Here is a 567,195-nt window from a genome sequence, read left to right on the forward strand (position 1 = left end):
GTGTAGTAATTTTTATTGTAACTATTTAAATTAAATTAATTAAGGTATTCTACTAATACATACAAGTTGCCAAATAGTTAAGGATTAGAATGTACTTACCAAATGTTGCCGAAGACATGGTGGTTTGATTTGTTAAAGAACTTCCATTATGAATAATGAAAGTCTTTTCGATCCCTTGACCGGTCATGACTATGTTTGTCTTGTCGTTTTGCACGAGAACTTGCTCGTGATACTCCTTGGCTTGTAGGGTAATGTATACCGGGCAAGAACTATTGCTAGGAGCCGCCTCCAAGGCCTCGAAAATGGTGGCATAGTTGCCATAGCCCTCCAAGGAAACCGTTCCATAAGATCCATTACTAGTAGCTAGATATGTGTAAGTAATAAGAAGTATTGTTACTAATTGAGCTACTCTTTGTTGGATGGAAAACATTTTGAAGAGAAAAACAGAAGAAATTATTGGAAACTAGAGGAGTTAAGTGTATAGTAGGAGAGGATAGAAAGAGATGTAGTAAAAATTGGCTTAGTAGAAAGAGTTGTAGGAAATTGATCAATGCTTCAAAGTTATATTTATAGCACATTAATGCAAAGTGATTAAGAACTAATTAAGCAAGTATTATTAAACTTCAAATGTGATTATTATTGATAATCTTACTTAGTCCCTTTGTTTTTGAGTTTCTGTTGAATGTCTATATCTAAAATGTATAACTAGTATAGTAGTATAATTGTTGAGAATGGACCAAGACTAAGACCTTAGGCCCAAATGGACAATGGCCCAAATGCATGTATGCATCAAAATGGACAATTATCTTCTAATAGAGATTATCAAAATTACAATTTATATTCTTAGTAGTCATTTGCATATGCATACATTGTATAATTATAAATTCAACCCCTACTCACCCCCAACCCCACCCCTTTACACATTTTCCACTAACTACATTAAAATAATACCCCACTATCAACTACTACCTATTAAATTAAATAAGTCAATTCAAGTCTCTTAAACTCTGTGCCGGTCAAACCGGGTCTAGTATTCCGAGACGGAGGGAGTATCTCATTAATATACATAATAACTAAAAGAAGTCTTATTCTTTTTACATGCACTACCTATAGCTTTTTTTTTTTTTTTAAAGATACAACTATACAAGTAATACAATGACATAAGGTGATTACAACAATTCTTTGTTTTAGATTAGATGAAATAGGGGACTAATAATCCAATATGTTCTTGGACTAAAAGAAGCAGCTTCAAAGTTCAAATTCATTGTCTGTATTAAGGCTAGTATAGCCCAAGTTATTAAGGCCCATAATCTTGCTACACAGAGAGGAAGGCCTGATGTGCGCAAATTATTAGGTGTATCCGGTTGCGTGTAGCTCTACACGCAACCGGGTTAAAACTAGGTCGTTTTGATATTTTTTGCCAAAAAAAATGTAAAATCGCATAACTAACTTCCCCCCAAAACCACGCATATCATGGTTACTTTACAAAAACAATCAGTTATTTTTATTGATTAAAAAAGTCAAAGATTCTATTAATATTTTAACAAATCTTTACAAAAACAATCAGTTACTTTTATTTGCATTTAAATCTTTAACAATTTATATTGTTTTATTTGCGGTTTTTTCATACTCCATATTTCTCGTATCATGTACAATATGGAGTAGAAATACAATACATGTGTAAAGGCATATAAAAAACAAATCCTAAAACAAAAATACATTGAAGGTGTAAAAGTACATGATAGGACAAAAAAAATACATTTAACCAAAAGCACATAACTAAGACCAAAAACACATTACTATATATAAAACTACATCTTACTTCACATATAAGTACATATTTACAACTACAAGCACATAACTATGACCAAAAAAACATTATTTCACATAAAAGTACATATTTACAACTACAAGCACATAACTAGGAAGAAAAGCACATGTTCAATTGGAAAAGAAAATCAACGCAAAATAGGACAAATTCTAATTACTGGTTGATAAACACTACGTCTGCCATTGATTAAGATGCACGTCTGTTCTTGGGTGTAAAAAAAACCCATGAAATTCCAATTAATAATAGATAAAATTATCAAAAACTGTCAAAATAAATGAAATTAACAATTAAATTACACATGAAAAGAACATCAATACACACTTACTTGAATAAATGAAGATTAACACATACGTAATTTACGAATTTGAGCAACTGTGTCGCCTAATTTGCGATTTTTGGAGATGAAGATGTTCTATATTTTGGTTTTCCCCTTTTGACGACATCAACGAGGATTCTAATTGATTCTCTAAATCTTTTTCCATTTCTATTGACTTTTTATTTGGCAGTTTTTTAAATTTAAAAATTTTATCCTACTATAACTGCCAAAAGATACCAAAATATCTGGAAGTATTTTTGTGTTATTAGTTTTTTTTTTAACTATCAAAACGACGTAGTTTTGACCCGATTGCGTGTAGAGCTACACGCAACTGGGTGTACCTTCTACTAATCGCCTGATGTGTGTGTTTTCCTGTTTTAATTCTCAGCTGTCAAAAAAAATAAAAAAAATATACTAACACATGTATACATTTTGTTTTGGGCCTATACAAAGAATAAACGGGCCTTAAATTGCATGTGAACTAGGAGTATACATACAGAATTTCAAAACAACATAAATGTTAAGAATTAAAACCATGTAGATTTGTTTAAAAGCAAATTAAAGTTGTTTCTTATAAATGTAAGTAATTTACAAAGTACTCCATAATTCAAGTATCAAAAAACACACATGATACATATTCACAAAGGCCACAATTCTTTTTGTGCCTTAACCATGAAAGCAACACACATTATAACACACACTATATCATAATGAACCCTGTCCTTTCCCCTAAATTTGACTAACGACTGACAAGTATACAAGTGACTTTAATCTTTATATACAAACTAGTAATAACGTGAGTACGTGACAATTTAATCTGAACCGATAACTTGTTAATTTATTATCAATTCAATCTACTACCTTTCCATGTGATCAATACCCTTATTACTATTATTATTCCCGGCCCCACTAACAAAGTTATGCGTTTCAATGATTTTTCCTTCAATCTTCTGCGCTTCAACATCTTCTTCCCCCTCTTGATCACACAAAGCCATAGGACTATAATACTCCACATCATAAGCCTTCATTATAAAGACATAAAACGACGTCGCAAAAACACCCAACAAAATCAACAACCAACTAAACTGAATATTTACAAGCGCCTTAGCACGATGAAGTGACTCCTTCCCATCACACCTAACCACCTTATGACCTTCTTCTTCATGCATGAAACACCCTTTTGAAATCAAGTGTGGGGTCCACAATGCGAATCCCATGACCATGAGCCATACTCCTTGGTAGAGTATGCTAAGGGACCTCGTGTACGCGATCACGAAACTTCCTGTTCGTATAAAAATAATTTAAGTTCAGTAAAAATCAACCAACAGGTCAAATAAGGTCTATGACGAGACAAGGGTGCATTTTTATTGTATTCTTTATTCTCTTTTTACTTATATCGAAGTTATTCATTCATAGGATGATTAAGATTGTCTATCTTGATTTTTCTAGGGGGTGTTTGACTCCTAGAATGAATTTGATGAGATTCAATAACCCCTAGAATAAAGGTTAGAGAGCTAGCCAACTATTCTAATCTCTTATCTCATACTTCGAGTTAACATATATATATACATACATTATTATATTAAGCACTAATTTTTTATATTGGTGTACTTCAAGGTACACATTTGTATCAACAACTATAAATATTTCATTCATTTATTAATAAATATATTGGTTGACATTTTTACTTTATTTATATTCAACTTTAACCATTAATATTTTTAATTACAGTTGTACTACGTAGTACTCCCTCCATTCCTTTTTGTTATTCCCATTTTCTTTTTTGGCATTTCTATTTGTTGTACCCATACTGAATCTTTACTATTTGTAGCCATAGTTTTTTTACCAAATTACCCTAAGATTCCCCATTATTTACCAAAAAACCCTAAGATTCTACCTTTTTTCCAACCTAAATTTCACTACTTTCCTTATTTTATTCATTCCCTCTTCCCAATTCACCCACCCTCCCAACCGTCCCTATCTTCATCTCTCTCTTCTTTTCTCGGACCTCCTTCACTTTTCTCTCTCTCCTCGTTGCTCCTCTCACTCTCTTTCTCTCCTCCTTCATCCTCTCACTTTTCTGTCAAGAACATATCAGTATATCACCTCCTTCACTTTTCTCTCTCTCTCTCTCCTCGTCCCTCCTCTCACTTTTCTGTCAAGAACACTAAAATGTTCTTCATTTTCCATCTTCCCCTCACGTTTTTTCTCTCTCCTCCAAAATCTCTCTGTTCTTAATTAAGATATGTAGGTGAAATTCTAGATCGTCGCCGCCGCCACCGCCACCACACCTCCGCCACCACTAACACCCTCCGAAAAAAGCTGTAGAATACATATTATGGCTTTAGATGGTGAAAATCGACCATGAAAACTCTAGATCTAGAGTTTTCATGGTCGAATTTGACCTCTAAATCTTCAAAATCGTGATATTGAGATCATGTTGGTATGAATTTATTTTTGTGTTCTTATTTCGAATTTTTTGGATTGATTTTTGACGATTTTCTGGGTTAGTTTTTGTTTAATTTTTGGGTTGTTTTTGGTCGATTTTTTTTGAATTTTTGAATTTGATTTTGGTGGAATTTTGGGTTGAATTTTGTTGATTTTTTGGGTTGATTTTGGTCGATTTTTTGGGATGATTTTTGTCGATTTTCTGGGTTGATTTTTGGTGAATTTTTGGGTTGATTTTGGTCGAATTTCTTGTCGAATTTTTGGGTTGATTTGGTCAAATTTTTGCCTTGATCTTGGTCGATTTTTTGGTTGATTTTTTCTGAATTTTTTGGTCGATTTTTTGGTTTGAATTTTCTGGGTATGTCGATTTTCTGGGTTTGACGATTTTTTGGGGTTTTTGGTTGATTTTTTGGTTTGTCGATTTTCTGGGTTTTTTTTGGTTAATTTTCTGGATTTTTTCTTGATTTTTTTTTGTTGATTTTTTTTTGATTTTTCTGGTTTGAATTTTTGTTAATTTTCTGGTTAATCTGATATTTGTTGTTATTAATAATAACATATCTCCCATTTATCTTATTTTTTAAAATATTTTTTCTCTCTCCACTTTATTTTAAATAATCTCTTACACCCAATCATTATTCTTACACCCAATCATTACTCATATCCCAATACAACCCAAGATTCCAATTTTCTTAAAAACCACCCAACATTCTTTAGGGGAACAACAAAAAGGAATGGAGGGAGTATTTAGTTAAAATAAAAAAAATGATATTATGAATATATGCGTATGAGATTAACCAAACAATTAAATGTGAAAATATTGAAAATTATAAATATATAGTAACAAACGTGGTTAAAATTAGTACAGATTAACCAAACAATTAAATATGAAAATAATGAAATTTATATTTTTATAATATATAGTAACAAACATGGTTAAAATTAGTACAGATTAAACAAACAATTAAATATGAAAATAATGAAATTTATATTTTTATAATATGTAGTAACAATGTAACATACGGGGTTAAAATTAGTACTTTAAATAACGAAAAAGTCAAAATAATACATCTATTAAGAAAAGGAAAAACTAATATATTACCTGGATAGGCGATGCCAAGGATAGTAGTGGACAAAGAAATGAACACAACAAGCTGAAGTAGCCAATGGTATTGTCCCTCAACCCCCATATGATCAGAAGAATGGAGATGAAATAAAAGAAGTTGTTGACCAAATGCAAGTGCACCAAGGAGCTGAACGACGTCGTACTGAGCCCGAATATTACGGCCGCCGCCCTCGCGCCACTTGTCGAGGGCGAGGGCGAAGAAGGCGTAAACAAAGAACGTAAGAGAAATGGAGGAGTGCTCGAAGTTGTGAAGGTGGTTTGAAGGGATTGTACCGTCCGGGTCGAAGGGTTGGTGGCGGGCCGGGCCGATGAAGAGTTCCATGGCGACGGAGAAGAAGGTGGCAATCATGATTAAGTGGAGTTCGAGGCGGCGGAGGCGGTGGTGGAGGGTGGAAGGGAACCATGGGAGGGATTTGTAGTTGTTAGGTCCTTTGAGGGCTAGTAGTCTAAGGTGGTTAAAGAGGTGCCATAATCCAATTGCAAAGAACCCAAAACCCGGCCCGACGTGCCCGATTAGTGTGCCCATTTAGGAAGTTAATTATGTGTTAGGGGGGAAATGAGAGAAGATGAGGGATTTAATTAAGAAGGGAGGGAGAGTTTAAGGAGTTTAACATAAATATATCTAGAGAGTTCTAAGAAGGGAAAAGAAAATTAAAAGAGTTGAAAATTTTAATTTGAATATATAATATATGATGGTCTTGTTTTGAAGTATAAGAAGGTGTTGTAGCTATGTGCATATATATGTCATGTGACTTCATTTGTGAGGTGGCTTGGAGTAAAAGTTATAGTTAGCTGATATGTAATTACGTTTAATTTGTATTATTTTAACAGACCGTATAACATAGAGAATATAGAGTACGCGCTACAAAATAATCATTTTTATAGAGATGAGAAATTCCGTTTTCATATAGTCTAAATCCGTATCAAAATGATGTTTAGAGACGGATTTGAGACGAAAATAGAGGTGGCTTGGAGTAAAAGTTATAATTAGCTTATACGAAGTATATAATAAAGTTTTGTATAATTTCAACAGACGGTATAACTACTATAACATAGAGACTATAGAGTACGATGTAGTAATTAATTTGCATAGGTTATGTGACTTAAATTTGTGAGGGTTGAGGAGTAGAAGCTATTGTTGGCTAGATAATTATTGTTGGCTAGATAATTGATAAAGACTTTGACTAATGATCGACTAGGAAATTTTATTGCCCTTTTGTTTCTAGAATATCAACCAATTGACCAAATTAATAAGGCTATGTTCTTTTCACCTTATTTCCACTTATTTCAGGAAAAATAAGTTCAGATAAGTTCAGTTAAGTTCAGATAAGATAAGTTCAGGAAAAATAAGTGAAAACCAGTTGAATAAAACGCACCCTAAGTAAATCAAACGAATAAAGGTAAACCGTAAAAGTAATCTTTTCAGTTTGTATATATATATATATATATATATATATATATATATATATATATATATATATATATATATATAATTACATTTTATATAGTTTCAATAGGTAGTGACGTAGTGTAACATAGAGATCGACGACAGAATACAGAGTAGTTCTTATTTCAAGGATAATTTTTGAATTAAATGATTGAAGTTCAACGTGGTGCATATATTGTTGAAAAACTTTGTATGATGTGACACAAATTCACGATATGGTTAAAACCTTGATTTGTTTCTTAATCTTTCGTGAAAATGATGTTGCACATTGATTAAATGTCTAGTAGATGAAGTTAATACCTAAATAAGAAAGAAAGAGTTTGAATTGGTGAGTAGTTGATGAGTACACTCCGTATATAACAATAAAACGTAACTCTAAATATGCATGTTTTATTATGAAAAGCAACTCACATTAATCACATACATTTTTTCTCATTATATGTTAGTATTGCGTCAAGTTAACTATATACTTCATAGTACACAAGGAGGCATCGTGTTAAATAGGTTTCAATCGATATTCCATCCAATTTTTACACATTTGTTATTCACAATTTATGACACATATCTTTTATCATATTTATATCGCAATACGTACTATATCTTTATGAATTGACTACGAATAATAAGATTATTTGTTCAAATTATATATCCTACATGCTTTATCTTAACTTATAATTTATTTCAATCAAGTAATATTACTATTATAAAATATAAAAAATAAAGGTTCATATTCCTAATGAACCCATTTTATTCAATATGATAACTATGCATTTATCTAGGAAGGTACGTCAATATATTTTCTCTAAGTTGACCGTGACATTCAATTCAAATTAAGGTAGATATATTATTACGTCACTGATGATCTAGCTTATGTTAGCTGACGTGGAGGTATTCAAATTTATTAATTACAAATTTGTATTTTCCAACTAGGCAAAAACAACAATAACTATGTTCCAAATGAATTATTGCAAAAAAAATCCATATGAAATGTTTGAATATTATTTAACATATGAAAATAGCTAGTCATGGTCATACCTTAAAGGAAAGAGGAGCTCAATTTGAACGACTTATATTATACTCCATATGTAAGTCCCGGCTGCTTTTGTTTTAATTATTAATCTTAATTAAACTTCTTACTAAATTTTCGAGTCAAAAAAATGTAGATCGTATAAATTTGGCAAAGTCGTCTATAAATTTCAATAATTAATACGTACGTAGTATTCAGACGGGCCCTATTATATCAACTTCTTTTTGTTTGTTCTTTATCCATTAAAAGAAATTGTACCATTAACGACGGGAAATCTTGTCGCTGGAGGACAATAATTGTTAATTAACATACTTCGTAGTATTTTCTATCGCGAACCCGTCATAAAATGGGCCGTCATTTAGTGAAAAATCTCGTCATTAGCCCGTCGTAAAAGACATTTGCGACGGTTGTTCCCGTCTTTGTTTGGTTGTTATTATATCCCTGTCGCAAAAGACTTTTCCGACGGAATTTTTGACATGTCGTTATTAAGTTGTCATTAAAAATACAAATTCTTATAGTGATCCCTCGACCCTCGTACGCATTAATATTTTTTTAAAAAATATACGGAAGTACTACGTACATTTTTAAAATTTCCTAGTACATATACATATGTCCCAAACACGGTTCACAAATTCTTATTTACAAGTGGTGTACAATAAATATTGTACACCGAAGTTAAAGTTAACTTAAAATACTTAAAAGTTAGCTTTATATATGTAAAAGTATAAATTTTTTAGTTAAATTTTTTTTCATTTTAATAAAAAATATTTTTTCAAAATTACTAATAATGTATAAAATTAGTTATTTAACCGTTTAAAATGTTTTTCTATCAACCTTTTTTGTTATAATATAAAAGTTAATCAAAACATAATAAAAATTACAAAAAATTATGTAAAAGTTATTTTGGTGTACAATAAATTTATTGTACACCTTATGCGCACAAGATCTTTTGAACACAAACATGGCAAAAAAACTAAAAAAACAAGATAACAAATTAACTCTTTTGAGGGAAGAATAAAAGAAAAATCAACTTATTGCAAAATTTGCAGTCGTAAATGTTAACAATTTAATCTACAACAACAACAAAAAAACATTGCGGTAATCAAATTGGAAATCATTGGTCTAAAGAGTCCCTTTTTTCCCTTTACAATACAACACGTATAACAAAGACCGGAAAAAAAAAATGTACAAATCCTCTGTTTCATAATTGTGCACCTTTTTAATAAAAAAAACATATTTACGACTTTTCAATGTTTTTAATAAACCTATCAAATAAGGTGACATATGAAATTATACACAACAACAACTCAAAGAAATCAATTTCGTTGATGTGAGATAAATAACTCTATTTTCCGAAATTAAATAATTAAACACCATAATTAATTAATTTTGGTGATAATTAATTATGGGTGTCACATTTTTGTAATAAAATTTTGATATTATCTCCAAAGGAATCAACCTCAAATTGGCAACCAACCTTAACATCAACTTTCTTGGTAAATAACCATGTCTTCAACTTAAGAGGGATGTTCATTGACATGTTCAATTTCACTGGTTTTTTATGATGGTTATTATGAGAGGAGGATGACGACTCTAACTCTTTAGGCAAACCACCTTTCGACGACACCGCGAAAACCACGTCTTCGGCGTCGGCTTTGCCGGATTCTTCCTTCTCTAACGCCGGAAATGAGCCGTGCCCTAACACCTTTCCTTTGTATTCAAGTGTTGCATTTCCTTTTCCGTACTCAATATCGTTCACACTATTAGGGTTTGTTGTCTCCATAGATACCTATTACAATCAACATTGTTAAAGCAGATAAATTTATATAAGTTCCAATCAGGTTCTATCAGGTTAGTCGGGTTTAAACAGTTTTAGTAAGTTCAGGAACATCCGACGAAGAGGGATTATGCTTGCTTTGACCTAATTCACAATAATATTAGTGTCAACCCGGCCAAAACCAATAATTTTATATAGGCAAACAAAACGTTCCCATAATTGATAACATATAATAATGTGTTATAATCTATCTATACTAATATATTAAAAGGCGTTGATAAACAAGCCTATATGCCACGTGACACTCACACTAATCTCATTTCAATGTTACATGTCATACATAATTATTTAAAAATGATAAATATGTGTGGTACAAGTCTTGAACCCGTGACCTCTAATGCAAACCAAACAATTAACCACTGCTCCAAATCAAATTATATGTCATTTTTTCATAACAAAATATAATAAATGACAATGTAATAATACAGAGTATTGAATTTATTTAAAAAATTTATACGTGTATCAACCTGGGACATCGCCCGGACCCAAATACTAGTTAATCAACATTATTAGTAACACATACTAATGTCTTACCAAAGCTTGTAGAACTTTACATATATACACAACGTGCGGTATATTGTTGTGATGTGCATGTATGTTTTATCATAACCAATAATATTTTAGACAATGTTCTATCATAACCAATAATAATTTATTGTGGATTTATTTGGATTGAGGGATAAGGTGTAAATGATAGGATTAAAATTGATGGAAATTGTACGTTTGAGGTTAATTCGAATAGAATTTGACCATTAATTCTTCTTAAAAGTTAAAACATACTCCGTAATACCCCGTTCTATGAAATTTTCAAAGAACGGAGATGGTACAATAGTTATTTTATGGTACTTTGAGTAGTATGAGAAAATCCATTATCTTCAATATATAATCGTGAAAAATATATAATTGGTGGACAAAAATAAATAAAATGGACAATAATAATAATTATGCAAAAAAGTCCTAAGGTTGTCCCTTAAAAAAAAAAAGGGTCCTAAGATTGTATACAATATTCCCTCTGTCTTTTTATTAATCTGCGTGTTTTGACTCAATGTACATCTTTCATCATAATATCTTTTTAAAGTATGTTTCGAGGCGAATTAAACAAGATGCAACATGACTATATTTTTTTCTCATGAATAAAAAATTGTAACTTCAATTCTCCAGAATTCTAAATAGTTGCAAGATTAATTTTAAACAGGAACAACATTAAGAAACAGAGGGAGTACAATATTACCTGGAACTTAGGAGGAGGAGCGTTGTTCTTTTTAGAAGAAGTTGTAGTAGGGTGCTTGATGACAACATGTTTGATAGAGAACGTAGGATTCTTAGGGTTCAACGTAAAATGAGCAACACAAACAATAACACTAATAATAAACGCAACCACAAAGAAAACCGACAAACACCAATACACACACCGGCGCCGCCCCTTTTGGTTGTTTTGCACCGGATTCCGGTACTTTTCGACAAGCTCGGCGTTCTCCGGTGGCGGAACCCGGTAGATTTGATCCTTAGGGACTTGTATAATGTATGTAGAATGAGGTGGTTGTGGTTGAGAGTTAGAATTACTATCATCATCATCATCATTATCATGTGATCTTAAGGAAGGGACAATTTGCATTTTCTCATCTTCATTAAAATTACCATTATTGCCATTACCATTACCATTACCATTACCATTATTATTATTATTATTATTTTTCCCATGGTAGATATTATAAAAATCATCAAACTCGTCGTCTTGATCCTCCTCGTCGTTGTTGTTGTTTTTGTCGTTGTCGTTGTCGTTGATGGTGTTGGTGGTGGTGGAGGTGCGATGATGGTGGTCACGGTCGTGGTCGTGGTCGTGGCCGTGGGCGGCGTCCGGAGAGGTGGGTGGGACCCGCTCCTCCATCGAGAAAATGGGGAGCGGTACTCACAAAAGAGGAAGGAAATGGGGAGTTAAATTTTGGTTCTAGTAATTAATTAACAATGGAGGAAATTATTATTATTATTATTATTGGAACAAAACAAGGAATAAAACATGATAGTGTTTTTAGAAAGATAATAAATTAATATTTGATTTTTTTGTGATTTTTTCTCCTTTTCCTCCTTCTTTTGGATTTTGATTGTTTTTCTGTCATGGTGAAAATGATTAGGGTGGATAATGGTGGAGAATAATTGGGTTGGAATAGAGAAAATTAGGGATGAGAGGTTGTTATATCTTCTAAATAAGACGTCTTGTTGTGTTGTCAACTGTCATGCCTTTCTTCCCTCTAATTGTCTTTTATATATATGCTTACTTTAGACTTTTATTATTTCACGTAAAACACTTTTAAAATCAATATTAAATTTGACTTTATAGTTTACACTCTTTTACTAATAACATTATGGTTGCAAGTTTTTTTTTTTATAATGTTGTTTCGATCTGATTGCATGTCACTATGTGAGTACTGGATTATATTGAATTGATAATAATAATAATAAAAAAAATTCGGTGAAGATTAAGCTGTCATGTTACTACTACGAAGTAGTTTGTATAGAAGGATTAAAGTAATTTACATACTTGCCATGTTACTACTACGGAGTACTCCTTAGTTTGTATAGAAGGATTAAAGTAATTTCATATGATATATTGAGCGTTATAGACTTATAGTGTGTTGCTTTCGTTGTGAAGGCACAAAAAGAATTGTGGCCTTTGTGAGTATGTATCATCATACCATATCATGTGTGTTTTTGTTGATACTTATGGGGTACTTTGTAAATTGCGTAATTCTATAAAAAAAACAACTTTAATTTGCTTTTAAACAAATCTATATGGTTTTAATTCTTATCATTTATGTTGTTTTGCATTGTTGTATGTATACTCCTAGTTCACAATTTACATCCCCTCTAACCAGGGTTGTCAAAAATCGACTTAATTCGATAGTCATTTGACAAAAATTGGAGTGACTCAGAAAAATATTCACACATTCAATTCGCATAAGCGCAATGATCCTGAACAAAACATTATCCGTATATACACTAATCGATTATACCTAAAGATAGATGTGGGCTACGTTAGCTACTAAGGCCCGTTTATGCTTTGTATAGGCCCAAAACAAAATGCATAACATGGGCCTTGGATGTTAGGCCAATGCAACTACTTTTTATTTATATTTTGAAAGCTAAACAGGAAAACACACACATCAGGCCTTCCTCTCTTGTGTAGGGCCTTAATAACTTGGGCTCTACACACAAAGAACTTGAACTTTGAAGCTATTAGTAATTATGGTAGCAATGTCTACTAGCCTTAATGGCTTAAATAGAGCATGCAACTATTTTAACTCCAAGTAAATCATTATAGAACTAGGAAACTAATACGTGTATATCATATTAGGGATGATCGAAATCCGGGAACGGTCGGGGTTTAACACAAAAATTATGCCCAAACCCATAAATTTAGTGCGGAAAACGGGCTTCTGGGCCGGACTCGAGTTTTCGTTTAAAAATACATATTTTTTAGGGTCCCCAAATCCGTACTTTTGGGTCGAGCTGTTCCAGCGGGATGGGCTATAGTTGAGAATTAAAACAGGAAAACACACACATCAACATTATGGGCCTTAATGACTTGGGCTCTACTAGCCTTAATACACACAATGAACTTGAACTTTGAAGCTGCTTCTTTTAATCCAAGAACTTATTGGAGAATTGGTCTCTTATTTCATCTAATTAAAACAAAGAATTGTTGTAATGACCTTTATGTCATTGTAATACTTTACTTGTATCAGTGCATGTAAAAAGAATAAGTGTACTTTTAGTTATTATGTATATTAATGAGATAACTTTTATAATTATACAATGTATCCATATGCAAATGACTAAATAAGAGTATCTCAATTAGAAGATAATTGTCCATTTTGATACATACATGCATTTGGGCCATTGTCCATTTGGGCCATTTGGGTCATAACTTAGTCTTGGTCCATGCTCAACAACTATACTAGTTATACATTTTATTTTAACCCAAGGCTATAGGTAGTGTATGTGAAAATAATAAGCCTTATTTTAGTTATTATGTATATTAATGAGAAAACGTTCATAATTATACAATGTATGCATATGCAAAGGACTTCTAAGAGTAAAAAGAATAAGGGTTCTTTTAGTTATTATGTATATTAATGAGATAACTTATATAATTATACAATGTATGCATATGCAAAGGACTACTAAGAGTATAGACTATAATTGAGATAATCTCTATTAGAAGATAATTGTCCATTTTGATGCATACATGCATTTGGGCCATTTTCCATTTGGGCCTAAGGTCTTAGTCTTGGTCCATTCCCAACAATTATACTACTATACTAGTTATACATTTTAGAAATAGACTTTCAACAGAAAAGTTTAAACAAAGGGACTAAGTAAGATTATCAATAATAATCACATTTGAAGTTTAATAATACTTGCTTAATTAGTTCTTAATCACTTTGCATTAATGTGCTATAAATATCGCTTTGAAGCATTGATCAATTTCCTACAACTCTTTCTACTAAGCCAATTTTTACTACATCTCTTTCTATCCTCTCCTACTATACACTTAACTCCTCTAGTTTCCAATAATTTCTTCTGTTTTTCTCTTCAAAATGTTTTCCATCCAACAAAGAGTAGCTCAATTAGTAACAATACTTCTCCTCACTTACACATATCTAGCTACAAGTAATGGATCTTATGGAACGGTTTCCTTGGAGGGCTATGGCAACTATGCCACCATTTTCGAGGCCTTGGAGGCGGCTCCTAGCAATAGTTCTTGCCCGGTATACATTACCCTACAAGCCAAGGAGTATCACGAGCAAGTTCTCGTGCAAAACGACAAGACAAACATAGTCATGACCGGTCAAGGGATCGAAAAGACTTTCATTATTCATAATGGAAGTTCTTTAACAAATCAAACCACCATGTCTTCGGCAACATTTGGTAAGTACATTCTAATCCTTAACTATTTGGCAACTTGTATGTATTAGTAGAATACCTTAATTTATTTAATTTAAATAGTTACAATAAAAATTACTACACTATTTACAAAACATATAATTAACTTAAGTAAATGAAAAATGAAATAGGTATTGAGTGATCATATTGTGGTTTAATAATATTCATGCAATCATGCATGGCAAAACAGTCATAGTTGGACTTCTAAGGCCTTAGTTTAAAATGGGCCGTGATAATGGGCTGAAATGAAACTTGATTTAATGAATAAGTCCTCTATAATGGGCCCGGACAAAAGTTTAGGATTCTTAACTTTTGACTGTTATTTGAATATGATTAGAAAATAATAATTTCAATCCTACATTCTTGTGTAAGAATAATCATCTGATTATGTTATTTATCATTCATATTTTTCTGTTAATTAATTTATAGGAGTAGAAGCGGTTGGTTTTGTCGCCAAATACATTACATTCGTAAATCTAGCCGGCCCGGGAGCCGGACCGGCGGTTGCATTTAGGAGTGTGGCGGATAAAACCATTTTATACAAGTGTAAGTTAGACGGGTATCAAGACACTCTATTCACCCAATTAAATAGGCATTTTTTTCGCGAATGCGATATCTATGGAACCATAGATTTCGTGTTTGGCTACTCACTTGCCGTGTTGCAAAATTGCAACATATTTTTACGGAAGCCCTTGACCGGTCAAGATGACGTGATTAGTGCACAAGGTAAATCCGAGGTGAACGAGACAAGTGGGCTCGTATTCCAAAATTGCACCATTACCGCGGATCCCCGATTACCCGAGACTGAGGGAAGTGCGTACCTTGGGCGGCCTTGGAAGCCATATTCCACAACCATAATCATGGAAAGCTACCTAGGAAAGGTGGTGAACCCTAATGGTTGGTTGGCATGGCAAGAGGACAACCAAACCCTAAACAATGTCTACTATGCCGAGTACCGGAATAGAGGCCCGGGAAGTCAAACAAGTGCAAGAATCAAATGCAAAGGGTTGCAAATCTTCTATCAACCAAAGTGAAGCCCAAATGTTCACTGTTAAGAACTTTATCAATGGTACGGATTGGATTCCTTCAACTAGAGTTCCCTATTATTCAGACTTTATCAATTGATTAACTTAATCATTTCCTTAATTAGTTTTATGTATATGTCTAATTAGTTGATTTTAGTATTGTACTTGTACAACTTCTAGTAATGAAAAGTTCTTTTGATTAAATGATTTGTCTCCTATACTTTTGACTTTGGTTTTTGTTAATTTGTTACATTGCCATGGAATGATGAAGTCCAATTATTTTGCTTTTAGCCCAAGCCCAATAAGAGGAAATGGGCCTAATGGAATAACTACAATTAACAACAGATTTTCAACACATGCATGAACTCAAAACTCAAAATATGTAAAGGCTATAATATAACCCACAAAAAAAAGTACTTTGTACTACTATATAACATTATACTCCCTTCGTCCCGGAATACTCGACCCGGTTTGACCGGTACAGAGTTTAAGGAACTTGAATTGACTTATTTAATTTAATAGGTAATAGTTGATAGTGGGTTATTATTTTAATGTAGTTAGTAGGAGGTGGGTTAAGAGGTGGGGTTGGGGGAGAGTAGGGGTTGAATTTTTAATTATTTTTTGTAGGGGGTAGGTGGGTTAATAGGGGTGGAGTGAGAAATAATATAATATTATTAAAATATTTCCATTTTTAGAAACAGGTCAAGTATTAAGGGACGACCCGATAAGGAAAACAAGTCAAGTATTCCGGGACGAAGGGAGTAACTACTTTCCCTAAAAAAAAAACTAAAAAAAAAACATTATAACTACTTCACCTATCCTGAACAATATGTAAATATAATGTAATTATAAAAGTATGTTTATTTTACCTAATTTTACTACTTCACCTATGCTTTCCCAAACCATATGAGGAAATGGACCAAATGACACACATATTCTGGAATAGAAGATTTGGAGTCCTAATTTTACAAAGGTTTACTTTCCACTTTCAAAGACTATCACAAGTACTGATCGATTTTCTAGTATATTTTCCAATTATGTAGAGGCTATAATATGATTATTTACCTAATCTGTGAATATTCTCTATAAATTCCTCCCTAAAACTAGAACATCTAAATTAGGAGATAGTTACCTACTTACCTGTCATGATTCTTTTATGCATATATGAAGGCAGACTACAATTAACAAAAGATTTTCAATTCTTGAACTCAAAATATGGAAAGGCTATAATATCACCCTCAAAGAGAATTGCCCATGCCAATATGTAAACATAATGTAATTATGAAAGTCTGATTCTTTGCCTTTAACCCAAGCCCAAACAATATGAGGAAATGGCCCATGGCCCATAGGCCCATGAATTATAAAATACTTGCAACGTTTCTAATGTGTCACACAAATAAAACAAGATTTTAACTACTTACAAACGGGTAATCCTGGCGCATCACAAAGACATTTGTTATTAAAAAAAGCCTTAAACTGCTTGAGGCGTCCGCCTTTCGGGACCTTACCACAAAGGTGGTTAAATCGAAAACTGACATATATCAGTTTGGGTAGTTGTCCAAGTCTCCGAGGAAGAGAGCCGTATAACTGGTTGTACGACATGTCAATATAGTTCAAACTCCATGGTAAGTCCACATTGCTGAAATTAAACTTGAAATGGTTTTGCCTTAAGATGACTTGTTGCATTGGTTTGTCACTCTTGAACAAAAACGTTACATCACCTGTAAAATTGTTTTGGGACAAATCTAACGCCTCTATATTTGCTTGACCCAATGACTTAGGTATTGGGCCGGATAATCCGTTCGTATCAAGTCTTAATATTGAAAGTCTACGCTTAAATGACCCAAAACTTTCAGGAATAGAACCACTTAGATTGTTCCTGAAACGATACATACGTCAAAAAAAAAAAAAAAAAAAAGTACAATAACACAAATGTACTTAATTGTACGGAGTATAACTTTATGTTTTATACATTAAATTATACGTATAAACTTTGAGTGTTGTTTTTTGGTAGTTAACTATGTACTAGTACTCCATAAAAAAATATTTCCCGTATTCTATTATTGCTTCATGTTAAAAGTATTTATACATCCTACAATTAGGGTAAGAAACTAATAATCCTAGATTTAAAATCATACATTTAACCGACAATATAATACATTAATCTCTGGGTTTTATTTTATTTGCCCCATATTGACCAAAAAACTTTCACCAAAAGTGTTTAAATGACGCAAGTAAAATGAGACGGATGAAGTATTCGTTATACGTTAATAAGAATTTATGGTAAAACTTTTTAAATTTTGATTCAAACATACAAATGGGTCAAACATTTAGAGACGAGATAAATAAAATAAAATAAAATAAAGAATAAAGAATAAAGAATGCATACTGGCTAAGAACAAGCTCTCTGAGATTGGGAAGAAGAGACAAAGAGGAGGGAATGGTCCCTGAGAAACCGCTAGAAATAAGTTCAATCCTCTTTAGCGTTTTAATCTGGCTTAAAATCTCAGGTATGGGCCCACTAAGATTAGTGTAATCCAATGTGATTGAGGACAGATTAACGAGCTTTTTAATGGTTAAGGGAATAGAACCAGTAAGATTAGGCAAATTAGCAAACTTAATGGTGTGTAGGTAAGGAAGATCGGCAATTACCGGTGGGATTTCACCGGAAATCATATCAACCCCTAAATTAATATTCCCGTAGAGGATGAAGGATGTGACTCGGCCCGGCGGCGGGGTGAACTCGGTGTCGCCGCCGTTGCCACAACCAACAACATCCCAGTCACAGCAGTGGTTGTGGTGTTTTATAAAATGTGTATGTTTTATAGGAACATCTAAAAAACGCAGTTAACATCAGAAAAATAAAAACAAATATTTTATAAAATGGATGGAAATCGGTTTAAAAGATAGTTATTGAAATCACCAAATATTGAATTAGGAAGTAAGTATTATTATTGTGTCTACATTTATAAAATACAATCGGCTGATAAGTTATTTTTTCTTTTATATATGCAATAAATCAAAGGATATCAATTAGTCATATCTAAAAGATATCAATAATTAGTCAAACTTTGATTAAGAAACTAATCATAACTTCAATGAAATATGAAAATCTTTTGAAGTATTCCGGATTACGTTCTATTTGGGCCGGTTTTGGTAGACATGAATCGGGGTGTCAAATCGGGTCATCCGTTAGTTACGGGTCGGGTATAATCGGATAATGTAGTTGTACGGGGTTATTGTGCTTATGCGGATTGAATATGTGAATTTTGTTTTTCAAATCACTTCGATTTTTGTCAGGAATCGGTTAATTCGGGTCAGTTTTTGACATCCCTAGACATGAATGTTTCAAATTCAATGCAGTCTTCCTTGTGTTTCAATGTTTCATAAACCTTGATTTCCTTTACACAAAATATAATTAACGAGTAATATGTACGTATGGGGATGTAACAATATGTCATTAACTCATTATAAATACGTATGGGTCACGTGACTCGTGTGCTATCATTTTTCAAAATGTTTTTTCTTGTGCGGAAAAGACGGGCAAAGCCCTTAAAACAACAAATTCACATAGGGTCGTCAATATAAGTGTTGGCCCACCGTTAGGCAACCTTCAAATAAAAGTATGTTTCAATTATAACTTTGTAGTAACACACCTCCTTTTACTTTTTATGAGAAGAGTACATAAAATTGTGTTTTCGATGATAATAATTGTGTCAAAATTATTTATTTTATTATTAATTTCGTTTGAAAATGATGTTTTTTTCTGTTTTAATTCGTTTCATAATGTTCTGGCTTACTGGCAATCTCTCATTCCCATCGTCGAGAGTTTTTTACCTTAGGATGAGCCAATCTTGGAATCCTAGGGTATACATTATGTTTTATACTTCCTCCGTTCCGGAAATATCGCACCATGGTTGACTTTTACTCGTCTAACCATTACTTTGACTCTTAATATCTCAAATCGTGTGCAAGGAAAAATTATAAAAAATTAATATTTATAAAATATATATCGATATGAATCTAACATGACCCCGAATGACTAAACTTTTCTTACGTACGAATCACAAAAATGGGCCAAAGTTGTAGTGTGCATAGTGTAAAAAACAAATGGTGCGATATTTCCGGAACGGAGGAAGTATTATTTTTGGACATTAAATTTTACCATCTTACTCCACAATATTTACAATTTTTCACTCAATTTCTCTTACTTTATTCATTTTTTCTTACACACATCCACTTTTTTACAAACAATTCATCTGTTATCATAATATTTGTGCAAATAGTAATTATAAATATCATTTTGAAGATGTAGTATACTATAAGTAGGGACACTTTGCACATAAGTCGGGCCTATAGAGTGGTTGTTTGTATTGATTGGGGTGGAGTAAATGGTACTCATAGGATAAGTGATTTTGACACATCTCATATTAATATGTCACTGTTTTCTATACTTTCACAGAAGTTGTGCCAAATTCAACTAATAGGTAATCAGTTTAATCAACCTATAACATACATATACATATAAGGTAATTATTTACAACATAAATATTCCACCAAGTCTACCCTTAATTAGTCCCTTTAAACCATATTTTATTAATGACTAATTAAGTCATCTCAACTCCATTATATATACATGTAAATGGTATTCTAACACACCACACCACACCACACCACACCACACTACATTTCACAATGCAAAGTTATCTCCAAATAACCACTTTCACTTTCTCTCTCCTAATAATCTACTCCCTCTCACTCCCATCTCCAACCCAAGCTAACAACTTTGTTACAACCATAGAAGATGAACAAGAAGTCCAACAACTTATTGGTCTAAACTTCAACAAACAAAAACTAACCCACTTCAAGCTCTATTGGCACGACGTCCTTAGCGGCCCGAACCCGACATCAGTCTCGGTCATTAACCCGCCCAATAAGAACTCCCCCACCGGGTTCGGCACCACGAACATGATAGACAACCCGTTAACATACGGGCCAAAGTTGGGCTCAAAGCTTGCGGGCCGGGCCCAAGGGTTTTACGCCTCGGCGTGTCAAAAGGATGTAGGGCTTTTAATGGCCATGAACTTTGCTTTCATGGAAGGGAAGTATAATGGTAGTACAATCACGGTGTTAGGGAGGAATATGGTGTTTGATAAGATAAGAGAAATGCCTATAATTGGTGGGAGTGGTTTGTTTAGGTTTGCTAGAGGTTATGTTCAAGCTAGGACTAATACTTTTAATCTTAAGAATGGTGATGCTACCGTTCAATATGATTGTTATGTCATGCATTACTAAAATTTTGTGAGGAAAATATTTCACAAGATGCCTCATCTAGAGGGTGGATCGTGATCAGGTTCAACAGGCACATGAATTAGTAAATTAGCTGCAGAACTTCTGGGAATTCGTCAACCAGCGCTATTCCTTGGAATCGGATTAGATTTATTTTATGTCATTTTTCTTTTCTAGCTTCATTTAGTACTCTAGTTCCCTTGGATTTTTAGTCCATGTGAAAAAAATATCAAGAAAATGTAGATGTAATATCTGAAATCATCATTTTGGATGAATTACAAAGAATTGAAGTTGAAAGTGGACACTATGATGATCCACTCTCAAATATACTTTGGCAAAGTTGCTAATAAAAACCTTCTTTTTGGTATAATGTACATGGTATATTATATTGAACTTTAAGTATGTTATAACATAGTTATATTGCATTGATTCAAAACGCCAATCAAATATGTTCCGATATATATCAATGAGACATTAGCTTAATGATAAAGACATGAGTCACGTACATAATTAAATATATGTACTTTATAAGTTTCAATGCTCTTACAACTCATTCGAAACAACCTACGTAAGAATGTAATTTCGTTGTTGGTTTACCTAAGGAGCTAACGGTCCCAAACAGTAAGCACGAAAAGGTAAGGTAGTAGTCCCATAATAATTAAAGTCATGGTCCACATAAACTGCTGATAGTGCATGATCAGTTGAACCTTCAACATGAAGCATTAAAAAAGTTAAGACATGCTTATTCAATGATCATATATTGCATGTGTTGGTGATATCTTAACGTTCTAAAATTGATTCTAGCTCGATTTATCTACAAAGGAGATACAAAGAATCATTACTACATCTGTTTTAAAAAATCTTTACAGTTACTATTTGTACGGATTCCAATGCAATATTTAGTTACTAATATATTCAATTTCGTATGTGAAAAAATTATAAAAATTTGATATTCTGAAAGTACATCCAGAGACCAATCTAACAAGATCTTACATGTAACGTTTTGATGTATATAATGGTGAGAATTTACGGTCAAAGTTTTTATACTTTGGACTTATTTTTCAAAGCGTAAAGAACTTTATGAAACAGAGATAGTACAAAACAAATCCTTCAACTTTAACTTTTACGGTTTTGGTTGTATTTCGTCTCATACTGTACCAAATCGAACTGTGTTCATCCCTAAGTAACGCAATATTTTAACAAAAATGTATCAAATTAATTGAACACCTAATAAAAAGGTATCAAATGGTTCTTTTCCGTACTCTTTTATCATTTTTGTTCATTTTAAATTCGATAAATTAACAAGTGTGCATAGAAAAAGTGAGTGCTAAGTCTAGAACATGAGTATGTGCAACATTCAATTATTCGAGAAGAATAGAAAACGTTTTTGAGAGGGTGTTTTGACAAATATAGCATTTCTTTTAGGGGAGGGTCTTGACAATTATGGTATCATCCTTGGACTATCAAAGTAGTGGGTAGGTGTGACCATAACATTGCGTTCCAAAAGGGTTAAGGTTAGGTGGTATAGCATTGTTCATACAATTTCTTAGTCAAAATAAATTTTGCACCAAAATATGGGAGACATTTGAAGACTCCTCACCACTTTACTTGTTTCATTATCAAACGGTTATGTTCTCTTTATCTTATTGTTAATTCTTACTCCGTAATATTTATTCTAGTTAAAAGTTAACCAGGTAAGAAAAATTCATATCAAACCAGAAAATACGTAAAGCACTCACAGGAAACATTCTGACGCAGTCGGAATTATTAAAGAAAAGCAAGCGCTAATCTTCAGAACGAATGAACAGATTTACGAGCGATAAATCTGTAAAAGCTCCGGAATCCACCAGAAAAGAGATAAACTCTCATAATTTTATTATCAAAAGAATAGTTGTCTTCTATTGACAAAAATAAAGTGTTTAAATAGTTAACACAAAACCCTAATACGAAACGGAATTAAAAACAAAAGTCGAAAATAATTAAACTGCAGTTTTCGAGCCCTAAACGAACTCGGATGGCTTAAAAAGCCCATCAGTCACCGCGTGGCTGTAAGTTAAACTTGTGGGCCCGTTTCCTTTCCAAAAACATATTCTATTAAGCAATCGGACACCGGAGGCTCGACTGGTAGAAATTATTTCAGCAATTTTTGGCAATTTTAACCATTCCCAGCAGTTTAAATAATCAAAATTAATAATAATATTAAAATAATTTTAAATAGGGAATAGAAATAGAATAGGTAAGAAACAAGAGAATAAATATCAATCCGGCCCACAGTACGGTGCATAACTTTAAAATTTGCATCCTAGCTTCCCGAAGGTGCATGAAAAGTTAGTCTTCTGTAGACCAATGCGGGTCTACCTTAGACCAACGTGGTTCTACAAACGTGTAGACCAACTTTGGTCTACAAGACGGTAAAACCACTTTGGTCTACCATAGACCTGCGTTGGTCTACACGTGTATAGAACCAAGTTGGTCTACACGTATATAGAACCACGTTGGTCTACAGTAGACCCGTATTGGTCTACAGTAGACCCGTATTGGTCTACAAAAGACTATATGCACACCGGTAGAGCAACGTTTGTCTATTCGAGCCCTAAACGAACTCGGATGGCTTAAAAAGCCCATCAGTCACCGCGTGGCTGTAAGTTAAACTTGTAGGCCCGTTTCCTTTCCAAAAACATATTCTATTAAGCAATCGGACACCGGAGGCTCGACTGGTAGAAATTATTTCAGCAATTTTTGGCAATTTACTTCTTCGTCGAATCGTACAGCCATCCTTCCTACGTCACATTCATACCAAATAAGACCACACCAAACAAAAAATATTTAGACCAAACCAAACCAGAAACTGAAAAACATATGAGACTATACAAAGAAAACAAAATAGTCACATTCTTAAACATGGTTTTGACTTTATCATTTTATGGGTTTCCATAAAGTAAAAATATATATAATCATGGCCAAGCCCATCATTAGTTCTCGGTGGTGATGAATGATGAGTCCACCCAATAAATCTCTAACCTCAATTGTACTGATTAGCATAATGGACAATCCACTAACAGATGGGCCATATATTGAATATTTGTATCCAAATTATTGGGCCGGGCTCCTTGGTCCTATATTAGTAAATTACTTATGTGCCTTGATCAAGAAGGGTCATCCGACTTACATAGTTGGACTGGTTTAGTTACGGTCTAATATGGTATCTCTCTATCCTAATGGTTCTAAAGTTCAATAGATTTAGTGCACATCCAGTGTACGATACATTTATTGTACATATTTTCTGACACCGGAATTACTTTTACCTAATTTTTGGTAATTTTTACATGTTTTTGATTAATTTTTATACGTTTTGAAATAATTTTTAATGTATAAACTTTCAAATGATTATATGGTTACCTTCATACAAGTAAAAACATAAAATTGCGAAAAACAAATAGTAAGATGACTAAGATTCAACACCGATGATGCATATATAGTGATTAGTATTGTAACTATCTAAACTTTTTTTGTCTTAAATAAGTCAAAATAACTTTAACGAAACTGGACTTTAAAGTATTCCACAATGGAGGGTTGTTACTAGTAAGTAACTATGAGAACTGATTTTGGCATACCTCATTTGAATAAAAGCACAGTTTTTTCTTATCTCATAAGTAATGTGCCAAAATTAGTTTCCGCAACTATGAAGTATCAGTGTAATACTGTAGTGTAGTGTAGTGTAGTGTACTCCCTCTGTATTTATTTAAGGGATACACTTGCATTTTCCGGCCGTATTTATTTAAGAGATACACTTGCCATTTTTAATAACTTATCAACCCTACCATCTAATTAAATAATCTATCTACATCCCATCCCCACCCCCAATCCCCTAAATGACATGGTTCCCACTTGTTTTACTTATTAAAATATCTACCCAACCCCACTTGTTTTATTACTTTATTTCATTCAATTCTTTTTCTTAATACCCGTGCCCCACCAAGTGTATCTCTTAAATAAATACGGAAGGAGTAGTAAGCAAAAGAAGTCAAAAGTTACCAGTAAGTCCAACTTTACTTTCAAACAAACAAAAATAAAGGAAATGGATGAAATTTTCTTTAGCCACTTGCTAAAACTCCCATTAGTCCCATATGATGATGTCTTCCACCAACAACAACAACATCAAAAACAAAAACCATATCTAAAAACTCAAAACCCTCCCTTCTCTTTCACCACCCATTTTTCCAGATCAAAAACAGAGTTACAGATCAAGAAAAAACAGATCAAAAATGGAAGATTTAATGTCCCAATTCACCTTCTTATCAAACCAAGCACTCCATGACAAGACCTTCGACCCATCAAACATCGAAGATCTAATGAAACTCTTCGAAATCGAAGCGTACAGATCATGGGCATCAATGGAATTAGAGTTCAACAATGAAGTTGAAGATGCAGAAACCGCCATGGAAGAAGCAGAACAAGAGCTTAACTCTGCAATGGAAAGTGCCATGGAAGAGTTTACGAGGTTTACAGAAGGGTTAGAAAAGGAAGCCATGGATGAATATTATAGCTTGGTTAATGTAGGGGAAGCTTCTAGAAGGATGGGTAAAACAATGGAGAAAGTTGCTTATGTTGCTTCTAAGAAGTATGTTGAAGGTGCTCTTAATTCTGCTACTAATTCAATGAAATCTGCTTGGAAAGGGATTTCTTCTCATAAAGTTCATCCTTCTTAATTTTATTTTATTTAATTTTTGATTAATTAATCTTGTTTAATTACTTTGATGATGATTAAGATGTTGTTGTACGAAATTGTAACGATTATGAATAAATTGTATGATTAAGGTGGTGTTTTGTGGTGAAGGTATGCTTATTTTGATTTTTAAGTAAGAATATTATTAATATGTTTATTTAAGATTCTATATCAAGAGCTTATCAAATTAAATGATCGATTTCTTGTGGTTCGGAAAGTGATACGAACCTAATTAAGATCGATCAAATCTAGTCTATGTTAACGTTACTTAATCCTTGTGGTTTCTGAAAGTGATACGAATTTAAGATCTAATCTTGTCTATATTAATACTAGCTAATTATTTCATGTGATTCTGAAAGTGATACAAACCTAAAATCAAGTTTTATTTATATTAATGTTACTTAAACCTTGTGGTTCTGAAAGTGATACGAACCTAACATCGATCAAATCTAGTCTATATTAACGTTACTTAATCCTTGTGGTTTCTGAAAGTGATACGAATCTAAGATCTAATCTTGTCTATATTAATACTAATTATTCCTTGTGATTCTGAAAGTGATACAAACCTAAGATTAAGATAATTTTATATTAACATTACTTAATCCTTGTAGTTTTGAAATGTGATACGAAACTAAGATCTAATCTTGTCTATATTAATACTAATTATTCCGTGTGATTCTGAAAGTGATACAAATCTAAGATTAAATTTCATTTATATTAATGTTACTTAAATCTTGTGGTTCTGGAAGTGATACGAACCTAAGATCAAATATCGTCTATATTACTACTAATTAATCCTTGTAATTTCATGTTTACCATAAATTAAAAGGGAATTGTTGATTAAAGTGTTAGAGCTAGTTGTTCATCATTTCATTGAGGCCATGAATGTAACATTGTAACCCCACGACTTTATTTTTTTCTAGTAGGTGGCTAGGAGTGGAGATAAGACCAACGTGTTTGTGGGGTAGAAGGCAGTGACTATCAATAATAGTGGAATACCTAGCTCGTAAATTCGTACGGAGTAATAAACTATGGTTAAGAACATGATTAACCTCAAGTCTTAAATTTTGAGTTTGGTTAATATGTCATATTATCGCGGATAAGGTTTTCACTGCCCGCAATGTCAGAATCCTCGAGGTTTGGTCTAAGACAGTTTGTTTTATAAGAGCATCTTCAATGACGAGCTACTTTGACAATTAGTTTGTTATACCACGTAAGATTTCAAGCTATTTTATTTTCTATCTAATTTGTGCTTCAATGATTAACAACTAGCTTGTTATTTAAATTGATCTCATTTGTCAATTAATTATTTGACAACTTTTGGAAGCTAGTTGTCAAGCAAATTAATAAGCATTGAACAAAATTATAAGTATATATTTGAGGAAATATCACGAAATGATACTAACTTGCACCTAAGCATATGAATCAAGGTATGGGAGATGCCTCATACAGGAAACACTAGACCATAATAACGGAAAAAATATCAACACATGACAATATGCTCATTTTATTTCAATACTCCGTATCATACAAAAGTCATTTCCAACATTAAAATGGATATGTCTTGAACAACATCAAGATTCAACTTAACTTAAAATTCAACGTGAGATAAATTAAACTTGGCCTAATAAGGCTTGATCCAGACCAGCTTGACCTAATGAGGCTTGATCCAGACCAACTTTTCTCTAATGTGTAACAATCATCAAAAAAATTGTGTATTTACAAAAAAAACACGAAATGATACTAACATGCACCAAAACACATGCATCATCTGTATAACCTCATAGACATTGGATCATAACATGCTAATGGCATATTAATAAAATAAAATAAAAAATTAAGACAAAACCCACTTAAACTTCCTCGATGTCGACAAATGTCAAAAATACAAACGATTTTTGTTTTAGTTATAGATATTTATTTCACATTTATGCTTTACAAATAGATAAAGGTGAAAGTATGAAGATCGATGGACAAGCACAAGCATCTTCCATAAAAATGGTCCTCCCAATAATTAATGTCCCTTTTGACATGCATGAATATTAGTATTGTAAATTTAAGTAAGATTTATCACACTTTGTTTTTATTTTTCTAGCATTATTAATCTCTTAGTCCCATAATTTGGTCCATGGTCGGTTACACGTGGCATGTGTTCATTGGTTTAGATTTAGTGAATTAGTGTGCATGAAGGAATCTAGTCCATTGAATACCACATATGACACACCGGCCTCAAAGTATCTTCGTGGATCGACCTAATTTATAAAGTCGAATTCCTACAATCTAAGTAAACAAAGCCCATTAAATCGTGTATTTTATTAGCATTATTTTAAAATTTTAAATAAGTATACGAAAGTAAGTCCTACTCATGCAAGACGAGCGTGATGACACGTGCAAAGAAAGAGTCAAGTCAATGAAGAGCATGTAAATATGTCAAAAGTCAAGGAAGCAAAAAGGTTCATTTACCCCGGCCGGAAATAGTATTGTCGTCAGTTTAGACAACGTGATCCATTATGAGTCGCTCCTGAAATAGTTATGTATCACTTCTGAAAACCAATTTGAGAGATATCCTAAACACAATGACATGTAATAGTAAATTTGAGCAGCAAGCACATAAATCCCTTGATTTAGCGAGTGAATCAAGAATAATATCAATCAAGACTAGAGCTGTCAAAAATCGACCCGACTCGAAAATCGACCCGAACCCGACCCGAAAATATTGGGTCCTGAACAAGATTTTGTGACCCGTAACCCGATTTTATCCGAACCCGAACAACCCGAAAAGGAATGGGTCAAAACCCGACCGAACCCGTTTTAGACCCGACCGATTGAAAATCATTGTATTTATAGTAATAAATGAGATTATGAGAAAATTTAAGCATAAAAGACACGTTGTTTTTACTATTGTTCTGTGTAATATGATTTTAATTTGAATTATACGCCATTTTATGATTGAATTTGACAAAATATAAACTTTCGTAGGAAAATTTGTTAACTTGTGCCAATATTTTGTATATTTTTCACCTAAATTAATGAAAATATAATGCGCGTTTTAAAATCTCTCAACCCGTTGGGTCGACCCGAACCCGAAAGTTCTGGGTCTTGAACAAGCATTTGTAAACCCGAACCCGAAAGTGACCGACCCGATTCAACCCGAACCCGAAAATAAATTTTTACAACCCGACCCGACCGACCCGTTTGACAGGTCTAATCAAGACATTCAACTTGCCCAAATAGTGAAGATATTATCCAACTTGCCAAATCAACATAGATTTTCCCATAATTTCCCATATTGGATGTACTACTTTAGTACAATTACATGTATTCATATAATCAAATGTATTTCATTTATCATCTAGCTATAATAACACTTTACCTTCACGATTCCCCATCTAACTTTTACTAATTGTTCTTGGTTAATTATATAATTTCAGTTCTGTGGGCATCATACAGTCATGCTAGCAGTATCGACAGGCAGATTGAGTTCATACTCCGTACGATATTGCACGCAACTCTAAGCCACTAACTATTGCACTACTTGTTTAATATTACTCATCACTTTGATATAGATCAAGAGAGAATATATATACAAGTGTATCATACAAATCAAAATAAATCCAAAGATTGAAAGTAGAATGTTACCTCATGAAAATGACAACACCCAAATTGAAATATCCACTACTAAATGCACTTCAATTATTGAGATTTGAGATGTTATGGTAGATTGGTACTCCCTCCGTCCCGGAATACTCGACCCGGTTTGATCGGCACAGAGTTTAAGGGACTTGAATTGACTTATTTAATTTAATAGGTAGTAGTTGATAGTGGGGTATTATTTTAATGGAGTTAGTGGGAGATGGGTTAAGAGGTGGGGTTGGAGGAGAGTAGGGGTTGAATTTTTAATGATTTTTTGTATGGAGTAGGAGTAGGTAGGTTAATAGGGGTGGAGTGAAAAATAATATAATATTGTTAGAATATTTCCATTTTTAGAAACAGGTCAAGTATTAAGGGACGTCCCGATAAGGAAAACAGGTCAAGTATTCCGGGACGGAGGGAGTAGTAAACAACAATTTCAATTTGTTATCTCATCCACGCATTCTTAAATAAGAGTGGGACATAGCTTCCCCTAAACCCAACACCTTGCTAATTAATCAAACAATTATATAATATATAACTTTAATTTAATATGCTCCTCCAATAATCAAACAAAATTAACTTTAATTTTTCTCTTTATTTCCTTTTAAATAAAGCAACTCCCCTAGTGACCTAGTGTATATAAAAGCATCTTGCACCATCCCCATTAACCCTCTTCTTCATTCTAGAACCCTCCAAACCTTTTTCAAGAACAATCACATCCTCTTATTTTCTTCTAATAATTATATATACAACCACAAAAACACCTTACATACACATAATCATCCCATTCTAAACCTTACATAAACAAACTTGGTATCCACCGCTGACAGCAGTAACTAATCCACTTATAATATTGTTCTGCGTGTTTCAGTTAAGGGTAAAGGGTCAGCCAAGGATCTGTTACGAGTTCTGGGGTTACAACCACAAAAACACCTTATATACCACAAAAAACCTCATTCAAACCTTATACCACAAAAACATCATTCAAACCTTACATACACAAAATTGGAATCCACAGTTGACAACAATAACTAACCCACTTATACAGTTCCACGTGTTCCAATTAAGGGTAAAGGGTCAGCCAAAGATCTGTTACGAGCTCTAGGGTTACTAATACTATGGCAAGGTATAATCAAAACTACTACACACAATATCTATCACCACCACCAATCCAACTATGTTTCTTGTTCATGGTTGTGTTCTTCTTTCTAAGTTTTTCATGGTACATAAGCTATGAGTCAATATGGGAAGATCTAATGGATCAGGTGAAGCTCATCCTCATGGTATTCCCTGTACTTCTCCTCCTAGCCGTCCATTGGCTATCACGCAATGAAGATCGACGGCGGTTATTCGTTCCTTTGCCTGAACAAGACTCTATCCATAGAGCTGGTGGGTCCCCTTGGGGTGTAGGGATTCTTCTTGTGTTCCTCATGTTTATGATTTCTTATCATACTTCTATTAGGGAAAGTTGGTGGCCTTTGCTTAGCAAATGATCATCATAATCATTATTATCATATGATAATCGTGGCATGAAAACATGATGAATAATTAAGTAAGTAATTAATTAGTGTATAAATTGTTGTGTAGTTTATCTTTTGTATGAAGTATAAAAGTTTTCATCTCTTTTCCCCTCTAATTAAGGCTTTTTTATATTTCTTTTTTATTAATTGAGCATAATGCAAATTAAAGTCTAGTAATCATGGTATGAAAACATAATGAATAATTAAGTAATTAAGTAATTCGTGTATAAATTGTTGTGTAGTTTATCTTTTTTGTATTAAGTATAAAAGTTTTCACGTTTTTTCCCCTCTAATTAAGGCTTTTTTATATATATTTTTTTTTTTATTAATTGAGCATAATACAAATCTATAGCTAGTTTATAAGAAGGATAACCATAGATAATTAGTTGACCCATGTCACCCACGTCTAGCTTTCCCCCATAAATTTGTTTTTTGTTTTTCAATTTTTTCTTTTGTTGTTTGTTATACGAAATATTTTACAGCTTCAACACTCAATCATCTTCCTCATTCAACATCAATTCGCCATTTAATTCATATTTATTTAACCTCTTCCACTTTATCTCCCTAATTAACACTCAATATTAATTCACCAACTAACTTACAGATTTTTCCAAATTTCAAATTTCATCTCTATATGAATAATATATTCCACTAAAATCACAAGCCACCAATGTAGTTAGCACTTTAAAAAATGACTTAATAACACTATGAAACTGTCCGTTCATTAAACGGGCTTAAAAGCTACTACCAGTATGAACTTAATGCTATTGTTTATAAATTAAATAAACATAAAGCTACTAATAGTAGTATATAAAGATTAGTAGCCTTAATACCAGTAAGAACTTGTTTATCGTGTGATAAGAGGATAATAAGTAAGATGTTTTTGGTAGGGTTAATTTTGCTCATGATGTAAAATCCTGACCCGACCTGAAAACCCGACTTGAACCGACCGAACCCGTAACCGACCATAACCCGAACTTACGGTAAATCAGGTAACCCGAAACCCGACCTGTACCCGACCCGAAAAAACCGATAACCGATTTTAACCCGATGTTGTAACACCCGAACCCGACACCCGACCCGAAAATGACCGATAACCGAACTGACCCGACCGAACAATGACCCGAACCCGATTTGATACCCGACCCGATGTCAACCCGAAACCGATTGTAACTCGATGAAACTTGCTATTGACCCGACCTGTGACAACCCGCTACCCGATTTACCCGAGTTATCAATGACACGACCAAATATTAACTTCAACGATAAATCTATTTTAATTTTTATTGCTAGATACTGAAAAATTTAACTCTAAAATAAGTTAAACAAAATTTTTTAGAATATAAAATAATTAAAATGTATAGGTTAATTATCAGACCCGAGTTTGACCCGTCCCTGAGAGTGATCCGACCTGAATTCTATTTGATCTGATTATTATCCGATTCAAACTAAGACCCGAACCCGAAAATAAATGTGTTGCAAACCGACTTAAACCCGACTCGATAAGACCCGAACCCGAAATTACCTGCTACAAACCGACTTAAACCAGACTCGATAAGACCCGAACCCGAAATCAAACCTGACCGAAATGTGACCCGACCCGAACCCGACCTGAACCCGGGATAGGGAAAAACCCGACATGACCCGACCTGAAATCGACCCGACCGAACCCAAACTCAACCCGGATGGAATATTCACCCAACACAACCCGACCTGATCATAACCCGAGACCCGAGATGACCCGACCCAAACCCGACCCGATGACCTGTTTTAACAGCTCTACCTAGTAATAGTTGTACAAAAATTATTCGTATTGAAATAACAGAGTCTTACTGGTCGTTATATATACAAATACAGTTTCTTTAGTATTTAGTACGTTATTACGCTTGTCAACATACATATTATTACTATATATCATGAAAATTAAAATAAGGTACATGTGTAAAATTAATGCAGATGGTGGTTGCTATATACTTCCTCCCTTCTTTATTATATGACACAATTTTTTTGTCACGTTTGTCAATGCAATATTTCAAACATTAATACATTTTATTATCAACGGTTAAAAATTATAAAAGTTTGATATTATAAATCTATAGGATGAGACGATTATAATAAGACCCCACATGACTATATTTTTTGTTAAGTATAAATCACAATTGATGGTCAAAGTATATTATATGAATAGTGCCAAAAGTACAATTGTGTCATTTAAAAAAGAATGGAGGAAGTACATACTTCGTGCTCCATATTTACTTATGCGCGCTAATTCTATATACATGTGCATTTTGGACACACGAATATGAATTTGAAGAACATGCTTTAAATCTCTCAATAATAAGCTTAATTAGCTATAGATTTTTAATTAATGATAGCAATTATAATGATTAGAGAAATTATAATCTCATGATTAAAGAATCATAATAAAGCAGATCGAATACTTAATTCTTAAGAAAAAAAAATGGGGAGTTCAAAAGTATTCTGATCAATTCTTTACAGCACTTTAGAAGGAAAAGTAGAGTGACTTGGGCCTGCTTTTTGCATTTTAGAAGGTGTAGTTGTGGCCAATTGGGAGAGGGGGACTGAGGCCCTGTTCTGTTCACCTTATTTTCACTTATTTCAGGAAAAATAAGTTCAGATAAGTTCATATAAGATAAGTTCAGGAAAAATAAGGGTTGGTCAAGTACAATTTATAACTAAAATAAGTTTTGATAAGTTCCAATAAGTTCAGATAAGTTCAGATAAGTTCAGTTAAGTTCAGATAAGTTCAGATAAGTTCAGATAAGATAAGTTCAGGAAAAATAAGTGAAAATCAGGTGAATAGAACGCAGCCTAATATACAGCCAATTTAAAGTAGTTTCTCCGTTCAGACAGAGTTGCATTATTTTTAAATATCACATTTACGAGTATAAACAAACATCAAAGAGATACTCTCTCCGTTTTGAAATAATAGAGACACTTTGACATTTGACACTATTCACATATTTCAATTTGACTATCATTTGTGATTCATGGATAAGGAAAAATATAGTAATCTGGAGTCTTGTTTGATTCGTCTCGATATGTACTTTTGGAATATCAAATTTTTATATTTTTATGAATACTGAATTGTAGATATTAATGTTCAAACATTTACCCTCATTATTTCGAAAAGGGGGGAGTATTAGATGGTTAGATCAAAGGTAAAGGAATCAATGCAAAAATATTGTTTGTGTAAACCAATATTTCAAGTCATCTCTATATTTAGAGCGGGAAACACAAATAATAATTTTTTTTTGGGCTCTGGTACGAAATTTTTGATAGTCACCTAGTCGATAATGTTTGGTTAGACCAGGTCCATGTTTATTGTTAGAGAAACACAAATAATAATTTTTTTTCGGGCTCTGGTACGAAATTTTTTATAGTCACCTAGTCGATAATGTTTGGTTAGACCAGGTCCATGCTTATTCTCAAGATATATGGTTATTGATTAAAATATGGTTATTGATTAAAATATGTTTTTCTTGCATTATGAATTGTTAAATTTGCGATTTTAGTTGTGTTTATAGTAAAATAACCGTTAGTTTTTGTGATTGAATACATCGTTTGACATCTTTGTATTGAATTTGAATTTTCCAGTGTGTGAAATATTGAAAAACACTTATTATGTCTGAAAAATAATACGGAGATTCTAGCAAGGGTTTATTCTTGTACAATGCTAAGAATTCTGGTGATATGTGTTTCATAATGATTGAAGGTTATTTACTCGGTGTATACTTCCTCCGTCCCGAAATACTTGATCTATTTTTCTTATCGGGCCGTCTCTTAATACTTGACCTGTTTCTAAAAATGGAAATATTCTAACAATATTATATTATTTCTCACTCCACCCCTATTAACCCACCTACCCCCTACTCCATACAAAAAATAATTAAAAATTCAACCCCTACTCTCCCCCAACCCCACCCATTTACACATTTCTCACTAACTACATTAAAATAATACCCCACTATCAACTACTACCTATTAAATTAAATAAGTCAATTCAAGTCCCTTAAACTCTGTGCCGGTCAAACTGGGTCGAGTATTCCGGGACGGAGGGAGTAGTAAAAAGTAAGTCTTGACATTAGGATCTCATAAGAAATGTGGGCAACAAGAAATGTGGGCCAAGGTTTAGGATATTGCATTTGGGCTTTGGTACATGGACGGATGATGGACGTGTAGTGTACTTGCAAAATGAGCCCAAGAGAAATCAATCTGAGAATCCTTATTCCTTAGTAATGCGAGTTTCTTTTTACTCATACATCACGGACTAAAAATGGATGTGGGCCGGGACGGGTTGGGGTTCAGGCAAGCCCACTATAAAAAGGTCTGGGCCGAACTAAACTTTCAAAATAGGGAGATCTATGGACCGCCGTGTCGGGATGCGTCGCGTCTAAACCTGCCTAATTTTACTAAAATTAGCGTGCTAAGTCGAGTCGTGTCTTACTAACGTTTTCCCAACAAAATTCAATCCCCCAACATAAATAAGCTTAAATAAATTCCTAATCTTAATTAACCATAAAAATTACGGTTAGACATTAAAAATCCAAGCTCTAATAAATAATCAAATATGAAAATAATAACTCTTTTAATTAAAATCATCATCATGAATTCAAACACGTAAAACATCACAACAAGGTGTTTTTAACCATTCCCAGCAGTTTAAATAATCAAAATTAATAATAATATTAAAATAATTTTAAATAGGGAATAGAAATAGAATAGGTAAGAAATAAGAGAATAAATATCAATCCGGCCTACAGTACGGTGCATAACTTTAAAATTTGCATCCTAGCTTCTCGAAGGTGCATGAAAAGTTAGTCTTTTGTAGACCAATGCGGGTCTATACTAGACCAACGTGGTTCTACAAACGTGTAGACCAACTTTGGTCTACAAGACTGTAAAACCACTTTGGTCTACCATAGACCTGCGTTGGTCTACACGTGTATAGAACCAGGTTGGTCTACACGTATATAGAACCACGTTGGTCTACAGTAGACCCGTATTGGTCTACAAAAGACTATATGCACACCGGTAGAGCAACGTTTGTCTATTCGCACCATCGACCTATACATGAGATTCATAGTTGCATTACTGGTCTATTTGCACCATCGAAATCTCCATGAGATTCATAGTTGCATTACTGATGATTTCCACCACGTTGGGGTTAGGGATAATCAAGGTGACACTCTACCGTTTATTTATACCCTTTCCTGTCCCCCATCGTGAATTAGAACGGACTAATGCTAACCCCACTATTATACTGCGTTCGCAATTAGTTATTTTGGTGTTAGCAGCCGTTTCACCTTTAAGGCTAATTCGAATTCGGGGAGAGTTTTTGGTGAATAGGTTTCATTCCTTTCCCAATTGTTGTTGCGGGGATCGACACATAGGGTTTTCCCTACCAAATTCAGTCCCATCATCACTGAACCAATAGGACAATTGATAACGTCGCAATTAGTGAAAACACTGTCCGCAATAATAGGCGGAGTTGAAACAATTTGGGGGTTGGGGTCCTTTTCATATTCATATAATTAAAGGAGCTGCGCCTACCTTTTGCATGATTATGTTGCATCACCATATTCTATTTTCGTAATACATACATCGTAACTAATAATTAATGTCATTATCACCCTTTAATCAAGTGAAATTTGTAATGTCAATATCACTCACCTTAGAAAAACTCACCGGCCAATAACGCCTTGAACCAGTGAGGGGTTATATATAAAGATGGTGGTGGATCGGGTCGGGCTTTGTGCCGGTCCCAAACCAGGCCAATTTGCATCGTGTTGGGATGGGATGGAAACTTCAAAACAGGGCCCAGGCCCATGGGTTGTCGTGTCGGGCGAGGTCGGGATGTCGTGTTTTTTCAAAAATAAAATGTAGCCCACGACCCACGACTTCGTGCTCATGTCGGACTTCAGGTCGGCCCGACCTACAACCATCTTTAGTTGTATACAATATACCACAAATTTTTCGGAACATGCCAGTATGATACGAAAATATTATTTCTGAACGTGATTAAAGGGACACGTAATTCGACGTACTCAAGATAGGTGGAATATTATTGGTCTCTATCAAAGTGTCACAATCTAAGTAGAGAAGTATTACAAAACTGTGAAGCTAAGAAAGAACAACTATTGAAAGAAGTCACAAAATTGACAAATTGGCATGTGGAAACATTACAAAAATAAAAAAAAAGTCACATAATCTTGAAAGCACCCATGTTCCTAATTCCCCTCAACATCCGCCTTTTACGTATGCTCTTTCTTTTAGTCTTTATTAGTCTCTCTCAAACTACAACATGTTCAACAAACTTTCCAGCTTCAACCTACCATCAACCATAAAAAATAAGACAATTTTATTAAGAACATAATTAAGAATTTACAAAAAGGACTAGATATTCCCTTTTTACAGCTTATCTCCAACTCATTTCTGATTATGAGTTAACACTTTTTGGCCCATTATGGCCGTCTTTTGTGGAATTATTGAGGATTATTGTCGAAAACTGATTTCGGCACATCTCTATGTTAGTAGAGCGCAGTTTCATGTGCTATCGTAAATCACTTTGCATCATTTTTAAATTGAAGTTCTTTAACCCACATAACTAGTTTAGAATCATTACTAGTACATAATAGCTTGCTGAAAACCCGGCCTTAGAGACCGAGTCTGAGTTAATCCTAGACCCGATCATCTATAGCCGGCCCGCTGGCCAGGCCCGAAAAGCTACATGTTTGGGTAGCATAAAATATTCATTTTTAGGCAAAACCCAAGCCCTTTATGGAGCCCGTTTTGTGCATGATTTTTTTTGTGTTAAAGCCCGACCCGACCCGAATTTTGATCAACTCTAGTTAATCCCCGAGATAAACAGAGCGATTGAGCATATTCGGCAACCCTCTTGCATAGACAGGAACCCGATTAGGGTTTAAGGTTTCGGATACATGTAACCTTACCCCTACGCAGTTGAAAGATGTAGAAGACACGGCACTTCAGAAAAAACTCGAAAGCATTAAAAATCAGATTGACTGCATTAACTCGAGCCTTTGACAAGTGATTAGTATGAAAAAAAACAATAATATTCATTTCAGATTTCAACAATAACAATTAACAAGAATAAAAGAATATGTTACAAAAATATGAACTGCTTTCTCTTTTCCCAGATTCATCAAAGCCCATGTTACATTTAGTATATCCCCATACCGAACCCATGTGTGGTTGTTCATTTTTTAACAACCACCAATTTCAACTAAAAAAAACACCAACTAATTAACCACCCCTAAATAAAACTTCTGTTAAACTCACAAGATCAGAATGACTAATTAAGAACCAAAGAATAATTAAGTGAGTAACAAAATAAATAAATTCACGAAACCAATAAACACGATTTCTTCTGACTCTTGCAATCTTGTAAGGCACGAAGGGTGAAAGACGACAGTTACCTCCAGCAGTTGAGCTCTGAATAATTTGTTCAAGTTTCTAGCATCAGTTGATGCTTGACAGTTATCGGTAGGGCTGACCCGACCCGATAACCTGACTCAAACCCGACCTGAAGTTACTGAGAGAAGCCCGGCCTGAACTGAACCGACCCGAATGACCTGAAATCGACCAGATTTGACCTATTTATCATATTTTGTAGTGATATTATGTTTTACAATATTTGTGACCCAAAACCAAACCCGAACCTGACCCGAGTTGCCACACATAGTACTCATCGGCAGTCCATTGAGTCGAACGAGTCTGCAAATCCCGAGGGTTTGGAAGGAATGCTGGCCTGAGTCCTGCTAAAGGAATTATCACTCATCATTGTCGAAGTCCCCTCGTTGGCTTGCCATCTTTGCAAAGCTTGCGGGAGACTCAAGTGTAGGTCGATGCCATACGAATCCTCTTCCTCTTGGCACGAAGGTTTCCACTCCTCGACCATTGGGCCCAACACATTTACGGCGTGGCCCATGTCCGGTCTCTGATGTGGCTCACGGGCCGTGCAATGGCCCGCAAGCTCAGCGACCCGGGAGATGCTCTCGAAAGTTTCGCCATCTGGGTCGAGGATAGGGTCTATTGATTTTCTGATGTTGTCCTTGTTGATCAAGATTCTGCGGAACCACGTCACTAAATGAGATCTTTCGTCCGGCATTGTCTCGTCGAGGGCTTTTCTACCGGTAATAAGCTCCATTAAAATCACTCCAAATGCATAGACATCGATTTTGGTTGTCACTCTTCCAGTAACTGTTGGAGAAAACAAGAACACAACACATGTTAGCATTTAATTCGGGGCGTAGATGGATCTACGTCTACCAAAATGTCCAAATATCAAGAGACAATAACTTCAGTCTAAGCTAATGATGTCAAAAACCGATTGGTCCCACACTTTAAGACGATCATTGATCAGAAATAACATCAAGGCCTCAAGGGGGTCCTCAAACTGAACTAATTTAGCACTAAGTTCAAGGATGACTGCATGAGTTGTGTAATTTGGAACAATCAGCAATTCCAGATTACAACAATTCCAACAATTTTGAAAAAATCTAAGCACACTTTCAGTTAAGCAGATGTAAGAGACATATACAGGAATAAATGGATCGAATTTGACTATACGAGTGTAATTTGGAAAAATCAGCAATTCCAGATTACAAAAACAGTGGAATACACTTCAAGAAAGGATATGACAACAGCTTTAATAAACCAGTTTGTTCTAGCTAGTTCTTACATAAAAATCAACAACTTAACATCAACAATTCAACACTCAGTTCAACTAGCCAGTGTGATTTGCTTGAGATAAAATCCAAATCAGTACAATAATTCACAACTTCGCATCATATTATCTTCTCATTGCTCCTTTTTTCTCATTCAATCACGGGACATTATACAAAATAGATTGCAGTAACTGTAAAATAAACAAATATTGGATATAGTTCAGGTCTGACCAGATATTCATGCAGATGACTTAACTTAACTCATACATCCACCAAAAAACCAAGTTGACTCGCCAATAGTTTGATTAATTTCCAATCAACACACTAAAGGTATCATAAACTCCCCAAAATAAAGTACGCAGAGACCAAATTAGACAAACAAATTGGGATTATTAACAATAATACTTCGTATCAAACAAGCTAAAGAACAAACAGAAAATTTTCTACACAATTTTGCATCAAATACTTCCCTAGCAACAGAAAGACACCCACGAACAATGAATAGTAAATCTTTCAACCCAATTTAAAATAGCATGATATATAGAAGTAACCCTAACAATGTTAGGTGAGAATGTGAGATTCTTACCAGCGTATTCAGGAGCAAGGTAGCCAAATGTTCCAGCCAATCGAGTCTCAACTGAATATTTACCATCAGGAGCATTTTTTACCAACCCGAAATCTGCAACCTTAGCCCTCATATCATCTCCCAACAAAATGTTTGACGGTTTCAAATCTCTGTGAATAAAACTTGTTTGAGCTAAACTGTGTAGATACTCAACTCCTCTTCCAACATCCAAAGCTATCGAGATTCTTTGTTTCCAGGTTAATGGGGGATACCCTAACTCTTGCCAATCAAAAAGATGTTGCCCTAAATGCCCTTGTGGCATGTACTCGTACACCAAAAGCCTCTCATGACCATTGGTGCAAAAACCTAAAAGGGCAACCAAATGTCTATGCCTAACTTTAGTAAGAACAGCAATTTCAGCTTGAAACTCACTCATTCCTTTGGTTCCCATTGCTGTAGCTTCCATCCTTTTAACAGCAATCTTAGTCCCATCATGTAACTCCCCTTTGTAAACAACCCCGAACCCTCCACGTCCCAATATATTCGCCTCATTAAAATTGTCCGTCACCTGTCTAAGGACTTGGATTGAGATAGCAACATTCCCGCCTTCAAACACCGGGAAATCACCATGATCACCACCGCTGCTCTGGCTTTGCAACTCACTCGGGACACCTGCATAGCCATTTGTTGTGGTCCCCACCACAACATTATTGTTCTTCATTACCATCTCATTCCCGGATTCGGGATTCTGAACCTTCCCGAACTTCCTGTGCTTCTTCTTCATGTAACACTTGTACAACACAAACATCACAACCACGACAAAAACAAGAACCGCAATCACCACACCTACCACCGTACCAGGAGAAACCGAAGAACCCTTCGACCCCCCACTCGTTGGAGAAGTGGAATTACCCGGGGAACCCGGTGAACCAGGAGGAAGAACATCCTTACCGAAATTCTTATTCCCGGAATGAATCAAATCCACCTCAGGCCTAAAACTCGGAGCTTTCCCACTAATGTCATTATTAGTAATATCAATCTTCTTAAGATGGGTTAATGAAGTTAAGCTACTAGGAATAGTACCAGTCAAGTTATTATCACTCAAATACAAATCCGTCAACGATGTCAAATTTGCAAATGCAGGAGAAATTGTCCCTGAAAACCCTTGTTTTGCAAAATTCACAGTAATAACATTTCCATTCAAATCACAGGTGATAAAAGTCCATCGATTACAAGCATCATTACCATTCCAAGAATCAGCTAACTTTATAGGGTACCCTAAATCACCAGCAATTTGAAGCAAAGCAGTAACTTGAGGATCACATTCCCCAGTTGTATTCCTACAAAATTTATTATTCCCAATCTCAACTTTCTCAACTGTTTTAGGAAAATCAGGTAATGGCCCTTGAAGTTCATTGTTCTGAAGTGTTACATTCAACAATTTAGGCAAAGAAACAATTGAAGGTGGAACAATCCCACTAAATTGATTATCCCTAAGTTGAAGATCAAATATTTCAGTACAAGCAGATAAATCAGGAATTGAACCAGTAAACTTATTACCATGAAGCCATACCTGAGCTAGTTGGGTCATACTCGAAACCACTTCAATCGAACCCGATAACCCGATATTATTCACCCAGAAATTCTGAATTGCAGACCCGTTTAATGAACCAGGTAACGACCCGTTTAAATTATTGTAGCTTAACCTCAGATTCTGCAACCCGGGAAACGACCCGAACACATCAGGAATCGACCCTTCCATATTCGCGTTATTAGCATAAAAACTAACCAAACTTGACGAATCAGTGAGCTCAATTGGAAACGGCCATGGCGCAAGATCGACATTAAAGGTCATAGACAGAATTTGGAGTGAACTCAACCCAGAAAAAGCCCCAGATGGGATTGAACTAAAATTGTTGAAATCGAAGAAAGCGTTTTGAAGAAGAGAGAGATTAGCTAAGGAAGGAAAAGCCCCAACAAAATGATTGTTCTGGAAAGAGAGAGTAGTGAGCTGAGATAAAGTATTGAGGGAAGGAGGGATAGTTGCATTGAGAGATTGAGAAGAAATAGTAATGGAGGTAACCCTGCTGCTACTATCACAGTTAACACCCTTCCATTTGCAGAAATCTGTGGAGGAATCCCACCCAGAAGGAGGGGTTGATGTGAAGGAGTTTAAGAACTCATCCATGGCGGATTTGTCATCTGCAGAGGACAGAGAAAGAAGGAGGAAGAAGAAGATGAACAGGGTTGTTGTTGTTGTTTTTGCCATTGATGGGGGGAGGAGAGAGAAAGTGGGGTGGAATTGGGTGTTAATGGTGGGGTTTTGAGGTGGAAAGATTAGAGAAGAAAGTGTGAGTTGGAATTTGGATTTTTGGGATATTAGGGTGACAGCTCTTTGAATAATAGAAGACGCGTAATAAAATTAAAATTAAAATTAAAATTAAAATTAAAATTAAAATTAAAATTAAAATTAAAATTAAAATTAAAATTAAAATTAAAATTAAAATTAAAATTAAAATTAAAATTAAAATTAAAATTAAAATTAAAATTAAAATTAAAATTAAAATTAAAATTAAAATTAAAATTAAAATTAAAATTAAAATTAAAATTAAAATTAAAATTAAAATTAAAATTAAAATTAAAATTAAAATTAAAATTAAAATTAAAATTAAAATTAAAATTAAAATTAAAATTAAAATTAAAATTAAAATTAAAATTAAAATTAAAATTAAAATTAAAATTAAAATTAAAATTAAAATTAAAATTAAAATTAAAATTAAAATTAAAATTAAAATTAAAATTAAAATTAAAATTAAAATTAAAATTAAAATTAAAATTAAAATTAAAATTAAAATTAAAATTAAAATTAAAATTAAAATTAAAATTAAAATTAAAATTAAAATTAAAATTAAAATTAAAATTAAAATTAAAATTAAAATTAAATTAAATTAAAATTTATTTATAAAATTATAATTTTGTGTGTTCTGGAAATTTGGGGATTCCTTTTATTAAGACCTTGTTGTTGGAATTGAGTCAATGGAGTATCTTGAATTGCATCTACCATTGCAAAAAATTTCAACTGGTTTTTTTTTATTAAAAAGAAAATAATTCCCTAGATTTTTGTTATCGGAAAGGAAGGTGAAAAGTTAAAAGATCTCGTCTCTATAAATTAGGGATCTGCATATTGTAAATATTAATTGGGAGATTTTCTTCCAATAATATATTATCGAGTCTTGTAAATACGTATTATATATGTACCCCATATTATTTAAGGAAATTATGTGATAACATGGAATATTATGAGAGATTAAAAGGACCTAACAAATTGTAACATGAAGATATTAGAACAGAATATTATGAGAGGTTCACAAATCACAAGTTTAAGGTATGAAAATAAAGTTGGCTTGATATAAATAACAAAATTTGGCATTTCCTATTTTCCCATCTTTATCATGTTAGAAATTCTAGGTTGCTTAAATCAAAATCACAAGTTAGAAAGTAAGAATAAAAGTAATTCAATAGCACCTCAAAAAGTACAAAGAATATTAAAAATTATTCCACTCCCTACTATATCGGCATCTCTCACAAGTCCATCAACCTAGCCATCTACTATTTACATCACACACATAACATTATTCCGTGTTATTTGAGTATCGTAGACGATCACCCGTGCTAATGGCTATTAATAATGGTACCGGTCCGGCACGGGCATGAAGTCGTGCGTCGGTTCTAGGCCGCATTTATGGGGAAAGCACGACAAGGCACGATATGACCCGACCCGACACGACAAAACACGCTAAATTTAGTAAAAAATACGCTTAGACACGATGGTCTAACCCGACCCGGGACACGAACACATGGGCTTCATTTTTGAAATGTTCGGACCGGCCCGGCTCATCACAAGCGGGCCGGGCTTGTTCAAAAGCCTGAGCTCGGCCCTTACACAACCAAATGCCTATGAATCATGTTATGTAATGTTAAATGTGTATTTTCAAACATATCTTTGCTAACCAAGTTTCCAAACACAGTTAGTTTGATCTTCCATATCACCATTTCTGGAAAAAAGCTTCAAACTTGAAGAACAAAATCGATTCTTTTTGGAATGACCAAAAAGCCCCACTAAAGAAGCCAAATACCAAAAAAACCCACCAAAATTAATTTGAATTTTTGCTTTGGTAAAGCTAAAACCCTAAATCCCAATTTTATTTTCTGCAAAACTAGAGAAAAAATGGAAGTGGGTTCAAAGAGAGAGAACGAGAAGCAGAAGAAGACTGAAAAACCTCCTTATGTCGTCGCCAAAGATGATACCAAGCCTGTTCTTCAAGACCCTGTAATTAATCTTCATCTCTCTCACTATCTCTTTGATTAAACTAGTTGACGACCTCAATTTTTAATTGAAATTGTGATTAATAATTGCAAGTTTAAATTGTGAATTAATTTGATTCTTGTTTTTGCCAAATAAACTAGTTGATGAGCTTAGTTTTAAATTTTTAATAATTGAAATTGTGATTAATAATTGCACGTTTAAATTGTGAATTACTTTGATTCTTGTTTTTGCCAAATAAACTAGTGGATGAGCTCAATTTTAAATTGAAATTGTGATTAATAATTGCTGTGAATTACTTTGATTCTTGTTTTTGCCAAATAAACTAGTGGATGAGCTCAATTTTAAATTGAAATTGTGATTAATAATTGCAAGTTTAAATTGTGAATTAATTTGATTCTTGTTTTTGCCAAATAAACTAGTTGATGAGCTTAGTTTTTAATTTTTAATTGAAATTGTGATTAATAATTGCAAGTTTAAATTGTGAATTAATTTGATTCTTGTTTTTGTTTTTGTTTTGGTAGTTATGGAGTTCAGACCCAACTCAAGCTGAACAAGCAGTGTTGCGGTTGCCACCATTTCCCTACAAATCATCAAATGATCAACTCAATTAAGTATTTTAGGATGAATTTGCTTCATGTAAGAGTTTTTCAGAGTTTTTCATTTCTTTTTATTGTATTTGCATTTCTGAAATAATAATACAATGATTCTCTATGGTCTGAAATGGAAGTTTTATTATCTGTTCTTGTTTTTTTTTTTTTTTTTTTTTTGTTGAAGATCATCTGTTTTTGTTACTTGGTCTGATATTATCATAGTATTTACTGTTTGAGCTAAAACCTCATTGGTATATTATCATAATTTGAGGTTTCATAGTTTATCACAATTAATGACACAAACATGGAAATATACTTCAATGAACAAGATTGATCATTAGTATAGTTAATTGAGATATTATAGGCTGTAAAAACAGAGGATTTGCTGATGTGAGAAGTGTCAAGTTAGGATATTATTTGCTGGGATTTAGAGGACAGAAGATTTTTGGTTCAATGAGCTTATTGTGCTATTATTGGTGATTATGTAAAGGAAGGGAGTTTTCTATAGTTCTATGTCTAACAACAGCTTATGGTATAGCATTTGAAATCCTAATCGCTGCCTCGAATTAAATTGTTCGAGGCAGTCCATACTCGTATAGCCGCGATTGAGCTTATGCGCGGTGTGTGTAGAAGAGTGGGAGGAACAACTTTACATGCTCTAAATGAATGTGTTATTATTAGTGAGGTCTAAAGATGGCCACTGGTCGGTTCTGGCCGGGCTTCAGGCCGTGTGTCTAAATGGGCCCAACCCACCCCAAACCACTCTACATGGGGACGGGCCGAAAAGACAAAATATGGTCCAGGTCCGGCTTAGGCCTACACGCTGTAGGGCCTAAGTCTAATTTTACTAAAATTAGTGTGCTTTGTCGTGTCAGGCCATGGTTTTTCATTCACGTGCCACGTCGTGTTTTTCATGCCAGGTTAGATCTCGGGCCGGCCCAGCCCAAGCCTATGGGCTGCAGGGCCTAATTCTAATTTTACTAAATTTGGTGTCTTTTGTCAAGCCGGGCTACATCAGGTCTTGGGCCAGGCCAGCCCAAAGGTTTGGCAGGAAAGTGCAGTCCAAAAGTTAGAAGCTTTGTCACTTAGAGACCAATAAAGTCATGGAGTAGTGTGTTTCGTAGAGGGGGGGGGGGGGGATTTTCTTACTACTTGCTGCTATATAATTTGGGAAACTCGGAATAAATGGACTTTTGAAGGATAGTCCGAAGTGAGGAAGGTTATGGAGTGGTATCTAATGCAAATGATGGAAGGTGTTGTGTTAATATGAGCTCAATGAATTTGATAAATATAATAATACATGAGTACATAGTATCTAGCTACAAGCAAAGACCGTGATTCAACTAAACTTAGTTAAACGTTTTAAGTTGAATCGTCGGTATCTAATGCTAGTCTTTAGAGATAGAGCTCAATCCTTTTGATGAATGTAATAGCTAATACAAGCAAATAAATGAGTTGTACACTACATATGACGTACAAATTCGTCAATGTGAAATAAATTAAGAGTTCGCATGACTAGGAGTTGTCTTCAACAGAGGGAGAAGACGGGATTTCTTGCAGATTTGGAAACCTCGCAGGCAATGTCAACAACGGCCCATCCAAGTCGCAATCGCTTGTCAATGCAACCGAAAGAGCATAGCCTAATGCTCGGGCCACGGGAACTGCAACCGCATTTCCCACTTGGATATACCTAAAGAACAAGAAACATATATAGATTATATAGGGCACAAATCTATAAATAATCTACTTCAAGAATAGCCTAAAGATTTTTTCGTTGAATTTCTTTTTGGTACTAAGTAGACTTGATCATCATGAGCCCAGCTCACTGGCCCTGCCCGACACGGAAAACAGCGGGCTTAAGCAAATTTTAATCGAGGTCGTCTCGAACTTTTATTTTTCTGGGTGGGTTTTGGACAACTCAAAATTGTGTTTTTAGTTATGAATTTAGGCTGGCCCGAAAAAGCAGGTTTTGGGCAGAATTTTTCGGGCTGAAGTTTAGCCCAACCTGACATAGCGGGCAGAATTTGAGTCATGGTCCGTCCCAAACCGAATCCGGCCCGCAATTTGATCAGGTCTAGTACTACGCAAGTAAAATAAGATTTACCTGGCTTTGATGTCACCCACAAGCTTATAATAGTCGGGAAAGCCTTGCAACCTCGCATTTTCCCGGATAGAGAGCACTCTATCTTGTAAAGGATGGAGTATGGCTTGGTTATGGGGCTCCGCCCTAGTAACCACGGTGGGAACAGTTTCGTCCCACCATAACCGCGCAAATGGCCTACAATGTCATTGTAAGAATGTTAGGAAAATGTAAAATATACAGTGGAACATTTTTGTAAATTGAAATGCTAATAAGAAATGTTTAACTTACTTTGAAGATGTTCCTCCTACAAAGGAAAGGGCATACTCTGGCACCTATCAGCAAGCAATAAAATTAAAAATCTTTCACCAAAACTTACTAATGTACTGCTTTAGAAAAGATAACTAGTTAAGTACTTAAGTGTGATCACACATAAAGCCAATTGTAATAATTTGCACCTTAGCTAAATATTGAAAGAAAAATAGGTTATTATATGCTTTGTAGGTTTAGCTTTGTAGAAAGAACACAAGACCAGCAAATTCAGATTGGGTATTACAAGCACACAATTCTAGGGACCTATAATTTTTTACTACTTTTGCATTAAATTTGACTTCTAACCTGCCCAGAAAACAAGAGCCGTAAAAGTTTAAAGAGAGCACAACATCAAACAAGAGTGAATCTTAATTTGGTAAATGTATTATTTATGAACTCTTTTACCATGTAGCCCCACTTTCTTGAGGTTCATATTGTCTTTAATTTGGCTAAGTCCTAGGGGAAGGATGTAGCTGTGTAATGGTTTATGACTAGAAAATCTGATATAAGTACAAGGTTTTGAAATGCTTACCAAGGGTTTCTTAGAGGGTAAAAGTTCCTTTTCAACGTCAGGATCCCGCTTAGCTTTGTTGTCAGGACCAACCAACACTCCTGGTAAATCACGGTAGTTTGCTCCCTGAAAAAAAGAACAACTCTTATTAATCCGAAAATCGAAGTAGAAAGGATACAACTATACAATACAAGTAAATGTTGAAAATATACCTTTTTCTTAGGGATCCTACACACCCTTTGAAAATCATCCGTGTTTAATCTAAGGGGTCGGTGGTCATAGAGTTTGGTTATCATTTCTGAGCTATTAGATGAACCGAGCATAGCTGCAACATAAGAAGACAGATCTCAAAGATCAGTTGGCAAACCAATACAACAATTGTACATATCTTTGTAACTTAAACACACAACCAGAAATTAAAACTCATTGTTATTACCTTCTTTTGTCATCCTGATAAAGCGTTGGAACTCGGTTTCTGGAGGACGGCTATATGGCATCTCATCGCGATTCTCGTCATTAGTTATCTTTTTTGCCACAACACCAACATAAATACCAAAGGATATTTTGGATCAGAAATAATAAACCAGAGACAAAAGTAGTTTGACGGTATCCTGGAATTTATCCCTTACCTCTGGCATATCAGAGATAGCATCACCAAGAAAAAGTTTGTCCTCTAACTGAACAGTGTGTCCTTCATTAAAAGCAACTGTGTTCATCTATAATGAATTTAGAGCGAATTTCAGTGTTGCTTGAGACTTTAAAATATTAATCAGATGAATAGAGAAATGCAGTGTATACAAATGAACTGCGATTCAGTTTCATACCTCAAACTCTGTAGGAATAACACCTCTTAGAACAAGGTCATGAGTGGGCAGTGGATACTGAGGCAATTTCTGCATAGAACAAAAAATGTAATTAGCACCTCCTTTAAAAAAAAACACAACATGCAATCAGCAAATGCTAAACTAGCTATGAGATAAACACTTGCAAGCTTGCCAAAAGTTGCTTAGATTTGCTTAAATTAAGTTCTGTTTGGAGTTTATTTGAGAGAAGAAATTACTCCCAACATTATTTAGGTTTAACAAATCCAAGTTTAGGTATGAAAGCAAAGCCAGATATCTATCAAAATATAGTGAGTACTTCTGCTTGTTTATCAGAGTTAACTACAGAGAATCTATGAATTCCACAACCTAACCACCCCCCCCCCCCCCCTTGCCAAAAAAAAAAACGCCGCCAAAAAGTAACAACATAACCAAACACTCAAACAGCCATCAACATTGTCTAAGTCATCATTTGGATTCATCACTATTTTGAACAACTGTTAGTTTGATTATTTGGCAAATCATTTGTTACAAAGGAAGGAATATCTAACTACAAAATGAATTAATGTGCTTCGGCTATAGAAATTGTATTTTAGATTCATAAGAATCAAAATGCACATTCCTAAATAAATCTTTCAAACCCCTAAAATCTGAAATCAAACCTCTTCACAAGATTACATAATATAAATCATTCAAAGTTAAGTTAGGTCTTACTTAACTTAAATCCCATAAACATCTAAAGAAGAAAATACTAATTCGTGACTATCACCTCTTTCTAAATTTCAATAAAGGAGTCAACAATTCTCTAGTTGGTTCAAACGTTGGACTGGTTCAAAAGCAAATAAGCAATAATAGTGTATTGTTATATTAAGCAATAGGATGAGTATGTAGTTTAAGATAATAACAGATTTCTGCATCCATAAGACAAACCCTAGATTATATATCCCCTTTAAATTATATGAACATTCTTTTCAAACCAAAATTTGATGTACATGCTCAAAAGTTTATTAAATCATAGATTCTTCATACAAAACCAATCAAGTTAACTAATGTACTTAAAATCTTACCTCTGAGGGCCGTGCACCCCAAATGAAAACCCGCATGCGAAATTGCGGAAGTCCGTAGGCACCAGCCGCCATCATTCCCATTCTAGCTTGGTAGTTCATGTCCACCAACCTTCCAAGGGCGTATCTCCCTAAGAAACCTTTAGCGAATTTTATTAGGTCGACCACGTTCTCCATTAACGCGTATTTTGGCTTCAAATAATCAACTACATCCATGTAGACTACAAGCTGTTCGTTTTTAGGATCGGCAAGTGGGTTCTCTGTATTTCTGAACCGATTGAATCCGCTTATCCCTTGGCATGGAGGTCCACCACAAACTACATCAACGTCACCCTAAGAACAGGTAGAACAGCAAATTATGAATTCCAATTTTGAGTCTTTCGGAAAAGCAACTAACTAGGACCAAAGTAATTTACCGGAAAAGGCAGAATTTTTTGCTTGTATCCCTCCTTCACAAATTCTCCGATCTTTTCACGACAATTGCTGATTTAGGGAGGAAAAGAATTAGAAAAGAGCTACATTAGAAATTTAGTTTGCAAAGTCGTTCAGGTTTCTTACCTTAGCCCCTCCAAAGGTTCCCATGTATCTTCCTCCTCTCCATATCCCTTCCACCGAACCTGTACATATTGAGAGACATAATTTCATAAACTTATATGAATCCCAACAACCAGTACTAATATTAGACGAATCACATTGAACATACAAACAAGTTCCATATCCATAGAAGAAGCATGCACAACATCAACTATAAATCAACTACCTTCCTTTTTCTTTTCATATTTCTATAAAGTAGTACAAACATTTATTCAATAGTTCTTGCTTCCACTATGGATCTGATGTCAACTGAAACTATAGAATATGTCATTATGATTTTGTGAATCACAGTATTTGTGTATGATAGCAGGTCAGCAAGAAGCTTGCAATGCTATTAAATGCTACTCTATTACCCATGGACTGTCATAATTGCCAACATTAGGCTAAAACTGACTAAATATTACACCATACTTGCATAGATTAACAATTTGCACGACCGAAGATTTCAAATACGTAAGACTTGTTTTTCAAAAAAAGAATAAGTTATAATGGGTACAAGTACAATAAAGACAAACTAAATAATACCTTGCAAATGAAAATTCCAGGATACCTATAAATTCCCAACCACATACTATTATTTATGTTCAATCATTTCACGTTTAAACATATGCCTTTAGCTATAATGCTATATTGAAACAAATTGTTAACATTTTATTTCATTTCAAGTACAAATACCTTGAAGTGAAGCTCTGGTGTACCACTCTTTGTAGGGTCGCCATAACAGATCCCGATAACCTTTTCAACCTCAAATATCTCTCCCTCATCTTTATTATCATCTTTGCCAGAATCATTCTCAGCACCGTCATCGTCCTCATCGTCCTCCACAACCATGGCATCAATTTTTTCATTTGTGTTTTCACTTTTAATTAAGCCAAAGGATGCACAGATCTTCGGCCACTCTTTCAACAACTTCAAAAAGTCCCCGACAGACTCATTTCGTACCTGCATTAGAAATATGAATGATTAAATTGAACCATCCATAGACCTATAGAATTTTATTTGAAAACAAAATAACTCCATATATTACATTTGTTTCTGGATGATTTAGTGCAACACTCTGGCATGCATTTTCATTGAAGTCAACAGCCCACCTCTGCACACATAATAACAACCATTAACAATCAACAGAATATACCATAGAGGAAATGTATTTTGATAAGATTCATGTTTGATACACTTACCGTTACAAGGTTAGTCCCACACAAGTTTGCACCTAAGCATAAACCGGTGGACATAGCTCCACAACCACAATATAAATCTAGTAGTGTTGTCTCTGGGTTGTGTGCCTTCTTCCCTTGATTAACCTCGGCAGAATCAGATTTCTTATCAGCAACGGCTCCGTCAACCTCGATGTCGTTAGAAATTGTAGATTGGGATTCACTTCCAATAGGACTTGTTGTCTCTGTAACCAAGTTTATGGTTAGAAACTATTGTACATCAAGGCAACTAATTCACATTAACATTAAAGCATAGTAAAACACCTGGAGGTGGTACTATATAAGAGGAGTAAGGCAGCAAGTACTTCAGATCATAATAGTAGTCGCAGTCTGGAATGGCTGACATTTTCGAATCTATATCTAACTGCCATGAGAACATCACAATTTTAGGACTTTTGCCAATAAGCTAACCTTGTAAAACAGGTGTTTAAGGTAAGGAAGAATTGTTCAGGAAACTTACATCAAGAGCAACCCTGACAATGTTCAGCTTTTCAACAAGACAATCCAATGGATTATCATCCATGACTTCAGAAGCAAACACCCGTTTTGTCTCCTTTAAAGTAATACTCTCTTTTATAACCTATACAGTTTCAGATAATAGCAATCAATAAGAATCAGAATGTGCATCCCTGCATGTACATAGAAGAAGGTTGTTGGTCTTTGACTTACAGTGTCCACGGATCTGTAATACCATTGCGCTCTGAAATACAGAAAACCATCAACTCCCTCAAACATTTCGACGATCTTACAGATGTACGGCAGTTTACCTTCTTCGGACTGAACACAAAATTCAAGGTTTTAGATAGATTCCAGAGACAGTTTTTGCTCAAATCCAGCAGTTTTCATTACAAATTAGGAGTTGATTCATAACAAATCTGCATACTGCTTTCCATATCTATAGGCACCCCTCATTAATACTTCATATATTCCAAGTAAACCGAATTATATAATCTATGAGTAAATGCAAATGTGTAATCTTTAATATAGAACTGTTGCTCTCATAATACAATTCAAGCATTAGGGTTATCAACTTAAGTTCAAAGTAATAATTTTTCAATCCGCAACATTGAATACATACAATTGAACTTAATGAAGGTGTAGACTTGCATACATACAATTGAACTTAATAAAGGTGTAGACTTGATTACATACAATTGAACTTAATAAAGGTGTAGACTTGAATACATACAATTGAACTTAATACAATCCACACCATCGAATACATACAATTGAACTTAATAAAGGTGTAAACTTTACGAAAAGCATATAACGCTAACCTAATTGTAGCTCGTTTATAGAGATTGAACCCCTACTACCAAGAATTTCGAGTGAAATTGAGCCGTGTACTAATATCATTGAGATTCAGGCATCCAAATTTTACATATTACCCAAAATCATGTGAAGATATTGGACCCCTTTTACCAATTCTCAGAAGAATTTCAAGTGAAATTGAGCCTTGCACTAACATTATTTGAGCTCCAGTCATCCAAATTTTACATATTACCATTAAAAAAAACTCAATCACTTAATCTTTTTGCACATTTCATGCTGCAAGGACTGGATTTAGGGAGTAACCTGAACATGAGCGTCATCATTCAAATCGAAGATCTTGGTACCATCAACTTCAGCTTTCAAATAGTGACATTTTGCTAGTATGAGCTCATCATCATCATCCTGGGAACTGCAACAATTCCCACAACCCCATTACACATAATTCCATCATTTTCACACTGAAAAAAAAAAAATCAAACCTCAAACATATAATTGCTAGTCTTACGTTTTGGGTTTCTTGGTTCCTTGTTCCGCCTACATTACCAGCAAAAATCAAAATAAATTAAGCTCACAAAATGACAAATTCCAAAGAAATTTCAATTATATGTGGGAAGAAAAAAGAAGACCTTATCAGGATAGCGATGAGGCCAACGCAGCTTAGCTTCATCAGCAGAAACCGGATCGCCGAGGAATCTACAGTCCGTCTCCTCCTTCTTAACAATTTTCCGAGTATTTTTCCGGCCAGAACCAGCCGGAGATTCCACGATTTCCTCATCCGCTATCTCTTCTCCCTCAACAGTAAGACTCATCTCCGTACTTTCAGTTCCACCATTGTTAACAATCTCCTCATCCTTAACCTCCACCTTTCTCCTCTTACTCTTCAACGAAGCCGAAGCCGAAGCCGACGCAGACGCAGAAGCAGAAGCAGGTGAGGAAGAAGGTGAAGAAGGCTTCTTCCTGGCAGACTTACGCGTCGCCATTGATGAGAAGCTTCGCTGAGGAGGGAGAAAACTTGGGAAGAGAGAGAAAGTGAGGAGATCGGATTATTGTGGCGGCGAAAAGGAAGGGGGGAGTGTGGAGTGAAGGGGAGAAGAAGGGTTTTAAAAATAAGAGAGGAGAGAGAAAGTGGGAAGGAGCGGGAAAAGTGTTTCCTAAATATTTGGAAGTGTGGATAATTGGGGGGAAACACCAAAGTTTTTTTTAAAAAAAAAATATTAATTAAATAATTTGTGAGATATAATTTCTTACAAAGGGGATATTTGAATTTTTGAACCGTTGTAATAGGTTTTAGGGGAATTGATTTTTTTGTCTTGTCATAAAATTGTTGAAATTTGAGTCGTAAGAACTAAAAAAATGTGTTTCATGGCCTAATTGCCTATTTATTTAAGATTAAGATAATTAATCATCCTGGAATTAATTAAATTTATACGGCGTAGGTTTTTTTTGAAATGTTTACGTGCATGGTGATTGTTGTAATTGGATTGCAAATTCGCAAGTGTTGGTGATAAATTATGAGTGATTTGAGATATTAACGTAGGTATCTTTTGATGAATGATTCGAGTTTAAGGATTGAGAGTGTATTTACCTACATGACCCGATGAACTTTGCCTTCTATTGGATAAGCGAATTATTATTGAGGGTTGATTGCATAAACAAAAAAAAATGGAGTCATTTAATTTTGTAATTGAGAGCCTTGCATTTCAATAAGGAGACAAATCAGCCCGTGTTAGGTTATTGAGAGAAAAAAATCATATTATCTTGAATATGTAGTTCACATCGTTGGAGTATATGTGATGAGGTTATTGAAATGAATGTATTGTCATTACACTGGCATGAAAGATACTTATGCCTAGTAGAATTGTAATTACTCTCTTGTTAGTACCAAATAACTTTTTACTATTTTTTTAAATGTTTTTTGAGTTTTCCTACAATGGTTATAATATCAGTATCAAACCAACTTAATTTCTACATAAGATATATAGTGTCATCTAAAAAGATGTTATACTTTAATTGACTGGTATGTAGTGTAGCAAAAATAAAACTCTTTATTGTATACCTTTTTGCGAATACTTGCCACTAATCTACAAGAGTTATTAAACTTCAAATGTTGATAGATTTGTTTCTCATAGGTAGGCTATTTAATTTGAATCCTAACAGTCACTTGTATGGGAAAACTCAAGTTTCTTTTTCTTAATATCAATTCGTTTAATTTATATTTTCGACATTACCACGACTAGTGCATTTTAGCAGTATTGTGGTCATGTGACTATTGCCCGACCATTAGTTCGTCGACAACTAGGTAAAACTTGCAAAAACACTATTTGTAAACATTTTGTGTATCTCAATTCACAAAAACAAAATTGCCAAAAAAAAAAAAAAAAATTCACAAAAACAAAATGGCTAGCTTAGTGCGAAACTTAAAATGATTTAGTTTAGGATTCGTGTCATCACGATCAGTCCAAAAGCTTTTTATTACCATTTTAATTATTATATACTTAACAAATAAAACATGCGGAGTAATAAAATATACTGTGCATTATGTATATATCAGATACAGAGAATAAATTGTCCAAGACATAATATAACTAAGAAGATAGATGCACAAAATTCAATACATACACTCATTTTATAGAAACTAATATTTATTCGGGGGTGATCATATAGTTGGTAAAAGATAGCTGGTCAAATAGTCGAAAGGTTAAGATTAAAGGGTAACAAAACTTAGACATTTAGTGAATCAAAGCACACAAGCACATCAAACTATTTGGATTTTCACATTGTACAATTAAGAGCGCGCAATATTTAAGTTAGTTAATCGTCTGCTCATTGTCCACACCAAATGTACATGATATATAGCTTCTAAGTTATTACATAAAATATTTATAATTTGTACTCGTTTGATTTGCTACTACTTGAATTTGTATTTCATCTCAAAGATAGTACAATGAAAAACACAATAACATATACTTTCTGCATACAATAATATTTGTACTCACAAAAAATATGATCAAAGTAAGACAAATTAATACCAACTTCAGATGTCAAAATAGTGTAATTATTTTAAATTACAAATATATCTATACAAAGGTTAGCTTTTGTAAACCGTTCGACAGTTCTTTAACTTTATTTAACTATCAGACCATGCTCAATAATATGATACATATGTACTATTAATAGGACAAGAGTGACTAATACATTATTTGGTTGACCTCAAAAAGTTAAAGATGATATTTTGTAAGATTTTTTAGCACAAAATATATATTTTTCACAAGTTAATTATTATTTTTTTTGAGAAAAAAACGTGTCCTTCGTAAAAGGCATACATAGATGCACAAGAGGTGCGTGAAAAAAAGCAAAAACGAAGCGTGGAAGGTGGAATACCGAAGATACCCATGGGTTTGTTGGTCGCAGCTGAGTTATAGCTTGCGACGGCCGCAGCTCATATACACATACGACCATTCACCGCTCTTTTATCATTTTCCGACTATTAAAAAATAAATCAAAATAAAAAATAAAATATCAAAACCGAAAGAAAAAAAATCTAAAAATAAAAATCAGTCTTCATCTTCTTTCTCTCTCATCATCGTACAAACTCGAAACTGCAAAGTACAAACCCTAGTTGAAAGAAAGAAAGAAAGAAAGAAAACCCACCTCTTTCGATAATATCCCCCAAATTTTCCGAATCCCTAACCCTAGATTTCAATATCATCCCAAAACCCTACATATTTTCATTTGTTAACGAATTCAATCATATTTTATTTTACTTTATTTGTGGAAGATCAAACGAAAAATGCAATCGGATTCAAAATTCAGGTCGTAGCAGATCGAATGATGGTAACCCTAGCGAAAACTGCCGATTGTATGGGAAAACAAACATGCCGGAGCTTCAAATAGGGGTAAAACGACGTCGTGCTTCAGTAAAGAATCAGAAATCTGACCATTTGGTTGGGAATTACATTCGAACACGCGCCGCTGTTGCAAAAGAGACGGCGAAGGCGGCGGAAGCTGGGAAGAAAGTTGTTGAGGAGGGGAAGAAGATAATTGGTGGGGATCCTCCTAGAACCAGGTTAGCTGTGAAGAAGGAGCAACAAAAGGAAACACCACCAAAGATAATTAATACTAGTAATAAGAAGAAGGTTATTACTCCTAGTAAAGTTCCGGTGATTGTGGTCTCCGAGAAAGAAACTCAGTCAAAAGAGAGAGAATCAGAGGCAGTAGAAGAGGAAGAGGAATTAGAGGAGGAAGAGGAAGAAGAATTAGAGGAGGAAGAGGAGGAAGAATTAGAATTAGAATCAGAAGAGGAAGAAGAAATGTTGGGCGATGATAGTGGTGGGTTAAGTGCCAATAATAAGGGTACTGGCCAAGATGATGATGGGAATAAATCCCCTTTTCCTGAAAGGGTAAATTTTTGTTATAAATGATGATTATTATGATTATACAGGGAAGTTGAATGTGTGAATTGAGCTGAAATTAAATGTGTGAATTGAGCTGATTTTGGTTGATTGTTTTTCAGGTTCAAGTGGGTGGTTCCCCTTTATATAAGGTGGAACGGAAACTCGGGAAAGGTGGGTTTGGTCAGGTGTTTGTGGGGCGGCGGGTTAACGAACGTGCCACCGGTGTGGGGGCTTTGGAGGTAATGTGCTCATCATGGTTTGAAATATCTGTGTCCATTTATTTTCATGTTGTTATGTGTTGTATACTTATATATGCTGATCAGTTTGAGATATGTTTTGATGAACATGAACATGTTGGCAAGTCTTGTTTCGAAGCAACTCAAGCTCAATGCATTTTGTCTTGGTTTATATAATGAAATTGTACATCAATGTCAATATCAAAATCATTGTTTCATCATTAACATTAGTAGTGGAGTACTCATACTTTCGCTAGAATTCGTTTATTTAACCGTGCTTGTGCCTTCTACTTTTGTATTTTATAGGTGGCTTTGAAGTTTGAGCATAAGAACAGCAAAGGTTGTAATTATGGCCCCCCATACGAGTGGCAAGTTTACAAGTATGTATGAGAATTCCCAAAGACTGATTTTTTGGGTGCTTGGAATGTGTTTGCTTTAACTCAGCTTCTCAATCTTGGTTTTTTTGCAGTACCCTGGGTGGTAGCCATGGAGTGCCTAAGGTGCACTATAAAGGGAAGCAAGGAGAGTATTATGTAATGGTATGACCACTTTTCCTTGTTCTTTACAAGTTTGAATCTACCTGGATATGTTCATTGCTAATCACTCATTTGCAGGTCATGGACATGCTTGGACCTAGCTTATGGGATGTGTGGAATACTTCTGGGCAGTCGTAAGTACTCCGTGCTTGATATCATGAAGATTACATTGTACTTGTGCGTGCTTTCATAGTTTAGTCAAGGTGGTGGTTTTGTCATAGTTGCCAGTTATGGTTGATGGTAACAATATTGCTGAAAATAGTATTGCATCGTAAAGAGATACATAGTACAACTTTAATCAATTTTCAGATGTTTTGCAGAGTGTTCATAAGTGATTTTTTCCTTAAATAACAGAAGTATTAGAACAATGTGTTCTGTTTTGCATTCACTATTCCTGTGCAAGAGCTTCTGTTTAGAGTTGCTGTACAATATAATACGAAGTACTATAATTGCTTAATATCTCCCTGGTTCTTATCTAGCTACATTTTTCATACTTTATCCACGTAGTGTTTTTTGACAATTTGTTGAATTTGATGTGGGAATATTAGTGAACTAAGCCGTACATAAAGTGGGAATATTAGTTAACTAAGCCGTACATAAAGTCATACACAGAATTATGTAGTCCACTTGTAATATTCTTTCGAAGTCATACATAGAACGAGTTATATAGTGAACTTGTAATATCATTCAGGCTCAAGAATAATTAGAAGCCATTGTATTGCTAACAGGTTTTAAATTATGTACTCTTTATACATTGATGATAATCTCAGAGTTTGTGGGATACTTGCATCACATGTGTTCTGTGTGGGTAGGAACTAGGCAGATTAGCTTTTGTTAATTGGGATTTTGTCTTGTACTTTAGGCAATCTGGGGTTTTGTTGTGTGGTGTACTTTGGATGGGTTCAAGCTTCCTCAGTGGATTGAAACAATATACTTAATTAATTTCAAGAGTAGTGTAGCTAAGACATTGAATTAGTGTATGAGTCTCATTGTATGAGGAGATGATATGTGAGTATGTGGTATTGTGGTGTGGGTAGGAACTAGGCAGATTAGCTTTTGTTAATTGGGATTTTGTCTTGTACTTTAGTCAATATGGGGTTTGTTGTGTGGTGTATTTTGGATGGGTTCAAGCTTCCTCAGTGGATTGAAACAATATACTTAATTAATTTTAAGAGTAGTGTAGCTAAGACATTGAATTAGTGTATTGAGTCTAATTGTATGAGGAGATGGTATGTGAGTATGTGATTTTGTGGGGTGTACTATTGTACCCAATGGAGACAACACCATTTGTTTATGCTTTTGGAAAGGATTTGAGCTTTGTATGGAGTGAAAGAGGTCAATAGCATGAGGGAACATAGTTATGAGTCCGTTTATACATTGATAATCTAGAATTAACAAGTGATCAATTAAATATTTCAAATTCAATAATGCAAAAATGTCATAAGACAATCACATGAAAGAGTTGGACAGAAGCAAACATGGTATTCTATGTGATTAATAAATAACACAGTATACAAGTAGATTTAGTATGCCATAAAATAATGGACCATCATGTACATTTGCAGAAAACAGCCGAGTCAAATTTCCCACGTTGGTGATACAGGAAGAAACATATCTGTATCTATAATGGAATTCATAAACTTTCTTATTTCGGGACATCTGTTGTATAAATTCCCAGGATGGATAATGGTTGAGGATGTCATACTCATAGGATAAAATAGGATAGAAGTGCTGTCATTAGTTATTCTGGCTCTTGATAGAATAGGAGATCGGCATGTTTTTGTCTCCCTCGTGCTGGCAATCACTGCAATTTGCTAGTGCCCTTTGAAAGTAAGAAACCAACACATTTTTGAGGGTGTAGTTCTCCCTAGTCAAGGCTTGAAGTTCCTTTTTCGAGGCTTTTGTATACTAGACATTTGCTGACGTTGTAGATAAATTGCTTATGATAGCTAGAGATATGTTTTTTTTGTCCTTAGCCCTTTTGAAGGCGGTGACACTGCCTTGGTGTCTTTCAAAAGTACTGCTGCAATTTTTGGAAGAATGTCTTTGGCTTGTTTATTCGTCGAAGTTAATTTTTGCTTCTGTGCCTTTGTTTATGCAAATTGTTCATTTGCCCCTGTCCGTTTTTGCCAAGATAAAGGAATGCTCTTTTCTGTACTTTTTTTTTTGGGGTTGTTTGACCATCTTGTATCGAATGCCAATAGTTTGATGTATCTGCAGGATGTCAGTTGAAATGGTTGCCTGTATAGCAGTTGAGTCCTTGTCAATTCTTGAGAAGATGCATACTAAAGGGTACGCTAATGCAGTCATTCATTTTCTTTTTGAAATAAGTGGAGAATATATCTCATATCTGAGAAGTTTCTATTATGTTTTAGATTTTCATGTTAATTTTGTCATGTCATGTTTTCCATGAATATCAGTTATGTGCATGGAGACGTGAAGCCAGAAAACTTTTTGCTTGGCCAGCCTTCTACCGCACAGGAGAAAAAATTGTTTCTTGTTGACCTTGGACTAGGTAATTTTCTTACCTTTTTCAGGTCCAATCCTCTATTGGATTGTTTCTTAACTTTTTTATTGTCATATGTAGTCATATCACGTGTTACTAATTGTTTTAGCTTAATGTTACAGCAACAAAATGGAGGGATACTTCTAGTGGGCAGCATGTTGAATATGATCAGCGTCCTGATATGTTCAGGTAAATCAGTGACCTATGTTTATAAACGATTTGTTTTCCTCATCTAATCTTATCTCCTAATACTATATGATGTAAATTTAACAGGGGAACAGTTCGATATGCAAGTGTCCATGCCCACCTCGGTAGAACAGCCAGCAGAAGAGATGACTTGGAATCTCTTGCATATACACTTATATTTCTTCTGAAGGGAAGGCTACCTTGGCAAGGTTATCAGGTACCTATCAGTTGTTTCAGCCATATCCTGTTATCACCATTCTTATTACCTCTTAAATAAAAGCCTAATAAACTTTTCTCAATCATTACTTATAGGGTGATAACAAATCATTTCTTGTGTGCAAAAAGAAGATGGGAACGTCACCTGAAGTTTTGTGTTGCTTTTGTCCCGCGCCACTTAAAAATTTCGTTGAAATAGTTGTGAATATGAAATTTGATGAAGAGCCCAACTATTCTAAGCTGATATCATTGTTTGATGGGTTGATTGGACCAAACCCATCCATAAGGCCTATTAACACCGATGGTGCTCAGAAGGTAATTATAGTTGTCTCTTAAGTCTGTATTTCTGTTATCATCTTGTATGGATTTCCTGCTTATTTAACTTTCCTGTTAAATCATCTACCAGGTTGGTCAAAAACGTGGAAGGCTCAATGTTGATGAAGATGATGATGGGCAACCCAAGAAGAAGGTCCGCATGGGTGTTCCAGCTACTCAATGGATTTCAGTTTATAACGCTCGGTCACCTATGAAGCAGAGGTTGGTTCCTGATGTTTTCGAATTTCCATTGTCAGGGACACAGGGTCATGCAATTCCTACAACTTACCATAATTGCTTTCTCTGTCCCACCTGTTTCTGTTTTGATGAATAGTAGATTTCTTGTTTTTGCAATTAGCAACGCTAAAATCATAAATCTGGTTGTAGAGAAGTAGGGGAAAAAACATTACTTTTTTTCGCTTGTTGAAACATCTTTGTTTTGCTTTAGGTACCATTATAATGTTGCTGATGCTCGATTGGCACAGCATGTGGAGAGAGGTAACGCTGATGGCTTGCTTATAAGCTCTGTGTCATCATGTTCCAATCTGTGGGCATTGATTATGGATGCGGGCACTGGCTTTACTAATCAAATTTATGAGTTATCAACTCAATTTTTGCACAAGGTTGGTTTTTTATATACGGAGAATTAACTTCTTTTTATCAATTGCCTGCTGACTGCTGTTGTATTTTCTTATTTGAATCTTCTTTTAATGACATTTGATGCTGAAAACATTGTAGGAGTGGATCATGGAACAATGGGAGAAGAATTATTACATCAGTTCTGTTGCTGGTGCTACGAATGGTAGCTCCCTTGTGGTCATGTCCAAAGGTTGGTTCCTATTTCTTTAGTTATGATGGATGTTCAGGATTGTTTAAACAACATTTTCGTGCTGTGTGCATTTTATTGGACTCATGTTGTTTCCTCAAGGTTTATGTGTTTGCGTTATGGTTCCTTCACCTTTGAGTTCCCCAGTCCTTTTGCTATATGGTGTAGTCTGTGCTCCATACTTGTATCGTTTGGAGTGACAGGATTGAAGTCTTTTATTGATGGACGAGGCTTATTCACAATTTCTAACCATTAGTATAGCTGTTGTTCTGCTTGCAAATGCCACTTATCCCCTTTCTTGGCTTGAAGGGACGCCCCCCACCTCTCGCTTTTGGTTGTCTAAATTTTATTCAAGTGGTTTTATGATTGGTGCTTGGTTTGGTAGGCTTGGTGATGTTATGTTTACATGATAAACTATTTGGGTTAAATTTTTTATTGGATTCTATTATCTTAGAGGCTTTTGGAAGAATGTTTAGCCATTGCCTCTTTCAGCCGCGGTCTGGTTTTTCACGTGGCAGTTCTTTGTGTTAACAATTTTCTTTTGAATCAAGTTTGGTGTGAGTGTGTGACTCTATACTTCCTCCGCTTCACTAAAATTTCAACACCTGTTACTCTAGGATGTTTCAAAAAGTTGCAACACTTACCTTTTGACAACTATTACAACTTCACCCTAAATAACAAACTATGACTCTTTTTTTGGGGGAATCAAAGTGGGGTCTTTGTATAATGTAACTACTTCTTTCTCTCTTCTCTGGTGTGAAGTACTTTTACTCTTTGTATAATTGTAACGGTTAGCAATCCATTTGCATGGTCTCCCATTATTCCCAAAATAATGTGCTAATTGCAAGTGTTTCAATTTTACTGAAACATAGGAAGTATTAAGGGACATTGTGAACTTCTTCTAAACTATTCTACTGTTAAGAAACATCAACATCTTTTTGTTCATTGATTTAGAATGATAACCCTAGAACAGTCCTTTTGCTATATGGTGTATTCTGTGCTCCATACTTTCATCTTTTCGAGTGACAGGATTGAAGTCTTTTATTGATTGATGCTTATCCCCTTTCTTGTCTTGAAGGGACGCCCCCCCACCCCTCGCTTTTGGTTATCCAACTTTCTATTTAAGTGGTTTTATGGTTGGTGCTTGGTTTGGTAGGCTTGGTGATGTTATGTTCACATGATAAACTCTTAAATAAATACGGCCCGAAAAGGCAAGTGTATCCCTTAAATAAATACAGAGGGAGTATTATGTTACTTTTGGAAGAATATTTAGGGTGCGTTATCTTCAACTTAATTTAGGTCCAATAAGGTCATATAATTTCTGGTTAGTTCTAATAAGGTTTAATAAGGTTTAATTATTAATTTAAGAAGTAAATAATAATTTCTTTATTAATTTGTAGTTATTAATATTGGTTTCGCAATTAGCTATTATAAATATTCTAATGGCTAAAAGTTTGGAAATCATTTAATGAACTTTAAATGAGGTCTAATAAGGTCCAGTAAGGTCAAGTTCAGATAAATTTAGGACTTCTAAGTAAAAGAGAACACACCCTTAACTTGGAGGTTTTTAGAAGAATATTGATGTTAGAAGCTTTGGGAAGAACATTGATTTCTTGTCACTCTTTAGTGGTTCTCTCTCTCCCATTGATGTTGGTACGTAGAATTGCATTGCATAGTTTGATTGCGATTCCTAGAACCATATTATGTCATACGTTGAATACAATAAATAACGACTTTTTTCACAGGCACTCAATACACGCAGCAATCTTACAAAGTAAGTGATGCTTTCCCCTTCAAGTGGATAAATAAGAAATGGAGAGAAGGATTTCATGTCACCTCAATGGCTACTGCTGGAACAAGATGGGGTGTTGTCATGTCCCGTAATGCTGGTTTTAGTGATCAGGTACAATTTTTGGAACTGGATAATGATATTTTGTACATTATGCTGGTTTTGTCGATCTCCAGTATCTATTCCTCCTCTATGCGTGTGTCTGCATTTTTCTGATGGTTGAGCTTGAAGCATATAGCCATTTACGGTGACCTATATCTCCTCCAGGGGAAATGCAGCTCATGTTCCTTTATTATTAATTCTGACTGCTGATAAATAGCAGTTGAAGTAATTGTTTTATTCTTGAACTGTGTTAGTTTGGAAGGACAACTTCTGTAGAACTATTATACAATATAGTTACTCTGCCTTCAACAAAAACTCAACTAGGATGGGTGGGGATAAACTGCTTCAGAGTGTTGCCCAAAATTTTAAATTCTCAGTGGTTTTTTTCTTATATTAATGCGGCATTCTGTTGCCGCTCTTTGACTATTTCAAGTTGCCCTTTGTTATTGCCATTTAGTATTTTTTGTTGATGTTTGTTGCTGTTATTTATTTTATTTCTTATATCTGTCAGTTGCCTGTCTTTTTGTTGATAGACTTTGCGAGTCTGAGTTTGTTAGGGTCAAACAGCATGTACACCGGTCCTCCTTAAGGCTTAGAAATTTCTGGTTTATTGCAAAGACCCACTCTAACAGTTGCACCATCTATCCATTGTGCCATTCCTAGGAGTAAGATGACTTTGGTTGATTGAGAAATCCATTTTCTTGTTGGAGTTGGGACATCTTTGGTTGTTTAACTTTTCATTTTCTCATAGTAATATAGTTGTTGTCCTTTGTTGAGTACTACCATGGTGCCATTCCACCGAATGTAGGATGCTTTGATAAGTTATCCATTTCAGTCAATCACATTATTCCAACCTACCTATCACATGAAGGACTCATTATGATTTTGCCAAAATAGACTTTATTTTGAAGTTGTCTCTCCCTCTTTTTCTTTGTTCCAAATTAATGGGGATACATGGGAAATTTAATCTGCTTTAGGAACGGTGACGGCTATGGCTGTGCTGTGGTTGTATCCAGTAATTTCTAACCGTATGTGACTGTTGTTTATGGACGAAGGGAGTTTATCATATTTAATGATTGTGCTATCATGTCTGAGATGTAATATTTTGATAAGAGTCGTAGGACAGTATCGTAGGACAATATTTTGTGATGTAATATTTCTCTTTTGGTCTTTCCGTTCTTTTTCCAGGTTGTGGAGCTAGATTTTTTGTACCCAAGTGAAGGCATTCACAAGCGCTGGGACAGTGGTTATCGAATAACATCGACAGCTGCTAATATTGATCAATCTGCACTTGTTTTGAGTGTGCCAAAGCGCAGGCCAGGTGATGAAACTCAAGAAACATTGAGGACCTCCCAATTTCCAAGCACACACGTTAAGGTAGGAGTTAATTCAACATTATAAAATCATTATTGTCCGTCTTCCTGCCTCTGTTGGAATTTAAAAGAAAGTAAACAGACCCATCTGATCTCCAAGCACTGATCTTGACCTCAAAAGGCTAATTTCTGTCTGAAGAATATTATGAAATCTCCTTAAAAGGCGTAGGCTTTTTTTCCAATTTTGTACGAGTGGAGTTTGTTGTATTCAAGTGGAGTAATTAGTAGGTAGATTTTTCTTTTAGTTAGATTAAATAATGGTGTGTGAGGAGAGACAAGTGGGGACCACATGTCAAATAAGGTATGGATCAAACAAATAGGGACATCAATTTATGGCATATGTATATGTGAGTACAGTACCGACTGGAATCACAGCACGATGGTTTCGCCATGGACCTCTAACATTACTGATTTTTATTCTGAGACTATATTATAGGGAAGTCTTATGCATACATGATACAAGGTCTTAGTATTAGACTTTAATTGAGGTAAATCTAAATATATGTGACTGGAAACAGAGCATTATAGTTTCGTGATGGACCTCTTAACGTTACTGTTTAGTATTCTGAGACTATATTATAGGGAAGTCTTTTGTTTACGTGATACAAAGTCTTAGTATTAGCACTTAATTGAGGTAAATTTACATACTATACGTGAGTGAGTTCAATGCCGAGTGGAAACACAGATGGTTTCGTGATGGACCTTAACGTTACTGATTATTATTCTGAGACTATATTATAGGAAAGTCTTATGTATACGTGGTACAAGGTCTTAGTATTAACACTTAATTTTAGGTAAAAAACTAAATATATGTGACTATGTAAGTAGCATGATGGTTTCGTGATGGACCTCTAACGTTACTGATTATTATTCTTTGTCATAATTTGCAGGATAAATGGGCAAAGAATCTGTATCTTGCATGCCTATGTTATGGAAGAACCGTGTCATGATATCCTTGTAAGTAGCGAGAGTTGTAACAGAAAATATGAACGAAAAACAGAATATGGGCCCTTCTCATCAGTCGATCGTTATGTTATGTAAGGGATGGAATTTGGCAGCCAAAGTTGGGGAACTTTCTTTCCTACGCAAGTACGTGTGAAAAACAGATCCCTGTAATGTTGTATTGCTATTTGTCACCACTGGTGGCCTCCTTTGTCAATTATTACTATCGATAAAGTGGTGCTATTTATGTTCATTCCGTTCCCCTATGTGCCTGTTTTACAATTATGCTAATGGTTGATTGATGTAGTTATGTAGCTCATTCAACAATGACTTTATTCTTATAAAATGCAAAGAACACCACACTATGGAGTTGGTTAGCTCAGATTATATTAGTTAACTCGTTTTTCGTGTACTTGAAAACTCGTTCGTTTAGGGAAAGCTATGGAAAACTGATTGAATGGTCAGGTCAAGGTCACTGATGTTGATGGAAGTTCTTAAATTGTGCAGGAATAGAGTTTGATTCGCATGGATTCTTTGTCTAAACTGTGCAGGGGTAAAGAGTTTTTTTGGTATGGATTCTTTGTCTAAACTGTGCAGGGGTAAAGAGGTTTTTTGGTATGGATTCTTTGTCTAAATTGTGCAGGGATAAAGAGTTTTTTTTTTTTTTTGTATGGATCAATTGTTACTGGTATGAAGCAGCAAGTTTGTTTTCACGACTTGAACATGAGTGTAGAACATGGATGAGGAATTTCATTCGAATATATCAACAAGAAGATTTGAAACCACAACAATAACTTGTGAATTCAAAGATGAAAGATCAATCAAATCACATCTTACTACTACAAAGGTTGTAATTCCTTGAATGTTGAACTTGATAAAAACCATATTGGTCTTTAAAAGCACTCACAAATATTTTTTGGGTTCATTATCACCTTGTTATCTGTAATCCCGACTAAAAACAACTCATTTCTATATTGTTCTTGCCTGGATCATACTGCCTAATGACGCGGTGATCTTGAACTACCTAATATTTTCACCAAAACGATATTGGTCAATAAAACTCACAAGTACTTTCTTTTTTTAGGCCATGTTATCTACAATCTAGACCCATCGTTATAGTCTTCCCGCCTTTATTTGGTAGTCAAATTGGTCAGGATTGCAAATGACGCGGTGATCTTAAACCACCCAACAATTCATCAAAACCATGTTGATCATCATGTTATCTACAATCCCGACAAAAAATACTCATTATTACAGTCCTCTCGCCTTTAATTATTGCGGAGTAGTCAAGTTGGTCAGAATTACAAAATGACGTGGTGAACTTAAACCACCAATATTTTCTCTAAAGCATTGATAGATTAGCCTCAAATTCAATCAAAAATCAAACCCGCCTGAGCTCAATCCAAGGCCCGAACCCATCTCGTTATCCAGACCGATTGACCGTAACCCGACCCGACCAGCCACTATGAATCATTCCATCTCTAGTTCTCTACCATCACGGCATCACTTTACCAAGTAAAGTAAGCTGGGGCTGAAATTTACAAAATCAATCTGAGAATCACAGAGCAAAGAGAGAAACGGGTGGTAAAGAATGGGGGTGTTGTCGCCTTATCTCTCTTCGTGTTCTTCAGTGTTCTCTCAGCTCTCTCTCACCTCCAAGAATTCACACTCCAATTGTAAGTTTTTCTCACTCTCTTTCTGCTGTTTTCAAGTTGTTTCAATTGCTAATTTCACTTTATTTGTTTCCCTCTGTTTATCCCCATTTTATGAGTTTAATCTTTTGTTTAATCATTCATTTCCTCTAATCTTGTGCTTGGCAGTTGAATTTCATTGTGCTGCACTAAAATTCTTCAAATTTGTGCAGTAAATTAATATTGTCTTTAATTTCAAAATTTTGAAATACCCAGAAAAAGTTGTAGCAATTTATAGCAATTGGTAGTAAGGATGCAAAGTAGCTCATAATTCCTGTAATTTTTTGTAATAACATGTCTATTTGCCAGTGTTCTGAACTTCTGATTGTGAAATACTGATTATTATCACTAGTGTATATTTTGGTTATCAGTGAACTCAAAGTCGGTTGGATGGCGTGTGAGATCGAGTTTGGAGGATGAGAATTCCGGTACCGGAGCCTCGGATAGTTCATCAAACACAAGCAGCTTAAGGGTTAGTTGATTTTCTTTCAATTTTTGATACAAAATGTCTCTTAAAGTTCTCCATTTGATTCCTGTAAATGTATTTTGTTTTGTGCATTACACTGTTGTTGAGTTAGCACTATTATACACACAACTCTCCTATGTAATGGGATTATTGATTTATGTTATGTTGCTAATTGCTGAGGTATTTTTCACTGAGAACTTTGTGGTATAGTTCTATGCCATAATGTATGATGTTATCATTTAGGGGATAAAGGGTTTGACAAGGTATTGAGGTCTTTTTTCAATAAATCTCTAATGGGTGGAACTTAATTCTGCTTATAAATCCCTAATAAGAAGTAGTTTTACCATTTTACTTCTTTGTTATCATCAAAGTGATTAATAAAAGTTAGCTAAATTCGAGTATATGGAGTATTTTCATGGGCTAACATGCTGAAACTTTATGTTTTCTGTTGCAGGAAGATCAAGTTATAACCTCTCGGCGACTATGCCTTACATGTTTATGTTCAACTATAGCTTTAATAAGCCCTTCTGGGAAATCTTCATCTAGACAAGAGGCTATTGCTGCAGAAGGATACGAGAGGACAGGTTGCCGCAATTGTGGCGGCAGTGGTGCTATAATATGTAAGTAAATTTTATAAATTGATTGGTGTGATTTTCTAGATAAGGAAGACAAAAGTAATGCTATTTGACTTGTTTCATGAACATGGTCTTCTCTTGATAAAAGCTGGTTTAGGGTAGTCATATACATTTAATAAATTTCATAAGTTGCTTTTGATGCTTATGTTGGGATTTCTTGGTCTCTAAAACAACATTTAGAGCATGTTTGGTATAACACTTTTCAAGTATTGGAAATGATATCAATTAACTATTTTCATTACCTATTGTTTGGTATGAGAGGTAGGTAACACACCCCATTTTCATAGGGTAACCATTACCACCAATTTGTTACCTCTCCTAACCTTGTGGTAACAAAGTGTTATCCTCCTCAATCCCTAATTTGATACAAGGGATTGCTTTCCTTAGGTATACCAAACAATAAAATTTCTCCTTGTTAAATGTTTCCAATCCATTTCCTTTCCCGGATTCATACCAAACATGCACTTAGATTGTAATCCAATCTGGCCGAATAGAATCACAAAAGGTTCCTGTCTTACTTAGCAACCCTTTGATGCTGTCTTAGCTATATAAGTGATGCTATTCATTGTATTTCTACTTGAAGTTCAACTGTTTTTGTTTATATTGTATAAGATGTTTGTTTTGCCTTTTCATTTAGGTGATATGTGTGGTGGTACAGGAAAATGGAAGGCTTTAAATAGAAAGCGTGCTAAAGATGTATATGAGTTTACCGAGTGTCCTAATTGTTATGGTAAGAGTTTAGCTACTTTGGCTCCTTATATATGGTTGTGATTTGTGAAACCCCATGTTTTGCTTTAACTATATTTTCATTTGCTTTGGATTTTTCCTCGTGTATAGGCCGAGGAAAACTTGTTTGCCCTGTATGTTTGGGTACTGGCTTGCCAAATAATAAAGGACTTTTGAGAAGGCCTGAAGCAAAGCAGTTGCTGGATAAGATGTATAATGGTCGGCTATTGCCAGGTTCTTAAGTAAGTTTCCTTCGCTTCACTTCCCATTGTTTTTCTCCTGGTAGTTGTATACTCCCTCTCTCCCTATTTGTTTGCCCCGTATTCTATTTTAGTATGTCCCTTAAAGACTTCCCCATTTCCTTATATAGTAATAGGTCCCCACTATTTCCCCCACTTGCATACACTCATAAATGTTAAAAAGACAATATTACCTCAATTTCCTTGCAAAATGTTGCCCCAATCTCTTAATAAATCACATTTTATCTACGGGGCAAACAAATAGGGACGGGGGGAGTATTTTTCATGGTCATATATTAAATCAGGTGTTCTGAGTTCTCAAATATACGTACAGTTTTCCCTTTGACAGAATTAGTTGTCACATTGTCTCGACTCCATTAAAAAAGATACAACAATATGACATGATATTTTGGCAATTAAAGATATGTATTACCAAGAATAACAAAGAAATACAAGGCAACAGCCCAAACAAACTGTACCACAGTGCCCCAACAGCCAACAAAACCAACAAAAAAACAAAAAAAAAAATCAGTATCTCATAAGCCTCCACTTTCTAGGAAGGGTGGGACTTATATATACACCCATCACATGCTTAGTTTCTTAGTAGTAAACTACATATCTTATCTGTAAACCTGTATAGGAGACTTACATCATGTAAGTTACATGTGCCATTTAAATTTGAAAACAATTGCATTAGGAAAACTTTATGTTTATCCCTTCTTTCTTCGCTGATTAAATAGCCCAAGCCTTCTGCATCAAACCCCTCTGGTTGTCTGTTGAACTGAATCAACCGTAGCAATTCAGATCATACATGTTTAGAGTATGAACATAAAAAGAACAAGTGCTCTACTGTTTCAGCACAATTCCCACACAATCAGCATGAATCATTAACAACCACATTCCGCCGTAAAAGTCTGACTGCAGTTGGTAATCTATCCCAAATAGTCAACCAAAGAATAAAATGCTCTTTGGTGAAGCAAGGTTGTTACACACAATGACACAACCCTCCTCCATGCCACTTTAAAGAAGCCTACCTTTTAGTGTTGATACATCTTTTTAATAGAGTATTTCTCACCATTCTGAACCTATGTTACTCCGACTCTTCATTTTACCTCAAGTACCCGTGTTGGATCCTCGATACTCCAAAATTGGTACGGACCCTCCGACACTTCATTTTTGACAAATTTTTCACAATTTAGCCGAGTCGGACACATAGACACGTACCCGTGTATGACACTAGTATCTGAGTCCAAGTAACATAAATCTGAACATTATCCCAGCCATTAGCATCCTCCACATACCGTACACTTCCAATATTTTCCTAAGCATCCATGACATAGGTTTCACATTAACCCATGCCCCCAACCGCTCGGTTCTTCAAGTGGTAGCTGTTAACCCACTTGAGCCAGTGTTTTGTCTTTTTTGTTGTTTATATAGCCCATAACAGTTTCGTGACAGCCGCTATGTTCCAAGCTATCATATCCATAACATTCAACCCTCCTGCCGACTGCAATATGACATGATTGTTTAACAGAGTTTCTAAATGCGGAGAAATTTTTTGAAGTGGTAATTGGAATGTATTAGGAAAGGAGACCAAACTTTTTTTGTGGACATTCGATAGAAGTAATGTGACTATTATTTCCAGATGGAGGGCTTATTTAGTACAAAGTATTTATATGTGTAGAGTTGATAGATCAATAGATAATTAGATATCCATTAACATATTCTGTATGTTTGGAGAGATGCCTGAAAACTTTTCGGCTTGGTGCAGATTCTCATATGCAACCCGTATACAGCAGAGGAACACCGCAAAACCTGAAATCTCAGTTGTAGTAGTTTATAAATATTATACCATGGTATGATTATCTTCATTGTATGATCTTCATAGTATGATTATCTTCTTCATACTTGTGTTAATTGTTGGCGGCAAAGCAACTTGAGTTTAGAGAAAGAGGAGACCCTGATTAGCATTCACACCAGATTTGTATGTGAAATGTGAAATATGAGCTCTTTCAGCTGTAAGTGTGAAATAAGATTGGCCTATAAGTGTGTAGCATACTTTTCCCCTGTATTTATAATTTTGTAACTGGATAACTTGAGGTTGGTTTCAATGTTACAAGTCTCTCATGATATTATTCAAAGAGTTTATCCTTTCCTAAATTATGCAATCTGAAAGTCGTTTTGAATGATTGTAATTTGTATCAGAAACAGCAGCTATGAATGAATCAGTAGTACTTTGATGCTTAGAATTCATGCATACATTGTTATCTTTATGTGTTGAAATATAGTACTACTATATAACAGTAAGAGTAATCATAATCATAATCCGGCACCCTCCTAGGCCAAGTATCAAGTCCTCTGATAAAACGGCACGAAAATCCCTCGGGACCGCTTCAAAGATGACTATGTTTTGATCGGTAGTAACACCATAGTTTGTTAACCAATCTGCCACCCGATTAGCTTCTCCATAGCAATGTGTGATTGTAATTTCCAATCTGCCACCCGATTAGGTTCTCTATAGCAGTGTCCGATGGTAATTTCCCACTCGCGTTTAACGATTAGGGACTGACATTTTTTCGATAATGTGAATGAAAGGAGAGTTAGATGGTGTAAGATCCATAAGCATCCGTACAAGTACAAGCACAAGCACAAACACCTCTGAGTCAACCGTTAGTTGAACCCGTCTATGACCACCGTTCCAAGCTATAGCTAACCCACGTTGCACCACTAATAACTCAGCTTTGGGTGCTGGTTACAAACACCACACCTCAGGGAAAATAACTCGTATAATTCCCCACGATGACCTCGAATAACACCGCCGACACCAGCTTGTCCCGGATTTCAATCTGTATTGAGCCGAACCCAACTAACAAATTCATTCTTGGGAACTCCCACCTAACAAAAATGTAAGTACGAAATTCCTTGTAGTACTACCAAACTCATTCTTTTCTACTGCTCTTCTAATTTCTCCAACTCTAGCTAGCTAGTATAAAGGCTAGTCGGTCTACTTGTAAATTGAGCTCCCTATTAGAACTTAGCTCATTCCTCCAACGCCAAAGCCACCAACAAGTTGTAGCATAAACTAGTGGCCACTCCTCTTGTCCGTCAGCCTCCTATTAGTCTCGGTATTACCCAATACTCACTCCTTAAACGGAGTCCTATACCACGAGATTTTTTTGTCAATGTCATCACAAACACTACGAGGAAGTCTCGTAGTTTGCATTGTATAATATGGGATAGCGGATAGGTATTTCAGAAGGATGCCTGGTTTCCTATGCTTTAATTAAGATTTCTTTGTCTGAAAACCCTAGAAAATTGATTCTCAAACTCCACAATTGAAGAAGAATCCTACACAAATCTGTTTCCTAGGTCTTCTTCTTGCAGTGTTGCTACAGTTGCCACTCAGTCACAATGGTTCTGGTTCTGATTCATCATCATCTGATGATGAATCACCTACTGAATTATCATATAAAGACCTAAACTTCTCTTTACCTAAATTTCCTCATTCTTCAAACCTATCAGAAGTTGAAGTTGCAGTTGCATAGATTATGTTGGAAGAATCTCAGAACAAGAAAGCATTGACCCTGAAAATATCAGTCTGTAACACTGTTCCAAACCAGTTTTTGCTACAAAAACAGAACCCAGTATGTACAAACCAACATCAACAAATTGAAGTTACTCGAAATCATGAAAAGAAAATGAAATATGACATTCCAACCATAATATGAAAGGATAATCTGTGATTCTAAGAGCATCAATCAAATCCTTGTCCTCTAACCAAATCCTTTTAATCACACCACTTTCTAAGGCTCAAAAACCTTAAACTGTACCAAAAAGATCAGCTAATGAAACTCTAGAATAGTGTTGATTCCAAAATCAAACTACAAAGACATGACATTTTAACAAAGGATAATCTGTGATTCTAAGAGCATCAAACCCTTGTCCTCTAACCAAATCCTTTTAATCACGGCTCAAAACCCTTAAACTGTACCTAAACGATCAGCTAATTAAACCCTAGAATAGTGTTGATTCCAAAATCAAACTGAATTGTTCAATTCAGCAAAGAACTAAACCACAAAAAGACATGACATTTTAACATTCAACAAACAATCAAAATTAAGAGCAACATAAATAATAACGATTAAATCAAAAGGAACAATTAATTAATCTCTTATAATATGATTCAAAATTGGAGATGATCCAACATTCCCAGAAACCAAAATAGTAACAGAATCTTCAACAGACTAAGATAAAGTTTTGATTCATAAATTAAGCTACATATTCAAACTAGAGAGATAAAAACGAACAAACTAAGAACAGGAATCAATCCCGCAAAAATTAAGAGCAACGATTAAAACAAAAGGGGTAATTAATTAATCAATCTCTTATAACATGATTCAAAATTGCAGATGATCCAACATTCCCAGAAACCAAAATACTAAAAGAATCTTCAACAGACTAAGATGAAGTTCTGATTCATAAATTAAGCTACATATTCAAACTAAAAACGAACTGGAAACGGAAATCAATCGCCGCCGGCCTTCTGGTAAACATAGGTGAGACCACACTTACCACAATAATGCCGATCAAAATGATTAGCCATAAAAGTACCAGCACCACACTCAGCATTAGGGCACTCCTTCCTCAACCTCTGAACCTTATCAGAACCATCATCTACCTTATAAAACTGAAGAATAGAAAGCTTAACCTTCTTCTTCTTATGCTTAAGCTTCTTAGGCTTAGTGTAAGTCTTCTTCTTCCTCTTCTTAGCACCACCCCTAAGACGAAGAACCAGGTGAAGTGTTGATTCCTTTTGGATGTTGTAATCGGCTAGGGTTCGGCCGTCTTCAAGCTGTTTTCCGGCGAAGATGAGACGTTGCTGGTCTGGTGGGATGCCTTCCTTGTCTTGGATCTTGGCTTTGACATTGTCGATGGTATCGGAGGATTCAACCTCTAGGGTTATGGTTTTCCCAGTTAGGGTTTTCACGAAAATCTGCATTTTTTCTCTCTCTTTCTCTCTCACCCTCTATTCTCTGTATTTGTGATTTTGTGGATGGTATTATTCGGATTATTCGTATGGATATCATATCAAAGTCGTTGGATCAAGCCCACTAATCCAATATTAAGGCCTTGTTTAGTTCACCTTATTTTAAAACCTCATTATTTACGAATTTCAGATTTAATTAGATCATATCAGATCAAAAAAAATAAGTTCAGATCATATTATATCAGATCAGAAAAAATAAATTCAGATCAGAAAAAATAAGTTCAGATCAAATCAGATCAAAAAAATAAGTGCAGATCAGATCTGGTCAGATCAGATAACGAGAAATAAGGTGAACTAAACGGGGCCTCGGTATTTTAACAGGAAATATTTGTTGGATTGTGCGACTATGGATGTCAACGAGCCGAGTATTTGGATGTTCGAGCTAGGGTTGATAAGAAATTTTGAGCTCGAATGACCGAGCTTTCATTTTCCATGTTTGAGCTTGGCTCATTTAAGTCTTTCACTGTTCGAGCTTGGCTCGTTTAAGTTTTTTCATTGTTCGAGCTTAGCTCACGAGTAGCTCGTTTAAATTCAAGCTCGAGCCGAGCTAAGATATATCAATATTAACGAGCTTTTAAAAAAGAGCCTTGATAAGCGAGCAAGATCGGATTTAAACGCACATATTAGTAAACGTAATATTATTTAATTTTTTTCAAAAATATCTGATTCAAATAAATATTTTGTACAATATACATACTAATACTGCTTCATAATCTCGTAAAATAAAAATACACTAAATATCGAAGTCTAACAAAATAATTGCAACTTAGTTCTAACTTAAAATTCGAGCAAGGACGAGCTTGTAAACGAACACGGACGAGCTTGTAAACGAACCTAGACGAGCTATTCGCGAGCCTAAACAAGCTGAACACCAAGTTGTTCAAGCTAGTATCATTTATTAAACGAGTTTCAAAACTTTTTTCGGACTCGTTTATTATTAATGAACGAGTTTTTCACAGACGTATCAGCCCATTTACATCCCTATGCGCGACCCTGGAATTAAGAGATGTTAACTGTATGATTCTAATGCGATAAATATTGATCAATTTATCAAAGTAAGCTCCTTTGGAGTGGATCATCACCACCTGAAATCGATTTGCAAGACTCATTACTCCAATATTTGATCCACCTCTATTTCACTTGAACCAAACACAGAAAGATTAAAGGGAGTATTAATTAGTATCAGATACATACCAGGAACAAAACTGCAAACTTGTGACTTGTTATTCAAAGAATTAACCTTTCCTAAATTATAAATTAGTAATCCACAACAGTAGCTTGGATATATATGTAGGCTTGTTCACTCAAACACATAATAATCAAGGTTCAGTATTAGGCAGCTTGCTTAAAACAGTGTGCTCTGGTTTATGTTCACATTCAAAATCTAAATGGACGAATGCTCGTTCGACTTCAGGGAGTTTCTCTAGCTTAATCTGTAGTGTCTCTCCGATTGCATGTGCTTCTTTCAAAGGAATATCCTCGGGAAGTTCAATGTCAACCTAAATTCAGCAAAACCGGGAAAATATCCTGATTAGTTTTTTTTTTTTTAATAAGTAAGAAGAAGGGACCCTACTGAACCAACACCTAGCACGGGTTAGCTAGCCCAGTTACGCAGGTCTTCGCTTGAGCCAGTCCCAAGCATTTCACAGCTGATGGGGCTCGACCCTGTGACCTCCAAGTCACAAGGAGTCGTAAATTATAGAGAGATTACAGTACAAATATCTGAAAATTGATCTTACCTCCACAAAGTAAAGCACGCCAAAAGTGTAAGCACGGACAGTGTCAATACGCTTAACTTTAGGGTGCCTTATAACTAGGTATGTGAACTTTTGCAAGACTTCAGGAGGTGCTGTCTGTCCTATTAGTGAAACTGCAGAAGAAATTTACATTAATTGGATTATAATGCAGCAAGAAGTAGTACAGTTATAACTGTCAGTATAGATTAAAAGACATGATTAACAAGCCAGCTCAAGCTTAGGGTCGCTTGGCTCTGCCCATAACACTAACAACGGAGCTCAGCTTTTTCGAATTCAGCTAAGCTTTAAACTACATTCGTTTCTTGTAGAGGTGATCAAAATTCGGGCCGGACCGGGCTTGGCTTTAACACAAAAATTAATGCCCACACCCATAAATTTGGTGCGGGGTTTTCGGGCCAAGCTCGGGTTTTGGTCTAAAAATGCGTATTTGAGGAATTGAGGTTCCCACCAAACCCACACTTTTTTCGGGCAGGATCGGTTCAGGCCAGCGGGCAGGGCTATTGTTGATCAGGTCTAGTTTCTTGCATACGAGATCTAACTGGCTGAGGAGGATAATGCTGCAAGTTGTATCTCGCATGCAGCAGATCCCTTTTTCCCATTATCAACCATTTTGTCATTTATGTATGCTTCTACCTTACTGATGAAAAGTTTGTTCCAAGAAACATTATAGAAAATGAAACAGAAACGAAAACAACAGTACTAATATGGACTGAAAGGAAAACTCGAAGCTAGAAGCTACCTGCATTCTCTAAAACAGTTCCTGACCAATTTGCAATTGTATATATTGCAAGGAGAATAGCGCCAGCAGGGTCTATCCACCAGAAAAACTTGTCACCAAGAATTGCAGCAACTAAACCAACCACATTTGTAACCACATCAAAGTAGTGATCCTATGCATATGAGGGGAAAAAAAAGGTTATTTATTAAGTGGCAAAATTCAGCGCCAACTGAATGGAAACAGAATATAAATATGACTATAAAGAACATGTACCATTTTCTGTTTTTTGTATTATGTATCATATTTTTCTGTATTTTACCTGAGAATAACCTACTGCTATAAAGAATAAACAAGAAAATACTGAGTATTCAGTATTCACTAAGGCGTAGCTTAGCATGTTTTCTGTATATCAATAGACTGATCCTTCATTCAAAGACATCAACAATCCAAAATTTAGAGGTGATCAAAATTCGGGTCGGGTCGGGCTTTAACACAAAAAAATCATGCCCAAACCCATAAATTTGGTGTGGGTTTTCCGGGCCGAAATGTGTTTTTTCAGGGATTTCTCGGGCCGGGTTCAGGATTTGGTCTAAAAATGCGTATTTTGGGGTTGCCCAAACCCGTACTTTTTCGGGTCAGTGGGCCGGGCCATGGATGATCAGGTCTACCAAAATTAAGAGTATTACGAGCCAGACAAAGGCAAAAATATAAATACAATACATAATACAAAAAACAGAAAATGGTTGATATCCTTCATTCATTTTTCGTGTGTATAACGAGCCAGACAAAGGCAAAAATATAAATATGATTATAAAGAGCATGTACCTTGGCATAAGCACGGACAATTTCATTTCCAGAGCTTCTGCAGTAAAGGAACAAGACAAGTTTTACAACTGTAGCTGATATCATGATCGCGCAGAGCCAAATATATTGTTCAGATGTCATTTTATCAGCACCTTCATTCTTGATTAGTTGTTCAACAGCCTGTATGAGAACTTGAAATCCTGGAATGCAATGTTAAAGCTTGGTGACTTCATTCGTCTCTTCCGAACTAAGGCGCTGTTTGGTATGGCGTAAAACATTTTCAGAGAAAAATGATTTTTCATGGAAAACAATTTCCAAAGAAAAACACAATTTCAAAGTAGTTTTCCTTTGTTTGGTTCCTTACAAGAGAATTAATAGGAAAAAAAAAAGGAAAATGGAAGAAAAATGGTGAAGATTGATGGGAAAAAGGAAGAGGGACGTAAGGAGAACAAAGTGGACAAGTGGTTTCCCTTCCTTTCAAGTGGAAAATGTTTTTCCACCTTTGAGGGAGTTATGGAAAATTGTTTTCCATCCATTGCCATACCAAACAATGTAAAATTGATTGAAAAGAGGAAAATCATTTTCCATGAAAACGTTTTACACCAAACCAAACGGAGCCCAATCAGCAATTGGTCTGAACTCTGAAGGGTGAAATGGTCAAACACGTACCTAAGGTAGCCATGATAGCAGCAAAAATGATGATTCCTACTGGCTGGACTCTTAGTTTCCCAATAGGGTACTTGTAGATATTGATGTTTTTCATTGAAAGATGAGTAAACCAAAGTATACCACCAGCCATAAGGTCAAGCAAAGAATCCAACGTCGATGCAGCAATGGCTAATGATCCAGTCATTACGGTAGCATAAATCTAAGCAAAAACCAGAGACTAGTTCAGGACACAATTAAACACTTAAAACCATCTTCTGTTTTGTATTATGTATCATGTTTTTCTGTATTTTACCTGATAATAATCTACTGCTACAAAGAGTAAACAAGAAAGTACTGAGTTTTCAGTATTCACTAAGGCGTAGCTTAGCATGTTTTCTGTATATCAAGTCTTAAAATCAAGCAAAAACCAGAGACTAGTTCAGGGCATAAATAAACAATTAACACCATCTTCTTTTTTGTAATTATGTGTCATATTTTTCTGTATTTACCTGATAATAACCTACTGTTATAAGCATAAACAAGAAAGTACTGAGTTTTCAGTATTCACTAAGGTGTGTAGCTTAGCATGTTTTCTGTATATCAATAGATTGATCCTTCATTCAAAGACATCAATAATCCAAAATTGAGAGAACTAATTAGATACTTAGATTCATCACAAAGCATAGGATAGAACTAATTGAAGCAGAAACAAGTCTTAGCATAGCTTAACTAGAGACTACTACTAGTTCAGGACATAATTTAAACACTTAAAACCATCTTCTGTTTTGTATTATGTATCATATTTTTCCATATTTTACCTGATATTCTGATAATAATCTACTGCTATGAAGAATAAACAAGAAAGTACTGAGTATTCAGTATTCACTAAGGCGTAGCTTAGCATGTTTTCTGTATATCAATAGATTGATCCTTCATTCAAAAACATCAGTAATCCAAAATTGAGAGTATTAATTAGATACTTAGATTCATCACAAAGCATAGGATAGAACTAATTGAAGCAGAAACAAGTCTTAGCATAGCTTAATCGCGTTACCTTGAATGCCAAAAGCACAACATTAGCGTAATTTGAGATCCTCATTGCTCGTTCGTGTTGAGCTTGTTCATCATCATCCTCTTCCGGTGAACCTGATTGGACTACATGATCAACCTCCTCAAATGATTTCAAGGTAGAAAATTGTCTTTCATAGTACTCCTTTTCTCCTGAGTGAGAACAACATAGCCGATCAACCAAAGAACAACAATCAGAAACCAAAGATGCATAACATCATCCTCAATCAAAACCATAACTAACAAATTTTGATGTGCACATAAATAGGTCAATCATCCAATTCAATTAATTTCGGATTTCCATCTTCGAAAGTCAGTGTTCCATCTTTTAACCTTGCAAAAATGTTGTATTGCATATCATTGAAAGATGAAACAATTCAATTAAGCTTAGATTATGAAATGGCAATTGAAGGGGAAAAACCCCACTACCATAATGTGATCAAACAAAGAACAAGCTCAAATTGGCATATCCCACTAAAATAATGTGATCAAACAAAGAACAAGCTCAAATTGGCATATCCCACTTAAATAATGTGATTCAAAAAAGAACAAGCTACAAATCATTGAAACCATCCAATTAAGTTCAGATTACAATAACATGGAAATTAATTGAAGGGGAAAACTCCACACAAAACAAAGAACAAGCTCAAATTGGCATATCCAACGAAAATAATGTGATCAAACAAAGAACAAGCTCAAATTGGCATATCCCACTAAAATAATGTGATCAAATAAAGAACAAGCTCAAATTGGCATATCCCACTAAAATAATGTGATTGAACAAAGAACAAGCTCAAATTGGCATATCCCACTAAAATAATGTGATCAAACAAAGAACAAGCTCAAATTGTCATATCCCAATAAAGAAAATTGAGCTTCAATAGTTACAAGTTCATAATCATTCAATGTCATTTTTCGTGTGTATAGAGTGAGCCACGCAAAGGCAAAAATGTAGACGGGATTCAATACCACGTGTATTGTGTACACCAAAGTTAATAGGTACACCATATCCACATAATAATTCAATGTCACCCAAATAGCAATAAAAAGAATATCTCCTTTCCACTAAAGACTAGCACAAAAGCAACACAAATTAATTGCAATAAAAATGAAACAAAAAAGCTTCACTTTAGCAAGAATTTAAGCCCCTTTTTCTGACAAACTTTTATGATATAATCAACAAATTAATTAACAAAGGACATAATTTAATCAAACTGGAAATAATATAACATTTGAAAAAATGAAACCTTGAGTTAAACTATGAGTTTTAGAGAAATTAACATCATAGCGAGACTCATCATCAACCCCAGAACGAAGCTTATCAGGCAACCTGGATATGAAATCGTCTCTCAACGAGTTAACCGAGTTACGTCGGTGCAGCAGTTGTTGACGGTCGTTTTGACTCAGTCTCCGGCGAGGGCTCCCCAGTAATGGCGAGTCTTGTTCAGATGAATTTGGCTCCATTTTTCAGACGACCCCACAAAAAAAAATACTGTAGCTGGGATTTGATCTTTAAAACTGAATTTTAAGGCCAAAATTGTTGTTTGTTTTGGACAGGTGGGCCCAATAATACAAGAAGTGATGGGGTTTTTCTGGTGATCTGTGATAACAATGGCTGTTTAAATCTGTGATTAGGGTGATAATCAATTTGCTTTTATAGTATTAATACATTGACTTGAAATTATAAGCATCAAATCTTTAGTGTACACATAATTTTGACGGAACTTGATTTGAATTAAAAAAATCAGTAGCTCGTTCTTCGTTGCGAAAAAATGAAAAATACACATTTATGGACCAAATAGATTTTAAGTATTGTTTTTGGGAATGATTTGGTGAAGCATGCTGTCCAAAGTCAAAACCTTAGGTCCAAATCCAACCTATTAAAATAGTTATCAAAAAAATATATTCAAAGTCAAATTTGAGATTGATTAATTTAGTGTATAATTTACGACATATTACCTTATGGACATGTTTGGCAGTAGCGTTTAAGGTAGTGGATATCGTTTTCACCTACTCAATATGCTATAATGTAACAATTAAGGTAGAAGTTAGCAATAGAACTAACGGTTGAGTAGCTTTTCTCAAACATTAATATATCAGCGTTCAAAGATAACATATAGCTTTTAATAGAACTATAGGTTTAAACATAATATATAGCTTTAGAAGCGTCTTTCTTATACCAAATGTCTCATAGAATCAGCTACTCTAGAGGATGGTATGAAGCGCTCCACTAGCCCCAATGAGAATTCATCTTTTAATTGCACATCGTTGCCTGTTCTTTTTGGACTACCTATTAGCTTTAGTTGGCGGTGTGACGAGTTATGAGAGATTAACCCTTTGGATATTGAATGACGATTCAAACCAATTTATAAATCGAGCGAGGTACCTTTGCGCGCAAGGATGTGGTGGTGAACCTCTCATTCAAATTGGACTTCATAAAGCATTTGCTAACCACAAATATCGATCAAAAGCTATTAAAAATGAAGGGTCATAAAACTAAATTTCGATGATTTTACATATAAAGCCAACTTCTTACAAAAAAAGTTACACTTACTAATTACATAGTTATATAATGTATGATCAAACCATTATTAGAAAGCATAATACGCTGGAAAGCTCCACCTTACTCATGGTTTGCCTTGAACACAGATGGGGCTGCTCGAGGTAGTCCAGGACCTGCTAGTGGAGGAGGGCTAATAAGGGACGATTATGGTGTCCTACATTATGCTTTCACAGCTAACTTTGGGTCATGCATTGCATTTAAAGCTGAACTAAAAGCTCTAGAAATAGGTCTTGATCTAGCACTACGAATGGGAGTGCAAAAACTCATGGTTCAGTTGGATAACCAGGCTGCAATTCAAGCTTTATAAAAACTCTGAACCATACGGGGGTGATTGTGTTCACATTGTTAATAATTATCGTACCATGATAAACAACAACAATTGGGAGGTTTCCTTTTTTCATGTGTATCGGGAAGGTAATAGAGCGGCGGACTGGCTTGCTAATGTTGGTGTTTATCAAACAACAAAGATAGAGATGATTCAAGTACCACCATTGGAGCTTGGGAGGATCCTTCATGAAGACATTATAGGAGTGGCGTGGCCACGTTTTATTTATAATACTTAGTTTCTTTCTTTTGTTGGGGCTTGCCCCTCATTTGCATAAAAAAAAAAAGCATAATTACTTCACTAATTAAAAGTTACATTTTATAATTGTAAATGAGTGAAAATAACTATGCTTTCTAATAAAAAAAATTATACTCCGTACTGTCTAATTAAATAGTTACACTTTGTCATCATATAATTATACGAATTAATTTGTGTTAACGACATCAACAATTTTAAGCATATGATATGACACCTATCCATTAGAAAAAAATCCAAACAATAATTTCATACCCATGCTTCATGATTGAAAGTCATGAAAAGTTTCCACCTCACATTTGCACATAGGAATTGATAGGATAAAGAACACACACATGACACATCACTTAAATAATTTCCATGTCCAAATAATTGCAAAATACTTTAATAATTCTACAAACTTTGAATCAAAAGAATATACGAATACTCAAAAAGTAAGAATCACCAACAACAAACATTCTATTGGATTAACCAAAAAAATGGGAGGTTCATCGAAAACGGTGAGGAAGTTAGAGGTGGCGACACCGGTACCGGCGGACATTGACATAGCAAATGCGGTGGAGCCGCTTCATATCGCTGATATTGCCGCCGATCTCAATCTCTCTCCTCGTCACTACGACCTTTATGGCAAATACAAGGCCAAGGTTTTTTCTTTTCTCTCACTCTCCTTTGACTTTTTAATTGACTCGCTTATCCACTTCACTTTACTGTCACTTTGAGTATCGAAAATGATTGAATTATTGATCCTTATTTGATTGATTGATTATGCTGAGGAATTTGATTAATTGATTGCAAATTTTTAAGGGTTCATTTCGCTTTTCCCCCAAGAGTTTTGGTATTAAATTACTATAAATTAGTATTTATTTGTATTTTGTGCTTTGATTCTTGATTAATGTGTGTCTAATTTAGTACTAATTCAATTTTTTGTCATGTTGAGATTCGGACTTTAGGGTAGTGTGACTTGCTACTTTTTTTTCAATTCAATGGTTAAAGTGGTATTTTCCTTGATTCCCTTAACTGCATACATGTTGCACTTTTGGGTGGCAATTTGCAATTTTGCTCAATCAACTCAACTATCTTTGTTTATGCATTATTCTTTTCCAGGTTTAGTAATCTTTCCCATTAAAGATACTATAGGCTTTTAGTTTTGGTTCCTGATTCGCTTCCAGTTATAGCAATGTTTTTATTTGATGTGGGTGTTGTTGTTAGTTTGTTACTTTTGGATGGCAATTTGCAATTTTTCTCAATGAACCTCATCTTAATTTATGCATGTTCCTTTCCAAGTTTAATAACCTTTCTCATTTGAGATACTATAGGCTTTCAGTCTCGGTTCCTGATTCGCTTCCACTTATATCAATGTTTTTATTTGATGTGGCTGTTGTTTGTTACTTATCGATGGCAATTTGCAATTTTAATCAATCACCCCATCTTAATTTATGCATTGTTCTTTTCCAAGTTTTGTAATCTTTCTCATTAAAGATACTTTAGACTTTTAGTTTTGGTTGTTGATTCACGTCCACTTATAGCAAGGGTTTTATTTGATGTGGGTGTTGTTGCTTTTTTGGACACCTTAATTAGTTGATTGTATGCGATATAGGTTTTGCTGTCTGTGTTGGATGAAGTTCAAGAAACCCAGGATGGATATTACGTCGTGGTTGGTGGAATTACTCCTACTCCTCTCGGGGAAGGCAAATCTACCACCACTGTTGGTCTTTGTCAAGCCTTGGGAGCTTTCCTTGATAAGAAGGTAACTAAGTTTGTTTTAAGTTAAAAGTGATGTTTTATATACTCAAGTTGTATGTAACATTATTTCTTGTTTTATTTCGGTAAGAAATGATATTTAGCTAGTTTATTACTCCCTCTATAGGCGGAAACAAGGGGGCTGGGTGTGGGTGGCCGCCCCCCAACTATTTAAAAACAAACTTATATATAGTATTAAATACCAAAATATATCACTAAGTACTCCTTTATACTACAATATATCAATGCCCTTTTTTTTTTTCTCGCCCCCAAACATTAAATTCCTAGCTCCGCCATTGATTCCTCCCATTCCTATATACACGTGTTTTTTGAGGTTATGCTCACAAAATTTAAGGAGTATTTATTTGTGGCATTGGTATACAAAACCGTCAAGTTATTTTGCATGATTAGTTAAAATTGTCAAGTAAAAGTGTATTGCTACTTTTTGAAATATGGAATAGAGAAGGTTAATTAAGTAGTCAAATATTATGGTATGGAGGGGGTATTACTTTGGTGTTTTGTAGTCTTATGCATTGTGTGTGTTGTAATGTTCTTGTAACTCCTCTGATGTACTCCATAACTAAAATATTTGAATATACCGGTTAGGTCAAGTCCTTATTTCACGAGCATACGCCATGGCTTAGTTGTCTGGTGCTTGCAAGTTTGGCTATTATATGGTCGGTAGAAAATAATGGGTACATTAAGGGGATTGGCAAGTATGTAAAGTTTGAACATGAGATGAAAAGGATTCGAAAGTTTATTCGTCTCTACATTTCAATATTTCTGTAATTAGATGCTGTTAGTCATCAGAAACTTCACAAAACTATTAGTATTATGAGATTGAACTTTCCTCTAGACACTTGCTGTGTGGATTTAATGGAATACTGATTCACGAGGGTGGTAAAATATTCATTTTAGTAAAATGACGCAAAGTAAAATAAGTTGTTTATTGAGCCAACAAATATTCCTGTTTTATTGGATTAGTAAGTGGACTTTACCTCTTTTCTTTTTTTTTTTTTTTTTTTTTTTTTTTTTTTTTTCCCGATAGCAATGCAAATAACAAACTAAACAACCAGCCCTCGTCGAACTTTAGAGGCAAGATCATGGGCAGGTTTAACAGTTAACCTACTAGCTTTAATACAAACAACATAGTCAAATGTGATTGCGTATTGCGGTATTCCGAATTTCCTTGACAATGTGCGAGATTCTGAAATCAGCCTTGGATTCCCAATTGCTAGAATTGCTTCATGACAATCTGATTTGATGATGATATTGGGAGACACCCCCATCGCTTCCTTTAGACCATGGAGAATGGCCAAGCCTTTCACCCGAAGAGGAGTCTCTGCAAATTCTTCTACCCCGTTCTATGCAATCATTCTCTGCCCGCTCTCCTTTCCAAGCCATGACAACACTCTATTCCTTTGAGATTCTCTTTTCGAATTGCTTCCAAGCTGCATCTACCACAATCGAAACAAAATCCAAAGAGTTCGGCCTTCAAAAACACAACCCATATAACCTTTTATTTTCACAGCGACACATGGTCGTGTGTGATCCTCTACTTGGTGGTCTGCCATACACCCGAAGCAACGTTCCTGCCATTTGTTGTCAACAACATGATTCAACTGGCGAACAACTTTTTTTTCCTAAATACCACTTTGTTCCTATATAAACAAGGAGCCCACAAAGTCGAGATAAGCTCAAGTGCTCTCACATCTTCCTTTTCTTATCTTGATTAAACAAGAGAAATAGGAAATTTATAACCCATGTACCAATAATGACTTAATGAGCATTAACATAGAAGTAATCACAATAGCAAGCCCTCACGGCCTCTAAGTATGTGCACTAATTGAGCCGTCCCTAACGATGTGCTCGGCCGATTCTTGCACATTATTACACAACAAACACACATTCTCCATGCACCTTCTTAAATTGCATCTAGTAGGAAGAGCGTATTTAATGATTTTCCAACAGAATAATTTCCACTTCAGGAAATATTTCTTCTTATAAAATTGCTTCCGAAAATTCGGGATAACAATCGGAACCCAATGTGGCTAATTAAGATGCCAATAAGCAAACTGTCCAACGTATTCAACGGTTATATAAGGAATTTTGGGACCATAAAACCCAATAGTTGGACAATTAAAGGCTCGGAATTACCTTGATTCATCAAAATGAGTTTTGAATGAAATCAACTAATATGTCATTTAAGAGCCAAAGTAGATGGTTCTAACCACCTAATATGTCTCTCGGAGCCCCGTGAGGTATATGGGAAACATCTGGACCTCTAACCTTTCGGGGTCCGAAAAAGTGCAAATTGTCTAAAAGTAATGGATAATCCATCGTTTTTGACCAAATTTGGAGTTTCCAGGACCCGGTTTCCGAAACTCGCAAGATTTTGGGGAATGTATCAAGCGGTTATATAAGGAATTTTGGGACCATAATACAAAATAGTTGGATATTTAAAAGATTGAAATTACCTCGATTCATCAAAATGGGTTTTGTGAGAAATCAACCAAATATCATTTAAGAGCCAAAGTAGATGGTTCTAACCACCTAATATGTCTCTCGGGACCTCGTGGGGTATATGAGAAGCATCTAGATTCTAGACTGAGATGAACTCAGTACCTACCTACACACACTACAGCAAACACAACAACACACACAAATAGAGGAAGGATGATTGTTGATTGATATAAAGCAAAAAAATAGAGAACGTTCAAGAGGTTCTCTTCTCTCAAAGAATTCCACACTATACTCTGAAGATGATTCTAATGTTTCTTCCCTCCCCCTTTTAATTACGAACTTTACTAGCAGACAAATGTAATTAACCAAAAAGTACAAGGACAACAAAAGTGGCGGTAATATGACAACATTCTTTAATTGCTCTTAACCGTTGCCACCACTATGTTGGGTGTTGGTTGCTACTGCTGTTTTTCTGCTAAAGTTGTTGTTGCTGCTTTCTCGTCTGCTTGTTCGTTGTGTTTCCTCCTTCTTGCATATATACGGATCAAGGGTGTGGCATAGGTGAGTTCATTGTAATACCCCGCCCCCCAAAACGCACCTTGTCCTCAAGGTGGAAGGTTGGAAAGCGTTCCTTGATCATGCATGCACCTCCTTAAATTGCATCTAGTAGGAAGAGCGCATTTACTGATTTTCCAATAGAATAATTTTCACTTTGGGAAATATTTCTTCTTACAAATTTTCTTCCGAAACTTCGGGTTATAAATCAGAACCCAATGTGGCTAATTAAGATGCCAATAAGAGGACTCTGTACAATAATGGCCCAATTTCTTTCGGGCACCGATACCCATCCTTTTGATTTTCCTATGGTTTTTTTGTTAACTCCCCCTAATGATGGTCATATCCCATTGTTTCGTGTGGTTACAAGATCAACAACCCACTTGATGTTGCCCTATACCGATGTAAGGATGCTTAAGCTTAACCAAATTGTCTCCCTCCCACACTTCATCGCAAATATTTGTAGACTTACCATAACTAATATCCCTTCTAAACCCCCCTTTCAAGTGTACTATACCCTTACAAAATTTTCTAGCTTCACACGAAACTTAATCAATCTAACGATTACCACAACCAACGTATTCAACGGTTATATAAGGAATTTTGGGATCATAGAACCCAATAGTTGGACAACTAAAGGCTCAGAATTACCTTGATTCAACAAAATGGGTTTTGAATGAAATCAGCTAATATGTCATTTAAGAGCCGAAGTAGATGGTTCTAACCACCTAATATGTCTCTCGGAGCCCCGTGGGGTATATGGGAAGCAATTGGACCTCTAACCTTTTGGGGTACGAAAAAGTGCAAATTGTCTAAAAGTGATGGATAATCCATCATTTTTGACTAAATTTGGTGATTCCGGGACCCAGTTTCCGAAACTTGCAAGATTTTGGGGAATGTATCAAGCGGTTATATGAGGAATTTTGGGACCATAATACCAAATAGTTGGATATTTAAAGGATTGAAATTACCTTGATTCATCAAAATGGGTTTTGTGAGAAATGAACCAAATATCATTTAAGAGCCAAAGTAGATGGTTCTATCCACCTAATAGTCTCTCGGGACCTCGTGGGGTATATGAGAAGCATCTAGATTCTAGACTGAGATGAACTGAGTACCTACCTACCTGCACACACTACAACAAAAACAGCAACACACACAAATAGAGGAAGGATGATTGTTAATTGATGTAAAGCACAAATAGAGAACGTTCAAGAGGTTATCTTCTCTGAAAGAATTCCACACTATACTTTGAAGATGATTCTAATGTTTCTTCCCTCCCCCTTTTAATTACGAACTTTACTAGCAAACAAATGTAATTAACCAAAAAGTACAAGGACAACAAAAGTGGCGGTAATATGACAACATTCTTTAATTGCTCTTAACCGTTGCCACCACTATGTTGGGTGTTGGTTGCTACTGCTGTTTTTCTGATAAAGTTGTTGTTGCTGCTTTCTCGTCTGCTTGTTCGTTGTGTTTCCTCCTTCTTGCATATATACGGATCAAGGGTGTGGAGTAGGTGAGTTCATTGTAATACCCCGCCCCCCAAAACGCACCTTGTTCTCAAGGTGGAAGGTTGGAAAGCGTTCCTTGATCATGCATGCACCTCCTTAAATTGCATCTAGTAGGAAGAGCACATTTACTTATTTTCCAATAGAATAATTTTCACTTTGGGAAATATTTCTTCTTACAAATTTTCTTCCGAAACTTCAGGTTATAAATCAGAACCCAATGTGGCTAATTAAGATGCCAATAAGAGGACTCTGTACAATAATGGCCCAATTTCTTTCGGGCACCGATACCCATCCTTTTGATTTTCCTATGGTTTTTTTGTTAACTCCCCCTAATGATGGTCATATCCCATTGTTTCGTGTGGTTACAAGATCAACAACCCACTTGATGATGCCCTATACCGATGTAAGGATGCTTAAGCTTAACCAAATTGTCTCCCTCCCACACTTCATCGCAAATACTTGTAGACTTACCATAACTAATATCCCTTCTAAACCCCCCTTTCAAGTGTACTATACCCTTACAAAACTTTCTAGCTTCACATGAAACTTAATCAATCTAACGATTACCACAACCAACGTATTCAACGGTTATATAAGGAATTTTGGGATCATAGAACCCAATAGTTGGACAACTAAAGGCTCAGAATTACCTTGATTCAACAAAATGGGTTTTGAATGAAATCAGCTAATATGTCATTTAAGAGCCGAAGTAGATGGTTCTAACCACCTAATATGTCTCTCGGAGCCCCGTGGGGTATATGGGAAGCAATTGGACCTCTAACCTTTCGGAGTACGAAAAAGTGCAAATTGTCTAAAAGTGATGGATAATCCATCATTTTTGACCAAATTTGGAGATTCCGGGACCCAGTTTCCGAAACTTGTAAGATTTTGGGGTATGTATCAAGCGGTTATATGAGAAATTTTGGGACCATAATACCAAATAGTTGGATATTTAAAGGATTGAAATTACCTTGATTTATCAAAATGGGTTTTGTGAGAAATCAACTATATATCATTTAAGAGGCAAAGTTGATGGTTCTAACCACCTAATATGTTTCTGAGGACCTCGTGGGGTATATGAGAAGCATCTAGATTCTAGATTGAGATGAACTTAGTACCTACCTACCTCCACATACTACAACAAACACAGCAACACACACAAATAGAGGAAGGATGATTGTTGATTGATAGAAAGCTTAAGACTGATACAATTAGAAGGTTCAAGAGGTTCTCTTCTCTCAAAGAATTCCACACTATAATCTCAAGATGATTATACTGCTTCTTCCCTCCCCTTTTAATTACGAACTTCACTAGCAGACAAATGTAATTAACCAAAGTACAAGGTCAACAAAAGTGCGGTAATAAGACAATATTCTTTAATTGCTCCAAACCATTGCTACCACTATGTTGGGTTTTGGTTGCTACTGGTGTTTTTGTGGTAAAGCTGCTGTTGCTTTCTTGTTTGCTTGTTGGTTGTGTTTCCTCCTTTTGCATATGTACGGATCAAGGGTGTGGAGCAGGTGAGTTCATTGTAATACCCCGCCACCCAAAACGCACCTTGTCCTCAAGGTGGAAGGTTGGATAGCGTTCCTTGATCATGCATTCAACTCCTTAAATTGCATCTAGTCGGAAGAGCGCATATAGCGATTTTCCAATAGAATAATTTCCACTTCAGGAAAATATATCTCCTTTCAAATTTGCTTCCGAAAATCCGGGTTAACAATCGGAACCCAATGTGGCTAATTAAGATGCCAATAAGCAGACTCTGTAAAATAATGGCCCAATTTCTTTTGGCCACCAATACCCATCCTTTTAATTGCTCCAAACCGTTGCCACCATTATGTTGGGTGTTGGTTGCTACTGCTGTTTTTCTCCTAAAGTTGCTGTTGTTGCTTTCTTGTCTGCTTGTTCGTTGTGTTTCCTCCTTCTTGCATATGTACGGATCAAGGGTGAGGAGCAGGTGAGTTCATTGTAATACTCCGCCCCCAAAACGTACCTTGTCCTCAAGGTGGAAGGTTGGAGAGCGTTCCTTGATCATGCATGCACCTCCTTAAATTGCATCTAGTAGGAAGAGGGCATTTACTGATTTTCCAATAGAATAATTTTCACTTCGGAAAATATTTCTTCTTACAAATTTTCTTCTGAAAATTTGGGTTAAAAATCAGAACCCAATGTGGCTATTTAAGATGCCAATAAGCAGACTCTGTACAATAATGGCCCAATTTCTTTCGGCCACCAATACCCATCCTTTTGATTTTCCTATGGTTTTTTTGTTGCAAGGAGCTCCGCCAGTTCTCTAACAAACTCCCCCTAATGATGGTCATATCCCATTGTTTCGTGGGGTTACAAGATCAACAACCCAATTGATGTTGCCCTATACCGATGTAAGAATGCTTAAGCTTAACCAAATTGTCTCCATCCCACACTTCATCGCAAATATTTGTAGACTTACCATAACTAATATCCCTTCTAAACCCCTCTTTCAAGTGAGCTATACGCTTTCAAAATTTTCTAGCTTCACACGAAACTTGATTAATATAACGATTACCATAACCAACGTATTCAACGGTTATATAAGGAATTTTGGGACCATAGAACCCAATAGTTGGACAATTAAAGGCTCGGAATTACCTTGATTCATCAAAATGGGTTTTGAATGAAATCAGCTAATATGTCATTTAAGAGCCGAAGTAGATGGTTCTAACCACCTAATATGTCTCTCGGAGCCTCGTGGGGCATAAGGGAAGCAATTGGACCTCTAACCTTTCGGGGTTCGAAAAAGTGCAAATTGTCTAAAAGTGATGGATAATCCATCATTTTTGACCAAATTTGGAGATTCCGGGACCCAGTTTCCGAAACTTGCAAGATTTTGGGGAATGTATCAAGCGGTTATATGAGGAATTTTGGGACCATAATACCAAATAGTTGGATATTTAAAGGATTGAAATTACCTTGATTCATCAAAATGGGTTTTGTGAGAAATGAACCAAATATCATTTAAGAGCCAAAGTAGATGGTTCTATCCACCTAATAGTCTCTCGGGACCTCGTGGGGTATATGAGAAGCATCTAGATTCTAGACTGAGATGAACTGAGTACCTACCTACCTGCACACACTACAACAAACACAGCAACACACATAAATTGAGGAAGGATGATTGTTGATTGATGTAAAGCACAAATAAAGAACGTTCAAGAGGTTCTCTTCTCTCAAAGAGTTCCACACTATACTCTCAAGATGATTCTAATGTTTCTTCCCTCCCCCTTTTAATTATGAACTTCACTAGCAAACAAATGTAATTAACCAAAAAGTACAAGGACAAAAAAAGTGGCGGTAATATGACAACATTCTTTAATTGCTCCAAACCGTTGCCACCATTATGTTGGGTGTTGGTTGCTACTGCTGTTTTTCTCCTAAAGTTGCTGTTGTTGCTTTCTTGTCTGCTTGTTCGTTGTGTTTCCTCCTCCTTGCATATGTACGGATCAAGGGTGAGGAGCGGGTGAGTTCATTGTAATACCCCGCCCCCAAAACGTACCTTGTCTTCAAGGTGGAAGGTTGGAGAGCGTTCCTTGATCATGCATGCACCTCCTTAAATTGCATCTAGTAGGAAGAGCGCATTTACTGATTTTCCAATAGAATAATTTTCACTTCGGAAAATATTTCTTCTTACAAATTTTCTTCCGAAAATTTGGGTTAAAAATCAGAACCCAATGTGGCTATTTAAGATGCCAATAAGCAGACTCTGTACAATAATGGCCTAATTTCTTTCGGCCACCAATACCCATCCTTTTGATTTTCCTATGGTTTTTTTGTTGCAAGGAGCTCCGCCAATTCTCTAACAAACTCCCCCTAATGATGGTCATAACCCATTGTTTCGTGGGGTTACAAGATCAACAACCCAATTGATTTTGCCCTATACCGATGTAAGGATGCTTAAGCTTAACCAAATTGTCTCCATCCCACACTTCATCGCAAATATTTGTAGACTTACCATAACTAATATCCCTTCTAAACCCCCCTTTAAAGTGAGCTATACGCTTTCAAAATTTTCTAGCTTCACACGAAACTTAATTAATATAACGATTACCATAACCAACGTATTCAACGGTTATATAAGGAATTTTGGGACCATAGAACCCAATAGTTGGACAATTAAAGGCTCGGAATTACATTGATTCATCAAAATGGGTTTTGGATGAAATCAATTAATGTGTCATTTAAGAGCCGAAGTCGATGGTTCTAACCACTTAATATGTCTCTCGGAGCCCCGTGGGGTATATGGGAAACATTTGGACATCTAACCTTCCGGGGTCCCAAAAAGTGCAAATTGTCTAAAATTGATGGATAATCCATCATTTTTGACCAAATTTGGAGATTCCGGGACCCAGTTTCCGAAACTTGTAAGATTTTGGGGAATATATCAAGCGGTTATATGAGGAATTTTGGGACCATAATACCAAATAGTTGGATATTTAAAGGATTGAAATTACCTTGATTTATCAAAATGGGTTTTGTGAGAAATCAACTATATATCATTTAAGAGGCAAAGTTGATGGTTCTAACCACCTAATATGTCTCTCAGGACCTCGTGGGGTATATGAGAAGCATCTAGATTCTAGACTGAGATGAACTTAGTACCTACCTACCTCCACACACTACAACAAACACAGCAACACACACAAATAGAGGAAGGATGATTGTTGATTGATAGAAAGCTTAAGACTGATACAATTAGAAGGTTCAAGAGGTTCTCTTCCCTCAAAGAATTCCACATTATAATCTCAAGATGATTATACTGTTTCTTCCCTCCCCCTTTTAATTACGAACTTCACTAGCAGACAAATGTAATTAACCAAAGTACAAGGTCAACAAAAGTGACGGTAATAAGACAATATTCTTTAATTGCTCGAAACCATTGCTACCACTATGTTGGGTGTTGGTTGCTACTGGTGTTTTTGTGCTAAAGCTGCTGTTGCTTTCTTGTTTGCTTGTTGGTTGTGTTTCCTCCTTCTTGCATATGTACGGATCAAGGGTGTGGAGCAGGTGAGTTCATTGTAATACCCCGCCACCCAAAACGCACCTTGTCCTCAAGGTGGAAGGTTGGATAGCGTTCCTTGATCATGCATGCAACTCCTTAAATTGCATCTAGTCGGAAGAGCGCATATAGTGATTTTCCAATAGAATAATTTCCACTTCAGGAAATATTTCTCCTTACAAATTTGCTTCTGAAAATCTGGGTTAACAATCGGAACCCAATGTGGCTAATGAAGATGCCAATAAGCAGACTCTGTATAATAATGGCCCAATTTCTTTTGGCCACCAATACCCATCCTTTTAGTTTTTCTATGGTTTTTGCGTTGCAAGGAGCTCCGCTAGTTCTCTAACAAACTCCCCCTAATGATGGTCATATCCCATTGTTTCGTGGGGTTACAAGATCAACAACCCATTTGATGTTTCCCTATACCGTTGTAAGGATGCTTGAGATTTACCAAATTGTCTCCCTCCCACACTTCATCGCAAATATTTGTAGACTTACCATAACTAATATCCCTTCTAAACCCCCCTTTCAAGTGTGCTATACGCTTACAAAAGCTTATAGCTTCACACGAAACTTGATTAATCTAACGATTACCATAACCAACGTATTCAACGGTTATATAAGGAATTTTGGGACCATAGAACCCAATAGTTGGACAATTAAAGGCTTGGAATTACCTTGATTCATCAAAATGGGTTTTGAATGAAATCAGCTAATATGTCAATTAAGAGCCAAAGTAGATGGTTCTAACCACCTAATATGTCTCTCGGAGCCCCGTGGGGTATGTGGGAAGCATTTTGACCTCTAACCTTTCGGGGTCCGAAAAAATGCAAATTGTCTAAAAGTGATGGATAATCCATCATTTTTGACCAAATTTGGAGATTTCGGGACCCAGTTTCCGAAACTTGCAAGATTTTGGGGAATGTATCTAGCGGTTATATGAGGAATTTTGGGATCATAATACCCAATAGTTGGATATTTAAAGGATTGAAATTACCTCGATTCATCAAAATGGGTTTTGTGACGAATCAACCAAATATCATTTAAGAGGCAAAGTAGATGGTTCTAACCACCTAATATGTCTCTTGGTACCTCGTGGGGTATATGAGAAGCAACTAGATTCTATACTGAGATGAACTGAGTACCTACCTACCTGCACACACTACAACAAACACAACAACACAAAAAAATAGAGGAAGGATGATTGTTGATTGATGTAAAGCACAAATAGAGAACATTCAAGAGGTTCTCTTCTCTGAAAGAAATCCACACTATACTCTGAAGATGATTCTAATGTTTCTTCCCTCCCCCTTTTAATTTCGAACTTCACTAGGAGACTAATGTAATTAACCAAAAAGTACAAGGACAACAAAAGTGGCAGTAATATGACAACATTCTTTATGTGCTCTAAACCGTTGCCACCACTATGTTGGGTGTTGGTTGCTACTGCTATTTTTCTGCTAAAGTTGTTGTTGTTGCTTTCTTGTCTGCTTGTTCGTTGTGTTTCCTCCTTCTTGCATATGTACGGATCAAGGGTGTGGAGCAGGTGAGTTCATTGTAATACCCCGCCCCCAAAACGTACCTTGTCCTCAAGGTGGAAGGTTGGAAAGCGTTCCTTGATCATGCATGCACCTCCTTAAATTGCATCTAGTAGGAAGAGCACATTTATTGATTTTCCAATAGAATAATTTTCATTTCGGAAAATATATCTTTTTACAAATTTTCTTCCAAAAATTCGGGTTAAAACCCAGAACCCAATGTGGGTATTTAAGATGCCAATAAGCATACTCTGTACAATAATGGCCCAATTTCTTTCGGCCACCAATACCCATCATTTTGATTTTCCTGTGGTTTTTTTGTTGCAAGGAGCTCCGCCAGTTATCTAACAAACTCCCCCTAATGATGGTCATATCCCATTGTTTCGTGGGGTTACAAGATCAACAACCCATTTGATGTTGCCCTATACCGATGTAAGGATGGTTAAGCTTAACCAAATTGTCTCCCTCCCACACTTCATCGCAAATATTTGTAGACTTACCATAGCTAATATCCCTTTTAAACCCCCCTTTCAAGTGAGCTATACGCTTTCAAAATTTTCTAGCTTCACACGAAACTTAATTAATATAACAATTACCATAACCAACGTATTCAACGGTTATATAAGGAATTTTAGGACCATAGAACCCAATAGTTGGACAATTAAAGGCTCGGAATTACCTTGATTCATCAAAATGGGTTTTGAATGAAATAAGCCAATATGTCATTTAATCGCCGAAGTAGTTGGTTCTAACCACCTAATATGTATCTCGGAGCCCCGTGGGGTATATGGGAAACATTTGGACGTCTAATCTTTCGGGGTCTGGAAAAGTGCAAATTGTCTAAAATTGATGGATAATTCGTCATTTTTGACCAAATTTGGAGATTCCGGGACCCAGTTTCCGTAACTCGCCAGATTTTGGGGAATGTATCAAGCGGTTATATGAGGAATTTTGGGACCATAATACCAAATAGTTCGATATTTAAAGTATTGAAATTACCTCGATTCATCGAAATGGGTTTTGTGAGAAATCAACCAAATATCATTTGAGAGCCAAAGTAGATGGTTCTAACCACCTAAAATGTCTTTGGGACCTCGTGGGGTATATGAGAAGCATCTAAATTCTTGACTGAGATGAACTCAGTACCTACCTATCTGCACACACTACAACAAACACAGCAACACACATAAATTGAGGAAGGATGATTGTTGGTTGATGTAAAGCACAAATAAAGAACGTTCAAGAGGTTCTCTTCTCTCAAAGAATTCCACACTATTCTCTCAAGATGATTCTAATGTTTCTTCCCTCCCCCTTTTAATTATGAACTTCACTACCAGACAAATGTAATTAACCAAAAAGTACAAGGACAAAAAAAGTGGCGGTAATATGACAACATTCTTTAATTGCTCCAAACCGTTGCCACCATTATGTTGGGCGTTGGTTGCTACTGCTGTTTTTCTCCTAAAGTTGCTGTTGTTGCTTTCTTGTCTGCTTGTTCGTTGTGTTTCCTCCTCCTTGCATATGTACGGATCAAGGGTGAGGAGCGGGTGAGTTCATTGTAATACCCCGCCCCCAAAACGTACCTTGTCTTCAAGGTGGAAGGTTGGAGAGCGTTCCTTGATCATGCATGCACCTCCTTAAATTGCATCTAGTAGGAAGAGCGCATTTACTGATTTTCCAATAGAATAATTTTCACTTCGGAAAATTTTTCTTCTTACAAATTTTCTTCCGAAAATTTGGGTTAAAAATCAGAACCCAATGTGGCTATTTAAGATGCCAATAAGCAGACTCTGTACAATAATGGCCTAATTTCTTTCGGCCACCAATACCCATCCTTTTGATTTTCCTATGGTTTTTTTTGTTGCAAGGAGCTCCGCCAGTTCTCTAACAAACTCCCCCTAATGATGGTCATAACCCATTGTTTCGTGGGGTTACAAGATCAACAACCCAATTGATGTTGCCTTATACCGATGTAAGGATGCTTAAGCTTAACCAAATTGTCTCCATCCCACACTTCATCGCAAATATTTGTAGACTTACCATAACTAATATCCCTTCTAAACCCCCCTTTAAAGTGAGCTATACGCTTTCAAAATTTTCTAGCTTCACACGAAACTTAATTAATATAACGATTACCATAACCAACGTATTCAACGGTTATATAAGGAATTTTGGGACCATAGAACCCAATAGTTGGACAATTAAAGGCTCGGAATTACCTTGATTCATCAAAATGGGTTTTGGATGAAATCAATTAATGTGTCATTTAAGATCCGAAGTCGATGGTTCTAACCATTTAATATGTCTCTCGGAGCCCCGTGGGGTATATGGGAAACATTTGGACATGTAACCTTCCGGGGTCCCAAAAAGTGCAAATTGTCTAAAATTGATGGATAATCCATCATTTTTGACCAAATTTGGAGATTCCGGGACCCAGTTTCCGAAACTTGTAAGATTTTGGGGAATATATCAAGCGGTTATATGAGGAATTTTGGGACCATAATACCAAATAGTTGGATATTTAAAGGATTGAAATTACCTTGATTTATCAAAATGGGTTTTGTGAGAAATCAACTATATATCATTTAAGAGGCAAAGTTGATGGTTCTAACCACCTAATATGTCTCTCAGGACCTCGTGGGGTATATGAGAAGCATCTAGATTCTAGACTGAGATGAACTTAGTACCTACCTACCTCCACACACTACAGCAAACACAACAACACACACAAATAGAAGAAGGATGATTGTTGATTGATAAAAAGCTTAAGACTGATACAATTAGAAGGTTCAAGAGGTTCTCTTCTCTCAAAGAATTCCACACTATAATCTCAAGATGATTATACTGTTTCTTCCCTCCCCCTTTTAATTACGAACTTCACTAGCAGACAAATGTAATTAACCAAAGTACAAGGTCAACAAAAGTGACGGTAATAAGACAATATTCTTTAATTGCTCCAAACCATTGCTACCACTATGTTGGGTGTTGGTTGCTACTGGTGTTTTTGTGCTAAAGCTGCTGTTGCTTTCTTGTTTGCTTGTTGGTTGTGTTTCCTCCTTCTTGCATATGTACGGATCAAGGGTGTGGAGCAGGTGAGTTCATTGTAATACCCCCGCCCCCCAAAACGCACCTTGTCCTCAAGGTGGAAGGTTGGAAAGCGTTCCTTGATCATGCATGCACCTCCTTAAATTGCATCTAGTACGAAGAGCGCATTTACTGATTTTCCAATAGAATAATTTCCACTCCGGGAAATATTTCTTCTTACAAATTTTCTTCCGAAAATTCGGGTTAAAAATCAGAACCCAATGTGGCTAATTAAGATGCCAATAAGCAGATTCTGTACAATAATGGCCCAATTTCTTTTGGCCACCAATACCCATCCTTTTGATTTTCCTAAGGTTTTTTTTTGTTACAAGGAGCTCCGCCAGTTCTCTAACAAACTCCCCCTAATGATGGTCATATCCCATTGTTTCCTGGGGTTACAAGATCAACAACCCACTTGATGTTGCCCTATACCAATGTAAGGATGCTTAAGCTTAACCAAATTGTCTCCCTCCCACACTTCATCGCAAATATTTAAAGACTTACCATAACTAATATCCCTTCTAAACCCCCCCTTTCAAGTGTACTATACCCTTACAAAACTTTCTAGCTTCACACGAAACTTAATCAACTAACGATTACCACAACCAACGTATTCAACGGTTATATAAGGAATTTTGGGATCATAGAACCCAATAGTTGGACAACTAAAGGCTCAGAGTTACCTTGATTCATCAAAATGGGTTTTGAATGAAATCAGCTAATATGTCATTTAAGAGCCGAAGTAGATGGTTCTAACCACCTAATATGTCTCTCGGAGCCCCGTGGGGTATATGGGAAGCAATTGGACCTCTAACCTTTTGGGGTACGAAAAAGTGCAAATTCGGGTTAAAAATCAGAACCCAAAGTGGCTAATTAAGATGCCAATAAGTAGATTCTGTACAATAATGACCCAATTTCTTTTGGCCACCAATACCCATCCTTTTGATTTTCCTGTGGTTTTTTTGTTGCAAGGAGCTCCGCCAGTTATCTAACAAACTCCCCCTAATGATGGTCATATCCCATTGTTTCGTGGGGTTACAAGATCAACAACCCACTTGATGTTGCCCTATACCGATGTAAGGATGGTTAAGCTTAACCAAATTGTCTCCCTCCCACACTTCATCGCAAATATTTGTAGACTTACCATAGCTAATATCCCTTTTAAACCCCCCTTTCAAGTGAGCTATACGCTTTCAAAATTTTCTAGCTTCACACGAAACTTAATTAATATAACAATTACCATAACCAACGTATTCAACGGTTATATAAGGAATTTTAGGACCATAGAACCCAATAGTTGGACAATTAAAGGCTCGGAATTACCTTGATTCATCAAAATGGGTTTTGAATGAAATAAGCCAATATGTCATTTAATCGCCGAAGTAGTTGGTTCTAACCACCTAATATGTATCTCGGAGCCCCGTGGGGTATATGGGAAACATTTGGACGTCTAATCTTTCGGGGTCTGGAAAAGTGCAAATTGTCTAAAATTGATGGATAATTCATCATTTTTGACCAAATTTGGAGATTCCGGGACCCAGTTTCCGTAACTCGCCAGATTTTGGGGAATGTATCAAGCGGTTATATGAGGAATTTTGGGACCATAATACCAAATAGTTCGATATTTAAAGGATTGAAATTACCTCGATTTATCGAAATGGGTTTTGTGAGAAATCAACCAAATATCATTTGAGAGCCAAAGTAGATGGTTCTAACCACCTAAAATGTCTTTGGGACCTCGTGGGGTATATGAGAAGCATCTAAATTCTTGACTGAGATGAACTCAGTACCTACCTATCTGCACACACTACAACAAACACAACAACACACATAAATTGAGGAAGGATGATTGTTGGTTGATGTAAAGCACAAATAAAGAACGTTCAAGAGGTTCTCTTCTCTCAAAGAATTCCACACTATACTCTCAAGATGATTCTAATGTTTCTTCCCTCCCCCTTTTAATTATGAACTTCACTAGCAGACAAATGTAATTAACCAAAAAGTACAAGGACAAAAAAAGTGGCGGTAATATGACAACATTCTTTAATTGCTCCAAACCGTTGCCACCATTATGTTGGGTGTTGGTTGCTACTGCTGTTTTTCTCCTGAAGTTGCTGTTGTTGCTTTCTTGTCTGCTTGTTCGTTGTGTTTCCTCCTCCTTGCATATGTACGGATCAAGGCTGAGGAGCGGGTGAGTTCATTGTAATACCCCGCCCCCAAAACGTACCTTGTCTTCAAGGTGGAAGGTTGGAGAGCGTTCCTTGATCATGCATGCACCTCCTTAAATTGCATCTAGTAGGAAGAGCGCATTTACTGATTTTCCAATAGAATAATTTTCACTTCGGAAAATATTTCTTCTTACAAATTTTCTTCCGAAAATTTGGGTTAAAAATCAGAACCCAATGTGGCTATTTAAGATGCCAATAAGCAGACTCTGTACAATAATGGCCTAATTTCTTTCGGCCACCAATACCCATCCTTTTGATTTTCCTATGGTTTTTTTTGTTGCAAGGAGCTCCGCCAGTTCTCTAACAAACTCCCCCTAATGATGGTCATAACCCACTGTTTCGTGGGGTTACAAGATCAACAACCCAATTGATGTTGCCCTATACCGATGTAAGGATGCTTAAGCTTAACCAAATTGTCTCCCTCCCACACTTCATCGCAAATATTTGTAGACTTACCATAACTAATATCCCTTCTAAACCCCCCTTTCAAGTGTACTATACCCTTACAAAACTTTCTAGCTTCACACGAAACTTGATCAATCTAACGATTACCACAACCAACGTATTCAACGGTTATATAAGGAATTTTGGGATCATAGAACCCAATAGTTGGACAACTAACGGCTCAGAATTACCTTGATTCAACAAAATGGGTTTTGAATGAAATCAGCTAATATGTCATTTAAGAGCCGAAGTAGATGGTTCTAACCACCTAATATGTCTCTCGGAGCCCCGTGGGGTATATGGGAAGCAATTGGACCTCTAACCTTTCGGGGTACGAAAAAGTGCAAATTGTCTAAAAGTGATGGATAATCCATCATTTTTGACCAAATTTGGAGATTCCGGGACCCAGTTTCCGAAACTTGTAAGATTTTGGGGAATGTATCAAGCGGTTATATGAGGAATTTTGGGACCATAATACCAAATAGTTGGATATTTAAAGGATTGAAATTACCTTGATTTATCAAAATGGGTTTTGTGAGAAATCAACTATATATCATTTAAGAGGCAAAGTTGATGGTTCTAACCACCTAATATGTCTCTCAGGACCTCGTGGGGTATATGAGAAGCATCTAGATTCTAGATTGAGATGAACTTAGTACCTACCTACCTCCACACACTACAACAAACACAGCAACACACACAAATAGAGGAAGGATGATTGTTGATTGATAGAAAGCTTAAGACTGATACAATTAGAAGGTTCAAGAGGTTCTCTTCTCTCAAAGAATTCCACACTATAATCTCAAGATGATTATACTGTTTCTTCCCTCCCCCTTTTAATTACGAACTTCACTAGCAGACAAATGTAATTAACCAAAGTACAAGGTCAACAAAAGTGACGGTAATAAGACAATATTCTTTAATTGCTCCAAACCATTGCTACCACTATGTTGGGTTTTGGTTGCTACTGGTGTTTTTGTGGTAAAGCTGCTGTTGCTTTCTTGTTTGCTTGTTGGTTGTGTTTCCTCCTTTTGCATATGTACGGATCAAGGGTGTGGAGCAGGTGAGTTCATTGTAATACCCCGCCACCCAAAACGCACCTTGTCCTCAAGGTGGAAGGTTGGATAGCGTTCCTTGATCATGCATGCAACTCCTTAAATTGCATCTAGTCGGAAGAGCGCATATAGCGATTTTCCAATAGAATAATTTCCACTTCAGGAAATATTTCTCCTTTCAAATTTGCTTCCGAAAATCCGGGTTAACAATCGGAACCCAATGTGGCTAATTAAGATGTCAATAAGCAGACTCTGTAAAATAATGGCCCAATTTCTTTTGGCCACCAATACCCATCCTTTTAATTTTTCTATGGTTTTAGGGTTGCAAGGAGCTCCGCCAGTTCTCTAACAAACTCCCCCTAATGATGGTCATAACCCATTGTTTCGTGGGGTTACAAGATCAATAACCCATTTGATGTTTCCCTATACCGTTGTAAGGATGCTTGAGATTTACCAAATTGTCTCCCTCCCTCACTTCATCGCAAATATTTGTAGACTTACCATAACTAATATCCCTTCTAAACCCCCCTTTCAAGTGTGCTATACGCTTACAAAAGCTTCTAGCTTCACACGAAACTTAATTAATCTAACGATTACCATAACCAACGTATTCAACGGTTATATAAGGAATTTTGGGACCATAGAACCCAATAGTTGGACAATTAAAGGCTCGGAATTACCTTGATTCATCAAAATGGGTTTTGAATGAAATCAGCTAATATGTCATTTAAGAGCCGAAGTAGATGGTTCTAACCACCTAATATGTCTCTCGGAGCCCTGTGGGGGTATATGGGAAGCATTTGGACCTCTAACCTTTCGGGGTCCGAAAAAGTGCAAATTTTCTAAAAGTGATGGATAATCCATCATTTTTGACCAAATTTGGAGATTTCGGGACCCAGTTTCCGAAACTTGCAAAATTTTGAGGAATGTATCAAGCGGTAATATGAGGAATTTTGGGATCATAATACCCAATAGTTGGATATTTAAAGGATTGAAATTACCTCGGTTCATCAAAATGGGTTTTGTGAGAAATCAACCAAATATTATTTGAGAGCCAAAGTAGATGGTTCTAACCACCTAAAATGTCTTTGGGACCTCGTGGGGTATATGAGAAGCATCTAAATTCTAGACTGAGATGAACTCAGTACCTACCTATCTGCACACACTACAACAAACACAGCAACACACACAAATAGAGGAAGGATGATTGTTGATTGATGTAAAGCACAAATAGAGAACGTTCAAGAGGTTCTCTTCCCTCAAAATATTCCACACTGTACTATGAAGATGATTCTAATGTTTCTTCCCTCCTCCCTTTTAATTACGAACTTCACTAGGAGACAAATGTAATTAACCAAAAAGTACAAGGACAACAAAAGTGGCAGTAATATGACAACATTCTTTAATTGCTCTAAATCGTTGCCACCACTATGTTGGGTGTTGGTTGCTACTGCTGTTTTTCTGCTAAAGTTGTTGTTGTTGCTTTCTTGTCTGCTTGTTCGTTGTGTTTCCTCCTTGCATATGTACGAATCAAGGGTGTGGAGCAGGTGAGTTCATTGTAATACCCCGCCCCCAGAACGTACCTTGTCCTCAAGGTGGAAGGTGGGAAAGAGTTTCTTGATCACGCATGCACCTCCTTAAATTGCATCTAGTAGGAAGAGCGCATTTACTGATTTTCCAATAGAATAATTTTCACTTCGGAAAATATATCTTCTTACAAATTTTCTTCCAAAAATTCGGGTTAAAAATCAGAACCCAATGTGGCTATTTAAGATGCCAATAAGCATACTCTGTACAATAATGGCCCAATTTCTTTCGGCCACCAATACCCATCCTTTTGATTTTCCTATGGTTTTTTTGTTGCAAGGAGCTCCGCCAGTTCTCTAACAAACTCCCCCTAATGATGGTCATATCCCATTGTTTCGTGGGGTTACAAGATCAACAACCCAATTGATGTTGCCCTATACCGATGTAAGGATGCTTAAGCTTAACCAAATTGTCTCCCTCCCACACTTCATCGCAAATATTTGTAGACTTACCATAACTAATATCCCTTCTAAACCCCCCTTTCAAGTGAGCTATACGCTTTCAAAATTTTCTAGCTTCACACGAAACTTAATTATTATAACGATTACTATAGCCAACGTGTTCAACGGTTATATAAAGAATTTTAGGACCATAGAACCCAATAGTTGGACAATTAAAGGCTCGGAATTACCTTGATTCATCAAAATGGGTTTTGAATGAAATCAGCTAATATGTCATTTAATCGCCGAAGTAGATGGTTCTAACCACCTAATATGTATCTCGGTTCCCCGTGGGGTATATGGGAAACATTTGGACATCTAATCTTTCGGGGTCCGGAAAAGTGCAAATTGTCTAAAATTGATGGATAATCCATCATTTTTAACCAAATTTGGAGATTCGGGACCCAATTTCTGAAACTCGCCAGATTTTGGGGAATGTATCAAGCGGTTATATGAGGAATTTTGGGACCATAATACCAAATAGTTCGATATTTAAAGGATTAAAATTACCTCGATTCATCAAAATGGGTTTTGTGAGAAATCAACCAAATATTATTTGAGAGCCAAAGTAGATGGTTCTAACCACCTAAAATGTCTTTGGGACCTCGTGGGGTATATGAGAAGCATCTAAATTCTAGACTGAGATGAACTCAGTACCTACCTATCTGCACACACTACAACAAACACAGCAACACACATAAATTGAGGAAGGATGATTGTTGATTGATGTAAAGCACAAATAGAGAACGTTCAAGAGGTTCTCTTCTCTTAAAGAATTCCACACTATACTCTCAAGATGATTCTAATGTTTCTTCCCTCCCCCTTTTAATTATGAACTTCACTAGCAGACAAATGTAATTAACCAAAAAGTACAAGGACAAAAAAAGTGGCGGTAATATGACAACATTCTTTAATTGCTCCAAACCGTTGCCACCACTATGTTGGGTGTTGGTTGCTACTGTTGTTTTTCTCCTAAAGTTGCTGTTGTTGCTTTCTTGTCTGCTTGTTCGTTGTGTTTCCTCCTTCTTGCATATGTACGTATCAAGGGTGAGAAGCAGGTGTGTTTATTGTAATACCCCGCCCCCAAAACGTACCTTGTCCTCAAGGTGGAAGGTTGGAAAGCGTTCCTTGATCATGCATGCACCTCCTTAAATTGCATCTAGTAGGAAGAGCGCATTTACTGATTTTCCAATAGAATAATTTTCACTTCGGAAAATATTTCTTCTTAAAAATTTTCTTCCGAAAATTTGGGTTAAAAATCAGAACCCAATGTGGCTATTTAAGATTCCAATAAGCAAACTCTGTACAATAATGGCCCAATTTCTTTCGGCCACCAATACCCATCCTTTTGATTTTCCTATGGTTTTTTTGTTGCAAGGAGCTCCGCAAGTTCTCTAACAAACTCCCCCTAATGATGGTCATATCCCATTGTTTCGTGGGGTTACAAGATCAACAACCCAATTGATGTTGCCCTATACCGATGTAAGGATGCTTAAGCTTAACCAAATTGTCTCAATCCCACACTTCATCGCAAATATTTGTATACTTACCATAACTAATATCCCTTCTAAACCCCCTTTCAAGTGAGCTATACGCTTTCAAAGTTTTCTAGCTTCACACGAAACTTAATTAATATAACGATTACCATAACCAACGTATTCAACGGTTATATAAGGAATTTTGGGACCATAGAACCCAATAGTTGGACAATTAAAGGCTCGGAATTACCTTGATTCATCAAAATGGGTTTTGGATGAAATCAACTAATGTGTCATTTAAGAGCCGAAGTCGATGGTTCTAACCACTTAATATGTCTCTCGGAGCCCCATGGGGTATATGGGAAACATTTGGACATCTAACCATCCGGGGTCCGAAAAAGTGCAAATTGTGTAAAATTGATGGATAATCCATCATTTTTTACCAAATTTGGAGATTCCGGGACCCAGTTTCCGAAACTTGTAAATTTTGGGGAATGTATCAAGCGGTTATATGAGGAATTTTGGGACCATAATTCCAAATAGTTGGATATTTAAAGGATTGAAATTACCTTGATTTATCAAAATGGGTTTTGTGGGAAATCAACTATATATCATTTAAGAGGCAAAGTTGATGGTTCTAACCACCTAATATGTCTCTCAGGACCTCGTGGGGTATATGAGAAGCATCTAGATTCTAGACTGAGATGAACTTAGTACCTACCTACCTCCACACACTACCACAAACACAGCAACACACACAAATAGAGGAAGGATGATTGTTGATTGATAGAAAGCTTAATACTGATACAATTAGAACGTTCAAGAGGTTCTCTTCTCTCAAAGAATTCCACACTATAATCTCAAGATGATTATACTGTTTCTTCCCTCCCCCTTTTAATTCCGAACTTCACCAGCAGACAAATGTAATTAACCAAAGTACAAGGTCAACAAAAGTGACGGTAATAAGACAATATTCTTTAATTGCTCCAAACCATTGCTACCACTATGTTGGGTGTTGGTTGCTACTGGTGTTTTTGTGCTAAAGCTGCTGTTGCTTTCTTGTTTGCTTGTTGGTTGTGTTTCCTCCTTCTTGCATATGTACGGATCAAGGGTGTGGAGCAGGTGAGTTCATTGTAATACCCCGCCCCCCAAAACGCACCTTGTCCTCAAGGTGGAAGGTTGGAAAGCGTTCCTTGATCATGCATGCACCTCCTTAAATTGCATCTAGTAGGAAGAGCGCATTTACTGATTTTCCAATAGAATAATTTTCACTTTGGGAAATATTTCTTACAAATTTTCTTCCGAAACTTCGGGTTATAAATCAAAACCCAATGTGGCTAATTAAGATGCCAATAAGCAGACTCTGTACAATAATGGCCCAATTTCTTTCGGGCACCGATGCCCATCCTTTTGATTTTCCTATGGTTTTTTTGTTAACTCCCCCTAATGATGGTCATATCCCATTGTTTCGTGGGTTATAAGATCAACAACCCACTTGATGTTGCCCTATACCGATGTAAGGATGCTTAAGCTTAACCAAATTGTCTCCCTCCCACACTTCATCCCAAATATTTATAGACTTACCATAACTAATATCCCTTCTAAACCCCCCCTTTCAGGTGTGCTATACGCTTACAAAACTTTCTAGCTTCACACAAAACTTAACTTAATCTAACGATTACCATAACCAACGTATTCAACGGTTATATATATGGAATTTTGGGACCATAGAACCCAATAGTTGGACAATTAAAGGCTCGGAATTACCTTGATTAATCAAAATGGGTTTTGAATGAAATCAGCTAATATGTCATTTAAGAGCCGAAGTAGATGGTTCTAACCACCTAATATGTCTCTCGGAGCCCCGTGGGGGTATATGGGAAGCATTTGGACCTCTAACCTTTCGGGGTTTGAAAAAGTGCAAATTGTCTAAAAGTGATAGATAATCCATCATTTTTGACCAAATTTGGAGATTCCGGAACCCAGTTTCCGAAACTTGCATGATTTTGGGGAATGTATCAAGCGGTTATATGAGGAATTTTGGGACCATAATACACAATAGTTGGATATTTAAAGGATTGAAATTACCTCGATTTATCAAAATGGGTTTTGTGAGAAATCAACCAAATATCATTTAAGAGCCAAAGTAGATGGTTCTAAACACCTAATATGTCTCTCGCGACCTTGTGGGGTATATGAGAAGCATCTAGATTCTAGGCTGAGATGAACTGAGTACCAACCTACCTGCACACACAACAACAAACACAGCAACACACACAAATAGAGGAAGGATGATTGTTGATTGATGTAAAGCACAAATAGAGAACGTTCAAGAGGTTCTCTTCTCTCAAAGAATTCCACACTACACTCTCAAGATGATTATAATGTTTCTTCCCTCCCCCTTTTAATTATGAACTTCACTAGCTAACAAATGCAATTAACCAAAAAGTACAAGGACAAAAAAAGTGGCGGTAATATGACAACATTCTTTAATTGCTCCAAACCGTTGCCACCACTATGTTGGGTGTTGGTTGCTACTGCTGTTTTTCTCCTTAAGATGCTGTTGTTGCTTTCTTGTCTGCTTGTTCGTTGTGTTTCCTCCTTCTTGCATATGTACGGATCAAGGGTGTGGAGCAGGTGAGTTCATTGTAATACCCCGCCCCCCAAAATGCACCTTGTCCTCAAGGTGGAAGGTTAGAAAGCGTTCCTTGATCATGCATGCACCTCCTTAAATGCATCTAGTAGGAAGAGCGCATTTACTGATTTTGCAATAGAATAATTTCCACTTCGGAAATATTTCTTACAAATTTTGTTCTGAAAATTCGGGTTAAAAATCAGAACCCAATGTGGCTAATTAAGATGCCAATAAGCAGATTCTGTATAAAAATGGCCCAATTTCTTTTGGCCACCAATACCCATCCTTTTGATTTTCCTAAGGTTTTTTTGTTGGAAGGAGCTCCGCCAGTTCTCTAACAAACTCCCCCTAATGATGGTCATATCCCATTGTTTCGTGGGGTTACAAGATCAACAACCCAATTGATGTTGCCCTATACCGATGTAAGGATGCTTAAGCTTAACTATATTGTCTCCCTCCCACACTTCATCGCAAATATTTGTAGACTTACCATAACTAATATCCCTTCTAAACCCCCCTTTTAAGTGTGCTATACGCTTACAAAACTTTCTAGCTTCACACGAAACTGAATTAATCTAACGATTACCACAACCAACGTATTCAACGGTTATATATGGAATTTTGGGACCATAGAACCCAATAGTTGGACAACTAAAGGCTCGGAATTACCTTGATTCATCAAAATGGGTTTTGAATGAAATCAGCTAATATGTCATTTAAGAGCCGAAGTAGATGGTTCTAACCACCTAATATGTCTCTCGGAGCCTCGTGGGGCATAAGGGAAGCAATTGGACCTTTAACCTTTCGGGGTCCGAAAAAGTGCAAATTGTCTAAAAGTGATGGATAATCCATCATTTTTGACCAAATTTGGAGATTCCGGGAATTGGTTCCCCAAACTCCCAAGGATTTTGGGGAATGTATCAAGCGGTTATATGAGGAATTTTGGGACCATAATTCCAAATAGTTGGATATTTAAAGGATTGAAATTACCTTGATTTATCAAAATGGGTTTTGTGGGAAATCAACTATATATCATTTAAGAGGCAAAGTTGATGGTTCTAACCACCTAATATGTCTCTCAGGACCTCGTGGGGTATATGAGAAGCATCTAGATTCTAGACTGAGATGAACTTAGTACCTACCTACCTCCACACACTACAACAAAGACAGCAACACACACAAATAGAGGAAGGATGATTGTTGATTGATAGAAAGCTTAATACTTATACAATTAGAACGTTCAAGAGGTTCTCTTCTCTCAAAGAATTCCACACTATAATCTCAAGATGATTATACTGTTTCTTCCCTCCCCCTTTTAATTCCGAACTTCACCAGCAGACAAATGTAATTAACCAAAGTACAAGGTCAACAAAAGTGACGGTAATAAGACAATATTCTTTAATTGCTCCAAACCATTGCTACCACTATGTTGGGTGTTGGTTGCTACTGGTGTTTTTGTGCTAAAGCTGCTGTTGCTTTCTTGTTTGCTTGTTGGTTGTGTTTCCTCCTTCTTGCATATGTACGGATCAAGGGTGTGGAGCAGGTGAGTTCATTGTAATACCCCGCCCCCCAAAACGCACCTTGTCCTCAAGGTGGAAGGTTGGAAAGCGTTCCTTGATCATGCATGCACCTCCTTAAATTGCATCTAGTAGGAAGAGCGCATTTACTGATTTTCCAATAGAATAATTTTCACTTGGGAAATATTTCTTCTTACAAATTTTCTTCCGAAACTTCGGGTTATAAATCAAAACCCAATGTGGCTAATTAAGATGCCAATAAGCAGACTCTGTACAATAATGGCCCAATTTCTTTCGGGCACCGATGCCCATCCTTTTGATTTTCCTATGGTTTTTTTGTTAACTCCCCCTAATGATGGTCATATCCCATTGTTTCGTGGGTTATAAGATCAACAACCCACTTGATGTTGCCCTATACCGATGTAAGGATGTTTAAGCTTAACCAAATTGTCTCCCTCCCACACTTCATCGCAAATATTTATAGACTTACCATAACTAATATCCCTTCTAAACCCCCCCTTTCAGGTGTGCTATACGCTTACAAAACTTTCTAGCTTCACACAAAACTTAACTTAATCTAACGATTACCATAACCAACGTATTCAACGGTTATATATGGAATTTTGGGACCATAGAACCCAATAGTTGGACAATTAAAGGCTCGGAATTACCTTGATTAATCAAAATGGGTTTTGAATGAAATCAGCTAATATGTCATTTAAGAGCCGAAGTAGATGGTTCTAACCACCTAATATGTCTCTCGGAGCCCCGTGGGGGTATATGGGAAGCATTTGGACCTCTAACCTTTCGGGGTCCGAAAAAGTGCAAATTGTCTAAAAGTGATGGATAATCCATTATTTTTTACCAAATTTGGAGATTTCGGGACCCAGTTTCCGAAACTTGCAAGATTTTGGGTAATGTATCAAGCGGTTATATGAGGAATTTTGGGATCATAATACCCAATAGTTGGATATTTAAAGGATTGAAATTACCTCGATTCATCAAAATGGGTTTTGTGAGGAATCAACCAAATATCATTTAAGAGGCAAAGTAGATGGTTCTAACCACCTAATATGTCTCTCGGTACCTCGTGGGGTATATGAGAAGCAACTAGATTCTATACTGAGATGAACTGAGTATACCTACCTACCTTCACACACTACAACAAACACAGCAACACACACAAATAGAGGAAGGATGATTGTTGATTGATGTAAAGCACAAATAGAGAACATTCAAGAGGTTCTCTTCTCTCAAAGAAATCCACACTATACTCTGAAGATGATTCTAATGTTTCTTCCCTCCCCCTTTTAATTACGAACTTCACTAGGAGACAAATGTAATTAACCAAAAAGTACAAGGACAAAAAAAGTGGCGGTAATATGACAACATTCTTTAATTGCTCTAAACCGTTGCCACCACTATATGTTGGGTGTTGGTTGCTACTGCTGTTTTTCTGCTAAAGTTGTTGTTGCTTTCTTGTCTGCTTGTTCGTTGTGTTTCCTCCTTCTTGCATATGTACGGATCAAGGGTATGGAGCAGGTGAGTTCATTGTATTACCCCGCCCCCCAAAACGCACCTTGTTCTCAAGGTGGAAGGTTGGAAAGCGTTCCTTGATAATGCATGCACCTCCTTAAATTGCATCTAGTAGATTTACTGATTTTCCAATAGAATAATTTCCACTTCGGGAAATATTTCTTATTATAAATTTTCTTCCGAAAATTCGGGTTAAAAATCAGAACCCAAAGTGGCTAATTAAGATGCCAATAAGTAGATTCTGTACAATAATGACCCAATTTCTTTTGGCCACCAATACCCATCCTTTTGATTTTCCTATGGTTTCTTTGTTGCAAGGAGCTCCGCCAGTTCTCTAACAAACTCCCCCTAATGATGGTCATATCCCATTGTTTCGTGGGGTTACAAGATCAACAACCCACTTGATGTTGCCCTATACCGATTTAAGGATGCTTAAGCTTAACCAAATTGTCTCCCTCCCACACTTCATCGCAAATATTTGTAGACTTACCATAACTAATATCCCTTTTAAACCCCCCTTTCAAGTGAGCTATACGCTTTCAAAATTTTCTAGCTTCACACGAAACTTAATTAATATAACGATTACCATAACCAACGTATTCAACGGTTATATAAGGAATTTTAGGACCATAGAACCCAATAGTTGGACAATTAAAGGCTCGGAATTACCTTGATTCATCAAAATGGGTTTTGAATGAAATCAGCTAATATGTCATTTAATCGCCGAAGTAGATGGTTTTAACCACCTAATATGTATCTCGGAGCCCCGTGGGGTATATGGGAAAGATTTGGACATCTAATCTTTCGGGGTCCGGAAAAGTGCAAATTGTCTAAAATTGATGGATAATCCATCATTTTTGACCAAATTTGGAGATTTCGGGACCCAGTTTCCGAAACTCGCCAGATTTTGGGGAATGTATCAAGCGGTTATATGAGGAATTTTGGGACCATAATACCAAATAGTTCGATATTTAAAGGATTGAAATTACCTCGATTCATCAAAATGGGTTTTGTGAGAAATCAACCAAATATCATTTGAGAGCCAAAGTAGATGGTTCTAACCACCTAAAATGTCTTTGGGACCTCGCGGGGTATATGAGAAGCATCTAAATTCTAGACTGAGATGAACTCGGTACCTACCTATCTGCACACACTACAACAAACACAGCTGCACACATAAATTGAGGAAGGATGATTGTTGATTGATGTAAAGGTTAACCAAATTGTCTTTCAAAACTTGCTAGCTTCACACGAAACTTAATTAATATAACTATTAACATAACCAACATATTCAACGGTTATATAAGGAATTTTGGGACCATAGAACCCAATAGTTGGACAATTAAAGGATCGGAATTACCTTAATTCATCAAAATGGGTTTTGAATGAAATCAGCTAATATGTACCTTTTGGAGCCGAAGTAGATGGTTCTAACCACCTAATATGTCGCTCGGATCCCCCTGGGGTATATGGGAAACATTTGGACCTCTAACCTTTTGGGGTCCGAAAAAGTGCAAATTGTCTAAAATTGATGGATAATCCATCATTTTTTACCAAATTTGGAGATTCCGGGACCCAGTTACCATAACTTGCAAGATTTTGGGGAATGTATCAAGCGGTTATATGAGGAATTTTGTGATCATAATACCCAATGGTTGGATATTTAAAGGATTGAAATTACCTCGATTCATCAAAATGGGTTTTGTGAGAAATCAACCAAATATCATTTAAGAGGCAAAGTAGATGGTTCTAACCACCTAATATGTCTCTCGGTACCTCGTGGGGTATATGAGAAGCAACTAGATTCTATACTGAGATGAATTGAGTACCTACCTACCTGCACACACACTACAACAAACACAGCTACACACACAAATAGAGGAAGGATGATTGTTGATTGATGTAAAGCACAAATAGAGAACGTTCAAGAGGTTCTCTTCCCTCAAAGAATTCCACACGATACTATGAAGATGATTCTAATGTTTCTTCCCTCCCCTTTTTAATTACGAACTTCACTAGGAGACAAATGTAATTAACCAAAAAGTACAAGGACAACAAAAGTGGCGGTAATATGACAACATTCTTTAATTGCTCTAAACCGTTGCCACCACTATGTTGGGTGTTGGTTGCTACTGCTGTTTTTCTGCTAAAGTTGTTGTTGTTGCTTTCTTGTCTGCTTGTTCGTTGTGTTTCCTCCTTGCATATGTACGGATCAAGGGTATGGAGCAGGTGAGTTCATTGTATTACCCCGCCCCCCAAAACGCACCTTGTTCTCAAGGTGGAAGGTTGGAAAGCGTTCCTTGATAATGCATGCACCTCCTTAAATTGCATCTAGTAGATTTACTGATTTTCCAATAGAATAATTTCCACATCGGGAAATATTTCTTCTTACAAATTTTCTTCCGAAAATTCGGGTTAAAAATCAGAACCCAAAGTGGCTAATTAAGATGCCAATAAGTAGATTCTGTACAATAATGACCCAATTTCTTTTGGCCACCAATACCCATCCTTTTGATTTTCCTATGGTTTCTTTGTTGCAAGGAGCTCCGCTAGTTCTCTAACAAACTCCCCCTAATGATGGTCATATCCCATTGTTTCGTGGGGTTACAAGATCAACAACCCACTTGATGTTGCCCTATACCGATGTAAGGATGCTTAAGCTTAACCAAATTGTCTCCCTCCCACACATCATCGCAAATATTTGTAGACTTACCATAACTAATATCCCTTCTAAACTCCCCTTTCAAGTGTATACGCTTTCAAAACTTTCTAGCTTCACAAGAAACTTAATTAATATAACGATTACCATAACCAACATATTCAACGGTTATATAAGGAATTTTGGGACCATAGAACCCAATAGTTGGACAATTAAAGGATCGGAATTACCTTAATTCATCAAAATGGGTTTTGAATGAAATCAGCTAATATGTCTTTTTAGAGCCGAAGTAGATGGTTCTAACCACCTAATATGTCGCTCGGAGCCCCCTGGGGTATATGGGAAACATTTGGACATCTAACCTTTTGGGTCCGAAAAAGTGCAAATTGTCTAAAATTGATGGATAATCCATCATTTTTTACCAAATTTGGAGATTCCGGACCCAGTTTCCATAACTTGCAAGATTTTGGGGAATGTATCAAGCGATTATATGAGGAATTTTGGGATCATAATACCCACTAGTTGGATATTTAAAGGATTGAAATTACCTCGATTCATCAAAATGGGTTTTGTGAGAAATCAACCAAATATCATTTAAGAGGCAAAGTAGATGGTTCTAACCACCTAATATGTCGCTCGGATTCCCCTGGGGTATATGAGAAGCAACTAGATTCTATACTGAGATGAATTGAGTACCTACCTACCTGCACACACTACAACAAACACAACAACACACACAAATAGAGGAAGGATGATTGTTGATTGATGTAAAGCACAAATAGAGAACGTTCAAGAGGTTCTCTTCCCTCAAAGAATTCCACACTATACTATGAAGATGATTCTAATGTTTCTTCCCTCCCCCTTTTAATTACGAACTTCACTAGGAGACAAATGTAATTAACCAAAATGTACAAGGACAACAAAAGTGGCGGTAATATGACAACATTCTTTAATTGCTCTAAACCGTTGCCACCACTATGTTGGGTGTTGGTTGCTACTGCTGTTTTTCTGCTAAAGTTGTTGTTGCTTTCTTGTCTGCTTGTTCGTTGTGTTTCCTCCTTCTTGCATATGTACGGATCAAGGGTGTGGAGCAGGTGAGTTCATTGTAATACCCCGCCCCCCAAAAGCACCTTGTTCTCAAGGTGGAAGGTTGGAAAGCGTTCCTTGATAATGCATGCACCTCCTTAAATTGCATCTAGTAGGAAGAGCTCATTTACTGATTTTCCAATAGAATAATTTCCACTTCGGGAAATATTTCTTCTTACAAATTTTCTTCCGAAAATTCGGGTTAAAAATCAGAACCCAATGTGGCTAAGTAAGATGCCAATAAGCAGATTCTGTACAATAATGACCCAATTTCTTTTGGCCACCAATACCCATCCTTTTGATTTTCCTATGGTTTATTTGTTGCAAGGAGCTCCGCCGGTTCTCTAACAAACTCCCCCTAATGATGGTCATATCCCATTGTTTCGTAGGGTTACAAGATCAACAACCCACTTGATGTTGCCCTATACCGATGTAAGGATGCTGAAGCTTAACCAAATTGTCTCCCTTCCACACTTCATCGCAAATATTTGTAGACTTACCATAAGTAATATCCCTTCTAAACCCCCTTTCATGTGTGGTATACGCTTACAAAACTTTCTAGCTTCACACGAAACTTATTTAATCTAACGATTACCACAACCAACGTATTCAACGGTTATATAAGGAATTTTGGGACCATAGAACCCAATAGTTGGACAACTAAAGGCTCGGAATTACCTTGATTCATCAAAATGGGTTTTGAATGAAATCAGCTAATATGTCATTTAAGAGCCGAAGTAGATGGTTCTAACCACCTAATATGTCTCTTGGAGCCCCGTGGGGTATATGGGAAGCAATTAGACCTCTAACCTTTCGGGGTCCGAAAAAGTGCAAATTGTCTAAAAGTGATGGATAATCCATCATTTTTGACCAAATTTGGAGATTCTGGGACCCGGTTCCCCAAACTCCCAAGGATTTTGGGGAATGTATCAAGCGGTTATATGAGGAATTTTGGGACCATTATACCAAATAGTTGGATAGTTAAAGGATTGAAATTACATCGATTCATCAAAATCGGTTTTGTGACAAATAAACTAAATATCATTTAAGAGGCAAAGTAGATGGTTCTAACCACCTAATATGTCTCTCGGGACCTCGTGGGGTATATGAGAAGCATCTAGATTCTAGACTGAGATGAACTCAGTACCTACCTTCCTGCACACACTACAACAAACACAGCAACACACACAAATAGAGGAAGGATGATTGTTGATTGATAGAAAGCTTAAGACTTTGGATACAATTACTGAGAACGTTCAAGAGGTTCTCTTCTCTCAAAGAATTCCACACTATACTCTCGAGATGATTATACTGTTTCTTCCCTTCCCCTTTTAATTACGAACTTCACTAGCAGACAAATGTAATTAACCAAAGTACAAGGTTAACAAAAGTGACGGTAATAAGACAACATTCTTTAATTGCTCCAAACCGTTGCTACCACTATGTTGGGTGTTGGTTGCTACTGCTGTTTTTGTGCTAAAGCTGTTGTTGCTTTCTTGTTTGCTTGTTGGTTGTGTTTCCTCCTTCTTGCATATGTACGGATCAAGGGCGTGGAGCAGGTGAGTTCATTGTAATACCCCGCCACCCAAAACGCACCTTGTCCTCAAGGTGGAAGGTTGGATAGCATTCCTTGATCATGCATGCACCTCCTTAAGTTGCATCTAGTTGGAAGAGCGCATATAGTGATTTTCCAATCATGTCCCCCACCGTATACTGCCCATCGTGCTGCACCCTAATGATATCAGGAGGTTCCCTTCCATTAACCACCTTGAATGGCGACATCTTGGTGGAGGTATGGGTTGTAGAGTTATATGAGAACTTAGCTAAAGCAGCCACCAAGCCCAAGACTTGGTTGTCCCGTTGCGAAACACCTCAAATAGTTTCGTATTGACTACCTCCGTTTGGCCATCCGTTTGGGGGTGATATGCTGTGCTTCATTTGAGGGATGTGCCTTGGATTCGAAACAACTCTTTCTAGAAAATGCTAAAGAACACTCTATCACGATCAGAAATAATAGATGAGGGAAACCCATGTAGACGTACCGCCTCCTTAGTGAAAGCCTCGGCCACATAAATGGCGCTAAAGGGATGGCGTAGACCGATGAAATGGGTATATTTTGAGAGATGATCCACCGCCACAAAAACGGTATTAATCCCCTTAGACACCGGCAACCCCTCTATGAATTCCATAAAGATCTCGTCCCACACTTGGGTAGGCACTGGTAAGGGCTGTAGCAAACCGCAGGGCATTGTTGAGAGGACTTGTTCCTTTGGAAAACTTCACATTGTCACACGTACTCAACCACTTGTTTTTGCATTCCGGGCCAAACCACTCTTGTGCTATGCGTAGGAAGGTCTTGACATCGGCCCCATATCCCCCTCATTGCTGTCATGATTTTCACACAAAAGGGATTGTATTACCGTAGCTGATTTGGGAATCACATACCTCCCCTTCCACTTCCTTTTCCAGCTTCTCCCATTATATGCCTTGTGATGTCAAAATCGCCCCTAGCTCAACCTTACCCACAAACTTAAGAGATAAAGCATCAGCTTAGCGGTTGGAAGAACCAGGCTGGTAATGGACCTCAATGTCGAACCCCATTAATTTACTCACCATTTTTTATAATCCGCGCCTATTTCAGTTTCCTGAGTAATAAACCGCAAACTTTGTTGATCGGATCGCACGACAAACTTCCTTCCAAATAAATAATGCTTCCATTTGAGTACGGAGAAGCAAACCGCCATCAACTCCTTCTCATACACGGACTTGCATTGAGCTCTCGACCCCAACAACCGACTGTGAAAAGCAATAGGTCACCCTACGCCTTGAAGGCCTAATGGGGTATATGGAAAGCATTCGGACGTCCAAAAGAGTCCAAATTATCCAAAAATGAAGTTTATAATATACTGTTTTGATTTGTCCCTACGTATCCTGAATGGCCTAGGTCACCCTACGCCTTCAACGCCTAATGGGGTATATGGAAAGCATTCGGATGTCCAAAAGAGTCCAAATTATCCAAAAATGAAGTTTATAATATACTGTTTTGATTTGTCCCTACGTATCCTGAATGGCCTAGAGCCTACAATACAGTTTGATTTGACTCTCCAGTTTTATGGTAAAGGATAAATGGGTATAGTTTAAACACCCCCTCCTTTCCAAAGATATTGTCCCCCTTTCTATTTTGTTTGTCCCATGTTATTGTCTCTTTCGTCTCTTTGGTTAGTTAATGTATATTCACCCAATTAAATTTCTCTGTTTTCAATATATTCATACTATTGGTGAAAAGTCGTTGGTCTGTATATTTAGGGACTTAATGCCCTCTCATTTATTGTTTTTCTTAACATTTGTGAAAAGTAGTTGGTCAGTATATTTGGGATGAAGGAAGTAAACTGCTCCATTGCTTGGTTACTTTGGGTTTATGGACGTTTCATAGATTGAGCATTTTCCTTAAACAGTGTGGTCATGAGTGATTTGTGTGTTTGGTTGTTGCTTTTAAATTCACTAATCAGGTTTTTATGTTCCTCCAGGTTGTCACTTGCCTTCGTCAACCATCACAAGGGCCAACTTTTGGAATAAAAGGTGGTGCAGCTGGTGGTGGTTATAGTCAAGTGATTCCAATGGATGAGTTCAACCTTCACTTAACTGGGGATATACATGCTATAACAGCTTCAAACAATCTTCTCGCTGCTGCCATAGACACCAGAATGTTCCATGAGTCCACCCAGTCAGATAAAGCTCTCTTTAACCGTTTGTGCCCCCCTAACAAAGAAGGTAAAAGAACCTTTTGTAACATTATGCACAGGCGTTTGAAAAAGCTTGGTATTGATAAGACTAATCCAGACGACCTTACACCGGAAGAGGTCACAAAATTTGCTAGGCTTGATATTGACCCCGATTCCATTACATGGAGAAGAGTTATGGATGTGAATGACCGGTTTTTGAGGAAAATTAGTGTTGGTCAGGGGCCTGATGAGAAGGGGATGGTAAGAGAAACTGGATTTGATATTTCCGTTGCTAGTGAGATAATGGCAGTTCTGGCTCTAACAACTTCTCTGGCTGATATGAGGGAGAGACTTGGGAAAATGGTGATTGGAAATAGCAAGGCTGGAGAACCGATTACTGCTGATGATCTTGGCTTAGGTGGTGCTTTGACTGTATTAATGAAGGATGCAATCAACCCCACGCTGATGCAGACTCTGGAAGGAACACCTGTGCTTGTTCATGCTGGTCCTTTTGCAAATATTGCTCATGGTAATTCCTCTATTGTTGCTGACAAGATTGCCCTGAAGCTGGTTGGACCTGGTGGGTTTGTGGTTACTGAAGCAGGGTTTGGTTCTGATATCGGAACTGAGAAGTTCATGAACATAAAGTGCCGATATAGTGGTTTGACTCCACAGTGTGCTATTGTTGTTGCGACAGTGAGGGCTTTGAAAATGCATGGTGGTGGACCACAAGTAGTGGCTGGCAAGCCTCTTGATCGTGCATACTTAACAGAGAATGTGGGTCTTGTTGAGGCTGGCTGTGTTAATCTTGCCAGGCATATTATAAATACGAAGGCCTATGGTTCAAATGTCGTGGTTGCCATCAACATGTTTTCTTCTGACACAGAAGCAGAGCTGAATGCTGTTAAAAAAGCAGCAATGGATGCTGGAGCGTTTGACGCAGTTATTTGTACCCATCACGCCCATGGTGGAAAAGGAGCGGTTAGTACTGAATTCTTTTAAACAATTTGTCTAAGTGGGTATCAGGCTATTTGATCCTCGTCTTTTCTTCTTATTTGTGTTTCTGAAGACAAGAAACAGTCTTAAACTCTTAGTTTCCTATATCATGGATGTGATGCAAGACTGGGTAGACTTTCTATTTCTATGTTGGTTAATAAACTGTTAGAGGGTATACATTTCTTTGTTTGCAAATTAGACTTCACTGGTTATCAGTGTAGCAATCTTATGTTTCTGTTGATGTTTGATTTTACTTAAGGTACGGAATCAATGTATACTATCTGTTGGAACTCTTAAATTGCCAATCAAGTGAGAGGAATTCACATGGATCTGAATGCAATTTTGATATGTTTTAGGTGGATCTTGGCATAGCTGTTCAGAAAGCATGTGAGAACGTAACGCAGCCTTTGAGGTTCTTATATCCTCTGGATATTAGCATCAAAGAGAAAATAGAGGCAATTGCAAAGTCTTATGGTGCTGCTGGCGTCGAATACTCAGAACAGGTAAGACAATTCGTTGATTTGGTCTAATAGTATTTGGGTGGTGAATATGCTTTGATTTCCTTCCATCGTGATTACGTATATCTAAGATTATTGTCTGCTACACCCTCGGCCTCCTAAAAATAAAATTTTTGTCTATTCGTGCAAGTTTACATTATAGTGTCATTTTCTAGACTTGCTCAGTACTTTCATTTACTTGGTTATATTTTGAAGTAGATTTTTTCCGGTAGTAAATGATACTACGTATAATTTTCATTTACTCTCCATTTTCCCCGAGACTCTTTTGAATATTAAGAAATTGCTTGTCCATAATATCATCTTCTGTAGAACAGTGGCCCTGGAGCCCAAGCGCCTTGAATGTTTTGGGTGAGGTATTTTCAATGAGGTGCACCTAAGGCCCATTAAGCTGTCTTTATGGCTGCAACCTGTTAATACACACATAACCTTTATTTTAAGAATCTTGCCTCACACCTGCACTTTGTACTTTGGCTCTATTATCCTTATTGCCCTAGTTTGTCTTAAGTGTTTTGGAATACTGCTTTAGATATTTCATGGTACAGTTTTCATGTTCAGTAACTATTGCAAATCATAACATTTGATGGTGTAGCTTCTTGCCTTATTATTAGCTCACATTATAGTAATAGTTCACTGGCATCTCCATTTTTCTTTGGAGTCTCTGTTTTGGGAAATTGCCTTGATATACTGTTGCCTTGCTAGTAGCTCTTGTTTTTGGTAATACACCTTACTAAACTAATAATCACATATACTATAGCAGGATAGATTGTAAGAGTTGTCACCTTTCCGAACTTAGTAATGGTTAATGACTGGATTTCCCAATATGCCGTCACCAAGTCCATTCATAATAATGTTAATTAATGCTCTAATCACAGCCATGATGTTAGCCTTTTAAAATGAGTCGTCCCTTTTTCTTTTTTTTTTAGGCTGAGAAAAAGATTGAGATGTACAGCAAGCAAGGGTTCTCCAATCTTCCAATATGCATGGCAAAAACGCAATATTCATTTTCCCACAATGCTGCTGAAAAGGGAGCTCCAAGCGGATTTATCTTGCCTATTCGGGATGTTAGAGGTAGCATCGGAGCTGGATTCATTTACCCGTTGGTAGGAACCATGAGTACAATGCCTGGGCTCCCAACAAGGCCGTGCTTCTTTGATATTGATCTCGACACTACAACAGGGAAGGTTATCGGTCTTTCTTAGGAAAAAAATTGAGTTAGTTTCCCTTTTCCAGCCAAACTTCTTGGACCTTTTTTATTTTTTGTATGAACTTCTGTATTTCTTATGAGCCATTATTTCCCATTGCTTCACTAATAAATAGAAGCTAATAAGTCTTGCCCTTTGTTCGGTCTGTGTACCCCTCGGCCTTTCTATACTAGATGTGTGCATCAATGTTGGATCTTATTTGTAATCATCAAATTTATAGATTATACAAGTAATCTGAAGATGGTTATTTTACCATCATTTTCTCTGTTATTCTTCTAAAAACTTGTTTATGTTATCCTTATTCATCTATATCTATTACTCCCACTTTATGTTAATAAAGATGTGGGGAAAGTGAGATCTGCACATTAGAAAACATCTTATTTCTTTGAAGCATCAGTAGGAGGTCTGAAAGTACCTTCAGGAGCGAGGAAGAACGTCCGTGGTTCATACGATGTGGTGCCTTTCATCGGTTTTAGTTTTCTTTTTCACATTCAGGGGAAATAGAGAGGATGAAGTACACCCCTATTTACATAAATGATGCCTTTGATCTGGGTTGTTGAGACTTGAGTAGAGACCTTTCCTACAAAATGTATTAGAAATTAAGTGTATGTGTAATGTGTCCAATGTTCAACTCCCTTCCTTCAGACCCTAAAGTATTTTTTTTTGTGTGCTAAATAATAGGTTAAACTCAAAATTTATACCATGTAATCCGTTTTAGTTTTGCTCCGGTTACTCCTACAAATAGGTTAGAACTGAGACCTATCGTACACAGGTCATCAGTCTTAGGCCAAAACCTTCTCGGTTGGTGTATCTTTTATCATTGTTTGTAGTTCATCATAAACATGTCAAAAATAAAATAAAATTAACAAATGCGACAAAAATTGACATATTATAACTGCCCCTAAATAAAACTTTACAACATGTCATGAACTCATGATACACATAATACATCTATTGTGAATCTAAATGTGCAACAAATAAGGTTACTAATTTAGGCAATTAATAACTTTTATATATCCTACATTCAAAATCAGATGAGATCCTTAAACTCGACTTATTAGTTTTTCCCCCAAGAGGAGCAAGTTTTCCTAATAATCCCCCACACCAATTTTAAACTAAACCCAAACAATCATTAGTCATTAATCATTAATCCCTTTCCATGATTAGTATGCATTCAGAGGCGATTATTACCACTTTTAATTCTCACTCTGCATTAACTAATCCATCTGGGTAAATCCCCTGTTCATCTTTTCACCTAAAACAAAAAATTACAAATGCCAGATCAATCAAAACCCAGTTTTTTACCAGTAAAATCACCAAATCTATCTGTAATTTCAGATACCAGAAAATCCATGTTCTGTGTTTATGTGTTTATGTTAACGTTCATCCTTTGCACTTTTTTCATTCTATTCAACAACCCATCTTCATCATCTTTGAAATACATTGCTAACTTCAAAGACTTCTCTCATTTCTCTTCCTTTTTCTCTCATTTCTTCCCCAATTCTTCTTCAAATTCTACTTTTCAATTAGGGAATAATTACACTAATTATAATAATATTAATAATGTGTCATTATCATCAAATTACACCAAAATTTCCCCACGAGAAACGGTGGGTGATGAATTGTATGAATCAATGTTGCATTGTGATTTATTTGATGGGAAATGGGTAAAAGATGATTCATACCCATTATATTTACCAGGGTCTTGTCCACATATTGATGAACCCTTCAATTGTTTTCTCAATGGTAGGCCTGATAATACCTATGAGAGGTATAAATGGCAGCCTCATGGGTGCAACATCCCTAGGTAATTAAGCTACACTTTTATTTTATTTTTTTAATTGTGTTATTTAATGTTGATACTACATTACGTGGTACTCCCTTCGTCCCTGAAAGACCGTGAAAAATTAAGTGCAATAAAATCTTTAAGGGACGAAGGGAGTATACAGTTTTGCTTCTGAATTTGTGTTGTTTAATGTAGTATGAGTATACAATTAGTTGCTTCTTAATTTGTGTTATTTAATGTCGATACTACATCACGTGGCACTCCCTCTGCCCCTTAAAGACCGTGAAAAAGTCAAGTGGAGTATTATGTTTAAGAGATGAAGGGAGTATTTAATTAGTTGCTTCTTAATTTGTGTTATTTAATGTCGATACTATTACATTGCATGGTACTTCCTCCGTCCCTTAAAGACCGTCAAGTGGAATATAATCTTTTAAGGGACAAAGGGAGTAAACAACTAGTTGCTTCTTAATTTGTGTTATTTAATGTCTATACTACATTGCATGGCACTGAATATATAATCTTTAAGGGACAAAGGGGAGTATAGTTTAGTATAGTCTCTATGTATAATGCAAATCAAAATGTGTGCTTTTGTTCGTAACTCATTTTGAAATAAATTTGTTGTTTATGATAGATTGAATGGGACACATATGTTGGAATTGCTGAGAGGGAAACGTCTGGTTTATGTTGGTGATTCATTGAATAGGAATATGTGGGAATCTCTTGTATGCATACTCAGAAATTCAGTGCAGAATAAAAGCAGGGTTTTTGAAGCTTCTGGAAGAGAAGATTTTCGTACCGAGGGCTCTTATGCATTTATATTCGAAGTATGATTGCTTTTTCTGAGAGAAATGCTAGTTTATATTGTCTGGATTTAAGCTTCCTTGTTACATCATCAGTAATTTGTTGTATGATTGTGTTTGAATTATTAGGATTACAACTGTTCTGTGGAGTTCTTTAGGTCCCCATTCTTGGTTCGAGAATGGGAAATTCCTGACAAAAATGGGTCGAAGAAGGAGACATTGAGGCTTGATTTAGTTGAGAGGGCATCTGATAGATACAAGGATGCAGAATTTCTGATCTTCAACACTGGACATTGGTGGAGTCATGAGAAAACTTCGAGAGGGTAAATCCTGCAAGTTTTACTACTTCCATGCATTGTGTTTTTACTGTTTCAGGATAGAAACTGATGGATAAAATCAAAATCTGTGCAGGGAGGGTTACTATCAAGAAGGTACCCATGTCTACAGTCAATTAGAGGTTAATGAGGCTTTTCGACGAGCACTTACAACTTGGGGAAGATGGCTGGAGGCTAATGTTGATCCCATGAAAACACAAGTTTTCTTCAGGGGATATTCGAATTCTCACTTTGGGTAAGTTGGAAAGTAGAAGAACTCTAATATGCTTTCAACATACTGCAGGAATTTCTGAATCTCAATGTACTAGATTGTTTCGTGACTTGAGTATGATTTTCTCACAAAGAAGCTTAAACATTCCTAGCAAATTGTTGTCTGAAATCGTTACCATTAAGGGCATGTTTGGTATAGAGTTTTCAAGTGATGGAAATGGAATCAAGTAACTATTCCATTACCTAATGTTTGGTATGAGAGGAGTGGTAACACAATCCATTTCCTAAGGGTAACCATTACCGCCATTTGTTACCTCTCCCAATCCTATGGTTACAACATTGTTACCCTCCTTAATCCCCAATTTGGTACAAGTGATTCCTTTCCTAAGTTATACCAAACAACTAATATTGGTAATAGTTAACACTACCCTTTCCCCTTCTTATTTATTTTCTTTCCATTTCCTTTCCCAAGACATAAATGCAAAGTTGCCAGTCAGTAGCTATGTGCCTATGTCTGATCAAATATTGATTGCCAAGTCGTTTAATTCTTTAGCTCCGTAAATTTGTAGTTCTTGATCTCTGCTGATACATGTTTTTTCGATTTTCATGATTTGCAGAGGTGGGAGATGGGATTCTGGTGGAACATGTGATAAGGAAACTGAGCCGATCAAGAACATGACAGATTTACCAGAACAACCCCCGATGATCAAAGTAGTGGAGAATGTGATTAAGTGGACTAAAGTACCGGTTTTCTATCTTAACATCACAACACTGACTGACTACCGAAAAGACGCCCACCCTGCTGCTTATAGGACAGAGGAGGAGAGGCGTTTACGGTTAAGATACCAAGACTGTGCACATTGGTGCCTTCCTGGTGTTCCTGATACATGGAACGAGCTAGTGTATTCTCAAATCTTGATTAGAAATTACCAAAAACAACAAATGAAGAAGCAACAAGAGCAGCGCCATTAAAGGATATGGTAAATCAATATTGTGGACTGTAGTTCCTGCTTCAGTCACTATTTCACAGTGTAGCTTGATCTGTGTTTATTTAAGAAATGCTTTTAGGTAGATTTATGACAAAAATTCAGCATGATATTCTGATAATTTATCAATGCTGTGTATAATTAAACATGTATTCCGTATGATTATTAGGCTAAAAGTTAGAACAATGATCAGTTCTCTGATTTGGAAGTTCAGTATCTGATTTGTTCTGTATTTCATCCGATCCCCTTGATTCCCTTCATTCATTTTACTTGCCTTTTATCAGATTTTTTTTTCTGCTACCGCCTTTTAATTTCATGTAAATTTTGTGTATATCTGAAGGCTGAAGAAATCTGCAGTTTGCAAGAGAGCTCACAAGGATGCTAAAATTCAGCAATATTGGTAAGTCTTTTCCATTAAATGTATACTATCTATGGAGTTTCTGGTAAAGATTTTATACCTAAGCAAGATAAAAGACGGGATACAGACTGTCTGAAGTCAGAAAAACTTCAACAACCCCCAGCCTTTCCTCGGCCCTCATTGTCTGCTTTTATTTATTTTTAGCCAATGTTTCTTGGGCATGATGGTTATAGAGTTATAGCTCTTTCCAGATATTGTTGTTGGGACTATATCATGTACCTAAATGAACATTATCTTGTACATGGCCACAAAAAGGTTGCCATAATTGGTTTATGGTTTTGTAATACCCTATTTAAGTAATGGTAATGCACTTCTTAAGACACTTTCATATGTTTTGATCACTGTGAAGTTTGGTACATTAAATTATGCAAGTGTTGATCTCTTTTTAATCTAGTTATTATTGTCTCTGAAAAATCATGCATGTATTCATCAATTCATTTATTTATCTCTATATCTTCCTCTAGAACACAAAGAAACTATGCTGCACTATTTAAAAAATACAGACTCTATCTACATATACTTCTATTAAACCATAGGATTGTCTTAGGCGGCCAACTTGAACTCAGGTTCACAACAAATATGTCAATGTCCTTAATGGTCATTTTACATATTAAACAACTAACAACTAATTTACCAAACACTTTTACACAAACAGCTAGTCAAACCAGCTAATACAAACAGCTAACAGCTAGTCAGGCCAGCTAACAACTAACAACTACTACCCAAATCGGGCCATAGATTTTATTCGTGTTAGCGAAGTTATGAGTTAACAACCCTACAATTTGTTCGAATCTGACCACTTGACCCTGTTAATGGATTTGCATTCCCCATATTAATCATAGAGTCCATGAAGTTACTAGAAAAGAGGTGTGGATTATTGCTGTAGCTCTCAACTAGGCTCTTGGTTGTTGAATTAGCCATATCACTGGAATACAGCTCCTGATCTGAAACTAGAATACCCTTATTGTTGAGCAAGTTTTTGAAGTAATGGTTGTCGAATAAGTCAGTCGAGTTCTGGTCGAGAGCAGTTGTCTTGTTCCCATCACCATTGACAGGGCACAAGCTCTGCAGTTTTGATACTAGGTTAGTGTCCATAGTGCTGTCTGGGGCTCCAGAATTAGAGAAGTTAAACAACCTTGAATTGAAAACAGCACATCTTGCTAATCCTATTGTATGAGCCCCTGCAGTTATAAGCCATAACATTGATTGTTTAGAAGATTGAAGTGTTAAGGCTTTGTTCTGTTAATCTTGTTTCCACTTATTTCGGGAAAAATAAGTTCAGATAAGCTCAAATAATTAAGTTCAAATAAGACAAAGTTTAGGAAAAATAAGGGTAACCAAGCACAATTTATAACTAAAATAAGTTTTGATAAGTTCAGATAAGTTTGGTTAAGTTCAAATAAGATAAGTTCAGAAAAAATAAGTGAAAATCAGGTGAATAAAACGCACCCTTAGTGTCTGAAATATTTCCTAGAAAAGTCGAAAGATACTAACTTTGGAAGTATGAAGAGAATTGTACCTTGTAAGGCAACAACATCAGTTAAGTTGAGACCTTGAGCAGCAAACTTAGAAATGATGATGTCCAAGGGATCAAAAGGAGAAGGAAGGTTTGTGTTTGCGCCTGTCTGGTTAGCCACCATCCCATCCCTCCTTCCTAGCAATACTCTGTATGAAGGTCCTCCACTCTGCAACATTTATTCATTTATTAATAAGAAGCTATTAACATAATATTGATTAAGGCCATGTTGTTTTGAGCTGAGTTGAATACTGAACTGAATACCGAACTGAACTGTAATTAACTGAACTAGAATTAACTGAACTAAACTGAACTGCAAAAAAAAAGTACTAAAACTGAAATTTAGCAAAAGAACAGGGCCTAAGTCTGCGGATTTTCCCTTCCAACATTCTTTTTCTGTAGGTTATTTTTTCTTTAGATGGCATACCAGGACTACAGAATCGCGGGCAGCTATGGCCAGTATATCAGCACAGGACACAACTCCAGTGCAGGTACTCTCCACCGCGGTTTTGATAGTGTCCACAACATCAAACCCTCTTAAGGAGTTCTGGTTAGGAAAAGCGAACTTCTCACTGTCGCTTCCATCTAATAGTACAGACCCATCACAACCCTAATCACAAAATTAAAGGCTAATCAGTAATCAGGGACGAAAGTTAGACTGTAATTCATGCATTATGTAAAGCATATATACATAATCTTTCCCTCTGAGAAAGGGAGTATATATAGGGGGTTGTGAATGGTCCTAATTTAGGCGTTAACCAGGTTCGTATGATAGCATGCAATCGGAACCTCTAGGCTTAATTTGGTACAACATTAAGAAGGGAAGAGAAAATAAGGTAAGAGAAAGGAAACTTAACTTATTTTCCGTTTTTGGTTTGATGGAAGAAAGTGAGGGGAAAATAAAGGAAAATCATTTGACAGCTTTTAATTTTTCTTTTTCCTTCCGAATTTCCTTATTTTTGGGAGAAAGGGAAAGGGAAGATTTATTAATGATGTTTTCCTTCCTTTCACATTGAATCAAATTTTGGAACCAAACACGGGAAACCATATTTTCCTTTTCCTTTCTCTTCTTTTCTACCAAACAAAGCCCTAGGGAACTAACATCTTAAAGGTCCGATGTACAGAAATGTACGTAGTGTTGTTAGAGCTGATCAAATATGGCTCGGGTTGAATTGAGAAATATAAAAGATAAAGCTTATCTTGCAAGAAGGGGTGGAATACGGGGATCATTCTTATAAGGGGTGAGAATCGAACCACTATCTATCACAGGGGTGTAAGGAGGACCTTCAACCACTAGGTCACCCCTTGATTCTAGAAAAACTTACATTGACAAAACAATCATGGAAGTGTAGTCGAAGTAACGAAGCCGCCATCCTCATTTCATTCATAGCAGCAATTTGAACTTGTTTCCTCACAACCTGAAAGAGATTAGGGCATGTTGTGGCATAAAAATTAGCAGTTAGTTGGCACTTCACATCCACAGTGAAAATTACTAGCAATGTCAATAGCAAAATGACATTCTTTTGGCTCCTAGATCCCTTCATACTTGGTTTGTGGGAGTGCACTATATTATCAAACACAATAACCAAGCCAAGGAGATTAGAGTGTGATTAATGAGATAATAAACACTAAGTTGCATATTATGACAATGTTTCAAGCTCTATTTATAAAAATTAGTGAGATAATGGGTATTGGATAATATTACTTTTTAGTATTATACTCAAATAGTCGTATTATAGGTCAATTGGAAACAAACTCTTTACAATTGCATTACCCGGCCTGTTACTGCCTATAAAGGCAATGTGACAACTAATTCTGAATAGATAGGAGGAAGTACTTTATCACGGACGAAAAGTCGGGTATATTTTTTTATGGTGTGGTGCCCTGACGTACGGCGGCTGTAGCATGTTAAACTTGTTATCATCTTGCACTAAAACACTTGTAATTAACTAATATCACTCTTCATGCACAAGCTCATATCAGTTTCTCTGGGTAGAGTAGAAGAATTAAGTAGTTAGTGGGATCATACTCATCACATTTGTACATCCACTGGATCTAGTAAAATACCTATTTCATTAAAATGCATCAATGCTAATTAATTATTAGTATGCTAGAATTACCTATAAATTACTAGTAATACCTATAAATGTGAGTGTTAAAGTCCTTACGAAGTGATTTTAGCACGTCCAGTGTTAGAGCATAGTTTTTTGTGCTCTACTTATATTGATACTCGCAACGACCCGATTCAACAAAATGAGTTTTGTACGAAAAATGACTTAAATTATAAGGGGTTTCAAAAAGGAATCGTCCCGATTGGACTCTCGGTGTAGAAATTATGTTAAATAACGCGCAAGCATGCCTTCAATTTTGTAGAACAAAGGTCATTCCGGGATTTAAGGGTCAACCAAGTTGGTTTCTTTTTAACCGATCCTTGTTATATGACCATATCAAACATTCCACAAAATTTGAGGAGATTTCAGGTCCCGGAACCTCCAAATTTGGTCAAAAAGCGTGGATAACCCTCCAAATTTCCTTATATGCTCATTGGACACATCCCACAACTTAATTAAGGGTTGTAAGCAAGCATTAGAGTTCAAAATTAAGGTCAACTTGTGTACTCTAAATTATTCGATCCAAATTTGTCTTCTTTTTAGATTAAATGTTGGTTAAGTGCTTTCTTGCCTATAATTTTTGTTTGGTTATGCCATATTCCATTCATGCTCTATCTATCAAATGAATACTATATTTCAGTGCATTGTAATGAGATAAACACTGTTAACACTATCAAAGTAGCTCTTTGATTTTGAACAAGTCTAATTTCATTTCAAATTTGGTGAGCCAATTAGCATCAACCCTTCAAGTTGTGACAGAAATATTCTACAATAAACATAAAGATATTCATGACCTAAGATTGAATCTCGCTTACATTATCTTTTCTATTGTTTAATAGTCGTATATATACTTCCTGCAATTGTGGCTTATTTCGGCCTAATAAGACAAGTCTACACTCGCAAGTGAACAAACACAATCTTATTGTATCCTCTTGTGATTCTGATCCTGTCATCTGCATACCTGCAACATATTTTTCGGGGAAGAAACTTGTTACAGAAATAGGGTTTGAATCTGATAAATTAAAAAGGCGATAGATAGACAGATAGATAGATATCTTACAGAAGCTCAAGGTTGAATTGGGTTTCCATATTAATTGGGAGTCCAAAAGAGCCAAATACGATAGCTGGATCATCCATTTTTACATCATATATCTTCTTATCAGTTTTCCTGTAAACAACATCATAAACACGTTTACATTATATATCTTCCCGTCTGTTTTCCTGTAAACAACATCAAAAACACGTTTACAGTATATATCTTCCCATCTGTTTTCCTGTAAACAACATCAAAAACTCGTTTACATTATACATCTTCCTATCTGTTTTCCTGTAAACAACATCAAAAACTCGTTTACATTATACATCTTCCTTTCTGTTCTCCTGTAAACAACTTCAAAAAAACGCGTTTACATTATATACGAAGTATCTTCCTATATGTTTTCCTGTAAACAACATCAATAACGCGTTTGAAAACACAGAGAAGTGCTGCAGAACTACAAACAGAAGAATTGTAAAAAAAACAACAGAAGCCTGAAGCATTATCTTGTGTGGAAATATATGTTAATTTGAGTCTTCTATTCTAATTCAAGTACCCTTCACATCGGACTGACACTTCGTTTATCATCCCAACATCTCAATTACCAGAACTTGCAAACTATTAAATCTAAAAATTTGAGTATTATTTATGTATTTGATACAGGAAAAAGACATTCAGAAGTCTTCTGAAATCAGGAGTATCTCCTTAATCTTGTCTCCCAATGCACCTGCTTCCAATTCTAGGACAGGTTCCCTTGTCAACAATTTTGAGCCTTGGCTCAGCTCGTCTAACCCTTTAAGAGCCCAACCCTTTAATAGAAGTAAAGGGCTCAGCCCAACGGGCTGGATTCGGGCTATTAATGGGCCCCCAGCCCGTTGAACAGGTCTAGTTATTACTTTATCCTGTGTCCGTGTAATGTTACTATCTTAGTGGATATGTAAACCATCCCCTTCTCAGTGCTGATCCTTTTTCAAGGGATTCATGACACGCTGTAAGGCTTTACTGTAAAGATGTGTAAACCTAAAAGTAATTGAGAAATTAATCAAAGATCATATTACGCTAATACTAAATTTTAAAGTGCACGTAGCTAGAAACACAGAATATTAAGCCTCTAGTGAGAAAACATGTGCATCTTTTCTAACTGCATATGGAACATGGCATACTGATATGAGCCTGTCATGGAGAATCACGTGCTGTAAGACTGTAATGTAAAGATGCGTAAACCTAAAGGTAATTGAGAAATAAATCGAAGATCATACTTCTTCTAATGCTAAAATTTAAAGTGCATGTAGAAACACAGAAGATTAAGCCCCTAGTGAGAAAATATGTGCATCTTTTGTTTGCTTAAATCTAACTGCAAATTGAACTAAACAGAGAACATGACATACTGATATGAGCCTGTCATGGAGAATCTGAAGCCAAGTGCAATATCAACTGAATACTTCATTTGTCCATCTTTCTTGATTATCTGTTAAAACTTAAAAGTAATGTCAGAATGATTCTACATCAAAGTATACATAAATCAGAACTTGCTGTAAATTAACCTGTGTACCCATGAGACCATTTGCTGCATTCTCCAACCAGCTGTCTGTCTCCACCTGCCACAAAAGATCGAACTTTAACCCCAAAAAAAATAAAAAAAATTATAAACCATTTTCTCTTGGAGTACAATGAATAGAGAAGCGAAAAAAGTTTTTCTTCCAATATTAACCCTCCAACTTGTATTTCAAAATAACCATTACTCACAAATGAACACAAAACTTCACTGCACTAATCCTAGTTAATTGCTCCAAAATGCACACCAAACTCAAAATTCTCCATCATCGCAAGGTTGTAATCTCCTGGCCTTTTTTAATAATGACCAGCATGAAAAAGAAGCAACATTCTGTACTTATCACTGACAAAACATAGGAGATTCAATTCTGACATGTACTGATGTACCACACCTGAGAACTCCAGATCATCTTCCATTCCCCCTCTAGAAGCTGAGGTTCACCATCCTTATCTCGAGCTGTGGAAATTAACTTATCAATCGCCTGCAAAAGTTACAAACAAATGTAATGGATACACTACACAGTAAGTACACACACAGAAATAGGTATATGTATTCTTTCCAGCTGTTTTCTTAAACACTTCATAGAAAACCAACCTCTGTCACTCCAATTCCAGTAGAAATTGCAGAAAGCAACTCTTGCCTAGGTTCAATTTCCTTCTGGAGCACAAAAGTGGTGCCCTGCACTACAGGAATAGTGATAGAAGTCCTTAGTCCATTTTTCAACTTTGATATAGAAAGAAATATATGCTTTCAATCATTTTTTTGCAATGAATATGCTAAAGTTATATACCTTATTCCCCCTTGAAATACGTATATTTCCAGAATCAGACAAATATGTTGTATCAAGCCAACCCTTTGCTTCGTCTCCCAGAAGTTTAAATGGCACCGGATAAGGTACCTTAAATGGTAGGAATTTTAAAGAAAAGGCTGCCCTGTCAAACCGGAAAAGAATTCGCTTTCCATCCTTAACAGATGCTACAGCCTGTAGACCGAGGAAATAATGGTTTACTGATATCAGTAAACACTTTCACATTGAACTCATGAATCTGGAAAAAAGATATATACACCAAGTTTGATGCTAGTTTGACTTTCTAGTGCATCATTACAGGAACTAAATCACTAATGAACTACCTAAGAAGTTAGTCTGAAAATGAGCATAACTTGCCTCTACTTTTAGTTCGCCAACAGCATCTGAGAATTTTACAATATTGGACACTCGTGGATCATTTGTTCGTAGATATACCTCTTGGAATACGCTGAAGAAATCAACTCCTACAAATGTTCTCTGTCATGGAAAAAACACAATAAATTTTGGATTCAGTAAAAAAGTTTAATAGAGGAGATGTAAGCTTATGGTACCGGTAGAGATCAGGGTGAAATTGAGAATCAATCATCACTTGCCAACAAGAACAGATAAACTGAACAAAAGATGGAAGTCTGTATGTCTAGATATTCATCCATAGGTTAAGGAAAAAACTAACTGCAACATTTTGCTATGAATTAGCAAAGATAACAGACCATAAAAAAACAAGAGACTAATGAAGATTTGATTAATAAACTGAAAGTACAGCTTATTCCCCAAGCTACTAATTAAGATAATATCTAAATTACCCTCCCCCATAATATCAGTTCATAGCACATTTACATAGTTATACACCTCTCTCAAAAGAAACATCACCTTCTACCTTTGACGAAGCATATTCTGAAAACTGTAAGAATACAGTCACTCCTTACAATTTAGACTTGGGTGAGGTTTTATTTTCCAAGACTCATCTAAATTGAATGCATAAAATCAATAATGGGAAGATGTAAACAACCTCGACATCAGTCATAAGACTCATCACCCAAAAACTTTTGGATGAAAGTAGCAGAATACCAATTGATTTATATGTAAAAGCACTCAAGATTGAAATTAACCTGAATGGGAGAGGCAGTTCCTGGCCTTGTAGTAAACATCAGTCGCCATCTACCTTCAATCAAACTAGAGCTCGTCTGAAAAAAATCAAAAGTATAAAATGAGGCCAGAAGCATTGGAGTCATGGCACTAGTACAAAAGGACACGATCAAACTCCAATTCTTGTTAGGGAAAAGATCAAATCACAGGTAGGTAAACAAAAGCTCCTAGTCCTTTTCAAGTGACAGGAAATAATGAGAAAATCTACATATTTTGCAAACTAAATTGCAATCCTACCAAATTCTAAACACAACCCTAGAATCAACCATCAATCTCACCAAACCTAGAATTGCAAGAAACATTACATTCTCTTAAAAGGCACCACCAAAAGCAAAGATACTCCAAATCCTCGTTCCAAATCAAAGTATTACCAACACAAACCTCGGACACCTAGATTCATACTCCCTCCGTCCCTTTTTTATTGCCCGCCATTCCGCTTTAGGGTGTCCCTTTAAGATTGCTCCATACCTTAAATGTAATGTTTTTCCACTTGCTCTCTCTATCTTTGTCTCATGGGCCCACTTTATCAACCTCATGTGCACATTTTACCCTTAATTCTTAAAAAAAATGAATTTTGACTTACAAGGCAATCAAAAAAGGTACGGAGGGAGTATAATACATTAATGCTACTACGCGTTGTTCAGGTCACCTTATTACCACTTACTTCAAGACTAATAACTTCAAATAAGATCGGAAAAATAAATTCACATACGTTATGCTCAAGAAAAATTAGAGCTACCCTAGTATGTTTGTTAAATTAGTCCAAAATTATTCCATTAAAACACAAACAACTAACCGGATCAGGAACACCTTTTACATCTTCCAGAACTTGAACCGCACGATCCACTTCCTGTAACAAATTACAATAATTACAGACAAAAATAATCAATTTCAATAAGAATTGATCAAATAATTAACTTTTTTGACTAAAAAACAAAAAGAAGAGATGAATACCTTAAGCTGTTGAGGAGAAGCAGCGCGACCTCGCCCTTGAATGCCAATTAGAACATCAACAAGCCGATTCTCATCTTCGGTAAATTTACCAGAAATTCCTTGTTTTTCTGATTTGTTAGTAATAGATGATGAATAAATGCGAGAATTCGAGTTTCTGCGAATGGAGAGAATCGAATTGAAAGGAACTGCACTGTTAGGGTTTCGATTGGATATGGAAGAAAGAGGTGGAAATTGGGTTAATCGAAACCCTAAGAGTGCGATTTCCCTAGTCGCCATTGTTGTACTACTGTAATAGAGGAGAGAGAAAGTTCACACTGGTACAATGGAGTTGGTTAGTTTTTACCGTTGTTTTGTGGAGGGAAATGAATTGATTGTTTTCTATTCTTGCCACGTGGCTTGTATAGGATCGGACACGTCAGCATCTACTTATCCTTCTCCTTATAAGGGCATTAGCTAAAGATGGTTGTGGGCCTGAAGGGGTGAGCCCACAGCAAGCCCGCTGTAATGTAGTGTTGGCCTGGCCGAGTCAAAAAATGCGGTCCAGACAGGCCCAAACCCATGTGCTCTCGTACCGAGTCGTATCTAAGCTTAATTTTACTCAATTTAGCGTAATTTGTCATGTTGTGTTTTGTATTGTCATGCTTTTTCCCAAAAAAATACAGCAAAGGCCCACGACTCGTGCTCGTGTTGGGCAATGGGTCGTAGATTTTCCGTGCCCGTGTAGGATCGTGCATTAGCTAACAATGAAATATTGGACGAGATCCTATTCCGTAAGTGGTAAGCATTCAACCCGGAATAAAGTTATGAGACAATCAAGCCAGCGTACTGTCACGGAGGGGCCTTTTGACCGCCCTCGCGTCACCTTAATCCTCGAGACTTGCCTCATATGAGACCCACTAGGCTTTAGCATCGGAAAAATGTCAACACGTGACAGTAGGCAGCACAAGCTTGGGCCCAATGGGCCAATATAACGAATACACATTGAATGATATGTTCAAGTCCAGTACGCAGATTTGAAAATTCAACTATGATAAATAGAAGAGTAAAAATTTGATGTCTCATGCTCATATACAAAAATGTATTACAAGTGTATCTTTTAATATTAGATGAACAATAAATTACACATATACTATGGCTTAATCGAATTATAACACGTTAATCGACTCGTAAGACATAACACAAAACACATGGTTGAGTAGTAACAACATACTAGTCTTGCAGAAGTGCTTATCCAACACGTAGCCGACTAGCGCGGAGGATAATCTGCTTCACAACAGAGCCTATCATTCTCCCTTGCAAGCATTTCGTTTGTGCAGTATGCAGTGAAACCCTAACATTAAGCATCCATGTAACAACTAACAAGTCAAGAACTTAACAAGAAAATCTTCCACTTTATGTCAGTAATTGAATACAGCATATGGAAAACCAAAACCTGAGTTCCAAAGCCGAGCTCATTTGACAGAATAAACCGTCTCAGGATTGTATATTCTATAAACAACTCATCTGCAAAATCTGATTACATATCACTATATCAGCATACCAATTCTGTAGCAACATTGAACAAGAAGACATGCAATCAAATATAGTGCAAGATAACAAAGAGTAACAATTGTTACAATTGTGTATATAGTCAAATTTAAGATACTATCAGCACCACAGAGTTACCCTATACAGCATTGCTTCAAACGAATGACTAAAATATGGTACATCAGTTTCTACTACAGAAAAATCCCGTTCAAATGTGAAAATAATAGAAGGAAAGAGCAAGGAAGCCAAAGAGGTAATTGTCTACAGATTTACCGTCACGGGATTGCATTCTATAAATAACTCATCTGCAAAATCTGTATACACTTCTGTAGTAATATTGCAGGAACACATGCAATCAAATATAGTGCACGATAACAAGAGTAACAATCGTTATTGTGTATTGAGTCAAATTTAAGACACTATCAGCACCACAGAGTTAACCCTATAGCATTGCTTCACAAGAATGACTAAAACATGGTATATCAGTTTCTACTGCAGAAAATCCTGTTAATATGTGAAAATAATAGAAGGAAATAGCAAGGAAGCCAATGAGGTAATTGTCTACAGAAATACCGTCACAGGATTACATTCTATAAATAACTCATCTGCAAAATCTAATTACGGAGTACATATCAGTATACCACTACTTCTGTAGTAACATTGCACAGGAAGACATGCAATCAAATATAGTACACGATAAGAAGAGTAACCATTGTTGTTGCGTATTGAGTCAAATTTAAGACACTATCCGTACCACAGAGTTAACCCTATAGCATTGTTTCAAACGAATGACTAAACCATGGTACATCAGATTCTACTGCAGCAAATCCATAAAATGTGATAATAATAGAAGGAAATAGCAAGGAGGCCAAAGAGGAAATCTTCTACAGGGTCAAAGGTAGACCTGATCAAAAGGCGGGCCGGGCCAGGACATAAAAACAGCCCATCATGTCGGGCCAGGTCAGGCCAAATTTTGTGCCCCAAACACGCTATTCAGGCCTAAAACAACGGGCTTTGGGGATTTTTAGGCGGGCCAACTTTATAACTAAAAGCGTTATTTTACGTTGTCGAGAGCCCGTCAAAATAAAATAAAATTTTGTGCCGGGACTGAAATACGGCCCTATAAAGTATAAACTGTCCAAACCCGTAAATTTTTGGGACGGCGGGCCGGGCTCAAGTTGATCAGGTCTAGTCAAAGGGTAAAGTAAAACCAATTACTCCGATGACCTACACTAGGAATATACATATATGCTCAATATAGGAACAACTACGCGGACCTATGCTATGCCTAACCTTAAACCAGGAGAGACTGAGGATTCCATGCTATATGATCAACCCATTAAACAAAACATATATGGGACACGTCAATGTCGAACAGTAAATCCTATCTTAAGAAGAGCCTTTACTACCAAATTGATGGACAACAAGTTTGCAACACAAAGGAAACAACCATCATGAGTAATAAAGCTATAGTGACCCTACAAACCAATGATTAACAAGATTTTTCTGATGCAACACAGAGGAAACAACCATCACGAGTAATAAAAGTTATAGTGACCATACAAACCTATGAATGACAAGATTTTTGATGCAACACAAAGGAAACAACCATCACGAGTAATATAGTTATAGTGACACTACAAACCTATCATTAACAAGATTTTTCTGATGCAACACAGAGGAAACAACCAGTAAGAGTAATAAAGCTAACTGACCATACAAACCTATGATCAAGTCACGTACGATGAAAATTCCTTTCTTTATTGCTATACAGATCATGCCTGGAAAACCTGCAGAGTGTCACATAATGCTAATGAATTAAAGTAATGAATCAAGGGATTGAATCTTACTGGCTGATCTTCATTCATATTCATCTGCAATCTGCCATAAAACAACTTATGGCCAATGTTCAGCTAGCCACGGAACTAGATTATATGAAATGGATAATTTGAGAATTGAAACAGAAACCAACTTGAGAATTATTAAACTTACAGATTTGAGTCTTAAAAACATACATGATCAAATAAAAAAAAGTGAATATATCCGACACGTAAAGGTTTAATGACATTAAGCCAAAGAAAGGCTGGTTACATGACTTACATCCATTTTTAAATGAAAGTTTACAACTTCTCCCCTTCCTTCCGACCTAACTATTTACCCACTGAAACAAACGTCAACCAAATTAATATAGTTCTAGTCATATGCATCTTAAGCTAGACTCCTATAGGATAACCTAAAAAACAAAGGCAAAAACCAGAAACAAACACAAAATATCCAGAGATGTGATCAAAGTACTATGTACAGGAGTTAAAAACTTTTCTTCTTCCTGCAATTTGTAGTTCTAATCAGAGAACTTACATTAACGCGGGACAACTCGAATAGTCACCCATCGCCAATGCTCTTCTTCTCTGAGCTTTTAACTCCACATCCTTCAATCAAGATTCAAGAGATTCAACATCCTTGACTTCCTTATCTGTTGCTAAAGCATCACTCATCACAGAATCCCTACTTACTACTGCATCTGTTCCACCTACAACGGCCGCATCTTGCTTCAAGTTGACCACATTTCCGTTGCTTACCTCACCCTCTGGCTTATCGTTTTCACCCACCAAAGTTTCTCCCATGAAAGCATCATCTGCATCAGGTTGAGTTTTCACAGCTCCATTCATGGTGTCCACGTCTTTCCCAAAAGATGAATCAGTATCCTTATTATTCCCAGGTTGCAGTTCTTCACTGTGTTCTCCATCCTGATTCTCTACCATCAACCTATGCACAACCCCATCATTAGCTAATCCATTATCAAGCTTATCCTCCTCCAATCCAACATCATTTCCATGACTTCTCATCACTTCATCATCAAATACCTCTTTCACAGCAAGCTCATTGAGTTCTTTGTGCAGAGTTTCACCACTGTCACCATTCCCAGGCAAAGAATCAACCTCCTCATTATGCTTATTAACAAAGAAAGGACCATTTCTCAGTCCTTCACTATCATTTTCAGAAATATTCTCCACAACCTCTTCATTAATATCTTCTACAACTTGATTCTGCCTCTCAAGGCACAACAATCTCCTCCTCAAATCCCCAAGTTCCCTCTCCATCAAGTACAACCTCTCCTTAAGAATCAAATTCTCCTCCTCCAATTGAGCAATATGTGTATCCTGATCATCAACTCTGTTCTCCAACACATTATGGTAATCAGCACCGCTATTCGGGTATATCATCTCGAACCGACTCAAATCATGATCCAACCTTCTTTCAACCTCCACATGCTCCTCCACATCACTCTCACTCGACCCATCATCTTCTTCATCGTAATCATCCACCGCCTCGTCATGTCCCGGTGACCTAAGCCTAATCAATCCTTTCATTGATCCATACCCATCAACTCCCCACTCTTCCTTAGCCATATCAACCAACGCCTCCCTCGAGGGTGAGAAAACAGGTGTTGGCAACACCGCAGGTGTCACCGGACAAGGAGAAACCAACGACGCAATCCCACCGGACTTCTTAGCTCGAATTATATAAGAAGTCGTGTTTCTAGGAGCATGAGCATAAGGTCCCATTCTATTGTACTTCTTCTTAGGGTGGTAAAACCTCCTAGCCTTAAGTCGATTCTGCTGTTCAAGTTCATAGAGGGTCGGCGGCTGATAATTCACAACGCCGCCTGGGCCGACTGACGGCAAACCACCAACACCAATACCACCACCACCGGGCAATAGTTTGTTAATGTTATTATTAATATTATCCTTCCTCCTGCTATCTTTCCTCTTATCCATAGGTTTCTTCCCCTTCCAATTATTGTTATTGTTACTACTACGTCCAGGTTTCACAATTCCACCATACATTTGATTCATAGGATTGGCGAATTTCATAGCATTCATTGGAGGAGGAGGCATTGAATGAGGAGGTTGTGACCACTGACCGTAGTTCTGACCAACCATCATCTTCTGCTGATTTGCCGCCATTTGAGCTTGGCTAACCATCATGTTCGGCTGATTCGCTGTCATCTGAGCTTGACTAACCATCTGATTCAGTTGATTAACCATCTGAGCTTGATTCGGCGGCGGCATCTGCGGCGGAGGCTGCTGATTCACCATTTGCGCCTGATTCATCATCTGTGAGTGACTCACCATCAACATTTGAGACTGATTATTCTTCATGTTATGATTCTGATGATTATTGTTATTAATAATATTATTCGATGATAAATAAAACAAAAAATTCGAATTGTTGTTGTTCAATACCTGATGCTGATTCATCATTTGAGACTGATCGTTCATTGTATTATTCTTCCCCCCTAATAATTAACCACTGGCCGAAAAACCCTAAATCAAAACCTAATCGGAAAAAGAAATTGACGAACTGAATCAAAAATCGGCCTTCACAGTATTGAAATTAAAGTGACGAATTGACCAACGGAAACTTAATAATCTATTAATTTCAAACTTTTTTAAAAAAATATAAAAAAAAAACAGATTTGAAAATGCGATAAAGATAACTAAATCAATGATCGAAACAAACCCTAGGAATTAGGAATTCAATTCAATGTGCAATAAAGATGAAAGTTCAGAGCAAAAGAGCATAAGATTCTTCTTCTTTGTTTAATTTTAAACTTTCTCTCTCCTGATTTTTTCTCTCTCTTAAGTTTTGATTATTTTGGGGGTTTTTTCGATCTCTTGAATTTCGTTTGCGATTCGTTTAATGAGGCACCGAAATTTTGATGGGAGTTTTGAGGCTGGTGACATTCTTTTATAGGCGGAAAAAGTAGGAAGGAACGGTTGGATTTTAAGATGAGGAATCAACGGATGAGATCTAATATACGTGGCGTATAAGCGTTTTGTAGCGTCATGTTCAGTTTTGGACGCCTCTTCGGTCTTAAACCGAATTTTACCTCTTCTCTATGTCTTATTTTTATTTTTATTTTTTTTCTAAAATATAAAATAAATTAATAAATACGGATTAAGAAAGTTTTTTTTAAAAAAGCAGATTAAACAAGTTACCAAGGGTGTGGAGTTTTACTTATCTTATTAAATTTAACTAAACATACCAAGATAAATTTTAGTTATAAATTGTGCATGTGTTACCTTATTTTTCCCGAATGTATTTTATCTTAAAAAATAAGTGAAGATACGATGAACAGGACATGATTTTTAGAAGTATTATCTATATAGGATTGGTTATGTGATTTGTTTGTTTTTGAACTCCTGGTCCACTGCAAAATCGCCAACGACGTAGGAAAGTAATACGAGACTACAAGTGTACTTTGTAGTTATCTTAAACCAGTTGAGCAACTTTAATTCAACATAATGGTTTTCTCCTTATTAAATCACAAGCTTCTCAATTCAAAAAACTCGTATGCTAAACTAAACACTCAATTAGAGGTTTTAACTAGTTAAAACTCTCTCAACCAAACAATCATTTTGAAGTTATCAACTATTACATCATCTCATACTTTGTCTTTATCCATAATGTCGCTAGAGGAAATTCATTTGTCTCTTTTGTTTTTTTCCTTTAATTAAATGTTTTAGGAACAATATGAAATTTCTTTTCACTCTTATGAGATGGAAGGAATAGCATAGAATGAAGTTTAATTCTACGATAAAACTATATGATTCAAATTCTAAAAAGAAAAAATATATGATTAAAAAAGATGAGCAGAATATATTGGAACATTACATATTTTAGATTATTATGTGAAAGTATGGGAAAGCCTAACTAATATTTATAAATTTTTCATGATAAAAATCACATTTTTCAAGATAAAGAAGAGAATTTATTTAAAGTGGGGAGGGTCCAATTCTTAATAATCAAATACAACCAATAACTATTCTTACAACAGAAAAGTGTGTGTAGTTTAGGTTAATTGCCGAATTGAAATCCATCTTTCTTAACCTCTTAGTACTACTATAAAAAGCTAAAAATAAAAATATTAACTTGTGCTTCATACATTTCTAAATTAATTCAAATTTGGGAAATGCATTAAATAACTATTTGCAAACATTAGGCACATAGAGAGAATTTTGTCATACTACTTTTTTGGAGGATTTAAAGAAACTACATTGGTATGGTAAGAATGTAAGATAAATAACATTATTTGGAGTAAGAATAATTTTCACTCTTTTCATTTTATTAAATCCAATAAACTCGACCTACTATTAAGGGGCGAAAGGAATTCATTATTTGCTACTCCATGTTTTTTTTAATTTCTCCGAGTGCAAATGTATGCCGCAAGGACAATACAGATACAAAAGGAGGAGGATCGAACCTGTGACCTATCAGGATGAGATTGGATTCATTGTTAGGGATAAAAATGGATTCACATGTTTCCTCTATGGATAAAATATAGAGAACTCTCAAAAAATTTCAAAATTCCATTATCTAAACTGTTTTTGGTTCAAAAAATGTAAGATTACACTCCCAACAAACTTACAACCACCTTACAAGCATGTTAATCCATGCAGAACTCTCAAAATTTTCAAAGTTCCATTAACTAAACTGTTTTTGATCCAAAAAATAATAAGATTACAGACCAACACTCCTAACAAACTTACAACCAGATTGCTTACAAGCAAGTTCAAATGCCAACACGACATCTATGGCGCTATGCCCTAAACAGTAAAAAAAACGATAAAGACAGTAAAAAATGCCTCAATATACAAGCACAAGTACAACGACTGAAACATCATAATGCGGTGTTGGGGTTATTTCCAGCAAGAATAAGGGATATTTCCAACCCTCGACTAAAAGCTTGATTAAACATGAGCCTTGTTTGGAAAGTGGACACAAACGGAAACCACGAGAAGAATGCAATAGGAATGAATATAAGCATACCCATCCCGGCATCATAAAGACGTGCAAGTGATCGGATGGACTTCCATAGTCCCAGTTTCTTGACATACGGTTTCCAAGCTACCGCAATCTGGAAAAAAGTTGAACAAGTTAAAAAAAAAATTAAAGAGGGGAATAATTATAGTCTCAAAAACACAAACACAAGGAAGAATTTAAAGTATTAATAAAGTAACAAATGGGTGGAAGAGAAAGAATTGCAACTACGCACTAATTCTTAAATGGACCTAGTCCACACTAAATTTATTGTGGACTATGCCTAAAAAGAAAAGTTAACAGCTTAGATTCTAATTTATTTTGACGTTTTTATTAGAAGTATTATGAAAAAAGTATCAAATTGGTGTCGTTAGTACATATAGTGCTTGAATAATGTGATTTTAAGTCAATTCTCTTCTCATAGGGTTACTTTGATTCAAAAAATGGTTACTATATCTAAGAAATTTGGTGTTTAATTTTTTAGTCACTGTGTGAACAATAAATGTCACTATGATGTCAAAGGGGTGCTAGAGTAAACTGTTGGCTATGGGTCCAAATGATATAATAATTCCTGTTCACTACGACACCAATATGAAAATGGCGAAACTTACTTTGTTAGGGGGGAGGGGTAAGAATTCGGGAAAAAGGAGATGTGTAAATAGCGAACCAAAAGTAAAATAAGAAACTCACCGAAAGAATCATCCAACCAGTAGGAATGAAGGCTAAGATACAGGCAAATATGTCAGAAACAGACAAATCTGTAAGCACAACAGCCACAGCTACGCCAGCTAACGCAATCATGAATGTAAGTCCTTGGACAAAACGCAGTAGCAGCTGAAAGTTCACTGACGCCTTCTGGCTGAAAGTGAAAACCTGAAACACATATTCACAGCAGATTCAGCTATCTGCTAAATCAAATGGATTTTACCAACATAAGATTATTCAAATTCCAATTTTACCAAACCTAACCTTGAAAAGAATTATAAGGCCAGCCAGAACTGCCCATGAAAAGCCATAAATCTGAAAAAAGAAGAAAAAAAAAATACATTAGCACATTTTGTACCACACTGCAAAAGACTTGATGGCATCTTTTATATGAGATCAAAACTGAATTATAAATTGATTTAAATGTTCGCATACAGATAGAAACAGGAGGTAGGGACCGCTAAATAAAGATCAATAAAATAAGGAGACAAGGTTGAGTTCTCACCGCCAACGATGTGTTTGCTCCTTGTATCTGTAACTTATATACAATGCCATACTGGAAGATGACGAACCTCAGACTTAAAATTGTCTCTGTTATCCTCCCACCCAGAGTCCGAATATGCCCCTGTCAAAAGCAACTTTTAGTAACAAAAATGCAACCAAAGAGGAATCAAGTTTTCATGTACATTTTTTAGGGTGATTTTCATAAGAGGCTGTAGGAATGTGACTGAAAAATTGAATATCTTTATTTATGTTTTATCTTGTGGTACATAAGAAGGAATGAATTAACGACTTAGTATTTTCAACATAGATTCAACACAATGATGTAGGACAGTTTGAATTGTTTTTGAGCACGAAAAGAATCATTGTCCACAAGTTAAATATATAAACTTCCACCCCTCCCAATTTATTTTAGGAAATTAGTAAACAAGTAATATAACAGAGAGCAGAAACAGTTTTAGAAAATAAAATTAACAAAGAAGTGGGTGGACAAACTAAAGGCTTTTAACGGATTGTTATTCGTAGGTTTAATTGATTTTGATTAGAAGACGCTTCCAGAGGGAGAAACACAAGATGCTGTACTGAAGGAAGAAATTCGACATTGGTCGTTACTACATGAGACTGGAAAGAGAAGAATGGACGAAAAAACTTGGGTTACTCACCAATGTGACTCATTACTATCATGCTAAATTGACTATTAAGTATTAACACCTACACCACAGACTGAAAGTCAGGTCATTAAATATTAATCATCCATCACATGGAGTCAAGAATTTTGCATTACATTATTTTCTGGGAGGGTGGGGTGCGGTGTGAGAATACAACTTGCCATCAAGTTGCACAGACCAGGGGAATACAGTTAACCGTTTAAAATCTGGCACTAGCAAAGAATACAGACACGAAGATCGGGAAAGATAGCAGCTTTGAATAATTCCATTTCTTTTAAGTACAGTAAAATCAGAAAGGGAATTGGATATCAAAACATGCAGTCAAGAAAAAAAGCTTTAGAACAGTAGGCCAGCAAAATTGAACAAGTAGAAAAATCACCAATTCATCTTCCCACCAAGCTTCCCAACTTTCCTCTCCTTTTACTCCAATTCCACCTCTATAAAGAAGCCAATTTGTCCAATCCCTAAAGTCCTCCACGATCCTAGAAAAAGCAAATAGAAAAAACATTAAAAATAGAGTAGCATCATCTATAATTCAATAAATCAAACTAGTAATCGAAAATATCAAACGTATGCTCATAGCTGGTTGCTTCAAGTGAAATACTCACTTCTGCCACTCGAAACCGGATGGATTGAACAAATAGGGAGCAAAAAGCCATGAAAGAGCCATAAACCAGCTGCTGATCGAGAGAAGAATGTAGCCTATCGCACCACCATCATTATAACCATATGCAAGAAATATTATCAACAATAGGACAACCTCCAGCCTGCATCAAGAAAATGATACAACTCATAGACTGTTCGTTATGTAACAATACAAGACACAAGAAAAAGAGATTAAGAGGTACCCTTTGACAAAATGACTCCGAGAGTAAAGCCTGTAATTTTCGCTGAATTTTATATGGCGGACAACAAATCCCCTCCCAGTTGCTTGATACTGTTTAACAAACAATTATCAAAATTTAAATGACGAAACACTTAACATAAGTACTATACTATAAGGTAGGAAGATGACAAACCCGTGCACCACCATGGAGAATTGTCCGACCAAAATAATGAGTTCTTGTTCCCAAAGAAAATGTGAAAAAGACAGAACATAGTTGAAACTGCATCGTGATAAAATTCACAATGGCCTGCATCATACAGAAAGTGAACTCAGATTAAGAATCACAGTTGATCTTCAAAATGTAAGAGCAATCAAGCTGGTCATCATCAACAAAGCAAAGAGAACAGCAATACACAACCATTGCGTTATCATTTACATCGCAAGCTGGTCAGACAATAAAGCACTGAACCATTACAAAAATCAGTTACGAAAACAATTTATGTAGTACTTCCTCCGTTCCACAATAGATGCATCATTTATCATTTGCGCACTATTCATCAATCAACTTTGACAACCTTTCTTTCACAATTGTGTAAGAAAAAACATAGTCAAATGAGATCTTGATAAATTTGTATTAATGCAAGGATTCCAAATACCAACTTTTTATAATTTTTTCTTATACGCATTTAGAGATATTAATGTTCAAATAAGCGCGTTGGTATACGTGCAAAAAGAAATGATGCATGTATTGTGGAACGGAAGAAGTATTCTTCTATTCATATTCAAATATCCACATCAGTAAAGAAAAGACTTAATAACCACACTGACATTAAGGAAGGAGATTTGCATATTATGCTACCGGATATCACATAATCTAGGAGCATCAAGAAAAAAAAGATGAACTTGGTTGGAATATTTGCTTTTGGACTTAATAACCGACTTCTGGCTGCAAATAACCAAACAATTTTCCCTCTAGAGCTTAGGCACTTGTACAACATCATATAACTATACATGAAGGGGAAACCAAGTTATTTTCAGGATTAAAATAATCGTAACTCCTATATCTACCATTGATAAAGTTTCTTCAATATCATCCATTTCGATTTGAAATCCCATCTTTCACAATGTGAAACATCTACAATCTAATGGAAACTAACAATGAATGTTAACATGTTTTGCACAAAATTGTTGAATCTCTATACTGCTATAACACTTTCTGACAAGACATAAACAAGGAAGGTCACATGTTTCAAAAATGCATATCATAGATCTTTACAGTAAATCGTTCAACAGTTGAGGGAAGAACCGTCACATGTTTAGACACACCATAGATATACAGACCAAATTCCAAAAAAAACATACCCTGAAAAACCCTTGTTCCAGAATGAATCCAAGAATCATCGGGATAGCCGTAAAGATTCCAATCTGAATCAGAAACTGGGTATTTAGGGCTGCCCCAAGTGCAGTATTCTGCGATAAATGAGCTCGATCTTGGATTGTCTCACCAATTCCCGACAATGCCTACAACAAAAATTGTGCAAGTTCCACCAGAGGAAAGTCAGTGACCAAGCGAAAAAAAAGCTACACGAACTGACAAGAAAAAAAAAACAGAACTGGACTAGACAGATTGATATCATCTTTAAAACAACTGGTTAGGAATTATAACTGTAGCAACACTTTGTAACTTCGCTAAGAGGACACTCAACGTACCAGATATGTTTTCCCGTAAAGAAATATATACACAGTCAGCACTGTTAACTGCAGAAACATATACACAGTCAGTACTGGTCCTGAAGAAATATAGTCATGCATTAAGCTAAAATAAGTAAACATTAAGCCAAAATATGTACAACATAATCCTTGAAAGTAAGGTTGTAACACAAACAAAATGCATTTGACACAACTAGACATACACAGCAACAAACAGATGGAAACCATTAATTAAGAAATAAGTCTTCAATAAGAAGAAAAAAAGAAAAAGGAAAATATGCGAATAAATCTGCGATAGAACAGTCATGTGTTGAACAAAAAAAAGGAACTTGTTCTATTTTTTTTTTTTCATGATTCTATGCCTCAGAGTATGCTTTTACTAATAAGATAGACCAGTTCAGGAATAATACTATAGAATGAGAATGATTAGTGTAAAAATTAAAGATAATTTGATATTTCAGACTCAGCTTAACCGTTAAAACCAACAATAATTTGAGGGTGTTGCTGGAGGAAAGAAACACTACAGCAACTTATTTTACTCAACTATTCATCTGAGGTCATTTCCTGTGGCCCCTTGCAGATACTAAATGTTCTAACATGGGTGTGGAGTATGGACACTTAAATCTTTATTTGTACCAAAAACATGCAAAATTTTCATAAACTAGCCATGTTTGACGCTTGGACAAGAAGTCAAGAACCCATGTCTAGTACAAGTAGTGGAGTCTGAGTAACGTAGCTAGCAACAAGAACTCCGTCTTAAAAAAACAAAAAACAAAAAAACAGGTGGAAGCCCTTTAACTAACAATAGTATAAGTGCTACTCCGTACAAAACATATAGATCTCAGAATTGATATTAACCTACCAATTGTTGGGTGATAAAATTTATTCCAGATGGCAAGGAAAAGATCAATCAAGTAACAGAGCAGAAATGTGGGCAGGGGAAAAAACACACAATTTTCAGGCAAGATACAAGCTTTTAATTCGACTCTGATCTCAATTCAATTCTTTTTAGAATTGTGGTATATGTTAAATGTGATGATGGCAGCATGTTATACTCTAAGATAAGGAGGCATACCATCGTACAAAAGTAATATCCGACAGTGGTGTAATAAAATGACAGCATTCTGAAAAAATCAAAAAGCTGCCCAAGCCGGTAAACATCTCTACTAAGAACTTGTTCACCATTTCCCCCAGCAACTTTTCCTTCGAATAGAGCAATCTGGTTGAGCCCCACATCCCTTCCTTTGCCAACCTGAAAACTTCAGTTAAATATAAATGTTCCAAAAATATGCAGATAAACTTTAATAGTTTAATCATACCTGAATATACTCGTGATGGGTAATGTTCCCCTGCCTTAAAGTTGAGTTGAACCCTGCATCGTAGATTCAGAAAATGAATCTATCATATTCATAGTTCAAGGACATTTTTTGGGCAGGCTAATGGAATATGTTCATAAGGAGTTAAGGACCTGGCAAAGAGATATACTCCAATTGCAAAAATGTATTACACAGAGACCTAGTGTACTAATTATATGGATCATGGCATTACAATGCATTAGCCCTAAAGTCTTAAATTACCATATTGAGTTTAAAAAAAATATCAAGATCTCTGAAATTGATTAGAACATATTATGGAGAAATTCATAATATATGTCGTATAATATTGTACTTAAGAGCCGCAAAGCTAATTAATTTGATCGAGAATGCTGAAAACTGAAAAGGGTCAAGATTAGCATCTAAGGCAGAGGAAAAGTGAATGGAAAGGACCTGTGAAATAAACTGGTAAAGTGATGATGCATGACATTAAAAAAAAAAGACCCATTTTTTTCTAAAGAAAGAAATAATCTACATACTCTGATGACATCAAAAATCAATTCATTCAATACCGACTTAGCATGTCAAATGAACAGGTTGGTTTTACCGAGTATTTCTTGTCCGAAGAACCTACCAGAAAATATATCTTCACTGATGTTTATAACACGAGATGCCTTGCTTATACCACCACGTGTTATATGGAAAACTCTATCAAAAACATCAGGATGTCCATAATGCATGCGGACCCTGCAAAATTTGCAAAGTAACTTTCAGTACATCAAAACTAAAACGAATTTAAGAGACATACAGAAAAAGAAATTTCAAAAAAGCTCTCAAATAGTGAAATACATCTTTACAGGAAAAACTTACTTCAGTGGATTAGCGAGAACTCGCTGTCCAAGAGTTACAAAGCTAGCTTCTTGATTAGACATGAATGAAGCTAGAGAAGAAACACTGCATGAAAATGGAATTTTTTTTGTTTATGAAAAATACATACATAGATACGCGTGCACACGTGTGTTTGAAAGAATATACCTTCCAGTAAATACATGTTCTCTGACACCAAGAATTGTTGGCGGACGAATTCCATGATCATGATTGAATTCTTCAAGAAGATTTCTCATCTTCAAAGCCTCTTCAAAATAATTATCCTAAAACATAATTCAAACCAAGTGAAAAAGGCCTCAATGAAAAAAGAAAAGAACACAAGAAAAAGAACAAATCATGCGAATAAACGTAGCTTCCCTTAAACTAGGCCAGATGTGTTCCAACGACATAAATGATATGTAGCAAAAAAAAAAAAAGCATTATGCTACAACACCGCATTGCTTCTTGATCCTTCCAAAAATAAGTGTACTTTGGAACATACAACATTCTGGTACGTGGAACAAATGGAAAACCATAGTCCTCTTAGAATGAAATATCACTATCAACTATACAAAAACTTACATGATGAAGGGTTACTGTGTAAGACCAACCTCTTACAAAATAGTTGTACTTTTTAATCAAATAGTTACACATTCCCCATATAGTTCTACTATTATTAATTAGACTCTCCAATCTATACTTTCTAATCAAATAGTTATAGTTTCTAATCAAATAGTTATCTTTTTTAATGCTGACATCAGCTTTCTTATGAGTATGGCGGTCTCATAGGAGACCTACTGATATGGTAAACCATTTTCTTTTTACAAATTTTTCAAAATGGTTCATTGAATTCCGCACGCTTAATTTGCTCCCTACTCTACTCCCATTAGGTGGTGTCATGGTGATCCACAGTGCATAGATCAATATAAATTTAGAATTCAATCACCGATGAGTGACTTTTGGAAACTTTAGCACAAGAAAGTTCCCTTGTAGATATTTGGCACCTCACAGTGCAGAAACACATGCAAACAGATCCACAATTGACTCAACAAAGCAAGCAACAGTGAGACAGCCAATCTCAACCTCCGCTTCTAAAGACATTTGTACTAATCATCACCAAATCCATTGCTCTTACGAATTCTTCACTTTGAGAAAACCTTTGCATAAAGATGAAGTTAGGAATAGGAGAATATCATGGCAGCAAGGTCAGACGGGAAAGAGAGAGCATATAAAGGAAAGGCAACCAACAACCACACCCTGAGATCATCAACTTAAGATACTGGAGGGCCGAAAAGATGCTCTAGTTAAGCTAATAATTAGTTTAATTATTGTTTTGAATAACTATTATAGATTTATTAAGCATACTTATTTCAGACACTACTAGCATTATAACGTTCACATTTTTATCATCTTTATGCATGACTACTATAGTTATTACCAAAAAGACCATGTTCGTATAATTATTCATCCTTAGAAATCATCATGCTCCCACCACCCCAGCCCCCCAACAAAACTCTAACGCGCACTTTAAGAAGAATATGTATACTTGGCCTGTACAACTCTCAACTTTAAAGAATCTTCAAAAAATAAACTTTGTTCCTTGGTAGAAGGTGTGCGCATTTGTAAATGGTCTGATTGAGTATCACTTTGCCCATGTTCAACCTTGCTTAACATAATCGAATCAAACTTGAGTTTACAGACGAGCTCAAACAGTTTCTTAAACTTGATTCACTTAAGAATCAATATGTTCAAGTTCAGCTCGTTTATTAATTGAACTAAGCTCATAGGCGGACTTCTTTTTCCTTTAGATCATTTAACTAAAAAAGCTCATAAACGGGCCATAATTTATACTCCCTCCGTCCCGGAATACTTGACCTGTTTTCCTTATCGGGCCGTCCCTTAATACTTGACCTGTTTCTAAAAATGGAAATATTCTAACAATATTATATTATTTCTCACTCCACCCCCTATTAACCCACCCACCTCCTACTCCATACAAAAACTAATTAAAAATTCAACCCCTACTCTCCCCCAACCCCACCCCTTTACACATTTCCCACTAACTACATTAAAATAATACCCCACTATCAACTACTACCTATTAAATTAAATAAGTCAATTCAAGTCTCTTAAACTCTGTGCCGGTCAAACCGGGTCGAGTATTCCGGGACGGAGGGAGTATCTGGTTAAGTTATTTTTGTTTTGAGGAAATAATTTGATATCTGGTTAAGTTATATCAAGGTAAGTTCACATTTTTTATATGTATAGATTAATAACTTGATATTTAGAAGTGAAAAAAGTCAAAAATTGAACAAAAATAAACGACTTCTAAATAACCTTATGAGGAGAAACAAAATCACACGTTTGTTTATAAACATCCATAAACAGGTTATTTCATGAACATAAAATAAACAAATTGTTCATGATCGAGACGCGTTAACACTTAGTCTTATTTCTTTGGTAGGGCCCAAGCTTGAGCTACTCACCAGGAGCGGTAGAAATATATAAGGCAGAAGAGGAACAGAGGTCTAACATTTTTTGGCATTGTCAGGTAGAAACATAATTTAAATCATAATCAGCCACAGAATATTAACCTGATTCATGTCAATGGTCTGTACTGCTTGTCCACGAGTGAAGATAACAGCGTGATTTTGATTCTCGGGCTTTCCCTCACCAAGTTTTGGATTTCCTGGCAACTTCAGAGAGTAGATTTCCTGGATAAAAAGATTAGTCACAAAGTTATAAATTTTCTTTCCTTGCTATTCCATACAGGAGAAATAATGCAAACAAGGAAATAATGTTTGAACAACAAAACAGCACAGGCTTACAACAAACTTTGCATTACGTACAGAAATATAAAGGAACAAAATGAACTAAATTTGAATAGCATGTTATATAGTGAAACATGTGATTGTATGTGTACAAACTATCCTGCAGTTTGATTCTCATCCAGGACTTGGGAGAGGGAAGAAGGGAAGTTAACATGGTGCGGTCCCACATATGCTCAAAAAGTTGACATAAATTTCAAATATGAGATTATTCAACCGCCATACCATCAGCATACATCATAGTACTAATAACCACCCCACCCTACCCCCCTTCCCCGAAAACAAGGATGAAAAGAGAAGATCCGCCATCCACGTACACAGAGAATATAAGCATACTAAACACAGGCTTTTGTTTTAACAATATTTAACCACTGTACTTATAGGCTTCGATGGTCTTATCAGGAAAATATTTTGACACTCTTAGTAGTTAGCACCAGAATAATACCAGCCGCCACCCACAGTGTTGAATTTCCAAGATGGGGACGAGAAGAGCACAAAATAGTATCCATAATCACTAAGTTGGAAAGCAGGCGAAGAAACTATCCAATTCTGCATTCCAACATGCATCATAACCAAGCATTCAACATCAAATTGGTATTCCAGGGAAGAGAGAAAAGATTCACCTTATCCTGTCCATTGATATCAGCCTTGACAAGTTTGGAGTAGTATTCAGTCTGCACTATCCCATCCTTCAAAGTTTCAACAACATCAATAAAAGCAACTCGAAGAGCTTCATTTCTAGCAACAGAAGCAACCAACAGATTTCAGACAATGAACACACCAATTAAAGAATGGATATAGGTGACACAGTAGGCAGACGACTTTCTACTGATAGGCTTAATAACTAACTACCTTTGCATGAGCAAAGCAATATCTGCAGCCTCAGGCTTCCCCTCTTCTTTCTGTTTTCCGTATATTTGGCATGTAACTACATATGTGAACTTCAAATCTGCCTGAGCACGTGCTTCAGGTGATAGCTCAAAACCCTGGATGTTAAGTGCATCATTGCCTGATATTGGAACCTCCAGATCTGCTTACAATTAATAAAACATTAATTAATTGTTTGGCAAAAAAAAACACATAAAAGGATTAGAAAAGTACACACCTCCAGAAGCAATCCTCTCCAAGTAGGTCTGGAGCATGAGAGCTTTACGGTAGTACATCATTCCACGAACTGTAAATTCAGGCCCAAGAGAGCGGTGCAGAATTATTAAAGTAGCCATAAAAAATGTAGTTTGCAGAAATAACCACTAAAGAGATGAAAATAATAACACCAAGAATTGTAAATGAGAACACAAACAAAAAATTCCTTTTGGTGACAGGGATATGGAAAATTTCCACTTCGGTGAAGGGTGTTATGTACTTTTTCATTTTAATTACCTAAGGTTGCAAATGCAGTTTAACGATTAAAATTAAATTAGCTATGTAATATTTTGTAAAAATTAAGTATCTTAATGTATCTTTCCGTCAATAGGAGCAGCAAATCAAGTTATGGAGGACTCGTGAAGTTAAAAATTACTGTATTCTTTTTATAGCAAAACCTAAAACCATTAATCAAAAAGAGATATTCAAACAGACTAGTGCCAAGACAACATGGCAGTCAGACAGTTCATGTATTACATACAGAACTTCCAAAACAGGGAACTCATACCAGTTCTTGCTAATGTTTGCCCACGGTAGGATGCCCAAAAACGGAGTTCTTCAACATCATTAGGACTATCAAAAAGGTCTGTTTCCTGCGAATATTCATCACGTCCAATTCGAGCAAGAAAATTCTTCCATTCATCTGCGCAACCCAGTGCATAAGATTATATGTAGTAACTGTAACTCAGAGAACTTCATTTAAAAAGGAGTAGCACCAAATAGCACATTTTATGATTATAATACAATAAAATATAACTTCGTCTAAAGCAAGGGTGTCTGTAATAAAAAAATATACACTCCTATTTACCAGGACTCCGGTACCCATGTCGGACACGGGTAAGTGCCCAAGTTTCCGACTCGGCTATTTTGCGAAAAAATCATGATTTTAATCCAAAATAAAGTGTCTAGTGTCCGTACCCATGTCCAAGTTTCAAGGACCCAACACGGGCAATCGAGGTGGAATGAAGAGTCCAAGTAACATAGATGCACTAAACATGTAATTGATGATAAGCACCATGAATTCCATTTACCCCTCATTCTCTTCTGGCACACAAGGAAGAACAGAAGAAGAGACAGAAAGAAAGAGAAGGGAGTCTATACTTTTTGGGAAGAGGAGAAAGGAGAGAGAGGGAGAGGGCCAATATGCCAAACGAGGAAGTGTGTTGTTTATTTTGAAACATCCAAAAGTCTGAACTCTGAAGTGTTTTAAAAACGGAGGAGTACCATATAATATTGCACATAATGAACGACCATCGCCTAGATGATTGTGTGAATTTCGTCTACCAAACATATAGATTTCAAACTACGTAAGCATACTTGTCAAACTGAGGAGATACATCTGCCTCTGAAACTTGGCGTATACTTCTAGGTTAATCTGTTCCTCACATCTACACCCATATCAACCCTTTGTTTTGTAACAATCTCTCAGTAGTGTTAAATTGTTACTGAACTAAAAGTTCTAAACCATCAATTATTTATGAACTATCCCTTCCTAAAAGTTAAAAGTAAAAATAAATTGGTGTCGTTTCCATTGACACCCGTCCATTTTCTTCTTCCCCTCCATGCCCTAAAAGAGATAGTAATCAACAGGATTGACCAAACACTACCTAGTACCTCCCCATGAGTGGACTAAAGCAGCCGTAGAATGAGGCCTATGCAATAAAAATATTCTTTAAAGGAAATATCTAGTGCAGAACATTATGAAAATCTACCTGGATATATTTTCTGAAGGTAAAACAAAAGTGATATTCCATCCTCATTTTTCTTACGCAGTTCATTCATACTATAGAGCACTGTCTCTGTATAATAAGGTGTGAATACACTGCAAAGCCAATCAAAAACCCAAAAGACAATCATTTTTCGCCCTTCAGCTAGAGACAAAGCCATAAATGCTGGCGGAAGAAAATTAAAGCATCCTTGTTACCTGAAGGACATCATCTCACGTACTGGCTTTGCTGGAGGTATGTCCATGAACAAGGAATTTGTAAAGAACTGGAGCCTTCTGCGAGCCTCGAGATTCTTTGGTATGTTTGCTGCAGAATCTTTGATTGTCAAAAGTGAATACAATCTTTTGATTTGAGCCTTCTGCAGATTTAACATTATCGTTCTCAATTAAAAGCGAGATGTATCCAAATTATGTGCGAGATGGAGAGACAGACAGAGAAATTTTGACCATACCAATTCTGGGTCTTTAGGCCACTTCAACTTCGAAAATAAAGTACCTTCTGCCCGTGCTTTTGACAGCATATTCCATGTCTGCATATGGTCCCTGTGCAGGCAAATATTATCAGACAGTCAGAAAGACATTATGTGCTGACATCTCCTGATTGTGAAGACATGACAATCAAAGGAGAAGCATACATTGAATCCCATGAAATTTGAGAAGTCAGAGACTAACCTCATATTCACTACAAGGACGTCATAATGTATGACATCATACAAATCTTGAATGGCTTTCACAGCACCTTTCTCAAGATCTGCTGTCCCAGAACCTTTCTGTTTCACCGAAAGCACAACCAAAGGCAAGTTTATCAGAGACTGGGGCCACAAACAAAATTATGTAAACAAGTGTATTAATGGAAAACATAGGACCACGAGCGTAAGACAGGATATCATATCTTATACTAGAACTAAAGAACAGCACAGTTGCCAAGTGTCAAACCCCAAGAGTCAGATCTATGGAACAAAAGAACCAACAGAACTAGCAACTGTTAAACAGCATAGATCCCTATATTGAAAGAAAACCCAGCAACTAGTGCTTGCAAATATGAAGAGACATGACGGAGAGCAGCTCAAGAATCCAAAATACAAGGGGTACTCCAGAAATTTTGTTAGCTAAAAAGCAAAAGTACACATACCAGTACTCCCATAAGGGCCGTGACTTTCTGGATAACCAGAGACATCTTACTCAGCTCAAAGTCAATATGAATGGACTTCTTAGCTATAGATGCTTCAATATCTTCGTACACCTTCTCTACCCTGTAGTAAGTAAAAAAAAATCATCACACTGGCTCTTTCTGGTTTTTACACATTAACATCAACCATTGCCATAAAAAAAAATTGTTGTCTGCAGGAAAATTCTCGATATTCACTAACCATTTCCTTCCATGCTCTTCCAAGATTTCCATCAGAATAAGCTTTATGGAGTGATAGCACTCCACAACAGCATACTTCATATACTCGTCTCTCAATATTCTTTCCCAGAGATCGTCTTGAGAGTCCCTACTTTCTGCTGCAATATCTCGTGCTAGAAATATCTTGCAAAAATAACAACCAAAAGAAAAAATCCCATTAATAAGTAAAAGCACATACCTCAAATAAAAAAAATTAAGGTATCACAGATATCCAGAAACCTTGCTAGCAAGAAGAAAGAGTGGCCACTGAACCAAGGGCAAATTTCCACTATTTTTAGGCATGAGAAGCAACTCCATTTCCCTAAAGAAAATAGCAAATGGTTCTCTATCAATTACCAGAAAGGAAGAGCTAAAAGAAAAGGATGTACCACAGATCATAACATATTAGATGAGTATGGTAAAATGAAAATTATAAGTTCGGATACTCTTGAACAAACAGACAACTGAAGATACGCACAAGTTGGTGATGTAATCTTCTTCTCGTAGATTCCTTGTAATTTCATTCCAAAAGGGTGAAAATTTAGCAGCATCTTCCTTGCTTGTTTCGACAACCTATATTTAGACAGATGGACAAACTAGTAAACTTCTTGGTGACTTTGGGTTGGGTATATGCACTATAAAGTATATCTGAATAAACAGCACCAACAACCACAAAAACATTGCAACCAAATTATAAATGTATGAAAAAAGAACACCACATAAGATGATTATTAACATTCAAAACAGCAGAGTAAAAGCAACTGAGACTTATGCGGAGCACAAAACTAGTTAAAATCATCACACTTTTAACATTAAAAATAAGAAATGCCAATTCCTCCCTTTATAGAGAGCTTATATATTTCTTAGTAAAGAGGGCAGATAAAAAATAGATGATAAAGATCTCAACAATCATGTTTCAATGACAGAGAGAAAAGACGTCCCATAATACTTTATCTCAGAAACCAGAGGTACCTATTGAAATTTTAGGATCCTTCAATCTGCCTTTTATTTGGTATGGTGACAAGAAATTGTATTGGTGGATGATCAGATTGATCATGCCCAAATTAATACGAGTCACTACAACAATCTGATTTTAGTAATAAAAAGGCTTCAATATTTCCAAAAACAAGCACGGATTCAGCCACTCATGACCTATAACATAAAATACCCAACATCCAATCACAAACATATACTATCAACATTGAGTATCAGCATCAACAAGACGCGTCTCAGCTGGTCTACCATAATGAAGGTGAAAAGTAGATTGGAATTCAGGAGGGAAACGGTGAAAGTCATGCATGACAAAGATTGAATAAGATTAAGAGGCAAGATTAAAGTCACCAGAAAAATTGCTCCAAGTATGAAGCTTTCAAGTTATATAAAATCCTCACTCCAAAGCTATTAACCCAACACATTCCCATTGCCTTGAAATGAAAAATACATTAGGAACTACTGCAATATTTCAATTTTCCACCCACCACTGAAAACATGCATGTGAGGTTTAGAATTTTAGTCCTGATTCTCCCAAGTCCTCCAAAGCCACAACATCTTAATTCACATGTAAAACGCCTAACCGACATTAATAAAATTGTCAGCCTCCTATAACCTAACAAGTCATATAGTGACAGGCCGGCAGCATCAGCCAACTCACCACACATGTGAAGAGATAGAAATAAATTGAAATGAGAAGTTCCAGAAAATTGTGAGCAAGCTCAAAGTCAGTGAAACATTAACAGACAGGAAATCATTATACCAACCTGACCAGCTCCATGCTCTGGTACCCTGCATACAGAAGAAGGTATTCAGATGCCAGGAATGAAAGGGAACTAAAGGAAGTATCAAAATAATTTCAGAGAGCAGAAGAAAATTGAAATTTAAAAAGAAGAAAAAAATGAAAACCTTTTATAGGGTAAAACATAGAGTTTCTCTATAAATGCTGGAGGAAACTGCTCAAACAGCTGGTGAAGGGCATCCAATGATCGAATCTGAAATTTCACAGATGAACAGAACTTGTAAACTGATCCCCACTATTTAACAAAATAAAAGTAAAATGATAGTTGGAAAGTAACTCACTTCCCCAAGCCGATCTCTTGCCCCCAACAAAAATCCCCAAACAGCAGATATTATGGTATAAAACACATAGATGTCCAAAAGATATATCTGGAACAGATAAAAATGAAGGAAATATTAGAAGGCTAAGCAGCACAGTTCGGTTGAACCTTTATATATATTTGCTGGTCCATGCAAATTATGCAGTACACTATTTCTGCAAACATGTTAATCGAGATAGGGCAGAAAGGCCTGAAACAAATGCATGAAGCAGGAGGCGGAAGGGTAGGGAGAATAGTCATGGCAACTCACACAAAATACAGGTGCCCATAAGCTGAGGACCGTCAGAGCATTGTGGTTATCTGCAAAAGAAAACATTAAATACGTCACATAAACTACAAATGCACATTTAAGAAGGAAAGACTTTCTTGCAAACCTAGCCCATGGTCAATAACACTCTTCCTGGAGATACGTACCCTTTTCCAGATTATAGGCACAAGATATCTTCATCAATATGATCAAATTAATTTGGTCTTTGTTTCTTACTTTAATTTTTCTTTTCAGTGAGCGGTGAGCCACACAAATAATATACAATACTAGGCATCTTGTTTTCACCAATACATTTGAAAAAAGAAATAGAAAATTCTTCTAATCTTAATGAAATATTCCACAGCAGCAGTTAAGCAGAGGGGCAGAAAAACTCAGCATGAGTTTCAACTAAATACAGAGTACCACGTGAACATAGCAAGAAGGATGGCAACACTAAAAGTGGGGGAGTTCATCCTAACTATGAGAAGGTGCCCAACGGAAAGACTTGTATTTAACTACTGTGTTATACCTGAAAGGGGAGCTCTAACTAAGAAAGTGATACTCAACCGTAGATTCAACTACAAGACACGAGGATACAAGAAACTGGACCCACTCATCATGACAAAATGAAAACAGAATATCACGTGATTCCTGTCCCTGAAATAAAAACAATCACGTGCTATACAGAACTTACGTTGTGATACAAAATCATGCCAAGAATATGTTAAATTGTCTGTCATGACTATGATCCTTGTAGGCTCAACCAGTGGGCGTATCTGTTCAAAGTTCAAAAAACAAAGACATGATCATATTCAAATAGCGATTTGACTAAGGACACACCATTAGGATCAACATATAAGCAGTGGAGAAAGTACTGATACGAGAATTGCAACTTTACTCACCTGGAGAAAATATCCAAATGAAAATTTTCCAGCCAAGACAATAATCCAGAAAAACATATACCTGCATCAAGAACATCAACAAATATTAAGCACAATATATAAGTTGCATTTCTGAATTTAAGGTGCAAGTATAGGCAGGCATCGTTTTAATCAGTAATAAAAACATATTTTTCGGAAAGACGAAAAGAGGGCTAGGGGCAAAGCCATGTACGTTTGTTGGCCAAAATACCAACTGATAGAGAAATAGTATGGAGGACCAAGGAAATAAGACACCCAGGAGTTAAAATTAGAGGCACTCCAACTCTATATTGAAAGAACATGGAAACAAACAACTAATCTCGGAAGCTAAAATTGATTTAAAGAGCTAAATAAAATAACCATCCCAGGCAAAAGAGAACAAGCATCAGGACTCTTTTCAGAAGCCTTCAGAAAGTCGAGACAATGTGTAAAGGGGCTTACTATTAGAATGTAATTTCTGACCCCATTATTAACATAATTGAAAAATGAAACTGAACCAAATATTATTCATCTTATTGACATGAAGATATAAGCACAAAAACATAGAGTACAATGATGGGGATCCTTTTCTATTTAAGGCTTATGGAACCACAGCCGGATGGGGAAGTCAGCTGGCAAAGAGAAGATTGAGGATTTACTTGATAAAGTCAGATGTCCTCTCATACATTCCACGGCCAACATAGTGCCGTTCCTTCAAGACAAGATAATGCAATAACTGTATCAGTGAACAAGCAAGAGCCAAAATCTAAAAGAAGAAAACCAACTATGACCACAGCAACAAATCCTTCATAAACGGACAGAAAATACGAACCTGACGCATCCATTTGAGAAAGCGAACTACAGACCAACGATCACATTGATCAGTAAGTCGGTGACAAGCTGGTATCCTCATGAAGAAACTAATGAAGAACTGGACACCAGCATATATGCCAATTACAATGACATAAATTCTGTAAATAGTTGCCTCCCCTTGAAGAGACTTCCTGCAGCATAACACCAGTGAACAAATTCAAAATTTATTAGTGTTTGCATCGCTGATATGCAATTCAGAAAAGGGGGAGGAGCATGGGAGGAAGTAGACAGAAACCTACACATAAAGGAATGTTATTACTGCTGAAGCACAAGCAAACCACACAAATCGGAGAAATACTCTAGAAACAGCAGAGTGACGCGTTGTTGAATATGCTCCAAACATCATGAGAATGTCCAAAACACCTACAAGGAAATGACATTTATATGACAAAACGGCACATGTATTAGCTCGGTAAAAGGAATTCAGCTAATAAGGGCAACTCAACTGTAATAATGATCAAAAGAAGAAAAAGGATCTCACTCTCGATTAACTTCATTACAACAAATGTTGGTCCAAGACTAAGAACTTGTTTTAGGGTTGTTGCATCAATACGCCCATCGTTAAAACCAACAATGGTCATGGCCTGGGAAGAAAAATGAGCCAGGTAATTAAGACACACAAGTACTCAAGAAATGCACATCAACCATACAGAAACTATTTTAGGTTAGAAAAGAATCCATGTTCTCCTCTTGACACTAATCAGTCATCTCCTGGAAACCTAAGTTTTAAAGAATGGCCCAAAACAAGCAAACACAACGACCAAAAACAATAAAATATATATTTGTAGTTACACTGGAGTACCTGAAATGTCATAAAAAGGAATATCCAGAGGCGATGGAAGCTATGGTACAGATGCCAGAATGTACGATGCTCGACAAAGGATGTTTTTCCCTGACGCTTTCCTCTACCAGACTTCAGCAAATTCTACATAAAGACGAGTCAATAAGATAAAGTAAGAACAAGAAGAATATAAGTCACGGTTAATACAAATACTGACAGAATTAAACTAAACTTTTTTCTGTCACGAATGAGACATAAAAACAAAATGCAAAGCCTAGGAAATACTACGCAACCACACGATCCCTTACCTAATGGTGGTCCTTATTACCACAAAGATAAGGCATTCAAAACCAGCTTTTCTTCAAGATTAAAAAAAAAAAAAACATTTTTTCCATAAGGAGATGACGATAAAAAGTATAGAGAAAATAAAGAAATTTAGAAAAAAGGGATCAGATGAATTCCCAGCAGGAAGATATTTAATTTCAAGTAGTGTATGCCTCCCAACTCAAGAACATAAAAGAAATATATTAACAGGACCAGAAATTGCCTAGGTGCCTTTGATTAGACAAAAAATAAATTTATGATCGGCAAAAATTCGTACTTTAGACTTGGTTTCAGGCTTCATAAAGAATGCCGAAGTTGTTCGCCAAGGCCAGCTAAGCTCAAAGCAATGAAGTGACCTGAAAAATAACACACAAGCATTCAAATGAGTATGAAGAAGAGCAGGATTAGGCCTGTTGCTGATTCACTTTAATGGAATTTGCATCCAAGAGCCCTTACCAAAAATATTCATTGAAATCGTCATAATTCCTCCACTTAGAATGAGCTGCTCGTCCATTGTCATTGTTAGATGCCTCCTGGTAGACAAATAAAAAACATAGTGACATAAACACAACAAAAGACCTCTCATTTCGATGTTACTAGACGCCAAATTTTAGAGGTGATTTTGCTTTGTTGGCCACAGGACTTGATGGCTTTCAGTTCCTTTAATTTCATTTTTTATTTTACTTTTTGATAGTCAGTTCCTTTAATTTCATTTTTTATATTATTTTTTGATAGTCAGTTCCTTTAGTTTCATGGTGAGCGAGTCTCAGTATCAGAACCAAGAAGTTAGCTGGTAAACTACTGCATGATGATATAGTCTTATGTCTACAACGGTAAAATTTTTGAAAAACAGGAATCTTTAGACAATTTCCAAAAGAAGATTCCTGAACCATTATAATATTAGACAATTCCAATATGTCGTCTTAAAAGGTTCAATTAATCAAAGAAGCTACGTCAAACAAATGAACAAATTTTGAATCATATTAATTCTTATATATTTCAACTGGCTTATGTTCCATATGATTAAACTCATGCAAGACCAGTGGTCACAATATCAAATAAACAGAAAGAAGCACCTACCGCTGCAACCACCTCATATAAAGGAGATATCACCCTCTCCAGGAATGAGACACCGTCATTCGTCTTGCAGCTATCAGCTTGCTTCATAACTTGCTGTCTCAGTATCTCATCCATTTCTCTGGCCATCTGAAGAAATTTCAGCACATGAGATGTTTCAACATGTAGTAAAATGCCCCACACTTATAAAATACTTCAGGGAACAAATTAAGCTTCCATTTTCAGAAGAAGAAAAAAATTACACTAGTATATAATACTATTACTCACAAGAAATCAATACACGGGTATAACATCTCCTTAAGTTTATTTACAGAACAAAGACTACGACAGTGAATGTAGCCCAGTTGATATACAGTAAAATTACGGCATCCAATTGATATTGAAAAATGTTGTGCGTCAAGCAAGACGTGGAGGTGGATCGACAATGACCTGGTATAAGAAGTTAAGAACTGCAAGCATGTACCAGCCTCCACACAGTTTAAGCTATTTCAAAGATCAAGCCAAAGATAATACAAGTGTTCTTTGACTTACATGATGAAATATGTAGCATAAGCACTCTGGAAGAAATCGAACGTTGGCGGCTTCACCCCAAATAAGGTAATACAATGATACAAATAACAACTTCTTTTCCTTGCTAAGGGACTCCAAACTGCACAAATTACCAGGTATAAGCATGTACTGGCTCCCACATGCAAAAAATAATAAAATAACGATCCAGAGTTCACAAAGAAACTCGAGTATATGTTTGGGATACACCTCAAAAGTTCAAGGTAATACATAGTAAAACACATGAACGCCAGTAGCATCAACAACACAAAATACAGAAATATCAAGGAATAAGAATAAATTCAATCTCTAACAAGAATATCGAAGAATTGGACTTCATACTTGCTCCATACTGGCTGAAGAACTAAGTAGTTACACCATTTGATATAGTTCTCGAGGGACTTCAAGAACACAATCTGTACAGCAGCCTCGTCTAATTTCTGATACAAAACAGATGCAAAAGCAAACTTGATAAGAATAGAGAATAAGTGCAATCCTATGGCTAATAATGCTAATTCTAAAAAATAATTATCGAATTGCATTAGAGCCAAAACCACCATAATAAATAACCAACAGATATATCATACATAAACCTAGAATTAGAAATAGAAATTAATAAATGCGTACTTTCATAGTCAAGAAAATGTCTACAATGACACGCATGTAGATGAAATTCAAACCAATCCATGTCGTAAGCTGCCCATTTAATTATTACGAAGTTGATAGTTGATATACAAACAAGACAATGAGCCAGCAAAAAATGGAAGTACCTACCGGCTCGATTTCTTCTGGGATTCGGAGGCGTGATTGCTCATTAACAAGAAGAAGAATTATATGCTCCCGCTGATTGGAAACGTTGTCCTTCTGCCAGTTGACATTGTGGGTAAACAAAGAATGTATCATGACCACGCAATTAGTGTAGCATAATCGTACAATTGTAATACAATCAGAAGAACAAATTCCGGTTTAGAATCATGATATTGGAAGCACGAAGCAGTTACAAGTTGAACTGGCAATTGGTTATTACACCAAAGTGAAATAAGGTTAGGATACTAAACTGAAAAAGTTAGATTAAGTAAACACAAGATTCTCTCTCTTGTCTCTGCCCGAATCCAAAAATGTAAGGTACATCAGGCGAGGACCAGGAAACTTTAAAGAGCTAAACAAATAAATTAATGCACCGATAGCACTGAGTATTAGTCAAACCAAACAGCAAAACACACATAGGTGCCCCAAATGAAGCAAAGATCACAACTCTATCCCACAGACACTTGTGAATAAGAAAAACTATTCTGAAATATCTTTATCAATCCTTTCCAACCACAATTCCCGTCGATAACCACAAGTGCAAAAGCCATAAAATACTCCTCCGTCCTCCCCTTAATCTCTCAAAATAGAATATAAGACCTCCAAATATCCATAAGGGCTGTGGACAAGCCAAATTGTATCCATAATTGAAATTTAGCTGTCCAAGAAATGATAACTACCCCAAAACCAGATATTGGTGACTCTTGTTCTCCCCAGTTGGCCCAATATGCAAGCATGTAAGCAAGAAACACACACACCATAGGAGAAGCACTTTTTTTGTATGTGAACCTATAAGTTGTAAATTATATGACACTTTAACCTATCTAAGCCAACTGTATTTTGGGAAGACAAAACATGGTTGTTTTCTTAACAGATGCTTATGAAAGGAAATGCAGGTAAAAATACCAGGTGAACCCAGACATGAAACACTTGTCCAACAGGCGAACAATTCGCAAATTCAGCCCAGGAAACTCAATCTTGATACTTCAGTCGAAGTAAAAATCACAGCAAATGACAATAACCTCTTCAACCACGAAGGAAAATATGGTGGCAGTAATGTAAAGAAGAGAAATTATATGGTAGTGGGTAAGAACTTGAAAAGGTTCCACCCCTTCTTAATCTTCTTTCACAAAATCCAGTCTTACTCACATTACCAACTTCATACCATACCAAGAAAGAAAACTCAAACAATATTACATCAAAATATGCAGCCCAAGCATATAAAATACGAATGAATCCAAGTCACACCCTGACAAACGTACAAACTTCTGATGATTTATGCCCAAGAGAATCAACATAAGCCCTTCCTGCCTAGTAATAAACCTTGTACACCAAATTCCTGAAACCCAAACCACCATCTTCTTTTGCTAGTCAAACACCTCATGCCACCATTTATGTAGGCTAACCCCTCTTCTCCGGCTCTCTCCCCAACACCAATGAAACATATGATAACCCTCTAAAAACTCTTAGTAACAGGACCTAAAAGAGACAATTACTACATAGAAATCCTTGACATATTAAAAAAATCAATGCACCTTCCTTACTGAAATAAGCTGTCTTACGTAGCTGCAGCCTTCAAGCCTCTTACCTATTGTTTCAACCACGTGAATACGTGATCCCAAAAAATACTCTGTGGATTCCCTCAAAAAGGAACAGGATAAGTAACAGGACAGACACCAAACAACTTAGGATTCAGGAAATATTGGCCCCACTAACCGAATTAGTTCTTATGCTGATCTCAAACCTTGTTAAACCTCAAAAACCTAAAGAATAGTGTGATCATTCTCGAAAATAGGAAGACCATCCAGGAAGAACTAAATATCTGAATATTGCAACCGAGAAATCATATAACCTATTTTTCAACCCTTCATGGCTCCAAAGCACTCCCTAGGCCACTCATCTCTATTATATAAGCCAATCCTTGAAGAGTTTGGTGTCCACCTAAAATATCTATAATGACCTTATTTGGTATATTATTATATTATTTTAAAATGGTCCTTATACATATTTTTTGAAATTTGAAGCACGCAAAGGCACATAGCTAGTCAGTCAAACTCATACAACCAAGGTCTTTAGCACAAGATAGAATATTTGGATTGATAAAAATCATTATACCAGAATCCATAAGATAAAGGGACATTAACCGTAGTCAGTACAGAGACTTCTTTTTTTTATTATCCACGAAACAAAGAGGTTGCATAACAAACAATCAACAACAGGGGAAAAGGCAATATTCAGTTTACTATAGGAAAAGAAAGGATTACGAGAAGAAACTTAAAACCTGACCTGAAACCCAAAAACAAAATGCAGAAAGTCAAGCATATCAGGGCCTCTGACGGGAGATACAAAATCAGCTGGCACTTCTGGTAGACCTCGAACGTCCTTCAAAGCAGACACAGCTGCTCTCACCTGATAACAAGTCAAAATCAGAACAGAAGAACCCATGTCAAAGTTGTATCTTTATGAAAGAATCAATCACGTAATAATTCAAGTCTTATTCAACAACTGACCTCAGGGAAATAAACAATCCTGTTAGTTGTGCTTGTACTTTCCAGCGGAATAATATTGTAAGCAATCATATCTTCGGTCATAGCTGCATCCGACTCCATAACCCGCTTAAGCTGGCAGGAAAAACAAAGCAGATTTACTAACAAGTAAAAATTTAAATCAGCTACCTCAATAACTATCATTTTTAAAACGTGTAAGAATTAACAATAAGAAATTGAATCACAGAAACGCAAAGGAGATGTCAGTGTCACCCAAGAGCATCATTCCCACAACCTCAAAGGGAAATCAAGTGAATGATTGCATTATTATAAACAGACAACAAACAAACACGAGACAAGTCGCAAGTCTTGCAACAGTAAGGAAACATTGCTCGTCACTAAACCTAAATCAAGTTCCATTTGATACAGATAAATAGATAGACAGACCAAAAAAGTTATCAAGTGAGCTAATAACAGCCTTTCCAAAGAAAGCTCCATAATCATGACAATGGATGAATGAGCATTGCTCAATGAATAACCTTATGTTCATAATTACGCCACTTGTCATACAAGGTTCAAAATTTGTTCATGGTTCTTGTTTGAATAAAAACAAAATACGTGAACTAGCCTTAACCAAATTTGAGCTGAAATGGTTCAATGAGCCATCGAATTGATTACAAATTTACAATCCTATGTCACTGCAGTTCTTCAGCAAGGCCAAGTCAGGAATAGCAACGGTAAGAAATTCAACACGGTAGTAAAATGATGCTTATGAAATTTGAATACTTCTTAGAAGTCTCACATAGCTACTATCAAATTTTAGAATGTCATAAAACAAGCAATAAAATTTATAAGTCACAATACAAAAAGAAGACTCAACATCGGACCTCCTCTGGAATCAATGTTTCAGCTTCTCCAGGAGAAACCTCCCTAGTCATTTGTTCAAGTACTTCTCCCAACACTTTGAGAGTTGCAAAAATCTTTTTTCTTTTCTTAGTTTTCCTTTCCAACCTGATATCATAAAAGTACATTGTTAATTCATTTGACAAATCACCTAGTAACATAAAATAAGTTATTCATACTTCAATGTTCAATGTTAGAAATTGCATTGGAAAATTAAAAGAAAACAATAGAATATAAGTAAAATAAAATGAAATAGAAAAGAAAACATTTCATTTACACAGAGCTGGTCCATGCTGCCCATGTCTACCAGGGTTGCATTATGCGGACTAACGTAAGTATACACCACTTGGACCTTGCTTTATAAAGAACGGTCAAAGTATCCTATACATGACTACCGTTACCTACAGAATATATCACAATGTCCCCATAACTATAATGCTTGAATTAGATCCCCTCAATATGTCAAGCATCCCAAGATTTTGGGGATACAGATAATACAACTGTTAAACCTTTGCAGAGTTTCACACTTCTTACAGCCTCAACATTTTAGTCATGTGACAGCAATACAAAAGCTAAACCGACTTATCTTTTGTCCAGTAATAGAGCAATAAATAACTACTTGTTAGTATTAAACATGTTACAGACGTTACGGTCCATACATAGATGGTAATGTTATTCTTCTAGCTCTTCGAAGACTAGTTCTTCCATATTTAACCCGAATGACAGAAATAATACCATTGTTTCAGTAATATATTTTCAGCTTGAAGATTACAAGGGGTAAATTGTATTGATCATCTATTAAGGCCAATTGTATGTAGGATATAATTAAACTCTTAATAACTAAGACAATGTAGTATATAAGAAATTTTTCATTGAACATATGAAAGAAGCAGAGAAGAAAAAAAATCAGCTCAGGCAGAAGAGCATACTCTCCAAGATTCCCAGTAAAAGCTCCAGACTCTCGGAGCTTCATTTCATCTTCCAATAGCTGATCCACATTATTCATCTGTCTATATTTACGGTAGAATTCCTGCAAACGAGCAATATCTAGGCTTCTGTCTATACTTCCAGCTTCTCTCTTGGCTAGTTTTTGCTGCACAGAAATAAACCCCAAAAGAAGATATAGAAAGGGGACAGAAAGAATAAGCCAATGTCCCCGGAGAAGAAAAACTACAAGAAAAGCAGTGAAGCAACAAATAGTACTCCTAACAGAAAACGATGAATGATGGCATTATAATAATCCAATGTTCGGGTCTTTGGCAGGTGACAGGCACGTTAAAGAGAAATCCAGTTATCAGGGATAACCCAGATACAAAGTTGCACTCATTTTGCATGTGATATTAATTTGACAGAAGTATGATTTGTATATGGTGTCAGGCTATTCCACTCCATCTAGATACAACAACCTCCATCTAGATACAATATGAGGCTTGGACACAACAATTTATGTAACAAGCATAACTGAAACCCTTGCAAATTGTCATTCTAACCCTAGCATTGACACCTTAACCCCAGCATATAGGTGTCTAGAAGACAACAAGTAATAATAAATATATCTACAGCACCTTCATGCCCACCATGCAAACCACATTTTTAACAAAGATAAAGGCGGTAAAACATACGAAACGTTGCTTGCAATCCCGTATAATTAAGCTCAACGCTTGAACGGTCATTGTGCAAAGTAAAAAATATAGATGAAGGACTCTGTAACATGTTATGGTTCCTTTTTTTCTCCCTAAACAAACAAAAAATACATAGGACAGAGTAGGGAATACCTTGATCACAGACATCAATCCAGTCTTGAACTGCATAACACCTCTTCCTTCACTATTAGGATCAAGGTTCTGAGCCATGGAGTATGCATGCTCACAAACTGCAATGATCAAATACCCAATTATTTTCGTAACCCTTCAAATAATCAATGAAACCCTATTCTTTATGTTGTAAACAAAGTACTATTATAACAAAGGAGAACCCTAATTCAGAAATGGAACATTACGTATTCGAGCAACATTCGGATCTTCGGCTTGAATTTCATCAGCAGCTCTGAGTATATCATCAATAAGTCTACTATTCCCAAGCGAAGACGGCACATTGCCAGCAATCCCAGTGGTGTGTCTACCATGAGCATCTGCACCACCCCTTGCACTTCTCAAAGCTGCCCTAACTAATCTCTCCCATAGCTCCTCCGCCCGAGACATCTCCTGATCCCCGGAAGACAATTCAATACAAAAATTAAGTACCGAATTCAAAAAAAAAAAACATCATTTTGAACACCCAATTACCTCATTTTCACGTTAATACCAAAATTAACGTACGAATTAAACAAACTTTGATGCAATTGGAAGGCTAATTTAATACTAAAAACAGAAAAACAATGTAAATGAGAATTCAATTTTGACAACCAAAATTTACAGAAAAGAATTGAAATTCATACCTCGGAAACTAAATCTGTTCAAAAGTGGAGTTAAATTGGCTTCAAATTTGCTCCGAAAGCTTCATATTGATCGAACGAAAGAGGAGAAGAGTGTGGGAAGTTGAGCTTAAACCCTAAGATCGGAATGGATTTACAGAAATCGGAACGTGACTGTATTTGGGAAGACGACGATGGGGGTAAAATGAAATGGCAGTTTCTTTTTCTTTTTCTTTTTCTTTTTCTTTTTCTTTCTTTCCTTTGAATATACTTTAATTTTTTAATCCAATGCAAATTGGATTTGATTTTAGTTTTAACAATTTCTAGGAAAATTGTTCATTTTTGATAATCTATTACCCCTTTGTCTCGTGTTAATTGTTTCATTCTGACTAAAAATCTCATTAAAATTAATTAAATGGGTCAAGTAAAATGAGACAGAGCTATTACATACCAATTATAAAAAGTTGAAACGATTATAACAAGATCTCACGTGCGAAATATAAATGACGACTATGTTAGGCGACTCAACTTGTGATTTATAAGTCACAAGTTCGAAACACACTAACATAAGTATCGATTCAGTAGGAGGAAATAGTCTTATGATATTTGTGAATTCAAATTTTTGAAAACAACATCAAAGCAACAAATAAAAATTACGTGGTAACTTCGACGTACCATTTCCGTCTATTGACTGGTCTTTTTTGTAAGGGTAAAGGCCAATACCCAGTAGCCTTCATTGTTAAGTAAACAAAAATCAAAAGCAATTACATCATCGATCGTGCTTAAACCACCAGCTATCCACACACGCATAGTGAATTCGAGTGGATTACTACCTACTTTAATAAGTTGAGTTTTGATTCCCTCAAAAAAATAAAAAAATTGAGTTTTGATAGCAAAGAACATACTTTGCAAAACTATTCTCCATTTTCATGCACAAGACTCCTTCAAAAGTCAAGGCTCTTCCCAAAACTCCATCAAGACTTGTAATAAACTCAATCTTAAACAACTCCAACTTTACTTATTTTTTTCATTTTATTGGAATTTTCAACTCTATTTAGCTCTCTTTCTCTTTTTGTCTTTTTTACGCACCGCACATTCGCACACCTGAACCCGAGACCTCCCTTAAGCAACATCAAGCTGCTTACCACTTGAGCCAACTCTATGTTGGTTCATTTTTTGTCTTTAGATGCAACAATTCTGTTTTCACGCATGACAGTGTACAAATTCAAGTAAATATAATACAACATTGATATTTCAAAATTCTCTTTCATTCATATTTCTACTTCGTTTCTAAATCAACCATTACAAGCTCAAATCACCAAAATTAGCTTCACTCTTCACTGTCCATTTTTCAGAAACTATTTTTCACTGTTTACATTTCTAAAACCGATTTTCTTATACATTTTTTCGAACTTCGTGTTTCACAGAAAAGCTTTGGATTGAGGAATGAAGAAGCCAAGTAGGCTGACAGGAGAAAATGGTGCAACCTAGTAAACCCTAATAGGCAAGCTGTGCTAATTAAATTAAAATTACCAAAATGCTGCTAGAATACATAATAATTACAACAGCTACAATAAGAGAAAATTTTGACAAGAATAAACTACAATAAGATTAGTCCTTGTTGCGGGAAGCGCGGTCTTTACGATGCCCACCACCAAGAATACGTGATATCTGCTGAATGCTTGGTTGAATAACATTCGGGTCTGAAACAGAACAGAACAATTTTGTGATGAGAACAGCAGTAAAAAAAATGTTATATGATAAATGAGAGTACATGATGCAACGAAAATGATAAAGGTCGCAACATGCGACCTTTAAGCCGTGTCACAATGATGACATGGCATACTTATGTGTCATGATTTAAATTGGAAACTAAAATATTTAATTTATATATCCTACTTTAAATGTTTCAAAAAAAGCTAGGAAAATCTTAATATTCTAATTTATTTCCTTATTTATATCGACTACCTTATTTACATATTTTCATAGTAAAAATATTGCATCGATAGTAAAAATATTATTATGACTCATAGCCTACGTGTCGCCTATATGTACCAATTAAACTGCGACACGTAAGATTGCGACAACTAAATGTTGTCGCAACTTGCGACCTTAAACCCTTGTATCAACAAGGTCCAAATGGCCTGTAAAAGCTACTCTTTAGTGATAACAGAGCGCGTGATGAACTAGAACATTTAAGATCGTTCTCTTCTAAGATCATTCTTTCTTTATCAAGTGCATAAAGGATTTTTCAGTAATAACCATCAAGGATAGTGCTACCATGTGCAAGACAAGACCTGTAAGCAAAAACTACTTACCCACTGTAAATGGTCTTCTATAGGTACTTCTAGTATATCATCCTACGAAACATTGTAGCCTTGTGGACTCTTCGTTATCAGCACCGCTCTCATCAAGATTTAAGGACCTACGCTTAGCTGACTGTAGGGTCAATTGCTAGTACCATGGTCCAGGGTCATCAGAGTGTGGTTTGGTGGGTGTGATGCCCACAGGTGTTGCTGCTATCAGCCTTGCAGGTGTTGAAACAAGTAGTGCAGGTGTTAGAAAAAAAGTTTTGAAGGTGCGGAAGCAAGTTTGAAGCAAGATCCAAAGGTGTTGCATCAGCTTCAAATCTAGTGCTGGAAGACCCATCATTACCCTCACAGCATAAGTGCCTTTCTTTGTTGGAGATTCTGACAGGCAAGATGATGGCTTAGCTGGCATGGGCTCGAGAACTTGAGCACCTAGAAGCCTAGATGAGAATCGCCTAAACCAGTGAATGCTGCCAATGGGGTGGGGGTGATGTTAACATTTGGCTCAGGTTCTTGTTTTGGCTGATGAAATAGTTGAGGTAATTCTCGCTCATGAACATACCGTCCTGATTGCAAACAGAAGTCAGATCACAAATTTACAGTCAGTACACCAACTCATAGTTCAGCAGCCATCAATTTAAGTCTAAGATATCAAGAAAGAAAAAGAAAAATTGCGCATTCAAATGGCTAATGACTTGTAACTGGAAAAGAAAAAAAAAACAATTTATACCTCATCATGGGCTTTCGAATAATCAATAACTAAACGTACACCCTACAGTCCTACACAGACAAGATCTGTCGGCAACAGATCATTTGAGGCTGATAAAGAATTCACAAGCATCTTCTGAAGTTTGAAATAAAGAATCAAAATAGCCTAGGCCTTACCAGCAAAATCTGATGCCAGAATGATGCCAATATCACCGGGAATCCCCTTGTCTTAGGCCTTTTGTCCTTCGAAAGAGCCAAATAAAGAGTCGAAGATATATTATTGACAAAACTATTGAGCAATAGTAAGAAATGCTCAAATAGAGTGGACAAAGCTTTGGAAAAAGGAAAAAATAGTAAGTCATACAAGCAACTACACATGCTTCTCTACAGGATGGACGGTAGCACACTCCATGAAGAAAAAGGCAGAACCGATTTCCCACTCTGTGTAAGACTTTCGATCTGGTATAAATTTGTATGTTACCAACACCTGCAACATTGGCCTTTCCGCCAGCAGGCATAATGACGAAACAATCTTTTTCTAGAGTGAATATATATGAGTGTGTCAGTACCCAGTCACCGCTATCGTAGATTCAACTAGAAGCACTAATAGAGAAAAGAAAATTGCTATTACCTACCAACATTGTGTAAAAACTTTCGCAGCTAATTTTGTCTGTGCTTACTGACTGTGCTAGGAAATGCTTGCAAACAGCCAAGTACAGAGGTGACAGCAGTTACATAATTTTATGTTGATCACTAAATTATCTTGGATATTCCAAGGTGCTGAATAAACTCATCCACCATACTGTCGCAGAATTATGACAGACTCCGCTTTCCAGAAAGAAAAAGAAGAAAAGCAGACACTGTTACAGACAGACTCCTATAGGAAATGGTTGTGAAAAATAGATCGATATTTCTGCCAGCTCACCATGTGGCTCGGCTTCTTATAGGAAGGAATATTGGCACAAAACAAAAATTGCAAAACCAATCAAAATTTCTTATAGGAAGGAAATCATGTAGCTATTGTAGTTGTCATATATAGGAGAAAATCTAAAGACAAGATACATAACTTATTGTCCGGATAGGTATTGCATTATTATAAATAGAAAATCTATATTAGCAACAAAGTTGGATATTCTAGTAAATTTACTTGACAATTAACTTTACACCTGGAGGTAGCTTCGTTTTTAGCTCCACAAGACATTCTCGCGCACCTTTGTGATATGGTTTTGGGCGGAACATTGGCGGGAAATCAACAATCACCTCTTCAAGAGCAATAGCATTCTCAAGCACAAAAGCTGCAAACTCAAGGTCAATCGGCCGTCCCATAAAGCCAACAATCTCTAGCGTCTTCAGGCATTTGAGAGGGCACCGGCACGCATTGTGTTTGGCAATGGGCCTTGCATGTTTGATGTCAAACCCGTATAACTGCAAGAAGAACAGAACAGATACCTACTAGTGTTAATGTTAACAGTTTTAAGATTAGATTAAATTAGGAAAGCAAAAAAGGATTGTTTAACTTATTTGATATCTTAAAACAAGTAGCTAGTATAGGGTGCTTGCCTTCAATGTCAGCTTCTGCATAACTGGCGCTGCCACAATCAAGGACGTCCATCCAAGGAGTGATTTATTGCAACATGCAATAAAATACAGCTCTATATGCTTAAGATTTGTCAAAGCAGGAGGATTAATGATTTGGATATTCGACTCACATTTTCAGTTGATCATCAAACTTAGATACTCCAATTGCGAAGAATATTGTAAAAGTGAGTCAAACGCATAGGATATGGAGGCATTGTACTCTCGCGAACCAATAGCGACCTTAGAAAGCCAAGAGGCATGCCTGATATGTAGCTCTATAGCTCGGCCATAATATGTAAAAGATACAAGATTCGGGGTAGAAATATCAATAATTTTCAAGTGTGAGCAATGAGTTACCTCCAAATGTTTCAGCCGTTGTAATGAACTAGAGACTCTTAGGTTGGTAAGATACTTTGAATTTCCTACGCACAGCTTCTCAAGGAATATGCAGGAACAAACAAGGCAACCAATGAATTCATCAGTGACATCGACGGATCTAAGACACAAAGATATTAAGGAAGACTTGATGCTAGCCACTTTAAGAGGAAAAGTACAGTGTGCACTCTCCATATTTACGAGATTAAATTTTGAAGTAAAGTTGAGGTCAAGTGTTTTGACTTGTTTTTCTGATGCAAAAACCGCCCACTTATCTACATGAGATTGATAAGTTCTGGTGAGACAAAACTTGATTCTAAGTTCATCTATAGCTGCTACACCAAAATGCTGGTCGACAACACGACTAACCCATGTCACAAAGTTGGATCTTTCATCAGAAATTACTTTGGGACTTTCCAATATCCTTTCCATTGCCCTCGAATCTTCAAAGTGCAAGCGCGGAAAATTTTCCCATATGTATTTCCATCGGTGAGAAACAACACTAAGCCTTGCAACTTCCTTCATGGTGAAGGAGGACAGGATTGAAAACAGAATTTCATCTGGCAACGCACACAACCCACTAGTCACTCCTTCTTTCCGCTGTATAAAATTCAGTAATTGATTCATCAAACTTACACAAGATTACAAGTTAAAGCTAGCTAGCTAAGGGATCAAGATCAAACCTGTTGTCATTGCAAGATTTATTAATATTACATATCAAATTCAGTAATTGATTCATCAAACATACACAAGATTACTAGTTAAAGCTAGCTAAACCTGTTGTCATTGCAAGATTTTAGAGCATGCCATGATTTCATCATGATTAATATTACATATCCAATTCAGTAAATCTAGCTAAATCAACACATAACTAGTCATGTTGTGTATTCATCAAAAATACACAAGATTACAAGTTAAAGCTAGCTAGCTAAGGGATCAAGATCAAACCTGTTGTCATTGCAAGATTTATTAATTAATATTACATATCAAATTCAGTACATCTAGCTAAATCAACACATAAACATCACAAGTTAAATCTAGCTCAGGGATCAAGAATTCAAAATCATAACTTTACCTTAACCTTGTTATCGCAAGATTTATTAACTAATATTACATATCAAATTCAGTAAATCTAGGTAAATCAACACATAAACATCACTAGTTAAATCTAGCTCAGGGATCAAGAATTCAAAATCATAACTTTACCTTAACCTTGTTATCGCAAGATTTATTAATTAATATTACATATCAAATTCAGTAAATCTAGCTAAATCAACACATAAACATCACTAGTTAAATCTAGCTCAGGGATCAAGAATTCAAAATCAAAACTTTACCTTAACCTTGTTATCGCAAGATTTATTAATTAATATTACATATCAAATTCAGTAAATCTAGCTAAATCAACACATAAACATCACTAGTTAAATCTAGCTCAGGGATCAAGAATTCAAGATCAAAACTTTACCTTAACCTTGTTATCGCAAGATTGTAGAGCAGGCCATGACTTCGTCATCATTAATAATATTACATACACATGTATAGCATTCTAAACCTGGAAAAAACCACTGAGTATGTTAAACAATAGTACCATACATAACTTGGTTAGCTCATGAATTTATATAGGAAACCGTAAACTAAGTAAGTATACTACAAATATGACACTAAAACCAACATTAGTGTTTTATGGTATACTACAAACATCCTCAAACTCTAATCAGCACATAACATAATTCTATCTATTGTAAATCTGTCTTTTATGGTAGTTTATATCAGTTTAGAAAGCTATTTATTTGTTTCCTAACATGAATTATTCAGCAGCCAAAATTTATGGCAAGTAGGTTTTTGCTTAAACACAAGTCTCTGACATTGACATATATAAGTTGTAAAATTGACAGAATTCCTAAAGTTTATCACTATAAATAACTTAGATTGAAGATATTCAAACATAAGGATTCACTTAACCAAATAAATAAGTAGACCTTCAAAATCAAGAATTGCACAAGAGAAAATAGGAGCAGTAGACCTTCAAACTCGAAAAGCTGTCATCTTTGTAATTCCCATATGCCCTTCAAATTTCAGAATCTTATTCTAACAAAATTCCCATATATATGCCCTTCAAATTTCAGAATCTTATTCTAACAAAATTCCCATATATATGCCCTTCAAATTTCAGAATCTTATTCTAACAAAATTCCCATATATATATGCCCTTCAAATTTCAGAATCTTATTCTAACAAAATTCCCATATATATATGCTCTTCAAATTTCAGAATCTTATTCTAACAAAATTCCCATATATATGCCCTTCAAATTTCAGAAACAAAAAGTAAGTTTGCTATCTCATTTTACTTTCCTGAACTCACCGGATCTGGAGGGAAGAGGGAACAGAAAGGGTGTTTAATAATAAACATTTATTATGAGATATGATAAACCTCTAATAGTTAGATATTCAATTAAACATTTTGTGAAAAAAATAAAGTAATGACCCGGGGTAAGATATGGAAGAAGTAAAAATACATATCTGATATGTGTGTCCAAATACATATCAGAATATAAGACAAAATAGGAAAAAGGACAAAAAAAAAATTAAATGGTACTTTTCTAAACACAAATGTTACTTTTTTTTACAGAATGGTATTAGAATGGTACTTTTTTTACATGAATGGTACTTCCTTTTTTGTCTTTTAGCTATTTGTCTTTTAGTTGATATGTGTTTGTTGTTGCATGCCCGATATCCGCCTCGACGCACTCGTAAGATATGCGACGATGGGGGTAAAAAGAAATGGCAGTTTTCTTTTCTTTTTCTTTTTTAGACCTTGAATATACTTTAATTTTTAAATCTAATACTTCGTATAATTTTACGTGTCAATTTCTGGTGCGCTTTTTTCCCGTTAAAAACACCTTCCCAAAAAAGTGTATCTGTTTGACTTTATTTTTATTCTCTACCTTTATTTTATAAACTATTTATATATGGAAACAAAATTTAGTTTATAAATTATGGCAATGATAGATACGGCGTAATAATAACTATTCTAAATTGGTAATATTTTAGTCAAATCGCTATATTATAATGGATAATATATCCCTCAATATTTTGGTCAAATTACCATATTATCATTTTAAATATACATATGCAGTAGTTTTGGAGATATTCAGTTAAATATTTTGTGAAAAAATAATCAAAATCCGTGCGTGTACGGGATCTAATCTAGTATATATATATATATATATATATATATATATATATATATATATATATATATATAAAAGGGAGTTTTTTGGAGAGCATTTGGGGCGCCACGTAGGATTTTCATGTCATCCAACAATAAAATTATTTTATATTTATTAAAAAATAAAACTAGATAAATAAAGATAATAAAATTCCGTAAAATATAATAAGATAAATAAAAACCCGATAAAAGATAATAAGAGATAAAGATAAATAAAACTCTGTAAAAGATAGTAACAAAAAATAAAAATAGATAAATAAAGAATAGTCGAAATTTTGAGGAGATAAGAAGAAGTGGGGGTCTGGGTGTTAATTTAAAGGGGAGGGTGGGTATTTTAAATGGGTGGGCTTTAATTAATGGGTGGGATTTTAATTAAAAATGGGTGGGCTTTTCATTAAATGGGTGGTTCTATAATAAAGTGGCACGTGACTTCTTTAAATCACCTGACACGTCATCATCTTTTACTTATACAACCGGTCATTTTTTAAAAAGGACCACGCGAAGTCAACACCCCCATTAGTTGGGACCTACCAGTAATAATTCATACTTGGGACTTTTTAAAGATGAACGTTTATAGTTGTGACCGCCTTTTACTAAATAAAAACCCGATAAAAGATAATAAGAGATAAAGATAAATAAAACTCTGTAAAAGATAGTAACAAAAAAATAAAAATAGATAAATAAAGAATAGTTAAACATTTTTTTAAAAGATAAATAAAACTCAGTAAAAGATAATAAGAGAAAAATAAAAATAGATAAATCAAGAACCGTAGATAATAAAAGATAAATTTTGAAATTTTTAATAGATAAATAAAGACCCGTTAAAACTGTTATGCTCATTGATTATAAAAACAATCACTGTTATAAGTTCTAAGTTTCTAACTATCGCTTAAAGTTCAAAAAGTAAATCTCAGAACAAAAAGAATTTAACCCGTGCATTGCACGGGATTTAAATCTAGTTCTTTTATTATAGGAAAACTACTAATGATAGTTGTTTAACTTGTAAAACCGCTACTATTGTTAACAAATTTATAATGCAAACAATGTTGGCGGATTTATGCTTAAAAAAACAGTTTTTCAATCCAACATCGGGAAAGCGACGAAGCCTAACAAGTGAGATACGATAAAATGCGATTAAATAATTCGTACTTAAACCTACATGGACGTTACCATAGGTCCATGGAAAATAGTTTTAAAACCAATCCTAATTGGGAATTAATTTTTGTTTTAGCAATTTCTAGGAAAATTATTCATTTTAGTTAATATATACACTTTGACTTTAATATCTATAATTATATTATTGTTCATTTTAGTTAATCTATACACTTTGACTTTGATATCTATAATTAATTAATTATCTTTTCACATTGGCCAAAAAGCTCGCATTAAAATTAGTCAAATGGAACAAGTACAAAGAGAAAGAAAGTTAGAAAGATTGCGTACAAATTATAAAAATTGAAACAATACTAACAAAATCTCACGTACATAACAAACTTGATGGATATGGTAGGCAACTCATTTTGAGATTTAGAAGTCACAAATTTGAAACACACATAAGATAAAATGTCAATTCAGTAAAAGAGAATAGTCTCCTTGATTTGTGAATTCAAAATTTGAAAACAACATCAACATCAAAATAACAAATAATAGTAAAGACCAGAATTTGCAAAACTCTTGTCCATTTAACCATTTTCATGCATCATACTCCCTCAAAACTCAAAAGTCGAGATTCTTCTCTAAAACTCTCATCAAGACTTGTACAAAAACTCAATCTTAAACACATCAACATTTCTCTTTTCGCGTAAAAATAATATAACATTGATATTTCAAAATTCTCTTCATTCTTCATTCTTCTATTTTGTTCCCTAAATAAACCATTACAAGCACAAAATCCCCAAAACTAGCTTTTAGTCTTCACTATCCATTTTTCAATACTATTTTTCACTGTTTACATTTCTAAAACCGTTTTTCTTGCACGTTTTTTCAAGCTTGGTGTTTACATAGAAGCTTTGGCTCGAGGAAATGAGGAACGAAGGCAAGTAGGCTGACAGGAGAAAATGGTGCAGCCTCGTAAACCCTAATTGGCAAACTGTGCTAATTTAAAACTACCAAAATGCTGCTAGAATACATAATAATTACAACAGCTACAATAAGAGAAGATTTTGACAAGAATAAACTTCAATAAGATTAGTCCTTGTTGCGGGAAGCGCGGTCTTTACGATGTCCACCCCCAAGAATACGTGATATCTGCAAACCTCTGCTGAATGCTTGGTTGAATAACATTCGGGTCTGAAATTCTGAGACGAACGGGAACCAGGCAAGGAAAGCCACGGGTGTGAATAAAAGCAATCCCATCACAATCTCATACCCACGTGCAAGCGTCCTCACTGAACCCCAAAACCCGAACTTGCGAATCACGGGTTTTAGAGCCTGGGCAATCTGTAAAGAAATTGAGGACTCATCACCAGACAAATTATGAAACAGTGGAAAATATTATACATACAAAGTTCCTATTCCAATGAACATGCAATTGACTAAAGTATCACACAGAGGGTCAATTGACATGAACATGAACATGCAATGGACATGGACATGAACATGAACATGCAATGAACATGAACATGAACAAGCAATGAACATGAACATGAACATGAACATGCACATAAACATAAACATGAACATGAGAAAAAACTACAAGCCTAGACCCCTCTAAACATCAATCACGAGACCAACACAAGCATGCAAACCTTTTCTCCTTTTCCCACGCCAAGAGTAATGATGCATTCCACTTTGTTTTATTTTTATTTTTATCAGTTATTACGTAAATGTTGATTCGAGTTAGTAACAACATTTGCTTAAACTTATTGTGTTATATATAATGTTTAATCGTAAACCTACAGTATAACGGTTAAGTAGAATTTGTCGTTAATATTGCCACTGGCTTTGCCTCACTGTCAACTTGGTTACCAAATATGCCTTGAAATAGCGCGTCACACTGTCACTAAGTCACGGGTTCGATTCCGCTTCAGCACACTTATTTGCATTCACCCTTCCCCTCCCCCCTTTTTTGTTTTACTTTTTGTTTTGGACCCATTCAAAGTTTGACAGGAATGGGATATGCTCACCTGAAGCAAACCCCAACCAGTGGGCATGAAAGCAAGAATGCAAACTATGATGTCCTGTAATGTCATGCCTGCCAACACAATAAGTGTAACCAGGACACCGACAAACGTCAGGAAAATCAACCCTTTGATGAGCCGAAATACCAGCTGAAAATCTGCACTGAATTTCCGACGTCCAACCGAAACAGTCTGCAAACAAGGGCAGATCATGTCAAGCACCGTGACAACATAAACTGATCAGCCAATTCAAAATACAGCAATATACGAAATGCTGTCTCAATTCACAGCAAAAAAACAAAAACAAAAAAGTGTGTATATTGTATAACCCCGTTTTCCCAAATCCTTGAAAAAAGGGTCCCCCAAGCAGTTAATCAAGTTATGGTGCACAAGTTTTTATTTAATAGGAATACAGTTAAATAGACCAGATAAAGTGGAATAAAAGAAAATTATTAATATTTAACCCAAAATAGTAATGAAGAACAAAATAATGACACGTTAAAAATTCAAAACGTATTAAACAACATTATATAAATAGTGGAATATTCAAATTTACCTTCATTACGAATAAGATTGACATGATCACCAACCATGATAAACCATAGATCTGTAAAAAACGCTCATTAGAAAAAACGACATGCAAATTTAAGAAGAAAAGAAAGAGCAAATAGTTCAAGGATGCATACCAGGAAACTTTTATTAGTATTTTTCGTGAATTTTAAGTGATACACAAGTCCATATTGATAAATAAAAAACCGCAAAGATAGCAGTATCTCAGCAATGATTCCACGAATGCCAGAATGGTGAAGATGCTCCTGTTCCTCCTCCCACCATGACTCCCAACTCTTTTCTGACGGCACACCAATCCCCCCTCTATTGCTTATCCATTTATTCCAGTCTGTCCAATCATCAACTATCTTTTGCCATTCAAACCCAGAAGGATTGAAAAGGAACGGAGCAAACAACCATGTGCCCACCATGAACCACATTGATATGGTAATAAAAATATAAGCAACAGCACCTCTATATGATTCACCAAAAATCTCATATACAATAAGTAACATCATAAGCTCAATTCCTTTCACGAAATGGCTGCGGGAGTAGAGTCTATAGTTCTCGGCAAATTTAGCATGGAAGACAACAAATCCTCGACCTGTGCCTCTATATTTTGCACCCCCGTGAAGCAATGTCCTCCCATAATAGTGAGTCTTGGTTCCTAGTGAGAATGTAAAGAATACAGGAGCAAGTTGCAGTTGCATCAGTATAAACTCACTTAGTGCAGTTCGGAAACCTCTTTCTAAACCAATTTCCATCAACATAGGCAATGCCATCAAGAACCCAATTTGAACAAATGATTGAGAAGCCAGAGCAACTTGAAGCGGTTTATTGTTCCGAAACCGCCGTTGGTTGTTCAATGATTCCTCAAGGCCACTTAGCACAAGATAAAGACGGCCGTACAGGAATATGTACACAGTGAGAACAGTTATCTGCCAAGAGGATCCAAGTGTAGAAGGTCAGGAGATCCAGCTGTATATTTCAGGATATAGCAAGAAGACAACAAATTGTGTACTTACCAAGGTGCTAAAATAGAAACCAACTGTAGTGAAATAACATGACAACATTCGGAAGTAATCGAAACGATGTCCAAGTCTGTATATATCACGGCTGACTGTCTGCTCACCGTTGCCGTTGGCTATTTTCGCCTCAAACATCGAAATTTGATTAAGGCCCACATCTCTTCCCTTCCCCACTTGAATGTACTCATGATGCGTAACATTTCCTCCACGGAGAGTAGAATTAAATCCTGTAGAATGTAAATGCAATGTCATCACATAAATTACATTTATTGTCACTGACACAAATCATTAAAGTAATTGGTGCATTCCTCTTACCAGCAAATATATCCTCACTCAAATTGATAACTTTGGAAGCTTTGCTGACACCACCTCTTGTAAGATGAAAGAGTCTATCAAAAACATCTGGATGACCATAGTGGAAGCGAACCCTGTGAAAAATAGAGGTAAATTACAAAGTCTGTCACTACTTCGAAATTTGAAGAAAATCTTAAAATCCAAGCGACTGTGAGAAAGATGTAAAACCTGATCACTAACCCTGGCGAATCATACCAGTTGATATACTAAGACTATTAGCTAGCACCTAAGTAATTGCTAACCTACTATTCAGATAAGCCTACACAATTCATACGAAGACCAAAGATGTCCAATTTTATCTTTAGGGGTGTAGTCATGCCTTGCAAAGGCGTCGTTCATCAGAGCAAAAAAGATAGCACAAGAACAGGAGCCAGGTGCAAATTACACTGCCATCATGAAGCTATGTGAAGGTATGACACTCCTAAAATAATACATCAGTTAAAGGAGAGCTCAAGCAATTTCGGCTCATAGTTCAGTTGAGAACGGAAGATGTGAATGCTAAATTTCAGCATCGAGCCAATTGTATTTAAAATGATCCTACCATTCCTAAATCACACTCCATTTTGAATATCATCTAAACTGTATTGCATATGAGGATATAAAACAAAGAGAAAGTGAGTGTGTTCTGGGTGAAGGCCAACTTACTTTAATGGGTTTGCTAGCAGCCTCTGACCAATGGTAACGAAACTTGTTTCCTGATTTGACATGAACCATGCGAGAGATGAAACACTGCAACAAAAAATAACATCTATCAAAATTTGATTTATGTACAAATGAAACAGCACAAAACAATCACATGAAGAACCCCAACCTTCCAGTGAATATATGCTCTCTAAGTCCAAGAATTGTAGGATGCCTCACACCACCATGCTTTATCAAAAATTCTTGAAGCAGATTCCTCATTTTCAAAGCTTCCTCCAAGTAGTTATCCTATGCGATACGGCAGCAATTTAAAAAAAGGGAGAGAGAGAGAGAGGATTAAAATCATGGCCAAATATATGTCCATAATAACTATGGGAGATTAAAATCATGGCCAAATATATGTCCATAATAACTATGGACATATAAGCTGTAATAGTACATAATTGGGTTTCCTACAAACTACTTCCTCTATTCTTATTTACATGACATAATTGGGTTTTGGACACTATTCACACAAGCTCATTTGACTTACTTTTGTAATTTATATTTTTTTAAAAACATAGTTGTGTGGGGTCTTATTAGATTCGTCTCGGTAATATTTTTTAAATATCAACTGTTATAACTTCTTATCCATAATTGAAGATATCTTTGAAATCATGCATAAGCAAACATGATTAAATAATTGTGTCATGTAAATAAAAACAAAGGAAGTACAACAGCCTCCGTCTTTAGATGAAACGCTTCCACTTTTACACTATTCATGCGCTCTACTTTCTCTGTTTAAGGTGATTTGTACGTTAGGACAAATATAATCATGTGGGATCTGATTGCGTCTCAATTATATCTTCTAAATATAACTTTTTTATAACTTTACCAATCACATATATTTAACTATTGAAGTTATGCATCAGCAATCGTGAAATAAGAAGTGTTGCATCTAAAAAAAAACAGAGGTAAATATTTGCAAATAATTATTATGGGTCTATGTATCATCTAAAATCATTATCTCATGATTATCTTACCTGATTCATATCTATTGTTTGCAATCCTTCTCCACGTGTGAAAATTATCGCATGATTCTGATTCTCAGGCTTCCCTTCACCTAAGATTGGGGGGCCCGGGAGTTTTATCCGATATATGACCTGTCCAAAGAAGTACCAACATGAAATCTCATGCAAAGGGTATTTCAACAATAAAATTTCATGCAAAAGCACAAAAAAAAGAAGGCCTGGTAAAGCATTCTAAATTCCTGCATCTTTGAATGATTGATAGTTTCCACCGATAACAAACCGCCATCAGTCATGCAATTGTACTTTTTTATAATCATAAAACGCATGTTTAATTGGGTAAATGCACAAACACTATGAGACTTCTTTTTTTTGTTTTTGAAGTTCGTAAAGTCATGACATGCCATGTAAAGTAAAAAATCAAATTAAATTACCTGATCTAGGTTTTGCCCCTGCTCTTTTGAACTAGGAGATGACGGCAGAGCTGCTTTGGCAAGAGCAGAAAAATAAATCATATTTTTCTTTTTGGACCCTTCTTCACTCCGATCTTCAAGCTCATCAACATAAGCCACACGAAGTGACGGATATCTGTCACCATAAAAGAACCCTCATTTCAGTATCTCATTATCTTCAGTATTATTTGAACAAGGGAGGCAATCCCACCCCTATATGACAAAGTCCAAAAAAAATTAAAAAAATACTAGACACGCACGTTGTCATTAGCCTGAGTATATCTTGTGCACGTTGATCACCGGATCTTTTATGTATACCATATTGCTGGCAAGATACCACATATGTAAACTTCATGTCAGCAACAGCTTGGCATAGTAATCTTTCACTCTGTGAATTCTCTTCAGTGTTCAATTCAAGAGCCTTGTAGCCTTCCATTAAGACTAACAAAAGAAAAAAATACAGTTAAATTCTTAAAACATACTAGTATTGGTTTAACTTTGGAACTTCACTTTCAAGTTTAGTATTGAAAAACAAAAGATTCAAATATCCAGGATTTGCCAGATACCTTTATCATTTGCCATATCGAGGAAGGCTTGAAGCTCTAGAGCTTTTCGATAGTACATCATGCCTCTAACTGCCATTTGAAACGGTCAATAAGTAAGAACAGGGGATTTTAAAGTTAATACGTTACATATAGTGATAAAATTGCACATGTTCCCACCAAGGCAAAACTTGAAATAATAGACAAAGTATATATACCAGTTCGGGTCAAAGTCTGGCCTCTGTATGATGCCCAAAGGCGTAAATCTACTTCCAGTTCATCAGTCAAAGGCTGGCCTCTGTAGAGTTCATCTTCATTGCATTTGACACGTTCTAAGAAGTTTTCCCATTCATCTGTTTATTATTGTCAGGGACATCATATGGTAAGCTCAAAGGATGAACACCGCAAAAGCAGATGAATTCTTAGGATAAAATTTACTATCTATCATAAGCAAGCAAACTAAATGAAACCTGGAAAAATCTTCTGCAAATAGAATAGGATGGATACACCATCTTCATTTTGTGTTTCCAGCTCTTGCAGCGAAAAAAGAACATCCTCCGTGTAGTAAGGGGTCAACACACTGTAAATACATCATTGCATCGTAGAAAGTTACTGAACAAAAACCATAAAGAAAGCTTCCCAGAATGAAAAGGCATGAACTTCATCAACATTCCAGCACTCAGATGAGTAGTAAGATGGGAAGGAGCATGTGCTTATCTATTGACCAAGGGTATCCAACTTTATACTTAGGTCCACAGGGAAATAAATTGAACAAGGGTATCCAACTTCATGCAGATTTGATTTCAACAAAAAAGAATTTGAAAGCAGCGAAACTAGCCTGCATGCTATGTACATACAATAACAATACTGTGTCGGATGCTGTTTAAGTCAACGGGATAGCATGCTTAATATAAAGGATATCAGGGGAAAATCTAAAAAAGGTCACTGCATATAATGTAGTACAGCCACCAGCCTGCCCTATTATATTTGTGATCTAATCAAGGCCACATTCTGTAAATAATAGGGGTCCTTTATCAACATATTGCCTTGAACTCCTATTGCATACACCCAACACGGAGACACCATGACTAACAATAGTCACGCTGAGGCAGGCAAATGACTAGAAGAAAAAGGACACCACAATGATTTCACCTTGAGATAACAAGACGCAATCTGATAAGAGTATAACAACAACAATCGAAGCCTTAACCCCAAAGATGGGGTCGGCAACATGAACCAATGTTTAACACCATGTGATAATCAACCATGATACATACAAGAAAGAAATATGATCAATATATATATAAGGCTCTACTTACGAGAAAGAAAGCATATTTCGAACTTTCGGTGCTGAGGGCATGTCCATAAATAGTGAATTTGAAAAGAAAGAGAGTCGACGCCGAGCATCTAAGTTCGATGGAACATCCATTGCAGACTCCTTCACAGTAAGAAGTAGGTACAGCCGCTTGATCTGCCCCATCAAAGAAGTTGTGTCAGAACCACAACTGCAAAACCTAGTATATTTTACACAATACCAAAAAAATACCTTCTCCTTCCAAGCTTCTGTTATTGGTTCAATAGGAAATTTAATTGCTCCTTCTGATGCAAATAACTCAAAGGACGCCATTCCTGAATCCAAGGACCCACCATGGAGTGACTCCAGAACACTAGTGTCCTCCATTATATCATTTGTCACCACCTCCAACATGTCCTGGAAATAAAGAACAACTTGATCTCTCTCCTCCTTTTTGTTCTCCAGCTGAAAGAAGAAGAAAAAACTGATTACTTGAGCTTCAAAAAAGCAGAAAAATTCTAGACACAAGATTATCAACATAACATACTGACCAAGCATTTCATTAGCTTGACAAAACCCCCATACAAGCTAGGAAGAGCACTCATCCTGTACTCTGTGACCAGATCACCTTTTTCTATATGTCTCTCAACTTCGGCAAATATATTCTCTATAACACTAAAAAAGATAGATAAATGTCAGTATTCATATATTAGTGACAAGCCGATCTTTGTTATCAGACTGTTAAGATTCTTCTGTGCTCGACCTAACTTACGTTTTCTCAGGAACCCCTTGAACCATGTACTTGATAACACTTTTGAAAGAAGCGTAGCACTCTCGCACAGCACATGACATATATGGATCAGCTTCTATTCTCTTTATCAATTCCCGGTCCTTCCCATTGCTGTCCTTTGCCATATCTAGCGCAATAGGAATCTGCAAGGCACCAGTATGATCGATTAGATAATAAGGTATGGAGTACATGCTATCAAAGTTTAAAAGCAAAATGGCAAACCTTGCTCGCGAGTAAAAATGGAGGCCATTGTATGAGATCTAAGTCACGATCAGCCCAATATGGAACAAGTAACAAGTCCTTTTCCCTGAACATCTTATAAGTTAGTTAAAGAAATAGTTTGACGCAATATATAACCATCACAGATAAGTTTCTCTCACCTATTACTTATAAGATCTTCCTCTCTGAAACTCGTGATAATCTGATTCCACAACTGCGCAAACCTGGCAGCTTCTTTCTCTTTATTAGATGGAATCTGCAAATTCAACTAACTTAGATGGGATTTCTATGTATCCTATAAGTATTCTCTCTCAATTTTTATTTTTAGTTAAACTACAATATCTACCAAAAACTTCTACACTCCCCTACTATTTATTTATTCTTAAAATGCGTGTACTCTAACAGGATGTTTACTTGAGGATGGAGAGAGTAAATGACTAAATGGGATTAAACACTACACACCGGAGTCCTGCCTTCAATCCCAACTTCATACCTGTTAACATTTTTACAGAACAACCTCTGGTGCATATTCAGATGCCAATACCACCATCAATTGCTATTACATATAATTCTTACGGGTTAAGATAACTGGTAGGACGTTACGAGAAAACTAACCAAACAGAAAATAGACAATTTCAAGTTGATGATGCATTTGACCAAGTTTAGTACTACATAGTGCATGCAAACCCAGCTTGTTCTTAAAACATGTGCAGCGCCATACAGCTTGATACATAGTTGCATTAGTTCTGCTTTAGGAGTTTCAGTTATCATGCACTAACGACAGCCACCAAAAGCAGTTTACTTTTTCTAGCACAGAGGGTCGTCATATTTTCAGGAATTTGGCGACGGAGTTCTAGAATCTATCATCGGATTTAAACAAGGCATCTTAATTTTCCACTTTTACTGGTGTCCATATTTGTCATACCCTTAATGGTGAGGCAATTTGGGCATTCCTAACAAGATTTATTTTTTCCATTTGGTGCGAGACAATAGAAATACTCCTTTAAATACTACTTCTGGAGCCGAGGACTCAACCATTGATGTAAACCGTATTTTCTAGTTGGGCATTCCAGGAAAAAATGAAATAGATGATTTTACTAATACTAGACAGTGAGACCAGCAGTGAAGACGTGATTTCACTAGGTCTTCTATATACCCTCACCTTCACATATAAATGATGTTTTCCATTTTGCCCAGCTAATCATTTTAACATTGTATTAAATTCCAACTTAACAAAGCCATTGTTTGACACTAAGAAACTTTCTGTTTTAGATAGAGGACTGGATAATGTAAATGTAATATACTTGACTCCACTGTGTGCTATGCAAGACTCGCCAAACACCAATAAACTATTCGCTCCGCAGTTACAAATTAGAGTAAAGGGGCCTCGGAACAGGGGTAACGATAAGGCACTCTGGTGTCCAATGGCATATGAATTTCTTTCAAAGAGCAATATAAAACAATCCGACACCCTTGCATTTATAAGCCATCCATCTGAACCATGCATTTTACTCAACATGTGGAGCAAACAACTCAATAACTTACATCAGGAAAGCTGTAACAGAACAAACAACTCAATAACTTACATCAGGAAATCGTCTGGAGAAGGTGGCCTTCAATCCTTTTTTCTTATGTTCAGTTTTTTCAGCAGGAATAAGACGTGCATTAATAGCTCCAGGTAATGACTGAAAGCGGGATCTTAACATGCCCAGAGTACGGATCTAAATGCAAAAATGTAAAAAAGAGAGTTTGATTAAAAGCTCAGGAACAAGAACTTAAAAAAGGAGGGGTGAAAGGAAACAACATTTTACTCATGCTAGGAACAAAGCTTACTTCACCAAGACGACGGAATGCACCATATATACCTCCGAAAATCGTGGAAAATATAGCATACCAGATCTGAGTATCCATGAAATAGACCTGTACAAGAACTCTTAAATCAATTATGACTGTTCTATTAACAAACCATAATAATAATAATAAAAAATTGATGGACTCGGATTGAATAAAAAAGTATACTTACAAGAATAATTGGAGCCCATAATGAAATTACAGCACCGATATTATTCCGCGCTGCAAAAAAAAATCAAAAAAAAAATCATGTAACCAACGACAACATCTTATTAAATAAATTTCCTACTAATACAACATGACATGCACATTACCTTGAGGGAAAAACTCATGCCATTTAAACTTTATCATCCGAACTGACATTATATCATTAGTTGGACGCACTAAAGGCTTTATCTGCAAGACAAAATAGAGACATATGAGCAGATAACAGGAAAAATCAGTTGTGCAATTCCAAGATGTAGGTAACGCTTTGCAAGAGATATATTGCCAACAAGAAGTGCAAACACGATTATATAGCCATTACTTCTGCACAAACTAGTCTAAAAAACAAAGAGCAGGTTTAGTAATTAATTGCTGAGCTTTATCAGATTGTTCCCAGACTCCATTAGCTAAAACTTTAAATCTATAGTCCTATAATCTGAGTAGGAGGCAGTAACTATGACCGCAACTATGACGGATAGCCCATACTTCGTTTCATTTTGTTCTCAATTACCAAGATGAGAAGCTCGAAATTAGTCCAGATTTTCCAGAGATCGACAAACAACAAAGGAAAGCAGTAAGGTCATGCATACCTCGATATAGAAGCTGAACGCCAATTTTGTAATGAGGAGGAGGATCCAAAACATCGAGTACCTGAATGTTCGCATAGAAGACAACATCAATACATCAAACGAATAGATTCCCTTTTATGACTAGGATTTCTTTACTTACTTGAAGAGAGAAAAGGCACTTTCATGCATTCCCCTCCCAACAAAAAGTCGCGGCTGCAAAACATCAGGTATAATACAATGAGAATTTAGGGGAAGGTGGGGGGGGGGGGGGGGGGGAGGGAGGGTCTACACTAAAAAAAGAGTAGGGAGAAAACAAAGGCAACAAAAATATAGATTCATAGGCTACCTGTGACCACCACATCATCAGCATCACAATCCTGTAGTTGGATCTTTCAAGAGCAGATCGTATGAAAGGAAACAAAAACAGCACGGCAGAGAGCATATTTGGCGATAGATAGACAACAACAGCCAGAAAAAACAGTGAAGGCGAGTGAGCATTACTACCAAACCAACTTTTAATTGTCTGTGCGAATCCTGGAGGAGGATTGTCCCAAGAATATGCATAGGTCACCGGCAGGATTACCACCCATGCAGCAGCTGAGATAACCTTCAAAATGTACCTAAGCTTAACATGAAATGACATGGTTCGTCTTGCTTTCCAACCGAGAACCACATCAAGGGAGGCTGAGAACAAGAAACAAAAATTAACATCAAATTTACTCGCATATGCTGTCATAGCTCCAAAGAATCGGCAAGAACATAATTCAAGCAGTGACTCCAGTCTAAAGAAAAAACCAGCCTTAACTGACTACCCATAAACGTAAGAGGAGGAGAAAAACGGGCAGATAAAAACTTTACAATCAGATTTGAAATAATTTTTTGTCAGAGCTTATGACAGAAACTTAAGCATGGAACTAAGTGTAGCACAGCCTACCTTGCAGAAGCTTAATTATTGAAGCTGTGATGAAGATGCTTAGTACATTCTTAAAAACTCTTACTTCAAATATTGCACTAGGATCGCCTGTGCCATTCCAGGCAATAATAATCATGGCCTGAAAATGATCAGAAATGCAACATCATTCCACATTCATAATGTCTATGAATCTGACCAGATTAAGATAACAGAAGAGACTAATTGCCTGCAAAGCCAAAATAAAAAAGCTCCACATTCTGTCAAAACTTCTGAAGACGTGCCAATACGTTCGAATCTCAACGAAGTTAACTTTTCCAGTCCACCGATCCCCTTGAAGAGGTTTGTTTTCCTGAAATTAAATTCATATTAGATTCTTAATTGTTTGACAAATATAAATAGGCACAGATAAGATTCTCTTCCTAGATTCAATCAGGCAGATCCAACATTCCAGCGCCATGAAAATAATTCAAGTTAAAACTCATTCCGGATATTTTAGGGTTTCAACTTCCAACCACTCCTTTTTAAGACCAAATATGATGTATGAACTAAGAAACGATTACCGACCTTGAAGAAAAACTCTCAACAAACATTATATTGACTACATATGTGCATAGGAGCCAATTCCTGTAAGAAAGAAAACTATTCACCACTTACAACCAAGCTAAAAGAAGATAAGCTGCCTCTTTATTTCTAAACCAGGCAGGCACTTGAATATCCATAACTAGATTCCAAATGACACCACGGTCAATGAGCTCAAGTAAGAAGATGCCTTAAGATTTTTCCTATCCGGTTCTATTAGTCCAACTGGTTCTGCATTGTTGTTGTTGCAACATCAAAGTTGTACAACTTCAATACCAGCAGTCTTTTTAAGCTGTCGCGTTTGAATTGCTGATATTTTAAAAAAGAACAATGGTGTGTGGACAACAAGGAGATAGAAAAATATTCAATTTAGTTGATATTTTACTGGGTTCGGATAAATTAAAGTGACAGTCTTAATTGGTAAATATTATGGGTTAATCGGCATTAGTATATCTTGGGATCCGCGGTTTGTTATTTATATGCGTTTTGGGTTTACACGTAACAGGAATACTTAAGGAAAGGTGGAAAAAGTAAGAAAAAGGTAGTAAAATAATAGGTAATATTGGGTGGGTGTAAGAAAAAGGTGGGTGAAGTAGGAAAGCGATGATGGTGTAATGATTGTAGAAGAAGGGATAAGATGGTAAATATGTTTGTCAAAAGTAAAATAAAGTAGAAGTGGATAGAACAAAAAAAACCATTTTTGTAAACTGTAAAGTATGAAGGTGTCCGCCTGAAATGCCCTTACTTTTTTATTTATAAAGGGTTTCATGTAGCATGTTATGGAAAGTTGCCAGCAGACCTATACAAAACAAAAAAATAACCAAAACCGACAGTTTGGGACTTTGGGGTATTGAACAAAATTTTGTGATCCAAACCTGACTATCAGAACAGAAATCACCCAAAAATAGCGGGCCAATCACCAACACATTTACAATAATAAAATGAGGTTTTGTTTTATGAGTTTAACATGGTTTTTGCCGAACTTATACATCATTTAGTGGTTGGGTTTGGCCCCAAATAACTTTGTTTATTATAAATTGTTACTTGGCATGTATATTTTGTACTCTCATTTATTTTAGATGTAACATTTGGACCTTTGCACTATTGACATACTCTATTTTAACTATATTTCGTAATTTTAACTTAAGAGAAAACATATTCATGTAGAATCTTATTATGATAATGAGAAAGAGTGTCGCATCTGGACGAGTGGGCAGAATGGATTCGTCTTAACTTATACTTTCAAAATATTAATTTTTTAATTTTTATTTGTTGATAATTAGTGATATAAATGGTTAAAGTTATACATCAGTATGCGTGACAATAGAAGCGTTGCATCTGAAAAGAAACAGATCGACCATTTGGCAGCTCTGGTAGTTGTGAACTTGTGATACATGTATTTCTGTGTGGTTAACAAACGTTTAATTCTAACTTTGGGATTAAGTCAGAGTTATTAATTGAGTAACCATTCGAAGAATACGTTTTCTCAAATGAAGTGGTAAAATATGGGGCGGCCTCCATCACTTTTTATGAGAAAAGCTCATGGGCATTATAAATTTATAACAAACTTTTCTTATGAACTTTACATAACCAGATATGTTAATCTCTTCATTTCACCTCAAAGGTTAAGATAACTTACTCCATTTCTATCTTGACGAAGTTCAACAGACAAACAAAAGAAGTCTGCATCAATCCGCATAGGCCAGCCCAAACGGAAACAATCAACTGACCTGCAACAGCATACACCAACTGGATATCAAGAGAAAGAAATATTTTATAAAAAAAAATAGTAGCAATCATATGCACGACATTATACCAAAAATATTCATTCAAATCATCATAGTTTCTCCACTGTGAATGCTTGGATTTTCCTTTTTTGCTCATTTCTGCTTCCTGAGAAGCAAATAGGTCAACATTAGATACTCATACATAAAAGAATAACTCTGTAGCATTACAAATTCAAATATGAAAAAATAGTCATGTACCCATCTTATAACTTCATATATAGGGGTTACAACTTTTCTCAAAAAGACCTCTTCTTCGCCACCATATGCTGGCATCACATTCTCCCCAGTCCTGGGACTGACATTTCCAGCAAGCATTCCATAAAGTTCAAAGGCCATCTATATAAGAAAAGAACCATCATTTCATAACAAGTCAATAAGGATTCTTTGCCAAGCTAATAAAATCGACCCACAGTTCACAAACTCCTCCGCATAACTCCACATGATAAAATACAGAAAAAAATTGTTCTTCAGTTTTATCTCTCCATCACTGTTGCTACTCCCACCATTTCTGAATACTTGCAACCTTGTGTTTGCATGTAGTTTTAGGGAATTTTATGGGTAGTCCATGGACATGAATAAATTAATGTGCAAGTGGGGTTAAGGTGATATGTTGTGTGTGAGAGACAAAATAATAAACAATTGGCGCAAGTGGGATAAAAAAAAGAGGGAGAAACAATAAAGAATTAGTGGTCCGATGCCAAAAGAGGAAGTCTAGGACTCTAGCAAGTATTCAGGATTTGAGGGAGTATTAGTGTTCGTAAATCTACTCACGAGAGATGAAAGATTAAGATATATCTGGAAGCCATCAGCTATTAATGTGAGCTCAACAACAAACTGAAAATATATACAACAGACTCAAACTGACTAGACTGCAGAAATTCGTAGGCCAATTTTAATTCTGAAAGCAGCCTCCAACATGACATCCTAGGGTAATAAATAATTTTTTTTGACAATAGTTACAACCTTTAAAAATGATACAGTACTCAGCTTTTTTTTCAAGACAGGTTTGAAGAATTTTGAACTTTTCTGCAGACGAAAGGATATAACTTTTGATGTTTCTATTGGGACAGACCTTTCAGTGGTTAAATGAAGGTAAGATACCGAGTGCTGAATTCTTTTACTATTTTTCCTTGTATCTATCCCTCATAGCATCACACAGAGCCCGCGAAAAATAAAAAATAGAAATAAATCAATTGAGTACTTCTAAAATATTTGGCACCAACCGGCGAGAACCAACAATTTGCATCTCATTGTGTTGCAAGGAAAAGTGGAACCCTCACAAACCAGACTTGATACATTGCTTCTCTTTATTTATACTAGAGCTCCAAATTCCTTCATAGACACATTCAGTAGTTGAGACAAAAATTACTTATGAAATTACAATCTCCGAAGAAGTGGAAGATTAAATTCCAAATATGAGAGAGATATCGCTATATCAGTAAGCAGTTCCCATATTTCATATGCATTTGAATTGAGTGTTAGGAATCAATATCCGAGTATTATCCTTATCCAGCTAAAAGATTTTAATATGCATGCAACAACATCCATAAAACATGGACGGCAGTATTATCCAGCTAAAAGACTATGCATGCGTCAACATCCACAAATCATGAGGCAACGATTCACATGCAACAACATCCATAAAATATGGACCGGAGGAGATTACACAAGGAGACAGAGGAAAGCTTCTAGTTAATATACACAAGGTTGAAACAACTAAGTGATCTAGGTAATAATCACTTATTACTATATGTCAAACAGGACCAAATCTGAGAACAAACGCCAGATTTGAGAGTCTAGGTTAGAAGCATACATGGTGATAGATATAGCATAGGCATTCTGGCATGAACCTCAGATTAGCAGCTTCCCCCCATATAAGAAGATACAGGCCCATGTACAATAGTTTACGTTGTTGTACTTCCTGTTGTATTGTTGGTAACCTGCAATTTATCAAAGCAATGAACAGCCAACTTTTACATCCACAGTAATAGAGTAGTAGATAGCTGGCTAAAATAATAACGATAAGATTATATCTCCTACTAAAGATACATTCCATAGTTCACCATGAAATAATAGAAAAACTACCAATAACTACTCCCAAATAATTAAATAAATCAGGATCTATACTCAATATGCGATAACTTGTATCGTTGTATCGAGTAAGTAAATACTTCAAAGCCATTAAACAGAAATTTTGGTCTACTAGTTTCAATGGACCATGTGTCAATCAGCATCCCACAGTATAGAGATTTAATTTGAGGTCAGGAAGCTCACCAGAGGCTACTCTTGCGGTCCAAGTACTTGCACCATTTCTTATAACTCTTGAAGAGCTTTTTCATTACTTCTGTCAATGCACGTTCATCCAACTGAAAACCACATGACTTTGTTAGAGAAATCTGGAGGGTACAAAAGGTTTATATACAAGAGGTAACAATAAAATGAAGTTGAGTGGTTAATGCACTTGCAGGCAAGACAATAATGCTAATCAGAAATACTGCGAAACAGAGGCGACCCATGCTCAAGTAGCAATTTCTAAATACAGATATACGAAAAAATAGATTCAAGAGTGACAACTTTAAAACCACGCCGAATAATCCCAAAAGAAGTTTGCAGGAAGGAAACACGGATTGGACTCAATTAGTTGTGTCATAGAATCACCTTTGGTTGCTGATCAGGCTTTGGAAACTGTCGTATATGGACATTGGCGAGCAATAAAATGAGGTGCTCTCGTTGATTTGCCACGTTATCTTTCTGCATGTCAATTCACATGAACAACAGTAAATGTCCTTGAAGCAGGTCAGGTATAACAAACGAACAGCTTGACGATTCACCAACAATGAAAACTAAAAAAAGATCAAATAAACTTGAGCTCCAACAGAAAAATAATCACCTGAAATCCAAACATTGCTTGGAGCCAGTCCAAAATGTCTTCATCTTGCTTTTTCTTGTAGTCCTTGGGCCAAGGAAGTCCCCTTGTATTACGAAGGGCAACCATTGCAGCTTGGATCTGCATATTGGATCATCTTTAAAGGATACTGAGATAGCAGCAAAAACTCCAAACATGGGCAATAAGATCAGTATCATAGTCAAAACGAACCTCTGGATATCTCATAATTGCTTGATTTGCACTATCAGGATCAAGAGGAAGAATGTTGTATGGGGCATAGATTTCAGTTTTCTCTGCTACTTTGTTGTGTGTATCCAAAATCTACAAAAAATGAACCCCAACAAAGTTAACCCAATGGACGGGCTAGGTGGCACCAAATTGATAGTTACCACTGGAAAAAGAGGAGATAAACATGCATATAAATCGAAACACCCCTAGAGAATATCATACATCTCACCTCACGGTCAACTTCCATGGCTTGCGTCAAGTTAACAGCCTTCAACACCTCAAAGAGAACATTAGCAGTTTGATACGCCTTTGTGAGCTGAGCACTGAACAAAGAATTAAGGTTGTAATAATACATCAGCAAAATGACAAGCGCTTTCATATTTTGTGTCAGTGCCTTTTCCCAGGCATAAGCATAAGCAACTTACCGGTCAGCCTTATCAGCTGCATTTTGCAAAGCTTGAATATACTTCTTGTAATAGTGCTGATAAAAACTTTGCATTTCACGTGCATCACTTTTTTTAACTCTCCCCATTAATGTTGGATCATTTTCCTGCAAGGACGTTGTTAGAACCAGACAGAAGACAGTAAAAGACATTGAGTATGATAACAAACTTGCACAGCAGAATGAGGACAGGTGTAACGATAACAACCAAACACATATCATAAAAGAGAACTCTAAAGAAAGAGACCGAACTTTAATAACTGGCTGCCAGAAGCATATATTCTGATACGGAATCTAAGGTCACTCTTCATAAACTTTTACCACGAAGATAAATTAATACAAAATAAAAAAGGATGTTCACAAGATTTTTGGTATAACGAAGAATGACTTGTAACAAAGGCAAACCAATGACATAGGTGAAATATCTTCGTAAACAACTATCACAAAGATACCATAACAAATTGGAAAAGGGAAAGACGTGCACAAATGCTTCCCATAAAACAATTTGGTGTGTGCAACCCGCACATGTCAAAATTAACCCCGCTTGAGATGCGTATACCCTTCAGATTTAGCATGGAAGTCTATCTATCACAGAAGTCTATCTATCACATTGAGAGGTCATATATTTAATTGTCCCCTGGCAATTGATTATGTTGGGACAAATCTTATAGTAGCAACTACATTGGACAATGATGTACAACCTTTTCTAGCCTTTGAAGAAGTGCAGTTTTGAATTGACGGACACCACGACCACTGGAAGTTGGATCCAATCGATGTGCTTTCTCAAATGCATAGAACCTACCTGAAACCAACCAATACACAATATGAGTTACAAATCAGTAGACACCAAGTTAAATGGTCAATGTACCGAAAGGTGGAACGGAAATGACCACAACTAAATAATGCACACCCTCCATCCTGAATGAATTATCACTCTACCAAGACTCTCAAGAGAAATGTGTCAAAGAGAAATGGTGAGAGGAAAAGCAGGGCATTTACATCATTTCACATAAGGTTGCATCTTGGGGGACAAGAGGTGAAAAGAAACTGATACTGACTTATATTTTGGGATGCTTTGATGGGAAAGAAAAGTTCAATTAAAAAAATGGCAAAAGTACTTATAGCTCAACCCTTGAGAACAGCAAGCCAAAAGTACTTATAACTCAACCAAGATATGATCTCCAAATTAGAAATTATTGGTTGAGTTATATATTGGAAGTGCAATGGCATGATCACTTGGAAGATATAATTTTGGTCAATCGAATCTTCAAGCCAAATAATAGAACACATATCCAGCCCAGGCATTATAATACTACCCGTAGTATTCAGCAAGTGGACACTCCAAACAAGACCAACAACCAAACAAGTGTCCCCGAAAGATAGTTGGTTGACCACTTCAAACAGTTTGGGAACACTCAATTCAAGTAACATAAACCCTCATATACTTATATAACCATCTTCTCCTTTTTTCTACATAACCTATGCTAAATATAGCATCTTTTACTCATAATTTTAAAATCAAATTAGTTTCTTAATAATTTACAATGTTCATGGATGGATTGTGTATCAAAGACCCAACCTTTTGGAAACACCAACTTGATAATTAACATGATTGACAGCTTAAGACACTCAAATATGAAATGCCCAAACAATATTTTTTTTAAAAATAAAAACTTGAAAAATGGAAAACATACATAGGTATGCAACCCTAGGATTATGCTTCTCGACTTCGTTGGCAACACGAAGGATGGGAGCAATCTCAACTAGAGAAGACGGAACAATCTCACTATCGAACGCTGTTTCACCGAGGTTCCCCGCAGTCTGCGTCCTCATCAACCGCCTTCCCGGCGGTTGATCAGAACCTCCACCTCTGGAAGTCGAAGGTGATGCCATCTTTCCACTAATTAATTAATCCTCTCCAAAATACCTGTCCAAGTATAAACAACCACATTTCAGTTCACTTGAATCACTCAAAACAACAACAAAAATCAACCTTGAAGTACCTATCTTGTGAGAATTAGAAACAGACATGCATGAAGCTAATCCTACCTTAAAAAACGCACTTAAATTCAATCTAACTCGATCACTTCACAACTAAACAACTAAAACACCAAAAAATGGGAAAAGCAACTGCATGTTAATTCAATTTATAAATTCAATCAAACACCTCAAATGGCGAAAAGCAAGTCTAGAGAGATAAAAAGAAGCTATGAAACTACAAAAAACAGCAGCATCGAGCTTCAATGGTGCGAAAATGGAGGAGAGAGAACGTGTGCCCTAACCATGCATCAAGCTAATTCTACCTAAAAAACGCATTTCAATTCAATCTAACTCAATCCCTTCATTACTAAACAATAAAACACCCAAAAAAATGGAAAATCAACAGCATATTGATTCAATTTACAAATTCAATCAAAAACCTCAAATACCAAAAAAAAAAAAGCAAGTGTATATAGAGAAAACGAAGCTAATTCTACCAAAAATAACGCATTTCAATTCAATCTAATTCAATCACTTCACTACTAAACAATTAAAACACCAAAAAAAAACACAGAAAAATCAACAGCATATTAATTCAATTTATAAATTCAATCAAAAAGCATAAAAAGCAAGTCCAGATATAGAAAGTAGTACCAGTAGAGAGATAAAACGAAGCTACAAAACTACAGTAGATAGCAACATCGAGCTTCACTGGTGTCGAAAATGGAGGAGAGAGAAAGTGTGCCCTAGGAAACAACCATGCATCAAGCTAATTCTACCTAAAAAAACGCATTTCAATTCAATCTAACTCAATAACTCCATTACTAAACAATTAAACACCCACAAAAATGGAAAATCAATTTACAAGTTCAATCAAAAACCTCAAATACAAAAACAAAAAAAAAAAAAAGCAAGTCTAGATAGAGAAAACGAAGCTAATTCTACCAAAAGTAACGCATTTTAATTTAATCTAATTCAATCACTTCACTACTAAACAATTAAAACACACACAAAAACACACAGGAAAATCAACAGCATATTAATTCAATTTATAAATTCAATCAAAAAGCAAGTCCAGAGATAGAAAGTAGTACCAGTAGAGAGAGAAAACGAAGCTACGAAACTACAGAAGATAGCAACATCGAGCTTCAGTGGCGTGCGAAAATGGAGGAGAGAGAAAGTGTGCCCTAGGAGAGAGAAAGTGCTTAAGGAGTAAGGAAACTAAAGTAAAGCAATGGAGGACGAAACTGTGAGTAAGCAAAACAGGCAACAGTACTGTACAGTCTATGTGAGAAAGAGGAAAAAAAAAACTTGATCTTTGGATTATGCTAAAATGGTGGGTCCCACTTGGTGCTACTTTTTCTTCCTGCGAGGTGGGAATTTACGGTTTTACCCTGGGAGTTTTTGTTGATGTTGGTGTTTTTAAAGGGTAATATTGTGGGGGAAGTGAGGGGTGGTTTTGGAATTGTGGTTTCGAATTTCAAAAAAGGTGAAGATTCGTGGGGTTTCGATGCTCATAGGTAAATGGAGGTAAAAAAATGGGTTAAAAATTAGCCGTTTTAACGGAGTTTCTTTGACATTTTTACCCTTGGTGAAAAAAAAATTGTACCAAGTATAAGTGTAAAGAGAGGAGTAACTTTGTCAAATAAGGAGTGTTTGGTTGATTCTATGTAGGACTATAGATGGTTTTAGGATTGGGCCGGGCCGAGGCACGAACCGGCCCGGGTATAAATTGTGCGTCGTGTGTCGGACATGGGCTACATTTTTATGGAAAACGCATGATAAGATATGGATCAACTCGGGACGACAAAGCACGCTAAATTTAGTAATATTAGGTTTAGACACAACGATCCGACCCGGGATGATGGACCATGGGCCTAGGCAAGGCATGGGCTTCATTTTTAAAATGTCCGGCCCGGCACAACCTGGCACAATACAAGCGGTGTTGGTGTATGTCGGGCCCGTTCAACCCCACGACCAGTAGCCTCGGCCCGATGTGCAACCTGACCCACAACCATCTCTAGATATGAAAATATGTATGAGGTATGGATTTAAAATGGTCTAAACTCACATTTTCTACTTCATGTACCAAATTAAAAAGAAAAGGCTCATTTCAAAACTTAATCAAACACGGTATTAAGAATCATTTGCCAAACTCATACCATCTTTGTTCTTAATTCGATCTCATGCCACTTTGTGAACTAGGGATGCGATCACTTCCTTCAAAAAGTATGTTTCAAGTCTTATAAGTCCAGATAATTTACAACTAAGTCATATCCAGGCAATGAGTATCAATCAGATCCTATAATTTCCATCAGATATGATAAGATTACTCTCAAATTTACTACTCCGTATATTTCAATCAATATTAATCATATCAATTAGTTTTAATAAGATTTAATCAAGTCTAAAAAATTTAATCAATTACAATAAATTCAGACAAGCTTAAGTTTCATCTGACGAAAAGAACATCCCTAAGGCCTAAACGGGATAAGAGACTCGAGCCCCACACATGCAAGCAAAATCAGAAAAGGGGAACAAAATAGGGATGTTTATTATTTAAAACTATTTTAAACTTATAGACTTTAAACAATGTGTTTAAATTTCATGCCCATATTTTTAGCACGAAATGGGACCCACATTTTGGAGCTCTAATATCAACCCATAAATAATGACCCAACTACAAATTCTTTTGTTATTAGCTAACCTTAACAAAAGCATGATTAGTTTAGTTAGCATCTAATCTTCCTTGGTCTTATCTTAATCAAAAGCTTCTTACCTACCTTAATACTAACACATACTCGAATGGAATGTTGTTGAATTGTCATAGTTCACATGAGGAATGATATCTCTTTTCATTCTTCCTAATTGTAATTTTTTTATGATATAATAAACGTTAAATAATGGTTAATAAGTACTCTTTACGTCTCTTTTTGTTCTTTATGTTTTCTTTTTTGGATGTTTCAAAATGTTCTTTACATTTTCTTTTAGATTATCGCATAAATGTTTTAATATTCTATCAAAATTTGTGTCCAATTATTATTTTAATCAATTAAATTCATTGGGTCATTTAATATCTCACATTTTCCCATTAGGACATTAATTTTTTTTGAATTTTTCCAATATCAATTTTTTTATTAAAGTGAAAACATTATAAATAAACATAACTTGTCTTGTTTAAATAAAGATAAAGGAATCTCGATGTAAATTACTTATTCGTTAAAACGCGTGAAAAATGCCAAACGTAAAGAACAAGAAGAGACAGGGAGAGTAGTTTAATAAATTACTAGTTGTGTTAAACCTCTATCCCTTATTATTTGATATTATTCGGTATGTGTGGTTATTTAAGCACAAGTGACAAGATTTTTTTTGTCATACTTGTATTTTATGAGTGATGTGTGTGGGGTTTTTAAATGCATACTCTCTCCGTTCTTAAATATTAGTCATATTTTGACTTTTCAACTCGTTTCAACTCAATATTTAAATGTAAATCTCTCCAAGTACATATGTTAGCAAAATATAAAATTTAATATTGTTAAATTACACATTAAGACGAACAAAATAAGATCTCACATGAATATGTTTTGAAATACGTATTGGAAAAGAATTTGAAGACTCTCTTCAATTGTGAATAGTATCAAGATTCTAAACGGACTAATATTCGAGAACAGAGGGAGTATAAGTTTTAATGAAAATAGTGAAGAATTTTAAATGTATATAAGCCAACATTAAGAAACCAATATTTAATACCGTAGAGTGATTATCTCTTCTCTTTTCTTTTGAGAAATCAATACTCCCTCCGTCCCTTAATACTCGCACCGGTTTGACCGGTGCGGAGTTTAAGATACTTGAATTGACTTATTAATTTAATATGTGTTAGTTGATAGTGGAATATTTTTTTAATATAGTTAGTGGAAAATGTGTATAGGAGTGGGGTATGGTGAGTGGGATGTGTGAATTTTTAAGTGATTTTTTGTATGGAGTGAGGTTGTAGGTGGGGTAGTAGGTAAGTGTGAGAAATATTATAATATTGGTATAAATTTCCATTTATAAAAACGGTACAAGTATTAAGGGACGGCCCGAAAAAGAAAGTGGTGCGAGTATTAAGGGACGGAGGGAGTATTTAAGTACGCAAGTCAACATTAAGAACACATTAAGAATTCATTATTTCAATATTTCATAATCTACTCACGGTCTTTTATTATTAATCAAATACTTTACGCATTAATAATTGTGTATACTCTGTACATAGTTAACTAAATAACATCATATAAGTTATTTAATACCAGTTTATAGTTAGTAAAATAGAAATTTAATTTCCAAATATTAAAAAATAAACTAACTAGAGGTATAAAAAGTTGTTCACAATTTATTTTTTTACCCTGCCTCACTTATTCTATATATTCCCTCCGTATTTTTTTAAGAGATACACTTGGCCGGGCACGGATATTAAGAAGAATAATTGAATGAAATAGATGTTAGAGATTCGAGTAACCATCAAGATGTTAGAGATAGATATAAGTATTATTGTTATAAACTTGGTCTAACTGTTTAAGCTTTTGTTGTGTTACATTGACAGTAGGAATGGCAATGGATCGGATTCGGGTCGGATGTAGTAAGATCCGAATCCGATCCATTTACTAATCGGACCCCAGATTTGGCTCCGAATCCGAGTCCGACTCCGAAACTCCTAAATCCGAGTCCGATCCGACTACTCTTGTAGGAGGTCCGAATCCGACCCGATCCAACGGACCTCCGACAAGATCCGAAAGCATCCTAGTAAACCTCCAACAATCTCAAATACTACTAAAAAGAAATGAAAAGTATCATAGTTACTTTGTTTTCATTAATTATTTCTACAGGCTGCTTGTAAATCGGATAAATATTAATGCAATGTCTAATATGCTTATATGTTTACATCCCTTTAAACTAGAATTCGTAATAAAATTGAGACAAAACATAATCACCATGCCTACAAATTATTCGTAATAAATGGAGTGTTGAGTAATCATCTAGTTGTATCTTTCAATTGAAGAGAAGATCTAGTTGTTTTCCTTGAATAACTTGAAGAAGAAAAAAGATCTACATGTTTTCCTTAATAACTTGAAGAAAAATAGATCTTACATGTTTTTCATACGAAATACTGCTATCAGTCATATATATTTCCAGAGTACTTCATGTTTGGGTAGAATTGCATTAGTAGAGGAGAGAGGGAGGAGCTGTAAACTTGTAATACAGTAGAAAGAAATAGGAGATAGAAAGTAGAGGAGAGAGAAAGAGGAGGAATGAAGAAGAGATGTTCCGTATGTACAATGTAGGCGGCGTGAATGAGTAAACAAAATAGGGTTAGGTACTTTGTATCACAGACATATGCACGGCCCATTTATAAAATAGCAGTTTTCTAATGGTGGATTCGGACTCGGGTAAAACCCGATGGATCCAAACCAGGATCCATATCCGATCCGACTCCTATTCGGATTCGGGTTTTTCTTATCGGACTCGGATTCGGATTTTTTTAATTCGGATTTGGATCGGACTTTTTTCTTCGGATCGGATCGGACTCGAATCGGACTCGGATTGAATTGCCATCCCTAATTGACAGCTTCACAAACAATATAAGAGCACAAACCAAGTACACAACTAAAATGCCTCATGCACAAATATCAACACAAAAACAACTTGTAATAGTAATCAACCTGCATCTGTCAAGATATATATATTAACCTATTTACTATTTAGGCACAAGTCAACTGTGATCTAAAAAGGAAAATATAGACGAGTAAAGTTTGACAAGTTTGCTATAAAAGAAAACAAGCTTCAGAGCATCAATTGTAAGGGTGACCTCTTATTTACCCACTCTTAATCTCTCTCTTCCTCCACATCATTACCATCTCTTATTAAGAGTTCTCTACCAAAAACCCAAGAAATAGGCCACCTCTTATACACTAACTCTTGCATACAATTTCACATGTTTTTTTTTTTTTTTTAGAATATAACTAAAAAGCATACATAAAATACACCTCATACCCCCTCTTATTTCTAAGAGCTACCTCTTATTTAGAGGATGTCTTAATCAACCTCTAAATAAGAGGTATCTAAGAGTTACCCTAATTTTTTTAAGAGCTAGCTCTTAAAAATTCTCTCTCCTTAAGAGAGGGCTAAGAGTAAGCTACAATTGATGCTCTGATATCATCAATGTATTCATCTTGGGACTCGATGTAGTCATCAACCTTCACATCTAACATAATTATGAGTTAAAAACAAGGAAATTTGGTGAAACACTACCTTTAAGTTTGGTGGTTTTGTGAATTGCTACCTTTTAAAAAGGAAATTATATTTTACTACCTTATAAGTTTGGTTTGTTTGACTAACACTACCATTTGCCGTTTTTTGTTAATGTTTTACGTCTTTGGACTCCACTACAACGGTTATTTTAATATGGCAAATGCACAAAATGACAAATAAACAGAGATATTTAAAAGAATAGAAGAAATACACGACGGAAAACATTAACGAAAACGTCAAATGGTAGTGTTAGTCAAACAAACCAAACTTATAAGGTAGTTAAATTAAAAAAAGTTTTTATAAGGTAGCAATTCACAAAACCACCAAATTTAAAGGTAGTGTTTTACAAAATTTCCTAAAAACAAATTAAAGTGTCAACTGTAAGTAATTACAAAGAATAATACATCTCTAACACTCATCAATGGAAAATATATTTTTTTTAAACAAAAGCTCAAACAGCCTAAGAAACCTTGCCTAATTATTGATTTCGAATCATCATAGGAATGAACAATTTGTCAATATACTATAAAAAAGTGATCATCAAAAATTACAAAATAGGGAAATAGAATAAAATCGGTAGTTTAGCAACACATAAGGTATTCATTCTAAGACAATTTTATCAAAACAATCAAATTTGACAGTAAAAAAACTACACCGGTGAATCCTGAATATGAAAATGTGACATAGGTAGAAAGGGCACAACAACAAATTTGACTAGCATAGTAGCATCATGTAGGGATTTGGGGCCTTTTTTAGTTCTCATGTTGTACTCCCTCCATTTCGAAATAATGGAAACATTTACGCATTTCACAACAACCAAGATAAATGATTGGAATGTAAGAAATAAGTATGGGAAAAGTAGAATGTTTTAAGAAAAAATAATAATAATTAGGTTGATTGGAGTGGTGTAAGAAAAGAAGAATAAAAAAATAGATTGGGTGGAAAGTTTTGAGTAAAAAGATAATATAAAAATAGATTGAGTGGAATGTTGTAAGTAAAGCGGGGAAAAAAGTAGTGTGAATTCATTAAATATGATGAGTCATCTACCAAAATTAGAATAAAGCACATTGTCCCAATTATTTTAAAACATCCATTTAAGAAAACCGTCCCCATTATTTTGAAACAGAGGGAATATACAGTAGTTATCTATCAGTTGAAATCAATGGCATCACTTGTAGGTGTTAAATAGGAGCATTTGTCTTGGACTTGCTATAAATTTCTTTTCCATTCTTCAACCTAGCAACAAACGATCAATTCCACCTCCTAGAGAAAGGGGTGCCTCATCTGGTAGTTTACAGTTACACTGCTTTTTTCTACTTATCGGTTTGTTGTTTTGTGGTTGCCATTGTTTTGAACATCATATTCCAATGCATAAACTGTCGTCTTATTTAAGTTAGCATATAAGATACAACACTTGAAGAACGGTTGCAACGGTTTTATACCTAATACTAAACTTAGTTCTTCTTAGTTTTCTGTAATTTTATTTCTTCTTATTCACCAATAGGTAGTTTTTCTAAATCGGTTGAACTTAAAACAAAAACTAGGAAATCAAAATAGCATGCGAATAAAAAGTCAGCGTAAGTCAACTATGGTAACTCAACAGCATTTTATAAACGCAAGTCAACTATGGTAACTCAGCGCAAGTCAACAACAGTTATACCATTCTGAGCAACAGCCTGATTATCAAACTGACAATCATGCTTAATTGTCTCTGTGAGCAGCACAAAACAGGTTTCCACTGATATTGTATAATTACTAATTAGACATTTGGACCTAATTAGTAACTGTCCTGCAACATCAATCAGCCCTCGAGTTGATTAGCTTGACCAACTTGCTAATTTAAGAAGTAGACTTAAATAAGCACCAAACGACATTTCACTATCAGACACCAAAATCAACCCACTAACAGCAAACTTTACCACTAAATTTATCTTTATAAACAGCAAGCTGGTTGATCTAACTATTTATATAGACCATAATCCAAATTCCTAAAATTCATATCTTAAGCTCCAAAATAGAAAGAAAAGTTTATGCAAAAAGTAATCATATTTGAAGCAAAAATCCAGGTTTTCCAAAAGAAGCAGCAGCAAGATACTTTAACATTTATGACTTTCGTCTCTACTAGACCTGGTTATCGGGCGGGGCGGGTCAGGGTCGGTGCGGGTCAAAAGAGGGTCGGGTATTGAAAGGGTCATTTTTAGCGGGTCGATAATGGGCGGGTCAAAAGTGGGTCGCGGGTCAATAGCGGGTCATTAGTGGGCGGGTCAATAAACGAGCAATGAAAAATGAAAAACAAAAGAGCCATGTGCAAGTACAAGTAAATACGAAGCTATACACGTAATTTTTTGTATCATTACTATTTTAATTTTCAAAATAATTGTAGTATAAGTTTGACCCTATAATGACTCTGTCCAATAAAGGCCCTGTCCAATAAGAGCCCTGCCCAATAAAAGCCCTATTAACTTGACCCTAACCCTATATCCATTGGACTACCCTGTCCATTAACCAGGTCTAGTCTCTACGTCTTCAGACCTCAAATCAACAAAAGCAGCAGCAGCAGAGTTCCTGTAGCACATCAAAACTGAATCCAACTATATTTATTAGAATTACTAATCACAATCACAAAAATTCGAACTTAAGTTACATGAACGAATTAAACTCACAAATATTTCCTATTACTTTCTTAATTTCTTCAATTATGCTTAACCAACCACAATTATCATTAACAAACTTACCATCATTGCAAGACACACAAAGGACGATGACGAAGACAATGTCAAAGAAGAGAAACGGAAATGATGAGAGAAAATTCACTCATGGGAGGCCATGGACAGAGAACGTGAAAAAATTGAAGAAGAGAGAGAGACGGGTTCTGGAATTACGCAATTATTAAAGGAAAGAGGAGGAAAGATTTTGGGTGACCGGTTGTAACGGTAACCTGTTAACTTGGACTGTTTAAAGAAGGGGAAGTAAGTAATTAGGATTATTCTGGAATAATCATTAGTTGTGATTAATATTAGAAGACCACTTATAGTTGAGATTAATATTGTTTATTTTTCCCAAAAAATAAGCATAAATCTCATATATAATATTGAAACGTACGTAAAAAGAAAATCAAAGGGAAAAAATGAATCTTACAATGAAGTAAAGAAATTACAGGAAAAAATAATATTACACCTGTAGAAGTAGAGAGATGATAGTGAAGTGAATTAGAGAGATCAAAGTAAAATGGGAAATGAAACATCAGATTGCACTACAAGAAAGCGCTTGATTACCAACTGATTTTACCGACCGACGTGAAAGTAGTCAGTAAAAATAAATTTACCAACCGAATCAGAAACGGTCGCTAAATTTACCGACCGAATGTAGAGCGGTTGGTAAATTTAAAATTTACCAACCGCTTTCATAACAGTCGTAAATTTATCGACTGCATAAACTTCCATTCCGACTAATGAGCAGTCGGTAAATTCCGACTATTTTCAAAATAAATTTAAAATTTTAATAACCGCCTATATAATATATCCGACCAAAAAAGCGGTCGCTAAACTTAAAAAAAAAGTTAAAAAAAATTAAATAATCAATGACCAAAAACGGTCACTAAATTAAAAGAAGAAAAAAATGCTTGTCTGCCTTCCTCCTCCTTCGACCAATTTAGAGAAATTAAAAATAGAAAGTTGAAGAGCCACCCCCCCTCCCCCGACGCAGCCGGTGAACCACCCCCCTCCCCCGACGCAGCCGGTGAACCTCCCCCCCTCCCCCGACGCAGCCGGTTGCCCCCACCCTAACCCCCCGACTCGGCCAGATTACACGACCCACCCAGCCCAGCCGCGCACGGTACCCCAGCGCCGCCAGCCCCAACCTCCAGCGCCGCTGTTACTCTTTCTCGCGAGCCGTCGGCACATGTGTTTGTTCAATTAACCAGGTAATCTTAGTTCCTTTTGCTTTATTGATTGTGGTTCAATTTTTTTCAAACCCTAACTTTTTTTATGTGGTTCAATTTTTTTACACAATTGAAACCTTGTCAGTATCAGTGTCTGCTACTTTAATCGTCAATCTTCTAATGGGTGTAGATGGTGTTGATGGAGGAAGATTAAGATTAATGGTATTAGTATTATTATTATTAGAGATAATAATAGGAAGATTATTAGGTCTCATGGGGAAATGATTAAGTGTTCGTAGCCTGAATACTAGTTGAGCTCTATCTCTTCTATGGACATTCATATGTCCTCCAAGTGCTTGAGCAGATCTAAACTCCCTCTTGCGAAAACTGCATGTGTATGACCTTGGTGGCCATGAATATGATGAACCCATCATCATCATCATATGAGAACCATGATCATCAACATAATAATAACTACTAGTATTATTATCTTGTTTTACTTTGTTGTTGTTGTTATTGTCGTAGCAAAAAGAAGTGTTGTTTGTATTATCCATGGATAATTATTTAAGAAGTAAGAAAGAAGAGAGAAGCTAGATAGATGGTATTTGGTTGAAGGATGATATTAATGGAAGCATGTAGGTGGTATTTATGAGCAATCGAGTTTGAGTTTATAGTAAAAGGGAAACTAAAATATAGTGGCTAATGTACAACTAAAGTATAGTCAAGAACATTATAATGGCTAATGTTTTAAAAAAAGTGCTAATGTGATAATGTTTTTAAATATGTGCTAATGCTTATTTAAAATGTTTAATTTATTAACTTTTTTAATTCATGTATTGATAGGTAATTTTGTTGAATTTGTATGAGAAACAACAAAAAGTAAAGAGAATATGTTTCCATTTAGAAAATTATTTGACGAGATAATTGACTGCTTATTTAGAAATCATCGAGCGTTATAAAGTTACCTAGTGATGATTGAATTTATTTAAATGTTAGTTAGACGAAATAGTAGGTTTAGTGCATGATTGGTGTGAGATGTGTAGGGTGTGGTTAATTAGTAACATGTTTTTTGTGAGATGTGTAGAATTTGGTATCATGAAAAGAAGAGAGCGTAGTTGGATGTATGATAGACTCGACGGGCGCAATCTTAAGCCCGACTTTCTCAAGGGGGTTGGAGAGTTCATTGAGTTTTGCAAAGAGCATCCAACATGCAATGATGGTGACAAAATAAGATGCCCATGCCCCTTGTGTGATAACAGGCGTTTTCATGATACTGAAACAGTTAGAGTACATTTGTACAAGAAGGGGTTTGTTCGTAATTACTATCAATGGATATGTCAAGGGGAAAGCTTAGTAGAGTCCTCGAGTGTTCAGCCAAATCAATATCGGGATATGGTTATTGATGCTCTTGGAAATAATCAAGAGCATTTGGTGAATGAAGAGGGTAATTCAGTTGAAGAAGAACCAAATGATGAAGCTAAGAAGTTTATAGACCTTCTAAAGGCAGCTGGAGATCCATTATATGAAGGGAGCAAACTCTCTGTGTTGGAGATGGCATCAAGAATTGCAAGTTTGAAATGTGAATTCAACTTACAACACAGGTGTGTGGATGGGTTTGCATCTTTGATGAATGATGCGATTCCAAATAACAACCAAATGGGTAGAACTTTCAATAGCACAAAGAAGGTTCTTGAGGGCTTGGAACTTCCTCATGAGAGGATCCACACATGCCCTAAAGGTTGTTTGCTCTTCTGAAAAGGCGATGCACAGTTAGATAAATGTAGAGTATGCGGAAGTGATCGGTATAAGAAGACTGCAAAGGGTAAGCTTATTCCAGCAAAAGTTCTAATCTATTTTCCAATCACACCGAGGTTGCAAAGGTTGTATGCTACCAAGAACATTTCGGAGGATATGACTTGGCATGCCAAGAATCCCCGAGTTCAAAACACCTTCGCACATCCTAGTGATAGTCAAGCGTGGAAGCACTTGGATACAACCTTTCCTAATTTCGCATCAGAGCCACGAAATGTCAGGCTTGGTTTGTGCACGGATGGATTTGCCCCCCATGGTAAATTTGGATCCCAATATTCATGTTGGCCAGTTATTCTTACACCATACAACTTGCCTCCATCGATGTGTATGAAAAGACCATTCATGTTCCTTTCTTTGCTCGTTCCCGGTCCTAAAAATCCTAAAGGAAACTTGGATGTGTACATGCAACCACTCATTGAAGAGTTGAAACAGTTATGGGAGGTTGGGGCTATGACTTATGACATCTCAAGCAAGCAGAATTTCAACCTTCGCGCAGCCCTTTTGTGGACTATTAGTGATTTTCCTGCATATGGAATGCTATCTGGATGGTCCACGGCCGGAAAGAAGGCTTGCCCTTATTGTATGGATAAAAGCAAGGCATTTTGGCTTGAACATGGAGGTAAAGTTTCATGGTTTGATTGCCATCGACAATTCCTTCCACATGATCACCCTTTTCGAAAGAATAAAACAGCTATCTGCAAAAACAAAGTTGAAAATGACATGGGTCCGCATATAATGTGTGGAGAAGAATTGTGGCAGTGTGTGAAGGACTTGCCTAAAGCAACTGATGGTCCTGAAGCTCTTAAGAAGTTGAAGAGTGCCAAAATGGGTTGGTTCAAACAAAGTATTCTATGGGAACTCCCATATTGGAAGGATTTGCTTCTTCGTCACAACTTGGATGTCATGCACATTGAAAAGAACTTTTTTGACCAACTCATAAACACTGTGATGGATGTGAAAGGTAGCACCTCGGACACCACTAGTGCAAGGAAAGATATGGCTAAGTATTGTAAACGTCGGCAGTTAGAGCTTGGAAATGGAAATCAAACCATGCCAAAAGCACCCTTTGCACTTGACAAGGCTCAAAAGAAGGTGTTATGTGAATGGGTTCGAGACTTGAAATTCCCGGATGCTTATGCTTCAAACTTGAGCAGGTGTGTTAATCTTCAATCATGCAAGCTGTATGGAATGAAGAGCCACGATTGTCATGTCTTCATGGAGAGGTTACTTCCGGTTGCTTTGAAGGAGTTGCTTCCCTTGCATGTTTGGAAGGCAATTACAGAGATTAGTCAATTCTTTTATTTGAAAAATGGGAGCGAAAATGTCTTATTTAGCCTATATATGTTTTAAGTTTAAATGTGCTCAATTTAATATATTTGTTATGCATGGGTGATAATCATTTTAATTCTTGTAGGAAAACTATGAAAAAAATGTTGCTGAATGTGTTGAAAAAGGCATTGCTAAAGATCCCAACCAAATCTACTTTGAGACAGTAGGTGGGAGAAAGAAGGGAAAGGTCCCCGGGCTGGGGAGTGGAGACTCTCTATACTTTGCACCATCTAGAAGGGGTGGTAGTTCTTCTAGCTCATACACCCCATCTATTTATTCTCAAATGTCATCTCGATTGGAAGAGACTCAACAACAGTTGACCCAAAAATCCATTGAGCTTGAAACAACAAAAAATCAGATGTTAAAGGCTATGGAGGACGATCTACTTTTGAGGCAAAGGGAGAGAGAAGAAAGAGAAGCAGAGCGACTAGAGCACCAAAGGGAGATGGAAAGGGAGAGACAAGAGAGAGAAAGGGAGAGACAAGAAAGAGAAGAACATGCCGCCCAGATGAAAAAGGCAATGGAGTCTTACGAGCGGATGTTCAGTCAATGTACTGGTTTTCCTTTCTCGCAGTCGCAGGACCCTTGAGATCCAACCGGCGGCGGGACACCTTTGTGTTAGGTAGTTAGTATTCTTGTATTAGTTTGAACTAGTTATAACTTTTCGTATTAACATGTTTGAACAACATTATGTGTATTATGAATCTTTGTTGTATGACTTTGAACAGGTTTAATATTATAACATCGATCAGGTTTCATACGATTTTACAGAATTTATATAAATTCGTATATATACAGGCATATATAATATTTACAGGTACATATATAATATTTATACAGGCATATAATACAGGTATATATGCGATTTTACAAAATTGGCTGCAAATGATATTTACATAATTACCGACCGCAAAGGCAGTCACAAATTTAGTGACCGCCACTAAAGCAGTCACTAATTTAGTGACCGCTACCAAAGCAGTCACTAATTTAGTGACCGCTACCAAAGCAGTCACTAATTTAGTGACCGCTTGGGCAGACACTAATTTACCCACCGCCAACAAGGCAGTCACTAATTTAGTGACCGCCACCAAGGCAGACACTAATTTAGTGACCGCCTAGGCAGTCACTAATTTAGTGACCGCCACCAAGGCAGTCACTAATTTAGTGACCGTCAAGGCGGTCGCTAAATTAGCGACTGCCTTAGCGGTCACTAAATTAGCGACTGCTTGGCGGTCACTAATTTAGTGACTGTTTATTGCGGTCGCTAATCCTGTCGGTAAATTTTAGCGACCGCCTTCCAGTTGGAGTTTCCTAAATTATCGTCCCGGTGAAAACTGACCGCTTTTTTGCGACCGTTGGCGGTCGCAAAATCTTTTACCAACCGTTTTTCGCGTTTTAACAACCAATTTTAGCGGTTGGTAATTAATCAATTTCTTGTAGTGTTGTGGGCAAGTGAATGAGAGAAAATTAAAACCTAGGTAAGAGTTGTAATTTTGTCAAACTTTTGGATAGCATGGTCTTTTTACATGAGGTTTAACAAACCTCTATAGCCAAAACACTAGATATACCAGCTTTTTGATTTTTGAGCTTCTTGGAATCAAAAAGCTATTCCCGACCTCCATCTACCAAACACCCATATTAGAGGTTTGCTTGGGTCAACCTCTAATGTGGTCCAAAAAGCTAAAAGCTCTCCAAAACTCTCTCTATCCCAAACAAGGCCTATATAAGAGCAAACTATTGGTACACGTATATACATTAGACAAGGATGTCATGATTCATAAGCAGTTAAGCACACAACCTTGACAAGCCAAAAATATCACAAATTTGGCACAATCGTGCAACTCAGACACAACACAACGCGATTATCAACCACGTAAAGAAAGAAAAAGAAGTAGAGCCGAGAACATGGCTAGACCAATTCCGTTATAATCATTATATCCCAGAGAACCTTTTAGGTACTCCCGGGGTGTACCTAAAATTAGGTACACTACCCCCTCACATATCTTGCTCATCTCATGTTGCACATTTTATATTTTGCTCATTTGATAATTGCACAACATATGATGAGCAAAACACTGGAAAAGGGAGTACTCTGGGAGTACCAAGAAATTTGTACCGTCTCCAACAGATCACCCTCTTAACAGTTTCCAATTACAAAGACTCTATAGTTACAATTGTTATAAGAGAATAGATACATTTGAAGGCATATATACTAAAATAAACATAATATAAACACAATCGACATCACTAACTAGGGCCGAGAATTAACCAAGCCCTGGTTAAAGCTCAGCCAAGACTCAACTCGCTATGGCTCGGTTCTAGTTCAGGATTGGCTTGAGACCTAAAGAGACGAGCCATGAGCAAGACTAAGCTCGGCTAAAAAAGCTCGCGACAGCTTGAGGTTAGTTTTTAAAATAAAAAATATAATAAATAATACTCTGTAATATTCATTAGTAAAACATCTAATTCTACTCAATTACTCCTTCAAAAACGTTTACTTGAAAAAATTGGAAGAAAAAAAACAACAAAACAAAAAAGTAAATAAACCACTAGCGAAAGGCCCAAGCCCAACCAGACCAACAAAACCCATTCGCCAAAATCTCACAAAAACCCGAAACACCAATCACGAGTCACGACTCACCGCCGCTACTCAGTCGCTGATAGCTCAGTCCATGGCTGGCGACCCACCAACAGGTATGAATTTCAAATTTCTCATTTTCTCATTTTTTTTTTTCAATTTAGTATATATTGTTCCTTAAATGTTCTTGAATTTAATATTGTTAATCAAATGTTGAAGACGATCAACCAAAAAGTTGTTACAAAATTTGTGAAGATCGACATTCATGGGATGGAGAATTGAGCCTAGAAGAGCTTACAACTTGTATGATTGTGAAACTTTGGTGGAGTAACTTATACTTCCTCCATTTTTTTTTAATTGCACAATCTGGGATTTCACGCTTGCCAATGCACTATTTTAATCACTAATATCTCTCATTATACCTTTTAAAAAATTATAAAAATTTGATCATTCGAAAGTATATTTCGAGACGAATCTAACAAGATCCCACATGAATATATTTTTCCTTACATATAAATCACAAAAATTAACTATATAAGAATATGTGAATAGTGATAAAACCAAGATGGTGCAATTATAAAAAAATGGAGGAAGTATTTGAATTTGTAATGTATGTATGATTTAGTTATTTGTGTTTTTGGAGACTTTTTTTATTTGTGAGATCTGTATCACCTAAATAATATGTATCAATGTATGATTAATTTTAAGTTATGAGCCTCAAACGAGCTCGAGCCACGAGCTGAGCCTCCCATTCCAACACAGGAGCCCGAGCCGAGCTCCATTTTTGAGGCTCGACGAGCCTCGAGCTCTAGCAAAGCCTCCTTTCCAAAACTCGAACTCGAGCTGAGCCTCCCACTATTCGGGCTCGTCTCGACTCATTCCCAACTCCTAGCCTAGATATCATTCAAGACACTTAAAGGCAGCACACCGTAAAACAAGATGGAAACTAGAGACAAGTTACTGAAAGGGTAAAATGACTCATAAGTACTAAAAGGTTCCAGATTTCTTCTCTATAGGCTCACATAGAGCAAGATGGAAACTACCAAACCTAATGACCTCAATAACCTAAACCACAAGGTGACGAGATTGCAAACTAGTCATATACTACAAGATACAACAACAAAGTCAAATAGGGGATAGATAACTATCCTTTATATGAGTAGCATTAAAATTTATAATAGATAAACTAGAAATAAACCCATAATAGGACATTCTATAGATCTTCCACCAGAGCAACAAGCTAACCATTACAAAAGCAAAAAAAATCCACCAATTTTTTTTTTTATCAAATATATTAATGCAACAATAATCCAATAATACTTTTCACCATCAATGTAGCAAATTCCAAAATGGTATCTCGTCATTGCAACATTCTACAACCAATCTCACTCCAAATGAATCAGTCAAACCAAAATCAAAATAAACCCTAATTGTACCAGAAACAGGGCCAAACCCAGACATCATGTAATCAAGAGTAAACCCACAGAAAAAGGCAAACCCTACATCACAAAAAATAACATAAGATGACTAGCAGACATAAAGGTATCCGGTGAAATAACACATTGTATGACAAATAATTGAAGCAATTAATTTCAAAAAATCAAAGTAGAATTAAGAAATCAGCTACGACAAAATCATCTTAATTCAAGTTCAAAGCAAAAAAATGAAATCACAGTAATAAAGTAAAAGGAAAATATAAGTCAAATCGCCGAACAATGAGATGAGATACCATTTTGCAACCAAGACATTTTAAAAGGTAGTTTTGTGCCACTTATTTTTAAGGTAGTTTCTTGCAAAAACAACATTTTGAAAAATGGTTTCTCGCAAAATTTCCACAAGTAAAGCGCATACAAGTAGGAAACATGACAAACATCGGTACTAAGGAGGTGAACGATGACGTTTGGAGCATGAGCAAGAACATCAAGGGCCTATAGATCTCATCATTTTATTTTTTTAACACAACAGTAGCACTTAGTAGCAGATAGGTTAAATAAACACTCCAAATTACACAAACCAAAGAACGTCCTCACGCAAATTACAGTCCCGTACACCATGTCTTTTAGCTGTTAATATGTTATCATCAATTGAACAAACATGGCCATCGATTCCAAATTCAACGAGCCTTGTTATTACCATCGTTGCTGGTATCACAAGCCTCATTGTTTCGGCGAACATAAATCACTTCAAAATTAGGATTCTCAGTTATAATCTCAAAATAAATTTCAAAATATACAAGTATGTTCCTGGGTTGGAGTGAAGCCACATTGATCTTAGTATCACCTTTAAGAACATATATATATAGTTACATGACTCATAAGTGAGCAATGACTCCAAGGTGAGTTCCCTCAACAACTTAACATGATTACTGACAAGGCTCTCTCTAGTGAACGGATATGCCTCAGATCCGTAATCGCTCAAGATCTGTCGTCCATGAAAATCCACGTATTCACTATCGGGTCCCACAATAACTAGCTTTTCGGGAATATATCCGCAAATTTTGATGTAGTTGGAGTATTCGAAGGCCATCCGCCACCAAGATATCTTGTTTTCCTTCATAAACTTATCTATTTTGCTTTTGTGAACCTCTGGGCTAAAAAAGGGTATGTAGACCACTACAATCTCGAATTCTTGCTTATTAACTCTGCGTTGTTCATAGACCTTGTTAAGGGTGTGAATGAAACTTTTGTTAGTGATACAGTGTAAAGCCCTGGACTGACTTTACCACACACACACAACACACGAACAGGAATAGAGAAAGGAGATGTTGATTACTAGGACTCAACGGTCAAAGGGTTACAAAATGCAGTAGCTTTAGGCTACAACTCTCCCGTAAGTAACTTGAGGTTACTACTCTCCAATTCACCAATAAATTCTCAATGTCTTTCTCTTCCCCTCCTCTCTTATTTATACAAACTAACAAGTACAAAACATTAATGCTTCCTCTGCTTTCTTTGTCAGTTTGTGCCAACTGCTGCCCCTGCTGTAGCTGTGTTGTTGTTGTGGTTGTGGTTGTGGTGCCTATCCCCTCTTCTGTTGCGCCTGTAATAGACCAGCATAGGTGGGTCAGTGTTGGTATGGTCCATTACAACACCCCGCCCCCAAACCAACACCTTGTCCTCAAGGTGGAAGTCCGGAAAACGGTCATTGATCAAGCCTGCCACTTCCCACGTAGCATCAAATGAGGGCAAGCCTTTCCATTTGATCAAGACCATGGTTTCTTTCCCCACACTTGCACGTGGCTCTACCAGCAGGTCCAACTCAGAAGTAAGTTGATCAGGCAAGGATGATGCAGTCACCACTTCTCCAACTGCTCGTTTCAGCTGTGAAACATGGAATACCGGGTGAATTTTACTGGTGGGAGGTAACCTGAGTTTGTAGGCGACCACACCAATCTTCTGTATAATCTCGAATGGGCCATAAAAGCGGGCTGACAATTTCTCGTTGGGCCTCGATCTTGGCTAACGAACGTTGCCGATATGGTTGTAATTTCAGAAAGACTTTGTCCCCCACTTCAAAACTCTCATCCCTTCTTCTTTTGTCAGCATTATCTTTCATGATTTGTTGGGCACGCAGCAGGTTGAGTTTGAGTTCATCTAAAACTCCATCTCTTTCACGTATTAACTCATCCAAGGAATCAACTGGTGTCTGCCTTATAGAAGATTGATAAGAAGAGATACTTTTATCATTGATTGCAGACTAGTATTTATAGTAAATACAACTCTAGGTTATAGGATTTAGCTACGTTAGTAATCTGTTACAACTATAAGATAAGCATAGAATAATTCCTAGATAGATAAATACAAGGTAAATATATTTAACAACCTAAGGATTAACTTAGACTGAGTCAATCCTTATCACGCCCCCTCAAAACGGTCGGCCAACACGAGAGACCGATTTTGTGAACCAAGTTATTAAACGTGGACCTTGGCAATGGCTTTGTGAGTGCATCAGCAAGCTGGTCGTTGGTGGAGATATAGGCTACCCGTAGTTTACCAGATTGTACATTTTCTCGAACAAAATGGTAGTCTAGACCGAGATGCTTCATTTTTGAGTGAAAAACGGGATTTGCACTTGCATATGTGGCTCCTAAATTATCACAATATACTACTGGAGCTTTGTTGGATGTTGAGTAGGGATGTCAATGGGGCGGGGCGGATGCGGATGTAGGTCCCTCCATCCCCATCCCCACCTAAAATTTTCATCCCCATCCCCGCCCCATCATCCATGGCGGGTACAAAATTCATCCCCATCCCCGCCCCAACGGGTGTAAGCTAAAATCCATCCCCGTCCCGCCACCCAACTGGGTATTCATGCCCGTCTTATCCCCGCTTCATACCTGCGCTAATACCCGCCTAATTTTTCTTATTTAGCAAACATTTGCCATATATACGGAGTAATTAAAGTTAACTATAGAAAAAATACCTTATGACTAAAGTAACCTATATAATCGGAAAAAATACTCGTCATAACAAAAAAAATCCAACAAAAAACATAAAAATCTCACCTAAATTTATATTATCACCTAAAGATGCGAATAAATCCAAACTCACCCCATCACCCATGGCGGGTATAAAGCGGGGCGAGTGGGGATGGGGCGGGGCGAGTGGGGATGGGGCGGAGCGGGCGGGGATGGGGCGGGTTCAACACAAAATCCACACCCGCCCCATCACCCATGGCGGGTACAAATTTTATACCCATCCCCGTCCCATCACCCGCCAAATCTACCTCCATCCCCGCCTACTTGGGGCGGATGCGGGGCGGGTCTCCCGCGAAACCCGCCCCATTGACATCCCTAATGTTGAGCCAAGTTCTTGAAATAAATTTTGCAACCATAGTACCTCGGCAGTGGCATTTGCTACAGCTCTATACTCAGCTTCAGTAGAAGAGCGAGCTCGAGTACGTTGCTTCTTCGATGTCCAAGAGATGGGGTTCTTTCCAAGATAGACAATGTAGGCTGTCGTGGAGATGTAATCATCCTTGTCTCGAGCCCAATCGGCATCGGAAAAGGCATGAATGGTGAGAGGTGAGTCTTTATGCAAAATCAATCCCATATGAGATGTACCACTAAGATACCGTAGAAGGCGTCGCAAGGATTGCATATGTTCTTCTGTTGGACGCTGCATATATTGAGCAAGTTTATTTACCGTAAAGGCAACGTCAGGTCGTGTTAAGCTCAAGTACTGCAGGCTGCCAATTAAGGCTCGAAACTCAGTAGGATCCGCAAGGAGTGTGCCGTTGATCGTAAGTGGAGGGTGAGTGGCAAGTGGCGTTGCCACTGGTTTAGCATCCTCCATGTTGGCTTTGCATAGAATGTCAGTGATGTACTGTTTTTGACTCAAGAAAAGTCCATGTGGGTGGTGCATGACTTCCACTCCCAAAAAGTAGGATAGTTCTCCTAAGTCTTTAAGTGAGAAACGAGATGATAACTTGTGAATAAAGTCTTCAAGAAGGGTAGGAGTATTGCTTGTAACGATAATATCGTCTACATAAACCAGTAAATAAATAATGGAGCCATTATTATTATGTAGAGTAAATAGAGATGAGTCTGATATTGTGTTCTTGAACCCCAAATCAATCAAGTGTTGTCGCAGCTCCTTGTACCATGCCCGAGGGGCTTGTTTAAGGCCATAAAGGGCTTTGTTGAGTTTACAGACATAGTTCGGATAGTTGACATCGCCGTAACCAGGTGGTTGTATTGTGTAGACCTCATCAGTTGGAGTACCCTGCAAAAATGCGTTGTTGATGTCAAGTTGACGGAGGGACCAACCTTGGCTTACCGCAATTGAGAGCACAAGTCTGACAGTTGCCGGTTTAACCACCGGGCTGAATGTTTCACCGTAGTCTACACCCGGCCGTTGGTGAAAACCCCGTGCCACATATCTTGCCTTATATTGAATTAAGTTCCCATCCTTGTCCTTTTTTATTCGAAATATCCATTTGCACCCAACAACATTCTGTGAAGAAGAAGGAGGTACAAGGTTCCATGTATTATTTCGAACCAAGGCCGAAACTTCCTCGTCCATGGCTTTACGCCAAACCGGGCTCTTTAGAGCCTGTGTAATTGTTTTAGGCACCTTTTCTGGAACAGCAACCTGAGCATGAAGATTTAGTTTTGAAATAGGTTTGCTTATGCCATTTTGGAGCCTGGTAGTCATTGAGTGAGATGGTTGTGGAGGGTCAGGTGAGAGAAAGTCATTTTGTGGCAAGTGGGTAGAAGTTTCTGTAGATGATAGGAGTTGTGGAGAGTGTGCAGCGGAAGAGTTATCATGACTTGGAGGAGGTGAGGAAGTAGGAGTGTGTGGAGGAGGAGGAGGAGAGCATGGTTGAGTATGTGATGTGAGAATAGGAATGGAAAGTGGACACCATTCGTCAAGTAGAGTTGGCAGAGATATGATGGGTTTTGATAAGTCAGAGAAAGGAAATTTATGTTCAACAAAATGAACATGACGAGACGTGAATATCTTGTTTGTCTTAGGATCAAGACAATAATAAGCACTTTGGGTAGAGGAATATCCCACAAACACACATGGAGTTGATTTCGGGTCTAACTTATGCTTAGTATATGGCTTTAACCAAGGCTAGCAAAGGCAACCAAAACACCTTAATTTTTGATAATTAGGCTGTTTACCAAATAATTTGAAGAAGGGGGATTCATTTTGTAAGGTGGCAGTAGGTAGCCTGTTAATTAAATAAACAGCAGTGGAACATGCATTAGACCAATATTCAAGGGGCATTGTGGCGTGGGTTAGGAGGGAGAGAAATGTTTCGACAATGTGCCTATGACGCCTCTCAGAATACCCATTGTGTTGAGGAGTGTGAGGAGGGGTTGTTAATCTGGAAATACCATCAATGGACAAATAATCCTTTAAAGCCTCATATTCACCCCCATTATCAGAATATAAGGTAATAAGAGGAAGTTGAAAGAATTTTTCTACCAAGGCTTTGAACCGAATAAATACATTTTTTGTATCTGATTTTAGTTTTAATGGATATAGCCAAATATATTTAGTGTAGTGATCCACAAAAATCAGATAGTATTTGTATCCATCATGAGAGAAAACAGGTGCAGTCCATAAGTCAGTGTAGATATATTGCAAAGGAGCAGTAGAAGTGATTGTAGAATTTGAGAAAGGAAGTTGATGACTTTTATTGCAAGCACAAGAATTACAATCTAATGTAGAAATACTAGAAACATTAAGACTATTCATAGAGATAATTTGCCTAAAAACTTTTAGAGAAGGATGCCCTAGTCGGTGATGCCAATCAAGGGAGTTTGTTTTTGTGCTTGCGAAAACTTGAGGATAGGTGGACTGAATTTCATACACTCCCGAACTAACCGTGCCCGTGAAGAGAGACACCCCCGTGTTGAGATCCTTCACAACAAAAGAATTAGATAAGAATTCAATGGAAGCATTATTGTCTATGCATAGCTGAGAAATAGAGATGATATTACGGGACACGGAAGGGACATAAAGAACATGTTTGAGTTTTATAGAAGAAGATAAATGGGATAAAGAAAGTGATCCAATATGAGAGATTTTAAGACCCGTACCGTCTCCAATGATCAACTCCTCAGTACCATCATAAGGGGAGTGCAAAGCCAGATTATCAAGGTCGGTTGTAACATGGTGTGAGGCACCACTGTCCAGCAGCCATGTTGAGGAGGAAGAAGGTATGACATTAGCAACATTTGCCTGGGGTTGAGATGGTTTAGAGCCTACGGATGAGGCCCGACCAGTAGTGTAGTGAGAAGCATTATTTGGTGGTGTCACATTAGGAAAACGTTGAGCAAATACGGGACAGTAAGCAACAACATGTCCTTGTTCACGACACCATTGACATTTACCCAAGTAAGGGCGAGGCTGCTTGGAAGAGGAAGAATAATTATTATTGCAAGCAGGGGATGGAAGGATACCTGTTGTGTTTGTGCGGCCATAATTACGTCCTTGAGTTCGAGTGGTTGCAGCAAAGGCAGTAGCTGGGAAGGTAGGGTCAGGACGACTTTGTTGAATTGTCAGCTCTTTGTTAATGAGCTTTTCATGCAGTTCCTCAAAAGAAATGGTTGTTTCCCTACCATTAACAGCCTCTATCACAGAGTTGTAGGACTCATCGAGACCAAGTAGGACTTTGTCAATAAGGTCCTCATGCTCCACATGTTTCCCAAGAGCAGCAAGTTGATCTGCACAAGCTTTCACCGCCTGCATATATTCAGTAATAGAGCGATTACCTTTAACAGTACGGTGAAATTGGTCTTTCAGTTGCTTGATATGGCCTCGGCTCGGAAGCGCATAAGTTTTAGCTAGAATGTCCCAGATTTCCTTCGTGGTTCGTGCTTGTGACACCAGTGGTATGAGGGTTTGAGAGAGAGTACCAACAAGCGACCCAAGCAGAAGTTTGTCTTGACGAGTCCAGTGCGAGAAGTCAGGGTTGGGTTCCTCCACATCTTCAGTGACACGAACGGGAGATGGACAGACAAGGGTACCATCAACATACTTGTAGAGGTCGTGGCCTATGAGGATTGCTTCAATCTGCATTTTCCATGCGAGGTAGTTGATAGGGGTGAGCTTAATGGTATTGTGTATGTTAAGGTAGGTGAATGGCTTGGAGGGATCTGAGCCATTGGGAATTGAAGGAAATAATGCCCTTGGTCCAAGTATGCATTCTATGTTAAGTCTAATAAATGCGGTTCAGTATTAATTAACAAGTTAATAATTCAGTGAGATCAAGTGAGCTGAATGCCTAGCTAGAGGCCGCTTCAGTTCAAGTGGAATTAATGATATTAATCCACAGCTTACTCTTGACTGAACCCGTAGGGTCACACAAATAGTACGTAAACGGATCAAGTATTTAATGGCATTAAATACTCCATCTATGAATATTCGGAACCGACGGATCTTGGTTTCAGTGGGAGCTAAGATCGTCACAGGCAAGAAATGAATACTCCGGAAACGATGATATTGCCGGAAACGGAAATATGGATCGTATCGGAAATATAAATATTATCCAAGTCGTAGATGTTGCCGGAAACGGAAACATGGTACGTATCGGAAAATATTATCGGAAATGGAAATATTGCCAGAATCGGAAATATTGCCGGAAACGGAAATATTATCAGAATCGGAAATATTACCGGAATCGGAAAATAATTCCGGAAACGGAAATATTAAATATTTGTTCGAAACGGAAATTAATTCCGGAATCGGAAATATTAAATATTGTTCGTATCGGAAATGAATTCCGGAATCGGAAAATTTAATCGGAAGCGCATCGTACGAATAAGCATCGGACGAGGCCTGCCGGACGAGGCCCAGCACGAAGCCAGGCCATCGCCCAGCAAGCCAAGCGCGCCGCACAAACAGCCACGCCAGGCCCAGCGCAAGGCCAGGCCCAACAGGCTGCGCAGCGCGCACAGCGCGCACAGCACGCGCAGCGCGCAGCGCGCGCGGGCGCTGCGTGGGCTACTGCTCGCGCGCACGCATGGGGCCCATCGTGGCAGCCGTGCGTGTGTGTGCAAGTGTTTGTGTTCGTGCACGTTTCCTAAAACATGCAGAGTTCGGTTAATGATTAAATTCCTAATTCTATTTGATAAATTAATTAAATTAGAGTTCTTGTAGGATTCTAGGTTTAATTAATTTGTATCTGAATAGGATTTCGATTCCCTTTCCATACCCCTATAAATATGAGGCTAGGGCTCACAATTTATAACAAGTTTCAAAGTATTCAAAAGTGAGTTTTTTTGGGAGAAAATTAAAACACACATCTTGCTCATAAAAGTGCCGAAATTTTCTAGTACCTTAAGGGCGATTCTAGTTGGTCAATCTTAAGGCGGATCCGGACGTGCTGTGGACTATCTACGGAGGGACGACACTTGGAGTCCTAAAGACTTGTTCTTGTTCGGTTCGGGCGCAGCTAGGGAGGGCACGCAACAAAGAGTATGCATCTAAATTATGCTATATGATTATGTGTAAATAATATGTTGTCCTGGGTTAATGGTTGTTTCCGCATGATCTATGTAATGTCATATGTATCATAACCTAACAGTGGTATCACGAGCCCCTTATTATTTTCATAATCTAAATTGCATAAACATGGTTAAATATTACAAATTTGCAAGAATTAAAAGGGGTGATTAATTTTCGTAATTGTTAATTAATTGCAAATTGCGTTTATTTAATTATACGTACGCAGTTTTTCGGCAGTTTCTTCGTTACTCATCCAAATTGAGTGATTTTTGTGTCAATTCCGCATGTAAAAGGCATTCTAAAATTTTGACAAAAGTAGTATTTTTCTGCCGAACCCAGAATTCTCAAATTCGAAGCCTAACTATGACTTTTCGAAGGTTTTAGTTTTTCGAATGCAAAATTTCGTAAATTTAAGATGTTAAATTAAATATTTGCGATTGTTGTTGATAAATCTTGAATTTTTGATTGACCTACTGCATATGTTTAACAAGTTTGAATGCCTAGTCTTGTTAATTATGCAATCTAATTTGTAATTATGATTAATTTGTTGAAAATTAGAATAATTTAGAATTAATTTGATTTTCATAATTAATTATAATTTAATTAGAAACCTATGATTAAAAACCACCATAAAAATTGTAAATTTATGATAAATTTTAAATTTTTATGACCTAGACTTGAATCCATAACAATCGGAAATCAATTGGATAATAAATTTTCGATTTTTTCGCCCTAAAATTATGAAATTAATATTATTTATTAATTTGTCATTAATTTTAAATATAAATTTTAAATTTTTATGCGATTTGTTCATAAAACTTGCACGCACGAAGCAATGGACGCTTCGTGTTACCCTTAAGGGGTGTTGTATAATGCGGGCATGCGACGACGAGCAAGGGAGCTCGTCGCCCGTGCGGCACGAATGCAATGAGCAAGGGCGTAGTGCACGAGCACAAGGCAGCAGCCCTGCCTTGTGTCGTGTGCCACGAGCAATGGACGAATGGGCATGGGCGAAGGGCGAGCCAAGGCAGTCGCGTGTGGGCAGCAAGCGAGCTGCGCCACAACGCGCGCTGCCTCGCACAAGAGCGCGCAGCCTCGCGCGCAGCGAGCGCAAGCTCGCGTGCCACGAGCGCTGCGCCCAGCATTGCTCGCGCGCACAACGAGCGAGGACTCGCGCGCACAGCCAGCATTGCTCGCGCGCACAGCGAGCGATGTCGCCCGCCCAGCGAGCGATGTCGCGCGCCCAGCGAGCGATGGCTCGCGCGCCCAGCGAGCGATGTCGCGCGCCCAGCGAGCGATGTCGCGCGCCCAGCGAGCGATGTCGCGCGCGCACTGCGAGCGATAGCTCGCGTGCGATGAACGCTGGCGCGCGCAGCGAGCACCAATGCGTGCGGAGGCTTGCGATGGGGATGCAGCAGCTATGCGACGAGCGCATGGGCTGCGCGCACATGGCCAGCAATGGCTGTGTGCGTGCGGCCCATGGGCGTGCAACGCGTAGGGTGTTTGCGTTACGATTAAAGATCGTTTTGAATGTTTAATTTGAAAATTTCAGTTCACGTAATTTTAATTAATTTTAAAATTAATAATTTAAATTATTTTCTTGGATTTTAATTTTGAATATTGTAATTATAATAAATTTTATTTATTCTAATTATTTTACTAAAATTAAAATCATGAATTAATTTAAATACGACTGAAATTAAATTAAACTTTTGGATTCAATTATAAATTGATATGAGCTTTAAATTTTAATTAAATTTGTACGTTTCCGGTTGGACTAGAAATACATTTTTATGTTTAAAATTAGTAAAGCATATAAATTTATTGGTTTAAGTGGGAGCGCTTTTTAGTCATAAACTCTTGATTAGGTCTACAAATCCTTAAGGTTAAAACAACTTGATTAGAATTAATAAGGACTGAATAATTGGTAGATTATTGGTGCCCTTGATTAATTGCTGCAAATGTTTACGTGATGCATAATGTGTTTTACTAACCAGCTATGTGGGCCATTCATGATAATGAATGGGTGAATGGTATATATTGTATATGTACTGTTTTGCAGGTTATGAAGTGACTAGTATGGCCCAAATAGGATAGAAAATATGGTCTGCGTACCATTAATTTGAATGTAATTGGTCTAAAGTACCAAAGTTATTTTTCAATTCAAATATGGTCTGCGTACCATCAAATAGTTGTAATTAGTTATAGCTTATCCTATTTGAAGAAAATGGTGCCTCCCACGGAGATTTTCAAGACGGACTTTGAAGTCAAAGCTTCAAGATGAAGTCGGGCCATACTAGATCACATTTATCTTATGCATGCTTTAAGTTATTTATTGTTTTAAATATGTCTTAAAATGCATGAGATCAAAAGCTTGATTATGTTGCATGATTAAGGATTTTAGTTCACTTAAAATCTAACCAACATAGTAAGAGCCTTAAGTTCCAAACTTAAAAATTGAGTTATAAGGTGCCATGCCAAAATATACACTTGCTTGGATATCCTTTACATCAATCTAGTAATAGTTTTCGCTCAGCGAGGTGTTACTTATTGGTCCTAAAGGGGCAAGGTACACAAATAATTGTGAGTACACGTTAGTTTTGGTGAAACTCAACGATATAAGTAAGGAGTCCTTTTATGTCGTGGCAAAATCGATAGGTTTACCTAATAAGTTCTTAGACGTACCTATCAACCAAGAGTAGTTTCTAGACTATTAGCAAAAGGCTTTTGCTTACCTAAAATGTTTTAGAATTGAGTCGACAAACTGTGCTTAATTCTTCAATGGTTTTAGGGTCTTGGAATCATTTTATTCACACCTGCCGGAACAATAAAATCGAATAAAATGCTAATAACTTGTTTGAATTGCATGGTTGCTTTAATTTCAAGTTATTATTCATGATAAATGTTTAGACTTTGCATGCTTCAATGTATGTTTTAATTATTGTTTATAATTAAATATCTTGCACTGCAATAAATCCTTTTAGAAAGGTAACAGTAAATTTCCTCGATTGGTAGTGAATCCAAGAACGATTCACGGAAAAGAGAGAAAGTGAGCAATTTAAAATGTACGTTTCTTATATCCACTTTTATGGTTGTTTTCGAATATCAAAATCGAATGGCAAACCAATTGGTGCTTGTGAATTCAAAATACACTGTAGTTTTGAGATCATAAAGCATTGAGTTTAATACGCTCAGCTTTACCAATGGTTAACAACCTAATATCTTTGTCCATTTAATTCTCGAATGAGTCTAGTCCCTAGACATTCGAATAGATCGATGCTTAGAGAACTTTAGAAGCTTCTGGTAAGATCATCTAGTTGAAACAAAATATTCAACATAAATTAAAATGGTAAAGAACCTTGTTGGTGACATTGGACATGTCTAACAAAGTATAAAAGTCAACACTAAAGAATTCAATTCTTAAGACTATAAGAAAGGGTACAAGAAATAGGAAAACAAAGGAACACATGAAAGGAATTTACGATTCCGTTTCTACCTATAAGTTTATGTTTAAAGAGAAGTAACCTAGCAATCAAACTTCCTTGGTATCATATACCGCTTGAGGTTCTTACTTCGATAATAACTCAAACAATGGAAGCTAGGATACACTAATGACCTACAAGTGGGAAATGAAGCATGGCAATGCTACATTAGTTGTAGGGTCATCTAGTTTGTTTTAAGTCCTTTCAAAGGCTGGAACTTAATGGCTATTTTGTTCCATAATCAGCATACCTAAATTTCTGCTTCAAACACAGAAAGACTCACATTCAGAAGAACAAAAACAATGCTTGATTAATTGTTCATTTGAATGAAATGGTCATTTACAGAATGAGTCAATATGCTTGATTAAAACAAACAACTCTTTAAAGAACTTTACTAGGTTCAAATCAACCCCTTGATTTGAGTTCCACTAATCTTTGGCATTGTTGCTTAGACCATATCAACAAGTTAACATTCAAAAGCTCTATTTTAATGGACTTTTGAAAGTTGGTTGATTTCTAGATCAACTTAAGACAAGCAAGTCTTACTTGTTGAAAGTAACAAAAGATATGAACTATTGTTAGAACGCCTAGACGATAGAGTTCAAAGCTAAAGAAAGATTTTATGACTTTATTATTTCACATGGATTTGAGTGAATATAGGTTTATTTACTCAAATGTGATATAAGTTGAATCTGTTTGGCTAGTTCAAAGATTCAGAAGTATAAAATCCACTTGGCAAGAAATCATAAAGATCTGGGTTAGATCATGTTGATGATTACTTGAGACCAAATATGATCATCAATGATTGTGTGTTGTAATTTCACAATCTAGCTCCATAAGATATGGCATATCTAAGTTGGAATGATCGAAGTCGATTAGTACTTGATTCAATCAATGATGGATCATAAAGACTTTTCCTATAATTTCTAAAACAAAATGCTCAACTACCACCAAACTAAACCAAATTCGTCAAAGCTATTGAAAAGTAATTTCAGAATATCTTTTCATAATATATCTAAAGAGTTCTTAAACTCAGTGGGAGCTTAGTGTTTGTTATTCAACAAACTAAGGTCCAAGTATAGATATATGTTTCATTGTGATTTATTCAAATGAGACACAAGGGTATTGTTTCTACCACGAATTTTTGAGAACATAATGTTTGTTTGCTCGAAATAATGTCCTTTTGGAGATTCGTTTCCAAAATGACAAGTGGGAGAAAATAGACCTCGAAAGTTTTCGAGGCGAACAACAAACATAAACGGACATTCCGGAGGCTTTTCGAAGTGCTTCAGAAAATCCGAACTTATTCTTTAAGGACGTTAGAAGTGGCTTTAAAGAATAGATATCTCTTAGAAGACTTTACAAGTGCTTCAAGGAGAACAGAATATTCAAAGGACTTTCAAGTGGCTATTGATATTCTATTGTTTGATGTTCTATACCCAAGTAGGCATAGAATTCAAGTCACTGAAACTATGAGATTCTTCTATTAGATAGTAAAGAAACATAGAGATCAGGTCAATGAAACTATGAGATTCTTCTATTAAATAGTGAAGAAACCTACAACTTGCAGTCAAACTATTATCATGTAGATTAATGAGTTTGTGACTTGTAAGAAAGCTATGACGAAACCCAGATTCCCTAAAATGGTTAGAGGCCATATATAGACTCAAATGTTTTTAAATGGTTAGAGGCCATAAAACATACTCAATGTTTTGATGACAAAATTGAAATTTTGTTGATTTGCAAGAATAGTTTCACACCTATTGGTTGCAAGTTTGTTTTAAGGATAAAAACCATCAAACATGGAATTGTGTTCACACACAAAGCTAGATTAGTTGCTAAAGGTTACAAGCAAATTCATGGCATGGATTGTGTTGAAACCTCATGCAAAATCGTAATGCTTAAGTCTATAATTCAAGCAATGATTGCATATTGGTACATATGGCAATTGGATGACAAAACGTATTCCTCAATCAAATGATGGAATACAATATGTGCATGGTATGTCATAGAGTTTGTGGATCCAAATAAATGCTTGAAAAGGAAAGCTAGCTTATAAAATCTAAGTACAGATTTAAGCAAGCAATTGGGAATTGGAACTGTATTTTAGTGAAACTAATAAGTATTTTAGTTTCATAAAATATACATGATTCTTATAGATATATAAGAAGTTTAGTGGGAGTACTTAAAACTTAATTGGTCCTATGTGTATCACACACATATCTCTCTATTGTGAAATAACATTCAAATGCTAATGACTTAGATTTGAAATTATTCATCAATAATGGACCATGGCGAAACTTAGTACATACTGGGTATTAAGATCTATTTACAAAGATCTTATGATATTATTTTGGATTAAGTAATGGCATTTACTAAATCAAACACGAAAGTCTCCATTGGAGATATTCGACCCATGTGAATAAATCTAAGTAAAGGATGTTTGAACTATGTATAAGCATTTACTAAGTTAACATCAAAGAATCTAATGAGATTCTTCACCTATATTATATGTCAAAGAATTTAGCTGGATTCAGTATCTACTGAAATTGAATGAGCTAAAGTTACATGAATAGAATTCAATTGGGAATTATTCTACAAAAGAATTTATCATGTATGATATAATATGAGGATCGCCAAAAACGTATCGTATGACTTTAGGCATGACGAACATATACCAATCTCTATTGATCTAAGTGAAGACCAATTAGATTGAGATCAAGAAAAATTTATGGTACCTGAAAAGGTACATAGGATTACTTCTTGATTCAAGGAAATAAAGATATGCTAAATATTGATGCTACACGCATAAACATTGGCAAAGGATCAAGCAAGACCCTTTGGAGTTAACCATTGATAAGGACGAGCTATAGAGCATCGTGTTTTGAAATGGCAACATGGATTGGAGACCATGAGTTGTTGCGTGGGAAATTAAAATATTAATTTCTATGTTCTAAGATATAGTTGGAGAGTCTTCCACATATCTATGAACTGCTTGGATAGGTAAATCCAAACAAAGCATCACTAGCAACCTATACAGTTGAAGTAAAAGTGATTGTTGCCTAAGAAGCAATAAAACAGGGTTGTTTAAAGTTCTTCACTGAACTTGGGTAGATCACCTATCTGCTGGCTTGATGGTTCTTCATTGAAAAATGCGTAGAACCACTCTTGAAGCAAGAAAAACGTCTGCTAACTTGATGGTTCTTCATTGCAAAATGAGTAAAACCACCATCGAAGTAAGAAAGACTAGATCGCATAATAAACAAACTCAAAAGATCTTATTCATCATATCTCGAAGAACATTCGATGAAAAAGGATATTAAGATTGGCAAAGAATGATAACTAAACCTATGCAACAAGTGAGAAGCAACACTCACATTGTCGCACTGGAAATCAAGCATAGCTTTGAATTCCATGAATTGTTTTAGAAGATGGGTTTGAGGCCCATGGTTATAAAACATTGGGGTTGAACATTTATCATATATGAAATGTATTTTCATATTCCATTTAATCTTGGTTTAGTATTAAATGATGAGTCCCTTCAAATTTGACGATATATTCAAGATAGACTGTCAGGACCAGTCCTGTGACTAAGAAATGTCTATCAAGTGAACTTGAAAGTCAAAGGTTGAAAATGGTCCCTATTCGGAGTTTTCTATAAAATTGGACGCATAGAAAACGTTAGACGATTAGAATGCAAGATGACTAGTAGTTCTGTTTCTTGAACTATGTGGACATGGCAATGTCATAATCATTTGCATAGATACTTACTTTGGGAAGACTAGTATCGGACAAGACCTATGAAACTTTACTGTAAGAGATGAAAGTCTGTCATAAGTAAATTTCATTAAATTATTAGACACTAAATCCTCAATACCTGAGTGATTTGAGATTACTTGTTTGAGAACTGGTTGCTTTGACGTTGACCAACCGTCGCACCGTAAAAGGAGGCTATAAAGGCAACGCTCAGGTAATCACCTATCAAACGAAGTCTAATCTCAAGATCGCAAGATTGGGATTGTCCTCCCATAAATCGGGATGAGATGCTTAAAAGTTGTACAAGGCCACTCGGAGAGCTAGAAACTGTGAAATGCATGGCCGTGCTCGGATGAATCATAGACTATGATTATCTGTTTATTTGATCAGTTGAACTCTGAAACCGAGGAACACCTCTGGACATAATAAGGATGACAACTATTACCTTATGTTCAAGAGCAAGCATCGAGCGACAAAGGAATTAGGAAATGCACACTTGTCCCTAAGGACAAGTGGGAGACTGAAGGAAATAATGCCCTTGGTCCAAGTATGCATTCTATGTTAAGTCTAATAAATGCGGTTCAGTATTAATTAACAAGTTAATAATTCAGTGAGATCAAGTGAGCTGAATGCCTAGCTAGAGGCCGCTTCAGTTCAAGTGGAATTAATGATATTAATCCACAGCTTACTCTTGACTGAACCCGTAGGGTCACACAAATAGTACGTAAACGGATCAAGTATTTAATGGCATTAAATACTCCATCTATGAATATTCGGAACCGACGGATCTTGGTTTCAGTGGGAGCTAAGATCGTCACAGGCAAGAAATGAATACTCCGGAAACGATGATATTGCCGGAAACGGAAATATGGATCGTATCGGAAATATAAATATTATCCAAGTCGTAGATGTTGCCGGAAACGGAAACATGGTACGTATCGGAAAATATTATCGGAAATGGAAATATTGCCAGAATCGGAAATATTGCCGGAAACGGAAATATTATCAGAATCGGAAATATTACCGGAATCGGAAAATAATTCCGGAAACGGAAATATTAAATATTTGTTCGAAACGGAAATTAATTCCGGAATCGGAAATATTAAATATTGTTCGTATCGGAAATGAATTCCGGAATCGGAAAATTTAATCGGAAGCGCATCGTACGAATAAGCATCGGACGAGGCCTGCCGGACGAGGCCCAGCACGAAGCCAGGCCATCGCCCAGCAAGCCAAGCGCGCCGCACAAACAGCCACGCCAGGCCCAGCGCAAGGCCAGGCCCAGCAGGCTGCGCAGCACGCACAGCACGCGCAGCGCGCAGCGCGCGCGGGCGCTGCGTGGGCTACTGCTCGCGCGCACGCATGGGGCCCATCGTGGCAGCCGTGCGTGTGTGTGCAAGTGTTTGTGTTCGTGCACGTTTCCTAAAACATGCAGAGTTCGGTTAATGATTAAATTCCTAATTCTATTTGATAAATTAATTAAATTAGAGTTCTTGTAGGATTCTAGGTTTAATTAATTTGTATCTGAATAGGATTTCGATTCCCTTTCCATACCCCTATAAATATGAGGCTAGGGCTCACAATTTATAACAAGTTTCAAAGTATTCAAAAGTGAGTTTTTTTGGGAGAAAATTAAAACACACATCTTGCTCATAAAAGTGCCGAAATTTTCTAGTACCTTAAGGGCGATTCTAGTTGGTCAATCTTAAGGCGGATCCGGACGTGCTGTGGACTATCTACGGAGGGACGACACTTGGAGTCCTAAAGACTTGTTCTTGTTCGGTTCGGGCGCAGCTAGGGAGGGCACGCAACAAAGAGTATGCATCTAAATTATGCTATATGATTATGTGTAAATAATATGTTGTCCTGGGTTAATGGTTGTTTCCGCATGATCTATGTAATGTCATATGTATCATAACCTAACAGTGGTATCACGAGCCCCTTATTATTTTCATAATCTAAATTGCATAAACATGGTTAAATATTACAAATTTGCAAGAATTAAAAGGGGTGATTAATTTTCGTAATTGTTAATTAATTGCAAATTGCGTTTATTTAATTATACGTACGCAGTTTTTCGGCAGTTTCTTCGTTACTCATCCAAATTGAGTGATTTTTGTGTCAATTCCGCATGTAAAAGGCATTCTAAAATTTTGACAAAAGTAGTATTTTTCTGCCGAACCCAGAATTCTCAAATTCGAAGCCTAACTATGACTTTTCGAAGGTTTTAGTTTTTCGAATGCAAAATTTCGTAAATTTAAGATGTTAAATTAAATATTTGCGATTGTTGTTGATAAATCTTGAATTTTTGATTGACCTACTGCATATGTTTAACAAGTTTGAATGCCTAGTCTTGTTAATTATGCAATCTAATTTGTAATTATGATTAATTTGTTGAAAATTAGAATAATTTAGAATTAATTTGATTTTCATAATTAATTATAATTTAATTAGAAACCTATGATTAAAAACCACCATAAAAATTGTAAATTTATGATAAATTTTAAATTTTTATGACCTAGACTTGAATCCATAACAATCGGAAATCAATTGGATAATAAATTTTCGATTTTTCGCCCTAAAATTATGAAATTAATATTATTCCGTGTTCCTCGGCGTGTCTGAATGGAGGTTAATCCGTGATTTGGTTGCGATTGCTCTTCTGTCGTCTTCTTCTTCGACATTTGCTTCTGATACTTCAAGGTTTGATTTACCCAAACTTTTCTCTGGTCATGAGTTTCGATTTATGGGTCTGCTTAATGGGTTGATGAATGTTGGTGAATTTGAGGGTTATTTTCTCAATTTTAGCGTCGTTCTTGAAGAAATTCCAGGGTTTAATTCCCAATTTTGTTTGTTCAAATTGAATTGTTATTGCTGCTGGTTTGTCATTTTTCTTGGAATCGTCTCAGTTGTATCGCCGCAATTTGAATTGTTGCTGGGTAATTGTTGTTTCTGCCGATGGTGTTTTGTGAATTTGAGAATTGTTGGAGTTTTTCTTGTCCAATCGATTTCGTTCTCATACTCCACATTAGGAGCGTTCTTAGTAGGGACTCTTCCAGCTACGCTGGTGGGTGTTTTTGTTAATGCCTCAATGATAATAGGCATGTATTGGAAGTTGTTGTCAGTTCATGTGGCCGGACACAGTTGACTGTTGGCCGGACACAGTTTTAAAGCGTAAAAAACTTAATGAAACGGAGGTGATATGATCTATATATCCAAACAAGTAGCTATACAAAATTTAAATTTTTTGATAGTTTAAGCAAGTGATCGACCAATCCCATATTGAAAAATATGTAACAATCGAGATATCGATTGGTGACTCACTACATTTACCTATAACTAAAGATCGTATATATGTGTTGAATTGAAATATTCAAAGATGATATTATGTATGTACATGCATATGCATGAATCATGATGTCCATGTGATCAAGCTGTTTAAACATGCTCGTCATCGAAATGGTTGCAATAGTCCATGATATATTGTTCCGATCCAACCTATCGTTGAACTAATTAAGATTTGTGCGTTGTAACAACAGATGTCAGTTTTATGTCTAAAATCAATTGAATCGAATTTAATTCAACCTCAATTTTACAACAGATCGAAAGGCACTCTTATTAAAGATTGTATCAAACAACGATGTGAAATAGGGTATTCATCATTGTCAGATCTCATCTACAACACTCTTGATTTTGCCGGATTATAATTTTGTTTGATCCAAATTGTTATGTATTTGTTAGTTTTGATTTCTATTTTATATATTGTATGATTGTGTTATTGATGAACTAATTTAACTTCAAAAAAAAATAAAAACTCAATGTTGACCTATCAGACGGCACTACAAGAATTTGTATCTTTAACGACAACCTAATTACGACGGGTCAAAAATCCCGTCGCAAAAGCCTTTTGCGACGGGGCTAACAACCTAACAAAGACGGGAATAACCGTCGTAAATGTCTTTTGCGACGGGTTAACGACGGGATTTTCTATTAACGACGGCTCCTTTTATGACGGGTCCGCAACAGGAAATCTCGTCGTTAATCAACAATTATTGGCCTTTTGCGACGGGATTTCCTGTCGTTAATAGTATAATTTCTTGTAGTGCGGACACAGACTCACAATGTTTACTACTAGGCCAAGATCTCGTTGATATATTTTCTATATTTGCTTACACACATACATAGTACATACTACGAGCGTCGGGGGGAGAGGTGTGCATGCTCAACTGAATACGTAATGCATGTGATCATAATAAAATTCATTAATCAGAAAAGGTGTTACAAGAACTCTATTAAACTCTGATTCATGTACGTAGTACATGTATATCGAGTATGCTTATTTAACTTCTTTTTTCTCCCTCAACGGGTCGGGCATAGATATATAATGAGCACAATATATTATCACCAAATTAATGGCAAATACACGGCAAATTGATGGATGTACCCCCATCCAAAACGACGTTGTTTTGTATCGTTTAAAATGAATATTAACATACTGGTATGGAAATGAACATTTACTATTTTAGAAATGAATATTGATTTATTTGGCAATGAACATTTACTATTTCGAAAATGGACATTTATTTATTAATTTGGAAATGAACATTTACTATTTTGAAAATGAACATTTTATTGAAGATAACGCAGTTATTCTATATGATAGCATATGTACTAGAGTTATGTTATAACTGGGTTATATAGAAGTCTATATGAATTAGGAAACCTATGAAGATGAGGAGATCTAGTTTGTATTATAAATAGAAGCGTATGCCCACGAATAACACGACACAACATTATATTTTCCCTATCAATAATATATTTTATCACATTTACTATTTTAGAAATGAACATTATTTATTTGGAAATGAACATTTATCTACTCTTTCGAAGTTGAACTTTTATCTAATGATTTGAGAATCCTCATTTATTCAACCAATTTAGAAATTAACATTTATCTATTGATTGTGAAATGGGTATTTATTAATTTTAAATAAACATAGTTATTATATTACTATGTTATTACATTGAACATATATTTACATATATTGTGCCATTAAAATATGTCAAATAATATATTTTACCAAACAAAAAAAAATTTAGGCATTGTCTATGTAAAATTGTACTCTCGTATTTGAATTACAAAATATTGGTACAAATCATCCTCTTATTTTTCTATATCTTCAATCTTGAATCTTGCTTTTCTTGTAGTCTCGAGTACTGATACTTTTGAATGTGTGTATGAAGTGTGATTTGAACATAATATTTGAATTTTCAGTTTTAATTTCCTCATTGTTGTAGGCTGAAAATGAAAATAGTAAGTAATTTGATATGATGATCACAACTAATTTTAAAAAAAACTTTTACTAATTTGAAAAAGGTGAGCATGCAAAATGTTTAAATAATAATATACAAGTATAACCAATGTAAACCACTAACACACTAAAAGAATATTTTGCAAGACAAATGACAATATTATACAACAATAATGAGTAAGTTGGGCCAGCGTTGTGGGTTGTGATCACATCGGATAGTCGAATCACCTTTGTCTATGTCATAACTCTTGTTCTACAATGCCCTTAGGGATGTTTGGCCTATCGTTGGAAAGCTCGTTAAGCCCGCTTTCTAGCCCAATCAAAATCGTCTCGTTTCGATATGTAGAACTTGAGATATCATCAAAAGAGTGAACGTTTGTCCGTTTTGATGCTTACCTTGTACTCTGCTTCAGCACTAGAAATGTTGACTCAAAATTATCCCCAGAGGCATGTAATGATCCTTGAGTCAACATTCCATCCGTTCATAATCCAAATCAACTCTGAACATAGCATTCAATCACCTGAAATATTAAAGAAAACACAACCAGGGCGTAATAGAGTACGACAACGACAACTTATGCAAATGTGACCCTAAATGCAACTAAAATGAGACGAATGCCTAGAAACAGTGGCGGAACCAAGTAGGTGCATGGGGGTCCACCGACCCCCCAAAGAAAAATTGAAAAAAAAAACTTATAACTGAGAGCTAAGAGACCTATTATTATATAGAACCGATCTCTTAGGTTATACTAAAAACATTGCTAATACTAAGACATCAGCCTTTAGAAACAATTGGTCTCTAATAATTTTAACAATTGGTCTCTAATAATTTTGAATAACTATGGGAGATAGTCCTAAGAGACCAGTCATTAAAGAACTGGTCTCTTAGAGTTTTGAATTTACATTTCCCCAAATTAAGTTATTCTTTTCACCACACATATGAAACCAATAGAGAAAAATTGTAATAATTTTATACGTTTTTATTGAAATATTAATATTTATTAATTTTAGGACGATAATTTTTGTTAATAATATATCGTGTGTTGTGGAAGAACACCAGACACAACACTCTAAAAATATTGGGAACGCCAATGCCGACACCCCGAAAAAAAATTCTAGCTCCGCCACTGCCTAGAAATGTAACATAAATGCGCCTAAAATACCCTATATAAATATGACCCATCAGTTCTCAATTTAGTTGCATACTTATATGTCCATTTCGATCCATTGGAGGCAAGATTCTAATTTCTCAAATAAAGTGTCATAATGCCTTTAGACGAGCATACATGATTGTGTAATCAGATAACCCAAAATTAAGGATATTCTCCCCTTAATCTAATAACTTACTTGGACCGCCACGTAGGGGCCATTTATAAATGCAAATTACGTAAAATTAGATTAGATTCCGTGCACGCACGGATTTGATTATTTTTTTCACAAAATATTTAACTGAATATCTTCCAAACTACTGCATAGTTATAACATTTTTAACATATTCGTTTAAGAGTGCGTTCTATTCACCTGATTTCCACTTATTTTTCCTGAACTTATCTTATCTGAACCTATCTGAACTTATCTGAACTTAACTGAACTTATTAGAACTTATCAAAACTTATTTTAGTTACAGGTTGTACTTGTCAACCTTTATTTTTCCTGAACTTATCTTATCTGAACTTATCTAAACTTAACTGAATTTATCTGAACTCATTTTTCCTGAAATAAGGGGGAGGGAGTATGTCTTAATTTACAATTACAAATATGGATCATATCATTAATTCAAAAATAAAACCAAAAAACATTACGAAGTACATTAAGAACTGTCGCTCTTTTGCGCCAAAGAAAAGAAAAAAAAAACGCGACGCTCATATTTCCAACCTGCTATAAATGCACCTGAAATCTCTGAAAGAGGTTCTGTTATTCCATTCTCAGGCCATAAAATCTGGGTTTCAATCCATCATCTTCACAACAAATCAGCTAATCCACTATTATGCGAAAAATGGGTTTTTGCGGCATGCCCACAAACTGTTTGATGAAATGCCTGAACGAAATGTATACTCTTGGAACACCATCATTGCTGCCCACTTAAAGAATCATGATTTAAAGAAAGCTGAATTCCTTTTTAACTCTTCACCACACAAGGACTTGGTCACTTACAATTCTATGTTAGCTGGGTATGTCAATAATGTTGATGATAAGCCTGAGCTCGAGCATGAAAGGAGTGATCTTGCTCTTAGACTCTTTGTTGAGATGCAATCATCCCAAATTCATGGTGGTAGTTGTAGTAGAATTGATGAGTTCACTGTCACTACTATGCTTAACTTGGTTGCCAAGTTATGTTTCGTGTCTCTAGGAACACAGTTGCATTCATATATGGTGAAGAGTGGGAATGTTTTTAGTGGGTTTTCTTGTAGTTCACTTATTGACATGTATTCTAAATGTGGGTGTTTTCGAGAAGCCATTCGAGTTTTTAATGAATGTAGGGGTTGTTTGGATTCTGTATCTAAGAATGCTATAGTTGCTGCTTGTTGTAGAGAAAGTGAGTTGGATTTGGCTTTGGATATCTTTTGGCACGAGGTGGAGTTGAATGATACTATATCATGGAATACAATCATTTCTGGTTTTGTTCAGAATGGTTTTCATGAGAAGGCATTCAGATTATTTATTTGTATGATGGAAAATGGGATTAGATTAAATAACCATACTTTTGCTAGCATTTTAGGTGCTTGTTCGAGTATGAGGAACCTGAAGCTTGGGAAGGAAATCCATGCACATGTTTTGAAGGCTGGATTTATTGAGAATTCTTTTATTAGCAGTGGTGTTGTTGACGTCTACTGTAAGTGTGGCAATATGGATTATGCAAAGTTTGCTTATACAACATCTAGTATAGGGAACGCCTTTTCAATCAGTTCGATGATTGTGGCGTACTCATTGATGGGAAACATGGAGGAAGCTCGAAGGCTTTTTGACACATTGATTGAGCAGAACACTGTAGTTTGGACAGCATTGTTTTCGGGGTATGTGAAATCGCAATGTTGTGAAGAGGCATTTAACCTTTTATCAGAATTTCTAGCTAAAGAAGCAAATGTTATTCCAGATGCGTTGATACTAATGAGTATGCTTGGTGCTTGTGCTATACAAGCCTCCTTGCATCCTGGAAAGCAAATTCATTCTTACATATTAAAGTCCGTGACAAAAATAGATGGTAAACTTCTGAGTTCAATGATTGACATGTACTCAAAATGTGGCCATATAACATATGCAGAGAGAATTTTCTTACAAGTCAAAGAAAGGGATTCAGTCCTTTATAATGTGATGATTACTGGTTATGCTCATCATGGGAAAGAAAATGAGGCCATTATGTTGTTCAAGGAGATGTGTGAGAGAGATAATATTAGACCAAATGCTGCAACTTTTGTGGCTCTTTTATCAACTTGTAGGCATGCTGGCTTGGTAGAATTAGGTGAAAATTACTTTCATGCCATGGAAAGTGATTATGGTATTCAACCAGAAGCTGATCACTATGCTTGTATGATTGATCTCTATGGAAGGGCTAATCAGCTGGAAAAGGCATCTGCTTTAATGGAAAGAGTTCCTTTTGAACCAGATGCTGTTTTATTGGGTGCTTTTCTAAATGCTTGTAGGATAAACAGGAATTTAGAATTGGCTAGAGAAGCAGAGGAGAAGCTATTGAGGATTGAAGGTGAAAGTGGGTCCCGTTATGTGCAATTGGCTAACGTATATGCTTCAGAAGGAAACTGGGTCGAGGTAGGAAGGATAAGGAAGAAGATGAAAGGAAAGGAGGTTAAGAAGCTTGCAGGATGCAGTTGGATACATCTGGAGAATGGTGTTACTATCTTTACTTCTGGTGATACCTCTCACTTGAAATCAGATGCAATCTACTCTCTGCTTGCTTGCTTAGTTGCAGAAATTAACCACCTCGCCGTGGTTGAAAGGTCTAAGGCACTTGCCTAGATGTTTTCTTCCATACAATGCGAATCCAACACCTAGTGAATGTGGTTGAAAATGTGATAAAGGTATATGCTATGACCTTATAGTAGTATACTTCGACAGGAGCAGATAGTTAATTCACCAGGAAATCAAATAATGGTTTTCAGTTCTGTGAAGGCAAATGTTTAATGGGACCCCAAGTTTGGTATGGATATTTATTCATAGAGCAAGTAAGCAAGTGTGTCTGAATGCTTCTGCAGCTGTGTAGGAGGAGTTTTGCTTGTTTATACTACCTTTAAAGCTATTAAAAGGAAAGATCCTAATGAGCAAGAAAAGTGTCTTGTTTATGGGGGCAGGTTAGTTTATCTCTTGCATGCTTTTAGTTTTTTGCATTTTGTTTTTCATGCCAATTTTAGGCATAAATTTAATTAATTTTTTTTTACTGAATTTCTTTTTTTAGCTATGAAGCTTCACTTTTGTTGTTGATAAGTAGTGAGAAAAAATAGAGAGGAAGGGGAGTTGAGAGATAGATGGGAGCAAAGGAGGAAGAAGATATAGCATTCAGTAGAAAATGTAACCTTTCTTTGTCAAATTAGGGGCTTCTCTAGCATCATCGAGGATTTTTTTTTTCCAGTGCAATAGATTTATTCTCTCATTCACAAACAAAACATTGGAAAACTCTGAAAACTAGTTGTTTGGAACAGAATGTCTCCCTTGATGATTAATACAGGTTTAATTCTCAGTAAGCAATAAGAAATTACAATAAGAGGTTTTCCTTTATCAATGTAATTGAAGGTAGTGCGAGTTTAGTTCTACGTTCTAGTTTGATGCAAATACAATTTTACATTTAATTGATAGCTTCCAATCAAGTGTCATTAGATTACAATAATGTTTTGGTGATCTTGTCTTTGATGCTAAATGTTTTGCTATTTGTTTATTTGTCAGGACCACTCTGGCTATTCTCCTGCTAACTTAATTGCTAATAATGATATTGCAGCAGTAACATTTTATCCGAGTCACACTGCTGTGATATTACTGATATAGGCTCAGTGATTTGTTCGAGTTCTGATGGTGTTTGAAGATCTGTAGATATGTTCCCTGGAGTAATTTGAACATCTCACAAAGTATGTTTTTCTTTACTTCTCATGCAGACTCGTGTAAGTTTTGGTTGCTTGGTTAATTTCTGTACATGAATATGCTATCATTTGTTAATAATGTGTCCAGTAAATAGTTGGTATCATCCTTCTTTTACCATAAAAATAAAAGAACTACCCACTTACTAAAAAAGGTGGGTAGCATTTCAAAAAAAAAAAAAAGAACAAAAAAACATGATAGTCATAGTTGTTTTTTGCTCATCTAAAATATTTAAAAATGAGAAGGCCTCAACAATTTACCATCTCAAGAAAACAGAGGAATAACAGTGTTGGTTGTATAATTGTGTGATATTCTTTGTGCTATGATGATAGTTGACATTTTAAGAAGTGTGCACTTACTAATTGTACACCAATTTTTTGCCGGGCAGTAATTGAACACAATCTTATTGCCGGGCAGTTGATCACAATCTTATTGTCGGGCACTAATTGAAGTGTTGAACGAACTGAAAATTGATATCTTTGAATAAGGACATATATAGAAATTTTTCGACATCTTAGTATTAATTTTGTATGTCCTTTGGAACACAATCTTCGTGTTCCCATTACTTCCATAGTTCCATATATCGTGGAAGCAAATGTTTAAAGTTGTAATGAATTTGCAGTTAGTTCATTACAATCTGTTATGTATAGAAAACTAGAAAGGAACTAATCATTGTTTAAGGTTTTACTAGACATTCAAAACTCAACCTATTAGAACTGCCACTTTCAAATGCTAATCAATAAAAGTAGAATCATGCTGTGAATGGACATAGCTTATAGTCCCAAAACCGTAAGATTAGTGGCATAAAAGAAAGATTAAGGGAGGGAGAAGGATGATTAAGGAAGGACAAGTCACAATAAATTGTATTCATGATTATCACGGTGGAAATCACCGATTACAAGGGCACTCTATCAATTACTATTAACTGACTAATTTCCACAATTCTCAACATGCCTCTCCGTCTCTCTAATATGCTCTATATATAGAGCTTTTACCCTAACAACTAGCTACCTTATGCAAGCCACTAATAACTGAATCCCAATGCAACTCCCTATAATACCCCTCTCATTGTAAATCATTTTGTACCTCCTCCTTGATAATATGAGAAGCAAACTCTTTTCCCTGATTGGATGTATTGGCACTCCCATGAGTTCCATCAGTAATAATATTATCCCCAAACCCAGGCATTACTGTGACCCCATCAATGGACTTTGCTATGTGCAGATCCCTCTTCTTGATCTTACTTTCACGTCGTTTCTTCTTCTCAGCCGGAGTTTCACCCTTATAATGCCTCTGGAAATGTGCTGAATAGGAATTTGCATTCTCAAAAACAACATTGCACTTAACGCAAGGGTATGGGCCGTACTTTACGTACTGACGGCTCTTGCGCCTCATAGCTGAATTATCCCGTCTTCTTGCTGGAGATGCAAGTACAGTTGTTGCAGCTTTGTTGCCATTTTGAGACGGCACCTCTGTCTGGGTGAGAGGATTACAGTCGAAATCAGGTTCAGGAGCTTGTTCAGATACTTTTGTCGCAGGGTGGCTTTCAGGAAAAGTTGGAAGATTTGGTTGAGGGTGAAATGAAGTTTCTTGAACTTGGTGTTTTGGTGAGTTCAGGGTTGAAATTGGAAGAGCAGGAAAATGATATCTAGATAGATTGAATGAACTTAAACGCATCCCACTCCAAGAAACAGGGTGATTTCGACTAGGAATACTTTGGCATGGGTGGGTTGTGCTCCCTTGATGTGGGGATAAATTGACTGTGTTTTGTCTTACACATGGAATAGCAGTAGGAATCTCTTGCTCATAGTCTGTATTAGTAACTATGGGAGAAGCATATTGTGAGTGATGCCTGGTAAACTGTGTGCGCTCATTCGTTTCTGAACTCCTATTGAGAATAGGTTCTAGGTTCGGGTCTAGATTTGACAACGGTCGCTGGAGAAAGGAAGATGTGGGGTTGTTGTAGACATTGTTTATATTTGGGGGATTATTTGATGAAGTTGCAGAAAGATGGTTTCTTGCAAATTGGGAAGAAGGGTTGTTACTTCTAAGGAGATTGATATTGATGGAAGAATTTTGTCCCATAACAATGTTGATGTTTACAGTGTTTTGAGGTCGTATGAGACCAAAAGGTATACTAAAGTTGGATCTCCTACTCCTAGCTGCATCCACATGCTGTGAGACCAGTTGACCCGACACAGGAAAGGCCTGACTCTGAGAAGAGAAGGTGCTAGTTGAGTTAAGGCAGAGGTTAACATTAACTGAACCTTGACTATTACCAGAAATGGTTGGTACAAGTGCTGTGTCATGGACACTGTGGCCCGATAGGCCCGGGTGGGTGGGTGGGTTTACCATGGGGATGAAGAATCGAAGCTAACCAAGAAACTAATTGAATAATTTGGGATTAGGTTGTGAGATTACAAGAAGTATGAAGGCCCTATTTATAGATGTCTGAAGTTTGAACTAAGTGTCACGGTTTTGGACATAAATCTCGAGTGATCTTCCCCCCTTGTTTATTATGGAAAGAAATCATTCAGATATCCTAGGATTGGTGTTCCTATGATGATTCATATGAGAGGACATTTAATGCGTGTCTGAGCTTTCACATTTGAAGATCGTTTGAGATACGATTTTAAAGGTAACAAATCATGATTTTTGTTAGAAAAATGCCCGTTTTCTTAATTCAGGATTCAGTAACGTAAAGGAAAACTTGGCTAAGTTCAAAACTGTATCAAAAGATCACATTATTGTTATGTTTTTTTGGTCACCATAATATTATTTCTATGTATTAGGATTCTCTAGTCTAGGAAATGTTAATTCTTAATTGAACATAGATAAAATTAAGAAAAGCTAACCAGGTGGTGCACTCAGATTGATTGAAGCTGTTCTGTACCAGGAAACTTACTGCCATATTGGTCTTCAATTATTTTGATTTTTTTTCCTTTTTTGCATTTCTTTCATACATAATACCTTGAACTATATGAAGTCTTGCATGTTAACGAGAATCACAACCTGCGGACCGTTACACAATATACATTTTAGGTAGTCAATCACCTTTTAAGATGTGCGAAAAATCCTGCAGATCTTACGCGTTAAGGACAATATTTAATGTGATTTTGCTTCACCTGCCTCCTAAATTATCCGTTTTAAGTTAAATTAAGCAATGTATTTTTTGGCCAAGGTTACAGTGTACTTCATTTACATAGAATATTTCCCCCCTCGCAGTTCTATTAGTTTAGCAAGAGACTTAACCTTTTTAAATCACATTCCATGTATACTGAGTAATTTTCACCTGGTATCCTGTATTCCTGTTAATAGAAGTGCATGAGATAGTCATAACTTACATTTTGATGGACACACATGACAGATTTTTTACAAAAATGATAGATGCAGAAGAACCCTGTTTTCCTCTGTAATAAAACTTGTATATATCTGTTTACATTGAACCCTTTTTATTTCCGACTTCTTTACTAAGATCAAGGCTGTGAGATGAAATTGACAGTAATGATCCCTTACCTGTTTGCTCGTGTACGAACTGCACGTGTACAGTGTACTATAACTCAGAAGATCCTGAAAAGTCAACAAGATTAGAGACTTATGATGTTCTTAATGAAGCTGAATGATGAGTATGGAATACATTTTGATGATGCAACCTTTACCAACACTAGAGCTGATAAACATGGGTCCGGCCCGTTGACCCGACCCGGACTTTTTCAAAAATTTGCGAGCGTTAGGTAACGTAAAACAACAATTTTAGTTATAAATTTGACCCGGCCCAAAACCCCCGCTATTTTTGGCCCGAAATAGCAGGTTTGGGCACACAAAATTAGCCCGAAGCTTGACCGGCCCGACATAAAGGGCAGGTTTTTATGTCCTCGTCCCAGCCCCAAACCCGGCCCGGCCCGCCTTTTGGTCAGGTCTAATATTGGTCCAACACTAACAGAGTAACAGTGGCCTATAGGTTATGTGTTCAGGAAAAAGACACAAAGAAGTAAGCAATTTGAATGCAGCCCATACTGAGCCTGTGGCCAATGCAGCAGATAGAGGCAGGTTTAATGACATGTTCAACGAAAGAAATACCGAGAAAAATTATAGGCAGAATCAACCAAGTTAGTAATCCTAATTTGGCTAATATTTTTACTTTTATTTTTTGCTTGCTCTTATTCTGCTACTGTGTGGAAGCAGCTTTTAAGATTGGTGCAATGCTCAAACTCTGCTAGTAATTTTGATACTGAATATGTATACCTATTTCCTGTGTGTGTGCACTTATCCGTTCAATTCGTGGACTATGGACCGTGGTGCACATAGAGCATGGTGCACCAAAAGAACATATGTGCATATGCAAAAGAACATGACATTACGGCAAAAGAACATGCGATATAATATTTCGCTTTTTTGTTATAAAAATAACATATTATTTTACTATGTATTAAAAACATAAATAAAAAAAATACTCATGTTCTTTTCTCGTAACCAGATGTTCTTTCAATTATATACTAGTGTTGTTAAGGTGCACCATGCTCTATGTGCACCATGGTCCACCTTCTAAATTGCGCTTATCCGTTACATGTATTTGCAACTTTTGCAGGCAATTGATAAGCTAATTTTCCACAGCTCAAGATAAGGATATATGGTGAACCTCAGCTTCTAGAAGGGGAATGGAAGATGATCTGGAGTTCTCAGGTGTGGTACATGTCAGAATCTCCAATATTTTGTCAATAATAAGTACAGAATTTTGCTTTTTTTTCAATGTTGGTCATTAGTGTGCACTTTGGAGCAATTAACTTAGATTAGTGCAGTGAAGTTTTGTGATTCATTTGTGAGTAATTGCTATTCTTAAAAATGAATTTTCTGAAATACAAGTTGGTAACAACTACAACCTTGTGAGGATTAATATCAGAAGAATAACATATTTCGCTTTTGTACTCGTTTTACTCCACGAGAAAATGGCTTTTATAATTATTTCCTCTTTTTTTTTTGGATAATATAAGGAAAGAAAACCAAGGCAGACAAACTTAATCATCATTTCGGATGAATTATAATTATTTCCGGGGGTTAAACTTTGATATTCTGTGGCAGGTGGAGACAGACAGCTGGTAGGATACACAGATGAATTTACAGCAAGTTCTGATTTATGGATACTTTGTTGCAGTGTCAGAATGTTTTTCTGTGTAGTTTAATTTGCAGTTAGATTTAAGCTAACAAAAGATGAACATGTTTTCTCATGAATATGTGAGTTTCAAATCGAGGTATCAACTTTTAGTTGTAACGAGAAAATATTGTACTTAACACATTTTGACATGACCAAATTTAACATAGATAGAGAATCTATCTTTACATTATATACCAAGACACTATTAACATATATTCTCCATAACTTATAATATGATACATGGAACAAGTGCAAATGCATGCTTTCATGAGAACTAATCACTTGGTTCATAACCTAACAGTTCAGGAAACTGATTTTGGCACACTTTTATCATTCTATGTGAATAGCACACAATTCCCTATGTTTTAAAATCACTTTTTGGTGCGTCAAAATCACTTTCTCAACAGTTCAGGACTTGCATTGAACTTTTAATACCGATTCTGGTACCAAAATACACCTTTCTGGTGAGAATCCACGTCTGGCGCAACGTACAAACACTCCTTAGCTTCCCTCCATAAAGCCTTATAAAATGGCATCTCATCAAATTGATAATATTCTCCAAGAATAGGCTTTATTGCCTTGGTTGCTTCCATTGCATTGTAATGAGGCATTGTAGAGAACAAATGATGAGCAACATGAGTATCTGTTATATTATGGAAAACCTTGTTTAACACGCCATAATCGCGGTCCATTGTGGACAACGCGCCTTTAAGCCAATCCCACTCCGATGAGTCGTAGTGGGGCAACGCTGGGTGCGTGTGCTGGAGGTACGTTATGGTGACAAGAAAACCGTTAACAACCAAAAGTGGGACGCCGTAAATGCAAACCACCCAAACAAGACCTTTAGCCATAGCAACCTTGTATAGGAGAAACAACACCCCAAGAACACCTAAATCAGATACCAAAACTTGGGCCCTTTCCCGGGTTGAGAAAATGGGCCCGTTTGGGTCAAAATGACAAGCGAACCGGTCATATGGACGGCCCGACGCGTTGAAGAGCAAGTACAAGGGCCAACCCAATACAAGTGTGATTATAAGAGACACCAAACGGCCCGGTGGGTTGTTCATGGACTTAGAGTACCAAGACATTTCAGACTTGGGCTTGGGTACAAACACCTCATCCCGGTCCAACGAGCCGGTGTTGGAGTGGTGGCGACGGTGGCTATACTTCCAAGAAAAGTATGGGACCAAAAGGAAGGAATGAAAAACTAAGCCCACCATATCATCAACCCATTGGTAATTACTAAAAGCATGGTGGCCACATTCATGGGCTATGACCCAAATACCCGTGAGAACACAGCCTTGTACAGCCCAATATACGGCCCAACCCAACAAAGGGAAAGGGTAAGCTAAAGTTGGAATAACGTAAGAAGCAATGAAGTATAAGCAAGAGACTAGTGTAAGGTCATATACTAGATAGGTGAAGGATTTTATGAGGGACCTTTGGAAACAATGTGGTGGGATGGCTTGTTTGAGTTGGCCTAGTGTGAAGGGTGGTTTCGAGTTAGGGGCCCGCCGAATAGCCGCCACTCCTCCTCCTCCTCGCGGTTTAGTGGTCGCGGTTTTCCTTTGTCCGCCGGCACCCATTGCTTGCCTGAAAATGAACATAGGTAGATTATAATGCATGACAAGTAGAAGTACTTGGTAATGACAAATGCAACAATGCATGAGAATTCATTTTGATTCTACTATACAAGTGTAGCTAATTGAGAAATTATAGGAATTGGGTCAAATACTATATTTTATTTGAAAAATATCAGTTTCGTGTATGTTACTGTTGTCTGGTGTCAGTAGCTAAATTTTAAAAGGAAATTCTCATTGGTAAGTACGTATAATTTACGTTTCTCTTCTGTCAACAAAAAAATAATAAAAAAATTCGAGTTTGACTAATCATCATTGTTTTGGTACTCAGAAGCTCGAAAATGGTATAAGATCAAAATAAGTTCAAAAATGGTACTCAGAAGCTAAAAAATGGTACTCATAAATTCAGAAATGGTACTCAAAACCTCAAAAATGGTACCAAGAAGTTTAAAAATAGTGTTCATTTATCAAGTATAGTACTCAAAAATTTTAAAAATAATGGTGCAATTACCATTGTGCCATCAGATATGTGTTTGGAGGCACATATCTGATATGGGCCTCTCCTCCCTCTATAAAAAGGCCTCTTTGGCGCACACACTACTAGCTTGTGTGTAACTAACGTCCAACCACCTAAACAATTCACAACAAATCAACAATGGCCAAATAGGGCAAAGCCTCGATTTTGGGTGAGACTGTTTCACATTAACTGTTACAAGATGATGATCTAAGACGTTTGGACCCTAGATACCAACTTATTTTATGGTCACGCAAATACGCGATTGTTATGAACAATTAAAATTTTAGTAGAAGTGTACACGTCGTCCTTGTTACGTTCAATTTTAAGGTTTTTTTACGCAAACCGAAAAAATATATTACTTAAAATAGTACTAGAGAAAAGAGTACGGATACAAACAACCTCAGAACATGAGTCAAACAACCTCACAAATTTAAGGGTTTTGATCACACAAAAAGCAATGTTGGTTTATAGTATTGAATAGGGTAAAAGAAAGACGTGTAGAACTACCATTTTCGAGCTTCTGAGAACTAATTACTAAGAATAAGGAAAGAGACTCGGACTAATTAACAAATTATATTAGTTATAGTTACAACTTACTACCCACCCTCTTTTTTTTTCTAGATACTAGAATAGTAGAATAGACTAATTATGCATCCATCTTGTATTTCTCCGGTTTATATATTTTTTGGAGGAAAACGTTAGGTCGAGGTATTATTGTAGATCAAGTTTCACAAAAATTATGATATTTTTTGAGGGAACAAAAATTATAATACTTTGAGAAAAAGAGTTCATACAAACTAGTTCGAAACTATTATTAGTATCCCATCTTACTACAAGATGACCGGCCTCTTTGATTCATATTTTTCTACGATAATTTTGGAAAAAGATTGTGCTTTGTTATACAAATTTTTATATATGACTTACAAAAAAGACCTATTTAGTGACATACTACGTATAAGTTAACTACTGGAACCAATTAGTTAAGCACCTGAACTAATTAATTAAGTAATGAAATCAATTACTTAAGTAATAAAACTAATTAGTTAAACAATTGAACAATTAGTTAAACAATCAAACGATTTTTCTGATAAGACGGTCTTATGCAAAAGTTGTCGACTTTATTATTATTATAATAATAAAAATAAATTCACCTAGTTTTGAGGGAAGCAAAAAAATCATGCAAAACACCAACTTTCTTATGAAATTATTATAATTCGTACTTGGTTGTCCATGTCCATTAATTAACGCAAGACTTTTTTTTTATTATTATTATTTCTCTTTTATTAATTAATACATAGTACTACCATAACAACAACAATTATATGCAACACTTAGGGCTACATAAAAGATGAACTGAAAATTTTAACCAAGATAACTTTTACCCATTTTTTTGTAACTTTAACCTAGTTTTGATTAACTTTTATATTAGTAAAAAAAACGTTGATAGATAAACATTTAAAGAGTTAAATGATTAATTTTATACATTATTAGTGATTTTGAAGAAATAAGTTTTATTTAATTGAAAAAACTTATTACTAAAAAATGGATAACTTTTACATATATAAGCTTAACTTTTAAGCATTTTGAGTTAACTTTTACTGTGGTGTACAATATTTATTGTACAACCCTTGTAAATAGGAATTTGTGAAAATTTAATTTGATCAAACAATTTGATAAAATACGGTTAAGCACGTCAAAAATATTAGACATACCACGTTAATACATTATCATATACTCCCTAGTCCATACCATGTACGAACTTCATAGCAAATAGGTGTGAGATGATGTAAAATTATACCCCGAATGTACTAAGGGGCGCATGGATCATTAAAACTAGTAAAATATTTTGAGGTAATTATTGTAGAATTTTCATCAAAAATCCTTCCCATTTAAGCTAAGATAAATAGATAAATAAATAAATAAGTCTTCCAAGCTTAAAGTAATTAGCAATAAAAGGGAAAAGATGATATAATAAACTACAACAAACTACCTAGAAACTTAGAAAGAACTAACATAAATATACTTTTTCCATGCAAATGAGCAACAACACCCAAAATAACAATACAAATTAAAAATGGAAAAAAAGGGATTTGAACACGTGATCTATCGTATAAATATATGATGAATTTTTGAATTAGGATGAATTTAACAAATTATGGAGTATAACCTAAAAACATATTACACGGAAATAACCTATTATTGACAATACAAATTAAAAATGGAAAATTAGGATTTTGAACATGTGACCTATCGAATAAAAACAAGCTAAATTATGAATTAAACAAATTGTACAAAAACAATATGACATCATACCTCTACAATTGCACAAACACCAACAAAGGAAGAGAAGTTTGTTGTTATTTTGAGAGAGAAAATGAAATTAGTACGAGGAGGGAGTGGGGGATTGCCTAAGCACTTGCACGATTTTATAGTGAGCTTCCCAATTCCCTATTTCGTAATTTCACAATTTTTTTCTATGGAGTATATGGAGGTAGGTGGGCCCTACTAATATCACTTCTATCGAGGAAAACCATTTCAATTAAAAAATAAAAAAAATAAAAAATAAAAAAACTACTCCGTACTTAAGTGAACTATGTACTGTAAAAACGTTTGGTACGAGAGATAAGAATAAAAGTAGGGGATATACGAAGTCGTGGGAAAATGTTATTATCAATACAAAAACTTATATATGACGGCTTGAATATAAGATGATATTTTTCTCAAATAGTTGTACGTTGTAATAAAATAGTTATAAGTCGTGATCAAATAGTTATATTCAATTAATTATACTATATATCAAATAATTACACTTTTTAATCAAAAAGTTATACGAAGTATTTTCTAATCAAATAATTTACTCTGTTCTTTTTAATATGACACAATTATTTAGGCACATTTGCCAACGCGCGATTTCAAACATTAATATCTTCAATTATGGATAAGAAAAGAGTATAAAAAGTTGATATTTAAAAAATATTTACCGAGTCGAATCTAATAAGACCCAACAGGACTATGTTTTTTCATACGTAAAATCATAAAATGAAGTCAAAGGAACACGTGTGAATAGTGTCCAAAACTCAATTGTGTCATGTAAATAAGAACGGAGGAAGTAATTACTTTGTCACTATTTCCGTACACACTATATACATTTTTTTAATGATAGACATCACGGTCTTATACATATAGCGGTCTCACAGGACATCTACTATATCATCAAAAACACTCCGCATAAGGGTAAGTTTTCCCCGTACACAAGATGACTATCTCTCTAAAGGGTGTTACACTATTCACAAATCGTTTGTTGATCAGAATTAGATTGACTGGATTAAACCGCATGTGAGAAATGTCGGTTTAATAGGGTCCTTCTCCTTATATATCGATCAAGAACATATATTTTTGCATCAAGAACATATATTTTTGCACCAAAAAAATCAAGAATGTATATTTCCTAGAAGAGTAGAAGGAACATAATTTATGATATGGTCATTCGTAGGGGATTATTGCTCTCTTCATGGTGTTAACTACCTTGCAAAGTTTCAACAAGAGTTTTGACAAACCAAACACTCGTCAAAAGATCGAAATGGGTTGCATGTGTCTGCCTAAATTGGAATAATTCACACATGACTTCCCTCAAGCCTTTGTGCACTTGTACGGTTGTACCCTAGTTTGGCCTCTCTTGTTCACGAGGCCGGGGGAAAAACCGTAAATGTCAACTAGCTTATTTGGTTAAAATTATGGACAGTAATCTTATGAAATCGAATTCCGTCTATATCATTTGTTATTTTTTAGTTTGATCGCTTATTTGGGCGACCCCTTTTATATCTAATGACTAAACTGGTGCATGTGCTATGGTCTCCTCGATCAATTGGTTGTAACCAGTGGCGGATCTTAAACCCTTTTTGTAAGGGGCCCTTAAAAAATTTAAGCAATATAATATAGAATATATACAATGTTTAAAGTTTAGGGGGACCGAAACCAAAATTACAGTACGAATATTTCGGTTGGGGGCCAGGCCCACCCCCATTGTAAGGAAGATCTGCCCCTGGTCGTGACACACAAGGTCGACTACACGTCTACACCCAAGCGGTGGACCGGAGGAGGCCACCTGTCAGGCTACCGGTTACCCAAGGCACAATTATACAATTAACAAGGCATTGTTCTATTCACTTGGTTTATAATTTACTAGTTAAAACCACTTATTACCGATGAAAACAACAATAATATTACCGAGTTAGTATTGTTTTGCAATATGCGTAATGGTCTTATTTAGGGTGTGTTCTATTTACCTGATTTTCAGTTTTTTTATTTCCTAAACTAATCTTATATGAACTTACTAGAATTTATCGGTTTTTATTTAGTTATAGATTGTGCTTGAGCAACCTTTGTTTTTCTTACACTTATATTATCTAAACTTATCTTAATTAATTTGAACTTAACTTATTTTAACCTATAATCCCTCAAAATATTAGAAATGAGGTATATAAAACATAAACTTAGTTAATATAATCGTCCAATGTGGTACTTAAGACCTGAGATAAAATTTTGCGTAAATAAACACTACAACACCTCTACCATTTGTTCATACGTATATTTAAAACTTGCATCCCTTTCAGTTTATAGTAGCTTCTTCCCAATTTGTTTTGTAATCTTATTTTTGAGTCATACACGTTTATTATGCAATATTAAGCCTATGTCATAAAAAAAAAAAAAAAAAAAAAGACTTTCTATAGACCAAAAATGCACACGTAGGTTATGTAGCTCTATCTGTTGCTATGTCATTTTCTCGTCTTCAAGAAACTTGAAAGCAAAAAAAAAAAAAAAACTAACAAATATGAGTTGTTGATGTTTCGTGTAAGCCCAAAAATGGTAATTGCTTAAAGAACATAACCAATTAACTAATTAAGGACATATATCAACCTCAGTAAAATCATTTCTAATTTTATTTTTATTGACACACGCAACAAAAAGGCGGTATATACTATAATTCTATGATTATGATGTTGTGTTTCGAGCCTATGTCAAAAAAAAAAAAAAAAAATGTGCTTCAATCATTTCATATTTTTATTTTTATTGACACACGCAACAAAAAGGGCGATATATACTATAACAAAAGGTCTTGTGCGCACAAGGTGTACAATAAATTTATTGTACACCAAGATAACTTTAACCTTTTTTTTTGTAACTTTAACCTAGTTTTGATTAACTTTTATATTAGTAAAACAAATTTGATAGATAAATATTTTAAAGGGTTAAATGATTAATTTTATACCTTATTAGTTATTTTGAAGAAATAAATTTTACTAAAATGAAAAAATTTATCACTGGAAAATAGATAACTTTTACCTATATATGCTTAACTTTTAAGCATTTTGAGTTAACTTTTACTCCGATGTACAATATTTATTGTACACCCATTGTAAATAAGAATTTGTGATACTATAATTATATGACTATGATGTTGTGTTTCAAGCCTATGTCAAAAAAAAAAAAAATGTTGTGCTTTAGTCATTTAATATTTTTATTTTTATTGACACACGCAACAAAAAGGGCGGTATATACTATAATTCTATGACTATGATGTTGTGCTTCAAGCCTATATCCAAAAAAAAAAAAACAAATGTTGTGCTTCAATCATTTCTTATTTTTATTTTTATTGACACACACAACAAAAGGGTGGTATGTACTATGAATCTATAATGTTGTGCTTTAATCGATTATTCAAATTTGAAGGAAAACTAGAGACTTAGGGTTATTTCTGATCTGAAATTGGTGATTTTTTAGGCGGTTTAGGTGGATTTCGAATTGTTATGTTGGAATAGGGGAGGAACCAGAAAATATATATAGGATTAAAAATTTAACTTATAGTTTTTATAACAATGAAAAACAAAAATAAAATACGGAGTAAAAGAAAACAAGTGTAAAAGTGAAGGAGCTAAGATTCGAACATTGTACCTCACACCAACCTCTAACTTTTAAGGTAAAATAACCACTTGAGCTAAACATATCATGGGATGCCATGGCCCACGCCAACCCCTAATTCCGCCCCAGTGTTGGAGGATTATCCAAATTTAGGCAGTATATGAAAATTTAAAAATTTAAAATAACAGGATTGGTTAACATCTGATGCATGATAAGAGTGTGAATTTCACTATACAGGGAATGTGCCAAATTATGGCACAACAAAGTGGCATTACACTACACACTAGCAAGTCGTTGTGCATGAACTACACAACCACACAATCACGCAATTCTTAGCTTATCCCATCGTGACGACGAATTATTCGCCCCAGACCTGCTATCCCATTGTGAAGCCTTGCCACGTCTGTTTCGACAGCTTTCTTTCAATCTCTATTTTCTCTCTTCTCTTTACTACAATGGCGCATGAATTTTCTGCGCTAGGTCGCTCGAATATTTCGAATATTGGGAAATCTTCTCTTATTCGTTGCTTCCTTGTGAATTTGATCATTTATTTCAGTTTTCTGCTATTGTTTATTTAATTTAGTAATTTATTGAGAAATCCATTAGTGGGTATTGTGTAGTATTGAGCCTCTCCTTTAGAATTTTCGATTTATTAGGATTTACCGATGGATGTGTTTTTGATTTTTATATTTTTTTTCTAAAAAGGATATACTTATTCAGTTTTTAAATGCATTTCATTAGAACGGTGGGTAGAGCTGTCAAAAATTGACACGACCCGAAAACCCGACTTGAACCCATAACCGACCATGACCCAAATTTTTGGTAAAACAGGTAACCCGAAACCCGACCCGAAAAAAACGATAACCAATTGTAACTCGATGTTGTATGACCCGAATCCGAACCTGACACCCGACCGAAAGATAACCGATAACCGAACAGACCCGACTGAACAATGATCTGAACCCGATTCGATACCCAAAAAATCGACAATGACCTTAATCCTATTTTTACCACATAACCTGTTCATGACTCGACCTGTGCAGTAAACATTTTACGCTTGAATATTTTGAGATGACCAAATTAGGTATTGATTTGATATTAACCCGTGTTCGAGAGTGAACCCGACCTGAAAATTATCCGACCCGAACTTGACCCCAAACCCGATATTAACTTCTATAAACCGACTATATAAGACCCAAATCCGAAATTGAACCCGGACCGAACATGACTCGACCCGAACCCGACTTGTACCGAAATTAGAAAAAATCCGACATGATCCGGCCGAAAACCAACCTGACCGAACCCGAATGACAAAGTAACAAACGCGACCCGACCCGACCTATTAATGACTCGAGATGACCCGTTCCGGATCCGACCGATGACATGTTTTGACAGCTCTTAGGTGGGTACACGTATGCCAAATTGCCAATAGATGGCTATACTATAAACGTCGCAGCCCGGCCCAACAAATATGGGCCCAGCCACACAGACGTCCATCTTTACTCATCGATGTCAAAAAAACACGTCCATCACTCGTTATATAAATATTTAGAAGCCCAGAATTATTTCTAGGGTTTTTCAGATTTCGGAGCTGAGCATTTCCTGAATCGTTCGCAATGGGTAGAAGTAAGATCTTCATCTCTTTCATTTTTTTCTCTTCAATTGCAGCTCGAAATGCCAATTATGTTTATTTATTTGTAATGGGATCATGCGAATTCAGTTTGTTTGAGAAATTAGGATACTTTATTGAGTGCCTTTCCCCGGAGTATTTTTAGTGGTTAATTGCTTCCTATGCAATTAGTTATTAGGTTTCGGTTGTTAAAAATTAGTGTAGAATCGTCTATTTTTTTGTTGCTTTTTCATGTAAATTGTTGATTTTTGGTGTTTTTGTATGAGGTTGGATTAATGCTTGAGTAGTGACCATGTAAAATAACAATTAACAAAGAAGATGTAGCTTTTGTAGTTTTTCATGGGTTGCTTATCTTAATTAGATAGAAAGATGATTTGCTTTAATGGGGTTTGTTAATAAAAGGTAATCTGATTAGTTTGATTAGGTTTGTTTGTGCTGAAGAACTGAAATGGGTGATTGGGTTTGTTTGGTTTTGTTGAAGAAGCTGAATTGTTATTGGTTTGAAATGGGTCTTTTTTAACAAAGATGATATAGTTTTTTTAGTTTTTAATGGGTTGCTTATGTTAATTAGATAGAAAGATGATTTTCTTTAATAGAGTTTGTTAATAAAAGGTAATCTGATTAGTTTGATTGGGTTTGTTTGTGCTGAAGAAACTGAAATGTGATTGGGTTTGTTTGTTGGTTTTGTTGAAGAAGCTGAAATGTTGTTATTGGTTTGAAGCTGAAATGTGATATAAAGATGGTTTGCTTTAATTTTTCCTAGTTTTTCATGGGTTTCTTTTTTAATTTTTAGGGCCTGCTAGATGTTACCGTCAGATTAAGAACAAGCCATACCCAAAATCGCGTTTTTGCCGAGGTGTCCCTGATCCAAAAATCAGGATTTATGATGTGGGTATGAAGAGGAAAGGTGTGGATGAATTCCCCTTTTGTGTTCATCTTGTGAGTTGGGAGAAGGAAAACGTGTCAAGTGAGGCATTGGAAGCTGCCCGTATTGCCTGCAACAAGTACATGACCAAGTTTGCTGGAAAGGATGCTTTCCATCTAAGGGTTAGGGTTCACCCGTTCCATGTTCTTCGTATCAACAAGATGCTTTCATGTGCTGGTGCTGATAGGCTCCAAACAGGTATGAGGGGTGCTTTTGGCAAACCACAAGGTGTTTGTGCTCGTGTTGCTATTGGTCAAGTCCTCCTTTCTGTTCGTTGCAAGGACGGTAACAGTCAACATGCCCAGGAAGCTCTCCGTCGTGCCAAGTTCAAGTTCCCTGGCCGTCAAAAGATTATTATCAGCAGGAAGTGGTAATTAATGTTAACTAATTAACTAGTTAATTTGCTGCCTGCTTAAATGTATAGTGTTTACTTTGTTTCTTAGTTTGAAAAAAATGGGAGGTTTATATCGTATTTTTCTTTGACTTTGGTTGCAGGGGCTTCACTAAACACAATCGCGCTGATTATCTCAAGTACAAATCTGAGAACAGGATTTTAAATGATGGTGTCAATGCCAAGGTTTGTCAACTTATCAACTTGCTTGTTTCTCGTGACTTATATTTATTATTCCCTGATTTTTTATCTCAATGACATTGGTGTTTCATGTTTTAGCAACTTGTAAACTTTAAAGTATATGGATTTTGGTGAAAGTTGTGAAAACTCATCTTTTGTTATTACTGGGTTGGTTATATGCTGTCAAAATGAATTTTCTCTGTATTTCTGTGTAGTAATTAGTCAAGTTTTTGTGGCTACTGGCTATGCTGTATTTTTTTTTTCAGGGTTGCTTAACTTGTGATGTATGTGTAATTGAACCCCGAAATTGTGCATTGGGATTTTATAGTTAGTTTATTGCATAAAGTGTTCCCTTTTGTTGGTCGATAATAATCTCTACTTGTTATTGCACAATAAACCTAGTCCTCCCTAGGTAAGTAGAACTTTCCATGTGAATTCTAACTTCCTATGCTCAACCAAACAAGAATACTCATTTCCTAGGAAGTTAAAATACATGGGAATTGCAAATACGAGGGAAATATAACTTCCCAAGTGCAACCAAACATCACCCTAGCTTTTACCGGTAAATGATTTTGGTCCATTTTGTTTGAACGCCATTTTAAAGTTAATGGGATATGTATAATAATAAATGGTGAGGGCATGCAAAGCCCTATGTTGTATTGCCTGGCCTAATCTTGGAAAACAATCCCATAGTTGGTATTATGATTGTGGTACGAATTACTTTTGGTAACCAAATGAAATACACCTTGTTTAGGGTTGATAAACATAACTAATGTACATAACTCAAAATCATAATAATAGGGAGTATGTAATTGTACATTATTTAGGGTTTGATCTGATTATTTATTTATGTTGTTGTGATTACGTTGCAGCTTCTTGGATGCCATGGACCTCTATCCAATCGTCAACCTGGAAGAGCTTTCCTCACAGCACCGAGTGTATCTACATGATCGAGAGAGAATACAATACAAGCTTCCTAATTTCAACTTTACTGTATTGTGATCAATCAAAACCAGAATCCTTTTTTTGCTGTAGTTTCAACTTCATGTTATTTTCAGAGATTATTATTAATGTTGGCTCAAGTTTTGACCATTGGAGTTATATTTGTTTCAACTTTATGTTATTTTCACAGATTCTTTTTGTTGGCTCAAGTTTTGACATTGGAGTTCCTTGTGATATGCACCAATTAATCTGTTTATAGTTGTGCTTTTGAACTATATTGTTTGAACTTGAAACTAGGTTGGACTTTGTTAACAGGTCTTCACTCTTGACTTTTAACCTAGTTGGGTGTGATTATAGTGTTTTTTTAATCTAAACTATATTTTTTTTCTGAACCAAGTTATGAACTGATGATGATTAAAAATCTGTAACCAAGGTTTCGATCTGTGTTGATCTGTTTTCCATGTGCATATTCAAATTTGTGTGGCTTACATGCTTTGCATCTGTAATGATGTGAGATTGGTCAACAATATCAGCACTAGAGTTGACTTTAGGTAAAGATGGAAATGGCCAGGCCGTATTTCGTACTGAGCCCAGGTGACTTGAGCCTGACAGGTCCAGCCCGCACCAAGGCCGCTTAATACGTGCTGGGCTGGACCATTTTTTCAAAATCATGGCCCAGGCACAGCCCAAGCCCATGTGCTGGGATCAGTTTGGGTCGTCGTGTATGACCTATCTTTCACTCATTTTAATATGTTTTGTCGTGTCATGATTTTCCAAATAACTGAGGCTCGAGCCCATCACACGGTCCATGGCTTTGTACTCGTGCCGGGCTGTGCTTTTTCCGTGCTTGTGTCGTTCCTCGGCTTGGCCTAGGCCAGTGCCATCTAGTTTCCCCCTAGTGATAAGACCATTAAAACATCTAGCTTCCCTCAATGTTTGTGCGAATGGTAAAATAACATTACTCCCTCTGTCCCTTAATACTCGCATCGTTTTCCTTTTCGGGCCGTCCCTTAATACTTGCACCGTTTCTATAAATGGAAATTCTTACCGATATTATATTATTTCTTACACTTACTAACCCACCTACACCACTATTCCATACATAAAATCATTTAAAAATTCACATACCCCACTCACCACTTCCCATCCCTTACACATTTCCCATTAACTATATTAAAAAAATACTCCACTATCAACTAACACTATTAAATTAATAAGTCAATTCAAGTGTCTTAAACTCTGCACCGGTCAAACCGGTGCGAATATTAAGGGACGGAGGGAGTACTCCGTAAAAAGGAACAGACGAAGTAATTACTTCTATAGTTCTATATACAGTACAAGAAAACACCAGCCATTCATTCAAGCATCAAAATTCAAGGTCAGTGTACAACTGTACAAGAATTTTTTGAATTTTTATGCCAATATTGATTACTCAAACGAGTCAAAATTACACCTAACCAAATAGTTGACTTTTTAGAGGATAAAAAAACCCTGAAACAAAATTGCTCCTCAAGTAGAACAAGCATTATGATCTATGATCATGAAACTGGTATGAAGTTTCTCCCTGAAATTGTCAACTATTAACAAAGCATCTGTTCCTTCGTTGATTTGTATCGGCGTCATCTTCCAATGTTGGAAAACAACGTACGACATACTCCGTAATCTGCAAGCAAAGAATATCACATAGCAGTTCAGGAAAACACAATATACTTGGAGAATAAAAATACTATTTCCATCAGAAAAAACTATCTAGGATATTTAGAAAACTATCCATTGTTCTCTTACTATTTTTCTGCCATAACTACTGTGTCCCTTTTTTTTTGACAGAACTAATGTATTCATCCATCTGGTATGCCAAGATCCCTGATAAGGGCTTAGTCCTCAGCAACCCTAAAGGAACCCTCCTATGGAGTGCCACTTAAAGATGGCTGTGGGCCGGGTCATGCTTCGGGTCGGGCCCACACTGTATTGTGCCGGGCTGAGAAGTTCAAAACAGGACCTCGTTCTCAATTCCAGAGACCTAACAACTGGTTATGCCTATGGTGCTTACTACACTAGTGGCACTAATAACCCAGCAAACCCGGAAAATGCAGGTCTGAGATTGGTCTACAATGATTCTGGGTATATACTGAAAAAGGATGGGTCAAAGTATGATCTATTACCACCAGGAAATACAGTCCAATCAAAAGATTATTACCAGAGGGTAACTTTGAGCTTTGATGGGGTTTTGACATGGTATTATGTCTCGAAAACTTCGGTTAGTGATGATTGGACCATGGTGCAGACAAGACCAGACAACATATGTACCACAACAACAGGTTCACCCGAACCAGAATTAGGCAGTGGAATATGTGGGTTTAACAGCATTTGCAGCCTCGGAAAAGACAATAGGCCAACATGTAGCTGTCCACAAGGCTATTCTCTGCTAGATACTGATGATAACTTGATAAGCATGGAAGCTGTGTACCAAATTTCAATCAAGGTTTTTGTGAAGTACAAGGACAGGGTGTAGTCAAGGATGAATACAGGCTAGTCCAGCTTAGAAACACTAATTGGCCGTTTGGTGATTTTGCACGCTAGAGCTGATCAACATGGGCCCGGCCCGGTCCAACCCGAAATTAGAGGGTTTTAGGAAACGTAAAACTACACTTTTAGACTTTTAGTTATAAATTTGCCCCGGCCTGAAATCCCGCTGTTTCTGACCCGAATTAGCGGGGCTTGGACACACAAAATCGACCCAAGATTGGCCCGACCCGGTCCGACATAATGGACCAGTTTTAAGGCCTCGGCCCGGCCCGAACCCGCAAATTTCAATCAAGGTTTTTGTGAAGTACAAGGACAGGAATAAAGGCTAGTCCAGCTTAAAAACACTAATTGGCCGTTTGGTGATTATGCACGGCTTCAGCCTATCAGTGCAGAGGGTTGTCAGAGTTCTTGTCTCGGTGACTGTTTCTGCGTTGCTGCCATTTACAGTGAATATGATTCCAGGTGTTGGAAGAAGAGGCTGCCACTCTCTAATGGAAGGAACGGAAGTGGGGTTACAGGGTTAACTTTTCTTAAGGTGGGGAATGGTAATCCTCCTGGAAAACTGAAATGCAAGAAGAAAAGTCCTGTAGTAAAAGCCCTGTTGAGTATATCTGTAAGTGTTAATTTCATTCTGATAAATGCAACTGTTTTGGGAATTTTCATCATGTATAAGAAAACTCGTTCTAAATTCCCAAAAGAGCGTCAGAGTAAAACTTTCAGAGAGTATAGTGGAGTCTGTTGCTTCAGATACAAGGAGCTTGAACATGCAACAAACGGGTTCAAGGACGAGATCGGAAGAGGGGCTTTTGGTAAGTGACATTAGTTTTATACTTTTATTAGCAAGCTTAGTAAGTGACAGTGTGAATCAGAAACCTAATTCCGAGAACTTAAGCTAGCCCGATGTAGCATTGTTGCCAATGTAGGAGTTAATGATTTGTTTCGGAACCATGGAAGTTCTCCTCCTATTTTTCTGCCATAACTAATGGTCTTGTTTCTTTTTTGAGGGAACAAATGTCTTCATCTTATCATAAAGTGTCTTATACCACCATATTTGTAAAACAAAAAAAAACACAAATAAGATAATAGAAATTGTGTTGATAAATGATAATACTTACTGGAGGAAGATTTTTGAACAGAACTGTACAGGCATGAAGGTTGTTCTGAGGAGGTATCAATACCAAGTTCTGTTTTCATTTTGATGGAGACACGAGTTTAGTTGCTGGGAATCTTCACATTTGCACAATCTGAACCACAAGAATGAATGATCAACACAGAACGTTAGCACTTAGCAGACTTATCATATTCATATGTGGAAAACTATGAAAAGACTAAAACATACCTCGTATAAGCTAGCTGTAGCCAAATGGAGCGACATTCAAGGACTTGGTAGCTGCACAAGAACGATAATTAAGCACTCAGTAGAGAAAACTTGCAGGAAGTACACAAGGACAAGAGTAAAATCAGTTTCTATTTTTCTCTAAAAGAAAACTGTAAGCTTTATTTCAGAGACAACCATGTTTTGTTCTCAGAAAAACAACCAGAAGATTGCTGCTAAGTGATGGAATCCACAATATAGTACAAACCTCTCGTGACTCAGAACTCTGAAGGATAACAGATATCAGTATATCACTAGACGAACAAAGTAACTAACGATGTTGATCTAAAAATCGGGAAAATGAAACACCGGGAATCAAACAACTGACACGTGAACAACAATACCATAGTCTTTACTCTTTACCCCAAAAGGATGGAGTCGGCTACATGGACAAGATGTCCTCCCCATGTATCAATCACGAAGGATACTTCTCCTCAATTCACCCTTCTCCAACATAATAATACATATAAAAAACTAAGATTGTTCCAGGTAGACCTGATCAAAATGTGGGCCGGGTTCGGGCAGGGTCACGCCTTAAAAACTCTTCCCATTAGGTCGTGCCAAACTTCGGGCCAAATTTTTCTTTAGGACTCCTCATTCTTCACCAGAGAAAAAGGAGCGCGATCTCTGGTCCATCTTTTTTACATGGACACACCATTCGGGTCACTGGGTTATCAAAATCAAATTAGCAGACTTGTGTTTAAGCTCTAACCTCTAACAGTAATCTCCAGCTATATAACAAGTATAATGAAAATAAAAGCAGTTTAAGCTACGCTTACTACTCCATAATAAAGATGGCTGTGGGCCGGTGTGGGCCGGGCTTCGGGCTTGGTCCATGCAAAGCCCACTTTGCATCATGTCGGGATGAAAATTTTCATAATAGGTCCCGGTCCGGGCCATCGTGTCTAAGCCTAAGTTTACTAAATTAAGCATGTGTTGTCGGGCCTCATGCCGGCCCGGCCCACAGCCATCTTTATCCTTACATTAGGAGTCCAGGAACTATTCTTTTTGCATATTAGGCGAGTATTGGAAGTAACAAGCAAGTTTGTCTTATGCAGAAGACTTGTTAACTGACAGCATTTGTCCTATGCAGAAGACTTGTTAATTGACAGCAAGTTGAAAAGTCATTAGAGACAAGCAAGAACCATATTCATTTTTTTTGGGTACATTTCTACCATGTAAAATGACATCATTTTCCATGGCTTATAATGCTAACCACATACTAAGTATAGAGGAATGCTAAACCTCAAGTGGCTTGTATCCATATGGACACAAGTAACCTAAATACAACCATCTTGAGTACCAATACAAAATATGTCAGTACCAAAATATGTCCATACCAAGTCGTTCAATGACCTGCATAGCATATCTTTAAACCGCATTACCAACATTATGTATGGACGACTTGGTCAAGTTAGAAAAAGAGTTCACCTACAGCCTATTGCAAGAACACTATTGCAAACTCAATTCGAAGAAGAAATGTGGGAACAGGTTCAATCATACAAATACAGATGACAAAGTTTTGAGTGGCTGGAAAACCTTCCCACAACTGCCCTCGACCAAAAGAACAGCTCAACATTAAACAGAAAGTGGGTCAGGGAGTATACTTTTCAAATTTTCCACTTGGAAGACTCTAGACTAGAGAAGTCATCCTAGTCTCCTCACTACATATGAGCCAATTCTTCATCTGGTTCACAATAAAAAATAAAAAAATAACAAAAAATATACATACCTTGTTTAGCAATGGCGTGGCCTCCATCATTTATCCTTTTCTCCTTCTTCTTTACACTCTTACTCCTACAATCATCATCATCAATTGCTGCACAAACTGGTAGCCAAATAACAGTTGGCCAATCTCTCAAAGCCACCGGCAATAATGGTTCGTCATTGCTTTCCCCTTCAGGCGATTTTGCCTTTGGTTTTCATCAATTTCCTAACAACAACAATCTCTTCTTGCTTGCCATCTGGTACGCCAAGATTCCTGATACCATAGTTTGGTATGCGAATGATGGTAATCCTGTTCCCCAAGGTTCATCAGTCAAGATAACTGCTATCGAGGGCTTAGTTCTCAATGACCCTCAAGGAACTCCTCTATGGAATACAACTGATGGGTTAAGTGGTGGAGCTGTTGTTAACTATGGTTTTATGAATGATACTGGGAATTTTGTGCTCAAAGGTAGTGTTAGACTATGTCTTTCAGTCGGTCAAACCCCTTACTGCAACGCCCCAACACGGGGATCCGTATATGTCTAGAGAGTACTATATAAACTCTCTAGGTTATAATCTAGTTGTATTTTGTAATATGTACTCCTCAATATGCTATTTATAATCTTTCTTGCTTCTGTGATAACAGGTAGCAACACTGATGATGCAGTTTGGGAGAGCTTTGACCATCCCACAGATACTTTGCTTCCTACCCAGATTATGACAGTGGGAAGCAAGGTCGATTCCCGGCGATCAGAAACCAATTTTACGAAAGGGAGGTTCCAACTACGCTTTCAAGATGATGGAAACTTAGTCCTAATCACAAGGGACATAGAAACTGATTTTTCCAATGGGAATTACTATGCTAGTGGCACTGATGACGAAACAAACCCAGGAAATGCTGGTGACAGAGTGATTTACAACGAGTCAGGGGATTTGTATATACATAGAAAGAACGGTTCAAGGTTTGATCTCACACCAGCAGAAAAGTTAGTCTCATCCAAGGCTAATTATCAGAGAGTAACACTGGACTATGATGGGGTCTTGACCTGGTATTATCACCCGAAAACCTTCGCAGCCAACAATGGTGTCTGGTGGTCCAATATTCAGTCAATCCCCGATAACATATGCACATCAGTTCTTGGAGGAGTTGGCAGTGGCGCGTGTGGGTATAACAGCATTTGCAGCATTGATGATGGGGACAAAAGGCCAAGATGTCAATGCCCACCATATTATTCTCTGATGGACCCTAATGATACATACAGCAGCTGCATACCGAATTTCAAGCAAGACAGTTGTGATGATGAGAAAGGCGTGCAGGGTACTGCGGCTACCAAAGATGAATATAAGCTAGTTCAGCTTCGAAATATTGATTGGCCATTAGCAGACTACGCACAGCTTGAGCCTTGCAGTGAAGAAGAATGCAAGACTTCTTGTGTAAATGATTGTTTCTGTGGTGCTGCAATTTTCAGAGAAAATACACAAACTTGTTGGAAGAAGAAGCTGCCACTCTCCAATGGGAAACAGGATAGCGGAGTAAATAGGTTAGCTTGGCTTAAGGTGGGGAATGGAAATGGTTCCAACGACGACCCAGTAAATCCTACATTTGCAACTCCATATAAATACAAGAAGGATCGGGTATCTGTAGCACTATTTGGTAGCTCTGTATGTGTTAATTTCCTTCTGCTGAGTGCTATTGTTATAGGGATTTGCTTCATGTATAACAACAAGCATTCCAGATTGCTTGATGAACATCATCAGAGAAGTAAAACTCTTAGTGAGTATAGTAGCGTCCATTGCTTCAGCTACAAAGAGCTCGCAAATGCGACAGATGGGTTCAAGAAAGAGATAGGACGAGGGTCTTTTGGCACGGTTTTCAGAGGGAAGATCGGAGGAGGAGGAGCTTCTATTATGGTAGCTGTCAAAAGATTAGATCGAATATATAAGGATTCTGACAAGGAATTTAAAACTGAAGTGAATGTGATTGGTCAGACTCATCACAAAAATTTGGTTCGGTTTATAGGATTTTGCAAGGAAGAAGATCAACGGTTACTGGTATATGAATATATGAACAATGGTACCGTGGCAGATTACCTTTTCGGTGATTTTAGGCCAAGCTGGACTTCAAGGATTCAAATTGCACAAGGGATTGCAAGGGGACTCTTGTATTTGCACGAGGAATGCAGCACACAGATCATCCATTGTGATATAAAGCCGCAGAACATACTTCTTGATGATTACTATAATGCCCGAATATCTGACTTTGGTATGGCAAAGCTTTTGGTTTTAAACCAGACCCATACAAATACTGCAGTAAGAGGGACTAAAGGGTACCTTGCCCCTGAATGGTTCAGAAACAAGCCAGTGACAGTAAAAGTGGATGTGTACAGTTTTGGGGTTTTGTTGTTGGAGATCATATGTTGTAGAAGAAGTGTGTGCATGGATATCAGTGGGGAGGGAGCGATTCTGACAGACTGGGCATTCGATTGTTTTGAATCTAACAGATTAGAAGCTCTTGTTGAGGGCGATATGGAAGCACTTAATGAGACGCTGCAACTAGAGAGGTTTGTAATGGTTGCTTTATGGTGTGTACAGGAAGACCCAGGCCTAAGACCTACAATGAAAAGGGTTATACAGATGCTTGAGGGTGTTGCTGAAGTGGCTAGACCACCTTGTCTGACCTCATTTTCAGTTACCACCCAACCTTAAATCCTTCTGGGTTATCTAGGTTAATCACCTGTTTTCCTACTAGTTCTAATACAAAATAAAAACCATCTTTGAGCTAGTTTCTCAATTGTATCAGGTAGAATTCTCGTTCAAAATAAAGCAACTTATATCCCCTAGATACGACCATTGTATACAGTATCAGCTTTGTGATAGTTTTCAAATGAATTTCTAATGACATCCAAGACAAGGCATTGAAATGCAAAAATGGACATCCATTTCTCAGAATAGAACATTTTTTATGATGCAGAAAATACTGTTGTAATTTCAAATGAACTTCCAAATTATTTGAAAAAAACACAAATACATGTCACCAATTCTTACTGCACTCATCAAAATACCGCAGATAAATCACACTGAAAATGAATCCGTAGTTAACATCTGAATGATAAATTCATCAAACATCATGCAACACTGAAAGAGCATCATAAAGGTTGCATAAAAAGATAGCACTCAAGAATACAGGGAAGCAACCTATGAAACAATCAAATAACAAATAACAAAATAAGCTACTCCGTTCACATGATCAAACAAAAGAATTACGCAACAATGAATCAAATCGCATAAAAGCACTTTTAAGTTTTACCACGACGAATTAGGCAGCATTTACCTCAATGGAATCTCCAATTGTTAAGTAGACATGGCAACTGAAATTTGCTAATCTGCAAGCAGTAAATCATCCAAACATGATTCTTGACAAACTAAAAATAAACTATATCTTCATTTTCTATGACCTCAAATTCAAGAGATGAATTCTTTTTTGTCAAAGGCTGAATCCAGGCTTCTTATAAACGCCTATTCCCTTCATCAACTTCCTAACATTTTGAACTCCTTGCCACTCTTCTCCAGCCGCATGTATGTTCGACAATGTCACAAGTGCTCCAGGCTTCTTCCAGGCTGCTTTCAGAAGACTGTCAGCCATTTTTTCAGCTAGATCTCTTCTTCCATGTATATTACACCCATTGAAGAAAGCCCCAAAAATCGATTCTGTAGCTTCCATTGGCATCCTTTTTATCAATTCATAAGCTTCTTCTACCTCCCCAGCACGGGATAATAGGTCAACAACACAAGCATAGTGCTCCTTGTTGGCCTCAACCTGATATTTCTCTTTCATAGACCTAAAGATTTCCATGGCCTTTTCAACTAACCCACCATGGCTGCAAGCGGAAAGAACACAAACTAAAGTCACTTCATTTGGCTGGAAACCCTGTTCTTGCATTTCTTCAAACAATCGCAGGGACTCAAAAACAACACCGTTCTTCCCAAGGCATCCAATTATAACATTCCATAATGCAACATTCCGGACAAGAGTTCCCTCAAATACGTTTTTAGCAGCTTTAACACTTCCAGATTTCGAGTACATGTCAATAAGAGCACTAGCTACATAGACGTTGACTTCAAGGGACAGTCTACATATCAAGCCATGAAGTTCCCTTCCTCTTTGGGGTGATCCAATCAATCCACAAACTGGAAGCAGCCCTGTTACGGTTACATGATTGGGTCTGATTCCAGCTATTAACATCTCCCTAAACAATTTAAGAGCCTCAAATGGGTGTTTGCTGCGAGAAAAACCAGAAATCAATGCGTTCCAAGTAATCAAGTCACAACACAACCCTTCCCTATTCATTCTAGAGAAAAGTTCAAGAGCACCATCGCGATCTCCACTCTGAGCATACCCAGTTATTATCGCGTTCCATGTGAAATCATTTGGCTCAAACCCTTCCAGCTTCATCTGCTCAAACAATGCTATTGCTTCATTGAGTTTCCCTGTATTACAATATCCAGAAATCATGGATGTCCAAGACGCGATATCTTTACTCGACATTCTGTCAAAGAGCCTCCTAGCATATTGTGTGTTACCACATTTACAGTACATATCAACCAAAGCATTGCAAACTAATGCATCACACTCAAAACCCATTTTATTCATCACAGCATGAACTCCCCTTCCCTTATTCAAATCCAACAAACCAACACAAGATTTCAAGACAAACGAAAGTGTATACTTATTAGGTAAGGTTCCCATCTTTTGCATCAAAGAAAAATACCCAATTGCCTCCTGATAATTCCCATGGAAAGACATAACTGAAATCATCCAATTGAAAGCGAAAACATTTGGGTTTGGCATTTTATCAAACAGTTGGTGTGCATACCTCAGATTACCACAACTAGCATACACACCCAGAATCTTTGCATCCAATGACATTCTGGACACATCAGTCCCAGATATTATCAACATCCCATGAATTTTCTTGGCTGAATATGATGCCTTTGCCTTGGTGCATCTCTGTAAAATTGAGCAAACTTCATCATATGACAACTTATATGAACTAAACAATGCTGATAAATTCAATAGCTTTGTATTCATCATTTCATTGCATCTTTGGAATTCTAACAAAAATTCAGATAATTTCTGGGAGAAAATATGATATTGAATAGCAAAAAGGAAAAGGGGAAAACAAAAAAAACGTCGCCTGAGAGATTCGAACTCTCGCGGGGAAACCCCATGTACTTAGCAGGCACACGCCTTAACCACTCGGCCAAAGCGACTCTTGTTGATACGTTTTCCCAAAATAAATATATTAATTTATTATAATAACTTAAGTATGATTTATTATGGTTTAACATGTTTCTTTGATCACACTCATGTTCAATAAAGTGAGTAGATTTTAAATCTTATTTGGCAAAGTTTTGAGGGGGTACGGTGACACCTAGATCTCGGATCAAATTTCAATTACATCATTTTACCTATAAACATTTTCCTATATCAAAAAAAGTGTTCGATAGTAGAAGGTTATTCTACTGTAGTTGAAACGCTTACCTTATACCCGTGTTCATGATCAATTGTGTACAACACCTTATTGACTTAGTTTGTGTTTTCTTCACCTTAGAAAATATAAGTCTCGGATCTAATAGGTCCGAATAAATGTAGATAATTTGCAGGTCCTACAAGGTCAATAAGTTTTAATCAGGTACCATAAGTTTCAATAAGGTTCTACGGAGTATAAGTTTACTCTCTTAAATCTACTCTATAGTGATAAAACCTGATCAAATCCAATATTACAATCAGGTTTTATCAAGTCCTATTGGCTCAATCAGATTTAAGTATTTAATTGGTTTCAATAACTTCGGATAAGTTCATTTCAGATAAGGTCGAATTGGTTCAAGTTTCAATTTCAGCACAACATCGACTCCTTAGCCCAAAACCATGTCCCGGTAAGTCACAACAAAGTCATGCATGATGGCTTGAGCCGCTTGACCTTGACTCGATCTTTGGTGCTCGGATTGATCCGAACTAACAATCAAACCATCAAAAGCCCAGATTTAGGTCAACTCACCACGTCAGGAGATAGAAATCAGTCTATATGCATGTATGACCTTCCATTTTTTCCGGTATTTTAGTATTCGTTGTTTTTTATCATTAGTTAAGATTCACGACAAAAGCATCAGACTATTGATTGAAGATTTATGTTGTTAACTGGAGTATGCATGGAGTATAAACTTGAGATATGTTTGTTTTGTTTTTGGAATCATCTTTGAAGTTGACGAATTTAATGAATGTTTTTCACTTTACGAATACATGTATTTTTGTTAAATATTGAGCTCAAAAAAAATCTAAAATTTTAACGTTTCAATGTAACAACCGGGACACGGCCACACACTAGTTATTTGTTACACTATGTACACAATACAAAACATTTTAATATCTAAACAATACCAACAAATTAAAGTAATTTCATAATTGCCTACATGTATATACTATTGATTAATTTGATAGATGCTTTGCTTAAGATTTGAGATTTGGATTATAGTACTAGAAATTCATGTTTTGTTTGTTTTTAATATAAAATAAAATAAATAGTTTTGTTTAAGGCAGAGGCCCATGCATTGATTAATGAATACAGTATTTATATAGTTGTTAGAATTGAAGCTTAAGTAACGATTTGCGTGGATGCTTTAATGGCTGGAGTTATGCATACTCTTTTACACCAACCAAATCAAAATGTGGGCCCTCTGTTTTTTTTTAGAAAATTCTTAAATGAAAATCTGTGGGTGTTGTCTTTGATAAAGCACTTTGCTGACTTTGTGCCCAAAATCCAAAAGTATGACTCCCAACATCTAAGAGTAGTATCTAGATTTGTTAAAGAGGATGTTACTTCCACTTTATAAGATATAATTAATAATAATTTTATGTGTATATGATTACTCTATAATTCTATATAAGTACTAGATTAGATCTGTGCACGCACAGATTTTGATCATTTTTTATATAAAATATTTAATTGAATATCTCCCAGACTACTGCATAGTTATAACATTTTTAACATACTCGTTTAAATTTATTTATCTAATATGCATATTTAAAATGCTAATATGGTAATTTGACTAAAATATTGAGTGTTTCCCATTATTAATATAGAGATTTGACTAAAATATTACCAATTTAGAATAATTATTATTACGTCGTATGTATTATTGCCATAATTTATAAACTAAATTTTGTTTCCATACATAAATAGTTTATAAAAAAAAGGTAGAGAATAAAAATAAAATAAAAAAGATACAGTTTTTTGGGAAAGTGGTTTTGGCGGGGAAAAATCGCACCAGGAATTGACACGTGTCATTCTGGTGTCTCTTTTAGTATGTAGTAATAGTAATATATATGGATAAAGAAATAGTTTTGGTTATATCATGCACAAGTACACAAGATACAAGTTTGAAAGCATTGCACAAGATACAAGTTTGTACGCTTATGCTCACACGGTATAAGCACATGGACAAAGAAATAGTCTTAATTATTGTACCATGCACAAGGTACAAGTACAACTGGTTGTATATAAAAAGTTTCCATGTTGAACTTCATTCTTGTTATTAAGAGTTTGGAATGAACCCTATGATTAAGAAACTTCTTTATGCGCATATACTCACACTATATAAGTAAATACACACAAAAAAAAAAAATAGTCGTGATTGTACTATACACAAGGTACAAGTAGTACCGATTATACGTAGAAATTTGTCATTTGTTGACCTCGTTTTATCTTGTTCCTTAAGAGTTTGTAATGAACACTATGATTAAGAAACTTATTTCGATTATTTTGGGATTCGTATGCTAAGGACCATGGGCAATGGCATAAAGCATGTTCGGCAAAAGTTGTTCGATAGGACCCAACTTTGCTTCTTACTAAAATAGTTGTATTGTCTAATCACATAGTTACAAATTATGATAAATTTAATGTTCAAATTAATTGTACTCTATATATCTCAAGATAACATAACATGTGATCGAGGATGCAACCATTTCTTTGTTTTATAGGGGGCACAATATTATGGGGTGCGTTGAATTGTTTAAAGAACAAGTGATAATTTCCATGAGAGCATGACTATGTCACTATCATGAAAATTGTAGATAGGTTGTCATATTTTCAATGTTCTAAATTCCTTTGTTTATGTTATTTTTGTTTTAGATTATAGTATTATAATTATGTTTGATGCATTCTATGATTAATTTTAAGTATATAAAATGCCATTAAATTAAGCAAAAACTAGTACTAAGAATCATCATAGAACAACTAAACTTTAAGAATGAGTTTATTCTATTCTTGATTGAATTCTTGATTGAAATCATGCTTCTAATTAAGTTCCCAATCATCAAGGTACGTTGATGCTATAAACTAATGGATTTATCTGTTTTATGATTAACGTATATGATTTTTGAGGTCAAATTTCAACTTTTTATTTATGGTTTTTAAAGTTATTGATTAATATTGATCAATCTAAGTTTAGAGTTCATTTTCATGACACATAATATCCAATTTGGACTTTTAACGGGCCTAACCCCGTTAAATAACTATATTGATGTGATACACTGATAGATACACATAGACTCATACACATCCTAAAACCATAAAAGTGAAGAAAATCAAATTTAAGGATACTTTCCGTTATACGAAATATTTAATTAAGAAACAAATCAACTTTAATCATACTTATTGCCTTAGTTAAGTCGAATTCAATTTAGGTCAATATTACATTTCATATTTATATAGTATATAATTATATCAAAAACCGCTATATCGAATCATATCAAGTTGTTTGGTTTAGGCCATTTTCTTTTCACCTTATTCTTATTAATGATTACTTATTCTTGTTAAAATTAGACAAGATCAGAACATATACGAAAAATTCAGACCAAACAAGATTAGAAAAACAAAAATTACTCAGAGAAAATATTCAGATCAGACCAGATCAACACAAGAAATATCAAATTAGATTAGGCTGGATCAAGAAGAATTAGATTAGACTAAACCATGAAGAATCAGATCAAACCAAAACAAGAAGGATTAAATCAGGTAAAAAAAATAATTCAAACCAAACCAGACCCGACGAAAAAGAACCGAACTCTTACTTAAAGATGGTTGTGGGCGGGCTGGCCCTACACGAAAAAAGCCCGGCCCGGCACAGCACGAAAAATGCACGACCTTACACGGGCACGAAGTCGTGGGCCGTGGGCCTTAATTTTTTAGAAAAGCACGACAAGGCACGACACGACTCGACCCGGCACGACACGACTCGAATCGACACGACAAAGCACGCTAAATTTAGTAAAATTAGCCTTATGCACGACGGGCCAACCTAACCCGACACAAAAGCCCGTGGGCCTGGGCCCTGATTTGAACTTTTCAGCCCGACACGGCACAACACGATACAATGCGGGTCTGGCGTGGGCCCGGCCCGGTTAGGCCCACGGCCCGAAGACTCAACCAGAATCCCGACCCGGCCCGAGTTACCCGACCCACGACCATCTTTACCCTTACTTTCACCGCCCAAAAATGAAACCCACTAGTCCAATTATCCAATTCTTCATTGTCCAAAAGTTCAAAATGTACTCATTCATTGAACTTTAACCCCCCTCATCCTTTCTAGCTTCCCTCCAAGAGTCCCAACTCCAAAGTCCTACCCTTAATTCCTAGTCAAAGTGACCTTAATTTCATTTCACATTTACACATTTTCTTACTCTCATCACACCTAGTCAAAGTGACCTTAATAACATTACACATTTACACATTTACACATTTACACATTTTGTTACTCAAATCACAAATCACAAATCTCAAATCTCAAATCACAAATCACCAAAGTGGTAAATATTACAGTCCACATTTTCTACACAAACCAGCAACACCAAGATATCCCCTCCTCCTTCCCTCCTTCACTCTTTCTCTCTCTCATTCTTCATCACTTTCTCTCTCCTCCTCATCTCTCTCTCTCTTTTTGGGGCTCCTCATTTCTTGCATCATCTAAAATCCATCTTTGTTCCTTCTTATTCTCCTCGAATCTCACACTAATAATCTTCTCCCAAGATTCATTCATATTTCATACTTCTTTCTTTTTTATTCCAACTTTTCTGATCTGGGTTTCCAAGATTACACTTCTAGAATCACAAATACTTCAAAAAGGTTCAATCTTTGGGTTGATTTTGAACTGGGGTTTTCTTTTTTGCACTAATTGATGATTTAAATTCATGGGTTTGTGAAGAATATGTGCAGAGATTGTTCTACTACCCAGTTCATGGTTAGTCTCTCCTTCTTCTTCCTCTGTTTAATTGTTTTTATTTTTCATTAATTAATGATTTTTTGAGTTCTTCTGATTGAACTTAATTACATCTGTTGACTACTCTGCAAATTATGGATCTATTGAATTAATTCTGCTAATAGTTTGTAATTTTTGTTTTTCTTGGAATTTGTGTGGCTTATTTTGCAAGATACTGTTCTTTATCTACTTGATTTGACGATTTATTATTCAAGATTTCTGAGGGTTTTTCAACTGATAATCACTAATCTTTTGCCTTGTTTAATTGATTTTAAGCTTAATATTCTGTTGAAATTTAATGGTATGTTCTTGGTACATCATAATCATGTGCTATTCAGATTTCAAGATTGAATCAAATAAAAATGAGATTCTGATGGATGTTAGATTATATTATCTTTGAATACCAGTTTAATTATATATGCATGTAGGATTTTTGATGTGTTAATTCAGAGTACTGTGAGTTTGATTTCAGGATTCAAGTCTAAAATCATGTAAAATTTGTGACTAATTTTGTTTTTGAGCTGGGATTTATTTAATTTGCATCAACTATGATTTCAGTGATATGTACTCTTTTACTTCACTTTCCGTACGGTTCCTTATCACTGTTCGTGTTAGCCGACCCCAAATCATTTGTGACCAGGGCTTGGTTGTTGTTGTTATTGTTATTGTATGATTTCGTTCCGCATACCGTTCTTTACGATGGTTCATGTTAGCCGACCCTGAATCATTTAGGACTAAGTGTTCTATTGTGTTCACCTTATTTCCACTCATTTTAGGAAAAATGAGTTCCGTTAAGTTTAGATTAGTTCAGATAAGATAAGTTCAAAAAAAATAATTTGTGTTGACCAAGTACAATTTATAACTAAAGCAACTTTTGATAAGTTCTAATAAGTTCAGATAAGATAAGTTCATAAAAAATATGTGAAAATCGGGTGAATAGAACGCACCTAAGGCTTGGTTGTTCTTGTTCTTGTATGATTTCAATGATGTGTGTATTTTGAGTTGAACTGTGAAGCGTTCTAGATATTCGAGCTTTATTTAATTGATTAATTGGGATTGAATTTAGCTTATTCATGTTTGACAGATATATCAATTCATTGCTTGAATCTGCATCATTTGTGTGAGGAGTTTGAGGAGTTATGGGAAGAGGAAGAGGGAAAGGGAAGAAGCTAACCGTTACAAGCCACGATGATCCAGGAAGTGGCGAAGAGGAGAAGATTCCTGCTCAAAAAAGAAGAGGAAGACCTCAAAAGCCGTTGAAGGACAACGAGATCGACGAAGAAGAGTTACTCAAAATAGAAGAGGAAGATAGTGAGAACACAACAACAACCGCCATAGACAACGGTAAGAAGAGGAAAAGAAGCTCCCCATCAAAGGAGAAGTCCAGTTCAGTGAAAGAAGATAACAACAACAACAACAATGTTGTTGGAGCTACTTTAGTTTCAGATCTTTCAAACAAGCCTACCGGTTTCCGGCATATAGGGAGCCGCAGGAAAAACAAGCCTCGTCGAGCAGCTGAGGTCGGGGTTGAGTGCTAGTGGCATAACAAGCGGGTTGGGTTGGTGCGGGTCACTAGCGGGGCGGATCATTAGTTGAGCGAGTCTGAGCCCGGTTTTGTCGAAGGATAGAATTCTACTTGGGCTCGAGAGTTATCCGGTAAGGCATGCCTGAAACCGAAACCTTTTTTTCAGGTTTTTGCATTCTTTTGGTCATTTGCCCTAACATTTTGGCTTCTTTTATATTATTAGTAACCTCTTTCATTTTTTTTATACTTCTTGTAATCTTTCACAATGACTATGACAATTGACATGTTCATTAGCTGGTTTTTTAGTATTCCAATCATTTTTTTGCTACATTTTGAGCCTTATTGATATCACGATACCGAGTATGCGCGAATGCACCTATGCTACTGCCTGGCTTTATAGACCGAGTTCTGTTTTTCCTGAAATTTCTGGTTTCATAAACCTCTGGAAAATCTTGAATCATCTCCCAACATATTCATGTTCATGTTCATGTTTTTGTTTTCAAGTTTGGTTCCATGTATCATTATCATCTCCCTACAAGTTGATGTTTTTGTTTTCGAGTTGTTTACGTGCATCATTTTCTCATTTGATGGTTACATGACATTCTGGTATAATCTGGTTTGGTCTGGTTTGGTCTGAATGTTTTCTGTAGCTAACGACATTAGTATGATACGTTGTTGCCTCTTTGTAAGGCTCAAGCTATACCTTTCAGTGAGAATTGAACTGTCAGAAAATTAGGATAAAATTTGGACCACAATTAGCTTGTTTGTGAACTGTGATTTAGGGACCAGCATATATTATTATGGAGTATAACGACGTTTACGCTTTGATTAAGATGTTGCTTGCACTTGTGATGCAAATCTTGGAATCAAAGTATGGTAGTGTTCTTTAATCTTTATGATAATGTTCTTTGATTTAACATGCAACTAGGGCAACAAAGGGATGATAATGTTCCTTTTGTGATTGATAATGCCCTTCTGTGTAGGACACTAGTTTCTTTGTTGCTTAGGCCCACAGTATTAGCCCGTTGGGCTCCGTAGCTCACGAAAGGGCCTCGTATGCCTTCTTAGTAAGTAGAGCTATCAAATCGGGAACTCGTGTTGGGTTGTTGCTTAGGCCCACATTATTAGCCCGTTGGACACCGTAGCCCACGAAAGGGCCTCGTATGCCTTCTTAGTAAGTAGAGCTATCAAATCGTGAACTCGTGTTTGGTTGTTGCTTAGGCCCACATTATTAGCCCGTTGGGCTCCGTAGCCCACGAAAGGCCTCCTACACCTTCTTAGTAAGTAGAGCTATCAAATCGAGAACTCGTGTTGGGTTGTTGCTTAGGCCCACATTATTAGCCCGTTGGACACCGTAGCCCACGAAAGGGCCTCATATGCCTTCTTAGTAAGTACAGCTATCAAATCGGGAACTCGTGTTGGGTTGTTGCTTAGGCCCACATTATTAGCCCGTTGGACACCGTAGCCCACGAAAGGCCCTCCTACTCCGTCTTAGTAAGTAGAGCTATCAAATCGGGAACTCGTGTTGGGTTGTTGCTTAGGCCCACATTATTAGCCCGTTGGACACCGTAGCACACGAAAGGCCTTCCTACGCCTTCTTAGTAAGTAGAGCTATCAAATCGGGAACTCATGTTGGGTTGTTGCTTAGGCCAGGTTGGGTTCGGGTTTCGTTTCAGGTTGTCCCAAAAAAGTATCATAAATAGTGTAAAACTTGATATTATTACGAAACATGACAAAAATGGGTCAATCAGGTTGAATTTGGGTCATTCGGTTTAGGTCGGGTTTGGATTTTCCTCAGTAACTCCAGGTCGGTTTCGAGACAGGTTATCGGGCCGGGGATTGTCAGTTCGAAGTCGCGCTTTGCAAAAAAAAAGGCTTGGCTCTTAACAAAATTGTAAACTTTACCGAACAATTCGTAAATTTTGTTTAATCACCCGATACGTGCCCTTGGGTACACCTAACTCTAGATCGTTATCACAGTACGAGTACGAAACAAGTCTCGAGTACGCGATCTTTCGAATCGTACTAGAAGACAAAATAGATTTGAAAGTAGAATAAGGACATGTTTGGTTGATTTAGATAATCTACCAAGAGAAAGGGAGTTGGATCTGGTGTAAGTATTTAAAAGATTAGTAAATCCTCCAACCAAACAAAATTTATGTTTTTGGAGTTTAACAAACAACAACCAGTACTTTTTACACGTTTATGTATTCAACTTGTTTCCTGTTTCTTGCCGACGACTTTTATTGTTTACTTTGTGGTCCAAATTTCATTACTTTCATTTTTTTTTTTACGGAGTAGTTTTTTTTAACCTATTCATAGTACGGATTATCATTTTTTTTACCTTCATTTTGATATTGGAATTTGTCTTTACTTAGATGAGGTAAGTTTAGAAAAGTTCGACAAGTTTCACTCAACAAATATGCGTCAAACATAAGTTATATAATTAGTTCAGAGAAAATAAGTTTAAATTAGACGGTACGTAAAAGGTCATAGAAGCTTAAATAATATTTCATACGTTGAGTACAAAATAAGTCGAACAGAGCATATCTGAGAAAGTAAAAGTTGATCTTATACTCCATTCTCACCATCACCAACGTACTTTCTAATAAGGTCATACTTCGTATTATGTTGTTATTGAGTTATTGTATATTATTTTTCAGATAAAATAAGTTTTTTCAATTAAGATAAAATAAATTCAGATAAGATAAACGTAGAGAAAATAAGTCGCATATAACGAAGCCTAAATGGAAGTTCGTATAGAAGAAAAAAGTTGCTCAAGGAGAAGTAATTGCTCATGGGCCAAGCATGCGGGCTTCCCTTAAAAACCCATCATTTATTATTGGATATTTTAAGGTAACAAGCCCATAAACTTCATAATTCGATCACCTCCTAACTTCCCAAGACATTAAACATAAGGTCATCAAAAGCTGACCAGATCCAACCGATTTTCGACAAAAATCGAAGTGACTCGGAAAAAAAAATTCACACATTCAATCCGTATAAGCACAATAACCTCGTACAACTACATTATCTGATTATACTCGAACCGATTATACCCAATCCGTAATCAACCAATGACCAGATTTGACACCCTATTTAAACGTAACACAATTTATGGATTTATTATGATGAAACTAACAAACATTGTACATTAGGGAGGTGACCTTCCAAAGAATAATTTTACTTCTTCTAAAGGCGATTTCCTTGTAAATATGTAAATTATCCTTGGAAGAATCATTTGCCTATACGTCGTACTACGTATATTTTTAAGTACTACGTATATTGTTAAGCAACGAACAAAAATTACGAAAGAAAAGAAAGAAACCATGTACTGTATACTTGTATGGTTTCTTTTCTTTCCTTTGATGATATTTACAAGTAGAATGATGTTTCTAATATATTTATGGTTGATCAATAATTCAATATATGATCAAGAACTTGTAGCATCCAATAAGCTCAGAACTTGACCGATTCCAACGTTTCTGCATGCCTTGACCTACACAAATATATTAGACCGTAAATTGATAAATAAATAGTTACATATATATGAGGCTATGAACATACGTGCATGATGCCTAATAAAATGGTAGTAGATAGTATGTAAATATGGACGTGGGCCGGTCTGGTCCGAGCTACGACACGTCCCAACACGAAAAAAAGCGCGGACCAACACGAGCACAATGTCGTGGGATGGGTTCGGGCGTTTTTGTGTGGAAAAAGCACAACACGACAAGACACATTAAATTGTGTGAAATTGGCTTAGCACGAAAGCCCGACCTGGCACGAGGCATGTAGGCTTGGGCCATGCATGGACAACTAGCTTTTTCAAAAATTTGGTATGGCCCAACTAGGCATGTACCAAGTGGGCTTGGTGTGGCTTGGGCCATTTAGGCCCAATAACACACAGATTCAACATGAAGGTCAATCCGACCCACATCCATCTTTAATTGTACATATTTGTTTCGCTTTTTTCAAAACTTTTGACCCGACCCAACCCGGCCAACATGTATCAAGTACGCTTGGTTGAATCAAACCCATGTTAGGCCCAAGAAACATGGGATTGGCCCAAAGCACAACCCAACCCAACCCGACCCACATCCATCCAGGGCCAGTCCCGACATTTTAGGGGCTCAGGGCGAATCACGATAAAGGGGGCCCCTTATATATGGTGCAAGGTCTTAAAATATCCACCGTATGTCCATATTATATATGGAGTTTCGAGTATATTTATTTCTCCTTTAAATACTTGAACCATGTTTAACAACATATATGAATATAAAATGTCATATATAAAACAATTAGCTATGCAAAATAAAATATATAAATAATACTTACTACATACTTCATATTTCTTAATGACACAATGTTTAAAAATTTGCACATACATAGAAAATCAAAACGTTAAAAAAATGTTCACATAAATTAGGCTATGGGGTTTCAAACCCATGTTGCCTACAAGGCATTAAAAGGATTCAACCAACATTTCATATTTAATAACTGCGTTTATCATTTATTTGACTTATAACCCAATTGTATAATTTGGGGCCCCTTGCCCTCGGGGGCCCTGGGCGGCCGCCCCTCATTTCAACCCCCAGGGCCGGGCCTGCATCCATCTTCAATACAGGTCATACGCACTTTGTGTAGATATTGCCGTTAATAGGGTTAGGAATGGTTTCTTGGCCTTTGTCTTGGTGTGGCATGGGCCCATTCAGGGCCAAGGCACGTGGTTTGGCACGAACCCAACTTTTATAGTACCTACTTTGTAACACCCCGACAATTCCCATTTTCTAAAATAACCTCTTTTTAAATATAACTGTAGGGAATTATCAAAGTATTATCGCCCGTGTAAAAACGTACGGCTTATTCAGAATTTTGCAGCGGAAAACATAAAACTAACTTTTGGGTTCATAATTAATCTATTACATATTAGGTCCAAAACAATTAACTGAAATAAGGAAATACGAATAGTACGACAAGTTTCAAATTCAAGTTAACAAATTGAATCACTTAATTAAACAAATAGAACTACAAGCTCTCTAATCCCGATCCCAATGATGCATCATCTTCAAACCTGTAGATGGGCAATGCTTATTGATCCTTAGAGACTGCTCACCAGAAATGGGTCATCACAGGATCAATAAGGCATAGCCATGATCAACACACACAAACAAGCACGTAATCAGCAAAGCTGAGTACTACATACTAAAGCAATAAAAATCCTAACATGATACTATTAAACATAATTAAGGGCAAACAAAGCATGATAATCTAACGACCATACCTAACTAGACTAAGCTAGACTGGACTAGACTTTTTATAACAATAACATTATTTTAATTTAAATAGGCAATGGACCGAGTTTTCTAGCTAGGCGAGGTACGGGCGCGACTCCGTAACCTCAGTGACCTGCGATATCGAGGAACGTTTGACTGAAAATAGGACGCGGTGATCAATCCGGTCCGAATGAAAGGCCATGGGCTACCACCATGAACCCCAACTCCTGTTTGTCCGTCACTTTAGACGTGCACAGTCTAAAGCTATTGCTACTCAGTTTCACTTTACATGATTTACAAATTGACACCCTGTTATGACTCAACAATCACATAAGGCATGCAACTCACATTTATTTATAACTGTTTTTATCTTGGAATTGAGTAAGTGATCACAAAGGCATCTAACAAGACTCATTCCAATTAACTCCAATCTTTTCTTTAATACTAATTAACCCCTGAATATGGGTATAAGGTTTCAACTTACTAAATGAGGTCCTCCGCCCTCATAAAGTAGTGAAAAGCTAAAAAGGGAACAACAATTAATTGATCTGAATTATATACTAAACAATCTAGCGTTCCCAATCAAACATGTTTGCATCAATCTTCCATACTAACATGTTAAAATCCTCAAAATGCAATAAAGGTTTAATATGTTCATCCAACAGTATCAAACATGCAGTTTCAACCCGACTAAGTTCATCAACAACATTAACATAACCAGGTTCATCAATAATACACATGGTTTCAACAATTAGCACACATTCCAAGCACACAGGTATGTACGTACCTTGTGTAAACAAACTGATAGGCCACTTTAACACTTTCAAAAGTCGCCTAAAGAGAATTCTCCGCCTAAAACAACCAATAAATAATCTCAATCAATTTCTGATCATTGACAACCATAATAAAGCATTCTAATTGCATCCTAAGCATATTTAGAACTTTCCCCAATATCAAAACTTAAACATTTGATTTCCTAGAATCATAATTGTTGAATTAGTTATTGAAATTCGTTGAAAACTTTTGCAAACATCGTACTTTAAATTTTCCGCACTATAGATTCATTTAAAAGCTTCACCATGGTCAATCTACGTCCCTAGTACATTGAAACAACAAATTTAATAATCCATACTCGACCTACCATGATTTACAATCATAAAAACCTTGAATTTCATACTTTAATCAATCAAAAAACTAATATTTCAATGCATTTATATAATCTGAAAATAAAATAATATTGTTTAAATTATAATATACGAATCTGAAAATTAATAATTCAATTACGCACGTGTAAAAATCTGAAATTTGCAAATTAAACCATGAGACTTATAATCTAAATTCAAGAATCATAATTTAAGCTAAAAATATATATAATTAAGACATTCAATTAGTCTAGGGTTTAAGGGTTTAACCGAATAAGGGAAGGGGGAGAACTGCCGGCGACGAGGAAGGCTGGGCGGCACGCGGCGGTGCGGCGAGGAAGGCTGGGCGGCACGCGGCGGTGCGGCGAGGTGGTGTTGCTGGCAAAACAATCAAGGCATGGTTTGAGAGCCATGAAAAGGAAACGAAAGAAAGGAAAACACGACGGGAGAACGGAAATAAGGAGGAGGAATCTACCGTGCAAGGGTGGACGACGAGGACGGCGGTTATTGCCGAACCACGAGCGCTCAGCGTGGTGGTGGTGCTGTGCGAGAACAAGAACCGGTTGAGGAGGAGATCAAGAAAACGAACAAGAGAAAGAGAACGACAAGAGAGAAGGTGGGCGTTACCAGTGGCGACGGGATGCCGGTGACGTGCTGGTGGGTCCGGCGGCGTGAGCAGCGGCAGCAAGGAGGAGGGTGTTGAGGGTTTGGTGCTTGTTACGTGAACAGTGAAGGAGCAAGAGGAGGTTTTTTTTTTTTTTTTGTGTTTCTTTGGGTTCACGTGCATTAGAAAAGGGGAGGGAGTATTTTTATTGGTTTGGGCTTTTACCCAATTGGGCTAGGAGTAGGGTTTAGGTTATTGAATCCGAAATGGTTAGGGTTGCTTGCTAATTTCAATCGAACGTGATTTCGAAATTCGAATTCGTTTTAACGTAAAATTCAAAAATACATTTTGATTTCATAAATCATTAAAATTATTCAAAATGAAATAAAATAATTATATTTTAATTACACATTCATTTCTGAAATCCGTAAATTATATTTAAATGTATTAATATACGTTAAAATATATAAACAAAATATATAAAATTACGGGGGATTACAATCTACCCCTCTTAAAAGAAGTTTCGTCCCGAAACTTGACACGAAAATTCACATATCTTTCCAAACTTTTCAACTTATTCTTATTGTAGAAGCACTTTGTGCCACTCTTGTTCACTCTTTTGCCAACACAGAGTTACTTGCAATATTCAAGAACACATTTTCTTATGCGGAGAATCTATTTACTTGCATCAACATGTAGAAGTGGCTAAAAATAAGCATAAAATGCATAAAAATACCATAAAAATAGGTAAAAAGCGCGAATTTCTATCGCATTCTACCCCCCTTAAAGAAAACGAGTTACGCCCTCGTAACTCACCTCAGGAAATAACTCTGGATACTTGATCTTCATTTCAGCTTCGGCTTCCCACGTTGCCTCTTCGTACTCGTGGTTTGACCAAAGCACTTTCACTATGCTGACGTCCTTATTGCGTGTACTACGCACTTTTCTATCAAGGATTTTCACAGGCCTTTCTTCGTATGTGAGGCTACTATCGATCTGGATTCTCTCAGGCTCTAAGATATGACGCTCATCAGGGATATAGCGCTTTAGTTGGGAAATGTGAAACACGTCGTGCATCTTTTCGAACTCCATTGGCAAGGCTAACTTGTAAGCTACTTTCCCTATTCGTTGCAGAATCTCATATGGGCCTACATACTTGGCACTTAGCTTCCCCTTTTTCCCGAATCTCATCACACCCTTGGTTGGTGATACTTTCAAGAACACTTTATCACCTACTGCAAATTCATCATCTCTTCTTTTCAGATCAGCATAACTCTTTTGCCTATCCTGGGCAGCTTGAATTCTAGCCTGAATCATTTTTACATTCTTGACAGTCTCCTCAATGAATTCCGTTCCCAAGATTATATTTTCACTGAAATCATTCCAGCAGGTGGGACTTCTACATTTTCTCCCATATAGTGCCTCAAAAGGTGCCATCTTAATGCTTGCATGGTAGCTATTGTTGTATGAGAATTCGATCAAGTCTAGATGGTCTTCCCAACTACCCTTAAAGTCAATCGCACAAGCCCTCAACATATCTTCCATAGTCTGGTTTGTTCTCTCAGTCTGACCATCGGTTGCAGGGTGGAAAGCAGTGCTCATTTTCAAAGTTGTCCCAAGGTTCAACTGGACCTTTTGCCAAAATTTCGAGAGGAATCTTGAATCACGGTCTGAGATAATATCGGTTGGGACCCCATGCAACCTCACTACATGCTTAATGTATGTCCTTGCAAGCTGTTTCTTTTTCCAAGTCTCTTTAATCGGAATAAACACGGCTGATTTTGTTAGACGATCCACAATCACCCAAATGGTATCATTTCCGTTCTTTGATCTAGGCAAGGCAGTAACAAAATCCATAGAAATGGAATCCCACTTCCATCCAGGCACTTCTAAAGGTTGAACTTTCCCCATGGGTCTTTTGTGGTCTATTTTGACTTTCTGACAGGTTAGGCATCTAGACACAAACTCAGCAACTTCCCGTTTCATATTAGGCCACCAATAGATTTGTTTCAGGTCTTTGTACAATTTGTCACCCCCAGGGTGCACAGAATATGGAGTATTATGCCCCTCATCCATAAGACGTCTCTTGAGTTCTTCACACTTCTGTGGTACACACCATCTCCCTTTGAACCTCAAACTACCATCCTCATGAATCTTGAAATCTACTTCTTTCCCTTGACCCATCTTTTCTTTGATTCTCTCTAGGCACTCATCCCCGGCTTGACTTTCTCTAATCTCCTCGAATATAGACAACCCCAATGATAATGCGCTCAGTTTTGCTTTGGTTTCCCCAGGGTTTACTATTTCCAGGCTAAGTCTCTGCATGTCTCGACACAACTCTTCAGGCACTACCAAGACATTCATACTATGGCTAGATTTTCTACTCAATGCATCGGCAACTACGTTTGCTTTCCCCTCATGGTACTGGATGTTCAAATCATAGTCTTTGATCAACTCTAACCATCTTCTTTGTCTCATGTTGAGATCTTTCTGGGTGAAAATGTATCTTAGGCTTTTGTGGTCTGTGAAGATCTTACATGTTGCCCCATAGAGGTAATGTCTCCAAATTTTCAAAGCGAAAACAATCGCAGCTAGCTCTAGATCGTGGGTAGGGTAATTAGCCTCATATGGTTTTAATTGACGCGACGCATACGCAATCACCTTCCCATTTTGCTGTAATACACACCCCAACCCATTCTTCGACGCATCACTATACACCTCAAACCCTTCATTCCCATCAGGCAAGGTTAAAACAGGTGCTGAGGTTAAACGCTCTTTGAGAATTTGGAAGGCTTCCTCACATTTTTCGCTCCACTCAAATTTTGATTCTTTCTTCATCAAGTTGGTTATGGGTCTTGCTATCTTTGAGAAATCTCTCACAAATCTCCTATAATACCCAGCTAGACCTAAGAAACTCCGAATATCAGACACATTCTTCGGGGTAGGCCACTCACTCACAGCTTGAATCTTGGCAGGATCCACAGAGACTCCTTCCTTTGACACATAATGCCCCAAAAATGCTACCTTTTCCAGACGGAACTCGCACTTAGAGAACTTTGCATACAACTGGTTCTTCCTAAGCGTCTCCAAGATAACCCTCAAATGTTCGTCATGTTCCTTTTCATTCCTCGAATAGATCAGAATATCATCAATGAATACCACCACAAACTTATCTAGGAACTCATGGAAAATCCTATTCATCAGGTCCATAAAGATGGCGGGTGCATTGGTTAACCCAAAAGGCATTACTGTAAACTCATAATGGCCATAACGAGTCCTAAATGCAGTCTTAGGAATGTCTTTTTCAGCTACCCTCAATTGGTGATATCCCGAACGCAAATCAATCTTTGAGAATACACTTGCCCCGTTCAACTGGTCAAACAGGTCATCTATCCTAGGCAAAGGATATTTGTTTTTGATTGTTACGTTGTTCAACTCCCTATAATCAATACATAGCCGCATACTCCCATCTTTCTTTTTGACAAACAATACTGGAGCTCCCCACGGTGATGCACTAGGCCTAATGTACCCCTTGTCGAACAAGTCCTGCAATTGTATTTTTAACTCACTCATTTCTGGGGGTGCCATCCTATAAGGTGCTTTGGATATAGGTGCAGTTCCGGGATTTAATTCTATGGTAAATTCAAGGGTTCTAGCCGGTGGCATACCCGGAATCTCATCCGGAAATACATCTACAAATTCTCTTACGATTGGGACATCCCCTATCTCTACCCCAACTTTCTTACTCACATCTTGGACACTACAGAAAAATAGTTCACACCCTTTATTGACCAGTTTCCTCACTTGTAATGCGGAGATCACCCCAAAGTTCCCAGACTTCCCAAAACGTCTATATGATATTGATTTCCCAGTAGGGTTCTTTAGGCTTACTTTCTGAATCTCGCAGTCTATCCTGGCCTTGTATAAGCTTAGCCAATCCATCCCCAGAATCACATCTAGGTCCCCCAAACTAAATTCTATCAAATTAGATGGAAAAGTGCAATCTTTTATTTTCAAAGGCAAGTTCTTAAATAATTTCGTACACCTTATTGTTGCACCATTAGGCATACTAACAGGTGAATCAATTGCCTCAAAATCTACTAACTTCAAATTTTTAACAATAGAGGTCGAAATAAAAGAATATGTTGCCCCTGAATCAAACAATGTTTTAACAGGTAAGGAGTTGATAGAGAAAGTACCCGAAACTACGTCTGCAGAACGTTCAGCTTCATTTCTACTCATTACGAACAGCTTTCCGGGAGCCTTGATGTTATTGTTGTTTCCATTGGCAGGTTTGTTTTGGTTTCCCTGGTTGTTTGGTGCCCCAGCAGGCTTCGAACCTTGGTTCCCCGAATGGTTAAACCCTGGTTTCCCTTGGTTACTACTCCCACTACCATTCTGCTCTCTCTTCTGCTTTGTAAAGCACTCATACTCTCTATGCCCCTTCTTACGACAGTAGTTGCAAGTCACCAATTCCCCCTTACAGTCCTTCCCAGGGTGATTGTTGTTGCACATCTTACAGTGATGCACTCTGTTAGGCTGGTTTTTGTTGGTGTAGTTATTCCCCTGGTTATTCCTTCCCTGAAAGTTGCCATTACCATTACCATCCCCATTTCCATTTCTATTCCTTTTGAAGTTCCCCTGACTTCCCCCAGCATTAAACTCTTTCCTTTTATCCCCAACAACAATGTTCTTTTTGTCCCTCCTGGTCTGCAGGCCATAAATATGGGCAGCTCTCCCATACACAATGTCTAAGGACGTAAAGGTTTCCCCGCCTAATCCCAGTTGGATTTCATCGGTTAACCCCTGTTCAAACCTCTGAGCCTTTAGTTCCTCAGTAGCTACCACCTCAGGTGCAAACCTCGACAAAGCTATAAACTTACTGTAGTATTCAGCGATGGTCATATTCCCCATCCTAAGGTTGATAAATTCCTGGGCTTTCTGCTTCCTCATAAAAGGAGGATAGAACTTCCCCCTCAAGGCAACAATAAAAGAATCCCAATTGAATCCCTCAGCAGCGCTTAGTCTAGTGCCATTTTCCCTCCACCAAAGGTCGGCCTCATCTTTCAGGTAGAGGACAGCTTGGCCTACTTTCATATGCTCAGGACAGTTTACCGCCCCAAATAGTTTCTCAAATTCCCTGATCCAGTTTTCAAGGAAGGTGGGGTCTGCCTGCCCCTTAAAGTATGGTGGCTTAACTTTCGCAAGCCTTTCAAACATGTCCCCTGCAGAATCGGGACGCTCAGTTCTTTCCTGGGTTAGTTTTTCCGCCAAGAGGCGAATAGCAGCAGCTAGGTCACTATTATTGGCCATCCTAGAGCGCGACCTGAAATTAATATGCTCTAGTTCAAGTTCGAAACTTTACTTACATTATCCTCTAGCAATGCAATATCACATTAACATTCAAAATGCACACGAAATGAACAATCATGCAAAACATTCAACTGAGAGACAAGGAATAACTTCAATCATCACGAATAATAAGTTAGAATAAAAGAAGAAAACATTCCATTTGCGTGCCCGTAAAACTCTGATCTTTTAGATAGTCAATAATCTAGCTTTTATTCCTCAGAAGAATGTCAATAACAATCCTAAATATTAACACACACCTGTTCTCAAAATGACGTAAAAAGGTTCTACGATATAACATAAACTATGGTTGGGCGGATTGTCCAACATTTTTCTCACACACAACTAAATATGTAAGCAAAGCTAAAGGGAAACGTCATCAGACTTGTCCTTTGATTCGCTATAACCTTCTAGGGTGAATAACTCATATTTAAGTTCATCATCGTCATCCATATCAAAATAATAAGCTTCTTTTCTTGGCCTAGAGGATCTTCGTAGACCTTGAAGTTGATGATTAGCTTCCTCAGGCTCAGGCTCAGGTTCAGGTTCATGTTCGGGCTCAAACTCAAACTCAGGTTCAACCTCCAATTCATGTTCGAATTCAAACTCAAATTCTTGTTCGAACTCAAACCCAAATTCATGCTCAAACTCAGGCTCCGAATCGCTTTCAGGTCTCAAAACAGCTTGATAAATATCGACTCTAGTTTGCCCTCTAGCACGATCAAATTCACGAAGGGCTTCATCATCACTATCAGGTTCTCCTGCTCTTAAAACTCGACGCAAAACAAGTTCATGGCTGGTGTAACTGTTAATGTCAGACTCGTAATCCATTTCATTTTCATCATCGCTTAGAACAATAGGGTTAGAATTGCTCCCTATTCTATTTCCTTGTATGCCAGACATGATTAGTGATCTATAACAATTAAACATAGTTTCTATGTTAGTAATTAGTACTCTCACTTACCGTATGATCCCACAATACACAATAAGTAAGAATATATATATCAATCGCAATGCATAGGGAAGACACGACAGTTAGCAGGTAGAGAAATTACAATCATGTTGACATAATGCATGCACAATGCTTCTATTCTATATGCCTTTTCCTATACTACCCAACTCTCAAAATAATCATAGTATATGCAACATTGAAGCATAAAAGGATAAACAAGAATGATTTATAAGAATTAGATTGATTAAAAGAATAATTATTAAACGATAAATAACTAAATAATTTTTTTTTTTTTTTTTTTTTTTTTTTTTTTTTTTTTTTTTTTTTTTACGGTACTGTAGCAGCAGCAGCAGTAAAATTTTTTTTTTTTTTTTTTTTTTTTTTTTTTTTTTTTTTTTTTTTTTTTTTTTTTTTGAAATATTAATTTAAATTTCAAAAGAATCGAAATACATTTATTCGCATAAAAACGTATTTCAAAGCACGATTCAAGAGTCAATATTAAAATAAATTCAAACATTTCTAGCTAATAACTTTAAATTTATTCACTAGTGTGAAATTACTTTTACATAACTAATTAGTTGGTTAGGCGCCTAAGATATAAAAGGTAGACACGAAATGTCAGTAAAACCTTTAGCTCAAAAATACCACTTTGTAACACCCCGACAATTCCCATTTTCTAAAATAACCTCTTTTTAAATATAACTGTAGGGAATTATCAAAGTATTATCGCCCGTGTAAAAACGTACGGCTTATTCAGAATTTTGCAGCGGAAAACATAAAACTAACTTTTGGGTTCATAATTAATCTATTACATATTAGGTCCAAAACAATTAACTGAAATAAGGAAATACGAATAGTACGACAAGTTTCAAATTCAAGTTAACAAATTGAATCACTTAATTAAACAAATAGAACTACAAGCTCTCTAATCCCGATCCCAATGATGCATCATCTTCAAACCTGTAGATGGGCAATGCTTATTGATCCTTAGAGACTGCTCACCAGAAATGGGTCATCACAGGATCAATAAGGCATAGCCATGATCAACACACACAAACAAGCACGTAATCAGCAAAGCTGAGTACTACATACTAAAGCAATAAAAATCCTAACATGATACTATTAAACATAATTAAGGGCAAACAAAGCATGATAATCTAACGACCATACCTAACTAGACTAAGCTAGACTGGACTAGACTTTTTATAACAATAACATTATTTTAATTTAAATAGGCAATGGACCGAGTTTTCTAGCTAGGCGAGGTACGGGCGCGACTCCGTAACCTCAGTGACCTGCGATATCGAGGAACGTTTGACTGAAAATAGGACGCGGTGATCAATCCGGTCCGAATGAAAGGCCATGGGCTACCACCATGAACCCCAACTCCTGTTTGTCCGTCACTTTAGACGTGCACAGTCTAAAGCTATTGCTACTCAGTTTCACTTTACATGATTTACAAATTGACACCCTGTTATGACTCAACAATCACATAAGGCATGCAACTCACATTTATTTATAACTGTTTTTATCTTGGAATTGAGTAAGTGATCACAAAGGCATCTAACAAGACTCATTCCAATTAACTCCAATCTTTTCTTTAATACTAATTAACCCCTGAATATGGGTATAAGGTTTCAACTTACTAAATGAGGTCCTCCGCCCTCATAAAGTAGTGAAAAGCTAAAAAGGGAACAACAATTAATTGATCTGAATTATATACTAAACAATCTAGCGTTCCCAATCAAACATGTTTGCATCAATCTTCCATACTAACATGTTAAAATCCTCAAAATGCAATAAAGGTTTAATATGTTCATCCAACAGTATCAAACATGCAGTTTCAACCCGACTAAGTTCATCAACAACATTAACATAACCAGGTTCATCAATAATACACATGGTTTCAACAATTAGCACACATTCCAAGCACACAGGTATGTACGTACCTTGTGTAAACAAACTGATAGGCCACTTTAACACTTTCAAAAGTCGCCTAAAGAGAATTCTCCGCCTAAAACAACCAATAAATAATCTCAATCAATTTCTGATCATTGACAACCATAATAAAGCATTCTAATTGCATCCTAAGCATATTTAGAACTTTCCCCAATATCAAAACTTAAACATTTGATTTCCTAGAATCATAATTGTTGAATTAGTTATTGAAATTCGTTGAAAACTTTTGCAAACATCGTACTTTAAATTTTCCGCACTATAGATTCATTTAAAAGCTTCACCATGGTCAATCTACGTCCCTAGTACATTGAAACAACAAATTTAATAATCCATACTCGACCTACCATGATTTACAATCATAAAAACCTTGAATTTCATACTTTAATCAATCAAAAAACTAATATTTCAATGCATTTATATAATCTGAAAATAAAATAATATTGTTTAAATTATAATATACGAATCTGAAAATTAATAATTCAATTACGCACGTGTAAAAATCTGAAATTTGCAAATTAAACCATGAGACTTATAATCTAAATTCAAGAATCATAATTTAAGCTAAAAATATATATAATTAAGACATTCAATTAGTCTAGGGTTTAAGGGTTTAACCGAATAAGGGAAGGGGGAGAACTGCCGGCGACGAGGAAGGCTGGGCGGCACGCGGCGGTGCGGCGAGGAAGGCTGGGCGGCACGCGGCGGTGCGGCGAGGTGGTGTTGCTGGCAAAACAATCAAGGCATGGTTTGAGAGCCATGAAAAGGAAACGAAAGAAAGGAAAACACGACGGGAGAACGGAAATAAGGAGGAGGAATCTACCGTGCAAGGGTGGACGACGAGGACGGCGGTTATTGCCGAACCACGAGCGCTCAGCGTGGTGGTGGTGCTGTGCGAGAACAAGAACCGGTTGAGGAGGAGATCAAGAAAACGAACAAGAGAAAGAGAACGACAAGAGAGAAGGTGGGCGTTACCAGTGGCGACGGGATGCCGGTGACGTGCTGGTGGGTCCGGCGGCGTGAGCAGCGGCAGCAAGGAGGAGGGTGTTGAGGGTTTGGTGCTTGTTACGTGAACAGTGAAGGAGCAAGAGGAGGTTTTTTTTTTTTTTTTGTGTTTCTTTGGGTTCACGTGCATTAGAAAAGGGGAGGGAGTATTTTTATTGGTTTGGGCTTTTACCCAATTGGGCTAGGAGTAGGGTTTAGGTTATTGAATCCGAAATGGTTAGGGTTGCTTGCTAATTTCAATCGAACGTGATTTCGAAATTCGAATTCGTTTTAACGTAAAATTCAAAAATACATTTTGATTTCATAAATCATTAAAATTATTCAAAATGAAATAAAATAATTATATTTTAATTACACATTCATTTCTGAAATCCGTAAATTATATTTAAATGTATTAATATACGTTAAAATATATAAACAAAATATATAAAATTACGGGGGATTACATACTTGGACGCTTTTTTCAAAATTTTCAACCCGACCCAACACGTAACAAGTGGACTTGGAGTCAATCGGGCCCAAGACACACGGGTTAAGCACATAGCCCGACCCGACTCGGCCCGACCCACATCCTTCTTTACTACAGATTCATACGTACCTGGTGTAGATATTGCCGTTAATAGGGTTCGGAATAGTTTCTTGGCCTTTCCCTTGGATATGAGCAACCTTCCTCAAGAAAGAATTGTCCACAAGTCTACCACCATGATTAACAGCTTGCATTGGATTTTCAACTTCATTGATCATTTCTCTTTTCTTCTTGTTCAAGTAAACATTAGGGTTGTGTACTAATTGTTGGTATCCTGTGTGAGAGGCTATGCCCCCTGCTAACATCACAAATCCCATCACTATGTATATGGGTGCCAAATCTGCTTTCATCCTGCATTTTAATTTATAATTCATGTTATCTTTATACACATAGATCAATTCATAGTATATTGGTAGATATGTATTTGTACTTCTGATATAGATTTGTACTTCCTCATTGTAGGTTCGTTTTTTCGCATATCTGATATGTGTGGAAACACACAAATCAAATACTCCCTCCGTCCCATAATATAGTGACCGTTTGACCAAAATCACGGTTATTAAGGTAAAGTATAACATTGATAATAAAAACAATAATTATTTTTTCTTTCAAGATAAAGTACATGTTAGTTGGCTTTTATGGAGAGAGAAATTAGAGATTAAAGGTGTGTACATAATAAATAGGCCTTAAAAAAGACAAAAATCAAGCACATGGGTTGAATAAAAGTCAAAAAATACAATTTTCAAAGTAAAAATTAATGGTTTAAAATAGAAATAGGCACATCATTTAGGGACACCATTTTAGGAAAACAGGCACTATATTATGGGACGGAGGGAGTAAAAGACAAATAGCTAAAAGACAAAAAAGGAAGTATCATTCATGTAAAAAAAGTACCATTCTGTAAAAAAAAAAATACCATTTGTGTTTAGAAAAGTACCATTTAATTGTTTTTTTGTCCTTTTTCCTATTTTGTCTTTTGTTCTGATATGTATTTCCGCGATCCCCATACATATCTGATATGTATTTGTACTTCCTCATTGGTAGATAAGTATTGTCTCCGTTTCTTAAAGTTTTTTTTTTAAAAAAATAGTTACTATTTTCATGGACCTGATGCCAATGCAATCTTTAATTAACTACTCCCCTCGTCCCAAGATGTCCTTTACGTATTCCATTCCGGATGTCCCATAATATTCTTTACATTTCCTTTTATATTATCACATAATTAGTGCTTTAATATTCTATTAAAATTTGTGTCAGGGATTATTTTAACCAGTTAAATTGGTTGGGGGTATATCTCTCTCACACTTTTATATTGGAACATTAAATCTTTTCCATTTTCCCAAGGTCAGGATTTTTATAAAAGGAAAACGTTACAAATTAACGTAATTTCTTGTTTAAATAAAAAAAAAAGAGAAACCTCAATGCACATTAATTAGTCTTTAAATCGCATGCAAAATACCAACGTAAAGAACATTTTGGGACGGAAGGATCATGAGTATTATTATATCCAATTTTGTATATGAGAAAAATAACATATACTCCCTCCGTCCCAGAATAGTTGTTACACTTTCTTGGGCACACAGTTTAATGCGATAAGTAGTAGTGTGGTTATCAATTGTTATTTTATTGAAAAAGTAGATGTGATAGAAGTTAGTAGGGTATTTTTTTAATTGAATGAGAGAAGGTGTGGGGACAAAAAAAAATTAATGGGAAGAGAGATACAATATAATAATTGTGGGGTCATTCCTAATTTAGAAGTGTAACAACTAATCTGGGACGGATGAAAAAGGAAAGTGTAACAACTAATCTGGGACGGAGGGAGTATATAAAAAAGTTGATATATTGAAAATAAATATCGAGAGAAATTTAACAAGATATCACGTGATAATGTTTTGATGATTTCGATCAATAATTAGAATTTATGGTCAAAGTTTTTCTACTTTGAAAGCAGATTTCAAAATGTTAGCAACTTTTAGAAACGTTTGAGCATTATCGTGTTAAATTTGTACTATATTGTCTAATTTTTCTATTAGCTTCTTAAACAAACTGTTCAAGATCCGCAACTAGATGACACAATATATACGAAGTAATCAAGAAATGGAATAAAAGTGTTACCACTTGGGTTTGGGTGTGGGAGCCGTGGTTGTAGAGAATGATCTGGTCTTTTGTTGTTTCATCATTGATCTCATCAAATAACCCTACAAAATACAAATACAAAAGTGTACAAAATTATTAACAATCATTTAATTATCTTTTATCATTTTGACTCCCCAAAAGAAGGGAGAAAGGTGCTACAAATTCCGGGAAAGAAAAAAAAACAAAAAAAAGCATAAGAATCATTTTTCAAATTAATTATAAAATTAATCAACCCAATTTTCATAATTAAATCAAAAGTTTTTTTTAAAACATCTTAACATACAAGAAATAAACAAAACTGAAAAACAACTTATATAGGAGCAAAGTGAGAAGAGTAAAAACTAAGTGCGTTTGAAACTGTTTTGCATGTCTAACTAAGATTAATCAACACAAGAGTATTATGACTACGAGAATTTGTATCTTTAACGACAACCTAATTACGACGGGTCAAAAATCCCGTCGTAAAAACCTTTTGTGACGGGGTTAACAACCAAACAATGACGGGAATAACCGTCGCAAATGTCTTTTACGACGGATTTACGACGAGATTTTCTATTAACGCCGGCCCCCTTTTATGACGGGTTCACGACAGGAAATCCCGTCGCTAATCAACGATTATTGGCCTTTCGCGACGGGATTTTCCGTCGTTAATAGTACAATTTCTTGTAGTGTTATAAGTGATTGATCGATTAACAAGAAATTAGGCTTAATAATTTAAATATTTTCATCGATGGCTACGTAATTGAAGGAATATTGGTTAAACAAAATTAAAAGAAAAACTCACCGATGCCCTATGAGCCATAATTTGTTATCTCTTTGATATGTGTTTCAAAAAAAAGTTTTAACAATTAATCAAAGATGTTTAATTAGATTTATACTCCCCTTAAAAAATAGATTTATACTAATCAAAATTGCATGGAATTTAAAAAATATATATAATATTTTATGATTGGAAAATGAGTATCCATGTGGTTTAATTAAGGCTATAATTTTAAACACCAAGAATAGTTTAGCTAATTGAGCTAATTAAGTTATATTGTGTTTCCATGACTTGACGCCATTTTCGCATATCCCATCATTTGTTGCAAAACATCATACAACATTTCTTTGTTCTAATTTTCCATATTTTATAGCTTTTGTTCTCTTCATTTTGACATTTTATGTACATATTAGCTAAAAATTAGACGTTTAGACGAGTCTGAATCTGCTGTTCCATAATTCATGTATTACGTAAGTGTCACTTTTTCGATTTTTCCTATTAATTGAAAAAATGTTAGTTATTTTAAAAATTAAAATAAAATTTGTTGACTAATTACAAATGTCAACAAATAAGAAGTGTTACATGTGATTCACAAATTATTTGTATAGAGGATTTTGACCCCTTTTCAACCTAGCTTAGATGTACGTGTGCATGAATCCATGCCAAGCTTTGGTGACAATGCTATCATACTTACGTCATGCATTCACCATGCACGTGTATTTTCTCCACTCACATTATTCAATCAAAACATTCAAAAACTAAGATTTTCTTATTATTATAATTAAGGCAAATTTGCCAAAAAGGACTTTTTATAACTCAAATTTTGCAAGAAAGGACCTTATATAATTTTTTTTGTGAAAACACACCTTAAAGTAATTTTTTTTGCGAGAAAGGACCTAAGGAAAGTTTCTAGCATTGACTGAGCTTTTCCGGCCATTAACTTGCACGTGAGCAGCACGTGTGGCTTACGTTAGCTAAAGACAATGATTTTCCCGACTCTTGAATTTTCAAACTTGATTTTATTTCGGTTTTTTTTTTTCAACTTTAGGTTTTAAAGCTTAGAATTTTGGAGGAAAATTGGGTGTGATAAGCAAAATAATGCCACACGTGCTTCTCACGTGCAAGTCAATGGCCGGAAAAGCTCAGTCAATGCCGGAAATTTACTTTTGGTTGTCTTTCGCAAAAAAAAATTACATTAACGTGTGATTTCACAAAAAATAAATTATATAAGGTCCTTTCTCGCAAAAATATTTACATTAAGGTGTTATTTCACAAAAAAAATTATATAAGGTCCTTTCTCGCAAAATTTGGGTTATAAAAGGTCCTTTTTAACAAATTTGCCTATAATTAAATACATATAGAATTAGCTAGCATAAAGTATTAAAAATCCAACGTCCTTAATTAATAAATTATATTAAATCTATAAATTTCCAAGTTACTTCTTAGTTCTTACAACAATATCGAGATAAATTAATGATAAAAAGTTTAAAACAATAAATTACATGCAAGAATAACATGAAGCTAGATTTGATGAAGCAAAGCACACCGTACAATTGCTTATTGTAATATGTAACCATAAACAATGCAAAGAAGAAGATCGAAGAACGGAAAAATAAGTGATGCGTGTTCATGTGGATGTCAACTAGCTTAGTTCGTAAATTTTGTGGGTTGATATCGGCCAATAAGATATGAGATCGAATCCCGTCTACACCACTTGTCTGCTTGCCGTTGATGAGTGTACAATATAAAAGAGAAAGTCTTTTTGAAAAAAAAAGGTTTAATAAAAGTAAGAAGAAGAGGAACCCAAGTCAAACCCGTCAAATATCGGGTCGGAAACAACCGGCATCTTGCTAAAAAGCGGGCTATGTTGCATGATTGAATTATACTGGTTACTATTATCATTTGTGATGGTCCCACTACTCGTCGTGCCACTCATGTTTGGTTCGGAATTACCGATAATGTCATCGAACCCAACCGACTCAATCTGACCCGAAAAGCCAAAAAAATCCGGGTCGTTTCCAACCCATTGACCCATATTCATACCCATACCCAAATCCATTTCCATACCCATGCCCATACCCATACCAAACCCCATGTTGTAACTTGAAGTAATATCCGGGGGCAATGGGGGAAGTTCAACTTCTTTGGTAACTTCATTATTAACAACAGGAGGTTGATAATTATTGTTGTTATTATTATTGGGCTGAGGGTAGTTAGCATTCCAACAAGCCCAAATATTTTGATCTATAGTATTGGGCTGGTTTTGGGCCGAGGAAGGCCCATTATTGAAAAAGATTTGGTTAAGATGAGACTGGTCGTCCGGGGAGAGGATGGAAGTGACCGAGGACCCCGTCGGGGAGTCCGAGTAAACAAAGTTGGTTCGGGCCCGAGATGGGCCTCTCATGGACCGGGCAGCCCGATCATAAGCAAGGGCAGCTTCCTCCGCGGTATCAAAGGTGCCAAGCCAATGGCGCTCTTTTGTGGTGGGGTCCCTTATTTCGGCCGCATAGCGGCCCCACGGACGTCGCCTCACCCCCAAGTATCTAATAGTACTCGGGGGTGATTGATCTTGTTGTTGTTGTTGTTGTTGGTTGTGTTTTCGTTTACTCCTCGGTGAAGGAGTCTTTGCCACGTTGGTAGCAGTATTCATGCCCAGATATTCCATTACGGGATAACGTATTCTGTAACACTTTACTATATATATACTTCGTACTACGTAGTAGGTATATGTCGTACGTGAGAAGTTAGCTTAGTAGTAAGCTAGAGAGAGAGAGGAGAGAGAAAGGAGATTAGTGTTTTTGTGTTTTGTGTTTGTGCAGTGATTATGCGCAAATTAAGTTGCTTTAATAGGGGAGGGAGTGTGTGTGTGTCTTGGAGAATAAAATACTCGGATCACGCATCCTTCTACTACACACAGGTCACACTTAAGGCAATAATTAAGATGTGGCTTTGTTAATTGCAAAAACAAGAAAAAGTATTGGCTTTGTTTATAGCTTAATTAATTCTTCTTTAATTTTTGAAGTTTTGAATGTTTATTTAATTTATTATCAAAGTGTTGATTGTACTAGCTAGTAGTTACTTTCTCGTTTCATGTTATGTACTCAATTCCGTTGTTGTATTCTCTTCCCTTTAAAAGAATAAGTTTAGGTTAAATAAGTTCAGATAAGTTTTTAAAAAAGTCTAATAGGTTTTCTCTCCCAGGTTTTCTCTCTTACATGCACTTAACAAGTTTGAGCATGTCTATTATGTTTAATCACAAGTTCCAATGAGATCCAAAAAGTTCAAATAGTTTAGGTGAGTAGAAGTGTAGAACACACCATTACCATAATTAAAAGTTACAAATACAACGAGTACGAACCTTATAAGACAAGTAAGAATGCGTTATCAATCTTCACCTGATGAAATCTAAACTTATCTGAACCTATTAAATTTAGATGATATGTTCAAACCTGATTGGAACTTATGGGACTTGATCAAGCCTGATTGTAAGATCTGATAGGACCTGATCAAGCCTGATTGGAACTTATAGAACTTGGTCAAGCATAATTGTAAGAGAGTAAACTGGAGATAGTCAACTTATAAGACCTGATAGCTAGAACCTGATTGCAACTTATCTGAACTTATTTAACCTGAAACCTATTTTTTTTCCAGGTGAAGAGAACTCACCAAAGTTAGTAATTTACCTGAAATGAATAGAGTGTGCATCACACGAGTTAAAAACTAACTATTCCGTACGAGTACATAATAGTAATTTGATTAAGACTTGAATAGGGTTGTGGGGAGTTGCTTTATTTAGCATGTGATTTCGAAAGTATAAAAAATGGTAAGCTAATGATAGGGTGGTGTATTAGTACGTAAGAATTCAAGATATACACCTGATGTTAATAATTAACCCCATTATATCTTAATTAGCATGCATGGTCGATTTGGCTTTGGGTAATCAAGAGAGGAATGAATGAAAAAATCGAGATTAGACACTACAAGAAATTGTACTATTAACGACGAGAAATCCCGTCGCGAAAGGCCAATAATCGTTGATTAACGACGGGATTTCCTGTCGCGAATCCGTCATAAAAGGAGCCGTCGTTAATAGAAATCTCGTCGTAAATTCGTCGTAAACCCGTCGTAAAAGACATTTGCGACGGTCATTGTTTGGTTGTTTGCCCCGTCACAAAAGGCTTTTGCGACGCGATTTTTGACCCGTCGTAATTAGGTTGTCGTTAAAGATACAAATTCTTGTAGTGTAGATTGATTTGATCTTCTAAATTAATCCATCATATGATCAACTGCCAATAATCATTGCAAATGATTCATTCAACTCATCATATGAATTATGATCCCATCATCATCACCAATCATAATATCATATGATCTATCTCAATACATTCATGAATTAGACTTGTGAACTAACTAATCATATATCCTTAATTAATTAATTAACTATATATTGTATGATAATATGTGTATAATATATAGTGTACTATTAAGATCTATTAATTGGTCCCGTACCGTCCGAATGAATTAAAAAAAATAAAAATAAGATCTACTAATTGTGAAGAAGATTCAAGCAAATGATGAAGATTATCATGCGTTTTGATGAGTAGGGCAAACTAAGGTTAACAATGAACAAATTAAAATGAGTCAATGATCGTGAGAGAGGAAAGTAAAGATCATGAAAGTATAGATTGATTATCAAAAGGGAATGATTAGAACAAGAGTCTAATCATAAGAGCCTTCTTGGCTACGTACAAATTAGTTAAATTAAAGATCTAGCTATTATGATGTAGACGGAATTTGAATTCAGATCACATATATAGGTGTTAAGTGTCAGCCCAATACATGTTATAATCAAACTAATATACTTTACTTCGTTGTTCACATCTACATAAAATATATATTCCGAATATTACGTTACTTAGAGCAAGATTAAAGGGGTTTTGTCTTAAGATTTTTGTACATGCCATGTTAATATTTTACTATTATTAAATAATTAAATTATAATTAAGACTTCTTAAGATTCAATCAAATTTAGCTCTTCACCCTTCAAACTTGTTTAAGATTTGTGTATTTATGCACCATTTATTATTTTATTATTTCATTCAACTCACACAAGGAGTCTTAAGTGTATTTACTTGATTTGTTTAATTCTCACCATTCACTAACGTGTGACGTAGTACACAAGTTGTTGTCGACCTGTACGATTAATTAATTGACCCTGAGGCATGGAAAAACCACCAAACCTCAACTCCCAATCAATTGACCCTCCACAAAAGAATTCCAAACGGAAAATCACGCACTTAATGTTCAATTCACACCAAGAAAATGCTACAAACCAACCTCCCCCTCAATCTGCTAATCCAATCCCTCCAAAAATCATACCTACTGCGAATGGGAGATCATTCCGTGACTTGGTAGCAGCCGACCAGATGCAAAGAGTCTTCAATGACAGCCTAGTCCCCCTTGAAGAGGAAGATCTTTCCGATGATGACACTGCTCCAGAAGACATGGAGGACGACCCTCGCTGCCCAATAATTCTCTTAACAAAAGAAGAAAAAAGAAGGATGAGGCAACCCTGGCAACGAGCACTCATTATCAAAATGTTTGACAGCAAGATTGGATACATGTCTCTCATGAAGAGACTGAAAAAAAAATGGGAGCTCAAAGGGGGATTGATCTTAACCGATGTAGGACATGACTTTTTCATCGCCAGATTCTCTAGCACGGATGATTACAATTATGTTCTTACACAAGGGCCGTGGATGCTTGACGATAACTATTTAACAATCAGAAAATGGATACCAAATTTCATCCCGGACAATGCCCCAATGAGATATTTAACAGCTTGGGTTCGTATTCCCCACCTAGCAGTTGAATATTTTGATCAAGATTTCCTCAAGAAAGTGGGTGGCAAAATAGGAAAAGTCTTACGCATTGATCATAATACGGCCTCTGCAGACCGTGGACAATTCACAAGGTTAAGCGTCGAACTCGACCTGGCTAAACCTCTCCTCTCCAAATTCTGGCTTAAAGGAAAGGTGTGGAAAATCCAATATGAAGGCTTGAGGATGATATGTTTCTCCTGTGGAAAGATTGGACATTCGGATGATAAATGCATAGCAGTCAAGGATGCAACAGACAATGATATGCATACCACTGAACCGAATGCACAAGGTATCAATACTGAACACCCCCACCTAATTGAGGATCAAGATTTTGGATCATGGATGATGGTCAAGAAACCACCACCCCGGAAAAGACCACCGCGACCGGAGAAACAACCAGAGTCAAACAGGTCAGCAACCAAACCACCTAACCATGGTCAACCAAAGAACGCCCAGAATCAAGCAGGAAATCTCGGAGGATCGAGATTTACAGTCCTTGGGGAACAAGGTCAACAAACTAACCGTGATTTTAGGGAACATAATATTCCCCCAAAAGATATGGGAACCGAGGAAATCACCAATTCTTTTGGGACTGTGGATTTAGGAAAGGACTCTCAAGTTCCTAATGAAGGCCTGACACCAAATCCCTTCAATTTAGGAATCTCCTCAAATCGAATCATCAATCACACTCCTACCAAAACTTGGCAACAGAAAAAGAAGCATAATATTCCAAATCTGGAGTCCAATAAGGGTTTAAGAGATATTACTAATATCCCAACGACCCAATTGCCCCAAAATCCTGTCTTGTTCGCGGCGGAAAAAGAAAACCTTCCAATCCAATTCCAGGCTACACCTCAAGCCAATACAGCCACAACCTACTTGCCCCAAACACAAGCCATAAACCCTTCCCTAAACCCTAAAATCACCACATTAAAGCCATCCTTAAGCCCTGATAAGCACCATCAAACGAACCCCCCATCACTGGAAGTCTCTCATGTCTCTCCACCACCCCAACCCAATCCTGTTGCACATCCCACCGGAGAAGATTATATGTGCGAACTATCCGATGACCAACCCATATATGGGCATAGCAGACCCCCTGACGAACACGATGGTATTCGAGATACATTCATGGCAAGCACCGAATCAACAAAGCCCGGAGATGATGGTAACACTGAAACTGCCATATGAAGTTAACCAAGCCATTAAGCATCTCTCAAATGCGTTCAAATCCATGTTTCCAAACTCACCACCCTTAATGAATAGTGCACACAACTTAACCAACAACCTTCCACCTATTTCTTGCATGGTGTGGAATGTCCAAGGAGCAGGTAGCCGTGACTTCATGAACGCACTTCGTGAGGTTGTCCGAACCCATAAGCCCTCTGTATTGAGCCTTGTTGAAACCCATATGGGAGGTGAACATGCTATGAAAATTGCCAAGATGATAGGATACACTGGCCACATAAGAGTAGATGCACAAGGCTTCAGCGGTGGAATTTGGGTTTTCTGGAAACCTGAATTAGTCACCATTGATCCCATAGATAAACACAACCAATATATAACAATGTTGATCACCCGGAATGGTGAGATTCCATGGTACCTCACAGCTATTTATGCATCCCCAGACCCAACCAAAAGACAAGAATTATGGCGCAACCTTGAAGAATTTGCCTTTCAAAATAATAAACCCTGGATTCTTGCGGGGGACTTCAATGAAACAAGATTTGGTTGGGAACGAAATTCCAGTTCCGCTGATACCACTCGCCGAAGCAGCCTCTTCAATGCATGGGTAGACAGCAATCAATTACTGGAGGTTGAATTTTCTGGGCCATCGCACACCTGGGCCCGTGGAAATTCAGTGGACACAAGGCGGAGTGCGAGACTAGATAGAGCTCTCTGCAACTCAGAATGGGGTCTCTTATTTGACAAGGCTCGAGTTAAGCATCTCCCTGCGATTCAATCGGACCACTGTCCCTTACTAATCTCTTCGAATGGCTTTGCCCCTCTGTGTAAGATTAATAGGCCCTTCCGCTTTCAAGCAGCATGGCTAACCCACGAGAAGTTCCGGGATTTCCTGATTGATAAATGGAACCAGACAGCCCCCTTGATCCCACATCTCAAGTCACTCTCGAGTGATCTTCAACACTGGAACAAGGAAACTTTTTACAATATCTTTCGGCAGAAGCGCTGGCTTCTAGCAAGAATTGGAGGAATCCAAACTCAACTCTCAAAAGGTAGAAACTCGAGCCTGTTAAAGATGGAAGCTTCCCTTCGACGAGAGCTAGATATCATCCTTGACCAAGAAGAAGTGCTATGGTACCAAAAGGCCCGGGTGGACTGGCTCAAAGATGGTGATCGCAACACCACCTTCTTCCATTTAAGCACGGTCGTTCGTCGATGGAGAAACAGAATTTCTGCAATCAAAAACTCAGAGGGAGAATGGGTCTACGACAAAGATCAAGTCAAAGCAATTGTGGTAGCCTATTTTGCAAAACTCTTCACTGATGATAATGAGGAAGTAGAATACAACATCCCCACTGGTGTAAGCCCACATCTATCCAATGAGGATTGGAACATCCTAAACCGTCGGTACACTAAGAGTGACATAGATTGTGTCATTAAGCATATGGGATCGTTAAAGGCACCTGGGCCCGACGGCTACCAAGCCCTGTTCTATCAAAAAAATTGGGATGTAATTGGGCCCAATGTTTACTCAATGGTGTTGGCTGCACTAGAAGGGAAGGGCCTTCCCCCAACCCTAAATGAAACCTTTCTGGTTCTTATTCCCAAGCTCGACAACCCGGAAATGGCTTCCCAATTCCGTCCTATAGGGTTATGCAACGTAACCTATAAGATAATCACCAAAGCGATTGTTAACAGAATCAAACTCATCTTACCGCACATTACTTCCAACACTCAGACAAGCTTTGTCCCGGGACGCCAAATTACGGATAATATTGTCATTGTACAGGAAGTCCTCCACACCATGAAAAGAAAGCAGGGGCAGAAGGGGTTCATGACACTCAAAATTGATTTTGAGAAGGCGTATGATCGCCTAAAATGGAGCTTCATCCGTGACACCCTCAATGAATTCAATTTCCCTCTCATTATGAATGAAGTTATCATGGAGTGCATCTCCTCGCCTTCGATGCGAATCCTATGGAATGGTGAACAAACTGAGTCCTTTTCTCCGACTAGAGGGATACGTCAAGGGGATCCGCTTTCTCCTTATCTGTTCGTATTGTGCATGGAGAGACTAAACCAGATTATTGAAGAATCCATACTGGCGGGGAAATGGAAACCCATCCAAATCAGTCGAGGTGGACCACAACTCACCAACCTTTTCTTTGCCGACGACATTATTCTATTCTCAGAAGCTTCAGTTGAACAAGCCTTAATAATTGCTGAATGTCTCGATCGGTTTTGTATGGCCTCTGGGCAAAAGGTTAGTCTCCAGAAATCGAGTGTGTTCTTCTCCAATAATGTTTCTGACGAAAACAAAATGGCCATCAGCCAAGCCTTGAAGATGGAAGTCACTACTGATATGGGACGCTACTTGGGCATGCCAACTTTAACAAGCAGGGTCACCTGTGAAACATTTAAGCATTTGTGTGAGAAAGTGGACCGAAAACTTTCAGGGTGGAAGTCGAAATACCTTTCAATGGCGGGTCGAATTACACTAGCTAAAACAACAATCTCCTCCTTGGCGTGTTACTCCATGCAAACCGCGAAGATCCCAAGAACCATATGCGACAACATTGACAAAAAAACAAGGCGGTTCATTTGGGGTGGAAGTGATGAAAAACGCAAGATACATCTCCTATCATGGGAGACGCTCCAACTACCGCGAAATCAAGGGGGTGTTGGGCTACGTTCTGCCCGTCAAGCCAATTCGGTCTTTCTAACCAAACTCGGCTGGAGAGTGCTAACGGAGCCGAATGCTCTTTGGTCACGGGTACTCCGTTACAAATATTGCAAAGGTAGGTGCGACATTGACATGTTCACCCCAACATCGACCATGTCTAATGTTTGGAGGGGGATCACGGAAAATGCACAATGGCTACGTAAAGGAACTTCGACTGCAATCGGTAATGGGAAAAAAACTCTGTTTTGGGACCATATTTGGGCCACTGACACCCACCTGCGAGAACTAGCCATTGCACCTATTCCACCCTCTATCGATGGTTCTACAGTCTGTGAGATGTGGGAAGCAGGGGGCGAATGGAAGTGGGATGAGTTCGCAAACCTCCTCCCACAAGAGACACTTCAGAAGATAGCTTCACATAGAGTGGTGGAAGACCCATTGATTGGAGATTTACACTACTGGAAAGGCTCACCAAATGGTGAATTTTCAATAAAAAATGCCATTAAAATAATTAGCAATGGCGATGAGGTGCTAACTGACTTCAAATGGGAGCTGGCCTGGAAGACCAAGGTACAACAACGGGTTCGTACTTTCTTATGGCTCGCACTTCACAACAGACTCCTTTGCAATGCTAACAGATTAGTACGAAAGCTCACCATCGACCCTAGCTGCAAGAGGTGCAACCACCCTGAAGAAACTCTGCTTCATACACTCAGAGATTGCCCCATAGCAAGACACATATGGAGCACCATGGGGGGACCTTCCAATTACCCCTCCTTCTTCTCTGGCGACCTCACAAGCTGGCTGGTGCGAAATCTAAAGGCTAAGGAGCTCATATACTCAGATAAATGGCCTACCTGTTTTGGGGTGGTACTATGGTGGATATGGAGATGGAGGAATTGTAGTACCTTTGACAGAAACAATGAAATTCCAATCAATGCAGGAAGCTTCCTACATCAGCGAGTTGAGGAAACTTGGGCAAGTTTTAAGTTGATAGATGAAGGTCAATCCTCGAACGGAAGCAGAAGAGAGATCCTGGTTAAGTGGATAGCTCCCCCAACTGACTATCTCACACTTAATACGGATGGTGCAGCTAAGGGTGCTCCTGGAAGAGCTGGAGGGGGGGGCGTGATTCGTGACCATAGAGGGAACTTTCAACGGGCCTTTGCTGCGAATTTTGGGGTGTGCACATCTTACAAATCAGAGATACTGGCTGCTATGTTGGGCTTAGACATGGCAAGAAGCATGAACATTCGAAAGCTAGTGTTGCAAATGGATAATGAAGCCTGTGTCCAAGTCATCAGAGGCAAGGAGTACCAAGGAGGAGAATGTCACCATTTAATTAACCATTGCAGGAACCTGTTAGCATGCTCAGATTGGGAAGTCAGTATTATCCATACTTATAGAGAGGGAAATAAAGTTGCTGATTATTTAGCTAATTTAGGGGCAGACCAAGAGGAAAGAATTCGATATTTTAATTCACCTCCGAATGAAATATCGAACCTTCTCTTCGCGGACATTATGGGTGTTACTACACCCCGTTTTGTAATTTAATCATTTAGTTTTTTGTCGGGGTTTCCTCCCCTCCTTTGCACCAAAAAAAAAAAAAAAAAAAAAAACGAGTCTTAAGTGGAGTTTTAGTTTTTCAAGACTCAATTTAAGACTTTGATAAAACTCATCCACTTCAATACTACAAATTACTTTGTTTAATCTTAAGACTATAGGGCTGGTCATGCTCTTAGAGCATGTTCAGCTCTGTCTTGTCTTAAGACTTACTTTAAATGCCACATCAGCTTTCTACTAATTTTTAATAATTTTTTATGTGCTAAGACTTGCTAAAACTCAACTAAATTTATCTCCTCACCCCTAAGACTCAATTAAGATTTCTCAATACATGTACATGACATCACCCACTTTTAGAAAGACATCACCCATGTGAGTGTCCAAGTCTTAAATTGAGTCTTGAAAAACCAAGACTCCATTTAAGACTTTGTTAAGACAAAATGAGATAAATGGGTGAAATTATGGAAGTCTTGTCTTAAGATAATATTGATGATGTCATCCAAAGTCTTAAGACTTAGGGCTTATCTTGCTCTTATATGACTCAATTTAAGTTAATTTTTTTCCATTGAACATCAATATGTTCAATGAAACGTTTGACGTAGTATGTGCCAATTGACCTAAAATTTTCCGTCCATATCTTGCTCTATGCATGAATGGTTATATGTGCACATGCATTGACAAGAGCACATACGAGTATATGTAGTTTGCTTTAATCTAGAAAAATCTAAATCTAAAATGTACTATATAAGAAAAAAATCTAGTAATAAAGTGTGTAGAAAAATCTAGCCAAAATAATGTCTAGAATTTACTTAAAAAATATCTAGTTAAGTGTCTAGAAAAATCTAGTTAGTGAAGGAGGTAGAAAATTCTAGAGAATGAAGATGATCTATATTGAACAACTATAAATAGGTAGTATTTGCATAAGTTTAGGGATGAGCCAATTAAGAGAGCTCCACAAAATATGAGGAGTAGAAACAAGTGTTCTACCAAAGTAAATATTGTTGTACAATTCTTATCAATATAATCAATGATAAAAATACAATTTTGTTATATTATTCAGACCCATCAAAACTTCCGCGTGCGTCCTCAAATTTCTATCAGAAAAAAATAGTAGGATACAAACGTAGCTAAATATTAATTAAGGTTTACTATCCACACCTAAAGATAATTTGAGAAGCCAAGCAAGAAAACTATATACTATAGAGTACGTAGTAATATTCTATGCGTGATTAAAATAAATACAAGGGGGCCATGGATTAATTAATTAATTAATTAATTAAATAATTAAATAGATAAAGGAAGTATCATTATCTAAGCCATGTGCAACCAATTTGGAAACAACGAGTTCCACTTTCCATTTGGACAAAGATCCAACATGACCAAGTCTTCCATCTTTTCCGAATACTCGAATACAAATTAAAAGGGCACTTTTATCCTCTCATGCATAACATTATATTATATTTAAATACACATAATTTTAGCTAGAAGTGCTGGTGTACGAGTTGTGATTTGAGAGGTAGAATAATAATTGTTTTAACGGTTTTTTCATGAAATGCCCCTGAGGTTTAACGAAATGCACCAAATACACTCGCGTGTTTCAAATTACATAATATACCCCTATTTAAACTTATTTGAACCAAATGCCCTTAGACTTAACGGAAGTCTAACACCGTTAGTCATTAGTTTGAATTATCCCTTAATCAACCTAATTGATTAATAATTAACCCCTAATTAATAATTTACTCCATTATGCATTTTCTTTAATTTAATTTTTTTCTCTTTTTTCTTTATTTTCACTCACCCCCTTCCTTCTCTTCTGGTTCAACAAGCTCAACAACAATCCATCCCCTTCCCTCCTGGTTCCACCACCATCGACCACCGACTTCCGTCCCATCGACCACCGACTTCCGCCCCACCGACCTCCGCCCACACCACCACCGAGCTCCGCTTCAATCTAACTCCCGTACAAAAAATCTTCAATCTAAATTCTCATTTTTTTTCCCCAAATTGTCTCAATTCGATTTCTAGAAATGCGAATTATATGTTGGTGGAAGTATAGGACAGCAGCACATAGAATTAGAGAAGAGAAGAGGAAAAAGTTAATTTTGTAGCTAGAATTTTAGTTTTTCGTTCTTCAGTTTTCTTCTTCTTCTTCGTTTTTCCTTGCCTTCTTTCTGGATTTTTTTTTTTTGTTTTGATTCTGTTCGCACATAGCAGCAGCAACATCGTAATTATGAGATATAGCAGCAGCGATTAGTAGAGATTAGAGAACCTAGTAATTCTATTTTGGTTTTTAGATTTTCGATTATAGGATTAGAATTCAGAAATTTCGAATTCATTTTCTATTGTTCTTGAGTCTGTTCTTCAATTTCCATAAATTGTGTTACGAATGGGATTTTAGCCACGGCTTTACCATCGAACTATGAATTGAGCAATCCAAAAACCATGAAGAGAACGAGCACAACGACGACACTGGATTTGAACTTGAAGAGTGAGAGATCTTGGCTTGCGTCTTTAAGGCTGGTTTCGACTTCTTCTTGGTTTTTGTTCTTGAAGATTGAATCTGGGTTTTCAAGGTTTCAATTTTTTGAGGATTTGTCAATGGATGAGGATTTAAGGGATTTTCAAATTCAGTTTCTAATGGTGTTGAGATTCTCGAACCAGAAGAGAAGGAATAGGTGATTGAAAAGAGGGAAAAAAAATTTAAAGAAAATGAAAAATGGAGTTAATTAGTTAATTATTAATTAATTAAGTTAATTAAGGGCTAATTCGAACTAATGACTAACGGTGTTAGACTTCCGTTAAGTCTAGGGGCATTTGGTGCAAATAAGTTTAAATAGGGGTATATTATGTAATTTGAAACACGCGGGTGTATTTGGTGCATTTCGTTAAACCTCGTGGGCATTTCATGAAAAAACCGTTGTTTTAACTATAACAGTTATATATTTTTTTTCTCTAAATCTGTTGTATACAACTTTTTTTTTTTTTTTTTTTTTTATCATTGTAGATGTCATATAACTAACTATTAATAATTGTTCTTCCCCCGTAAAAAAATATTAAATACCTTCTCAAAATTTTGATAATATATTTACCAACAATTTAATAATTTTAAAGATAGATATCACTTGTACATTTTCGTAAACATGTAAGTTAGGTCATATAATATAAATGTACATAGCCTCGTCTCCTATCAGACCGTTTGACACTTTACTTAACCATCAATCATATATAGTTGTCTATTAATTAGATAATATAGATAGTTACGTAACATGACATGTGATATAACAGTTTAATAACGATTTTATATTTTTATACAAGAATTTGTAGTACAAATGAGAGTTTGCAATTTGCATAATATGTTGGGTTGCATGTGAGACTTGCGTAGGCCTTGATTACACTTTACCTATCTTGTAAAAATAACCATTAAGGTCTTAATCAATGACTGTTAAATCATATCATTCACATTAATTTAATTGCACCTTTTTTTGCATGTCGTTAAAATTATTGATTTTTTTGGAATCATCCTTAAAGTTATGCTACTACATCTATAACTAGTATCTTTGGTCTCTCGAAGTTCAAGTGTGTGGTTTTTTAGCATTAGCATAAACATTAGCATTTGAAATAAGTTCTTGAATACATAAGGTGTACAATAAATTTATTGTACACCAATATAATTTTGTCCAGTTTTCTCTAACTTGAACCTAATTTTTTTAACTTTTATATTATTAAAAAAAAGATATATAAACATTTTAAAGGGAAATAATTAATTTTATATATTATTAGTAATTTTGAAGAAATATTTTTTATTAAATTGAAAATTTTTCATCCTTGAAAAATAGATAACTTTTACATATATGAGGTAATTTTTAAGTATTTTACGTTAACTTTAACTTTGGTGTACAATATTTATCGTACACCACATGTAAATACGAACTTGTGTTAGCATTTACTTAGACCATGTTATGTTCATTTTATTTTTACTTATTTTAAGAAAAAATAAGTTCAAATAAGATAAGTTTAGAAAATGAGAGATGCTCAAGTACATAGCACTGTACAACTAAAACAAATTCAGATAATATAATTTTAGAAAGATTAAGTGAAATTTAGGTAAATTGAACACAGCCTAGCAATAATCTGCATGCTACGGTCCACATGCATGCTACATCCACATGCAGAACAGAACAAAGTTTTATTGATCTGGAATAATACAAAGTACAGTATTGTTAGTTGTGACCCAAATAATTTATATAGTATTCTCTAAACCGATTCAAGGCATATTCTATCAATCGTAATTATTAGGGGCATTTTTTGCTAGTTTTCATTGAATCTTGTACAACTTCATATAGATCAATGAACCAAAACCCTAGATTTTGTGAAATAATTATCATAAAATGAGAAGTTAAAGGGGGAGCAAAAAGGAGAAACAAAACCAGAAATTCAGGGACTAGATCATTGTCACACCTCGGAAGGCGACAATTACATTCAAAAATCTTAATGAGTTTGTGGTTTGCATGTTGTGTGTGGTCAAAGTGACAAGATTAAAACAACAACAATTTCATTGATTTCATAAAAATGATCCTAAAAAATAAAAAATTTATAAATTCTTTTCAATAAATAAAGAAAAAAAGGACCAAATTCAAGTAAGAACAAGACTAGTCTAAGTTGTTGGAGTTGAAAAGATGTCCACACAAATTATTGCTTTATTTTTAATTTGGCTTCCCCTACAAAAAATTGTACTATTAATGATGGAAAATTCCGTTGTTAAAGGGCAATAATTGTTGATTAATGACGGGATTTTCTGTCACGAATCCGTCATAAAAGGGGTCGTCGTTAATGAAAAATCCCATCGGTAACCCGTTGTAAAAGACATTTGCGACGGTTGTTCCCGTCTTTGTTTGGTTGTTAGCCTCGTCACAAGACTTTTACGACGAAATTTTTAACCCGTCGTAATTAGATTGTCGTTAAAGATACAAATTCTTGTAGTGTCCTTATATATCTATCTACTTTCTCCGTTTTTTTAAAGTAAGTTTTATTTGATTTTTGACACTATTTAATTTATCCATTTTACTTTGACCAATGTTTTTTTATGTATACATGATATTTTTTTTCTCCGAATCTTGTTAGATTCTCCTTCATATCAAGTAGGTATCTTATGAGACCGTTGTGTCAACAATAAAAAAATATAAATGTACGATAACAAAGTGTAACTATTTGATTAGAAAGTATTAATATTTGACCGATTACGTTAAATAAACATGACTATTTGATCAATATGTATCACCATTAATTAGGAAAGTTCGACTATTTGGTAAGAAGCTGGTCTTATTTATAAGATCTCATATATTTCATATGAGTTTTTTTTTTATATATTTTCAAATATATACGAAATATATAATTTTTATAATTTTGCAGTAAAACTATTAAGGGTTAAAGTTATGTATTGACAAACATGACAAGTGGAATCAGAACAAATAATAAAATCCAAGGAAATAGTATATTTTTTGGACTTAGCTTTACTCCCATGTAATGAGGAAAATGGCTTTTTGACTGTCTCTTTGAAACCTTTTGTAGACCTAACCTTTTCACGTACTACCAAAATTCTTTCGGTATCAAAGCTTATTAATCAATCTATTACATTGGGAATTGCTCTTACTCTCATGTAAGGCATTTGCACAAGGATAAAAAAAAGCATTTGGCTTTTGAGTTTTTAAAATTATAGATAAACAAAATGTATTTTTTTCTTGTATAAGACACTAATGTAGGTGACTTGTCTTAGATTTTTAGATAGTGAATTGATAAAACTGACTTGTATTCGATTACTAAATTCGAATTCATCACATTGAATTCTAGTCGATCAAAGGTTAAGCTTAATTAATTTATGTGAATTCTCTCCGAATTTAAACTGAGCCTATTTGAGGCCCAAATTAAGGAAAGAGTATGCAAGCCCTATTCAATCCATATACATATCCATTTAATCTAAGTCTCCAAAAATTGTCGAAAAAAAAACAAAAAAAAACATTATATAATTAAATTTACATAGAGCTAATCGAATATATAACTAAAGTTAGCGTTGGGCATGGGTCGGGCAGGGATGCAGGTTTTCCGAACCCGAACATTACCCGACACGACACGAGTCCGTTGTAAGCCCGACACGGCAAGAAAAGCTCAACAATGAGCCATGGACATCATTTTAGAAACTTGGCACGAGTCCTATAAGAGCATAACGGACCTGCCCGTACGTAGGCGAACTTATTTTTAACCAATTAATATTAATAATAAAAAATAGTAGCTGGATTGTTGGAACGAGATCCAAGCCTTACAAACCAGTGTGCAAACTTTCTTGTCATCGGCGTCGAAAGTCTACGGTTTACTTCCGAATTGTTCGGAACTCCAAAAAGCTATTCAAGAGAGGCAAGAGAGGAGAAGACCAGCTCAATCTCCTTTTCGTTAAAGGAAATAGCGGATTCCCTGGTCGAGCCATGCATGCATGACCTCATTTATGCAAGAGGGGCACGTGGCCAGCATGACACGACACGTTAAGACACTGACACACATTTTTTTTTTTTATCGTGGGCCTAAACGGCCCGGCACGGGCCCACATTGTTTAAGAAGATATAATTATAAATAAGCTTCTTTTGATGAGAGTATCAACAAGAGTCGCTTTGGCCGAGTGGTTAAGGCGTGTGCCTGCTAAGTACATGGGGTTTCCCCGCGAGAGTTCGAATCTCTCAGGCGACGTTTCCTTTTTTCTTTTTTGCTCTTTTCCTTCTTCATAATGCATGGCGCCAAACTTCAGTATTTTCACTCCACTTACAAATTCAAAATTAGCTTCGATAATTTCATATTTTTTCCCCCATTTTTCCAGATTGCATCCACCAATTATTCGAAGTCATCAGAAACTTGCTTCTGAATTTTGAAATCATACGATCTCAATTCTCTCGCGCAGAATTTATTTGGGTTTTTGTTCGAATTTTTAAAGCTGCAATGAATATGAAGTCAAATGTGTCAATTTTAGGCAAGAAAATTCAAGGGATGTTGGTACTTACTGGGGATTGATGTGTGAATGGATGCAAGTTGTGGTCATCTGAGATTCTGAGGTATGCACACCAACTGTTTGATAAAATGACTAACCCGAATGTCTTCGCTTTCAATTTGATGATTTAGGTTATGTTTTTCTCATGGGAATTATCAGAATGCAATTATTGTCATTTTGTTTGGACTTTTGATGTTTTCATATAAGGTTTGCTTGGATGTGTTTAAAGCTTTCATTCATTGTTTTCGAAATTGGTTTAGATTGATTCTTCTGCTATTCCTGTATCATGTGTAGTAATGTAATGTTTTGAGAAATGGAGGTCCATTTGTGAAATTCTTGTGGCTTGCCTTACTCGAATGGTTTCGCTTTGAATTGGATGATTTCGGTTATGTTTTTATCATGAGGATTATCAGGATGCAATTGGGTTTTTTGTTCTTTGATGAATTGTCATTTTGTTTGGCCTTTTGTTGTTTGCATATAAGGTTTGCTTGGATTTGTTTAAAGCTTTCATTCGTTGATTTCGAAGTTCTTTTGGATAGATTCTTCTGTTAGTCTTGTATCATGTGTAATGTTTGAGACATAGAGATACATTTGTGAAATTATTGTGGCTTGCCTTATATTAACACCTAACACTTTAATGAGTAATGGACTAATGGCTACTGTTTTCCGTGATTAGTAAGTAATTAGCACTGTCTCTTGACTCAATCAAGAAGGATTCCTGACTTTTATTGTTGAACAAATTGAAAGTTACCATAAAAAGACATGCTTACACTCAATGACATAGGAGATCACCCTGGATTGGGTAGTAGTAATGGAAAACGAGGTTGGACAAGGAGGGTTAGGCACATCAGCAATACCTTCAAGCATCTGTTTTAACCCTTTTCATTTTAGGTCAGAAGTTTCTGTCTTCCTGAATACACCAAAGGGCAACCAGAAAATAAACCTCTAATTCAGTACCTTGTTATCATTAACTAGAGACTCTGATGCATTAGTTTGGTAGCAACCAAACGCCCAACCTGTCAGAATTACTCTTTCCTTTTCAAGCTCTAAGCTTGCACTTTTTCGATAACAGATATACACATCTACCTTCACTATGACTGGTTTGTTTCTGAACCATTCAGGGGCAACAATATAGTGATGATTCCTCAAGTTCTAGCATGTTACACACTATAAAATTATGAGTATCATTTAAAAAGTTTACTGATTAAAATGGACAAACGGTGTGTGTGTCATAGATGTGTGTTACTTGCGGCTTGGTGGTCTCTAAAATGCACAAAAACTATACTAGTGCGATCTGAATCGGACATTCGAGTGATTTTCTTTGCATGATCAAGTTTCAATGTTTGTTCAACATTCCATGAGTTTCAGTGTAGTTGATCTGTGATTTGTCTTTTTAACAGATAAGTGGTTCTGTAAAGCTAATGCAAAGAGGATGCACCGTGTTCTCTTTCAAACTAGAAGAAAAGTCTTGTGAATCTGTGATGTAAAATGTGGGAGTAATATGCTGAGGATAAGTAAAGAAAACAGTCCATCACCGTAGGTTGGTAAGAATTTAATCTTTTGGTATATACATATAAATATATATATGCAAAGTTTCATTTTCATTTTCATTACGTTGAGGCTTAGATTATTTAATTTACTACTATTATCTGCATCTAATGCTCCATGCTCCATCATTATGCAATGCAATTAAACTTGTTTTTTTTTTCTTTCTAGAATTATACCTAAACATGCATTTTTTTTGTAATATGGTTGAGTCTAACACTTGGACATGATACACACACGGGTAGTAGTCAAGACAGAGTTACATAGTGGAGGTCAATTTGCTTAAAAACTGCAAATAAATAACAACTTGCATAAATACAGTTAGAAGCGTTTAATAGTCCGTACTGGTACACCTAATTATGAACAGCCTAATGGGGTATATTTATTGTTTCAAAAAGAAAAGTTTGAAAAAAATTCTGAAATGATACATTGGTTCTTTATGAGACGTAGGAAGTAGTAAGTTTGGGTTATTGTTCCCTCTATTCTATAGAAAAGGATGTAAGTTAAAAAACAAACTCTAGCTTGATTGAAAAGCCTTGTATAGCACATGCCACATTACCATATAAGATGAAACAAAAGACATAGTTTTGTGAATTTTCCACTCCTTCCCCTGATACATAAAAAGAAACAAAGCCAAATGATAGGAATACTTTTAGCTAGGGAGTTTAACATTTATCTAGTGCCTGATGCTATTGAAGTTGGACAAGGAGGGGCAGGCACTTCAACAAGGCCTTCAAGCATCTGTGTAACCGCTCTCATGCTTGGTCGGAGACTTGGATCTTCTTGGATACACCAAAGGGAAATCTTTACAAACCTCTTCAGTCGTATTATGTCACTAATCGCCTCTATGTCATCGTTAACAAGTTGATCTAATCTGTTAGAAAAGTAGCAATCAAATGCCCAATCTGTCAAAATGGCTTCTTCCTCCTCTATACGATCCATGCATACACTTCTTCGACAACATATGATCTCCAACAAAATAACCCCGAAGCTATACACATCTACCTTCAATGTCACCGGTTTGTTCTTGAACCATTCAGGAGCTACATACCCTTTGGTCCCTCTGATTGCTGTTGTTGTGTGCGTTTGGTTTTGAGCCATAAGTTTTGCTATCCCAAAATCAGCAATAAGTGCATTCTGATGGTCGTCTAGAAGTATGTTTTGGGGCTTTATATCACAATGAATGATCTGAGTGCTGCACTCCTCGTGCAAGTACAGTAGACCCCTCGCGATTCCTTCAGAAGTCTTAATCCTTGCTTCCCAGCTTGGCCTATGATCACCAAATAGGAAATCTGCTAGGCTACCATTTCTCATGAATTCGTAGACTAACAACCGCTGATCACCCTCCTTGCAAAATCCAACAAGTCGAACTAGATTCTTGTGATGGGTCTTGCCTATTGTATTCACTTCTGTTTCAAACTCCTTATCAGCATTGTTAGATATCCTATCCAACTTTTTGACAGCAACAAAAGTTAGGTAATTTCCTGCTCCAATCACGCCTTTGTAAACAGCCCCAAAAGCCCCTCTTCCTAACTCTTCCTTGAATCCATCAGTCGCTTCTTCAAGAACTTTGTAGCTGAAGCAATGGACATTATCATACTCTTTACGAGGTTGTTTAACACTTCTAAGCTGCTTTTTACGGTAGATGAAGAAAAAACCCACCATTAATAATCCTAAATTTACGAAAACAGAGCCACCTAATAGGACTGAAACTACAGTGTTCAGCTTGGTTTTCTCTTTTGTGATGAGTGGGGCAGTGGAGTACGTACCATTTCCTACCTTCAGCCAAGCGGTCTCGCTAACTTTCCTGTCATGATTTCCACCGGAGAACAGCGGCTTATACTTGCAGCAGGTGTCCTTATCCCCCACCCAGGTAGCAACAGCACAGAAACGGTCACCAAGACATGAACTCTTGCATTGTTCTTCAGTGATACCTTCAAACCTTTTATCACATTTATCACTATCAAACTTAGTGTTCTGAAGTCGTACTAGATTATATTCAACGAAGACACCATCCTTTCCATCATCTTCCGAAAGCTGAAAATCTGGTTTGCAGCTGCCATACTTGTCAGTAGGATCTACCAGAGAATAATGAGAAGGGCAATCACAGCTGATACTATGAGCCACATCATCATAACTACAGATACTGTTAAACCCACACCCTACATTGCAGATATTTACTATTATTGAATACATCTTGGACCAACCAACTTCATTGTTTGTAAAATTTCTTGGGTGATAATACCATGTAAGAAGTCCATAAAAACTCAGAGTTACTCTCTGATAATAATCTCTGCTAGACACTATAACTGTGTCTTCAGGGATGAAATTATACACCGCGGTGCCGTTTTCTGCCGCTACATACATCTGCCCTGATACATTGTAAATAACTTGCTTACCTTGATTTGGAGGATTCCAAGTGTTACTAGCAAAGTAAGGTCGAGTATCGGCCCAGTAAATGGTTTGGTCCATTACATGCAAGACCGCGTTCCCATCTGTTTGCAGGCGCAGTTGGTACCTGCCTTTGGTGAAATTAGTTTCCGAAAGCCGAGAGTCGACAGCACCTTCTATGTTCATAACTTGAGTAGGCAGCAAAGTGTCTGTTGGATGCTCAAAGCTTTGCCAAACTGGATTACTATCACTGCTACTTGTGAGGATCATATTTCCGGTATCACTCATGAAGCCGTAGCTAACAACGTTGCCATTTAAATCAGAAGAGGTATTCCACAAGTTGGACCCCTGAGGATTACTGAGTATTAGACCTTCATCAGTAGTGATTGTCACTGATGATCCTTGTGGAACAGGGTTACCTTCATTTGCAAACCAAACAATTGTGTCTGGTATTTTGGCATACCAGATAGCAAGCAAGAACAGATTAGTGTGGTTGAGATATTGGTGAAAGCCGAAGGCGAAATCGCCTGAAGGTGAAAGCCACGAAGAACCATTGATGATGGCTGAGAGAGAATTACCAACTGGTATATTGCTTCTGCTCTGAGCAGAAATGGATGGTGATAATAGGAGGATGAGTGCTGTGAAAAAGGAAAATATGTAAGAAAGAGGCTTAACCATTGTCAGAAAAAGGGATTTCTGATTTTTGAACCAATAAAAACTGCTTGCTAAATAAAGGTATAAGGAGTCAAGGACCACCATTCCCATCAGGTCATGCAAGGAAAGTTGAATTAGTCTAAGGCTCTTTAAAATATATTGGTCCCTAGACTCCAAACCACTCCTTCAAACCTACCCCTATCTGAATGTAATCATCTTGTTAGTAGTTTAAAATCACTGTCACTCACACTGTATGTGTAGTATTAATATCAGATTGTTGCTAGTTTTATTGTTAAATTAACATTTATTTTATTGTGACTACTAATCACTAGTTATCAGTGATGTAAATGGGGCAATTAGTGCAAGAAAAGTCTATAGCTTGAAGTGCTTATTTGGTTGGTATGTGATTGAAATGGTCATAGCACAAAATAAATCAACATGTGGTCTCCCCACATAATGTGTATTTTTGTGAATTGAAAAGTATTTTCTTTTGACTATTTTGTTTCTCTTGGTTCTGTAGCAGTCACCATTAACGTCTTTGACGGTATTTTTCTATGTGTGCAGTAGAATTATCTCTGATGCCGAAAATCCTTGATGTGCCAAGCTCGGGCTAGGGTAGGAGACTCATCACTCACATATTTACTTGGTGTAAAATTTTACTGAGTAAGTACATAATTTCCCCGAATGTCAAACTAAGTTGTAAAATTTTTCTTTACGTCTATCACGCTAAATTATGTAGAAATACATATTTGATGTCTCATACTCCGTATTATAATGGACATACACCTCTTTATAGCACAAGATATATAACCTACAACATCATAAGTTTCCTAAGTCACAACTCTTATCACATAACTTTATCACACAACCTTATCACAACTCAGAATTCATTTCCTTTGTCTGCTGATGCAAATCATGAAACATTGTAGTAAAAAAAAACTCTGCTTCACTGCTTGCATACATGACCAATACTGAATTGTGGTGTTGTATAATTATTTAGTGTCAGGATTTTCTTGCTTCATGATAGACAGGGAGGTCGAAATTTTCAGGTTGAGATAGTTCACAAAGGTCGAGTTTTAAACTAGTCTGTGACTCTGTACTTCTGTAGTCTTCTAACATAGTGTCATGCATGATGTACAGTACACATACTAACTATAAGTCTTCAATTTCCGAAACAAGCTAATCTCGTCTAATGTCTTTGTAGTTGATTATGCAATGATGGACAAGCCAGCAAACCCCGTCCACACTACAAGTCCACTGACATGAAATTTAAGCCAAGGAGAAATTGCGTTGAGATGGGTGAACAATAAAGGTGTGTAACTGTAGCCTTTCTTTTGTCTTATAACTTGTAAAGCTTACTTATTTCTTTGCAAAAATGTGTATGGTTTACATTTACTGTCAAATATTTTCGAGTATTGTAGAATTGTAGTGTAAAAATATCATTCCCAACATTAAATTACCAGAATACATGCATTTAGCCTAGGGGTTCAGTATTGGATAGTAGTAATAGAAAACAAGGTTAAACAAGGAGGTATAGGAAGATCTACAAATCCTTCAAACATCAAACACCTGCATTGTAAGACTTCTAAGCTGCTTCTTAAGGTAGATGAAGAAAAATCCCAAAATTAATAGAGCAAAATTAACGAAAGGGAGCCACCTAAATAGAATTGATCAGCTATAGTGTTCACTGTTCAGCTGGGTGAGTGGACAGTGGAGTATGTTCCATTTCCTACCTTCAGCCAAGCAGTCTCTCTAACATTGCTGTCATGATATCCACAAGAGAACAACGGCTTATACTTGCAGCAGGTGTCTCTAACCCAGGTCACAACAGCGCAGAAGCGGTCACCTAAACAAGAACTCTTGCATTGTTCTTCAGTGACACCTAGAAACCTTTTATCACATTTATCAAACTTTGTGTTCTGAAGTGGCACTAGATTATATTCAACGAATATACCATCCTTTCCATCATCTTCCAAAAGCTGAAAATCTGGTTTGCAGCTGCCGTACTTGTCAGTAGGATCTATCAGAGAATAATTAGGAGGGCAATCACATCCGACGCTTTGAGCCACATCATCATAGCTACAGAGACTGTTAAACCCACACCCTACAGAGCAGATGTTTCCTGTTGTTGAATACATCTTGGACCAACCAACCCCATTGTTCTGGGTAAATTTTTTTGGGTGATAATACCATGTAAGAACTCCATAAAAATTCAGAGTTACTCTTTGATAATAATCTCTGGTAGAGACTACAATTGTTTTATCAGGGATGAAATTATATAAGATGGTCCCATCTTCTGCCACTATGTACATATGCCCTGAGACATTATATATTAGTTGCTTACCTTGATTTGGAGGAATCCAAGTGTCACTAGCAAAGTAAGGTTGAGCATCGGGCCAGTAAATGGTTCGGTCCATTACATTCAAGACCGCATTACCATCTTGTTGCAGGCGCAGTTGGAACCTGCCTTTGGTGAAATTAGTTTCCGAAAGCCGAGAGTCGACAGTACCTTCTATGTTCATAAGTTGAGTAGGAAGCAAAGTGTCTGTTGGATGCTCAAAGCTTTGCCAAACTGGTTTACTATGACTGCTACTTGTGAGGATGAAATTTCCGGTATCACTCATGAAGCCGTAGCTAACAACGTTGCCATTTAAATCTGAAGAGGTATTCCACAGGTTGGAGCCCTGAGGATCACTGAGTATTAGACCTTCATTAGTAGTGATTGTTACTGATGATCCTTGTGGAACAGGGTTACCTTCATTTGCATACCAGACAATTGTGTCTGGTATTTTGGCATACCAGATAGCAAGCAAGAACAGATTAGTGTGTTTGAGATATTGGTGAAAGCCAAAGGCAAAATCGCCTGAAGGCGAAAGCCATGAAGAACCATTGATGATGGCTGAGAGAGAATTACCAACTGGTATGTTGCTTCTACTTTGAGCAGAAATGGATGATGATAATAGGAGAATGAGTGCTGTAAGAAAGGAAAGTATATGAGAAAGAGGCTTAGCCATTCTTAGAAAAAGGAATAAATCTTATTATGAATTTGTGAACCAATAAAATCTGGTTGTTTAATAAATGTACAAAGTCAACAAAGATGACCTTTCATCCTGAAAAGTCAAATATCTTCTCTGTTTGTCAAGGACATTGAATAGTATGAGATGCCTTTTATACTGATGAGAGAGAGTTACCAACTGGTATATTTCCTCTACACTGAGCAGAAATGGGTGATGTTAATAGGAAGATGAGTGTTGTGAAGAAGGAAAATATGTAAGATCGAGGCTTAGTCATTGCTAGGAAAAAAGGGTTTTTGATTTGTGAACCAAGAAAAGCTGGTTGCTAAATAAAGATTACAAGGATGGCAATCATCCTGAAAAAGTGAAAAGTCAACTGTCTTCTCCATTTTCCACCAGGTCATGCAAGGAAAGTTGAATAGTCTAAGGAAGACTCCCAGCCATTCCTCCAATTCTACCCCTATCCACTATACATCCTTATACCCACAAAAATATTAAAAGGAAAAAAAAAGAGCTCATTAACATTAATTTTATTGTGACAACTAATCACTAGTTATTAGTCTATAGTTTGAAGTCTTTAATACATTGGTATAATGGTATGTGATTGAAATGGTCAGAGCACAAAATAATACTAGTAGTACTACTTTGTTTCTTTTGGTTCAGTAGTTCTAGTTATCATTAACGTCTTTGACGATATTCTCTTATGTGTGCCGAAGAATCATCTCTGATTCTGGAAGTCCTTAGCGGGCCAAGCTCGGGCTAGGGGAGGATACTTATCACTTATGTATTGACTCTGTATAAAACAATATACTTCGTACATAATTTTCTCAAATGTCACACAAACGTCTAATCATCAAAAAAATTTAGCTTGCCTACTGATGAAACGTTGTAGATGAGAAAACTCTGCTTTCATATATAATCTATACTGAATGGTGGTGCTTTGTAATTGATTGTATTTGAAAATTTGAGTGTCTGCAGTGAAGACATGGAGGTTGAAAATATCAGGTTCAGATAGCTCACAGCCTGAGTTTTAAACTGATCTGTAATCTGTAGTAATAAAATGTTTAAATACAACTACTCAATTTAAGATTAACTCTTGATTTCACTTGGCATATCTTTTTAACGTTCTTTAAACTTAGATCATTGTGTTATGCACTGATGGACTCATACTAACTTTTAAACATTCAATTTTAAACAGGCTAATGTCTTTGTAGTCGATTATGCAATGGACTGACAAGCCAACACCATCTAAACTACAAGTCTGTTGACATGAAATTCAAGCATAGGAGAAATAATGCTTTGATGGGTGAACAAAACAGAGGTATGTAGTCTAACTCATGAAGTTAACTCATATCTTTGCAAAATGTGTATGATTTACTGTCAAACATTTCCGAATATTGTTGATTTGTAGTGTAAATAAAGCTAAAATTAACAAAATACATACATTTAGCCTAGGGGTTTAGTGTTGGTAGTAGTAATAGAAAGCATGGTTGGACAAGGAGGTTTAGGCACTTCTGCAAGTCCTTCAAGCATCTGCATGACCATTTTCATTGTTGGACGGAGACTTGGATCTTCCTGGATACACCATAGGGAAACCATAAAGAACCTCTTCAGTCGTTGCCAGTCATTTAGCGCCTCCATGTCATTATTGACCAGAGAATCTAATGTGTTAGATTGGTAACAATCAAATGCCCAGTCTGTCAATATTGCACCTTCTTCCTCTATGAATTCCATGCATACACTTCTTCGGCAACATATGATCTCTAACAAAAGAACTCCAAAGCTATACACATCTACCTTCACTGTGACTGGCTTGTTCCTAAACCATTCAGGGGCAACATACCCTTTAGTCCCTCTGATCGCCGTGTTTGTATGGGTTTGGTTTAGGACCAAAAGCTTTGCCAACCCAAAATCAGCAATGCGAGCATTGTGATTGTCATCTAGAAGTATATTCTGGGGCTTTATATCACAATGTATGATCTGGGTGCTGCATTCCTCGTGCAAATACAAGAGTCCTCTTGCAATACCTAAAGTAATTTGAATCCTTGCTACCCAGCTTGGCCTCAGTTCACCAAAAAGGTAGTTTGCTAAGGTTCCGTTGCTCATGTATTCATATACTAATAGCCGTTGATCTCCTTCTTTGCAAAATCCCACAAGCCGTACTAAATTCCTGTGATGAGTCTGTCCAATTCCATTCACTTCAGTTCTAAATTCCTTATCCGCGTCATGGGATATCCGATCTAACTTCTTTACAGCAACACAAATTGGAGGACCTACTGTGGAAATCATGCCTCTATAAACAACCCCGAAAGCCCCTCTTCCTAACTCTTCCGTGAACCCCTTTGTGGCGTCTGTGAGTTCTTGGTAGCTGAAGCAATGGACATTACTGTTGTACTCTCTCAACTTTTTCCTTTGACCCTCCTCAAATTCTTTCAGTGGCTTCTTATGATAGATTAAGAAAATTCCCAAACTAATGGCACTTAAAAGAACTAAATTGACAAACACAGAGCCACCTAGCAGAAATTTATCCAAAGATTTCACCTTGTTTTTTGCTTTTGGAGGAAATAATGGAACAAAAGTGTTGAGTGGGTCATTGGAAAAATTAACATTTCCTACCTTAATCCAAGTAGTCTCCCTCACTTTGGTGTCTTGTCTTCCATAGGATAGCGGCGCCTTCTTCTTCCAACATATGGGAGAATTGCTATCCTGGAAAGCCACAGCGGCACAGAAGCAATCAGTCAGACAAGACATTTTACAATCATCTTCATTGTAAGGCCCTAGCTTTTCATAATCACTAAATGGCCAGTTAGTACTAGGAAGGCGTTCCAGCCTGTATTCGTTCTTCATGGAGCGCTGTGCATATTCTACGCACCCATCTGCCTTGAAATCGGGTTTACAACTACCATATGTATCATTAGAATCAAGTAAGGAGTAACCTGGTGGACACTTGCATGTTGGCCTTTTATCATCACCAAGGACGCAAATGCTGTTAAACCCACAAATTCCGCTCCCTAACTGTGGTCCAGAAGCTCCTATGCTTGTACACACGTTGTCTGGTAATGCCTGATCCATGGACCAACCGTTGCTTATGGAAGTTTTTGGGATAGAATACCACATCAAAACCCCATCAAAATTCAAAGTTGCTCTCTGATAGTAACTTTTTGTTGGGTTCGTCTTGTTTTGTGGTAAGAGATCATATGTTGAGCCATCTGTTCTCAATACGTACATATACCCGGACTCATTATAGATCAATCTGTGACCTGTATTTGGTCGTTCATTAGTGCCACTAATATAATAAGCACCATAGTTATAGCCGGATGCTCGGTCCCTGGTATTAAGAACAAGGTTTCCGTTAGGGATCAGACGCAACTGAAACCTGCCCTTTCTGAAATTATTTTCTGACAACCGAGAGTTAACTACCCCGTTTATTTCCATAATCTGAGTAGGCAGTAGGGTATCTGTAGGATGGTTGAAGCTCTGCCAAACTGGGTCATTACTGCTGCTATTTTTGAGGACTAAATTTCCAGTATCACTCATAAAACCATAGCTCACACCATTCCCATTGCTGAAATCATCAGAGGTGCTCCATAATAAGCTGCTTGCTTGAGGATCACTTAGGACTAGACCCTTGTCAGCAGTTAATGTTACTTTTGACCCTTCCCGAACAGGGTTTCCATCATTTGCATACCAGACAATTGTGTCAGGAATCTTTGCATACCAAATGGCAAGCAAGAAGAGGTTGCTATTGGTGGGTAATTGATGAAAGCCGAAAGCGAAATCACCTGAAGGTGAAAGCCATGGAGAGGCGTTGGTGGCGGCAGAGAGAGATTGACCAACGGCTATTTTGCCACTACTTTGAGCATAAATGGGTAATAATGGTAGGAAGATCAGTGTTGCAAAGAATGAAAAGATGCAAGTAAAAGGCTTAGCCATTGCTTGAAATTAGTGTGGTTTGGTTGTTGAGGAAACTGATCATATTATAATTTAGTAATGTCAAATGTGAATCAGAAAAAGTTGGTTGTTGAATACAGGGCTAACTTTCCCTGCTCATTGTCAAATGAGTCTGCCTTATGTTATCAAGGGAATTTAATGATTCATGGTCCATGCAATTGTGTAGGTCAATGATTGCTAGTTCAACAGTTGAAAGGGAGTAGGTCAACGTTTACTAATTTCTTGTGGATTATAGCACTTTGTCTCTTATAGTGCTCGCTAGTGCGGATGTTTGCTAGCTTAGTTTTTACAGATTCGTGGTGTTTCACTTTGTCTCTTCGTTAATTATTTTAGAAATACGAGTAACAGAATTTTGCTAAACTAAAATGAAACTCAAAGATGTAGTGAAATTGGTTCACAGTTTCACACATATAGTCAATATAATACAGAATATTGGCTATGCTTTCTTTTGACCACATTCAGATGAATCACATCAGACAGAAGGAAACAGTTATTGAACACTATCTGTTGCGGAAACTACATAGAAGTTGAATTACTTCTGTCCTCTGGAGTTAGTTATCACATTGTCGTGATCCTTCACAATTAACAATATGACATGATTTTGCAAAAAAGACCCTTGATTTATTTGTGTAAATTTTATATTTTTCCGTTACTTAATTAAGTAATTAGGGGGTGTCGTATTAGGTATTGGTGTTGTTTTTGTATGTTAGTCATGCATGCATAGTTCAATTGCTAGCTTTACTCTGAATGCAAATCTATTCTCATATTTAATAGTTGGGAGGTTGGAGAGCCACGTGGCCCCCTCCTGAAATTTCAATATTTTATTACATTTTTTATTTTTTTAAAAATGAAACGTTCAAAACAAAGGAAAAATCAGAAGTTTTACAATCACTTTCTTCTCCAACCTTCAACTCTATCTAATTTATGCAAAAAATAATTTTATAAGAAATCTATGTATTATATAGGGGGGGGGGGGCATTAAAGGGTATGCAATAGCCAATAGGTTTCCTAGAAGAGGAAAAAAAACAAATGATTGAGTAGTGAGGGAACCAATTGCCAGCCTCAAAATTTTCATTGATGCAGGCTGAACAGCGAGAAAGAAAACACAATTTCACAATTAAAATAAGATCAGGCTGAACAAATGATGGATTACAGAAATGTGTTTGAGATGAGTGTCTTGTAGGAAATAGAATGAGAGTATGAGACATTTTCACAATTAAAATAATACAACAAATGATCAACAAAAACACAAGTTCTGACCAATCTAAGCTGATATTGGATTTATAAGAAAATTCTTTTTTGAGCCATCTGTTATATCCACTAAACAGAAGTCAATTTGACAACAATGATGATATGGATAAATGAATCCATTTGTTTAACTTTGATGCCGCATAAAGATGATGTTACTTGAACTAGTGCCATTTCCGGATTGGTTAACAATGCTGAAGCTATTCATTAGTATATTAGGATATGCAAATGGTTTTTACTTTGAGCAGCTTGATCAGTGCTGCTGCTGGTTTAGCTGCCTGATTTAATAATTCAAGTTGTGAAGATGGGTATGGAGTTTGATTTGTCGGTTCAAAATTCAGTGGTGACAATGACTCAAAATAGACCTGATCAACATGAGCCCGGCCCGCCGGCCAGATTTTTTGCGGGTTTGGGCAGCAGTTTCTGGCCCCTTTCCGGGCCCGGCCCAGCCCGAAAGTTTTAAAAAAATTGCGGGCTTGGTAAACATAAAACTACACTTTTTAGTTATAAATTTGGCCCGACTCGAAGCCCGGTATTTTAGGCCCGAAATAACGGGTCTGGGCACAAATCTGTGACCCGATTCTTAGCCCAGACTGATTTTATGCCCCGGTCCGGCCTGAACCCAGCCCGGCCCGCAATTTGATCAGGTTTAACTCAAAATGTGGAGATATTTCTGATTTTTTTTTGTTGTTGCAAATGAGCCATAAAGGGCGGGGATGAGAATCGATCCAGGATCACCTGGAATCGGGATGGAAGCTCTAACCAATTGAACTATCCATCACTCTCATTTCTGATTTCTTTTAACTCGATATGATGATCACATACAATGGTCTTGGACAAGAATCACTTGACTTATTTCAACAAAATCACCTTCCTTGGTGTTCTTTCTTCCTGAACACACATACATGGGTTTTGTTGAACTTTAGATTGATCAAGTCCACTTTCCATGTAGAGATCACTATTCATGCATGATTGATCTGTTTTTTGCTTGACCAAGCAGTTGATATGATCCCATTCAATGCCATTTGAACCTCATAATTAGCCCCTTTTATTTTGTAATTTGATTTGGGTTTGGTGAGTTATTATTTTTATTTAATTTTTGTGATCATGGGTTGTTTTATAGGTCAGTATTTGAGGATGACAACTGAATGTGAGTGTACTTTCTGGAAGTTTTCTGATTAAGAAGACGAAAATACCAGGTTATTTTTCTTGATTCCAGATTTCAATTTTATGCTTTTGTAAATGTTTAGATGAATTATCATTTTATCTGGCCTTCTTATGTTTTGCACTTGAGGTTTTCTTAATCATTTCAAAACTTGGTTATAGATAGATTACTCTGTTACTTCTGTATTGTGTAGATTCTAGTGGATTGCCTTACACCTGGGAGCTTAGTTGAATGTAAAATTGCGACTAAGTTAAAGAATAACACACTACTAAGTAAAATTAATGGCTATTGTTTAAGTTTAAGAATAACACACTACCAAGACTAGTCTTATTGAAGCTTTTAACCACAATTAATGTCCATCATGTTTACTTTGCACCCAAATAAAATCAAAGTTCCATGGATTAGTTTGGTAAACATGTTTATAGTAGTTAATTACTTAATTGTAGTGAAACATGTTTAACAGTTGGATTGTGTTAAGCACGTAACGTGGCTTAGTATGTGTTGTACATAAGGTATATGGTAGGTCAAAGGCCCTAAAATAACAAAGGGTCATTGGTTAAGTCAAGCTCAGTCAAGACACAAGTCCAAGAGAAAGAAACAGAGGAGCCCAACAAAGGATAAGCCCAACAGAAACGCGAAGCCCAAAAGAATCAGATTTCCAGCGCCAGTTACAAGGAAGTTAGGAAATGCGAAATAAGTCAAGGCTAAAGATGGACGTGGGTCGGGATGAGCTTCGTGCCGAGCCCCACCTGCCTCGGTCTAAACGGGGCTGATCCACGCCAAGCCCACTTGTTTCGTACCAGACTGTGCTGTAAATTTCACGCCCCAGTCATGGCCCAAACCCATGTGTCCGGCCTCGTGTCGAGTCGTACCTTCGTACATAAGCCTCATTTACTTAACTTAACGTGTTTTGTCGTGTTGGATCGATTCTTGTCCTGTCTTAGCGTGCTTTTCCAAAATAGTACCACGCGAGTCTAACCCATGACTTCATGTTGGTATTACTGTATTAGGCCATCTTTTTAACCGGTCCGACCGAGTACCATCTTTACTAATGACCAGTACCAATGTACCATACTATTTTTACTCCTACCAAGGAGTGGTAATTCCCAAAAGGGTCGAACTATTCGGACCGATTCTATAGAGAGTAACCAAATGTAATTTTACTAATTCCATCACCACTAAAAAAAATTAGAAAAAATTAACATGAATAATCTCAACTTTTACTCATTTTCTAAAAATAATTCCAACTTTGGGTTAGTTTAGAATAATCCAAACTTTTGGGATTACCTTGTCAAAATAATCCAGTGTCTTATTTTCCTGTCATTACTAAACCATTTTGGGTCTATTGTACATAGTCAAATTGATAGTTTAGAATTTTAAGAATATACCCAAAAGTTGGAATTATTACAAAATAATCTAAAATTGGGATAATTTTGCGAAGATGAGTGAAATTTGAGATTGTTTATTGACAATTTTTCCAAAAAAAATAAAATAAAAAAATTCCACCAACTGCTATCCATTTTCGCATCACCAACCCCTCAAAAAAAATACACGTAGATTCAAATTCAAAAAAATCTTGACCGTTAAAAATCTCCCCTTCGGTCCCTATTTATACCCCCACCCCTCACTCCATTTTTCCTCGCAACACTCCTTTCCTTCTACTGCTCTTTCTTCTTCTTCTACTCCCCTGTGCAAGGTCGGTTGTTTTCTCTCTCCTCGGCAACAATGGCGACTCCATTGTCAGTAGAGAAGACCACCTCTGGGCGGGAGTACAAGGTTAAGGACATGTCACAGGCTGATTTCGGTAGGCTCGAAATTGAGCTTGCTGAGGTTGAAATGCCTGGACTCATGTCTTGCCGTACTGAATTTGGCCCTTCTCAGCCATTTAAAGGTGCTAAGATCACTGGATCTCTTCACATGACTATTCAAACTGCTGTTCTTATTGAAACTCTTACTGCTCTTGGTGCTGAAGTTCGTTGGTGTTCTTGCAACATCTTCTCTACCCAGGTTTCATTTCTGATCTTACCCTTTGATTTAAAATTTGTAGATCTTAAATGGGGGTTTTATCTTTTTTGTTGATTAGATCTTGTGATAATTTTGATTGATGATTTAAGAAATGGGGGTTTAAGATCTTGTGCTAATTTTGATTAATGATTTAAGAAATGGGGGTTTAAGATCTTGTGATAATTTTGATTAATGGTTTAAGAAATGGGGGTTTAAGATCTCGTGATGTTTGGTGGGTTTGTATTTATTGATTATTTATGATGATTATTACATTGATGATTATTTATGATTATTATGTATGATGATTATGATTATTTATGATGATTAATGATAAATGGTTGTAAATACTCAAATGATTTAATCAATTTGAAATGTGTAGATCTATGTGTGTGTTTTTTCAGGGATTTGAGTAAATTGTGACAGTTAACTGAAAATTTAAGCTAACATTAGTATAGTCATTGATTATTTCTGTTTGATCTCAGCATTTTTGCGTGTAATTCTGCTAGAAGTTGCACATTTCTAGTACTAGGAATCATGTTTTCCAGAGTTTGAAGTGTATAGTTGAAAATATGAGCTTAAAATTAGGATCTTTCCATGTATTTTGGGATTACAGTTAGACTGATCAAATCATTTAAGCTAAGATTAGTACAATCATAGATTATTTCTGTTGGACCTTAGCATTCTGCTAGAAGTTACACATTTCAAAAACTAGGAATCATAATTCCCAGGTTTCGAAGATAAAATTTTAAAATGTGAGCTTAAAATTCGGATCTTTCTTTCCATGTAATTTGGGATTACAGTTATACTGATTCAGATGCTTTATTAGTGGATCTACATTCATAATTTTTTTAAAAAAAATTGGTGACAGACTAATTGAGTTTTATGATCACTTAATTATATATATAGGACCATGCTGCCGCTGCTATTGCTAGGGACAGTGCCGCAGTTTTCGCCTGGAAGGGTGAGACCCTCCAAGAGTACTGGTGGTGCACAGAGAGGGCTCTTGACTGGGGTGCCGCTGGTGGGCCCGACCTTATCGTCGATGACGGTGGTGATGCTACGTTGTTGATCCACGAGGGAGTGAAGGCCGAGTTGGAGTTTGAGAAGAATGGCACCATCCCTGACCCAGCCTCCACTGACAACGTCGAATTCCAGCTTGTATTGGGTCTGATCAAGGAAAGCTTGAAGGTTGACCCCAAGAGGTACCACAAGATGAAGGAAAGATTGGTCGGTGTTTCCGAGGAGACCACCACCGGAGTTAAGAGGCTTTACCAGATGCAATTGAACGGCACCTTGTTGTTCCCCGCCATCAATGTTAACGACTCTGTCACCAAGAGCAAGGTATAATTCTTCTACCGGTACCTTTTGGATTTAAGATGACGAACTTAGACATTAAACTACATAGAATTATGGTATTGGAACATTGTGCTTACTAGGATAATGATATGAACTTAGGCATTAAACTTCATAGGATTAAAGTAGGATTTTAGATGACGAACTTAGACATTAAACTTCAAAGAATTCAAGTAGGATTTTAGGTGACGAACTTAGACATTAAACTACATAGAATTATGGTATTGGAACATTGTGCTTACTAGGATAATGATATGAACTTAGACATTAAACTACATAGAATTAAAGTAGGATTTTAGATGACGAACTTAGACATTAAACTACATAGAATTATGGTATTGGAACATCGTGCTTACTAGGACAATGATATGAACTTATACATTAAACTACATAGAATTAAAGTAGGATTTTAGATGATGAACTTAGACATTAAACTACATAGAATTAAACTATATAATGATATGATCACTAGGATATCAATGGTTGAATGGAACATTGTGATATTTGAAGTGGTGTGCTTACAACTTGTTTGATATTTGTTAACAGTTTGACATTAAACTAGATAGAATTATGGCATTGGATTGATAATATGCAATGACATATAATATATAATAATGATATGATCACTAGCTAATGATTTAAAATAGACATTAAACTAGATAGAATTATGGTATTGGATTGATAATATGCAATGACATACAATATATAATAATGATATGATCACTAGCTAGGATATGAATACATACATTGTGATAGGTATTTGAAGTGGATTGTTGATGTTTGTTTAACAGTTTGACAACTTGTACGGATGCCGTCACTCCCTTCCCGATGGTTTGATGAGAGCCACAGATGTGATGATTGCCGGAAAGGTCGGTGTTGTGTGTGGATACGGAGATGTTGGAAAGGGTTGTGCTCTTGCCTTGAAGGCTGCTGGTGCTCGTGTAATCGTGACTGAGATTGATCCCATCTGTGCTCTACAAGCTCTAATGGAGGGTTTCCAAATCTTACCCTTATCCGATGTCGTATCTGAAGCTGACATCTTTGTGACCACCACCGGTAACAAGGACATCATCATGGTTGATGACATGAGGAAGATGAAGAACAACGCCATTGTTTGCAACATCGGTCACTTTGACAATGAAATCGACATGGCAGGAATTGAGAACTACCCAGGTATCAAGAGGATCACAATCAAGCCACAAACTGACAGATTCGTCTTCCCCGAGACCAAAACTGGTGTTATCATCTTGGCCGAGGGTCGTCTGATGAACTTGGGTTGTGCCACAGGTCACCCCAGTTTTGTCATGTCCTGCTCGTTCACCAACCAAGTTATTGCCCAGCTTGAGTTGTGGAACGAGAAGGATTCAGGCAAATACAAGAAGGAGGTTTACGTGTTGCCAAAGCACCTTGATGAGAAGGTTGCTGCCCTTCATCTTAACAAGCTCGGTGCTAAGCTCACCAAGCTTACGAAGGACCAGGCCGACTACATCAACGTGCCCGTTGAAGGTCCATACAAGCCAGCTCAGTACAGGTATTGAGCAAGGAAATGGAGATTGAGATTGGAGCTGTGTTTTTTAGGATGTTAGTTACTTCTCTTTGTTGTTTGGGTGAGTTTGGAAGGTTGGGTGGACAATTATCAAAGTTTGTTTTGAGTTTTGTCCAGATAGAGGAAGAAATTGAATAAGTTGAAGTTTTAGGCTTATGTTATGTAATTGCTCGCAGACTTTGCTGCTATCGTGCATTTTGTTGAGTCTGGTTGAAATTTTTCTGTCAATGAAGAAGAACAGAGTGTTTTTTCAATTCTGTTCGAGAATTAAGACATGTTTATAGCAACATTGTTTGAACAAGGAAATGGAGATTGAGATTGGCTCATTGGATCTTGGCTGTGGATTTTAGGATGTTAGTTAACTTCTCTTTGTTGTTTGGGTGAGTTTTGAAGGTTGGGTGGACAATTATCAAAGTTTGTTTTGAGTTATGTCCAGAACTCCAGATAGAGGAAGAAATTGAATAATTTGAAGTTTTAGGCTTATGTTACATGGTTTGGGCCTTGAGTCTTTGGGCCTTAAGTCTTTGGGCCTTGAGACCCTTAATTGGGCAATCAAAAAGAAAAACCATAGCATAACTTTTACAAAGCTAATATCTTTGTGTTATCCTAGTAAGGGAACGCAATCTTTTGTATTACGCTTATGTCTAGTATAGTTTTATTTTCAATAAATAAATATACTATGAAAGTAAATGATGATAATTTAAATCATACAACTAATGTAATAGGTTGATGGATCGGGTGGTGGGTTGGATGCACCTTCATCTATATCCAACCCACCCGTCATCCGATCTATCCATCATCCGTCAACCATCCGCTTATTTTCGGATTTTTGTCCATATAATATGGATCGGGTGAATGGATATCCATCGGATTCGGTTGAAATTGCCAGCTCTAATCTGATCCCATCTCAACCAATTCTTCAAATATTTCATATGGTAAGTGAAATATGAAATTCTCCACCTCTTGGGGCTAATAAAAATTAATTATGATGGTTCTTCTGCTAATAATTATTATCTTGTTCAATCTCTTTCCGTCTATAGGGAAGCCACCGTGCAACATATTATGTAGCATTTTTGGAACATATTCTCCCTTTATGGATGCTAAATTATCCTCATTTCTTTTGTCTACCATTTTTCCACATATATATAAAGTGTATACAAATTGCACTGCAATGTGCAAATATTTACAGTAATAATTACCTCAAAAAAAATATTGGAAGTAATAGAAATTTTAACATGGTAGCTTAGGAAAGCATACATAGTTAAACTGTAAATACTCCCTCCGTCCCGGAATACTTGACCTGTTTTCCTTATCGGGCCGTCCCTTAATACTTGACCTGTTTCTAAAAATGGAAATATTCTAACAATATTATATTATTTCTCACTCCACCCCTATTAACCCACCTACCCCCTACTCCATACAAAAAATAATTAAAAATTCAACCCCTACTCTCCCCCAACCCCACCTCTTAACCCACCTCGCACTAACTACATTAAAATAATACCCCACTATCAACTACTACCTATTAAATTAAGTAAGTCAATTCAAGTCCCTTAAACTCTGTGTCGGTCAAACCGGGTCGAGTATTCCGGGACGGAGGGAGTACCAAAAAAACAATTGTCATTTATTTAAGCAAGTGCCTCATTCTTACTTGCTCTTTTCGTGAATTTCTCTTCTGAAAGTCGAACTTTCACCATTAATATCTCATTAAATATAATAAAATAACATATGAAAAAAAAAACGTTCTCAAAAACATATCAAATCTAGTGTATAAAATAGTGTAGTGCAATGTGCAATACACACTTAAACTGTAAATACCAAAAAATAACAGTCATTTATTTAAGCAAGTGCCTCATTCTTACTTGCTCTTTTTGCAGATTTCTCTTCTGAAAGTCGAACTTTGATGATCAATATCTCAATAAATATAATAGATAACATATGAAAAATAAATATGAAAACGTTCTCGAAAACATATCAAATCTAGTACACCCAATTTGGCATAATCACCATTATTATGTTTTTTTGTTGAACAATCAGATCATCCTCTCACAAATTTAACTCTCAAACAGCAGAAATTGGCTTAGTCCTGCTGTAAATACTTTCCAAGGTCCTAATTTTAACTTTTGGCTTCAACTCACTTCCGCGATTTCCCTTCTCTTTAGTTCCGGGCAGAACATAATACTGACTCCTCCGCTTGTTGAATGGAAGCTGTTTATCTGCTATAAAGTGGCAGCAAATTTTTGAGAACGCGAACAATATCAATATGTTTGTATCCAACAACAAAAATCATGAAAAGTATTGATCATAAACATATAAATTGCGAAATACTCAGAAGTAGAGTTGTATTTTAGAGCTGTTTCTCTGCTATAAAGTGGCAGCAAATTTTTTAGAACATGAACAATATCAATATGTTTGTATCCAACAACAAAAATCATGAAAAGTACTGATCATTAACATATAAATTGCGAAAATACTCTGAAATAACACATAAGAGTTGTATTTTAGACATTTGAAGCTAAACAGCAATCTGAATTCCAATTTCCTTGCAGCAAATTTTGAGAACATGAACAATAACAGTAAGTTTCACATCCAATAAGAAAAATCATGAAAAGTACGTAGTAATTATTTATAAGAATATGTATAGCTAAATTCTCTGTAAGAAGAGATGTATTTCAGGCATTTGAAGCTAAAAAGGCAATCTGAATTCCCATTTCCTTGCAGAATGTACTGTATGCTTATTCGGAGCCTTACAGTAATTCTTTGAAAAGGATAGAAACTACTACGTACAACAACAACAAAGCCTTAGTCCCAAAATGATATCTTATCAGCAGATTCGACATAGACATTGCATGTTTTCTTCCTCGTGTTTTTATCAGGACTTTCACAACTGGTACGACAAACACAAACATCTAAAAGTTCTATAATTTGGGGTAAAAACATTGCTATAGAATGGCCAAAATAAAACTAACCCTTGCTTTTGACATTAAGATTTTCCATAGTAAGAAGATTTGTATTTCAGGCATTTGAAGCTAAACGGAAATCTGAATTCCCATTTCCTTGCAGAAATCAGAATGTACTGTAACCTTATTCGGAGCCTTACAGTAATTCTTTTAAAAGGATAGAAATTACTGCGTACTAGTGTACTACATATAAAAATATCTTATTAGCAGATTCTACCATATTGCATGTTTTCTTCCTCGTGTTTTTATCAGGAATTTCACAGTTTTTATGACAAACACAAAAATCTAAAAAATTATCTAAAAAATTGCTCTAGAATGGCCAAAAAGAAACTAACCATTGCTTTTGACATTTAAGCTTTTCCATACCCAGTAAAAAGAGTTGTTTTTCAGGCATTTGAAGTTAAAAGGCAATCTGAATTCCAATTTCCTTGCAGAATGTACTGTATGCTCATTCGGAGCCTTGCAGTAATTCTTTTAAAAGGATAGAAACTACTACGTACTAAATTCTTTTAAAAGGATAGAAACTACTACGTACTAAATTCTTTGAAAAGGATAGAAACTACTACGTACTACATATAAAAATATCTTATTAACAGATTCTACCACGACATATGTTTGAGAAGATTCTACCATAGATATTGCACGTTTTCTTCCTCGATTTATATCAGGAATTTCACAAGTTTTACGACAAACACAAGCATCTAAAAATTTCTAAACTTTGGGTTAAAACATTGCTCTAGAATGGCCAAAAAAAACCAGCCATTGCTTTTGACATTTAGCTTTTCCATACTCAGTAAGAAGATTTGTATTGCAGGCATTTAAAGCTAAACGGCAATCTGGAATTCTGGATTCCGATTTCCTTGCAGTATGTACTGTAAGCTCATTCGGAGGCTCAGGGCCTTACAGTAATTCTTTTAATAGGATAGAAACTACTACGTACTACATACAAAAATATTTTATTAACAGATTCTACCACGATATATTTTTGAGTAGATCCTATAATAGATATTGCACGTTTTCTTCCTCATTATATATCAGGAATTTCACATGTTTTACGACAAACACAAGCATCTAAAAGTTTATAAAATTTGGGTTAAAACATTGCTCTAGAATGGCCAAAAAGAACTAACAATTGCTTTAGACATTTAAGCTTTTCCATACTCAGTAAGAAGAGTTGTATTTCAGGCACTTAAAGCTAAACGGCAATCTAGATTCCCATTTCCTTGCAGTACGTACTCTAAGCTCATTCAGAGGCTCGGGCCTTACAGTAATTTCTTTTAAAAGGATAGAAACTACTACGTACTACATACAAAATTATCTTATTCACAGATTCTACCACAATATATTTTTGAGAAGATTCTACCATAGATATTGTATGTTTACTTCCTCGTTTTATATCAGGAATTTCACACGTTTTACGACAAACACAAGCATCTAAAATTTTCTACAATTTGGGTAAAAACATTGCTTTAGACATTTATCTTTTCCTAGAAGAAATAATCAATGGCTGAGATCAGAATATCAGAGTTCTCAAATCAAAAGATGAAATTAAAAGATTGCCATCTCGTTTGGATTACCATGCATAACAAAGTTAATCAACAAAAACAGTAAAGTTGGTGTACCTGAATAAGAAGAAACCTTAAGTTTTGTTGTCTTGACTACACGGACAGTCAGATCACGAGAGTTACGCTCCCTACCAGAAGAAATGACACAATGGTTAGATTATTTTTCTTCTTACAAAAATCTTTTACTTAAAAAAGTTCTCAACTTCAACTTGGCACATAAATGCAGGAGAGAGTAGAGGTATAGAGCTTACTCAAGCACATCAATGGCATCCTCTGAGTTGCTTAATTGTTGATTGGGTCCCTTTTCTTCTCCTATATTGCTGCACTTATGAAGACGAGTCATCTTTTGACACTTTGTTGTCTGCATTCTTGACATCTTTCTGTTGTGACAGAAATTTCCCTGTAATTGTTTTTTATTAGAACAAAAATTAGAATGGGTGGTTAAAAAAGGTTTAGTCTGCTATATACTCAGACTGTAACACATGCAGTGGTTATATAGAAAGGTCGAGCCTAAAACCTGGTCGTGTACAATTATCTGAAACTAGTATCCAAGTTCGAGTAACATAATAAGTATATCCTTTGAATACAGTCTACCCTAAAATAAAATAAACTAGAGAGTTGTGAACAGGATAACACAAAAACTGATTTACTTCCATTTCTAGCAGGCAGGTTTTTAGAAAGGCATTATCAAGATTGCTTCTCCATGTCAGCATATTGAAAGTTACTCTAAAAATGAGATATCATAATACGATTTTTTTAATTCTTTTTCATATAAAGGAGATATCATTCCAACTTTGTATTATTTTAAATAATCAGAAAAGGAAAATGTCAATACAAAAACCTGATTTTGCAATGTCCTCGTGTAATTCATGATTCATTTCCAAAACAGTAAGAGATTCACCTAACATTAGGCTTTTGGATTACAGTGGACCAAATTAAAAAGGTTAAAAAAATTACTCTTCTTCCTCCCGGTACTCAAGGCAGACGGAAGCCTCTCTATAGACATTAGGGTAATGTTGACGTTAAATATCCTCGTACATTACAAAAATAGACAGCATTGTCTTAATTATGAAAGAAACAAAAATAAATTATAAAAGGAAGGTGATTATAGTAGTTTCTAAAAGAAGGAAGCACCAATTACAAATAACAACGAAAACGGGCATGACATGAGATCAATGCTACATTTTTAGAACAGGCTCATAAGCACGAGCACAAGAGCTATTGCTTTCACTAACCCAACTAAGATTCCTTACTCCTGTGTCAAAAGTACATAGAAGTATAGAACCCTTCAAGAAAAGTCCAATTATTTCAAATTTCAGCCTGAAGGTTAAGATGAGATAATAAACAGCAGTTTCATTGACATGAAAATTGATAGGAACAACTAGTTTTCCTTATAATCTTCGTAACTAACGAGCACACCCAAGTTAAAAGCAAGTTCACAGCAGAAGATTACCTTTGTTTATGAAGGCAGTTCACTGGAATTGGGTGGCGGTGTCTCTCTTTCACGGGATTCATCTCCTTCAACTTCACCTCGCTCTTGTTTTCAGTTCTTTGTTTCCTTCTCCTACTAATCAGGTCGACAATCGACATAGAGCAAGCACAACAGAGGATTGTATACATGCAGACAAAAAGATACACACTGATATTTAACAATTGAAGATGCAAAACCTTACAATTACAGTATCAAAAGAAGAGGATGAGAGTTGTCTTTTCCATAGTTAACTTCTACTCTTGTATGTAAGAGAGTACTAGAATTATCTGTAAGTAACCAAGTAACTAACAAACCAAACAGAATGGTCTTGATGGTCTTGACAATTAACCAACCATGCATACATTACTACATTAGTAATCTTGGTTCAAGATCTCGATTACAATCTCTTTCTTTCTAATTTTTTTCGCTTTTTCACAAGCAGCAAAGTAAACATCAATTACCAAACAGTTAACATAAATGTACGGGAGTTCTATGTAAATGGTAAGGTACATCAAATTAAGCAACATTGACTTCCCGACAAGTTAAAAAAGGATCAATTCTCTTTAACATCAAACTGTACTAAGAATTAACACCAACACACTCTTGCACATATGACGAAAGATTCTCTTATTAAAAAGAGGTTCTATAATTACACTTCCTCTAATCTCTTTTCAGTTTCGTCATAAAAAGTATGAAATATTACACAGAATATAAAACCTTCAAAAAGGCAAGGGACCTAAACATGAATCTCTGAAATGATTCATTTCTTCTGTATCTTGATGACAGGGAAATGGATGCAGAGAATTGCAAAAATGTAGAAAGATAACTGAAATTTAACTACCCTTTCCTGTACTGATCTGAAGACTAACACTGAGACGGAAACCTATTCGTTGTAGGATTTGATCTACTTGCTGGCGCCTTCCTCAAACTGGTCGGCAATAAAGCTTCTGCAGGTCTCTTTGCTGTTCCATTCAGCTGGTCTGAATTCGAAAGATTCTGTGAAAATAATGAAGCAAGCAATTTTCTTGAGTGGCTTCTTTCCCTTGTGTGAATTATTCCTTGCTGGTACTGCAGAGTGAAAAAAGAACCGAAAGCGCAGTAAACGAGTATCAAAAAAACTAAGGTGAGTAAGATCGGCAATATTTTCCGGGCAATTTTCATGGTTTTTCAGTACAAAAGTGACAGCAAGCTATTTGTATTGAATGGAATGTGATATTTCTCAGGCTCTTCCTTCAAGATGAGGAATATAGCCATGTAACTTTCTGACATGAGGTCTATGCCTGACCAAGAAAACATTGGCAGGATATAAATAAAAATTAGAAACTAGTTCAGTATTTTAATACTCATTTATCCATGTATAATATATTATGCAGATATGGGCAAAGTATTTGGTTATACTTCCTGTTCCAGAAAAAACCAACCAGGTCAAGATATTAGATACACGTAATACATATCATAATCGCGATACCTGCTCATTTAATTTAACGAAGAGATTTTAAGTCCGTGATTTCCACCCACTCCATAACACAGAAACATGAAACACTAGTAAGTAGTAGTACCTAATAAGGTGAAAACAACTAAATACAAGGTATACAGAATATACCAATGGGCAACTAAATTCGAGCAGAAATGTACAGCAATGAAGATTTTACAGTTTTACCAGCTTGTTCTGAGAGGAAAGTCAGGTCCAGTAAATATCAAATTTTCTAAAACATCATCTTAAAGTCTTTTTGTGAAACCCAGAGCTCAGAAGTTGCTTATCATGTGATGATGAATTGACATACATTACATAAATCCGATTGCCTAAATTTTCAAATATTAAAACAGACATGCCTCATGTGACTGATCACATGACATTGAGTCAGTTCTCTCAGTTGTTTGTCTCCCCCTTGCCTTATTAAAATCCTTAATCTCTTCCAGTATCTCTTAAGAACATTATTAACAGCCAAGGTTAGCTGGGAAAGCATGCTTCTAAAGTAGAGTAACAAATTCTTAACTGTAGTTTCTGACTACTGTTTTCCGATGTTCTGTCATCTGAAGGAAATATATTTAATAGTATCTCCATTGTCCATACCCTCAAAATAATATTCCCTCCGTCACAAAAAACTCCGTGTTAGACTTTGGAACGGAGATTAAAATTTCCTATGTGAGTCGAATAACCTTTCGGTGTATAAGAATACTTGGTTCTTTATCATCTTTCTAGGTTTAATCAGATTAATTCTCCTCGGATAATCATCTTTATCATTTCTGGTATTCCCAGTACCTGGTTCACCAGCATGTTATTAAGGGCAGTGAATCATATTCATTTGTACATGATATGATTATCCCTAATTTTATTCATTTACATAACATTCATACAATTTCTTTTTCTTTTTCCCTTCTGGAAACTTGAAGGAAGAGCCATAGGCGACCCCACCAGCAAAGCTCGTGAGTCGTCCTCTCAAAAGAAGTAAAAACAACTGTCAATGGGGTCTCCGTACAGCACAGTCCAACATTAAGATAAAACTCAACATCATGGCTTTAAATGAAAGGTTTTGTGGATTTAGTAGCACGGCATTATGGGAGTGAATACACATCAACATTCAGCATTTGACCAAATCTTTTTTTTTTTTAAAGGATTCCATTGACATATATAGAAATAGAAATACATTTTTTTCACATATGAAGTACAAGACAACTTCATTTATGACATCGAATCTATACATTGAATCATAATACCAAAATATTGTCCATATAATTATAACATACTTCGTCGTACTTTCATGAGTTATTTATTTTAATCAATACTACATCCTTAGTAAAACTAAAATTTTAAATCTCAACCTTTAAATATCCCCAACAACGGAATGAGATAAAACATGATATTTTTCATCACCTCCCATACTTTGTTGCCAAATTATAAACCAACATGATCTTAGAGTTGTTTAAGCCATTGACCAGTCCAAGTACACTTCAAATTCTATGTAAAGTAAATTATAGTAAAAAGTCTGGTTAAGTAAAGTAATACTTCGTACTCCGTATTAAATTATTAGTTGATCTACTGCAATGATCACATTAGACAAAACAGCTGTAACATAAATAATGCAGCATGGTACTTTTAAAATAATTGCCCAAAAGTACCTAAAAGTACACTCTTAACATGATTAAATAGGAGAAACATCAGTGTAATACAAATGATTCATCAATCTTTACCAGGCAGCGAGAAGGAAGAAGAACGAAATTAGCAGCACAGTAAAAGTAAACTTACACAGAGCCTCTTTCCACTTCGAAACTTCCGATTGTATCCATCAACCAGGAACCGTATAGTTGTAGCTGTTGTCAACGGTCTGCAGATGGAGCTTTTTAATAAACCATCTATTGCCACCATATAGTAGAAGACTTTCCTCTCTTTTTTTCTTCTGTTTTTTCCCCTTTTTTTTATCACTTTTGGGGCGGTCACTCATTCAAGATACACAAAACTAACCATTATGAACAAAGATATCAAGACGAGTATGAATGAATGATGTATGAACAAATTTCACCATTAGATCGATCAATGGGATACACAAAACTCAATAAATGTTGCTTTTATCTAACAAAAATGAGCTAAAATCAAATTGTCTAGCAAAACAATGTATTAACTGCTCCTGAATCACTTCTTCAGTTGGAAGTTCCAGATTTGTCTCTCTTCTCAAAGATGTGACTTCCTTGTCAGAAATCCCACACGGAACAATATGTTTGAAGTAGTTCATATCAGGATCAATGTTGAATGCCAAACCATGAGATGTAATCCCAGATTGAATACGAACACCAATTGCACCAATCTTTCTATCCCCGACCCACACCCCGGTTTCACCTTTTCGGCCAGGGCGGGCTTCAACTCCATACATGGATGCAAGTTCAATCATCGTTTGTTCAAGCTTCTCGACATAACTCCGAGCACCAACTCCAATATCACGAAGAGATATGATTGGATATAATATAGCTTGATGTGGACCATGAAATGTTATGTCTCCTCCCCTTTGAGTGTAATGAAGTTCAGCTCCCATATTTATCAACTCGGGTTCAGGAACTAGCAAGTTGTGATCTGTTTTACGCTTCCCAAGTGTATATGTAGGAGGATGTTGCAAAGAAAGAAGGGTGTTTGTTATCTTTTGAGCTTTTCTATCAGATACCAAATTCTCCTGCAGCTTAAGTGCATTCAAGTAGTTAACCGTGCCCATCTTCCATACTTCAAGACAACGCCGAACTGCCATTCCCTGTGAAATAATGAAAAGTTGGCTTACAAACTTCCGACGCATGGCCATATAATACAACAACAGAAAAACCAACTATCTGAATGTTCATAGTTGTAACCCCACCTCCAAGAAAACAATAGTAATTAAAAGCGAGATCCACATGACCAAAATTGGATCCGCTACCTAGGGCCTGTTTGGCAGTATTTTCTGGTTGCCTTCTCTAGCAATCATATGTTTACACCATAAAGTTGTTCAATATGAGGACGGTTATGCTTAATCCCACTAGATTGTGCCAACATTGCTTTCAATGACATGAAACTAAAGTAAATGGCATTTGAGATTAAGGCTTTGGCATCGTTGAATTCAGTATTCTCCAACAGGAAAGTTTATGTTCAGAATCTCTAATGAATATTAACATCTATCCTTGAGAATTTATCAGAAACATCTGACTTTGGGACAATTCAATGAATATAGTGAAACAGTAATGAAACCAGAACATATACTTTTTCCTAAAAAGGAAATCCTAAAAATCCCACCTTTGTCCGGCCTTCCTAAAACAGTCCTGCCTTTCAATTAACAAGGAATAATCCCATTTTTAAAGGTTGTCTTCTTAAATTGGTCTGTAGTTACCCACTTTCCACCATCCTCTCATCCCTGCTGCCACCATCCCTACCTCCCATGATCCGCCACCCTCCCCGGCCCCTTCACATTGAGCTCCACCACTTAATTACCCATCCCCACCCTTGTGAATATGCTACCTAAGCATTTGGCAGTAGTTTCTGGTTGCATTCTCTAGTAATCATAATTTTAAACAATAAAGTTCCAATATGATGAGGGTTATGCTTGATCCCATTAAATTGTGCCAACATTGTTTTCAATGACATGAAACTAAAGTAAATGGTAATTGAGATTAAGGCTTTGACATTGTAATACAGAAAATTTAATAGTATCTGAAACTCCAAATATCCTTCAGAATTTATCAAGTAACATCAGACTTCCACGCAAGTCCATGAATATAAATGAAAGAGCAATGAAGCCAGAACAAAACAATTTTTTCCTAAAAAGGAAATTCTTAAAATCCCACCTTTATCCGGCCTTCCTAAAACAGCTCCTACCTTCGAATTAACCAGGAATAATCCCACTTTTAAAGGTTGTCTTCTTAAATTGGTCCCTAATTACCCACTTTCCACCATCCTCTCACCCCTTCTGCCACCACTCCTACCTCCAATGACCCGCCACCCGGCCCGGCCCGTTCACATTGAACACCACCACTTAATTACCCATCCCCGCCATTGCGAATCCACCCCACCACCTGAGAATCCACCTCCAAATCCAGCCCCTTATGCTATGGTATTGCCATCTATCTACGTACACGATACAGAAAACAAAGAAAAACCTACTTCCGGATATCGCTTGTGCCTGCTTTCCGGCCATACATAAGGTGCTATTGGGGGAAAGGGGAACTCCAAAACAATGAGAATCACACAAAGTTTAGCCGATTGAATACTATCAACACTCAATTATTTAGACAACTTGTCAATTGCCACTTACATACATTAATCAAAATGGTGCAAAAATTTAAGCTATGATTCTATGAATTACTCAAAGAAAGCAAATTTCAACGCAAATTTCGTAAAAGCATAGTAATTGAAGCACCGATTTACTATCACAATAAATAACTGAAACAAAAATTACAATTTCATTTGCTAGATTTGGAAACTAGAAAGAAATTAATCAAAATTGATGCGTACCGTGAGATTCTGAGAATCGAGGAAGAATTTGTACGATGGGAAATACGAATTCTTTTTCTTTTTTCTCTTGGGTGTTATGGTGGAAAAGAGAGGAGAGAGAAATTCGGTTGTGGTCAGGGTGGGCCGTGGAGGTGAGTGGATGATACGGCGGTGGTGGAGCCGTGAAGTGGTGGAGCCGTGAAGTGGTGGTGGGTGGTTGTGAATGGTGGGAGAAGATTGTGAAGGAAAAGAGGAGGGGACTTTTGGGAAATGGGAGGTAGATTTTATTTATTATTTTATTTTATTTTTATTTTTATTTTGGCAGTAATTACAAACAGGCAAAGAACAAAGAAAAACCAACCGGTAGTCTACGGCTAGCATAAGACACAATACGAATAGAAATTACAACTAGACTCGACACAAGAAAAGCATGGAACAGTACATAACTCCACATTACTACAAGACATTAACTTCTTCCTTGGCCGACTTGAAACCTCCAACGTAGGGGCATTAACCCTCCTCTTCATTCCCGCTCGGTACCTGCAACCAATAACAAGGTGAGAGCAATCTCTTAAGACACGTTTCTTTGATGTCATTATTCGCCTCCTCAAGGTAGAGATAATCTTATCTTTGAACCGTAACGTCTTTTTTTTTTCTCACGGCTTCTATAACATGTCTTCGGCCTTGTCGGGTGATGCGAGTTGAAGAACTGTCAACATAGCTAGGGTTGCTCGGCAAGATACTACAAAGATTATTGTCCTCTAGGTTAAACTTCATTCTCGCTCACTAATGAGTTATCATCTCCTTGTCGTCTTGACCTCTCAACATCTATTACTACGGAGTATATACTAAAAGAGACACCAGGAATTGACACGTGTCAATTCCTGGTGTAAAATTTTCCCGCCAAAAACCATTTCCTAAAAAAAAATCTACTTTATTCTTTTTTATTTTCTTTCCTTTTTCTTTATAAATGTTTATATATGGAAAAAATTATAAGATTATGTAATATGACATTATTAGACAATTTTGGTAATATTTTAGTCAAATTTTCATATCAATAGCAGAAAACATTTTTACTCAATATTTTGGTCAAATTAGCATATTAACCATATCAAATATTTTGGTCAAATCATCATATTAAACATTTAAAATATATACTTCGTATAATACTTAGTAGGACGGGCAATGTATATTATAAGATAAAATGATAAAAAGAATAGTTTCGAGATTTATTAATTACGCAATAGATGTAAGGGGTAAATATTTCATATAAAAAAGATGATTAAATAATAATTTTCAAATATCCGTGCGTGCACGGGATTTAATCTAGTTGTTTATAACATCATCTTGAACATACTCCTCCTTACTAGAAATGGGAGACTCGACCAAACCCCCTTCATGGACTTAAACCCCCTTCATGGACTTCTCTCTTCTTATGGCAAATTCCTTGATTTGGACACTACACTAATGACCATGAAACCCAATCTAGAGTTAATACTTCCTCCGTTCTGGAAATATCGCACCATTTGTTTTTTACACTATTCACACTACAACTTTGGTCATTTTTTGTGATTCGTACGCAAGGAAATTTTAGTCATGTGTGGTCATGTTAGATTCGTATCGATATATATTTTTTAAATATTAATTTTTTATAATTTTTACTTGCGCACGATTTGAGATATTAAGAGTCAAAGTAATGGCTAGAGGAGAAAAAGTCAACCATGGTGCGATATTTCGGGAACGGAGGAAGTATAATGGATCTGCTTTCTTTCGGCTAACTTTTGATAGCCTTCTTTGAAATGGAAGTGAGGAACCAGTCCTCCGCCGGTTAACAACCTGATACATGGACTCTACAAGATTAGATCTTTTTAAATTAGAGGAGTTTGAGCAGGCCATAAAGGAGTTTGAGCAGGCCCATTAGAGAGTTGGCTTAGCTTGATTGAACCTGCTCAAACTCCTCTCCTTCAAATTGTCTCCTTTGTAAAGGAGTTGGCTCAGCTCACCTATAAACTTCTCATAATTTTTCAAAAAGCCCATCCAATACAAGAGAAAAGGAATTTGCAAAAAAAACACCAAGCCACTATGAAATGCCCCTGAGGTTTGCAATAATGCACCAAATACCCCTGCGCGTTTCAAAATTCATAGAATACCCCTATTTAAACTTAAAGTGCACCAAATACCCTTGGATTTAACGGCCGTTAGTACTCCGTTAGCGTTAATTTACGTTTATGCCCTTATTCACCCAATATTCTACATTTTAACTTTTAAAAAAAATCTAATGTCTTCTCTCTCATCTCATCTCCTCTGTTCTTCTTAATTACTCGCCCCTCTTCTTCTTCTTCTTCTTCTTCTTCATCATCGTTTCTCTTCTCTCGCCACCGTCTTCTCCTTCCTTTGCTGCTGCCGCGCTTAGTCCTCTCCTTTCGCCGCCAACCTTCAACCTTCGTCGGCGGAAATGGCGAAAATGGTGGATTCGCAGAACTACCGAGCTTGTATTTCTGAGTAATTTGAGGTGAATTAATGCCAATCCTAATTAACACTTAATGAACCCTAATTAACTATAAATCCCCTCTCTCCTCTCACCCTCCTATCTCCTCTCAATCTCACATCTCTTTTTCCTGGGTATCAAAATGGTGAACCCAGCGACAATTTTTCCTTCTCAAACCATCTTCATCAAAAATCAATTGCTAACTCAAATCCCAAATAATCGAACCCAAATTTTCTAGTGAATTGAAATCGTGAATTGAAGTTTGATGAACAAGGGGAGGTTTCTGTTAGGTATGGTGATGATGAATATTATGAACAAAGATGAAATTGAAGATGAAATTGTGGATATGTGGGTTAGGCATGTGCCCATGAACATGAATTCAGTTAGGGTAAGGTGATGATGAAGACAGCAGGACATGAATTCATATTTCTGTTGAAATTGAAGATGCTGAATTCAGATTTCATGTTGCCCCTATTTTCTGGGCTGATTTTTTTTGGAATTCGGGGGTTGGATTCGAAGGACGGAGAACAAAAATTGATAGTGTAGAGAGCATAGAGGGTAGCGCAACAATTAAGAGAGAATACAGAACTAGATTTTCGTTTTTTTTTTTTTGCAGATTTTCGTTCTCGAATTCGTTCTTCAGCATTTATGTTCTTCTCTTTGGTTCGAGGGAGCATATGAAATTAGAGGAGATTTTGGAGCAACATTTGTTTGTGTTTTTCAGATTTTGATTTTCGTTGGTTTTCCTATTTTAGATTTTGGAGCTGAGTTCTTCGTGAGCATAGAATAGCAGCGGCAGCAGCAAGGGACGAAAAACAACAGAATTTAGGTAGATTAGAGAGAGATTATAGACACTGGAATTCGAATTTGTAGTTTAGATTTTCGATTTTAGGAATTAAACTCTCAAAATTTAATATTCTCTTCTTCAATATTATGGGTTTTGTTCTTCAATTTTCAGATGTATTGTTCTTCAAATTCAATTATTAATGGTATAAGCTGTTTGGGTATTTGGTGCAAAAAACTTTGTAAATAGGTGTATACTATGCAAAAAGTTTATAAATAGGTGTATTTGGTGAATTATAAACATGACTTAACGGAGGACTAACGGAAAGTCATAATAGGGGTATTTGGTGAACAATACGGAAAAAATAGGGGTATTCAATGAATTTTGAAACGCGCAGGGGTATTTGGTGCATTATTGCAAACCTCAGAGGTATTTCATGAAAAAACCGTTTCTTTTTTCATATTAGAGAGGGCCGATTAGAGAGTGACACGTGTTATATTTTATTCACATACAGTTATAACCATGATAAGGACCAAATTTAAAAAGAGCGGGTTTAACAAGTAATATTTAGCAACGAATTCAACGCTATACCACTTGAAATCTTCGATTTATACTCGTATTGAATTGATGAGACTTTAAATCTTTTGCACTTTATTTTGAAACAAAAACATATGAAAATTTTCATTAAATGATTGACTATTGACCTTTTAAGGTAAGAAGGGGACCTATATAAAGGGAAGATAAGAAAAGTCTCTCAAATTAGCAAAATGAGATTTGATCCCTATATAAAGGAAAGCGATGTCTTGGACATGGACTTGTAAAACAATGATCATTGGTGCTTGATGAACATTCATATAACAAAGCATTGAGACCATCTATGTATGTTACATATAACAAGAAGTTTGATTTTAGCATCAATGGACTTTTAATCAAAAAACATGTAACTAAAGCTTGGTTAACTAGTTGAGCAATTTATATCTTCTCTACATCACCTAATTGTAGTGGCACATTGGACTTCCTAAGGTCATGTTCCTTTTGGCTTAATTTCAGTTTCAAAACTTATTTCGCAGTTCAGTTCAGGAGCATTCAGGTCAGTTCAGTTCAGTTCAATTCAGTTCAGGGCCTAAGTCATAAACCAAAACTAGATTAGGAAAGATAACTTTTTCTGTACACCCTATATAAGTATGCAACAATTAATCGTTGCTAATACCGAACATCCATTAGAACTTCGAAGGGAGCTCATACGTGGAAGTTGATTAACAAAGGCGGAAAAGCCGAGAGTGGCAGACTATTGTTAAGGAAATTACAATGGTATCACAACAACAAAAGATGCAATTTTTCAACTGCAAAACATATTTCAAAAGCTAAGCAAAAGTGTAAAATATTGAAGATTTATCTAATTTATGTACAGAAAGTAACCCTTGCAATCTCCTGCATAATAAACTCATCATTTCACAGTGAGTTGTTCGTTGAATCACGAAGAACAGGAGAGCATACAGACGCCGGGCCGATAAGCCCAAGCGGGAGGTAAGCGGGCATATTTCTCCATCCCGGGTTGCTCATCAAACGGTCTTTCCATGACTTTTAATACCCTACGTACCTCTTCAAAGTCCCCTTGTTCGGCTGCATCAATGGCACTTTGGCATAAATAATTTCGGAGGATGTACTTTGGATTCACGGAATCCATAGCAACCTTCCTCTCTTCGTCGGGAACTCCACTAGAAGCGAGCTGAGAAGGAGAGAGAGAGAACAACACATAATCAATATTTAAATCTATTATGATTCCCTTGTACCTTCTAAGTGCTAATCAACTACTCATATCTCTAAACTAGTCCTGGTTATGGGGCGGATCGGGTCATGGTCGGTGTGGGTCAAAAGCGGGCCGGGTAATTAAATGGTCAATTTTAGCGGGTCAATGGTGGGCTGATAGTGGGCGGATCAATAAGTGAACAAGGAAAAATGGGGGGGGGGAAAAAGTCGTATGCGAATACAAGTGGGATACGAAGCTATCCATATAATTTTTTACTTTATCATAACTATTTTAGTTTTCAAAATTATTGAATTATAAGTTTGGCCCTATATTGACCTGTCCAATAAAGGTCTTGTCCAATAATAGCCCTATCCAATAAGAACCCTATTAACATGACCCAAACCCTATACCCATTTACCCTATCTAGTCCACTCTAAACGTATGTAATCAAAGAAACAGAATGTCAATTCGTGCTCCTATGACTAAGACAAAGGCAATGGTATCACACTAATACCAGTAAGCCTACCATGGTCACTAACTTGCCACCCCAAAAAAAAAATTGCATATGTAGAAATTGTTACAACATTCCATATATCAGGGATGCAGACTTGCAATGAGAAAAGGGGGGTACGGTACGGCGGGAGTCCATGCTCGGGACTAGGGTGTGGGACCCATTGATCAATAGCAAGTTTCATATTTTTTAGTATTACGAGAGGAAACCAAAAGACAAGGGCACAATCAGAAACTCTATGAAAAGCAAAAGTTGAAATAGTGTGGAATTAGTACCTCTTGCACATATAATTTCATCCAGCTCGTCCACGCCTCCCTGCGCTCTTGGCCAATATCTAGCAGAACAGCCTTCAGGGGGGTCAATAGCTGGGAATCCGGAATACTGGAGTCAACTTTGATATTGGAAAGTAGTCGAAAGAAGTTTGTGTAATCAACTTTGTCAACGGCCATGTTGTTAAGAAGTTTGCTGATCAAATCTTTATTGTATTTTGGCAGTCCGAGTTTTTTAATCATAATAGCTTGGTAGTAATCCATAAATTTAGTCCCATATCTGCAGATATTTATTTATATCCATTCATCATCAGTTTGTCTAGCCAACACAACTACAGCATTGTTCAGAATATTTGGAAAACAAAAAAGTACCTTTCCATGACATAATTAGCCTCATTATCCTGAAGCAAGTTAGCTGCTTGTAAGGTCGCAGCAAACTGTGCAATGTTCCACAAGCCTATATCAGGTTGATTTGCAAAGCAGTATCTTCTACCAGGAAGATCAGTTGTGTTTGGGGTATAACTTGGATCAAAAGCATCTAAGAAACCGAATGGGCCGTAATCAATTGTAAGGCCCAATATGCTCATATTGTCAGTGTTTAGAACACCGTGTGTGAAACCGACCCCCTGCCAGCCAGCAAACAATGAAGCAGTACGCTCAGCAACTTCGACTGCCCAAGCTGATCAAATCATAGAAAAGGTAACAGGTATCACTTCACAAAACATCAGGCTTCTTTTTCTAAACATCAACTAAATTTTTTGCTGTACAAGGATACATACTGTTAATGTTTGAGCTTAGGTTCAATCATCTGTAGCTCAAAGTTCAGTAAAAAAAATTGCAGCACAATTGCAGAATACATATTCAAGCATGAGAGTCACAGGATACTAGGTATGATTTGATGCATGAAAACTCTTATGAGTCTTATCAATATGTCACTTGAACAAACTACAAAGAGAAATAACAAAAGAAACAGTTTTATGTTTTAGTATCTTTTTTTGCAGAGAGAATACTCGTAGTTATTTTGGAAGACATAACATTCTTCAATGATATCCTTACATGCTAGTCAGAAATGGGAAAAGGGATTTAAGGTAGCAGGAGTGAACTCTGTAAAAACAGCAGTAAACCATAATTAAACAAAATTTGCATATTTGACATGTTAGCTATCCCGACTCAAATTAGACAAATATCAATTCACTTGATGTGGCAATCAATTAAAAAAAAGGTGGAACAACATGCAAAAGGGGCAGCACTTCATGCCACATAACGAGACATTAGTTTCAAAAGGTCCAGCTAAGAATGATATAAATAGACCTAGCCTTGACGAAGGCGTTTCTATGATTTTGCTAACGAAATCAAAGATGTATCAGAACAGGTACTAACCTGCATATTTATTAGAGCTGAGATCCACAACAGACTGTTCATCAAAGCCTGTGTTAAAAGACAAACTTTCACTCTGATTCATATTCTCGATATGGGGGAAGTGATGCTTGATGGCATAATCTGCAAGACGTCGAACAATATCGAGATCCTCTTTTCCTCTAGCGGCATGTAACTGATATGAACCGAAACGCAAAAAGGAAGGAGCAACTCTACAGACAATAGCACCGGGTTCTTCCTTTGCATTGCCACTGCATACAGCAGAGATTGATCATATCAGACACGGAATTAGTAATCAGAATCAGGCCTACCAATCATCAGCCATCTAGCCATCTCCTAGCCCACAATGCAAATTCAAAGAACACAAGCAAGAAGGAAATAAGTAGTGCAAATACAGATCATAGTCGCTACCAATTTAAGAACTTAATCAGCATGTTAGATGTACTAAAACAGGAAGAGGGCTTAATACGCAAAATGTTGATTGAGGAACATGAAACTCTGGCTAATACGCTATTGAATGAGTAACTTGCATAAAACATAGGACATTATATGAAAATGGATTGAAACAAACAGCAAGATCGGGCATCATGTATATGGTTTGTGTGCACGTACTCGTAAAACATATCTCGGACGACAAATTTCCCAGTAGTTACGAGACAAAGGGCACGTGTTGTGGGGATTCCAAGACTATGCATGGCTTCACTGCAAAGGAATTCTCGAATGCTACTACGAAGAACGGCCAGCCCATCTGCAAAGCGGCTGTATGGGGTCTTGCCAGCGCCTTTCAGTTGTATTTCCCACCTTTCTTTCTTTGAATTCACAAGCTCACCCAATGTAATTGCCCGGCCATCACCCAACTGACCAGCCCATGTGCCAAACTGATGACCACCATAACATTGAGCATACGGCAATCTGTAAAAGATATTTCATCAGGGAGAATGCAAACAGCCCGAGAAACACAAGAGCTTCAATCATAAAGAACACCCAAAAATACCAAAAAAGACAACTAAGTAGCCGACTTACGATCCGAAAAATGGGGACGCCCCAGAAAATATTAGTGGAAAATCAGGTCGCTCAAACCTGATCAACACAACAAGAGATGATAAATTAGATAAGCATGAGAAATATGTACTTATTGCAACTGTTTGGAATAGTTAGAGTAATTCTCCTCTAACAACCCAGGATCAAATTAAATGTATAAAAAGTCCCGCAAAATGGTTGAAGCACTGAGGTAAATGCAATAGTAAGCCAATTACCATGTATAAGCACTATGCTTAATTTCATATAGCAGGGAAAGTAAACACTCACTCTTTAGGATCTAATTCAAGAGATTCAGCAACTGAATCAGACCATGCAACAAGTTGCGGGTTATCCACCTCTACAGAGGGTGAAACTTTTGTATAGCAAGCATGAAAGACCTGAATAGAAACAGTACAATACGTAAGAAAACAACACGGAAAAATTGAGATAAAAGCATTACCTACACATAATATACCAGCCCATATAGGCAATATCTGTGGGTGGTGTTGAGACAAGTAACCGTGTTCAATTATTTGAAGCTACATACACCTTTTTACCCCTTACCTTTTCCTTACTAATCGCTCAACCATAAACTAGTTCAATTGTGAACAAAAATTAAAAGTTATTGTAATTGCTTATGTGCTTCCCAGATTATTAGTTGTAATTTGGATTCCAGATCATGCTATTTGATTTCATTATATGTATCTAAAGACTCCGAACCTCATAACCAAAATTTCCGGGAACAGCCACTGCTAAAAGGAAACTCTTTATACAATATTCACTTTTCCAGGAAGCCCCAACACAAAAATGATTCTCTGCTAAAAGGAATCTCTTTATACAATACACAAAAATGATTCTCAAGAATCATAAACCAAGTCAGATGTTTAATTCCACGAGAGAAAGAATCAATATGTCCATGTACTTCATAACATGAACATATATAACCTGAAACTTCCAGCAATATGCTCCAAACTGGTTATCTATCAAGCTAAATTGCACTTCTTGATGTTGTAAACCCAATTCTGTCCAACCTCCGATCAAACAACATCCTCCAAATTCATCTTCAATGACTCCTGGTATATCTTTTCACCCTTATTTGGTGTACACAGAGACAGAAAGGGTAGTGGTAAAAAAGGGATACGAATCATTCGATCACAAGCCTCGGTATCACCCCATGAGTTTACCAACTTAGCTAGCAGACATGCACCAACTAATATCAATGTCTCATTAACAACAAACAACAATTAAAGTTCTCAACTTCTTATCTAATACATCTTCATTGACAATTGGTATATGTTTTCACCCTTATTTGGTGTACACAGAGACACAAAGGGTAGTGATAAAGACGGGATTCGATCACAAGCCTCGGTATCACCCCATGAGTTCACCAACTTAGCTAGCAGACATCCACCAACTAATATCGATGTCTCATTAACAACAAACAACAATTAATGTTCTCAACTTCTTATCTAATACATCTTCATTGACATTTGGTATATGTTTTCACCCTTATTTGGTGTATACAGAGACACAAAGGGTAGTGGTAAAGACAGGAATTCGATCACAAGCCTTGGTATCACCCCATGAGCTTACCAACTTAGCTAGCACACATTCACCGACTCGCCGACTAATATCCATGTCTCATTAACACAGCAAACAACAATTTATGTTCTCAACTTCCTATCTAATTTCCTACAACACTCAATTCACCAAACTCAACCACACCCAAATCAAGAACAACTTAGAATTTGTCAAAAATAACACCAACCCACATCATCAACAAACTTTAAATGCCTAAAAATTCCAATTAACTAAGCTATAAAATTAATTAAATAAATCAATACACCATAAATTGAATAAAGGGGGGGTTCGAGGAACAAAACCTGACGAGGGTTATTATCAACCCTAGAATCACCGGGCAATTCACGAACAAAGGAATGATCCCAATTAAGGTCTTCAAGCTTCAATTTAGTACGATTACTATCATGGGTCAGCTTCTGATTCTTCAAATCCTCGGTCACCTGTTCAACCGAAGCACTCTGTTGAGAATCCATCACTGAGAAGATTTTCCCGGTGAGGTTGTGATTACGGCGGCGAAGGGAGCGGAGGAGGGAGCGGCGGAGAGGGGCGAGGGAGGAGAGAGAGAGGGCGGAGGAGGAGGAGGAGAGAGAAGGGGAGTGAAGAAGGGAGAAATGGGAAAGCATTTCATATGAATCGGTGATTAATTATTAATCCTTAAACGTCGCACAAAAATGGGAGTTTTTGGGGAAGAGGATGTCGTTGTTGTTGTGTGAGTCATGGGTTGGGGAAGGTGGCAAATTTTGTGCAATTTTTGTGTGGAATTGTTTGGTTGGTGTCAAATTTTTGAGCATTTTTTGATTGGGATTTCATAATTAGAGGAGGTGAAACTTCGATTATTTGCGATTTTGGTTTGGTTCGATCAAAAAAGAATAAGAGGAGGAAAGTTTGAAATGTATGGCGCGCCATCCGAGTCGTCCAGAGTCTTAGGTAACTTAGTTATTTGCCTCTTTCTGTGAGGCATTTAGGGTGTCTCCTGCGGTAGGTTGATCCATCTTCTAGTTCAACAAAGGGACAAGACGCAACTCTTTTGCACACTAGCTAGCTAAGACGTGTGTTGCGACTTACCTCTTTCGCGATGCTCGAGTGGCTGGACAGTGGGCCTGGTAGGCGACGGTGTCGCTTTTTGGAAGCTTGATTATTTGATGGTTGAGGGTCGTGTTTAATGAGCATGTAGGGTACGCATTGTACGGAGTAGTCAAAATATGTTTCGATTTGTTGTTAGTATATATTTTGTACTTTACATAAGCAAGGAAGAAAAACGACACATGGTTAATTTTGTTGTGAGTGAATATCATTTGTGATCCTCTTTCATGTAAGTGAATGATTATCATGATGGAACTTCATCAATTAAATGTTTTCCACGAAAAAATCACAAATGCCATATTTTTAAAATCGCCTATGGAAATTACTCTACAATTTTAATCATTTTGGCCACATCATTTTTAAGAGGTTTTAAAACTGCCTCAAACCCAAATTTCACAAAACCATTAAGCTGAGCAAGAGAACTCGTATGATATGTATATTTACCTATCTACCTACAAAAACCAAAGACTCAAGCTCGATGCAACAGGTCTAAAGTTATAAATCTAAAGAGTGAGTCAATGCATGTGTCTCCTTGAAAAGTAACACGACACTTTGCTTCTGTCTTTTACTCATCATGCAACTACATTAATTACATAGAGAACTATCACTCTATTAAACGTTAAACTGTCTAAAACCCATATTTCACAAAATCACAACGTTGATAAATTAAGAAAAAAATAACATGATATGAACATTTATTGATTTACCTAAAAAACGAGATTAGTGCAAAACGAGTCTAAAGATGAATGCAAATCTCTCGCGATTCAAGTCATTCACCACATAATCAATATATACCCTTTTCCCAAAACCTTAGTAACGACCAATAAATATCGTCACAATTATGTACATAAACTTACAACTAGTGAATTACAAGAAGTACACACACATCTACCATTTTTTCCTCATTAACAAACATCATTACAAAGATAACTCTCACTTTAATAAATGTTGAACCGACTTAACCCATATTTTCCAAAACCATAAAGCTAAGAACGATAACTAATAGGCTATTTTTTTTTTTTGGTGAAAGAGAGGCCAAGGCCCAAAAACAAAGAAAAACTAGCAAGCTAAAAGGGAAAAAAATAACAGAACGAAGAACATAAAGAAAATAAAGTAGCAACAGCTACATTACAGGGAGCTAAACTCCACTGCCACCCCTGCATCAGTGAGGTGAGTTTGCAGGAACCATTCTTGGCCATGACACTCCACCCAAATCCTCTAATAAAACGGCACGAAGATCCTTCGGGATCGCCCTCAGCAACTCGAGCTTCTGGTCTAGCTTAACACCGCGATTAGCCAACCAATCTGCTGCCCGGTTCGCCTCTCTATAACAATGTCCAACTCTCACCTTCCACCCGTCCCTCTTGATCAATGCCTTGCACCTCCGAATAATGTGAATATAGGGAGAAGAAATAGGCACCTCATCTAGCAGTAGGCGCACTATAACTTCAGAATCAACCTCAACCTGAATCTTCTTGTGACCTCCTTCCCAAGCTATTAATACTTGCCAATTTACCTAAAAAGTCGAAACTAGTGAGACAACTCAACTAGTCAAAAGATACAAAAACCAAAAGATTGAGCCAAATAAGACTAGTGCAAGGTAAACTCTCTCACTCTATTTTCCATTGAACCGGGTCAAACTCATATTTCATAAATCATAAAGCAGAGTATAATAACTCTCGGACTACAAATACTTACCGATTCACCTAAAAAACCGAAACTATTGCAATAACTCTACAAGTCTAAAACTATAAAATCCAAAGATTGAGCCAAGAAAGATACAATATTGTTCTTCCTAGAAAGTAACACAATAACATTACAAAGAGAACATCCACTTTGTTACTCAAACCAGCTCAAATCTAATTTTCACAAGATCATAAATCCGAAAAGATAACTTGCACGCTATAAATGCTTATAGATTTACCTAACAAATTGAGACGGGTGCTCTCAATCTATCTACACTATATATTAAAAGGCATTTATAAGAAAGTATACGTGACACGTGACGCTCTGTTTATAAAAAAATTCAAACATGGTTAGAGTAAGGTTTGAACCCTTGACCTTGAGTTTAAACAATAAATATTTTACCACTAATCTATTACATATTTCATGTTATCATTGTAAAAAAAATATGTATAAGTAAATGTGAATGCTATTAACGTAATAACCCGAGGCATCGCCCGGGCCCAAAAACTAGTTGCTCTTTAAACCGAGTCAAACCTAAAGTTCACATAATCATAAAGACGACAAAGAAAACTCACGGGCCGAATATTTATCGATTTACCTAAAAAACCAAAACTATTGTAAAATAGAACAAGTCTAAAGCTATAAATCCAAAGATCAAGCCAAGAAAGATATGTTCTTGTTCTCCCAAGAAAGTTACATTACATAATAATAGTACTATAACACTTTACTAAGATTAAACATACTTCTAAAACATCAAAACTTAGAAGAGGAAACAAAAACGGAACTCAAAAAATTAAAAAATAAACTAAAAAGAATACAACAAAAAATATGTTTCAAGTCCGCGTTGTTGTTCCTTCTCAACCCTTCAACACCACCGCGCTGTCTCTCTTTCTCTCTCCTCATTCAACCCTAATTCGCATCAATTTCTCCCTCCAATTCCCTGTTTCCCCACCGATCTTCATCCCTAAACCCCTAATTTCTGCTCGATTTCCAGTCTTTGATCGAATTCCGATCCTTTTCCCCTTTCTTTTGACCTAATCTGAGGTTTTGTTGTTCTTGTTGCGGGGAGGAGCTGCTCCTGCTGTTCGTCGAAAAAAGGGGTTGGTTCGATTTGAATAAGTGGTGATGGAGTACGATCTTTCCGATAGCAGTGGTAAGATCGGAGGTTTTCTTTGTGATTTTTAGCGATTTTTTTTTTAAAAGATTGGGTTTTTTTCTTTGAATTGTGTTAGGGGTTTTCTCTTGGATTGTTCCTGAACTATTAGTAGCTTGCTTGAACTGTTGCATCAACTTTTCTGGGGATTTTTGATACTAGCTCTGTGAATTGAGTCAGGGTTTAATTTCGTCAGATTGGTTTAAAAATTGTGGTTAAGGTTCTTGGGGTTGACTTTAAAGTTCGAAATTTTGCATGATGTTTTTTCTGTTATGAAAGAATTTTGAAGCTTCTATGAGTTACTGGGGATTGGGAGACTGTTTGAGAGCTTAGAAATTGGCAGATCATGAGTATTTTCCAAGTTTTGAACTTTTCAGCTTTTGGGTGAAACAAGTCTTATTTGTTCTTATGTCAGTAAATTTTACTAATTTGAAGCTGTATGAAAGATCAAGAAGCTGGATCAATAGTGTTATCACATTCGAGTAAATTAAAGCAACTCTTTTTTGTTTGTATGTCAGTAAGTTTTACTAATTTGAAGCTGTATGAAAGATCAATAAGCTGGATCAATAGTGTTATCAAATTCGAGTCAATTAAAGCAACTCTTTTTTGTTTGTATATCAGTAAGTTTTACTATTTTGAAGCTGTATGAACTATCAAGAAGCTGGACCGTTAGTGTTATCACATTCGAATCAATTAAAGCAAGAAAGTTTTTTGTGAATTGTCATTAGCGGGGTTTATTTAATTATACGGAGTATATGTTTAGGCCGGTACATTAGGGGACCCTGTTCCTGATTATCCATCATCAAGAGTTGTATTATCTATGCTGGGATTGGAGAAAGGGAAACTCTCCTTTTCTTTTTGATTCTCTGTTGCATATTTTTTAGATTCTCTGGTAAGCTAATATTACTTTGACCGAACTTGCGTGACAGTGTCCAACGGGTATGTGTCTAAGTGACATTGCCAATATAATAAACTTTGGCAGGTTTAGTCCAAAATGAAGTGTCAAGCGTCTATGATGAAATGAATGGTCCAACTGACACAACCGTTAAGTTTGTTATTTTGAATTTCGGGGTGGGTAATAAACTCCTTTCGCATGTAATAGTGTGCCAGCATGTCATTTGTGCTTGTATTGGTCATCTTAGTGTATTTGCTGGAAATTTCCAGTCATAGTGTTGGATTGCATATGATATGGGGGACTGTCATATTAGAAGTTTGGTGTGTATCATCCTCTGGTTGAGCTGCTTGCTTGTCGTTTTTGTGTTAGTTATCAACACCTGAAACCGAGTATCAAATCACACGAAAATGAATGTCTTGGTTGGGTATCAAATCACATATGTTGTACTATTGGATCTTTCATCAACATGCTTGATTTGTTATTCGGTGATATTTCCTTTTTCATGGTAGTTAGTTGAGTTTGTTGCAGATGGTTCCAAAAATTTCGTTATATACTCGTGGGTGGGGGTAAGATAATGTGATGCCTTACATGGAATGCTTCCGCATAAATAATGGTGGTTTATTAGTTGGAAATTGATCCTATTCATAAGACAATATAATCTAGAATTATTCCAAGTGCTAAAAGACACAGAATGGAAAATTTAATTCATTCCCTATTCCTTTACTTCTCTATAGTGAAAGTTTTAGTTATAGTCAATGGGCTGCTGGTGAAAATAATGTGTGATACTGTTGAATGGTTATTGTGCCATCATGTCCTGTCATACTTCAATAATGACTACTTTCGCCGTGTTATAACACCACTTTTGCACGTATTAAGAATTTGTTTTATGTTAAATTGCTTCTACACCTTAAGACGACGTAAAACCTGGATTTATTGTTTCAAATATTCTTTGTGATCTTGTAAAATTATGTTCAATGCTTCATTGTTGAATGACTTGTATTTCAAACAAAAATATCTACTTGTATGTTTTTAGAATGGAGTATAACAGGAACCACTGTATTTACGTTTAGAAACATACATGGTTTTGGAGTTCTTGGTTAGTTTTCACCTTTTGGTTCAATAGCTGCGATAACTCACCAGTCTCATGAGTCAATTATCTGCTGCGTTATATTTGTCTTCATTGTGATGGTTCTGGTCTTTCGCATAATCACTGAGACAAATCCCTTGTAAACAGTTTGCAGCTTCTTTGTGAAGAGTGCTGCATCAACTTCTTTTGTGTCTCTGCTATTATGTTCTTTCTTATATAAGACTTTCATCTTCCGACTAACTAATTTTAACTTTCTCTTAATGAAGTTTTATTTTTTAGGGATGAATTATACTTTTTGTTGATTTTTTTGTCCTTTGTGTTCTATGCTGGACTTTCTTTCTTGGTTTATAATGTTGATATAAGTATTGATTATTTTTGAAATTTCTGTAGGAACGGATGATGATCTTCCACCACCTCATCAAAATAGATTTGCTAGAAACGCACGCGTAGCTGGGAATGGAAGATCCGCAGTTGCTGCCTCTGCCCCATATCCAAGGATGCCGAATAATGACATGGAAACGCAAATTCATATTATTGAACAGGACGCGTACTGTTCTGTATTGCGGGCTTTCAAGGCTCAATCCGATGCTATTTCTTGGGTACTTTGCTGTTGCTGATTTTTGATTCTGTGCAAAATCTATGTGTTTGTTTATCTAAACACACTGTGCTTTTATTAGGAGAAAGAAAGTTTGATAACAGAACTAAGGAAAGAGCTGAGGGTATCAGACGAGGAACACAGAGAGCTCCTATCACGGGTCAACAATGATGATATGATCCGGAGAATAAGGTTTGAGATTTTTTGAATCGTTACTATAAAATTACTTTTATCAATATATAAGGTAATTGATGATGATGTTACTGTCTTTTGATGCGAGCCATGTTTAATTTTTCAGGGAGTGGAGACAAACAAATGGACAATCAGGGATGATTAGCTCTTCGCAACCTGTTCATGAATCTGTACCAAGTCCAACTGTTTCAGCATCACGTAAGAAACAGAAAACAGGGCAGTCAGTGTCGGCATTATCTGTTGGTGCACCTTCTCCGACCTTGCATCCGCACTCATCCATGCAACCATCTTCATCAAATTTGAAACGAGCCCCTCCTCCAGGAGCACGAGCCAAGAAACCCAAACCAGTAAGTTCTTGGAGAGGCAATTTTTTGATAACTAGTGCTCCGTATTTGCTGAAGTTTGACAGGATGAAATGTGGAGTTGGCTTTGATATATTGAGGAAATTTTATTCACTATAACGGGCTACACTATCCTTTATTTGTTTCTTTTATTACGTAGTTTACTTAACTTATCCGGACTAATGAACACCTTTAAAAAAAACTACAAGTAGATTCAGACAGTAGAATTCTGAAGTTTCCTCATGTACTACATTGTGTTGCTTTTTTGACTTATCACACTGCATTTTATGTTCTTATTTCCGTTATTCATGGGGGTGTACTGTTGTGCAGTCTTTGCCGTACCCTTCAACTGCTCCCCCAGGAAGGCCTCAGGTTGCCAATCGTAGCTCATCTGGTACCTTTGTTGCTAATGATCCTGAGGATGCTAAGAAGATCGGGAAAAAAGTGTGGACAAGGTGGCCAGAAGATAACAATTTCTACGAGGCAGTAATAACAGACTTTAAAGAGGTACAATTTGTGTACTTTAATAATGCCTTCTTATGACAGTTTTTAAAGACTATAACATCCTTACCATATGTTTTCAGGGCCGGCATGCTTTAGTTTATGATATGAATACAGCAAGTGAAGCATGGGAGTGGGTTAATCTTAAAGAGGTAATATTAATATGCCTCTTTCTGGAGATTGAAGAATACTACCCTAGGTCCTTTAATTGGTGGGTGATTTTTGCTAGAGCAATCTATATCTATGAGTATATCCGAACAATAAATAAAAAGAGAATATGAGTAACATATGCTAATTTATGAATTATGATGCCTACTGTTGGTGTCAATGATGTCTACTATGCATGAGTTGGACCCTTTTATTCATTACATCTGGTATTTGGTTAATATTTTTGTCGTTGTTGTGTCTGTATCTGTGATATACATGCTTTGTATCTACGTATGTCCTTGTTATCAGATGCCTATATAGATGATCCCCGTCAAACAGTAGTGTTTATTATAGTCTTAGGTTAGTATATACCCTGTTAGCTATTGCATATTTTCGAAGCTTATTTCCAAGTTAAAAAAAGTAATAGTGCTGTGATGGGAGTTACAGTATTTTCTAACAGCAGGGTTTTTTGAATTGAAGTAGTTGTGATTCCGTGAGATTGTCGTTCTTATGATCTAAATTTTACTAGCAGCGTGATTATCAGTTTCAGACAGAAGGGACATATCCTTTTGCTTTGCATGCTTTTATGGTAACTTTTTGGTGTTGTTTTTTCTGCCATGTTGATGCAATACAATACATTCTGAAAGTTCAGTTATTCAACTCTGTTTTGAACTAGGATTTTTGCATAGCATCACCAAAAATTGAGAGCTGAAGGTTTTCCTTAGATTGATGGGGAAAAATCCAATAATTTTGACTTGTTAATTTTGGCTTGAGTGTGAATTTCTAGTTTACTAAAATAACTAAATAGTCCAGCTCCTATATTTAAAAACAATAGTTGTGAATGTGTGATAGATCGGCCAACACAATGCATAACATTATTGGTACTTATCTGCATGGTTTTGACTTTCTAGTAACTAACTGAATTGCCTCCTGAGTAATTGGTTTAATTTATGCTTACCATGATCAGTATCTGAGCTTTATTGCTTCTTATTTCCCATTGGCATCAGTTTGTAGAAAAAAAAATATATAGGGACTTTGTTTCAGTGCTTACGTGATGTAATCTGTATCAGATATCCGATGAAGACATAAAGTGGGAGGGTGAGGATTCTGGAGTTTCTCATAGAGGTGGTGGTCGAACTGGTCAAGGTCGTGGTTTTAAGAAGTCTTCTTCAGCCCGTGGTGGGGCTGTTGCTGGTGCAGGAAGAGGTCGTGGTACCTTGAAGGGCCAACCCAAGAAGGATTTACTTATGCCCCAAAATGGTATTGGAAGAAAAGGATTAGGAGAGATTGAATTACTTCATACTGATAATCTAATTAAAGAGGTGAGTAATCTTGTGTTTTAATTTTTGATGACACAGTCTGTAACATGTATATAAATCTGAAAATGTGGATTAAAAAGAGCTGAATATTTCTGTGATAGATAAATGGATAAGTATTAAGTATTGCATTGTTGTATTATAGCTTACATTATTGACTACCATTTATGATATTTCTTATTTCGTCTTCAGTTTGATGATGTAATTTGATAAAATGATGATGTTTTGCAGGTTGAGAAAGTTTTTAGTGCTAATCACCCTGACCCAATGGAGGTTGAGAAAGCCAAAAGAGTGTTAAAAGTAATAATTTTCTGGCTTTTTTTGTTCTTTTTTTGTTGTTGTAAATTTTGCCGCTATATGGAAGTTTGAACGAATTGTTTTGTATTGCAGGAGCATGAACAAGCATTGATGGATGCTATTTCTAGGCTTCAGGATGCATCTGATGGTGAAAGTGGTAATGCTTAATTGCCTTCTGTTTGTACAAATTAGAAAGCACATGTGCCTTTTTTTTTCCTCTGTTCCATCTCCCCTCTTCAATTGAGTTCTTTATAGATCAAAAGATGTAAAGTTATTATAATGTACAGAATTTCCTAATCAAATCTCTGGCTGAAAATGTTGCATTGGTCTCCTGTGATCCTTTTCTGTTCATGGAGATATTCATTCTTCGTTTAGTGAATTGATTTTAATGTATTCTTAATGTAACATGCTAAAATGGTGTGAATAAATGTGTAGTTTTTTATAAAATTAAAAAGATATTCATAGCTCAGATATTCACCACCTCTATCAGACCGTAGTGCTTTAATCTTCTTTCATAGTTGATTCTCTATTTCACTCTGGAATTCCCTAAATTTGGTAAATGATTCAGACTTATGCTTCATTCGGTAGACATAACTATATCTACTTGTTCTGTTAATTGTTAATTGTCGAACTCTTGTATGCCTTTTGAATTGTAGCATAATGTTTTTTTTTTTTCTAATATATTTCAATCAGATGGTGGAGAGCCGAATCGTCCATTCTCACAATCACAAGGACAGTCAATGGACCGAGAGCAAGGGTGGAGGAAACGGCAGTATGATGAATTGGGAGGAGAAGGCGGCGGTGGTGGTGATAAAGGCCGAGTTGCCTCGGAAAAGAAGCAAGAAGCTTAGCCTTGTGTAATACCCTAATATTGGCAAATGCCAGATTATTGTACCATTGTCCAGTTAGAATTATAGGTGATCTTTAGGGGGGCAGTAGGTAGTAGTGGGAGGTGTAGATTTTTGTACTAATACTATCTCAGTTATGTATTTTAACCAAAAACAATAGAAGCTTGTTCATGTAAATTTGTCAGATTGGTAAATTATATAGGATTGTTTTAGTAATTCACATTATTGCCTAATACTTCCCCCTTTCCTAAACTATTGCACCATGTTGACTTTACGCCCTTTAATACAAGACTTCATCTCGTTATTTTCTCGAATTATGCACAAGTGAAAATTATAAAAAAAATTGATATTTAGAAAGTATATATCGATACGAATCTAATAAAGTCCTACATGATTACATATTCTTTCACGTATATACCACAAAAGATGGTTAAAGGCACAACGTGAATGGTATAAAAGTCAATATGGTGCGATAGTTGTGGAACAGAGGAAGTACGAAACAGAAAAAAGACCATATGTTTCAGAAATGTCTAGTATGTAATGCACATTACCAAATTTACCAGTTTTCCACCATTTTCCTGTTTTCTGAATCTACTACTACATTTGCAGGAAATCAAAATTTCACTCTGTTACCATTTTCCTGTTACCTAAATAGATTCTGCAAACCTGGAAATCAAATCAACCATCTGAGAATCAAAATCAGGACCTTCCATCTGAAAATGGCTAGCACCTTCAATAAGATGAGTCTCGATACGGCCTGAAGCCGAGCTTAGCTTATTCTGCAACTGTTTGACACTGGTAAAACCATCTCGAGTTCCCATAACGAAAAGCTTTGGTTTTGTAGACTGCAAAATAGCTTTATGGTGCCTTCCAAAGAGGATTGAGGCCATCAAACCAAATGGGTATCCTATACTCACATAACCGACTATTTGCTCGACTTGATCAACAGCTGAACCTGCAATTGGTGCACCTGTTCCAAAAGACTGGATATGTTCAGGAGAAGAACAATCAAATTATCAGTGTTTTGACAATGATGACATATCACTGTAAAGAATCCGGACACTGACATCCGTTACAAGTTTAGCAGATAACCGTGTTTTGACAATGATGACATGTCACTGTAAAGAATCCGGACACTGACACTGTAAAGAATCCGGACACTGACATCAGTTACAAGTTTAGCAGATAACCGTGTTTTGATAATGATGACATGTCACTGTAAAGAATCCGGACACTGACACCAGTTACAAGTTTAGCAGATAACTGTGTTAGACGACTATCCTATACAATGTTGCCTGATTCGCTAGTATGAGACTGGCTACGGGTTTGCAATTCGCTACGTAATGTGCTAAATTAGACCAAACTTGTACCATTTTCATGTTATAATTCGCTTTTTCGGTTCGCGGGTCGTAGGGTGGTTAGAGAATTAGGTAACACTGATCCTATACAATGTTGCCTGATTCACTAGTATGAGATTGGGTACGGGTTCGCAATTCGCTACATAATATGCTAAAGTAGACCAAAATTGTACCATTTTCATGTTATAATTCGCTTTTTCGGACGAGGTTCGTAGGGTGGTTAGAGAATTAGATAACACTGATCCTATACAATGTTGCCTGATTCGCTAGTATGAGATTGAGTATTTGGGCTCGCAATTCGCTACATAATGTGCTAACTTAGACCAATATTGTACCTTTTTCATGTTATAATTCGCCTTTTTGGTTCGTTGTTCGTAGGGTGGTTAGAGAATTAGGTAACGCTGATCTTATAACATGAATTCCTTGGTAAATATATGGTTAATAGAGTTACAACCTGATTAGAATGATCCTCTCTTAAGCTGAAAAAGAACCATCCAACTATCCAAGTAACTTTCAAAATTCAAACCTAACTTCTTCTTTTTTCAAGTTGAAACACAGATTTCAAGGTTCAGATAGAAGAATTAACATGTATGCCATGAATCAGATTTGTATGCTCAAACAGCTGAGAAAAATAAGCAGAAGAAAAAACCAAGAAGGCTAGTGAATGATAAGAAGCCAAGGAAGAAAATGAGGGTTGGAATTTGCAAGATTGCAACAAAGAAATTTTTGAGACAATTTCTTCACATGTGATCATCAAAATTGCTTGAATCAAAATTCGAGTTTCGACATGAGTTCATGATAAACATCTTGGCAGGAAAACAATGAAAGAACAACACCAATCAGCATCAAATTTCAATATTCAGATCAAACATAAAATTAAAAGCAGGAAAAAAAAACTCTTAATTTCAACACCTCAAAGTTAGCAAATTCAACTGCTTTTCTCCTGAAAAGGACAACCAAGAGAATCTAACAATGATAATGAATCAATAAAGCATAACCCAAAATTCCCATTAAAGGTCAATTTCCCATGAATAGATCTGACTCAATAATCAATTCTAACCACTTTTCATCAACTTTTCACTTTCAACAACACAATTACACAACCAAAATCCAAATTTTGATCTTCAGATAACAATATGCAAGAACACAAGCTGATCTTTCTCAATTGCAGATTAAAATCAATCATGAAAACAAGAAATTAAATTCAAAATTGAAAAAATTATACCTGCAGAAGAACCCACAAGCAGAATCCTATGAACAGAGAGATTTTCACAAACCCATTTGCAAACAGAAACAACATCCTTGACTTCAGAAAACCCAGAAATTGATTTACTACCAGTTGACCTACCAACCCCTCTCATATCAAAAGTAACAGCCAAATAACCAGCATTTGCTAACCCAGTTGCCATTCCTCTCAATAAACTCTGACAACCTCCTAAAACTGAGTATGGATGAACCAATACAATACCCAAATCATCATCTTTGATATCTTTGTTGGGTTTAAAGATTCTTGACCTAAGATTAATTCCATCACTTCCCTCAATAGTCACTGATTCACTTGACATTTTTAGAGAGAGAAAAATGTGTTTCTTTTTGTGTGAAAATGGATGAGAAATTTAGGCTTAAACTAGGTATTGTTTGGATGGAAGAATAAAATTTAATTACATCTTTTTTAATTGGGCACTTTAATTAATTAGTTCATTAATTATATGGTTGGCTAGATTTTTTGTTTATGTTGGAAGATTTGAGGGAGCAATCTTGATTTATTTCATAGGAGGTTGAGGAGTTTGTCTCTCAAATTGGCGAAAATTAGGGGAAATATTAATTTGGTTAAAGTATGTCCTTTTCTTTTCTTTGTTTTCCAAACCTTCTTAGTTTCCTTTTTCTTTTATCCATACATAATGTGGGCTTAGTTTTTGACCTACTATTTGGCAAATGGTAGGGTGTTCAATCTATTCACTATGCATCCAAGTGAATCATGTACGGACTACAGAGTACACGTTATATTTGTATTTACAGTTATTAACTTATTACGGAGAATGAATTTTCGAGTATAATGTCGTATTGTGTTACTAGTGATTCGTATAAGCAATGTGTTTTTTTATACATCCGAGTGTCATGTATACAACATTTTCACTCGTTTTCTCATTGAAGTCTTTGCAAACGAACAAGTGTATAACCGTATAAGGTACATCTTGATGTGTAATGGCGGAATTGGGGATAGCTGGAGTTATTGTGATTGTACGTTAAAAGTCTACAAGTTTTTACATGTTTACTTATAACTCATAATTCAAGATTGAATATCTTCACTAATCAATTTAAATTTTAGGTTTGGTATTCAAGGGAGTTGTTTTGGATTTCTTTGGTCCCAAAAATTTCTTTAAAATAAAGCAACTATTGGATTGAAAGTTGCATGTTATTGGTTGGTTGTAGTAAAGATTGTACTTTAAGATAGCCTAGTAGACCAATCATAATGGGTTGTATACAAATAAACAAATATCTTGAGAAAATCTTGAATTGGTAAATTTTTAAACCAAACCATCACTCAAACTCAAGCTTTTCCTAAGATCCTTGGTTATTTTTTGTGGGTTAGCCGATCTAGCCTAACTTAAATACGGCTTTGCTCAGTTCGGGTCAAGTTTAGTGCTTGATCGCAAATTGTCATAACATAGGCATATATCCAAACCGGTGGCACGTCGGCTTAAACCATAACTAGAGGCAGTCCATTTAAGGTTATAGGTCAAGCCTTATACTCAAAGTTGTCCAAAGCTAACTTGGTCCAATAACATGACCAAATCTATATAATAGTGTTCGAATTTTTGCACGATTATCATCCATACATCTTAAGTTGTATGTACGTAAACATTATCATTATAAACCGCAAATTCTAATACATGGATACCTATATCAACATATATTACACAACGAAGATTTAAACGATTTTTTGTTCGAATGAATGTTTTTATAATTATCTCGGAATATTATATAAGCACCAAATAAAAAGTAAAATATTTGCTATAAATTCCTAATTGGTTTTTCTTGCTTTCCAACTTGAACTAAAAAAAATGACCCCCCAAAACAAAATTAATTTTTTTTAAAAAGAAAAATCAAGTCAAGATACCATAAATATAGAAACTTGCTTATACAAAACTACTCTACAAATGCAAGCATTCCTTTTAATATCTTCCTATTTCCAACAACTAAAAACCTAATTAAGAAGTAAGGATAAACCCAAAATAGACCATTACATCATACATTTACAACAAACCTACAAACTATTACTACTAACTAGACTACTAGTACAACGGTCCTCAACCATATTTTACCTCCTAGGTTTTTTCTTAAAATTTTCACCACCATCTCTACCACCCGATCTTCCTCCGCCTTTCGCCGAATCCGATGCACCACCACCACCACCCACCATCGCCGCCTTCCGTTTTGGCGGTCTCCCCCGCGAAGCGGCTGCCTCTTTCTCCCCTCTCCTCCCTGAACTCCTCCTTACACCACCCACATCAACCACCTCTTTAACAATAGTTTTCTTCAAATTCCCACTAATCTTTTTCACATTATTACTATTATTATTATTACTAGTTGCACTCTGGTTTTTCTCCCTTCTCCCACCTTCCACCGCCGCCGCCTCGTCCACCTCCTCCTCGCCGGAATCTTTATTCTTCGCCTTCTCTTGACTCGACGGCGAGTTTTGCTTTATCCTCTTCAAGAAATTCGCCACCCCTTGTTTCTTCAAAACAATTGATGGTGTTCCTTTCTCTTGCTTTTGATCCACATTATTATTCATCTTCTTCCCTTCCACCACCACCACTCCGTCTCTCTCTCCGCCACCACCGCCACCGCCACCACCGCCTTTAGTGGTGGAGCTCTCTAGTTTATTATTATTATTAATATTCTCCCTTTTATTCCCTTCTTTACTTATGATCTTCTTCCCATTGTTGTTACTCATCCTCAACCCTCCATTCCCCAAATTCGATTTCTCTCTAATAAGCAACTTCTTCAAGTTCCCATCACCCCCACCACCACCACCCCGACCCCCACCACCACCACCACCACCGCCGCCGCCACCACCACCCTCCTCTTTCTTACTCGAAAGAGAACCACCATTAACTTTCTTCGTTACTTTCTCCTCACGTCCATTCTCAACATTACTATTATTATTACTATTATTAATTTTCTTACTATTACTATTAATAGTACTAGTAGTGTCTGCCTTCTTCATGCTATCAGACAACGCTTGCATTGAGCTCGAACTTCGTCGCCGGCAAACGATCATGGTGGTGGAGGATCTTGGTTTCTTAACCACGGGTTCGAGGTGTTGCGGTTCCGGGTCGGGTTTCCTGGGTTGGACCCGTGGATTTCGGGTTTTTTGGTTGATTTCGTCCATTACTAACCTCCGCAACTCCCTGGCTGCTATATGCTCTGCTGTGCTCTTACGGTAAAAAAGGACTGCATTGGTGAAAATGAGGAGGAGGTCACGGTAAAATTTGGGGTGACAATCGAAGTAAATACCCTTGTCAAGTCTGGATTGAACCGTATCCAGATCCATGTGTTGGCGGATCACATTTCGGTATTTTTCCGTGTCCTGCAACAAACAGGGTGAAAAGATTATTTATAATGCACAATTTTGATCATTAATATTTAATTTTCGATGAATAAAAAGCACGAAGTATATAGAAACTATGTTTTAAAAGAATATATGGAGATGAATATGTAGTCTTAGATGTCATTTCGGTAAGGGGCGACAACAAATCAAGATACAAAAACAAGTAGACAAATGATGGTGAAGAAATTTCATTTTATTAAAAATTGAGTGTAAATAATGTGCATGAGTTAACAAGGTGGCTATTTCTAGAAGAACAGAGAAAATGGTGCAAACTTTCCAAAATCTTTGCTTTAGCGGGCCATGAGAAAAAAAAAAGGTAGAGAGAGAGCGAATGAATAACATAACGGGATACTATGTAAGATATGGAGTAATCAAAGACGTTCTAAAAAACCATGAGGCAATTAAAAGGGACAGCAAAAGTATTTCTAAACAAATTTTCCCGTTTTCACAAGGTTTTGAAAATTAAACCATTCTTCATCCTCCATTTTTTCAAAAATTTAAATTATTTTTCGCATATAATTATATGAATAAACAAGATCCACGTCACCCCAAAATTAACTTTACCCTTCGAGATTGAGGAAAAAAGAATAAAAGAACCTTTGTTTATCAAGAATCTATTGAGATCACCAGGAACAAACTTTACTATTAGACCAAGTAAAACAAATGCATATGTAGTCTTATCTTTCTGCTATTTAAATAAAAAATGTGAGAGGAAACATATGATGACCACGTAAATACTAAATATGATGCAGGGCGAACTCAAAATATAGACCGTAAAAAAATTAAGACAATCTTTTAGTGACGGAGAAAATACTTCATAATTCAAACTAGTTTAGGACAAGTGATAGTTAAACAACATATAGAGTCATGTTATAAGACGTAAGTGTAAAGAAATCCAAGTGCATGAAGATCACTAATTATGTTCTTGTAAGTACAGAGTACTAATTTAACGTGCGTGTCATAACACGATACCCACGCCGCCACGTGTACCTTATCAGAAGACAAATAAACACTCTTAATTGGTTTTACGGTTTTACCCCTCTTAAAACCAACACTGAACGAATAATTTATCCTACTTGTAGGAATAGAAGAACTCGTAGCCTATCTAGCTATAGCCTACGCAACATAATTCTTTTTATATTGTGGTGGTCGTGCATAATCATATGAGCATTTACTTCTGCTTAAAATGAAATTAATTTAGGAACCCACGTTAAAATTAGGCATATATAATAGTTTGTATATCTAATGTTATATTTAACAAATATTAAAATGGCACCTAAGTTCATTACTCGGTACTAAAGATGACATTGAGCCGTCCCAAGGTATAACACGACACAACATGAAAAAAGCACAACCTGACACATGCACGGAAAAAGCAAGGACCGGTACGCACATAAAGTCGTGGGCCCGTGGGGTGGGATGGGCTCGGGCCACATATTTTCTTGGAAAAAGCACGATACAACAAAACACATTAAATTTTGTGAAATTAGTCAATAGGTACGAAGGTAAGACCCGACTCGACAGCAGGACAAACGGGTTTGGACCGTGCTTGGACCGCCTTTTTAAAATTTCGGGCCCGACAAATCAAGTGGGCTACGTTCAGGCCAAACTCGTTCAGGCCCAAAACACGTGGACTCGACACAAATCACAGTCCGGACATGTCCTGCATCCATCTTTACTTTGTAGTCTGTACTAAAGAGTGTACAAAGTACTCCTTATCTTTCTACGTGACTTGTTTTCTTTTTTCTTATATGGATTTCATAAATTATTGACATCTTTCCTAATATAGCTAACATTTTTTTCCCAAACTACTACTCAACCTTTCTATTTTTAGAAACTAACATCTTCTTACTTCATTTTAATAAAAGAAAAAGGAATGAGAGAGATAAATAATCGTGAGACAGAACACTAACAACTTTGAATGCTGAAAATGGTTTCACGTGGGTCACCTAAAAGAAATTGCATATATTTATGGAATTATACTTCTCGTCAGAGAAAATAGCATTGTCCTCTTCATTCATGCTTTCCATTTTCGACCAACATGAATAACGTGCAATTTGGGTTCGTCCCCTCAAACGAAAAACACCTCTTTTTAAAAATTGGGTACACTAAAAAAAAAAAGTATAAGGGTAAAATAAACGTCAAGCCTACTTATTCCGTATTAGATCGTGTTGCACCAACTCTTTTAATAGTGCGGCTCAAGCAGAACCAAGTGTTCTCATGCCGAAGCTCAATTTCATTAATTGAACGTGTTGTTCGTGTAAGGCTGTGTCGAGTCATATTGTGCTTTTCCAAATAATATGGCTCGAACCTAGCCCAGCTTACTTATTTCGTGTCAGGTCGTGTTGCACTTACTCTTTTAAAACTGCGGCTCAAGCATAATCAAGTGTCCTCATGCCTAAGCTCAATTTCACTTAAATTAACGTGTTGTTCGTGTCAAGCTGTGTACGATCATGTTGTGCTTTTCCAATTAAATATGGCTCAAGCCCAGCCCATAACTTCAACATGTGTTGTGTCGTGCTTTTTCTCGTATTGGGCGTCGTGCCTCGGCCTGGCCCGGACAAATGTCGTCGTTACCATAGGAGGGGACAGAGTAAAGGAGAGAAAAGCTAAGATTGGGAGCCTAATAAGCCGTACTCGTGAAGATTAGAAGATACGAGCATACGACTACACGAGGACTTGAGTGCTTTTCCAAATAAATATGGCTCAAGCCCAGCCCATAACTTCAACTTTTGTTGTGTCGTACTTTTTCCCGTATTAGACGCCGTGCCTCACCCAGCCCGACCCGAACCGACCGGACGAATGTCGTCTTTACCGTAGGTAGGGACAAAGTAAAGGAGAGAAAAGCTAAGATTGGGAGCCTAATAAGCCATACTCGTGAGCCGGGCTTAGAAAGATACGAGCATACGACTACACGCGTACTTGAGTCACTTGACCCACAAGGGCCAAGGGTTAACATTTACGTCTGTATAGCTTGGGACGTAAACAACCGAAACACTCACGTACTAATGTACTATCGCGGCTCCACAAATCACAATGTATCAATAATGAATTAATAGTCGTACGTCCTAAGCTTTTCAAATGATGAACAAAAATATTTTTAAGGAAAAGGTCAAAGTTTTGTATGGTCCCACTTGTACAATCTAACGGCTTTCCATTCATCTTGCCATTTGCTTAGAATATTTACACTACTTTTTACAATTTTCTTTTGTTTTGGTCTCAACAATTAATCTTTTTTTTTGGTGTGCGAAGGTTTTACATTTTATTTTTTTATTGGTAAGAAGAAATGATTCTAGTAAGCCATCACTTTTATTACATGTTACAGCTTAAGTAGACCTGATTAAAAGGCGGGCCGGACCGGATTCGGACCGAGCCGAAGACAATAAAATCTGCACATTATGTCGGGCCGTGCCGGGCCAGACTTAAGAACAATTTTTATGCCCAAAATCCGCTATTTCGGGCCAAAAATAGCGGGCTTTTCGAATTGTTTCAAGTCGGACCAAATTTATAACTACAATTGTTGTTTTATGTTGCCCAAATCCCGCACTTTTATAAAAAGTTCGGCCCCGGTCGCCCAAAAATCGGGCTGGAATGTTTTGCCAAAACCCGATAATTTTCGGGCCAGACCCATATTGATTAGCTCTAAGCTCAACTATGCGGGTCTATTACATGTGAATCGTTTTACATAAAGTATGTTACTCCATAATATAATATACTACGAGTATCATGTATAGACATACAAAATACTTTGTACCAACACTGACATCCTATTGTTAATTTCTTTTTAATGTTCTTAGATAATATAGATGACAATTTTGAAATAACATTCTCCTATTTTCTTTTAAGAAAACACAAAGGTTAATTAAGAATTAAACCCCCCACACTATAAGTTGAGAGTGTGATATTTCTAATATGTTTCGTATTCGTGTCTTAAACAAATCTTCAAATGTTTAATGTCTTACTTTTGTAATGCGGTTAGTACTCCGTACTTGTTTTTTTTTTTAAAGACATAGACTATCTTCGTCTTTTTTTTTTTTGCAAATTTTTTAAGTTAAAATCGAGAGTCGGTAAAAATACAATAACTTTTGTGTAAGACCGCCTTACCTAAAAGATCACTTTGATTGTTTAACTAATTGGTTTCATTGGTTAACTAATTGGTTCCAGTGTTTAACTAATTAATTCCAATGTTTAACTTATTGATTTCATTGCTTAACTTATATGACACCAAAGTGATATTTTAACTAATTTTTTTTTTTAAAGACATAGACTATCTTCGTCTTTTTTTTTTTTGCAAATTTTTTAAGTTAAAATCGAGAGTCGGTAAAAACACAATAACTTTTGTGTAAGACCGCCTTACCTAAAAGATCACTTTGATTGTTTAACTAATTGGTTTCATTGGTTAACTAATTGGTTCCAGTGTTTAACTAATTAATTCCAATGTTTAACTTATTGATTTCATTGCTTAACTTATATGACACCAAGGTGATATTTTATATAAGACCGTCTTATATAAAAATTTGTACTCCCTCCGTTTCTTTTTGTCGTATCCGTTTCCATTTAAAGCGTTTCATATTGTTGTATCCATTTAGAATCGATTCTATTTTTGGACATACATTTTATCCTAAAATACCCTTATATTTCTATCTAATTACCAAAATACTTAAAGATTCTACCCATATTCCCACCTAATTTTCCCCACCCATAATATTTAATTCTTTTCCCTTCCCCATATACCCACTCTCTCACCTCCTTTATCACCCATCATTATCACTCCTCTCTCTTACCTTATTTCTTTATTATTTTCTCGCTCCTTTATTTATTACAATCTCTTACACCCAATCATTACACTTATACCCATACAAACCAATATTCCATTTTTCTTAAAAACCACAACAGATTCCAAATGGATACATAAAAAAGAAATGGAGGGAGTAATAAAAATAATACGAAGTACTCTGTAACCTAGAAAACAAAAAGGGGACCAAGGATCGATCCTACTACTTTAGTAATGTTTAAAAGAGCCAGCCCAAACTTAAACCTTATGACAAAAATACCCTTGTATTTTTTTTAAATGACGCTTATATCCCCTTTTGCATGTCTCGCTACCATGATGCTGACCTGGCATGAATTATTATCCTTTTCTCACACCCTTTCATAAAAAGCTTCCTCGAGCCAAAAATGAAAATCAAATCTCAATTGATCTAATATTTTGATCTCTATATGGGATGATATGGGAATATTCTAAAACTATAGGAATGTAATATTAACGATGAAATTAAAATTAATTCTTCTCGTTAAAAAAATAAAATTAAATTAATTTTAAAAACGAGATTGCAAAATACTTCGTAGTTCATAATCTCATAACACAAATTAGAACTCCTACGTAGAAGAATCACATTTATATAATTATATATCTTTTGTGAATATTAAAAAAAATAGATAAAGAATTAATGGAACGTATAGAGATATGAGGATATGTTGTTTTCTTTTTATAAAGAGAATTAGTTCCTTTTATTAATCACGGACAAATAAGTTTTGCCCGAAGGCGAACTAGACGTCAAATTGGAAATTGCCCATTAAAACATGGGGGTATGTAATTAGACAAAGAAGGATAAATGGAAAAGAGATAAAATAAAAAAATATTCTTTAAATTATAAGGTCAACATAAAATAAGTAAATTATGAGGTAATTTAAAACGTCAATTTATCATTATTAAACAACCAACAATATTTTTTAAAATTTAGTAATGAAAGGTACAAAGGCTCTCTCATAAATCCACCTAAATAAAACCTACCCCACCCCTTCCCCTAATGATCTTCGAGTTCTAAACCTCGAATTCATCAAGAGAGGAAGCTCCCATCATTTTATAGAGCCGGGTGCGAAGTAGGAAGGTCACTATCAGGGGTGGCAATTTGGGTCAATGCATCAGATTCGGGTTTGGTTTCAGGTCGATTTAGAGTTGTGTAAAAAAATATCAGAAATATTGCAAAACTTAATATTACTAATATAAAATATGATAAATAGGTCAAATTAGGTATATTTCAGGTAGGGGTGTTCAAAACTACCCGACCCGCATTACCCGACCCGCTGACCCACCGACCCGGTACATTTAAAGCGGGTAATATACAGATTTTTTAGGAATAAATGGGTCGGGTACCCGACCCGGTAAAAATCCCGAGTACCGGGTCAGGGCATGGGCCTCCCTTATCGTTAAACGGGTACCCGAATATACCCGTTTAAAAAAAAAAAAAAAAACTCCCATTATTTGGAATTTTGGGTACAGCAGGTCAACAGTGTTTGGCAAAGTTTCTCGAGTCATAAGTCTCATAAGTCATAACAAAGCCCAAAAACAAGTAAACTAGGGTTTACTTTTCTTCGCTTCTTCGTTCTTCCTCTGTACTCTACTACTCTGTATTCTCTCAACACTCAACCTCCCACCCTTCTCAGCGGCTCCGCCGCTCTTCTCTTTTCGACTCTTCCTCAGTCAGTCGCGGCTCCTCAGTCCTCCTCACTCCTCCTCTCTCTCTCACAGATCTCGAGATCCTCACATCACCAGTTCACCACCGGTCTCGCAAGATCAAGGCAAGCTCCACCCCGCACAAGCACCACCGCTCCATTCAAGCCTTCATCTTCGCTGCTATAGCTCTGTGCTATTGTTGATTTGTTGGAATATAAACTTAATTCATACGATTTTTTTTTGAAGAAACTTAATTCATACGTTGTGCTTCCTGACTTTTGCAATTATATGTGTTTTTTTTTATCTTTTTAGTTAATAATATCTTGTAGTCAAGGTTTAATGGACATGCCCATACGGAGTTACACGAAGTTGGAAAGAGTTCGATTTTTTTTTTAAAGGAAACGGGTACCCTATGACCCGACCCGAGATAATCGGGTACCCGCTAACCGGGTACCCGGTTTTCCCGGGTCGGGGCATGGGCCGAAAGATTGACTACCCGCACATCCGGGTACCCGCATTCTCGGGTACCCGTTTAACCGGATACCCGGTAATAAACACCCCTAATTTCAGGTAGGCAAGGGCCGGATCTGGACCGGATCTGGTGAGACCCAGACCCGCCCTAGATCCATTGGGTTTGAAAAATTCAGACCATACCCAGATCAAATGGGTCTAATGGGTCTCGGGTCAAAAATGGGTCTAGTGTTATTTGTTTATTTTTAACATTTTTGTCTTAGAAAATTTTCCCGCGCCATTAATTTAACCGATTTACCATCATATATTCACATTCGATACATAAAATATCACAATTCGCAAATTAGTGCCAAAATACTAACGCATGCATGTATCTAATTAGACTATTTCTAATTTCTAATAATTGACCGGCTCCATGGGCCGGATCTGGACCGGGTCTGGGTCTGAGAATATTTGACTCAGACCCGTTTTTAAACACATGGATCCAGATCCGCCCTAGATCCATTGGGTCTCAAATAATTAGACCCAGATCCGTAAATATGGGTCGGGTCCAATTGGGTCTGGACCGGATCCTGGACCCATGCCCATCCCTAATTTCAGGTCATTCGAGGTTCGGTTAAGGTTGGATTCGTATTTCTCTCAGTAACTTTGGGTCGGATTCGAATCGGGTTATCAGGTCGTGTCAGAAATTACCACCTCTAATCACTAAAGCATACACGTACAAAACAAATTTGCTAGTTATCCACAATCTAAACTAGAGGGTTAAAAATAGTAACTCGGATTATTTCATCAATTGCCTTAGATAGTCAGTTAGACTCGTAAATTCACTACCTAGTTCAAAAGAAGTGTCGTTTTGAGCTCTTTTTTCCAAAAACTAATCATTTTATCGTACGAGTATAAGACTGTCAAAACATCCTACTATCCTAGTCGTGTACTATGTAATAAAATTAAAAGATGTTATTGGATCAAATTATTTTGAGCTTAGCTAACTTCACTGACTGATATTAAAGGGTGGTAAGTTTTAAATTGGATCAAATTATTTCTACTATGTATCGAAAAAAAAGGTGGTAAGTTTTAAATTTTCTTCTTAAATTTCATGCAAATGAATAAATGATAGTCGTAAATTGACAAAATTGCCCTCCTAATTTTGAGCTTAGCTAACTTCACTGAGTCACTGACTGATATTAAACCGGTCCAGAAAGGCCTAATTATGTAAGTTTAGGCTTAATTTTAAATTTATCGCTGTAATAACGTGGTTTTTTTTACTGCGGTAAATAATAAGAAGTGGTGGGTGAAAAATTTACCTGACTCGGAAGCCGTCGTTGGAAAACAGAGCCATGTTTGTGGGACCGGAGTGACTCGAAAAAACGAATCAACGGTTGAGATTTAGCGTTGATCCGTTTATTGGCGGGCGAAACCTCCTCAACCTCTAGCTCGTCGTCACCGCTGTCCCCTTTAAAACGACGTCGTTTCTTCTTCGACAAGCTTGCTGAGCTCTGAACGTCACTGCTCTGCTGCCTCCTCGACTCAGACAACGATTCTCCGCCCAACTCGCCGAGTCGACTCACTTTCCACTCCGCCGCAGCAGAATCACTTCTCTTCTTTTCCGGCGGCTCCCGTTTGAGCTTCGATTCTCTTTCCTCCGTCGTAGCAGCTTTAGTATTGTCGGTTTTGTTGTGGTTGGTTGAGTTCGACTCGTTACACGAACGATTCTCCGCCGAGTCACCGGTAACAACAACCTTGTCGAACGAAGATCTCTCCGGTTCATCCTCTTTTTCTCCGGTTCCGTTACCGTTTTCCTCCGGTTTAATCCTCAGATCTGATAATAATACTACTCTTTCTTCTTCTTCTCCGTCGTCGTCTTCTTCAACTTCCTCTGCTTTCACTTTACAGCTGCTTTCTCTCTCCTCCTCTAATCTTTTCACCTTCAATTGCAACGACCTGTTCTCCCAAAATAACAATCAGATCTCAATCCCAAAATAAATATATTTCTTAGATCGGAAAAAATTAAATAAAAATAAATTTAAATGAAAATTACACGATCGAAACGTCGTGCCGATGAACCTCCCGCTTGAGCTCTTCGACGCGAAGCTTCCGCAGCTCATCCACCATACGCAACAGATGCTCCTCACCGCCATCCTCCTCCTCCGCCGCCGCTGCTTCCACCACCTCCTCCTCCTCCACGGATTCTCTCTCGTCGTTATGAAAGCGGCGCTTCAAGTGAACGTACTTTTTCCGGCAGTTTCCCGACGAAAAACATGAAGAAATTACTGTACCTTCTCCTTCACCACCGCCGCCTCCACCGTCATCGTCGTTTTCTTCTTCGTCGTCGTCGTTTCGGTTGTTGTTGTTATTGTTAGAAGAGTGTTTGATACGTTTCTGGAGTTCTTCAGCAATGGAGTCCCAGCTATTGATTCCATGGCGGTTGACGGCACACACTAACAACAACTCCTCCAATGTTCCCCATGCTTCATCTCCATTATTCGACGACGTCGTTTCTTCCTCCTTCTCCTCCTCCATAATAATACCAGTAGTAATAACAGTAAATCTAAATCTCTTCTCCTTAATGTATAATAATAACCACCATAATCATCATTCTTATCTAAGCCTCTGTATTAATTTGAGTAATTTCCATTTTTTTAATTCATTTTATTAGGGTTTTTGGATGGTGGTTGATGTTTTTTCCCTTTCGGAAAAAAAATTAAATAATTTTAATGTAATTTTTTCGTAAACCAAATTCGATTTTTCGCTTTGGTTTTTAACACCTTCGCGAGAGGGTTGGAGAGGAGGGTGGGAGACTTTTCGATTGTGTGAAGTGTGCTTGCAATTTCTCTGTTTTTATACTGTTTTTAATTCCTTCATTTTTAGGGATGGTGTTGGTTATTTACGGTTTTACCCTTATTATCAGTTTATAATTTCAACCTTGTATAAATATCCAAATTCCTTTCTCTTTGTTGATGAAATGAATTTAGTCCACTTGACTATTAAGTTGCATCTCAGCCGTACACGTCAGCAAATGGTCCTAACGTAAATCTTTGTTCGTTGATTTAATTTATTTTATATTAAAAAAAAAAAAAAATTGGAGTGATCAAAGGTTTAAACTTAGTTCATAAACAAACACCATTCAATATTACCTTAAAGTTGAAGCTTGTATGCGACATATCTCAGGTTTATATACGCTTTTTTGTTTGTAATATTTTATTGAATTTATTACTCATTTGCAAAAAGAAAAATAGAAAACTATGACCCCTAGTCCCCTAGCAATGGATTAGAGAACTGGAAATGGGATTTTAGATCTCTACTAAGTTCTCACTTGATATAATTTGAATATAAAATATAAAAGATGATTATTTTGTTTAAAATGGTGTGAAATCTCATATTGTAACGGGTATATACGAGATACATTATCAGTGTTAACTGTTGTATTTTACTGTGAGTGATTTATTTCCTTTTATGAAATGAAGACGGTTATATCTTTCCAAACCTCTTAAGATAATCAAAGTTTGGCCTGATATGATAACCTAACATGAATTGAGCAATGTTAACTGCTGTACCCGGGTACAGCCAGCTCTGGCTGTACCCCCCAAAACGACACACTCATATTGTTTGTTCATTCTTGTCGACTGTTTGTTCTTTTTTATTGAACTGTTTGTTCTTTCTTATTGTACTGTTTGTTCTTTCTTGTTGTACTGTTTGTTCTTTCATGTTGTTTTTTAAATTCACCATCAAAATTTCATAATTGTTGTATTTTTTGTTCTTTCTTCTGGATTTTTATGTTCTTTTTTATATTGTTTGTTCTTTCTTGTTTATTTGTTTGTTTGTAATAATCATATGGTTAATGTTCATAATTAAACTCTTCATTGATCTTTTATTCTTTCTTTTTGTATTGTTTGTTCTTTCTTGTTGTACTGTTTGTTCTTTCTTGTTGTTTTTTAAATTCATTCATCAAACTTATTGTTTGTTCTTTCATTTGGCTTTAAAATTCATCATAAAATTGTTCATAATTGTTGTATTGTTTGTTCTTTTTTCTGGAATTTTATGTTCTTTTTTATATTGTTTGTTCTTTTTTGTTGAATTATTTGTTCTTTTTTGTTTATTTGTTTGTTCACAATAAATATATGGTTAATGTTCATAATGAAATTGTTCACTTCATTGGTCTTTTATGTTTTTACAAGCGCCTATATTGTTTATTTCCAAATAAATAAATAAATGTTCATTTCCAAAATAGTAAATGTTCATTCCAAATAAATAAATAAATGTTCATTTCCGAAATAGTAAATGTTCATTTTTGTAGTTTATTTCCAAATAAATAAATAAATGTTCATTTCCAAAATAGTAAATGTTCATTCCAAATAAATAAATAAATGTTCATTTCCGAAATAGTAAATGTTCCTTTTTGTTGTATTGTTTGTTCTTTCATGTTGGCTTTAAAATTCATCATAAAATTGTTCATAATTGTTGTATTGTTTGTTCTTTTTTCTGGAATTTTATGTTATTTTTTATATTGTTTGTTTTTTTTGTTGAATTATTTGTTCTTTCTTGTTTATTTGTTTGTTCACAATAAATATATGGTTAATGTTTATAATGAAATTGTTCACTTCATTGGTCTTTTATGTTTTTACAAGCGCCTATATTGTTTATTTCCAAATAAACAAATAAATAAATGTTCATTTCCAAAATAGTAAATGTTCATTCCAAATAAATAAACAAATGTTCATTTCCGAAATAGTAAATGTTCATTTTTGTAGTTTATTTCCAAATAAATAAATAAATGTTCATTTCCAAAATAGTAAATGTTCATTCCAAATAAATAAATAAATGTTCATTTCCGAAATAGTAAATGTTCATTTTTGTACCAGTATATTAATGTTCATTTTAAACAACACAAAACGACATCGTTTTGGATGGGGGTACATCCAGCTTTGGCTGTACCCGGGTATAGCCAAAAAATTGCGTGAATTGAGCGCATCCTAATTCCTAAATAAGTTGAGATTGAGATCGTTATTTAAATGGCCCAAAATCAATACTCCGTAACAAATAAGTATTATATTAAGCGGGTCGGGTTAGGACTTTTAGATAATAATATGACACACTCTATGGAACTTTGTATTGTACTTGGACATATTGTAAGTGATTTATTAATCTATCGACCACACCGCAGAGTTTTTGATTCACTCATTCACCTAATTTTCATTTAATATACCTTGTTTCTGTATGTGATTTAAATTGGACCTATATGGCTATAGGACTAACATGTTGTGCTATGGAGTATAATTTTCCAACCCATAAATGGCCCAATATAGTTAAATGGGCCATCTTCAAAGGAATAAGATTCAAGATGCGGAAGTTTTAGAACCTAATCGTCACAAGTTATGACCCTTTTTTGGGTTCATAAATTAATATTTCACCCAACCATCATACATCATATTTCTATGTAAAAAATCATTAAAAATAATTATTGAATGGTCCTTGAAAATCCATCTTTAAAACCCTTTATAGCCCCTAAAGATGGTCGTGGGCTGGGCCGGGCCCACGGGGTTGTGGGCCTAACCGGTCCATGCCACGCCAGGCCCAAATCGTATCATGTCAGGCCGAAAAGTTTAATAAAGGGCCTAGACCCACGGGCTTTTGTGCGGGGCCGAGACGGCCTGTCATGCCTAAGCTAATTTTACTAAATTTAACGTGCTTTGTAGTGGCGGGTCGAGTCGTGACGTGCCTTGTCGTGCTTTTTCTAAAAAATTAAGGATCAGGTCCGGCCCACGACTTTGTGCCCGTGCTTGACCGTGATTTTTTCGTGCTCCTGCTGGGCCAGACTTTTTCGTGTTGGGTCGGATCGGGCTTCAGACCGACCCGGCGCACAACCATCTTTAATAGCCCCCCACCACCCACCCCACACACACAAAAAAAAACATATAACTTACATATAGATAGTAGAAGTGAACAAAAGTCGAGCTACACTTTACTAACAAGCCCAAACCTTTATTATTGGAGCAGGTTTTTCAGACCGGGCAAGATATTTTGGTCTAAAACAAATTTTCCGGCTACCCAAACCCGCATATTTTTTGGGTTGTGTCCAATCGAGCCAACCATCCGGGTTGGGCCATTGATCATAAGCTCTAATAGGAGTAGAAAGTACTATATCTAGTTTTCCAAAACACCATTGTGAATTAGAGGGCACATAAATAAGCCTAGTTTACATCAAAACACAAACCACTTTGCATTGCAACAGATACGAAGAATATTCATATATTTTCCCTAAAGAAAATCTATATTACTACCCTTTATTTTAAACCGGGGCTTATATGGTGAACAGCGCGTCTCCTGTGAGACCAGTCACACCATCAACTTGATGGTGTGACGAGCGCGAAACCAACAGGGTACCTCCTCTAAAACTATATAAAAAAAGTAACAATCTAAACTATAGAAGTAACATACCTAAACTAAAAAAGTACCTCCTCTAAAATTATAAAAAAAAGTAACATGTCTAAACTATAGAAGTAACATACTTAAACTAAGAAGGTATCTCCCCTAAAACTACTCCGTATAAAAAAAAGTAACATGTATAAACTATAGAAGTAACATACCTAAACTAAAAAAAGTACCTCCTCTAAAATTATATAAAAAAAGTAAATGTCTAAACTATAGAAGTAACATACCTAAATTCGCAAGTGTGAACTGGTCTCACCATCAGTTAATGGTGAGGACAGTCTCATATAAGAATTTGGGTATGGTGAATCGGTGATAATATATCCAGAATGAATTTCGGTTTGTTATAATTAATTTACGGTTCAAAACCTAACGTGTAAAATTTTTTAAACTACCAAAAAAAATCATATGGGGATTTTTAAAACCAAACTTCAACTTCCTTTTAAGCACATTAAATGTGTATGCATTAGCCCATAATTCATTTTTTAGGAAAGAAAATCAGGCAAACTACCCTAATTATCATTTCGGATGGAATACTAAGTTCATTTTTCTTTTGGTATAAAACAGACACCAGGAATCTCACTTCCTGGTGTAACATTCCCTAAAAAGACCTATCGCATATCGAATATTTCGGTCAAATTATCATATAAAATATATGTAATATATGTAATACGGTGGAAGTTTCATATTAGATGATTAAATGAGTACGTTCAATATTTATTAATCTTTCAGTTAAATGCTTTGTTTTTGTTTTTTTTGTGTGTTAGCACCCAGTTCACCCTTAAGGCTAATCCGGATTCGGGGCGAACTCTGGGTGGAAAGGTTCCAGACCCCTTCCAAATGTTCTTGTGGGAGATCGAACACGAGTCTTCCATACCAAGTTCAGCTCCAAACATCACTGAACCAACAAACAATTAGTTCAGTACTTCAGTTAAATGCTTTGTAAAAATATGGTCAAATAATAATTTTTGAATATCCGTGCACATACGAGGACCTAATCTAGTCCACATATAAAAGAAAGTATAAAATGGGCGGGAAAAGGTTAGCATTAGGATTTAGGCATTAGCCTAAAAAATAAAAAGAGTTAAAATTTACGAGGTTGGCTACATCGCTGTCCACCAGCGACAAAAAAAATCCATACCCACCCTTAAAAAACAAAAAAAAAAAAGGTTTCAAAGATGGCCCACACTTAAATAGTGTTGCTAACTTGTTATATACTGTCATCGGTAATATAAGTATTGTCATTGTTATATATATACTATCATTGTTGTATTAAAATACTGTCACAATCATCCAAAAAAAGGAAATTATGTATACAAGTGTAATGAAATAGAAAAAGTAAAGGGATCACTTAAATGAATGGATAAAAGTGTTGCATATTAAATGAATAGATAAAAATATGTATACAAGTGTTATATAAGTATTATCATCGTTTACATAAATACTGTCATTGTTGTATTTAAATACTGTCATTGTTGTATCAATTACTGTCATATTGCCGATATTTAGTAATTTGTTTGACTTTTCAACTCATGTAGCGAAAATACCATTTTACCCTGGGTATGGACGCTTTTTGTCGCTGTCCACCAGCGATGTAGCATGTCTCAAAATTTACTACCCAAAGATGAAAAGCTGTTCCAAATTTTATCCAAAATCATTAAATACATATAAAAATAAAATAAAATAAAATAAAATAAAACCCCACTAACCAGAGCAGTAACTTCCTTCAAACCCAACTCTCTCTTCTTCTTCTCCAACTTCCCTCCATTTTAATCAAGTTTTTTGAAAAACGAGAGCCATTGATTACAATCAACGCAATCATGACCGTCGATCAGCCGGAATTCCGGCCCGGAAAGAGTGATAAAGTCAGCCGGAGCAACCAGCAACCGGACTATTTTCAGGAGCCACCACCAAAGCGTCCCCGGTCTGACCGCCCCCGCGGCGGCGGAAGTGGTGGTGGTGACGTCGACTTAAAGAAGGTTCCTCAATCGACGGTGGACAGGAGAGTAATTCGGTCTCATTACGCCTTCTACAAAAACCTCATTCATGGTAGTTATTTTTGTTTTCCCTCTTTTAAATTTGTGTTTGATTTTTTTTTTTTAAAATTTAATTTGTTGTTGTTTTTTGTTCTTGAATTATTTGCAGAGGAGAAAGAAGAATTATTCATAGGTGAATCTAATAGGTTCGGCAAAATCATAAATGAAGTTGACGAATTGTTCGAAAATGGTAAATTTTTTGACATTTTTTTGTTATATTTAGATGTCACATTATGAAATCTAAGCAACATTTTGTCATAATTGTTATAGTTTATCTCAATTTTGATGTTATACTAGTAATGCATTGTGCTTTTTTCATGTAGACAATGGAGGAGTAGTAGTAGTGAGTAGTGATTTTCAATTTTACTGCGAAAATAGTACTTCAATTTAAATCAATGCTTCTTTTCTCTACTATGAAATTTTTGAATGAGTGTATATAATAGTATGTTTCATGTAGATCTAACATTCTCTAGGTAAAAAAAGATTAAAATTGTGTTGGTTTGTTTCTATGTTGTCCAAACTCTTATTTGGGTGTTGTGTCCGACAAGGAATTGGAGTATTTGACCCTCATCTAACACTCTAGGTGTAATGAATTTCATACAAGGCCACTCTAGGAAGTAACATAGGTTTGTTTATTCCAAAAAAGTAAAAAGAAGTACACATGTTGCAAGGGAACTGATTTTGTCACACCTCTATGTGAGTACTGAGTAGTGGGTGTGCCGTGTGCCAAAATCACTTCCCACGTTACAGAGTGTTAACTATGCTAGAGGAATACGGGATTTTAGAGCATCTCCAATGGTTGTAGGTAGGGACTTGCTTGCGATTTGCAAAAGTCTCAATTGGAGTGATTTTGATAAATTAGCTTGGCCTATGCACAATTGAAATGCAAGTTTTAATTAAAATAAAGTTTAATTAAATGATTAATTGAAAAGTAAACCTAATTTAATAGCAAGCTAGTTTGGTAAATTAGCTCGGCATTGTGACATAAACTAGCTAGAAAATAAATTAGCTTAAAATCTTAGTTGACAATGACAAGCTAATTTAACAATTATCTTACCATTGATGATGCTCTTAGATATCATCCTAGTCTCAACCATAAATGATATCGGACTTTTTAATATGCTAAATAAAATGATTAATTGAAAAGTGAACCTAATTTATAGCAAGCTAGTTTGGTAAATTAGCTCGCCATTGGGACATAAACTAGCTAGAAAATAAATTAGCTTAAAATCTTAGTTGGCAATGACAAGCTAATTTAACAATTATCTTACCATTTATGATGCTCTTAGATATCGTCCTAGTCTCAACCATAAATGATATCGGACTTATTATTATACACAAAAGATTTGAGAAGAAACTATGTTTTTTTTCTTTTTCTTGGTACACCCTTTTGAAAATAATTTGTGATATAGTTTGTTGGTTAAACTTTGCTTTGGAAATTTTAGTGTCAAACACAAGGGAGCAAGTAGCAGATGCTGAGACACTTCTAAGCATGGCTGATACCTTAGTGACCACTGCAAGATCATATCTCAAAGACGGGCTTACCCCTTCCGACTTTTTAACTTCTTTGTTTCGCGAATTTGGAGCTTCCATTGGAAGGAAAGTTGGTAATGACAGTGTTTCAATACAATGGTATGCAATTGGTGCTTTTGTTTGCCCCGTTTTCAAGAATGCTAAAGGCTGCTCTACCATGTATGTTATGAACTCACCGCGAAAAAATTGAATGAAAGATGGATTTGTGTATGAAGGTAGCTAACTTGATGAGTGTTGTTTGGTTTTTTATGTTTGTTTTATGGTAGGAATGGACCGATGGATACTCAGTTGAAACCACGAAAGGTTGTTGTTCGTAAGAAGAGAACAAAGCTTACTGGACGTGCTGCTAAACCTAAACAGGTATAAACATCAGTAAATCACATTAGCATTGGTTGTTATGAAAACAATTAAATCATTTGTATACATCATTATGTTAGTCTCACTATTTTTTGTTGGTCTAATTTTGTTGAATTCACTAAAAGAGATGCTTCTCTGCCTTGCAATGTTTGCTTAGACTATCCACATTGAACATGCATGTATGTATGATGGCCTTTGTGGAAGTGGCTGAATATGAGTATTTGTTTGGGGATGATAAAGTCTAATATTTGGGGAATTTCGATAATTTTGGAACGTGATTAAGTGATTTTGTGGTTGTTTTTGAGAGATCATGTTGAAGGTCATTTGTAGGGTACATCTTGGTATCTCATGCAGATTCTCATAGTGTATAATGCTTCTTTGGTTCATTATGAAATATGTTGCGCATTCTAATATTCTATGTCCCTGTTTGGTAATTAGTTGTTAGCTGATAGCTGATTTAACTTGCTGTTAGTTGTTAGTTGTCATTTTACACCAACTTCTTCAAACCTCTATTGCAAAAAGCTCCTATAATGAGCCTTTTCATCCCATAACTTTCCAAACCTCCCCTAAGGCCCTAACCAAACACTTCCAGTAGCTTTTGGAAATGGTCAAACCTCTAGTCCACCTCAAAAAGCTCTTTTTCTCAAACCCTCTCATAACCAAACACTCCCATTAGCTTTTTTAAATGGTCAAACCTCTAGTCCACGGGTCCACCTCAGAAAGCTCTCTTTTCTCCTACCTTCTCGTAACCAAACACCCCTATATAAAATCACAAAGATGACTAATCTCAGCTTCCATCTTTGTGAATCAGGTTGAGGACTCTGATTCAGAGCACCAAAAAGACACAGAGAAGAACATGAGAACCATGTTTGACATCCTGCGAGCAGAAAAGAGAAACAAAAAAAGTGTCAGACTCGAGAACTTGATTCTTAACAGGACTTCATTCGCGCAGACAGTTGAGAATCTGTTTGCTTTGTCTTTCCTGGTAAAAGACGGGCGTGCTCAGATAACTATCAATGATCAGGGGACTCATCTTGTTTGTAAGTCCTCGTTGTACTAATTCTTCTACACATTAACCTTCATTTTTACTACTCATTGTAGGAAGTATAATTCCGTGAGGTTTTCATTGATTATGAGAGTGTATATGTACATACAAGCTACATTAGGGTTAGCATTACTTAGCAAGGCTACAATAGTAATTAAATTGTTAATTACAAACTAATTATTAACATAAATACATTATCTATCCCTCATGAGTCCTGATTTTTATCAAAAATACTATCAACTTCTGTTTGCAGCACCAAGGAATGCTCCTCACCAGGATTTGGTGAGTTCTGGTGAAGTTTTGATTCACCATTTTGTCTTCAGACCTGATTTCAAGGACTGGAAGGTGAGTGAATTGAATCCCTTCTAATATGCAATTTTTTTTGTCAATGGTTAAAAATTGGGATGAGAGTTTAAGGGTGCGTTCTATTCAACTAAATTTAACTTATTTTTCCTGAACTTATCAAAACTTATTTTAGCTATAATCTGTACTTGGGTAACCCTTATTTTTCCTGAACTTATCTGAACATATTTTTCCTAAAATAAGTGGAAATAAGGTGCACAAAACAAAGCCTTAATGCTTTGGAAGGTGAGCGAATCCCTTCTCATATGCAAATTCGTTTTGTCAATGGTTGAAAATTGGGATGAGACTTTAAGGGTGCGTTCTATGAACTTATATTCTTTGAACTTATCTGAACTTATTTTAGTTATAATTTATATTTGGGTAACCCTTATTTTGCCTGAAATAAGTGGAAATAAGGTATGGGAATAGAACAAAGCCTTAATGCTTTGTAAATATCAACTTTTAAGTAAATCTTAACCTTATGAAAGATGTGTAGTTTATGTGCTTTTTTTTAGGATTTTTCGCCACTTTTAAAGTTAAGTTAGTAGTTTCTAAAGCATGATGGTGTTTACGAATAACAGCTGATGGTCGATTCAGTTCCATCTGGAGATGAACTAATGCCTCATAGATGTCAAGAGGGTGTTCCTCTATCTCAATCAAACACCGTCCCCAATCTTTCACCAGTTGGAATACCACCTTCAGCAACCACAGAAGTTCAGAGTAGCAGAAAAACCATGACTTCAGAACTCTAGCAGCAACATAGGATTTCAGATAGCAATTAGCAACTAACAAGCATAGTTTTGGAGGCATATTTTTGTGCAGTGGCCTAAACAACTAATGTTAATCTGTCTAGTATTAGGTTTGTAGTACTCGTAGTTAAATGGACTAACTCTGTGTAAGTACACCATTTTACGTGTACAGGAATGTTGGTTCTGTAAAAATTGATGAATCTAGTTTCAGCAAGATTAAGTGATGAAGATGTTGAGGAAAACTTTAGGTGTCCGATTTTGTTAATCAAAGATGGTAAGCAACGTTTTCTTGTTGCTTCTTTTGATCAAGTAAAAGGTATTCCTTCATTGTTAACAAAAATGGAAGTATAAGTAGTTGTTCACAAAACATTTTATAATTGATGTAAACAAACCTTTTGTCCAATAGTGGTATATGTGAATTAAGTCTTGATTGTTATCTGGCCTTAACTATTTGTGTTACAATGATGAATGGAAATGAGTATCTGGTCCAATTAATACTTGGTAGCCGATCATTTATTTAAGGCTTTGTTCTATTTGAATTATTGTCTGAACAACTGGAATGGGACTGAAACCTATTCACTCAAACTCGCCCGAATCCTGATTAGCTCTAAGGGTGAACCGGGTGGTAACACCACAAAAAATAAACAATGTTTTTTTATGTTTTTTTTGAAAAGGAACTAAAAGAATATATGCATGACTTTGGACTCCCTCTTTGGTTACTTTCCGCCGGCTCCCCTGTCAGCGCCGCCAGCTTCCCCGTCGACACCGCCATCTGTCCCATCTTTGCCATCTCTCCCACCTTCGCCACCATCTCCCCCTTCACCACCATCTCCACCTTCGCCGGCATCTCCACCGTCGCCGCCATCTCCCCCGTCTCCTCCATCTCCACCGTCGCCGCCATCTCCCCCGTCGTTTCCATCCCCACCGTCGCCGCCATCTCCACCGTCTCCTCCATCTCCACCGTCGCCTCCATCCCCACCGTCGCCGCCATCTCCCCCATTGTTGGCGGTTTCGTTGCCGGTGTCTCTTGATGACAGAACTTTAGGGTCACTTAGTGACGGAGATATAGTATCTTCCGGTGGAGCTTCGCCACCGTCTCCTTGGCCTGCTAGCTTTGCATTGGTGACAGGAGCTGCCATCATAACTAGTAGCATTGTTGCCAAAAGGAGACTAAGTACCAATGCATTACGCGCCATCTTTAATTTGATTTTTTTTTTTGCTAAAAGACTTTAATTAATTAAGAGTTGCAAAACTATGTATTTTGATGGTTGGTTTAAGATTGGCACCAGAATTTATAGGCTTGGCTAACCATATATTTAAATTATATTAATCGTGCTTTGATTTGGAGATCAAGTCTTAAACACGTCTTGTAGCTTAGCATTTGATGCTTCTCCACTAACATTAATTTGTTGATCATAGTTAGTGTGTTAATCTGAAATTTATTAAATGTACCGGGTGTACCGCGTATCAAAGCTATTATTTATATCCATTACTGGTCTTTTTTGCGTTTTCTCCTCACAAATAAAGGAAAAATGTGAGAAGGTACACGCTGCACCGTGATACACCTCATATGTAATGGTGCTAATCATCCCATGGGCTAATATGGAGGTGCACCATGCACGTTCCTAAAATACAAAACTTTTTAGCTCTGAAGATTAACGTGAGATCAATCACCTGATTGTTTTGTATTTTTTTAACCCCCAAAGGCTATTTTGATAATTTAAAAGCATATTTGTACAGTTTAAAAACACATTTTTACACTTTAAAATGATTTTCCCATGTTTTATATTCTTTGTAAAGTACTTTTCAAAGCAAACACATAGCTCAAAATAGGATTTTCCGTTCCTTTTTGTTGTTATTATAAAAGGAACGGAAATTCGAACATGAGACCTATCATTACATAGCCCCGATTTTAGCCACTAGAACAAGATCTAGTTAATAGCTTAATTAATTAGTAAACGATGGTTCTAATTGGCTAATTCTAATTGTAAATATCCGCACCGGAATAAAAAAAAAAAAATTTATAATATCGTATGGCTAATTTTGCGATATGTTTTGCCAAATCATACGTTTTAATTAAGCTCAAAAAATCAACGAGTATCAGTTATTTAAATACATTTTGATTATAATTTTGTTTTTCATCTAATGAACTCATCTTGACCCTTGGACTTGGATTGTTTTTTTTTTTTTTTTTTTTTTTGGTGTGAATGAGTCACAAGAGCAATATAAATTACAAATAGGGGCGGGGGGATTCAAACCTGATACCTATTGTAACAGATCCTCAGTCTTAACCACTGAGCCAAGACATCATTGGTTTGGACTTGGATTTGTACTTGTACTTCATTCAACTCTACTAGCAAATTTTACTACCAAAATACATTATTCCTGTGGTTATAATTGAGGGTTTGTATACGATAGATCACTGATTTAAATTCTCCCTCCCGTTTGTAATTTTTATGCCCTTGTGGCTCATCCACATTCACACAAAAATCCATAGTTTAGTAACTTTTTCTTGTTACTTCTTTTGATCAACTATTAGAGTAAGGCACGTGCCACAGTGCCAGACTCCTTGTTCCCTAAAGAGTCGTGTCTAAAACGGGCCAATAAAAAGTTGTCTCAAGACAAGATCATGCCCCTCTTCCATAAACGAGGTCAAATACAGCCTGTCTCACATGCATTGTTGGGTCGGATCGTGTCATGCTAGTGGCTCCCTAATTATTGGCCTTAAAATTAAGCGTGCAGGCCAGGCGGCCCAGGCTAGCCCATCGGGCTCGTGCTAAATTTCTAAAATAATGTCCATACACGGCCCATGGGCTATCATCGTGCCTCTCGTGCTGGGCCGGACCAATTTGAATAGAGTTTAACAACATAGAGAGGAATATAATATAACACAATAACAATTGACCTCATAGAAATGTGGAGTACATGAACAAAGAAAGAAATGCAATACAATTATACAATTGATCTTACATGAACGAGGAATAAATAACATTGAAATCACAAAACACCAATTACAAACAACAATTTTTCTTATTTTGTCTTAAATGCAATGTTTTTGTGTGAAATTGTCTTAGGTAAAAAAATGATATATGGAGTATAATAACAAAGAAAGAAAGCAATGCAATGCAATGCAATACAATTGATCCATAAAAATGTTGAGTACAACAACAAAGAAGGCAATGCAATACAATTGATCTTACATGAATAAGGAGTATAATAACAAAGAAAGCACAAAACACCTATTACAAACATCATTTTTTTAAAAGGAACTAAAATAATATATGTGTGACTTTGGACTCCCTCTCTGGTTACTCACCGCCGACACCCTCTTCGCCGGTTCCATCGTCACTGGGTTTACTGTCGCCGGTTCCAGTGTCGCTTGTTCCTTCATCGCCGGTTCCAGTGTCGCCGGTTCCCTCATCGCCGGCTCCATTGTCGGCGGTTCCATCATCGCCGGTTCCAGTGTCGCCTGTTCCCTCATCGCCGGTTCCATTGTCGCCTGTTCCCTCATCGCCGGTTCCCTCATCACCGCTTCCATTGTCGCCGGTTCCATCATCACCGGTCCCCTCATCGCCGGATCCATTGTCGCTGGTTTCATTGCCGGTGGTTCCCTCGCCACCGGTTCCCTCGTCGCCGACGGTTTGGTTGCCGGTGTTTCCTGGTGAAGGAGCTATAGTGTCTTCCGGTGGAGCTTCACCACCGTCTCCCGGTCGTGCATTGGTGACAGGAGCTGCCAACATGGCTAGTAGCATTGTTGCCAAAAGAACACTAAGTACCACTGCATTACGCGCCATCTTTAATTTGAAAAAAAATAACAAATAAACAAATTGCTAAAAGACTTTAATTAATTAAGAGTTGCAAAACTATGTGTTTGATTTGATGGTTCGTTTGAGATTGGCACCACAATTTATAGGCTTGGCTAACCCATAATATTGAAATTATTAATTGTGCTTTCATTTGGAGATCAAGTCTTAAACACGTCTTGTAACTTAGCACTTGATGCTTCTCCACTAACAATAATTTGTTGATTGTAATTAGTGTGCTAATCTGAAAATTATTAGATGCAGTCGGATATACTGTGCATTCAAGGTTATTTTTTATATATCTATAAATAGTCTTTCTTGCATTTTCTCCTCACATGTAAGGGGAAAATGTAAGAGGATGCACGATGCTATGTGTTGGTACTAATCATCCCATGGGCTAATATGGAGGTGCACCATGCACGTTCCGAACATATGAAGCTTTTTAGCTCAGAAGATTAACGTGAGATCAGTCACCTGGTCGTTTTGTATTTTTTTTTTAACCCCAAAAGGCTCATTTTTATAATTAGAAGCCTATTTGTACAGTTTAAAAACACACTTTTACACTTTAAAATGAATTTTCCCTGTTTATATTCTTTGTAAAGTACTTTCCAAGGCAAACACATAGCTCAAAATATTCCTTTTTATTACGGAGTATTATTACAAATGAGGATGAGGGATTCGAACATGAGACCCATCATTTGCAGACCATCGATTTTAATCACTAGGCCAAAAGCTCGTTGATGGCTTAATTAGTAAATGATCTTCTCCACTTAACAAAATATATGGCTAATTCTAATTATATTATTCGCACCAAAACAATTAAATTATAATTAGGGCTAATTTTTTGCGGTATGTGTTGCACGTTTAAGATCCAAATCTTTTTAATTAAGCTCAAAAAAATCAACGAGTATCGGTTATTTAAAGACATTTTGATTATAATCTTATTTTTCTTCTGATGAACTCATGTACATCACGTCCCTAGCTTGACCCTTGGACTTGGAATTGTACTTCATTCATCTCCACTAACATATTTTACTATCAAAGATGCATTAGTCTATTGGTTAAGATTGAGGTAGACCTGATCAAAAGGCGGGCTGAGCCGGAGCTTAAAAATCAGTCCGTATGTCGGGCCGGTTTTATGCCCAAACCCGCTATTTCAGACCTAAAACATCGGACTTTTTGGGTCATTCGGGCTGGGTCAAATTTATAACTAAAAAAGAGATTATTACGTTTCTCAAACCCGCCAAAAGTTTAAATTTTCGAGCCAGGCCGGGCCCAAACATCGGGCCTAAAAATCTGCCCAAACCCGCAAAATTTCGGGCCGGGCTCATGTTGATCATGTCTAGATTGAGGGTAGGTGAGCGACTGAACGATAGATCACAGATTCAAGTCCCTCTCCTCCTATTAGATACCTCTTATATTTAGATAACTCCAAAATATACCTAGCTTGATCCTCAAGTTATTTCAAGTTAATTACAACATGTGATGAAGATCTTGAGGAAAACTCAATTTTGTTAATCAAAGCCGATAAGCAACTATTAGAGTTGCTTCTTTTGATCAACTATTAGAGTTAGGCACCAGTCGGGCCACTCGTGCCTCATGCCCTAATGTGTCGTGCCTAAAACGGGCAAACAGAAAGTCGTTTAGGGCCAGGCTCGTGCCCTCTCTTCCACAAACGAGGCCCATAGACAGCTCGTCCCACATGATGTGTCAGGCCGCGTCGGGTCGTGTTAGTGGGCTCCTTTACTAATTTAAAACTTTTTTTGTTAATTGCTTAAAAAAATAACCGTGCTGACATAACGGGCCGACCCATTGTGCACGTTCCGAATTTCTAAAATGGTGTCCGTGCAAGGCCCACGGCCCATCATCGTGACTCTCATGTCGTGCCGGGTTTACAACGGACTCATATCATGCATGGCGGGCTCAAATAGCCCATGTGCTGGCCCGACCCATGCCTTGCTTTATCAACTATAGTTTTTGGATTCTAGCTACTTAATACTAGTTTAATGGAATCTCTTGTTTGCTTTCTAAAAACTGTAACATCGAGCAAATACGAGTACGACGGCGTTTATGTGACAGAAATTCTCAAACAGATGATACTACTACAATCGGAACTACCTCGACCGGCGTGCAACACGAAGTCGTAATCTAAATGCTAAAAGAAGACAAGTACAAGAATATGAAGTACAATACAACGAGCATCCTACTCCGATTATCCATCCTCAAACACACGAAACTAACGAATGAAGATCCCGATAAATCATAACAGAAAACGAGGGTTCGTTTGGCTAACCATCTCATTTTGAAAGCTCGTCTTTTGGGATGTTAAGATTCTCGAATATAGGACTATCTACGCCTACTCCCATCGCGTTCAGACCGTTGTCTACGTAGATAACAGCACCCGTGATAGCAGATGCTAAAGGCGATGCCAAGAAAGCAGCAGTGTTTCCGACTTCCTCTGCACACGTTTTTTTTTTCAAGCTTGTCAGTAAAAGAGAATGTATTGATGACAAATCTAAGTTAGGAAATGTATAATACGTAGTGCTCCCTCCATCTCTTTTTATTCTTTACGTTTGGTATCATGTATGCGATTTAACGATTAATTAATGTAGATTGAGATTTCATTCTATTTTTTATTTAAACAACGCAATTTACTTTTATTTATATAATATGTTTTCAATTTTATCCAAAATCAGACATTTGGGAAAGTATGAAAGATTTAATGTCTCAATGGAAAAGTGTGAGGTTAAATGACCAAATGAATTTAATTGGTTAAATAATCACTTGGCATAAATTTTGACAGAATATTGAAGGTATTTATGTGAAATTTAAAAGGAAATATTCTAAGCGTAAAAATTAAAATGAGACACCGAAAACGTAAAGAATAAAAAGGGACGGAGGGAGTATATCTTACCAGCGGATAGTTCTTTTTGCAATGGAGCGTTGGCTATGGAGTAGTCTATCATCATATCGATAAATCCAATAGCCTTTGCAGCACGACTCCGAAGTGGACCTGAGAGAGAATGTACAGATTAGATGACTAATGAACACGTGAAGCATACAAGCTAGGAATTTCCCTTGTAAAGTGTTGTCATATACACTGTGTTTGGTTCAAAGGAAAACATTCTAAATAGAAGTTAATTTTCGTTTAGTAAATGTCAATAAAGATCGGTTGCAAATTTCATTTTCTTTTGTTTGGTTCCTCGCTAGATGTGTAAGAGAAGAAAGATGGGAAACGGAAGGGACAAAAGGAGTTTGGAAGGAGAGAATTAACGGTTGAGGAAGTGTATAATTCCTTCCCCGAGGAAAATCTTTTCTGCCGTTAGGAAAACTATTTCTAACCAATGAAAATAAATTTCACTACTTCAAAAACCAAACAAAGGAAAATTGGGTAAACTAGATTTTTGGAAAATTATTTCTCTCCCAAACAAACGGAGCCTTAGAACCGGGGAAGTTGGTGTTTAGTTGTTCATGAGTGGTAAATAAAAAGCTGGCAACTATAGGTGAGGAGTAACGAGGAATATATAGGGAAACTTACCCGCTGATATTGTGTTCACTCTAATCCTGCGTTTCCTCCCTGCTTCGAAAGCCATTACCTAAGCCAAGCAACAGATATTTAGCAATTACATCAAAGAAGTCTTTCTCTCGAAAAAAAGATTTTTTTTTAAAAAAAAAGCTAACCTTTGTGTCACTCTCTAATGCAGCTTTCGCTGAACTCATACCTCCACCATAACTGTACAAGAAATAAGAAAAGAGGTTCTTAGGTAAAAAATGACGATATGACTTGGTAAGTTTTGGAACACTGAGAAGGGAATTTACCCGGGAATAATCCTCTCAGAAGCGATGTATGTGAGTGACAGAGAACAACCACCTGCAAACATGAAGAATATGCAATTAAGTCCAAACCACGTCAGATAGTATAAATAATTTTAGGGCTTGTTTGGTTGACATGGGAATTTATTTCCCATAGGAAGATGTAGTTCAAGGGATATTTTTTTCCCTTGTTAAATTCATGGGAATTTCCTTAAGTTGTTTGAATTTTGATTGCTAGGTAATTTACTTACCATGTTTTGTAGGAATTCCAACTTCCCGTGAATTCCGATTTCCTCCATTTTTACTTTTTTCTGTCAACCAAACAACTATCCTATTCCCATGAATTACCACTTCCCCCATTTTTAAGTTGTCAACCAAACAACCCCTTATTATTCAGCAAAGGGCACAAAAAGCGCCAATGGGAAGATAAGTGAAGTGATAAAGTTACTCGGACAATACAAAGGCAACGATACCTGGGTTCATTATGGGAAGAAAATGCTTGAGCAGCGAAACGTAAGAGTAACTTGAAGCAGATATTGCTGCAAGGTATCCGTTCCTTGATGTCTCTAAAAGAGGTTTAGTTACCTATAAATACGTTTTTTTTCCCAAAACCCGTTAGAAAATAGTTGGCAATAGTAATATTACTAATATACTAAAATCAAAGTAAAAAGGTCTTAACTAACGACCTCGGGTCCATTGGCAAGTGAATGCACAAGGATGTCAATGCTACCGAAATCCTGCTTTACTGTTTCCACAACTTCCTACAAACCATGAAAAGAGATTCAGTATGACATATTATCTGGAATTATAAATAATTTTACCGAACTACAACGGTAATGTAACATTCTTTTCAAAATAGTGGAAAGATTTTATACCTTCACGGTCCAATTGCTTGACCCTGCGTAACGCTTGTTTGCTTTAATCTGCAGTGAGTTCCATCATTAAGAGAATTAGAAAAATGGCTTTGTAGTTGTAAACTCAGTATAACGTCCCAAAACAATAAGTCACATTTGAATGGAGGTCATTTTATACGTATTCAGTAAAAAATCCATAACTATCCTTCTTCAACTTAAACTCAACATCTCCACCATACCAATGTAGTCCTTTTTTAGTTAAGAATTAAAGATAATAAGAGTAAGTTCAAAATTTTTACTTAAAAAATGAATATATTGTGGCCTAATAATATCTTGGGACGGAGAGTGTAATAGACAACATAAACACTATAAACAAGAGAACAATCGCAGATAGTCAAGCATTACATCTTCGGGGACATCGTCAAGAGTGTCAAAAACTGCATCCAGAGGATATACTTTGGTGATCTCCATCAATGAACCATCAGGCAACCTGAAACACCAAATGAATACTAAGGCCATTGCTAGTGTTAAGCTCCGTTCTATTGGACTTATTTTGTCTGAGGTAATATTATCTGAACTTATTTTATGTGAAAAAAAACTTATTTTGTCTAAAATATACTTATTTGTGTGTGAAAATGTCTGAAAAAACTTATTTTTTCTGAACTTATATTAAATGAACTTTTTTTATTTTATCTAAAACAAGTCAAAATAAGTCGAACAAAACAGAGCCTTAGTTTTATTACGAAAGGGTCAAGCAGAGACAGAGATTCTTACACTCGTGATTCATCAAATTTCCCACGTCTTAGACTTGTTTCAAAGATATTCAGCGCCTGTAAGAACAACACAAAGAGAACTGAGTAAAAAGATTCATATAAATAGATTATTAAGGTGTTTTCTTCTATATGGTGGACCGTCTGCAGATAATAGACTGTAATGAGGAATCACTTACAGGAACCCAAGTTCCGACAAGAATCTCAGCACCAGCAGCAGCAAGAGATTTTGCAATTGCCCAACCGTATCCGTTATCATCAGCTACACCGGCAATAAATGCCCTCTTACCTGAAAATAGTCTTTGTTACATTTTCTAAATTCAATTCTTGTCTTAATAGTTAACCATCTCTTCACACAATGCAAAAACTCGACTCTCAAGAAGAATGTACCTATATTTATATTCATCTACAGTAGCACACAGACTACGTTTGCAGACCATTTAAAATAGATGCAAGAATAAACAAGATGATAGCACGCAGCAGCAGAACACTATAGATGCATAATTATCTGTCCCACTCAACTACTTTGTAATTGGACCTTCTGCCTGACAGGAGTCTTTTAGTTAAGGCCCGCCATCTATGTTACTCGGACTCTTCATTTTACCTCAAGTACCCGTGTCGGATCCTCGACACTCCGACATGGGTAAGGGACACTCCGACACTTCATTTTTGACTTAAATCATGGAAAAATTTCACAATTTAGCCGAGTCGGACACTTGGACATGTACCCGTGTCCGACACTAGTACCCGAGTCCAAGTAACATAGCCTGCCATTCCCCATGCAAATATTTTATAATCCGATAACATCAGTCTCGTATTAGGAGCATAGAGGTATACATTGCAGATGTTGGATTAATTTGACTTGGATAATACAAGCAGAAAATTCTAAATAAGTCAAGTAGAGTGAACCCTGTAGGAGCGGTCTGAGCGGATCTTATGAAGAAAAGAGAAAGGTGCTGAAAAAGTTACCCAAAATCAAGTGTATAAATAAACCAAAAGCGTACCACTTCTTCACAAAACTATAAACTTCATCTCATTCTGAATAAACTCATCCGACCTAAAGTTCAACCTATAACTAACAAAAGAATGACTAGAAATAAAGCAGAACTTCTATGCACTTCTAAGTAAAGAGATGTAACTTCTTAATACTGCCTAGTCTATCCAGAAGCCCTCCATTCCCAACATTCTATACACCTTAGATCAGTGTTACCTAATTGTCTAATCACCCTACGAACCGCGAACCGAAAAAGCGAATTATAACATGAAAATGGTACAATTTTGGTCTAATTTAGCACATTATGTAGCGAATTGCGAACCCGTACCCAATCTCATACTTGCGAATCAGGCAACATTGTCTTAGATACCACACCAGTATCTTTCTCGTATGAGAATTAGAGCATAAGATAACCAGGGGAGCTTAAGAATTGGAACCATTTCAAATTCATACCTAATAACCTGCATATAACTGTCCTTCATCTGTATTCGAACAAAAAAATGACAGGACATGTACAACTAAACCCCCCCCCCCCCAGTTCATTCAGGATAAGAATTGAGCATCATAGACTCTTAGTTCTAGTTAAGTCGTTAATCACATCATTCTAAAAGCGTACTACGTTGACAAGTTCTTCATGTTATTAGGTTGAAAAAAAGCAAGAACATCAACAGAGCACAGAAATTGATTTGATATCATGTGAACCATAATGTACCAAAAATTAACCTTTTAAGTCAATAGGCAATCCTCCTAAAGGCTTGTCACTAGATTCGGCCTTCGCCTTAATATTATTATTAGGTTAAATAATGACAAGAACATCAACAAAGCACAGAAATTGATACGATATCATGTATGTAAACCATAATGTACCAAAAATTTACCTTTTAAGTCAATAGGCAATCCTCCTAAAGGCTTGTCACTAGATTCGGCCATCGCCTTGATAACACCGTTGTTGGATTTCAAAGAGGAAGACGAGAAACTGCGCTGTAAAGGCTGTAAAGATGATATATGACCAGCACTAGTAAGCTTAGCCCACGATGCTCGCCTCAAATCAGCATTACAAAATGCTGCGCCGGCACCAAAAACACGGCGCGGTGACGACACACATGGCCGTACGGCAGCCATTTGCAACCCTGATGCTGTGGAGGCCGCCATTTTCAATCTAATTGCTACGGTAAAAGCAATTACTAATCTGCACCGTACAGAAAACCCAACCAAAACATATGAATTTCTTTAAATTCAATCACAATTTGCATGTATATAAATTTGAATCAACAATTTCATTACTAAACTCAATTTAATTTCAGCACAATCCCAAACTTAAAGATCGTAATTCTTCAATAAATTAGCAGACAAAATTAACAATTCAAACAGCATACAACAATCATCAAAAAGACATTTTACCCATCATATGTGTAATCAAGATTCAAAGTTTATCAGTTATTACTAATCTGCAATTCTGCATCATACAGACAAACCAACCAAAACATATGAATTTCTTTAAATCCAAAAATCACTACAACTGAAATCACATTTTGCAGGCATGAAATTGGGTGAGTCTAAATCAATAACTGTTGTTTATTAATAGTACAAATCACATGACATAATCGTAACTAAAATATTTATTTAAACACAACTTTTATTCATTTAAGCTCAAATTTATTCATGCAATCTCAAATTTTATTCATTCAATTACGAAAATGCCATGTTATTTGCACTATCCCCGGATCAAACCTATTGTTTTTCAATTTCCCCATAATATTTGAATCAGCAATTCCATTACTAAAACTCAATATAATTTCAGCATAATCCCAAACTTCAAAAAATCGTAATTCTTCAATAAATTACCAGAAAAATTAACAATTCAAACAACATACAATAATCATTGAAAAGGCATTTTATCCATCATATACATAATCAACATCCAAACTTTATCAGTTAGTTTAATTACATTAATCAAGCATAATCCCAAACTTAAAATTCGTATTCTTCAATAAATTAGCAGACAAAATTAACAATTCAAACTTTATCAGTTATTTTCATTAACATCAATCAACTAAGCAAAATTGAAAGCAAGATCTCACAAAATAACCCAAAAATATGCATTAAAATGAATAAAAAAAGTTCAAAAGAATCAACAATGTGAGGCATCTGGCATACCTAGGAGCCAATGTGGGAAGATGTAAGAAGTGAGGAGAGAGAAAATGGGGTTTCGATGAAAACGAAGCTCTGCCCAACAGTGTTAGAGAGAGTGAGTTTACAGTAGGGAGTTTGATGGGGTTTAATGGGGACACAATCACTTTGGTTGTGTCGAAGTAGAAGAGGAGGAGAGAGAAAATTAAGGGAAAAAAATATTGAATATGGGTGTGGGTTAGTTGAAGAGTTGGTACTTGGTAGCTTGTTTTTCTTGGATCTTGATCACTTCATTGTAGAAGTGGTAATAGGCCCATCAATGAGCTCAATGGATCTTAATCCCTTTGTTCTAGAAGTGGGGCCGTCAAATCGAGTCATTGGACGGTTACGTTCAGCTAATCGGTTAAGATATAATCGAATAATGTAGTTGTGTGGGGTCATTGTGCTTATGTGGATTGAATGTGTGATTTTTTTTGGGTCACTTCGATTTTGTTAGAAATCGGTTGGACCGGGTCAGTTTTTTACAGTCCTGGGTATTAGGCCCATCAATGGGCTTACAATTGTCTCAAGGTTCCGGTTCGGTTTCAAAATTGAGGCAATTAGTAGCTTATTATACCTAGGATAGCATTGCGTCGCGCCGGTTTCGAGATCCTGACAATTAATATCTTATTGTACCTAAAGATTGCATTAGGTCATGGTGGCCTGACCCAACTCGAAAAAGCATGCATCGATTCGAGACAATTATGCACGTGTGAGGCTGTGAATTGTGAGTTGTGGATGTGTTATTATTTTATTTGAAAAATATGACACGGCTAACTCGGATTCAACTTATAAACGTAGGCTTAACACAACTCGACGCGAGGTTGTGCATGGACGATCCATTTAAAACTTGTGATACAACAATATGGATCATGACCATTGTCATTTTGAACTTATATCCATATGCCACAAGCACAATTGTAAAAACACATCGATAGTTGTGGTGGCATACAGTTGGTTTGGCGGTTTTGACAGTGAAAGGCTAGAGACATTTAGTAGTTGTTTGGATGATGTAGAATTTGATTTTTCTAGTAAGTATATGTATGTACATTTGTTTGGTTTACAACAATGTAACAAGTAAAATTTCCTAAAGATATCTACCACAAAAAGGTGTAATTAACTAACGTAATCTTTCCATAAAAAAAAAAAACAACAATGGAGATACGGTCATCGCCAAATCTTTTAACCTGGGTAACTCGCAAGTCTACATGGCAGAAGCCCTAGCCCTTCATAAGGGCATCCAAGAGGCTATCAAACTGAATATTAAAGACATCTACATCGAAGGTGACAACCTACTTGTGATCAACTCGCTAAAAGGAATCTGGACCCCCCCGTGGAAGCTTCAAAACATTATTCAAGATAGCAGGACTCTTCTTCAGCATTTTCACTCTACCCATATCAAGCATATCTTCCGTGAAGCAAATAGAGCGGCAGATTGGATAGCTAATGTAGGACATCTTATTGTTGAACCATGGTGTATCACCCCGAACTCTAGCCCTAACTTAGATAATATTGTTCAAAGTGACAGCTTAGGTTTCACCCTTGTGTGAAAGGGAATCTAAGTCTTTTTTCTTACCTTTTTTTTAAAAAAAAAAAAAAATTAACTAACGTAATCTTTCCATAAAAAAAAAAAAAAAAAAAAAACATAATTTGCAATTTTCGTGAAAAATGATTATATCTAACTATCTAAGTAAGCAAAACCAACATTGACATTTCTAACTTATGCGTACGATACAATCGGTTCAACTATACCAACAAAACTTTACTTACTATGAAATACGAAGTATATAATAAAAATTAATACAACCGATTCAAAATGTGATACACCGGATAATATAATAAAATTGCCTACAATTCCTAACTAAATTTTAGGGACACAACACTCCCTATATTTGTTTTTCTTTGCTTCTTGCTAGAATGCTAGCCACTTATTTTTATTTTCAATGAAACATACTTCACTTAACTCACTAAATAATCTACAACAAATATTTATTTCACTACATATATTATTTGTTAATCCAAAAAATAAACCAACATGTTTAATTTAGAAAGTTTATCCAAATTATTTAGGAAGAAATTGAAACAGTGTGACTTCCCTACCACAAAGCTCACAGATAACAATCTTAATTTAGAAACTATATCCAAATAAATCTTATTTATTTATTTGTTTTGACACCGTTAAAAATTAATTAAGCACCAAAATAACGTTTGATTCATTCTTTTATCTTTAAAATTAAACTTAATTAAAATATAAAAATTAAACTTAATTAGTTAGAGAAAGTCTAGTTAGAGAAAGTTTGGGAGTATCCTTAGGAAAGTTTGTTACACCAAGTGGGAAATAACTTGTATAAATATAACAAACTTAATTCATACTTTTAACACACATTTCAAAGTGAAAAAAACTTTCAGGAACGGGGTAGTATCTACCTATCAGAAGGGAGAGATTGTGTGATTTTTTTTTTTGATTTTTTTTTATAATAAATTATTGTGAGATATTGAATTTGTTAAAAAGAAAAAGGTGTACCAATAAATGACAATAGGATTTATTGGGTCTGTACATAGTGGTATCGAAGCTGGTGGAGTGATTGCATTGAGGATATTAGAAGTGTTGGTGATTAAATTGAAGCAATTTTGTTTTCAATTCAAGTTATCATCTCCATCCCCAGAATTCACTAACGGAGTTACACGAATTTCCCTCTGCGCTAAGAAAGTCCGGAAAAAGGGTAACGTTCTTTTAACTGTGTTTAGATGAGATTTATGATCATCTATGTTCTTTTTTTATGAATCTTGCATTCAAATTAAAACACTTAAATCGTGAAAAATAATAATTAAAAGGCTAATACTATAAATAAACTATAAGTGTTAAATTGAAGCAATGTTGTTTTCAATTCAAGTTATCATCTCCATCCCCAGAATTCACTAACGGAGTTACACGAATTTCCCTCTGCGCTAACAAAGTTCGGAAAAAGGGTAACGTTCTTTTAGCTGTGTTTAGATGAGATTTATAATTTCTTTTTTATGAATCTCGCATTCAAATTAAAAACTTAAACCGTGAAAAATAAATAAATTAAAAGGCTATGTTTTATTGCATTAGTAAATTGGACAGAATATTATAAATAAAACTAGTTTTGGGGCCCGGGTGATGCCCCGGGTTACTACATTAATGACATTCACATTTACTTATATTTTCTTTTTGCAATGATAACATGAACACATGTAATAGCTTAGTGGTAAAGGCTTTATTGTTTAAACTCAAGGTCAAGGGTGCAAACCATGTTTGATATATTTTTTTAATGTGTATGAAGATTACATTGAGCAAACCACCCATAAGAAAAGCGCCACGTGTCACATAAACTTTCTTTTAAACGCCTTTTAATAGATAGTATAGATAAGTGCAATTTTAGACATTGTATCCATATTTTGGTAGTTATTATTAATTGTAACATTTGGATGTGTTAAAGGATTAGACTAAAATAATCATTTGTATTCTTTTCCATGGATCTCATATTCAAATTAGAACATCTAGCTAAATCGTGGGAAAAAATAATAATCAAACGACTATATTTAATTTTATTGTATTAGTAACTTGGACCGAATATGGTAATAAATTGTAAGTGTCCTTTAATTTAGACCTTTTATCCAATATTAGTTGTAACATTTTAGTGTGTTAAGGATTATACTAAAATAGATTAGACGAACATGATATATATGTATGTATAGAAGATGTATAAGGATAGATTATATCCAGCCATTAGATCGTTTTTGAGGATTTTTATTGTAATTTGATACATCATTTTTTTTGGTTAATTGGATGGAGTAAATGTTTACATTAGTTATAATAGAGCTCTTAATTAAGGAGAAACTAGCTTTTGTGATCGTTCAAAGAACGGGCGGTTGTATAGTGATTATTTAATCTATATTTTTAAGTTCTAATTTTGTCGAGCTTGTGATTTTAAAGAGAATATATGATTTATATAGAGGTAGGAAAGTTGAAATAATACACAAATTAAATAGTGTATTAATATTGAGTGTTAGTCGGGAAGATGTTGAATGAATAAATTGGTGAATTGATGTTAATTAGGAAGATGAAGTGAAAGAGGCAATTGGAGTTGTGTAATATATCAAACAACAAAGAAAAAATAAAATAAAAAACGAAATTAATGGAGGAAAGAATGGACGACACGTGTTATCTAATCAAATATGTTGACAGTTATCATGTAATCAAATGTGGTTTTGTTTTTTTAAATACTAGGTATAAACTAGGTATAAATGATAAAGTATTTACTATGTACCCATATCATGCATGTATCAATGTACGTAGTATGTATTAGTGATGACAAGAGCAATAGAACTATGTATACAAAATTTTATGTGAACGGAGTATAGAAATCTGATTTTATTAATACATTACTTAGTCATCGATTTTGATAACAATGTACATTTTTTTACTTCTTCATAGGATTAAATCCAAATGGCTGCAACAAATACCCTCAGCCACATCCCTGAAATAGTTGAAAAGGTTAGTAAGTTTATGTTGTTGATTTTATCGTTTCCAAGAAAATTCGAGTCAAAATCCTCTATTCCATCAATTTGTAAACCACTTGTGTACCGTAGTTAGAGCAAATGACACACAGATTGTGGAACAGAAAATCCAAACTTTATAATGTGTTTCTTGACCACCATCCAAACAGGAAAGGGAAGACATAGTTGTACATAATGAAGCAGAAAACAGGATTGAAATCTGCAACAACGACAACAATATAGTGGAAATCATTACACCTTCCATAAAGAAAAAGAAAGGAGGATGGAAATGGGCCTATTTCGTCTTAGGTACGATACCCATTCCCAACCAAATGCAACTTTTTTAAGAAGATAGACTCTAAAACAACATCTCAAAATTCTTATTGTTTCAAAATTACATTACCCCTATACGTGTTTATGGTTCCCAAACACACGTATTAGAATAAGTTGTATCATAATATTCACAGTTTTTGTTATCGTGTGCAGCGAACCAAGCGTTGGCGACACTGTCATTCTTCGGAGTAGGCGTAAACCTAGTGTTGTTCTTAACAAGAGTACTGAAACAAGACAATGCCGTTGCTGCTAACAATGTTTGTATATGGACTGGAACCGTTTACCTATTCTCAGTGGTTGGCGCGTTCCTTAGTGATGCTTACTGGGGTCGTTTCCTCACTTGCACCGTCTTCCAGCTCATTCTTCTCTTGGTATGCTACTACGTTTCAACTTTTATATAAAAGATGGTTGTGGGTCGGGTCGGGTTTTTGTGTCGTGCCCACATTCTACGAGCCTGAGCGGGTAGGGTCAACGACAAGCCCACTTGTTACAGGCTGGGTCGGGCCAAAAAATTAAAAAACACGGTCCAGTCATGGTAGCACACGTGTCTAAGCATAGTTTTGCGTAATGTAACGTGTTTTGTCTTGCTGGATGGGCCTAGTCGTACTTTTTCAAATAAATGCGATATGGGCCCAACATGCCTTAGTCCGACCCGACTTAATGTCATCTTTAATTCTATACAGTAACTTTACCTATATATGTTCTATAAGGGGACGTGTGGGGTGATTGACTTTTAGGGTCCCCTGTGAAATACATGCATTACCCTTAATGACTTTGGTTTTTGTAATATGTTCAATCATGTAAAATGTCATGTGACACCAAAAATTATTCGCTGATTTATTTTATTTCCGTGTAGGGGTTGACGCTACTTTCAGTAACGTCATGGCTATTTTTATTGACTCCAAAAGGTTGTGGTGATGGTAAGTTAGAGTGTCATGAGACATCGTTCCTTAGCCAAATAATCTTCTACGTATCGATTTACATGGTGGCATTGGGGTACGGAGGCCACCAACCAACATGTGCTACGTTCGGGGCGGACCAATTCGACGACTCCGACCCGAAAGGAGAAGGTTCAAAAGCAGCATTCTTTTGCTACTTTTACTTTGCACTAAATTGTGGCTCTTTGTTTTCCAACACTGTTTTGGTGTACTACGAGGACAACGGGTCATGGACTTTCGGGTTTTGGGTATCGACAGCTGCCGCTGTTTTGGGTGTTGTGTTGTTTTTAGCCGGTACGCCCGGGTACCGGTTCGTTAAGGCGCGCGGCAACCCGTTGCCGCGCGTTGCTCAAGTGTTTGTCGCCGCGTATAGGAAGCGAAGAGTGGCAATTGCTGCTCCAAATGAGCTATATGAAGTGGAATGTTCTGAGTCTGCTATTAAAGGAACTAGGAAGATTGAACACTCTAATTATTTTAGGTAAACATACTAATTCTCTTCTTTTTTTTTAATTCGGTTAAATTTGTTGAAGGGCGTGTTAATTTGTGGGGAGGGGATTCGAACATGTAACTTAACATGCTAATATTTACCCACTCTCGATATTTTCCACTTGACTAAAATATCATTGGTTAGTAGTTAGTGAATACTCCCAATTATAAACACATTTGATGGTCTAGTAATTACATACATACAAGTGTCATATACTCATACCATGTTGCCTAAGTAATAATAACTTATTTCTAATTTATTTTGGCATGTTTAATAGGTTAGTATGAAAAAATTATTAAATTAGTGTCGTTAGCACAAGTTGCACTTGGATAATGTAATTTTAGGTCAAATTTCACTTTAAAAAAAGATTACTTTAATTCAAAAAATGGTTTTTATATTTGAAAAATAGTTTTTATTTATTATAATCACGATGTGAACTATAAAAGTCACTATTTAAGTAAAAGGGATGCTAGAAAAAATTATTGGCTTTGGGTAACACTAATATTATTGTGGACCAGATCTATACAGGAATAATCCCGATTATCATGGTGTGGCATAGCTAGTTTTCTCTTTATACTAGGAATATTTGGCCTATATTTCTAGCCTATTTTTTGGGTGCGTGCAAATGAGCCATAATGATATCAATCAATCAATCAATACTTTAGTATTTAAAAAAGAAGACCATGAATTATTAGATGACATGTGTCATCCCATATTTCCTCCATTTGTTTGTTTTTTTTTCAATTTTTCTTTTTGTTATTTGTTTCACAAATTATTTTACAGCTTTAACACCCCAATTCATCTTTCTCATTCAAAATCAATTCACCATTTATTTCATATAACTTCTTTCACCCCATCTCCCTCCTTAACACTCGATATTAATCCACCCTATAATTTGTATATTTTTTCAACTTTCAACCAACTAAAATCACAATCCCTCAACAAAATTAGCACTTTAAAAGATCGATTAACAACCATTGTATAATTACCCGGGCTCAGAAGCTAGTTATAAATAGTTCTAGTGTCATTTCTTATGTACTACTACCTCCGTTTCATAAAGTTCTTTACAGTTACTATTTGCACAGACTCCAATGCAATATTTAACTACTAATATATCCAATTTCGTATGTGGAAAAATTATAAAAAGTTGATATTCTGAAAATACATACTGAGAACAATCTAACAAGATCTTACGTGTAACGTTTTGATGTATATAATAGTGAGAATTTACGGTCAAAGTTTTCATGTTGTGGACACGTATTCCAAAGCGTAAAGAACTTTCAGAAACGGAGGAAGTAGATCATTACTCGTCTTGCTATATAAATTAAGTTGCTTGATTCTTGGTGTTTCGTAACACTAATCGAATTATGTGCACATTACTTGTAGGTTCTTAGACAAAGCAGCAACCATAACTCAGCAAGACGTACACGATCCAAGGAACCCATGGCATATTTGCACCATCACACAAGTAGAGGAAGCCAAATGTGTCCTAAAACTGACCCCTTTGTGGCTTACCACCATCATCTACTCCGTCATCTTCACTCAAATGGCGTCGCTCTTTGTCGAGCAAGGCGATGTAATGGACACTAGAATCGGGAACTTCCACTTCCCGGCGGCGAGCATGTCCGTATTCGACATCTCTAGCGTACTCGTCTGCACGTGTATTTATCGACACATACTCGTCCCTGTAATTGGGAGGATAAGCGGAAACCCTAAGGGGTTGACTGAGCTCCAGAGGATGGGGGTAGGGCTAATCATTGGTATGCTAGCTATGGTAGCCGCTGGGGTCACTGAGATTGAGCGTCTGAAAAGAGTGGTCCCACATGAGAAAAGCAGCTCTATGAGCGTGTTGTGGCAGATCCCACAATACGTCCTTATGGGGGCATCAGAGGTTTTTATGTACGTTGGACAACTCGAGTTTTTCAACGGGCAGGCTCCCGACGGGATAAAATCCTTCGGGAGCTCGCTCTGCATGGCGTCCATGTCCGTCGGAAACTATGTTAGTAGCCTATTAGTTAACATGGTTATGTTAATCACCGCGAGAGGTGCTAACCCCGGGTGGATTCCTTTGGATTTAAACGCCGGGCACGTCGATAGGTGGTACTTCCTTATTATGGTGCTTACGGGTGTTGATGTTGTCATATATGTGCTCTTTGCTAGGTGGTACAAGCCATCTACATTCATTGAGACTAGCCATAAGCTTGAGGTGGAGACTAGATTTGATGGAGTTGTTGAACAAGATGAAGATGAAGATGAAGCTATTAAAAAAGTACTACCTCCGTTTCAGAAAGTTCTTTACGCTTTGGAAAATGTGTCCAAAGTATGAAAACTTTGACCGTAAATTCCCACTATTATATACATCAAAATGTTACATGTAAGATCATGTTAGATTGGTCTCGTTATTCATTTTGAGAATATTAACTTTTTATAATTTTTTTCCATACAAAATTGGATATATTAACGGTCAAACATTGCACCGGAGTCCGTGCAAATAGTAAGTGTAAAGATCTTTTTGAAACGGAGGAAGTATCAACTTAAATTAATTAGCTTTTGGGGGTTTTAATTATGGATTAGGGTAGTCATTAATTTTTTTAATCTTAAATTCTTAATGTTATGACAAATTACAATGGTGTTGTAGTTTGATTTGTTTCTGATGATTTTGTCATAATCTCATATTACTTGTAATTGCACAATCAACGTGACAACTAATTAATAAGGGAGAAAGCATGTGAACTATCAATATATAGAACAAGCCGAACAACTACTTACAAATGGAGGAATCATTTGGAATACTAGATGCACATGCATACAATGGTCCGGCCCGACCCAGCCAGAACAAACTTTGGTCTAACGTTACCGCTTCTAGCTTTGGATCTTACCATCTCAAGGTTACTAGGCCAAACCCTACTATAATCGGATCGATTCGACTATCTAAGGGTAGACTACTTGTTACAAAGGGAGGAAGCATGTGAAATCAATGGATTCCATAGCCCATGCAGACTGAACTTTGGCCTAGTGTTAGACCCGATTAACTAAGCCGACCGGTTGGCCCGACCCAGTCCAAAAAAGTGTGGGTTTGGGCACCCTAAAATATGCATTTTTAGACCAAAGCCCGAGCCTAGTCCGAAAAAGCATGTTTTAGCCCGCAAAGCCCACACCAAAATTATGAGTTTGGCATGATTTTTTTGTGTTAAAGCTCGCCCCGACCCAAATTTTGATCACCTCTACCTTAGTGTTTATAACTTTGCATCTAACCACCTCAAGGTTATAGCCGGATTTAACCGTCTATTCAAGGGCAAAGATGGTTGTGGTCCTTGTGGACTAGGTCGGGCCAAACCCATAGCAAGCCCAATTCATTGGGCGTAGAAGGGCCAGTCCCACGAGCCTTGGCATGAACATGCCAGGTCCACGAGCCTTGTGCGTGAAAGGGAAAGACCTACGCTAAGCCCACTTATTTTTACCGGACGAGTCTCTGCCGAAAATGTAAAAAAAGGGACTAGACACAACCCCAAGCGAAGCGCCAAATCGTGGCTCGTGTTTTTTTCTAAAAAGTACAGTCCAAGCGCGTCCAAGACCCACAACTTCGTGCGCATGTCGGTCCATGCCCGTGCTCTTTTCTTGCCGGGCTGGGCCGTACCTCGGGTCCGGCCCGGCCCAGTTACATATTTATTTAAGGGGTCTTCTTGTTTGTTAACCATGCCCGAATGACGTCATCACTAACATCACCTATTGCACGTGAGACTCTTTGAAATACAGGTGTCATAAAATCATATTTAAACCTAAATCTCACATCCGCCTACTCATTATCGCAAACCCCTCGCGCTCGCTCGAAAGTCGAAACCCCCGCTTTCGCCATTCTCTCTCTCTTCGCTTATCGCTAGGGTTTGCTCTACTTCTTCCCCAAAATCCACTCGATTACTTCCTCAAATCAGGGGTTATCTTCAAGCTAGGGTCGTCAAATTTCTCGGTTTTCAGTTCGACAATGGACTTCGGTGGACCTCGCAAGAGAGGCAGACATGACGCTGCTGTTAATGGCAATGGCGGCTTCAAGAAATCTCGTCCAGGTACGTTTTTTTATTTCGCCATTTTCTTCATTTTTACCCAATTTTGCAATTCTTGGGTTCTTGAACTGCTTTAGTGCTTCATTTGAACTGTTTTTTGCAATTTGTTTCCTCAATTGCCAGATTTAGGCGATTTTAGATGTGTTTTTTAGGTTTAAGTTCTATGATTTGTTAATTGATGATGTCTGAATTCGTTTCTTCACTTTTTGTAAAATTTATGGTTTTGAGAAGGTGAATAACAGTGGAGATTGAAGAATTAATACAACTCACTGAGTAAAAGTTATCAATGTTCTTTCATTTGGACTGTTTGTTGCAATTTACTTTCACAATTGCCAGATTTACGCGATTTTAGATGTATTTTTTAGTGTTTAAGCTCTAGAATTTGTTAATAGATGATTTGTGAATTTGTTTATTCAGTTTCTAAAAATTTATTGCGAGTGAAAGGATTGAATCGATTATAGCTAAAAAAATTCGAACTTTTTAAAAGATTTATGGTGTCAAATGGTGAATAATAGTAGTGGAGATTGAAGAATTAATTAATACAACTCACTGAGTAAAAGTAATTAATGTTCTTCAACAGAATCGGAGTCCTTCCAAACTGGTGTAGGAAGCAAATCGAAGCCTTGCACAAAGTTTTTCAGGTTCAAATCTCAAAACTTATCTAAAACAATTATGCAGAATCTTACAGTTGAACAATTTGCTATAGATGATTAATAATATTCTTTTACACAATTTTTTGTGTTGGTTAAGTCCAATTTATATACTTACTAATGAATTCAGCATCCGAAGTTGTGATACAGGTCATACTATTTATCATCTAATCACAGTAAACAGAGAGACTGATGATAACTAATGGTTGATACACTCGGTAAAAAGAGATTCTGATGATAACTAATGGTTGATACACTCGGTAAAAAGAGATTCTGATGATAACTAATGGTTGATACACTCGGTAAAAAGAGACTCTGATGATAACTAATGTTTGATACACTCGGTAAACAGAAACTCTGATGATAACTAATGGTTGATACACTCGGTAAACCGAGAGTCTGATGATAAACTAATGGTCGATACGCTCGGTAAACAGAGACTCTGAGGATAATAATTGTTGATACACTCGGTTAACAGAGACTCTATGTATAATAATGGTTGATACACTCGGTAAACAGAGACTCTGTGGATAATAATGGCTGATAAACTCGGTAAACAGAGACTCTGATGATAATAATGGTTGATACACTCGGTAAACGGGAATTCTGATGATAACAATGGTTGATACACTCGGTAACTACGGGAAGACATACATTATTATGTTCAAAACACACTTCCCCTCTTCTATTCTTCATCATTTGCTTGTTTGTTTTTTTCGTTAGCTTAATGGTATTTTGTTGCCCTCCTCACAGATAGATTATCCGACAATTGTATATCGACAACTGTATACAGAGATTATTTCCTACCATTCTTGTCACAATATGATGTTTTAGCTTTACTTTGACATCTTTTTTTTGTATTTCAAATTTGTATTCTGAAGTCAATTTGGCTCTTTTTGCAGCACGTCGGGCTGTCCATTTGGTGAAGGGTGTCACTTCTTGCATCATGTCCCTGGTGGATTCAAAGCTGTTTCCCAGATGATGAACCATGGTGGTGCACCAGTTCCTCCACCATCCAGGAATCTCGCTGGTCCCCCGTCGTTCTCCGATGGTCCAGCTGGACAGGCAGGCAAGACCAAGATGTGCAACAAGTTTAATTCTCCGGAAGGTTGTAAATATGGAGACAAGTGTCACTTTTCTCATGGAGACAGGCAGCTTGGAAGGCCATCCATTCCATCATATGAAGATCCGCGAGGCATGGGTTACATGGGTGGCAGGATGGGAGGCAGGATGGAACCTCCACCTCCTGGTCTTGGTGCTGGCACCAACTTTGGGGACTCTATTTCTGCCAAAGTAAGCATTGATGCTTCACTTGCTGGAGCAGTCATAGGTAAAAGTGGGACAAACTCAAAGCAAATATGCCGTGTTACTGGGGTTAAGCTTGCAATAAGGGACCATGAGACTGACTCTAACAAAAGGAATATTGAACTCGAGGGCACCTTTCATCAAATCAAGCAAGCCTCTTCCATGGTTCAGGAGCTCATACGGAATGTCAAGGCGGCTTCTGGCCCCCCTGCCAGGCAGAATAATACAGGACATGGTGCACCCGGTGGCGGTAGCAATTTCAAGACAAGGCTTTGTGAAAACTTCACCAAGGGATCGTGCACATTTGGAGACAGGTGCCACTTTGCTCATGGTGCCGATGAGATGCGTAAATCTGCAATATAATCCAACAGTTCTCCATTGTCCGTGCCTTTTCACCTTAATTGGGAGTTTTGTTTGTCCATCTGGATAGTCATGAAGGATGTCATGCTTAGTCTTCAGAGGCTGTTAGGTTTTTTTTTTTAATCCTTTGTAATCTGATATTTATGCTATTACAATTAGTGAAGATGATGCGCTTATGGATTCTGCTATACATTTGTCAGAATATTAAGTTTCGAAGTTTCAAGGACTCGTATTTAAACAATGCTTAATCTACTCTAGCATTTCTACTCAATATTGTCCATGTATCCGACTCCGAGTTGTTGTTTCTGTTGTTTGATGAATGGGGTTTTATTCTTCCCATATCCTTCTGAGGAACATGAGGTTGTACTATTATAATCTCGGTTCTTGTGGAAAAAAGCATGGTAGTTGCTGAGATACAAACTGAAATTACTCGTCCTTGTATACTTCCTGGTAGTTCCTGCAGGTTCTCTGACGAGTCCGTACTTATCTTGCTTGTGCAGTGCGTTCTCAGCTTCGTACTTCTGTGGAAGTAAAAGTACAATTTGTAAATGAAGACAGGGAGTTTGTAAAAGCTTAGTTGTATGTCTCAGTTCTGTTTTGATGCAGCTAGTTTCGATGTTTGTTTTCTCAACATATGAATGTGTGATACATCTGCTAATTGCTAACTTTCTGTGTTGATCGTTCCTGTGGTTCAGATTGTGCAGATAAGTAGATGGCCATGGTCAATTAACGATACAGCAACAGAAACCGGTCTGTACAAGACAATTTCTGTCTCTCTCCAGTAAGTCTTATCAAGACAATTTCTTTTATTATCTTAGTTTTTTTTTCATAACAAATATGGTGTATATACCCTTTATGACAAGATGAAGTAAATTAGTCATGGCAGAAGGATAGTAAGAGAGCTTCCATGCAGGTCATGGTTTTGGAACAGAACATTGGGGTAGAGCTTAAGTTGTCAGAATTAGGTTTCTGTGAAGATACACGGTCTTTGGACCTTAATCACAGTAGGTGAAATTGTTGATGGCTGAACTAAATTTACAGTTTGATTTTTGTGTGCTAAAAAGAAAAAAAAGGAATGTTACCAAGTTTATTGGGAAATAACTGAAAATGAGGTTGGACAAGGAAGGTCATTAGGCACTTCAGCAAGACCTTCTAGCATCTGTGTGACTGTTCGCATTGTTGGTCGAACACTTGGGTCTTCTTGGATACACCATAGGGTAACCATTACTAACTTGACCAAGTCGTCCATACATTGGTCATGACGTCATGTGGTTTTAAGGGTGGAAGAAGTGATGCCGCTGTATAGGTAACTCATTAAAGGATCTGCTGGCCTACCTTCTGAACCACCTTTGAAGGAAAACTGAGTCTCTTGTGCTATGAATGAGTCTTCTACATGGGAAAAACTTGCTATGGAGTATACTTGTAAAATGTTATATAGTTAGATGACAGTTAGAGGTTAGAGCTTTAAGTACAAGTCTGCTAGTTTGATTTTGATAACCCAGTGACCCGATGGTGCATGTAAAAAGATGGAAGTTTCAAGGACTCATGGATCCGAATGTTGTTTGTATGCTTAAAATTTCCTTTACAATTTTGATCTGATCCTATGAAACGTTGCTTTGGTAAAGAATCCTAAGGAATGCAAATTGTGTCTTACCGACTACTAATGCCATTTTAGATTAGTTAGGACTTAGGATAGTCTGAATTAGCTTGTAGGTTTTTGCTGTAATTTCATTTCTTTTTCCGGAAGTCTTGTCCATGTAGCCCATTCCATCCTTTTGGGGTAAAGAGTAAAGACTATGGGCCGAATTTTCTGCCCAAAACCTTGCTATTTCGGGACAAACTAGTGGGCCTTTTCAGGTTGGGCCAAATTTATAAGTAAAAGTTCAATTTTGAGTTGCCCAAGGCCCAACATTTTTTTTAAAAACCTGGCTGGGTCGGGCGGCCCCGAAAAACGTGCCTAAAATTTCTGCCCCCAAGCCCGCTATTTTCAGTTTGGGTTGGGACGGGCCAGCGGTCCGGGCTCATGATGATCAGGTCTAACCTTAAGTTGTTGGAATTAGGTTTCTATGAAGATACTCTTACTAAGCTTGCTATAAAATTGCAAAGAAAATTTATGTATACAGACATTATTCATAATAACACCAATAGTTGAAATTGACGGGATAATAAATCTTAATTTACAGTTGGGTTTTCTTTTGGTGCCCGAGCCTAAGAGAGGCTGATGGCTACACTACCAGCTTATCACTAATGTAAAAATAAAATGAAACAAATATACAGAATGTAGAATACTACTTTCTTTGGGCAAGTTTAGGATTGGATAGTAACTGAAAATGAGCCCGGACAAGGAGGGTTATTAGGCACTTCAGCAAGACCTTCTAGCATCTGTGTGACTGTTCGCATTGTTGGTCGTAGACTTGGGTCTTCTTGGATACACCAAAGAGCAACCATTACAAACCTCTTTAATTGAGTTATGTCAGTATGCCTCTCCATGCCATCATTAACAAGTGAATCTAATCTGTTAGATTGATAGCAATCAAATGCCCAATCTGTCAAAATGGCTCCTTCCTCCGCGATGAGTTCCATGCATACACTTTCTCGGCAACATATGATCTCCAATAACAGAACCCCAAAGCTATAGACATCTACCTTCGCCGTGACTGGCTTGTTTCTGAACCATTCTGGAGCAACATAGCCTTTAGTCCCTCTAATTCCTGTGTTTGTATGGGTTTGGTTTAGAACCAAAATCTTTGCCAATCCAAAATCAGAAATACGAGGGTTCTGATGTTCATCTAAAAGTATGTTTTGGGGATTTATATCACAATGAAGTATCTGGGTGCTGCACTCCTCGTGCAAGTACAATAACCCCCTTGCTGTCCCCTGAGTAACTTTAACTCTATCTTTCCAGCTCGGCCTCAAACCATCAAAAAGGTAAGCTGCTAAGCTACCATTGCTCATATATTCATATACTAACAACCTTTGATCATCCTCCTTGCAAAAGCCTACAAGTTGTACTAGATTCTTGTGATGTGTCTGACCAATCACATTAACTTCGGTTTTGAACTCCTTATCGGTATCACCTGATATTCTATCTAACTTCTTAACAGCAACAGAAGTTGAAAGACCTCCTCCATTGATCATGCCCTTGTAAACTACACCAAAAGCCCCTCTTCCCAACTCTTCCTTGAACCCATTTGTTGCCTCTATGAGCTCTTGGTAGCTGAAACAATCGATGTTCTTGTACTCTGTCACTGTTTTTCTCTGACCCTTATCAAACACTTTCATTTTCCTCTTATGACATATGAAATTCCCAACCCGATGGCAGTTAAAACAAGTAAATCAACAGATGCAAATACCCCTAACAGAACTTTAGTTAGAGATTTCACCTTGTTTTTTGCTTTTGAAGGGGGATCAGAAACAAAGGGGTTGAGTGGGTCATTGGAAATATTAACATTCCCGACCTTAATCCAAGTTGTCCCGAGTACTGTGGTGTCTTTTCTTCCGTTGGATAGTGGTGCCCTCTTCTTCCAACAACCATGATCTTTTGTATTAGGTTCTTTGAAAATGACAGCAGCACAAAAGCACTCTTTCAGACAAGAAGTCTTGCAGTCCTCTTCGTTGTAAGGATCAAGTCTTTCATAATCATTGAATGGCCAATCAGTAGTTGGAACGAGTTTTAAATTGTACTCACCCTTCAAAGAACGCTCTGCATATCCTTCACAACCATCAAGAAAATCAGGCTTACAGCTGCTATATTTATCATTAGGATCACGAAAGGAGTAACCTTGTGGGCACGTACATGTTGGTCTTCTATCATCAGATGCATCACCAAGGCTACAAATGCTGTTAAACCCACAAATTCCGCTGCCTAATTCTGGTCTAGGATTTTGATCGGTCATACATATGTTTTCTGGTAAAGCGTAACTCACTAACCAACCATCGCTAATGGAAGTTTTTGGGACAAAATACCATGTTAACACCCCATCAGAGGTCAAAGTTGCTCTTTGGTAGTTATCTTTTGTTGAGAGCACCTTATTTGGTGGTAAGAGAACATGACTTGAACCATCCTTTCTCAAGATATACATATAACCAGACTCATTGTAGACCAATCTGACCTGAATTATCTGGGTTTGCTTGGTTATTAGTATTACTGGTATAGTAAGCACCGTAGATAAAGCTGGTTGTTAGATCTCTGGTATTGAGAACAAGGTTTCCATCAGGGATCAAACGTAACAGGAACCTCCCCTTAGTGAAATTATTCCTTGATAGCTGAGAGTTAACCTCCCCGTTTATCTCCATAAATTGAGCAGGCAACAAGGTGTCTGTAGGATGATCAAAGCTCTGCCAAACTGGATTGTCATTGCTGCTTCTTTTGAGGATGAAGTTCCCAGTATCATTCATGAAACAACGACTCACACCACCATAACCGCTTAACTCGTCCGAGGTGTTCCATAAGTTGTTTCCTTGAGGGTCATCGAGAACTAAGCCCTCATTAGCAGTTATCTTGAGTGATGAACCTTGGGGAACAGGATTACCATCATTCGCATGCCAAATTATGGTATCAGGAATCTTGGCATACCAGATGGCAAGCAAGAAGAGATTGTTTTTGTTAGGAAGTTGATGAAAGCCAAAGGCAAAATCGCCGGAAGGTGAAAGCAATAAGGAACCGTTGCCAATGGCTGTGAGAGATTGTCCAACTGTTATTTGGCCACCATTTTGTGCAGCAATGGATTGTAGGAGGAAGAGTGTAAAAAAGGAGAAAAGGATACACGATGGAGGCGAAGCCATTGCTAAAAAAACTTTTAGATGTGGCATATTTTTCACATAAGGGGCTCGTATGGTTTTTATTGTGAACCAATAGAACAATTGGCTCATATGTACTGCTGAGACTAGGTTGACTTTTCTATTCCAGACTCCAGAGACCCACTTGTTATTAAATTTTCATCTGTTCTTGGTCCAACATTTCGTCTTTTAACTGTGTTTGCAACTTTGTAATGGTAACTAGTAACACCATGAGGATGCAATGACTTTACTTTGCCATTGTACTTCCTCTACATTTTCCCTTCTCCTACAATGATATGAGTTAGGTGGTTGTAACCTAAGAAATTTATTAGGCTGTGCTCTTTGTACGTGAACTCTTTTACTAACTTGACCAAGTCATCCATACATAATGTTGACCATGTGGTTTTAAGGGTGGAAAACGTGATATGCTATATAGGTAACTCATTAAAGGATTTGCTGGCCTACCTTCTTAGCCACCTTTGACCGTCTTGTGAACCTGATTACAAGAACATACAGCCTGCTTTGGAGGGAAACTGCTCGAGTTTCTTGTGAACCAGGTATTTTTTTATGAGCTTCGTGTTGGATATACGAAGTATGTAGTACTGATTAGCATTATAAGGCATGGCTTTTGCAACTTGCTATCAATGAATGAGTCTCCTACGTAGGAAAAACTTGCTACAGACTTACGGAGTATAACATTTCATTTTATTTTCAGTGTACTTGTTATATAGTTAGATCACAGTCAGTTAGTCTAAATTAGCTTGTAGGTTTTTGCTGTAATTTCATTTATTTTACCTGAACTGCTTTGAGAGGAAAATACTAGGAAGAGATGCCTTAAACACCGTAAAACAAGAAGGAACGTGTGTCCTTGGTGTGTTAAATACGGATTTCTGGAAGAATTTTGATTCACGGGGTTTCATTTTCCCAATCTTCAGCTCAATACATTAGTTACTTTGCCCGTGGAGTTTGCTGATTAATTGACACAGTCTAGTGATGTATGTTTCCTTTCTGAGTAACAAGAGGTTGTACTACTAAAAAGGCTATATTGTGGATTCCATCATTTTTCATATATTCAGAGAAGTACTAATATGTAGTCTTTTGGAAGGTTATTTTGAGATAAATCATACACTTTTTATTAAGAAAAATAGAAAATTACTATAGACCTTGTATATACTTCCTGCAAGTTTTCTCTAACGAGTCCGATCCTTTATCATCTTTCTTGTGCACTGAGTGCATAGTTTCATATTTCTACACCCCAATTCTAAAAGCTGCGGTAAAATTTTCCAAGTGCTAACTTTCTGCGTTGATCGTTCCTGTGGTTCAGATTGTGCGAATGACGAAATGCCTAGAATGTGAACGTGTGCCTCCATCAACATGTAAAGAGAACTTGGCGTTGATACCTCCTCAGAAGAACCTTCATGATGCCTGTACATTCTCGTTGAAAACTCTGCCTCCTGTAAGTCCTATAAAGACTAATTTCTTTTATGATCTTAGTTCATTTTATTACAAATAACTGTATATGCCACTTTATGATAAGATGGAGACATTAGTCATGGCAGAGAAATAGTAAGAGAACTTCGATGCAGATCATAGTTTGGAAAAACAGATCATTAACTCCTACATCTGCAACATTGCTACAAATATTGGGATACTTGAGGTATATCCTTCCACGCCTTAAAAGTTCTGCCCATTAGGTCAGGCAGGGCCAAACTTTGGGCCGAATTTTCTGCCCAAAATCCGCTATTTTAGGCCAAAATAACGGGATTTTGGGCCAAACTTCAGACTGAATTTTTCTGCCCAAAACCCGCTATTTTGGCCCAAAAATAGCGGGCTTTCAGGCCGGGTCAAATTTATAACTAAAACTTCAATTTTGAGTTGCCTATAACCCACAAAAAAATATTCGGGTTAGGTCGTGCCTGGCCTGAAAATGGGCCTAAAATTTCTGCCAAAACCCCTTTTTTTAGGCCGGGCCAGCGGGCTGGGCTTATGATGATCAGGTCTAACCTTAAGTTGTTGGAATTAGGTTTCTATGAAGATACTGTTACTGAGCTTTGCTAATAAAATCGCAAAGAAAATTTATGTCCACAGACATTATTTATAATAACATAAATAGTTGAATTTGCCGGGTTAATAAATCTTAATTTACAGTTTGGTTTTCTTTTGGTGCTAGACCCTACAGAGGCTGATGGCTACACTACCGGCTTATCACTAATGTAAAAATAAAATGAAATAGAATATAGAATACTTCTTTATCTGGGCAGGTTTAGTATTGGGTAGTAACTGAAAATGAGGTTGGACAAGGAAGGTTATTGGGCACTTCAGCAAGACCTTCTAGCATCTGTGTGACTGTTCGCATTGTTGGTCGAACACTTGGGTCTTCTTGGATACACCATAGGGCAACCATTACAAACTTCTTCAGTCTTATCATGTCTGTAATTGCCTCCATATCATCATTAACAAGTGAATCTAATCTATTTGATTGGTAGCAATCAAATGCCCAATCTGTCAAAATGGCTCCTTCCCCTTCAAAGAGATCCATGCATACACTCTTTCTACAACATATGATCTCCAATAACAAAACCCCAAAGCTATAGACATCTACCTTCACTGTGACTGGCTTGTTTCTGAACCATTCTGGGGCAACATAACCTTTGGTTCCTCGGACTGCAGTATTTGTCTGGGTTTGATTTAGAATCAAAAGCTTAGCCAAACCAAAATCAGAAATCCTAGCATTCTGATATTCATCTAGAAGTATGTTTTGGGGTTTTATATCACAATGAATAATCTGAGTGCTGCACTCCTCATGCAAGTATAATAGCCCCCTTGCTGTCCCCTGAGCAATTATGACTCTTTCAATCCAGCTTGGTTTGGAGTCGCGAAAAAGGTAGTCTGCTAAGCTACCATTGCTCATATATTCATATACTAACAGCCTTTGGTCTTCCTCCTTGCAAAATCCTACAAGCTGAACTAGATTCTTGTGATGCGTCCGTCCAATTACATCAACTTCAGTTTTAAATTCCATATCAGTATCACTACCTGACATTCTATCTAGCTTCTTAACAGCAACACAAATTCGAGGACCTCTACCTATAATTCCCTTGTAAACTATACCAAAAGATCCTCTTCCCAACTCTTCCTCAAACCCGTTTGTAGCCTCATTGAGCTCTTGGTAGCTGAAATAATGGACCTTACTATACTCCCTCAATGTTTTCTGCTGGACCTCATCAAAGACTTTCAATTGCTGCTTATGATAAATGAAGAAAATTCCGAGGCCAATTGCAGTTAAAAGCAGTATATTAACAGATACAGAGCCACCAAACAGAACTTTGTTTAAAGTTTCCGTTTTGTTTTTTGCTGTTACAGGAGGGAAGGTAAGAGAAGGGTTGAGTGGGTCATTGGAAATGTTAACATTCCCTACCTTTATCCAACAACCTGGGGTCAATGAAATGTCTTCTCTTCCATTGGAAAGCGGTGCTTTCTTCTTCCAACAACCAGAATCATCTCCCAACGACTTGAAAGAGGCAACAGCACAATAGCAGTCTTTTAGACAAGAATTCTTGCAATCTTCTTCGTTGTTAGAATCAAGCCTTTCATAATCATTGTATCTAAAATCAGTATTTGGAAGGCGTACTAAGGTGTACTCACCTCCCTTTGCATTTTCTGCATGTCCTTCACAACTTTCTAGCTTGAAATCGGGTTTACAGCTGCCATATTGATCATTTGGATCTAGGTGAGAGTAACCTCGTGGGCACGAACATGTTGGCCTGCTATTGTCACCAAGGATGCAAATGCTGTTATCCCCACAAACTCCACTTCCTAAATTTCTCATGATTGAATAACTACATATGTCTTCAGGTACTACCTGAAACACGGACCAACCATCACTAACAGAAGCTTTTGGGGCAGAATACCATATTAAAATCCCGTCAAAGTTCAAGATTAATCTCTGGTAATAATCTTGTGAGGGTGTGTAATTGTCCGGTAACATACTATACCTCGATCCATCTTTCCTCAATATATACATATACCCTGACTCATTGTACACATATCTCTGAGTCAGACCTGGATTTGCAGCGTCACTATAAAAAAAGGCGTCATAGGCATAGCCGCTTGGGTCCCTGGCATTGAGAGCCATGCTTCCACCTGAAGTCAGACGGTACTGGAACCTTCCTGTTGTGAAATTAGTCTCTGATAGTCGAGAACTAATCGCCTCATTACTTCCCAATGACATACCAGGCAGCAAGGTGTCTGTGCGATGGTCAAAGCTCTGCCAAACTGGACTGTCATTGCTGCTTCTTTTGAGGGCGAAATTACCAGTATCATTTATGAAACCATAGCTCATCCGACCACCAACACCGCTTAGCTCGTTAGAGGTGTTCCATAAGTTGTTTCCTTGAGGGTCACTGAGAACTAATCCCTCATTAGCAGTTATCTGTACTGATGATCCTTGGGGAACAGGATTGCCATCATTTGCGCTCCAGACTACGGTGTCTGGAATCTTGGCATACCAGATGGAGAGCAAAAAGAGATTTCTGGTGTTAGGAAGTTGATGAAAGCCAAAGGCAAAATCGCCGGAAGGTGAAAGCCATGATGAGCCATTGGTGGCGGCTACGAGAGATCGGCCAACTGGTATATTACCAGTATTTTGTGCAGCAGTAGGCGATAAAAGTAGGATTGTTTGTGTTAAGAAGAAGAGTGTATAAGAAAGAAACCATGCCATTGCAAGAAGAGTGAATAGGTGATGGGATTTAAGGATTTCAAGACTAGCATTAGTGCATTATAAAGCTAGTGAGACACGGAAGTTTGAAGTCAACTAAGTTAATGATCTGATTTTGTTTGTTTATTTATGGGAACTGATTAAAAAATGACAAGAGGACACAAAGTTGACCAATTCTGTTTGAATTGTAGCTGTTTTCATATTTTGTTTGTTTTGACGGAAAACATTTTTCAGAATTTGGTTTGTTAAGAGATGAAGTAATATTTTTCCAAATCCGGAAAATAGATTTTCAGTGGTGGAGAACTTTAGTGTTAGTCTATCAAGGACCTTCCAGTTCTTTCTCTGCGTAATAGAATATACTCTCTCTGTCCCAGAATAGTTGTTACACTCTCTTGGGCACACAGTTTACTGCGATAAGTAGTAGTGTGGTTATCAATTGTTATTTTATTGAAAAAGTAGATGTGATAGGAATAAGTGAGGTATTTTTTTAATTGAATGAGAGAGGGTGTGGGGACAAAAAAAAAATTAGTGGGAAGAGAGAGACAATATAATAATTGTGGGGTCATTCCTAATTTAGAAGTGTATCAACTAATCTGGGACGGACGAAAAAGGAAAGTGTAACAACTAATCTGGGACGGAGGGAGTACGAGAAAATGCAACTTGTGGTCCGTTTTGGCACGGACGCTGTCCAAAACATTGGTTTATATTTTATACATGACATTTAAGTTTGTTGAATTGCAGTACGGTCTAAAATGGTGTCGAAGGATTTATCTTTATTTTGCTAGTTTATTTTATCAGAAGCTGACTGGAATGTTTCTTATAAAACTAGCTAGTGTCTAAGACCTTTCTACCACCACCAACCCCCTCCTCCCTAAAGAAAATGCAACTTGTATCTCGATTGCAGTAAATAATAAGCAAAAATGACTTGTTGCTAATTAAGTACTTCTAATATAGTAGTCAGTATACGTAGTAATAATGCACTTAATTATTGAACGTTCTTCTCGAGTTGTACATTTTTAAATAGAATTGCAACATGTGATGCATGACACGTCTTCTAACCTTTAGTGTTGATTAATCCTTTGATTCAGATGCTGCCAATGCGGAGATGACGAGCCTGCAGTAGTGCAGTTTTATGTTCCATATGAAGCAGAAATCAGTACCCATATTTCCTCAGAAGAACCTTCATGTCAGCATAGCTTCGTTGCTTTGAAAATTTCTCACTTGTAATGTAAGTCTTATAGATTGAATTTTCTTTCATAATTTACTTAGTATTCTGATCAGAGATAAGGAAATTAGTTATGGAAAAAACTTGAAAAGATAGCTTCAGAACTATCATATTACCTTCTAATTACTTGCTACATTGATTAGGTGTTAGTGAATTCAAGAACATAATGGATCGAACCCATCCCTGGCCTGTTTTCGGGATGGTATATTAGTAAATTTTATAGCATTTAGTATCCTCTGATAATTTTTATTGATTGGACTGTATTTCCCTGTGGTGATAGATCATACCTTGATCCATCCTTCTTCAATATATACACATACCCAGAATTATTGTAGACCAATCTCTGACCTGAAATTTCCGGGTTTGCTGGGTCATTAGTGCCACTACTGTAGTAAGCACCATAGGCATAACCAGTTGTTAGGTCCCTGGAATTGATCGGGAACGAGGTTTAGATCAGGAATCAAACGTAACTAGAACTTCCCCAGTGGATTATGGACCGTGGTGCACAATGAGCATGGTGCACCTAAAAACATATGTGCACATGTAAAAGATATCTTAACTTGTGTCCTTGGTTGTTTAATACTTCATATGTGTTGCTTGGATTCTACGTGATTGCCATACCGGGAGGATATCTTATCCATGTAGCCGACTTCATCCTTTTGGGCTAAAGACTATGATATTGTTGTTGTTGTTGTCGTTGTTGTCGTATCAGTTTGATTCATGGGGTTTTCATTTTCCCAATCTTTAGATCAATACATTAGTACTTTGTTCGACTACTTTGCTGATTAACTGTGTGATTTAGATTATAGACAAAGTCCATTGATATCTGTCATCCTTCTGAGTAACAAGAGGTTGTATAACAAAGAGGCTATATTTTGGATTCCATCATTGCGTACTTCCTGCAACTTTTCTCTATTGAGTCCTTAATTATCTATCACTGGACTGCAGCGAGTTCATATTTTCACATTTCTGTCACAGTAAAAGTACATTTGTAAATGAAGACGGTATATATGTTAAAGCTTATTTGTATGCCCCCCATTCTAAAAGCCTCTCCATTTGGATACATCAGCTAGTTCGAATGTTTTAGTCTTTTGAGCATATGGATGTATGATATGTATGCTAAGTCCTAAGTCCTAACTTTCTGTGTTGATCGTTCCTGTGGTTCAGATTGTGCGAATGAGGAAATGCCTAGCATGTGAACGTGTGTGCCTCCATCAACATGTAAAGAGAACCTTCATGCTTGTACAATTTCGTTGAAAGTTCTGCCTCCTGTAAGTGCTACCATGTCAATTTCTTTTATGATCTTTGTTCGTTTTATTACAAATATGGTGTATAACTGTATATGCCATTTTATGATAAGATGAAGATTGAAGACAGTAGTTAATGGCAGAGAAATTGTAAGAGAACTTCGATGCCGATCATAGTTTCCGAAATAGATCATTAACTCCTACATCTGCAGCATTGCTACAAATATAGGGATACTTAAGGTATATCCTTCCATGCCTTAAAAATTCTGCCCATTAGGTCGGGCCAAACTTTGGGCCGAAGTTTTCTGCCCAAAACCCGCTATTTCGGGACATTTTCTGGCCAGGCCAAATTTATAACTAAAATTTCAATTTTGAATTGCCCAAAAGTCCAAAACCCACCAAAAAGTTTTAAAATTGGGTTGGACTGGGCCGGGTCAGGTCAAACTTTGGGGTGAACTTTTCTGCCAAAACCCGCTATTCGGGCCAAAAATAGTGGGCTTTCGGGCAATTTTTGCCAAATTTATATTTTGAGTAGCCCAAAAGGCCAAAACCACCAAAAAATTTACAATCGGATTGGGCCCAAATAACGGGCCTAACATGTCTGCACAAAGCCCGCTAATTTTTAGGCCAGGCTAGTGGGCCGGGCTCATGATGATCGGGTCTAAGCTTAAGGCTCTGTTTTATTCACCTTATTTCCACATATTGCAGTAAAAATAAGATGAGATAAGTTCATTTAAGTTCAGATAAGATAAGTTCGGAAAAACAAGGGTTGACCAAGTACAATTTATAACTAAAAGTTCTAATAAGTTCAGATAAAGTTCAGTTAAGTTCAGATAAGATAAGTTCAGAAATAAGTGAAAATCAGGTGAATAAAACGCACCCTAAGTTGTTGGAATTAGGTTTCTGTGAAGATACTCTTAGTAAGCTTGCTAATAAAATCGCAAAGAAAATTTATGTCTACAGACATTATTCATAATAACACCAACAGTTGAAATTACCGGGTTAATAAGATTTGATTTACATTTCGGTTTTCTTTAGGTGCTAGTCCCTACAGAGGCTGATGGCTATACTACCAGCTTATCACTAATGTAAAAATAAAATGAAACAGAATATAGTATACTACTTTATCTGGGCAGGTTTAATATTGAGTAGTAACTGAAAATGAGGATGGGCAAGGAAGATTATCAGGAACTTCAGCAAGACCTTCTAACATCTGTGTGACTGTTCGCATTGTTGGTCGAACACTTGGGTCTTCTTGAATACACCAAAGAGCAACCATTACAAACTTCTTCAGTCTAATCATGTCAGTAATTGCCTCCATGTCATCATTAACAAGTGAATTTAATCTATTTGATTGATAGCAATCAAATGCCCAATCTGTCAAAATTGCTCCTTCCCCTTCAAAGAGATCCATGCATACACTCTTTCTACAACATATGATCTCCAATAGTAGAACCCCAAAGCTATAGACATCTACCTTCACTGTGACCGGCTTGTTTCTGAACCATTCAGGGGCAACATAACCTTTGGTTCCTCGAACTGCAGTATTTGTTTGGGTTTGATTTAGAATCAAAAGCTTAGCCAAACCAAAATCAGAAATCCGAGCATTTTGATATTCATCTAAAAGTATGTTTTGGGGCTTTATATCACAATGAATGATCTGAGTGCTGCACTCCTCATGCAAGTATAATAGCCCCTTTGCTGTCCCCTGAGCAATTAGGACTCTTTCAATCCAGCTTGGTTTGGAGTCGCGAAAAATGTAGTCTGCTAAGCTACCATTGCTCATATATTCATAAACTAACAGCCTTTGGTCTTCCTCCTTGCAAAACCCTACAAGCTGAACTAGATTCTTGTGATGTGTTTGGCCAATCACATTCACTTCAGTTTTGAACTCCTTATCTGTATCACCTGATATTCGATCTAACTTCTTAACAGCAACAAAAGTTGAAAGACCTCCTCCACTGATCATGCCCTTGTAAACTATACCAAAAGATCCTCTTCCCAACTCTTCCTGGAACCCATTTGTAGCCTCATTGAGCTCTTGGTAGCTGAAATAATGGACCTTACTGTACGCCCTCAATGTTTTCCTCTGGACCTCATCAAAGCCTTTCAGTTGCTTCTTATGATAAGTGAAGAAAATTCCGAGACCAATTGCAGTTAGGAGCAGTATATTAACAGATACAGAGCCACCGATCAGAACTTTGTTTAGAGCTTTCGTTTTGTTTTTTGCTGTCAAAGGAGGGAAGTTAACATAAGGATTGAGTGGGTCATTGGAAATGTTAGCTTTCCTTACCTTTATCCAAAAACCATCGGTTACTGAACTGTCTGTTCTTCCATTAAAAAGTGGTGCCTTCTTCTTCCAACAACCAGAATTATCACCAAATAGCTGGAAAGAGGCAGCAGCGCAGTAGCAGTCTTTCAGACAAGCATTCTTGCAATCCTCTTCATTGTTAGAACTAACCCTTTCATAATCATTGTATGTAAAATCAGTATTTGTAAGCCGTACTAAGTTGTACTCATCCTTCATGGATATCTCTGCAGCATTTCCTTCACAACTCTGTAGCTTGAAATTGGGTTTACACCTCCCGAATTGATCATCTGGATCAAGGCGGGAGTAACCTAGTGGGCACGTACATACGGGCCTTTTATCAGCATTAAGGCTGCAAATGCTGTTAGACCCACAAATTCCGGTGCCTAAATTTCGCATGGCCCTTTCGATACACATATTGCGAGGTGTTATCTGAAACAAGGACCAACCATCAGTGACTGATGTTTTTGGGGCAGAATACAACATTAGAATGCCGTCAAAGGCCAAGATAAATCTCTGATAATAATCTTTTGAGGGTGTGTAATTCTCAGGTAACATATTATACATCGACCCATCTTTTCTCAATATGTACATATACCCTGACTCATTGTACACGAATCTCTGGGTATGACCTGCATTTGAAATGTCACTAATATGATAGGCTTCATAGGCATAGCCTGTTGTTAGGTCTGTGGCATTGAGAGCCATGGTTCCATCAGAGGTCAGACGGTACTGGAACCTTCCTGTTGTGAAATTAGTCTCTGATAGTCGAGAACTAATCGCCTCATTACTTCCCAATGACATACCAGGCAGCAAGGTGTCTGTGGGATGGTCAAAGCTCTGCCAAACTGGATTGTCATTGCTGCTTCTTTTTAGGGCGAAATTACCAGTATCGTTTATGAAACCATAGCTCACCCCACCACCAACACCGCTTAGCTCGTTAGAGGTGTTCCATAAGTTGTTTCCTTGAGGGTCACTGAGAACTAATCCCTCATTAGCAGTTATCTGTACTGATGATCCTTGGGGAACAGGATTGCCCTCATTAGCGCTCCAGACTACGGTGTCTGGAATCTTGGCAAACCAGATGGAGAGCAAAAAGAGATTTCTGGTGTTAGGAAGTTGATGAAAGCCAAAGGCAAAATCGCCGGAAGGTGAAAGCCATGATGAGCCATTGGTGGCGGCTACAAGAGATCGGCCAACTGGTATATTACCAGTATTTTGTGCAGCAGTAGGTGATAAAAGTAGGACTGTTTGTGTTAAGAAGAAGATTATATAAGAAAGAAGACATGCCATTGCAAGAAGAGTGAATAGGTGATGAGATTACAGGAGTTCAAGACTAGCACTATAAAGCTAGTGATTTTTTTTGTTTTTATTAGCAATAATAGTAAGACATGGAAGTTTGAAGTCAACTAAAGTCAATGATCTGGTTTTGTTTGTTTTATTAGTGAGAACTCTATTAAGAAATGTCAGGGAACACAAAGTTGACCAAATCTGTTTGAATTATAGCTGTTTCCACATTCTGTTTGTTTTGACGGAAAACATTTTCCATATTCAATGAAGAATTTTTTTCTAAATCTGGAAAGTAGATTTTCAATGGCGGAAAACTTTAGTGTTAATCTATCAAGGTCCTTCTAGTTCGTTCTCTGCGTAACATAATATACGAGAAAATGTAAGTTGTGGTCCGTTGTGGCCCGGCTGCTGTCCAATTTGGCCACTGTGTACTAGTCAATTGTAATAATACATGTGTTAGTTGAACTTTCTCTTTTGTTATACCCTTTCATGAAGTGTTATTTGATATGACTGTATGATGGATAAGGAGACTAGTCCTGGAAAAATGATTGGTTTATACTTTATACATTACGTGTTAAGTTTGTCGAATTGCAGTACGGTCTATAATGGTGTCCTTATACGTCCCTCATAGAAGGATCTATCTTTAGTTTGCTGGTTTATTTTATCAGAAGCTGACTGGAAAGTTCTTATAAAACTAGCTAGTGTCTAATAAGACCTTTCTACCACCACCAACGCGGTGTAAAGAAAATGTAACTTGTATGGAAACTACAGTAAAAAAATAAGCGAAAATGCAACTTGTGGCTAATTAAGTATTACTACTATAGTAGTCAGTACTCAGTAGTAGTGATAATGTACTTATTGAACGTTCTTCTCGAGTTGTACATTTTTAAATAGAATTGCAACATGTGATGCATGACACGTCTTCTAACCTTTAGTGTTGATTAATCCTTTGATTCAGATGTTGCCAATGCGGAGATGACGAGCCTGCAGTAGTGCAGTTTTATGTTCCATATGAAGCAGAAATCAGTACCCATATTTCCTCAGAAGAACCTTCATGTCAGCATAGCTTCGTTGCTTTGAAAATTTCTCACTTGTAATGTAAGTCTTATAGATTGAATTTTCTTTCATAATTTACTTAGTATTCTGATCAGAGATAAGGAAATTAGTTATGGAAAAAACTTGAAAAGATAGCTTCAGAACTATCATATTACCTTCTAATTACTTGCTACATTGATTAGGTGTTAGTGAATTCAAGAACATAATGGAACGAACCCATCCCTGGCCTGTTTTCGGGATGGTATATTAGTAAATTTTATAGCATTTAGTATCCTCTGATAATTTTTATTGATTGGACTGTATTTCCCTGTGGTGATAGATCATACCTTGATCCATCCTTCTTCAATATATACACATACCCAGAATTATTGTAGACCAATCTCTGACCTGAAATTTCCGGGTTTGCTGGGTCATTAGTGCCACTACTGTAGTAAGCACCATAGGCATAACCAGTTGTTAGGTCCCTGGAATTGATCGGGAACGAGGTTTAGATCAGGAATCAAACGTAACTAGAACTTCCCCAGTGGATTATGGACCGTGGTGCACAATGAGCATGGTGCACCTAAAAACATATGTGCACATGTAAAAGATATCTTAACTTGTGTCCTTGGTTGTTTAATACTTCATATGTGTTGCTTGGATTCTACGTGATTGCCATACCGGGAGGATATCTTATCCATGTAGCCGACTTCATCCTTTTGGGCTAAAGACTATGATATTGTTGTTGTTGTTGTCGTTGTTGTCGTATCAGTTTGATTCATGGGGTTTTCATTTTCCCAATCTTTAGATCAATACATTAGTACTTTGTTCGACTACTTTGCTGATTAACTGTGTGATTTAGATTATAGACAAAGTCCATTGATATCTGTCATCCTTCTGAGTAACAAGAGGTTGTATAACAAAGAGGCTATATTTTGGATTCCATCATTGCGTACTTCCTGCAACTTTTCTCTATTGAGTCCTTAATTATCTATCACTGGACTGCAGCGAGTTCATATTTTCACATTTCTGTCACAGTAAAAGTACATTTGTAAATGAAGACGGTATATATGTTAAAGCTTATTTGTATGCCCCCCATTCTAAAAGCCTCTCCATTTGGATACATCAGCTAGTTCGAATGTTTTAGTCTTTTGAGCATATGGATGTATGATATGTATGCTAAGTCCTAAGTCCTAACTTTCTGTGTTGATCGTTCCTGTGGTTCAGATTGTGCGAATGAGGAAATGCCTAGCATGTGAACGTGTGTGCCTCCATCAACATGTAAAGAGAACCTTCATGCTTGTACAATTTCGTTGAAAGTTCTGCCTCCTGTAAGTGCTACCATGTCAATTTCTTTTATGATCTTTGTTCGTTTTATTACAAATATGGTGTATAACTGTATATGCCATTTTATGATAAGATGAAGATTGAAGACAGTAGTTAATGGCAGAGAAATTGTAAGAGAACTTCGATGCCGATCATAGTTTCCGAAATAGATCATTAACTCCTACATCTGCAGCATTGCTACAAATATAGGGATACTTAAGGTATATCCTTCCATGCCTTAAAAATTCTGCCCATTAGGTCGGGCCAAACTTTGGGCCGAAGTTTTCTGCCCAAAACCCGCTATTTCGGGACATTTTCTGGCCAGGCCAAATTTATAACTAAAATTTCAATTTTGAATTGCCCAAAAGTCCAAAACCCACCAAAAAGTTTTAAAATTGGGTTGGACTGGGCCGGGTCAGGTCAAACTTTGGGGTGAACTTTTCTGCCAAAACCCGCTATTCGGGCCAAAAATAGTGGGCTTTCGGGCAATTTTTGCCAAATTTATATTTTGAGTAGCCCAAAAGGCCAAAACCACCAAAAAATTTACAATCGGATTGGGCCCAAATAACGGGCCTAACATGTCTGCACAAAGCCCGCTAATTTTTAGGCCAGGCTAGTGGGCCGGGCTCATGATGATCGGGTCTAAGCTTAAGGCTCTGTTTTATTCACCTTATTTCCACATATTGCAGTAAAAATAAGATGAGATAAGTTCATTTAAGTTCAGATAAGATAAGTTCGGAAAAACAAGGGTTGACCAAGTACAATTTATAACTAAAAGTTCTAATAAGTTCAGATAAAGTTCAGTTAAGTTCAGATAAGATAAGTTCAGAAATAAGTGAAAATCAGGTGAATAAAACGCACCCTAAGTTGTTGGAATTAGGTTTCTGTGAAGATACTCTTAGTAAGCTTGCTAATAAAATCGCAAAGAAAATTTATGTCTACAGACATTATTCATAATAACACCAACAGTTGAAATTACCGGGTTAATAAGATTTGATTTACATTTCGGTTTTCTTTAGGTGCTAGTCCCTACAGAGGCTGATGGCTATACTACCAGCTTATCACTAATGTAAAAATAAAATGAAACAGAATATAGTATACTACTTTATCTGGGCAGGTTTAATATTGAGTAGTAACTGAAAATGAGGATGGGCAAGGAAGATTATCAGGAACTTCAGCAAGACCTTCTAACATCTGTGTGACTGTTCGCATTGTTGGTCGAACACTTGGGTCTTCTTGAATACACCAAAGAGCAACCATTACAAACTTCTTCAGTCTAATCATGTCAGTAATTGCCTCCATGTCATCATTAACAAGTGAATTTAATCTATTTGATTGATAGCAATCAAATGCCCAATCTGTCAAAATTGCTCCTTCCCCTTCAAAGAGATCCATGCATACACTCTTTCTACAACATATGATCTCCAATAGTAGAACCCCAAAGCTATAGACATCTACCTTCACTGTGACCGGCTTGTTTCTGAACCATTCAGGGGCAACATAACCTTTGGTTCCTCGAACTGCAGTATTTGTTTGGGTTTGATTTAGAATCAAAAGCTTAGCCAAACCAAAATCAGAAATCCGAGCATTTTGATATTCATCTAAAAGTATGTTTTGGGGCTTTATATCACAATGAATGATCTGAGTGCTGCACTCCTCATGCAAGTATAATAGCCCCTTTGCTGTCCCCTGAGCAATTAGGACTCTTTCAATCCAGCTTGGTTTGGAGTCGCGAAAAATGTAGTCTGCTAAGCTACCATTGCTCATATATTCATAAACTAACAGCCTTTGGTCTTCCTCCTTGCAAAACCCTACAAGCTGAACTAGATTCTTGTGATGTGTTTGGCCAATCACATTCACTTCAGTTTTGAACTCCTTATCTGTATCACCTGATATTCGATCTAACTTCTTAACAGCAACAAAAGTTGAAAGACCTCCTCCACTGATCATGCCCTTGTAAACTATACCAAAAGATCCTCTTCCCAACTCTTCCTGGAACCCATTTGTAGCCTCATTGAGCTCTTGGTAGCTGAAATAATGGACCTTACTGTACGCCCTCAATGTTTTCCTCTGGACCTCATCAAAGCCTTTCAGTTGCTTCTTATGATAAGTGAAGAAAATTCCGAGACCAATTGCAGTTAGGAGCAGTATATTAACAGATACAGAGCCACCGATCAGAACTTTGTTTAGAGCTTTCGTTTTGTTTTTTGCTGTCAAAGGAGGGAAGTTAACATAAGGATTGAGTGGGTCATTGGAAATGTTAGCTTTCCTTACCTTTATCCAAAAACCATCGGTTACTGAACTGTCTGTTCTTCCATTAAAAAGTGGTGCCTTCTTCTTCCAACAACCAGAATTATCACCAAATAGCTGGAAAGAGGCAGCAGCGCAGTAGCAGTCTTTCAGACAAGCATTCTTGCAATCCTCTTCATTGTTAGAACTAACCCTTTCATAATCATTGTATGTAAAATCAGTATTTGTAAGCCGTACTAAGTTGTACTCATCCTTCATGGATATCTCTGCAGCATTTCCTTCACAACTCTGTAGCTTGAAATTGGGTTTACACCTCCCGAATTGATCATCTGGATCAAGGCGGGAGTAACCTAGTGGGCACGTACATACGGGCCTTTTATCAGCATTAAGGCTGCAAATGCTGTTAGACCCACAAATTCCGGTGCCTAAATTTCGCATGGCCCTTTCGATACACATATTGCGAGGTGTTATCTGAAACAAGGACCAACCATCAGTGACTGATGTTTTTGGGGCAGAATACAACATTAGAATGCCGTCAAAGGCCAAGATAAATCTCTGATAATAATCTTTTGAGGGTGTGTAATTCTCAGGTAACATATTATACATCGACCCATCTTTTCTCAATATGTACATATACCCTGACTCATTGTACACGAATCTCTGGGTATGACCTGCATTTGAAATGTCACTAATATGATAGGCTTCATAGGCATAGCCTGTTGTTAGGTCTGTGGCATTGAGAGCCATGGTTCCATCAGAGGTCAGACGGTACTGGAACCTTCCTGTTGTGAAATTAGTCTCTGATAGTCGAGAACTAATCGCCTCATTACTTCCCAATGACATACCAGGCAGCAAGGTGTCTGTGGGATGGTCAAAGCTCTGCCAAACTGGATTGTCATTGCTGCTTCTTTTTAGGGCGAAATTACCAGTATCGTTTATGAAACCATAGCTCACCCCACCACCAACACCGCTTAGCTCGTTAGAGGTGTTCCATAAGTTGTTTCCTTGAGGGTCACTGAGAACTAATCCCTCATTAGCAGTTATCTGTACTGATGATCCTTGGGGAACAGGATTGCCCTCATTAGCGCTCCAGACTACGGTGTCTGGAATCTTGGCAAACCAGATGGAGAGCAAAAAGAGATTTCTGGTGTTAGGAAGTTGATGAAAGCCAAAGGCAAAATCGCCGGAAGGTGAAAGCCATGATGAGCCATTGGTGGCGGCTACAAGAGATCGGCCAACTGGTATATTACCAGTATTTTGTGCAGCAGTAGGTGATAAAAGTAGGACTGTTTGTGTTAAGAAGAAGATTATATAAGAAAGAAGACATGCCATTGCAAGAAGAGTGAATAGGTGATGAGATTACAGGAGTTCAAGACTAGCACTATAAAGCTAGTGATTTTTTTTGTTTTTATTAGCAATAATAGTAAGACATGGAAGTTTGAAGTCAACTAAAGTCAATGATCTGGTTTTGTTTGTTTTATTAGTGAGAACTCTATTAAGAAATGTCAGGGAACACAAAGTTGACCAAATCTGTTTGAATTATAGCTGTTTCCACATTCTGTTTGTTTTGACGGAAAACATTTTCCATATTCAATGAAGAATTTTTTTCTAAATCTGGAAAGTAGATTTTCAATGGCGGAAAACTTTAGTGTTAATCTATCAAGGTCCTTCTAGTTCGTTCTCTGCGTAACATAATATACGAGAAAATGTAAGTTGTGGTCCGTTGTGGCCCGGCTGCTGTCCAATTTGGCCACTGTGTACTAGTCAATTGTAATAATACATGTGTTAGTTGAACTTTCTCTTTTGTTATACCCTTTCATGAAGTGTTATTTGATATGACTGTATGATGGATAAGGAGACTAGTCCTGGAAAAATGATTGGTTTATACTTTATACATTACGTGTTAAGTTTGTCGAATTGCAGTACGGTCTATAATGGTGTCCTTATACGTCCCTCATAGAAGGATCTATCTTTAGTTTGCTGGTTTATTTTATCAGAAGCTGACTGGAAAGTTCTTATAAAACTAGCTAGTGTCTAATAAGACCTTTCTACCACCACCAACGCGGTGTAAAGAAAATGTAACTTGTATGGAAACTACAGTAAAAAAATAAGCGAAAATGCAACTTGTGGCTAATTAAGTATTACTACTATAGTAGTCAGTACTCAGTAGTAGTGATAATGTACTTATTGAACGTTCTTCTCGAGTTGTACATTTTTAAATAGAATTGCAACATGTGATGCATGACACGTCTTCTAACCTTTAGTGTTGATTAATCCTTTGATTCAGATGTTGCCAATGCGGAGATGACGAGCCTGCAGTAGTGCAGTTTTATGTTCCATATGAAGCAGAAATCAGTACCCATATTTCCTCAGAAGAACCTTCATGTCAGCATAGCTTCGTTGCTTTGAAAATTTCTCACTTGTAATGTAAGTCTTATAGATTGAATTTTCTTTCATAATTTACTTAGTATTCTGATCAGAGATAAGGAAATTAGTTATGGAAAAAACTTGAAAAGATAGCTTCAGAACTATCATATTACCTTCTAATTACTTGCTACATTGATTAGGTGTTAGTGAATTCAAGAACATAATGGAACGAACCCATCCCTGGCCTGTTTTCGGGATGGTATATTAGTAAATTTTATAGCATTTAGTATCCTCTGATAATTTTTATTGATTGGACTGTATTTCCCTGTGGTGATAGATCATACCTTGATCCATCCTTCTTCAATATATACACATACCCAGAATTATTGTAGACCAATCTCTGACCTGAAATTTCCGGGTTTGCTGGGTCATTAGTGCCACTACTGTAGTAAGCACCATAGGCATAACCAGTTGTTAGGTCCCTGGAATTGATCGGGAACGAGGTTTAGATCAGGAATCAAACGTAACTAGAACTTCCCCAGTGGATTATGGACCGTGGTGCACAATGAGCATGGTGCACCTAAAAAACATATGTGCACATGTAAAAGATATCTTAACTTGTGTCCTTGGTTGTTTAATACTTCATATGTGTTGCTTGGATTCTACGTGATTGCCATATCGGGAGGATATCTTATCCATGTAGCCGACTTCATCCTTTTGGGCTAAAGACTATGATATTGTTGTTGTTGTTGTCGTTGTTGTCGTATCAGTTTGATTCATGGGGTTTTCATTTTCCCAATCTTTAGATCAATACATTAGTACTTTGTTCGACTACTTTGCTGATTAACTGTGTGATTTAGATTATAGACAAAGTCCATTGATATCTGTCATCCTTCTGAGTAACAAGAGGTTGTATAACAAAGAGGCTATATTTTGGATTCCATCATTGCGTACTTCCTGCAACTTTTCTCTATTGAGTCCTTAATTATCTATCACTGGGCTGCAGCGAGTTCATATTTTCACATTTCTGTCACAGTAAAAGTACATTTGTAAATGAAGACGGTATATATGTTAAAGCTTATTTGTATGCCCCCCATTCTAAAAGCCTCTCCATTTGGATACATCAGCTAGTTCGAATGTTTTAGTCTTTTGAGCATATGGATGTATGATATGTATGCTAAGTCCTAAGTCCTAACTTTCTGTGTTGATCGTTCCTGTGGTTCAGATTGTGCGAATGAGGAAATGCCTAGCATGTGAACGTGTGTGCCTCCATCAACATGTAAAGAGAACCTTCATGCCTGTACAATTTCGTTGAAAGTTCTGCCTCCTGTAAGTGCTACCATGTCAATTTCTTTTATGATCTTTGTTCGTTTTATTACAAATATGGTGTATAACTGTATATGCCATTTTATGATAAGATGAAGATTGAAGACAGTAGTTAATGGCAGAGAAATTGTAAGAGAACTTCGATGCCGATCATAGTTTCCGAAATAGATCATTAACTCCTACATCTGCAGCATTGCTACAAATATAGGGATACTTAAGGCATATCCTTCCATGCCTTAAAAATTCTGCCCATTAGGTCGGGCCAAACTTCGGGCCGAATTTTTCTGCCCAAACCCCCTATTTCGGGACATTTTCTGGCCGGGCCAAATTTATAACTAAAATTTCAATTTTGAGTTGCCGAACACCCAACAAAAAATTTTAAAATTGGATTGGACTAGGCCGGGTCGGGTCAAACTTCGAGGCGAACTTTTCTGCCAAAAATAGTGGGCTTTCAGGCGATTTTTGCCAAATTTATATTTTGAGTAGCTCAAAAGGCCCAAACCCACAAAAAGTTTACAATCAGACCGGGCCCGAATAACGGGCCTAAAATGTCAGTCCAAAACTCGCTATTTTTAGCAGGGCGGTCCCATGATGATCAGGTCTAACCTTAAGGCTCTGTTCAGTTCACCTTATTTCCACTTATTTCCCATGATGACCAAGTACAATTTATAACTAAACTAAGTTTTAACAAGTTCAGATAAGTTCAGTTAAGTTCAGATAAGATAAGTTCAGAAAAAATAAGTGAAAATCAGATGAATAGAACGCACCTTTAAGTTGTTGGAATTAGGTTTCTGTGAAGATAATCTACTAAGCTTGCTAATAAAATTTCAAAGAAAATTTATGTCTACTTACATTATTCATAATGACACCAACAGTTGAAATTTTCCGGGTTAATAAAACTTAATTTACAGTTCGGTTTTCATTTGGTGCTAGAGCCTACTGAGGCTGATGGCTACACTACCAGCTTATCACTAATGTAAAAATAAAATTGAACAGAATAAAGAATACTGGGCATGTTTAATATTGGGTAGTAACTGAAAATGAGGTTGGACAAGGAAGGTTATTAGGCACTTCAGCAAGACCTTCTAGCATCTGTGTGACTGTTCGCATTGTTGGTCGAACACTTGGGTCTTCTTGAATACACCAAAGTGCAACCATTACAAACTTCTTCAGTCTAATCATGTCAGTAATTGCCTCCATGTCATCATTAACAAGTGAATCTAATCTATTTGATTGGTAGCAATCAAATGCCCAATCTGTCAAAATGGCTCCTTCCGCTTCAATGAGATCCATGCATACACTCTTTCTACAACATATGATCTCTAATAACAGAACCCCAAAGCTATAGACATCTACCTTTACTGTAATCGGCTTGTTTCTGAACCATTCAGGGGCAACATAACCTTTGGTTCCTCGGACTGCAGTATTTGTTTGGGTTTGATTTAGAATCAAAAGCTTAGCCAAACCAAAATCAGAAATCCTAGCATTCTGATATTCATCTATAAGTATGTTTTGGGGCTTTATATCACAATGAATGATCTGGGTGCTGCACTCCTCGTGCAAGTACAATAGCCCCCTTGCTGTCCCCTGAGCAATTTTAACTCGATCTTTCCAGCTCGGCCTCAAACCATCAAAAAGGTAAGCTGCTAAGCTACCATTGCTCATATGTTCATAAACTAACAGCCTTTGATCATCCTCCTTGCAAAATCCTACAAGTTGTACTAGATTCTTGTGATGTGTCTGGCCAATCACATTAACTTCAGTTTTGAACTCCTTATCGGTATCACCTGACATTCTATCCAGCTTCTTAACAGCAACACAAGTTGAAAGACCTCCTCCACTGATCATGCCCTTGTAAACTATACCAAAAGACCCTCTTCCCAACTCTTCCTCGAACCCATTTGTAGCCTCATTGAGTTCTTGGTAGCTGAAATAATGGACCTTACTATATTCCCTCAATCTTTTCCTCTGGACCTCATCAAAGCCTTTGAGTTGCTTCTTATGATAAGCGAAGAAAATTCCGAGACCAATTGCAGTTAGAAGCAGTATATTAACAGATACAGAGCCACCGATCAGAACTTTGTTTAGAGCTTTCGTTTTGTTTTTTGCTGTCAAAGGAGGGAAGTTAACATAAGGATTGAGTGGGTTATTGGAAATGTTAGCGTTCCCTACCTTTATCCAAAAACCATCGGTTACTGAACTGTCTGTTCTTCCATTAGAAAGTGGTGCCTTCTTCTTCCAACAACCAGAATTACTACCAAATAGCGCGAAAGCGGCAGCAGCGCAGTAGCAGTCTTTCAGACAAGCATTCTTGCAATCCTCTTCATTGTTAGAATTAACCCTTTCATAATCATTGAAAACAAAATCAGTGTTTTGAAGCCGTACTAATTTGTAGTCACCCTTCATGGATATCTCTCCAGCATATCCTTCACAACTCTGTAGCTTGAAATCGGGTTTACAGCTCCCAAATTGGTCACTTGGATCAACGCGGGAGTAACCTCTTGGGCACGTACATACGAGCCTTCTATCAGCATCAAGGCTGCAAATGCTGTTAGACCCACAAATCCCAGTGCCTAAATTTCGCATGGCCTTTTCCGTACAGATATTGCCAGGTGTTATCTGAAACAAGGACCAACCATCAGTGACAGATTTTTTAGGGGCGGAATACCACATTAGAATGCCGTCAAAGGCCAAGATCAATCTCTGATAATAATCTTGTGACGGTGTGTAATTATCAGGTAACATATTATACCTCGACCCATCGTTTCTCAATATGTACATATACCCTGACTCATTGTACACATATCTCTGAGCCAGACCTAGATTTCCAGCGTCACTATAATGATAGGCATCATAGGCATAGCCGGTTGTTAGGTCTATGGCATTGAGAGCCATGCTTCCATCTGAGGTCAGACGGTACTGGAACCTTCCTGCTGTAAAATTAGTTTCTGACAGTCGAGAATTAATCACCCCATTAAATCCCAGTGACATACCAGGCAGCAAGGTGTCTGTGGGATGGTCAAAGCTCTGCCAAACTGGACTGTCGTTGCTGCTTCTTTTGAGGACGAAGTTACCGGTATCGTTTATGAAACCATACCTCACCCCACCACCACCACCACCACCATCGCTTAACTCGTCAGAGGTGTTCCATAAGTTGTTTCCTTGAGGGTCACTGAGAAGTAGGCCCTCATTTGCAGTTATCTGTACTCTTGATCCTTGAGGAACAGGATTTCCATCATTAGCATTCCAGACAACAGTGTCTGGAATCTTGGCATACCAGATGGCAAGCAAGAAAAGATTTCTGGTGTTAGGAAGTTGATGAAAGCCAAAGGCGAAATCGCCGGAAGGTGAAAGCCATGATGAGCCATTGGTGGCGGCTACGAGAGATCGGCCAACGTAACTGGTATATTACCAGCATTTTGTGCAGAAATAGGCGATAGAAGTAGGACTGTTTGTATTAAGAAGAAGAGTGTACAAGAAAGAAGACATGCCATTACAAGAAGAGTGAATAGATGATGAGATTACAGGAGTTCAAGACTAGCACTATAAAGCTAGTGAATTTTTTTGTTTTTATCAGCAATAATAGTAAGACATGGAAGTTTGAAGTCAACTAAGTCAATGATCTGGTTTTGTTTGTTTTATTAATGAGAACTGATTAAGAAATGTCAGAGGACACAAAAGTTGACCAAATCTGTTTGAATTATAGCTGTTTTCACATTCTGTTTGTTTTGACGGAAAACATTTTCCATATTTTGGTTTGTTAAGGGATGAAGATTTTTTTTCCATATCTGAAAAGTAGATTTTCAATGGTGGAAAACTTTAGTGTTAGTCTATCAAGGACCTTCTAGTTCGTTCTCTGCGTAACATAATATACGAGAAAATGTAACTTGTGGTCCTTTGTGGCCCGGCTGCTGTCCAATTTGGCCATTGCGTACTAGTCAATTGTAATAATACATGTGATAGTTGAACTTTCTCTTTTGTTATACACTTTCATGAAGTGTTATTTGATATGACTGTATGAGGGATAAGGTAATTAGTCCTGGAAAAATGATTGGTTTATACTTTATACATTACCTGTTATATTTGTCGAATTGCAGTACGGTCTAAAATGGTGTCCTTACCTCTCTCATAGAAGGATCTATATTTAGTTTGCTGGTTTATTTTATCAGAAGCTGACTGGAAAGTTCTTATAAAACTAGCTAGTGTCTAATAAGACCTTTCTACCACCACCAACGCGGTGTAAAGAAAATGCAACTTGTATCGAAACTACAGTAAAAAAATAATCGATAATGCAACTTGTGGCTAATTAAGTATTACTACTATAGTAGTCAGTACTCAGTAGTAGTGATAATGCACTTATTGAACTTTCTTCTCAAGTTGTACATTTTAAAATAGAATTGGAACATGTGATGCATGACGCGTTCTTCTAACCTTTAGTGTTGATTAATCCTTTGATTCAGATCATGCCAATGCGGAGATTACCAGACTGCAGTTTTCTGTTCCATACTTCTATATGAAGCAGAGAGCAGTACCCATATTTCCTCAGAAGAACCTTCATGTCAGCATAGCTTCGTTGCGTTGAAAAATTTCTCTCGCTCGTAATGTAAGTCTTATAGATTGAATTTTCTTTCATAATTTACTTGGTATTCTGATCATAGATAGGGAAATTAGTTATGGCAAAACATGAAAAGATAACTTTCATGCATACATTAGAACTACAACGGGTTATTGGGAGGGTCGGGTCAGGGTCAGGGTCGGTGCTGGTCAAAAGAGGGTCGGGTAATGAAAATGGTCAAATTTAGCTGGTCAATAATGGAAAGTCAAGGCGGGTCACGGGTCAATAATGGCAAGTCAAATGTTTGAAATGACTTTCTAGTAGTTGGAGAACATACAAGAAATTACTTCAGAATTTCTTATAGGGTGTACGTGACTATAAGGTTATGTTATACTTTCTCTGTCCCTTAAAGATTGCCCCATTTTCTGTTTTTGGTTGTCCCTTAAATATTGCCCCACTGTCTCTTTTAGGCCGTCCCTAAGGTTGTCCCACTGTCTCTTTTAGGCCGTCCCTTAAAGATTGCCCCATTTTCTGTTTTAGGTTGTTCCTTGAAGATTGTCCCACTGCCTCTTTTAGGCCATCCCTTAAAAGTTTCCCCATTTACCTCTTTTGTTGATTGGGTTGTCCTTGGCTCCTAATATCCCCTTTCAACTAGCTACTCGCTCAATACAACTCTTAACAAAGTGAAAAAAAAAGATGGTGCAAATGTGCAATAGGGAAAGTATGATTTGGCCTTTTTTTTTGAGATGCATATAAGCTTTCAAGAGACTACCACTCCCTCTAGCTTGTGGCCTATATGGTTTAGCTTTTTCCCCTCCCCTTTAATCCATTATGTATTAGATTATTTGTTCTTATCATATGTAAGTGTAACTCTTACTAAAAAGATGCAAGATTTGACCAATTTTGCAATTACCAACAACTGATCTTCCGAATCAGTTACGGTTTTAGTGTAATTTAAACTCGTAACATGTTATGTACGATTCAGAAATGTGACAACGTTTTATAAATATCCTAAAACAGTGTTCGGTTAGAAAGTGTATTTTAATTCTTCAAGTACATTGCACAGAACGAAAATCTGTTTTCTGAACTACTATGTGATTTTTCTGGCTTGCAGAGTACGGAATACTACTTCTGTTGCAAAATGATCTTTACATTAATATTTGTACAAATATTAAGAAAAAAGAGGGAGAGAGTGTAAAAATGTGGTTGGATACAATTAAATATGGATAAAGTAAGATAGAATGTATAAAAATGTGGGTATGTGTAAGAAAAGTCAATAAAAGTAAGAGAAAGTGAGTGGAAGGTTATAAATATTGTGGGGCTAAGGAGGGTAACATAGTAAATGTTAATGTCCAAAAATAGAATAAGGACAATGTAAAGGACATTATGAGACTAAAACGAAAAGTGTAAAGATCATTTTAAAACGGATGTAGTATGTCGTACTTTGTTTTCCAATATGGAAGATGGTGCCTATACAACGAGTTAATGAGTCAACGAAGGACCAGGTGCTTTGTTTTAGTTGACTACTTTTCATAGAGAAACTTCATACCAGTTTCATGATCATAATGCTTGTTCTAGTTGAGGAGCAATTTCGTTTCATGGTCTTCTGTCCTCTAAAAGTCAACTATTGGTGCGTTGACTAAATTAGGAATTTTGACTTGTTTGAGTAATCAATACTTCAATATCATCACTATTTTTATGTTCAATGTATACTGTTTTTGAATTTTGATGCTTAAATGAATTGCTGGTGTTTTCTTGTACTTGAGTGGGGAATTCTGTATTTAGAATTAATTAGTACTTTGTTTGTTCCTTTTTAATTTTCGTTTTAGCATTTGCACAAAAGTTAAGGCAGGGGACTAGATGTTTTAATTGTCTTATAACTCGGGTGGAAACTAGATGACACTGGGTCAGCCTGGGCCGGGCCAAGGCACAGTACATGCACAGAAAAAGCAAGGCCCCCCTCCAAAAAAAGCGAGGCACATTACAGTACATGCACAATACCACGTGAGCATGAAGCCGTGAGATGTGTATGGACCTCAATTTCATGGAAAAAGCATGACAAAATACGGCACGACAAAGCACGTTAAATTGAGTGAAATAAGGGTAAGACATGAGTCATGACGGCCCGGACGACATCCGACACATGAGTTTGGGTCGTGTCTGGATCACATTTTTTGAATTTCCAGTCCGGTCCGTCACGTAACAAGTGGACTTGGTGTCGGTTGAACCTATTTAGGCCCAAGTCCGTGGGCTCGATATGAAGCACGGCCTGACCGTGTCCATCTTTACCTATTGTCAACTGTAGTGCTGAAAGTGTTGACCAATCTCACTCGTTGGTTCATTGCAAATGCAAAGCATGTAATATTAAGCCACACAAATTTGAAGAGGCCGCACATGAAAAACAAAGCCCACTAAAGCACTCACAATTTTGCAAATTTATGTTCAGCCCATTGTCACATCTTGGCCCAGTAATTACAATTTACAAATCATAATCAACCTATTAAATAATCCCTCATATAGCCAAATTAAATTTGGTAAATTTCTATTGGATTAGGATTTTCAAATTTCAGATGGTATACCGTATCTTATTTAAAATATTATCATAGGTTTATTGTACATTTGAGCGTTACAAACACTTAGAATTGCGTGATTGTGTGTTGTTAGTTCAAGTACATCTACATGCACAACGACTTGCTAGTGTGTAGTAATATGCCACTTTGTTGCGCCTTAATTTGGTACATTAGTGATATTCACACTCTTATCATGCATCGGATGTTAAGCAATACTATAATTTTCAGTTTTCTATCCTTTATTTTTCATTTTGTTAAGATATTCATTTTGTTATTAGCATTTCAATAAATACCGTAATTCGTAACTAGAAAAAGAAAAGGCTAGCGAGAATGAACTCTTGAATCCGCTATTTCAAGGAAGAAAAAGCGGAATCTTGTATCCGCTTTCTAAGACAAGGATTCACACAATTAATACCACTTTGTAAGAGAAGTGCCCAAAACTCTCTTCAAAACCGCCAACAACATTTTCTGAAAACTCCAAAATAAACAAAATGAAGATTCTTCAATTTCCAGTCTTCTCTCTCTTCTTAGCCCTGTTCATACTTGAAAGCTCAATCTTTGCAACTGTTGCTGCTAATCCCAGTAATAATTACACCAACATTGGTCTTAATTATGGGATTAGTTTCCTTAATCGTACCACTTTTCCTTTGCGTTTTGTTTTTGGGTCAGCTTCTTCTGCTTATCAGGTAACTAATTACCCCACATTTATGCTAATTTTGTGTTTTATTTCTAAAGATTATTACTTTGTGTGTTCTTATGATATTAGGATAAGGGCACCAAAAAAAACATAATATATTGGAATGATGACAGTTTAAATGATAACGTTATTGAAGTGGGAAAGTGTGACTTTTTCATATGGGGTTTTCATATGCATGTCTAAACAGGTAATTTTGATGAAAAATGTGGGAATTTTTTTAGTAAATCAAAATGTATAATTTGAAATGGGTTCTTATAATTAGAACAAGTAATGATTTTAAATTTATTTTAAAATTTTTGTAACTATGATGTTTTGGGTGCAGTATGAAGGAGGAGCTAAAGCAGATGGAAAAGGGCCGAGTATATGGGACACTTTCACCCACAAATTTCCTGGTGAGGTTCTTTTTTCGGGTTATTTATGTCAAATAATCAAGAAATGTGTTTTTTGTAGTTTGGATTCGCAAAGGTAGTGATGTAAATGGGATTTGATCCGAGTATTGTATAATGTACATGAAGTGTTTGTTAAAAGGTTTATGTCTATAACTTGTGCAGGAAAAATAGCAGACGGAAAGAATGGGGATGAAGCAATTGATTCATATCATCGCTATAAGGTGTGTGATCACTTGTTTGAAAGTTACAAGTTATCACAATGTTGATGTGAATTTATTTTTTTGAAATGCGCAATTCATGTGATATAACTACTTTTCATGGACCTAAATTTGAAATTTGAAATTTGAAACTCCCTTTTTGGTAACTTTAGCATGTTTACAGAATACTATCTTTTTGTTGAACTTAATTTTGTATTACATAGAAAGTTGGATGTTCATAGAATCAAGATGTGCTCTAATTGTTTGGAGTATCATCTCAAATTTAGAGGTTGAGGGTTGTATTCTTATCCTACCTTCATGAGATCCCAATTCCCGTCCTCTCTAATAACAGAAATCTTGCTCGGAATTGGTTAACTCCGCTTACGTTTTGTAGGAAGATGTGAAGATCATGAAGGAAATGGGACTAGATGCTTACAGGTTCTCAATTTCGTGGCCCAGAGTATTGCCCTGTATGTCATTTATCTACAAATAAAGTTTACATTTTGGAATTATTAACTTGTGAATTTGTAAGAGTTAAAGCTGTAATGACTGAAAATTGTTGCAAACTTGCAAATCAGGCTTGGAAAATAATCAAACAACTGTCTGGAGACATTCTAGTTATGTCAGTAACAAGCCATTTCCGTCTCTATGCTTATAAGTTATATGTGTATATAGAAGGCAAAGGAATGCTTTAGATGGACTTTATTGGCATATTTTTTTGCAAATTTGTGTCGCTCTCAATAACTAAGCCTTAATAACTTTGTCTCTATAATTATCCTTTCTAGATTGATCATATAAAAAGTAATTAATGAGTTAATAATTATTTGAAGCTCAAGATCCAGCTAATCCCCAACTCCTTGAAACTTTAAAGTGGAATTGGCTGGTCTGAAGGTCCATGACTTTGTGACTTAATATTTTGGACTGAAAAATTGTGAAATGCTATTTCTTCTCTTTTAAATTCTTAGTTGACACTGATCATATTGGGTACTTATATTACTTTCAGATGGAAAAGTAAGCAAGGGTGTGAACAACAAAGGACTAACCTATTATCACAACCTTATCGATGAACTCTTGGCGAATGGTTAAGATTCGTCACATTCCTTTATGTCGCATTTTCTAGTTGTTCTGTTAATTGCAACATTGTGAATTTGTGATTGTTCTGTTGCTGCACAATGGCAGGCATACAACCATTCATCACCCTTTTCCATTGGGATCTTCCTCAGTCTTTGCAAGATGAATATGGTGGCTTTCTTAGCCCTCGCATAGTGTAAGTGAAGTACTTTATAGACGACCTAGAAGTCACCATAGTTCTGTCATAGTAGTTACCATTACTAGAAATGATCTTCTAGGAGCATAACAGATATGAAGGTGTACTAGCAAGATTTTTGTAGGACGTACACCTCGAGTCCCTTTGTTATTTTTATAAAAAATACGTGTTTCAGCCCTTTTCACTTGTTGATATAAATTTGGTGTTTTAGAATCATTTAATTAGAAAGAGAAAGTCGGCTTGTTTCCCGTACGAGTCGACCACAAAAGGCATTAATAGTCCATTGTACCATCCAATGAGAAACAAATAAGAAAAGGGAAGTTTAAAAATGAAAATGTATTTGGTTAAGATTAGTCATAATAGCAGAGATAAACTTACCCAAATAAATGACCTATTATATTAATCCTTGTGCAGATATCTAAAACATCAAATTATAAAATACAGAAAAAGTATTAGATACTTGTAGTAATTTTCAAACGTTGAAACATGTGAAACCAGTCTCAAATTTGTCTTCCATTTCCAAGACTATATCACATCCCAATGCTTAGAACTTGTGGCTTTGCAGCAGAATAAGTTTTTAATTGGATTTTCAATGTATCCAGCAGTCTTCCTTTTATGCTTATCTGATGTGTTACTTATTGTTTTACTGGACAGGGATGATTTTCGTGACTATGCAGACCTTTGTTATAGAGAATTTGGTAACAAGGTGAAGCATTGGATTACAATTAATGAGCCATGGACCTATAGTACAGGCATTTATGCTTCTGGAGTCTATTCATCCAAGCAGTGCCCTAAGTCTAACCCCGAGCGTTGCAAATTTAATATATCCACTGACCCTTACGACAACGCGCATTATCAGCTTCTTGCTCATGCTGCAGCTGTTCAAGTTTATAGACAAAAATATCAGGTCTTTTTTCTTGCATCCCAAATTTCTCTAATGAGTAAATGCTGGTAGTTTGTCCTTACAATTGAAATTATACTAAAAAGATGATGTGCATTATAATAGGAATTCATTGATGCTCTTTTGCATATAGGGGGGACATAGTGTTTTGATTCTTTCCACAATTTGCTAAAGGAGAAAATTAATTTCAATGTATGTGATCAGAGGTTTGAGTTTATTTGGGCTGTAAGAGTTAACTTGTCATATGATTCCACATTTTTTTGTTCATTGGCATTTTCTTAGTTCTCTAGGTTCGTCTCCTAGTTTTCCGTAACCCTTATTGGCAAAGCTCACCTGATCCTCAGCTTCACTTAATACTAAGAAGTCAGAAACCACAAGTGAGAATAATGATACCTTATGACTCGGTTTTTGGTAGCATATTTAGTACTCGTATTTCCTAGAGCTGCCACAAAATGTGTGTTTGATGACTTGGAGCTTCAGCTGACGTTTAGTTACTTTTAGCCTATGCTTGGTTCCTTGAGTTGCTTGATTCAATAAGTAACATTGTAAAAAGTGACATGATGTAAGATGCTCACTTGGTTGATGCGTATGATCAGATGCTGATAAGTATTGGAAGATTTCTGAGTAACCTGTTACTTCTTTTCTTTTGCATTCTGTAGGCATCTCAGAGAGGTGTAATTGGCATTGCTCTGAATTCAAATTGGTTCATTCCCTTTTCTCAAACAAAAGAAGACCAAAGTGCAGCACTCAGAGCAGTTGACTTTATGTTTGGATGGTGAGTATGGAACTTTTTTACAAATGGATTACAAATCTAGTTTCAGAGCTTGAAGTAAAATCATCTAAGCACGAATTAATGTTGGAGATATGTTTTATCCGAAATTGTTGATTATATTTTGAGGTTTCTTCAGTAGTCATTATAATTGACTCCAACCCAATTTATAGTTTCTAATTCTATGAATATTCTATCCTTGCTAATAGGTATATGGACCCAATAACATATGGGGACTACCCGCAAACAATGCGCTCTCTAGTAGGCAGTCGCTTGCCTAAGTTTTCAAGGGAGCAGTCTAGCATGCTAAAAGGGTCTTTTGATTTCCTTGGCTTAAATTATTACACTAGCAGTTATGCGGCAAATGCTCCTAGTTTTAAGAATGGAGAGCCCAACTACGGTACTGACTCTCTCGTTAATATGACAAGTAAGTCCATCATAGAAGTTCAGTATTCTTATTTGAGATTTTTCATAGAATCACTGTAAGTGTGACCCAGTTATGTTTCTTATTTTACAGCGGAGCGTAATGGAATTCCAATTGGTCCAAGGGTATGTACTCAGTAACTCAGGAAGCCTTCTTAAATTAGCACCGACTTCTTATATATGATCAACTTCTCAGAATTGTGTTCTCAGCAGGATCCACTCTTCTCTGTTTTACTGCAGTCAATGAAACTGATTCAATCAACTTAACTTTTCATGTACGGAATATTTTGCAGGCCGCTTCAAATTGGCTGTATATTTATCCAAGAGGAATTTTTGATCTTCTAGTCTATATAAAGCGAAGATATAAAAATCCAATCATTTACATCACAGAAAATGGTGAGTAGCTGTGTTTAGCGTATTTCTGACCGAGTCTGTTGTCTAGTGTATTTGGTTTGAAGACATGAATTAGGGGATGATAACTGATTGATGGTGTAACCTTGTAAACGAATTCCCATATTCCTCTAAATGGTTATTCCTAGTTAACCTCTTTACATGCTTCCCTTGTCCATTTTATAGATGACCATGGTTATGCATAAATTAACATTAATGTGAAAAATACTGCTTGTTATTTATAGGCTGTGATGAGTCAAATGATGCCGGATTGTCTCGTGAGGAAGCTTTGGCTGATGGCATGAGGATACACTACTACCATAGTCATCTAGCTTTTGTACAACTTGCTAGGAGGTAAGTTACTGCTTGTTTGGAAGTTTCTTATCTGTTTCTGAATTCTGATAAAGTCCAGGGGGTTTCCCCACTTTTCTGCTTCAGTTTTTGCTTGTGTGATAAAGACATCACTTGGCTGTAAGTCTGATTGAATGGTTATCTGTGAATAGAAATGATGAATCATGCTATAAATGGTTCTAACCACCCAGTATGCCTCACGGGGCCCCTTGGGGTACATGGGAGACATCCGGACCACTAACCATTAGGGGTCCAAAAAATTCCAAATTATCCAAAAATGAAGGCTAATACACGTTTTTTCACCAAATTTGGAGCTCTGGGACCCGGTCTCGGAAACTACCAAAATTTTAGGGGGTGTATCTTGCGGCCATATAAGGCAGTTTGGAACCATAAAATCCCACTAGTTAGGCACTTAAAGGTTGGATTGTCCTTGATTCAACAATCTGAATTTTAAAGAAAATCGACCAAAATGTATGCTTAATGGCCAAAAAAAATGGTTCTAACCACCCAGTATGCCTCTCGGGGCCCCATGGGGCACATGGGAAGCATCTAGACCACTAACCATTAAAAAGTCCAAATTATCCAAAAATGAAGGCTAATACACGTTTTTTCACCAAATTTGGAGCTTCGGGACTTAGTCTCGGCAACTCCCCAAATTTTAGGGGATATATCCGGCGGTCATATAAGGCAGTTTGGAAACATAAAATCACACTAGTTGGGCTCTTAAAGGCTCGGAATGACCTGGATTCAACAACTTGAGTTTTAAAGAAAATCGACCAAAACGTACGTTATTTTCACGTAGTTATGATCCCTTTTCTGTATTTGCTATTTACGCTACCTGGACTCGGCTACTCGTGTCAGACTTATGCTTCGCTTTTTAATGACATTCTTTTTTTAATTTTGGTCCACAACCATGAAGTTTTGATGTGATTCTATCCCTTAAATTTTTCTTCTTCTTTATCAATCGAAGGAAATCCTTAAATTTGGTTGTAAGCCAAAGTCCTAGTTCCTTGTTTATAACTAATTATGGGTGTAAAATCCAAATTTTGACAGGAATGCAGTCAAATTGAGAGGATACTTTGCTTGGTCATTGTTGGACAACTTTGAGTGGGGCGCTGGCTATACTGTTCGTTTTGGCATAAACTACGTCGACTACAATGATGGATTGAAACGATACCCCAAGCATTCTGCTAAATGGTTCAAGACTTTCCTTCATAAGTAAAACATTTCCTGTACCGTTTAGGCTTCTATAGAACTTTTGCATCTTAGTTTTATTTCACTCCCTTTTTCTTAGGCTACCGAACTTGTTCAAATGTTAACTTTTGCAAGGACTTGGTTGAAATGAATTACCCATTTCTGACTGTAGATCAAGCTTAGGAATGCCTTCTCTCAAGGGAAAATTGTTACGGAGTATTTATCTAAGAGAACACAATGGTCAAAAGAACGGTATTGTGCTAGTCTAAATTCTGCAGTGTCTTCTATAATATGACCTGCAACTGCAAGATAATCTGTCACTCATTGTGCTTTGTGGTAAACATGTTGCATGTTATTGATGTCACAATACTCCGTCAGACAGGCGTCTGTTGCCTTCAATTAGCTACTAGGTCGTCCTTGAGTTGGGAAATGCCCGTGCAACGTCCGACTATGGTGATGCAGAGGAGGATTTTGAGTTAAATTTTTTCCTCTAAGTATGTTTTTGGTCCATTAATTAATTAATTATTACTACCTTTATTTGGGAGCAGGATCTGGTGGATGGTCATCATAGTGTCTATTATTGGAAGTTAAGCTTAGTTAGGGTTCTTGAGTGGAGTCTCTAACTTCTGGTTAAAAAAAGGAAATAGTCTTATTTTAGCATTACTTCTGCAGCTAAGTGATTCCTGCTGTTTTCTGTCTTTTCTTCAAGTGTCATGATTTCCAACATTGATCTGATGGGGTGAGTTGACATAAAGATAAAAACAAATTACGTATTAATATAGTGATTAAGTTCCAGCACCAACTTCTACTTATTTTCTACTTATTTGATAAATATGTCATTGTTGTCATTTGTTTTACCTTTTCTGCTAAGTGATTGTTGTCATTGTGATTTGTGAGGCAATACTTGTTGGTTAATTATTGGTTTTCGTAATATATTCTCTCCTTTCGAATTGATTGTCATGCTGATAGTGTAACTTATTATATTAATATGGCAAACTAGCTACTTAATCCGGAGTTCCGGACAGAGGTAGTAGTGGGTGATCACAATATAAAAACTCAATAAACTATGTGTTTTTAGCATGTTTTCTTTCTTGATTAATTAATTTTGTTGGAGTTTGGTCTTCTCATATTTTAGTGGGTGATTAGCACATGCTTCATCATTGTAATAATTTAACTACTGTTTCATATCTTTTGATTACTGTTTTTAATGCGTTTTAAGGTGCTCCATTTCCAACTAGGATTAGTGTGGAACCCATTGTAAAATATAATAATACTCAAAGTTAAAACAAAGATTTATATGTATACTGTATACACATTTCACAGACAAAGCTCTTTTTAATAAAAAGATGATTTGAGTTCTAGAACTTTGACCAAGTCTCTTTGTAAAGGTGACTTCCAAACACATGTTAAGGTAAAATGTAGGAACAGTTTTATTTTTTAACTTTTTTTCCCTCTCTTTTTCTAGGAGAGTGTATTGAGAATATCAGTTATTAAATTTTAAAAATACGAGGACATTTTTTTATTTCCAGTTTGTTTGAACAAATAATATGTGTGAAACATCTCCGTGCTGTTGGTATATAAGTTCTTTTATCAGATAAAAAGATCTGAAGGTGAATAATATGTTTCTTTTTCTGTCTTTTTTTTTTAGAACCACGAGGACACCACTTGCTAAACTAGAAACATTTACACTTACGAAACATCTGAAGTTGGGAGGACGTAAACAAGTCTCAGACTAAGTTCTTTTACCAGATACACTTAGGAAACAAGAGTCCGCTTTCTTTCTTTTTTTTCTCCCAAAAATGCCCTCCTATTTTTTCTAGAAACAAAAAAACGCTACCAGATATGTCGGTAATTACATCAAATTTTGGGGGTTTGCAATTATGCCTAATAATGTATGAAAAGGTACAAGTGTACAACAGTAAGGGGGGCCAAATACGTAAAGGCAAAGGGCCCCTTACAACAGAAATAGAGCAGAAATAAGGTGAAATTTATGTTACTTCTTAAGTTTGTTATAAAGATGTAATGGAGTATGCATTTTTAGTGCTAGTAGCCTTGAAAGTAGCACTTGTTGTAACTTGTTCTTTTCCTGTACAAAAAGGAACTCGTTTTTTACCTTTTTATTGGCTATATGTTCTACTGCATGCATATATTTGTATGAGAAGACAGCATTAGTAAGTGAATGAGACATTCACATAGTTAAGTGAGTAACACACTTAGCATGGAGGTTCAAACCTATGTCTTCCTATTTCAACTGTTGTTACTCCTTTTGATGCTTGGGAACTCCAACTGTGGTCCTGATATCAATGCTGTTCGAGCCGATTATGGAATTGGTGCTCTTAATAGAAGCAGTTTTCCGGCAGGATTTGTTTTCGGGACAGCTTCATCATCTTATCAGGTGAGTTAGAGCTACGCGTTTTTTTTGTATGAACAGTATGGATGTTATACAAACATATTACATTGTGATTGAACAGGGGAAAAAGAAATATTAGGTTTTCTTTAAAAGACTTGTTTTTCTCTAACAGTATGAAGGTGCAGCTCATGAAGATGGTAAAGGCTCAAGTATATGGGACACTTTCACTCATAAATATCCAGGTTTTCTGTGTCGTGCATGTCCCTTGAATTTTTCTGAATTCATCCTGTATTATTTTAGTAGTATCCACATTAATCGTCTTTGAATGTTCTGTTTAGTTTCTACTAGTATAGTAGAATGATCATCCTTGTCTTTGTTTACTACTCCCACCGTTCCCAATTAAGTGTCCATTATTCTTTTTCGGGCATCCCCTAATAAGTGTCTTGTTTCTATTTTTGGACATACACTTTTCCCACTTTTCCATAAATCATGATTGTTTTTTCTTACACTTTTCTCACTTTTCCATTTACACATGCACTTTTGTTTGTACTTCATCAATAAATTTATCTTTCCCCCGAAAAGACACTCGCAATCATTGTTTTTCTTACACACTTTTCAGTTTTCTTAATTACCGTGAATTCTCTCAAAAGGGACATTTATTTAGGAACAGAGGGAGTATCTAGAAGAGAGCCAAAAATGGATGTTTCGTGTATAATCCTACGTAATCTTGAATGTTGTCGGTTGATGATGTTCCTTGTGCAGAGAAGATCAAAGATCGAAGTAATGGTGATGTGGCAATAGACTCGTACCATCTCTATAAGGTAACTTCATGTTTCTCAACTTAAGACTTCTTTGATCCTATAAAAGGAATTTATTAACTCTGTAAAGATCATGAAGCAATTGCTATCTTGTAGGAGGATGTAAAGATCATGAAGAAAATGGGACTAGACGCCTACAGATTTTCATTTTCTTGGTCACGGATATTACCTTGTACGTAATAATCACCCTAGTCTTAATTTGATTCCCAAAGCATGTGCTTCCTCCATTTTGAGAGGCTCTTCTGAGCTGAACAAACTGATGACTGAACAGATGGAAAACTACGCAAAGGCGTGAACCTGAAAGGATTGGTATACTACCACAACCTTATTGATGAACTAATAGCGAATGGTGAAAGATACGGACCTTTTTTCACTAAATTTAGTCTTTGTGGCACACTTGTTTGATTGACTTTCTTTACAATGCTGCTTATTATGTTTTTTTATTGACAGGTATAAAACCCTTTGTGACTCTCTTCCATTGGGATCTCCCACAAGCATTGGAAGATGAGTATGGTGGTTTTCTCAGTCCTTACATTGTGTAAGTATCTTCTACCTTTGAGAAATAGCATATTCTCACTGGAAGCATAATAATCTATAGGAATGGAACCTGTTGTGTTAAAGAATAGTACAAGTGTTCTCCTTAAATAAATTGATCAAGTCAGTATTGGACCGATTAGGCCGGGTTTTGGTTGTCATTTCCTAGCCTCATTGTCCGGGCCTCTTGCTCCTTAACCAAGGTATCGGGTTCGAGCCTTGGGTATGGAAAAAACTTAGCTGGGAGGGATTCTGCCCATCGAGTTACTCATGCAAACTCCCGTGGGAGATTAGTCCACTCGCCGAAGGCGGTGGGAACTCCTCGTAGTAGAACAAAAAAACCTGTTTGTATATTAAAGACAGAAATGTAGCCAACCGAATGACCCGGGACTAAAAGGGTTGGATTATTTCCCGATTTTTCCCCCATTCCCGAACCATGATCTTCTTTTCCTATACTTTTAGTTAACAATATTCAACATTAAGTCTTTTACAATGAAATATGTTATGTTCAAAAGTTGTACTAGTTGTTTTCCCCCCTTCACTAAATCTAGAAAAGTCAACATTTAAATCCTTGTTACAATGTTGCAGGGATGATTTTAGGGATTATGCAAATGTTTGCTTCAAGGAATTTGGTAACAAAGTGAAGCATTGGATCACATTGAATGAACCCTGGTCTTATAGTTATGGTGCATATGCTAATGGGATTTTGGCTCCTGGGCGATGTTCAAAGTGGCAGAAGTTTAATTGTACAGGTGGAGATTCAGCCACTGAGCCATACATGGCTGCCCACCATCAGCTTCTTGCTCATGCAGCAGCAGTGGACTTGTATAGGCGTAAATATCAGGTTTATTAACTTTTACCGTCTATGACTAAATTCTTGTCTACATTTCTCAAAAATTTCTTTGATCTAAAACACATTAACGTTATAAAAGTTTGTCTTGTAAGTTGAACTTTCTTAGTGATGCAACTTCGGGAACATTTTCGTTGATCAACAGCACTAATTTGAGTATTTTGCATTTGAGCTAATTGGTATTAAGTGATTACCCTTGCATTATTTGTAGAGGTGGCCAAACTTTGGGGTCAGCCTGGCACGCTTGCATGTTGGGCCACGTCTGACCCGCATGTGACTTTTACCAGTCCACCTCATCTATTTTGGATTATTCTTGCGTGGACCTGGTTCACAATAATATATTATTGTGAACCCAAAGAACCATTTACTCTAGCACCCCTTTTACATACACAATGATCTTTATTGTTCACATAGTGACTACAATAAATTAAATACCAATTTTCTTAGATATAATAACCATTTTTTGAATCAAAGTAACCCTGAAGAGAATTGTGACTTAAGACCACATTATTCAAGTACAACATGTACTAACGACACCAATTTGATAATTTTTGCATAATAATTCTAAATAAATACGTCAAAAATAAAGTAGAATCAAGATGTTAAACTTTTTTAGGCATGGTCCACATTAAATTTAGTGTGGAGTAGGTCCATTTAAGAATTTTTCGTCTATTTTTAGCCAAATCCTTGACAAAAAGAATTGGCCTACCCGTACCATCCCGCCTCCCAGCATGACCAACACATTTCTGTCTTGAACTCAGAATTTCAGGAATCTACTCTGATCTGTTTTCTCATCACCCTCTTATACTCATAGGCATCTCAAAAGGGCATAATCGGTATCACTCTAGTGTCGCATTGGTTCGTTCCACTATCAGAAGTACAACACCATCAGTTTGCCGCCTTGAGAGCCTTTGACTTCATGTTTGGATGGTGAGCTATATGATTTTACACTTGTGACCTTTTCCCTATAATACTTGATGATCAGGGATTTTAATTTTATGTTTGTTAGAAATGAGTCCTCATCTTGGAAAGGTTGCAAACTGCAGGTTTATGGATCCAATAACAAAGGGTGAATATCCTCGTACCATGCGCTCCCTTGTAAAAGGCCGGTTGCCTAAATTTTCTATGGAGCAGTCGAGGATGGTGAATGGATCTTTTGATTTCCTGGGGTTGAATTATTACACTGCATACTATGCATCTTATTCTCCTGGTCTGAAGCTTGCAAAACACAGTTACATCACTGACTCAATTGTCACACAAACAGGTATGTTTATTAACCATTCTGATGTGCCTCTCACAAGATAAACGCATCGTACAGGGCACGTAGTGTCTTTGTTACCCGAACCCTTCATTTTTACCTCAAACTCCCGTGTCGGATCTTCGACACTCGGACATGGGTATGAACACTTGGACACTTCATTTGGGACCAAAATCATGCAATATTTTCACAAAATAGCCGTGTCGGACACTCGGAAACGTACCCATGTTTGATATGGGTACCCGAGTCTAGGTAACATAGGGTAGTGTGTTTTTTCTCTTAAAATATCAGCTACTGTGTGTACTCTTGTAGAGTAGCACTTTTTGTAATTTATTTAATACGAAGTAATTGATTGTTTTCTTGCAGTGGAACGAAAGGGGATTCCAATTGGTCCAAAGGTATTCTAGTGATTCCTCAGTACCTCAAAATTTCTTGTCTACGAATAACTTTTTGCTGTATTATAATGTTAGACCTGATAATGAACTTGGCTGGGCTGCACCCAAGAAAGGTGGATCATTATACGAAATCTGTCCAAGCCGGTGAAATCAGGCCGAAGGCTGATGACTAATGTAGTCTAGAAACTTATTCAGACCGGAACGCCTGCCCAACTCAGGCAGGGCTGCCATAGGCCTGATCAACTATAGCCACCCCGCTGGCCCGACCCGACCCGACCTGACCCGACCTGACCCGGAAAAGTGTGGGTTTAGGCATCCTCTCAAATAAGCATTTTAAGACCAAAGCCCAAGCCCGTACCAAATTATGGGTTTGGGCATGAGTTTGTGTATTAATGCCCGGCATGATCCGGATTTTGATCACCTCGGGCTGCCATTGTCTGCCCCTCAGTGATATGGAGTAAATGTTATTGTTTCTTTGTTGCTTAGATGAATAATAACTTTATTGCTTCTTTTCACCCTTCTCATTCCGCAGGCTGGTTCAGATTGGCTACATGTTTATCCACGAGGAATACGAGATCTTTTGCTTTATCTGAAGAGAAGATATAACAACCCTTTGATTTATATAACAGAAAACGGTGAGTTGAGTACTATTATTTTATTACCGGAAAAAAAAACAAATAAACTTCATCACTCCACCTTTTCTTTATCTAACTTGACAATACATTGTATAATCACACTCAGAACTGCTACCTTCTATTTCTGTAGGTGTTGATGAGGTTAACAACGACAAATTGTCACTTAAAGAAGCACTTAACGATCAAATGAGGGTGGGATACTACCATGATCATCTAGCTTTCTTAAATCTTGCAATTAAGTAAGTGTTATGGAATATTTCTTGATATTACTACCTCCATTAGTGATTTACATCAGTTCTTTTGAGTGCATGGGCTTACGTACTCCCTTTGTCCCTTTTTGTTTGCCCCATATTCCTTTTTGAAGTATCTATTTGAGATTGCTTCATACCTTAAAGGAAACTTTTCCTCTCTTCTTGGACCCACTTTATCAACTTATGTACACATTTTACACTCAATTCTTAATAAAGTGAATTTTAACTATGGTGCAATAATAAGGGGACTGAGAGAGTACTAGTCAGGTTGCAGTCTAGCCATTTTTTGAGAGGTGGTCTGTTCGGTCTAGGCTTAGGCGACTTTTTTCAGTTCAATACCCTTGAGCAGCTCTTAGATCGGATGTAAATGGTTGTGTAAACTTTTCATATCTTAAATGGAAAGTTTTCTCACTTTCAGTCTCTCTATCTTTCTCCTTTTGGACCCACTTTATCAACTTATGTGCATATTTTACACTCAATTCTTAATAAAGTGAACTTTAACTATGGTGCAATAAAAAAGGGACCGAGAGAGTACTAGTCAGGTTGCAGTCTAGCCGTTTTTTGAGAGGTGGTCTGTTCGGTCTAGGCTCAGGCAACTTTTTCAGCTCAAAATATGGCCCATGAGCAGCTCTTAAATCGGATGTAACTTGTTGCGTAAACCTTTTATTTTATGTTATTTTAATTTTCGGTTCTTAATCATCACATCGCGTTTGAATTGCAGGGAAGGTGTTAATGTGAAGGGTTATTTTGCGTGGTCGTTGTTGGACAACTTTGAATGGAGTTCTGGTTATACCGTCCGATTTGGGATCAACTATGTTGACTACAAAGATGGATTAAAGAGATACCCTAAACTTTCTGCCTTTTGGTTTAAGAAGTTTCTACATAACAAGAAATAGTAATGTCCTTTGAGTAATAAGTAAATAAACTATGAATTCATACTCATGTTATATATTGTAATACATGTGAACTTGGTGATATGACTCCCATGAGTTTGTATGGAGTGGATTATATTTGCTCCTAATGAATATTGAAGTGTTCTTTCTTTTCTATTGGATTGAATGACTCTTGGTGAATATTGTTGCACATTTGAATTTGACCAAGCCTTATATGAGGTTTTATGGTTCTAAACTACCTTATATGATCGCCAGATACATCTCCTAAAATTTTGGAGTGTTCGAGACCGGGTCCTGAGATCTGCAAATTTAGTGAAAAATTGTGTATTATCGACTTATAGCCTTCATTTTTTGATAATTTAAATTTTTTCGAACCTAGGATGATTAATGGTCCTGATACTTTATATATATCCAATGGGATCTCGGGAGACATATTGGGTGGTTAGAACCATATATTTTGGCTCTCAAATGTACATTTTGGTTGATTTTTCTTTAAAACTCATGTTGTAGAATCAAGGTCATTCTGTACATTTAACCGCTCAACTAATGAGATTTTACAAACTAAATATGTTTGGATAATCATTTATTTTGGCCCTTAAACGTACATTTTGGTTAAATTTTTTTTTAAAAAAATTCATGTTGTATAATAAAAGTCATTCTGTACCTTTAACTACTCAACTAGTGAGATTTTACCCATTCCTAAAATGTCAAAAACGAAAAAAAATGATCCTTTTAATTTGGGCTAGACATTATACATAAAGCCCATAACAACATGAGCTGCCATATACAATTATTGGCCCACAAAAGGCCTAAAGATTCACCGGAATACTCATATATTTGTCGCCGACGCCGGAGATGATACCGGAAAATTCCTACTTCCTCTCCGACGTCAGTTACCCGCCGGAACCTCTGAATCGCATCGGAAAGCTTTAAAAGTAATTTAATCTCAGATGTGGAGTTGTCGAAACCCTTGATTTCTAGCAATGATCAGGTAATTAAGCTGCAATTTATAATTTTCTGTCACTCAATTTTGGATTTTTAGGGCAATTTTACCAATTTCTCGCAGAAATTGATGAACGAACATCAAGATACCATACTTTCGTGAATTTTCTCTCTCCTTGATCATGAATTGTAGTTAGTAATTTTCTTGTAGTGTGTTACTTTCAGTTGATTTTCATATTACATCATTTTTCATCTTCAATTTTTGTTCATAATCTGTTCTGAAGCAATGAAGTCATAAACCTAGAATTTTAAATTGTTATGTGGGACAATCAGTCAATCACTTGTAATTTGTGCTTATTTGATTTCTGTATAATTAGGTTACTATTTGGGGTTTTACATGTAACTTTGTTGATAAGCTTTGACAATTTTAGTTCTGCAGCTAAAAATTTCGAAAATTTTGGATACAGATACATTTTATGAAGCGAAAACTTAAGAAATTTAGATAATTTGCTGAAGGTTTACTGTGGTGGTGATCCACTGATCTTATACTCTGTAAGACACTCTGCTATTATCTTGTTAAACCAAAACCCTTTTATAATGTACAATGAGCACAAAGACAGAAGCATACATTATTATAAGTCTACTCTAGAAATCTGAACACCCTTTCTATACTACAACTAAAATTTGGTTACAATAATATAATAAAATTATCAAAGGTTATCAACAAAGTCACATTAATATAATAGACGCTATGTTGCTAAAGATCAAGCAGTAATTGCATTAGTATTATGAAGTGACGAATAACATCACCTTTGTACTCAAAAGTGGCGAATAACGTTGTCTTTGTATCCTAAAGTGATAAGAGTGATGTTGCAGTGTTTTTTTTGGGTGTATTGAGACTTTGAGAGTTGCTTAGATCAATGATGTGGACGAGATTCGCAAGTAATATTGTATTGGTATGACCGGAAAATGGCGAGTGTGCATTTTGTATGAAAACGTTCATGTTTATTCGGCAAAACCATAACAGTGTTGTGTTCATATGTTGTATATTTCAGCTCTCTTCCTATAATAGACCTTTGGAGTTTACTTATGGAAAAGCTATTTTACGACTTTGTTACACCAGAATTTGCTGCGATTGTGGACCTAAGTAACTTATGATTACTCCTATTATCTTTTGTAGGCATTGATAAGGTCAACAATGGAACGTTGTCATTTGAGAAAGCATTATCTGATAAGATGAGGATACAATACTACCATAAGCCCATGACCATCTTGCACAACTTGCAACTTGCAATCAGGTGGTTTTTCTTACTGTTTCTTCCTTTTAAGCACGACTTCCATTTTTTTTCTTAAATCAATGATAGTTCCTGGGAACTAAAGTCTTCTTTATGTACCCACCCAGTAGATTATGGAACTGCTTTTATAGTTGCTAACTTGCCATTACTGTGATGGAATCATTATGTTTGAATTCATCGGAAGCAACCTCGGTCTTGTACTCTGTAATCTGTATTTTCTAATAGGTAGTTTAGGTAGGCTTCCGGTTAAGTAATTACGCGTGTGTTGGATTCGTTTTGGGTCGACTATTGGGGCAAGTGTATCGTTGCTTCTAATGGGTTTTATTAGATTTCATGTTTTTTTTCTGCAGCTTCATTAGAGTATACAGTACGCCAAAGAGGCAAAGTTTATTATTTAATCAAACGAATCTGACTACTCGATGTGATAAGCCTAGCATACCAGTGTTATAATTTCAATGAAGCTTGACTCTGGCATATATGCCAAAATAAAACTTTGGTGTGCTCAAACATAATCTGTGAGTCACCAATGTATTATTCAATGAGATTTGTAGCTTTATTCTATTTTACAAATGGGCCCAAGAATGGCTACAAGTAATAGCGTACGATGCAAGATGCAACATTTGGACTAAGGCTATATAGTTTTTTTATAATAAGGTAAGATGAAGTGTCCTACCAGGCTGGAACCCCTCTCGGGTCAACCCGGTCTGGATCAGTGGGCCAGACACTTTGAGAGTGGGGCCCCCAATCCTTTAGTTGGAAAGTGGAATCCTTTCCATTAGGGAACATTGGTATAGAGTACGGTGCAAGATTGCAACATTTGAACCGGGCTATATAGTGTTTGATAAACTCTATGAATCACTCCTCAGACATAAAGAAGAACAACAAAAGAGGAGACAGTTTAATGGCAAATAAAAGATGGCATTGTTGCACACTACTTGAAGGTGTAAAAATGATTAGCATCATCTTAGGGTTGCTTTTTGCGCTTTGCATTAGACAATCTGTTGCTCAGGAAAACTACCACAATGCTTTTCTGAATCGTACTTCCTTTCCTCATGGTTTCATTTTTGGTGTTGCTTCTTCTGCTTACCAGGTAGTCACCCATATTACCCAATATTTTACCGAAAAAGCGTCACTTTGAGCCGTGTTTTCTTACAGTGTGCTCGAGAGGGAATTAAAATGAAATTGTTTTTGCATTTCAGTATGAAGGTGCAGTGAAGGAGGATGGTAGAGGTCCCAGCATATGGGATACCTATGTTCACAAGTATCCAGGTAACTCTCTGTTTCTTCCTCTCCCTGGCCTTTATGTTGAACCATGAACTTAGGATTCTATGATAAGACGTGTTTATATTACACTAAGAGGCCAACATCACTCAATTGTATCAATTAAAAGTTTACACACAAAAAAAAAATCAGAAAAAGCACTCCAAACCTTATAAGTTGCTCATATCTCAATACACCCATAATAGCATGGATACATACTGGTCTGGTGTTCTCCAATGGACCACCTTTGGGTAAAGATGGCCGGGTCAGGCTTTGGGTCAAGAACTGGCCTGGTCCACACCAAGCCCACACTGCGCCGGGCCAAAATTTTCAAAACATGGCCTATAGGCCGTGACGCCTAAGCCTAATTTTACTAATTCTAGCGTGCTTTGCCGTGCCGTGTCTTGTCTTGGCTTCCAAAAAAATGTGGCGAAGGCCCGGCCCACGACTTCATGCTCGTGTCAGGCTGTGCTGTGCTTTTTTCTTGCCGGGCCGGGCTTTTCCGGCCCACAGCCATCTTTTACCTTTGTGAGCTGGGAGCAAAGGTGAAGATCCCGGTTTTCTTGTGAGCAGTTGGTATACACAATTTGCAGCAATTTCTTCTATATGATATTAAGTTAAATAGTTTATATTCTGTCATGAACTGTGTTACCTCCGCTAAGCTTCAGGTGCTATGGAACGGAGAGCCAATCGAGAAGTTCCACATGATTAAAAAACACATTTCTGCTTCCTCTGTTTGAAAATAATGTTCATTCTCCAATTTTAGGATGCCTAGAAAATCAATATTTCAGTGTGTTAATTTGCTTGTTCTGTTGACATATAGGTAAAATCAAGGATGGTAGCAATGGAGATGTTGCCACAGATTCTTACCATCGGTATAAAGTATGTAGTTTATTTGCGGTTTGAGAAAAATATGGAGAGGGATTAGATGCTCATCCATTTAAATCCATATCAAATCGACTTGTATTTCAGAACAATTAATTAAGAATGTTTATATTCCTGTACTTGTTATTTGCAGGAAGATGTGAAGCTCATAAAAGAAATGGGATTAGATGCTTATAGATTCTCAATCTCGTGGTCCAGGATACTGCCAAGTAAGAGCCCATTTTGATTTTCAAAAAAGGCATAATTCTTTGAAATCTTCCAATTCAATTTTGTGTTATTTTGTTGTTAAGTGATGGTAAAACAAACTGTCTGTTGGAATTTGCCTCGTGCTAAGAATGGATGTAATCTGATATCGGGTTTTAAGCACGAATGGGTTTGGGATGTGATGATGCGGTAAGTCGTATTTCCCCCCTCGTGTGTGCAGAGAACCTGAGCGGGACCATCAACGGGCATAAAAACACATTTGGTGCACCGGCCTAGCACTAGGTGCACCTAAGAATCTTTCCATTTATGTCAAAAAAAAAAAATCATCCTATTATTAGTAGATTATCATGGTCTCCTCACACTAGGTTCTGGACCATTACATTGTGTGATGCTTTAGTTACACAAATTCTCAAACTTTTCCCTTCTTGGATGTGTTTTCTTCCAGAAGGAAAGCTAAGTGGAGGTGTCAACCGGAAAGGAATCAGATACTACAACAATCTCATCAATGAGCTACTTAACAACGGTATGTAAATCACACCATATTCATGCAATAAGTCAAATTGTTTAATTTGGGCTTCATATTGTTCAAATAATCAACTTATATCTTGACATTGATTGATCAAAGTGCAGGTATAAAGCCCTTCGTCACCCTATTACACGGTGATCTTCCTCAAGCTTTAGAAGACAAATATGGTGGCTTCTTAAGTAGAAACATAATGTAAGCACGACCCTGTTTTGTCGCAGTATAATAATAAAGGAATAACAAGCTGAACCCAGCCCCAGGGAAGCTAGAATTAATTGAAGAGAAATCAAGTACTCCCTCACCTAAATAAGTGTCTCATTTGGTGAAAAACACGGGTATTAGAATTGTGAAAAGTGTGTAAGAAAAACAATGATTGCGAGTGTTTTTATGGGGAAGGGGGAAAAATAGATGATTGTTTATTGATAAAGTGCAAATAAAAGTGGATGTGGGGATGGAAAAGTGGGAAAAGTGTAGAATGTGTAAGAAAAAACAATCATGATTTGTGGAAAAGTGGGAAAAGTGTATGTCCAAAAATAGAAACATGACACTTAAATAGGAATACCCAATTAGGAATACAGGACACTTATTTAAGAATGGAGGGAGGAGTACTTAATTTTAAATGTGTGACACCCCTATGCCAATTTTAAATTTGCTTGATTAGGAGTATCTTGTTTGTGTAATATACTTCGTATATGTCAAATATTTACAACTTACTACATGCAACAACCAGAACCTGCATGGTTCGTTGAGATATTATCATGAAAATGGCTATGTAATAAAATAACACACTTGGAAAAATGGACAAACTCCATTGTGCCTCTAACTTGAATTGTTATGTATTGATGTTTAGCAGTTGACGAATTTTTTATATTTTCTTACAGAAATGACTTTAGGGATTATGCAGAGTTATGCTACAAAAAATTCGGAGACAGGGTTAAGCATTGGATTACACTGAATGAGCCACTATTTTATGACTTAACTGGCTATGCAGTAGGTTATGGACCGCCAGGTCGATGTTCTAAATGGCTTCAGCTCAATTGCTCTGCCGGTGATTCCGGAACTGAGCCGTACATTGTGGCTCACAACCTTATTCTTTCTCATGCGGCAGCTGCCAACTTGTACAAGCTGAAATATCAGGTTAATCACCATCTTTAATTGCTATAAGAACAATCATTTATCTGATCTTTACTATGTAAAACAATGCAGCAATGGCTTACTGTACATAGCAAGTTGTAAATGTGCCATGGTGAAGATAGCGTGGAGGTTGTTTTTGACAAGTTCCTAATGTAGTGCAGGCATCTCAAAAGGGAAAGATTGGGATTGTCTTAGCGACAAATTGGTATGTGCCATTATCAAAGTCTATACAAGACCTCGATGCTACTCAACGAGCACTCGACTTTACAATTGGGTGGTAAGTTATTTCTTTGTTGATAATACAATAGGAGGTTCCGGGACCCAGTCTCGGAAGCTCCTTAAATTCCCGGGAATGTGTCCTGTTGTCAAATAAGTCTAAGAGCATCTCCAATGGTTACTAATAGGGACTTGTAAGCAATTATATATTTTTCTCAAGCTATTTGCCAACCATTGGAGTAAAAAAGAGGGGTTCTAGCTTATTCAAGCAAATTTGCTCTACCAGGCTAATTAGCTTGAAATTTTTCTAGAGGGAAACCCACAGAAAAATTCTGAAAGTTATAAAATTAGGTAAACGTTGTGCTTAACCATTGGAGTACATTCATAGCTAGAAAAGAGGTAGCTTGAAAAAGTGACATGACATTACAAGCTACAACTTAAACTAGCAACCATTGGAGATACTTTAAGGAAGTTTTGAATCATAATAACCCACTGGTTGGTCACTTAAAGACATGTTAATGGCTATTATCCAAATTTGAGGAGATTTCGAGACCGCGTCCCGGAACCTCCACATTTGGCCAAAAAGCGTGGATAATTTGGACATTTTCGGAAACCGGAAACGTTAGAGGTCCGGTCGCTTATCATATACCCCATGGGTCCCGGGGGTCATATTGGGTGCTTAGAACCATCTTCTTGGCCTCCTAAATGGCATTTTAGATGATTTTCTTAAAAACGCGCGCATTGCTTTGATCTAGGAACCAAAACCCTTTAAGCTGTAGTTCAGCCTTGGCATAATCTCTGGTCCACAAGATTTATAACATGTGTTTCCTCTTCTTCATTTGTTATTAGGTTCATGGAACCTTTTACAAGAGGAAATTATCCCGATAGCATGACTTCTTTAGTCAATGATCGATTGCCAAAGTTCACAACAGAGCAGTCAATGACAATAAAAGGATCTCTTGATTTTCTAGGACTCAATTATTACACTGCTTCGTATGTAGCGAATACTCCACCATCATCTCTCAATGGCTCAAGAACGAGATTAAGCTACCTCTCAGATTGGCTTGGTACCTATACAAGTAAGCAGTTCAAAGCACTTGCGATTTGATGATGCTATACTATTGAGATATTGATTATCAACTAACGAATTTTACTGCAGATGAGCGGCATGGAGTTCCCATCGGTCCAAAGGTAAGAATTGAACCATGAGGTCTATAACTGTGAAATTGTTGTTGAAAGTGTCAAAGGGACCAACTCAACCAAAAGCTTAAGCTAATGGTTGAAGCCCCAATATTAGTTTTATATTCTATCACGCCTCTTCAGATGAAAGCCCTTTGGGCTTAAATTGTGTTGTTGCATGGGCCTCCCCATTCCCAGCGCTAAATATTCCACTTTGGAAGGAGGGGTAGATGAGATTTGAACCCGTGACCTTTGTATCACGCTGGCCTCGATACCATGTCAAAGGACCAACTCAACCAAAAGCTTAAGTTAATGGTTGAAAGCCCAAGATTAGTTTTATACTCTATCGGAAAGATTTTACTTCTTATCACACTTTCCTCCGTGGCTTTATTGCTTCATCAATTCCGATTTCAGGGTGCTTCTAATGGGTTTAACATTTATCCAAGAGGGATAAGGGATCTTCTGCTTTACATGAAAAGGAAGTACAAATCACAAGTGATATATATCACTGAAAATGGTAACACTACTTTTCTTGCTCAACTTCTGAATTTGACAAAGTTATCTTCAGAAAAAAATACTCAGTAGTACATTTTCGCGTGTGTCTAATTCTTTGTGCAGGAATTGGTGAGCAGAATAACTCCACATTATCACTTGAAGAGGCCCTCGTTGACACGATAAGGATAGACTACCATTACCACCATTTGCGTTTCCTAAGAGAAGCAATTCAGTAAGGATTCAGACCTGCAATATCTTGCTCAACTACTGTTATAAATAGGGGCCTGTTAAATTTCAGGAACCGGCTGGAACTTGCTGGAACTTGTTGCAACAGGTTCCTGAAAACGGGAACCAAAACCTGTTGCAACAGGTTCCTGAAAATGCGAACCGGGTTCGTTCTGGTTCAAGGACCCTGTCATTTTAAAATTAAGTAAATTATTGCTAATTTATTTTAAAAAGTCTACTTATGATGAGGGCTTAGATTATTTTATAGTTTTGGCTTAAATTGTAATTCTACATTTTTATTTTCCAAAAACTAGCTTGAATTGTTTTATATTTTGGGCATATGAAGCATTTTATATGGCCCGGTCCCTTATTTTGGATATTTTATGTTAGAATCGATGTGTACAGGGTACCCGTTCCGAAAAATTAAGAATCGGAACCGGAACCTGTTTCGACAAGGTCCCAATTTTGTTACTCGGAACCGGAACTTGCACATCAGGTTCCGGTTGTAACACCCCGACAATTCCCTCTTTTCTAAAATAACCTTTTAATATAAAACGTAGAGAATTATCAAGGCATTATCGCCCGTGTGAAAACGTATCGGCTTATTCAGAATTTTGCAGCGGAAAACATAAAACTAACTTTTAGGTTCATAAATAATCTATTACATATTAGGTCCAAACCCATTTAACTGAATTAAGGAAATACGAATGGTACGACAAATTTCAAATCCAAGTTAACAAATTAAATCACTTAATTAAACGAATAGAACTACAAGCTCTCTAATCCCGATCCCAATGATGCATCATCTTCAAACCTGTAGATGGTCAACGCTTATTGATCCTTAAAGACTGCTCACCAAAGATGGGTCATCACAGGATCAATAAGGCATAGCCATGATCAACACACACAAACAAGCACGTAATCAGCAAAGCTGAGTACTACATACTAAAACAACAACAATCCTAGCATGATACTATCAAACCAACAACCCTAACATGATACTAATAAATATAAGTAAGGACAGACAAAACATAATAAATTGACGATTATACTTGACTAGACTAAGCTAGGCTTAATAACCATAATATTATTTTAGTTGAAATAGACAATGGACCGAGTTGACCATCCAGAAGTCTTCACTAAGGAAGACGAGGTACGGGCGCGACTCCGTAACCTCAGTGACCTGCGATATCGAGGAACGTTTAAATAAAAATAGGACACGGTGATCAATCCGGTCCCAGAAAAGGCCATGGGCTACCACCATGAACCCCAACTCCTGTTTGTCCGTCACTTCAGACGTGCACAGTCTAAAGCTATTGCTATTCAGTTTCACTTTACATGATTTACAAATTGAGATTCCGTTATGACTCAACCATTACATAAGACAGACAATTCACATTTGTTCACAACTGTTTTTATCTTGGAATTAAGTGAGTGATCATAAAAGCATCAATCAAGACTCATTCCAACTTAACCAACCTTTCCTTTAACCATGAGCAACCCTGTATATGGGCATAGAGTTTCAACTTACTAAACAAGGTCCTCCGCCCTTATAAAGTAGTGAAAAGATAGAAAGGGAACAACAACCAATTGATCCAACCCAATCATATAGAATAATCTAGTGTTCCCAACCAACATGTTTGTATCAAACATCCATACTAACATGTTACAGTTCCTATAGTGCAAAATAAGTTCAATAAGTTTGTCCAACAGTATTAAACATGCACATTCCATATAACCAAGTTTGTCTATAATATCAACATCACCAAGTTCAACAATAATATCAACATGATTTCAACAATTAGCACACATTCCAAGCACGCAGGTATGTACGTACCTTGTGTAAACAAACTGCAAGACCACTTTAATAATTCAAAAGTCGCCTACGGAGAATTCTCCACCTAACAACAACCAATATAGACTCATATCAATTCATATTGAATTTTCAACAACATTAGGGAGCTTCAAACCCTTCCTAAACATAATTAGAACATTTTTCAATATCGAAACTTGAATATTTGGTTTCCTAGCATCATAATTATTGAATTAGTGATTGAAATTCGTTGAAAACTCTTTGCAAACATCGTACTTTAAATTTTCAGCAATATGAACTCATTTAAAAACTTCACCAAGGCCAATTTACGTTCTTAGAACATCGAAACAATAAATTTAATAAACCACAATCGTCCTACCATGATTTACAACCATTAAAACCTTAAAATTCATACTTTAATAATTAAAACCATTATTTCAATCAAATCGCATAATCCGAATATTAATAATTTAATTATATAAAACATAAAATCTGAAATTTATAGTTAAACCATAAAACTATAATTTAATCCAATAAAACATTAATTAAATTTGTAAACATAATTGAAAATCTAACTTAAATATTATTAACAAACTGAAAATAAATTAGTTTATAATATATAATCTGAATTCTAAATATAAATTATCAAAACTAATAATTTAAATTATGAAAACCTTAATTAAATTATTAAAACATAAATATTACATTAATTAAATAAAAGGGTAAAGAATTAACCAAAAAAAGAGAGGAGAGGGAAGCTGCTGGCCGGCAGGCAGGGCGGCGCGGCAACAGTGGGCGGCGACGCTGGTCGGAGGAGTACGGCGGAGGGTGTCAGCGTCCGCGCGATGGTTGTTGGTGGTGCTGTGCAAGAAAACAATTAAGGAGGGCAACGAAAGGGGAGAACGAAGCAAGAGGTGAGAGGAAGGAGGTGCTTTACCGGCGGCGAACAATCGTTATGGGCGCGGCTGGTGGCGCGGTGGTGGTTGCTGCGAACGAAACTGCGAGTGAGGAGAAGGGATGAAACAACAGAGAAAGAAATAAGGGAGAAGGAGAAGATGAGGAGGTCGAAACCTTACCAGTGGCGTGATGGTGGTCCGACGGCGAGGGAGGCTGCAGCAACGAAAGTGAAGGCGGGAGAGAGGAACGGCGGCGTGAGGGATAGCAGCAAGGAGGAGCGGCGGTGGCTGAAGCAGAGAGTCTTGTGCGTTTTCACGTGAATGGTGAAGCAAGGGTTTGAGAGTTTTCTTTTGTTTCTCTTTTTATTTTTGTTTCACGTGAAGTTGAATAGGAGAAAGGGTTATGGGTTTATTTGGGGTTATTTATTTTGGGCTTTGTTATTTGGGCTAGGATTATAATTGAGTTTATGTTTGAATTCGAAACCGATTATGATTGTTTTCTAAGTAAAAACGTATTTTCGTAATTCAAATTCTTTTCAACATAAAATTCTAAAATTATTTTTGATTTCATAAATCGTTAAAATGTTTAGAATGTAATCAAATAAAATAAATATACGTTAATTATATATTTATTTCTAAAATTTATAAATTCTATTTAAATATAATTAACTATACGTTAAAATATATTAATAAAATGTATAAAATTATGGGGGATTACAATCTACCCCTCTTAAAAGAAGTTTCGTCCCGAAACTTGACAAGAAATTTCCCACACTTTTCCCAAAAGCTTTTAACTTATTCTTACTAGAGAAGTATTTGTGCCACCTAAGTGCACTATTTTGCCAACTCAAGGCTGTTTGTGTTACTCATGAACACCTTTTCTTATGCGGAGAATCTATTTGCTTTGCATCAACTTGTAAAGGTTGCTAAAAATAAGCATAAAATGCATAAAAATACCATAAAAATAGGTAAAAAGCGCGAATTTCTATCGCATTCTACCCCCTTAAAGAAAACGAGTTACGCCCTCGTAACTCACCTCAGGGAATAGCTAATTCAAAATTCTCTTTCGACGAATTCTCTTTCGACGAATTCTCTTTCAAAATTCCCATTTCATTAAAACTACTAACTTTAGACTTTTCACAACAGATGACGAAACAAAAGAACAAGTCACCACGAATTAAATAACGCTTAACTTGCGCGGAGTTAATAGAAAAGTACCAGAATCTATATCGGCAGATCGTTCATCCTCATTCTGATTCATCATGTACAACTTTCCTGGAGCCTTATTCGGGTTGTTGTTATCATTTGCAGGCTTATTATAGTTCTCTTGATTGTTTTGTGCCCCTCCAGGCTTTGAATTTTGACCTCCAGACTGGTTAAACCTCACTTGGTTTCCAGCTTTATTACTATTTTGTTCCTTTCTGTGCTTAGTGAAGCACTCATACTCCCTATGTCCCCTTTTTTGACAATAGTTGCAGGTCACTAATTCTCCGTTGCAGTTCTTACCAGGGTGATTGCTACTGCACATCTTGCAATGATGCACTCTCTTAGATTGGTTCGAATTGTTGTGGTGCCCCTGATTGCTTCTTCCCTGAAAATTTCCATTTCCACTCTCATTCCTATTCACGTTTCTATTCTTCTTGAAATTCCCTCGGTTTTTCCCAGCATCAAACTCTTTTCTTTTCTCCCCAACAACATTTTTCTTGTCCCTTCTAGACTGTAAACCATGAATATGGGCGGTTCTCTCATACGCATTCTCTAAAGGTATAAAGGTTTCTCCACCTAATTCCAACTGGATCTCATCGGTCAACCCTTGCTCAAACATCTGAGCCTTTATCTCCTCTATGGCTACAACCTCAGGTGTAAACTTCGACAACGCTATAAATTTGCTATAATATTCAGCGATGGTCATACTCCCCATCCCAAGGTTTATGAATTCCTGCGCTTTTCGTTTTGTAATAAAAGGAGGATAAAACTTTTCCCTCAATGCAACAACAAATGAGTCCCAATTAAATCTCTCGGCAGTACTTAGCCTAGTTTCATTCTCTCTCCACCACAGATCGGCTTCATCTTTTAGGTAAAGGACAGCTTGACCTACTCTCATACTCATAGGGCAACTCACAGCCTCAAACTGTTTCTCAAACTCCCTAATCCTATTTTCTAAGAAGGTAAGGTCTGATTGTCCCTTGAAGTATGGTGGTTTAACCCTAGCAAGTCTTTCAAACATTTCCCCTGCAGATTTGGGGCGCTCAGTTCTTTACTGAGTCAGCTTTTCCGCCAAAAGGCGAATAGCCACGGCTAGATCATTGTTGTTGGCCATTCTAGAACGTGACCTGCAATTAGAATACTCTACTTTAGGTTTGAAACATCACCTATACGTTATCCCATACAATTTAATACTTGAATTGACCATAAAGATCACCTCAACCAACACTGTTCACATTAATACACATCATCTATGAAGGCACGACAATCGTTTACGAAGGTGCAACGATCGTCTACAAGATGCAATAATCATTGAAAAATAATCATCCTCAATAATTCACGAAAGACATTCACACACTGCACATAAGGCATAACATTTTGAATCATATTGGTCATGAGGGTCTAGATTGGCCCTCACTTCCTTTATGTACTCAAATCATTTAATATTATTGTGGCAATTAAATTGATCCACAATTCACACTGAGTATGCACCCAATAGAAAAATTAATCCATGACGTACTACCTAGAGGTTGGGGTATTATGGAATCCTCAAAATAGAATAAAGAACAATTCCTTGAAAACTTTAACTTTTATTGCTAACTCCATAGAGGTTTATTACATCCTTGAAAATAATAAAGAACATCTCAAACTTCAATAAACTTAAACCTTAAACAGTTGTAGCTTTGCTTGCTACTTATTCTTTAAAACATGAAAGAGCTAATTAACTATTTATGACTTCAAAATATTTGTGGCCTCTTGCCTATCCATCGCTCCTGAAAGTTTTAGGAGTGACTTTAGATCTCAAGATCATCGAACTCTTCTTCAGGGTCTTCATCGGGGTCTTCCTCAGGGTTTGCATCTTCTTCCATGTCTTCATCTTGATTAGGCTCACTTGCCATCTCCTGTTCACTTTCGAGCTCTTCATCTGAATCACTAGAAATCTCAATGGTTGGCTCATGGGTCGCTGGGTTAGGATTCTCTGCCTCAACATCTACATTCTCATTCTCCACAGCTACATCATTTTCCTCTAGGTCATTATTTACACTTACTCCCATAGGTTCTTCTGTAACTGCATCCCAAGCATGACTCCATGAGTTTCTACCCTCCTTGAACCCATTTTCTACGACCTCAATAATGGTGGTCAGGATCTCTACGTCATATCTCTACCTACCATCCCTAGTCTCATACTTAATCAACTTTGGTGTTCCATCATCAGAATGCATGTCTTTAAACTTTTCCTTGAGTTCTAGGTATGGAAATTTGTTAGGTAAGCAATTAATGATAGTGGCTGCTATGATATCCTTTCTCATTAAGATAGGTTGCCCTTGAACCTTAGCATAATATTCACATCCAAACACAATTTTCTTCACATAAATATCTGGGGTTTCTATATCAAGTTTCTCGAAGGATCCTATATTGGTATACTTGGAAAGAAACATTTTATTCCTGAAATAAACAATTCAAGGTCTCACTAACGATTTTCCAGCCAAAACATAAACAAGGTTCAGTAATCAATAAGTTTGGTGGAATCAAACAATTCTTTATGCACATGTAAATGTAACACTTAAACAATTAGCACACGCACGTACATAACAATCAATTTCTAATGCTAGCGTTGACTAGCTACTAATGCACATATAATTCTATCTTATATGCCCTTCTTATACTACCCATCTCTCATAAACTAAATCATTGAAATAATTTAAATGACGAAGTAAAAGAACGATAATATAAGAAAATTATAACATAGAATAATAACATAAATAAAAATATAAAATAAATAAAGTAAATCATTGAAATAATTTAAATGACGAAGTAAAAGAACGATAATATAAGAAAATTATAACATAGAATAATAACATAAATAAAAATATAAAATAAATAAAGTAAAATGAATTAAGTAAATGCGTAGCGAATAAATTCGAAAATAAAGTTATTAATTCGAAAAAGATTTTATATTTCCTAACTAACGAATTCTAACTTTTAAACCAACTAAAAAAAAAATTGAACTCCATTTTTAAAAAAAATAAATAAATTGTATTTATATTATTTTTATTTATTTGTTTGAATAATAAATAATAAAAAAAATAAAAATGTCCAAAGTATCACTTTAACTTGGAAAAATAATTTGATTTCGAACGTAAATAAGGAATATCGTATACTTTCAAACAAGATAAAAGGAAATCGGCCCCCCCAAAAAAAAGTACCAATTTTTGAACACTATAATCCGTAGAAACTCGATTTTTAAGAAATTTATTTTGAATAACTAGATGGTTAGGCGCCTAGAAATTTATTAAAATAAAACCTTAGCTTCTAGATACCACTTTGTAACACCCCGACAATTCCCTCTTTTCTAAAATAACCTTTTAATATAAAACGTAGAGAATTATCAAGGCATTATCGCCCGTGTGAAAACGTATCGGCTTATTCAGAATTTTGCAGCGGAAAACATAAAACTAACTTTTAGGTTCATAAATAATCTATTACATATTAGGTCCAAACCCATTTAACTGAATTAAGGAAATACGAATGGTACGACAAATTTCAAATCCAAGTTAACAAATTAAATCACTTAATTAAACGAATAGAACTACAAGCTCTCTAATCCCGATCCCAATGATGCATCATCTTCAAACCTGTAGATGGTCAACGCTTATTGATCCTTAAAGACTGCTCACCAAAGATGGGTCATCACAGGATCAATAAGGCATAGCCATGATCAACACACACAAACAAGCACGTAATCAGCAAAGCTGAGTACTACATACTAAAACAACAACAATCCTAGCATGATACTATCAAACCAACAACCCTAACATGATACTAATAAATATAAGTAAGGACAGACAAAACATAATAAATTGACGATTATACTTGACTAGACTAAGCTAGGCTTAATAACCATAATATTATTTTAGTTGAAATAGACAATGGACCGAGTTGACCATCCAGAAGTCTTCACTAAGGAAGACGAGGTACGGGCGCGACTCCGTAACCTCAGTGACCTGCGATATCGAGGAACGTTTAAATAAAAATAGGACACGGTGATCAATCCGGTCCCAGAAAAGGCCATGGGCTACCACCATGAACCCCAACTCCTGTTTGTCCGTCACTTCAGACGTGCACAGTCTAAAGCTATTGCTATTCAGTTTCACTTTACATGATTTACAAATTGAGATTCCGTTATGACTCAACCATTACATAAGACAGACAATTCACATTTGTTCACAACTGTTTTTATCTTGGAATTAAGTGAGTGATCATAAAAGCATCAATCAAGACTCATTCCAACTTAACCAACCTTTCCTTTAACCATGAGCAACCCTGTATATGGGCATAGAGTTTCAACTTACTAAACAAGGTCCTCCGCCCTTATAAAGTAGTGAAAAGATAGAAAGGGAACAACAACCAATTGATCCAACCCAATCATATAGAATAATCTAGTGTTCCCAACCAACATGTTTGTATCAAACATCCATACTAACATGTTACAGTTCCTATAGTGCAAAATAAGTTCAATAAGTTTGTCCAACAGTATTAAACATGCACATTCCATATAACCAAGTTTGTCTATAATATCAACATCACCAAGTTCAACAATAATATCAACATGATTTCAACAATTAGCACACATTCCAAGCACGCAGGTATGTACGTACCTTGTGTAAACAAACTGCAAGACCACTTTAATAATTCAAAAGTCGCCTACGGAGAATTCTCCACCTAACAACAACCAATATAGACTCATATCAATTCATATTGAATTTTCAACAACATTAGGGAGCTTCAAACCCTTCCTAAACATAATTAGAACATTTTTCAATATCGAAACTTGAATATTTGGTTTCCTAGCATCATAATTATTGAATTAGTGATTGAAATTCGTTGAAAACTCTTTGCAAACATCGTACTTTAAATTTTCAGCAATATGAACTCATTTAAAAACTTCACCAAGGCCAATTTACGTTCTTAGAACATCGAAACAATAAATTTAATAAACCACAATCGTCCTACCATGATTTACAACCATTAAAACCTTAAAATTCATACTTTAATAATTAAAACCATTATTTCAATCAAATCGCATAATCCGAATATTAATAATTTAATTATATAAAACATAAAATCTGAAATTTATAGTTAAACCATAAAACTATAATTTAATCCAATAAAACATTAATTAAATTTGTAAACATAATTGAAAATCTAACTTAAATATTATTAACAAACTGAAAATAAATTAGTTTATAATATATAATCTGAATTCTAAATATAAATTATCAAAACTAATAATTTAAATTATGAAAACCTTAATTAAATTATTAAAACATAAATATTACATTAATTAAATAAAAGGGTAAAGAATTAACCAAAAAAAGAGAGGAGAGGGAAGCTGCTGGCCGGCAGGCAGGGCGGCGCGGCAACAGTGGGCGGCGACGCTGGTCGGAGGAGTACGGCGGAGGGTGTCAGCGTCCGCGCGATGGTTGTTGGTGGTGCTGTGCAAGAAAACAATTAAGGAGGGCAACGAAAGGGGAGAACGAAGCAAGAGGTGAGAGGAAGGAGGTGCTTTACCGGCGGCGAACAATCGTTATGGGCGCGGCTGGTGGCGCGGTGGTGGTTGCTGCGAACGAAACTGCGAGTGAGGAGAAGGGATGAAACAACAGAGAAAGAAATAAGGGAGAAGGAGAAGATGAGGAGGTCGAAACCTTACCAGTGGCGTGATGGTGGTCCGACGGCGAGGGAGGCTGCAGCAACGAAAGTGAAGGCGGGAGAGAGGAACGGCGGCGTGAGGGATAGCAGCAAGGAGGAGCGGCGGTGGCTGAAGCAGAGAGTCTTGTGCGTTTTCACGTGAATGGTGAAGCAAGGGTTTGAGAGTTTTCTTTTGTTTCTCTTTTTATTTTTGTTTCACGTGAAGTTGAATAGGAGAAAGGGTTATGGGTTTATTTGGGGTTATTTATTTTGGGCTTTGTTATTTGGGCTAGGATTATAATTGAGTTTATGTTTGAATTCGAAACCGATTATGATTGTTTTCTAAGTAAAAACGTATTTTCGTAATTCAAATTCTTTTCAACATAAAATTCTAAAATTATTTTTGATTTCATAAATCGTTAAAATGTTTAGAATGTAATCAAATAAAATAAATATACGTTAATTATATATTTATTTCTAAAATTTATAAATTCTATTTAAATATAATTAACTATACGTTAAAATATATTAATAAAATGTATAAAATTATGGGGGATTACACCGGTTCCGGTTCCGATTCAGGGTACCGTGACTTTTTGCTCACCCCTAGTTATAAATATTATTTTTGTTGTGAATTTTGTCAACTAGTTTAGGACGGAGGGAATGATGGTTAACTTAACTAACACATGCTGTTTTTGACAGAAATGGTGTTGATGTAAGGGGATACTTTGCATGGTCACTGCTGGACAATTTTGAATGGAGTTTAGGTTACACAATCAGATACGGGATCAGTTATGTCGATTTCAGAAACGGATTGAAGAGGTACCCTAAAAGCTCTGCTTTTTGGTTCAAAAAATTCCTGCATAAATGAGTTCATCTGATTTTCTATATGTATTTCAGACATGCATTATCCCCTAGTTGTGTATTTTGTTTTGCCACTCTTTAGATGTCTTACTCAAACAGTCAGAATCTTATAAACTGGCAATTTGTACCAAACTTCCAAGATTTCTGCTACTGAATGTACTCTTGCCTGATAATCTGACGGCATGTATTACAAGAAAAACCAATTCTTACTAATGAATTAGTATGAGTTGAATGAGCTTGTTCATGGGACTTCACGTATTTTTTAAGGTCAATAAAAATAAGGAAAAATTAATTCTAAAAATACAACATTTAAAATACAGCATGTTGTGAATTTATTACTTATTGTAGCTAGTCATTGTAGAAGGGAGCCCTCTAAAAGAAGATAGGTCCAATATGTTATTCTTAGTTAAACGAAAAGTACCTTTTTAAGCAGACCGCTTAAAGGTTGTATCTTTAGAATCAATTTTCCCTACAAATAATGGAGAACCATTGTTGCATCATTGGAGAAGTGCAAAAACTCAAAGAAACAACCTCTGCATCTCTACAAAATAAAAAAAACTCAGGGCTATTCAGTTCGACTGATGGTCATTATTACAAACAACAAGATACAAAACAAGCCTAAAAGCACAAAAGATTTTAAATCACATTATTACAAACAACAAGATACAAAACAAGCCTAAAAGCACAAAAGATTTTAAATCACATGATATTCATATAACACCCAATATCTTCAAAGTTCATCATAATCATACTCATCAGGGCTCGGGAGAGCTCCAGGATTGCTGCGTATGTCAAGACCGCGGTTTTTCTGGGGCACGAAGCTATGAATGACAGGAGCATTGTCACCCATTACAAACACACCATACAAATACTCAACCCCATCTTCCACATTAACATTGATTTGTCCATAGTTGTTATACTTAAAGTAATAAGCCACCTCATTTTCAGCATGTGAAGCATATGATGCATCAACACCGATACCCTCAAACACGGTACCCTTTAGTAGAGGAATGAATTGACCGATCTGACCTTGCGTAATCAGTTGAGGGTTAGAACCATAGTTTATATGTGCACATAAGTTTCCCTTGAAGAAATAAGCTTCATCTTCTGCTGATTTCAACTCACATGCCGAATCTATGCCATTCTCAAACACGGTTCCTTTTAAGAAAGGAAACATCTCAACGACAGTCATTGGACCTTTGACTATCGTGTCATTCCTGGTGTCTGGTGCATAGTTTATCAAAAGACAAAGATTCGCGCAAAAGATGAACGCTTCATCATCACGCGATTTCAATGCACCATCAATTCCATGCTCTCCGAAAGGTGTATATTCGAGGGACTTGAACATTTCCGAAACAAAAGATGGACCGTCTACTACATGGTCGTGTGTGCCCCCGGGATCATAGTTCAATAACGTAACCAAGTTTTGTAAAACGTAATAGGCTTCGTTTGTATGAGATGAACGAAGTGCAGCACTCATGTATACGTCGAGATTAGCAACATCATTAGCATACCAATTAATGATATTGGTATTGTTGTTGTTGTTGTTTGATGACTGATATACAGTTTGTGACAGGGGAGTCCTGTTTGAGTCTGTGTAATCAGATACTGGGTTCTGAATGTTGAGAAGTTTTAAAGGATGAGATTGTGGACTGAAGTTGTTGTTTATTAGTAGCACATTGTTAGCTCTTTCTATTGTTGTAGTCCTGCATACATAAACATAAATATTACCTTAATCAGTGAACCTTAAAGTACATTTGTAGAATTGTAGCAGAAGGTGTAAATAGCAGTGCGACTACCCTGCATCTGATGCCAGAATAAGCAGATGTAATACATATACATACATTGACCAATTTGGTACTGTTCATGGAGTGTATAACAGTGATCTAATTTATTAAGGATGATCTAACCATAGTACTTACTAGACATGTCAAAAATTGACCCAACCCGGAAAAACTGGGTCTTGAACAAGATATTATGGCCCGAAACCCGGTTGTATCCGAACCCGAACAACCCGAAAAGTAATGGGTCAAAACCTGACCGAACCCATTTTTGACCTGACCGGTTGAAAATAGTTGTATTTGTAATAACAAATGAGATTATAATGAACTTTAAACAAAATAAACATGGTGTTTTTACTGTTGGGTGTAATTTGATTTTGATTTGAATTATACTTCATTTTATGGTTGAATTTGACTAATATAAGCTTATGTAAGAAAATTTGATAGTTTGTGCACTTCTTTGTCTTTGTATATATTTATTACCCAAATTTATGAAAATATAACACGCGTTTTGAAATTTATTAAACCGAACCCGAAAGTACATTTGTATAACCCAAACCGACCCGTCCCGACAGACCCGTTTAACAGGTCTAGTGCTACTTACCCATCTGGATTACCAGTAAGTCTGAAAAGTTGAGCAGATCGAACATACTGAGAAGCAATTCCACCAACAAAAACAACCTCATCCAACCTCTTAAACTTCCTGTCATTCTTTTCACCAAGAGTCAATGAAGTCCATATACCTCCCGGTGCATAGATCTCGTACCTGTAAACTTCAACTGTCTTTGAGTTCCCGTCACCGGTTGCTACCGGCGGATACCAAGAGTTGCTAACGGTGGTGCTAATAAACGCAAAATCAGACGTTTTCCTCGAGTCCAAAGGCCTCCCACGGCCTTGCACGTAGGAATGCAGATCGTAGGAGGTCTTGTCGTGGACTCTATTTTTGTGATGTGCCTGAAAACCAATTTTTGAAGTTAGGAGGGCAAATGAGCCGAGAATCTGAATAAACTACTCGGGTTCGGGGTTGGTTAAAGCTCGTTCATGTTCGTTTATTTAATAAATGAGTCGAACTTGAACAAATTTTGAAGTTCGAACATGAACAAGAACATGAACATATGTATGCTCATTCACTTAAGTTCATGAACAACTCGTTTATTTATGTTCATGAACAAGCTAGCTCGTCTATTTATGTTTTATAATCAAAAGTATCATACATTACTGCTTTAATGTAGATCAAAATCGTATTTTGACCTTTAATTAACATCCAAAAAAAAAATATCATTGAATAAAAATATAATATAATTTAAGTTGTTAAATTAGTGTCAAAGCTTAAGTTGTTAAATTGGTTTTGGATCATTTTTTGTGATGTACCTGAAAACCATGCTGAAAGACGTCACCGTAAGGGGCGAGATCCCACCGGAAAACTTGCCGGAGAACGTCTTTATCGCCTTCAGACGATCGGTAAATAATGTCTTGCAGCTTCAGCTTATCATGGTTGACCTGATAAACTGTATCACCTAAAGTTTGAGCTTCCTGCAAGTCTTCAGAACTCAGAGGTTGAGGAAATTTTGATGCACAGCCTCTCAGTGAAGATTTAGCAGCTGACATTTTAGTCTGATCTCCTTGTATGGAGTTTCCCATTGTCACTATAAGCATCAGAACAAGTAAATTTAAACATATCAATGTTTTTTTAGGGTGAATGTAGCGTGCCACGTCAGCAATTTCCGATATCACTGTCAGTTTTCGGTATCACTTCAGTTTTCGGTATAACTATCAGTTTTCCGGTATCACTGTTAGTTTTCGGTATCACTGTCAGATTTCAGTTTTTGGTAATATAACTAATCATATTATTTATATTGAATCATGAACTAAAAATAATAATCGTACTTATAATAATCATGTTAATTTTGAAAACTGACAACAAAAAACTACTCTGAGAAAAGTGGAAACAAAAAACGATACCGAACAAATTGGCAAAAGAGTTTGCCAGGTACAACCGGTAGAGGTAGATTCTACCTTAGCGACAATTAGAACACAAATCCCTATTATATAAGCTAAATCTTGATTTTAATTAATTCATTAATAAAGAGTTATACGATATAGAAATATAAATCTAACTAATACGTAATAAATAAATAACAAATTAAATCAAAAAGGGTTTATTTCATCATGCACTATGGGTCTATGGTATTTTCCTTTCTTGTACTTCTAAAAATTTCTATCTTATTTTTTCCAACAATAAAAATTCTTAATTAGAAGACTAATACCTGAATCACAAATTCTTACTTATAATGGGTGTACAATAAATATTGTACACCGGAGTAAAAGTTGACTAAAAATGCTTAAAAGTTACATTTATATATGTAAAAGTTGTCTATTTTTTAATGATAAATTTTTTCATTTGAATAAAAATTATTTCTTCAAAATCACTAATAATGTATAAATTAATCATTTAACCCTTTAAAATGTTTATCTATCAACTTTTTAATTTTATAATATAAAAGTTACAGAAAAATAGGGTAAAGTTACAAAAAACTGCATAAAAATTATCTTAGTGTACAATAAATTTATTGTACACCTTGTGCGCGCAAGACCTTTTGTACCTGAATAAGCAGCTTCGAGCTTGAGCAGCTTCAAAACTGATTTCTCTCTTTTTTATGTTGAAAGGTTGCTAATGATCTTCCTTTTATAGAATTATCCTCCCAAATATTCGATTGTGTGAATACTATGAACGTGTTACACGATTCGTTTGCATATACGACCGTACATAATAATAATGTGCAGTAATACTTCTTCTGTTCTTTTTTAAATGACACAATTATTTAGGTACGTTTGTCAATGCACGATTTCAAACATTAATATCTTTCATTATGGATAAGAAAAAATTATAAAAAGTTGATATTTAAAAACTATTCATTAAGACGGATCTAACAAGATCCCACACCACTATGTTTTTTCTTATGTACATAAATCACAAAAGGAAGTCAAATGAGTTTGACGTAAATAGTGTCAAAAACTCAATTGTATCATACAATAAGAACGGGGAAGTAGCTGATTAGAAAACGTGCTAAAATATTTATTTTAAACAATAAGTTGGTGGATATTCACTTCCAAAAAGGAAAGGACCAAAATCCATGCATGTTACTTATGACGACCAAATTTGGTTTACTTACTCCTGTTTCTTTCTAGATATAATGGTCCTGGTTTAACTGTTAAAATAATGAATAACAAAAAATGACAAATAAATTAATGGTTAACAATTAAATTATCAAGGTTTCCCTAAAACAATTAATCAAGGTGGACAAGTGAAGTGGTGGCATTCATATCTATGACAAGGATGATTTAAATGTTTTTTAGGAATAGGTTAGTCAATAGTCATTACTCCATACTTGAGAAACAGGTAATCACAGTTTAACCACACTTTCTAGAAAGCCGTACCTCCTATGTTTTTTCATGTCAACCAAACTTCACCTTAACCTTGATAAATGTTATAAAGCACTTGGGTTAAGATGGTTGTGCAGAGTGGGCTTGGCATGGACCCAGCCCGTTTAGGCCCATGGCATGTGGGCTCAGCCTGAAGCCCGACCCGATCCGTCCCACGGCCATCTTTAGGCGAACAAAAATCACAAAGTATCAGAGTGAAAGTGTTTCCAAATTTTATGGTTTTCAAAGAACAAAGGGTGTTATTCTTTGAAAACCCTAAACCATATCGGTTAAATTGCTTTTTACCACCAAAAAAAATAAAAATGGCTTTTACCACCTAAAAGTAAAATAAAAATTGTGTTTTACCACCTCTTAACTACAAGATGGGAAGAGGGGTTTTCAAATTTTCATAATCCAGGATCATACCCTGTACATATGTTTGTTTGCTTTTCAATTATTGCAACCAAATTACTGCAACAGTTTCCTGTTTCAATTTCAATTATTTCAGACAGAATACTGGTAACAAAATCGACTCCACACAACACATCCTCAATGTGAGGCTTCAAATGGTACAAATAAACTAGTACATATGTTTGTTTGTTTTTCAGCAGATCATTCATAAAAGTAAATTTATCATCTTAACACTTGCCTTGCCTCGATATCCTGAAGCCTTAAGGTCACAGCACGCTTGTGAGCTTCCAGTCCCTCGACTTCAGCCATTGCTGCAACGTACGGGCCTAGATTTCTCAGACCTTCCTCTGTCAAAGATTGAACTGTTATATGCTTCTGGAATGAATCAAGTGACACCCCACTATACATTCTTGCATAACCATATGTTGGAAGGACATGATTTGTTCCACTAGCATAATCTCCAACACTTTCGGGCGTCCACGGCCCCATAAATACTGATCCTGCAAACATAATCATCAGTGATGAGATTACTAACCATTGAAAAAAAAAATGCGGATGCGGATGCGATAGCGTTAACGGTTGTGTTATCGCGGAAATCGCTTGTAACGGGATAAATAGAACGGATCGCAGCTAACACGGTATGAATTTTCTCAAAAAATTCATATTAATAGGTTTAAGCTTTGTTTATACCTTATAAGTTTAAAAGGCATTATTTCAAACACAACCAAACAAACCCTATCATAATGCGAGTAAGGGACACACAAAATATCTTGTTTTTGAAATACATAACTACTTACTAAAATATTTTTGTCCAATTTCTACAAAAGAACAGTGCAACGGATAAAAAAGCGTTCTAACGTGGTGAGTCACCGTTATATAACGGGCGACGCAGGGAGAAAGATGTGATTTTTGTCGCACCATTATGTGACGGGGTTTCGCGGAACGTTAAATCCAAAATCTGTTACAGAACGGCTGTTACGTAACAGAACGACCGAGTTTTAATTCCATGTTACTAACCCTGGAGAAATTTCTTCAATTCTCTACATTATTGAGACTGGTATGTTACTACTTACTAGGCTTAACAAATTAGGGAAAAGTTGCAGCACCGTTATCATTGGTAAATGCACTGTCTGTACAATAATATAACAAAAATCTCCCTCCCTCCCACAATCAAGTTAACCATCTTCCATTTTGGAATCTCCCAGGAAGTAAGTTGACATGAAATTGCGAGAAAAGACGTAAAAAAAACACCTTAACTGTGAAAGGAAGGGGTAGTAAAAAGAATCTGAAGTGTGTATTCAGACAAGCTGTTAAAGAACCAAACATATACCTGCATTCTCAATTAAGCTTTCCCATTTCTCAGCATCTATTACATTCATAATCAGATGCTCAGGTGCGTACATGTTTGAGAAAGAGATTGCCTGCATGTGGAAGAAATGGTTAATGCATTTGAAAAACATATGAAAGTATCATTTTGCAGGAGGGGAGCTCATCAAAACACTTGAACTTAGAATGTGAATTAGAAGAAGGGAATGGGATGACGGTGTCCATTAAGATGGCAACGTCTGAAATTCTGAATCATGAATGTTAAGCAGGACTTGAAACTTGAAAGGGAAAAAGCACCAACCTCAACCATATCCCGAGCGAACACGATAAAACTATGAGATAATGCTTTTGCTGCGAATTCCCCTCTAGGAAGATTCTGACACTGCTGGCTAATTTCATTCTCAATAGCACTTATATTCACACCATCACCGGCTACTACAAGAACAACCTGACTATCTGGTCCATGTTCGGCCTGAAAATTACAAATATTTGTATACATCATCACAATTCACAAGAATGAATGCTCATTATACATACCTACAGCAAATTCTACACAAAGAAATAGATTTTCAATGCAACGACAGCTTAAGTCACACACGAAAGAAACAAAAAACAACCCACTCCCATATCAAGGTTGTGCATGGAAGTTTGCGCTCATGTATTACTCTAAAAGGCATTGAAGAGTCTTTCTTCTCCGTATTATGTTAGGGCTCAAGCTCTCCATGGACACAGGTAAAATGTAGACCAGAAGTAAAACTTGCTGCTTTATTCCAATTACAGCACACATCTTAGATACTGCCAACTCTTCCCTTTAAAAATCTATTATAAGTTGATTGATGGAGTTGTGTGAAAACGCATACATCAACACAGTAGCTTGAGACGTAGGAAAGTGAAACATGCATGCTGCAATACGATACCCAACCACCTGCTGTAGGGGTCTATGCAAGGAGACAAAGGCAACAACTGGACAATGTGAAGAACCACTACACGTAGTGGAGGCAGACCAATTAAAATTCATCAAAACGTTGCCTTGTTTGAAGCTACTTTTGTCCTAGTTATTTTTCTTAATGGTTTTTGTCTTATGTTCACAGTTTGTAACTAAAAGGATAGGAAGTAGAGGGAGAGAGATCATCTGGAGAATATTGGGTAGTATTGGGATTTGGGAGAGGAGGTAACCTTTCCAAAGTTCTCACTTTTGTTCTTGTAAAAAGCTTCAAGCTTTTATCTATCAACCAAACAAACAACCTTCCTCTATTCTGTATATATAATTACCTTACATTGTATGAAGAATCTGGGTTCATTGCACATACCTGAGAAAGCAAGTCTGCTGCAACATGGACAGGGTTAGCATGTTTGTCAGCAATCACCAGAACTTCTGAAGGGCCAGCAGGCATGTCGATTGAGATCATAGCTTCACTATTCTGATGGGAGGTGAGGAAGTCAGTACCAGAGTGGGTTTAAAATTAACAAAAATCTCAGAGCTTTGAGTTAGAAACTACAGAAAACTATTACTTGCAGGATCATCTTTGCAGCTGTTACATATTGATTTCCTGGTCCAAATATCTTCTCAACCTGTATATTAGAAGAAAAACAATAAGAAATGAATAGTTGAAACTTCCTAATTGCACAAACGTGTTCAAATTAGATATCAAAACCATCAACAAAATTGGTTTCAAATCCTACACTGATTCTGGAAGATACACAAATTTCCACTCTCTATATAAAGCAAAATCTCTGAAAGAGACTTTAAAAAGAACCTCTGAGTATATAGCTGGGGTCAAATTACCTTAGGACAAGAAGATGTTCCCCAGGCCATAGCAGCAATGGCCTGCTCAACGAAAAAGGAGGGAGGAGATGAAGTCCAGCATATAGAATAATCAAACTTCAAGAGAAAGAAGAATTCCATATTGATACAGAAAATTGTATTTTGAAACAGTACAGACTCTCATACCTGAGCTCCTCCAGCTTTAAGGATATGAGTGACACCAGCTTTCTTGGCACAGTATAGGACCTCCTAAAGGAAAACAAAATTGAGCAGTTGTCATTAGGAAACTCCAAACATCATATGAACTCTTTGGAGGATAGGAAATAAAATACCTTGCATATGCTGCCATCCTGGCTTGGAGGTGTGGCAAGAACTACAGTTTTGCAGCCAGCGATTTTGGCAGGCTAGTTTAGAAAGCAGAACATGATGTCAACATTTATTCATATCTTTGAAAGTAATCTAAATTAGAAAGCTTTTGGAGTATAATATTTGCAACTCACAATTGCAAGCATAAGAGCTGTGGATGGCAGTACAGCAGTCCCTCCTGGAACATAAAGTCCAACAGAACCAATACTTCTCGCTACACGTTTACATCTAACTCCCTGACTTTGAGGAACTCAAATGTCATGATAAATAATAATTAGAAATGTAAAAAACAGTAAAGTCTGCAATCAAGCACTGTCTCTATGAAACTCACCTTCATGTTCTCAACACTTTGCTCCTCTGACTTTTGAGCAGCATGAAATGCATATATATTGTCGTATGCAACATCAAAGGCCTTTTTAATGCGAGGATCAAGCAGAAACTAAGACATACAAAAGAACCCTTAAATCCAGTAGACTAGTACAGATTATAGAGAAGAGAACTGAACTTTCAATAGGCGAAACTAGACTATTTAAAAGCCCTCAAGAAGTATCTTAAGCATACCTCGGGATCTTGCAAATCTGCAACATCTTCAACCACCGTATCCAGTTTGACTTTGTCAAATTTGACAGTATATCTGACAGAAGACACATAGACCGAGTAAGTTCCTAGCACAAGATTTGATGATGCAAGGGAGAGCAAGAGAACAGCTGGATAAATATGGTCAATAACATACGCAGAATTTGGACGTGTGAAAGGGAGAACAAGAGAACAGCCGGATATATATGGTCACATATATAACCAGACAAGACTTACTCTTTCACTGCATCATCACCCCGGGTCCGTACATCATCAACGATGGGCTGGACCTGATAAAATGTCAGGGAAAAAAAAACATTTAGAATTAACAAGACTCTTTTAATGCTGAAATCTGTAATTTCAAAGATGAAAGAGAAAGAATCCCCCCAACCCCACCCAAAAAAGGTAAAGGAAATCAGGTAAGGAGAAGGGAAAAAAAAAAAAAAAACTCTGAGCATCTCCTACTCCCTGCCCCTCTAGATCTCTTCCACATAATGCTGGGAAAATAAATAATATCATTCCCTCCAATTAACAATGTGCATCAAATATAAATTCTTTTGATATTGACATGCTTCTATCAAGCACTAAAAAACACTTATATGTCAATGGAGACACATAAGATACCTATAAAATCTCAAAAAGTGTTTGAAGATAAATGGAAAGGAAAATTCAATAAAGGAAGAAAATAGCTCACCACACTAAAAATAGAAGAAAAATCAATGCGGGGACGACATTTCAGATTATCAACCTCAGACACAGAAAGTTCGGATAATTTGTAAGACTTCAAGGCACATTTCACTGCGTTGCTCATTGATCCTAAGAATGACGTCAAAACAACAATCAATTGAAGCACGCAATTCAAGTAAAACCCCAAGAACATAAGCTACCCAGCAGGTGAGTTGCATTAAGATAACAGTACAGAGTACTTCACGGAAGTAATACACCCAAAATAAAGAAATTTAATCACCAAATTGAGAAAATATGAGCACGTCATCAGCAAAAGTTTCAGTTTGCACCAGCATTAACTGCAATATGGTATGTTTAGGTACATGAAACGGATAAAAAAATGTTTAGTTCACCATTCCTTCATCCAGAAACAGTCGCTGTCTGCCCAGTGCCCACATTGTCTCAACCATCACAATTTGGGTCAGGGATACGACACAATTTTACTAAATCCGTGTATAATAATTGGGTCATTCCCACACATTACAATCTCTGCACTCAATTTAAGTCATTTTGGAAATTCAATCATAGGCCATTACTATTAAAAGAACGGTGAAAACTTTCAAACATTTGAATATAGTATTAAGGGGATTGAGAATATTAGGTAGCATATGTGACTGTGTTAGAACCTTTTGCGGCTTTGATCAACACAAACTAAGAGTCTTTATTAGTAAGTATCATACATGGACTTCGCTACCGTAATAAAAATACAGGGTATATGTCAATTTATACGGGTGTCGAACTGCAATACCTCAACCTAACCCACCACTTGTGCAATCATATGCAAGGAGAAAGAAAAGAGCAGAGAAAGAAACAGAGGAATCAACCTTGGCAAAGTGAGGCAACGGCTCACTTAGTGGATGCAGCCCTGAAGTCCTTAAAGAATTTTGTCTCTTAGGAAGTTGTCTTTTTGTCTTAATTACTTTTCCTTAATTAGTTTTGTCTTTTACTGTGTTGTTGTATTTTAAAAGGAGAGGGAAAGGATACCAGAAAGTATCTTGAAGTATTTGGTTTAGTTGGGAGAGTTGAGACCTCTTGAAAGTCTCAGGGTTACTTGAATTGTAAGCACTAAACTTTATCAGTAATACACATCTTCAACCTTTCTCTATTCTTTTCTACTGTTCTGTTTTTGTCCAGCAGGGTAGTGGTTTGGCTGACTAATTCCTTGCACAAACTAGGCTATTTTGGGAAATATTAGCATTTTTTATCTTAAGCATCCAAATGCCTATACCTGTGTTGGAGGGTCGAGTATCCATGTAATATAGCTAGTATTAGCAAGCCTTTTAAAAACACCATGCATACCCATATACCATTCACTTTTGCTACAAGAGTAAAAACAACACTGCTTCATGGTTCATAGGCGAAAACAACAATTCAAACAAATATCAAACAGCTCCAGGAAAGGGAACTAACTTTCGCAACATAGATACATGAACCTAAAGTTTGCAAACATCAACTTCTATAATTCAAGATGAAACACAAAACAATTACAGCTCTAAAAGTAACAACTTTTCATCCTAAAGAAGCAAGAAGACGATGAGCTTAATTGAGTTAAGAAATGTGAGTAAAAGTACCTGATGAAAAACTCAAAGGCCGGAAATTAGTTTTCGACAAGCAGGAATGCGGAAGTCGGAAGGAACGAGCTCCGAAAGAGTTGAATAACAAACTGGTTCGATCTAAGCATACAAGTTTAGCCTCCATCACCAACTCCTTCAACCAATCTTAGTTGAGACAATTTATCAAACAGTTTGTGGGAAGAACATAAATATTCAAATTACATGAAACTCTTCAATTAACAAACAGAGCTTCAATTCACAAAACTATAGCAATAATACTCGGTTTAGAAACTGAAAGAATGAAAACACGACATCAACAAACAAACCCCAACCAAAGTTGATCAATGAACAATAACATTAACCTTAATAAATCGAATTCTAAGCAATATATACATAACATAAATCAATTTGGGAATAAAAACCCTAAATTAATCGAATTTAATCAAATGTAGCAATAATACTCGGTTTAGCAACTGAATGAACGAAAACACGACATCAACACACAACCCCCAACCAAAATTGATCAATGAACAATAACATTAACCTTAATAAATCGAATTTCAAGCAATATATACATAAACTAAATCAATTTGGGAAAAAATAAACCCTAAATTAATCGAATTTAATCAAAGATAGCAACAATACTCGGTTTAGCAACTGTATGAACGAAACCCACAACCCCCAACCAAAATTGATCAATGAACAATAACACTAACCTTAATCACCGAATTTCAAGCAATATATACACCAAATGAATTTGGGAGAGGAGAAACCCCTAAATTATTCGAATTTTAAGCAAATGATACACCAAATGAGTCGGAATTTAAACGAAGAAAATCCTAGAGTAATCTGTAATTGAGCGTAGAGGGAATAGAAAGAGGCGGAGATTACCAAATTACTTGAGAGAGCGTCAGATTTTGTCGATTTTCCGGCGAAATGGCGAGTCAGTTTCTCAGTTGGCCGTGGCAGTGAGAGAGCTGAACGTCGAGAGAGAAAGAGAAAGAGAAAGAGAAAGAATGAGTTAAGTACACATTTGGGGTCTCACCTTTTGGTTTTTTCACCATTTGGGACCCGAAGCTTTTTTTTTCACCGTTAAGGACCTATAATAAAATTTCCGGCCAAAATTAACCCAATTGTGTGAAAGTTTAGTCCCCTTAGTTATAAGGTTAGTCCCCTTAGTTAAAGTACACTTGTCATCATATGATTTGTTCCGCTTAAACAATGCAAAGGTTTACCTTTCACATTTACCCTTCTAAATTCTAATACTCTGAATTGTAATTCGGTCTTCTCCGTCGAGGCGTTGTCTCTTTGAAGAAATTGCCTTGAACCTCCGGCGCTTAACTTTGGCAATGTCCGTCCTCTTTCAGATTTACGCCACTTCTTCCGCCATTACTTAGGTATATTGCACTGTCCTTATCATTTTATTTTCTGGATTTTTGTTTTGTTGGTTGAAAATTGGGAGAATATTTTTGGTTGAATTGAATTGAGATCAGGTTTCAGTTTGAAATAAATAATTGATATTTGCATTGAACTGAGTCCAATTTAAACTCGAAGTAACCAGATTTGATCCTCTCACTAATTTATCTACTTGTGCGTTTGATTTTACCCTTCTATTACAATGGCAAAACAACATTGAGTAATGGGTCATTTATTTTATTTGCAGATGTAAAATGGTTGCGGAAATGCTTGATTATTGCTGTAAAACTTGCTTGATGCACCTGATTACAAATGAGATGAAGGTTTTGGTTGATGACAAAATTACTGGAATGCTTTCAGATGTGAATACTGTAAATTTTTTTAAGGTGTTTGATGATGAACACTTTTTTCAATTTGGTGTTGGCGTTTGATGAAAAACATGGTAACAGGAAGAGTTTTATAGCAAGCAATCCTTAACGGTCATATTTTGTGTAATTTGAGAGATTTTACCTTCATTTAATGTTCTGAAATTATTAATTGCATTTAAATGTTTTTATTTTTTATTTTTATATTCATGTTGTGGGTTAACAGTGAGTTTACCTTGAGTTAACTTGCCGGAAAGTTGGTTAGAGGTCCTAAAGGGTGAAAAAAAAAAAGTGTAGGTCCTTAAGGGTGAAAAACTCAAAAGGTGAGACCCCAACTTTGTGCTTAACTCGAGAAAGAATTCGTAGGAAGTAATAATAATATAGATTTTTCTTTAAAATTTTTTTTTATGTTACCAATTGTTCACCCTTGGGTTAATATAGATTTGGGCGAATTCTGGGTGGATAGTTTTCAATCTCTTTTCAATTGTTGTTGCGGGAATCGAACATGCGATCCTCCCTACTAAATTCAGTCTCAATCATCACTGAACCAACAGGCAATTGGTATAATATAGATATATTTGGCTCATTTTTTTTTTAATCTGTCCATACATGTTGTGTTACCAATTTTAACGAGTGATTATTTTTTGAGAAAGATATACATGAACTTAATTAAGACGATTCCTCGCAGTAAAAAAGAATTCGAGCATTTATATATTTGTGCTACTCGGAAGTACTTTTTTTTTTTGGGTACTCCGAGGCCTTGTTTTTATTTTTGCACATGGCCTCCAAGATGTTTAGGACGGCTTTATGTATACGATATGCACCTCATAGAAATGCAATTGGCGCCGATTGTGATACATTGTCTCTATAATACCATTCTTACTTTTCATTAGAGCCAAAACTAATTAATTAAAAAATCCATTCTTCAAATTACAAGTTCAACAAAAATAATACTATGACGAAATGAAATAAATTAATTAAAAAATTCATTCTTAAAATTACAAGTTGTATATCAAAAGATTTAGAATCATAAATTCAATCAAGGTTCGATTTATATTGAAATGCTGTTAGGAACTCCCATTCCAGTCACTCCAGATTTAGAAAGTGGCTTAAGTAGTTGATATGACAAGGTCCCTGCTCCATTTCTGTTCTTGAATTTATTATCTGCATTCCTCGAATCAATAATGTTCTCCAAATCCTTCAAACTAGCATTAAATTTCTCAAATGCAGTTTTTATTTTCAGATCTTCAGCCCAGGAAGGCTCGATTTGATCACCGATATACTCCTCATCAGGAGAATGAGTTGATAACACATTCAAAACCGCCATGACTTTCGTGGCTTGCATTTTGGATGGGAAAGTTTTGAGCAAGTAACCAACTGGATCTTGTACAAAATTTGTCCTTATTTCTTCAGTCGCTTCTTCTGAAGGCATGTTGATTCTAGCAATGGTAGGCCGATTTGGGAAGTACCCTGCATAAGCGTACTGACCAAAGTTGACAGCAGCATGGTGCCCTGAAGTAACCCATATCATATTAGTTAGGACTTCAATGAGGCTACTTGGTGTATTTAGCACCGGCCACCATGCTTCGTCTTTCTTATCTTGATGCCCTTTGGTTCGGATTTCTTCCCACCATGCTTGGAGTTCGTTGTCAGAATTTACAAGATCTGCAGTCGCGTAGTAGTGGTTTACATAATCAGTGACCCATTGCTTGATCGCATCCCAAAGGATAAGTCCATCGTTGGCAAAAGGGTAGTCCTCGATTGTTAGCTTCAAGCCATGTGGTGCAGTTGGATCTTCAACAGCCATTCCCCTATATATATTGAATGGAATAAGTTCGTTAGAGACAAAGGGAGTACATATGTTAGTTTCACGCAACGTTTGTTAGTTTCACGCATGCCGATGCACAACTTTGATCATTTATATCTTAAATTCTCTTTATGCAAAAATTATAAAAAGTTGATATTTTGAAAATACACATTGAGACGAATCTAACAAGATCACACATGACTATGTTTTATCTTATATAAAAAAAACTACGAACAGTCAAAGTAGATTAAATGAATAGTGGCAAAAGTCCAAATGTTGCGAGTATTAAAAGACGGAGGAAGTAGGATTTAGGACAACAAACCAGAATTGTCATTGTTGACTCATATAAATATCATTCAATGGTAAACACGTGAATCATGGAGTTTCGCTGAATATAACAAAGACACTATATTATTATATTATTAGGTACCTGACAATAAGATCAGCTGGCAAACCCTGTTGATCAAACCTCCACTCCTTATCATAAATAAAAGAGCTGAACTCCATGGAATACCTTTCCGTAGAGAACGAGGTCTCGATAATCCCACCCGCGTTAATCAAGGCTTGTCGAGCAAGAGCGTTGATCATCATGGTGAAGCGGAAGTAAGGGTTCATGAGTCTGTAAATTGGGTGCATTGCACTGAGTTGTCGATTTGCTGCAATTATGTAAGGCTCTACACAACAATGAGTCCTTAGCCTGCAAAAACAAACAATGATATTAGTAAAGCCTCTACATACTCATATATAAATATAATTGCCGCGGTACCCTAATCCCTCATACTTTGTTTAGAGCGAGAAATGAGTTTGAATCACTTAAAACGTTTAGGAGATGAAAGGGATATACATCTTAGTTTTAAAATAAGAATACTGCAAAATGGCACTGTTTCCAACACAAAAATATATTTTAAACTAGTTGTTAATTTACAAAAGAAACTGAGTAAATGTAGTTATTCGCAAAATTGGTAAACTACAAGGTAGTTTTTCCCAAATTTTCCTTAACAATGTGCACATACTAGAGGTGATCAAATGGCGGGCCGGGCCGGGTTCGGGCCGGGCTTGGGCGTAAAAAATCAGCCCGGTATGTAGGGCCGGGCCAAGATACGGGCCAAATTTTTGTGCCCTAATCCGTTATTTTCGGGCCGGGCCTACCGGGCTTTTCGGACCAGGCCAAATTTATAGCTAAAAAGTGTATTTTTGTGTTTCCCAAACCCGCCCAAAAAAAATAAATTTTCGAGCGGGGTCGGGCCAGGCCCGGAAACCGGGCCGGAACATTCTGCCCAAACCCACAAAAATTTCGGGCGGGCCGGGCCGGGCCGGGACGACGGGCCGGGCTAATCTTGATCAGGTCTAGCACATACCAATGGCTAATAAGTTGGTGATGACCAGAATCATGAGCGAGCACATGAGCTTTAGCAAGCCTCCAAAGCCATCCCTCGGTAGCATTCCAGCAACTTGGGGTGAATACTTGCTTCCATTGCGGCTTCCCATCATCAGCCGGAGGCCTCGTTAACTCAATGGCTATAGGCCTAAGAGTGCCTTCAGGAGCCAGGAAGAACAACGTTCGTGACCCATACAACGTGGTGTCGTTAATCTGTCTTACTTTGTTCACGAAAGGCAGCAAAATGTCGTGGTAGTCTAACATGAAGAGTTTCTTTTTCTCTAGAGCCTGCAACAGTTCACCGAGCAATGCAATCAGATATGAAATTGGGTGATGATAAAGGTCGCAAGTTGTGACAACATTTAGTTGTCACAATCGTATGTGTCGCAGTTTAATTGGTACATATAGGCGTCACGTATGCTATGCGTCATCATAATATTTTTACTATCAATGTAATATTTTTACTATGAAAATATGTAAATAAGGTAGTCGATATGAAAAAGGAAACAAATTAGAATATTAAGATTTTCCTACCTTTTTTGAAACATATATAATAGATTATATAAGTTAAATATTTTAGCTTCCAATTTAAATCATGACACATAAGCATGCCATGTCATCATTGTGACACGTCTTAAAGGTCGCATGTCGCGACCTTTATCATTTTCGATGAAATTTAGGCATTACGTTTACAAAAAAATAGAAAGGTTTATCAAGTACCTCGTCGACAGACATAATGCCCTTGATCGCTTCCTCGATCACCAGTGAGGTGATTGCTGATTCTGGTGGACCGTAGACTTCAGGGTCTAGGTTGCTCTTTAGAGGCCATTCCTACCAAATGTGTTAAGAGATTATGAAAATTAGTCTAATGTTCTACAACATTCATTCCTCAAAACTAGACCTGGTTATCGGGCGGGGCGGGTCAGGGTCGGTGCGGGTCAAAAGAGGGCCGGGTATTGAAAGGGTCATTTTTAGCGGGTCGATAATGGGCGGGTCAAAAGCGGGTCGCGGGTCAATAGCGGGTCATTAGTGGGCGGGTCAATAAATGAGCAATGAAAAATGAAAAACAAAAGAGCCATGTGCAAGTACAAGTAAATACGAAGCTATACACGTAATTTTTTGTATCATTACTATTTTAATTTTCAAAATAATTGTAGTATAAGTTTGACCCTATAATGACCCTGTCCAATAAGAGCTCTGCCCAATAAAAGCCCTATTAACTTGACTCTAATCCTATATCCATTGGACTACCCTGTCCAATAACCAGGTCTACTCAAAACTAGAAAGTATGAATGAAATCCATTGTTCACAAAGTTCTTATTTACCCAAATCACAATCCCATCTCATATAGTAATGGTTGGATATAGAATCAAGCATGCTAAAGACACAAATTTAAAGACAAGTAAATGTTTTTCTTAAGTCTCTCTTATCTAAAGGTTTGTATTCATGCAGTAGCTTAGTAGGTAAAGTCTCTAAATGATATTTAAAACGCATGAGATCAAACTTTATCTACATATAATAGTATGACGTGAGTAGTCTAGAAAAGTTGTATATTCCAGATTTTCAGTGATTTATGCGAGAGATATCTTATAGTGCAATATATTCTAAACGATGGAAATAATACCTATTTTTGTTCAACTTGTTATGTATCTGGTTGATTCGTTTTTATTAATGAATTCATTTTACTTTTAAAAAAAAAACGTAAGCAGTCCTTATATCATACCGTGACGAGCTTAATGGCGTAAGGGTTTAGACCAGCAAGAGTTTCTCGAGCAAACTCTTCATCTCGAAACCAAGCAAATTCATCTCCTGCACAACCCGACCAAACAATTATGAATGTTAATCGATCATCTGTTACGCTTTGGAAAACGTGAAAGTTAAAGTGGTGCAACTATTTCTAAACGGAGGAAGTAATATGGAGAGAGATTGAGATTCGAGTAGTTAGATACTCCCTCCGTTTCAAAATGTTTGTTACGTTTGGAATTTGGCACGTTTATTAACGTAAATTAAGATTCTTTTTTCTTTTTTTTAATTTTAAATGTTCTAGATTCAATCATAAATCTGATTTCATCCTTTCAAATTCTGACATTTATTACTCTCTTTGAATATAGTGCAAATATGCTTTCATCTTTTATTTAAAAAAATATACCTCAATTCACTAATCATTGAAACAACCAATAAGATTGTTTTATTATATAAATGAACCAATAATTAAAAATCACACAGATTGCTAACTTGTCAAATTGTGAATGACCTTTATTGAGTTGAAAAGTTGGACCAATTAAAAATAAAAGTTGGCTCAGAAAATAATAATAGTAACAAGTTTATAAATAGAAAGATTCTTTATGTAACAAACATTTTGAAACACTATTATAGAAATACGTAACAAACATTTTGAAACGGAGGGAGTAGTTACTTACTGTCCATTAATTCAGTGGTGGGAAAACTAAGAACATCTTTACTCAGAAACAGTTCAGGCAGTTGATCATTCTCCATGGTACTTTTCTCTTTCATGTCAGACAACTCGATTCCTTTGTTGAACAATTCAAGTACCTCTTTGAAGCTTTCGAACCCTAGATTCTTATCAACAATGGTTGCCTCTAGAGAAGGTACTAGTGCATGGAGGACGTTATCTAGGACGCTAATGCCGAATGTTATCTGCTTCAAATCCGAAAAGTTTTCGTCCCTTGGCACGTAGAAGCTGGCTACTCGTTTTTCCGATGACGGGTCTGAGTAGAACACAAACACAAACATAACTAATGAGGTTGGCTACATCGCTGTCCACCAGCGACAAAAAAAATCCATACCCACCCTTTAAAAAAAAAAAAAAAAGGTTGAAAAGATGGCCCACACTTAAATAGTGTTGCTAACTTGTTATATACTGTCATCGGTAATATAAGTATTGTCATTGTTATATATATACTGTCATTGTTGTATTAAAATACTATCACAATCATCCAAAAAAAGAAATTATGTATACAAGTGTAATGAAATAGAAAAAGTAAAGGGATCACTTAAATGAATGGATAAAAGTGTTACATATTAAATGAATAGATAAAAATATGTATACAAGTGTTATATAAGTATTATCATCGTTTACATAAATACTGTCATTGTTGTATTTAAATACTGTCATTGTTGTATCAATTACTGTCATATTACCGATATTTAGTAATTTGTTTGACTTTTCAACTCATGTAGCGAAAATACCATTTTACCCTGGGTATGGACTCTTTTTGTCGCTGTCCACCAGCGATGTAGCATGTCTCCATAACTAATATATTAAAAGGCGTTTCTAATATAATATACATATGTGACATGTGCAGTGGCGGCGATACATTGAGACAAGGGTGGGCCTCCGTCCACCAAAAATGTGCTAATATAAAGATTTGAACTTGTGATGACACTACAATAAATTGTTTCCATTAACGAGAGAATATTTCGTCGTTAAAGCCCAATAATGACGGGATTTCCTATAGCGAGCTCGTCATAAAAGAGGGCCGTCATTGATGGAAAATTCCACCGTTATTCCGTCGTAAAAGGCATTTGCGACTATCGTTCCCGTCTTTATTTACTTGTTATTATTATTGGGTTGTCATTAAGACACAAATTCTCTAACAAGTATTGAATTATAAGTTTTATTTACTTAGCCAAACATTTTATGGGCTTTATTACTCCGTATAAATTTATGCTTAAACCGAAAAAGATGAGTAATTAAATTTACTACATTTTTCACCAGCAATAGTTACATAAGACAATTCAACAGGAAAAGGGGAAAAAAAAATCCTAATTAGCAACTCTTATTTTGTTCATGAATTTTATTTTCCATTTGCGACATAAAAAAAAAAAAAAAAGTTCTACTTAATTATTATTATTTTTTTATAAAAAAATCGAACATATTTATCTCATTCAAACGACAACCAGAGACATCGCTCGAGCCACACACTAGTTATAATTTATATATAATCAATTTAATAAATAAATTTTTGTCAAAGTAGTCAATTTGTTAAAAGACGTGTAGTCACCTGTCTTAGTCGGTGGTCGTCCGGTTCTGCAACGCCTCGGATACGGATGCGTCTTGGTTCCGAGAACCGGTCGACGAAGCAAAGAGTTGTTATCTGGATTACCAAGATCATTATAAGTGTCATAATCATAAATTCTTTCATAATCTTGTCTTTCTCCTTTCCCATTGCCTCTCAAACTCGCAAGATCTTGTTCACGTAAACTCTTTAATCCAATTGGGGTTTGTGATGGTAAGTAACCCTGTAATTTTGGGATCAAATTATAATTAGAAATTATCATAATATTAAAAATAAAAATAGGATAGACATAATAATAGGGTGATGATAAAGGTCGCAAGTTGCGACAACATTTAGTTGTCGCAATCTTACGTATAGGAGTTTAATTGGTACATCATCAGAATATGCATCATCAGAATATTTTAAGTTGTCATGTAGGATATGCATCATCAGAATATGTTTACAATCAATATAATATTTTTACTATGAAATTATGTAAATAAGGTAGTCAATATAAAGAAAAAAACAAATTAGAATAAAAATAAAAATAAAAATCTACCTGTTTTGTAACATTTATAATAGATTATATAAGTTAAATATTTTAGTTTCCAATTTAAATCATGACACATAAGAATGTCATGTCATCATTATAACACGGTTTAAAGGTCACATGTTGCGACCTTTATCATTTTCGCTAATGATATTATTTTATAAGTACATTTTTTAGCTAGGCAATAGACACCTAATATTATATTAATTTATAAAGAATTGATATATTTTCACGTACCTTATTTGTGAAGAATATTCTTTTTTCAGGATTGTCAAACTTAGAATGCACCCAAGATTCACAAGTGACCTTAACAACACCTTCAGGCAAGCCTTCAACGACGATATCTTTAACGTACATTTCTTTCCGATGCTCATTCGTGACCAAGATTGCGCCGAGCTTTCCGAAATTCCCGTGTACCGGAAGCTTCGCCTCGTACTTGGTTTCATTCGCCTCGTCTTTTAAGGTGATGTTTAGTTTTGCCGGGGCTCGAACCGGTGTCTTCTTATCCAACGTTGTTCCTAACACTATAAAAGCACCCAACATGAAGATCAATACATCATTGTAGGAATAACAAAAACAAATGCACTAAAAAACTTCCATAGGGACCATAGATATATGTTTTTTTTTTTTGGAAAGTGGTGTGTGGTTAAGAAAACTCATATTGTAGCAATTAAGTACAACGTCACATAGACATGATAGTGGGACCAGTATCTTGAACAGTTTTACGAGAGGAGACCAGTAGAAAAATTAAGCAATATAGTACAAAATTTATACAAATATGCTCAAATTTTAGGGGGGACTGGAACTATAAAATACAATGCAGAATTTTCAGGCGGGGAGCCCAGTCCCACACCCCCAGGCCATTAGGAAGATCCGCCAGTGGAGGCACGTGCGTTGTCGCTATATCAAAACGATTTTTCTCGAAACACTTATATATATTATCTGGATCTACCACAGTTCAATTAAAATTTAGTAACGCCCTCCCTCCGCCTCCTCATTTGTACGTGACTGCAGGGAGTATCGTGACTTCTGAATCACGAAAACTCCGCAGAACAACTATTTATAAACGGAGGGAGTACGTTACAATGCATGGTAGTTAGTGTAACGAGTAACGAGGAACATACTTGGATCGGCGTCGGAGCTAACAAGCTCTAATTGAAGAGCATTGCCAAAAAAGATATCTGAAATTGAATCAATCCCTTGACCTAAACCAATGTTCTTCAAGAATCCAGTAGCAGTTAATTGCACCGTAACAATTGCTCTTACACTAATATTTTTAGCCATATTTGATTGTTTTTTTTGCTTAGAAATTAAAGCTTAATAATTCAATATAAAGGAGATTAAAAATTGGTTTAATTAATACTTTAATTTTGGTTTTGTTTTTGGTTTGATTAAATGTAATGTTAAGAACTTCTCTTTATATAGATGGATTAATTTGTTCTAGTACTTTTTTTTTTGTTGCGCGTCTTGACTTTGAAAGCTACTTCTGTGGAAATAAAAGTCGTCCAATTGATATAAATGTTATTTATGGAAATAAAAGTCTTCCAATTGAGTATAAAAGTTATTGGTAATTCACTAATTTGGTATAATTGTACAATTAATTTCGAATTGGACTTTTCTTGTTTTCTCTTTCAACTTTTCTAACCAAATTTGCAAGAAAATAAACGCCTATGAACTGGCACAAAAATGTTTTGCAAGTGGTGTGTGGATAATGTTCTCCGCCGATATCAATTTTTGTTTTCAGTTTTTAGATTTTTAGAAAATTAAAGGCAATTTTTAGATTTCGTGGCCAGCTTTCAAAATAAACATGATTGCTTTTACATGATTGCTTTTACATGATTTCACAGATAGGTATGATTGATTTTTTTTTTAATTAATGATTGTTTTTGCATGTAGGTGTGCATGGATAAATTCTATGCAAAAACTGAAAACTGACAGTGATATATATACCCGTTTAAACTGGAAAAACTTTTGCATGTAGGTGTGCATGGATGATTTTCTATGCAAAAACTGAAAACTGACAGTGATATCATCGAACGGACCCTAATTAAACTTATGGTTTAACAAAAAATGAAAACTGACAATGATGCATGTGTTTGAACTGAAAAAAACTCATGTGGGCCTAGGTTGCACCAAAACGGATACGAACACGAACACAATACGGGTACGGGGATACGCCATCTTAAAAATGACGGACACGGGACACGAAAAATAATATTATTAAAATAATATAATATATCAAAAAAATCATTAATAAAATAATATGCAAAAAGTAAAATGACATTCAAATAAGAAAATAGAACTATTCTACCCAAAATGACATGATAATGACACGGTAATCATCTCCTCTTACATCCCACATTTTGTTCTTCCCTTGTAATAACTTCCACTCCTCCTAGAAATTAAGTAGACCGAGATTATTGTGAATGAACACCAAGCCTTCATAAACATAAGATCAAATTCACATGATGGATGGAAACCTTAATTAATGTCATGGCGGCTTGTGAATCTGGTCTACTATGTTTATGAAGGTTGTTGATTCCTCAGGACTCAGGAGACCTTCGAAAAAATTGTGTAAAAGAAATAGTAACCAGAAATATTAATTAATATTGAAATATGTGTCCAAGATGTGTCCATCGTGTATCCAACTATGTTTCTCGTGTCCTGATTTTTCAAAAAAAAAAAAATCAGGCACGTGATATCGCGTGTTGGACACATATTTTCGCGTATCCAAGACGTATCAGTGTCCAATACGTGACGGACAGGACACGACAGACAAATGGCGTATCCGTGCTTCCCATATGTGGGTGGTGTGTGTGGATGTATAATTTTGTACGAATTAGCTAGAGGCAATTAAGTTTATGGTTTACCATTTCTAAAGATAGTCAACCTTCCATTAGAAGGTACTATTTGATACAAATAATTATAGAAGAAATTTCTTTGAGGACTTCTATTTTATCTTTATAGCTATTTGGTATGTACAACGTTTCTGAGCTTTATCCATCATTCAACTACAACTACAACTACGTACCATACATTCATATTTGTTCATTAGCAATTAAGCTAATTAAGGATGACCTACTACTATGGCCTAGTACCTTGTTGGAAACGTTGCTTGCCAATGAGCGGGCGACATGTCATCGTATCGTAATAGGGTCGAGTTCCTTATCTTTATTTAACTACGTACCATTCAACTACGTAAGTAATTCGTTCAAATTTGTTCATTAGCAAGGATTAAGGTTGCGTTTTATTCACCTGATTTTCACTTATTTTTTCTGAACTTATCTGAATTTATCAAAATTTATTTTAGTTATAAATTATACTTGGTCAACCCTTATTTTTTTTTTAACTGAACTTATCTGAACTTATTTTTCCTGAAATAAGTGAAAATAAGGTGAACAAAACATGGCCTAATTCCTACCTTGTTTTCGAAGTTATTGCCGAAAATAAATTAAATCCGCTTTATTTGAATTCACTTCATAATATTCCTAGCTAAACAACAATAATTCGTATGATTTTATCTACAAGAAGAAATTTCTTTGACAAGGACATAGTAATTCCTAGTAGCTAGATAAGTCGCCTATTCTATCATTATATCTACCCAAAAGCTTTTGTGTAAGACCGCCTAACTGTTAGATCGCCTTTTTTATACTAACTAAACTAGTGTAAAACATAACTAAAAATAATAAAATCATAACTAATTGAATAACAAAATAGTTAAGGTATAAAGACAAATAGTTCAATTTATGAGTCAAATTAGTTATTATTTTTGAACAAACTTATTATTAACTAAAACTCATAAAATCTTAACTAATTGATCTCATTGCTTAACTAATCAGTTTCATTGTTTAACTAATTGGTTCAGTGCTTAACTAATCAATTTCATTAGGTGACAACAAAGTGGTCTAACCGTTAGACGGTCTTTCCTAAAAATTGGTAATATCTCTTGGTACGACGTTTCCCTCAAATTTATCTATCGTTCAAGTATTCAACCATAATTCGAATTAAATTTCTTCATTAGCAAGGACTCTAAATTAATTACCTTGTTTACAACGTTTCACTCCAATATGAGTCGGCTACATGTCATTGGATCATAATTGGGTCAAAATAACTTGTAAAAGAGGGATTTATAGGGAGCTTTACCAAATTTGTTAGTGGTTATTGTCATACGGATGTTATAGCACCTTTTATACAAGGGCGAATTTTAATAGAATACTAGATTTTAGCTTGTGAGATGCACGGATTCTATTAAATTATTTCATTTTAGAATTATTTTTTCATTATTTGAGTGTTTGATTTAGATAAAATTGTATTTGCGTGATGTTAGTAATTAATTGATAAGAATGTCTATGTGGCACTCGATTTTTTTAATTCAAAAAAAATTAGAAATCTTATTTTTAGGTTAAAGACAAACCCTAAGGGACAAAATCATTTTTTTTGCAAATGGCATCGGTTTTTGAAAAATGGCATCCATTTTTCCAAAATAGCATCGATTTTTGAAAAATGGCATCCATTTTTCCAAAATAGCATCTGTTTTTAAAAAATGGTATCTGTTCTTTGAAAACTGGCAGCCATTTTTTGAAAAAAGGCATGTGTTCTTTGAAAAATGGCACATGTATTAATGTTTGTCTTATCCCTATTTTGTCGTTTAGTGAGGTGATAAGAATCTTGAAATACATATCAGATATTAGCCTCTCCGCCCTCAAACTGAATCGCCAACTTAATTTGGGAGATAAGAAATTTGAATAGGTAATTAGTAAACAAGAAGTAATCATAGAAAATCAAACTAAAACCCAATTCTTTTCTTTTCCTTAAATGGAAAAAGGAAAGATCGTTAAGCAAATCTTACTTACTATACTTCACATGGGAATAGAAGACCAAACCAAATGAAGCAAAATGAAAAGTCTTTATTTAATTTCAAACTTTTGTAAACCAACCAATGACCAAATCAACCTTACTTAGCTAGCTTTAAGGTGGAAAATGAACCAAGTGTCCAAGTCTTTTTATGTTAGAGGACTATAAATAAAAGTCATAAACTTTAAGGTAGGAAAAGTAGCTAGTTTGCATAATTGACAATTTCATCTAGCTTGTTATTCATACAATTAGGGTAAAAACGTGTTGCCCCGTCATATGTTTTTTTAGGTAAGTCTTAAAATAACATATTGTACTTGAAATAGTAAGTTAGCACAACCTTTTACCCATATGGATGTAACGAATCGTCAAATTGTAAATAACAACATGGCTGATCTTGTACAGTTTTACGATGTGATCTGTAGAAAAATTAGGCAATAAAATATGTTTATTTATGCAATTACACGCAAATTTTACCCACTGTGAAATTTTTTGCCGAGAGGGGGATAGAACCACCAAAGTCATAAGGAAAATCCGCCATTGGTGATTGATTTTGGCATACCTTTACGTGAGCAGAGCACGAGAAAATGTGCTATCACTGCACACCCGCTGTGATACAAACGTTGCGATACAAGAAAGTTTCAAGTTAGAGGGTTTTTGAACCTTAGCCCTAACAAAGTTTATTACTTTGCTCACTTAAAAGGCTCCAAATGAGCAAATAATTAACCTTAATTGGTTGTACTACGCACAAGGTACGTGCATACACATGTTGGACACTATTTGTTGTAACATATATCGTCGGGTTTTACTAATTGATGAAATTAGTAATATCGTCAAGCCGATTGGCAATGTTGGTTAAGAATCCACCAACAACAATACTCGTATGAAGTACGTTGTATAAGTCGTGGGTCGGGCCTGGGCCGATTTTTTTGGGAAAAAAGCACGGCACGACAAAGTACAAATAAGATTAGCCACAACAACCCGACACCCGGCACAAAAGCCTACGGGGCCTGTCTTGAACTTTCCAGCCCGACCCACGGCCATCTTTATGTTCAGGTGTCTCAGACTTCATTCACAAACCGTGCTTACTAATCCTTGGATAAAATCATAAAAAGTCAACGGAAGTCAACTGTGGTAACTCGACAGCGGTTTATAAGCACAAGTCAACTATGGTAACTCAGCACAAGTCAACAACAGCTATAGCATTCTGAGCAGCAGCCTGATTATCAAACTGACAATCATGCTTAATTGTCAGAGTACCTTTGAGCAGCACAAAACAGGTTTCCACTGATATTGTATAATTACTAATTAGACATTTGGACCTAATCAGTAACTTGCTAATCTCTCAAACTATATGACCTTCTCTAATAACCGAAAAATAAATTTCAATCAACTGATATAAATAATATCCTACATTCATCTTTCTGACAGCTACCAGCAGAAGCACCAAACAAATTTCACTATCAGACATCAAATTAACCCACTAAGTCACTAACAGCAAACTGTACCACTAAATTTATCTTTATAACAGCAAGATGGTTGATAGACCATAATCCAGATTCCTAAAATTCAGATCTTAAGCTACAAATTAGAAAGAATTTTCAACATAATTCCGCCCCTGATTTACAGGGAGATAAGAAACATAGTTCAAAAGCTATGAGAAACACGTGCATATAGAATTCGTCTATTTCAGTGCAATGTTGGTGAATACCAAAGATTTCAACTACAGCCTCTGAAGCAGCAGCTCGCAGAGATAATACAATAACCAATGCATTAACGGGATAATAAACAACAAATTATACAGAAAGGTGAGTGAAAAATTAGGATATTTGGGGGGAAATTTTAGTTATCTGTATCCTCCCTCCTATGTCCTCAGTTCCTCACACCACCACTACATTTCTTTTACCTTCACTCACCATTGTTCTTATTAGTTCGTCTCCCTATTACTTCATTAAAGCAGGCAGCATTATCAACAATCCAAACACACCCTAATTCAAACAGTGTAAAGGTTATGAGGTGTCTAGAGACACGAACATATATTATCAGGCAGTGTTATGAAAGTTCTTTATAGGCCCTCGCCCCCAACAAAAAAACAACCTTGTGTGAATATCTGTTCATACAAGTGGTCAGAAAAGTGCACATTACATTGTGCCAAGGTAATGAGGATAGAACCTATTGAATCATTCTTCATCTATGTAATTAATTCATTGGTGTTTCTTTTCTTTTTATGATTTCCTCTTTTTTATGTACAAATCTAATATCTACCACCAACATACCTAACAAGATAGAATGAAAGCTAAAATGTTCTTCATAGTATTTCTATCCTCAACAAACGATCATGTCAAACCCCTTGTCACTATAATGCAAATGAGGCAAGAACCAATGCAATGTAATTGACTTCTTATTTAATTAGATGGTAGTTGATAGTGAGGTATTTTTTTAATATTGATAGTGGAAAATGTGTCAACTTTTTGAGGAGATAATGGAAAATGACTCACTTTTTAATATATATTTTTAGGGAGTAGATATATAGGTGGGTCCATGGGTAAGTATAATATTAATAAAAATATACCATTTATAGAAACGGTGCAAGTAATCCGGGACGGCATTATAAGGAAGGCGGTGCAAGTATTCCGGGACGGAGGGAGTACCTAACAAGATAGAATGAAAGCTAAAATATTCGTCATAGTATTTCTATTCTCAACAAACAATCATGTCAAACCCCTTGTCACTATAATGCAAATGAGGCAAGAACCAAAGAAATGAACTATATACTACTGCAGTACTGCCTCATAAACTGTGTATATGAGTTACTAGAATGGACTCGATATGAGGAACTAGCCACAGGAGCAAGTGCTAGAAGCCTAGATAAATCCAAAGAAGTTTGATTACCAATACTGGACCTCAACCCTTATGACACGGATAGTATATCCAATTTTGTAATCTACTATCAGTGTATATCAATCAAAGCCTCAAAGGGAACTGAAATTGGGAATACAAGAGTGATTGATTACAGTCATTACTCAATAGACCAAGAAATCTGCTCCAATTTTAACATTTTAAGCTTCTACAACCTCATCAAGCCAAAATACAAGCTAAATAGTACCAATCATTTTGTTACCTACCTCGTAATTAAACAAAAACAAAATCGTCAATGCATCACCTTTGGCAAGTTTCCGTACTTCTGTATTTTTTTGTAAAATAAAATACTTATTCCAAGTTTCACAATAGTTAACTTTGATCGGAGAAGGTAGATGAGGTCCCAAATGGTGATTTTTGGCAAAATTGAGAACCCAATTATAATTCATGTTGTAATTCATGTAGTAATCAAACGAAAATAATCCGAACAAATAACAGAAATACAAGTAAAAAAAACAAAAAGTACCAGATATGGCTTAACGGCGATCAGTTTTTCCAATTCCTCGCTTCCCAGAGTAAAGATGTTTAGGTTTGAGATTAGGAATAACTCTATCGCCTTCTCCCTTGTGTGCATTCTTGTTCCTTTTCTTGGAAGATTTCTTGGCAAGATTAATAGCTTTAACCTTCTGGATTGAGTCCTTAAATCCTTCTCCTGGAACAACTTCACCTGGTGGCCTTGACAACGATCTAGACCTGGGACGAGACAAAGCACGCAACTTCTTGTTGTTGGGTTGCTCAACATCCATATCCATGACATCACCTTCTCCTCCAACTTCAGGTGACCTCTGTCTTTTCTGACCCCTTGACTTGCTACGAGCTCTCAATATAGCTGCAGAAGGATCGATCCCGATTTTCGTTAACTGCCTACCCATTCTCTCAGTCGTAAACTTCCTATCCTTATCAAACTTCCTCGGCACAACAGCTCTGCTACCAGCAGTGCTCTTCTTCAACCTGTGTTCTTGTATAAGGATGCTTTTCTTTCTCCTAATTTCTGCAAGTGCCTCTTTCTCTTCCACTGTTAATTCCTCACCATCCATCTCAAAGTCTTCCTCCGCCTCGTCAGCAAGACGAAGGCCTTCTTCTCTCTCCAACTCTTCAAGCCTATGCAGAATATCAGGATCAACAAAGTCATAAACATTGTGCCCATCAAGAAATTCTGGCATAATGTCCTCTTTCCATTCATCGTTTGCCAATATATAATGCTTCTTCAAGCTAGCAGAGTATACACCAGCACCACCATTCTCATCCTCCAACTGCCTTTCAGTTATTCTATGTTCTTTCTCTGCCTTTTCCGCTGCTTCCTTCGCCTTGGCTTCTAGGACACCTTGAGGTATGCAAGCTGGTCTTTCCTTCTGGTCTCGGGGCTTTGGCATCGCTACATGAAAACGGTTCAAACAGTCATTTATCTTCTTAGACTTCATCTTCAACTCAACCCTCTGATCTAACAATCTATCACAAGCTGCATTCTTCACTGCCATAACCCCTTCTTCCGTAAGAGTACTCATGGTTAGAAGAACTCCCTCCTCTTCATTAGTTGCCTCACCTCCTTGACCAATCACTGTTTTCAGAGCTTCCGCTTTCATGTCCATTACAAGCTTCTTGTCTTCCTCGGGAATATTATCAAATGCCAGCAAATCTGTCTTATTACACACTATGATCAATGGCTTATTCATGAAAAGAGATTTGATACTGTGAAAGAGAGCAGCTTGTTGGGCAATGGTATATCCACATGATCCAGAGATGTCTAAAAAGAAGAGGATTGCAGCTCGAAGATGTGCAAGAGCAGTGATACTGCACATCTCAATAATATTCCTATCTTCAAATGGTCGGTCCAGAATCCCAGGGGTATCTATCACTTGATACCTCAAATACTTGTAATCTGTATGACCCACAAAGAGAGACTTTGTTGTAAATGCATAAGGCTGCACATCTACATCAGCCCTAGTAATCTTGTTCATAAACGAACTCTTACCCACATTGGGGTAACCACAAATTAAAATTGTTCTTGTGTTTGGGTCAATGGAAGGCAACCTTGCCATATGCTGCCTAACTTGCTCAAGATAAGCCAAACTAGGACTGATTCGCTTCAATACTGTGCACATTCGACCAAGAGCAGCAACTTTAAGACACTTACATCTGTAGAGTGAATCACCATACTTCAACAGCTTAACATAATCCTTCGAGATTTTTGAAATCAAGTTTCTAGCAGTATTCACTTGTCCAAGCGCAAGCTTGTAGTGATCCTTGTTGTAAAGAACATGGAGGAGATCTCCATAAAAAGGGTGGATATCATCGAGCCTAGGGAACTCATCAATAATGGCAGAAAGTTTTTCATGAAAATTCTGTTGCGTGTATTTGACTTTCCTCATGTAAAACTGTCTAAGACGAGAAATTGCATAACCTTTGTGGACAACTGTTGGGGTTTGTCGTTGTGTTCGAGATAGAACAATGTCTATCATTTCTTTCCCATTGGGAACAACCGTAATTTTCTTGAGGTTATACTGCACCATTGTTACAGGTTATTGATCAACCTGAAGAAGAAGAAAGATAAACACAATCAAATGTTGAAAACTTTTAAAAGAAAGAAGTTCTCTATAGAAAAGGATAATAAACAGAGCGTAAGAACGAAAATTCAAATAATGGATTTCACTTGGGGTAGCACAACAAGGTTCACATAAAAAATATTCTTACCCTCCACACTACTATTGACCACTGTTACCTGATTCGCAAGTATGAGATTGGATAAGGGTACACAATTCGCTACATAATTTGCTACATTAGACCAATTTGCTACATTAGACCATTTTCATGTTATAATTCGTTTATTTGGTTCGCGATTCGTGCGGTGATTAGAGAATTAGGTAACGCTGCTAATGACAAATAAAGGACACTGGAATGCAATTAAGTAAACCATGGAAACAATAACAAGGCCACGGCAAGATGATAATGGATTTGTACAAAGAAAAACCTTACTTGAGCAAAATATCTACTATCAAACTCTAGCAAACACAAATTTCACATTGAGGAAAACTCAGATTAGAGCTTTAATACGCAAATTATTAGTTTTATAGCTCAGATTTCTACTATCAAACTCTAGCAAACACAAACTTCGCATTGAGAAAAACTCAGATTAGAGCTTTAATACGCAAATTATTAGTTTTATAGCTCAGATTTCTACTATCAAACTCTAGCAAACACAAACTTCACATTGAGAAAAACTCAGATTAGAGCTTTAACACGCAAATTATTAGTTTTATAGCTCAGATTTCTACCATCAAACTCTAGCAAACACAAACTTCACATTGAGAAAAACTCAAATTAGAGCTTTAATATGCAAATTATTAGTTTTATAGCTCGGATTTCTACTATCAAACTCTAGCAAACACAAACTTCGCATTGAGAAAAACTCAGATTAGAGCTTTATCGCAAACTATTAATTTATAGCTCAGATTATACTACTAGACCTGACAATTAGAATGTTATACTGATTGAAACCCCTCAACCGGAACACGGCCAATTTAAAACCCATTTCAATACACAGATCATAAATCACTGAGCTAAACCAACATTGGAAATGATAACATGATTTTCAAATACAATAACAAAGTGGGAATAGACTAAATCGACATGAAAACAACACCAAAAGAAAGCCACCAACAATATTTCATCATTTTCCAACATTATATCAGGAAAAATCCACCGTCCCCAAATCAAAATAAAAACTTATTGGATTTATAAATACAGATAAAATCGACAGAAAGATTCAACAAAAAAATCGATACAAAACAGAAAATTGAAGGAAGTAGAAAGGAAAAGAAGCCATACCAATGTTATCGAAACCGAGAATAGCAGCGGCGGAGAAGGAGCGGTGGTTGACAGAGGCGCCGAAGAGTAGAAGATGATGGTTCTGTTTGAGGAGAGGAGTTAGGGTTTTAAGTTGAGAAGGAGTTTTGTTGTTTCCTAATTCTCCAAAATTCAATTAAAACAACCTTACTCCTAATTAAGTAATTAGGGGTCTAATAATCTTAATTAAGTAATTAGGGGTCTAAAAAAAGTTGTACAAAAATCGATCGGGAACGGAAAAATGATTCAGATCAGCCTTAGACCGGACTGGTTACCTAATCGGAGACCTCGGATCGGACTGATTAGCTAACAGGAGGCAATTGATTTGGTCTCCTGGTCGAGAAAAAAATATTTTCCGATTTTTCGGTCCGATCTTGTCCAAAACCTTTAAGAACAATTTTTGGATGAGACTTGTTTTCCCTTACAAAATTGTTCCTTTGTAAATGGTTGTATTATACTAAACTGAGCACTTTCTTAAACTGGTCGTATTTTACTAAATTGTGCACTTTTATTTTTGAAATGATTCTATATTTTAATACTTCTTCCGTTTCATAAATATCGCATCATGGTTGACTTTTACTCCTCTAACACATTACTTTGACTCTTAATATCTCAAATTATGTGTAAGTAAAAAATATTAAAAAAAAAATTGCAATTTAGAAAATACTGAGTATATAGCGTACGAGTCTAACATGACCCCGCATGACTACAATTTTGTCTCTAATCACCATTTTGAGACGGATTTGGTCTATTTAGAGACGGAACTCCTCGCCTCTATAAAATGATTATTTTGTAGTGTCATGAGTTAATTCGGCCAGTTCGTGTTACCGTGTTAGATCCTTCATAAGTTACCCACCTTTAATGATTGAATCTTGTCCATATAAAATTTTAATAGCTCTATATGCACTATTAGAGACAAATAACAATTAGTTATTGTGATGGTCGATAGCTCAAATGAGAAAACTCCCTGGTCAAAGGCTTCTACTTTGATTCATTAATGTTGTGATTAAAGCGAAAATTAGAACAAACTTATCTGATTCGATGAACTGAACGAAGAACAATTGTTGCGTCGTGGACACCCACTGTCCTAAAAGACGATTCCGCGCTACCTCCCGGTGCAGTAGAACAGAATGCGGTCGCCCTCCAGGATTAGCGCAACTCCGACGTTGTGTGCACTCACAAAGCCGGATGGAGTCAGAACGTATGCCCAAAACCGAGAGCAATTTTGTGTGAGAGTAAGAATGTGTTTTCGTATTTTGTGTGTATGATTTTCTGTGTGAAGGGAACTGAAACTCTGATTTAAATAATTAGAAGGAAAGCATTGCAACAGACAAAAACGGCTGAGGGAATGAATGTTGCAACAGCCAAAAACGGTCAGAGACATTGAATGTAGTAACGGACGTAATTAATGGTAATTAATCCAACGGTTACGTAATCAATACAGATTCCCGTAACAATGACTTAAGCAAAACGGTCCAGTTACCAAAAAGAATAGGGTTGACCCACAAAACCCACCCCACGCCCGCGAACCGCATTCCCAAGTCCCAAGTCCCAAGTCCCAAGTACCAAGGCCCAAGGCCCAAGGCCCACGGCCCACGGCCCGCGGCCCGCGGCCCGGCCCGGCGCGCGCGCGCGTGTGTGTGATGTGTCCACCCATACCATTCTCACACTTTCTTAAACAAGAGTTACACTCATTCCCCAATTAATAAACAAGAGGAATATGAAGAGTTTTTCCAATGTGGGACTCTTGAATTTTCACTCACCCTTTTTTCCTTTGTGTTTCCCAATGAGAATTTCCAACAATCCCCCACAGGTTCGAATATGCGGAAAAGAAAGAAAAGAAAGGAGAAGGATATTGGTTTTGGGCAAACAAAACAATTGAATAGGTGTCAATGTCTTTCGACTTGAATTAACACTTAGTGACATTTAAGCTATGATCTCTTTCCTACCAAGTGACTTTCGTATTGAACTTGATAGGGAGATAGAAACTCGTCACTTAAAGCACGCAACTGAATATGTATGACATTCTGACTCCGCGAATAAAGTGACGCCTTATACTGGCCATACGACCGACCTGGATATGCTCATAGGTGCTCTAGAGAATAGCCCACATCGCAATTCTCATAGGAAGCGGCCACACTTCCACACCTACGTAGGTGAATCCCATCAAGTGTGAGCTACATTCACACCACCAAACATATGGTATGGGTTCATTAAGAGCCGTATGCTCAACCTCTTTCCTATTGTAGCAAGCACATTATAACATCTAGGGGATGGACAAAAAATAAAATTTTGTGCTTCCGAATTATAACAATAATGTCGTCCTTTGAACTCTGTGAGTAGGAGTTCATTATTTTACAATTCATTCAACGGGCTTCAGGCCCATCCCTTCCGATGTTTCCAAAACTAGTTTTCTACATAGGCCTTTCGTTAACGGATCCGCAATGTTCATTTCAGACTTTACATAGTCTAGTGATATCACCCCACTTGACAACAATTCTTTGATGGCCTTGTGCCTCAAACGAATGTGCCTTTTCTTCCCATTGTAGGCATGGTTGTTTGCCACAGCAATAGCCGCTTGCGAATCACAATGAAGTGCAACTGAAGGAGCTGGCTTCCCCCACAGCGGAATATCTGCAAGCACATTTCTCAACCATTCTGCCTCATGACCTGCCAATTCAAGAGCAATAAACTCAGATTCCATAGTAGACATAGCAGTACAAGATTGTTTACAAGATTTCCAAGACACAGCTCCACCCCCTAGGGTGAAAACATAACCACTGGTAGAGTTAATTTCATCATTGCCAGAAACCCAGTTAGCATCACAATAGCCTTCCAAAACTCCTGGAAACTTGGAGTAGTGCAAACTCCAATCCATGGTACCCTTAAGGTACCTGAGCAATCTCTTCAAAGCATCCCAATGTTCATGACTTGGGTTATGAGTATACCTGCTTAATCTACTCACAGAATAAGCAATGTCAGGTCTAGTGTAGTTCATCAGAAACATAACACTACCAATAATCTTAGCATATTCAGATTGGCTAACAGGATCACCATTATTTTTCCTTAAGTGGATGCTTGGATCATAGGGAGTCCTAACTGGATCGACGTCAAAAGAGTTAAATTTTTTAAGTAACTTTTCAACATAGTGAGCTTGGCTAAGACAAATGCCATTTGGAGTTCTCTTGATTTTCACTCCTAAAATCACATCTGCCTCACCCATATCTTTCATTTCAAACTTAGAACTTAGAAAACTTTTTGTCTCATTTACTCGATCCAAATTAGTCCCAAAAATTAACATATCATCCACATAAAGACAAATAATCACACAACCATCAGAATCATGCTTAGAGTAAACACAAGAATCACCTTCATTTACATGGAACCCATTACCTGTCATAGTCTTGTCAAATTTGTCATGCCATTGCTTTGGAGCTTGCTTAAGCCCATACAAGGACTTGACTAATTTACAAACCTTATTCTCTTGACCAGGAACAACAAACCCTTCCGGTTGAACCATGTAAATTTCCTCATCCAAATTACCATTTAAGAATGCAGTTTTAACATCCATTTGATGCACAACAAGATCATGAATGCAAGCAAGAGCAATCAAAGTTCTAATAGTAGCAATTTTAGTGACAGGAGAATAAGTATCAAAATAATCAATACCATGCCTTTGGGTGAATCCCCTTACCACAATTCTAGCCTTATACTTGTCAATGGATCCAGTGGATTTTAATTTTTTCCTAAAGATCCATTTACAAGTAATGGGCTTGCAACCCCTAGGCAGATCAACCAACTCCCAAGTATTGTTACTTAGGATTGACTGAAGTTCACTGTAATCCCCCGTAAATTTATAAAGTTTATTAACATATGTTAACGTATAGTTTTTTATATTTAAATGAAATTGGTCGATTTTAGTAATAAATATATATTTAATGTATATTTATTTTATTTAAATGAATTATAAATATTTTAATGATTTATTGAAATCAAACACTTTAGAATCATAATTCGAAAACGAATTGAAACATAGAAACACTTCGGTTTTGGAAAAGTATTTCTAATCGGGTTTGAATTTAAATACTCTCAAATTGGAAAAGGAATCTTAATCTTAGCCCAATTGTTATAGCCCATAAAGTAAATAAACCCCCTAAACCCAAATTTTACCCACAACTAATTCTCTCTCCTCACTCAACTTCACACACTCACGTGAAACCCTCATTCTCTTTCACGTTAATTCTCTTTTCTTCCCTCTCAGGCAACCACCACCGCCGCCGGTCAAGCAGCAGCCGCCGCCGTTGCTCTCCTCCGACGCCCGACTTCCACCCATCGTCGCCGGTAACCTCTTCTCTCCCCTCGTATTTCTTTCTTCCTCTCTCTCTTGCGTTTTGCTCTCCTTACTTGCTTTTTCTTTTCTTTTTACGTGCGACAGCCACCAACAGCACCACCGCCACGTCGCCGCCCAACCTGCATCGCTGCGCCGCCGCGTTCCTTGCCCACACCAACCAACGTCCTCCCTTGTTCTCCCTCTTGCTTGACGGAACTCCTTTTCGTTCTTCATATCCCGCAAACACGAGTCAGTCGCAGCCGCCACCGCTGCGCCACCATCGTGCCTTGCCTGTCAGCTGCCGATTGTTCTGCTGGCGCCGTCTCAGACCACCGGCCAGCCACCCTTTTGTCTCTCTTTTTGGTTAATTCTTAAACCCTAAACTAATTAATGAATTGAATTACGTTTTAATGATTTGATTATGTTTCTTGAATTTAAATTATAAGTTTTATGATTTGACTATGAATTTCAAGAATTATATGTTTGCATAATTAAATTATTAATTTCAGATTATATAAATGCATTGAAATATTGATTTTTAATTATTTAAAGTATGAATTTTAAGGTTTTTAATGATTTAAATCATGGTAGGATGTTTAGGAATTATTAAAGTTATTGTTATTATGATTTCAAACATGTTAATTATGTTTTGGAGTAGTTTGAAAGTAGTTATATTGCTGGAAATTTAAAGTATGATGCTTTGAAGAGTTTTCAACGAATTTCAATAATTAATATAAAAATTATGATGCTAGGAAATCAAATATTCAAGTTTCGATATTGGGAAATGTTCTAATTATGTTTAGGAAGGGTTTGAAGCTCCCTAATGTTGCTGAAAATTCAATATGAATTGATATGAGTCTATATTGGTTGTTGTTAGGTGGAGAATTCTCCGTAGGCGACTTTTGAATTATTAAAGTGGTCTTGCAGTTTGTTTACACAAGGTACGTACATACCTGTGTGCTTGGAATGTGTGCTAATTGTTGAAACCATGTGTATTATTGATGAACCTGGTTATGTTAATGTTGTTGATGAACTTAGTCGGGTTGAAACTGCATGTTTGATACTGTTGGATGAACATATTAAACCTTTATTGCATTTTGAGGATTATAACATGTTAGTATGGAAGATTGATGCAAACATGTTTGATTGGGAACACTAGATTGTTTAGTATATAATTCAGATCAGTTAATTGTTGTTCCCTTTTTAGCTTTTCACTACTTTATGAGGGCGGAGGACCTCATTTAGTAAGTTGAAACCTTATACCCATATTCAGGGGTTGATTAGTATTAAAGAAAAGATTGGAGTTAATTGGAATGAGTCTTGTTAGATGCCTTTGTGATCACTTACTCAATTCCAAGATAAAAACAGTTATAAATAAATGTGAGTTGCATGCCTTATGTGATTGTTGAGTCATAACAGGGTGTCAATTTGTAAATCATGTAAAGTGAAACTGAGTAGCAATAGCTTTAGACTGTGCACGTCTAAAGTGACGGACAAACAGGAGTTGGGGTTCATGGTGGTAGCCCATGGCCTTTCATTCGGACCGGATTGATCACCGCGTCCTATTTTCAGTCAAACGTTCCTCGATATCGCAGGTCACTGAGGTTACGGAGTCGCGCCCGTACCTCGCCTAGCTAGAAAACTCGGTCCATTGCCTATTTAAATTAAAATAATGTTATTGTTATAAAAAGTCTAGTCCAGTCTAGCCTAGTCTAGTTAAGTATGGTCGTTAGATTATCATGCTTTGTTTGCCCTTAATTATGTTTAATAGTATCATGTTAGGATTATTATTGCTTTAGTATGTAGTACTCAGCTTTGCTGATTACGTGCTTGTTTGTGTGTGTTGATCATGGCTATGCCTTATTGATCCTGTGATGACCCATTTCTGGTGAGCAGTCTCTAAGGATCAATAAGCATTGCCCATCTACAGGTTTGAAGATGATGCATCATTGGGATCGGGATTAGAGAGCTTGTAGTTCTATTTGTTTAATTAAGTGATTCAATTTGTTAACTTGGATTTGAAACTTGTCGTACTATTCGTATTTCCTTATTTCAGTTGATTATTTTGGACCTAATATGTAATAGATTAATTATGAACCCAAAAGTTAGTTTTATGTTTTCCGCTGCAAAATTCTGAATAAGCCGTACGTTTTTACACGGGCGATAATACTTTGATAATTCCCTACAGTTATATTTAAAAAGAGGTTATTTTAGAAAATGGGAATTGTCGGGGTGTTACATTCACTATCTATTGCCTCTTTCCAAAACACTGCATCAACAGATTTCATAGCCTCTTCATAGGTCCTAGGATCATCTTCCAAAATAAAGACATAAACAAAGTCATCATCAATCAAGTAAGGTTCAGTTAAGAAAGCAGTAATAAAATCATCACCATAACTGGTTTCCTTTCTTGCCCTCTTGCTCCTCCTTGGCTCCAATTCAGAATTCACATCAGAGGTGGGAGGAGCAACAACAGGCATACTAGAAGAAGTGCTAGAAGAAGGCACATCATTGATACAAGATATTTTCAAAGGAAATACTGTTTCAAAAAACTCGGCATCTCTTGCCTCAATGATGTTACCACCTGCATAAGAATTGTTAGCACCTTTAACAAGAAAACGATATGCAGCACTTTGGTAAGCATAACCAATAAAAATACAATCAACCGTTTTAGGACCAATCTTGTCCCTTTTGAAGCTGGGTATAGCCACCTTTGCTAGACACCCCCACACTTTCAAATAACTTAGGTTAGGTGCCCGACCCTTCCATATTTCGTATGGAGTCTTGTCTAGCTTCTTGTGAGGTACCCTGTTTAAAACATGACAAGCAGATAATATAGCTTCCCCCCACATGTTATCAGAAAACCCAGAACTAATAAGCATAGAATTCATCATGTTCTTCAATGTTCTGTTCTTCCTTTCAGCAATCCCGTTCTGCTCGGGTGTGTAGGGAGCCGTTGTCTCATGAATGATCCCATTCTGCTCACAAAATGCCTTAAGAGTGTTAGGGTCATATTCACCACCCCTATCACTCCTAAGTCTCTTGATCTTCCTATCAAGTTGGTTCTCCACTTCGGCCTTGTATTTGAGGAACATTTCCTCAGCCTCATCTTTTGACCTGAGAAGATAAACCATGGTGAATCTTGAGCAGTCATCAACAAAAGTAATATAATACCTTTTACCACCCCTGCTCTCATAATTTTTAAAATCCCCCAAGTCACTATGAACAAACTCTAGTACTTTAGTTTGTCTATCTATTGATTTAAATGGCTTCTTTGCAAACTTGGCCTCAACACATACTTCACATTTTGCAAAATCAGTTTTAGAAAAACTGGGAATCAAGTTAAGTTGTTTAAGCCTTTTAATTGAAGCAATGTTAAGATGACCCAACCTTGCATGCCATAAATCAATAGACTCAGCAATATAAACAGAAGAAGTACTAGCATTCTTATTCATAATTTCAAGTTTGACATCAAGAGTAAATAAACCCCCATTACAGAAACCCTTTCCCACAAACTCCCCATTATGAGTAATAACAAGCCTATCAGAATCAAATGAAAGCTTCAATCCAGCCTTCATTAGCAAGCTACCAGAAATCAGGTTCCTACGCATTTCTGGAACATGCAACACATTGGTAAGAGTAATAAGTTTTCCAGAGGTAAGAGTGAGAACGATCTTCCCTTTGCCTTGAACAGTTGCAGAAGCTGAATTACCCATGAAGACATTTTCACCATCAGTTTTTTCGTAGGTAGTGAACATGTCTTTGTTGGTGCAGATATGTCTCGTTGCTCCAGTATCAACGATCCATTCAGCAACATTACCTGTCAAGTTAGCTTCTGAAACAACAGCAACAAAATGGTTAGGATTAGAAACTTCATTAGCTTCAGCAAGGTTGGCTTGGTTCTGATCCGACTTCTTCTTGGATCTGCAATCTACAGACTTGTGACCAGTTTTCCCACATTCAAAACACTTGCCCTTGAACTTATACTTCATTGGTTTCCCTTGAGGCTTGAAAGGACTTCCCTTTCCCTTAAACTTTTCAGAATATGCATGAGGCTTAGGTTCTACAAGGTTAGCCTAAGCAGACCCGGAAAACACAGATTGACCCTTATCCTTAATACGATTTTCCTCCTCAATTTTCAGGTGACCTACAAGCTCCTCTAAGGTAAGGTCCTTTTTCTTATGCATTAACTGATTACGAAAATCTTTCCAAGAGGGTGGGAGTTTCTCAATTAAAACTATAGCAAGGGTAATATCACAAATACTCAAACCCTCGGCAGCCATAGCAATGCAAATATTTTCATAAGCATGAATCTGATCAATAATTGGTTTATCATCTTGGACTTGAAAAGCTAACCACTTACTGACACAATAACGCTTAGTACCAGCATCATCAGTTCCATATTTCTTTTCTAATGCATCCCAAATATCCCTAGCATGATTAAACCCCATATAGATATCAAGCAAAGTATTCGACATATGATGCAGCAACATGCCCTTACATGTCCTATCATCTTTAGCAAATTTCAACTCAAAAGCATGCAATTCAGTTTCATCATCAGGTTCGACAACGTCATCAAGCACATAAGCAATCTCAATTTGTTCTAAATAGAATCGCATCCTAACAGCCCAACGTTTATAATTCTTGCCATCAAGAGGTTCTAACTTAGACATATCAGGAATCATGAATTTGGAAGTCAAAGCCATAATAATCGTCTTTTAGATTGTTGTGATTAAAGCGAAAATTAGAACAAACTTATCTGATTCGATGAACTGAACGAAGAACAATTGTTGCGTCGTGGACACCCACTGTCCTAAAAGACGATTTCGCGCTACCTCCCGGTGCAGTAGAACAGAATGCGGTCGCCCTCCAGGATTAGCGCAACTCCGACGTTGTGTGCACTCACAAAGCCGGATGGAGTCAGAACGTATGCCCAAAACCGAGAGCAATTTTGTGTGAGAGTAAGAATGTGTTTTCGTATTTTGTGTGTATGATTTTCTGTGTGAAGGGAACTGAAACTCTGATTTAAATAATTAGAAGGAAAGCATTGCAACAGACAAAAACGGCTGAGGGAATGAATGTTGCAACAGCCAAAAACGGTCAGAGACATTGAATGTAGTAACGGACGTAATTAATGGTAATTAATCCAACGGTTACGTAATCAATACAGATTCCCGTAACAATGACTTAAGCAAAACGGTCCAGTTACCAAAAAGAATAGGGTTGACCCACAAAACCCACCCCACGAACCGCATTCCCAAGTACCAAGTACCACGGCCCACGGCCCGCGGCCCGGCCCGGCGCGCGCGCGCGTGTGTGTGATGTGTCCACCCATACCATTCTCACACTTTCTTAAACAAGAGTTACACTCATTCCCCAATTAATAAACAAGAGGAATATGAAGAGTTTTTCCAATGTGGGACTCTTGAATTTTCACTCACCCTTTTTTCCTTTGTGTTTCCCAATGAGAATTTCCAACAATTAATTCCCTATAATTATATAGATGTGTATGTATTTCGTTTATCGTTGGATTAAGTCAAGTAGTTCTTCATAGTACGTAGTGTAATTTTGTTATATTTTTCCTCCTATTTTGTTTAAGAAATAAGTTCGATAGAACTACGATCCTTTTTTTTGCAAGAGAAGTTTTACTTTGCATATTCAAAGTTTTGTGAATAGGACGAGATTTACCATTTGGACGATGATAAAGGTCGCAAGTTGCGACAACATTTAGTTGTCGCAATCTTACGTGTCGCAGTTTAATTGATACATATAAGCGCCACGTAGGCTATGCGTCATCATAATTAATATTTTTACTATTAATTCAATATTTCTACTACGAAAATATGTATATAAGGTAGTCGAAATAAAAAAGGAAAAAAAATTAGAATATTAAGATTTTCCAACCTTTTTTTATAACATGTATAATAAAAAAATATAAGTTAAATATTTTAATTTCCAATTTAAATCATGACACATAAGCATGTCATATCATCATTGTGACACGGCTTAAAGGTCGCATGTTGCGACCTTTATCATTTTCGTTACCATTTTGGCCTTCGGGTAGTGGGCCCTTTATCGTTGTCTCTCCACTTGATGACAACAAAGTAGCAATAAACATTGTGTCTCGTCTTATAATGTGCCCATTGCAAGTGTGGCAATTTTATTGAAACCGGAGTAGTAGTTGTTAACTACTACAGTAGACCTGTCAAACGGGTCGGTCGGGTCGGATTGTAAAAAATTATTTTCGGGTTCGGGTTAGATCGGGTCGGTCACTTTCGGGTTCGGGTTTACAAATGCTTGTTCAAGACCTATAACTTTCGGGTTCGGGTCGACCCAACGGGTTGAGAGATTTTAAAACGCGCATTATATTTTCATTAATTTAGATGATAAATATACAAAATATGGGCACAAATTAACAAATTTTCCTACATAAGTTTATATTTAGTCAAATTCAACCATAAAATGGCGTATAGTTCAAATTAAAATCATATTACACACAATAATAGTAAAAACAGCGTGTTTATTATGCTTAAATTTTCTCATAATCGCATTTATTACGATAAATACAACGATTTTCAATCGGTCGGGTCCAAAACGGGTTCGGTCGGGTTTTGACCCATTACTTTTCGGGCTGCTCGGGTTCGGATAAAATCGGGTTACGGGTCACAAAATCTTGTTCAGGACCCATTATTTTCGGGTCGGGTTCGGGTCGGGTTCGGGTCGATTTTCGGGTCGGGTCGATTTTTGACAGGTCTATACTACAGAGTACATTTTTATTCATGAGATTTGCTATTAAAGAAGCCAAGAATTGACTATCGAACAACCCAATTGTCGCAATTTATCAGATAGAGATGCTATTTGGAACACCCATAGCAGTGACTCCAGGATGGGAGAAAGGTTTCAACAATTCATAAGGCACAATTCCTGCACCATATCTATTCTTTAACTTCTCGTCAGCATTCCTTTCGTCAATAATCCCCTCCAACTCCTTTAACCTTCCATTAAACTTCTCGAAAGCCGCCTTAATCTTAGGTTCAGTCTCCCAAGCCGACTCCATAGTCTCGCCGAGATACTCCTCATCGGGTGAATGGCCCGAGAGCACGTCCAAAATAGCCATAACTCTAGTAGCCTGTATTTGCGAAGGGTAGCTACGAAGAAGCGTTTCCTCAGGCTTTTCTATGAAGTGTTTCCATTCTTCAGGAGTGGGGTCTTCTGTAGGCATCTTAGCCCTGATGACGGTAGGCCTATTAGGGAAGTAACCTGCATAGGCATATTTTCCAAATTTTGATGATGATGATGGTGGTGATGATAATAACAATAATACTCCCTCCGTTCCGGAATACTCGACCCGGTTTGACCGGCACAGAGTTTAAGGGACTTGAATTGACTTATTTAATTTAATAGATAGTACTCACTCTGTCCCATAATATAGTGCCCGTTTGACCAAAATCACGGTTATTAAGGTAAAGGATAACATTGATAATAAAAACAATAATGATTTGTACTTTCAAGATAAAGTACATGTTAATTGGCAAAAATGGAGAGTTAAATTATAGATTAAAGGTGTGTACATAATAAATAGGCCTAAAAAGGACAAAAATCAAGCACATGGGTTGAATAAAAGTCAAAAAGTACAATTTTCAAAGTAAAAATTAATGGTTTAAAATAGAAATAGGCACATCATTTAGGGACACCATTTTAGAAAAACAGACACTATATTATGGGACGGAGGGAGTAGTTGATAGTGGGGTATTATTTTAATATAGTTAGTGGAAAATGTGTAAAAGGGTGGGGTTGGGGGAGAGTAGGGGTTGAATTTTTAACTATTTTTTGTATAGAATAGGGGTAGGTAGGTTAATAGGGGTGGAGTGAGAAATAATATAATATATATTGTTAGAATATTTCCATTTTTAGAAACAGGTCAAGTATTAAGGGACGGCCCGATAAGGAAAACAGGTCAAGTATTCCGGGACGGAGGGAGTAATAATAGTAAGATGAGTTGAACAGAACTGAATGTTTATGAACTGAATTAAATGCTACTAGTTGAATTATTAAACTTAACTGAAAATAAGGTCATGAAACTGAAAATAAACCAAAAAGACCAGGTAGGTCCTTAATTACCTGCATAGGCATATTGTCCAAAGTTAACAGCTGCGTGGTGCCCTGAAGTCACCCATATTATGGTGGTGACAATTTGGATAAGGTCCTCATTTGTTTTGAGGGTTGGCCACCATGGCTCGTCTTTCTTATCTCCATGCCCTACGGTTCTTACCTCCGTCCACCAAGCTTGAAGCTCTTGATCTGACTCTACGAGGCTCGAATCTGTGTAGTAATGGTTCACATAATCTGTCACCCATTGCTTGATGATAGCCCATAAGTCTAGGCCATCAGCCGCGTATGGATAATCCTCTATTGTTAGCTTTACTCCATGTGGTGATGTTGGATCTTCAGTTGCCAAACCCCTATAAGATTATAATGTGATTCTTCTTGGTATATATTTTCAAACTATCAACTTTTTTCTACTTGAAATTGGATATACTTAGGGTTAAAGATTACAATAGAGTCTATGTAAATAGTACTTCCTCCATTTTTTTTTATTATTGCACCATCTACATTGGGCACAAAAATTAAGAAAGGTGGTAAAAGGCGAGAGATTGACAAAAATACCCATGTGATTAAGTACAAGTTGTAGGTAAAGAACAAGTGGGGTTTGGTCCCCACCACCCATACAAGGATAAAAATGTCATTTCATGTAGGTAAACTTGCTAAAAAAGGAAATGGTGCAATTAATATGCAACTTCCGAAAAAGGAAAATGATGCAATAATAAAAAAAAATGGAGAAAGTATATGTTAAGAAAATTTCTTAAATGGAGGTAATGGGCGTGTTCGGCGGTAGCTTTTGAGGTAGCGGGTAGCGTTTTGACCGAGTCAAGACGCTACTTGTAAAATTTGTAAGTGTTTGGCGAGGTAGCGATTTAGGTAGCGGTTAGCGGTAGAGGTAGCGGTTGAGTGGCTTTTATCAAACGTTAAAATTAGTAGCGTTTAAGGTAGCGGGTAGCGTTTGACAAATTTATAATAAAGTTTTAAATAATATTTCACCTTTTATTTTATTTTATAATATCAACCGCTACTTTTACCGAACACTCATATCAGTTACCCGCTACCTTTGACAGCTAACCGTTACCCGCTACTATTGACCGCTACCCGCTACTCCAACCGTTACCCGCTACTGAACCGCTACCCGCTACCCGCTACCGCTACTTTTACCGAACAGGGCCAATACATACTAGCTAGGAGTTTAAACGAGCTTAGCTACCTGCTAATAAGGTCAGCTGGTAAGGCTTCATGATCAAATCGCCACTCCAAACCATAGATGACAGAGCTAATCTCACAAGCGTACTTCCCTGGTGAGAAGGAGCCCTCGATGATACCACCTGCATTAATCAAAGCTAGCCGAGCAAGGGCGTTGATCTCTATCGTGTATCGGAAATGAGGGTGCAATAGCCTATATATTGGGTGCATTACACTCAGCTGGCGATTTGCTGCTATTATGTAAGGTTCTGTGCAGCAATGAGTTCTTAGCCTACACAATGCACGAGTACAACATAAAAACCAATGAAACACGGGGGTACGTATAATGTAGAAAAACTCAAATTTGTAAGTTAGAACATGCCTTTAAATCGGTCAATCCCCTTACTGTAATGCCCTATTTTAGGGGTTTGGGGATGCAACGTGGTCCTCAACGGGGGTTCGAGGAAAACAACACCGAACTTTACGGTATCTGTATTCTGGACTATGGTTATCTGTTTGGGCCTATTTTCTGGGTTTTCTGCATCTGTCTAGAGAGTATTATGTAAATTCTGTAGGTCATAACCTAGTTGTATTATGTAATGTGTACTCCTCAAGGTTAATTAAAAAAATCTCTCCTCTGCTTGTGGACGTAGTTAACACATTGTTAGTGAACCACGTTAAATTTATGTGTTCTTTATTCACGTTATTTATAGTCTTCCTTGCTTCCGTTATAACATTATTTATTTTACACATTGATAGAAAATGTACGCAAGATGTTAATTAAAAATGTAAAAATATGTAGCGTACCAGTGGCTGACAAGTTGATGGTAACCAGAGTCGTGGGCGAGGACATGAGCCTTGGCAAGCTTCCAAAGCCAGCCGGAAGTGGCGGTGGTTCCCGGCATATACACTTCCTTCCATTGCGGCTTCCCATCCGTGGGAGGCCGAGTTAATTCAATAGCTAAAGGTCTTAGAGTTCCTTCGGTAAGAATGAACAAAGTCCGCGATCCATATAAAGTCGTACCCTTGAGCTCCCTAACTTTGTTCACGTAAGGCAAAAACATGTCATGGTAATCAATTATGTACAACTTTTTCTCTTTCAATGCTTGTTTAAGTGTTGTGGATCCTTTTATCTGGCTCTCTATGAGTTCTGTTGTCAAAGCTGATTCTGGTGGGCCATAAATTTTGGGATCCAAATTACTCTTCAGGGGCCATTCCTGCAACACAACAAGAGTGACATATTAACATTTTTTTACTCCCTCTGTCTCGGAATACTCGACCCGGTTTGACCGGCACAGGGTTTAAGGGATTTGAATTGACTTATTTAATTTAATAGGTAGTAGTTAATAGTGGGGTATTATTTTAATGTAGTTAGTGAGAGGTGGGTTAAGAGGTGGGGTTGGAGGAGAGTAGGGGTTGAATTTTTAATTATTTTTGTATGGAGTAGGGGGTAGGTGGATTAGTAGAGGTGGAGTGAGAAATAATATAATATTGTTAGAATATTTCCATTTTTAGAAACAGGTCAAGTATTAAGGGACGGCCCGATAATGAAAACAGGTCAAGTATTCCGGGACGGAGGGAGTAGTAGGTAAGAGAAAGAACTCTATTGAACAAACACATTTCATAGGTTAACAAGATTAGCTAAGCAGATATACACTTGAGCCACTCCCAAACATTTTGCAGTTGATGGGCTTCACCTTGTGACCTCCAAGTAACAAATTGAGTTATTCACCAACTCCACCAACTTATGTTACCAACATGAGTTAGTACATTCGATGGTTACCAACACGAGTTTGTCTGAATGAGTCACAATGACATTTTAAATTACAGATGCAACACGATTTTTTTTTCTATTGTGTAAGCCTTTTGACCTTTACTATACTAGAAAAGCTATCTATGCTACAAACATAAGAATTATTTGAGTTCTCAAAGCTAGCTTTGTAGATCATACCGTAACAAGTTTGATGCTTAAAGGATTCAAGCCAGCAAGTGTTTGGCGAGAGAACTCCTCATCTCTGAACCAAGAAAACCTATCCCCTGTAAATTAAGTTGATTACTTTAATTAGTCGAAATTCGTTACTTGGTAAGACCATTATTGAGGGGGATTTATCCATAGTTAAAGATTGATTTAGTTAGAGATAAGTAATTAGGAATGTTCATACTATCAAATATCTTAGGGAGCTCGAATCGAAGCATATTATCTTCAATATCAGTGACAGCCCTAACGAGCCTAGGTAACATATTTTGCAAGATTCCATGTTGTTCCAATGCAGGACAATTAATTCCTTCATTGAAGAGCGAATCGATGGCGGTGAAGTACGGAAATCCTTGTTCCGGATCAACCATGGCCATCTCTAGGGATGGTATTACAGCATGAAGCACCGAGTACACGGTTTTGAACCCGAATTGCGCCTGCTTCACGTCCGAGAATGTTTCGTCTCTAGGCACATACACTGTAGGAGATCTGCTCTCCGAACTTGGATCTGCACATTATAAATAGAGCAAATAAATAGCGTGTCATTATTGTATGTTGTATAAATATTTTGATCCTAAGCAATAATAATTTACGGAAAATATATTCCATGGTATCAGAGCCTATGATAACACAACTAGTTGTATAATAAATCACCTGTCTTAGTAGGACGACGCCCTGTCCTACAACGTCGAGGATAAGGAAGTTCTTTATTGCCACCCAAATTTGGTCTTGCTAATTCAGGATCTTTGTCTGGATCACCAAGGTCATTGTAAGTGTCATAGTCGTAAATTCTCTCGAAATTCTTGCGTTCTCCTTTTCCATTCCCTCTCATACTTTCAAGCTCTTTGTCTCTCAACTTCTTCAATCCAATCGGTGTTTGCGATGGCAAGTATGACTACAAAAACATTACATTGTTGCAAATCAAAATTGGTTAATAATTGTACAACATGCCAATGTAAATAACGAACAAAGTCATTACTAGATTACCTACCTAAATTGATATGAATTTAGTATTGCATGACAAAATCACGCGTCAACAAAATGAGGTAACTATAACCCCATTTTTTAGATGGTAGTAATTGGTGACCGATATTGGTAATTTAATGGCTTATGTTTTAAGAAAAAATCATGTCAGTGTTCATGTCCATGAAAATTCATAAAGTTTCATTATCATCGGGCTATATACTACACCTTTAGATATGATGCTGGTAATGGAAATTTACGAAGAAAATTGCATATTTGATGATAAAAGTATAATAAATTTGCATGAATACTATTTATGCATGAAATTAAATGAAGAATATATCACTACAAGAAATTGTACTATTGACGACGGGAAATCCCGTCGCGAAAGGCCAATAATCGTTGATTAACGACGGGATTTCCTGTCGCGAACCCGTCATAAAAGGGGGCCGTCGTTAATAGAAATCCCGTCGTAAATCCATCGTAAACCCGTCGTAAAAGACATTTGCGACGATTATTCCCGTCATTTTTCGGTTGTTAGCCCCGTCGCAAAAGCCTTTTGCGACGGGATTTTTGACCCGTCGTAATTAGGTTGTCGTTAAAGATACAAATTCTTGTAGTGTATTTACATGTACCTTATTAGTGAAGAAAACCCTTTTTTCAGGGTTGTCAAACTTGGCATGAACCCATGAATTGCAAGTAAATTGAACTGACCCAAAAGGTAAACCATCAAGGAGAATATCAGTGAGATACATCTCTTTGTGGTGTTCATTTTCAACAAGTACGGCACCCACTTCGCCGAAATCCGGTGGGACGACTAAATCCGCCTCGTATTTCACCAGCCCGTCCTCGGCTTTTAAACGATGGGCGTACCCTTTGATCGTCTTCTTCTCCTTTCCCGTCTCTTCAACAACGAAAAATTAGAAGAAAGTTGATCAAATTAATGTCCATTGTCATAAGGCAAAGTCTCGTAGATATGAGTCCGTCTTACAATAACTTATTACTAATTTTATATGCACGCGATGTGTGCGAGAGTATATATATAAAAATTAAAATTAGGATTATAAAATAATCATCACAATTCACAAACAATAGTAAAGAAAATAATTTACAAAGTTCATCTAATTTTTTTTAATAACTCAGTGTTGTTTGCTATTAATCATGAAAAAGTAAATACGGAGTACTACACTTTTAGTGTATACTTGATGCATTTTCAGTAATTCATAACTCTTAATCTTGAAAAATGAATACTTGTGTTATTTGTATTTTTTTTACCAACTAATTGTTGTCACTAAATTGCTTTGATTTTTTGTTTTTTCAATCATATTGTTTTCCTTAGGAAAGTAGCATAAGTACTTGTTTGATTCGTCTCGAGTGTTAGCTAGCTAGCTTTAAATACATCAAATTTTATAGTTTTTACTGATGTGAAAAAACATATTAATGATCAAAGTTGTACAGTACGTGTACATGTACCGTTAAAACAGAAAGATCAGTAAGAAACGGAGGGATCGAGCTAAGTAGTACTTCTTCCGATTTTTAATACTCGCAACGTTTGTGATTTCCACACTATTCACATATTATACTTTGACTATTGTCGGTGATTTATACGTGAGTTAAAACATAGTCATGTGAGATCTTGTTAGATTCGTCTTAATATGTATTTTCAAAATATTAACTTCTTATAATTTTTACTTAAAAAGAATTAAAGATATTAATGATCAAAGTTGTGCGTAGGTATGCATGAAAGTGACAAACATTGCGAGTAAAAATGAACGGAGGAAGTATTAATTTACTTACTTGGTTGAGCCTCAGCACTAACAATTTCCAAGAGGAGACTTTTACCAAGCAAGTCACTAATATCATCAAGCCCTCGGCTAACCCCCATATTGGTTAATAAACCACCAACGGTTTGTTTTACTGAGACAATAGCCTTAACTTTCACAGCTTGTTCACTATCTATGGTGGTTACTGATGATGATAATGATGCTTCAACTCTAAGGCGGCCGCCACCGCCGCCGTTTCGACCACCGTGACGGCGGCGGTGTGCCCTAGGTGCAACACCACCACCACCACCACCAATAAGAGATGCATTATTGTGTGCCCTAGTAGATGAAGAATTGTATAGTTGAACGAAACTCGTTTCGCCTCCGGTAATGAAGGGCTTCCGGAGTGAAAATGGTGATGGGGTTTTGGTGATATTGTTTGTGTATGTATTCAACATTTTTTATTTTTTTTTAAAAAAAATTTGGGGGTGAGGAAAGGAGGTATGTTAGAAGTTTCCTTTTATAGAAGAAGAAGAAGAGGGCATGCAAATAATTGTGTGTGATCCTTGTGAAATATCTTGGGAATTGAAACTAAAGATAATAATAATAATAATAATAATAATAATAATAATAATAATAATAATAATAATAATAATAATAATAATATTAGGGCACGATGGTGTTCCTCGTCATCTTCACCGGCGACGTTTAGTGTTACCCGGCGACGTTTAGTGTTATCCGGCGGTGGTTCCACGGCGGTTCAGCGTTCCCACAAAGGTAATCGGCGGTTATAGGTGCAGTTCCTAGGCGAATTTTCAGCGGTTTTGGTCGACATTTTCATTGCAATTCTCAGGCGTATCACAGGGGGTTCAGGCGTAGGTTTAGGTTGTCCATTTCCGGCAACATCGATACCAGATTACGGCGAGTTTATCGGTGGTTCAGCGGTCCCACGAAGGTTATTGGTGCAAGTGTTTGGTGCAGTTTCTCGGCGAATTTTTCATTGCAATTCTGGGCGGTTATTGCGGGTTTCAGGCGGCGGTTACGTACGGCGAAGGTTTACCGGCGGGTTCCAGGCGGGTCTCAGGCGTGGTGGTCTTGGTTTCGGTCCATTTTCTCAGGCGGTTTTCGAGTATTTGTTGCAGTTTTGGTGCAGTTTTCAGGCGGCGATTTTCGAGTGGTTGTTGGTGGCATTCAGGTGGGTGGTTCTGTTTGTGCAGCGTGGTGCATTTTGAGTCCGGCGGTTTTGTGGGTTGTTCGGCAGTTTTGTGGGTTGTTCGGCAGTTTTGTGTGTTGTTCGGCAATTTTGTGGGTTGTTCGGCAGTTTTGCGGTGCTTCTTTGGTCCAGCAGTTCCTTTTTGCGGTGCTTTGTGTTCCATTTTGCAGCAGTTCAGTTTTGCGGTGCTTTGGTTCTTTGGTCCAGCAGTTCCGGCAATTTTGTTGTTTCATTTTGGTGCAGGGGTTGTTACATTTGCAGGGGTTGTTCATTTTGTTGTTGGGGTTTGGTACATTTGCAGGGGTTCATTTTGGTGCTTTGTGTGGTACTGCATTGTTTTGCTCCTGTTTTGTCCAGTTGTTGAAGTGCTTTGATATGGCGGCTACAGTGGAGAAGTTTCATTGCCCTTTTGTGGGTCTTAGCGGGTGCCAGGATGGCGGTGGGCGTGGTTTGGTAAGGAGTTCTCTGATCACTCACTTACGGGATCGTCATTGTTGCTCTGATGTGCGGGATGTAACCCGTCATTCCCTTACTACCAATTTGCAGGTTTTTACTACGGCTGAGGTGACCTTTCGTCGTATGGGAATTTGGCTATGTGGAGATTGTTTCAAGACGCATACTCATCGTATTAGGTGTCGACATGGCAGTGGTTCTAGTACGGTTTTTGTGGACCCACCTGATTCTGGGGATGGTACTATTCGTTTTACTCTCTACGGTATTCAAAAACCACAAGCTCCTGCTTCCGAGCTGCCTTCTTCTGATGCGCCTCGGGAACATCATTTTTCTTTTGATGTTGCTCTTCTAGACTCTTTGTTGTCTAAGCGGTTGCGTTCTGTGAAATCCATCCCTCCCAAATGTCGCTTGGGTTTTTCGCGGGTTCTGAAAGGGGCGCTTGATAAGGTGATTTGCAGATCAGATGACATCGCTTGTTGGGTTCAGTTGCTCGTGTTACCTCTTTGTGTCCTCACGACTTTTTCTCCGCGGAGTAATCGTGAGTGTTCATCCGGTGTTAGGCGTCGTCGTCAGGAAGAGAGTATCACCGCTGCTATTCGTTCTTGGGGTGTGCCTGGTGGTTCTGAGCAGCTTGTTATGGACACATTGGCTAGCGTGTCTCCCCCTCTATTGGATGTTGACGACGACCATGATTTGGCGGAGCGTAATATTAAGCAATGCAAGAGAAAAATTTCTGACGGTCACTACACGGCTGCCGTTAGAGTTCTTTCGTCCTCAGGTCTTGCCCCTTACAATGATGCTACTCTTGCTGATTTGCAAGCAAAGCACCCTTCAGTTCCAGAACCTACCTTTCCGGATATCCCAGTTGATCATCACCTTACTGCTTCCTCCGCTGTTGTGTTGGAGCAGATTAGGGGCTTTCCGCGTGGTACTTCGTGCGGTAGAGATGGCTTGCGTGCTCAACACCTTTTGGATTGCTTGGGTGGTGCTGCTGTAGCTGTTTCTGATGAGTTGGTGGACTCTATCACTCAGGTAGTTAATCTCTTTCTTGCTGGAAAGTGTCCTGCTGAGCTTGGTGGATATATTGCTAGTGCTCCTCTTACGCCACTTGTTAAGCCGGGTGGTGGTATTCGGCCTATTGCTGTGGGCACTATTTGGAGGCGTCTTGTTTCTAAGGTTGGGGCTGCTATGATTGGTCCGCGTTTAGGGAACTACTTTGGGGGGCTTCAGTTTGGAGTTGGGGTTCCAGCAGGTGGTGAGGCTATTCTCCATGCTGTCAATCGTTTGGTTGAGGCTCGTGGGGCCGATGTTGGCCTCTCTATGTTATTGGTGGATTTTCAGAATGCATTCAATTTGGTTGATCGTTTGGCTTTGTTGCGTGAGGTTCGGCTACATTGTCCTGCTCTTTCGCGTTGGGTTGAATTCTGCTACTCTTCTCCAGCACGGTTGTATTATGGGGAGCATACCTTGTGGTCTTGTCAAGGTGTGCAGCAAGGGGATCCTCTCGGCCCTTTGCTATTTTCTTTGGTTCTACATCCATTGGTGTGTCGAATCAGGGACTCTTTTGATCTATCTCTGCAGGCGTGGTACTTGGATGATGGCACTATCGTTGGTGACAGTTTGGTGGTTGGAAAGGTCTTGGAGTTGATTTTGGAGGAGGGTCCTCATTTAGGTCTCCATGTTAATGTTGAGAAGACAGAGGTTTTCTGGCCTTCGGAGGACCCACGCAGTCGTCTAGAGGGTGTCTTTCCTACTGGTATTGCTCGTCCCGCGCTTGGTGTTAAGTTGCTTGGTGGTCCAGTCAGTACGGATTCCTCTTTTTGTAAGGAGTTGGTTTCGCGGCGGGTGTCGAAGACTGTTGTGTTGATGGATGCTGTAGCTAAGCTTAATGATCCCCAGTGTGAGCTGTTGCTTCTTCGTGCGTGCACTGGAGTTTCTAAACTCTATTTTGCTATGCGCACTTGTCCACCTCACCTTTTTGAAGCGGCCCAAGTATCTTTTGATGTGGCTCTTCGGGCTTCTTTAGAGCGTATCGTGACTGCTTCGGGACCTGGGTTCGGTGACTGGCAATGGCGTCTTGCTACCTTGCCTTATTCGTATGGAGGATTGGGTGTTTATTCAGCTGGTGATGTTCGGCATTATGCTTTTCTTGCATCCCGTTTGCAGTCTTCTGGTTTGCAGGATTCGCTTCTTCGGCTTTCAGGTGTTGATGGTCCGGGGTCGGCCTTTGATGATGCTCTTGGTCTTTTCAATAGGACCGTGGAGAGCGACCTTATGAGTAGCCCTAGTGAAATCGCTGCCCCCACTCTCATGAAGAAATTGGCAGACATATATTTCACGAAGGTTACTGCTGATGCGGTATCCGCCTACTCCTTATCTTCGCGTCATGTTGCCCTTTGGAAATCCCAGCAGGGGGATCACTCCTCAGCTTCGTTGCGGGCAGTCCCCATCTCGGGTTTAGGCCAGACTATGAACGGTAAGACTTATCGTTCGGTTCTTTGCTATCGGTTGGGTATTCCGTTGTTCTCTGATTCGACGCCGTGTTCTGCTTGCTCTCGGGTTTTCGATGGGGATATTTATGGGGATCATGCTGTGTCTTGTGCTGGGATCGTGGGTATCAAACATCGACATAATGTTGTTCGTGATACCCTTTTGGATATTTGCTATCGGTCGGGGATTTCTGCTCGAAAGGAGGTTGATGTTGGGCTGGCTAGTGAGAGTGATGGAGCTCTTCGTCCTGCAGATATATTGCTTTATTCTTGGGATGGCGGTGTAGATGTGTGTGTTGACTTGACTGGGTCTTCACCTATGACGCAATCTGGGTTGTCAGACTTCGTTCCGGGTCGGGTTGTGGCGGTTGCTGCGCAGCGGAAGCAGGTTAAGTATGCGGCACGTTGTAGGGCTTTGGGTTACGGTTTCTTTCCTTTTTCCTTCTCTTCTTTTGGGGAGTTGGAGAAAGGGGCTGTTTCGTTGCTGAAGCGGGTCCAGACGTACTCCAGGGCTCAAGACATAGGGGCACGGGCAGCTGCCCACATTTTCAGCAGGATCGGGTTCGCCATAGCTAGAGGAGTGGGGGCCCAGATTGTATCTCGGCTCCCCACCAACTTCTTGTAGTTTACTTGATCTTTGTAGCTTGTTAAGCTTGTAACGTTTTGGTGGTTTCTCATAATAATAATAATAATAATAATAATAATAATAATAATAATAATAATAATAATAATAATAATAATAATAATAATAATAATACTAATAAAAATAAAAATAAAAATTATTTATTAATAATAATACAGAGTAGTAGTAATAATAATAATAATAATAATAATAATAATAATAATAATAATAATAATAATAATAATAATAATCTGTAATAGTAGTAATAATAATAGAGATATGGGCACTTTACTATATATATAAGGGGATAATATTACAAATTACAAATGAGTTGAGGGAGGAATTGAATTTGTTATCAATGATAGATCTTGAACAATTTTATAAGGAAGGTCAACATGAGAATTAAGCAATATAGTATGAAATTTACACATTTATATTTAAATTTAAGGTGGTGGAACTAGAAATCACTACGAAATTTTTTGTCCGAGGAACCGGGCTCATCTAAGCCATATTTAAGAACCGCCATTGCTTGTGACGTACGTAGTATTGTACATATGTCCTCGGTTTTACCTATCTCAATTTTGTACAAAAATCATATCCTCGTGTCTATCTCAATGAAATTCATATTTTTATTTTTCCCGAAGAATTTTCATAACCATTCAATACAATTGATAACGATAAAATGGTAAGACATCAAGGAAACTTGTAAATTTGAGTTTCTTTGGTAAAGAACAAATTGTAAAATTTACATCGAATCAAAAGAAAAATGTGACTAAAATAATTAAAAAGACAAAAAAAGATTGTTTCTATATTCGGTGCAAAGACAAAAAAACATTGTTGATTATTATCTTTTATCAGATATTCTATATGAACCATAAAATGTGATCAATAATGGCATAATATAACCAATAGCCCAATATATGTGTACATCTAATAAATAAGTATGGACCACCGTACGTGGTCCAATTATGACTTCTGGACTCCACATGACCCGGCCCATTTCTTGTGGTTGATATTCCACTATTTTATTTTTTATATTTTAACAAACTGAACACGTGTTCGTAATATACGTGTCAATCAACTTTTTATTCATTTAAGATCGCTCAACTAGTTTTTTTTGGGCGTTAGCACCCGATTCACTCTCAGAGCTAATTCAGATTCGGGGCGGGCTATGGGTGGTTAGGTTACAGTCCCCTCCCAATTGTTGTTGCGAGGGATCGAACAGACGAACACGAGATCTCCCTACCAAGTTCAGCCTCAATCAACACTGAACCAACAAGCAACTGGTAGATCTCTCAATTAGTTTATAAGCCCGTGCAATAATTTTAAAGTACTTTCTCATATTTGTTAACATATTGCTTCAAAATTGCTTGTAACACTTAGGTGGAGGTGAGTAGGACTACCAGGTCGATTCATTGATCGGTTACATGTCGTTTTTAATCGGTTCGAATATAATTGGATAATGTCTTTGTGCGGGATCTTTGAGCACATCGGATTGAATGTGAGATCTTTATTCCTGGTCGCTTCGACATTTATCAGATGTCAGTCGAATCAGGTCAATTGTTTATAGCCATATATGGAACCATAAATATCGAACAGTTCCACCATGATAGCGAGGTAATACTGGAATTTCGGATGGTGTCATGTGGTATTGTGTTGTTTTTTAAAGGATTTGGTGAACCACTTCCAGCGTGTGGGCCATTTGTTGGCCACGTGGTGGTGGCCCTGGTGGTGGTCCTGGTGGCAGCGATTCTAGTGACGTCATTTTCATGTTAAGTTGTGAACCGTTTTAAGTAAAACCGGGAAATAACAATGCTCCAAAATGAAGAGAGCGAGACAATTCAAGTAAATTGTCTCGATTAGCTTGTTGATTTGAAAACAACTCCTTATTTGATTACTCCATATCAACTACGTACTCTTTTTTTTTAGCTAACACACAATAAAATAACGAAAATTCTAACACGTAAACTAATTCAAATGATTGTCCTAACGTGGTACTCCCTCTGTATTTATTTAAGGGATACACTTGTCTTTTCCGGACGTATTTATTTAAGAGATACACTTGTCATTTTTAGTAATTTATCAACCCCATCATATAATTAAATACTCTATCTACACCCCACCCCAACTCCACACCCCCTAAAATGACATGGTCCCCACTCATTTTACTTATTAAAATATCTAGCTAACCCCACTTGTTTTATTACTTTACTTCATTCAATTCTTCTTCTTAATATCCGTGTCCGGCCAAGTGTATCCCTTAAATAAATACGGATGGAGTATCTCTATACCTTTGATTCAGGGCCCATTTATTTTGACGGAAAACAGTTTTTTGAAAAAATGATTGATACTCGTATTGCACTGGGCATAAGGGTGGATACGAAATGAACTATCCGTGAACCGTTCGGAATCGACTCGGTTTTCTGCGAATCTCTCAATCGAGCCGATCTTGAACTCGAAATATAATTCGAACTCGAACTCGAACTCGAACTTGATATACAAATAGTTAGATTTATTAATGTTCGACTCGAGTCGGCTCGTGGTCACCCAGTGGTAAGAGGAGTCACTACGCAACACATACCCCATTTTGGTGACAGCTGTCACCAATTAATGGGCTTGCTTAGATGGTTCCAAACTAGTAATATCCAAGGCCCATCACAAAATTTAATACTTCAATAGTGTTTTCTAATAAATACAAAAATCTTGAATTAGACTGCAGTTCACTATTTCGTACCCAATCATAAGTAAATGCCAGAGTAAATAGTACTCGAACCAATAAGTGTCCAACAAATTGCCAGCAACAGCCATAAAGTAAATAACAATAATTAGGGTTCCAACTAATTATTTGTAAAATGTTTGACTTTGTTCAAAATAGTAATAATAATAATAATAAATAATAATAATATTATTATTATTATTTATTATTATTATTATTATTATTGTGGGAAACCACCAAAACGTTACAAGCTTAACAAGCTACAAAGATCAAGTAAACTACAAGAAGTTGGTGGGGAGCCGAGATACAATTTGGGCCCCCACTCCTCTAGCTATGGCGAACCCTATCCTGCTGAAAATGTGGCAGCTTATTATTATTATAATTTTTTCGTTACTTAAATATTGTACCATGATTGACCTTTACTCCTAAAAAACATTAGTTTGACTCTTAATATCTTAAAGTATGTACGGAGTAGAAGTTATAATTATAAAAAGTTGATATTTAGAAATATATAGTGATACTAATTTAACATGGTCTCATATAAGTTATAACTACAACTTTTTTTTACGTATTAATCACAAAAAATGGCTAAAGTCGCAATGTGAATAGTATAAAAATAAAAATGGTGCAGTATTTAAGGAACGGAGAAAATAATAATTATAATAATAAATGGTCAGATTTTTATGATAGCCACATCTAAGAGATGATCATAGAGTAATGTGGAAAATGACATTATACCCACATTTAATTAGTTATCGAACTAATATCAATTTTCAACCACTTAGTCTATGGTATCTATCAATTGGGAATGGACATTGATAAATTTTTCTAGGCTGAAATACGAGTCTATGTTAAAGAGAATGACCATATACAGATGCACAATCCAAAATCTCTTAATTCCATCTCATTCGTTATTGTGGGATAATATCGTAATATACCCTCACCTCCTGTACTCCTCTCGTCATATGAGGGTTATTTATGTGATCACAATAACAAATATTAAGCCTATTTTAGTGACTTTTTGGTTAATCGAATTTCGTTTACATTAGAGCTCATCAAAATTAGCGGGTTTTGGGCAAAAATTTCGGCCCGAATTTCATTTACATTAGAGCTGATCATCATGGGCTCGACCCATTTTTTTTAATTTTTTTTTCCCGTGTTTTGGACAATGTAAAACAACAATTTTAGTAATAAATTTGGTCCGACCCGAAAATTCACTAATTTTGACCCAAAAAAACAGATTTTGGACACACAAAATTAGGCCGAAGCCTGGCTTGACCCGAACCCGACCCGCCATCATATTACTTCAAAACTATTGTTGGTTGCCGCTAAAATATTCAACACATTTTTCAAAGGCATTTGATATTTGGCGGGAAATAACAACTAACCGCCTCTTCAACCGTCCGATATGTGATCTTCAATCAAGATTATCATTTTACTGTACACTCGTCCACACTGGATCCCTTTCTTTTCCCTCTTTTCTCCCAAAACCCTAATTTCCGAAAAAATTGAAGAATTTTATGCAATCAAATTCCTAAAAGTTAGTGAGAGAATTAGCTTTAATGGAGTCTGGAGATGGAAGTGATAGCTCAATTGAGCCGAAAAAGGGGAAAGCTAAGAAAACTCCCAGAAAACCTAAAGAAAGTGTTCTCAAGCAAAGTAAGTTGAATACCCTTCTCCCCTTTGTTATCGTACTTTTGGGATTTTATTAGGGTTTGGGTTGATGATTTTTTGAATTTTGTTGGGGGGTTGGCAGAATCACCAGCTGAATTTTTTGCGGAGAATAAGAATATTGCGGGATTTGACAATGTAAGTTCCAAGCTCAATCCTTTTAACTATGTAGTGATTTTTTCTTCCTCGTTTGCGTGAATTTTGATGAACTTTTGACCTAGGAATTTATGTTTTGTCACCCTTGTAAGAAATGAATACGATCTCGCTTGAACTATATGATTTGTATGATTTTCTTGATGTTTGGGTGGACCTGCAATTCACAGTTACAGTTTGTTTGTAATCCTAGCTATAACATCTTGTAAAATAGGCAGTTAATTTCTCTATTATGAAATAGGGATACCAATATTTATTTCTTATAGGTCCTATATCACTCGAATTGTGTTGAAGTATGGCCTTTTTCTACCGTGCATTCACTGTGATTTTTACCAATAATGGAAATTTGAGGGGAAGTTGAGGTGTGTTAGTAGGTTGTAGTGGGAAGAAATGCGGGTGATATAAATTCTAGAACTTCATGTTGTGATACTGTTCTTTTGCAGCCTGGTAAGTCCCTGTATACTACCGTGAGAGAGTTGGTGGAAAATGCTCTCGATTCTGCTGAGTCTATATCAGAGCTTCCTGTTGTGGAGGTCACAATGTAAGTGGTTTCATTCTATGATTATGGCGTGTATGTAAAGTTGGCATTGTCCAAATCTGTTGATAAGCTTGGTGTTTGATCAAGTTGTTTTTAATTTAGCATCTAATTTCGTGATTTTACCAACTGTTGTTATTGCAGTGAAGAGATAGGTAAAAGCAAGTTTAACGCCATGATTGGTCTCATTGACCGGGAGCGAGTTGATCAGGAATTATATGATGATTTCGAAACAGTTAAGGCTCGTGAGGTACGTGAACTTCCAGTGTCCTTTCAAATGCAAGTATTAAGTCAAGCATGATTACTCTAGTAGTAGACTAGTAGTTATAGAATATTTTCCATGTCCGTAGCTAGGTTAACTCGTGGCTTATTCTTGAGTGTTCTCTTCACATATTAATTTGGTTAGACTGTTGTCCTAATAAAATGTGTCACTTGGGAAGGTCCTAGCATTTCAATCAATCAAGTCTCTAATGCCTGAATGGTTACTGATTTCTAGGACTTGAGAGCTATGTTTGTTTCGAAGAAAATGTGAATCAAGTTGTTGAATTCTTAATTTTACTTGTAATATTTGTTGTCCAAAATAGAAACGCCTGGCAAAGGAAGCCCGTGAACAGGAAATCCACGCAAAAAATGCAGCTTCGGGGAAGAAAGTAAAAGAGACTGCTGCGAAGGCTGGCAAAGGCCGTGGGGAAGCCTCGTTTTTCAGAGTGACTTGTAAGGTGCTTAATGTCTCAACCTTTGTCTCCTTAGTAGAGTTTCTGCTACTTATATAAGTCCGTCCGGCTCTATTGTTGATGAGAAATATTTCACCCAATGCAGGACAATGGAAAAGGAATGGCACATGATGACATACCTAATATGTTTGGGAGAGGTGAGGTGTAATATGCTTAAATTTGAAAGGAGTACACTTCATTTCCTTGCTTTTTCTTTATTGTTAATTTGTTTTCTTTTATTTTTAAATGCAGTTCTATCTGGAACGAAATACGGACTGAAACAAACACGTGGAAAGTTCGGTTTGGGGGCTAAGATGGTAAGTGTACTCTTCGGCTGTTGCAAAAACTTTGTAACTCTTTTGTTGTATAATTTTTGTTTCACTGGATAGCAGTATAAGTGGCAGGTCTCCGTCTTTAAGCTATAAGATTTTCCATGCTATAATATGAGTTGTATCAGGCTTATATGATTCTTATTAAACTTATGTAGGCTTTGATTTGGTCCAAGATGAGTACCGGACTACCAATAGAGATATCATCAGGAATGAAAGGCCAAAGTTTACTATCATTCTGCCGGCTGGATATTGACATTCATCGGTATTATTAAAATTGAAAGAACTTTTGGGTTTATGCTTGTATTTCCAATGCTTGATAGGTTTATGCTTGACATAGTTCTACTGATATGCTAGTGTTTTTATTGCTCCCTTGGAATACAAAGTAATTTTTATCATTTATGTAATTTTTTTTTTTCTAGGAATATTCCACACATTCACTTACATGAAAAGCGTGAAAACAAGGACCGTTGGCATGGAGCTGAAATTCAAGTTGTCATTGAGGGAAACTGGACTACCTACCGGGTATTTGTTACTATTGTCATTTGATCTTTATCCAGGCATAGTTGTTTCTGCTTTGCCTATTTGCCCTTTAGTTACTAGCACTTGAAATTCCTGATATTTTCTAATAACTGGTACCATGTTCATGCAGTCTAAGATATTGCATTACATGCGTCAGATGGCTGTCATCACACCTTATGCTCAATTCGTCTTCAAATTTGTCTCAGAAACACCTGAGTATGTTGTCCCCTTTTCTTTAGTTTTCTGCATTCTTCTCTTGCCACATTGGGGATGTCTCAATGCATCAGAACTCTTACTTTTCCCCAGAGTAGATCTAATTCACTGAGTATGTTGTCTTCTAGGCATTGGCTAATCTTTTTTTCTTTTGATACAGTAAAAATATGACGATAGGATTTGCACGAAGAACTGACGTAATGCCTCCGGTACCCATGGAGACAAAGTACCATCCATCTGCTGTTGATCTATTACTTATTAAGCGGCTTATTGGGGAAACTTCAAAGCAGAATTTGTTACAATTTCTTCAACATGAGTTTGTGAATATAGGAAAACCTCACGCTGAGCGTCTGATTGGTAAGAGATTATTAATGTAACTCACAGAATGATGTATAAAGTACCTTGTAAGTAAAATGAAAACCAATGTTAAATTTGGGAAGTCGACAGAATTTTGAGATGAGACTAAGTGATTTTACATTGAGGTTGTGTTGTACTTGTGATTCTCCTATCATTGGATGGCTATCCTAACCTTGTCCATTCTGTTCTCGCTAGACACTAACAATTATAGGACAGAAAGAACTGTTGTAACAAAGGCTTTGTTTTTGTGGTTACTTACAGAAACATAAGTTTTATGATTCCATTTTGTGAAACTACCTTTTGCTATCATCTCTGTACGGACAGGTGCCAATTTTTTTGTCTTTTATCATAGTGCTATAAGAGATGGTTCATTTGCATAGAATTGATGTATTTTGTTTTGGATATCTGCTAGCCTATACAAGTTTTCAAATGTAGACACTGAGATGGATCCTTTATGATGTTGATTGTGTATTTACAGGAGAAATGGGCACAGATTTTACCCCAAAAATGGCTGTAAAATCACTTACTTCACAACAACTAGTTCGCATACATCAGTTGTTTCGTCAGGCTAAATTCGGTGATCCTAGTGGTGATGTAAGCACACTTAATTACTATAAATCATCAATTTGCACTGGTATACATGCTCATTTTTATAGCAACTTAAAATGGCTTGTTAACTATTTGCACTTTTGCAGTGTCTCAGCCCTGCAGGGGAGTACAATCTTCGTTTAGGAATTATAAAAGAGTTGCATCCCGACATGGTTGCTACTTACTCAGGCAGGTTCGTACCAACTTTTGAGAACTAATTAAGTTTTCTTCTTTACTTGACATCCTGCTGGAACAACCTGTTTTAGGACAAAAATATTGTGTCAATTTCCATATTGCTATTTCATATCAACCTTTTCTGTGAAAATAAATCCGCTGTATGTCATTCTGTGCAGTGCTCAAGTATTTGAAGGCCACCCTTTCCTTGTGGAGGCTGGAGTCAGTGTTGGTGGCAAAGATGTTAAACAAGTAAGTAGTTGCTATTGCTTTGTTGTCATTGTTGATCTTGACCATTGAGGTAGAGCATTGATGTCAATAATTGAGGAACGAAAAGGTTGGGATGTAGTCTCTCAAAACAGAAAAAAGGAAGGAATGAAGTGAAAAGCACTGCTATGAGACTGTTTTTCATCTTAAAGATTTACACGAAAGGATTCATTTTGTTATCATGAAAGTGTTTGGTTATTAAAACTTCACGGTATTGGCCAGGTCCAAAAAGTCCTAGGCCTTGTAGCATTTTGATGCTGTATTTAACGCCAGGGGCGGATCTTAGTTAGTATTGGGGTGGGCCCGGCCCCTCGGACGGAAAATTTTGTAGTGTATTTTTAGTTACGGCCCCCCCTAAATTTGTGTATAATTGTATAATTACATAGTATATTGCTTAATTTTTTTTCCTACCGTCCCCCTTCGTAAAACTGTTCAAGATCCGCCAGTACCGCCACTGTTTGATGTAAACACGTTCCTGTTCAGGAGTGAATACTGTCACTTGCTATATTGGCATCTGTTGTTAAAGGATATCCAAATTGGTCAATTTGTGAATGACATTTTCTTTCATCTTTAGTCTGATACGTCTATTTCCTGCTTTACAATAGGGTTTAAACATTTTCCGGTTTGCCAACCGAATTCCACTTCTCTTTGAGCAAGGTGCTGATGTTGTCACAAGAACAGCTATGAAGAGGATCAAGTAAATGCCTTTTATTTGTCCCCTTATACTTGCTTCTCTTGGTTGGTACTTGAAATTATATTGTGGAAGAAGATATCTCACTGAAGACATATTTGACAGTTGGGGCAGTTACAAGATCAACCAGAATCAGGACAAAATTGGAGTCTTTGTCAGCATTGTTAGCACTAAAATCCCTTTCAAAGGAACTGGAAAGGAATACATTGGTGATGATATTAGTGAGATAGCCGCGGCAGTCAAGGTGAGTCTTTTTATTTATTTTTTCTTATATTTTAATTTTCCTTGTGAAGTTCCATTTTGGTTAAACACTGGTTCTCAGCTAATGGTGTCTTTGCAGTCTGCTATTCAACAATGTTGTATCCAGTTGAAGTCCAAAATAGTGAAGAGAATTCAGGCTAGGGAACAGCAGGAAAGAAAGCGAAATATGAGCAAGTTAATAGCCTGGTTTTATATCCCTAATCTAGAACTTAATTTTTCTGTTAGGCTCCGTTTGGTAGGGTGTAAAACAATTTCATGGAAAACGGTTTTCCCAATTTTAATTATTTTACGTTGTTTAGTTTGGCAAGGGATGAAAAACAATTTTCCATAACTCCTTCAAAGTTGGAAAAAACCTTTTTCCCTTTGAAAGGGACGGAAACCACTTTTCCACTTTTACTTTTTACCTCCCTCTCCCTTCTTCTCCTCAATCTTCACCATCTTCTCCCATTTTCTTTTAAAGAACCAAACAAAGGAAAACTATTTTCAAATTGTGTTTTCCCTTGAAAAATGTTTTACATGAAAAATCATTTTGCACCGAAAACGTTTTACACCAAACCAAACGGAGCCTTAGTCTCGCGCTCATTTCTCACCTTCCCTGGCTCTTGCAAATGCTAGATACATTCCCGATGCTGCAAATGCCATCTATGAGGTGCTTAGAGAGGCTGCACAACTGCACGCATCAAAGAAGAGAAAATATGAAGGCGAAGATGCAGAAATACTGAAGAAGGTGGCAACTCGTGCTTTGACAACAGAAACACTTAAAGAGAAACTCGCTAGACATGTTGAGCAGGTAAATTCAGCATGCTCCTTGACTGTATGGCCATATTTCTGAATAATGAATACATCAGACTTGGATATTCTTGAGTCCTATTACCAATTGAGCAAGAATATTTGTTGTGGATCACATTGAAGTTTGCTTAGATGAGAGATGAAATGAGTTATATTCTGTGTTGTTTAGAGTTGAGAGTCATAACCCTCATTAGTTCATCCGATGGTCTGCCAATCTCATATTCTCATCTTAACATGATCTTTCAGCATAAAACATATCCTTGTACGCATTCAAAAAGTTGATCCACTGTCTCAATCCCTCAAAATTAAGGATATGTAGTGTCTTTATAAATAGACTTTTGTAAATTGTAATAGTTAAACCATTTCTTTCCTCTTCCACTCCCTATTACTTAATTCAAGTAGTGGCATATTGAGAAATCTAGTTGTAAACCAATGCTATATTAGGAAAGGTGACAACTTTTTCCTGACATGCTTAATACTTCCTCCATTCTTAATTACATGACAGAATTTCCCTTTTTAGGGAAATTCATTTTTAGTTGACACAATTCTATTATGGGAAAGTTTTATATGGTAAATTGTCATCTTTACCCTCACTTTTAAAGAGGTGAAAGTGATGGTTGGTTGTTGTTGTTGAGGGAGGCACTTCTGTCCTTTAACTTTCTCTTTTACCTCTCCTTAATATATGTGCCAAAATCAATTGTGTCATGTAAGTAAGAACGGAGGAAATATGAAGTAGTGTACGTGACTTCAGCTGAAGGGAGTTTATCATGTTGTCATTTTTTTTGTCAACTCTCTCTTTTCCATTTGGTGAAACTTATATTTCGAAAAATGTTGTTGCAGGTCGACTATGAAATGGCCCTTGAATACGCTACACAAGCCGGAGTTAGCGAAGAACCTAGAGAAACCTTTCATATACAGTCACTGGAGTCAAAAGGCAACTTCATTGATCTGCATAGTCCTGTTTTTGTTTTCAGACTTTTTCAGTAGGATCAGGTACACCATATACGTTCACATTTTCATTTTTTCAAAGGTAAGATGAAGTGCCCTACCGGGTCGGAACCCCACACGGGTCAACCCACCCGGGTTAGCAGGCATTTTCATGAATAGTTTCTATTCACACATAGGTGATAGGTTTGTTGTAATCTTTGATAGTTACCTGGGTTGTTATTAACTCCCCATTATGAGAAATAAAATCCTGTACAGGCGTTCTATTCTTTTTTCCCCCCTTGGATATGTAAACTGAAACTCTGAGATTTTATGTAACAGTTTGTAACAATGATATAGATAGAAGTCATAGAACAGATTAACAGTTTGTAAACCGAAACTCTGAATGATTATCTTTGTTTTACGGCTCAAATTTGTCACCCAATTGTAACTAAGGTTTGTGTTGGGACTTGAGAGAACTGATGATCACCCTTAGAGGATCTTCAATTTGATTACATTGGACCTTTAGTTAGGGGTTGAAGTTAAATGATTCATTATGTTTTGATTTTTACAATCTGTCATGCTCATTGAAATCCAAGCATGCAACTCTTGCAACTATTCTTATGCAACTCAATCTTCATAGCAGAATGTCACGTGTTAACATTCTCCCGATGCTAAGACCCAACTTTTTCATATGAGGAAACTCCCATGAGCATGCGTGCCTTTACTAATGCATGTATTTTGCTGCAAGTTAGTATCATTGCGTGATATTTCCTCTAAGCTACTACCGTTATGTTTGATGCTTGTTGCACACATAGGGTAGGCTGGTCTGGATCAAGCCTCGGGGATTGAGGCGTCGTGCGGGCAGCCAAAAGGCCCGTCCGCGGCAAGAAACATCTATTATGTGAGATTGGATATTTCGTATGGAGTAACTAAAAGATTAAAGATACAATAATAACTAATGTTTATTTTTTGTGTCAAAACTTAAAAACTTTTGCATTGCCTGATCTCCGAGAGTGGATTCAAGAGTTCGCTTTTATGACATAAAACAATCAAACTTGCTTCACTAGACAATTTCCTCAAACACAAGGAAATGGTAGTTTTATTAAAATCAGAACGTGTGCAACAAAAATAAATTCATTTACCCATTTACACATTTACACACCAGATTAAAGAATGGAGAACCAAGATTTGTAAGAAAAACAAAAAAAAATAACTGTTACAAACACTTGATTAGCGCACTACCGCGTTTTGTCTTAGCTAGTCGGGTGCATTGCAGTGTTCATTGTTCAGGTGAGTTTTCGACTTCCCACTTTCAAATCCCAGATAATTCACACTCAATTACACTCTGAAATCCAATAAAAATTGAATCTTTTTTACTAAATGGGGTTATATTTTGATTTCAGAACCTTCAAAATCAATGGCGAAACAGACCCAGATCGCCATTATCGGAGCAGGAACTTTTGTGAAGAATCAATACATTCCCAGATTATCTGAAATCTCTGATCTTGTTTCCATCAAATACATTTGGAGTCGTTCTCAGGTATCAATTACCCATTTCCCTCTATTATCAAATCATCAAATACTTAGTAAAAGTTTCTAATTTATTGTTGTAAATGTGTGTAAATTTGTGGGAATTTTTCAATTTTTGAAAATGGTAATGTGAATAGGAATCAGCTAGATCTGCAGTGGAAGCAGCAAGTAAGAATTTCCCAGAAGTAGAATGTAAATGGGGTGATGCTGGTCTTGATGATATTATGAAGGATGCCTCAGTAATTGGAGTTGCTGTAGTTCTTGCTGGCCAAATTCAGGTCTGATTTTTTCTTTCCTTTTGCTTTTGGTATCTTGTTATCTTGCATTGTCTATGAACTCAATTCAATTGTGTGTAGAATCTAAACATGTACTATTTAAGTTCAGTCATAGATTTTATTGAAAAGATTAAGCTTTGTGTATTCTGGTATTGAGTTAATGCAATGACATAAACAGTATGATTGCGAACAATTTTCGCCGACATTTATGGTTTTAACCATGTTTGAGAAGCTTACATTGCATAATCTTCATAGCTTTCACTATATTTGTTATGTGAGGACATCTTTTTTATGGGGGTGTTTAGGACTAACAAGTGTAATGGGTACAAACAACATAGAAGTGATAAACAATATGATTGCAAATTATTTTCGCCGAAATTTATGGTTTTAATCAGGTTTGATAAGCTTACATTGCATAATCTTCATAGCTTTCACTATATTTGTTATGTGAGGACATTTCTTTTTTTATGGGGGTGTTTAGGACTAACAAGGGTAAGGATACAAACAATACAAAAGTGATAAATTTGCGCTTCGTACTCATGAAAGACATTGGTTTGTGTTTTGCTTCTTAGTTGTCTGGTTTTCCTTTTAATTATAAACTTGAGTTCTGGTGTATTAGTTCATTAGTTGAATGTACTATATAAGGTTCATAATTCAACTCTTTTTAGGAGGCGGCTATTGTTCTTACATACTTATTCTCTTGTTGACGCGGTTTTTTAGGTAGATATGGCGCTGAGACTACTCAAGGCAGGAAAGCATGTAATCCAAGGTAATCACACGATCATCAAGAGTGCGAAATGAAAAGAAATGATGCCTTTAACTAGTTTTACTCTCTTTTGGGCATATGGCTCTTCTATGATTATCTTTTTAAGTTACTTTCTTGGTTGTTTTTATCATTTCTGATGTGTGAGTATGTTTTCTGTGATTTTCATGTCAATATCTTTGGTGTTGGATAATTTGGTGGGTCAACAGAAAAGCCAGCTGCTGCAAGTGAGTGAATATCTTGTCATCACATCTATTTGTGGTCATTTATCTTCTCTATCATTTCTCTGATTATTATTAATTTCTTTGCTCTTTTGAATTACGAGTTACTAAAACATACATAGATGTGGATGTTTATTGTTTTGATGGCAATAGTTCATAATATCCTGGTCAAAATCTCAACGGCTTATAAGATGGTTACATCTTGTTAGTTACCCCTTTATGAACATTTTTATGATGAATCCGGAATAAAGTAGACCGGTGAGATGGCCATATTAGGTTGTAATCTTCGATTCATGTCTGCTAGACTTCATGTGAAGAACTAATATTTTTGAGCATAAAGTTAATGGCAAAATATGTAATAATCTGATTGATAGATGAACAAACCGAAATGGGATACAAAAGTAGTGACTTGAGGTCACGACTCTCCAAAGCCTAAGCTTTACCATATTCTGAACATGCTTCTCATAACCTAATTAATGTGCCCTTATTTACAACTATTCTACTACGCCTACCTAATTTACCTTCTACCTAATATTACTCACTACCTATTATGCCCATCCCTTACACTTGATTCACTACACTTTAGCCCTTAAATTTTCTAACTTCATCTGTTTGTGCAGACAACGAGGAGGCAGAAATGGCACTATCAAGCTACAATCTTATATCTCCTGGTAGTCCTAGCAAGCCAATATGGGCTATCGCAGAAAATTACAGATTTGAACCTGGTTTCATTGAGGTACATATACATGGTATTCTGCTACGCCCTGTGTGGCTGTGCCTGTATTCTATTTGCCTTTTGGAAGCTTCTCCTCAGCTGAATAACTACTGGATGTATAGGGCAGGAAGCTAGTAGAAGAAATAGGAGATATGATGAGTGTCCAAGTTATCGTGGAAGGATCAATGAACAGCTCTAACCCATATTTCGCAAGTTCTTGGAGGCGGAGCTTCACTGTAAGTGTTTCATTAAGTGATGGCTGCTGTATATACATTCTCTTACGTGAGATCCGTGCAAATGAGGCTTTGTTGGATGCATAAATGGCATTATGTTATCACTTGTAAGATTTGTATTTGTAGGAATATGCCGAAATAGTTTTAAAAGGCGCGCCTTGGATGCGCTTAAGCGCACCTAGGCTCAAGGCGCGAGTCTTGGCGCCTAGCCATGACAGGCTTAGGCGCCCTCCAAAAGGCGCGCGCCTTTGCACCTTTTCCCAGGCTCAAGTAATATAAGGATCCAATTGTTGACAAGTAATATATTTTTTTGAAAAAAGGTCAAAACCACGTGACTTTAATGGCTTCCAAACAGTTAGAATTTACTATATCGAAAAGAGGAGAGAAAAAACCCTAAACTTTTCCATTTTTCCCTTGTCTCTTTCAGCCACAGGTCATGCAAACTTGAAGAATCGACAAAGAATGACGAACATAAAACCGTGATTTTTTAAAGTAACTGTTTGAATAGCCAGTGACTAAAATGTTAAGCCTTCCTTAGTCCCACTTTTATCTAGTTTTTTTTCCTCATAAAGGCTTTTGGTCTTACTATAATTACTATTTTACCCCTTTTTGAAACAAAAAATACTATTTTTGATTATTATTTTCAGAAAATAAATACCACAAAAAATTATAAAAATATGCGCCTTGCATACGAAAGGGGCACGCATTCGCCTTGCTCCTAGGCTCTAGGGACTTTTGCGCCTTTTAAAACTAAGCCGAATATATGCCACTCTAGCAAGTTTTGATTTACTAAATCACAGAGGAACGCCTCTTAGCACGACTTGATTTACTAAATAACTGATGCCAGAGACCAGGAATGTTGTTTCTTAGAGATTATTCTAGTCTTGAAGAGTTCAACTTGTTTAGAATCTTAAAAATACGAGTCTTCCTCTATGGACCATAATATAATCACTTGTTTGTTTCTCTGCGAAAAGTTTGATAAACACTACTTCATGTATTTTTATTTTTGTCGTTAGGCAATTCAAAGGCCTATAAAGTTGTGTTATGGTGATTGGTAATAAACTAACATTACCAAAATTTATGCCAAACCTCTACACTTTGACCACAATACATAAATATGCCCCATGTTTTAGATTATGGTGTTTTATTGTTGCAGGGAGGTTTCATTCTGGATATGGGGGTACATATGATTGCAGGATTAAGGATGGTAATTTGCTAACTAATCATCTTCTAGGTTATTATTTCAATTACTTTCTATCCTTGATTATGCCTTTTATAAAATCAGGACATGAACCATTGATGAAGCGTCTATTCCTGTATTCATTCCTTACATTTATGTCTTTTTCTTGTCCCGAGCAGCTTGTTGGGTGCGAGATGAAGTCCGTTTCAGCTTTTACCACTCACATTGATACTATTCTGCCCCCACCAGATAACATCTCAAGTACATAGTATGTTACGAGACTATGATTGTCAATAATCTTTCTTTTCTTGCATAGTCTTAATCTAAATGTTTTTCACATTTTTGTGTCTGCAGTCAACTAGAGAACGGTTGCTCTGGCATTTTCGTGATGTCAGTATCTACTAGATCACCGAAGGCATGTGTTTAAACAATATAATCCTGATTTTTTTTGTTATGATTTCTGAACATAGTTCCTTCATTCTTAATGGACTAATATTACATCACAGATATTCTGGCGGGTTGTTGGCATAAACGGGACTGTTCAAGTTGAACGTGGCAACATTGACGGGAAACATGGTTACTTGGTACGCCGAAATTCAAAATCTGACTCCAATAGTCCTGTCAAATTTCCTTATACTTCCACTGTCATTGCAGGTGTCTAAGTTCGATGTCGATGGGAAATGCACAAGCTCATTTCACCCATTCAGTGGGGTAACTGAAGAACTTAAATCATTCTTACATAGCATATCAGAGGTGAGTCCAAACTCCAAAAGTTAATTATTTAATTACATTTCTTTATACTATAACAGACATGGGATACATTTTTTTTTTTGGAGTAGATGCTAACATGATTCCTAAGAAGCTTGAACTTGTTCATTAGATCTTCTTGTGGTTATTGTGGGAGAAAAAATGGCTATCCATGTTATTGTCAAGGAACAAAATCAACCAAAAGCTTAAGCGGATGGTTGAAGCCCCATGATTAGTTCTTATACTCTTATCACGCCCCCTCACATGAAAGCCCTTTGGGCTTAAAATGTGGATGCAACATGGGCCTCCCATACCCAACGCTAAATAATTCACTTTGAAAGGAGGGGTGGATGAGATTTGTGACCTTTGTGTCACGCTGACTCCAACTCAACCAAAAGTTTAAGCTTATAGTTGAAGCCCCAGGATGCAACATGGGTCTCCCATACCCAGCACTAAATATTCCACTTTGAAAGGAAGAGTGAATGAGATTTGAACTTGTTACCTTGGCTCTGATACCATGTAAGGGACCAACACAACCAAAAACGTAAGTTGATGGTTGAAGCCCAATGATTAGTTTTTATACTTTATCAGTTAGTTTATTACTGCACATGATTTGTTAAATGCCTCTGAAACGCCTATGACATTGTAAAGATATACAAGTATATGACTATCATAATTCACAAGGGCAATATATGGAATTTGTTCCTTGAATGTCTCCATGGTATTCTTTACACCTGCCCTAAGTGAGTAAGTGGTACATTAGAATTTGACGGACACAATGTTGCTATGCTTGTTATGCTGTCAATCTGTCAATGTTTCCACTTCCAAGCACTTGGGCATATGGTGTTTTTGTTTTACAGAAAATGGTAGCTATACCATGCAATCACTACATACCAGATTAAATATGGTCTGCCTCGGCTTGATTCAAGCCGGGTTTGGCCACCTTTTTATCATCTGGACCTGTGGTCCTACCTAAAGATGGAAGTGTGCCGGGCTACGTGCCGAGCCACGGGCCGGCCCCATGCCAAGCCCACTCTGCATCGTGCAGGCCCGAGCCGAAAAGTTCAAAGCAGGGACCAGGCCCATAGGCTGTCGTGTCTAAGCCTAATTTTACTAATTTTAGCGTGCTTTGTCTTGCCTTATCGTGATTTTTCCAAAAAAAATGCAGCCCACGACTTCGTACTCGTGTCGGGCCGTGCTTTTTTTGTGTTCGTGTTGGGCTTTTCGTTCCGGGTGGGCCGGGCCGGCCCACAACCATCTTTAGTCCTACCCAAGAACATCTCTACTTACGAATTTACCATAGCATACCTTCCCTCAAAAGCCAAGATTCCTGCAACATCATTGTCATTTGCTGCCTTATTGATGTGCAACTTATGCTTCCTATTGCTCAAACCTTTATTTGCAGGACTCCAGCAACCACAAACCCGACCCTCGCCTATCTTTCATCGAAGGTGTTCGAGACGTGGCTGTTTTGGAGGCAATGCTCGAGTCTGGATCGAAGCAAGGAGTCGTGGTGCCTGTCAAAACATTTTAACCAGATCAGAGATTCCTGCTGTAGCATAATATCGGCTTTGCTCTAAAAATAAAACGAACGAGGTTCACCTATATGATTGTAGTGTTTCAGACTCAGACAAGTGAACCTGAAAAACCTGCAGTCAACTGAAAGAATTGATCTGTATTGGCATGTGACAAGGAATTGATCTGTATTCAATGGTGTTACTTAAGCAAGTCGATCTGATCTGATCTGATGTAAACTGTACCCGAGTTGATCTGTATTGAATCAACTCAGAAAGTTAATCGAATAAACAATACTTCGTATTCTTTAAACTTTATTTGTTTATTCAAACTTGTTTTTTACCACTAGAAAACAGAAAGTTTCGTGATCGAAATATGACCAATGTCGAATCACACCGGACCAAACACAATGCATATATGATTGTTTTGTCAATTGGCGCCTTGAGTGATCCCTTGATGTTTCCCTATTAGTATCAGTGTCCAAGCTTATATATACTGCAGCAAAACTGAGGCTAAAAACCACCCTTAATCAATCACTATAATGCCTATCTTAGTATTTTCCCATGTTTTCAGTTTTTATTTCTCTTCAAGTCGCCAAAAATCACAACCATTACTACTTTTAACCACTTAGATAAGAAAATTGTCTCGAAAACAATAGATATATGTCCTAGTAAGAAGAATGAACCAACTGAATGAACACCTATCTCAGGTTAGCCAGCGCAGTCTACGCTCGAGCCACTCTCAAACATTTGGCAACTGATTAGGCTCGACCTTTTGACTTGGTGAATTTCCCAATAACTTTTTTTGGTTAATGTAATCTCATATTATTGTGCATTTGTATTCTATACAAACAAAATAATGTATGAACTATTTTATACTACTCCTTATAGAAAACATAAAAAAAATTTGATTAAATAGTTAATATTAATACATGTTACAAAGGGGCCTCCAACTCTCCATAAATTGGTAAACCAATCACATAAATCCAAATAAGAAGATTTAGTACAAAATTACCAAGTTGCTAGTTACTCCTAATTAATCCGACCAGCAAGGCAGCAACTATCCTCACACGTGCCAAAATCGGCCAACAACCTCCCACGTGTGTACCTCGGGTAAATTCAATCTTTTTTTTTACTGCTTTTTACGGTTTCCATTGTAACTGCACTTCCCAATTTTACAGTTTTGCATTTGTTAATACTTCTGCGTTCTTTTCTATAGTCTTACATTTTTGCAACTCCAACAAAATTCAGGTTCCCAAATGCAATAATTTAATCTTTTTATTTTTTAATTATTTTTTCCTCTTTATGTCTCGTAGATGGTTCTTTATTACGGTTCATGTTAACCGAGCCCAAATCATTTATTACGGTTCATGTTAACCGACCCCAAATCATTTTGAGAATAAAACTCTGTTGTCGTTTTCTTATTTTTTTGGGAAAACAACAAATCTTCCAAATGCAAAACCTGGTTTTACAGTTACCTCTAGAGTCTTGAACAAATTCCCTGTTTGTTTGAGTTGGTAAGCAACCTTGCTTCTATCCATCCAACTCCACTTTTTACTTCAACAAAGACATAATTTTTTCCCCCTTTTTTGAGGTTTGTATTTGTTAAACCAAACACTACTTTAGCTTTGTAAGTCACAACTAAAATGAAATGCAGATCTGCCTGTTACTTTTTCTTCCTGTAAGTTTGTCATTTTCATGCATTTTCTCTTCATTCCCATCTATAGTTTGTGTTTTTAACAATCATTTCAGAAAACAGAGTTAAAAAAAATCCATCTTTTTTTTGGCATTTATGCGGGTTTTGGAGAAAAAAAAAACACGCGTGCATACCCTATTTGAAAATCCCGGTTCCGCCACTAGATTGTATGGTTGTTTTTATCTGTTTCTTTCTTTATGCAATAAGCCATTATCCAATATTTCTACTGTAATCTAACTTTGTTTCTTTTTTCTGTAAAATAATGCAGGTGTTTATGCTGTCTGAAACTCTGAATCAGACTCTGATTACTGTTTGAGAGTTTGCTTCACTGAAACACTTCACTTTTTTGGTACATTTTATTCAATTACTTTCTTCTTTAATCCCTTTAACCTTTGATTATCTGCCATTTTTTCCCTTTTGACTGGTGCTGATTTTTTCAGTTTACTTGCCATTTACTCTTAATGATACCATATTGCTGATTCTTAATAGACTAAAATCAGAGTTCAATCAAACCAATTCTTCCATAAACAAAAATCCCACATTTTATTCTGCGAAATTGTATACATACAAAGTATATTTTCAAAGTTTTGACTAGAATCACATTTCAACCCAATTCTTCCATAAATAAAAATCCCACATTTTATTCTGTGAAACTGTATACATATACAACTATAAAAGTATATTTTCAAAGTTTTGAAGATGAAACCAGCTTCTGCAATGGAGGACTTTGCACTGAAGGAGACTTCTCCTGCAATAGGCGGGACCGGGTTAGCAGGGGAGAAACTGACCTCGACTTATGACCTTGTTGAGCAAATGCAGTATCTCTATGTCCGTGTAGTTAAGGCAAAGGACCTCCCCGGAAAAGATGTAACAGGAAGTTGTGACCCTTATGTAGAAGTAAAGCTAGGAAACTACAAAGGAGCAACTAAGCACTTTGAGAAGAACACTAAACCCGAGTGGAACCGAGTTTTTGCCTTCTCAAAAGAGCGAATTCAAGCTTCTATAGTGGAGATTCTGGTAAAGGATAAGGATGTTGTTAAGGACGATTTCTTAGGGAGGGTTATATTCGACCTGAATGAGGTGCCGAAGAGGGTCCCACCTGATAGCCCTCTCGCACCTCAATGGTACAGGCTCGAGGGGCAAAAGGGGGATAAGGTGAAAGGGGAGCTTATGTTGGCTGTTTGGATGGGGACACAAGGTGATGAGGCATTTCCCGAGGCTTGGCATTCTGATGCGGCTTCTGTTGGTGGGGACGCTGTTGGGAATATCCGGTCAAAAGTTTACCTTTCGCCTAAGCTTTGGTATGTGAGGGTGAATGTCATTGAAGCTCAAGATTTGGTTCCCAACAATAACATAACCCGGTTTCCAGATGTTTATGTTAAGGCAATGCTTGGAAATCAAGGTTTTAAGACTAAACCATGTCAGGCTAAGACTCTGAACCCAATGTGGAACGAGGACTTGTTGTTTGTAGCCGCCGAGCCATTTGAGGAACCCTTGTTCTTGAGTGTGGAAGATAGGGTTGGACCGGGGAAGGAGGAAACCCTAGGAAGTTGTGTTATTCCTTTGCATATTCTTCAAAGAAGGTTTGATCATAAACCGGTGAACACACAGTGGTTCAATCTTGAAAAGAAGGGAACTAAGTTTTCTAGCAGAATCCATCTAAGGATCTGTTTGGATGGAGGTTACCATGTGTTGGATGAATCTACCCATTACAGCAGCGATTTAAGGCCAACCGCCAAGCAAATGTGGAAACCGAGCATTGGAATTCTCGAAGTAGGGATTCTGAGTGCTCATGGACTTATGCCAATGAAAAACAACAACAAAGATAATAGAGGAACAACTGATGCTTACTGTGTGGCTAAGTATGGCTCAAAATGGGTTCGAACAAGAACCATCATTGATAGCTTTCACCCCAGATGGAACGAGCAGTACACTTGGGAGGTTTTCGATCCTTGTACAGTTATAACAATCGGGGTGTTCGACAATTGCCATCTTCATGGAAATCTGCATGGAAATAATGGAATAATGAGAGATTCAAGAATTGGGAAGGTTAGAGTAAGGCTTTCAACCCTTGAAACTGATCGAGTTTATACACATTCATATCCTCTCATAGTCTTGCATCCTTCAGGTTAGTGGCGGATACAGGGGGTTTAAGTGGGGTCACGTGACCCCACTTCACACAAAAAAATACTCTCCCCATTCTTGAATGCTAGTCCCTTCTGAAATCTAACACAATTCAACTTAAATACACTTGTCACATGAATCTCACCCATGTAATTAAGGGTATAATGGAGATAAATGTTGGACAAATAAAGGAAAGATTTCAAAAGGGATTAATTAAATAAAAACAACTCAATACGGAAAGATGACTAACATTCAAGAACGGAGGGAGTACCTAATTTTAGTTAAATTTTCATTTAAAAAAAAAAATACTCCGTATTTAATTTCAGTTAAGTTTTTTTTATATTAATTTTGAAGTACTGACCTCGTTACTTACACCTGCTTCAGGTGTAAAGAAGATGGGTGAAGTTCAATTGGCCGTGCGATTTTCCTGCTCATCATGGATCAACATGTTGCATATGTATTCTCATCCTTTGTTACCCAAAATGCATTACATTCATCCATTATCTGTAATACAGCTTGATAGCTTGAGACACCAGGCTACTCAAATTGTTTCAATGAGACTCAGTAGAGCAGAACCTCCTTTGAGAAAAGAGATCGTGGAGTATATGTTAGATGTGGATTCTCATGTGTGGAGTATGAGAAGGAGCAAAGCAAACTTCTTCAGAATCATGAATGTTCTGAGTGGAATTATCGCGGTTGGTAAATGGTTCGATCAAATCTGCAACTGGAAAAACCCGATTACCACTATTCTTATTCACATCCTCTTCATAATCCTCATTGTTTTTCCCGAACTAATTTTGCCCACGGTTTTTCTCTATCTTTTCTTGATTGGGGTTTGGAACTACCGGTGGAGGCCTAGGCACCCGCCTCATATGGACACTCGGCTCTCACATGCTGACGTGGCACACCCTGATGAGTTGGACGAAGAGTTTGACACTTTTCCCACTTCTCGGGGGAGTGACATCATTCGGATGAGGTATGATAGGGTACGGAGCATAGCGGGTAGAATTCAGACCGTTGTGGGAGACTTGGCTACACAAGGGGAGAGGTTTCAGTCGTTGCTGAGCTGGCGAGATCCGAGAGCAACGGCGTTGTTTGTTACCTTATGTTTGGTAGCTGCAATTGTGTTGTATATAACTCCTTTCAAAGTGGTCATGCTCTTCTATGGAATCTACACGCTGAGGCACCCTAGATTCAGGGTGAGGCTTCCTTCTGTACCGATCAATTTCTTCAGAAGGCTACCTGCAAGAACTGACAGCATGCTGTGAGAAAAGGTGCAGACTAATATTATGTGATTAGCTAATGTTCAATGGATTTATTAGATTTCAGTTGAGATTGCTTTAAAGGTTTTCCATTTGAATGCTGTAATTTTTAGTTTTATTATCTCTTCAACTTTTGGGAATTACACGATTTTCGAATTATTTTCTGCTGGTTTCAGCTAACTAATCTTGAAATTGTAATATTTGATACATTTGCATGAATTACAGAACTATAAATCAACACTTAATTAACTATGGTGATGATGTTGTTATAGATTATTTAGGTCCCTATTAACCCTAACAGGCAGCTTTAAAAGAGCATTTTCTCATTGAAATGTCATTATATTTACTCGCTTTTCCTTTTTTCGGGCATTCTGCAATGACTCCTCTTGTACTATTTTTCAATATCTGAAAGACTATATTCATCTGTAAAAAGCTGAGGCATCTTCAACAGGCAATTTCACAAAAACAACAGAAAAACATTAAAAATGTACACTACGCTGAGCAAAACATGCTTCTATCTCACCATATATGGAAAATTGGTTGTCTATTTGCGAAAATCATCATCCCCTTGAACAAGGGTACAAAAATTTAACAAATTATCAAGTTCGAGTTATGATTACAAACTACAACAATACAACCAAGCATATCTCTGTATTCAAGTTTCAACCTAGTAGTTTCCATAGTTCCTTCAATTCACTCACTTGCGTGACAAAACCAGGGAAGACTTCTGGACTTGGTTGTGTTGTTCACCAACAGTTTCTGTTATACCATCTGCAGTAAAAGCCTACGCCTAATTCTTATCCTTTTCCCAAGTCAATGCAAGCCATTTCTCTAGCAGTCTAGCTTAACCTAATTACTTGCAGATGTACCATATCTCGTTAGCTGAGCATCTATCACCAAACTAAATCTTGGGCTGCCTTTCTATTTCTAATTTTCCATAGCTGCAGTTGAAAATGAAAAAAATGTTAAATAAGAAAGCTTGGAAATGCTTCTACTCCCTCATCAGAATCTTTCTTCAAGAGCTGAAGTCCGTCAATTAGATTTTAAGACACGTGCAGTTCACTCCTAAATGATACACACGTCATAAACTCAGTAACAGGAATTAACAGCTTAAGAGCTCTATAAACCACGAGACTCTACTCGAGCTTGGATGCAAGTGTTACGCGCCGAGCAGAGCAACCCCTAAAGTGAGCTCGACTCGGCTACCACCCCAAAGCATACGACTTGAAAAGAAAAATATAAAAACTTTATCTCACTTGTGTAGCTTCATCACTATACACATACTCCAACATATTGAATTGGTATTTTCAACCAGATTAGAATCAGGAAATAGCAGACTTGAACATGGGTCATATGTGTTTTTCTTTGATAAGTTTGATCAGGTAACAATACTTCATGCTAATTCAACGAAATAAAGGCTTCTGTTTAAGTAGATTTACATGTGTAGCCAAATGCACCAGAGCAATTGATACGATTAATGTTAGCTAATTCTAGGAAAAACTGAAGATAATATAAGAAATTTGCCATACACCTGTAGCTCCTCAAAGTAAATCATCATTTATCCACAACTCTTGGTACAACCAAGAAGGCAAAGCTTCTCCAGTACTAAGTATGACGGCTCTTCTCAAAGTGACAGAGCACTTGATACAAAACCAAAATACTCGAAGTACGTAAGTAAGAGTCATAGAAATTAGTAAGCATGGTTTTTATTTGGTCACGCGCCCTGTTAATTGTCCTAAAAGGCGAAAACTAATACTCATATGCAACAGGCTCTCACGGTATTTACCTAAAACGGCTAAAAGTATACCACACAATCAATATCCTTCAGAAACATTGAATAGTGTATCCTCAGATGCTTCCTTAGATTCCTAGTGTTCTCCCCTCATTAATCTTGCCGACCTCCAATAAGCCAATCAGACAACTAATAACGTTCGAAAGTTGATTACTTTCTTTTCAAAGTCCAGATTTGACTACAAGTGCACATTACAGATTAATATAGATCTTCATTGGAAAGACCTTCAAATTTTCTAACATTCACAGAACTTTAACTTCATTCCCATTGCAAGACAGTCAATCTGAAAATCCAAATCAACTCTCACCCGCCTATTCGGACTCAATATGAAAATATGATCATGCTCTTATACAATAGCACATCAAAAAAACGACTTTCACTTTCTTCCTTGAACAACTAAACCTTGTCTCAAAATTCTGTACATTTTCCATGGCCTCATAATTCACTTACTTGAGGAAAATCAACAATATCATACTCTTCAAAAGGCGAAAACTCGGCATTCACAAGATCATAGTTTAAATCTCTAGCAGGGAACTTTATTTAATAATCTAAATTCAAGCTCACTTATGCATCAAATCTCAACATAATCAGTAAGTAGCATATTGAACATACAACTTTGAAAAATTGCAACATTAATCAAAATTCTTAGACAAAATTCAGCTCAATCACACCAAACCCTAATGTATTTGATCAAATTCCTAATATTCTTAGTCTAGCATAAAACTAATTAACAATTGAACTTAATTGAACAATAAACCAAATTTGATCGAACTTATAACTTATTGCATATGAAAACACAAAAACCAGCATCAAACAAAATTCAAAAATTAAAAGAAAATTCACGAAACTCACCGTGAGAAAAATCACAAACTTTCTCCACAATCGCCAAACAAGAGCTCAAAAGATTCTCAAAATTAGGGGTGATCTTGATCTTGATGTTGGGAGAGACAAACAGAAAGAGAAAGACGAGCTTCTTGGCATTGAGACCGTTTCATGGCGGTGCCACCGCTGGAACAAAGAGATCGAACGGCTTCTATCTCAGACGGGCATATAACGGCGACAAGACAGTCGGTAAATGCGCGGTTTAGGTGGCGGCAACCTGAATTTCTCGCCGGACCCGCCGGCATGCGGCGGTGACAGTCGTAGAGAGCGTTTTGTAGTCTCTCACATCCTCCTCTCTTCACCCCTTCCTTCCAATCTTCTTCCATGTCTCACCGTTGTTGGTTTGGTGCGACCGCGGGAGAGTTTATAGTATAGTTGCGAAGTTGCGGTTAGTAAATGCGTGAATTTAGAGTTGGGTGTGGGCCGGGCCGGGCATGCGAGCTTCCGTAGGCTGGCACGAAATTGGTTCGACACGATACGAGCCCATTATAAATTTAACACGGTATGAGAGGCACGATGATGGGTCATGGGTCGTACATGGACATCACTTTAGAAAATTAACATCAGTACGACGAGTTGGTCTGCACGTTGGCACGCTTATTTTTTAAACAAATAACCAAAAAAAACATATTTTGGTTTATAAAGGGGGTTGGGCTAGCATGCGGGCTCCCATAGCCCGACACGAAATTGGTTCGGCATGATATGAGCCCATTATAAATTTAACACGGTATGAGAGGCACGATGATGGGCCATGGGCCGTGCATGGATATCATTTTAGAAAATTGGCACCAGTACGACGGGTCGGTCTGCATGTCAGCACGCTTATTTTTTTTATCAATAACAAAAAAAACATATTTAAGGCTTTGTTCTGTTCACCTTATTTCCACTTATTTCAGGAAAAATAAGTTCAGTTAAGTTCAGATAAATTCAGATAAGATAAGTTCAGGAAAAATAAGGGTTGACCAAGTATAAATTTGTAACTAAAATAAGTTCTAATAAATTCAGATAAGTTCAGTTAAGTTCGGGAAAAATAAGTAAAAATCAAGCGAATATAACGCACTCTAATTTAGTAAAAAAAAAAAGTCCGTTAACACGACACGTGCGATGGGACCGACTGTTCATGGGCCTCACTGTCCGAACGAAATGAATGTCCATCTCAACGGGTTTCGACTTTCGAGTGGTTGACATGGGGTGCTACTTACTATAATTATATTATCCATTTCCATTTGTCTAAAACCAATTTGCTAAATAAATTGTCTATTTCCTCATTAGTGCATAAGGGAATGAGTCCTATCCTTTTCCCTTTCCTTTTATGGAAATCTAACTATTCTTTTTTCTTGGTCAGAAATGTTTTTTAGCTTGTACAAACACCCCCACATTCCGAATCTCTTAACACATAACTTTAAATAAAAATATCTCCAATTTTACGTTTATAAAAGTGACAAAAGATTGTTAAGAACATGCATTAAAACAAACTTAAGTTACAAAAACTCACCATGACTATATTATTTTTCTTCCACGTTCAGGAGAATTGATGGTAAAAGTTTTATAAAAAAAACTTATATTGAGGTTTTATGCATGATACCAACTTTTGACCAAATAATTATACATTGTGATCAAATAGTTACCCATATAATTACAAAAGGTCTTGCGCGTACAAGGTGTACAATAAATTTATTGTACACCAAGATAACTTTTACCCATTTTTTTGTAACTTTAACCTAGTTTTGATTAACTTTTATATTAATAAAAAAAAAGTTGATAAAAATGGTTAAATGATTAATTTTATACATTATAAGTGGTTTTGAAGAAATATGTTTTACTGAAATGAAAAAAATTATCACTAAAAAATAGATAACTTTTATATAAGCTTAATTTTTAAACATTTTCATTTAACTTTTACTCCGGTGTACAATATTTATTGTACACCCTTTGTAAATAAGAATTTGTGTATAATTATTATCAATCAAATAGTTATTCAA

The 567,195-nt window shown here is 36.5% G+C and overlaps 63 protein-coding genes, 6 long non-coding RNA genes, 2 other non-coding genes and 1 pseudogene across 111 annotated transcripts; 28 read left to right on the forward strand and 44 right to left on the reverse strand.

Annotated features, from left to right (window-relative positions):
• Window positions 1-2,689: 2,689 nt before the first annotated feature.
• On the reverse strand, window positions 2,690-6,402 carry LOC110797337 (uncharacterized). The gene is made up of 2 exons (XM_022002439.2): window positions 5,695-6,402; window positions 2,690-3,429 (listed from the first exon to the last, which is right to left on the reverse strand). Exons 1-2 carry the CDS (start codon window positions 6,242-6,244, stop codon window positions 3,005-3,007), a joined length of 975 nt encoding a protein of 324 aa, XP_021858131.1. The 5' UTR covers window positions 6,245-6,402; the 3' UTR covers window positions 2,690-3,004.
• A 2,883-nt stretch (window positions 6,403-9,285) lies between these two features.
• Window positions 9,286-12,234, reverse strand: LOC110797342 (NDR1/HIN1-like protein 13). Its single transcript, XM_022002445.2, has 2 exons — window positions 11,261-12,234; window positions 9,286-9,981 (listed from the first exon to the last, which is right to left on the reverse strand). Exons 1-2 carry the CDS (start codon window positions 11,915-11,917, stop codon window positions 9,592-9,594), a joined length of 1,047 nt encoding a protein of 348 aa, XP_021858137.2. The 5' UTR covers window positions 11,918-12,234; the 3' UTR covers window positions 9,286-9,591.
• A 2,393-nt stretch (window positions 12,235-14,627) lies between these two features.
• LOC130459324 (pectinesterase-like) lies at window positions 14,628-16,007 on the forward strand. The gene is made up of 2 exons (XM_056826636.1): window positions 14,628-14,958; window positions 15,403-16,007. Exons 1-2 carry the CDS (start codon window positions 14,628-14,630, stop codon window positions 16,005-16,007), a joined length of 936 nt encoding a protein of 311 aa, XP_056682614.1.
• A 1,404-nt stretch (window positions 16,008-17,411) lies between these two features.
• Window positions 17,412-19,818, reverse strand: LOC130459332 (polygalacturonase inhibitor 1-like). The gene is made up of 4 exons (XM_056826642.1): window positions 19,799-19,818; window positions 19,599-19,609; window positions 18,388-18,832; window positions 17,412-17,877 (listed from the first exon to the last, which is right to left on the reverse strand). The coding sequence occupies exons 1-4, from the start codon at window positions 19,816-19,818 to the stop codon at window positions 17,412-17,414; spliced, it is 942 nt and encodes a 313-aa protein (XP_056682620.1).
• Window positions 19,819-20,648: 830 nt separating this feature from the next.
• Window positions 20,649-21,657, forward strand: LOC110797338 (dirigent protein 22). Its single transcript, XM_022002440.2, has one exon. The coding sequence runs from the start codon at window positions 20,694-20,696 to the stop codon at window positions 21,291-21,293; it is 600 nt and encodes a 199-aa protein (XP_021858132.1). The 5' UTR covers window positions 20,649-20,693; the 3' UTR covers window positions 21,294-21,657.
• A 3,712-nt stretch (window positions 21,658-25,369) lies between these two features.
• Window positions 25,370-26,123, forward strand: LOC110797339 (uncharacterized). Its single transcript, XM_022002441.2, has one exon. It carries the CDS (start codon window positions 25,553-25,555, stop codon window positions 25,994-25,996), a length of 444 nt encoding a protein of 147 aa, XP_021858133.1. The 5' UTR covers window positions 25,370-25,552; the 3' UTR covers window positions 25,997-26,123.
• A 12,118-nt stretch (window positions 26,124-38,241) lies between these two features.
• Window positions 38,242-42,812, reverse strand: LOC110797358 (receptor-like kinase TMK4). 2 transcript variants are annotated; one of them, XM_022002467.2, is made up of 3 exons: window positions 40,464-42,812; window positions 38,870-39,410; window positions 38,242-38,782 (listed from the first exon to the last, which is right to left on the reverse strand). In XM_022002467.2, the coding sequence occupies exons 1-2, from the start codon at window positions 42,709-42,711 to the stop codon at window positions 38,896-38,898; spliced, it is 2,763 nt and encodes a 920-aa protein (XP_021858159.1). In that variant the 5' UTR covers window positions 42,712-42,812; the 3' UTR covers window positions 38,242-38,782; window positions 38,870-38,895. The 2 variants fall into 2 exon arrangements, with proteins under 2 accessions (XP_021858159.1, XP_021858158.1); XM_022002466.2 differs by having other exon boundaries at window positions 38,242-39,410.
• Window positions 42,813-44,420: 1,608 nt separating this feature from the next.
• Window positions 44,421-45,510, forward strand: LOC110797341 (uncharacterized). Its single transcript, XM_022002444.2, has 2 exons — window positions 44,421-44,772; window positions 45,291-45,510. The coding sequence occupies exons 1-2, from the start codon at window positions 44,671-44,673 to the stop codon at window positions 45,378-45,380; spliced, it is 192 nt and encodes a 63-aa protein (XP_021858136.1). The 5' UTR covers window positions 44,421-44,670; the 3' UTR covers window positions 45,381-45,510.
• A 1,105-nt stretch (window positions 45,511-46,615) lies between these two features.
• LOC110797359 (DNA (cytosine-5)-methyltransferase CMT3) lies at window positions 46,616-54,340 on the reverse strand. The gene is made up of 20 exons (XM_022002468.2): window positions 53,857-54,340; window positions 53,736-53,764; window positions 53,534-53,639; window positions 52,628-52,735; window positions 52,419-52,538; window positions 52,223-52,322; window positions 51,923-52,143; window positions 51,769-51,834; window positions 51,417-51,683; window positions 50,706-50,764; window positions 50,564-50,630; window positions 50,151-50,480; window positions 49,087-49,155; window positions 48,892-48,978; window positions 48,699-48,786; window positions 48,475-48,587; window positions 48,284-48,388; window positions 47,731-47,774; window positions 47,464-47,637; window positions 46,616-47,049 (listed from the first exon to the last, which is right to left on the reverse strand). The coding sequence occupies exons 1-20, from the start codon at window positions 54,208-54,210 to the stop codon at window positions 46,875-46,877; spliced, it is 2,682 nt and encodes an 893-aa protein (XP_021858160.2). The 5' UTR covers window positions 54,211-54,340; the 3' UTR covers window positions 46,616-46,874.
• A 2,413-nt stretch (window positions 54,341-56,753) lies between these two features.
• LOC110797360 (casein kinase 1-like protein HD16) lies at window positions 56,754-67,011 on the forward strand. Its single transcript, XM_022002469.2, has 16 exons — window positions 56,754-57,630; window positions 57,744-57,863; window positions 58,167-58,240; window positions 58,330-58,399; window positions 58,475-58,530; window positions 60,617-60,688; window positions 60,817-60,911; window positions 61,025-61,091; window positions 61,176-61,305; window positions 61,401-61,619; window positions 61,711-61,841; window positions 62,068-62,242; window positions 62,358-62,448; window positions 64,191-64,348; window positions 65,525-65,713; window positions 66,600-67,011. Exons 1-16 carry the CDS (start codon window positions 57,106-57,108, stop codon window positions 66,657-66,659), a joined length of 2,232 nt encoding a protein of 743 aa, XP_021858161.1. The 5' UTR covers window positions 56,754-57,105; the 3' UTR covers window positions 66,660-67,011.
• Window positions 67,012-68,150: 1,139 nt separating this feature from the next.
• On the forward strand, window positions 68,151-72,549 carry LOC110797361 (protein PHOTOSYSTEM I ASSEMBLY 2, chloroplastic). Its single transcript, XM_022002470.2, has 6 exons — window positions 68,151-68,327; window positions 68,714-68,814; window positions 69,263-69,428; window positions 70,081-70,173; window positions 70,281-70,411; window positions 72,180-72,549. Exons 1-5 carry the CDS (start codon window positions 68,243-68,245, stop codon window positions 70,409-70,411), a joined length of 576 nt encoding a protein of 191 aa, XP_021858162.1. The 5' UTR covers window positions 68,151-68,242; the 3' UTR covers window positions 72,180-72,549.
• Window positions 72,550-74,759: 2,210 nt separating this feature from the next.
• Window positions 74,760-75,468, reverse strand: LOC110797340 (ubiquitin-40S ribosomal protein S27a-like). Its single transcript, XM_022002443.2, has one exon. The coding sequence runs from the start codon at window positions 75,405-75,407 to the stop codon at window positions 74,934-74,936; it is 474 nt and encodes a 157-aa protein (XP_021858135.1). The 5' UTR covers window positions 75,408-75,468; the 3' UTR covers window positions 74,760-74,933.
• Window positions 75,469-76,563: 1,095 nt separating this feature from the next.
• Window positions 76,564-82,151, reverse strand: LOC110797362 (metal tolerance protein 4). The gene is made up of 7 exons (XM_022002471.2): window positions 81,698-82,151; window positions 80,437-80,603; window positions 79,404-79,602; window positions 78,756-78,934; window positions 77,952-78,102; window positions 77,195-77,325; window positions 76,564-76,954 (listed from the first exon to the last, which is right to left on the reverse strand). The coding sequence occupies exons 1-7, from the start codon at window positions 81,912-81,914 to the stop codon at window positions 76,775-76,777; spliced, it is 1,224 nt and encodes a 407-aa protein (XP_021858163.1). The 5' UTR covers window positions 81,915-82,151; the 3' UTR covers window positions 76,564-76,774.
• A 1,699-nt stretch (window positions 82,152-83,850) lies between these two features.
• LOC110797363 (formate--tetrahydrofolate ligase-like) lies at window positions 83,851-122,886 on the forward strand. Its single transcript, NM_001422566.1, has 5 exons — window positions 83,851-84,237; window positions 85,191-85,340; window positions 119,718-120,893; window positions 121,265-121,411; window positions 122,350-122,886. Exons 1-5 carry the CDS (start codon window positions 83,929-83,931, stop codon window positions 122,623-122,625), a joined length of 2,058 nt encoding a protein of 685 aa, NP_001409495.1. The 5' UTR covers window positions 83,851-83,928; the 3' UTR covers window positions 122,626-122,886.
• A 160-nt stretch (window positions 122,887-123,046) lies between these two features.
• LOC110797343 (protein trichome birefringence) lies at window positions 123,047-127,485 on the forward strand. Its single transcript, XM_022002446.2, has 6 exons — window positions 123,047-124,435; window positions 125,046-125,238; window positions 125,344-125,537; window positions 125,626-125,784; window positions 126,377-126,739; window positions 127,086-127,485. The coding sequence occupies exons 1-5, from the start codon at window positions 123,903-123,905 to the stop codon at window positions 126,729-126,731; spliced, it is 1,434 nt and encodes a 477-aa protein (XP_021858138.1). The 5' UTR covers window positions 123,047-123,902; the 3' UTR covers window positions 126,732-126,739; window positions 127,086-127,485.
• A 101-nt stretch (window positions 127,486-127,586) lies between these two features.
• On the reverse strand, window positions 127,587-130,326 carry LOC110797364 (peroxidase N). Its single transcript, XM_022002473.2, has 4 exons — window positions 130,005-130,326; window positions 129,107-129,289; window positions 128,683-128,848; window positions 127,587-128,344 (listed from the first exon to the last, which is right to left on the reverse strand). Exons 1-4 carry the CDS (start codon window positions 130,221-130,223, stop codon window positions 127,923-127,925), a joined length of 990 nt encoding a protein of 329 aa, XP_021858165.1. The 5' UTR covers window positions 130,224-130,326; the 3' UTR covers window positions 127,587-127,922.
• A 1,149-nt stretch (window positions 130,327-131,475) lies between these two features.
• LOC110797366 (probable plastid-lipid-associated protein 12, chloroplastic) lies at window positions 131,476-136,620 on the reverse strand. The gene is made up of 11 exons (XM_022002474.2): window positions 136,290-136,620; window positions 136,132-136,185; window positions 135,299-135,373; window positions 134,547-134,666; window positions 134,172-134,363; window positions 133,976-134,059; window positions 133,773-133,862; window positions 133,371-133,424; window positions 133,215-133,294; window positions 131,851-131,958; window positions 131,476-131,751 (listed from the first exon to the last, which is right to left on the reverse strand). The coding sequence occupies exons 1-11, from the start codon at window positions 136,563-136,565 to the stop codon at window positions 131,682-131,684; spliced, it is 1,203 nt and encodes a 400-aa protein (XP_021858166.1). The 5' UTR covers window positions 136,566-136,620; the 3' UTR covers window positions 131,476-131,681.
• Window positions 136,621-137,324: 704 nt separating this feature from the next.
• On the reverse strand, window positions 137,325-142,543 carry LOC110797367 (uncharacterized). Of its 12 annotated transcripts, none has more exons than XR_008932405.1 (5): window positions 142,064-142,543; window positions 140,175-141,988; window positions 139,541-139,606; window positions 137,722-137,801; window positions 137,325-137,619 (listed from the first exon to the last, which is right to left on the reverse strand). XR_008932405.1 is itself a non-coding variant. In XM_022002478.2 (3 exons), exons 2-3 carry the CDS (start codon window positions 142,097-142,099, stop codon window positions 140,252-140,254), a joined length of 1,719 nt encoding a protein of 572 aa, XP_021858170.1. In that variant the 5' UTR covers window positions 142,100-142,156; window positions 142,341-142,543; the 3' UTR covers window positions 139,857-140,251. The 12 variants fall into 12 exon arrangements, 2 of the variants coding, with proteins under 2 accessions (XP_021858170.1, XP_021858167.1); XR_008932406.1 differs by having other exon boundaries at window positions 139,532-139,606; XR_008932403.1 differs by adding an exon at window positions 139,667-139,697 and having other exon boundaries at window positions 137,325-137,801.
• Window positions 142,544-144,170: 1,627 nt separating this feature from the next.
• On the reverse strand, window positions 144,171-172,026 carry LOC110797368 (callose synthase 9). Its single transcript, XM_022002479.2, has 52 exons — window positions 171,807-172,026; window positions 171,369-171,573; window positions 171,145-171,242; window positions 170,299-170,462; window positions 169,354-169,477; window positions 168,491-168,601; window positions 168,267-168,389; window positions 165,948-166,037; window positions 165,516-165,613; window positions 165,159-165,276; window positions 164,631-164,756; window positions 164,007-164,083; window positions 163,828-163,906; window positions 163,248-163,370; window positions 162,927-163,029; window positions 162,685-162,808; window positions 162,405-162,576; window positions 162,232-162,284; window positions 161,576-161,636; window positions 161,368-161,449; window positions 160,677-160,726; window positions 160,389-160,475; window positions 160,215-160,300; window positions 160,073-160,097; window positions 158,794-158,888; window positions 158,556-158,637; window positions 158,299-158,459; window positions 158,061-158,181; window positions 157,601-157,698; window positions 157,381-157,471; window positions 157,127-157,287; window positions 156,915-157,024; window positions 155,711-155,845; window positions 155,165-155,233; window positions 154,912-155,089; window positions 154,683-154,797; window positions 153,826-153,945; window positions 151,400-151,515; window positions 151,235-151,318; window positions 150,999-151,111; window positions 150,371-150,423; window positions 150,127-150,303; window positions 149,052-149,099; window positions 148,704-148,862; window positions 147,535-147,648; window positions 147,364-147,452; window positions 147,124-147,282; window positions 146,895-146,997; window positions 145,852-145,971; window positions 145,611-145,661; window positions 145,332-145,514; window positions 144,171-144,738 (listed from the first exon to the last, which is right to left on the reverse strand). The coding sequence occupies exons 2-52, from the start codon at window positions 171,568-171,570 to the stop codon at window positions 144,502-144,504; spliced, it is 5,718 nt and encodes a 1,905-aa protein (XP_021858171.1). The 5' UTR covers window positions 171,571-171,573; window positions 171,807-172,026; the 3' UTR covers window positions 144,171-144,501.
• Window positions 172,027-175,772: 3,746 nt separating this feature from the next.
• On the reverse strand, window positions 175,773-179,113 carry LOC110797370 (F-box/LRR-repeat protein At3g58900). The gene is made up of 3 exons (XM_056842926.1): window positions 178,221-179,113; window positions 176,360-177,352; window positions 175,773-176,224 (listed from the first exon to the last, which is right to left on the reverse strand). The coding sequence occupies exons 1-2, from the start codon at window positions 178,269-178,271 to the stop codon at window positions 176,513-176,515; spliced, it is 891 nt and encodes a 296-aa protein (XP_056698904.1). The 5' UTR covers window positions 178,272-179,113; the 3' UTR covers window positions 175,773-176,224; window positions 176,360-176,512.
• A 2,697-nt stretch (window positions 179,114-181,810) lies between these two features.
• Window positions 181,811-202,705, reverse strand: LOC110797369 (callose synthase 3). 2 transcript variants are annotated; one of them, XM_056842925.1, is made up of 43 exons: window positions 202,517-202,703; window positions 202,077-202,201; window positions 201,137-201,369; window positions 200,144-200,244; window positions 199,426-199,550; window positions 199,230-199,323; window positions 198,983-199,093; window positions 198,776-198,892; window positions 198,544-198,636; window positions 198,160-198,251; window positions 197,699-197,825; window positions 196,084-196,221; window positions 195,915-195,991; window positions 195,738-195,828; window positions 193,746-193,868; window positions 193,541-193,658; window positions 192,953-193,290; window positions 192,767-192,819; window positions 192,628-192,688; window positions 192,148-192,229; window positions 192,006-192,055; window positions 191,816-191,902; window positions 191,569-191,703; window positions 190,144-190,238; window positions 189,986-190,070; window positions 189,746-189,906; window positions 189,525-189,648; window positions 189,226-189,438; window positions 188,999-189,150; window positions 188,150-188,259; window positions 187,898-188,032; window positions 187,704-187,772; window positions 187,398-187,578; window positions 187,120-187,273; window positions 186,701-186,820; window positions 185,848-185,966; window positions 185,682-185,765; window positions 184,998-185,110; window positions 184,680-184,909; window positions 183,792-184,592; window positions 183,662-183,712; window positions 183,112-183,297; window positions 181,811-182,425 (listed from the first exon to the last, which is right to left on the reverse strand). In XM_056842925.1, exons 3-43 carry the CDS (start codon window positions 201,333-201,335, stop codon window positions 182,174-182,176), a joined length of 5,847 nt encoding a protein of 1,948 aa, XP_056698903.1. In that variant the 5' UTR covers window positions 201,336-201,369; window positions 202,077-202,201; window positions 202,517-202,703; the 3' UTR covers window positions 181,811-182,173. The 2 variants fall into 2 exon arrangements, with proteins under 2 accessions (XP_056698903.1, XP_021858172.1); XM_022002480.2 differs by lacking the exon at window positions 202,077-202,201 and having other exon boundaries at window positions 202,517-202,705.
• Window positions 202,706-211,709: 9,004 nt separating this feature from the next.
• On the reverse strand, window positions 211,710-212,141 carry LOC130459342 (zinc finger protein 11-like). Its single transcript, XM_056826660.1, has one exon. The coding sequence runs from the start codon at window positions 212,139-212,141 to the stop codon at window positions 211,710-211,712; it is 432 nt and encodes a 143-aa protein (XP_056682638.1).
• LOC110778749 (uncharacterized) lies at window positions 211,774-215,430 on the forward strand. Its single transcript, XM_056827398.1, has 2 exons — window positions 211,774-213,325; window positions 214,814-215,430. The coding sequence occupies exons 1-2, from the start codon at window positions 212,623-212,625 to the stop codon at window positions 214,822-214,824; spliced, it is 714 nt and encodes a 237-aa protein (XP_056683376.1). The 5' UTR covers window positions 211,774-212,622; the 3' UTR covers window positions 214,825-215,430.
• A 1,548-nt stretch (window positions 215,431-216,978) lies between these two features.
• LOC130459231 (uncharacterized) lies at window positions 216,979-220,860 on the forward strand. Of its 3 annotated transcripts, XR_008918477.1 has the most exons (3): window positions 216,979-217,422; window positions 217,526-220,135; window positions 220,265-220,860. It is a non-coding gene; the product is annotated as an uncharacterized lncRNA (long non-coding RNA). The 3 variants fall into 3 exon arrangements; XR_008918476.1 differs by having other exon boundaries at window positions 216,979-220,135; XR_008918478.1 differs by lacking the exon at window positions 217,526-220,135.
• Window positions 220,861-241,514: 20,654 nt separating this feature from the next.
• LOC110802342 (putative pentatricopeptide repeat-containing protein At3g18840) lies at window positions 241,515-250,118 on the forward strand. 5 transcript variants are annotated; one of them, XM_056826767.1, is made up of 6 exons: window positions 241,515-244,122; window positions 244,764-244,890; window positions 248,403-248,634; window positions 248,862-249,009; window positions 249,489-249,583; window positions 249,980-250,118. In XM_056826767.1, the coding sequence occupies exon 1, from the start codon at window positions 241,703-241,705 to the stop codon at window positions 243,788-243,790; it is 2,088 nt and encodes a 695-aa protein (XP_056682745.1). In that variant the 5' UTR covers window positions 241,515-241,702; the 3' UTR covers window positions 243,791-244,122; window positions 244,764-244,890; window positions 248,403-248,634; window positions 248,862-249,009; window positions 249,489-249,583; window positions 249,980-250,118. The 5 variants fall into 5 exon arrangements, with proteins under 5 accessions (XP_056682745.1, XP_056682746.1, XP_021863501.1 ...); XM_056826768.1 differs by lacking the exon at window positions 248,403-248,634 and having other exon boundaries at window positions 248,852-249,009; XM_022007809.2 differs by lacking the exon at window positions 248,403-248,634.
• Window positions 250,119-250,201: 83 nt separating this feature from the next.
• LOC110800912 (delta(12)-acyl-lipid-desaturase-like) lies at window positions 250,202-254,611 on the reverse strand. Of its 2 annotated transcripts, none has more exons than XM_022006238.2 (2): window positions 254,463-254,611; window positions 250,202-251,645 (listed from the first exon to the last, which is right to left on the reverse strand). In XM_022006238.2, the coding sequence occupies exon 2, from the start codon at window positions 251,636-251,638 to the stop codon at window positions 250,481-250,483; it is 1,158 nt and encodes a 385-aa protein (XP_021861930.1). In that variant the 5' UTR covers window positions 251,639-251,645; window positions 254,463-254,611; the 3' UTR covers window positions 250,202-250,480. The 2 variants fall into 2 exon arrangements, with proteins under 2 accessions (XP_021861930.1, XP_056682747.1); XM_056826769.1 differs by lacking the exon at window positions 254,463-254,611 and adding an exon at window positions 252,144-252,569.
• Window positions 254,612-259,554: 4,943 nt separating this feature from the next.
• On the forward strand, window positions 259,555-262,345 carry LOC110802336 (60S ribosomal protein L10). The gene is made up of 4 exons (XM_022007792.2): window positions 259,555-259,694; window positions 260,492-260,993; window positions 261,119-261,200; window positions 262,067-262,345. The coding sequence occupies exons 1-4, from the start codon at window positions 259,685-259,687 to the stop codon at window positions 262,142-262,144; spliced, it is 672 nt and encodes a 223-aa protein (XP_021863484.1). The 5' UTR covers window positions 259,555-259,684; the 3' UTR covers window positions 262,145-262,345.
• A 1,121-nt stretch (window positions 262,346-263,466) lies between these two features.
• On the reverse strand, window positions 263,467-272,998 carry LOC110802331 (pentatricopeptide repeat-containing protein At5g15300). Of its 7 annotated transcripts, XR_008932318.1 has the most exons (5): window positions 267,770-267,905; window positions 266,533-266,703; window positions 266,002-266,052; window positions 265,778-265,906; window positions 263,467-263,799 (listed from the first exon to the last, which is right to left on the reverse strand). XR_008932318.1 is itself a non-coding variant. In XM_056842842.1 (4 exons), exon 1 carries the CDS (start codon window positions 272,834-272,836, stop codon window positions 271,229-271,231), a length of 1,608 nt encoding a protein of 535 aa, XP_056698820.1. In that variant the 5' UTR covers window positions 272,837-272,998; the 3' UTR covers window positions 263,467-263,799; window positions 265,778-265,906; window positions 266,002-266,052; window positions 271,076-271,228. The 7 variants fall into 7 exon arrangements, 1 of the variants encoding a protein (XP_056698820.1); XR_002537125.2 differs by lacking the exon at window positions 266,533-266,703 and having other exon boundaries at window positions 267,770-267,909; XR_008932316.1 differs by lacking the exons at window positions 266,533-266,703; window positions 267,770-267,905 and adding an exon at window positions 266,246-266,515.
• LOC110802312 (G-type lectin S-receptor-like serine/threonine-protein kinase LECRK3) lies at window positions 267,781-270,719 on the forward strand. Its single transcript, XM_022007761.2, has 2 exons — window positions 267,781-268,213; window positions 268,391-270,719. The coding sequence occupies exons 1-2, from the start codon at window positions 267,781-267,783 to the stop codon at window positions 270,448-270,450; spliced, it is 2,493 nt and encodes an 830-aa protein (XP_021863453.1). The 3' UTR covers window positions 270,451-270,719.
• Window positions 272,934-273,015, reverse strand: TRNAS-GCU (transfer RNA serine (anticodon GCU)). Its single transcript has one exon. It is a non-coding gene; the product is annotated as a tRNA-Ser (tRNA).
• Window positions 273,016-277,579: 4,564 nt separating this feature from the next.
• On the forward strand, window positions 277,580-279,911 carry LOC110802305 (uncharacterized). Its single transcript, XM_056843838.1, has 2 exons — window positions 277,580-278,040; window positions 279,143-279,911. Exon 2 carries the CDS (start codon window positions 279,198-279,200, stop codon window positions 279,594-279,596), a length of 399 nt encoding a protein of 132 aa, XP_056699816.1. The 5' UTR covers window positions 277,580-278,040; window positions 279,143-279,197; the 3' UTR covers window positions 279,597-279,911.
• Window positions 279,912-282,681: 2,770 nt separating this feature from the next.
• Window positions 282,682-299,469, reverse strand: LOC130472531 (uncharacterized). Its single transcript, XM_056843837.1, has 4 exons — window positions 299,314-299,469; window positions 298,509-298,591; window positions 296,466-296,744; window positions 282,682-283,082 (listed from the first exon to the last, which is right to left on the reverse strand). The coding sequence occupies exons 1-4, from the start codon at window positions 299,329-299,331 to the stop codon at window positions 283,043-283,045; spliced, it is 420 nt and encodes a 139-aa protein (XP_056699815.1). The 5' UTR covers window positions 299,332-299,469; the 3' UTR covers window positions 282,682-283,042.
• On the reverse strand, window positions 284,356-286,911 carry LOC130472533 (uncharacterized). Its single transcript, XR_008933058.1, has 5 exons — window positions 286,629-286,911; window positions 286,477-286,543; window positions 286,272-286,379; window positions 285,647-285,711; window positions 284,356-284,691 (listed from the first exon to the last, which is right to left on the reverse strand). It is a non-coding gene; the product is annotated as an uncharacterized lncRNA (long non-coding RNA).
• Window positions 293,291-296,116, reverse strand: LOC130472532 (uncharacterized). The gene is made up of 5 exons (XR_008933057.1): window positions 295,838-296,116; window positions 295,686-295,752; window positions 295,481-295,588; window positions 294,856-294,920; window positions 293,291-293,900 (listed from the first exon to the last, which is right to left on the reverse strand). It is a non-coding gene; the product is annotated as an uncharacterized lncRNA (long non-coding RNA).
• A 1,220-nt stretch (window positions 299,470-300,689) lies between the features above and the next one.
• LOC110800904 (ethylene-responsive transcription factor LEP-like) lies at window positions 300,690-302,090 on the reverse strand. Its single transcript, XM_022006231.2, has one exon. The coding sequence runs from the start codon at window positions 301,952-301,954 to the stop codon at window positions 301,067-301,069; it is 888 nt and encodes a 295-aa protein (XP_021861923.2). The 5' UTR covers window positions 301,955-302,090; the 3' UTR covers window positions 300,690-301,066.
• A 15,168-nt stretch (window positions 302,091-317,258) lies between these two features.
• TRNAS-GCU (transfer RNA serine (anticodon GCU)) lies at window positions 317,259-317,340 on the forward strand. Its single transcript has one exon. It is a non-coding gene; the product is annotated as a tRNA-Ser (tRNA).
• Window positions 317,341-319,561: 2,221 nt separating this feature from the next.
• LOC110802280 (G-type lectin S-receptor-like serine/threonine-protein kinase LECRK4) lies at window positions 319,562-322,340 on the reverse strand. The gene has a single exon (XM_022007732.2). It carries the CDS (start codon window positions 322,334-322,336, stop codon window positions 319,853-319,855), a length of 2,484 nt encoding a protein of 827 aa, XP_021863424.2. The 5' UTR covers window positions 322,337-322,340; the 3' UTR covers window positions 319,562-319,852.
• A 1,576-nt stretch (window positions 322,341-323,916) lies between these two features.
• On the reverse strand, window positions 323,917-325,239 carry LOC110802289 (G-type lectin S-receptor-like serine/threonine-protein kinase LECRK3). Its single transcript, XM_022007742.2, has one exon. The coding sequence runs from the start codon at window positions 325,237-325,239 to the stop codon at window positions 323,917-323,919; it is 1,323 nt and encodes a 440-aa protein (XP_021863434.1).
• Window positions 325,240-326,546: 1,307 nt separating this feature from the next.
• On the reverse strand, window positions 326,547-329,283 carry LOC110802269 (G-type lectin S-receptor-like serine/threonine-protein kinase RLK1). Its single transcript, XM_022007721.2, has one exon. It carries the CDS (start codon window positions 329,170-329,172, stop codon window positions 326,686-326,688), a length of 2,487 nt encoding a protein of 828 aa, XP_021863413.2. The 5' UTR covers window positions 329,173-329,283; the 3' UTR covers window positions 326,547-326,685.
• A 3,955-nt stretch (window positions 329,284-333,238) lies between these two features.
• On the forward strand, window positions 333,239-336,760 carry LOC110802261 (adenosylhomocysteinase). The gene is made up of 3 exons (XM_022007710.2): window positions 333,239-333,610; window positions 334,514-334,948; window positions 335,752-336,760. The coding sequence occupies exons 1-3, from the start codon at window positions 333,329-333,331 to the stop codon at window positions 336,496-336,498; spliced, it is 1,464 nt and encodes a 487-aa protein (XP_021863402.1). The 5' UTR covers window positions 333,239-333,328; the 3' UTR covers window positions 336,499-336,760.
• Window positions 336,761-338,419: 1,659 nt separating this feature from the next.
• Window positions 338,420-348,733, reverse strand: LOC110802252 (octanoyltransferase LIP2, mitochondrial). Of its 2 annotated transcripts, none has more exons than XM_056843724.1 (6): window positions 348,471-348,733; window positions 345,750-346,740; window positions 342,485-343,570; window positions 341,283-341,431; window positions 341,089-341,159; window positions 338,420-338,722 (listed from the first exon to the last, which is right to left on the reverse strand). In XM_056843724.1, the coding sequence occupies exon 2, from the start codon at window positions 346,735-346,737 to the stop codon at window positions 346,054-346,056; it is 684 nt and encodes a 227-aa protein (XP_056699702.1). In that variant the 5' UTR covers window positions 346,738-346,740; window positions 348,471-348,733; the 3' UTR covers window positions 338,420-338,722; window positions 341,089-341,159; window positions 341,283-341,431; window positions 342,485-343,570; window positions 345,750-346,053. The 2 variants fall into 2 exon arrangements, with proteins under 2 accessions (XP_056699702.1, XP_056699701.1); XM_056843723.1 differs by having other exon boundaries at window positions 338,420-338,725; window positions 348,471-348,712.
• A 4,208-nt stretch (window positions 348,734-352,941) lies between these two features.
• On the reverse strand, window positions 352,942-359,007 carry LOC110802235 (uncharacterized). Its single transcript, XM_022007678.2, has 8 exons — window positions 358,532-359,007; window positions 356,937-357,046; window positions 356,652-356,708; window positions 356,241-356,540; window positions 355,632-355,879; window positions 354,624-354,930; window positions 354,258-354,531; window positions 352,942-353,450 (listed from the first exon to the last, which is right to left on the reverse strand). Exons 1-8 carry the CDS (start codon window positions 358,850-358,852, stop codon window positions 353,196-353,198), a joined length of 1,872 nt encoding a protein of 623 aa, XP_021863370.2. The 5' UTR covers window positions 358,853-359,007; the 3' UTR covers window positions 352,942-353,195.
• A 2,748-nt stretch (window positions 359,008-361,755) lies between these two features.
• LOC110802220 (protein EMSY-LIKE 3) lies at window positions 361,756-368,590 on the forward strand. The gene is made up of 10 exons (XM_022007660.2): window positions 361,756-362,151; window positions 364,524-364,732; window positions 364,811-364,920; window positions 365,027-365,267; window positions 365,592-365,768; window positions 365,846-365,914; window positions 366,980-367,231; window positions 367,457-367,525; window positions 367,616-367,679; window positions 368,216-368,590. Exons 1-10 carry the CDS (start codon window positions 362,124-362,126, stop codon window positions 368,371-368,373), a joined length of 1,377 nt encoding a protein of 458 aa, XP_021863352.1. The 5' UTR covers window positions 361,756-362,123; the 3' UTR covers window positions 368,374-368,590.
• Window positions 368,591-368,888: 298 nt separating this feature from the next.
• Window positions 368,889-371,593, reverse strand: LOC110802226 (uncharacterized). Its single transcript, XM_022007670.2, has 2 exons — window positions 370,954-371,593; window positions 368,889-369,340 (listed from the first exon to the last, which is right to left on the reverse strand). The coding sequence occupies exons 1-2, from the start codon at window positions 371,291-371,293 to the stop codon at window positions 369,018-369,020; spliced, it is 663 nt and encodes a 220-aa protein (XP_021863362.1). The 5' UTR covers window positions 371,294-371,593; the 3' UTR covers window positions 368,889-369,017.
• Window positions 371,594-372,884: 1,291 nt separating this feature from the next.
• Window positions 372,885-384,091, reverse strand: LOC110801054 (uncharacterized). The gene is made up of 3 exons (XM_022006373.2): window positions 383,310-384,091; window positions 382,576-383,212; window positions 372,885-374,322 (listed from the first exon to the last, which is right to left on the reverse strand). Exons 1-3 carry the CDS (start codon window positions 383,789-383,791, stop codon window positions 373,051-373,053), a joined length of 2,391 nt encoding a protein of 796 aa, XP_021862065.2. The 5' UTR covers window positions 383,792-384,091; the 3' UTR covers window positions 372,885-373,050.
• LOC130472320 (uncharacterized) lies at window positions 380,390-381,146 on the forward strand. Its single transcript, XR_008932431.1, has 2 exons — window positions 380,390-380,496; window positions 380,534-381,146. It is a non-coding gene; the product is annotated as an uncharacterized lncRNA (long non-coding RNA).
• A 5,302-nt stretch (window positions 384,092-389,393) lies between the features above and the next one.
• On the forward strand, window positions 389,394-394,099 carry LOC110800894 (non-structural maintenance of chromosomes element 4 homolog A). Of its 2 annotated transcripts, none has more exons than XM_056827315.1 (7): window positions 389,394-389,746; window positions 389,843-389,923; window positions 391,179-391,365; window positions 391,533-391,626; window positions 392,435-392,663; window positions 392,922-393,013; window positions 393,592-394,099. In XM_056827315.1, the coding sequence occupies exons 1-7, from the start codon at window positions 389,518-389,520 to the stop codon at window positions 393,760-393,762; spliced, it is 1,083 nt and encodes a 360-aa protein (XP_056683293.1). In that variant the 5' UTR covers window positions 389,394-389,517; the 3' UTR covers window positions 393,763-394,099. The 2 variants fall into 2 exon arrangements, with proteins under 2 accessions (XP_056683293.1, XP_021861914.2); XM_022006222.2 differs by having other exon boundaries at window positions 389,396-389,746; window positions 391,179-391,425.
• Window positions 394,100-394,475: 376 nt separating this feature from the next.
• Window positions 394,476-394,955, reverse strand: LOC110801044 (uncharacterized). Its single transcript, XM_022006362.1, has one exon. It carries the CDS (start codon window positions 394,953-394,955, stop codon window positions 394,476-394,478), a length of 480 nt encoding a protein of 159 aa, XP_021862054.1.
• A 2,112-nt stretch (window positions 394,956-397,067) lies between these two features.
• Window positions 397,068-397,553, reverse strand: LOC110801033 (spore wall protein 2-like). The gene has a single exon (XM_022006350.1). The coding sequence runs from the start codon at window positions 397,551-397,553 to the stop codon at window positions 397,068-397,070; it is 486 nt and encodes a 161-aa protein (XP_021862042.1).
• Window positions 397,554-399,564: 2,011 nt separating this feature from the next.
• Window positions 399,565-406,394, reverse strand: LOC110802204 (enoyl-[acyl-carrier-protein] reductase [NADH] 1, chloroplastic). Its single transcript, XM_022007649.2, has 13 exons — window positions 406,151-406,394; window positions 404,872-405,182; window positions 403,179-403,288; window positions 403,004-403,059; window positions 402,635-402,719; window positions 402,251-402,298; window positions 402,062-402,136; window positions 401,849-401,960; window positions 401,382-401,433; window positions 401,244-401,295; window positions 401,101-401,158; window positions 400,477-400,575; window positions 399,565-400,020 (listed from the first exon to the last, which is right to left on the reverse strand). Exons 2-13 carry the CDS (start codon window positions 405,143-405,145, stop codon window positions 399,860-399,862), a joined length of 1,182 nt encoding a protein of 393 aa, XP_021863341.1. The 5' UTR covers window positions 405,146-405,182; window positions 406,151-406,394; the 3' UTR covers window positions 399,565-399,859.
• Window positions 406,395-408,558: 2,164 nt separating this feature from the next.
• LOC110801026 (protein NRT1/ PTR FAMILY 7.1) lies at window positions 408,559-415,084 on the forward strand. 2 transcript variants are annotated; one of them, XM_056843761.1, is made up of 6 exons: window positions 408,559-408,885; window positions 410,622-410,681; window positions 410,854-410,992; window positions 411,170-411,387; window positions 411,873-412,432; window positions 413,828-415,084. In XM_056843761.1, exons 2-6 carry the CDS (start codon window positions 410,634-410,636, stop codon window positions 414,765-414,767), a joined length of 1,905 nt encoding a protein of 634 aa, XP_056699739.1. In that variant the 5' UTR covers window positions 408,559-408,885; window positions 410,622-410,633; the 3' UTR covers window positions 414,768-415,084. The 2 variants fall into 2 exon arrangements, with proteins under 2 accessions (XP_056699739.1, XP_056699740.1); XM_056843762.1 differs by lacking the exon at window positions 408,559-408,885 and adding an exon at window positions 409,009-409,132.
• Window positions 415,085-416,235: 1,151 nt separating this feature from the next.
• LOC110802195 (zinc finger CCCH domain-containing protein 14-like) lies at window positions 416,236-419,088 on the forward strand. Its single transcript, XM_022007634.2, has 3 exons — window positions 416,236-416,505; window positions 417,083-417,143; window positions 418,055-419,088. Exons 1-3 carry the CDS (start codon window positions 416,424-416,426, stop codon window positions 418,818-418,820), a joined length of 909 nt encoding a protein of 302 aa, XP_021863326.2. The 5' UTR covers window positions 416,236-416,423; the 3' UTR covers window positions 418,821-419,088.
• A 1,855-nt stretch (window positions 419,089-420,943) lies between these two features.
• LOC110802188 (G-type lectin S-receptor-like serine/threonine-protein kinase RLK1) lies at window positions 420,944-428,421 on the reverse strand. The gene is made up of 4 exons (XM_056826743.1): window positions 425,874-428,421; window positions 422,930-423,604; window positions 422,201-422,829; window positions 420,944-422,105 (listed from the first exon to the last, which is right to left on the reverse strand). Exons 1-4 carry the CDS (start codon window positions 428,314-428,316, stop codon window positions 421,125-421,127), a joined length of 4,728 nt encoding a protein of 1,575 aa, XP_056682721.1. The 5' UTR covers window positions 428,317-428,421; the 3' UTR covers window positions 420,944-421,124.
• LOC110802177 (G-type lectin S-receptor-like serine/threonine-protein kinase RLK1) lies at window positions 421,948-423,819 on the reverse strand (annotated as a pseudogene).
• Window positions 428,422-431,671: 3,250 nt separating the features above from the next.
• Window positions 431,672-434,695, reverse strand: LOC110802148 (G-type lectin S-receptor-like serine/threonine-protein kinase RLK1). The gene has a single exon (XM_022007582.2). It carries the CDS (start codon window positions 434,384-434,386, stop codon window positions 431,924-431,926), a length of 2,463 nt encoding a protein of 820 aa, XP_021863274.2. The 5' UTR covers window positions 434,387-434,695; the 3' UTR covers window positions 431,672-431,923.
• A 2,916-nt stretch (window positions 434,696-437,611) lies between these two features.
• LOC130472475 (G-type lectin S-receptor-like serine/threonine-protein kinase RLK1) lies at window positions 437,612-440,635 on the reverse strand. The gene has a single exon (XM_056843594.1). It carries the CDS (start codon window positions 440,324-440,326, stop codon window positions 437,864-437,866), a length of 2,463 nt encoding a protein of 820 aa, XP_056699572.1. The 5' UTR covers window positions 440,327-440,635; the 3' UTR covers window positions 437,612-437,863.
• A 2,877-nt stretch (window positions 440,636-443,512) lies between these two features.
• On the reverse strand, window positions 443,513-446,246 carry LOC110802138 (G-type lectin S-receptor-like serine/threonine-protein kinase RLK1). 2 transcript variants are annotated; one of them, XM_056843595.1, is made up of 2 exons: window positions 445,440-446,244; window positions 443,513-445,306 (listed from the first exon to the last, which is right to left on the reverse strand). In XM_056843595.1, the coding sequence occupies exon 2, from the start codon at window positions 445,271-445,273 to the stop codon at window positions 443,705-443,707; it is 1,569 nt and encodes a 522-aa protein (XP_056699573.1). In that variant the 5' UTR covers window positions 445,274-445,306; window positions 445,440-446,244; the 3' UTR covers window positions 443,513-443,704. The 2 variants fall into 2 exon arrangements, with proteins under 2 accessions (XP_056699573.1, XP_021863262.2); XM_022007570.2 differs by having other exon boundaries at window positions 443,513-446,246.
• A 3,853-nt stretch (window positions 446,247-450,099) lies between these two features.
• On the forward strand, window positions 450,100-456,731 carry LOC110802159 (beta-glucosidase 24). 3 transcript variants are annotated; one of them, XM_056843598.1, is made up of 14 exons: window positions 450,100-450,498; window positions 450,832-450,901; window positions 451,061-451,119; window positions 451,490-451,565; window positions 452,099-452,176; window positions 452,275-452,362; window positions 453,017-453,269; window positions 453,923-454,038; window positions 454,242-454,459; window positions 454,550-454,581; window positions 454,749-454,851; window positions 455,091-455,199; window positions 456,250-456,393; window positions 456,563-456,731. In XM_056843598.1, coding segments are annotated over exons 1-14 (1,542 nt in total). In that variant the 5' UTR covers window positions 450,100-450,303; the 3' UTR covers window positions 456,564-456,731. The 3 variants fall into 3 exon arrangements, with proteins under 3 accessions (XP_056699576.1, XP_021863285.1, XP_056699577.1); XM_022007593.2 differs by lacking the exon at window positions 456,563-456,731 and having other exon boundaries at window positions 450,102-450,498; window positions 456,250-456,561; XM_056843599.1 differs by lacking the exons at window positions 450,100-450,498; window positions 456,563-456,731 and adding an exon at window positions 450,613-450,696 and having other exon boundaries at window positions 456,250-456,561.
• Window positions 456,732-456,878: 147 nt separating this feature from the next.
• LOC110802166 (beta-glucosidase 24) lies at window positions 456,879-464,554 on the forward strand. The gene is made up of 13 exons (XM_022007606.2): window positions 456,879-458,785; window positions 458,913-458,982; window positions 459,503-459,561; window positions 459,655-459,730; window positions 459,830-459,907; window positions 460,009-460,096; window positions 460,681-460,936; window positions 461,757-461,872; window positions 461,989-462,206; window positions 462,567-462,598; window positions 463,128-463,230; window positions 463,361-463,469; window positions 464,203-464,554. Exons 1-13 carry the CDS (start codon window positions 458,609-458,611, stop codon window positions 464,375-464,377), a joined length of 1,557 nt encoding a protein of 518 aa, XP_021863298.2. The 5' UTR covers window positions 456,879-458,608; the 3' UTR covers window positions 464,378-464,554.
• Window positions 464,555-467,300: 2,746 nt separating this feature from the next.
• LOC110802120 (beta-glucosidase 13) lies at window positions 467,301-483,431 on the forward strand. Its single transcript, XM_022007553.2, has 13 exons — window positions 467,301-467,701; window positions 467,811-467,880; window positions 468,695-468,753; window positions 468,890-468,965; window positions 469,406-469,483; window positions 469,591-469,678; window positions 470,365-470,620; window positions 470,779-470,894; window positions 471,683-471,912; window positions 471,993-472,024; window positions 472,427-472,529; window positions 472,631-472,739; window positions 483,038-483,431. The coding sequence occupies exons 1-13, from the start codon at window positions 467,462-467,464 to the stop codon at window positions 483,204-483,206; spliced, it is 1,626 nt and encodes a 541-aa protein (XP_021863245.2). The 5' UTR covers window positions 467,301-467,461; the 3' UTR covers window positions 483,207-483,431.
• On the reverse strand, window positions 472,746-478,733 carry LOC110781682 (uncharacterized). 3 transcript variants are annotated; one of them, XR_008932856.1, is made up of 5 exons: window positions 475,622-476,427; window positions 475,483-475,531; window positions 475,281-475,406; window positions 474,570-474,633; window positions 473,278-473,580 (listed from the first exon to the last, which is right to left on the reverse strand). XR_008932856.1 is itself a non-coding variant. In XM_056843600.1 (3 exons), the coding sequence occupies exons 1-2, from the start codon at window positions 477,666-477,668 to the stop codon at window positions 474,605-474,607; spliced, it is 1,038 nt and encodes a 345-aa protein (XP_056699578.1). In that variant the 5' UTR covers window positions 477,669-478,733; the 3' UTR covers window positions 472,746-473,580; window positions 474,570-474,604. The 3 variants fall into 3 exon arrangements, 1 of the variants encoding a protein (XP_056699578.1); XR_008932855.1 differs by having other exon boundaries at window positions 473,285-473,580; window positions 475,483-475,543; window positions 475,622-476,167; XM_056843600.1 differs by lacking the exons at window positions 475,281-475,406; window positions 475,483-475,531; window positions 475,622-476,427 and adding an exon at window positions 476,660-478,733 and having other exon boundaries at window positions 472,746-473,580.
• On the reverse strand, window positions 479,872-482,794 carry LOC130472476 (uncharacterized). Its single transcript, XR_008932857.1, has 5 exons — window positions 482,358-482,794; window positions 482,219-482,279; window positions 482,017-482,142; window positions 481,306-481,369; window positions 479,872-480,316 (listed from the first exon to the last, which is right to left on the reverse strand). It is a non-coding gene; the product is annotated as an uncharacterized lncRNA (long non-coding RNA).
• A 302-nt stretch (window positions 483,432-483,733) lies between the features above and the next one.
• On the reverse strand, window positions 483,734-487,651 carry LOC110802131 (uncharacterized). 2 transcript variants are annotated; one of them, XM_056843597.1, is made up of 4 exons: window positions 487,584-487,651; window positions 486,352-486,626; window positions 485,585-485,934; window positions 483,734-484,905 (listed from the first exon to the last, which is right to left on the reverse strand). In XM_056843597.1, exons 2-4 carry the CDS (start codon window positions 486,619-486,621, stop codon window positions 483,930-483,932), a joined length of 1,596 nt encoding a protein of 531 aa, XP_056699575.1. In that variant the 5' UTR covers window positions 486,622-486,626; window positions 487,584-487,651; the 3' UTR covers window positions 483,734-483,929. The 2 variants fall into 2 exon arrangements, with proteins under 2 accessions (XP_056699575.1, XP_021863253.2); XM_022007561.2 differs by lacking the exon at window positions 487,584-487,651 and having other exon boundaries at window positions 486,352-487,103.
• Window positions 487,652-488,837: 1,186 nt separating this feature from the next.
• On the reverse strand, window positions 488,838-496,128 carry LOC110802091 (histidinol dehydrogenase, chloroplastic). Of its 4 annotated transcripts, XM_022007521.2 has the most exons (16): window positions 496,018-496,107; window positions 495,843-495,901; window positions 495,145-495,291; window positions 493,542-493,663; window positions 493,085-493,137; window positions 492,833-492,905; window positions 492,603-492,710; window positions 492,406-492,507; window positions 492,238-492,309; window positions 492,092-492,154; window positions 491,927-491,968; window positions 491,653-491,712; window positions 491,451-491,561; window positions 490,442-490,612; window positions 490,145-490,235; window positions 488,838-489,314 (listed from the first exon to the last, which is right to left on the reverse strand). In XM_022007521.2, the coding sequence occupies exons 3-16, from the start codon at window positions 495,269-495,271 to the stop codon at window positions 489,037-489,039; spliced, it is 1,473 nt and encodes a 490-aa protein (XP_021863213.2). In that variant the 5' UTR covers window positions 495,272-495,291; window positions 495,843-495,901; window positions 496,018-496,107; the 3' UTR covers window positions 488,838-489,036. The 4 variants fall into 4 exon arrangements, with proteins under 4 accessions (XP_021863213.2, XP_021863227.1, XP_021863203.2 ...); XM_022007535.2 differs by lacking the exon at window positions 495,843-495,901 and having other exon boundaries at window positions 495,145-495,246; window positions 496,018-496,128; XM_022007511.2 differs by lacking the exon at window positions 495,843-495,901 and having other exon boundaries at window positions 496,018-496,128.
• A 10-nt stretch (window positions 496,129-496,138) lies between these two features.
• On the forward strand, window positions 496,139-497,111 carry LOC110806254 (uncharacterized). Its single transcript, XR_002538254.2, has 2 exons — window positions 496,139-496,523; window positions 496,790-497,111. It is a non-coding gene; the product is annotated as an uncharacterized lncRNA (long non-coding RNA).
• A 733-nt stretch (window positions 497,112-497,844) lies between these two features.
• On the reverse strand, window positions 497,845-506,060 carry LOC110802079 (linoleate 13S-lipoxygenase 2-1, chloroplastic). The gene is made up of 9 exons (XM_022007502.2): window positions 505,786-506,060; window positions 504,899-505,185; window positions 504,118-504,355; window positions 502,513-502,821; window positions 501,816-501,901; window positions 500,813-500,923; window positions 500,073-500,380; window positions 499,145-499,411; window positions 497,845-498,718 (listed from the first exon to the last, which is right to left on the reverse strand). Exons 1-9 carry the CDS (start codon window positions 505,943-505,945, stop codon window positions 497,959-497,961), a joined length of 2,526 nt encoding a protein of 841 aa, XP_021863194.1. The 5' UTR covers window positions 505,946-506,060; the 3' UTR covers window positions 497,845-497,958.
• A 6,707-nt stretch (window positions 506,061-512,767) lies between these two features.
• Window positions 512,768-516,432, reverse strand: LOC110802069 (nucleolar GTP-binding protein 1-like). Its single transcript, XM_022007493.2, has 2 exons — window positions 516,257-516,432; window positions 512,768-514,962 (listed from the first exon to the last, which is right to left on the reverse strand). The coding sequence occupies exon 2, from the start codon at window positions 514,939-514,941 to the stop codon at window positions 512,908-512,910; it is 2,034 nt and encodes a 677-aa protein (XP_021863185.1). The 5' UTR covers window positions 514,942-514,962; window positions 516,257-516,432; the 3' UTR covers window positions 512,768-512,907.
• A 10,672-nt stretch (window positions 516,433-527,104) lies between these two features.
• On the reverse strand, window positions 527,105-535,123 carry LOC110802058 (linoleate 13S-lipoxygenase 2-1, chloroplastic). The gene is made up of 9 exons (XM_022007483.2): window positions 534,631-535,123; window positions 533,469-533,737; window positions 532,525-532,765; window positions 532,058-532,378; window positions 531,847-531,932; window positions 530,703-531,112; window positions 529,921-530,187; window positions 528,726-529,066; window positions 527,105-527,864 (listed from the first exon to the last, which is right to left on the reverse strand). Exons 1-9 carry the CDS (start codon window positions 535,052-535,054, stop codon window positions 527,446-527,448), a joined length of 2,778 nt encoding a protein of 925 aa, XP_021863175.1. The 5' UTR covers window positions 535,055-535,123; the 3' UTR covers window positions 527,105-527,445.
• An 8,412-nt stretch (window positions 535,124-543,535) lies between these two features.
• On the forward strand, window positions 543,536-550,709 carry LOC110802045 (DNA topoisomerase 6 subunit B). The gene is made up of 19 exons (XM_022007480.2): window positions 543,536-543,748; window positions 543,846-543,898; window positions 544,357-544,454; window positions 544,593-544,698; window positions 545,033-545,167; window positions 545,268-545,319; window positions 545,414-545,478; window positions 545,649-545,755; window positions 545,913-546,015; window positions 546,143-546,228; window positions 546,386-546,582; window positions 547,061-547,176; window positions 547,278-547,363; window positions 547,524-547,596; window positions 548,217-548,308; window positions 548,408-548,546; window positions 548,643-548,737; window positions 549,179-549,353; window positions 550,193-550,709. The coding sequence occupies exons 1-19, from the start codon at window positions 543,652-543,654 to the stop codon at window positions 550,337-550,339; spliced, it is 2,022 nt and encodes a 673-aa protein (XP_021863172.1). The 5' UTR covers window positions 543,536-543,651; the 3' UTR covers window positions 550,340-550,709.
• Window positions 550,710-551,410: 701 nt separating this feature from the next.
• On the forward strand, window positions 551,411-557,770 carry LOC110802022 (uncharacterized protein YMR315W). The gene is made up of 13 exons (XM_022007451.2): window positions 551,411-551,569; window positions 551,683-551,819; window positions 551,947-552,087; window positions 552,805-552,853; window positions 553,057-553,074; window positions 553,689-553,804; window positions 553,906-554,019; window positions 555,173-555,223; window positions 555,376-555,464; window positions 555,551-555,611; window positions 555,703-555,780; window positions 555,851-555,949; window positions 557,349-557,770. Exons 2-13 carry the CDS (start codon window positions 551,697-551,699, stop codon window positions 557,475-557,477), a joined length of 1,068 nt encoding a protein of 355 aa, XP_021863143.1. The 5' UTR covers window positions 551,411-551,569; window positions 551,683-551,696; the 3' UTR covers window positions 557,478-557,770.
• Window positions 557,771-559,669: 1,899 nt separating this feature from the next.
• Window positions 559,670-565,568, reverse strand: LOC110802030 (uncharacterized). Of its 3 annotated transcripts, none has more exons than XM_022007459.2 (3): window positions 565,184-565,568; window positions 561,639-562,519; window positions 559,670-561,157 (listed from the first exon to the last, which is right to left on the reverse strand). In XM_022007459.2, the coding sequence occupies exon 1, from the start codon at window positions 565,537-565,539 to the stop codon at window positions 565,246-565,248; it is 294 nt and encodes a 97-aa protein (XP_021863151.1). In that variant the 5' UTR covers window positions 565,540-565,568; the 3' UTR covers window positions 559,670-561,157; window positions 561,639-562,519; window positions 565,184-565,245. The 3 variants fall into 3 exon arrangements, with proteins under 3 accessions (XP_021863151.1, XP_021863166.1, XP_021863161.1); XM_022007474.2 differs by having other exon boundaries at window positions 561,639-562,528; XM_022007469.2 differs by lacking the exons at window positions 559,670-561,157; window positions 561,639-562,519 and adding an exon at window positions 562,535-563,480.
• Window positions 559,853-562,788, forward strand: LOC110802005 (FT-interacting protein 3). The gene is made up of 2 exons (XM_022007435.2): window positions 559,853-561,281; window positions 561,662-562,788. The coding sequence occupies exons 1-2, from the start codon at window positions 559,853-559,855 to the stop codon at window positions 562,543-562,545; spliced, it is 2,313 nt and encodes a 770-aa protein (XP_021863127.1). The 3' UTR covers window positions 562,546-562,788.
• Window positions 565,569-567,195: the final 1,627 nt, after the last annotated feature.

Source organism: Spinacia oleracea, chromosome 4 (genome assembly GCF_020520425.1).
Source record: "Spinacia oleracea cultivar Varoflay chromosome 4, BTI_SOV_V1, whole genome shotgun sequence".
NCBI classification, from domain to species: domain Eukaryota; kingdom Viridiplantae; phylum Streptophyta; class Magnoliopsida; order Caryophyllales; family Amaranthaceae; genus Spinacia; species Spinacia oleracea.

Coding starts and splice junctions, on each gene's coding strand:
- LOC110797337 (XM_022002439.2), bottom strand. CDS start 6,244: ATGGGCACACTAATCGGGCACGTCGGGCCGGGTTTTGGGTTCTTTGCA. Junction 3,430..5,694: donor CCTTGGCATCGCCTATCCAG/GTAATATATTAG, acceptor TTATACGAACAG/GAAGTTTCGTGATCGCGTAC.
- LOC110797342 (XM_022002445.2), bottom strand. CDS start 11,917: ATGGAGGAGCGGGTCCCACCCACCTCTCCGGACGCCGCCCACGGCCAC. Junction 9,982..11,260: donor CTCCTCCTCCTAAGTTCCAG/GTAATATTGTAC, acceptor TGATTGTAATAG/GTATCTATGGAGACAACAAA.
- LOC130459324 (XM_056826636.1), top strand. CDS start 14,628: ATGTTTTCCATCCAACAAAGAGTAGCTCAATTAGTAACAATACTTCTC. Junction 14,959..15,402: donor CATGTCTTCGGCAACATTTG/GTAAGTACATTC, acceptor ATTAATTTATAG/GAGTAGAAGCGGTTGGTTTT.
- LOC130459332 (XM_056826642.1), bottom strand. CDS start 19,818: ATGGGAATGAGAGATTGCCA. Junction 17,878..18,387: donor AGAGAGCTTGTTCTTAGCCA/GTATGCATTCTT, acceptor GTATCGTTTCAG/GAACAATCTAAGTGGTTCTA.
- LOC110797338 (XM_022002440.2), top strand. CDS start 20,694: ATGCAAAGTTATCTCCAAATAACCACTTTCACTTTCTCTCTCCTAATA.
- LOC110797339 (XM_022002441.2), top strand. CDS start 25,553: ATGGAAGATTTAATGTCCCAATTCACCTTCTTATCAAACCAAGCACTC.
- LOC110797358 (XM_022002467.2), bottom strand. CDS start 42,711: ATGGCAAAAACAACAACAACAACCCTGTTCATCTTCTTCTTCCTCCTT. Junction 39,411..40,463: donor CCTTGCTCCTGAATACGCTG/GTAAGAATCTCA, acceptor TTTCTCCAACAG/TTACTGGAAGAGTGACAACC.
- LOC110797341 (XM_022002444.2), top strand. CDS start 44,671: ATGGAAGTGGGTTCAAAGAGAGAGAACGAGAAGCAGAAGAAGACTGAA. Junction 44,773..45,290: donor AGCCTGTTCTTCAAGACCCT/GTAATTAATCTT, acceptor TTGTTTTGGTAG/TTATGGAGTTCAGACCCAAC.
- LOC110797359 (XM_022002468.2), bottom strand. CDS start 54,210: ATGGCGACGCGTAAGTCTGCCAGGAAGAAGCCTTCTTCACCTTCTTCC. Junction 48,787..48,891: donor CTATCTCTGATATGCCAGAG/GTAAGGGATAAA, acceptor GTGGCAAAAAAG/ATAACTAATGACGAGAATCG. Junction 48,588..48,698: donor TATCAGGATGACAAAAGAAG/GTAATAACAATG, acceptor CTTATGTTGCAG/CTATGCTCGGTTCATCTAAT.
- LOC110797360 (XM_022002469.2), top strand. CDS start 57,106: ATGCCGGAGCTTCAAATAGGGGTAAAACGACGTCGTGCTTCAGTAAAG. Junction 62,449..64,190: donor CCTTGTGGTCATGTCCAAAG/GTTGGTTCCTAT, acceptor CTTTTTTCACAG/GCACTCAATACACGCAGCAA. Junction 64,349..65,524: donor ATGCTGGTTTTAGTGATCAG/GTACAATTTTTG, acceptor TTCTTTTTCCAG/GTTGTGGAGCTAGATTTTTT.
- LOC110797361 (XM_022002470.2), top strand. CDS start 68,243: ATGGGGGTGTTGTCGCCTTATCTCTCTTCGTGTTCTTCAGTGTTCTCT. Junction 68,815..69,262: donor CAAACACAAGCAGCTTAAGG/GTTAGTTGATTT, acceptor TTTCTGTTGCAG/GAAGATCAAGTTATAACCTC. Junction 69,429..70,080: donor CGGCAGTGGTGCTATAATAT/GTAAGTAAATTT, acceptor CTTTTCATTTAG/GTGATATGTGTGGTGGTACA.
- LOC110797340 (XM_022002443.2), bottom strand. CDS start 75,407: ATGCAGATTTTCGTGAAAACCCTAACTGGGAAAACCATAACCCTAGAG.
- LOC110797362 (XM_022002471.2), bottom strand. CDS start 81,914: ATGGAGCCAAATTCATCTGAACAAGACTCGCCATTACTGGGGAGCCCT. Junction 78,935..79,403: donor TGCTATCATGGCTACCTTAG/GTACGTGTTTGA, acceptor ATTGCATTCCAG/GATTTCAAGTTCTCATACAG. Junction 77,326..77,951: donor AACTGTTTTAGAGAATGCAG/GTAGCTTCTAGC, acceptor TTTCTTCTGCAG/TTTCACTAATAGGACAGACA.
- LOC110797363 (NM_001422566.1), top strand. CDS start 83,929: ATGACACATCACTTAAATAATTTCCATGTCCAAATAATTGCAAAATAC. Junction 85,341..119,717: donor GAGCTTTCCTTGATAAGAAG/GTAACTAAGTTT, acceptor ATGTTCCTCCAG/GTTGTCACTTGCCTTCGTCA. Junction 120,894..121,264: donor CCCATGGTGGAAAAGGAGCG/GTTAGTACTGAA, acceptor GATATGTTTTAG/GTGGATCTTGGCATAGCTGT.
- LOC110797343 (XM_022002446.2), top strand. CDS start 123,903: ATGCCAGATCAATCAAAACCCAGTTTTTTACCAGTAAAATCACCAAAT. Junction 124,436..125,045: donor CATGGGTGCAACATCCCTAG/GTAATTAAGCTA, acceptor TGTTTATGATAG/ATTGAATGGGACACATATGT. Junction 125,239..125,343: donor CTTATGCATTTATATTCGAA/GTATGATTGCTT, acceptor TTGAATTATTAG/GATTACAACTGTTCTGTGGA.
- LOC110797364 (XM_022002473.2), bottom strand. CDS start 130,223: ATGAAGGGATCTAGGAGCCAAAAGAATGTCATTTTGCTATTGACATTG. Junction 128,849..129,106: donor CCCGCGATTCTGTAGTCCTG/GTATGCCATCTA, acceptor TAAATGTTGCAG/AGTGGAGGACCTTCATACAG. Junction 128,345..128,682: donor TGATGTTGTTGCCTTACAAG/GTACAATTCTCT, acceptor TTATAACTGCAG/GGGCTCATACAATAGGATTA.
- LOC110797366 (XM_022002474.2), bottom strand. CDS start 136,565: ATGGCGACTAGGGAAATCGCACTCTTAGGGTTTCGATTAACCCAATTT. Junction 134,060..134,171: donor GTATTTCAAGGGGGAATAAG/GTATATAACTTT, acceptor CCTGTAGTGCAG/GGCACCACTTTTGTGCTCCA. Junction 131,959..133,214: donor TCCATGACAGGCTCATATCA/GTATGTCATGTT, acceptor TGTTGTTTACAG/GAAAACTGATAAGAAGATAT.
- LOC110797367 (XM_022002475.2), bottom strand. CDS start 142,099: ATGAACGATCAGTCTCAAATGATGAATCAGCATCAG. Junction 141,989..142,063: donor AAATGATGAATCAGCATCAG/GTATTGAACAAC, acceptor AATAATCATCAG/AATCATAACATGAAGAATAA.
- LOC110797368 (XM_022002479.2), bottom strand. CDS start 171,570: ATGTCTCGGGCGGAGGAGCTATGGGAGAGATTAGTTAGGGCAGCTTTG. Junction 160,476..160,676: donor TATGGGCACCTGTATTTTGT/GTGAGTTGCCAT, acceptor TATCTGTTCCAG/ATATATCTTTTGGACATCTA. Junction 160,098..160,214: donor TATGTTTTACCCTATAAAAG/GTTTTCATTTTT, acceptor TTCTGTATGCAG/GGTACCAGAGCATGGAGCTG.
- LOC110797370 (XM_056842926.1), bottom strand. CDS start 178,271: ATGATGACGAAGTCATGGCCTGCTCTACAATCTTGCGATAACAAGGTT. Junction 177,353..178,220: donor CTTGCGATAACAAGGTTAAG/GTAAAGTTTTGA, acceptor AATTTTATACAG/CGGAAAGAAGGAGTGACTAG.
- LOC110797369 (XM_022002480.2), bottom strand. CDS start 201,335: ATGGCATCACCTTCGACTTCCAGAGGTGGAGGTTCTGATCAACCGCCG. Junction 198,252..198,543: donor AGCCTGATCAGCAACCAAAG/GTGATTCTATGA, acceptor TGTGGTTTTCAG/TTGGATGAACGTGCATTGAC. Junction 186,821..187,119: donor AGGGGCAAAACCTAGATCAG/GTAATTTAATTT, acceptor TTCTTTGGACAG/GTCATATATCGGATAAAACT.
- LOC130459342 (XM_056826660.1), bottom strand. CDS start 212,141: ATGGATAATACAAACAACACTTCTTTTTGCTACGACAATAACAACAAC.
- LOC110778749 (XM_056827398.1), top strand. CDS start 212,623: ATGTGTAGGGTGTGGTTAATTAGTAACATGTTTTTTGTGAGATGTGTA.
- LOC110802342 (XM_056826766.1), top strand. CDS start 241,703: ATGCACCTGAAATCTCTGAAAGAGGTTCTGTTATTCCATTCTCAGGCC.
- LOC110802336 (XM_022007792.2), top strand. Junction 260,994..261,118: donor ATTATTATCAGCAGGAAGTG/GTAATTAATGTT, acceptor CTTTGGTTGCAG/GGGCTTCACTAAACACAATC. Junction 261,201..262,066: donor ATGATGGTGTCAATGCCAAG/GTTTGTCAACTT, acceptor ATTACGTTGCAG/CTTCTTGGATGCCATGGACC.
- LOC110802312 (XM_022007761.2), top strand. CDS start 267,781: ATGGCGTGGCCTCCATCATTTATCCTTTTCTCCTTCTTCTTTACACTC. Junction 268,214..268,390: donor TGGGAATTTTGTGCTCAAAG/GTAGTGTTAGAC, acceptor CTGTGATAACAG/GTAGCAACACTGATGATGCA.
- LOC110802331 (XM_056842842.1), bottom strand. CDS start 272,836: ATGATGAATACAAAGCTATTGAATTTATCAGCATTGTTTAGTTCATAT.
- LOC110802305 (XM_056843838.1), top strand. CDS start 279,198: ATGGGAAGAGGAAGAGGGAAAGGGAAGAAGCTAACCGTTACAAGCCAC.
- LOC130472531 (XM_056843837.1), bottom strand. Junction 296,745..298,508: donor CCCACACCCAAACCCAAGTG/GTAACACTTTTA, acceptor ATTAAAATGCAG/GATGAAAGCAGATTTGGCAC. Junction 283,083..296,465: donor AACGGCAATATCTACACCAG/GTACGTATGAAT, acceptor ATATTTGTGTAG/GTCAAGGCATGCAGAAACGT.
- LOC110800904 (XM_022006231.2), bottom strand. CDS start 301,954: ATGGAATATCTGGGCATGAATACTGCTACCAACGTGGCAAAGACTCCT.
- LOC110802280 (XM_022007732.2), bottom strand. CDS start 322,336: ATGGGAATGGTGGTCCTTGACTCCTTATACCTTTATTTAGCAAGCAGT.
- LOC110802289 (XM_022007742.2), bottom strand. CDS start 325,239: ATGGCTAAGCCTCTTTCTCATATACTTTCCTTTCTTACAGCACTCATT.
- LOC110802269 (XM_022007721.2), bottom strand. CDS start 329,172: ATGGCTAAGCCTTTTACTTGCATCTTTTCATTCTTTGCAACACTGATC.
- LOC110802261 (XM_022007710.2), top strand. CDS start 333,329: ATGGCGACTCCATTGTCAGTAGAGAAGACCACCTCTGGGCGGGAGTAC. Junction 333,611..334,513: donor GCAACATCTTCTCTACCCAG/GTTTCATTTCTG, acceptor TTATATATATAG/GACCATGCTGCCGCTGCTAT. Junction 334,949..335,751: donor ACTCTGTCACCAAGAGCAAG/GTATAATTCTTC, acceptor TTTGTTTAACAG/TTTGACAACTTGTACGGATG.
- LOC110802252 (XM_056843724.1), bottom strand. CDS start 346,737: ATGGCAGTTCGGCGTTGTCTTGAAGTATGGAAGATGGGCACGGTTAAC.
- LOC110802235 (XM_022007678.2), bottom strand. CDS start 358,852: ATGCTTTCCCATTTCTCCCTTCTTCACTCCCCTTCTCTCTCCTCCTCC. Junction 357,047..358,531: donor TTGATAATAACCCTCGTCAG/GTTTTGTTCCTC, acceptor GTTTCTATTCAG/GTCTTTCATGCTTGCTATAC. Junction 355,880..356,240: donor GTCCGAGATATGTTTTACGA/GTACGTGCACAC, acceptor TGCTGTATGCAG/TGGCAATGCAAAGGAAGAAC.
- LOC110802220 (XM_022007660.2), top strand. CDS start 362,124: ATGGAGTACGATCTTTCCGATAGCAGTG. Junction 364,921..365,026: donor GATATGATCCGGAGAATAAG/GTTTGAGATTTT, acceptor TTAATTTTTCAG/GGAGTGGAGACAAACAAATG. Junction 365,769..365,845: donor TAATAACAGACTTTAAAGAG/GTACAATTTGTG, acceptor ATATGTTTTCAG/GGCCGGCATGCTTTAGTTTA.
- LOC110802226 (XM_022007670.2), bottom strand. CDS start 371,293: ATGTCAAGTGAATCAGTGACTATTGAGGGAAGTGATGGAATTAATCTT. Junction 369,341..370,953: donor GCTTGTGGGTTCTTCTGCAG/GTATAATTTTTT, acceptor CTTTTGGAACAG/GTGCACCAATTGCAGGTTCA.
- LOC110801054 (XM_022006373.2), bottom strand. CDS start 383,791: ATGGAGGAGGAGAAGGAGGAAGAAACGACGTCGTCGAATAATGGAGAT. Junction 383,213..383,309: donor CGGCACGACGTTTCGATCGT/GTAATTTTCATT, acceptor TTGGGAGAACAG/GTCGTTGCAATTGAAGGTGA. Junction 374,323..382,575: donor AACGACGGCTTCCGAGTCAG/GTAAATTTTTCA, acceptor TGTTTGTTGCAG/GACACGGAAAAATACCGAAA.
- LOC110800894 (XM_022006222.2), top strand. CDS start 389,518: ATGACCGTCGATCAGCCGGAATTCCGGCCCGGAAAGAGTGATAAAGTC. Junction 389,924..391,178: donor TGACGAATTGTTCGAAAATG/GTAAATTTTTTG, acceptor TGGAAATTTTAG/TGTCAAACACAAGGGAGCAA. Junction 393,014..393,591: donor CTGATTTCAAGGACTGGAAG/GTGAGTGAATTG, acceptor TACGAATAACAG/CTGATGGTCGATTCAGTTCC.
- LOC110801044 (XM_022006362.1), bottom strand. CDS start 394,955: ATGGCGCGTAATGCATTGGTACTTAGTCTCCTTTTGGCAACAATGCTA.
- LOC110801033 (XM_022006350.1), bottom strand. CDS start 397,553: ATGGCGCGTAATGCAGTGGTACTTAGTGTTCTTTTGGCAACAATGCTA.
- LOC110802204 (XM_022007649.2), bottom strand. CDS start 405,145: ATGGCGGCCTCCACAGCATCAGGGTTGCAAATGGCTGCCGTACGGCCA. Junction 402,720..403,003: donor AAATTTGATGAATCACGAGT/GTAAGAATCTCT, acceptor TTGGTGTTTCAG/GTTGCCTGATGGTTCATTGA. Junction 402,299..402,634: donor TTGACGATGTCCCCGAAGAT/GTAATGCTTGAC, acceptor AACTCACTGCAG/ATTAAAGCAAACAAGCGTTA.
- LOC110801026 (XM_056843761.1), top strand. CDS start 410,634: ATGGCTGCAACAAATACCCTCAGCCACATCCCTGAAATAGTTGAAAAG. Junction 410,993..411,169: donor ATGGGCCTATTTCGTCTTAG/GTACGATACCCA, acceptor TATCGTGTGCAG/CGAACCAAGCGTTGGCGACA. Junction 412,433..413,827: donor GAACACTCTAATTATTTTAG/GTAAACATACTA, acceptor CATTACTTGTAG/GTTCTTAGACAAAGCAGCAA.
- LOC110802195 (XM_022007634.2), top strand. CDS start 416,424: ATGGACTTCGGTGGACCTCGCAAGAGAGGCAGACATGACGCTGCTGTT. Junction 416,506..417,082: donor CTTCAAGAAATCTCGTCCAG/GTACGTTTTTTT, acceptor GTTCTTCAACAG/AATCGGAGTCCTTCCAAACT. Junction 417,144..418,054: donor CCTTGCACAAAGTTTTTCAG/GTTCAAATCTCA, acceptor CTCTTTTTGCAG/CACGTCGGGCTGTCCATTTG.
- LOC110802188 (XM_056826743.1), bottom strand. CDS start 428,316: ATGGCATGGTTTCTTTCTTATACACTCTTCTTCTTAACACAAACAATC. Junction 423,605..425,873: donor TCCAACCTCATTTTCAGTTA/CTACCCAATACT, acceptor AAGTTTTTTTAG/CAATGGCTTCGCCTCCATCG. Junction 422,106..422,200: donor CTTCAAAAGCAAAAAACAAG/GTGAAATCTCTA, acceptor ATATGTCATAAG/AGGAAAATGAAAGTGTTTGA.
- LOC110802148 (XM_022007582.2), bottom strand. CDS start 434,386: ATGGCATGTCTTCTTTCTTATATAATCTTCTTCTTAACACAAACAGTC.
- LOC130472475 (XM_056843594.1), bottom strand. CDS start 440,326: ATGGCATGTCTTCTTTCTTATATAATCTTCTTCTTAACACAAACAGTC.
- LOC110802138 (XM_022007570.2), bottom strand. CDS start 445,678: ATGTCACTGGGATTTAATGGGGTGATTAATTCTCGACTGTCAGAAACT.
- LOC110802159 (XM_022007593.2), top strand. CDS start 450,304: ATGAAGATTCTTCAATTTCCAGTCTTCTCTCTCTTCTTAGCCCTGTTC. Junction 452,177..452,274: donor CGATGAACTCTTGGCGAATG/GTTAAGATTCGT, acceptor GCACAATGGCAG/GCATACAACCATTCATCACC. Junction 452,363..453,016: donor TTTCTTAGCCCTCGCATAGT/GTAAGTGAAGTA, acceptor TTTACTGGACAG/GGATGATTTTCGTGACTATG.
- LOC110802166 (XM_022007606.2), top strand. CDS start 458,609: ATGGAGGTTCAAACCTATGTCTTCCTATTTCAACTGTTGTTACTCCTT. Junction 458,786..458,912: donor CAGCTTCATCATCTTATCAG/GTGAGTTAGAGC, acceptor TTTCTCTAACAG/TATGAAGGTGCAGCTCATGA. Junction 459,562..459,654: donor ACTCGTACCATCTCTATAAG/GTAACTTCATGT, acceptor GCTATCTTGTAG/GAGGATGTAAAGATCATGAA.
- LOC110802120 (XM_022007553.2), top strand. CDS start 467,462: ATGAATCACTCCTCAGACATAAAGAAGAACAACAAAAGAGGAGACAGT. Junction 468,966..469,405: donor GTGGTCCAGGATACTGCCAA/GTAAGAGCCCAT, acceptor GTTTTCTTCCAG/AAGGAAAGCTAAGTGGAGGT. Junction 469,484..469,590: donor CAATGAGCTACTTAACAACG/GTATGTAAATCA, acceptor ATCAAAGTGCAG/GTATAAAGCCCTTCGTCACC.
- LOC110781682 (XM_056843600.1), bottom strand. CDS start 477,668: ATGTTTGAAAGACTTGCTAGGGTTAAACCACCATACTTCAAGGGACAA. Junction 474,634..476,659: donor ATCTGCCGATATAGATTCTG/GTACTTTTCTAT, acceptor GGTTGTTGTTAG/GTGGAGAATTCTCCGTAGGC.
- LOC110802131 (XM_022007561.2), bottom strand. CDS start 486,636: ATGCTTATAGTGACAATGGGAAACTCCATACAAGGAGATCAGACTAAA. Junction 485,935..486,351: donor TCTTTCAGCATGGTTTTCAG/GTACATCACAAA, acceptor ATTGGTTTTCAG/GCACATCACAAAAATAGAGT. Junction 484,906..485,584: donor CTTACTGGTAATCCAGATGG/GTAAGTAGCACT, acceptor TTATGTATGCAG/GACTACAACAATAGAAAGAG.
- LOC110802091 (XM_022007511.2), bottom strand. CDS start 495,271: ATGGAGGCTAAACTTGTATGCTTAGATCGAACCAGTTTGTTATTCAAC. Junction 493,138..493,541: donor TTTCTTCTATTTTTAGTGTG/GTGAGCTATTTT, acceptor ACATTTTATCAG/GTCCAGCCCATCGTTGATGA. Junction 491,562..491,652: donor CTGCAAAGATGATCCTGCAA/GTAATAGTTTTC, acceptor ACCTCCCATCAG/AATAGTGAAGCTATGATCTC.
- LOC110802079 (XM_022007502.2), bottom strand. CDS start 505,945: ATGGCTAAAAATATTAGTGTAAGAGCAATTGTTACGGTGCAATTAACT. Junction 502,822..504,117: donor ACGACCACCGACTAAGACAG/GTGACTACACGT, acceptor TGTTCTACTCAG/ACCCGTCATCGGAAAAACGA. Junction 499,412..500,072: donor CACCAACTTATTAGCCATTG/GTATGTGCTAGA, acceptor TTGTTTTTGCAG/GCTAAGGACTCATTGTTGTG.
- LOC110802069 (XM_022007493.2), bottom strand. CDS start 514,941: ATGGTGCAGTATAACCTCAAGAAAATTACGGTTGTTCCCAATGGGAAA.
- LOC110802058 (XM_022007483.2), bottom strand. CDS start 535,054: ATGTTGAATACATACACAAACAATATCACCAAAACCCCATCACCATTT. Junction 532,766..533,468: donor GGGTTTTCTTCACTAATAAG/GTACATGTAAAT, acceptor ATGTTTTTGTAG/TCATACTTGCCATCGCAAAC. Junction 531,113..531,846: donor TAAGCATCAAACTTGTTACG/GTATGATCTACA, acceptor GTTGTGTTGCAG/GAATGGCCCCTGAAGAGTAA.
- LOC110802045 (XM_022007480.2), top strand. CDS start 543,652: ATGGAGTCTGGAGATGGAAGTGATAGCTCAATTGAGCCGAAAAAGGGG. Junction 546,016..546,142: donor GAAACTGGACTACCTACCGG/GTATTTGTTACT, acceptor ATGTTCATGCAG/TCTAAGATATTGCATTACAT. Junction 547,597..548,216: donor GTGGCAAAGATGTTAAACAA/GTAAGTAGTTGC, acceptor GCTTTACAATAG/GGTTTAAACATTTTCCGGTT.
- LOC110802022 (XM_022007451.2), top strand. CDS start 551,697: ATGGCGAAACAGACCCAGATCGCCATTATCGGAGCAGGAACTTTTGTG. Junction 552,088..552,804: donor TTCTTGCTGGCCAAATTCAG/GTCTGATTTTTT, acceptor GCGGTTTTTTAG/GTAGATATGGCGCTGAGACT. Junction 555,224..555,375: donor TGATTGCAGGATTAAGGATG/GTAATTTGCTAA, acceptor TGTCCCGAGCAG/CTTGTTGGGTGCGAGATGAA.
- LOC110802005 (XM_022007435.2), top strand. CDS start 559,853: ATGAAACCAGCTTCTGCAATGGAGGACTTTGCACTGAAGGAGACTTCT. Junction 561,282..561,661: donor CATAGTCTTGCATCCTTCAG/GTTAGTGGCGGA, acceptor CACCTGCTTCAG/GTGTAAAGAAGATGGGTGAA.
- LOC110802030 (XM_022007459.2), bottom strand. CDS start 565,539: ATGGAAGAAGATTGGAAGGAAGGGGTGAAGAGAGGAGGATGTGAGAGA.